The 512360-nt window shown below is 45.3% G+C and overlaps 1 protein-coding gene and 3 non-coding genes across 4 annotated transcripts; all 4 read right to left on the bottom strand.

The window, feature by feature from the left end:
• Nucleotides 1-7803: 7803 nt before the first annotated feature.
• LOC114815323 lies at nt 7804-7940 on the bottom strand. Its single transcript, XR_003763087.1, has one exon. It is a non-coding gene; the product is annotated as a small nucleolar RNA SNORA7 (small nucleolar RNA).
• A 36017-nt stretch (nt 7941-43957) lies between these two features.
• On the bottom strand, nt 43958-387261 carry OPCML (opioid binding protein/cell adhesion molecule like). Its single transcript, XM_029075283.1, has 10 exons — nt 387255-387261; nt 386267-386400; nt 385349-385410; nt 329882-330009; nt 329777-329846; nt 174618-174742; nt 61500-61634; nt 60660-60780; nt 58608-58759; nt 43958-49146 (listed from the first exon to the last, which is right to left on the bottom strand). The coding sequence occupies exons 1-10, from the start codon at nt 387259-387261 to the stop codon at nt 49046-49048; spliced, it is 1035 nt and encodes a 344-aa protein (XP_028931116.1). The 3' UTR covers nt 43958-49045.
• Nucleotides 297586-297722, bottom strand: LOC114815279. The gene has a single exon (XR_003763043.1). It is a non-coding gene; the product is annotated as a small nucleolar RNA SNORA7 (small nucleolar RNA).
• LOC114815404 lies at nt 352893-353030 on the bottom strand. The gene has a single exon (XR_003763166.1). It is a non-coding gene; the product is annotated as a small nucleolar RNA SNORA7 (small nucleolar RNA).
• Nucleotides 387262-512360: the final 125099 nt, after the last annotated feature.

Below are 512360 nucleotides of genomic sequence, written 5' to 3'. Positions count from 1 at the left end.
AGAGTGGGGAGAAAAAGCTTTGGGCAATGACCAAATTGAACTGGAAATTAAAATAAAGGGATGCCACATCAAACGTGGGATTCCACCTCAGGAATGCACCGGTTACAGATGCCTTTTGCTTCCTTGACTGAAACTTGCAAGAGAATCAAGTGAGACTTCTTTGGTTCTCTGGAACTCTGAAAGCCCTGTATTTGCTCTAACAGGCTGGAATGAAATGAGGACCAAAAGAAAGAAGAGAGGGAGATGGTGAGAGGACAGACAGACAGGCAGACAGATGTGCAAATGACTAATTACTCAATAGACTCACACTGATGGAGGCTGAGAGGAGGCAGAGAAGTTCAGATGTGGTGTCGATTCAGCCCCATTCTGGGGTTTGAAGCATCCTGGAGAAGAGGTCTGTGCCTCTGCTCTCCAAATGACAAAAATAATAATAATGATAATGACAGTATTGGTTAAGTGCTTACTATGTGCCAAGCACTGTTCTAAGCACTGGGGGAGATACAAGGTTATCAGGTTGTTCCAGGTGGGTCTCAGAGTCTTAATCCCCATTTTACAGATGATGAAACTGAGGCACAGAGAAGTTATGTGACTTGCCTAAAGTCACACAGCTGACAAGTGGCAGGACCAGAATTAGAGCCCACAACCTCTGACTACCAAGCCCGTGTTTTTTCCACTAAGCCATGATGCGTCTCATGAGACCTGATGAGATCTGTACCAGATCTCTTCTCAACTCCAACCAGTCCACTGTGTTTGATATCCTAGGTGTTTTTATCCCAAATCTCATCTATGCTGGCAGCCCCTGAAGCTCAACTCAGAAACTTCAGTGTGCAATGAACTCCAGGTCTGTTTTAATAGGTGGATCTCCTCCTCGCCCTCCCACTTGAGTCCTCCTGACTCTTCAGAGCCTGGTGTCAGAAACACTTCCCAGGCTTTTAGAAGGGAGGAGGTGGCATTTTCAAGTTCTCTGGTGGGAACGGTAAACCACAGAGGTTCAAGGAAACCCAGTGTCTTTTCTCACTCCCTGTCTTCCTCGTGGACTTTGCCTCTGCCCTGGCTGGAGAGATGGTTGAGCAGGCAGACTGGGGCTAGTTTAATCCACTCTGAGAGCTGGTGGCTATTTGTCATGCTGTTTTTGCTGGCAGAGCTGTCCAAGGTGCAGAGTAACTTCACAGGGGAGCACACACTGCCTTTGAAGTGCCCCCTCCTCCTTAGGCATGACTGTCAACTTTCTGTCAACTTTCCAACCAATCAGTCAATCAATAATATTTATTGAGCAGTTGCTGTGTGAAGAGAACTATATTAAGCACTTGGGAGAATATAGCACAACAATATAACAGGCAAAGTCCCCTCCCACAATGAGCTTAAGGTCTAGAGGGGGAGACAGACATCAGTATAAATAAATGAATTACAGATATGTAATAATTATTATTATGGTATTTGATAAGTTCTTACTATGTGACAGACACTGTACTAAGGGCTGGGGTAGATAGAAGCAAATCCGGTTAGACACAGTCCCTGTCCCACATAGGGATCACAGTCCCAATCCCCATTTTAAAGATGAGGTAACTAAGGTACAGAGATGTGAAGTGATTTGTCCAAGATCACATAGCAGACAAGTGGCAGATCAGGATTAGAACCCATGACCCTCTGACTCCTAGGTCCATGCTCTATCCACTCTGCCATGCTGTTTCTCATAAGTGCTGTGGGGCTGGTGGGTGGGGTGGGGGATGAATAAACAAAGCAAGCAGAAGGGAATCTAAAAGAGGAAATGAGGGTTTAGTCAGGGAGGGCCTCTTGGAGGAGATGTGCCTTCAATAAGCCTTTAAGGTGGGGAGAGTAATTATCTGCCAGATATGAAAAGGGAGGGCATTCCAGGCCAGAGGACAGAAGTGGATGAGAGGTGGGTGGTGAGACAGATGAGATCAAGGTACAGTGAGAATAGTTTGGTATTAAGAGGAGTAAAGTGTGTGGGCTGGGTTGTAGTTGGATAGTAATGAGGTGAGATAGGAGGGAGTGAGATCGAGGTACATTGAGAATAGGTTGGTATTAAGAGGAGTAAAGTGTGTGGGCTGGGTTGTAGTTGGATAGTAATGAGGTGAGATAGGAGGGAGTAAGGTGATTGAGTGCTTTAAAGCCGACAGTAAAGAGGTTTTTTTGGATGCAGAGGTGGAGGAGCAACCACTGGAGGTTCATAAGGCCTGGGGAACCATAGACTGGACCTTTTTTTAGAAAAATGATCCAGGCAGCAGAGTGAAGTATGGACTGGAATGGAGAGAGACAGGAGGCAGGGAGGTTAGCAAGGAGATTGATGTAGTAATCGAGGAGAGATAGGTTGTGTGCTTGGATTAATGTAATGTGGTAACAGTTTGGATGGAGAGGAAAGGGTGGATTTTAGCGATGTTGTGAAGGTTGAACGGACAAGATTTAGTGATAGATTGAATATGTGGGTTGAATGTGAGAGAAGGGTCAAGGATAACACCAAGGTTATGGGCTTGTGAGACAGGAAGGATGGTGGTGCTGTGCACAGTGATGGGAAAGTCAGTGGGAGGACAAGATTTGAGTGGGAAGATAAGGATTTCTGTTTTGTTCATGTTATGTTTGAGGTGACAAGAAGAGGGAAGGATCTGAGTTTCATTTGTAAACTGTGAAGGCTACCCAGGATGGTTAGCTTCACCCTTTCCCTGCAGCCTGCAGTCTCCCCGTCTCAGGGGTCTTCCCATCACAGCTTTGCCCATCCGCTGTAAGGGTGTATATGACCTTCCTTCTGATCCCTAGCTCTGCTCAACCACTGACTACTGGAAAACAGTCACCAAATAGTGCTACCCATCCCTTGCATCACTGTATCTTAGCCTGATTTAGTGTCCAGCCTCACCAAGAGCAGAGAGCCTGGATCTCGCCCCTCTCCCTGACCCTTTCTCCTCTCATGGACGAGGCAGCAAATGGAAGGGCTTGTTACTGCCTTGCACTTTGAGGGAGGGGAACCTGATCTTGGCCCCAGCCAATTGCAGAGATCTACCCTAGGCTTTCCCCAGTAGTAGTAGGAATAGTATTTATTTAGCACTTTGTGCAGAGCACTCAAGTAACTGCTGGGAAAAAGTACAGTGGTGGGAATTAGACATGGACCCCGTCCCTGAAAGGCTATCCTGGGGCAAGAGCACTGGAGAGAGGGAATTAATGGCTCTGAGGGCACCACAGAAACCTGTACCTTTCTGATGTTTGTGTCTGGTTGAGTTTCCAAGAGCCAGCATGAGTCCTGTTGCTAAACTAACTTCTTCAGGGGTATTTATTCTCTTCTCTCTCAGGTTAGTGGTTTCATTTGGATTGCCCAGACCTACCCTTCAGATTTTACTCCATCCTGCTGGACAGCTGTAAAAGGGAACCAGAAGCTGTGGCCCTCCCCAAAAGTGGCTGCATTTTCCCAGAGTCTGAGATGTCTGGTGGCTATAGACTGGGAATCATGGGAGTAGGTGAGGGTAGGGTTGCAGATTTCCATTCTCCAGGGAGAAGAGAAATCCACTATACCAGGACCCCAGCCAGCCATGGGTCCCCAGAAGAGCCACACCAAGAAGCAAAGGCAAAGCTGGCCATGACCCAGGGACTAGAGTTGCTCCCCATTATTGCATCTCACTTGTCTGTCACCAGATTCTGTTGTTCCCTTGGTTTTAAGTTAATCATATCAAAGATCATTGAGGTCAAATGTGTCTGTGTTTTCAGCTAAAGGGTTTTTTTGGTTTTTGTCACCATGGCCCTAGTATTTCTTGTTTTAAACCAAACACAACTCTCCTCCTGTTCAAATAATTACCCTAAACCTTCTCAGTTCCCTAAGAGGTTTCTTGTTCATGAATCAGGGACTTGCAATATCTACCGCCTTCTGAGTTCCTGGGGTGAAATCTTCCCTTTACCTCTGTTTCAAGGCAGAATAGCTTAGTTTCTTTAGCCTGTTGCATCACCTGGGATCTCAGATTCCCTATCCTCAAGGATCTTACACTCTCGAAGAGAGTGATGGATAACAGCCAAGAATGAGATTAGAAGTCCAACTGGATGGGCCATCCAGAGCTAACCCAGTTGATAATAATGTTGGTATTTGTTAAGCGCTTACTATGTGCAGAGCACTGTTCTAAGCGCTGGGGTAGACACAGGGGAATCAGGTTGTCCCACGTGGGGCTCACAGTCTTAATCCCCATTTTACAGATGAGGGAACTGAGGCACAGAGAAGTTAAGTGACTTGCCCACAGTCACACAGCTGACAAGTGGCAGAGCTGGGATTCGAACTCATGAGCCCTGACTCCAAAGCCCGTGCTCTTTCCACTGCGCCACGCTGAGTTGATGAAACTCATTGCCTGCAATTTCCTTCTGGGGCCTGAAGCTGTGGATTTGGTGTGCGTTGATTTCTCATTTCTCTGTTCTAAAACTGTGACTTTACTGCAGCTGTCCTTAGCTCTTGTTCTTTGAGAACTCTGAGGAGGGGGAGACTTTCATTACAACTTATGTATGTCAGACTCAGGCACTGTCCATCACATCAGGCCCTGTGGCTGCCCTAGCTTTCAGATGGCTTAAATTTTTTAAAATAAGAGAAATGGGTGTTGGTCTGTTTTTTTTTCAAAGAGCAGGTAATTAATTAATTCCTAATGGAATTTTTAAACACCTACTGTATGTAAAGCACTGTTCTAAGTGCTGGAGTAGATAAAAGTTAGTCGGGTTGGGCAGAGTCTCTGTTCCATGTGGGGTTCAAGTCTAAGAAGGAGAGAGAAGAGGTATTTAATCCCCATCTGCTGTAAGACCCTGGGTAAATCTTCTGCCTGCCTGAGTTACCTTATCTGGAAAATGGGAATTAAGACTGTGAGCCCCACGTGGGACAACCTGATTACCTGGTATCTACCCCAGTGCTTAGAACAGTGTTTGGCACATAGTAAGTGCTTAACAAATACCATTATTACTGTAATTATTTTACAGATGAGGAAACATCTCCTCATGAGCTCTGCAGAAGGGCAGCACACAGGAAAAGGGCAGTGAATGGGGAGGATCTGGGCAGGTTGTGGCTGTCTGTGGGACCTGTCTGAATTTCCTAACTGAGGTCTTAATCAGGAGGGCTCATGGGAAGAAAAGAACAATTTCTTGAGCTTCTCCTTAGGCTTACACTAGATGTGCAGCTTTCAAGAAACTCCTAAAAGTCTCCAAGGACAGATATCCCAACTCTTGAAAAACAGGTATGTTTGATTAGTGATAGCAGCTTCGCCTGGGAAAAACCTCTTTCACCTCCACTGACATTTAATAGCATCCACTGACAATAACCACAATAGTCCCATGCAGAGCAAAGATAAGTTCATCTCTTGCCCTCCAGCAGAGACCTGGCAGTCAGAATTTATCAGGGAAAGTTTCACAGGGGAAATAGGCATTGGATGATGAGGCAAGTTGGGTGAGGTTTAAGAACTACTTTAAGAGAAAGTTTGAGTGGGCAGTGGGAAAAATAGGTGAATGCAGAAACAGAGGAAATAACCCACCAATGTTTAGATTTCATCAGTGTCCAAACAGTCTTTACATTTCCTACTTTGACTGAGAAATCTGGGTTTCAGACATCGATACAGAGCCCAGAGTCTAAATATGAGACTCCAATAAATATGAAAATCCAAGCTGTGGGAAAGGGTTATTGACCTGACCAACTACAATTCTCAGCACCCTGCTTGGTCTCTTTGACCTCCTCTGGTGAAGTTAGATGGTCTTTTTTGAAGATTGAAGGTCTCTGTGGTCTCATGGCTCTATCTCTTACTACAGTGCTCTGTACACAGTAAGCACTCAATAAGTATGACTGACTGACTGATTGATCCCAGACAATGGGGATAGGAAAATATATTCCTCTGAATCTGTTCTGAGTAGAGACATTGGTTCTGGGACTATAAATCTCAGCAACCTTTGATTGGACTCAGAACATGTGCAGAGTAAAGCTTCAAGTCTGGGGTATTTCCAGGCTATGTCCTGGACATCTGAGAGCACAAGTCAGGAGGAAGGAAAGAAATCTAGCGGCAATAACTTACAGCATCAATAATGAAGGTTATTCATCATCTATCTCTACGATGGTGGAAGTATGGGAAGGGTTGGTGAATAGTTTGCAGGTCCAGAGAGCCAAAATCTAACAAGTCACATCCTGAGCTCTGTCTCTTCATTGCTCATCCCATGTTTCGCAGTGCTTCATTTGAAGAACTCTTCCAGTCCAACTCTCATGGAACAGATTGCCAAGATTTAGAGGTTGGTCGCCTCTCCTTATCTCAGAATTCCCCAAGAATGTCTTGGAGAACTCAAGGTGAGCATTAGAGGTTAACTCCAGTTTCACCTATTGATAGGCTGGTAGTGTTACAGAGTATGAGCATCAACCCCCCATCAGTCTGGAGTCAGACAATTGGATATTAAGGGATTGGTTTTGAGTGTCATATCTGCTTGAGCAGTGGTTCCAGTTGGGATAAAGTCCTGGGTTTTCAGGGGTGAGGGACAAGCTCGAAGTGAATGAGGGTGAACTGGGTAAATGCAGTAGTGATTGAGGACAAGGAAGATTTCAACAGGAAAAGAACTCACCCTTTGCTCTCCAGAAGGGAGATCTTTGGAAGCGAGGGCCCTGTCTGGACTGAACTTACTTATGATTCTACACAATTACTGATGTGTAGAATGGTGCTCTTTTGCAATGCAATGAGCAATTTCAATAATTGCAATAATAATTGCAATAATAATAATTGCAATAATTGTGTTGCAAAATAATTGCAATTGTGCTCTATCATCATCCTTCTGGGACCAATCCCAAACATTCCTAAATCTGCCAGGTTCTTCTGGATCTCCAGGTTGGTCACCAACCAGCCTCATCCTTACATTATTCTCATACTCTGTTCAGCCTCAAGATGAATGTTCAGGATGTGTGGCTTCGGGGCCAGGAAGGAGGGGAAGATGATCACTACCTTCCAGAAGCATGCCATCTTAGACTAACAAATGGACAGGAGTAAAAGGAATGGAAAAAATAGATCAGATTAATAAACAGAGGTGTTTAATACATAGTTCATCAACAAATAAACTGGTAAGTTCATAAGAGGGCAGAGGGAATGGAATGATTGAGAAGGTGGGAGATTGATCCAGGAAAAGCTCCCTGGAGGAAGTGGCTGTTTAACAAGACTTGGAAGGAGCAGAGGACTTGGTGAAGCTGAGAGGGGAGGTTTATCCAGGGATGGAGAAAAGTGGAGCAATAAATTGGAATAGATATAACCCAAAGTAGTTTGGGGTTTTGTGAATGGTGCCATCCAATTAGCAATTTGTGCTATGGCTTCTGGCAGTGGGGATGACATCAACTTTGCAGTAACCTAAGGAAGTGATGTCCCTGGCTGTTTCCTGGCTTGGCTGGAGCTTGATCTGGCAGGAGGCAGGAGAGCTGAAACTAAGGGGCAGTTAGGAGGTTGCTCTGTGGAAGCAGAGGGCAGAAGCCTGAGTGTATCAAGTGCAAAGAACAGAAAAGTAAGAGACAAAGGCAGAGGATAGCTGTAGAAGCATTCTAGGTTTGGTACTTTCCTAAGACATCTTTATGTTACACTGCATATTGTAATGGCCACCTTGTTTTGTTTTATGCTGTTGAGTTGTCTCCGACCCACAGCGACTCCATGAACACCTCTCCCAAAATGCCCCATCTCCATCTTCAATAGTTCTGGTAGTGTATCTGTAGAGTTTACTTGGTAAAAATATGGAAGTGGTTTCCCATCGCGGCGCAGTAAACTCGAGTTTCTGTCCTCGACTCTCTCCCGTGCCACTGCCCCCCAGCACAGGTGACTTTTGACTTGTAGCAGATTGCCTTCCACTTGCTAACCACTGCCCAGCTAGGAATGGAATGGGTAGGCCTCTGCTTGACATTCCTTCCCGTAGTCAAGACTGGTAGAATACTGGAAACTCTCCAGGAGCGATCCTGAGAGGGGAAGAATCAAGTAGGGAGCAGAAAATGTCTCCCCTCCTCAAGAAAGAGAAATATCTGAAGACAGTGCTGAAGGGAGAGCCTAGAAGCCAATGGTCAGCAGCTTTGTAGAAAGTGCTAGACTGCAAGCTCTTTGTGGATGAGGAATGTATCTACCAACTCTGTTATATTGCAATAATAATAACAATGATGGTATTTGTTATGTGTTTACTTTGTGCCAGGGACTGTAGTAATCTCTGGGGTGGGCATAAGCAAATCAGGTTGGATACAGTCCCTCTCCCATGAGAGGCTCACAGTCTTGATCCCCATTTTATAGATGAGGTAACTGAGGCCCAGATAAACAAAGTGATTTGCCCAAGGCCACACAGCCCACAAGTGGCGGGAGAGGGATTAGAACCCATGAACTTCTGACTCCCAGGCCTGTGCTCTATCCCATATTCCATGTTGTTTCTCCATATTGTACTCTCCCAAGCACTTAGTACTGTACTCTGCACAAAGTAATTGCTCAATAAATATAATGGATTGACAAACTCCCAGAAAACCTGGGAATTAAATCAAAGAGGATGAAACACCGACCACCAACAGGAGGTGAGAGTTCAGAAACTCCTTGAAGCCTCAAGGATGAAGGCTCTGTTAACATTCCTGTTAAAAATTTGAGAAGTTTTAGGGTAAGTCTTCGTAAGTAGTGTCTACAGAACATCCAGGCTTGGAGAGCTGGTGGTCTTCTCATCCCCTGGCTTCTCCCAGGTACTGTACTCTTAATCAGAGAAGCAGCATGGCTCAGTGGAAAGAGCACGGGCTTGGGAGTCAGAGGTCATGGGTTCGAATCCCAGCTCTGCCACTGGTCAGCTGTGTGACTGTGGGCAAGTCACTTAACTTCTCTGTGCCTCAGTTACCTCATCTGTAAAATGGGGATTAAGACTGTGAGCCTCATGTGGGACAACCTGATTAGCCTGAATCCACCCCAGCACTTAGAACAGTGCTTTGCACATAGTAAGCGCTTAACAAATACCAACTTTATTATTATTATTATCATTATCATTATTATTATTATTAATCAAAGGCATTAAATTCTGAGATTCAGGAGCTTTTCCCTCATGAGATTGAGATTGGCCCTTCTTAGTTGCATAACCTCCAACCAGAACTGAAATTGACTATCCTATATTCAGCACAATCTAATTTTTCAATTCACTCTGTGCAAAACCAAATTTTAAAAGAGATCTTAGGATCACACTGTAGATGTATGAAAGGAATCTGCTGGGTGTTGATTACAGTGACTGTTAATGTTGTTTGAGAATACCAGTCACTCTATTACCAACACAGAAATAATAAAAGTACATTGTGTTCATTCAATAGTATCTATTGAGCACTTACTATGTGCAGAGCACTGTACTAAGCTCTTGGAATGTATAATTCGGCAACAGATAGAAACAATACCTGCCCAGTGACGGGCTCACAGTCTAATTGTGTTGTATATGTAACATAATAATAATAATAATAATGTTGGTATTTGTTAAGCGCTTACTATGTGCCGAGCACTGTTCTAAGCGCTGGGGTAGACATAGGGGAATCAGGTCGTCCCACGTGGGGCTCACAGTCTTAATCCCCATTTTACAGATGAGGGAACTGAGGCACAGAGAAGTTAAGTGACTTGCCCACAGTCACACAGCCGACAAGTGGCAGAGCTGGCATTCGAACTCATGAGCCCTGACTCCAAAGCCCGTGCTCTTTCCACTGAGCCACGTAGGGGGAAGAGGGGAAAAGGGGTAGAGGAAAATAGAGGAAAGGGAGAGAGAAATTCCTTTGCACAGGAGCTCAGTCCTGGAGCCCTTGTTACCGGCCCAAAACACATCCCCCATTCACCAAAGGAGAGTCCATCATTAACAACATAATATGATACACAATGTGATGTTAATTATCAAGTGTTACTATGTGCCCAACTTTTTTTAATGGTATTTGTTAAGCATTTACTATGTGCCGGGCACTGTACTAATTGCTGGGTTAGATTGCTGCTAATCAGATTGGATGCAGTCTTTGACCCACATGGGGCTCACAGTCTTAATCCCCATTCCACAAATGAGGTAACTGAAGCACAGATAAATTAAGTGACTTACCCAAGATCAGCAGACAAGTGGTGAAGCCAGGATTAGAACCTAGGTCCTTCTGACTCCCAGGCCCTTGCTCTATCCACTAGGCAACACTGCTTTTCTGAGCATTGTGGTGGATACAGGACAATAAGACTGCACACAGTCCCTTTCCCTCATGGGGCTCACAGTCTGAAAAAGGAGAACAGGTATTATACTCCCATTTTGTTGATGAGGAAACTGAGGCCCAGAAAAGTTAAGTGACTTCCCCAAGGTCACACACCAGTCAAGTGGAGAAGGGACTAGTACCCAGGTCTTTCAACCCGTAGTCGAACATTCTCTCCATCTTACTGCTTCATAAGGACATACAAAAAGGTTCTTTACAAAAATACAAAAAACCTATAAACCATCACCCCGGTAGCTCTGACCCTCTCTCTTCCTCCAGAGCCATTATGTTCCCCTCCAAGTTTCCTGTGAAAACAGATGCCACTTTATGGCCCTGGTTCTCAGCGTCCAGAGCCAGGGAGGTGAGAAGCTGGATCATTAAAATAAAAACAATACAAGTAAAGGCACTTGGTATTGTATCTGAACTGGTCAGGCAACAAACCATGTGAAAAAAGGACTGTCACCCCTAGAGGCTATGGGAATGTGTTTAGGGAAGGGAATTAGATGCCTGTTTCCCCCTTTGCCTGCTGTAGTTATTTGCTCATTCCCCCCCCACCCACCGCCCCCAGAATGCTGAGCCCTAAGCCGGAGTCCCATCTCCAGGAAGATTCTCAGGGGATGTGGCTCATTCTTGAAGCTTACTGCACTTTTATCATCCCCACAATCACAGAATAAACAAAGGCTGTGGCTCTGTGATTGTTTTTACTTTGCCTTGCCCTTTCTAGGTGGGACAGTCCAGGAAAAAGCATAATTGAAGAAGTATGCTTCTGGTTTCAGGCTTGGCAAATGCCTGGAAATTGCATTATCATCACAAGCAGCCCTGATGGAGTCCCACTATGTACTAGGCACTCGGGGACATAATAGAAATAGTAATAATTGTGGTATTTGTTAAGCGCTTACTATATGTCAAGCACTGTTCTAAATACTGGGGTAGATACAGGGCAATCAGGTAGGAAACAGTCCATGCCCCTCATGGGACTTACAATCTTGATCCTCATTTTACAGATGAGATATCTGAGGAACAGAGAAGGTAAGTGACTTGCCCGAGATCACACAGCAGACATGTGGCAGAGCCAGGACACGTGGTACAAATAATTGGCAATTGTTCCTTCCATTGAGGAGCTGACAGTCGTATGTGCGGAAGAATGAGGATGCCAATGGTAAAATATCTGGTTAAAATATAAGAAGATAAAAGCAAAAAAAGGAATGCTATGAATGATTAATGGAATAAATGATCAATCACTCAATCAATAATATCTACTGAGTAGATGAAGACTGTGAGCCCCACGTGGGATAACCTGATTACCTTGTATCTACCCCAGTGCTTAGAACAGTGCTCAGCACATAATAAGCGCTTAATAAATACCAACATTATTATCACTTACCATGTGCAGAGCACTGTATAAAATGCTTAGAGGAATACAACACACCAGAATTGATAGACATATTCCCTTCCCACAGCAGGCTCTCACTGTAAGCTTAACTCTTTGTGTTTAGATGGCAGAGTAGCTGGAGTAACCCGGGGTATGGGGGAGAGACTTTAACTTGATAGCAGAGTTTTATGGCAAGTGATATAACTCTCTGACATTTTTCACTCTCTTGGGTCATGTTCCCACGGCCCTAGCTTACCTGGATAATTTAGGCCAAACCCCCTTCAGCCTGGATTGATTTGTCTACAGTACCTTCTCTGTTACCTTTCTCCCTCTTCTTCATTTTGTGTCATGTCCACTGAATCTAAACATCCTAGAGAGTCAAACAATCTCTCTAAGTGAGTGGCTAAATAAGAGACCACTAGGGTCCTATAAGAGGAGTAGAATTAATCTTCACACGATGATGAGAAAGACTCTCAGAATCAGATCTTGAATAACGTCAGTTCTGTGTTAGACCTATGGTCCATAATGATTAATAGCATTATTAGGCATATATAATATGTATCAAGCAATTTACTAACTGCTGGGATAGGTAGACATTAATCAGGTTGGACACAGTCCTTGTCCCACATGGGACTCACAGTCTAAGTAGGAGGGAGAACTGGTATTGGATTCCTGTATTGCAGATGAGAAAACTCAGGTATAGAGAAGTTATTTAACTTGTCCAAGGTCACACAGCAGGCAAGTGGCAGAGTCAGAATTAGAACCCTGATCTTCTGACCCCCAGGCCCATGCTCTCTCCATCAGGCCTCATTGCTACTCAGTGGTCTGTCTCAAACAGCAGCAGTAACAGGAGGCTTAGAGGGACCATGTGATAGTTGTCTCCTGACCTTCAGTTTCATGAATGAAGGGGAGCTCCTTCCAACACTCCAGTAAAACGGGTGCATAAGAGGTGGTTAGAACTGGGCTGGAAAATGGGAATGTTGCTCTGCATTTCGTCAAAGTCAGTGTCCCAGCATGGGCCTGGGCATCAGAGGACTAAGTTCTAATTCCAACTCTGCCATTTGCTTTCTGTGTGACCTTGGGCTAGTCACTTAGCTTCCCTGTCCCTCAGTTTCCTCAACTGTGGATTCAATACCCATTCTCTTTCTTACTTAGACTATGATCCTCATAGGGGACAGGGTCTGTGGCCAACCTGATTAAACATGAATCTATCCCAGCTTAAAACAGTAAGTGTTAACCTAGTAAACACTGAACAAATAACATTATTATGATTATCATTATTATTACTCAGGAGTTTGTCAATCATATTTATTGAGTCCTTACTGTGTACTTGGGAGAGTACAACAGTACACAGTAACAACATAACAGACACAGTCACTACTCACAATGAACATACAACCCAGAGGGGAAGACAGATATTAATACTAATAAATAAATTACAGGTACATACATAAGTGCTCTGGGGCTGGAAGGGGGATAAATAAAAGGAGCAAATAAGGGCAATACAGAAGGGATTTGGAGAAGAGGAAAGGAGGGCTTAGTTAGGGCAGGCCTATAGAAGAGATGTGCCTTCAAGAAGGCTTTGAAGGTGGAGAGAGTAACTGTCTGTCAGACATGAAGAGGGAAAGTGTTCCAAGCCAGAAACTGGATGTGGACAAAAGGGTGATGGTGAGATAGAGGAGATCGAGGTACAGAGAGTAGGCTAGCATTAGAGGAGTAAAGTGTGTGGGCTGGGTTGTAGTAGGAGAGTAGTGAAGTCAGGTAGGAAGGATCAATAATTAGAGTTATTTCTAGGGCATATCTGCCAAATCACACTGCTATGGGCTGAGACAGATGCAAAATAATCAGGTCAATCACAGTCTCGGATACAAATGGGCTTCCAGTATAAGAGGTAAGGAAAGAATTTATCTTATCCCCATTTGTACAGAAGGCCCAAAGAGGTTAAGTGACTGTCCAAGATCACAGAACAAAGATCACACTACTCCCCAGTGACTGAATGATTCTGACCATCAACAAAGCATAGCTTGTCTGCCTTTTAATAAACATTCTGAGCATTGGCACCACTGGACAGAAAATCATCTATATAACCTCCCAAAATGATCATCCCATTGAGTTCTGAAACCACTTGGCCAAGAAAGGGATACCCACCAGTTCTTTTGCCTAATTTCTTCCACTTTTTACCCCTGAGAGTCAGAATCTTACTCTGGTCTGTTATTTTAACTCTGAATCAAGTCAGATATTGGGTTGCAGAAAGCTCCTCGTTTGATTTTTTCACCAACCCTAAACCTACTTAACCCATATTGCATCCATAGCATTCTTAACTACTGGCCTGTGAGCTTCAGATACAGTGGGCTATCTGCAAGCCTCTTTCAGTGAAACCCAGCTCTCTGCTTAACTCAGTCAGATTCTTTCTTATTGGGGTTTGTGAGTAGTGCAGGATTCGGCATCCTTATCCAAATGTTTTTTCTCCTCTGTGCCCTGGGGATGGGTCGGGGATCAGGGTTGAGATGGGACTGAGATTGGGGTTGGGGATGCTCCCCATCAGAATTCAATTTAGCCTACTCCATTGAAGCAGTGGGCGAGAGGGTTAGGGCAGGAACTTAACCAGCCCTCGTGCTGAACACTGAAATCAATATTCCACAGCATAATTCACTAGTCGGGAGTAATCACTTCCATCACAGCAGCGCAGAAGGGCAGTAAATTCATTACAATGTGTTTGCTGCCACTTTCTCTCCACGCATTTGAACGCTGGTGTTTTACAAACACCACAGAAGCCCTGGCCTGCTGATCATTTTTGCATTAATCTGTGTCTTTTTGCCCAGTCACGTTCAGATATCAGCACATAACGGGCATCCAAATTAATGTCTTTGTTCCATTCTTTAAAATAGACATGAGGACAGTTTGCCTTGTAGGGGTGAGCTGGGCTTTAAAGCAGCATGGATTAAAACTCAATTTTAAAGCAGATATACATTTTTCATTAAACAAATGAAAATCCCCTTAATAGAACACCCTTCTAAACTTGTGGGGCTTGTTGTAGAGATGGCCAGCTGGCTAGAGGCTAGTTGGTGGAATTCCCAGCTCTACTAGGGCCCAGTATAGTGCCTGTCACAGAGTGAGTGCTTAACAAATACCGTTACTATTATTATTATTATTAACTCCTGAATCTCTTTGTAGGTGGCACTTCTCTCCACCCTTTAAATCAACAAATCAATCAGTTGCATTTATGTCAGGCCAACTGTGTGTAAAGCACTGCTTAGAACCTTGAAGAATGCATTTGGAAGTTGGAAGATCTGATACCTGCCACCAAAGAGCCCGAAATCTTACCCAACTCTCTTCTCTCCAATTTCTACTCCTCCTTTATTCCTTTCCAAGATCTCCTACCTTTTTACTCCCTATATATGGAGCAGGGAATCTCCAAAGAACCAGTAGAACCCTAGTAAATTAGGCCAAGAGAGTGGAAACCTTCATCCAATCTGTTGTGGTGATTGGGGTATTTTCTGCATTCAGCGTTCCTAAAATCCACAGCAGGAAGGAATGTGTTGGAATCTGAACCTCATGACCAAGAGATGGAAGATGCAGGCCTTCTGGTGCCCTTTTGGAGTACAGTATTGGACTTTAATCCACCTTTCTTCAGGAAGGCTGGGAGAAGCTGCCAGAAGTTGCCATGCTGGGATCTATGGTTGCACTAAGGTGGAGGTCCCTAGGATGTTATACTGTAGGGGACACCAGCTTACCAGCTCAGGAGAAAGAGAATGACTCTGGGAATCAGGACACCTGGGTTCTAGTCCCAGCCCTGCAAGTAGGGGAATGCCTATTGGGACTCTACCATCAACAGTGTAGTCTATTGGAAAAGATGTAGTCTATTGGAAACAATTTCTCTGTTTCTCAGTTTCCTCATCTGTAAAATGGGGATTAAGATGGTGAGCCCCATGTAGGACAGGGACTGTGTCTACCCCAGTGCTTAGTACAGTGCCTGGCAGATAGGAAGCATTTAACAAATACCACTGGAAAATTGAAGAAAAAACACACAAAAGCATTAAAAGTTTCCAACTGATAAAAATGTCTAGGAGGTTTTGTGAGATGGACAGAACCAGAAAGAGTCCTGAAAAATAGCTGGTTAATCTGGGCAGCAGTGATCACCATGGCTGCAAGGCAATTACCTGCTGCACTGTGGTGCTGTGGCACAGCATCAGCATTGTTCTGCACTTATGTTGGCTAAAAATGGGTCCTAAATGGGGCAGATGGGAGGAGAGAGAGCACCCAGACTGGCAGAGAGAGAAAACTGGCTGTGACGATGCTTATGAAAATGGGAGCTCTACCAGCTGCAGGCCAGGTCAAGCAAATTATTTCAGAACCCCATGATTCCAAATAGTCACTGGGCATTTTTGCACACATATACACAAATACATGCATGCATACACACACAGACACACACACTGTTGACCTATGGGCCAGACCTTTTGGGGTACAGCCTGGAGCCCTCAGGTGAGTGTGTGTGGTACAGGGGTGGGGGGAAGGGTTGGAAGAGGAGCTCCCACAGAGGACAGGGGAATGACTGGGTAGGGGCAGGATCTGAGTGAAGCTCAGGCGACATCTTCAGTAGCATTGTAAGTGTGATGTAATGATGTCACTCACAACAGAGGGTCCCCACAAAATCAGTTATGTCCCCCTCACCCCCATCCCCCTGGAATATTAATTCAGCCCTAAACTCAGATTCTCCATCCTGAACTTTCCAGACCAAAGTTCTTCCTTTATTCTTGGCAGGAGATGCACTACCACAATAGGAGATCACTGTCATCATCACCTTCCTCCTCATCACCCCAGTCACCACAAGAGAGAGGTTGAAAGGTGGCAGGGAGTGCTGGTGGGCAAACATAGGTTTTTCCCTTAATCAAGCTGCCTTAATCTCCAACTGAAATGATTTGCAAATGGACCTGCCATCACTGACTTACTGACATCAAGTCCAGGGTTGCCATTTTGTGTGTGTGTGTGTGTGTGTGTTTGTTAGCCACTTACTACGTGCCAGGCACTGTACTATGATAGCTAATCAGGTTGGACAGAGTAACTGTCCCACATGGGGCTCACAGTCTTAATCCCCATTTTACAAGTGAGGTAAATGAGATATGGAGATGTTAAGTGACTTTCCCAAGGTCACAGAACAGGCAAATGGGAAAGCCACTGGCTTTTGCCTTTGTTTTTTGCCAAGGAGCCCAGCATCACCAATCGTCTCTGAATGATCAAGTGAGTTAGGGTTCAGAACTGCCCTTTATGTTCAGAACAGGGATTGTGATTGCGCTCAGCATACAGTTCTCTCTGGTGGTGGCTTGATCTGTGTGGAACTCCCATGTCCACAGCATTCAATGAACCTGATCAGGACACAGAATTCCCAGTCTCCTAGAGTCCAAATCAGCAATGTCAGTTCTGGTTCATGCCTCAGGTAATGCCTACACATTATTTTAGTGATTAGTTTTGTTGTTTTTTTCTCTTACAGTATTAGTTAAGCACCTACTATGAGCCAGACATTATACTAGGCACTGGGGTAGATATAAGCTAATCGGGTTGAACGCAGTCCCTGTCTCACATTGGGCTCACATTCTCAATCCCCATTTAACTGATGAGGTAACTGAGGCATAGAGAAGCTAAGTGACTTGCCCAAGGTCATACAGAAGACAAGTGATAGAGCCAGGATTTGCACCCACATCCCTGACTCTCAAGCCCATGCTCTTGCCACTAGGCCATGCTGCTTCTCTAAGGGAAAACAATTAGGCCACTCACTTTCCCTTACCTTCTCACTACCATTTTTAAAGCAATGTCCTGTTGTTGATCTGATGGAAAGAGCCTGGCTCTGGGAATCAAGGGACCTAGTTTCTGACCCAGCCTCTGCAAGTAGGGGAACACCTGTTGGAGCTCATCCATTAGTTCAGAAGAGGTTTCTGACTGCAGGACCACCCAGGGTGTTTCGTGAGGTGGACAGGTCCAGCAGGAACCTGAAACAGCTGGTGAATGTTAGGAGGGAGAACAGGTATTTAATCCTCATTTAACAGATGAGGAAACTGAGGGACAGAGAAGCTAAGTGACCTGCCCAAGGTCACACAGAAGACAAGTGGTGGAGGCAGGATTAGAACCCAGATCTAAGTGGCTACAAAGATATGAGCCTTTGGGTTATGGCACTCCAGTGCAGCTTTAGAATAAAGCTGCAGTCACTTTGGTGCTAAATAGGTCCTGCTTGGGGAAAAAAAAAAAGACATGTTCAAGCACTTTGCAATTGTGCTGCACCCCTGTCTGTCTTCTTGCTTGTTGCACTGTTGTGCCCAGGCAGAAATACAACTGGCAAGGTTAATACAGTGTGAATAATGCTGCACAAACCACTTTCCCATCATACTGAATGGTATTTATCTAGCACTTACTGTATTTCAGACATTATGCTAAGTGTGGGAGTAGATACAGACTAATCAGGTTGGATCCAGTCCATGTCCCACATGGGCTCACAGTCTTAATCACCATTTTTATAGATGAGGTAACTGAGGCACAGAGAAGTTAAGCAACTTGCCCAAGGTCACATAGCTGGCCAGTAGTGAAGTTGGAATTAGAACCTTAGAACCTTTCTGACTCCCAGGGCTACACTCTTTCCATTTCCATGAGAAGCAGCATGGCTTAGTGGAAAGAGCACAGGCTTGGGAGTCAGAGGTCATGGGTACTAATCCCAGCTCTGCCACTTAGCTGTGTGAGTTGGAGCCAGTCACTTAACTTCTCTGTGCCTCAGTTACCTCAGTTACCTGTAAAATGAGAATTAAGACTGTGAGCCCCACGTGGGACAACCTGATTACCTTGTATCTACTCCAGTTCTTAGAATAGTGCTGGGCACATAAGTGCTTAACAAATATCATTATTATTATGATGATGATGATTAATAATCCATGCTGTTTCCCATCATTCTCAATGGGAGACTCTACGCACCAACATCAATTAATCAGTGGTATTTATTGAGCAGGTGCAGAACACTGTACTAAGCACTTGGGACAATGCAATATGACAGAGTTGGTAATGCGACCCAGCCCATCATCATCTTCACATGACCACAGGCTGCACCCATTATCTTGCCTCTTAAACCAGAAGGATTGGGCAAGTTAATTAACCCCCATCACAATTACTGTAAAAGCAACTCAAGAGGATGCCCCACTGCTGAAAAGAATTGCCTTTCCCCTCCTCTCCCACCAACCCAGACAGAAGTCTGAGGGAAAGTAGACGGCTTCAGTCGCTCCACTACTGAGTGAAAGCAGCGCCATTTGACTATTCCCACAGTGTCTGAACAATGCTTACTCCAAAGAGGTGGGGGGTGGTCAGTCAAGATTCCCTACTGCATTTCTAAGGCCTCAATATTCAAGTGCACCAGAGATCTGCTCTCGACAACCCTCACTTTTTGGGATACTCTTCTACCATCATCAGCCTTGTCTTGAGCAGGGCAGTTGGGTTAGACCGCTCCCTGGAAGGCTCCAGAGCTAAAGACAAACAACTTGATCCAGCAGCCAAGGAGAAACGACAGGCCTGGCCTGGATTCAGATTCAAGAGCAGCTCTGAGCTGCTGCTGCCCTTGTAAGGATCAGAGTGGAAAAATTATCTTTGGGAGTTTCTGCCCCAGAGTCTTCCATTGCTCTGGAAGGAGAAAGCAGCATTCCCAGATTTTACTCCTGCTGGAGCTGTTTGATACAATGCCTGCTGTGCTACCTTCAGCAACTCACTTCACATCTCTGTGTCTAAATTACCTCATCTGTAAAATGGGGATTAAGACTGTGAGCCCACATGTGGGACAGGGACTGCGTCCAACCTGATTAGTTTCTATCTACCCCAACACTTAGTACAATGCTTGGCACCTCGCAAGTGCTTAACAAATACCATAAAAAATAATAGTAAGAAAAAATGCCAGGAGTTGAAGCAGGACAGAAATTCTGGCTAGGTGTGGCTACAGTCGGTGGAATGAGGAGGCCTGTCTCAGCCACACCAAACAGCTCATGTCTTCGGGGATCACATGATTGTGGAATTTTACCTGTTGCAAGCCAGTCTTGGACTAATCCCACAATTTTATTTTGCAGAGAAAAACGGAAGGGTAGAAGAGGGTACCATTCGGTGGAATGCTGACCACGATGCTCCTTTCTGCCTCTAGAGGGCTCTGTGGTCACATCCTTTCTTCTAGGGGAGTTTTTTTTTTTTTTTTTTTGGTTCTGCCCCACTCTATTCAGATTCCCCCATCTTTCCCACCCTTTCTCTCCTCAAACCGAGCTGCTGCCTCCGAGAAGACTTTCCAGACAGAGGGCAGCAGGCAGCACTGCCCTCCTCAACTCCCTTTCAACCCCGTGACCCTATGTCAAAGATGCTCTCTAGAGGCCTATCGGGGAACCCGGCCTTGAGCGAGGGGCAACTCCATATCAGGGGGAGGTAGCCTTGGGGAACAGCTTTCCCACCCTTCCTCGTAGTTAGCCTCTGCCTCTGAGGATCATCAGAGTCACAGGTGACTTGCCCTGGGCTTCTTCCCTTGAACTCCCTCTGAGTGTAATGGCTGTCGATGCCCATAGATCGTGAGCCCAAAGGGAAAGGGACCATGACTAATTCCCACTCGTGCATTCTCTCCCAGTGCTTATTACAATGTTCTGCTCATAGTAAGCACTTAATAAATATTACTACTACTATTCCTAGTAACAGAGCAAAACCAAGACATTCTCTAAACAAAGGCACAGTGGAGTTTGTCCGCCAGCCAGTGGTGGGACATTATTCCACCCGATCACTCACACCTGTCAAGTCTAAACTCTTCTCTCATGCCACCTGTGGAGGGGGTGAGATGGGTGGCAGCTTCCGGCCACTAAACCAGGTGCCGACACCCTTCAGGGTCGGGTGGGCAGGAGGTCTGCTCAGTTTCTGCTCAGGCGACAAAAACAGGAAGCACAAGATAATGTCTAAAAAATCCTTTCCCTAGGACCTCCAACATCCAGGCAGGAAGAAATTGATTTGGGGTCTCTCAATCCCCAAAGATAATTATAGCAGTTTTAAGTGCTTATAGTGCCTAAATGCTAAGGTAGCTACGAGATTATCAGGTAAATTATTGGGGTTATCCTCAAATATCCCAGTGAGGTTAAACTAGGCAGGTCTTATTGGCTCTGTTTTGTAGGTGAGGAAAGGGAGGACCAATAAGGTTATTGACTTGGCCAAGGTCACAAAGTGAATCTGCGGCTAATCTGTAACTAGCACCTAGGGCTCCTAAATGCTGGACCCATGCTCTTTCCCTGATCACACTGATCACCTTGGCCATGAATACATACTTATTGAAATGCTTTCAGGGTGCTCAGCTCTGTGCTAGACATCAAACAAATCCTAAATGCATTTTCCTACAGGGAGGGGAGGTAAATACCCAGGATGTGTCTTCCACAGTGCACATTTTTTCTCTTGGCAGGAGTAGGTGAATACAGCATATCATTCTTCCATAGGGACTGCTTCTGTACATTCAACTGGATCAGCAGCCTCACTATCAAACAGATCAGCACTGAAGGCTTCAGTGACCTCTAGGAGGCTGGAACCTATAGGAGGGTTACCATCAGTTGAGTCTCAATCCAAGAGGCTTCTGTCCCATTGGTAGCCTCTGAGTTACTGCTGGGGCTTGGGGGAGAGCCATTTTTAGGAAAAGAGGAGGATGTTGCTAAGCAAAGGAAATCTCATGGAGATGATGAGAAGAGTCAAAACGACACCTGTTTAAACCAAAATTAATGTGACTTTACTTTTGGCTTTACTCTGCTTCGGTGGGGGCTTAAATGCCATTCATCTCAACAGATGAGGCAAATACATGGAAAGCATATTCTTCCAAACCCTCATGGCTGCAGCAGAGGGGAGACAAGTTGGAACCATCTGGCCCAGTGGTGGCTGTGTTAATTTTGTGATTGCTTCTGGGCTCAAGATACATAGCCAAACCCCAACCCCATTCTGGTCTGGCCTGAGCCACTTGGCCACCTGCATTTCAAGGTGGGAGTCATTCAGGGTGGGGGCATGGGGATGGGATTTCTGACTGCCCCTTCCAGGTGGCTAATTCTACACATACAGTCTGGGAAAAAGGGAGTATGCTCACTTCTCTTCTTAAATCAGTCAATCAATTTAATTGTATTTATTGAGAGCTTATTGCACCCTGCACTAACAGTACACTTTATTATTACTAGTAGTAAGAGCAGTTATTAAATGATTACTGTGTGCAGAAAACTATACTAAACTCTGGTAATACAGAAGTGGAAATTAGACTTTCTCCCAGTCCTTCAGGGGGCTCACAATCTAGAAATAAAAGGGGGAGAGGGGGTTGGGGACAGATACATATGGAGAGATGAAATGAAACACAGACAACAATTAGTAAACAAGACCCCTGCTCTTGAGGAGTTTACAGACTAGCAAGGGAGAAAGACAACCAAGCAACCAAGTTTAAAATAGGTATATAAGTGCCGTGGAGAGGTTGGGGGGTGAGCACTCAAAGTGCTTAGGGAGTGAAGACTCAGGTGCATGGGAGATGAGGGTGATGCAGTAGGTAGGTAAATAAGGTGGGAGGATGAGAGATGAAGCAGAGCAGCCTTCCTGGAAGAGATCTGATTTTAGTAGGACTTGAAAGATGGGGAGAGTAGTGGTCTGCCAAGTGTAATGTGGAAGGGATCCAACTTGAGAAGGAAATGGAGAGGGATTTGGGCTGGTGAACTTCTCTGGGCCTAGGGTCTGTCATACCAGATCCAAGCCTCCAAATCCCTTTACCAACTTGAACTACAAAGCCTCTGAGGAGTGAACACTGATCTGCTCTGGGTGGGAACAGGGGTAAATAACGCCCCCTTTGAATTTCTTTTACTTCTTTTTAAATTTATTTGTTAAGTGCTTACTCTGAGCCAGGCACTGTACTAAGCACAGGGGTATATACAAGCTAACCAGGTTGGACCTAGTCCAGTTCCTACATGGGGCTCACGGTATTAATTCCCATTTTGCAGATGAGATCACTGAGGCACAGAAACGTAAAGTGCCTTGCCCAAAGTTACACAGCAGACACATGGCAGAATCGGGATTAATACCCAGGTCCTTCTGACTCCCAGGCCCATATTCTGCCCATTATGCCACCCTGCTTCTCTGATTCTTATGCTTCCCACTTGGAAGAACTGCCCCTGCCCACTGGCTAGTAGGGAGACCGGGTGGTTGCCTGAGAAGAGCAGACCAGCAGAATCCTGAACCAAAGCCAAGCAAGAGGAGAAATCCAGATTTATTTTTCCATTCAGAGCAAATTCCTTTCTCTATATTTTGGCAGATCTAAAGAAGGAGGGTGTTCCAGGCAGGAAGAAGAACGGGAGCAAGAGTTTAGAGACAAGAGAGACAAAAACAAGGCACAGTGAAGGTTCCATGAAGCTAATCTGACTGTATGCATCTTCCTGTTTGACAAATTCCCCAACACTGATCATACTGGAGTCAGCTTTACAAAACAACTATTCCAGGTCTCAAAGTCTACTAAGGCTTGGTTTAGACATTGCTAGCAAAGTTGGTGTTAGGGAAAAGGGCAGGGTGGGACTCACGCCATGTGTGGCTGACACCCCAAAGACCACCTGTTTAACCCCCGTTTTATATGGGAACAGGGTCCACTCATTTACTCCTAATTTCCTGAAACTGGAAGTCTAGGAACTGACTGCTTACCTCCCTGTCCCCTTGGAATGCTTACCTCCCTGTCCCCTTGAATGCTCCTCCCAGAAATGAAAAAGGTCCATAGGAGAGAGCTGCCAACTCTTATCCTCAGGCAGGGGCTGGAGAATATTTTCTTCTTTCCCTTCCACTTGTTTACTGTTTATTATCAGACTTCAAAAGGTTTCAAAACTCCACCAAGCTCTCTCCCTTTGACCCCTAACTCTATTGATTGCATTCTGGCCGCTTCCCACAGCTTCTAGCCTTCTGAGGCTTCTGAATTTTTGCTTTTGCTACATAAACAGCCCAGGCCGGGTAGTCAGGAGACCTGGGAAACAGAGTTCTTGCTGCTCTGAGAAGCAATATACAATGGTTAACGAGTGAGCACCCTCCTGGTTCAAAACCAGAGAAGATTGCATTACTGGTGTTGAGGACCCAACAGGCAGATTTTCCCACCAATCAGACCGGGAGGCAGTATGGTGAGCCCTTAGCAGGCAGATGCCAATCAGATTCTGCCTGGGAGAACCAATTAGAAGAGATGGAGGGTAGGGTGGGCTATAAACAAATGTTTAAATTGGAAGAATCCAAAACAACAATAATTTTCTAGAAGTTTTTTTTTTATTTTTATGGAAGCCATCATAGCTACAAACCTATCATGTACCTACAGTGAGTAGGTTAGCTTGAGAAGAAGGGAGAGAGTGAGCTGGGGTGAAATGGGTCAAAAGTGGATAATTAGAATAAGAATAAGATAATTACAATGTCCTTCCTCTAAACCTTCATATTTTTATGCTCTGGACTACACTTTAGGGCAGGGTCAAGGGTTTAGGGTGTTCTGGAAGTTTTTGGGGTTTTTTTTTAAATGGTACCATCATTTCCATAGACATTGGACAGATTTGATGTTTAAAAGTGTACTCATCCCAAGGAATCAAATACTTCATTTTAGGGGATTCTCCTGTGTTAAGGATCTTTGCATGCTAACCCCATAAATCTCACAGTGGCATGTTCAGGAGAGCAGAAAACAAATTCCATCCATATGGACAGGAGTACCAACAGTGTTCCTACCTTTTACTGGTGATATTATCCTCCCTTACTGAATTCAGTCACTAAGCTCACTGGACAGAGATTGGATCTTAGCAGGGATCATATTTAAGTCTCTGTTCTGAGAACTGCCAGGCACATTATTGGTGTTCAACAATAATTATTAATAGTAACCTCTCTCTGGGGACCTCAGAGCTCCAGACGAGCACTGCTGTGCATACAGGCTTATAATGAAAGTTATGGCATTTTTCATTGTGATTGTGGAATCATCTGGCTGAAGGGGGCATTCAGAGTTCATGTAGTCCATTCCTTAGCCCCCAGGCATATGAGTTTTCCGGTTGAGACCCTGTAGTTTACTAGAGCCTCTGAAAGAGACTCTAAATCGTCACAGATGGAAAGTTCTTCATATCTAACTGAAATCACTTCTGCTGTAATCCATCCTGTTTCATTTAGCTAGCCTCAGGGAACATGGAGGAAGCTCCTTATGCTTTCATCCTTTGGAGATCTCTTCTCCAGGCTAAAGGATTGATGGTAGTTGCCAGGCACAACATGACATCCTCACTTAGCAATCACTGCCAAACTTTCCTCCATGTTCAGGTGCTAAGATGGGTCAGGCAGCCAGTATTGTGCATCTAGTTCTCCTATAACATGGGGGTTGCATTTTTGCACCATTCCACTCATCCAGGTTCAGGGCTAGATTGACACAGAAGCTCATGGGGCTAAAGTCCAGTAACCTGACACTGATTGGGTTCCCAAACATCCCACAGTGCCTCATCCAGCTGGTTCTGCAGCCCAACTCCTGCCAGCAGCCATTCTCCAGTGTGGGGGGCTGGAGCACAATTTCTCCCCACTCTCTCTCCAACCCTCCAACTCCTTACCTTGCCACTTCGACCTGTTGCCAGGGATAGAGTGCATGAGTTGCATGGGGGCCATGGCCCCCTACCATACAGGGAGTTGCAGCCCCAGACAATATGTCTTAGAAGACCCTGACTCATCTTTGGCAAGTCAAAAATGGAGAGAGTGCACAGACATCAGTGGAATTTGCTGTGTGGAGAGCACTATACTAAGCACTGAGGATAGTACAATACAATAGACGATGTCAATGCGATTCCTACCCAAACGACGCTTACAGTCAGTAAGTCAATTGTGTTTATTGAGCACTTACTGTGTACAGAGAATTCTACTAAGCACTTGAGAAAGTAAAATACAACAGTATAACAGATACATTCCCTGCCCACAATTAGCTTATAGTCTGGAGGGGGAGGCAGACATTATAAATAAATAAATTGCAGATATGAACATAAAGGCTGTGGAACTGGGAAGGGAGATGAATAAAGGGAGTAAATAAGGGCGACGTAGAAGGGAGTGGGAGAAGAGGACAGGAGGACTTAGTCAGGGAGGGCCTTTTGGAGGAGATGTCCCTTCAGTAAAGCTTTGAAGGGAGGGGGGAGAATAATAATCTGCCAAATATGAGGAGGGAGTTCATTCCAGACCAGAGACAGGACAAAAGTGAGAGGTTTTCGGTGAGAAAGATGAGATTGAGTTACAGTGAATAGGTTAGCATTAAAGGAGAGAAGTGTGCAGGCTGGGTTATAGTAGAGGACTAGTGACGTGGGCAAAAGCAAGGTGATTGAGTGATTTAAAGCCAGTGGTTAGGAGTGCAGGGGAGAAAATCTGGAGCAGAGGGTCACTCCCTTACCTGTCTGATCCCCTTCATTCATTCATTCATTCATTCAATCATATTTTTTGAGCGCTTACTGTATAAACACTGAACTAGGCACTTGAGAAAGTACAATACAACAACAAACAGACACATTCCCTGCCCCCAATGAGATTATAGTCTAGAAGGAGGGTGGGTGCTCAACAAGTGCTTGACAGATACCATAAAAAACATATATACCATATAAAAACCATAAATACTATGAAAAAACTCTTTGAGGCTGGAAAGAGGGATGAGGAGAGGCCCCTGGGAGGAGTGAGGGGTGGGCCTCCCCTCCCCTGCTCCAAACCTCCAGCTGTGAAGGCGCAGACTCAGGTGGAACTACACCTTCTATGGTCCAAAGAAGCCCTAGTGGCTAAACATAATATTAATGATAATAATTATGGTATTTTATTAAGTGCTTACTATGTGTGAAGTATTCTACTATGCACTGGACTGGATACAAGCAAATAGGTTTGGACCTTGTGAAGAAGAAGGAATTCCAGTCAGAAAGGAAGGTAAGAGGCTGCCAACAAGAAAGATGAGAAGATGGCATAGTGAGTAGGTTGGCTTAAGAGCAAAGTGTGCTAGATGGGGTGTAGTTAGGGAAAAATGTAACCAAGTACAAGGAATGTATGGAAAGATGGAAATAAAGGGCCAGAACCTGGCAATATTGTGGAAGAAAAACCAACAGGATTTGACAACAGATTAAACATCTGCTTAGTACAGTGCTCTGCACACAGCGAGCACTCAATAAATACCATTGATTGAATGGGCACAGCAGAAGCCATTTGTCCCCTCTGTGCTGGGAGAATTGTGCAAGGGAGCCATCCTGGAGACGAAGGAGGAACCTGGCTGGAAACCAATTAGTTAAGCAGGGGAGATGGCACCAGTGTCATTATTCCCAGATGATGTGATGACCTCACATATGTGGGGAGCCTCAAAATTCATTTTCCTCAGGCCCACAGGGTGGTTAAAACAGTCCTGCAGGGGTCCAATGCTGCATTTCTTCCTAAAGATTATTGTACTTCATCGAAACAGACTTGTGCTCTCAGAAAATTCCCTAATTTTTTAGATTGGGCGCCCCTTGAAGACCAGGGACAATGTCTAATTCCCATGTGTGTCTTCTTTCCCAGTGCTTAGTACAGTGTTCTGCCCATAATAAGTACCTAATAAATACTATTATTACTATCATAATTACTCTTAATTTCATAACTAAATGCCAGACAAAGCACATAACGATTACACGGAAGCCCTGAGTGTAAGGATCATGTCCAACTAGGGGAGGGTGAAGCTGAGCACCTCCAGAATCATTTAACAAGGAAGTTTGGTGGGGCAAATGAGCCAGGCACAAACTGAACCCCATGGAGAGATGAAACAAGGGCAGGTAGAGGGAGTGAGCTTGGAGCAGAAGGGGGGCACCAGCATAGCGTATCATAGCTGGGAATTTCTGGAGCCACAGCCACCTAAGAGAGACTCAAGAGATTGTTCTCCAATTGCCTGAACTGGATTTAGGGAGAAAAACAAAGTTCCCAAGAGAAGTTTCAGTCTCCAAAGAACTTGATCCCTCAGCATTCGCCACCTTCCCTGTTCTTTGGAGAGGTAGGAAGCAGAATAACTTAGTGGAGAGATTGCAGGCCTGTGAGTTAGAAGGACCTGGGTTCTAATTCCAGCCCCATCACTTGTCTGCTATGGGATCTTGGGCAAGTCACTTTACTTCTTAGGAACTCAGCTATCTCATAATAATAATAATAATGTTGGTATTTGTTAAGCGCTTACTATGTGCCGAGCACTGTTCTAAGGGCTGGGGTAGACAGGGGAATCAGGTTGTCCCATGTGGGGCTCACAGTCTTAATCCTCATTTTACAGAAGAGGTAACTGAGGCACCGAGAAGTGAAGTGACTTGCCCAAAGTCACACAGCTGACAAGTGGCCGAGCTGGGATTTGAACCCATGACCTCTGACTCCAAAGCCCATGCTCTTCTCTCTGTAATCTGTAATCTCATCTGTAAAATGGGTTTTAAAATTGTGAGTCCCACTTGGGACAGGAACTGTGTCCAACCTGATCAGCTTGTATCTACTTCAATGCTTAGAACAATGCTTGACACTTTACAAATACCATTATTATACAAAGTTACACTATTTCAGGACCATTGCTAGGATTCCACTCAGAGTACCTTGTTGGTCAATCAGTCATATTTATTGAGCACTTACTGTGTGCAGAGAACTGTATTAGGCTGTGAGCTCGTTGTAGACAGGGAATGTCAGTTTATTGTTGCATTATACTTTCCCAAGTGCTTAGTACAGAGCTCTGCACACAGGAAGCATTGAATATGAACGAATGAATGAATATTCAGAGCTTGGGAGAGTACAACAGAGTTGGTAGACACTATGCCTGTCCACAGGGAAAGTACAACCTAGAGGGGGAGATGGACTTTAATAGAAATAATTAAATTACAGCTATGTGCATAATGATAATTATGGACTATATGCCAGGCACTGTACATAATTTTTGTGGGCCTGAGGGAGGGGTGAATAAAGAAAGCAAATGCAAGTCCATCCGAAGAAGTCTTGCCAGACTGAAAAGAGGGGCAAGAAGAACCCAGGAGGGGCACCACCCCAGGAGTCAGAAGGACTTGAACACCGAGATTGGACCATGTCTGATCAGCCCCAGGTGAAACCAAGGCAACTTTCATGAGGGCACCCATCGGAAGATGGCAGAAGTGGGCTCTAACACGGAGCTCCTGACCCATCTCTAGGTGGACCAAGACTGGCTTCCATGGCAGAGGAAGTGGGATGGGAGATGGATGCTACTGTTATCAGAGAGTGGGAATCTAGCCCCCCCGTCCCCCCATCTGGTCTCCATGAGTGTTCCCTAACTTCCTGACTTGGGTATCTGGACTCATTCTGTCCCACTGCATTTGATATAATAATCATCATTTTCTCATCAGTAACTAGCACTTGGGAGAGGTAAGTGGTAATTTCATGCTTTTTAAACAAAGTGGTCACTGATTAAGGACAGAGAAAATAGATTTTCTTTATCCCTCCAATGACCATTTTGAGTTTCCCAGAAGCTTGACTTCTCCCCTACTGGTCCTGTTGTCAGTAGCTGCCTCTTAGGTCTCCGTGGTTGGCTTGGCTCAGGGATTGTCCCCGGGTTGGGGAGGGTCCCCTTTTTGGACTTGTTTTAGACCCTTACTGAGGTGATCAGTATGCCCTGTGCCAAGGTTCAGACTTGTAATGAAGCTAGCTGTGTTTTTCTTTAATTGTCAACCAACTAGCTGGAAGAGGCAATCACAGCTCTTGTAGTCCGGTCCCTCTGTCCCCAAGCATGACTTTTTAAGAAGTATGAGTAGTTCATTCTTGGGAATCCTTAAGTTGGGGGTCTCCAGGACGGCAGAGGCTAAAGGGCCACCTCTAACCATTGTGTGGGATATATGGCTCGGCTCTACCATGACCTTAGACATGCAGCGACTCTCTGTGTTCAATTAGTAACTCATCAGCATTTATTTAGTGCCTAGTGAATGCCAAACTATATATTACTTACTTGGAAGAGTATATCAGGCATACGATCACATTTCCTGCCCACGAGGAGGAATTTACTATTTAATTGGCGAGGGGAAAAAATGACAAATAGTGAAAACAAAGGGAAGGACAAGGACAAAATAGGTAGAAGTTTCAATGTGTCAGGATGAAATAATGTCATGTTAATTAAGCACTCATTTTGTTCCCATATATGCGTAATGTTGAGGTAAGATATGAGAGCATCAAATTAGGCACAGTCCCTGCCCCATAAAGGGCTCACAATCTAAAAGGCAGTTCAAGAAATCGTCCTGTCTCCAGTCTTAGAGGAGGAAGCTGAGACACAGAGACATTAAGTAACTTATCTGAGGTTACAGAGAAGGCCAGTAGTGCAGTGGGGATTAGAATTTAGGTCTTCTGGCTTCCAAAACTAAAGCTCATTCTTGTATATTTTTTATATTCTAATGAGAGGAAAGAATGTGGTTCTGGGTGTCAGAGGAACTGGGTTCTAATTCCTACTCCACCACTTGCCAGCTGTGTGCCTTCGATTGTTATTTATCTTCTCCATCTCAGTTTCCTCATCCATAAACTGGGGGTTAAATACCTGTGCTCTCTCCATGTTGAACTGTGAACCCCAAATAGGGCCGGGTCTGTGTCTGACCTGATTGTCTTGTCTCTACCCCAGTTCTTAGTATGGTGCTTTCCACATGTTCAGTGCTTAACAAACATCATTATAGTTTTTTTATTATTATCACTATTATAATTATTTTTGTTACTAAGTGATAATAGTAAATCAGAATTAGAATTCTATGTGAAGGGACTACTACTCTCTCTCTCCTGAGAGCTACCTAGATCCAGCCCTGCGAAGATCCTGAGAGGTGAACCCAGCCAAACCCCTTGGCTTGTTCTCTTCCCAATTTACCTCCTCTTTTCATCAACCTCCTAGACTCCCACTGTTAGACTTAGAGGGGAGGGAGGATAAATAAATAAATAAATCTGAACTGACATTCAGTGCCAAGCAAGGCACAATTTCTCTTAGAAATGAGAAATTTGGCCCCCCGCCTGAAATGGGAGCCATACTGTCAGCTGACTGGGTCAGGGCGATGGGGCCGGGGTCCCCTAAGATGGCTTATAGAAGGCTGCACCAGGGAGGAAGAGAGGCTTCCCGGCTGCCACTGCCTCCCCCTACTTTACCACTGTGGCGGTAGCAACACTCGTTGATTTTGAGGATATTTATTGAGCGCTTTCTGAATGCCAAGTACTGAAATAATTGCTAGAGAAGGATCTTATGAAAGATAAATAAAACATAGTCCTTGGCCCGCCGGGGACTGACACTAAAGGCAGACCAGTATAAGAAGAGACAAAAGATGGAGGCTTGAAAAAGAGTTTTACAGGCTTCTTCCCGCCAGGCTTCTCAGAGTTCAACGGCAGGGGCTGCAACCATGTGGAGCGGAACTAGTCTTTCTCTGGACTCTTAATGGAGATTTCTGGTGTGGCTAGAAGTGCGTAGGGAGAGGAACGCTCAGCCAGTTCTGAAGTAGGAGGGAGTTCTAGACAGAATGAAGGGCATGAATGAGGTTGGTGCTTGGAGAGATGAGAATGAGGCAAAGTGAGTAGGTTAGCTTGAGGTATTCAAGATATATCTTAGTACGCCTATGTCTCTCATTGGGAAAGTTGCCCATGTCTTTCTCTTCAGTCATTCACACAGCTACACAGACAGACACATAGAAATCCAAATGGTGATTAGTACCCATTGCATCACATTGCATCAACCCGCACGGCCAATCTGCTCTCAATCGGTGTATTATGATTCATTTGCTCTCCATCACCTTGCTCTTTCCTTCCTCACCTCCCTTCTCTCCTTCTACAGCCCACCCTATACACTCTGCTCCTCTGCCGCTAATCCTCCTCACTGTACCTCGTTCTCGTCTGTCCCGTCATCGACCCCTGGCCCACATCCTACCACTGACCTGGAATGCCCTCTCTCCTCACATCCGCCAAAGTGACTTTCTTCCCCTCTTCAAAACCCTACTGAGAGCTCACCTCCTCCAGGAGGCCTTCCAAGACTGAACCCTCCATTTCCTTCTGCCCCTCACCCCCCATCGCCCCTACTCCCATGCTCTGCTCTACCCTCTTCCCCTCCCCACAGCACTTGTGTATATTTGCATATATTATTCATTACTCTATTTTATTAATGATGTGTATCTATCTATGATTCTATTTATCTATTTTGATGGTTTTGATGCCTGTCTATTTGTTTTGCTTTGCTGTCTGTCTCCCCCGTTTAGACTGTGAGCCCATTGTTGGGCAGGGAATGTCTCTATCTGCTGCCCAATTGTACATTCCAAGCACTTAAACAGTGCTCCGCACACAGTAAGGGCTCAGTAGATATGATTGAATGAATTAATTAATTCATGCTTCAGCCAAAGATGGCAAACTCCTGGAGAGTGGACTCATGGCCTGAATTGCTCTTTAAAGGGGTAAGAATCGAGCACACTCAGGCCAAACTAATGCTTTAGCCAAATATGGAACAGTATACGAGGTTAGAGAAAGAGAACAGCTGAGTTGTGCTGCTCTGATCCTAGATGCCCTTAAGGGTTAAACTGCTTTCTCCTTTCTGACACTATCCTTTGGAGAGGAGAGAGCTGGTCAATAGGCAGATATATTGACTTGTTATTATTTAAAGTTGTTTAACCAGGTAGAGATAAACGAAAGCTTTCAGCAGCTGAACTATCACACAAATCACAATTAAGGTGGCATATGTGTTTGGAAGACGTAAAATCAATTCCCGTGCAGATAATGTTCTAGTCTCTATTTGAAGTTGAAAACAGAAGTAAATTTTCAGCAGCAACAGCTGGGTTGGCTCCATCCAGAGGTCTGTCTATTAACTGTACAAAAAGGGCCATGATTATCTGTTCTAATGGTTGTCCTCTATGGTTTTGCCTTCATCCTAAACAACTCAATTGATTGCCATGGAGCTGTTTACTGCTGCTTCATCTGGAGGGCTGGAACACTCTGGAAATCATCCATCATGGGGCTGACCCGCGGGTCCATCGGTAGGCGGAGCTAATTGGAGAGGGGTGGCAGGATTGTTGTGCAGGGGGAAGGCAGCATCAGATCCCACCTGCCTGAGTGGGAAGCATCATTTCCTCTGCACCCTCCGTCTCCCACCTTAGTGTGGTCCTCACCAGTTGACCCTGAAGGAACTCTTTTGGCTCCTTAGCCAGAGGACCGGGCAAGACCACAACTGGAGAGTGGAGATCAATGAAGGAGATGAGGAGATAGAGGGTAAAATTAATCAGCCAATAAGTAGCCTTGGCAGTTCTCTAGGTTGACATGACCAACCAGAACTATTCACGGCCATGGCAGTGGACGTCGAGCATGGTCTGTATTTGATTTTATCACTAGATGGTCCAGTTTTCAGCTAGTTGGTCTCTGGTGTGGTAAGGTTGTGGTACCAGACAACTTCTTGTTGTATGTTTTCATTTGTAAATGCCAATCAACAAGACAATCCCACTTTTACACAGCTACCCAAACACAACTTCCACAAAACAGTCAGGCAGCTACATCACTGGGTACAAGTGTACTGGAAGGGTAAAGGAAGGGTGCTTGGAAACTCATCTTCTGCCAGGAATACCTCAGATCCAGCCCCTCCATCACTGTCTCCTTCCCCTTTCCCAGCTGCCTCTGGAAATGGCACATCAGGGCTGAAGGGGAAAGGAAGCCAGGTGTGTCTAAACACAGACACAGGACTTTTCAACTCTTTCAGACAGCACCTAGGACAATGGGGGTAGAGCATCCTCTGAGGCACTAGCATGGGGACTTAGTGATCTTACTATAATAAATTGTCCTTTTATAACTTTGATGGCAATTAAGTGTTTACTATGTGCCAGACACTGTTCTAAGTGCTGGGGCCAGTCCATATCCTGCATGGAGCTCACAGTCTCAGTCCCCACTTTACAGATGAGGCACAGAGAAGTTAAGTGACTTGCCCAAGGTCACATAGCAGGCAATTGGTGGAGTCGGGATGAAATCTAGGTCTTTCTGACTCCCACATTCCATCCCTTAGGCAACGATGCTTCTCCCATTGGTTGTGTCCATTGAGGACTTCCAGCATCAATCTGGGCCCCAGATCTTAGACTGGGTCTCAGTCAATCAATCAATGGTATTTACTGAATGCCAAACATCTGTGTAGAGTACTTTAGAAGGAAGACATATGTTCCCTGCTCTCAAGGAACTTATAATCTGATTCGGGAGATAAAAATAAAAAAAGATTCACCAATAGTGGCAGCAGGAAGAAGAGACAGGTAACAACAAGGAGTTTGAGAATGTTAGGATGGAATAGTTGAATGAATCCCTGAATTAAGCCTCGAACTGAGTGTCAGGAGGGTCCTCTAAGGTCAGGAGGGCTGGACTTCGGTGTTACTGGCAAGTGCTTGGCCCAAAGGAATTTTCTGTACACACTCTGATTGCTAGCCTTCCTCATGGACACCCATCAGATTCTCAATGTTGGCTTCAAATCTGATGAACTGGTTTGGAAGGAAGCAAGACCTGACCACTTTTAAAAAAAATGTATATAGTGAACACATACTATGTGCTCACTGCTGATCTAGATATGAGAGATCAGCTACAGTGAATGGGGAGGGGGGCTTAGAATCTAAAGATTTGGCTGGAGCTGGTAGTAAAGATTCACTCAACCCAAGTCAGAGGGAGATGAGGACTGGGGCTGGGCATCCGCCTCTACTCCAGCCAGGACCCACTCTGCTATGGCTAGAGTTCCCCTCAAAAGGTTCCAATGCCCAGGCCTGCCTCTCTCCCTTCCCCAAGGGAAGGATTCTGGTCCAGGGTGACATATGAGTTCCTATGGCAAGATCCCAGCTTTTCTTCCTCAAGATCCCTGCCTGAGAAATGGACTTTATGCACCAACCCTGGGCTTGAGGTCGGAGGAAGGACTTAAGTCTGAGAGAAAAGGAATGAGCTTTGGTGCCAATTTGATTCATTTTTCAAACCATAGAACTACAATTCTTAGATGGAGAGCCTTCTTTGGGATTGGGACTGTGTCTGAGTGTAAATTCCTTAAGGGCAGGTAATGCATCACTTGCTTGTTTTGAACTTCCCAGGCAGTTAATACAGTGCATTGCAGCCAGTAAATGCTCAATAAATGCTATTGCAGCTGCTACAACACTATACTGGCATTTGTTAAATGCTTATGATGTGCCAAGCACTGTCTAAGCACTGGGGTAGATTCAAGGTAATCAGGTTGTCCCATGTGGGGCTCTCAGTCTTAATCCCCATTTTACAGATGAGGTAACTGAGACACAGAGAAGTTAAGTGACTTGCCCAAAGTCACAAGGCTGACTAGTCGTGGAGCCAGGATTAAAACCCATGACCCCTGATTCCCGAGCCCGTGCTCTTTTCACTATCATGTTGTTTTTCTACAGTAGTAGAGAGTAGAGCAGTAATATTACTACTACTAATGCAATATTTATCTACCCCAGCACTAAGCCCAGTCCTTGGTACTAAGTGCTTAATTAATACAAAAACACAACCATGGTAATTATGATACGAATGATTCTAAGCCAATACCTACTCCCTGATTGCTAATGCAGCCAGACTTAGTGGGCAAATCTCTTTCCAGTAGAGTGACTAATGAGTGGGTGGCAGGTTTTGGAGCTCCAGTGGGCACAGTGAGATATTTTTATCAAGAACATGAACTAGTCCCTGCCCCCCTGAGCTAAGGCTAGCATCATTTCACACCCATTTCTAGCAGAGAGCTCTGGCTGAGGTAGTAGCTGAAGTTACTTTCCAAGGGTCCTGGGAGTTTATGTGTCTGAAATGCTTTTCACACAACTATGGCACAGAAACCTCAAGGGGAGAGGTGGGCAAGAGGAAACTGTCTTTGCAAGACAGTGATTTCAGGGGGAAACCAGACAACCTCTTAGTCCAGCGCTTTCTCTGCTCCCTCAACCATTTCAATGTGACCCTTGCTGACCAGCTGGGGTTCAAGAGGAGTCATTGTGAGTGGACCAGAAAAGAGTCTAGGAATCTCTAAAGCCAGATAATGTAGCAGTCACACTCATGGATCGAAAATAATATTTGCTGGGAGCAAATCTAGTTTGGAGAGATGACCAACCTTTCATTGCCAAGGAAGTTCATTTATTAGAATCAATCATTCACTGCTTGTTGAATGCACAGAGCAGTTGAGGGTTCTCTTGAATGCCATCTCTCCTTTCCCTCCTCTTCTCGTCTGTCCGTGATCCTAGAAGGGGGAAGTAGCTGAATAATTGAGATGCATGGATGAGCCAAAAAAGCTGGATTCTTTGCAGTAGTTTTAACTTCCTTCCCCTGAGACTTCACTCTGTCTGTACTGCAGGAACACGTTACCCTTGAACAGTCTGGACTGCATTTCAAAACGGGACCCCTCTTCTATCACTTGGATGGGACTTATGGCCCAAAAAAACAAGTCTAGCCCTATCACACCCTGCTCCCTCTTTCCACAATTATTAATCATACAACCATTTTTCATGTTTCAAAGTTTCAGTATTCCAGGGGGGTTGTTGAGTTGATACTTGGAATCCTGCGTCAAGTTCAGGGTGCAAGGGTGAAGAGATGGTGAGACAGAAGGTTGACCTGGGATGGGGGTGGGATAATGAGGTACTTCCTGGTCCCTTTAAAGATTTTTATGGGAACACTTTTGTCAGTCAAGGATGTTCCCTTTAGTAACCTTTTTTCTCCCTTTGATACACTGGGCTTCTGATACCTATGACTCCTTTAAGGGAGAAGAAGCTAAGAAAATAATAATAGTAATAATAAAGGTATTTGTTAAGCGCTTACTATGTGCCAAGCACTGTTCTAAGCACTGGGGTGGATACAAGGTAATCAGATTGTCTCACTTGGGGCTCACAGTCTTAATCCCCATTTTACAGATGAGATAACCCCTGATTTGCATTTTCCCTTAATCTGAAAAGTCCAGGACAGTAGATGGTAATGACAGGTCACAGATTCAGAACACAAAGTCCCCTTACAAAGCCCAATATAGGAAAGGACCTTGAAAGGTCATTTAGGATCAACTCCCTGGATCCAGCCCTCTCCAAGAGCAATCAATAGATCCATCATATTTATTGAGTGCTTAGTATGTGCAGAGCACATAAACACTTGGTAGACTACAATGCAACAGAATTAGCAGACATGTCCCCTGCCCATAATGAGTTTACAGTCTAGAGGGAGAGACAGGCTTTAATATAAATATATAAGTAGCCCATAATAGCCACAAACCTTCCATAGTTATGCTTTCCAGCATCTTCCAAACTTCAGGAAATGCAGTCTTCTGCAATTTAAAGTTATCATCTGTAAGGAAATAGAACATTGGTTCACTAGAATTCATCCACTCTCATTCCTTCAGGCCACTGAATAAAGTGCTCTTCTCTGTGTTCTTTTTCTCCAGATTTTATGCATTTTATCCCTGAGTTTGAGATTCCTGGAAAGGATGTGAGATTTAGTTGAAGAGCATTTTCTGGAAAGAACATCAGACGCTCTAGATTTGGGACAGGAAGTGGTTAGATATAGGGTGACCAACTTTCCTATTTTATACCAGACCGTTCAGTTTTGGGCTCGTCCATTCCCAGTACAGAAGGGACATAGTAGTTGATGCCTTTATGCATGGAATTTTTGTTTTAGAAGCTCGGCCTCCATCTGCTTTGACTCCTTCACTGAGTCCCATGGCTCAGAAGTGATGTCTGAGTTCATGGGGACCTGAGACAGGAGCACAGAAATTAAGGGAGGAAAGGGTGGGGGTCCTAGTGGAGAACATCCTTCTATGTTCTGGTCTTCTCGAACTTCTTCCAAATAGCATGAATGACATCATTACATCAGGCTACATGAATAGTTTAATGTGTGACCTCGTGCGTGCCTCCTTGTGTAATTTATACGAGGGCCATCAGTGGTCAGCTGAATATTGGTTTGCTCCTTCTCTTCTTCTTTTGACTTGGGTTTTGGGAATACTCAGAAATGAAAGGGTTTGATGTACAGTAAAGATTCTGCTCCCCACGTTCTTCTCTTGCTCCAGCATGGGCTTCCTCTGTTCCACAGTAAAACCCTTTGCTCCTCTCTCTCCTGCCCTTTTCCCTGGGTGTTTACCAGTGGACTCCATCTCTTGAAAGGAGACCAGAGATAGTAAGAGTGGGAGCAGTATTTACCAGCCTCCCAACTTGGTTCTGAGCTTTGCTGCAGCCTGAGAAATGGGGAAACTCTGCAACAAAAAATCAGGGTGGGGTGGGGGGGAGGGGTGCATTCCAATTGGCACTGGACCAGAAATTCATATCAAGAGTGAGAAAGTCAAAAAAACAAGAGGATTCTCTGGGGCACAGGTGTACCACGTAGAAAACCTGCAACAGAAGAATGATGGATGGGATTGTCTGTGTTGCAGAAGCATCGATGCAAACAGACCCTGCCAAACAGAACTGGGTCCTTCATATCCAGGAACATCCCTGAAACCTGTTTCTCCCTCACTCTGACCATAAAATTGACTTTCCTGCTGGAGTAACTCTTTCTCTACGTATCAAATCCGGTGATCTTTCCTTTCTGCTGGAATAGGATCCCGGCTTCTCCACTTGTCTGCTGTGTGATCTAGGGCAAGTCACTTCACTTGTTTGTGCCTGAGTTAGCTCATCTGAAAATCGGGGATTAGGACTGTGAGCCCTATGTAGGACCCGATTAGTTTATTCTACCCCAGACTTAGTACAGTGCCTGCCACATAGGAAGTGCTTAACAGATGCCATTAAAAAAATAGAAAAAGCTGCAGAGGGGGCTTGGATGAGGGACAAGTGAAATAACCCTCAGGAACCTGAGAAATAGAGGAAAGAATGGATTCCTCAAAGCTCACCCGCTTGAGCAGAAATGTTTCCTATGCCACTTTGAAGAACCTATGTACCAGAGCTGTGAAATTCTTGGTCTCCCAGTAGATCCTCAGTGGTGAAGCTACTGCTGTTGTTTTAGTTGGTTATTATTATTGCTATTATTCTTATCATCATATTTACCAAGCACCCACTGGATGTCAAGCATTGTGCTCATTCTGGGATGAATGCAAGGCAATCAGATCAGAGTACCTATCCCTTTGGGGACTCACAGTCTAAGAGATGGAGAGATCAAGTATCTTGTCCCCATTTCATAGGCAAGGAAACCAAGGCTCAGAGGCATTACGTGACTTCCCCAGGGTCACATAGCAGGCCAGCAGCAGAGCCGGGATTAGAAGTCAGGAGTTAGGAGTGTTTGGAAACAGATCTCTGGGGAAATCCCACCGCTGGGAAGAATCATGGGAGGATCTGAGATCTGGGAGTAAGGACACTTGGGATCTAGTGTTGCCACTGCTGAGAGGCACTCAAACACAGGCAGCAGGGTGAGCCTGTAGCACATCTATAACCTCAGCCCTCTGGGTCTTACCATGTGGGAAAGCTTCCCACCTCTGTTCAAGGACCCACTGGCAGCATCATGAAAATTTCTCAACTTTTAGAATATCAAAAAAGCTGCTGGCAGAGTTCCAGTTGAACACTTGGTGACTCTTGGATTGAATCACAATAAGGCTGAAACTCTGCTATACTAGCCAGACTGCCCTGCTGTTATCACTGGGTTTATTATCAACTTATTCTCATGTTTGGTTTTCCTTTTTCCATGTCTGTCTCTAACTCCCTCCCCCTACTCCTTTTAGATTATGAGTCCCTTTGGGGTCGGGGAACATGTCTATAGCTCAGGCATGTACTTTTTTTTAAGTGCTTATTACAGTGCTTTTCACTCAGTAGGTATTTAATAAAAATACTTTGACTACTAGTCATCTGTCATTGCGACTTGCTGTGTGACCTCGTGTAGACCTCTTACCTTTTCTCTGTCTTAATTTCCTTAGCAGGAAAAGTGAAAGCAAGAGTATTCTGCCATTAGTAAAAGCAAGAGTATTCTGCCATTAGTAAAAGCACCTTTCTTAAGCCTTCATTTCCTTTTCTCCCACTCCCTTCTGTGTTGTCCTTACATTTGGATTTACACACTTTATTTACCCCTCCCTCAGCCCCACAAGATTTGTGTACATATCTGCAATTTATTTATATCAATATCTGCCTCCCCCTCTAGAATGTAAGATCACTGTGGTCATGGAGCACACCTACCAACTCTGATACATTGTGTTCTCTCAAGTTTTTACTACAGTGCTATGGACATAGTGAGCACTCAATAATTGATCAATTGCTATTCTCTCCCTCAATGTGAAAATGAACTAAAGAAGAAAAACACTCTAAAATCAGGATGACATTATTCTAATTAACAACCCCCTAGAATGCATGCTACTCCCTCCTTCCAAAAAACTCACAGCACCTTTTGTAGATATCTTTTTTTTCTGCCCCACCTTCATATAAGGTTGAGGTTAAGCCATGGTATGAAGTACAGAGGAGTTTGCCTGATTTATGGAGGAGCAAAATGAAGGTATAGATCTTGCCTACAGTTGATTGGAATTAAAACTCAGGGCCCTTATATTCCAAGTGAAGGGTACGGCCTTAGAGGGGCCAGAAAGAGCCCCATCCCAGTATTATTATTATTATTATACGATAATAATTACATCATTTATTAAGTATGTGACACTAAAGTAGATACAAGGTTATAAGAAGACACGGTTCCTGTCCTACACAGGGCTAACACTCTCTCTTAAGCCCATTTTACAGGTGAGAAAACAGGCCCACAGTGGTTAAGCAAAGTGTCCGTGGTCACACTGCCAGCCTAAGGCAGAGCTGAGCACCGAACCCATGTCCCCCAATCCCCAGACCTACATCTTTTCCAATAAGCCATGCTGCTTTCCATGCTGTTCCTATTACCAGAAAAGTCTAATCTGACCTCAGACCGTGGTGTTCGAGGAAACCAACCCTCTTCCTCTGGGTAGGACCATCCACAGTTCCTCTGTTGGAGAGCAGGGAGAGTCCGATGAAAGCACCCTGTCAGAGAGTGCCCTGGCAGTCCCTGACAGCCATATCAGGGGTTTGGGTCATCTTCCCAGCAACTCATTTCAGGGTGATGTGACTGGGGGGCCAGCTGCAGGGCAGTCTCATTTCTGGCTGCATGTGGGGGATGGGGGCAGGGATGACACTGCTTCCATGCTAACAGGTAAATTGTGATGCATAATGTTTGAGCCCACAGTTTCCTGCTATTCCCACCCCCATCATCTAGAGATGGTAGGGCTGACCCCTCATGGCAGACAGTAGAAATGTCAGCTTTCATCTTGTCCTGTACCACGGATGTGTAGATTTCTCCCTGCCATCATCATCTCTGGCTTTGTCCATCTCACCAAGTCTAGCTCTTGTCTTGCCCCACACCTCTTGAGCTTCCTAAGATCCTCAGAGCTTTTCTGGGACCCAAACCAAAACAGACTAAGCCTTATTCTCCACTCCCCCTCCTCTCCCCATCACCCGAACTTGCTCCCTTTGCTCTATGATACTTCCTCACCCCACAGTACTTGTGTATATATGTACATACCTATAATTCTATTCATTTATATTAATGCCTGTTTACTTGTTTTGAGGTGTATATATCTATTATTCTATTTATTTATATTGATGCTATTGATGCCTGTTTTCTTGTTTTGATGTCTGTCTCCCCCTTTCTAGACTCTAAGCCTGATGAAGCAGTGTGGCTCAGGGGAAAGATCCCGGGCTTGGGAGTCAGAGGTCATGGGTTCATATCCCAGCTCTGCCACTTGTCAGCTGTGTGACTGTGGGCAAGTCATTTAATAATGTTGGTATTTGTTAAGCCCTTACTATGTGCAGAGCACTGTTCTAAGCGCTGGGGTAAACACAGGGGAATCAGGTTGTCCCACGTGGGGCTCACAGTCTTAATCCCCATTTTACAGATGAGGGAACTGAGGCACAGAGAGTTTAAGTGACTTGCCCACTTTAACTTCTCTGTGCTTCAATGACCTCATCTGTAAAATGGGGATAAAGACTGTGAGCCTCATGTGGGACAACTTGATTACCTTGTATTTACCCCAGTACTTAGAACAGTGCTCTGCACATAGTAAGCGCTTAACAAATACCAACATCATTATTATTATTATTATGTGGGCAGAGATTGCCTCTCTCTATTGCTGAGTTGTACTTTCCAAGTGCTCAGTACAGTGTTCTGCACCAGTAAGTGCTCAATAAATACAATTGAATGAATGAATGAATGAATGGATATTCCATAAAGAAGGTTGATGGGTAGGGTGGGACCTGCAGGTGGATAACCCCAGCACTTAGAACAGTGCTCTGCACATAGTAAGCACTTAACAAATATCAACATTATTATTATTATTATAACCCATGGGTCTAGGGAAAACTTGGACGTGTTACTGGAAGGGGGGCTAAGAAGAAGCTACAAAAGGAAAAGTTAGGGATGGTGATTTGGGGGGGGGGGTTAGATGGTTTATCTCTGAACTTTGGAATGGGGGTCCAAAAGGGCATCCATCACAAACTCCCTCCAAGCATCCCTATGCCACCCTCGGAGACAGAATCCTGGGCTCAGTGGCAGTTAACCATTTCCCCCTCTTTGTGCTCTGGTTCTGTTTAATGTTTGCAGTGAGGCCCTGTTTGGAGTTCAACCTCATCATCTCTACCCTTGGGGCCCCCTACTTCTCCATTTTGACTGTTATACAAGTTGTATGCTAATATATCTTATTAGGGATGGATCCACCTCTCATACAATTCTACAGACATCTCTGTGTGTATATGGGGTGTGTATATGTGTGAGTGTTTGTGTGTGTGTGTCCGCGCTTGCACTTGTGTGTGGTGGACTTTTAATAGTATGTGTTTGCATTTTAGGGGTTGATAACAAAAACATATTGGATCGTTTAACCGCTGTGTTTAAGAAATAACTAGATAAAGCTTCCCTTGCTGAATGGAGAGATAACAGGAAAGATTTTCATTACACCGAAGTGGCTTGGTAAATAGTGATGCTTTCCAAAGGCTACTCTGATGAAGCTTGGGGGAAGGATTGACAGAGATGACGGGGGTAGAGGGAGAGATGGTTTAAATAAATAGATGGCAGGAGAGTCATATTAGGTAGGCAGAAAGATGGAATGAGGGTGAGCCAAATGGGGTAGTAATATGTGAATGGATAGGTGAGTGGTTAGCTGATGGAGGAATAAATTGATTCCCAGATGATAAATGGGAATTTGAGTGCCCAGACGAGGATGGGAAGGATAAATGCCCACAGCAGCGAGGAAGCTGGCAAATGGGGAAATGCTGAGTTCTTCTCAGGAGAAGTGAAGGCTGGATGTGGGAAGAAAGACTGAACATGGAAGTGTAAGAAATAACTGGCCATATGAAAGGGATCGTCAATCAACTCTGACACTTCCAGACACTTTTTCCAAATGAGACTAGATTTGTTGGGGGGGGTGGCTGCCTGGGGGGTGGCTGCCTGTTCCTTGAATGTATATGGTATTCTTGCCTCTACCTCATTCCTGAAAGGGGAAGAAGGATACAGAGTGGAGTCCCCTACTCTGCAGATGGAGAAACTGAGGCACAGCCCCACCAGGCCAAAAACTGCTATGAGACTGCCTCCCAGCTGCATTTTTAAAAAGGTCATTATGATTGCCTCATACCAATTGGCAGCAGCCACAGAAATTTCCCCCCGGCATTTCTTGACAAGTCTCCCCAAATTTGCCTCTTCCACTGCCTCCTTGACGGCCTCAGCCGGGAGGCCAAGGCTGAAGAAGTCACAAAGTTGAGAAGTCCTCAAGAGCAGGTAGAGACTGCCAAACTCGATCACTTCCATAAGTTCCTAATATTTTAGCCAGTTGGTTCCTTACCTAAGAAGGTCAGAATTTCCCCTGGAGGCCCTGGGCCTCAGAGTCTTAACTACCACCCCTGGGCATCTATCCCCTTTGGACTTGAGTTCTCCCTGACTAGGTGTAGAAGACAAGGAGTAGGGAACTGTGGATGTAGAGGAAGGGAGACATGAGAATGGGGCAACTTCTCTTGCTGACCGGGCCAGTGTGCTAGGCATTTGTGGTGGAGAGAAGGGGTCTAGTGGTCAAATCTTGGATAGAGATCCTCAGGAGAAGTGAAATTTGTTTCTGAATTGCTCCCAGGAAGAGGGTAGGGTCTTCTGGGTTGTTGCAGTAATTAAAACAGTGCACCGGGCTACCAAGGAAGATGTGGATTCTCCATCGTAGGAGATCTTGCTTTTAATTAACCAAAAAGGGAAAGGCTGTCACATGCATTGGTTGCTTTAAGCCTAGGGGTAGAGTGCTGGACCAATTGATCTCTCTGAGCTCCTTGCCAGCTCTTTCCAGACCAATGATTTAATTTGGTCAAAAATATCTGTTGTCCTTTTCAGACATTTTAGTCATTCTGCTTTACAACAGCATCTCTTCCAAGCTGGCCACACTCTCCTGTCTGGAGTGACCTACTCCTCTAAGACCACGATGTCACCCCTAGGGCCCAAGAAACAGCCCCCAAAGGTACAAATTTCTTTGAACTTTATTGATACACTGCACAATCACAACCATCTCTTATTCTTCCTGAATTAGAAAAGGTTACAACTACAATGTAACATGCACAAAATTCAGGTAGTATAGTCACCCTTAATACAACTGACGGAAATCAAGACTTCGTTGCTTTTGGAAAGAAGAAAAATAACAAAATTAAAATAACCCTAGAAGGCTGACAGTTTTCCTTTTTTTTCTTTTAATAATTCGTGTGATCATTTTTTTTCAAGCGTTTGAACATCGATTTTCTTTTTTTTAAGATAATTGTGAGACTGTGCATACCCATAGTCTTACAGCTAGAACTGAACCATTGATAAGTCATAGAGAACTTTGTTAAAACCTAGAGGACTCTGAACTTGACAGATAACATTTTCAGACACCCACACGTTCCTCACAACTGCACTTTACATGTCACAAGAAAGTTGAATGATTAAAAATGCTCCCGTTGCCTAACACACGGAGAGCAATTCTTCTGCTTTATTAGTATTTTCACTCTGCCAGATAATGTTAGGTGTAGCTGAGCAAGGCTTGTGAAGAACCCTCACCCTCAGCCATGATGGGAGCGGAACCATTCTGAGTCTTTGAGAAGGGGTTTAACAGCAGGAACCCGTTCCAGGTGGCCACCGCCAGCTCTATCACGATGAAGACAATCACATCTGATTATGCCCATTCAACATGGATTCGGACTCCCTTTTGAGCACCTGAACGACAATTCACACTGGTTTCTGCCATACTTTCCTGCCTCATCTTGTAATTGCCAATGTAATTCTCCCTCCTTTCACCTATTTCTCTTCCCCTCAGCAAAGAAAACAAGGGACAGCGGAACTGGCCTGGGTTTTCTCATCTCATTAGGACTCATCATCCTACAGGAACCGTTGGAAAACACTGCTTTTCTCGCCTCACACCTGCAAGGTTCCCCGATGAGGGCTCATGCTCTTCTGCTATTTCTGGAGCAGTTGGGAGTGAGTGACAAGTTGATGGAGACTGAGGCACCGCAAGACCTTGGGTTGGTCAGAAGCGAAGAATGAACCAGTTCCCATTGTTGGAGGACAATTCCCATTTGCCACCAGATGAAACTTTGGAGCTGCTTCCCCACAAATCTCCCTGTCAGTAAAGTCTTTTCTTCCATGGCCTGGGTTTGCATCTAGCCCCGGCAGTTTTCTCCTGGGGAGGGTTCGTTGCCAGAACTAAGGAAGGAAACCCCCATGCTCACCCCCTTCCAGCTGAGTGAGGTGGGCTAGAGGCCATTCACCACCTGGACTGGATGACAGGGGCAGAACCCCAAGTGGGAGAATTTGCCCTGACCAATGTGTAGTCACTTACAAATACTCTCCGATGCAGTGACAAGCTCTCAGCTGCCCTCTGCCAGCTTTCTTACAACTTGTCCAGCTTGGTGTCTCTTCTGACCTCAGGTCCTCGGTGTTGAGGGTAGGTTGACAGTGGTGGGTTCAGACCCGATGGTGCCAAGACCCTCTACCCTGACCTGAACCTGGTCCAGCCAAAGCCGTGGGGCACACTCTTACCGCTCCTTAGCAGGTTTCCAAAGGGCAGCCCAAGCTACAGAGGGAGGTGGGGCAAGGACCCTTGGGTACATCAAGGCCCCATATTTCCGTTGGTTCAACATCATGCCAAAATCTACCGAGCACCATGTTCCAACATTCTAAACCTTCAAACTCATGGATGATTCTCCGGCCCCCACAGCACCTCCGAAAGTCATGAAAAATAAAACCTACTTGGACTTGCAAGATGACAGTATCAGGCACTTGACATTAAACTACTGAGCAAGCTTGGCAATAGCCTTATGCTAGCACTTTCCTTGACTTTACTTTGGTGGAAGTATTCAGTATTTTTAGGGGGAAGGGAATGGGTCTTCAAAGTGACTCTGTTGCCTCTTAGTACTAGATTCTGCCTGAATGGATCTCTTGGTCAGTACCAGTGGGGGTCCCTTCCAGCCTGGCCTAATTGGGAAGAACAGTGGCTTATGAATAGCTGATGATGTGGAGGAAGACCCTGTGGGTCTCCCTACCCACATCTCAATGAGTGGCGACTGAGAGCAAATATCCTCAGCAGATTATTTCCAGAGTCAAAAAGCAAGTTGATGTGCAGCCATCCATCACCGTGGATCACCTACTCTGAGGAGGAAAACAATCTGCTATTCTTTGTCGGAAAAACTCAGCAGCTTGTCTATTCTGAGTTGGATTTTGTGATCTCAGTTAGCCCTGGAAGAGCAGAAGACCAAGGGCTTCTGTAATGTCATTCATCCTCCTCTTCCACATAGTTGTCAATACACAGCTCCTTCGTGAGCTTTCCCCTCGTGAGTTTTGCATAAAACTGTGTTCAACTTTCCTCACCCCCCTTCTGCCCCTACCCAACCCTGTTCTCCCCTCTTTGATTTCCACATCTGAACTCAGTCTTCCCCAGGGTGGAAGTGTGGGGGCTGACATGTAAAGGTCCTATAGTTCTGAGGAAGGGCAAGTCTGGAGGAGACCAGTTCCAATTTTGGTCTCATGTTTCTAGGGACCCATTTTGCGGCCTTCCTGGGTGGGAGGAGGAAGCCCTCTCCTTGAAAGAGAAAGTTACAACCTATTCTCATTGAGTGTAAAATGCATCCAACTTACACATTCAACCTGAGCTGTCAAGGTCTTTTTCCTCCCACATTCAGTTAGCAGCAAAGAAATGTATCTTGTTTATTAATAGAGCTCTCAGCATATTCCATTTAGTTCTACATGCAATGTGTCTGACTCTGACCCTAATTACTCAAGAGTTGCATGGACAGGGAGGTCTGAAATGGTTTATGCGCCCTTGAATCCAGACCTCATCACTTCTCTAGGGGAACCAGAAGAGGCAGGTTGTTTTGGTCAAATGTGTTGTATTGCCAGTAGCCCACGTCAGGGAATCTGTTAGGGAATGAAAATCACTCCTCTGAGTTAGGTGACTCAAAATTCATTCATCCCAACTGGGGAGCCCAGCATGGTGCAGGCTGAGGACACTTTGGAGACAGTGGTGCCTGGAGCTATTTTGCTGGGGGCTGGAAGGCCTGGGACCATCCTCTGCCAAAGAGGCATCTGGGAAAAGTTGGCCAGAGGACAAAAAAATTAAACCTTAAGAGAACTCTATGATAGGGGTGTTAAGGGCATCACCCAAATCCCCCGGGTAACGGGGAGGCAGAAGGAGCTTTGGGTTGGAGGAAGCTTGCCAGTCCTTCCTCGGTTGGGCCCCCAAAACATGGATTCCCCCAAGTCCCTCACTCTAGGCAGGGCTTCAATTATAGTCATTTAGGTTTGGCCATGGAAGTGCCCGGAAGAGGTTCAAGATGTGCGGCAACCCAAGCCCCACTATTGGTTCAAACCTGGGATTGGAGGGGAGGGATGGGAACATGCTTCCTGAAAAGAACTGGAGCAGAGCAGCCCAGCCAGAGGAAAGCTGAAGTAATTTGCTGTTCCCTTTCCTTCTCTCCCACCCCCTCGTTCTGTTTGCAGTGTTGTGTTAATCAAGTGCTTAGAAATTAAGTCAGTCGCTCAAGGGCCCTCGGCTCAGAAGTGCTTCTGAAACAAACACAAGCATCGTCAACACACCAGTCCCATCCCTGGCCTCCCCCGGCTTCTGAACAGATGGGTTTCAAGCAGACCAAACAGACGCTGGAGCAGAAATGGCCAACAGAGACAGAGCTGAGCCGACTGGCCGGTTGGTGTCCATTGGTTGCCGAAGTAATAGAAGACTACCTTCTGGAATTTCATTTTTTCTGCTCAGGAATGTGAGCTCTGGATTTAGTTGATTTGAGGCCTAACCTGCACTACCTCCAAAGGCAGAAATGAGGTTGTAGGATTCCGACCGGTGGAATTTTGAGGCTTCATGTCCAAAGGCAAGCCAAGTTTTTGCAGGAACTACTGTGTCTTGAGGAATGTTAGAGGTGCATAGGCCCCTGATGGGGAGTGAGAGCAATAGATCCCTGCTGTCATTGGTGCATTACCCAGCCCGCTTTGGTGTACGGGACCTCCGCCTCTCCACCCTACCCACGGGTTGGGGTATTGCTTAGGTTTGCGGTTTGCCTGGGAGTTAATTGGTTTGCCCATGTAGCACTGCTGGGGAGCCATGACGATGTTGGCGTTGGAAGGTTAGTTAAGGGAGGGGTGGAGAGGGAGAGGCAGTTGGTGATTAGAGATGATTATAGTGATGGAAGGAGGGAGAGTATAGAAGGGGAGAGACTTGCAAAGAAAAGTCTACCATTATGTTGCTTGATAAATAGAGTAATTGGATTGCTAGAAAGAAAGGCAGGTGGGTAGATAATTGCATGGATAAAGGGGGGAGTTGTGTGGATGGCTAGACATGTGATTTCCCTGATGGACAGCCAGAGAAGAGCCAGTGGACCAGCCATCTAATCATCATTTTTGATTGACTGGATGGCCATCTGCTTTTCTAACAGGGTGACTTGGCCCCATCTCTTGAGATCCCACCGGAAGAACTTTCCAACTCTTTAATCATCAGGCATGCTTCCAGTATGGATGAATTCCCCTCCTCCGTGACCCCTGACCAGCCACTGTGGGGTCTCCGGGTGTGAGGAAGGGTGGCAAGGGGCTAGGAGAATTAAATATCCACCCGAATGGAAGAGAGGTGAACCCAGAGTAATCAGACACTTTGAAACATGGAACGGGCGTGTTCACTGCAACAAGGAGAATGACCTGGTAGCTTAAGAGACTTAGATAAGAGGACACCTAGATGTAACTCTCGCCTCACACTGCGTCATATCCTGAGGTGTGTTTCCAGGGGTTGTGTGTTTCCGGGAGTTTCACCAGCTCAACTGAGACATACATAATCGCGGAAACTAGGGGGTCGAGGTGGGGCTGGGCAGAGGAGAGGGTGGGGCCGGGGTTGAAGAAACAGATTCTATTTTGAAAGATACCCATGATTGATTATTCTACACACTGTAGAGCCCTGCCCGCCCTCCCCTCCCCCACCCCCACTCATTCAAGCTGAAAAATATCTGGTTTGCCCTCCGCAGCGCAGAGTAAAGTCTGTGGTATGGAGAAGCCAGGCGTCGCTCTGAGAGCCCGAGGATTTCTTATCAAAACTTGATGAGAAAGTGAGCGAAGAGGGTCCCTGATAGCCAGAGACAGGCCAGTGCTCTTGAGGCTGAGCTTACCCCATCAATGACGGCTCCGGGGCCTGTGGGAAGGGAAGAGAGAGAAGAGTCATTTAGGAGGTAAGAGTTTCTCCCATCTTTGCCTTGAAGTCAAGCATATGGCTCCTTGGTTTGCCTCCCCATTCCCACCCTCTCCCGGCTCCTCCCTGTCCCTCAGGGGTCATGAGAAGCAGCACGGCGACATAGTGGATCGAGCACAGGCCTGGGAATCAGAAGATCATGGCTTCTAATCCCAGCTCCCCCACTTGTCTGCTATGTGATCTTGGGCGAGTAACTTCACTTTTCTGTGCCTCAGTTACCTCATCTATAGAATGGGGGTTGAGTCTGTGAGCCCCATGAGGGACAGGGACTGTGTCCAACCTAATTTGCTTGTATCCACCCACCATTTACATAGTACGCACTTAACACATGCCATCATTATTATTATGCTGGCCAGGGAAGGGATGATGTTGCAGACGATCCCTGGTTTTGATAATAATAATGTTAATGAATGTGGTATTTGTTAAGCGCTTACAATGTATCAAACATTATACTAAGTGCTGGGGTAGGTACAAAATAATCAGGTTGGGCACAGTCCCTGCCCCACCAAGGGGTCACAGTCTAAGTAGGAGGGAGGAGGATTGACTCTCCATTTTACAGATGAGAAAACTGAGGCATCGAGCACTTAAGTGTCTTGCCCATAGTTGCATAGCAGGCATGTGCCTGAGTCAGGGTTAGAATCCAGGTCCTCTGACTCCCAGTCAATCAATCTACCATATTTATTGAGTGCTTACTACTTGCAGAGCACTGTACGAAACAGTTGGGAGAGTCCAATACAACAGAATTAGCAGACACGTTTCCTGCCCATGTCGACCTGACAGGCCCATGCTCTTTTCACCAGGCCATACTGTCAGATGACTGGATTCCTTGAGGTGGGAAAAAATTGTCTGCCTCCTCCGTTGGGGGGCCGCCTGGACACGCTAAGACTGTGTGCGTCCCACAAGGCACGCAACAAAGCACATCATTCGGTACATTTTGTGGAAGCCCGCCAACTGCCCAAATATAGGACAACAATATCATGGAGGGAAAAGTGAATGATGACTGCAATCTGCTCCCGCTTCGAATCTTCCGATTAGCAGGTCTCAGAGAGCTCCAAATAGAAAATCCTGGGAGAGTCACCAGGCATCGGCTCCTAGGTGGCTGCCCCTCTCTGTGTCTCTCCAAGTTGGTACTTGCACCTCTGACTGCTGCTGTCTTCTATTTCTGCAACCACGCTATTACAACTCAACTACAACTGATGAAATCAAATTTCATGATGCTTGATCCTTTGGCTGAGTCTCAAGCAACAGTAACCTTTGTCTCCTTTGAAGACAGTGACTTTACCTATCAGACAGGGGTGCTGGACTAGGTGTGTCGGGAGAGGGAAGAGGGGACCACACACCTGCTCTTTAGAACATCAAGGGGACACTGATTTACTATTAGAAGTTTAAAAGGATAAGGTACTGTCATGAAATTTCGCTAGATCTGATGTTTGAACGTGGACTGTTTGATCCCTCTAATCAGAAACCGAGGTGATAAAGATGCTCTTAATGATTAAAAGAAAAGCAAAGAAATCTAATTAGCATGTCAGTGTGTGTGCGTGAGTGTTTTGGAGACTAGTTGGGAACACAAAGATATTTTCAGCAGAGCCTGTTGAGAACAGCAAATCCTGCCCCTTCAAATGGGATTTTTTTTCCTTTATTATCCTTAATTACAGCAGAAACACAGTTCTTTCTGACAAACAAAGCCAGGTGGTCTTTGTGGAGCAATTAAAGCTTCTTTCACACAAAAAGGCAGAAAATGGTACCATCTTTCCTTATGCTCCTAAATTTTCTCGGGGGGAGGGGCGGGAGGTGGTGTTTGTGCACACCAGGGTGGATATGTGTGTGACAAATGAAAGCTTAGGATGTTATCAAAAGTTAATTTAAATGTTTCTCCTCACAGCCAGGCTGTAAGAGAAGACTTGAGCCGTTGCCGAACCTGTGTAAGGGCTTCTTTCAGTGCTGACATGGGCAAACCTCTGATGTACAGTGACAGAACTCTAAACGTTTAGATTAATAACCAGATGTCAGCCATTCAGAAAGGGGAGAGTGGGGGATGGGAGAAGAGGAAAGGGTGACGTAGAAACCCATCAGGAGTGAAATGTGGACTGTCTGAATATTTTTTTTTCCTAATATGTTGACGTTTTACAGGTTGGGAAAACGATCAATGATTGCACTGCTGCCGTCAGCCAAAAGCAGTGGTGTTTCTGACTCACTGTCTCCCACCTGGATTGAAGTTATAGATTAAAAGAAGAAAATGTTTTTCAACTAGAAATAGACAACCACATGCAATGCTGGATGCCTTTGTGGTCTAAAATCTCTTGAGTAGCTTTTTCCTAAATAATACACTGGATTGCTGGATGGTTTTAAATGTTCAGAGGACCAGAAGTCTGAATTCTGGATCATCTTTTCCTAGTGACCCCAGATGTTGGAAGAAGGAGCCCAAGAATGTGCCCTCAGTTACAGGGGAGAAAATGTAATTTTCCATTTGCTGTGACAATTGGTATTTGAATGTAGGTCCCCGGTTTTCATACCAGACCCTAGTGCCCTCAGTTATTTACAACTGTGGTGCTCCAAATGAATGCACGCCATGATTCTCCCAGTCATTTGTCGCCACCATCCCCTGACTTTTGGATTTTGTACCCCCAGAAGGCATCAGCCATATTCAATATCCAGTTAAATTAATCCAATATTGGCACTCATTATCTGCTCTTCATGTGCCAAGCCCAGCACCAAATATTAGGGGAGGTAAGAGATAACCTGATCAAAAATATTCCACGACCTACCCAGTCCTCAAAGTCTAAGGGGAAAGGGGAACAAGTATCTTATCCCCATTTTACAAATGAGGAAACTGAGGCACAGAGAAATTATGTGCCTCACCCAAGGTCACAAAGGAGGCAAGTGGCAGAGCTGGGATTAGAAACCAGGTCTTCTGACTTCTAGGCCTGTGCTCTTTCCACTAGAATACCCTGCCTCGCTGAGTCAATACTTCATTTGCATGGTGATCCTGACCTTTTACACTTTATAAACAATGTCTTGACCAAAGCAAAATTCTTCCAAACCGAAAGTCCTGCCCAACCCCGTGGGTAGAATTTTGGCCAGTTGTTAGCTGAAGAGGCAACAGTGTTATTCACAAGACCAAAGACATCTATCTGGCTTCATGGTCTAATGGAGAGAGCTCTGAACTAGGGATCAAGGGACCTTAGGTCCCTCCAGCTCCATCCTTGGCTGACTGCATGACCTTGGTCAAGTTATTTAACTTCTCATTACCTCAGAATCCTCATCTATAGACTGGGACTAAGATAGATTGTGAGTCTTGTATAGGCTCACCTAACTTTGTATCTATCCCAGTGCTTAACAAAGAGTAAGTATTCATTAAATGCCACAATTAAATCTGAGCAGCAGTTTTTAGGAACAATTGATCATAACAAATGGGGAATGGGGAAAGATCTTCAGAAAAGTCCTTCAAACTCAGGTGCCTTATTCAGACCAGGCTTTTAATATATTATACAATAGAAAATTGTGCCATAAAGGAAAATCTCCATCACCTCATGAAACCTCAACTAAACAACAGATATTCAAAAGAAAGAGCGACAATTCCTTCAGACCAAACTGGACAGTTTCAGAACCAACATGATAAAATCAGCTGTCCTGATGCTCCCAGAGGTAGATGCTGGTCAGAGTGATTACTTTCAAGTGTTGGTTTTATAATTCACTGTACTGTTATGTCTCCCAGAGGCATGAAGCTAACTCTCTTTCAATATTTTAAAACAAAAATGTCTAGCCATAACCAGTAGATGTCCTAGTAAAACTGATAGAAGAAAAAAAATCCACAAAACAGTGCACTGAATTACTGCAGAAATAACCACATCTGACAGGCTGATGGTGATCAAGGATTTCAAGGTGTGTGTTGATAATGTGGACAAAACTCAGAAAAAAAAATAACTTGGCTTAAAATCTAAATAGCAGAGGTTGACTCTTTTCGGTGAGTGTCAAACACTATTGCATTCCTAACAATGCCACCCTCTACCCATCAAACAAGTGAAACTTCAGAGTTCCCCTGAGGTCTGAACAATAGAATCTCAATGATCCAAACATTACTTTGCAGCAAAATCCACATAACAATGCTGGTACCAAGGAATCACTAAATACACAGATAGAGTTAGTTGTCTACTTAGAGTAATAGTATTTATTCAGTGATAACTGTGTGCAGAACACTCTACTAGGCCCTGGAGTAGATACTAGATAATCACATCGGGCACAGGTCCATGTCCCACATGGGCGTCACTGTCCAAGTAGGAGGGACAACAGGTTTTGAATCCCTATTTCACAGATCAGAAAACTGAGGTACAGAAAATTTAAGTGACTTCATTCATTCATACAGTATTTAGTGTGTGCAGAGCACTGTAATAAGCACTTGGAAAGTACAATTCAGCAACAAATAGAGACAATCCCTGATCACAACAGGCTCACAGTCTGGAAGGGGGGAAATAGACATCAAAACAACTAAACAGGCAGCCTAAGGCCAATCTAGTCTATACAGCCAAGCTAGACAAAGAACTGGTGAATGGTGACACAAGAGTCTCCCAATTATCAATAATGAAATATTTGAGAAGCAATGTGGTCTCTTTGAGAAGCAGCATATCCTAGTAGATAGAATGCGAGTGTGGGAATCAGAAGAACCTGGTTTCTAATCCCAGCTCCATCATTTGTCTGCTTTGTGATCTTGGGCAAATCACTTCACTTTTATGTGCCTCAGTTACCTCATCTTTAAAATGGAGATAAAGATTGTGAGCCCCATGTGGGACAGAGACTGTGTCCAACCCGATTTGCTTATATCCACCCCAAAGCTTAGAAGAGTATCTGGCACCAAGTAAGTGTTTAACAAATACCACAATTATCATTATTATCATTATTATTATTACTATCATTACTGGAATACAGGTAACTCACCAGGATTGAAACAACCCCAGCTGTACTTCAGTCTCTTTGGGAAAAACATTTGAGAAGTGGTGATAACAGGATACCTTAAGTGGCTCTTTCAAAGGACATGAAATGGAAACCGCGTGGAGCTTCTGTTAGAGTGTAAGCTTCTTGTGGATGTAGAGCATGATTTGGGATTTTGTTGTACTTTTCAAGGGCTTAATATAGTGCATTGCATGACAGTAAAGTGTTCAATAAATACTACTAATGTTGCTGCTATTTCTCAGTGCACGCCACTGCTGAGGAGATGCATAAGGGCAAATTGTGAGCCAGATTTATGGAATGTTGGGAAACAATAGCAGTGGGAAATCAGGAGTGGAATGACTTTTCTCAGGTCAAGTAGTTGTGGAAAAACAAGGTGTAACCAAATCAGAGCTAACAAAGGAACATTCTTACATGTGTCCAATGTGGAGTGGGTGTCTTGTCCTAGATTTCGTCTGCCACGCTTTGGACTGTCAGCAGCATCCCCTCATACACACACAGTTCCACTTTGCCACCATCCCCCACCCTCTCCCTCAAATTCCTTTGGCCCTTAAGGAGTTGGGGGAAAAGAGAAACAGAGCCAGCAAGAAGCCTGTCCTCATTTCACAGATTAAGGGCCTCGCCATCTCAGGCATCTGGGGCTTTGGGGAAGTAAACACTGCTCCCCAAACATTTGAGGAAAATCCTTCTCCAAATGCAATTTGCAAACAAAAGAGCAAGGTTTTCAGCATCTCCATTTGCAATTTCAATATTCCCACTTGTAGCCTTTATTCTTGACACTTCTCAATGCAGCTAATTTGTGTTGCTTCAATTTCACAGATTAAATGGGAGAAAGCTGTTTTTCCCACTGCCGCATCTCCTCCCCCGTTTACTGCTTTGTTTGCTTTCCCTGTCCCTCTCCCCTGCTAGAGCTCAAGTAATCCCAGCATTTATATGCCTCATTAAGTCCATCGCGCGCTCTCCAGTGCCGGATGTAATATCAAGTCAAGACTTTTTTCTCCTTACAGCTCCACCTCACTTGAGAGGGAGGTCAGCAGGTCCTCTCCCCCCGAGCTAGGAGACAACAAACCAGCCAGTCAATCGGGTGGGAAGGGGGTGAGTTCACCAAGAGATTGAGCTGTGGTACCCACCCGTAGAGATGGGCAGAGCTGCCCCAGGCCAGCATTAATAGACTAGTAAGAGGCTGGACACCTTGAAATTGATTGACAGGCCCTGCTTTGAAATAATAGCTGCTTTGAATAAAGGAAGACTGTTTTCACTCTGTCCCTGGGCAGAGTATTCTGTCTGTGTGTGACTTTGCTTAATTCCCACCTGCCAATTCTCTTCCACTGTCAAGTACAGTAATCCTCACACAGACAGCGCTTAAGAAATACTATTATCTCTATTACTACTATACACCCAAGGCCCCATTTTGGCCTCTGACGTGGGCCATCTTCATTTTCCATATGCCTTGGTTGTATGTGGCATAGTCTCTCTGATTCTTTTATCCAATCAATTAATAGTATGTACCAAGTACTTACTCTGCACAGAACATGGGCAAAGTGTTTGGGGAATACAGTAGAGTTAGTAAACATGATCCCTTCCCTTAAGGAACTTTACATCTAGTCAGGAAGGCAGACACTAAAATAAATTACATGTAAGGGGATGCATATCACTTAAAAATACTTACTTAAGTGCTCTAGCCAGGGGCAGGGGGTGCGGGGTGGTGAGTGCACAAATACCTAGGTCATGTGGAAGCGCTGGAGTGGTACTGGAGGGGAAATAGTGTAAGGAAATGAGAGACTAATCAGGGACGACTTCATTAGGGCTTTTAGAAGGGCTTTGAAGATGAGGAGAGGGGTAGTCTGCTCATTAAGAGGGATGAGGAAGTTCTTAGAAGGAGGGCGGGAGCAAGAAGTGGACAGAGGGAGAGAGGAGAGTGAGGCACAGTGAGTAGGTTGGGGTTAGAACAACAAAGCGAGAGGAGTCAGGAGAAGTAGGAAGGAGAGAACCAATTGAGTATCTTAAAGCCTTGGTCAGGAGTTCATTGTTTGATGTGGAGGATGAACAACCATTGGAAGACTTTGAGGAGAAAGGAGACTGGCGTTAGCAGACCATGTTCAGTATAAATCATCCAGAACCCTGAAGGGCTGGGACCCTGCATTTCTCCATCTAATCAATCAATCATTGAGTGCTGCTCCTGGGCAGACACAGTATACTATTAAGCATGAGACATGCTTCCCAGCCTTGAAGGTGCTTACAATCTAACGGAAGAGGCTGGAAGACATACACTATTTACAAAGAGTGGAAACTGAAGGAAGAAGAGGGATATAACAGGGTGTAGCATAAATATTTTTGTGTGGAATAGCTGACTAAATAGCTGAATATCCCCATCTTTAGCATTTCTGCATATATGTTTATTCAATTATATATGCATATTATTTATTCTGATCATTTGAGCTATAAATATTCATTCATTCAATAGTATTTATTGAGTGCTTACTATGTGCAGAGCACTGTACTAAGTGCTTGGAGTACGCAATTCGACAACTGAAAGAGACCATCATTGCCCAATGACAGGATTACAGTCTAATCGGGGGAGACAGACGGACAAAAACAAGACAACATAATCAAGATACAAATGAGCACAGTGCTGAGGGGAGGGGAAGGGAGAGGGGGAGGAGCAGAGGGAAAGGGGGTTTAGCTGAGGGGAGGTGAAGGGGGGGAGGGGGAGGGAGCAGAGGGTAGAGGGGGAGCAGAGAAGGAGCAGAGGGAGCAGAGGGAAAAGGGGAAGCTCAATCTGGGAAGGCCTCTTGGAGGACGTGAGCTCTCAATATGTGTCTGTCTATGTTATTAGAAAGTCAGCTCCTTGTGGATAGGGAACATAAAACTATTTTGCCTTCCCAAGCACCCAGTACAGTTCACTCAATCGAGTATATGCTCAATGAATACTAATGGTATTGAAGATTGATTAAAAATATCCAAGTGATCTGATCAACTAATTAAGGCTATGTATTGAGCAATTAATATGTGCAGAGCCTCATAATAAGTTCTTAGGAAAGTACAATAGAATAAGTAGACATGATGGCTGTCCTTAAGGAGTTTGCAATCTAGTAGTAGAGAAAAATGCTAAAATAAATTCCTGCTTGGGAGAGTATGTATATGAATAAAGATATGTATGTAAGTGATGGGGGAGTCAGGGGTGGGTGTGTACCCAATTACATATGGCATATGTACCTCAAGTGTATGGATGATACTGAAGGGAGGGAAAGCAATCCTGAGGATAGGGGTTGAGTTGAGTTGATTTGACTTGGGTTTAGGGGAGTTCATCAGGGAAGGCTTCTTGGCGGAGATGGGATTTTGGGAGAGCCTTGAAGATGAACAGAGCTGTGACATGTCATATTTAAAGATGGAGGGAGGGAGCCGAATGTGGCATGAGTGAGTGATGGAGGTGGGAGAATAGAGAGAAGCACATTTAGAAAGAGAGGTTGTGGGGGAAAGTTTCCCCCAAATCTGACCATCACCAAAGGGGAAGGGAGTGGTGTAGAAACTTGGGATCACCAAAGGGGAAAGGAGTGGTGTAGAAACTTGGGATGCTGTCCACTCATGCCAGTTCTCATCAAAGTTCTCAGAGTAATAATAATAATAATAATGTTGGTATTTGTTAAGCGCTTACTATGTGCTGAGCACTGTTCTAAGCGCTGGGGTAGACATAGGGGAATCAGGTTGTCCCACATGGGGCTTAATCCCCATTTTATAGATGAGGTAACTGAGGCCCAGAGAAGTTAAGTGACTTGCCCACAGTCACACAGCTGACAAGTAGCCGAGCCGGGATTCAAACTCATGACCTCTGACTCCAAAGCCCGTGCTCTTTCCACTGAGCCACGCTGCTTCTCAGAGCTTAGTGCAGTGTCTCGGCACATGCTAAGTGCTTAACGAAATACCATCTTTTTTAAAAAATGGCATTATGGTCAGCTACTGGCTTACTATGGCCATTATCTGATTCCCTTGCATCTACCCCAGTGCTTAGTTCAATGCTTTGATACCTAGTAAGTACTTGATAAATTCCAGTATTATTATTACTGTAATTCAATTAATACTATGATTAATTAATTGCAATTAATTAACACAATTAAAATTGACTGAAAAATAAAACCTACTGGTAAGAGACTTGTGAAAGAAAGACATTATTATCATCTAGTCAGTCCCCCGGCTCCAAACGGGATCCTGTCCTGACCAGGATCCCAACCCAGCTGGGCACCAAGAGGAGGTGAAACCATGATGCCCCTCTTAGGGGGAATCTCTTTTGCTTTACCAACTTCACTGGGTAGGCAGGGAGGCGTAGGGAGGGGATCCAACCTTTCAGTTCAGAGTGTGGGCTGAAGGGGGTCAGGTTTTCCTGTAGGGAAGCCTCTGAACTCCCAAAATAGGGCAAAACAGTTCTGAGCCAACTAAGGTGAAACTCGGCCATCTGCACTCACCATACAGGGTGATGCTGGCGTTGGTGTTTCCCAGCTTGTTTGTTGCGACGCAGGTATAATTCCCATAATCCTTTTCTGAAACATTGAAGAACGTCAACGTGGACATACGGCCTTTGTTCTCAATCCTCACTCCATCCAGTCCAGTGGCTAGCCTACAATGAGAGAGAGAGAGAGAGAATGTCATCCCAGTCTCCGTAATCTGTCATGTCTTTCAGCCCTCGTCTTCTCTCTCAGCCCAGTAACTGTCCAGCCAGAAATTCTGCTGGAGGGACATAGCCAAGCAAATGGGAAATCAGTGTTGGGTAGTTCATGAACTTGGAAGTGGGAAGGGGATTATCTGGGACTCTTCCAGAAGCCTGCCAGTTACCTGGAAATTATCTGGAAACTCATGTACCTCTAAGAGATCCATCAGTATTTATTTCTGATCCAATCCAATCAGTCAGTTAATTGGATTTATTGAGTGTTAGCAGAAAGTGCAATTGTGAAGCAGCATGGCTTAATGGGAAGAGCACCACCCTGGGAATCAGAGGACCTACTTTCCAGTCCCAGCTTTGCCACTTGTCTGCTGTGTGACCTTGGGCAAGTCACTTAACCTCTCTGTTTCTCAGTTACCTCATCTTTAAAATGGGGATTATGACTGTGACCCCATGTGAGACATGGACCGTGTACAAACAGATTAGTTTATATCTACATTAGCACATAGTAAACACTTAACAAATTATCACCATCATTATTACTGTTACTAGCATTATTATTAGAGAAACAGAAGAGGAAGCACATTATGGCAATTCCTGTACAGTTGAATTTACAATGGTCAGGGCTTGGAGAAGAGGAAAGAAAGAACAAGGGAGAGAACTGCTAGATTCACTCACCTCAATCAGTCAATGAATCAGTGCTATTTACTGAGTGCTTACTCTATGCTGAGCACTGTAGTAAACCTTTCAGAGAGAACAACTCAGTAGAATTGGTAGATAGGTTCCCTGCCCACAAGGAGCTCACAGGCTTGAAGGGGAGACAGTCATCAAAGTGAATTACTGAAGGGAAACTAGGATTATTAAAAAAAAAAATTATGGTCTTTGTTAAGCTCTTACTATATGGCATTAGAGGAGCAGAGCATATGGGTTGGGTTGTAGTAGGAAATAGGCAAGGAGAAGTGGGATGGGAGAGAGCTGATGGAGGGTTTTAGAACCAAATGGAAAGGAGGTGCAGAGGTGGATGGGCATCTCCTTTCTACTACTGTTCATTCATTCACTCAATAGTATTCATTAAGCACCTCCTTTGTGCCAAGTACTTTTCCAACCTCTGTGGGGAAAATAATTAAATTACATGGGAAATTAGACTCAGTGCCTAATTTCCCAAAGGGAAATTCCCTAAGTTCCCAAAGGGCTTACACTCTATGTGAAAGGCAGCATGGCCTAGTGGATAGAGCATAGGCCTGGGAGTCAGAAGGACCTGGGTTCTAATCCAGCCTCTGACCCTCAACAATAATAATAATAATAATGATACTTATGGAATTAGCACTTACTATGCGCCGATCATTGTTCTAAGTATTGGGGTAGATACTAGGTAATCAGGTTGTCCCACGAGCAGCTCACAGTCTTAATCCCCATTTTACAGGTGGGGAAACTGAGGCACAGAGAAGTTAAGTGGCTTGCCCAAGGTCACACAGCGAACAGATTGCAGAGCTGGGATTAGAAACCACATCCTCTGACTCCCAAGCCCATGCTCTTTCCACTAAGCCATGCTGCTCTGTGATCTTGGACATGTCACTTCACTTCTCTGGACCTTAGTTGCCTCATCTATAAATGAGGATTAAGACTGTGAACCCCTGTGGGGGACATTTATTGGGTCTAACCTGATTAGCTTGTACCTACCCCAGAGCTTAGTACAGTGCTTGGCACATGTGTAGTAAGCGTTTAACAAATACCACAAATAAAGAATGTGACAGACCTCTTCTCTCCCTCTACTAAGGCCCTACTATGGTCTAACAGCAACACTTAGCTGCCCAGGACTGTTCCAGACACTGGATTCCAGCTTCCAGGTTCTGAATACCTTGTCTCCTCTTTGAACCACTGAAAATCAGCCAGTGGGACGGCGGAGGCTTCACAGCTTAGGATCCCCTTCTGGCCAAGTGAGACCCCGGTGTTCTTGGCATTAGAGATGTAAGGAGGGTCTGTAAAATCAACAGAGAATGATCACATATGCAGGTTGACTGTATGCTCCAGCTTAGCCAGGATCATCCTGGATAGTGGCGGACTCCCATTTAAATGTCAAAAAACAGATGGATATTTGGGAATTGTGAGCATTCCAGCTAGCCTTGTGGCCTTCTCTACCCCAACCTCTCTATATGCCATTGCTCCCACTGAATGTATGACCTTCCTTGGAGGGGCCGCAGCTGCTCAGTTTGGGACTTGCAGCATTCTGGGACTTGGACTGTGGTCATTCTAGAATGCTGGGGAACTCTAACATCAAACAAAGCCCTGTTCTTCTCCACCCTCTTTGTCCCCTACTCACTCCTGAACATCACTTTATGATTGTTCTACACTTAATCACCTATTAAGCAATGGATTTCTTGGAACTGCATCTGGATCCCAACATTCCCAGTGCATTCCTAAGAGCCTGCTTTCCTTGGGGGAGCAAAGGCAGGGGTGAGGCGGGGGCGATGACTCCAAGCTGAATCTTTTCTCGCAAAAGCCCTGGCATCCCACTCTCCAATCACATCTGTCTCAGTGCTTAGGTAGTTCATCCTGGAGGCTCAGTATAGGAACCCAACAGCTTAGATCCCAGGGGATTCCAAGGAACAACACAGTGGTCCTGGTCAGGACTCTCCTTCCCTTCCTCCCCTCCTCAGACCCCACCGGACCCCAGTGAGTCCCACCCCCACACACTCACAGTTCACTGTGATTTTGACTCGCCGCACATCCGGGGCTGCGACGTCGTTCAAGGCACTGCATTCATACTCCCCGGACTGCTCCCTGGTGATGCCGGAGATCTCCAGGTACTCATCCTCACTCACGAAGCCCCGGCCTTACAGAGAAACAGAGGACAGAGTTTCAGAGGGCCACTGGTGAGAAGGTGAGGGAAATGTACTGGCCTGGTAATGACTGGCTCAGGAGTTGGTCAATAGGAGATGAGTTTGATACCACTTCCTAAATACAGGAAAATGGTAGGACCTAATCCACACTGCAAATGTGTCTTCATGCCCAGTTTCTGCCCACCAAAGACAATGAGATGAGCCCTGGGTTGGGTAGATAATTATCTCGCATCTACTGCAGTGCTTTCCACAGTCCTTGGCACATAGTGAGCCCTTTGAAAATATGAAAATCATTACATGAAATTACCAGACTGCTCTAGGTAATTATGGTGGTCGCCCATTGGGAAAACAGCCACTGAACTTCTGTCCCAAGACTAGTGGATCCCCAGGAAGGAATTGATTAGAGTGGTAGTGGTTTGGGTATTGCCCTGCCATCCGGGGTCCCCCTGATGCACAGACCGCTCAAGCAAGTAGGTGGACATGAGTATGGCCCACTACAAATTGTACCCAAATATTGGTTATGTGCATGATCCATTTTGGGTCAAAATGACTGCATCTTAGTGCAGTTGCAGTGTACAACTTGACCCAGTGGTTGGTTGTCTTTGTAGCTGATGTGGTCTTCGTTGCCAACTGTTCATCAGATTTCCAACTTAGCCCATCCAGCTCACGGAAAATCTTGGGTTGACACCATCCCCACTGATGATGTTTCCCCAGCTCACAGAATAGACATTAAAATCAATTGTTTCCTGATGCCCAAAGCAGAGTTCTTGCCAATGGACTGACTTGAAGGCCTATAGAAAGCCATAGATTCACAGTGATGATCCACTTCACAACAAATCGGGTAAAATTCTGAAGTGGAGGGAAACCCCAGGGCTTTGGGTGGGTGAATATAAATGAACAAAAATGTAAATCATTCCATCCTCTTATCCGAGGTGGAAAAACACAAGATGGACTGATTCACCCTCTTACACTCACCTCACCACGGAAGGCTCAGCAATAATGACGATGAAGAGGCTAGGTTTTATTTGTTGAGTGCTTTCATTTTCCCAAAGCACTTTCACAATATCTGGATGACACACAGCAAACAATCATAAGAATCTAAATCTGGAAAGGCATCTTTCACAAAGTGGCAGAAAAAGCATGCTCTTGCCCTTGATCCACTCTCTCTCTTGTTTTCTTTTCCCTTCCCTTCCTCCAGCCTCTCCAGTCCCAAGCAAAAGAAAGTGGCCCCAACTGGGACCTCAACTTGGCTCTGGCCTGTCCAGTGAGCCGTGGAAGAACTACTGGCCTTGGACCATGATTTGTTTGCAGGAACTGGAGCAGTCCCTCAAAATTACATTGTTCCTGCTCACATTTACAAGGTCATTCTCTGCCTCTCTTCACCACTCCTCTTACTCAGAGGACACAAACGTCTGCCAGCAGCAAACCCATTCAGGATTCCCTGGCCTCATGAACGATAAAAAAAAGCAAAAAATCTGGAGAATAATTTGATTTCTATGAATGCAGCTGCCTGATTTTTTCAGGGTCTGGACCATAATAATAATGTGGTATTCATTATGGCCTTATACTCTGCCAAGCCCTGGGATAAATGCAAGATAATCAAATCCCTGTTCCACTTGGGGGTTGAGGGGGATGGAAAACAAATATTCAATCTCTATTTTACAGATAAGGCAACTGAGGCACAGTTAAGTGACTTGCCTCAGGTCATACAGCAGGCAAGTTGCAGAATTGGGCCCGTTGCTAGAACCAAGGTCCCATGATTCCAAGGCCCACGCTCTTCCCAGTTGGCCACACTGCTTCCCTGGTGCATTTACATGGTAATACCTGCCTTTTAAATGTTATCAGACGATGCCTTAATGATCTAGTATGTATAACCAGTTGTACTCAAAATGCCATCTTAAGATGTGAGTGCTTGAGGGTATGGTCATTTTAATTACTTTTATTATGGTATTCATTAAACCCTTACTATGCATCAAGTACGTTCTAAGTGCTGGGGTAGATGCAAGGTCGTCAAGTTGGAAAAAGTCCCTGTCCCACATAGGAAGGAGCAGCGAACAGAAAGAACACTGAGATTGAGGACCGGTTGAGCCAGTACAATCTGGCCAAAATCTCACCCCTCCCATCCCCAGTGGTAGAAGAAGCGGCATGTATCCTGGCTCTGCCACTTGTCCGTTTTATGACCTTGGACAAGTCACTTCACTTCTCTATGCCTCAGTTACCTCATCTGTAAAATAGGGATTGAAACTGTGAGCCTCACATGGGACAGGGACTGTGTCCAACCTGATTTTCTTGTATCCACCCCAGTGCTTAGTACAGTGCCTGGCACACAGTAAGTGCTTAACAAATACCGTAATTATTATTATTGGTGGATAAAGGCTAGGCTTGAGAGTCAGGAGGCTTTGGTTCTCATCCTGGCCCTGCCATTCACCAGCCTGAGTGACCTCGGGAAAGTCACGTCCCTTCTTTGTGCCTCGGTTTCCTCATCTCTGAAATTGGAATTAAATATCTGTTCTCCCTCCCCTAAGACTGTGATGGCCATGTGGGCTGGGACTGTGTCCAACCTAATTTGTATTTATCCCAGCTCTTACTACAACGTTGGGCATATAGTGAGTGTTTAACAAGCACCACTATTATTATCAATTGGAGAGAGAACATCCACCCTCACTAACTCTGCCAGGCCTGCCCCGTTACCAGCTCAGAGGTAGGGTGCAAGATCAGAGGATCTCTCAGGTCTCTTCAGCGCTGTAATTCTCATGGAACATTGCTAGTCTCTGACTGATCTACTCAAGGGAAGGACTAGAGGCTGGCTGGAGGGTATTAATTGAATGCTTACTGGGGAAGCAGCGTGGCTCAGTGGAAAGATTATGGGTTTGGGAGTCAGAGGACGTGGGTTCTAATACTGGCTCTGCCACTTGTCTGACTGAGGCAAGCCACTTAACTTCTCTATGCCGCAGTTACCTCATCTATAAAATGGGGATTAAGACTGTGAGCCCAACGTGGGACAACCTGATTACCTTGTATCCACTCCAGCACTTAGAACAGTGTTCAGCACATAGTAAGCGCTTAACAAATACCATCATCATCATCATTATTATTATTATTATTGTTACTGTGTGCAGAGAACTATACTAAGCGCTTGGGAAAGTATAATACAACAATATACAGACACATTCCCTGTCCACAACGAGCTTGCAGTCTACAGAAGACAGATGAATTGTACTTTCCAAGTGCTTAGTGCGGCACTCTGCACACAGTAAGCACTCAATAAATACGATTGAATGAATGAATGAATATTAATAAAAACAAATAAATTACAGATATGTACATATGTTCTGTGGGGTTGGGAAGAGGGGAAAAAAAGGAAGCAAGTCAGTGCAAGGCAGAAGGGAGTAGGAGAAGAGGAAATGGGGGCTTAGTCAGGGAAGGCCTTTTGAAGGAGATGTGCCTTCAGTAAGGCTTTGAAGAGGGGGAAAGTAATTGTCACGTCTGAGGAGGGAGAGTATTCCAGGCCAGAGGCAGTAGGTGGGCAAGGGGTCGGCGGTGAGACAGACGAGATCGAGGCCCAGTGAGGTTAGGATTAGAGGAGCGAAGTGTGCAGACTGGGTTGTAGTAGGAGAGTAGTGAGGTGAGGTAGGTGGGGCCAAGGTGACGGAGTGCTTTAAAGCCAATGGTGAGGAGGTTTTGTTTGATGTGGAGGTGGATGGGCAACCACTGGAGTTTCAGTGGCCCTGCCCTCCCTGGAGGCCTAAATTCCAGGACTAGGTCATCCTCTTGACCCCTGGAGAAAAGTACTCTACACCACTCCTTGTTTAGACCATTGGACCGCCCAGGTTAGTATTTTGAGGAAATGTGTGTTGGTTGCCCTCCTGCATATCCATCTTCATGGTAAAGGATGGAACACCAAACAAGCTCATCACAACCTCCATCTTTAACATTCCCTCTGACACCCCATTATGACCACTCAACCAGGGAGTCATCCACCCTCTCTGGATATTTTTGCCTGCACTCCTTCCAGTGAGAACAGATTCCCCGGCCTCACCAGAGCAGTTTAGGACCTTCCTGGGTCCCCCTTTCACCCCGTACCCAACATGGATGAAGATCCTCTGCTGCTTAACATTATAGTTCTCTAGACTGTAATTTCTCTGTAGGCAAGGATCTTGTCTATCAACTCTCTTGTACTGGACTTTCCCCGGTGTTTTTCACAGTGGTCGGCACACAGGAAGTGCTCAATAAATACTACTGATTGATTGATAATCTGTGCAAATCCCAAACCCAGGGGTCTACAGGGAAGGAAACACACACACACGATAAGCCACCAAACCCTTGACTGAGAATCTCATCCCACCTCCAGCAAAGTTTGAAATTCAGGACCAGAGCTTGGCCTCAATTACTCGATTTCACTCCTCTTATATAATACACGATGAAGCACTATCATAAGTAATAGAAAGCCAAACTCCACTTAACTAAAACAAATGAGTGAGCAGCCGAGGGTCTGTTGGACGTTCCAGGCTAGCAGTGCTCTTCCCAGCATCCTCGGGAAGAGAGAGAAGCTGCGATAGAACCGGTTGCTAAGTAAGCTGCTGGACTTTGGCTCCAGCCCTGGCCAGAATCCTTGAACAATTAAGAGGCAAGCCTCTTTGGGCAGGATGAAGTTTACTTCCCCCAAAGTGCCAGCCATTGAATTTATGCTCCAAACTGCCAAGTGCCTCCCCAAGAAAGATGAATGCCATTGTGCCCACGGCCTGAGTTATCTGCGGCGTTTATATCCGTCGACGAAGCCTGGGCACCTAGCGGTAAATTACAGGGCTGCGTGGCTTCCCACTGGAATGTGCAATTTTATCGCCATCGTCTGTAATGCCCTCTTACTGAAAGCTTTATGTGACAGAAAGAGGCAGGCAAAGGGGCTCTTGGGAAAGGGCTGGGATATGTGTCCAGGAGGTCTAGGGCCAGTTGATTCCCTGGGGCTAATGCCAAATGCAGTATCCCCATCCACTTCAAAGGACCATGGGATATCTTCCTGTTCAGTGGTCAAGCTTGCACTGAGGCAGAACCTCTAAATCCCGGGACCATTTGAAAGCCTCCGGGACCTTTGCAGTTGTTCAGATAAGGGTCACGGTGGTCCTAGGAGTTTGGCTGAGGAGCCACATGGCTCCAGAGGTATGGGTTGGGACAAAAGTTGGTGAGCTGGCCAATCCCTCATTTGTCAATTTGGTGGAGAGGAGAAGAGGAGGGCTTGAGGGGAATGGAAACAGGGAAATTCTAAGCTCTTTCCATGGAGTCCAGGGATCTAGTTGGCATCCCTGATTTTCCACAGGGCAATCTTGGACAAATCACAGGCATTCTCCATGCTTCAATTTCCCCATCTGTAAAATGAAGATAAGAATCCCAGACTCTTCCCTTTATCCTCGCTCCTCCTTCCCGGCTCACCTTCAAAATGTATTTTGCTCTTGGCTCCATTCCTTTGTCACCACTTCTCCCCCTACCTAGCACTTCCTTCTCTTCCAAATCTGCCCAATCACCTGACCAAATTCCCCCATCTTTAAAACTCTCCTAAAATCCCACCTTCCCTAATTAATTCTCAACACTCCAAGTAGCACAAACCAAATGGCAACTTGTTGCATTTACATATTCATGCCCATCCTTAGAAGATACATAATGTACTTTCATCCCTAATGAATAAAGCATGGGCTTGGGAGTCAGAAGGAACTGGGTTCTAATTCCATCTTCAACATTTGTCTGCTGTGTTACCTTTCATTCATTCAATAGTTTTTATTGAGCACTTACTATGTGCAGAGCACTGTACTAAGCGCTTGGAATGAACAAGTCGGCAACAGATCTTTGGCAAGTCACTTTACTTCTCTGTGTCATCATCTGTAAAATGGGAATTCCCGCTCACCTCATAAAAACCAATGCCCTGTCCCTCCTCCCCTCCTTAACTTATATCTTCAACCACTCACTCTCCAATGTCTTCTTCCCCTCTGCCTTCAAACATGCCCATGTCTCCCCCACCCTAAAAAAAACCCTCTCTTGACCCCACTTCCCCTTCCAGTTATCGCCCTATCTCCTTCCTACCCTTCCTTTTCTTGGTGAACTCATTCGCTACCACAGCTTCAACTATCACCTCTATGCCGATGACACCCAAATCTACATCTCCTCCCTTGTTCTCTCCCTCTCCCTTCAGGCTCATATATCCTCCTTCCTCCAGGACGTCTCCACCTGTATGTCTGCCTGCCACCTAAAACTCAACATGTCCAAAACTGAGCTCCTTATCTTCCCTCCCAAGCCCTGTCCTTTTCCTGACTTCCCTGTCACTGTGGACGGTACGACAATCCTTCCTGTCTCTCAAGCCCACAACCTTGGTGTCATCCTTGACTCCGCTCTCTCCTTCACCCCACACATCCAATCTGTCACCAATGCCTGCCGGTCTCACCTTTACAATATCGCTAAGATCCACCCTTTCCTCTGCATCCAAACGGCTATCATACTGGTACAAGCTCTCACAATATCCCAGCTGGATTATTGTGTCAGCCTTCTCTCTGACATCCCTTCCTCCTGTCTCTCCCCACTCCAGTCTATTCTTCCTTCCGCTGCCTGGATCATCTTCCTACAGAAATACTCTGGGCATGTCACTCCCCTCCTCAAAAACCTCCAGTGGATGCCCATCAACCTCCGCATGAAACAAAAACTTCTCATTCTGGGCTTCAAGGCTCTCCATCCCCTTGCCCCCTCCTACCTCAACTCCCTTCTCTCTCTCTACAGCACACTCCGCACACTCCACTCCTCTGCCGCTCACGTCCTTACTGACCCCGTTCACGCTTATCCTGCTGTCGACCCCTGGCCCATGTCCTCCCATTGTCCTGGAATGACCTCCCTCCTCACCTCCGCCAAACTAACTCTCTTCCCCACTTCAAAGCCCTACTGAGAGCTCACCTCCTCCAAGAGGCCTTCTCAGACTGAGCATCCCCTTTTCCCTCTGCTCCCTCTGCTCCTTCTCTGTTCCTCCTCCGCCCTCTGTCCCCTCCCCTTTCCCCCCTTCACCTCCCTTCAGTTAAGCCCCCTTTCCCTCTGCTCCTCCCTGTCTCCCTTCCCCTCCCCTCAACACTGTGCTCATTTGTATATATTTTTATTACCCTATTTATTTTGTTAATGGGGTGTACATCCCCTTGATTTTATTTATTGTATTTATGTTGTCTTGTTTTTATTCATCTGTCTCCCTCGATAAGACTGTAAGCCTGTCATTGAGCAGGGACTGTCCCTATCTGTTGATGAATTGTATATTCCAAGCACTTGGTACAGTGCTCTGCACATGGTAAGCGCTCAATAAATACTACTGAATGAATGATTAAGACTGTGAGCCCTATGTGGGACATGGACTGTGTCCACGTCAAACTAATTAGCGTGAATCTACCCCAGAGCTTAGCAAAATGTCTGCCACATAGCAGGCACTTAACAAATGCTGCAATTATTATTAATATTAACTTCATTTAATATAGAGAAGCAGCACAACCTAGTGGAAAGAGCACGAGCCCAGGAGTCATATGTGGGTTCTAGTCCAGATCCACCACTTGTCTACTTTGGGACCTTTAGAGAGTCACATAACTTCTCTATCCCTCAGTTCCCTCATTGGAAAAATGGGAATTACGACTGTGAGTCCCCCATGGGACATGGACTGTGTTCATCTTGATTATCTTATATCTATTCCAATGCTTAGTATAGTGTCTGGGACCTAGTAAGCACTTAACACATACCATTATAAAAAAAAGTATTGACCTGTTTTATCTTTGTTCATCTCTTATCCCCACTCCTATAACACAAGGGTTACGTTCCTGATAAACTCCTTGTACGAAGTACGAAGCAGCATGGCCTAGTGGAAAGAGCATGGGCCAGGGCTCTAATCCCGGCTGTGCCACTCGTCTGCTGTGCTACCTTAGCCAAATCACTTAACTTCTCTATGCCTCAATTTCCTCATCTTATAATGGGGTTTAGGACTGTAGGCCCCTTGTGGGATAGGGACTTCATCCAACTCAGCTATATTCTATGTCCCACCATTTTGAACAGTGCTTGGCACATAGTAAGTGCTTAACAAATACCACAATCATTATTATTATTATTACATGACTTGACCAGAAACATGGGCCCATGCAGAATTGTTTACCGCAGCATCGCAGTTGCATCTTCTCCAGATAACGGCCTATTGTTAATTCTTAATTCCCTAGAAGCCCAATCACCCAGATCATCCAAAATACATGGTGTAAACATTGATGATGGAAGAACCGGGTGTAGTTGCAAAAAATGTTCATTCGCCTGCCTTCCCCATTAAATCGGAAGCTCACTAAGGTCAGGTACCATGCCTTCGACTTTTGGTGTACAAGTCCAAACACTTAGCACTGTACTTTACAATCAGTAGGTGCTCTGGAACAGCCCATCGGTGGAAGGTGTTCCGTAACTACCATTTGTTGATTGATCCTTCATGGGAATGCTGAGAAAAGCAGTCCTTTGGTGTTGCATTGAGTTCCTTTACTCAGTGGCTTGGGTTGTCATAGGAGTATAGTACTTCGTACAGTCCTCTGCATGAAGTAAGTGCTCAATAAATATGATTTACAGAAGCATTTATTGAGTATCCACTTATTGATAATAATTTTGGTATTAATTGTGGTTTACTGTGGGCTAGGAGCTGCACTTGGCACTGGGTTGGATACAAGATAATCAGGTTAGGGCTCAAGGTCTTCATCTCCATTTTACAGATGAGGTAACTAAGGCAGGGAAAGTGAAGCAACGTGCTCAAGGTCACACAGCAGATAAATGGCAGATCCAGGATTAGAAACCAGGTCCTTCTGACTCCCAGAGCTTTATTCTTTCCACTGGGCCATGCTGTTTCTCTCTTAGTGGGGTGTACTGTACTAGGAGCTTGGGAAGTGCAGAATAAAGATTGGATACCCTCAGTTTAATGCTAAGGGAATTTCATGACTACTGAAACCTGCCCCCCGAGTTTGAGGAGCTTACAATTTAATAAGAGAGATGGGAAAAACCCAGGCCAAATATGAATCATCAGGAAAAGTTAGAGGTAAGATATCAAAGTCCACTCTGGAGAGCATATGGAAAGAGAAGCGTGACCCAGTGGAAAAGGCCCAGACTAGGAAATTCGAGCCTGGATTCTAATCCTAGCTCTATCACTTGTCTGCTGTGTGACCCTTGGCAAGTCGCTAAATTTCTCCGGGCCCCAGTTTCCTCATCTGAATAATAAGGATGCAGTCAATTCCTGTTCTTCTTCCTTCTTAGAATATGAACCCTGCTTGGGGCAGGGACTGTGTCTGACTTGAATACCTTGTATCTACCCTAGCTATTGGTATGGTGTTTGGAACAAAGGAAGCAAGTAACAAATACCACAGTTATTATTATTATTGTTATTATTGTTTGTTATTATTGTAGTCACAGGCTAAAGAGGCAAAAACCAGTGCTGGAGAAGTTGGTGCGATCAGAGTGACAACCCCCAGATGGCATCCATCTTGGAAGGCTTCATGGATGAGGTGCCCATGGGCCAGAAGAGCCAGAATCTGGCAAAAGAAACACATGAGAAGAGCAGTTGAAGAATGAGGCAAGTGATGGATTAAGGGTGTCGGTGGCTTGGAACATTGGAAGACCAGTGGGAAAGGGCCTAGAGAAGCATCGTAGCCTAGTAGAAAGAGCACAGGCCTAGAATTCAGAAGCCCTGGGTTCTAATTCCGACTCCACCCTGTATCTGCTCTACAACCTTGGGCACGACTACTCCAAGAGACCTTCCCTGACTAAGCCTCCTTTCCTCTTCTCCCAGTCCTTTTTGTGTCACCCTGACTTGCTCCCTTTGTTCTTCCCCTCTCCCAGCCCCCACAGCCCTTATTTACATATCTGCAATTTATTTATTTACATTAATATCTGTCTCCCCCCCCCCCATTTAAACTGTAAGCTCGTTAGGGCAGGGAATTTGGCTGTTTATTGTTGTACTGTACTCTCTGCAGTGCTTAGTGCAGGGCTCTTCACATAATAAGCGCTCAATAAATATGATTGAATGAATGAATTTAATGTCTCTGTGTCTCAGGTCTCTCATCTGTAAATTGGGGATTCAATACCTATTCTCCCTCCTACTTAGACTGTGAGCCTCATGTGGATCTCATTAACTTGTATCTACCCGAGCTCTTAGGCACATAGTAAGGACTTAGTTACTATTATTATTATTATTAGTTGAATTCCTTAACTTGCACCACAGCACTCTCCTCCCTGACTCTGGGTGCTGGAAAACAACTGGAACAGCACAGTAGAAGTCGAGAAAAGTATATGTGTCATTCGACCCAACTGGGCTGCATGTTTGCTAAGCCCCAAATTGGGGGACAGAAGCAATACTAAAGGGGAAGCACCTCAGTCCAATGCTCTGGATTATTCTGGAGAAGGGGAAGGAGGGAACAGAAGACAGGAGCAGGGGGTTGGCAGGAGATGAGGCTTCTCAGATGGGGAAAAGCCACTTAGAGGGAAGATGAATGAGAGGCCTCAGTTTGCATCAGTAACTGGAATCAGTCAATCATTCAGGCAGTCAATTGCATTTATTGAGTGCTTACTGTGTGCAGAGCACTGTAGTATGTGCTTGGGAAAATACAATATAACAATAAATAGACACATTCCCTGCCCACACTGAGCCTGTAGACTAGAAGGGGAGATAGACATTGAAATTAAAAAAAAATAATAAAATTATAAATTACAGATATATACAGAAGTGATGTGGGGCTGGAGGAGGGAGAAAGTCAAAGGAGATGCAAAAGGGAGTGGGAGAAGAGAAAAGGAAGGCTTAGTTAGGGAAGGCCACTTGGAGGAGATGTGCCTTCAGTAAGGCTTTGAAGTCAGGGAAAGTAATTGTCTGTTAGATATGAGGAGGGAGGGTGTTTCAGGCCAGAGGTCAGACATGGGCAAGAGGTCAGCAGCGAGAAAGATGAGATCGAGGTACGGTGAGAAGGTTAGCATTAGAGGAGCGATGTGCCAGCTAGGTTGTAGTAGGAGAGTAACAAGGGGAAGTAGGATAAGTCAAGGTGATTAAGTCCTTTAAAGTCAATGGTGAGGAGTTTCTGTTTGATGTGAAGATGGATGGGCAACCACTGGAGGTTCTTATTAAGAGAGGGGAAACATGGCCTGAATGTTTTTGTAGAAAAATGATCCAAGAATCGATTGAATACCTATGTGATCTGAGTTGCTGAGCACTGCAGGGAAGCCCCAGATACTGAATAAGCCCAGTCTCTCCCTCTTTCAGGTATTGGTGAAACTTACAATTATTTAATTCTCCTACCGGGGAAAAAGGAGATGGAGAAATCATTAATCATCATCATCATCAATGGTATTTAATTGAATGCATACCTTATGCAGAGCAATCAATCATTTGTATATATTGATTGCTTACTATGTGCAGAGCAGTCTACTAAGTGCTTGAGAGAGTACAATACAACAGAATTGGCAGACATGTTTCCTGCCCATAACAAGTTTACAGTCTAGAGATGAACTTAGAGTCTAGAATTTACAATCTAGTGCAGATTACTGTACTAAGTACTTAGGAGAGAACAGTACAACAGAGTTGGTAGACATTCCCTGCCCAAAATGAGCTTACAGTCTATAGGGGGAGAGAGATATTAATATAAACAAAAACTTTATAATATATAATTTCTAGTTATGTACGTAAGTGTTCTGGGGCTGAGGATGGCGGGGTGTGTTAAATATCTAATGCCCAAATGTCACAGATTCAAGTGCATAGAGAACACCAAAGGGAGAGGGATTGGGGAAGAGAGGGCTTAATCAGGCAAAGCTTCTTGGAGAAGTTGTGACCTTAATAAAGAATGAATGCTTTCAGGCAGAATTCTCCACTCTTCAATGTAAGGAAGGAGGCCTTTGGGGCCGAGGCAGGAGAAGGGAGAGTCGTCCAGAGTGGAGGCCAGTGTGAGGCTATCATGGATCCAGAAAATCCACCCACTGGAGGGAAAGAAGTCATTTTGCATGCTTGCACCCACAGGCTAGGCCACTGCTCCTCATCAGCTAATAATAGTAAACACTGTGGTATTTGTTAAATACTTACCCTGTGCCAAGCACTGTTATAAACTCTAAGGTAGATACAAGTTAATGAAGTCAGTCCCAGTCCCTGTTCAAGGTCGGGACTCCAGTCTAAGTAGGAGGGAGAATGGATATTATATAAACATTTTACAGATGAGGTAACTGAAGCACAGAGGAAGGGCAGTGACTTGCCCAAGATCACACAGCAGGCAAGAAGAGCTGGGATTAGATCACCAGGCAATTTCCACCAGGCAATGCTGGGAGCCTCATAATGAGCCAACAGTCCAGGGTTGTTCTGGACCTGCCCTATCTTGCTAGAGATCTCAATAAAAGATGATTGGAAGCCAAAGAAAATAGACATGACGAGGTAGTGACAGAAATACATAAATAACGGGGGTGATTTCTTCATGCAGAGGAGGCCTCGCAGAGAGATAAGCCCAACTTGCTACATTAACCAGATTGCGATCTACAAGGATACAAATGGGGACTTTTGGAGGGTGTCTGGGTGACGGACATGGGCTATCCATCATGAGATGCAGGGGTCGCAGCAGGCCCTAGCTCTGTCTGGGGCGCTGCAGATATGAGCTGTGTGCTCTGGCACTGGGCCGGTTGGGCTTTATTTCCTTCCCATCTGCCTCTCTCAACGTGGTAGAGACACAAGCAAAGCCATGAAAACTGGGTTCTTTCTTTCTCCCCTAATGTGTTAAGTCCCCGAAATTCGGCTGTGACTTTGAGACAAAAGGGAGGGGGAGGAGGAACTCTGGGGAGGGGTGGGTGGAAGAAATTAGAGGGAGGGTGAGGGGGAACTCTGGGGAGGGGTGGGTGGGAGGAATTAGAGGGAGGGTGAGGAGGAGGTGGGGGAAGGTATGGGATGAGTTCATTATGAGGGAAGGAATTGTTGAGAGTATGGGAGGAATTTGGGGAAAATGCGGAAGGAACTGGAAGGAAAGGGAGGAAGATTTGTTGGGTGAGGAGGGGGAATAGGAGAGAGGGGTGGGAGGAATTAGGGAAAGGATGGGAGGAATTATGGGGGAGGAGGGAGGAATTTGGTGGGAAGAGTTGTGGGAAGGAGGGGAGGAGTGGTGAAGGAAACTGTTTATGGGCGGAGTTGTGGGGAAGAGGGGGAGATGGGGGGAAATAGTGGAGGGGAGGAGTTGCAGAAAGGGGTGGGCTCCGCCAAGCAGGCAAGTTTTTAACTTAACACACTTTCAGTGATGACAAAGGCACTTTGAGAGTGACTAAAATGACAGCAAAAGACAGCAGGGATTGCATGACCAACTGAAACGATCCCAGGACTGGAAATCCCAGCTCTGACACTGAGCAATCTCTCAACCTCACTGGGCTCCTTTCTCCATCTATAAAATAGGGCTAAGATTCCTCTTCTCCCTCCCTCTTTGACTGTCCCGTTTGGTCTGATGATCTTGTTTCAATCCAGTGGTTGGCAAAGTGCCTTCAAAATCTTACTGAAGACACATCTCCTCATTCATTCATTCATTCATTCATTAGTATTTATTGAGCGCTTACTATGTGCACAGCACTGTACTAAGCGCTTGAAATGAACAAGTCGGCAACAGATAGAGACAGTCCCTGCCGTTTGACAGGCTTACAGTCTAATCAGGGGAGACAGGCAGACAAGAACAATGGCAACAAATAGAGTCAAGGGGAAGAACATCTCGTAAAAACAATGGCAACTAAATAGAATCAAGGCGATGTACATTTCATTAACAAAATAAATAGGGTAATGAAAATATATACAGTTGAGCAGATGAGAACAGTGCTGAAGGGATGGGAAGGGAGAGGGGGAGGAGCAGAGGGAAATGGGGGGAAAAGAGGGGTTAGCTGTGGAGAGGTGAAGGGGGGAGGTAGAGGGAGTAGAGGGAGAAGGGGAGCTCAGTCTGGGAAGGCCTCTTGGAGGAGGTGAGTTTTAAGTAGGGTTTTGAAGAGGGGAAGAGAATTAGTTTGGCGGAGGTGAGGAGGGAGGGCATTCCAGGACCGCGGGAGGACGTGACCCAGGGGTCGACGGCAGGATAGGAGAGACCGAGGGACGGTGAGGAGGTGGGTGGCAGAGGAGCGGAGCGTGCGGGGTGGGTGGTAGAAAGAGAGAAGGGAGGAGAGGTAGGAAGGGGCAAGGTGATGGAGAGCCTTGAAGCATAGAGTGAGGAGTTTTTGTTTGGAGCGAAGGTTGATAGGCAACCACTGGAGGTGTTTAAGAAGGGGAGTGGCATGCCCAGATCGTTTCTGCAGGAAGATGAGCCGGGCAGCAGAGTGAAGAATAGACTGGAGCGGGGCGAGAGAGGAGGAAGGGAGATCAGAGAGAAGGCTGACACAGTAGTCTAGCCGGAATATAACGAGAGCCTGTAGCAGTAAGGTAGCCGTTTGGGTGGAGAGGAAAGGGCGGATCTTGGCGATATTGTAAAGGTGAAACTGGCAGGTCTTGGTAACGGATAGGATGTGTGGGGTGAACGAGAGAGACGAGTCAAAGATGACACCGAGGTTGCGGGCCTGAGAGACGGGAAGAATGGTCGCGCCATCCACGGTGATAGAGAAGTCTGGGAGAGGACCGGGCTTGGGAGGGAAGATGAGGAGCTCAGTCTTGCTCATGTTGAGTTTTAGGTGGCGGGCCAACATCCAGGTGGAGATGTCCTGGAGGCAGGAGGAGATGCGAGCCTGAAGGGACGGGGAGTGGACGGGGCAGAGATTGCAGATCTGCTTGTCATCTGCGTAGAGATGGTAGTCAAAGCCATGAGAGCGAATGAGTTCACCAAGGGAGTGAGTGTAAATGGAGAACAGAAGAGGGCCAAGAACTGACCCTTGAGGAACTCCAACAGTTAAAGGATGGGAGGGGGAGGAGGCAGCTGCGAAGGAGACCGAGAATGACCGGCCAGAGAGATAAAAGGAGAACCAGGAGAGGACGGAGTTCGTGAAGCCAAGGTGAGATAAGGTGTGGAGGAGGAGGGGATGGTCGACAGTGTCAAAGGCAGCAGAGAGGTCTCCTCCAAGAGCCTTCCCAGACTAAGCCCCACTTTTCCTCATCTCCCACTCCCTTTCTGCATCACCCTGACTTGCTCTCTTTGCTCTTCACTCCTCGCCCCCTGCCCCACACTTACTTATAGATCTCTAATTTAATTTATTTGTATTGACATCTGTCTCTCCGCCCCTAGACTGTGAGCTTGCTGTGGGCAGGGAATGTCACTGTTTATTGTTGGACTGTACTTTCCAAATGCTTAGTACAGTGCTCTGCACACAGTAGTGCTTAATAAATACGATTGAATGAATGAATGAAATAAGTGCTTATTAAATCCCGTACTTACTATGCCCTGTTTCAGCTTTGAATCAATTTAGTTTCAGCTTCACCTCAGCAACCACTTTTGTAGCAATAGGTCCAGGGACCAGGGTGATGGGGCAGGGAGAAGTGGGCACATGGGAAATGCAGACAAATGGAAACAAATATTGAACTTGGTAGTGCATAAGGTAGTGCATAAGGAACCATCCCCTTCTCCTCAACACTTTCTCTAACCTTGGCTTCATGGACTCCGTCTTCTCTTGGTTCTCCTCTTATCTCTCTGGCCATTCATTCTCAGTCTCCTTGGTAGATGCCTCCTCCCCCTCCCATCTCCTAACTGTAGGGGTTCCTCAAGGGTCAGTTCTTGGCCCCCTTCTGTTCTCCATCTACACTCACTCCCCTGGTGAACTCATTCGCTCCCAACACTTCAACTATCATCTCTACGCAGATGACACCCAAATCTATGTCTCCCCTGTTCTCTCCCCTTCCTTCCAGGCTTGTATTAACTTCTGCCTTCAGGACATCTCCACCTTGATGTCTGCCCACCCCCTAAAACTCAACTTGTCCAAGACTGAGTTCCTCATCTTCCCTCCCAAACCCCGTCCTCTCCCTGACTTCCCTGTCACTGTGGACGGCACGACCATCCTTCCCATCTCACAGGCCCGTAAACTTGGTGTCATCCTTGACTCTGCTCTCTCGTTCACCCCACACATCCAATCCGTCACCAACACCTGCCGGTCTCATTCTCACAATATCACCAAGATCCACCCTTTCCTCTGCATCCAAACTGCTACCATGCTGGTACAATCTCTCATAATAACCCAACTGGATTATTGCGTCAGCCACCTCTCTGATATCCCATTCTCCTGTCTCTCCCCGCTCCTGTCTGTTCTTCATTCCACTGCCTGGATCATCTTTCTAGAGAAACACTCTGGGCATGTCACTCCCCTCCTCAAAAACCTCCAATGGTTGCCTATCAACCTTCGTACGAAACAAAAACTCCTCACTCTTGGCTTCAAAGCTCTCCATCCCCTTGCCCCCTCCTACCTCACCTCCCTTCTCTCTTTCTACTGCCTACCCCGCACACTCCATTCCTTTGCCACTCACCTCCTTACGGTCCCCTCTTCGTGCCTCTCCTGCCGTCAACCCCTGGCCCACATCCTCCTGCCGTCCTGGAATGCCCTCCCTCCTCATATCCACCAAACTAACTCTCTTCCCCTCTTCAAAGCCCTACTGAGAGCCCACCTCCTCCTGGAGGCCTTCCCAGACTGAGCCCCTCTTTCCCTCTGCTCCTCCTCCCCTCCCCATTCCCCTTCTCCCGCCCTCTGCTCTTCTCCCTTCTCCCCTCAGCACTATACATATTTGTACATATTATTTATTACTCTTTTTTGTTAATCGTGTGTATATATCTATGATTCTATTTTTCTTGATGATGTTTTGTTTTGTTCTGTTTTGCTTTGCTGTTTGTCTCACCCGTTCAGACTTTGAGCCCATTACTGGGCAGGAATTGTCTCTATCTGTTGCCGAATTGTACATTCCAAGCACTTAGTACAGTGCATTGCACATAGAAAGTGCTAAATAAATACTATTGAATGAATGAATGAATGTTAAAAAAGGGTCCGGGGGGGTGACACAGGCCAAGTCATCTCAAACAGTAGACACGCCCATTTTGTTTCTGTTGAAAATAGTCTGCTAACCCATCATGGAACCCCTGTACTAAGCAGTATTGCCTAGTGAAAAGAACCTGGCCCTGGGAGCCCAAGGGCTTGGGTTCTAATTCCAATTCCACCACTTTCCTTCAGAGTGACCTCAGGCAAGTCACTTAACTTCTCTGTGCCTCAGTTCCCTCATCTCTAAAATGATTAAGACTGGGAGCCCCATATGGAATAGGGACTGTGTCCAATCTGATTAGCTTGTATCTACCCCAGCACTTACTACAGTGCCTGGCACATAGTAAGCACTTAACAAATGCCACAGTTATTATTATTATTCCTCTGGATCTCGCCTAAATGGCACCCATTTTTAATCTCTTTAACCCTCTTTCCCTTCCCATCTCTGTGAATTTTCAGGCCACCCTGTGAATTTATAATACTAATGAGGATTTCATTAGAACCCAGTGAAATCATTGATCACCCTGTGAATTTATAATACTAATGAGGATTTCATTATCACCCAATGGAATAATTTCATTAGCCCCCTATATGAGCTAAGGATTGAAGAAGGCACAAGGTTTTAAGACGGGGCACAGTGCCTCTCAGATAATAGGCTCACATTATAGCTTTACAGTTTACAGATATGAAAACTGAGGGCCAGAGAGGTTAAGTGACTCAGCCAAGGTCACACAGAAGGCCAGCGGTGGAGCTGGAACTTGAAGCCAGCTCTTCTGACTCTCAGAAGTGTTCTTTCCACTAACCCAAACTGCCTCCCATTTCAATCACAACCAATCCAGAAATTGCTTTTAGACACTGACCTTCTCTCTCAGTTAATCAGTGGTATTCATTGAGCACTTAATGTGTGCAGAGCACTGGACTAACCACTTGGAAGAGTATACTCTATCACTCTCTTCTTGTAGAAAGCCTCCTAGAAGTGTGGTGGAGCTACTATGAAAGATCCAGAGTGTTTACTGAAGCTTCAATTGCCTCTGCCCTCATCCCCCAACTCTGATTTCTCCTTAGGGCCTTGAGGATGAGTTACACTGCAAGAGCACTGACAGGAGCGTAAATCTCACTATTTAGAACAGAAGCTTCCTGAGGTCAGTTCCCTGATCTGGACAGATTCCACTCAGTTGTAGAGGTTCAACCAGTGATTCTAGTGAGCACCATTCTGTGCCCTGAACCCGTGCCTGGCTCATGATTGATTGTCAATAGATATAAAATAAGCATTGTAAATTTCCCAGTCATGGGAAATTTCCCAGTCAAGATTCCCATTACGCAAGTGCTAAGACTTAATCGATAGGATTCCTCCCTCCTGGAAAGATAGGCACAAACTGACTCTCCCATGGTACCGTTTACTGCTCAATCAGCTCTGCTGTAATTTGGTTTTAATGACATATTTTGGATAGAATGCCAGAGACAAATTAGGAGATGTTCTTCTCACAATGCACACCTGTCTGAATATTAATTATTTTTATTTTTATGATATTTATTAAGCACTCATTATGTGTCAAGCACTGTTCTAAGCACTGGGATTGATAAAAGTTAATGAAGTCAGAATACAGTCCCTGTCCTACACAGGCTTACCATCTAAGTAGGAGGGAGAACAAGTATATTATCTCCTTTTTACAGGTGAGGAAACTGAGGCACAGAAAAATTAAGAGATGGGCCCAAGATCACACAGCAGGCAAGTGGCAGAGCAGGAATTAGAACCTAGGGGCTCTGACTGCCAGGCGTTTCCATTAGGCCACAGTGTTTACCACAGAATGTGATAGTGTCAGAAGAAGAGGTATATTGACATTCCTCTCTATTGGACACAAAATGAGTGCTAAAACTGAGATTTCCTTAGTGTGGGGTTCTTGAACAGTGCTCTCAGAAAACTCCCAGTTCTACCGTAGAATAGGGCTCAGGTAAGCAGTGATGCACAGAACCCTGCACTACTAGACTAACAGAGGGACATAGTTGTCCACATTTCACAGATGAGGAAATTGAGGCAAAGAAAAGTTAAGTCACTTGCCCTAGATCAGACTGCAGGTAGGTGGGGATGCCGGGAATAGAAACCAGGACCTCCAACTGCTGACAGTGGCAGCAGGTAGCCACCTCCACCAGCTGCAGCGGTCACTGTGGCTGTGATTTTCATGTATTTGTTTTGGTTTTTGTTCTTGTTGCTTAATGGTATTTGTTAAGTGCTTATTCTGTGCACTGTGCTAAGTACTGGGGCATTCTACAAGCTCATTGGATTGGACACAGGTCATCTCCCACATGGTGCTCAGAGTCTAAATCCCCCCTTTGCAGATGATGTAAACTGAGGCACAGAGAAACTTGGTGATTTGTCCAAGGTCACACAGTAAACAAGTGGTAGGGCCAGAATTAGAATACAAACCATTTGACTCCCTGGCCCATGCTATTTCCACAAGGCTATACTCCTCTTTCAGCTTTTTTTTTGTTTTATCGCTTCCTAAGTATCCATCGCCTGTCCCTTCTTCCCCTTTTTTCTTAGATTGGGAGCCCCTTGAGGGCTGGAACCATGTCTTCTTCCCACTCATGTATTTTTTCCCAGGGCTTCGTACAATGTTATACGTAGTGTAAAGGTTTAATAAATACTATTACTACTATTCTAAAGCTATTATTATCACTACACACACACACACACACACACACAAAAAAAAACACACAGACAATCCCATGAATCCATTCTTGTTTGGATTTTGGGAGGCCTGTTCTGTCTCAATGGGACTAAATCTAATCTCAACATTACTAGTAATAGTACTTTCTACTTCTGCTGTTACCACTATTCTTTCATTCATTCAATCGTATTCGTTGAGCGCTTACTGTATGTGAAGCACTGTACTAAGCGCTTGGAATGTACAATTCTGCAGCAGATAGAGACAATCCCTACCCAACAATAGGCTCACGGTCTAAAAGGGGGAGACAGACAACAAAACAGAACTAGTAGTCAGGTATCCATACCATCAAGATAAATAGAATCATAGATATCTACATATCACTAATAAAATTAATAGGGGAATAAATAAAATACAAATATGCACAAGTGCTGTGGGGAGGGGAAGGGGGTATAGCAGAGGGAGGGAGTAACTACTGTTACTGCTAAAACAATTACTACCTCATACTGTGACTACTATCACAGCTGGCCATCATCACTGCTAGTATCACTATTACTAAAGGTACCATTATTACTGCTACAGCTATTACTCCTCCTCCTACTGCTATTACTACTGTTACTATTAAAGCGGCTATTATTACTCCTGAAACAACTACTACTCCTACTACTCCAACTACTATTATTATTGCTACAACTATTATTACTCCTCCTACTGCTATTATTACTCTTACTATTAAAGCTATTATTACTCATAAAACAACTGCTACTATTACTACTCTAGCTACTATTATTACTGTTACCGCTATTATTACTCCTCCTACTGTTACTATTAAATCTGCTATCATTACTCCTAAAACAACTATTACTCTTACTACTCCAGCTATTATTATTACTCCTACAACTACTATTATTCCTCCTACTGCTATTATTACTGTTACTACTAAAGCTGTTATTATTACTTCTAAAACAACTATTACTCTTACTACTCCAGCTATTATTATTGCTACAACTATTATTATGCCTCCTACTGCTATTATTACTGTTACTACTAAAGCTATTATTACTCCTCCTACTGCTATTATTATTGTTACTACTAAAGCTGCTATCATTACTCCTAAAACAACTACTACTCTTACTACTCCAGCTACTATTATTATTGCTACAACTATTATTTCTCCTACTGCTATTATTACTGTTACTATTAAAGCTGCTATTGTTACTCCTAAAACAACTATTCTCTTACTACTCCAGCTATTACTACTCCTACAGCCATTAGTACTCCTCCTACTGCTATTATTACTGTTACTATTAAAGCTGCTATTATTACTGCTAAAACAACTAATACTATTAGTAGTCTAGCTACTATTATTATTGCTATAGCTACTACTGCGACCACTACCTCTATTATTACGGCTACAACTAATAATACTTTCCAGAACCTGAAGGCCAAGTATATTAAATTCTAAGCTCATCTTTAGACTGTAAGCTCTTTGAGGGCAGGTAAGGTGTCTACCAATTCTGTTATACTGCTATACTTTACTCTTTCAAGCGCTTAGTACAGGGTGCTGCACACAGTAGGGGCTCAATAAATACAATTGATCCAATGACTGAGGTGGAAATTGAAGCGCAACGAACTAAAGTCAACTGCAGAAGGAGGGAAGGAAGTCGTCACGTCCGGTCCAATGTCCCAAAGAGTTGAGGGGGTCAGTCTACACTGTCCTCGATTCAGGAGAATGGACTTCTCATTCTACACTGGCCTCCGTTCAGGATATTGGATTTCCTTTGCTGTCAGATAATTAGATTTTTTTTAATCTCTCTGATAGATGATTATAATGTACTTGCCTAATGTCCATGTCATTATACTGGATAAAGAGCAGTTAATCTGAGAAATTAAAATTGATGATAATAATATCACTGTTCTGCATTGTTATAATGTGTAAAAAAAAAAGGGGCCCCTCATCTAGAATAGTCCTGAATCTAGAGGGCTGGCCCAGCCTCTGGCTCAAAATAACAAATTATAATCCAAATTGTCACTAGCAGGTTTAACATTTCTGGAAATTGTAGTACCAAATCCAGAGTCACAGAGCTAAATTAAGAACCTGGAACTACAATTCCCAGAAGTACTTGAATTCTCCATACACATTTATTGGGGTCTTGGTATCAGCAGGATCCAATGGGTTGGTGTCCTGGTCCCTGCTTTTACTTGATGTTCAGTCTATATGAAATCATCCCCATTTTACGGAAAGGGAAAACTGAGATTTAAACCAGTTTGGGGATTGCCCTGAATTGCCCAGAGAGAAATTGACAGAGTCAGTTGTTTCAAAATCATTAGTCAATTAAGGATTTGTATTTATTGATCACTTACTGTGTGCAGAGCACTGGACTAAGCACTTGGGAGAGTGCAATACAACAGAGATGATCGATATCCTATATATCTGTTTATACTTCACTCTACTGCCCAGATTATCTTTCTACAGAAACGTTCTGGGCATGACACCGCCATCCTCAAAAATCTCCAGTGGTTGCCTATCAATCATCGCATGAAGCAAAAACTCCTCACTATTGGCTTCAAAACTCTCCATCACCTTGCCCTTTCCTACCACACCTCTCTTCTCTCCTTCTACAGCCCAATTCGCACACTCCACTTCTGTGCCACTGGTAACCTCCTCACTGTGCCTCGTTCTTGCCTGTCCTGCCATCGACCACTGGTTCACATCCTATCTCTGGCCTGGAATGCCCTTCTTCCTCGCATCTGCCAAACTAGCACACTTCCTTCCTCAAAGCCCTACTGAAAGTTCACCTCCTTCAGGAAGCCTTCCCAGACTGAGTCCCCCTTTTTCTCTGCTCATCCTCTCCTCCCCATTGTCCCAACTCCCTCCCTCTACTCTACCCCCCTCCCTGCCCCACAGCACTTGTGTACATATGCATATATTTATTGTTCAATCTATTTTATTAATGATGTGCATATATGTAGAATTCTATTTTTATTGATGCCTGTCTTCCTATTTTGTTTTGTTTTATTTTCTGTCTTCCCCCTTATAGATTGTGAGCTTGGTGTTGGGTAGGGATTGTCTCTATTTATAGTCGAATTGTACTTTCCAAGCACTTAGTAGAGTGCTCTGCACACAGTAAGCACTCAGTAAATACAATGGAATAAATGAATGAATGAAAGATATGTTACCTGCTCACAATGGCCTTACAGCTATGTCCACAAGTGCCGTGGGGCTGAGAGTGAGGGAATATCAAATGCCCAAAGGTCACAGGTGACGCAGAAGATTGTGAAGAAGGGTAGGACAGGAGAGACAGAACTCATCTCCTGCTACTGCTTTGTAGTCTCTTCCACTACCACTACCTCTGGCCACATCTGGCCCAGGGCCAACTAGCTGAGCCGGAATCACAGTGGTGGAGGTGGTATCAAAGAATGGTCACCCAAGAGTTGAGCAGTGGGTCCAAAGTCCAGCTCTGCAGAGCTTCCAGGGCTGCTCCAACTTTCTGGCTTTTGGAGTATTAAATACCCTATCTGACCTGCCCAGGGTGATTTGGATCCTTGGATCATCCTCAGTGGATTCCAGGGGAGAGAGGAGAAGAGCCTCCATCCAACAGAAGAGTCCAACTTAATCAAAGAAAACCCTGCTGGGGGCGAAAAACCAAAGGAGCCCCCATGCAGGAGATAAAATAGATTGAGAGCCCTGAGTGGAAGGAGGACCATGTCTCATCTCATGATCTTGTATCTACCTCAATGCTTAGTATATAATAATAATGTTGGTATTTGTTAAGCGCTTACTATGTGCCGAGCACTGTTCTAAGCGCTGGGGTAGACACGGGGCAATCAGGTTGTCCCACGTGGGGCTCACAGTCTTAATCCCCATTTTACAGATGAGGGAACTGAGGCACCGAGAAGTTGTGACTTGCCCAAAGTCACACAGCTGGCAAGTGGCAGAGCCGGGGTATAGTGCTTACTAAGTGGTAGAACTATCATGGGGCACCTGGGACCCATGGAATTTACACCCCCACTCCCTTCTTAATCCACCCTTGATTCTTAAGGTGAAGATCCACTGCCTTGTACTCACCCAGGGACAATTCTGAACCCTTAAAACCAAAGTCATACCTGGTGCAACCCCTTGGACCCCCAAAGGGGTTCTTGTGGGGCAGTGGGGGAAGAAGCCAAAAGTGGCCAAGGCTCCCCTCACTAGGGTTTGGGAAGGAGTGTCCTGGCTTTTCCCTCTGACTGACTGTTACTATAAATATACCCTACCCAGATATCTTCTGCTTGCAGAATCTGCTTGCTAAGGTGAAATGGCAGCACTTGTCATGGCTTCTGCTACCAGACCGGTCTGCTCTGACTCTCAACAGAACAGGCCTCAGGGGATGGAACCGAGCTGGCTTCCCAAGGAGGAGGCATAAGAAGAAGGAAGAGAGAAAAATAGTTGGGAGAGACAGTCCAAATCACAACTAAGTTACCTGTCAAAGGAGTGAATTTCACTCCTCGGGCGCCTTGGAAGTTATGTACAGTGGTACCAACCTACCAACCTGCGATCCATATGTAATATTTTCCTCAAAAATATGGGTGTGTGGTGAACCAAAGCACTGTGGGATACATTTGCTTGTAGACAAAAGCATCATTTATCCGTTTCTTTTTCCCAGCATAGTGATTGAACCCAGTAGCAATGAAAATATACTTGATTGATCTTTCCCCAGTCAAACAATACTTTTCATTGATCACTGACTGTGCTGAGCACTGAACTAAGTTTTTAGGAGAGTACGATGCAACAAAATTAGAGGACAAGTTCCCTGCCTGTAAGGAGCTTATAGACTAGCGGGGGAAAGAGACATTAACATATATAATTTATAATACATAATTCAAATATATGTACATAAGTGTTGTGGGGCTGGGGACAGCACTCCTACCTTAGTAAATTCCTCAGGGTCAGGAATTGTGTCTATATACTCTATGGTATTGTACTCTCCAAAGTACCTAGTCCAGTGCTATCACAGAGTAAGCACTAAATAAATACGACTGATGTATTGATTGATTGATTGATTAAGGACTTTGTTGATCACCTGGTACCCAAAACATGGTTCCACCATCTGTCTTCTGAGCACCTTTCTCCATCCTACCTGCTGACCAACTAGCAGTTTTTCCCAGTGGAAAGAGCACAGGTGGGAGTCAGAGGTCCTAGATTCTAATCTTGGCTCTGCCACCTACCTGCTGTGTGATCTTGGGAAAGTCACTTAACTTCTCTGTGCCTCACTTCCCTCATGCCAACTGGGGATTCAATACCTCTTCTCCCTCCTACTTGCTCTGTGAGTCTCATGTGGGACCTGATTATCTTATGTGTACCCCAGTGCTTAGTACAGTGCTTGGCACAGAGTAAGTGCTTAACAAATATGACAATCATTATTATATTTTTTCCCTAGGACTTGTATTGCTCCCACACTGAGAGAGGACAGGAAGATGATAGAAGGGAGGTCCCAGTCTGGACCCCCTTAGCCAGATGCTTGAAAACTGGTCCTGCTTCCTTGCCCAAATGATGGCAAACCTGTTCAGGATGAGTCAGTCAACTACATTCTCCTTCTTGTCACTCGGCTCCACATTCCTCCCTGTGGCATCTCTGTCATCACTGTTACCTACCTGACAGCTTTCATGGCTTCAACCAAGGGGACTTTGGAGCTGAGAACTAGTCTAAGAGGTGATAATTCTTCATCAGAAGCTGCTCTTTCCTTGCCACACCTTCAGGCTTTAATGCAGTAGGAAAGAAAGTGTCCCTTGGAAACTGTTAGAGAATGGGAACCAGAGGAGGCAGGAGAGATTCCACAGGCCTCTTTTTTTGGCCAAAGGAAGCACAGAGTTAGAACTGGGAAGAAGCTATGCTTTAAATTCCCGACTCACCTGTGCCACAATCTCTCCCAAGACCCACTGAGTTGGAGAGCACAGCCTACAGGTCCCCTCTTGGAAAGTGGCATGGTGGGAGCAGAGAATGGGGAAGGCACTGTTTCCCCTTCAGTGCTTGGATGTAATGGGTGGGGATTATAGAACCTAGTCTATGTCGGCAGTTACAACTTGATGTATCTCTGGATTTTATACATTGTTTTATTCTTCTGAACTGGAGGTCTGACTTTATTTCACTCCTTTCCTGTCAAACAATATAGACCCTCCCCACAAATTGTCTGTCCCACCTCTTGGCCAAAGGACAGAGAGGAGGCAGAGGGGTTCTGTGGGTGAAGAGGGATGTGCATACACAGTTTCCACAACTCGACAGAGAGATCACTTCTGCAGGGGTGGACTGAGGTCATCAGCCTGGGCTCTGGAGTGGCAACTGGAAGAGGGAAATACTTTTTTTTCCCACCCATTAAAGCAACAAATCTAGGCAAACCAAAGCAGTTCTGTTCTGGCTACTGGGGAGAGTTCACATCCTGGGTAGGGTAACACTGTGGCCATGGCCTGTCCCAGAACATGGATGTGGCTGCCCTGGGATGGGCCATGGCATCTTGCTGATGTCAGATTGAGTCATATGACTGGAAAGGGGATATGGAGCCATGATGTGTCGTGGTTGGGCCCCTTCTATTAAGGACTGGTAGATTTGATAGGATGGTGGTCTAGTGGATAGAGCACAGGCCTGAGAGTCAGAAGGAACTGGGCTCTAATCCCAGTTCTACCACTTGCCTGTTGTGTGACCTTGGGCAAGTCATTAACTTCTCTGGGCATCAGTTACCTCATCTGTAAAATGGGGATAAAGACTGTGAGCACCATGTGGGACAGGGACTCTGTCCAATCTGATTTGCTTGTATTTACCCCTGTGCTTAGCACAGCACCTGGCACATAGTAAGCACTTAAGAAATACCGCAATTATTTTTATTATTACCTTGCATCAATCCCAGCACTTAGCACGGTGCCTGGCACATAGTAAGCACTTAACATATACCATTAATATAAAACTTGTAAACCAACCAAAAGGTTCTTATGCAAATTGCATTCCCATGGATGCAGACCAAGTGGAAGCCATGGGCATGCATAGACTGGCTAAGAAGGAAAGAGGAATTCCACTCCACAGACTCCACCCTCACCCCCTACAAACTCCTGCTCCCAGCAGCTCTCTCCCTGAAGCAATGGAGATCTGCAAATATGAGAGTGAGGGAGGGAGGATGTCATTTTGTTAATAGTATTATTATTGCTAATGATAATACTGACTTCCTCAGCTTTTATGTCCTTCCTCACCTCTGTCCATCTTCCCTCTTCTTCCCAGTCTCTGGTTCTCCCATGTCTCCCTGCCATCTTCCCTTCCAGGCCCCGGCTCTCCTAGTTAATTAAATTTAGGGATATGGACTACATTCCTTTCCCTGACTGGAACCATCCTCTCCGGCATCTCCCCTCCACCGACTTGAGTTAATGATAAACAGTGATAAACCCACTGTTTTCATTTTCCCCTAATTAATACAAGCAATTGGATTGTGTCAAAGTCACTCTGGTTCAGGAAGACAGAGCCCCCAGGTGGATACCTCACTTTCTGATGGCTGGCCAGGTGGCTGGGTGGTGTTGGAAAGTTCAGCACGGCCAGGGCCGTCCCCTGGGATAGGCGGTGCAGCTTATCTTTGGCCAGGCTGCCTCTGGCTGCCTTCCCCGCACTGACAAGGGGTTGGCTAATGACAAGATCAATGCATTGCCGTTAAAGTTAACTGTGTTACACATCAGGGGAAAGATTCCATTAATAACCTTCTCAGTCACTGGGCTCAGCGTGATTACTGGTGGTCTCAGGGGAAGTACTGAGGCATCTGGGGTGGGCTTTTCCTCTGCCCTGTGCCCCCCACACACACACACCCACAGTACAGAAGAGCAAAATGGAGAAGGGTCAGAGGCCTGGGTGGAATGGGACCTGTTCCCAAGACCGCAGCACTCTGGGGCCTGAGCCAACTGCTCTGAGACTGTGGGGCTGCTCTCTGATGGGGCCAGAGTTCACTGAATCATGGAGGGCAGAGGGACAGCAGGTGGGGGATATGCTGGGGAAGTGGATCTTTGAGTCAGTTCCTTGGGCAGGATAAAAACAGAGGGGCTGGGGGAGTGAGGGGTGGCAAGGCGAAAGATGAGCAAAAATAAAGATGGGGGAAGAATGCCTCTCCATTCTGATTCTTTTACTCTCCCATGAGTGCAAGGAATAGACTTCTCTGTCATAACCCACCTGCAGGAGGTGCCCAACCAATGGTGTGGTGGCACTGGCAGAGGAGGGGAGGGTGAATCTGGAAGGGAATGACTGGAGTGGGAGCAGATCTGGCCATGCTCAACCCTCACCCCCAACCAGCATGGTCCCGAGGGGCCAAAAACCAAAGCGGTGGTCTGGATTCACTAGTCATCTCTCTCAAGCTGACTGCTCTTACCCTGCTTCTTCCCTGGGCTCCCCATATCACCTCCTGATTCCGTGGGATGGATTCGCCAGCACCCCAGCACCCAGACAGCTCTTCCAGACGATGGCCAATTTTAGCCCTGGGAAGTCTGGATTGGTTCCTGGAACCTGCCAGGCCAACTTTGGAGTTAGCTAAGGGGCAGAGCCGGTGGAACCTAACAAGGCCGTGCTGCTCTGCCATGTGGGGTTTGGGACGTGGTGGTCCCAGACGGGCCTGCCAGTCGGGCCTTGTCTCTGTGATGCCCTGGAGGACTGGCAGCTGGAAGCTTCTGGAACAGGGAGCCTGGGCTGGTTGGAGCCAGGGCCAGGCAGAAGGCCAAGGAATAAGAGTCTAGCATTTTAGTCCGGCCTCCTCCCTCTCCCCTGTGGGAAAACTGTGCCTGCCTCCCTAAGCCTGCTTTCACCTGCTTGCAAATGAGTCCAGATAAAGCCCCTGAAAGGTGCTTACAGACCCATCCACTGATGCTTCCCTCCAGATAGTGGGGTAGTGGGGTCTGGAGGAAAGATGTCCCCATGGGATGTGGAGTCCTGGGACAGGGACCTATCCTCATTTTCTCTCTCTTGTTTTCCTCCTCTCTTGCTTGCTTATTTCCCCTTCATTAACCCTCCCCCCTTTAGGCACAGCATACGATAATGATGCTGATTAACCATATTTCTAACATCTTTGAATTACCTGTATTATTTCCCTTGTAAAACAGCCACTACTATTGGACAGTGGCAAACCAGCAGCCTTGCTGATGTGCTCCTCACCTCGTGTTCTGCTGGACACTGAAGACTGCAGAGCTCAGCTCAATGCTCTAACATGGATATTACAGCTGTGCAGCCAGGAAACAACATGGCCCGGTGGATAAAACATAGGCCCAGAAGCCAGAGAACCCAGGGTTCTAATCCCAGCTCTGCCACTTGCCTGCTGGGTGACCTTGGGCAAGTCACTTAAATTCTCTCTACCTCAATTTCCTCAACTGAAAAATGGGGATTCAATACCTGTGCTCCTACCTACTTAGACTGTGAGCCCCAGGGACTGTTTCAGGCCTGATTAACTTGTATCTACCTCAGCACTTAGAACTGTTTTTGATACATAGTAAATGCTCCACAAATATCATTTTCTTAAAAAAACAAAAAACTGATGGGCCCTGTCTCAGTTCTAGGGGGCCATGAGTGGGTGGGTCAGCTGGGGGGCTTAATGGGGGAGGTAGAGGTGTTCTGAGTATGTCTGCAGTCCCAGGAGCAGATGTAATAAGGACAATAATAACAATAATAGCAATGACAATAATGATAATAACAATAACTGTGATATTTGTTAATGACTTACTATATGCCAGGCACTGTACTAGCAATAGGGTAGGTTCAAGATAATAGGTAGAACCCAGTCCCTGTCCCATACAGGGCTCACAGTCTACATAGGAGGGACAACAGGCATTTGATCCCCATTTTACAGATGAGAAAATTAAGGCACAAAGAAGTTAAATGACTTGTCCAAGGTAAAACAACAGACAAGAAGCAGAGTCAGGATTGAAACCCAGGCTCCCTGACTCACTTGGTAGAGAAGTCAGGAAAACTGGGTTCTAATTCCAGCTTTGCCACTGACCCCCTTTGTGGTCTTTGGGCAAAATATCTTAACCTTTCTGGGTCTTTGTCAAATGTTCCTGCTCTTCCCACCTCTTATATTGTGAGACCTGTATGGGACAGGGACAGTGTCTCTTTTGATCATATCTTACATTTATTCTACCGGCACACAAAAAGGGCCTGATAAATACCACTATCATTCATTATTAAGATCTCAGAGAAGGAGATTGGACTTTACTTCTAATATTTGAAATGCAAGCACACAATTTGAGGTACCTCAGCAACCACAAGAGAGTTATCATCTGTCACTGAGCTGTAACACATACCAATATGCTGTGACGGTAGGAGAGAGAGGTTTTGACAATTATGAAATACTCTGCGTCTGGGGGTAATGTCTTGTATTAATGGGGAAAATTAATTCTTTCCTTTTAAAAATTCAGTTTCACAAAGGATTTGACAACTCACTGTTCCTTATTTTCCCCTGATGGGAAGAGGGGGAATATTTCCTTTAAGTGATTATTCTTTGGGTTCTGAGTTTGGGAATCATTTTTTCCATGGGTGGGCCTGGAAAAATAAATTAGCTCCAATTCCTTAGATTGTGAGCTCCATGTGGGACAGGAACTGTGTCCAACCTGATTGACTCATATTTATCCCAGGGCTTAGAACATTGCTTTACACTGAGTATGGGGTTAACTAATACAATAATACTAATTAAGGTCCACCTCCTCCACAAAAACTTCTCAAATTAGCCCCTCCGGGCTCAGCCAGGCTCAGGTATTCTAGTCAAATTAGAATCTCTAGGCCTTATCTGGATATCTCCAATATACTTCTGTATTTGATGTCAGTAACTCCGAGAAGATCAGAGTCAAGATACCCCTTCTGATCCTTCCCCCAGTACCGTCAGAGCAAAGTAGGACTGTAAGCAGATCTGGTCTTGTTTAACTGATCCTGAACCTTTAGGCTTAGGAATACAAGGGAACAGTAATCTAGAATCAGAAAAAAAATCCTTAGCTTTTCTTTAAAAACTCATTCTGTTCCTATTATGGACTCATGAATTTGCCCAATTCCCTCTGGGAGCTTTGAATATCTTCAGAAGATTAACAGACTATGGCAAAAAAAAATCTGCACCTTTGACCCCCTGGAACTGGGGCAAACTAGCCCAACTGGATCAATCAATCAATTAATGGGATTCTATCTTGCCTCTGGCCTGGAACTCCCTCCTCTTCATATCCAACCATAAATACTTGATTGATTGATTGATTGATTGAGCACTTATGATGTGCAGAACACTATACTAAACTCCTGGGAAAGTACAATACAATAGAATTGGTAGACACAGTCCCTGTCCCTAAGGAGTTTGAAGATGGGTTTCCTAGTGGGTAGTCCATTCTCTGAAGAGCCGCAAAGTCCCATTGTAATAACAGAGCCCAAGGACATCAGATAACAGGTGACTCCTCAGGCAGCTGACCTTCCCCTCAGCTCTGCTCCTGCCTCCCCTCTGGGCCTCCTTTGTGGGTTGAAAATCTCGGAGTTGAAGCTCCACCAAGACCCTTGGATTGGTACAACCAGAAGAAGTCTCCTTGGGTTTCCCCAGGGAAGGAAATCAGAATTGGAAGCGGGGGAGTCAGGAGCTGAGGGGTGTTGGCCTGGGAGATGCATGCTTCCCCTCCACCTGAGAAGAAGACAGGAGAGAGCAGGGTGGTCACTGACAACACTCGAAAATTCCACATGCCCCTTTGCTGGTCCAGAAGCAATAGGTGTAAGCTGAGTTCCATGCATTAGGTAGATCTCATAATATAACATAATGGAGATATTAACACATGAAGAAGCCTATTATGGAAATCCACAGCACCCAAAGTGTATTACGGAGGCTGGGGCGAAGCTAGCCTCCAGAGCCCTCTGATTCCTATCCCAGGTCCTGGAAACACAGGTGCCACTTCTGAGCTGCAGAGTTTAGTGACCGAGGTGGAGAGAGGCTGGGTCCTTAAAATTCATTTAAGGGTCCAGTGCCAAATCCATTCTGGACAGAAAACAAAACAGTTAAAAATTGGAATGTCTGGTAAAAGGTTAGGTGAATGGGCACCCAGAGGAATGAAAAGGCAGAAGGATATCCTCTATGGACCATTGCCTTCATAAAGGCTCCTGAACCGAGGGGAAACCACTACTGGCTGTGAGCAGTGCCAAAGACTGTCAGGACTGGCAGTGTTGCCTAATGGAAAAAACACAGGCCTGGGAGTCAAATGTCCTGGGTTCTAACTCATGCTCTGCTACTTGCCTCCTGTCTGAACTGGGCCAGGTCACTTAACTTTCCTGTGTCTTAGTTTCTTCATCTGAAAATGGGGATTAAATGCCTATTCTCTCTTCTAGTTAGATTGTAAGCCCCATGTCCAGCCTGGTCATTCATTCATTCAATCATATTTATTGAGCACTTACTGTATGTAGAGCACTGTTTTAAGTGCTTGGAAAGTACAATATAGCAATAAAGAGAGACAATCCCTGCCCACAATGGACTCACAGTCTAGAGTGGGTGCTTGGCACAAACCAAATGCCTAAATACCATAACTATTACTAGGACCAAAGACATCCCAGAGGAAGCATAATTCACTAGGGTAGAGCCAGTGGAGGATGGTTTTTCCTTTGACCCTGAGTGTGTCTCTTCCTCTCTCTGAGTTTTTCTCTTTCGTACTCTTCCTCCCCTAAGAGTTTCCTTCTGTCAGTCTATTTCTGGCCTTCTCTGTCTCTCTTAGTATTTTTCTTTCTTTCTTTGCCTCACTTTCCTACTATCTCCTGCCTCCCGATACCTCTGTCTCTGTCTCTCAACATCCCTCACTGGGGTTTGTCTGTCTGTCCAGCTTTCTTTTCTTTCTACCTTTCTTTGTGAATTGACTGAAGTTTGTCTGTCTTTCTCTGCACTCTCTCCCTGACTCCTCCATAATTGAAAACCAAAACTGTTCTGATTCCATAAATCTAGTGGCAAGAGAGTGGCACTAATGCTCTCCCAGAGTCCAACGTGGTGGCCGAGAGTTCCCTCCCTGGGAAAGGAGAGCCCCAGAGCCATGTGCTAGCAAATCAGAAGGCAATTCATCTTGAGGAGAAAACAAGTGATATTTACATTATTAAATCACAATTACAAAGCAAATCAGCTGCAGAGAAGAAGCAACCGTTACCATCAATTATTACTGAACTGAACATAATTTTTCAATCACCGGCAGATTGTAAATGGGGGCTACAGCTCATCCAGAAACTCTTCTATCATCGGGTTTATTAATCAGGTATTAACTTTGCCGAATTAGCAAGGACACTCAGGAGGAGGGGGCTGGGGGGGGAGGGGAGGGGCACCTGAGTTGATGACAGATGCCAAGGGTCCAAGAACATAGCAAAGGGGTTTAGAGTCGCCCCCATCCCCACCCCAATCCAATGGAGAAAATGCACGTCATGTGGATTCTAAGCATATGGCCTTGTGCATTTTCCTCCTTTTTCATAAAAAATAAAGATAATTGCCTAACAGCTCTTCATCTCCAGGACAAAGATATAGACCAAGGGGCTTATAGAAATGGAGGCTAAGCAGCTCATGTCTGTGGATCAGGGAAGAGAAAATTTTGTGCTAGGAACAGCCCTTTTGGGTTGGATCCCATCTTTCCAGTTCTCTTCCTAGGTGTTCCACCAGAAATCGTCTGAGCCTCAGTCTACCTAGAAGGGAAGATAGGACAGTAATACGGATACTAATGCTGTTTGTTAAATGCTTACTATGTGCCAAGAACTGTACTAGGAACTGGGGTAGATATAATGCAATCAGGTCACACAGCAAACAAGTGTGAAGCTGAGGCTAGAAGCAAGGTCCCCTGATTCCCAAGCCCGTCCTCTTTCTAACAATCATATTGGTGCTTCTGCACCTCAAGGGGGAACTGTGAAAATGAAATATCATATTTTCTTACTCACATAATTACCTCCACCACATAATCCACCCCACTCCTGATTTCTGAGGAGGAAATAAAAGATTTTTTGTAAGCAGTGATCACGGCACGCCCAGATGTAGGAAAAAGCATAGAGTTAGAAAGGCCAGAATGCAGGCTCAAGCTTCATAAATTCCTTTCTTGAACTGGGTACTCATGCTGGGATAGAAAGAAGGGAAGAGAGGTAGGTTTACCTTAATTCAGTGAGTGCCCTGGTAATGCAGTACTTATGAAGCTGCAATAGAAGTATCTTTTTACCTTTCTCGTCCCTCTCTCTTCCTTTCCTCCTCCTTTCTTCTTCTCTTTTTTGTCCTGCTCATCTAATTGCAGAGTTAGTTCTCTGCACATTAGCCCTGGTTTGGGTTGCAAAAATTTCATCAAAAGGTTTGGCAATAATGAGAGTAAATGTAGTAATAAATAGCCGGGAAACATTTGAAGTTCCTTGGAAATGGATGCAGTGAAGTTATCACTTTTTCTTGGAATCAAAGAAGCAGGGATTTGAGGGGGCAGTGAGAGGTCATTTGATTTAACCTCCTGTTTCAAGACAGGTGACTAACTATGCAGTACAGGACCATGTAGTGAATCGTGGTCACTTATGGGTGCCAAACTCTAGGGGAGTTACAAGATCATCATATTGGATACAGTCTCTGACCTCCTCAAGGCTCACAGTCTAAGATATTTGAAGAGTACATAGCTTAATTTGATTTAACAGATTGAGGAAACTCAGGCCCTGAGAGTTTTTAAGTAATTTGCCCTGGGAGTTTTAAAGTAATTTGCCCAAGACCGCTCTCAGGGCCAGTGGCAGAGGTGGGATTAGAACTTGGGTGTTCTGATGGGGAACATGAATCCCATCCAAGTTTATGGACAGAGATCCTCCTATTTGGTGGATTCCTTAGAGGCTGGCTGTCTTTGAGCTGGTTTATCAAAGTGGTGATTCTCTTTCTCAAGTATGTTAACAGAGAGTTTCAGCCCTGCTAGTGAAGAGGGAGTGGAGCAGGGGGAGGAAGTAATGCGGTATTCTCACATCAGCTAGGTCAAGCATCAGCAGTCAGGGGTTCAGAGTTGTGCACTCCAAATTTCCTAGGAGATTTGCTTCTCCTCTCTTCCATAGTACTCCCCTCCCCCACATCATCCAGGACCCCAGACCTATTCCTCTCCCTGTCCCTTCCCCCACTGGGCTGGATCAACTCCATTCTAGGATAAGCAGTGGTGAATATGACTCTGCTAGGACACCCTTCTGGTCATTTCAAAAGTCCCATCCCCCGCCCCAGTACCTGAGAGTCAGGAGACCTGGGGAAACAAAGCACCTGCTGTCCCTTTTCCTTGAGTTTCTGCTTTGATTTGGGAAAGACATTGCTGGAAAGCTGTGTCCTGTCACTTCCAAGCTGCTTTCTCCTCTGTACTGGCATGGGGGACTCCTCAGGCAGGTTTGCCCACGAAACAGATCTTGCCTTGGGGTAACGAATAGGAAGAGGAGGAGCTCATAAACAACTTTTTTAGCTTCTTACTCCGAAAATCCAAGGTGTCCAGGAAGCTTACATTCGTTGTGAAGGATCATACCTTGGCAAGTTGCTCACTTTTCCTGTTACTCCCTGATGCTCACCGCCAGGCTCTTTCACTAGGCCTCTCTGTGACTCCTCCTTCACCTCTTCCCCTTGTGTTTCCAGAAGAGTAGGACATTTTTTAATCTTCACTTTACGGATGCCTAGTCCTCAATCCAGCACCGCATTACAAACAGCCAATCAATGAAGAAGATACTTCCAGGACATAAGTTGCTCCTCAGAGTGAGCTTTGATTTGATCTCCACCCACCTATTGGATCCCTGGATGGATCTGAGATCTGGAGCCATTCTTCATTTTCCTGAGGGTCAGCAAATTCCCACTGACCCAGAGCACAGAGGCTCTGCAGCCAGAAGAGACAGGATAACATCTAATCAGGAGCCCTCAAGCAAATCATTGCTGATTACCAGGAGGCTGACTCGCTCAGCAAGATGCACCAGTGGCCCCCGCCATGATCTGCTTCGTCAGAGAGAGCCCTAAAATTGGCGGAGTGGTCTCCAGTCAGCAGCCTCTGTCCTCATGCAAGTAGCTGGCTTGGTGGCTGACGAGAAGCAGAGTTTGGAGTTAGTTGCTATAGATGAGGAGGAACAGTTGTGAAAAGACCAGGCTAGATCAGCACAGCCAGAGCCACCCCAAGAGGAAGCTACCCCTTATGGAGTCAGATCCTGGAAGCTCCCTGGCTTTCCTCACTCCAGGGCTGAGAATGAAAAATCTGGAGGAAGAGAGTCACTCCACCAGATCAATCAGCCAAATAATCGATCGATCAAAGGTGTCTGTTGAGGGCTTATGGTCCCTGCCCTCAAGGAGCTGACAATCCAGTGTCATAATGGCACAGGATTCAGAGATAAAGCATTTCTGTACAGTGTCCTGGGCTTAGGCAGGAAGGTAAGATGGTTAGGAAGGATGCTTCCCAGGAAGATAGTCGCAGCTTGGGTGACCCCCTGCTCAATATTGAGGGTGGTCGGGGTCGTCCATCTGAGCTGAGCTGGTTGTGCCACGAGGTGGAGCCTGCGGTCCTGGGCGGGAACTTGCCACTGGTAGCCCAGACAGGGTTGTGCAGGAAGTTTTGGTTTTCTTGGGATGCAGGTGAGATGTGTCAGGAGAAGGTGGCACTGAGCCTGAGATGTTGATAGGAACATGAGGGGGCTCATGCAACCCACAGAGACCTCGGGCTGCTGCTGCAGGATGCTGGGAAACCCTGCCCCTTGTCCTCAGAGATCAGACTCCTGGCTCCAGTTGTCTTTCCTTCCAGCCTCCACCATGTTACATTTTCTGGAGTCGAGTGGCGCCAGGGGTCTGCTTCCCCTTCCAGTTCCCAGGACTCAGCCCCACGGCAGAGACCTGGACACCCCCCACTCCAGGCACTGAGGCATCCATTGAGGGTCCAGAACCCTCACAAGTCCTGGACCCCAGCCACAAGCTGGCAGTGAACCCTGGATAGCCGGTCCCAGAATGACCCACCGGGAAGAGTGCCTGCATGTTGAGGGCAGCAACCAATGACTTACTGCAGGAACAAATTGATAATCCAACTACCAATGAAAGGCATAGAAGCCTGGTGCAGGAGTGACAAGATTGGGGAGGGAATAAGTAAACTGAAAAAATAAGAAAAGCTCAGATCTGTAGGCAGCATGAGCTCAATGTCTCACTCTGTGGATATGTGTTATCAGCTATGAGAAGTAGCATGGCTTAGTGGAAAGAGCACGGGCTTGGGAGTCAGAGGTTGTGTGTTTTAATCCTGCCTCGGTCACTTGTCAGCTGTGTAACTTTGGGCAAATCACTTAATTTCTCTGTTACCTCATCTGTAAAATGGGGATTAAGACTGTGAATCCCACCTGGGGGAAACCTGATAATCTTGTATCTCCTCCAGCACTTAGAACAGTGCTTGGCACATAGTAAGCGCCTAACAATGCCATCCTTTATTTTACCTTTACAGCATCACCAAAATCCGCCCTTTCCTCTCCATCCAAACAGCTACTACATTAATACAAGCACTTACCTTATCCTTCCTTGACTACTGTGTCAGCCTCTTTGCTGACCTCCCTGCCTCCTGTCTCTTTGCACTCCAGTCCAAATGCCATTCTGCTGCCCAAATCATTTTCCTTCAAAAACGGACAGACCATGTTTCGCAATTCCTCAAGAAACTCCAGTGGTTGCTCATCCACCTCCACATCAAGCAAAAATTCCTCACCATTGGCTTTAAAGCACTTAACCACCTTGCCTCCTCCTACCTCTCCTTGCTACTCTCCTCCTACAACCTAGCCTGCACACTTCTTTCCTCTGGCACTAACCTTCTCACTGCACCTCGATCTTGTCTATTTCACCGAAAACCTCTCGCCCACATTCTACCTCTGACCTGGAACTCTCACCCTCCTCATATCAGATAGTTGCTCTCCCACACTTCAAAGCCTTGTTGAAGGTACATCTCCTCCAGGAAGCCTTCTCTGACTGAGCCCTCCTCTCCTCTTTTCCCACTCTCTTCTGTGCCACTTATACTCACTCCTTCATTCATCCTCTCTCCCTTCCCCACAGCACATAGGTATATAACTGTATATATCTGTAATTCATTTATTTATTTGTCTATTCATTTATATTAATGTCTGAGCCCCCTCTAGACTGTGAGTTTGTTGTGGGCAGGGAATTTGCTTGGTTATATTGTACTCTCCCAACTGCTTAGTACAGTGCTTTGCACACATTAAATGCTCAATAAATGCAATTAATAATAATAATAATTATTATAATGCGCTGGGAGTTTAGGCGTATGGACTCTACTGAGCTGTTGTTCAGGTGCTTCCTAAGTGCCACTCCCCTAAGGAGTGGGACCAGAAAAGGTCAATGATACACAATAATAATAATGTCGGTATTTGTTAAGCGCTTACTATGTGCAGAGCACTGTTCTAAGCACTGGGGTAGATACAGGGTAATCAGGTTGTCCCACGTGAGGCTCACAGTTAATCGCCATTTTCCAGATGAGCTAACTAAGGCACAGAGAAGTTAAGTTACTTGCCCATGGTCACACAGCTAAGTGGAAAATAAACTATGGATATGTATGAAGTAATGTGGAGCTGAGGAAGGTGAATAAAGGGAGAAAATCCAAGTGCAAGATGTAATGCAGAAGGGAGTGGGAGAAGAAGAAATGAGGGCTTAGTCAGGGAAGGCCTCTTGAAGGAGATGTGTCTTGCATAAAGCTTTGAAGGTGGAGGGAGTGTAATAGCGTGGCTCAGAGGAAAGAGCATAGGCTTGGGAGTTAGAGGTCATGGGTTCTAATCCTGGCTCCTCCACTTGTCAGCTGTGTGACTTTGGTCAGGTCACTTAACTTATCTGTGCCTGTTACCTCATCTGTAAGATGGAGATTAGGACTGTGAGCCCCACGTGGGACAACCTGATTACCTTGTATCCCCCCCAGTGCTTAGAACAGTGCTTCGCACATATCTCTTAACAAACACCATTTTTTTATTTTAAAAAGGGCAGGGCATTGAAGGCCAGAGGCAGGACTTGGGCGAGAGGTCAGGTTAGAGATGAGACTGAGGTACACTGAGTATGTTGGAAATAGAGGAGTGAAGTGTGTGGGAATAGGATGTAGTAGGAAAGTGGTGAGGTAAGGTAGGAGGGGGCAAGGTGATTGAGTGCTTTAAAGCCAATGGTGAAAGTGGATGGTCAACAATTGGAAGTTCTTGAAGAGTGAGGAAACTTGGACTAAACATTTTTGTTGAAAAATGATCTGGGCAGCAGAGTGAAGTATGGATTGGAGCTGGGAGAGACAAGAGGGAGGGAGGTCATGACTGATTCCAGCTGTCAAATTTACTGTTTTAACCAGAATATTCCCTTTTGGTTTCCACAGATGATAGCTACATCCCCAGTAACTTTTCCATTCTTGTTCTTTTTGACTTACTAACACCAAGACATAATTCAGTTACAAAGGGAACAGAAGCAGCAAGAGGGTTCTAAGCCTTTTTTCTTTTTAATGGTATTTATTAAGCACTTACTATGTGCCAGGCATTGTTCTAAGCACTAGGGTAGATATAAATAATCAGGCTAGATACAGTTCTTGTCCCATGTGGGGCTCACAGTCTTAACCCCCAATTTACAGATGAGGTAACTGAGGCACGGAGAAGTTAAGTGACTTGCCCAGGGTCACACAGCAGACAAGTGGAGGAGCCAGAATTAGAACTCAGTTCTTTCTGACTCCCAGGCCTAAGCTCTATCCACTAGGCCACATCCTCGTCAGGGAAGATGTTCTGAACAGGCAGTAAAGGTAAAACAAGATGGAAAACAGTCCCGCATCTATTTTCACACAGGGCAGGCAGGTGGGGGATGACCTTAGTGTATGCTTTGGAGATTCAAACCTAATTTTCCAGAGCCTCTTTCAAAATACTAGCTCATCAGGTAAGCTGAGGATCCAAAACAGGAGGGAATGGGAAACCCTGCCTGGTTCTGAACCCAAGGATGGTGGCCTTTGGAGAACATTAAACAATAATCTTGTGGCTGGTTTTTACAGTACACGTGGGTGGAATGTTAATTTTTCCAGTGAGCTGAATTATTAGTTATTAACAGACTTAGTAAACAGGGCTCTCACCCTGACACTCCACCAGGATGCAATTTCTTAACCAGATAACCTCATCAGGGGTTAGACAAGCAGCTATTAGAGTCCCCCTCCTTATGTTGGTAAGGTAGCAGCCCCTTCCAGTTAATTTTCCTAATCCTTGTCAGCTGAGGTTTCAAAAGAAAAATGCAGGAAGAATAGTTTTACCCCATAAACCCCAGTGCCTCCACCACTGAGCACAAAGTTATTCAGAGAAGAGGCTTCCCAGGTAAGCCGCAGCATTTCAGATGGCACTGCCTGACCAGAGCCGGCTGCCAGCAGCTTGCTCCTGTGCCAGCTTGTCTTGCCAGATTGCTTCCCTTGGTGCTATCTGGGGAGATCCTTCCTGCAGGGAACTCTGAAAAAGAGGTTTAGCATTGCCTGACCATGTGCTTCTTTGAAGCCAATTTACCTGGGAACACTAGTACCTGACTTTAAAGCTAGGCACTGGAATCGCATTGAGCACAGTGTGTGTACCTGAGTGTGAGTTTGTATATTGGAGGTGGGGAAGAAAGGAGGGAATGGCCAGGGGACACAGAACTGAGCTGTTCATTCATCTCTCTGTTGGGCAATAATCTGATTTAGGGAGGGAGGAGATGGGGGTAGGGGAAAGATCTTGCCAGTTTGGAGCCGGGTTCTGTTAGATAGGGAACGCTTAGTGTTGTTGTCTTCACTTATGGGACAGGAGTGGCAACATTTGCCACTCCATTCTGTGGCCGATTTGTACATTCCAAGCTCTTAGTACAGTGCTCTGCACATAGTAAGCTCTCAATAAATACTATTGAATGAAAAGTTGATGTGGAAACAAACTCGTTCTTCTGAGGGCTTCAACTCTTCTTGCTACCCAGCAGCAGAGGACCCTGAGGTCAGACCGGGAAGTCCAGGATAAAATGAGGAGAAGGAAGGGAGCTCCATTATTGGACAAAGAACTCAGTGTCCCATCCTACCCTACTTAAAACTCACCTCCTCCAAGAGGCCTTCCCAGACTGAGCTCCTCTTCTCCCTCTACTCCCTCTACCACCCCCCCTTCACCTCTCCACAGCTAAACCCTCTTTTCCCCCTTTCCCTCTGCTCCTCCCCCTCTCCCTTCCCATCCCCTCAGCACTGTACTCGTCCGCTCAACTGTATATATTTCCATTACCCTATTTATTTTGTTAATGAATTGTACATTGCCTTGATTCTATTTAGTTGCCATTGTTTTTAGGAGATGTTCTTCCCCTTGACTCTATTTATTGCCATTGTTCTTGTCTGTCCGTCTCCCCCGATTAGACTGTAAGCCCGTCAAACGGCAGGCTTGTCTCTATCTGTTGCCGACTTGTTCATTCCAAGTGCTTAGTACAGTGCTCTGCACATAGTAAGCGCTCAATAAATACTATTGAATAGAGCCAGGATTCGAACCCATAACCTCTGACCCCAAGCCTGGGCTCTTTCCACTGAGCCATGCTGCTTCTCATGCTGGAAGATAGCCCACTCTGCCAGGGGACAGAACTGGTGGATCTGATTCCTGGCTGTGGGGCAAATAGGGAAGAGGGATGTGTGCTGGACTTCACTTTCTCATCTGTGCAGCCAAAGACACCTCTCCTTGGGATCACCATCTCCCCCTCCACATTTCCCCACAGGGAAAACCAACCTGCTCCTCTGGGAGGTCACCCATGACCTCCTTCTTGCCAAATCCAATGGCTTCTACTCCATTCTAATCCTCCTTGACCTCTCTGCTGCCTTTGACACCGTCGACCATCCCCTCCTCCTCCATACCTTATCTCACCTTGGCTTCACGGACTCTGTCCTCTCCTGGTTCTCCTCTTACCTCTCTGGCCGGTCATTCTCAGTCTCCTTCGCTGGAGCCTCCTCCCTCTCCCATCCTTTAACTGTTGGAGTTCCTCAAGGGTCAGTTCTTGGCTCTCTTCTGTTCTCCATTTACACTCACTCCCTCGGTGAACTCATTCGCTCTCACGGCTTTGACTACCATCTCTACGCAGATGACACGCAGATCTACATCTCAGCCCCTGTCCTCTCCCCCTCCCTTCAGGCTCGCATCTCCTCCTGCCTCCAGGACGTCTCCACCTGGATGTTGGCCCGCCACCTAAAACTCAACATGAGCAAGACTGAGCTCCTCATCTTCCCTCCCAAACCCGGTACTCTCCCAGACTTCTCTATCACCGTGGATGGCACGACCATCCTTCCCGTCTCTCAGGCCCGCAATCTCGGTGTCATCCTTGACTCGTCTCTCTCGTTCACCCCACACATCCTATCCGTTACCAAGACCTGCCGGTTTCACCTCTACAATATCGCCAAGATCCGCCCTTTCTTCTCCACCCAAATGGCTACCTTACTGTTACGGGCTCTCGTTATATCCCGGCTAGACTACTGTGTCAGCCTTCTCTCTGACCTCCCTTCCTCCTCTCTCACCCCGCTCCAGTCTATTCCTCACTCCGCTGCCCGGCTCATCTTCCTGCAGAAATGATCTGGGCGTGTCACTCCCCTTCTTAAACAACTCCAGTGGTTGCCTATCAACCTCCGCTCCAAATAAAAACTCCTCACTCTAGGCTTCAAGGCTCTCCATCACCTTGCCCCTTCCTACCTCTCCTCTCTTCTCTCTTTCTACCACCCAACCCGCACGCTCCGCTCCTCTGCCGCCCACCTCCTCACCGTCCCTCGGTCTCGCCTATCCCGCCGTCAACCCCCGGGCCACGTCCTCCCGCGGTCCTGGAACACCCTCCCTCCTCACCTCTGCCAAACTGATTCTCTTTCCCTCTTCAAAACCCTACTTAAAACTCACCTCCTCCGAGAGGCCTTCCCAGACTGAGCTCCTCTTCTCCCTCTACTCCCTCTGCCACCCCCCCTTTACCTCTCCGCAGCTAAACCCTCTTTTTCCCCTTTTCCCTCTGCTCCTCCACCTCTCCCTTCCCATCCCCACAGCACTGTACTCGTCCGCTCAACTGTATATATTTTCATTACCCTATTTATTTTGTTAATGAATTGTACATCGCCTTGATTCTATTTAGTTGCCATTGTTTTTACGAGATGTTCTTCCCCTTGACTCTATTTATTGCCATTGTTCTTGTCTGTCCGTCTCCCCCGATTAGACTGCAAGCCCGTCAAACGGCAGGGACTGTCTCTATCTGTTGCCGACTTGTTCATCCCAAGCGCTTAGTACAGTGCTCTGCACATAGTAAGCACTCAATAAATACTATTGAATGAATGAATGAGTAAAAAGACCTTAGAGAAGCAGAAGTTGTCACCTACAGAACTCACCTCTCCAGCCCCACCGAGATCACGTCCTCCTCACTGATGCTTACCCATGGCCCTCCCCTCTCATTTCCAAGGGCCTCCTTGCCCCAGGTCTTGTTGTCCTTGGAAAGCCTCCTCAGGACAGTTGATGAGGAACATTCTCTTCCAAGGGGTAAAAACAGCTTCAGGAAGAGGTAAAAATGGGAGCATTCTCAACTTGTCCAGGACTGAGGCCGAAAGGGTCAGCATAAATTGGATTCTCTATGACAGTAGAATTCTCCCACTAAAACTCCCAATAGTTCTCCTAACTCCTCCTCCCATAAGTACGAGAATCAGTGTGGCCTAGTGGAAAAAGCACGGGTCTGGGCCTGGGAATCAGAGGATCTGGGTTTAATCTTGGCCCTGCCAATTTGCTGGGTGGTCTTGGGGAAGTCACTCTCTCTGCCTCAGTTTCCTCAAATCTAAAATAGGGATTAAATCTTACTCCCTCCTTATAGACTGTGAGCCCCATGTGGGAAAGGGACTGTCTTCAATCTGATAAATTTGCATCTACCTTAGCACCTAGAACAGTGCTTGACACTTAATAAGCGCTCAACAAATATAATAATAATTATTATAGCAAGGGAATATGTTCTTCTTGGCCAACAGGGCTACTTACTATTCAAAGTCCCACAGAACTGCTGCACAAAGCATCTATATACTAGCCTTTCATAGAAAGCATTTCACAACCAGCAAGAGACCTCCATGCTTTGGTCACCCTCGGTGTGGAAGTTCAGTGAGGTCAGGGAGATAGAACTGATTTTTGCAGATGAGCCAAACCAAATAGAACCTTTGAGCAGTTGGCATGTAAAAAGTCAGGCAGTCCATGCCTTACTCCGCTGCCCCTGCCCAGCTTCCAGCCTGGCTACAGGTGATGGGTAATGTCATTATATAATGCTGAACATGGCAGATGTGTTGATGTCATGGCACCATGCAGCCGCTTTGTAGTAACCGCTATAGGTGCCAATGGGGGTGGGAAGGTAAAAGGAAGGGAAGACAAAAGAAGAAGAAGCAGGGAATGGAAACAGAGAAGAGGAAGGAGGATAAGGGGACAGAGGAGGGTAGGGAGAATAGAGAAGAAGGATGGGGTCAAAGATAGACAGCTGGTGGAGTAAATAGGACCTGATACTCAGAAGTCCACAGACCCTGCCCCTTGCTTCAGCGGCCCCTGGGAGAGTGGAGAAGCCCCAGACATGGCTCATGCCACTTTTTCTGCCTTTGGCCTTTCCTGACAGCAGTTGGGAGGGGAATCCCTTCACATTCAGGAGGGACTTAGCAGCAGCTTTTCCTTGCTCTCCCTACCCTCTCCTCTCTCCTGGCTCCAAAAAGCTTCCATCTGGGAGCAAAGAAGGCAGGCTGAAGGCCATAATCCTGACTGCTGCTACTCCCACTCCTCCATCTGTTCCTGTCCAGCCCATGGAATCAGTGTGGGAGGAACCTCGTCTTACACTGTTGCCAACAGGAGACATTGGGTAATGAGGGCCCTGGAGGACTTCCTAAGACCAGTGTTTGTCAGAGAAACTATTTGCAGACATTTGTCAAGAAGAGAGAAGAAATTGGAGGTGGGGCGTGGAGGATGCCGCAGACAGAGGGAAGAGAGAGAGAAAGAGAACTGCATTTATATCTAGCTGTTTGCTTCTTCCCCCATGGCCATGGCCACCATCACAACTGCTTAATTCAACAGTTCAGGGATCCGGCGCCCTGAGGCCTCGTGATAAAGTATAGGGGCTGCACTTGCCCCTGTGCCCGGCCATCTCCTGCCTAAATCGGGCCCAACCATGACTGCAGTCAGAGTGCACGGTGTCAGCCTCCTGGTCCTGTTTGAGAGGACTACATACAGGACTTCTTCTCTGCCCAGAGGCTGAGCCCCTCAGTGCCCTCACTGCTGTTGTGAACAGGCAGATACGTCCATCTGAGGGTATATACGTGGTTATGGAGAGCTCGGCACAGCTAGAGCTCCTTCTGACACCCGGTGAGGCATGGAGCCTCCATCTCGGCTACCCATTTCTGGCTCAGCCAGAGGTGTGGGTACTTTCTGCCCAGCTGAAGTAAATGGCTTCACCCTCAAGGGGCCATGTCAGTGGGTGGGGAACCTATGCTGGAGAGCCACATTTGATTTGCGACTTGTGAGTCAGAGGTTTCCTCGGTCATCTAGGTCACCTCCTCTCATCCATTCAGGTGACTGTGCAGCCCCTCCTCCACCCATGGGGGAGTACTGAGGAAAAATGTGACATATGTATTGAGCTCTCTTGAAAAGAGAAGCCACATAATGCTCAGGTTGTAATGCTAATCCCTGTGAAATCCATCAGTGATATTTACTGAGCTCTTACTGCATGCTAAGTATTGTACTAAGCAATTGGGAAAGAACATTATAATAGAGTGTGTAGATGCAATCGCTTCCCACAAGGATGGCCTGAGGAGATGTTATAAACCCCACTTTGAGGCTGGAGGAGTTGAAGCCCAGAGAGGCTCTGACATCCCCAAAGTCACACAGAGAACCAGGGATGAAACGAGACTCTTGCTTTCTAATCCTCTGTGCATTCCATTGGGCGATTCTACTCTACCTCGAGGAAGTCAAGGCCAGGAGTCGAGGAATGCCCAGATAGCCAGAGACTCTGCGTCCCTGGGAATCTGGAGACTGGAAGTATCACTCCTGCTCATCTCAGGACACCCAAATGTACATCTCCTTCCTTGTTTTCTCTCCCTCCCTCCAGGCTCATATCTTCTCCTGCCTTCACAACATCTCCACCTGGATGTCGGGCTGCCACTTAAAACTCAACATGTCCAAGATTGAGCTCCTTATCTTCCCTCCCAAACCCTGTCCTCTCCTTGACTTTCCCATCATTGTGGACGGCACTACAATCCATCCCCCCCACAAGCCCGCAACCTTGGTTTCATCCTTGACTCTGCTCTCTTATTCACCCCACACATCCAATCCGTCACCAAAACCTGCCAGTCTCACCTTCACTACATTGCCAAGATCTGCCCTTTCCTCTCCATCCAAACCGCTACCTTGGTACAATCTCTCTTCATATCCCGACTGGATAACTGCATCAGCATCCTTTCTGATCTCCCATCCTCCTGTCTCTCCCCGCTTCAGTTTATACTTTGCTCTCCTGCCAGGATTATTTTTCTACAGAAACTCTCTGGGCATGTCACCCCCCTCCTCAAAAATCTCCACTGGTTGCCTATCAACCTTCGCCTGAAGCAAAAACTCCTCACTATTGGCTTCAAAGCTCTCCATCACCTTGCCCCCTCCTACCTCACCTCCCTTTTTTCCTTCTACAGCCCACCCCATATACTCCACTCCTCTGCCACTAACCTTCTCACTGGGCCTCATTTTCGCCTGTCCCGCCGTCGACCCTGTCCCATGTCCTACCTCTGGCCTGGAATGCCCTCCCTCCTCACACCCACCAAACTAGCTTTCTCTCCCCGTTCAAAGCCCTAATGAGAGCTCACCCTCTCCAGGAGGCCTTCCCAGACTGAGCCTCCCTCTTCCTCTGCTCCTCCCCTCCCCATCGCCTCTATTCCCTCCCTCTGCTCTACCCCTTTCCCTGCCCTACAGCACTTGTGTACTTTTGTACATATTTATTACTCTATTTTATTAATGATGTGCATATATCTATAATTCTATTTATTTATTTTGATGGTATTGATGCCTGTCTACTTGTTTTGTTTTGTTGTCTGTCTCCCCCTTCTAGACTGTGAGCCTGTTGTTGAGTAGGGATCATCTCTATCTGTTGCAAATTGTACTTTCCATGGGCTTAGTACAGTGCTCTGCACACAGTAAGCACTCTATAAATACGAATGAATGAATGAATGAATGAATGAATGAATGAATGAACCTCAAGGACCAAGGAAAGCATGAGGGTGCTTAGGGAGGCTGAACATGAGCCTCTGAGCTTTTAGAGATGGCTACATCAGTCATCCAGAACCAGGGGCTGCTAGCCAGGAGATGATGGTTGATAATGTCTAAATAATGCAGTTTGGTTCTCTCTCCAGCCAGACCCTTCTCATTAGGTGCAGGAGATGCATCAGGACGCAACTTCAATTACCTTGTATCATAACCTCTGGAGGAGAGAGGAACAACAAACACCCGGCAATCAAGACAATATATCTTAATTAGCTTGACCCATCTGCAGGCCTAATCTGTAGTCCCCGGCAACAGAGTCGCTCTGGCTAGGGGAGGGCTGCAGCTCAGGGATGCCTAGTTAATGAGGATTTCAGTGGACGCAGACATGGTTCACAGTCACCATTAACCTATAGAGGTCAGATGTGCATTTAGTGGTAGGGGTGGGGTGGGGGCGTTGGTTGGAGTGTCTTGAGATTCAGGGTATCTAACCAGGGCCACTCTCTGGGTCTTAAAGCAGGGGGGTAATGAGCTACTCACCTCTTCCTAGACGGGACAGGGTCCATGTGGATGCCTCTCCTTCCTAGCAGGGGAGGCATTTTTCCCCAAGCACTTAATGCAGTGGTTCTACACACAATAAGCACTCAATCAATGTGATCGATATTGACAGATTGATTCCAAAGCCTATTTACTGGCAAAAAGACCCCTTCCAGAGTCATGATTCCCCTGCCCAAATGTCACAGGGTTGGAATCCTAGGTGGCTGAGAGATTATCTAGTCCACACCCCTCCTTCTAGGCCACACTGTCCTGAAACCCATCTCTCCCCACTCTTTTTAGAAATCTCTGCCTCCCCCTAGTTCACGCATTTCCAGCAATCCAACCTGAGAGGAAGTAGTCCTTCACCCTAACGCCGAGGCTCAAGATACAAAGTAAATATCTCTCCAAGTGTCTTGTCTTCAGTGGAGTTGGGGGCAGAGAACAGCCACTCTCCCAAGAAGCATTCAGCAGAATGTTCCACTGCTCTGAGAAGCAGCACGGCTTCGGGAAAGAGCTCAGGCTTGGGAGTCAGAGGTAGTGGGTTCTAAACCATATCTGCCATGTGTCAGCTGTGTGATTTAGGGCAAGTCACTTCACTTCTCTGGCCCTCAGTTACCTCATCTGTAAAATGGGTATTTTAAGATTGTGAGCCCCACATTGGACAACCTGATGACCTTGTATCTCCCCCAGTGCTTAGAAAAGTGCTTGGCACATAGTAAGCGCTTAACAAATACCAACATTATTATTGTTATCACTAATTGTCCCATAGGTTTTCTTGTGTTGGGAACAATGGAGTGAAAGACCCAGGTGAACAGTGAGGAACCAACCAGCTTTGAGAAGTTGTTTTCTTTTCTTTTTTTGAAATGAAATTTATTAAACACTTACTCTATGCCAGGCATTGTACTAAGCACTGGGGTAGGCACTTGATAGTCAGACGACACAGACGCTGTCCCGCCTGGGGCTCAGAGTCTTAATCCCCATTTTACACTTGAGCTAACTGAGGCACATAGGAGTTAAGTGACTTGCCCAAGGTCACACAGCAGAGAAATGGTGGAGCTGGGATTGGAACCCAGGTTCTCTGACTCCCAGGCCCATGCTCTTTCCACAGGGCCATGCTCCAGAAGTTGCTGAAAGCTAAATGAAGCAGATCTGCAGGGGCCCAATCATCCCCTAGATTTACACCGCCTTCTCCTTCTGCCCCTAGAGAATCAGTAGTTTTAGAACAGCATTTCAAAAAGGTGACCCTGGTGCCCATTGGACAGAAAATCCCACCGGGGACAGAGCTGGGGTAGGAGGGAAAGCAGCCTACTTTATCTCCATAAATTGGCAGACCAGTCAGGACACCTGTGTTTGGGTGGAGGATGGTATCTGGATGAAGTGAGGAAGAAGGAAAAGTCATCTTGAGAAGGTCCACCACCATTAGGCTGTCATGAGGTACTGGGATGCAGTTCAGAGACTGAATCTTTGAGCTTAAGCCAAACAGTGGCCTCCCGAGATCCCCTTCCCAGGGACTAGGTGTTGGGAGAGTCAAGGGTCCCCAGTTGGCAGAACCCTGATTCCTCATGCCTTCATGGACAGTGGCCTCCATCCTCATGTGGCTGGGGTCAATCGTAGAAGCCCCCAAAGCAGGGTGTGTGGATTCAAGATGGTGATGAGGCAAAATTTGCACCACCCTTCAGAATGGAGTGGCTCTCACCTATCATTTTACAGCTGGGTGAAAACAGGATTGAATTTTCCTAAGAACCTTAATGGTAGAACATTATCCCCTGGTTCACTGTCCCAAGGACCAACACTTCCTTCCTTGTGATCCCCTAGAAATTCCCCAGCCCTTTCCCTGTTAGCAGTCTCCTCTTGTGTGTCCATGGGAAACTGGGTTCTTCTTTGGACCGAGTGGAGAAGGTGGTGACACCGTCAATTCCTGAACTTTCCCATCCAAAGAAGGTTGTTCTGTCCTCCAGGGGAAATGGGTTCTCACTCCATCAAGGTTTTCCTTCCACTCTGCTATCAGATGGGATGGAATGTTCTTGGCCACCTCTCACTTGCTGCCAGGGAAGACTTGGCTTTCAGAGCCAGGCCCTCCCAGATTCTAGACTTGTGCTTCACTCCTGCTCCTCTCAGGATGCATGACCTACCCACCCTGACTCCTTAGCACTTCCCCCATACCTTCCCCATCTAGACTGTAAGGTCTATGTGGGCAAGGAATGCATCTATCAACTCTGTTGTACTGTAGTCGCCTGAGCACTTAAAACAGTAAACACTCAGTAAGTATGAATGATTTATTAGTTGACTGAGGGGAGCTCTGTTGGAGGATGAGGGGGGAAGGGTGTCCTTGATAGGGGAGAGGAGGGGAGGGGGAAGGAAGGGCAACCTATACTGTCAGAGGAGAGGCAGCAGGATTAGAACTGGGGGAAGAAAAATCCACTCTGGAAAAAAATCCCAGACACACTAAAAACCAGAATAGAAGTTTGTCAAGTGTGGCCAATCCCTGATGGAAGAAGAAATGCCTTTTAAAAATGGATACATTGAAAGAACCCACTTAATGGCTTGGCCTGAAACAGCAGCAGAGAGCTGCTTGGCTTGGGAGGCTGAAAGCTTTTTTTTCTTACTTTTCTCTGTGTGTGTGTGTGCATGTGTGCACGCGTGTCCACATGGTCTTATAGGAAATTCCTCCAGCAGCAGTACAATTTGGGGGATTTACAGGGAAGTACATAAAATGTATATATCTCTGCAGTGTGTTTACTGGGTTTACACACAGCAATGTTGAGTCTCTAAATCTATAGGTGTGCTCTGTCAGTGAATCCTACACACACACGTATGAAGAGAGACATTTATTTACACATACACAGGTCCAACACTGGCCCAAATGATACAAAAATAAACTGAAGGGAGTCAGCTTCTCTTATTCTTACACATGTGTGTGTGAGTGTGAGTGTATGTACAACAAGACCAGATTAAAAAGAAAGAAAAGGTCAAGAAATATATTCCTCTTTTTGGACACCAAAGAAGAGTCCTCGTAACAAAAAAGAGGGGCAAAGATAAGACTATTTTGAGCTGGGAAATGTAAGACTAAAGGATAATAATATTGAGCTGATGCAGTTTAAAGACTCCTCATTACCTGGTCTGAGATACCACACCTATTGTTGCTACTAGTTGGAGATTATTTCTCAGCCTGCCGCAGGCTGATAACAGACTCTACCAGTGGTCTGAAGGCTTATTGTTTGGAACGCAGCATTTGCTCTGTGGACAGTGGAGGCCGAGATATCTGTCACTGTCTCCTCTGCCACTGGCCCTTCTCTCTCCTTCAGCCATGGGTTGGAAACTCAGGACAGACGGTGAGACTCGCCTTTTGTGAGGAGGGGTCAAGGAGTCCCACGGGACTCTCTGGCTTCCTACCTTGTCACCATCACCAGAGCTGGGCATCAGGTGAAACCCGTGCCCAGAGCAAACAAGAGAAATTTCTCTTCTCTGAGAACAGAGACCTCGTCTTGATGGGGTGAGCTGGGCTGATGGACCCTTTCCAGGTTCCAGGGAGTGATGGAAAACCCCTGAACGTGTCCTGGCTCCTGCTTCCTCCAAGCCAAGGACCTAATCAGGGAGTGAGGTGGGAAAGGAAGGGAGCATCCAGTGTGGTCTGGTGGATAGAGCACGGTTCTGGGAGTCAGAATCACTCAATCATTCGTATTTATTGAACCCTTATTGCATTCAGAGCACTGTACTAAGCGCTTGGGAGAGTACAATATAACAGTAGACAGATCCATTCCCTGACCACATCGAGCTTACAGTTCTGAAGAGATGGTGGAGGGCCTGGGTTCTAATCCCAGGTGTGCCACCTGTTCGCTGTGCGACCTCGGACAAGTCCCTTATCTTCTCTGTACCTCATTTCCTTCACCTGTACGATGGGGACTCAATATCTATCCTTCCTCCTACTTAGACTGTGAACTCCATTGGGGTCAGGGAATGAGTCCAACCTGAGTATCTGGAATCTACCCTAGTGCTGACCACAGGGCTTGGCATTTAGTAAAAGCTTTAACAAGTATTATCATTTATTACTCTTGTTGTTATTATTATTGTTATTGAAGCCCCTTCTCAAGACCCTTCAGCTTATTGTAGCTGTGGGTCTTTGTAGGAAGGATATATAGAGAAAGATGGCTAGGATCAGTAATTCACAATCCCACTCCTCTCCCCAGAGACAGCACTACCTACCAGTTTCCCAGTGCCAAGGCTACCAGGGAAAGCAGTGTGTAGTGGTTAGAGCACAGGCCTGTGAGTCTGAAGGTCAGGGGTTCTAATCCCGGCTCGCCACTTGTCTGCTGTGTGGCCTTGGGCAAGTCATTTTACTTCATTGTGCCTCAGTCCCCTCATCTGTAAAATGGGGATCAAGACAATGAGCACCATGTGGGACAGGGACTGTGTCCAACCCAATTTGCTTGTATCCTCCCCAGTGCATGGTAGAGTGTTTGGCCTATAGTAAGCCTTAACAAATACCACAATTATTATTATTACGAAGGATCCTACTTGGCAGGGAAAGTTGGGGAGGGACTTTTTGCCAAACTCCCATTCAGTAGCTATATCTGAAGCTGGCAGCTGAGGGGTTAAATGGAGTCCATTCCTTCAAAGCTGGGTCATGCGCTATGAAATCCTTCAGGGGGCCTTGTTAGGAAGGACAATGCACAGTAATGATGAACTCTTCTTCTGCATCTCTGGGAATAATCGACACACAGGGAGAAGTGAGCATCTCTCTGTAACGTTTCTATTTCCCGGCAGCAAAGACGTCCTGGTCTGTAATTCTACAGATCTTGTGGAAAGCAGCCAGGAAGACAAGAATTCACACTGCTCCCATGGTAACGAGGTCATCACGCTGCCGGGCCAGGGGCTTCGGGCCCAGATAAATGGATATGGCCAGCAGGGTTTGGCAGGTAGCTAGAACTGCCCCGTGTCTCAGCCCCATCGATAAGGATAAAGATAATGATAATGTCCCCTTGAGATGAGGGGAGCTGGTGATCCTGCGACATTTGTGCTGAAGGACCTACCCAGGTTCCACTATTCAAGAGAAATGTGCCGCACCCATCTATCCTGGTCTTGTAGAACCACAGAACTACAATGGGAATAAAGAGGTCATGGAGTCCAACTCCCTGCCTCTAAGCAGGACTACATATAAATTATCATCCTCAAATAGGTAATAAAGGGGGCATTTGTTAGCACTTACTATATGCCAAACACTAGACATTGGGGTAGATAAAGGATTTCTACCCTCAATCTTCACCCTTACCATCTCTGAAATCCCTCTCTTTGATCACAACCTCCTCCTTTGCCTCCTCTCCCACACACCTCCTGCCCGTAAATCTGTTCTATTCCCCCACAGAGACCTCCGATCTTTTGACCCCATCCAGTTTTCTCAATTCATCATGCCCCACCTAGCCTTCATACCCAAACAACCCTCCCTGGATGACCAAATAGACACTCTCAACAGCCCCCTCTCTACTGAACTCAACTCATTTGTTCCCCTATCCCTAAGGGGCATGTACTCCCTAAAATCACCGCTGCTCCTCCTTAAACTGTCCCCCCTCTGGGCTCCTCTTCAACTCTCCCATCTTTCCCATCAGTATCTCTAGAAGAGATCTCCTGCCACCTCTCAAATGCCACTCCCTCCACTTGCACATCAGACTCTATTCCTTCGCACCTTATAAAAATACTCATCCCCTCCCTTTATCCCTCCCTAACACTCCAGTGTTCACTCTCCAGTGGGTTCTTCCCCATTGCCTTCAAACATGCCCATGTCTTCCCCATCCTAAAAGAACCCTCCCTTGAATCCACGACTCCCTCCAGTTATCGCCCCATATCCCTCCTACCATTCCTCTCCAAACTCCTTAAGCAAGTTGTCTGCACCCGCTGCCTCAAATTCCTCTCCTCTAATTCTCTCCTGGAACCTCTCCAGTCTGGTTTCTGTCCCCTTCACTCCACAGAAACCACCCTCTCAAAGGTCACCAGTGATTGCCTTCTTGCCAAATCCAACGGTTCCTACTCCATCCTAATTCTCCTTGACACCTCACCTGCCTTTGACACTCTGGTCCATCCCCTTCTCCTGGAAATGTTATCCAACCTTGCCTTCACTGACTCTGTCCTCTCCTGGTTCTCCTCTTATCTCTTACCTCAGTCTCCTTCGTAGGCTTTTTCTGCCTCCCACCCCCTAACTGTGGAGGTCCCTCAAGTTTCAGTTCTCAGAACCCTTTTATTCTCCATCTACACTCATTCCCTTGGAGAACTCATTCACCCCCATGGCTTCAACTACCATCTTCACGCAGATGATACCCAAATCTACATCTCCTTCCCTGATCTCTCTCCCTCTCTCCAGGATCTCATCTCCTCCTGCCTTCAAGACATCTCTACTTGGATGTCCTCCCCTAACCCTAAGCTTAATATGTCCAAAATAGAACTCCATCTTCCCACCCAAACTCTGTCCTCCCTTGACTTTCCCATAACTGTAAACAGCACCACCATCCTTCCTGTCTCACAAGCCTGTAACCTTGGTGTTTTCCTCTCTCATTCAACCCACATATTCAATCCATCACTAAATCCTGCAGGTCCCATCGTCACAACATCGCTAAAATCCACCCTTTCCTCTCCATCCAAACTGCTACCACATTAATACAATGCGGGAGCAGAGTGGTCTAGTGGATACAGCATGTGCATGAGAGTCAGAAGGGCATGGTTCTAATCCCAGCTCCATCAATTGTCTGCTGTGTGATCTTGGGTAAGTCACTTAACTTCTCTGTGCCTCAGTTACCCCATCTGTAAAATGGGGATTAAGACTGTGAGCCCCATGTGGGACAACCTGATTCCCCCGTGTCTCCCCCAGCACTTAGAACAGTGCTCTGCACATAGTAAGCGCTTAACAAATACCAATATTATTATTATTATTATCTGACATTAAAAAAAATATATTAACATCTGTCTTCCCCCATCTAGACTGTAAGATTGCTGTGGGCAGGGAATGTGTCAATTTATTTTTTCATTGTATTTTCCCAAGTGCTTAGTACAGTGGTCTGCACCCAGTAAGTGCTCAATAAATACGTCTGAGTAAATGAAGGATAATCAGGCAAGATACAGTTCTTGTTCCTCATGGGGTCCACAGTCAAAGGAGGAGGGAGAGCAGATTTTACTACTACCTTAGGACACGACCAAAAATGCCAAGGGAGCAATACTCTTTAGTATTTGTAAAATGGGGATTAAAACTGTGATCTCTATGTAAGATAGGGACTGTGTCCAGTCCAATTATCTCATATCTACCCCAGCGCTTAGAACAGTGCCTGGCACATAGTAAGCCCTCAACAAATACTATAACAATTATTAATACAATCATTCATCCTATCCTGCTTGGATTACTGCATCAGCCTCTGGCCTCTACCCACTCCAGTCCATATTTCACTCTCTGCCTTCATTTTTCTACAAAACCATTTAAGATATGTCACCACCTTCCTCAAAAAACTCCAGTGGTTGGCCATCCACCTCCGCATCAAGCAAAACTTCTCACCATTGCCTTTAAAGCACTCCATCACCTTGCACCCTCCTACCTTAGCTCGCTACTCCCCTACTACAACTCAGCCCAGACACTTCACTCCTCTAATGCTAACCTTCTCAAGATGTGCCTCGATCTGATCCTATCTTGCAGCTGACCCACTCCTCACCTACAGCCTGCCTCTGGCCTGGAACACCCTTGCTCCTCAAATTCTGCAGACAATTACTTTCCCCACCTTCAAAGTCTTATTGAAGGCATATGTCCTCCAAGAGGCCTTTCCCGACAAAGCCCCACCCTCCTTTCCCCTTCTCCCACTCCCTTCTCTGTCTCCCTGACCCAGTCCCTCTCCTCTTCCCCCCCTCAGAGCCCCATGACATTTAGGTTCAGCAGCGTGGCTCAGTGGAAAGAGCATGGGCTTTGGAGTCAGAGGTCATGAGTTTGAATCCCAGCTCTGCCACTTGTCAGCTGTGTGACTGTGGGCAAGTCACTTAACTTCTCTGGGCCTCAGTTACCCCATCTGTAAAATGGGGATTAAGACTGTGAGCCCCATGTGGGACAACCTGATTCCCCCGTGTCTCCCCCAGCACTTAGAACAGTGCTCTGCACATAGTAAGCGCTTAATAAATACCAATATTATTATTATTATTATCTGACATTAAAAAAAAATATATTAACATCTGTCTTCCCCCATCTAGACTGTAAGATTGCTGTGGGCAGGGAATGTGTCAATTTATTTTTTCATTGTATTTTCCCAAGTGCTTAGTACAGTGGTCTGCACCCAGTAAGTGCTCAATAAATACGTCTGAGTAAATGAAGGATAATCAGGCAAGATACAGTTCTTGTTCCTCATGGGGTCCACAGTCAAAGGAGGAGGGAGAGCAGATTTTACTACTACCTTAGGACACGACCAAAAATGCCAAGGGAGCAATACTCTTTAGTGATGTCATCTACTCTTTAGTGATGTCATCCTTGTTGACTTCTACAGAGCCAAACTGGACCCACACCTTTGAGTGTCCTAATTGTGGGTGAAAGAATAAGGAGGGAAAGGAAGTGCTGTATCTAAAAGAAAACTGGTCTTTCAGATAAGGGAAGCCTAAGCTGGAGAGTAAACACTGGAAAGAAGCAAAAGAAAAGTGCACTGTTGCTAGAAAGAACTGTCATCACAGAAACTCAAAACTTCACATGATGCCACCCTTGACCAAATGAATGGTCCAGCCATTTCACTGTTCTGCTTCAACAGTGAACACAAGAGGCTTGTAGGAATGATGTGTGACATGTAGTTTCCTGGAATCCATCTTCAAGGTTCTGGATGGACCACTTAACACCCCTAACTTTTTCTTCTAATAATCCAATCAGATCTTCTCTCCCTCTAGACTGTCAACTCATTGTGGGCAGGGAATGTATATATTAACTCTCTTATATTCCACTCTCCCAAGGGCTTAGTACAGTAATCACTCAATAAATACGATTGATTAATCTCTGTGTACCCTTGATTCTGCTGGGCTTTTAGAGTCCAAAGCAGTGATTATGGATGAGTCTTTTATATCCCAAAAGAATGATCATGACAGAAGAGGGGAGGAGGGTGTTAGTTTGCATGGGGGGAGTAGATGGCTTCTGCCACCCTGCCCCTTAGCATTGTCAGAGTGTGGGAAGTCTCTGGGAAGAAAGAAATCTATCTTTGCCCAGTCTAGTTCAGCTGGACTCTAAGGCCGGTAAAGCCCAAGGGTGCTCATAGCCCTTACTTGCCTTTGATAGTCTCAAGATCTGGAACAGCCCCAAGAGTTTTGTGGATCTTCTGTTAAGATTTGGCCCAATGTGGGATGGCTTTCAGTAAGTAATGCTGCCTGGGAGGCTCAAGGTCTTGAACAATGAGAAGGAATGATGAATCACCAACCAGAGAAATCCCCTCCCATGTGCTTCAGCTCCAACGGGCCTCTAGATTAAGGATGAAGATGCAGGAACTGATCCCTGAACTCATTAGCGAGAAAATCTCCCACTCATTCTCAGCAGAAAGGACACCAACTGGAGCAGCACCATGGGCAGTCCATGCTGCCCTTGGTCCACCTCCTCTGCTCGGCCACCAGAGAAAGAGGAAGAGATTGTTGTTTGATGCCAATCAAAAGGGAGAAACAAGTACAGGCATGGGGTGCGAGGGACACCCCAGCTTCAGCTCTGCCAGAGAAGGGTCCAATACCAGGCTTAGAATCAGAATGAGGTAGATCTGCCCTCTGGGAAATTCAAGAGTTCTGGTTGTAGAGCAGATTTCCAGGGTCCTTCATGGGAATGGAAGGCCTGGGAGAAAAGTGTCTGTTCTGAGGAGGAATCAACAACACCTCTAATCTGTCACTAGGCTCTCTGGAAAGAGTCTGATGCCATCTTCAGGATCCCAAGATGCCATTGGCCCATCCTGAAAATCCCATGCCAGTTAATGAGCAGGCACCCTGACTGCATGCACCAAATGTCCGCAATTGCAACTCGTTCATGGTAGGATTGGAGTAGGGGTGAGGATTTTGGCATGGGGGTGAGGAGAGCAAACTGGGGTGAGGATAGCAGGGTAGGAGCAAAGAGATTGGAAATGGATTGAGAAGTTAGGGGTGGAGATGAAAAGATGGGGTGGAGATGTGGAGATAGGGTGAGGTAAGAAGAGCAGGGTGGGAATGAGGAGATTGGGTTGGGGGCAAGAAGATGAGCTGGGGATGAGGAGATAGGGATGGGGTGATGAAATTGAGGTGGGTGCGAGGAGCAGTAAATGGGACTACCTCCTGGACAGGGAGAGTTCTTGGATTGGGTCTTTAGAAGCCTCCTAGGGAGCTAAATCTTCCCAAAGACAGTCTCAACATACAGCAGCAACCATATGCACAAGTACTCTGCTCCAGAACCTGGGTCATTAGAATGGAAAACAGACCCGGGGGGGGGGGTCACATCACCTGTCTTCAGCCTAAGCCAACAGTCAGTTACCCCGTCCAGATGATATCATAGTTGGAATTTTCAGTGAGTCAAAATGGGGGCCAGACTTCCTTCTGGAACATGGAAACAAGGAAAGCGTGACCCAAGCCAAGCTGGGTCTCGTCAAAGGGCTGAAGTCTACAGAGGGGAAATGGGAAAAAACAGGCTGGGGATTGACAGATTCTTTCTCTTATAAATACTGTCACTTGGGGAGAAATCTTGATTGGTCCAGGGAAAAGAGGCAGCTGGAATCATTTTCACTGTTATGAAATTAAGAAACAGTTAAACATTACTGAGATCTCAGATCTTGGTGTCAGAGGGGAGGAGAAGCTCCAGATGCCGGGGAGACATATGGACCTAGGGATGCATGGGAGGGAGTGCTTTCTCCATGAGCTTACTGTAACCAGCCTCACGAGAAGGGTGGTAAGTTAGACCCTGATGATGCCTTCAAATCTGGGGAGACACTTAGGTTTCAGTTGAAGACTGGTGGTAGTACTAGGGGTTCAGGGACCTGGAGTGACCTGGATCAAAAGTTCCCAAACCTGTGCTTCAAGAAAGGAATTACAGGGCTTTAAAGCCCAAGGAAGGCTAACTGGGATCCAGGTGCTCCTAAAGTGACAATGAGTTATTATTAATAATAATAACGTCATTTGTTAAGCGCTTACTATGTGCAGAGCACTGTTCTAAGAGCTGGGGAGGATACAAGGTCATCAGGTTGTCCCACGTGGGGTTCACAGTTTTAATCCCCATTTTGCAGATGAGGTAACTGAGGCACAGAGAAGTGAAGTGACTTGCTCAAAGTCACACAGCTGACAAGCGGCAGAGCTGGGATTAGAACCCATGACCACTGACTCCCAAGCCTGGGTTCTTTCCACTGAGTCATGCTGGTATTTTGACTGGGATTTAGGGTTGAGAAACCCCAGGATTGTCATAGTGACCACCCTGTGTCCTTTTTAGAGGACAAATGGGAAACGGTAGTTCTCCATTTTAAACTCTGCCATTAGCCAAAACAATTGAGAATGAACCTCAGCTGGGCTTGCTCATCTCTTCCTTGATCATCCACCCTAAAAAGGATGCTAACAGATGGGAACTGTTTATAATTGTTATAAATTCCTGAGAGATGTTCTCTCCCCACATTTCTCCACTCATCCCAAGCCATTCTACCACACCTGGACTGCCTACTAACCTTCTACTCTCAGCGCACAATCCAAGTTCCCAACACAGTCCTAACCGCCAAACCACTCCACAAAATTCAACTCCTTTGCCCCCTTGTTCTTCTGTTGATGTCTTACCACCTATGTCCAGTCCTGGATCACCTCCACAGTGTCCTTCCTTGTCTTGTACTGCAAAGCTCTGATGACAGAAATACAGATAATAGACCTGTCACTTCAATCTCTTTCTCACTACATTTCTACCCTAACTTCCTCTCAGCAGAATAACTTCACTTCTCTTGTTGACTCCCATGCCCATTTTCTCCATTTGTTCCAGACTTTTAATTCCTTTTTGAAGCTTCTTCTCCCTATTCTCTTTCCCCAGTGACCTTTGTCCCTCTGATAAAACTAAACCCCAAATGTGGATGCTCCCAAAAGTTATCTCCTAACTCTCCAACTCCCATCAACTCCTACATCCAATTTCTCATTCCTCCCAACATCTCTAAGGAAGAATCTCTGAATCAGCTTTCAAAATCTAACCCCTCTACCTGCACCTCTGATCCCAACCCTCTCACCTTTTAAAAATTTGTGCTGTTACCCTTCTCTACTCCCTCATCTTCTGCTTCAACCATGCTCTTTCTGATGGCTCCTTCCCAGTGCCTTCAAACCCACTCATGCCTGCCCTATATTAAAAAGAAAAAAGGGTGTTTTTTAGTTCTCAATGCATCCTTCACGATTGTCCTATCTCCCTGCTTCCAATCCTGGCCAAATTTTTCAAACAAGTTGCTTAAACTGCTGTCTTCACCTCTTTTCCTTCCTTTTGTACCTAAAGCAATCTGGCTTTCGTCTCTTTGATAGGGTTTCCAGTGGCCTTTTGCTATTAGAGCTCTGTTCTATGCTAATACTTCCCAGCCTCTCAGAACCTCTTTGAATCTAGTGATCACTTATCTCCCTGGAGACACCATCCAACCTTGGTTCTATCAATATGATTCTCTTTGGGTTCTCCTTCTAGTCTTCCAGTCACTCCTTAGTTTCTTTCACTACTTCTTGGTTTACCCCTTAATCATAGGTGTCCTCCAAGTCTCTGTCTTGGGTCTTCTTTCTCATAACGATTTACACTCACTTGCTTGGAGAGCTCATCAGCTCCACTGGCTTCAGTTACCAGGTTTATGTGGATGACTGTCAAATCCCTCTTGCAAGCCCTCACCACCTCTGCAATTTTGCAATTCTTCATGTTTCCAGGATGCCCCAAACCTAAACCCATTACACCTAAACCTTACACCTAAACATTACACCTAGAGAAGCAGCGTGGCTCACTGGAAAGAGCACGGGCTTTGGAGTCAGAGGTCATGGGTTCGAAAGCTGGCTCTGCCACTTGTCAGCTGTGTGACTTTGGGCAAGTCACTTAACTTCTCGGTGCCTCAGTTACCTCATCTGTAAAATGGGGATTAAGACTGTGAGCCCCACGTGGGACAACCTGATTCCCCTGTGTCTACCCCAGCGCTTAGAACAGTGCTCGGCACATAGTAAGCGCTTAACAAATACCAACATTATTATTAAACCTCAACTCATCTGCCAAAAATCCATTCCTCCTCCTAACATCCCCACTGCCCCTGAAAACATAACCATTTGCCCCACCCCTTAAGCCTGAATACTTGGTGTTGTCCTGGACTTCTCATACGTTCCACTCCAGCATTCAATCTGTCTCTGAATCTAGCTAGTTCTTCCTCTGCATTTCTGAGGTTTGCTACTTCTCCATCTAAATGCTCCCTGCCCTGGTTCAAGTACTTATCCTATTCTGGCTAACTAGTGGCTAAGTCCTCTCAACTATCTTCTTGCCACTACTCTCTCTCTGCTCCAGTACAAATTTCATAATGGTGTTTGGACTGTTTTTCTAAAATATAATTCTGTACACATCTTTCCACTCTCAAAAACCTGTTATCCATTCCTCTTCCCATCAAGTAGTCACTGGTATTAAGATACTCCATCAGCTTTCACCCTCATCTATCCACTCCCTTCTGCTAACAGTCACCATTCCTCTCAAGCTAACCTTCTCACTATGCCCTGTTTGTGACATTTTTACTCCCAGTAATAACTTCCTCCTGCCTAGAACTCCTTCCTTTTTCAAATCTGCCAAGCCATTGCATTTTACATCTTTAAGACCTACTATAGGAGGACTTCTCTGATCTATTTTTGTTCTCCACAGATCATTTCCACTCAGCTATCACCACAGGATTACTTGCAATCACAGATGCCTTTGGCATTTCAGTGCATATCCATATAAGTATTTTACTACTTGAACACTTATGTATCTACCTATGTCCAACCTTTACATTCTCTTTTCCTCTCCCTTTAAATTGTTTTGTGTCTCTCCCTCATTAGAACACTGCTGAAGGAAATCCAGATATCAGCCCGACATGTCCATTTCAAGTTCTTCCTTGCCTGCTTTAACTCTGCTCTTTCTTCTGCCCAGTAACACTATTTCTCCATCCTTATTGATTTCCATTCCTATTGCCCTCTCCAGTTGTTTCCAGTGTTTATCTCCTCAAACTCCCTGTCTCCCCTGCCTCCCCCATCTCTTTCCCCTAATGACTAAGTCACACACTTTATTGAGAAAATTGAAACCATCAGGTGTGATCTCCCTAAAATCTTCCTGGCTCCTCTCCAGTTCCTCCTCTCTCCTGGCCCTCTTCAACTCTTTCTTCTTTCCTAGCAATATCTCAAGAGGAGATTGGCCTCCTTCTCTCAAAATCCACCCCCTCCACCTGCACTTCCTACCCCAGTCCTTCACACCTTACGAAAGCACTTCAACTGTTCACTCTCCAGTAGTTTTCCCCACTGCTTTCAAACAAGTGCATGTCTCCCCTGTCCTAGATAACCCTCCCTGGACCCCCCTACTCCCTCCAGTTATCACCCCCCCCCATCATTCCTCTCCAAACTCCTTAAGCGAGTTGTCAATACCCACTATCTCTACTTCCTCTCCTCCAAGTCTCTCCTTGACCCCCTCTATTCTGGCTTCTGCCTCTTCCACTCCACAGAAACTGCCCTTTTAAAGGTCACCACTGATCTCCTTCTTACCAAACACAATGGCCTCTACTCCATCCTAACCCTCCTCAATCTTTCAGCTGCTTAAGACACTGCCAGCACTCTCTTCTCCTGGAAACACTAACCTTGGCTTCATTGACACTGTCCTCTCCTGGTTCTCCTCCTATCTCTCTGCCCACTCATTCTCAATCTCTTTCATGGGCTCCTCCTCTGCTTCCCATCCCCTAATTGTAGGAATCCCTCAGGGTTCAGCTCTGGGTCCCCTTCGGTCCTCCATCTACACCCAATTCCTGGGAGAACTCACTCATTCCCATGGCTTCTACTACAATCACTATGCAGATGGTTCCCATAACCATATCTCTGGACCCAATCTCTCCGCTTGCCTACTTCAAGCCAGCCTGAACACTTTACTCCTCTAATGCTAATCTTGTAATTATACCTCGCTTTCATTTACCTTGCCAGTGACCTCTCATTCACATTCTGTCTCTGACCCAGACCACTCTCCCTCTTCTAATCTGACACACAGTCATTTTCCACACCTTCAAAACCTTATTAAAAGCACATCTCCAAGAGGCCTACCTGAACTAAGGCCTCATTTCCTCTTCTCCCACTCTTTTCTGCATCACCCTTGCACTTGGATTTGCACCTTTATTCACCCCTCATTTAGTCCCACAGCACCTATATACATATGCATAATTCATTTATTTGTATTAATGTCTGTCTCCCCCTCTAATCTATAAGCTTGTTGTGGACAGGGAAAGTATTTACCACTGTTGTTATACTGTACTCTCCCAAGCACTTAGCACGGTGCTCTGCACACAATAAGTGCTCAGTAAATGTGACTGATTGATCAAGTAATTAGAGTGTAAGTGAGCAGAAATCATGTCTTCTGCCTCTAATGAACTCTGGTAAATCGTTTGTGCTGTGCTCTGATCACTGTAAACTGATTGGTCCTGGACCTAAAATGAAGAAACTCCCACATTATCTGCAGGAAACCTACCAGCTGACCCCATTTACAGATTCAGTCACCTATCCTCTCTGCTCCCCAGTCTCTACTCATAATCCCAAATTTTTATGATTCTCTGCCAACAGAGGTTGAGGCCAAAAAGGAGAATCGACAGTGGCTGCCTATTTTGGAGCCTGCCACCTACTCCTCCTGAAATGGTGTTCCTCATTCTCTTCCTGCAGTGACAAGAGAGTGTTCGTGCCATTGGAGTTTGAGCTGGAAGCTCAGTAGGTGCCTGGAGAGCACTTTGGAAGTCAGAACCCATCAACAGTTATAGCCTGCCTTTTCAGTATGCCCAAGCCCATGGAGAAGCCAGCTCATCAGCAAAACCAGTCCTTTCAGATATTGACATCATGAGGGGCCAGGAGAACCACACGCTAAATTGCGGACGGTTCAAGTAAGTGGGAAGTGGTGAACCTCAAGGCTAAGTGGGTGATGGACCCAGACCAAAGTCCCAGGCAAAGTGGGACCTTGGACCCAGAAGAGAGGGGTAAAGGGCTGAGGTGCCAACCTCTCCTTCCCTCCCTATCCCCTACCCAAAGAAGGTGAAAAGCTACAGAGTTGGCTTTGCAGACTAAGGAGGTAGAGATGAAATTTCCTAAGGGGAAAAGATTGGTACTGCAGATTCCCCTGGGGTGCATGATGAATCTGCTAGTAACTTGCCTGTTACCTATCCAGTTCATAGGTCTCCTCCTCTCTGCTCCTCCTCTTTCACCCTGGCTCCTCCTCCCTCCCCCCCACAAACATTCCTATCCTATTCTTCTCTGCTTTCTCCTACTCACTCCCTTCTTTCCTATCACCTACTTGGATTACTTTTTTGTTGGTCAAAGAGTCCATTAAAAAAAAAAAACTGAAACAAAACAAAACCAAAACCAAAAACCAGGGATGAAAAGTGTGCATCACATCCCAAGGGGAGAAAACTAAAGAAAGAGAATTGCCAATCTCTAAGCTTCTTTCCCTTTTCATTGCGATGTTTTGTGCCTGCCGTATCAAATCTTTAAAAGAAATACTAACATTAATAATACATAGTTTGCTTTGTTCGCTTCAATTTTAGCCTGATCCAAGGGGCTTGGAATGCAAACCACGGTAGCTTGTTTCTCCCGGGCCCCACGAAGAACAGGATGATTGCCCCTGCTCTGCGCTCAGACGCCTTTCTCTCATCTGTTTTGTTTTCCAATGCAAAACAATTTCAACTGTTTACAAGTCCGCTGGCGAACAGAGTTGCAAACCTCCCCCTTAGCGGGCCCTGCCACCTCCCAGAGACGCCCCCTCTGAGTCACCATCTGAGACTCCACCCCTTCCTTGACCTCTATGACCTTTGACTCACCCGGGGCTGGGGCTTGACTACCTTCTATCTGTCCTCATTCAGAAAAATTGTACGCCTAATTTCCCAGAATAATTAGGAAAATGAGAGGAGAGTGTTCCTGGGTATTGTCTTCACCTACAGGCATTCATCCTGCAACACTCCCAAAGTGTTATTGCTGATAATAAGCCTGGGTAACAATTATATCTTTTAAAATAGATTCTTTTCTCCGATTTACAGAATTGGTGATGTTGGGTTTTGCAAAAGTAGGAAATGAAGTTTGTTTCTTTACGCACCATGAGTTCTCTCAAATCAAAAACTGATGCGGGCATTTTTTCCTTTGGACTTTTCCTCTTTTGACAGCAGAAGAAAAACACTCTTCCCCACTCTGCTCTGTGCTCTCCTTTCTGTCTCTTTCCTGGATTGATGTCAGCAAAACACTAATCATTCTCTGGGAAGCATATTCCACCTAGCAAAGGAGACAAAAAGCCCAGTAGCTCTAGTGTTCTTCAGTCACCAGATCGGCAGGAAAGCTGAAGGAATTCTGCCTCAGAAGATTTTCACTCTCCTATTTGCAAGTAATTTAAATGCACAATCCAGGCCTCTGCCTCCCCTTACCACTAAAGGATTCCCCCACCCCCTGAAAAAGAAAAAAAATCCAGAAGCCTTCCTTTCACTGAGATTTTGATCATTGGCTCCCTTCCTCCACCTCCAGGCAAACACTGGGTGAGGCATTGTCCTGTGGGGAACAGAGCATAATACTAGGAACTTTTAAAGAACCAAAGCTCCTCTTGGTGGGGAAGCAAGATAGAACTATTAATTGGCTTAAGAACAATCCTAGACGTGGATGGTTTGAGGATGAAATTGACACTGGCTCCATGGGGAGTAGATTCTCCTGAAGGAAAAAAAATTTTCTTCTTTTTCCCTGTTGGCTATAATGATGGCTGTTCTCTCATTATTCATTCATTCATTTATTCATTCATTCATTCATTCGTATTTGTTGAGTGCTTACTGTGTGAAGAGCATTGTTCCAAATGCTTGGAAAGAACAATTCGGCAACAGATAGAGAAAATCCCTACCCAACAACGGGCTCACAGTCTAGAAAGGGGAGACAGACAACAAAACGAAACAAGTAGACAAGCATCAATAGTATCAAAATAGATAAATAGAATTATAGATATATACACATCATTAATAAAATGGAGTTATAAATATATACAAATATACACAAGTGCTGTGGGGCAGGGAAGGGGGTAGAGCAGAGGGAGGGAATAGGGGCGATGGGGAGGGGAGGAGGAGCAGAGGAAAAAGGGGGCTCAGTCTGGGACGGCCTTCTGGAGGAGGTGAGCTCTCAGTAGAGCTTTGAAGAGGGGAAGAGAGCAAGTTTGGAGGATGTGAGGAAGGAGGGCATTCCAGGTCAGAGGTAGGACATGGACCAGGGGTCGACGGCAGGACAGGCGAGAATGAGGCCCAGTGAGGAGGTTAACGGCAGAGGAGTGAAGTGTGCAGGCTGGGCTGTAGAAGGAGAGAAGAGAGGTGAGGTAGGAGTGGGCAAGGTGATGGAGAGCTTTGAAGCCAATAGTGAGGAGTTTTTGCTTCGGGCGAAGGTTGACAGGCAACCACTGGAGATTTTTGAGGAGGGGAGTGATATGCCCAGAGCGTTTCTATAGAAAGAGAATCCGGGCAGCAGAGTGAAGTATAGACTGAAACGGAGAGAGACAGGAGGATGGGAGATCAGAAAGGATGCTGATACAGTAATCCAGTCAGGATATGATGAGAGACTGTACCAACAAGGTAGCGGTTTGGATGGAGAGGAAAGGGCAGATCTTGGCGATGCTGTGAAGGTGAGACTGGCAGGTTTTGGTGATGGATTGGATGTGTGGGATGAATGAGAGAGCGGAGTCAAGGATGACACTAAGGTTGTGGGCTTATGAGGTGGAAAGGATGGTAGTGCCATCCACAGTGTTGGGAAAGTCAGGGAGAAGACAGGGTTGGGAGGGAAGATAAGGAACTCAATCTCTGTCATGTTGAGTTTTAAGTGGCAGGTGGACATCCAGGTGGAGATGTCCTGAAGGCAGGAGAAGATATGAGCCTAGAGGGAGAGACAGAGAAGAGGGGAGGAGATGTAGATTTGGGCGTCATCTGCGTAGAGATGATAGTTGAAGTGTTGGGAACAAATGAGTTCACCAAGGGAGTGAGTATAGATGGGAACAGAAGGGGACCAAAAACTGACCCTTGATGAACTCCTACAGTTAGGGGATGGGACAGGGAGGAGGAGCCCGTGAAAGAGACTGAGATTGAACAGCCAGAGAGATAAGAGGAGAACCAGGAGAGGGCGGAGTCTGTGAAGCCAAGGTTGGATAACGTTTTGAGGAAACAGGGATGGTCGACAGTGTCAAAGGTAGCTGAGAGGTAAAGAAGGATTAAGATAGAGTATCTAGGGTACCAAATAGCTCTTGTCCTTATAGTTCCATGTCTCCACAGTCTTCATTGGCTAAAGGATGTAGGGCTTCTCAGTCTTCCTGGAGGTCACCTGGATGGCAATAATCAAGCCCCAGCAGCTCCTGAACTTTAGTGTACAAAGTACAAAATGTTTCTGAGCGTCTCCCCTGGGAGTGAACGCTCCTTGGGGTCAGGGACCATAGGCGAGGGGAAAAAAGGGGAGGGGAGTGTGTATGCATGTGTGTTTATTTCTGTCTTCTATTTTCTCAGATCCTAGTAATGTTTCTAAATATGGCCGAAAAGATTAAGGTCAGACCAACACACCTGTTGGGGTAACAGGTTTGTCCTCTGCAGGTCTCTCTCTATATTTGAGTCCACTTTTTGCTATCCCAGGCCTCAAATAATCTCTGTTTCAGGAGAGCAGCCCCTCACACCACTGGTCCCTGCCAGGCTGCTGGGTCTGCTGAAGTGGTTCCCAGCAGTCAACCACTGTATCACATTGTTTGAGAACATGCCTCCTTCAAGCTCCCCATTCAACAGCTGCTCCAATATCCTGCTGTCAAACATTCTTCTCTCATGTCCTGCCAAGTGGAACTGTGTTGCTGTTATCATTGCTCCAGTGCTGGTCAGGTGACTGATTTGCCCCCAGTAGACACTCAGTAAACACCCTCAAATGACTGAAAGTAATTTATTTTCCCTCCAGGGCCTCATTAACTCCCGCAGACTCTGTGAACGAGGGCCTCTGGATTTGAATCCTGTAGGCAGGGATTTGTAGAATTTGCCACCTCCACAAAATGAAAAGGCTGTGGTGGTGGTCACCAGGAGTGAGGTTGTGACTATTGGATTCTGAGCCAGGAGGAGCCTATTGAAACTCTGCTGTTCCAGGAACAGCACCCTATTGGTTTTATCTTTCATTATGCATTTGTTGCAAGTTCCCTTTACCCTTTTATAATTAGATTGTGAATCCACTGAGGGCCAGAACCAAGTCTATCTAATACTTAACCATGTATTCTTGCCAAATGCTTAGCATGATGTTTTACCCACAGTGAGTGTTTAATAAATAATAATAAGAATACTAATAATGCTGGTATTTGTTAAGCGCTTACTATGTGCCAAGCACTGTTCTAAGCACTGGGGTAGATACAGGGTAATCAGGTTCTCCCATGTGAGGCTCACAGTCTTAATCCCCATTTTACAGATGAGGGAACTGAGGCACCGAGAAGTTAAGTGACTTGCCCAAAGTCACACAGCTGACAGATGGCAGAGCTGGGATTAGAACCCATGACTTCTGATTCCTAAGCCTGTGCTCTTTCCACTGAGCCATGCTGCTTCTCTATAGATTATTGCTGCTGCTACAACTACTATGATGACAACTACCACTACTATTCATTCAATTATATTTATTGAGCACTTACTATGTGCAGAGCAATGTTCCAAGTGCTTGGAAAGAACAATTCGGCAACAGACAGAGACAATCCCTACCCAACAACAGGCTTACAGTCTAGAAAGAGGGAGACAGACTACAAAACAAAACAAGTAGACAGACATCAATAGCATCAAAATAAATAAATAAAATCATATATATATATATACATCATTAATAAAGTAATAGAATAATAAATAGGTATATATGTACACAAGTGCTGTGGGGCGGGGAGGGAGGTAGAGCAGAGGGAGGGAATAGGGGCGATGGGGAGGGGAGGAGGAGCAGAGGAAAAGGTTGGGCTCAGTCTGGGAAGGCCTCCTGGAGGAGGTGAACTTTCAGTAGGGCTTTGGAGGGGAGAAGTGAGCTAGTTTGGCAGATGTGAGGAGGGAGGGCATTCCAGGGGAAAGCAAGGCACAGTGAGGAGCTTAGCGTGGCTCAGTGGAAAGCATGGGCTTGGGAGTCAGAGGTTATGGGTTCAAATCCAAGCTCTGCCACTTGTCAGATGTGTGACTGTGGGCAAGTCACTTAATATCTCTGTGCCTCAGTGACCTCATCTGTAAAATGGGGATGAAGACTGTGAGCCTCACGTGGGACAATCTAATGACCCTGTATCTACCTCAGCGCTTAGAACAGTGCTCAGCACATAGTAAGCGCTTAACAAATACCAACATTATTATTAGTAGTAGTAGTAGTAGTAGCAGAGGACCGGAGTATGCGGGCTGAGTTGTAGAAGGAGAGAAGGGAGGTGAGGTAGGAGGCGGCAAGGTGATGATGACACTACTAATAGGTTTTATGTCCCGGGCCTAGAGCTCTCATGAATGAAGGTTTAATCTATGGAGGCGTCACCTAGGGGTGCCATGATTTTTTCCTGGTGGCAGCAAGGACTGAGATTTTCAGAATGAACCAACTGCTAAACTGTGGTAAATCCAGATGTATGGTTGCACAACCAAGGACAAATTGGTACTGTTTCTGTGATGCAGATTTGAGCATTGTTCAGACTTCAAGATTCTTACCCAAGGATGAAGTAAAGGTGAAATGGTTTAGAAATGATGGTGGGTGAATAATGCAAATGTTTTAGGAAACAATGGCAAAACTAATGGTGATTTATCCTATATCTAAGATGCAGAATAAAGGGGTCTCTTTTAGTCTGTGGGCCTAGAACCTTCCAGTCTTCTGTCTCTCTCCTCTCTAGTCTATACTTTACTCTGCTGTTCCGATCCCTTTTCTACAAAAACGTTTAGGCCATGTCACCCCATTCCTCAAAAAAATCTAGTGATTGCCCATCCATCTCTGCATCAAACAAAACTCCACCACTGGCTTTAAAGCACTCCATCACCTTGCCCCCTCCTACCTCACTTTGCTTCTCTCCTACAACCCAGCCCGCACGTTTTGTTCCACAAGTGCTAAACTTCTCACTGTGCCTCGATCTTGCCTATCTCTCCACCGACCCCCTCGCCCACATCCTGTCTCTGGTCTGGAATGCCCTCCCTCCTCAAATCCGACAATTACTCTCCCTGCCTTCAAAGCCTTACTAAAGGCGCATCTCCTCCAAGAGGCCTTCCAGACTAAGCCCCACTTTTCCTCATCTCCCACTCCCTTCTATGTCACCCTGACTTGCTCTGTTTGCTCTTCTCCCTTCACAGCCTCACAGCACTTATGTACATATCTGTAATTTTATTTATTTGTATTTGCATCTGTCTCCCCTCCACCCAACCCCCCTTTCCCAGGCCTAGACTGCAAGCTCATTTGTGGGCAGGGAATGGGTCTCTTTATTGTTGGATTGTACTCTTCCAAGCAATTAGTACAGTGCTCTCCACACAGTTAGTGCTCAATAAATACAATTGAATGAATTAATGAACATAATGCCCCTCCCCACCACCCTGCTCCCACTCCATTCCCTCCCAGATTTCACCCTGGAACTTTGTGCATGGGGCCAGAATAGAACAAATGCCCACTGCTGACAGCCTAATTAGTTGCAGTGAAACTCCCTCTGTCCTGGAACTCCCTCTCCCTTCAAATACAAGAGATTGCTGCTATCCTCACCTTCCAAACATTATTAAAATCAAATCTCCAAGAGTCCTTCCCTAAGGACTCATTTCCCCTATTCCCACTCCCTTCTATACACTATATGCACTTGGACCTGTACCCATTAAGCACTTGATATTCACCCCACCCTCAGCCCCATAGCAATTATGTGCAAATTTGTAGTTTATTTTAATGTCTTTCTCCTCCTCTAGAGTCTAGGCTGCTTGTGGTCAGGGAAAGAGTTCACCAACTCTGTTGATTTGTACTCTGACAAGCATGTGGTTCAGTGTCTGCACACAGTAAGCACTCACTAAACACCACTGATTGATTCTTGCCAAATCCAATGATTTGTACTCCATCCTACTGCGCCTTGACTGCTCAGTTGCCTTCAATATTGTGGACCACCCCCTTTTCTTGGGAATACTTTCTAACCTTGGCTTCAGTGAAAATGTCCCCTTCTGGTTCTCCTCCTATCTCTCTGATTGCTCCTTAGAACCTTTCACTGGTCCTCCTCTGCCTCCTATCCTCTAACTGTGTGAGTCCCTCCAAGCTCAGTTGTGTGACCCCTTCTGTTCTCCATCTACATGTAATTCTTTGGAGAGTTAATTTGCTCCCATGGCTTCAACTACCATCTCTACCTTGATGGTTCTGAAATCAACCTCTCCAGCATTTACTTCTCTCCTTTTCGGTAGTCTTGCATTTCATCTTGACTTCAGGACATCTCAACTTGGATGTCTCACTGATACCTCAAATGTAACATGTCCAAAACAGGACTCCTTATTTTCCCATCCAAACCCTGTCATCTCAATGACTTCCCCATTACTGTAAGAAAACACCATCGTCTTCTTTGTCTCAGAAGCCTATAACTTTAGCATTATCCTTGACTCAAGTCTCTCATTCAACCCACGTATTCAATACATCACCTGCTCCAGAAGCCACCCTTCCCCCTCCATCTAAACCGCTGCCATGCTGATTCAAGCATTTTTTTAGTAGTATTTGTTAAGCGCTTACTATGTGCCAGGCACTGTTCTAAATGCTGGGGTAGATACAAGGTAATTAGGTGGGGCACATGGGGCTCACAATCAACATTTTACAAATGAGATAACTGAGACCAAGAGAAATTAAGTGACTTGCCCAGGGTCACAGAGTAGTCAAGTGGCAGAGCTGAGATTAGAATCCAGGTCCACGTGACTTCCAGGCCTATAATAATAACAATAATGATAATAGTGATGGTATTTGTTAAGCACTTACTATGTGCCAAGCACTGTTCTAAGTGCTGGGGTAATTACAAGGTAATTAGGTTGTCCCACATGGGGCTCACATTCTTAATCCCTATTTTACAGATGAGGTAACTGAGGCACAGAGAAGTTTAGTGACTTGCCCAAAGTCACCCAGCTAACAAGTGGCAGAGCAAAGATTAGAACCCACAACCTCTGACTCCTAAACTCTTTCCACCGAGCCATGCTGTTTCTCTAGCACCATGCTCTATTCACTAGACCACACAGCTTCCCCTTATTTATCATAAGCATTTATCTTCTTCTACCTTGACTAGCCTTGATTACTGCTTCAATGTCCTCTCTTACTTCCCCACCTCTTGACACTACCTTCTGCAGTCGACATTTCACTCTTCTGCCTGGATCATTTTTCTAACAAAACCCTTCACCCCTGATTCATGCTATACAGACTCATAATCATATTACCGGTTCATTTATTTAACACTATAAAGTTGTACTTTGAATGGTTTAGTGATGTGTCTCAATTCTTTAGTAATTCTTCTCATCATAGTGTATAGCAAAGAAAATTTCATGGAACTCCTTGCAAGGTTTTAGAAAGGATCCTAATTTATATTTCACATCTATGGGAATATGCATCCCTCAATACATCCATTCTTGATTTAAAACATTTTCAAGGAACTTAATCCAGTTGTATCATGGGATGTCCCTGTGTATGTCTGTGCCTCATCTGGTTATCTTGGGTCCACCCCCGTGCTTAGTACAGTGCTAGCCACATAGCCTAATAAATACCACCATTATCAATAAAAGTAGAAAATATCATTATGATATTTGTTAAGAGCTTATGATGTGTTAAACGTTGCTCTAAAGGTAGATAGACATTAATCAGGTCAGGCAGAGTCCCTGTCCCATATGGGGCTCACAATCTAAGTAGGAAGAAAGAAGATAAGCAACGTGGCTCAGTGGAAAGAGACCAGGCTTGGGAGTCAGAGGTCATGGGTTCTAATCCTGGCTCCGCCGCTTGCCAGTTGTGTGACTTTGGGCAAGTAACTTAACTTTTCTGTGCTTCTGTTATCTCATCTGTAAAAGGGGGATTAAAACTGTGAGCCCCATGTGGGACAACTTGATTACCTTGTATCCCCCCAGCGCTTAGAACAGTGCTTTGCACATAGTAAGCACTTAACAAACACCACCATTATTATTATTATTATTATCAACAGGCACTGAATCCCCATTTTAGAGTTGAAGATACTGAGGCACAGAGAAGTTAAGTGACTTGCTCGAGGTCACACACATGGCAGAGCTGGGATTAAAACCCAGATCCTCTGACTCCTAGGTCCATGATCTTTCAACTAGGCCACGCTGCTTCCAGCCCAATTGAAGGATTTTGTTGGGAGATGGATGAAATTAGTTTGTGAAATTGGGGGTTTGTTCAAAGGTAAGAAAATCTGGGTAGCACAACTCCGGGTGTAACACAAGCCTGGGTCTTTGAGACCCAAGAAAAATGTTCCATTAACTCAGTTTTTAGCAAAAGTTGCCATCAAAGGAATTTAGGACACTAAACTTACCCACTAGATTCAGCTGAGAAGAGGGATGGGTTAAAGGCAGCGGGCTAGACTTAATAGTGATAATAATAATAATGATAATAATAATACTTTTATTGTATGCCAAGCAATATGCTTAATTCTGAGATAGAGTCAAGGTAATCACATTGGACACAGCCCCTGTCTCACAAGGGAGTCACAGTCTAAAGGGGAGGGAGTGCAGGTATTTTATGAGAAGCAGTGTGACTCCATGGAAAGAGGCCAGGCTTGGGAGACAGATATCATGGGTTCTAATCCCGGCTCTGCCACTTGTCACTTGTGTGACTTTGGGCAAATCACTTAACTTCTCTGTGCCTCAGTTATGTCATCCGTAAAATGGGGATTAAAACTATGAGCCCCATGAGGGGCAATCTGACTACCTTGTACCCTGCCCTTCAATGCTTAGAATAGTGCTTGGCACATAGTAAACACTTAACAAATGCCATCATCATTATTGTTATTATTTATCTCCATATTATAGATGATGAAGCCAAGTCTCAGAGAGGTTAAGTTCATTCATTCATTCATTCATTCATTCATTCATTCATTCATTCATTCAATAGCATTTATTGAGCAGTTACTGTGTGCAAAGCACTGCACTAAGCACTTGGGAGAGCATGGTATAACAACTAACAGGCACATTCCTGCTCACAAGAAGATCACAATCTAGAGGGGGAGACAGACATTAATATTAATACAAAACTAAATAGATAAATGAATAAATACATTACAGATCTATACAGATATACAGTGAAGCTGTATGGCTCAGTGGAAAGAGCCCGGGCTTGGGAGTCAGAGGTCATGGCTTCAAATCCCAGTTCAGCCACTTGTCAGCTGTGTGACTGTGGGCAAGTCATTTAAATTCTCTGTGCCTCAGTTACCCCATCTGTAAAATGGGGATTAAGACTGAGAGCCTCACGTGGGACAACCTGATTACCCTGTATCTACCCCAGCGCTTAGAACAGTGCTCAGCACATAGTAAGCACTTAAAAAATACCAACACTAGAGAAGCAGCATGGCTCAGTGGAAAGAGCACGGGCTTAGGAGTCAGAGGTCATGGGTTATAATTCTGGCTCTGCCACTTGTCAGCTGTGTGACTTTGGGCAAGTCACTTAACTTCTCTGTGCCTCAGTAACCTCATCTGTAAAATGGGGATTAAGACTGTGAGCCCCTTGTGGGACAACCTGATCACTTTATATCCTCTCTAGTGCTTAGAACAGTGCTTTGCACACAGTAAGCGCTTAACAAATGCCATCATTATTATTATTATATGTGCTGTGACGATGGGAGGGAGGATAAATGATGGAGCAAGTATGAGTGGTACAGCGGGAAGTAGGAGAAGAGGAGAGCAGGGCTTAGTCAGGGAAGACTTTTTGGAGGAGATGTGCCTTCAATAAGTCTTTGGGGGTAGCGGGGAGCAATTATCTGTCTGATATGAGGAGGGAGGGTGATATGAGGATAGGAAGTGGGCTAGATGTTGGTGGCAAGATAGGTGAGATCAGGGTACAGTGAAAAGGTCAGCACTGGAGGAGCAAAGTGTGCGGACTGGGCTGTAGTAGGAGAGTAGCAAGGAGAGGTATGAGGCGGCAAGGTGATGAACTTCTTTAAAGCCAATGGTGAGGAGTTTTTGTTTGTTGCTGAGGTGGATGGGCAACTGTAAATCTGTGCTATTCGCCCACAGAGACCTCCGATATCTGGATCCCATCCAACTTTCTCAACTCATCACTCCGCACTTCAGCTCCATAGCCAATCTACCCACTCTTTATGACGGTTTCAACACCATCGTCTTTACTGAACTCAACTCACTCATTCCCCTATGCCTTCATCACTCTAGTATCACTAAGCCACAGCTCTGGATCACCTGCACAGTCAGCCTCCTTCATTCTTGTGCTTGAGCCACAGAACTCTGCTGGTGGAAATCTAATATCAGGCTGACTTTGTCCACTTCAAGTTTATACTGCTTGCTTTAACTCTACCCTCTCCTCTGCCCAGCAAACAATTTCTCTTCCCTTATTGACACCCGTTCTCATTGCCCTTGCCAGTTGTTCCAGACATTTAACTCCCTCCTCAGGCACCCTGTCCCCCTAACTTCCCCATCCCTTGCCCCCAATAACCTGGCCATCTTCTTTATTAAGAAAATTAACACCAGGAGGTGTGAGCTCCCTAAAATCACCCTTGCCCCTCCTCAGTCCCTCCCCCTTCTGGCCCCGACTTCAACTCTCCCATCCTTCCCAGCAGTATCCAGAAGAGATCTCCTGCCTCCTCTCAAATGCCATCCCTCCTCATAAGCATGGTACTCCATTCCTTCGCATCTTATAAATACTCTCGCCCCCTCCCTTCTTTCCTCCCTATCAACCACCTTCAACTGTTCACTCTCCAATGGCTTCTTCTCTACTGCCTTCAAACATGCCCATGTCTTCCCCATTCTAAAAAGCCCTCCCATGATCCCAGGGCTCCCTCCAGTCCTACCTTTCATCTCCAAACCTCCTGAGCGAGTCATCGACACCCTCTGTCTCAAATTCCTCTCCTCTAATTCTCTCCTGGACCCTCTCCAATCTTTCATCCCCTTCACTCCACAGAAACCACCCTCTCAAAGGTCACCAATGATCTCCTTGCCAAATCCAACAGCTTCTACTCCATCCTAATCCTTCTACACCTCATCTGCCTTCGACACTCTGGACCATCCCTTTCTCCTGGAAACATTATCCAACTTTGGCTTCACTGACTCTGTCCTCTCCTGGTTCTCCTCTTATTACTCTGGCTGTTTATTCTCAGTCTCCTTCGTGGGCTCTTCTGCCTACCATCCCCTAATTGGGGGGTTCCCTCAAGGTTCAGTTCTCCGCCCTCTTCTATTCTCCATCTACACTCCTTGCCTTGGAGAACTCACTCACTCCCATGGCTTCAACTACCATCTTCATGCAGATGATACCCAAATCTAGATCTCCTCCCCTGATCTCTCTGCCTCTCTCCAAACTCATATCTCCTCCTGCCTTCAAGACATCTCTACTTGGATGACCTCCTGTCCCCTCAAACTTAAAATATCCAAAACAGAGCTCCTTATCTTCCCTCCCAAACCCTGTCCTCTCCCAGGCTTTCCCATCACTGTAGATTAAACCACCATCCTTCCTGTTTCACAAACCCATAACCATGGCATTATCCTTGACTCATCTCTCTCATTTAACCCACGTATTCAATCCATCACCAAATCCCATCACCAAATCCTGTCGGTCCCACCTTTACAACATCGCTAAAATCCACCTTTCCTCTCCATCCGAAGTGCTACCACATTAATACAATCACTTATCCTTTCTTGTCTTGATTACTGCATCAGCCTCCTTGCTGACTACCCAACCTCCTGCCTCTCCCCACTCCAGTCCATACTTCAGTCCACTGTTCGGATCATCTTTCTACAGAAATGTTCAGAACATGTCACCCCACTCCTCCAAAGTCTACAGTGGTTGCCTATCCACCTCTGTATCAAACAAAAACTCACCATTGTCTTTAAAGAACTCCATCATCTTACTCCCTCCTACCTCACCTCACATCTCTCCCTCTACAACTTTAGTTCTAACCTTCTCACTATCCCTCAATCTCACCTGACTCACCACCAAATCATGGCCCACATCCTGCCTCTGGCCTGGAATGCCCTCTCTCCTCAAATCCACCAATTACTCTCCCCTCCTACAAAACTTTAATGGAGGCACATCTCCTCCAAGAGGTCTTTCTAGACTAAGCCCCACTTTTCCTCATCTTCCACGCCCTTCTGCATCACCCTGACTTGCTCCCTTTGTTCTTCCCCGCCTCCCAGCCCCACAACACTTATGTATGCATCTGTAATTTTTTTTTTATTTCTACAAATGTCTATTTGTATCAATGTCTCTCTCTCCCCACTCTAGACTGTGAGCTCACTGTGGGAAGGGATTGTCACTGTTTATTATATTGTACTTTCCCAAGTGCTTAGTTCAGTGCTCTGCCTACAAGAAGTGCCTAATAAATATAATTGAATGAATGAACCACTGGAGTTTCTTGAGGAGCGGGGAAACATGGTCTCAAGGTTTTTGAAGGAAAATGATTCAGGAGTATGGACTGGAGTGGGGAGAGACAGGAGGCAGGGAGGTCAGCAAGGAGGCTGATACAATAATCAAGGTGGGATAGGATAAGTACTTGCATTAATGTGGTGACAGTTTGGATGGAGAGGAGTGGGATGATTTTGGTGATGTTGTGAAGGTAGCAGTGATTTGCTAACTGATTTGCCCAGGGTCACACAGCAGGATAGTGTTGGAGATCAGACAAGAACCCAGGGCTTCTGACCCTCAGTCCTGCTCTTTTTCTATTTGGTCATTTCCAGCTTTATAATTCTATGTACTTTATAATTCTATGTTCCAATTGCTGCTTCAGAAGGAACAAAGAACACTCTGGGTGAAGAGCTATAGGATACTAGCAAGTGGATCCCCAACAGGATTTCATTTCTGCACAAAAATAATGTTGATTAGGACAATGCAAACATTGTATAATTCTATAGCCGATGTATAGTCAATCATTACACTTGAAGATACTTGGGAAATTTATAAAAACGTATTGAATAAGAGTCATCCACAGTAATCTAATTGAAAAGGTAAAAGCTGTGAATGGGAAGTCAAGCACACAGAGCAATGTGCTTTTTCAAATTATTCTATCTGTTTATGTGACTTCATAAGCAATTTTCTCCACGCCCCCAAGTCCTCAAAAACAAAATTATAAAAGAGACAGGCAAGTGTAAGGAGTCTATTTCATAATCTAAACAACAATCTCTAAATGTGAAATTGCAGTGGTAAAAGCTAAGGGAGAAAATCATCAAATGATTCTCTTTTCACATGCAGTAGCTGGGGAGCTGTTATCCTCCAGAGAACAAAGCCAGCCAATCCGTCTGCATTCTTCGGTCTCCAAAAATCTCACCCTTTCTCTTTGAACTTATCTACAGGTGTCCGCATCTTTCATCCCCATTTTAATGGGCACTTCAATAGTGCATTAAGATCACATCTGAGCAGGGGCCAATCATTTCATTGGTTTTCCCAATGGAAACCCATGCTACCCACTAGCTTGGCAGGTCCATCTCCAAGGACATAATTAGTCAATTGGGCTCAGAGTTGTATATTAACTTGTAGCTTTTCTGGTACCTGCCTGGACTCCCCAAATGTATACGTTCCCTTTGCAGACTCCAACAGTACATGAGGCAATTCATGTCCCCAAAGGATTTTGGTTGCAAATGCTTTTGATTGACAAAATGCTACTGTGGTGTAGACAAACCACCCAAATGGATTAGAAACCACATTCTGAAACTTCACTTTCTGGTGTAGATGAGGCAGGAATCTCCTGGTTTAGCAGGACAAAGCAGCATAGCCTGGTGGAAAGACCAGGGACCAGGAAGCCAGAGGACCTGAGTTCTAATCCCAGCTCTGCCTCTTGTCTGCTGTATGAACTTGGGCAAATTACTTAACTTCTCTGTGCCTCAGTTTTATCACCTGTAAAATGGGGATTAAGACTGTTAGCCCCATGTGGGACAGGGACTGCCCAACTTGTTTATCTTGAATCTATCCTAGCACTTAGAATAGTGTCCAACACATAGTACATACTTAACAAATATCATTTAAAAAAAACCTTTCATCCCCCAAAACATAGACTGTTTTAGGCATTTGCTTTATTGTCAACCGATTGGCTGCAGAGGCTATTGTTATAAGATTTGACTGATCAGGGGTCTAGACAGCTCTATCTACTGTGGGCAGATGGGTTTTCAATACTCTGTCAGCTGAAGTGCATCATTTCACGGGAGTGGAGTAGCGTATCTGTCATGAAGCGCTGAAGCAGTCACAATGTTTCCTCCTGACTTCTCCGGTTAGCATAAGCGATAGACTGAACATGCATGATGACTTTAACTCTCCCCTCAGAGGCAGAGAAAACCCTGAGTAATGAAGCATTTTGTGGACTTGGCAGCACTGGAAGAAGACGAGGTCTTGGGTGGACCAGAGAGGGAACCTGCATACCAGGTCAATTGTGACCTGCTAACTCAGGGCCTCCTCCAGGTTCATCTTTCTCTGCATCCTGTCAGAAGTCAGGAGAGAGCAAGGGTTAGGAGAAGGGCCCAGACAATCACGATCATTCTGGGATTTACTAGACACTTACTTTGTGCCAAACACTAAAATAAGTACTTGGGGAGATATACACCTCTCTCATCGATCAATCAATCAATGAGTTGTATTTTTGGGGTATTTATTGAGAAGCAGCGTGGCTTAGTGGGAAGAACCTGGACTTGGGAGTCAAAGGTCGTGGGTATGAATCCCAGCTCCGCCACTTGTCAGCTGTGTGACTTTGGGCAAATCACTCCATTTCTCTGTGTCTCAGTTACCTCATCTGTAAAATGGGGATTACGACTGTGAGCCCCACGTGGGACAACCTAATCACCTTGTATCCCTCCTCAGCGCTTAGAACAGTGCTTTGCACATAGTAAGCGCTTAACAAATGCCATCATCATTATTATTGTTATTACTGGGTGTTTACTCTGTGTAAAGCACTGTCCTAAGCTCTTGGGGAGACAAAAGAAAATCCAGAGATACTTCTCTTTTCAATCAATCAATCAATCAGTAAATAAATAGTATTTATTGAGTACTGCCTTACACTGTCCTAAGTATTTGGGAGAGTAAAATAGAATAGAGTTGATAGATTCTAAATTGTTAATTTATTTTACTGTCTGTTTCCCATCTAGAATTCATTCATTCATTCAATAGTATTTATTGAGTGCTTACTATGTGCAGAGTACTGTACTAAGCACTTGGAATGTATAATTCGGCAACAGATAGAGACAATCCCTGCCCAATGATGGGATTACAGCCTAATGGGGGAAGACAGACAGATAAAAACAAGACAACATAATCCCGATAAATAGAATCAAGGGGATGTACACCTCATTAACAAAATAAATAGGGTAATAAAAATATATACAAATGAGCACAGTGCTGAGGGGAGGGGAAGGGGGGGAGGAGGAGAGGGAAAGGGGACTTAGCTGAGGGGAGGTGAAGGGGGAAGGAGGAGGGAGCAGAGGGAGGAGGGGGAGCAGAGAGGGAGCAGAGAGAGCAGAGGGAAAAGGGGAATCTCAGTCTGGGAAGGCCTCTTGGAGGAGGTGAGCTCTCAGTAGGGCTTTGAAGAGGGGAAGAGAGTTAGTTTGGCGGAGGTGAGGAGGGAGGGCATTCCAGAACAGCGGGAGGACGTGGGCCTGAGGTCGATGGCGGGATAGGTGTTAACGGGGGTTGGTGAGGAGGTGAGTGGCAGAGGAGCAGAGCGTGCGGGGTGGGCAGGAGAAAGAGAGAAGGGAGGAGACATAGGAGGGGGAAAGGTAATGGAGAGCCTTGAAGCCCAGAGTGAGAAGTTTTTGTTTCATGTGAAGGTTGATAGGCAACCACTGGAGGTTTTTAAGGAGGGGAGTGACATGCCTAGAGCATTTCTGCAGGAAGATGATCTGGGCAGCCGAATGAAGAATAGACTGGAGCGGAGAGAGACAGGAGGAAGGGAGATCAGAGACAAGGCTGGCACAGTAATCTAGCTGGGATATTAGGAGAGCTTGTACCAGAACGATAGCCGTTTGGATGGAGAAGAAAGGGTGGATCTTGGCAATATTGTAAAGGTGAGACTGGCAGGCATTGGTGACGAATTGGATGTGTGGGGTGAATGAGAGAGTTGAGTCAAGAATGACACCAAGGTTGTGGGCTTGAGAGATGGGAAGGATGGTCATACCATCCACAGTGACAGGGAAGTCAGGAAGAGGATAGGGTTTGGGAGGGAAGATAAGGAGCTCAGTTTTGGACATGTAAGCTTGTTGTGGGCAGAAAGTGTGTTTACCAAATCTTTTGTGCTGTACTCTCCCAAGCACTTAGTACAGTTCTCTTGCATGCAGTAAGACCATTAGTTTATAGTCTAGAAGGGAGTATGGCCTAGTGGGTAGGGCACAGGCCTGGGAGTCAAGAGGACCTGGGTTCCTATCTCAGATCCAATGCTTGTCTGCTCTGTGACTCTAGGCAAGTCACATCACTTCTCTGTGCCTCAGCTGCCTCATCTGTAAAATGGGGATTAAGACTATGAGCACCATGTAGGAGAGAAACTGGGTCCAACTTGATTAGCTTGTATCTATCCCATCACTATTAAAGTGCTTGGCACATAATAAGCGCTTAACAAATACAATTTTTTTTAAAAAAAGGGAACTTACACCAAAAAGAGGAGAGAAAGCAATCCAATTCCTTTTGGCCTGGAAGGGGAGAATTAAATTGGCTGAATAGTATAAGCACTTAAGGCATCCCAGACCTGGCTGCCTTTATGAATGCTATTTATATAGACTAGTCTAGCTCCTCGTTGTCATTTATTAAAGTGTCTGTCTCTTCCGCTAGGTGGTAAGATTCTGGAAGGCAGGGAACAGGTCTTCTCATGTTTTGTTTTCCTGTCTGTCTCCCCCTTTTAGACTATGAGCCCCTGGTTGGGCAGGGATTGTCTCTGTTGCTGAATTGTTCATTCTAAGCACTCAGTACAGTGTTCTGCACACAGTAAGCACTCAATAAATATGATTAAATGAATGTTGTCCTGGGCACATAGTATAGTGCTCTTTGCACAGTAGGTGTTTAATAAAGCTGATTGATTGGTTGCTCGATTGATGAAGGTGAAGAAGGAGAAAAGCAAAACCTGCAGCTAGGTTGGCCATCATAATACAAGACATCAGGACTTGTGTTGTGTCTCTTGCACTACCCTGATATGTAGTGTAACACGATGATGCTACATGAACTATTTTGCAGAAGTTCAGAGTTCCCCCAAAACTAACGCAGTTCAACAGGGGGAGTCTATGACCATCCACCCCCACTCCCCAAGCTGGGCTCCAGAATTGTTGCATTCTCTTCTCAGCCCAAGCATTTGGGCATTGCTTCCAGGCCATTGATCTCAGGGACTGGAGCCTTGGTTGAGGTAAACTTAGTATTAAAATACCAGACATTCAGGAGTTTGGTGCTAATAGACAGGGAAAAGACTGCCTAAAAAACTGGGCTATCCATTATAAAATTGGACACTTGGCCATAGAACTAAGAGTCACTACACTTCACATGCAACAGATCAGACCTTCCTCACCTTCAAACACTAATTAAAATCACACCTCTTCCAAGAGGCCGTCCCTGATTAAACCCTCTTTTCCCCGACTTCTTTCGGCTTTGCCCTTGAACTTGGATCTGTATCCCTTAAGCACTTGCTAGCTCCTCCACGTGGCTTAGTGGAAAAAGCACGGGCTTGGGAGTCAAAGGTCATGGGTTCTAATCAGCCACTAATCAGCTGTGTGACTTTGGGCAAATCACTTCACTTCTCTGTGCTTCAGTTACCTCATCTGTAAAATGGGGATTAAGATTGTGAGCCCCACGTGGGACAACCTGATTACCTTGTATCAACCCCAGTGCTTAGAACAGTGCTTTGCACATAGTAAGCACTTAACAAATACCATAATAATAAAATTCATAATTTATTTTAATGTGTTTCCACCTCTAGACTGTAGCTTACTGTAGTCTTCCAAGATCTTAGTACAAGTGTTCTGCATATAGTATGTACTCAATAAATGCTGTTGATCGATTAAATTATATGGAAATCAAGATTCAGGAGAGTGATAAAGTCAGCTCTCAGTTAGTCCTTCTTATGGAGAGGTGGTATGATCCAGATAATAAAAAACAGGGGTACCTGCCCCAGGTCTATTTGAGCAGTGGAGGAAAATCTACCAAATTAATCAGTGGTATGTATTGAGAGCTTCCTGTGGGCTAATTACTTTACTAACCATTTAGGAGAGAACAGGGCAACACCATTGGTAGATATGTTCCCTGCCCACAACAAGCTTACAGTCTAGAGGCATTCTAACCTAAGGAGATATAACCTGAAGAAAGCCATTGCAGAGGATTGACAGATGGGAGGAGTTCAGGAACAAGACAGCCTTGTGGATGGCAAGAATTTAAACATACCGTGATATTCCACTAGGTGGCTTATTCCCTTTAAATAAACAAATTTGACTGTGCCAAATTCATTATAAACATTAGTCTCCAAATATCTCAGGATATTTGGAAAAACCCACTTTGACTTTAGCTATCTGGATGTTTCAGGTGAAAAGATTTTGGCCTGAAATTTCTTGGAGACTGTAACGGCAAATGCTGTCGAGTTGCCCAGTCCCGCCATAATGGGACGATCTAGAGATTCCGGAAAAGGAAGCAGACCACGCCAGTCGGGCTTAGTTGGTTATATATAAGTGGTTTATTTGGGGAACTTACTTACGGAACAGTCCATGGAGGCTGGTGGACTAGGAGGGATCACAATGTGCCCCCTACTGGCTGGGGCTTTCCCTTTATAGGCCACGCGATGTCATGAGAACGGACCAACAACTTACATAAGGTGTTTACCATCCCTGTCTGAGCATGCCTAGGGTGCATACCATAGCAGCGAAGGTGCAGCAGAGCGCATAACTCGGCCTTCATACTATGGCGGGTCAGAGCCGGGGCATAACAACCCCTACAGAGACCAAAGTGGATTTTTTTTTCCCCAATCATATGATATATTCAATCAATCAGTCAATCAATTAATAGTATTTATTGAGTGCTTACTATATGCAGAGCACTGTACTAAGTACTTGGGAGCCACAACAAATGCCCTCTCTCTCCCATCCCTAAGTCTTTCCACCCCAGGAATTGGTGAGCTGCCCTCAACAAGGTAGTGGCAAACTCAGGGTTTGGGGGTTGCATTTTTCAGTGGGATTTTAAATGATCATTATTATGATTATTATTATAAATTACAGGTTTCTTCTTAAAAATTTATCCAGTAGAAGTTTGGGGCCTTTTAGAAAAAAATCTCAACTTCAAATTTAGAAAAAAACAAAAAAACAAAACGAAACATAGCATGCCTTTTTAAATTTAGAATAAGTTGTGCAACTCCTATTCATACCCCTCCCCTCAAAACAGTCACCATCTTCTGTCCTTCTCCCTCCCCCAAGTGAAAAACTGTAAGGAACCAGGACCTGGGTCTCAGTTAACCTTGGATGAGTCCACCTGCCCGAGCAGCTCTGTCTGGACCTCAGAGCTGGGCCAAACCCCCACAGCGGGCCAAGCCAAATCAGCCCTGGGATATCCTTGAACCTGAACCATGAAACCAAAGACCTGCACAAGTTTCTGTTTATTCACCTCAGCCTTAATCTTGTCACAAACAGCTGATTTCCTCCAGAAATCCAATCCAATCCAAGAGTAGCACATTAGAAGAGATATAGGGTGGACAATTTTTAATTAATTTCACAGGCAAGACTTGAATGAGGAGGAGACTCTCTCATCATTATCAGGGCTTGAAGTTAGCCAAACACTTGGAGAAGGATCTTTTTTCCAGCCAGGATACTGCATAATTACAGTAGGGAGAGAAATATAAATAACATAGAGAGAGGGCAAGGAGAGCAGGTATTCCTGCTCAACTCAGGAATGTCTAAAGCAACTAGCTGGGGAGAGATGCGTAGAGGAAGCAACAGAGCAGAGAAAAACCACAAGTAGCATCACAAGCTCCATCTGAAAACCCAATGGAAAGACTTCTCTCCCAGAGCCCAATCTTAGGTCTTTCAAGAACACACTGAGAATTTGCACTTACCTGAATCGCTTCTATATTCAACTGTAGTTTGTCTAACCCTTTATTTCCCCTGATTACCAACACCCACACCATACAGACACTTACATACATCCTCATTCATATTCATTCTTTCACTCCTTCCTGATTTCTGCCTCTCTCTCTTACATTTTTTCTGAATGAAATTTATTAAGCATTTTCTACATGTCAGGCACTATACTAAACTCCGGGATAGATATATTCAGGTTGGACACAGTCCATGTTCCACAAGGGGCTCACAGTTTTTATCCCCATTTTATGATGTAATTTAGGCACAGAGAGTGAAATGAAATGCCCAAGGTCATATAGCAGACAAGTGGCAGAGCTGGGATTAGAATCCAAGTCCTCTGATTCCCAGGCCCCTGCTCTTTCCACTAGCCACTCTGCTTCTCTCTCCCTTACCATTTCCCATTTTCTCCATATTTTCTTGCCCCCTCCTTCTTCTGCTTTAAATTGGCAGGGTCACCTTGGTTAAGCAATTGCCTCAGGAGGAGCACGGAAGGGCTGGGTGCAATGGTGGGGAAGGCTTCAGGTTACAATAGGGTCATTGAGGTTTAAAATCTAAATGGTCCATTCCAGGTCAAAAGAGTGCCTGTGGGAACAGGGACATCAGAAGGATAACCAGTGGCACTGAAGCAGTGACGTATTTGTCAGGGTCCCCCATAAGAAACAGTCTAGATTCTGGGGTTCAAACAGATTTCTGCAAGTCATCATCCCCCTACACTGCATCGCCTGCAGCCTAATAAGACAATTTGGGTGGAAAAGAAGAAGCTGGCCAAGTTTTTTCCCTGTCTTAGAGAAGCAAAACATCAGAATCCAACACTGCTCTCTGTCTACCCTTATTCTTCTCTTCATATCCTATTTTATTCTTTCTTCCATCTTTTACCCAACTCTTCCTGAATGAAGTCTCTCTCCAGCTGCCCTAGACAATCCTGTTTTCTTTTCTGCCGCCTACCTTCATTGCTTTCCCTTCCCCCTGGGGACTCCCACTCTCTTTCCCCTCTGCCCAGTCTCCTCCGCCCTTTTCGTCCCATACCCTCTCTCTCTTTCTCTCTGGCTCTTGCCCTCCTTTGCACCCTTCACTGCCACTTTCCTCAGTGTACGGGCACTGACAGAATGAGGACACAGAATACAGTTGCAATAATGTCAGCAGCTCAGGGGAGAAAAATGAAAATGGGAAAATAGAAAAATTTAGACGGTTTTAATTAGATATCCATGCCACTGACTCACACTTAATATGCAAATGTTTAAGCCTTTCTATTGTTAAGTGAAATGAGAGTTTTATTTAAATGTGAGGATGGCTGGGAGATGAAGCCGGGTAATTAAGTAGCACTGGAAACTAAGCTCACATTTCACAAAGCCAATAACAAGGGATGCAATGGGATTCAGGCTCCATGTGGAGGGAGGTTTGCTTAGCCAAGCCAGAGTGGGTTGGGAAGTGGGGAAGTTGGGGAAGAAACAAGGGAGAGGAGAACAGGAGATGGGTACTAACGGGTGTTATACCCCTTGAGATTCTCGGCCTTCTCCTCACAGTTTACAAGTACCCTAGACTGGCAGCTAGGGAGGGGCATTGGTGGCCCTCAAAAATCCTGGACACAGAGAGCCATATGATGTCACATACATTATCTGGGGTAAAGTAATGACATAATAATCATGGGATTTATTAAGTGCTTATTATGTGTCAGGCGCTGTATGAAGCGCTGGGGCACTGTACTGCAAGGCCTAGTGGATAGAGCACAGGACCAGGAGTCAGAGGACCTGGGTTCTAAATCTGACTCTGCCACTTCCCTGCTCTGTGACCTTGAGAAACAGCACAGTATAATGGATAGCGCACAGTCCTAAGAGTCAGAAGGACCTGGGTTCTAATCCCATCTCCCTCACTTGGCTGCTATGTGACCTTGGGCAAATCACTTCACTTTTCTGTGCCTCAGTTACCTCATCGGTAAAATGGAGATGAAATCCTACTTCCTCCAACTTACACTGTGAGCCCCACGTGGGACAGAGACTGTACCCAACATTATTAACCTTTATAATGATACTATTTGTTAAGCAGTTACTTATAATAATAATAATAATAATAATGTTGGTATTTGTTAAGCGCTTACTATGTGCAGAGCACTGTTCTAAGCACTGGGGTAGATACAAGGTAATCAGGTTGTCCCATGTGAGGCTCACAGTTAATCCCCATTTTACAGATGAGGTAACTGAGGCACAGAGAAGTTAAGTGACTTGCCCAAAGTCACCCAGCTGACAAGTGGCAGAGACGGGAGTCGAACTCATGACCTCTGACTCCGAAGCCCAGGCTCTTTCCACTGAGCCATGCTGCTTCCCCAATAATGTTGGTATTTGTTAAGCGATTACTATGTGCACAGCACTGTTCTAAGCGCCGGGGTAGACATAGGGGAATCAGGTTGTCCCACGTGAGGCTCACAGTCTTCATCCCCATTTTACAGATGAGGGAACTGAGGCCCAGAGAAGTTAAGTGACTTGCCCACAGTCACACAGCTGACAAGTGGCAGAGCCGGGATTCGAACCCCTGACCTCTGACTCCCAAGTCCGGGCTCTTTCTACTGAGCCACGCTGCTTCTGCTTATCTACCCCAATGCTTATAACAGTGCTTGTCACATAGTAAGCGCTCACCAAGTACCATAATTATTATTACAGCCACCCTAAAACTCTGCTTTCTGTCTGGCAATGGGGCTGCAAGGCCTTCTGCAATGGGTACCTCAAAGCATGGCTGCTAAAGAAACTTAGGGTAGAGAAGAATTCACAGCTGTTTCCAGTGGGCATGGCCAAGGTACCAGGTGGTCGTGGAAGGAACCGGGCTCTTGGTCTAGTCATCTGGAGGTAGAGGCCATGAACATGCCGCTGGGCCAGATGCTAACTCCATGATACATCCCTGGCCCCTGAGTCCAAGCCCTGGCTCTGGAGCAAGGATTCTCTGGAACTTAACTCCTCTGATTGCAGCCAAGCTGCTCCTAAAAGAGAAGAACCATCACAGTCCCCAGCCCCTGCAGATGAAATTGTGGCTTCCAACCCCTATTCAACAGAGACCAGTAAGCAGCAGCTCCGTGAGAAACTAAAGCAAATTGAGGGTGGCCTGCTGGAGGATCAAGAATACAATGGGGATGAACTTCAGTGATGGAGGAGAGAAGATGAAAGGAGAGGAAAGTAGGAAAGGGGGAGACAGTGAAGAGAGAAGAGAAGGAAGGGGCAGGTTAAGGCAACACCCCTGCCTCATTTTCCAAACATTTCACTTAAAAAGCAAAATAGCCCAGAGAGTCATTAATGCCTAATGCTGTGAACATTCCGGGGGGGCGAGGCTCACCAATAAGTCATCCCAGAGTGGGGTGAGCTGCTGGCAGGAGGGAGGAGAGCAGGAGAGCATGGAGAGATTTTAATGATCACCTTTCGTTTGACTAATGAGCACCCCCAAGGTCTGGGAAAGAAGGGGAGGGAGAGGCTTAGGGATTTGCTTTCAATGCAAGGGAAGATTTCATCTCCCTCTTTTCTGCCTCTGTGCTCGTCAAGAACCAGGTGCTTCCAGCTGTGAGACCCAGGCACAAAGCCACAACCAACGCTTCTGTTCATGAGACCAGTCTCCCCAGCACCTCGAGTCTGCCGAACCATCAGTGGATGGACTCCCTCTCTCATGACACAACATCCAGTGAGACTTGAGAGCACTACTCCAATTAAAATCCCCTCAGTGATGCCGTTCGCCTCTCCTCCCCCACCTGCCCTCAGCGCCCGGCATGGGTGGAAGCATCTAATTAAGCCAGGCGACTGTTCTGCCCGGGGAAAGGGAAAGTGTTTAACCTTCTCCTTGGATCCAGGTGACCGCTCCAGTCCTGACAGAAGCTGAGTCCTGGCCCTTTATCTGGCAGACTCTCGAAAATTCCATCCCTTCCCTGTCAATTACCGAGTCTCAGTTGGTGTTGAGCTGCGGGGACTGTGGCTCAGCCAGAGGAAGGGTGAAGGCAGGAGGGAGAGGCTTGTCTTTGAGTGAAGCAACGACTGAGGGAGGGCCAGGACAAGTGCACGGTGCCAGGAGAAAGGAGCCATGTGAACGGCAGTGGGGCTTGGGAGGTGGGGCTTGGGAGGTTGAGTGTCAGGAGCCTCCAGGCACTGTGCTTGTGCAGGGGAAGATTTGGGAACCACAACATCTCTCTGGATCTGCAACCTCCCTCATAGAGAGGAGAATACACTAGGCTAGGCTCACGGGGCTGACATCCAGGACTTCCAAGCCCAGACCGACTGATGGTGAAATCCCTGTACAAGATGTCCTCTTGTAGCATGGGGATTCTGTTCTTGAAGATTCAGTGGAGATTAATGGGTTAGATAGTGGGTGGTATGGAGATACCACTCTGATGCACATTTTTGGATATACATTCTACATCATCATTATGCCCACCTCTAGCAGAATGCCTCTCCCTTGCCACTCATCTTGTAAATCACCAGAACACAAGAAGACACCAAGTATAGTTTGATGCAATATAGTATGATTGAGGTAGAGGTCATGAAGCATAGCAGCATCCAGCCTTGACCAACACCATGAGCAAGTCCAAAATGGATTTTTCTTATATTGAATTTCTCTTCATCTGATGGCTGCTTGATTGCTCCCAGTACCTCTCACCCACAGTGTGGCCCCTTACTCCCAGCATGACCTTTGCAGTACTGGCTGGTGGCCTTATACTATATCTAGCCCTATGCCATACCTCTCTCCATCTGATGGCTGATGACTGCTCCTGGTGCCTCCCACCCCCATTGTGCTCCCAGTATTCCCTGCATGACTCCTCGCAGCATCTTCTCCCCAACCAAGCAGATGATGGCTCCCTGGGCCCTAAGAATCCTCCTCTGTAAGGTTGTCTCCCTGGCTTCCCCCACAGGCTTTCCTTTGCATCACTGAAGAGCTTCCATCATCCCTGCATTATCCCAGTGGGGCAGAGAAAACCCACAGCCTGGCATCACCTCCACAGAACCTCAGGAAAGCCGTGTGTTGGCTGTGATTATGACTGTGGACTCTGAGCAGCGAGGAGCCTGAAACTGTGCATCTCTTAGTCACAGTACCCTACTGATCTTTGCTTTTGCCTTTATAGTAATAATTAGGGAATTTGTTAAGTACTTACTATGTTCCATGACCAGTACTCAGCACTGTACTAGATACCACTTAATCAGTTTGGATGCAGGCCTTGTCCTACTTGGGCCCCACAGTCTAAGTGGAAGGAGAACAGGTAATTCATCCCCATTTTATGGATGAAGAAACCGAGACCCAGATAAGTTAAGTGATTTGCCCAAATTCATACAACAGGCAAGTGGTAGGACTGGAAATAGAACCCAGGCAGGTCCTCTAACTCTCAGGTCTATGTGCTTTCCACTAGACCATGCTGCTTCACAAAGCTTCACCTCAAACCGATTCACCCATCCCAGTGATGGTGGGACAGATTGTAAGAAGGTAAGCTTCATGTGGGCAAGAGATGGATGGCTTCTTTGTTTTTCATTTCCCAAGCATCAAGAACAGTGCATTGTACTAAATGCACCCTCAATAAATGCTACTACTACTACTCATTTGTTCTGTTTCTATCTTCAGCTCTTATGTTCAAACATACATGAATATATATATGTATATATATATACATACACACATATATGTGTATTTTAAATTTGTACAGTTAGTTATTTTTCCAATTATTTCATTTGGATATTTAATTTCTTTCTGTTGTATCCTCGAACTTTTGCCTCCTCCCATTGTATCAGAATTTTTTTTTTCTCCCAAACGAGAGTGTACACTCATGTTGGCTGTGGAAATGTGCCATGTCATGCTTCTGCTGTCTTCTCCTAAGAGATTAGTACAGCACTCCTTGTTCAAATAGGCACTCACTTTTTACCACTGCTTGATTCTGTTCAACTCAGGTCAATTTCCCTGTCACTAGGCAGTTGAAAGCCTCAGCTATACAGGATCAGTGGATGTCTATTCTTTTATTAAAAACTCTCTAGAAACTCCCAGTCTCCCTCAGTAGTCTGTTCTGAGGTTTCATTACAAAGACAATGATGATGATGATGATGATGATATTTGTTAAGCACTTACTGTGTGCCAAACATTTTGTTCTGGGGTAGATCCAATTCAGTGCCATGACAGCAAGATATTGTCATAATATCAGCTTTTGAATTGGCCCCAGTGTGTCTGATCCAAAGGTGTAAGGAAAATGCCCTCTGGCTGTGGAAATGGCAGTCCAAGAAACTACTGGCTGAAAGTCTGTGGGACCTCACCAATCTACAGTGACCCAGAGGTAGGGCTTTGATGACTCACTCCAAATTATATCATGAGTGACATGTCTGTCCGAGTTTGATTTCCATAGCAGACCAAGGAAAAAATGCCATTTACTGGTTCTGATCAATACTTCATACAGACCATGAATCTGTCTATAACAGAGTCTGTCTATAACAGAGACAAGAAAGCTTTGGAACAATTGATCTATTGATTGATTGAATGCTGTCCTCCTTATCATTGATTCTTATATTTAAGCAGGGACCATCTGACATCCCTAGTTTTCCCTCTGTCTCCCTCTAGTTACCCAGTATGGACCACTCATCTGTGTGTTTATTCAAATCCTCTTGAACCTGGCAATATTTTCTGTCTGCACCACTTCCTGTGGGCATGAATTCCATATGCTTACCACCCACGATGTGAAGAAGTGTTTCCTTTTGTTTGATTTGAACCTCTCTCCCTCCCTCATCCTGGTGATGAGGGATTCACTGAGCAGCAATTTCACGCTCATTCTCCTCACCAGCTTCAAGCTTTTCTAAACTCCAAGCATGTGCCCTGTTAGCCTGCATCTATGCCTGCTACTAGCTTATTATTATTATTGTTATATTATAATTATTATATATGATGAATGCTTACTATGTACAGGCACTGTTCTAAGTGCTGAGGGAGATACAAACTAATCAGGTTGACACAGTTCCTGTCCCAAATGGGGTTCACAGTTTTAATCCCTTTTTAACAAATAAAGTAATTTAGAGAATAAGTTACTTGCTACTTAACAGTGGACAAGTGGTGGAGCCAGGATTAGAACCCAGGTACATCTGACTCCCAGGACTCTGCTTACTATTGTGTTGATTAGTGTTTACTGTGTGTCAAGCACAGTTCTAAGTGGAAATATAGTTAAAGGGTAATCAGGTTGGACACAGTCCCTGCCTGACATGGTGCTCACAATCTTAATCCCTATTTTAGAGATGAGGGAATTTTGGCATTGAATTGTTAAATGATTTGCCCAAGGTCACACAGCAGACAAGCAGCAGGGCCAAATCCCCAGATTCCCAGGCCCATACTCTTTCTAGTAGACCATGCTGTTTTCCAGCACTGATCCAACCACTTATTTCCCCCTCTTTGTAACTGCATCAGACTCCTCACTGACCTCCCTGTTTCCAGTCTCTCCTCTCTCCAGCTCATACTTCATTCTGTTGCCACATGATTTTTCTGGAAATCTCTCGGTCCATATCACCCCACTCCTCAAAAATCTCTAGTGCTTTCCCATTTGCTTCCACATCAAACAGAAACTCCTTACAATCAGTTTTAAGGCACTCAATCAACTTTCTCCCTTACCTTACCTTTCTCATTACAAGGCAATTTGCACACTCCCCTTTCTTTATTTCATTCAGTCGCATTTATTGAGTGCTTACTGTGTGCAGAGAGAGTACAGTACAACAAGAAACTGACACATTCCCTGCCTATAACAAGCTTACGTCTAGAGAGGGGGAGACAGACATCAATAAAAATAAATAAAATTACAGATATGTACATAAGTGCTGTGGGGTTTGGAGGAGGGGAAGAGAAAAAGGAGGAAGTCAGGGTGACACAGAAGGGAGTGGGAGATGAGGAAAGGTGAGGCTTGTCTGGGGAGGCCTCTTGGAGGAGATGTGCCTTTGAAAGTCTTTGAAGGGGGGAGATGCTCTTCTAACATCTACCTATTGTCTGTATCTCAATCTCTTCTGCCTTGCCTCTGACCCTTGCCCAAATCCTCCCTCAGCTCTGTAACTCCCTCCAATTTCATATCGGACAATTCACCACTCTCTGCACCTACAAAACCCTCCTAAAATCACATTCTCCCATCTAGACTGTAAGCTCATTTTGGACAAGGAACATATCTGCTATCTCTGTTGTACTGTACGCTCCCAAATGCTTAGTGCAGAGTTCTGCACATAGAAAGTGCTCAGCTAATAACTGATTAACTGATTAATTGCCTCCCAGAGTCATTCCCTGACTAAACCCTCATTTCTCCTATCCAACCTCCCTCCTGCGTCAATTCCGTAATTGGATGTGAATCCCTTAAGCATTTTGATACTTACCCCAGCTCCACAGTACTTATGATGATGATGATGGTATTTAAGTGCTTACTATGTGCCAAGACTGTTCTAAGCACCGGGGTAGATAAAATAGATACAAGGAAATCAGATTGTCCCATGTGGGGCTCACACTCTTAATCCCCATTTTACAGATGAGGTAACTGAGGCACAGGGAAGTTAAGTGACTTGTCCAAAGTCACAGAGTTGACAAGTGGCAGAGCCTGGATTAGAACCCATGACCTCTGACTCCCAAGCCCATGCTCTTTCCACTAAGCCACGTTGTTTATGTGTATTTCTTTATACTTTACTACTCCCCCTATCTCTAATTCATGCTATTGTCTGTTTACCAACTCTAATATATTGTACTTTCCCAATATCTTTGTAGAATACTCTGCACATAGAAAGTATTCAATAAATCCACTTGTTTGATGGATTGATTAATTAATCCCATGCCCCAGAGATCTAACCTCCCCCAGCCACACCTCATAAGGAAGCTTCTCCATCCCCTTGGTCATCTCAGTTGCCTTTCCCTGTGCCTTCTCCAGCTATATGAACTTATGTATCAATCAATTAATCAATCAGTAATACTTACTGAGCATTTATTCTGTGCTGAACACTGTATAAAGGGCTTGGGAGAGTATAACAGACTTAGTAGACATGATCCCTTCCCGAGAAGAGCTAATACGCTTGTGTGGAAGACCGACCCTAAAAGAAATTACAAGTTGGAAAAAGCAACTGAGTTTAAAGATATGTACGAAAATGCCGAAGTCAAATAAGTGCTTTAGGAGTAAGGACTCAAGTGCATAGGTGCCTCAGTTTGGAAGGGAAAAAGTATAGAGAAAAGACAGCTTAGTTAGGGAAACCTTCGCAGAGGAGACATGATTTTAGTAAGACTTTGAAGGAGAGAGTAGTGGTCCACCAGATATGAAGAATGAGGGAGCTCCAGGCAGGAAGAAGGTCATGAGTAAGAGGTTAACATTGAGAGAACTGAGAAGGAGGGACAGTGAGTAACTTGGTTTTAGAGGAACAAAGTGCGCAACTTTCCTGAGAAATAGAGATCAGAATTCACAACCACATTCTCGGAATACCATGGCTTAATGTGGTGGCAAAATTCTGCTGCTGTTGGCTTCCTCTCTGCCCTGCTAGAATCTTCATCTTTGGGCGGTGACAGTTGCAGGTGGCAGGGAAGGCAATTCTGTACCCCCAAACTTTGCTAGTAAACCTGTGAGGTTGATTAAGCAGGCAGCCATAGAAACAAACTACCTACAGGCACCTTGTGGATTGAGCTGGCCAGGTTAGGGAGTTCATTATCTAAATTAGCTCATATTATCCCCAGACTCAGCTGCAGGATACTAGGGGCTTTGCTAGATTGCTTGTTATTTTTCTATTGAAAACCAAGAACTCCGGTGAGCAACAAGAGTCACTGCAGACCCACTGCTGGGGCCAATTAGATCTCCAGTACTTGTAAAGCCTGTCTCAATTTTATCGGGGTCCCAGCTGATTTCAATAGGATAAATTGGATCGAGGCAATTGCATCAAGAGGGTTTAAAGCAGCCTAGGAAGCCATCAACAGTTCGAGTTCCTCTTTTCATTTAGTTGGGTCCTTCACTTCTGATGAGGTGTGTTAACAACTGGACTTGTTTCTGAACTGCCAAGCTGTTGGCTCACATGTTATCAAGTGACTCCTTGCCTCCCTCTGGTGCTGCCATTCAATCAATCAGTGGTATTTATTGAGTACTTACTGTGGACAGGGCACTGTTCTAAGAAGAATACAACAGAATAGGTAGATATGCTTCCTGCCCACAACAAACTAACAGTCTAGAGGAGGAGACAGACTTCAAAAATAAATTGCAGATATGTGCATAATTGTTGTGGGGCTGAGAGGGGGGTGAATATTTAATGTTTCGGCATGGGCAAGGGGATGGCAGCAAGACATGAATTTGAAGTAGTGTGCAGGTTGATGTTAAAGGTGCAAAAGTAGAGGGTGAGGGATAATTATCCTTATTTTGCCATCAGCCCTATTAATTTAGTACTTACTGGTGTACTGTACTAAGCATTTGGGATTATAATATTGTAACAGACTTGGTAGACATGTTCCCTGCTGAGTTTGAGGGTGACTTGTGTGGCTTTCTGGATGTATCTCAGTGTGGCAACAACATGGTCAAGACCTGAAGCCAGAATTTTTATTTTTTAATGGAATTTGTTAAATGCTTATACTGTGCTGGGGTAATTACAAGCTAATCAGATTGGACCCAATCTTTGTCCCATATGGGGCTCATAGTATAAATCCCCATTTTATAGATGAGGTAATTGAGGCACATAGAAATTAAATGACTTGCCCAAGGTTACACAGCAGACAAGCGGTGAATCCCAGATTAGAACCCAGGTCCTCTGACTCATTCATTCATTCATTCATTCAATCATATTTATTGAGCACTTACTGTGTGCAGAGCACTGCAGATTTCCAGGCCTGTGTTCTATTTGCTAAATCACACTGCTTCTCCAAAAAGAACAGCATTGAGAATCTAGAGGGAAAGTGTTGGTTGTGGGGGAAAAAGAGACACTAAATGGCTTGAACCCTGATTATTCAGACCCCTGTCCAGAAGGGCAGCCATCTAATGGTTCCCCCAACACTTTGATGCCACAGTCGAGCAGAGCACTTGGTTTTATGGGCTATTAGTTTGCCTTCTTTCAAAATGGCCAATGTTCGTCTGTCTGGGCTCACCAGAGGCAAGACTATCTCTTTTGTTTATCCTGGGCTTCTGTAGTCCAGAGAAAACTTGGAACACGGCAGGCCCGTGTGAAGTTAATATGGATAGCAGTGGCTACTAAGGTAGCTACCTGACAACTGCCTGTTGGTCTACGGTGCTATGGCACACCACTTTGGCCAGAGATTACTTCTGTAGGGAAAATTCTTGCACAAATTCTTTGTGCTGCCTCTCTGCCCATTTACCTATTGCAACCATGGCCACCTGAGAAACTTGACTGGTAAGGTAGAGGAGAGTATGAGTGCACTGAGCAAGCCACTATCACTGTGATCCACTCCTTCATTCACAAGTTATCGGTCTTAAAGTCTTTGTGACCAGATGGAGGCTAATCCAGTGGTGATGACCATGAACTCCAATCAACCAATCATAAGTATTTAGGGAACACATATTGGACGTTGAGCACCGTACTAAGGTCTTGGGAATTAGAAAATTTGATCCCTACCCTCAAGGAGCTTAGACTCTCAAGGGAGAGAGACACAAAATAATTACACATAGGAGGGAAAAGAGGATGGAAAGCTGTATCAATAAATGCTTAAATAAATAGTACAGTATTTTATTGTCACAAAAGATCTAAACAAAGAAGAAAGTTTCAATACTAATTAGTCAGTGGGGCCAAAGCCAGAGTTTTGAGTAAACCTATTTTAATGGACCAACACTACTTTTAAGAATAATGTCATCCCAGGGTTTGGAAAGAAGTCCACTTGAGTCATAAAAGGAGAGATGCAGGGATGTTGATTCTCATCTCAACGCCAAGAAACATCATCCCCATTCAGTTCCGGAGGAAGATAGCCCTGAATGACATATACATAGACAATGACTACCTGTTCTTCTCTTTTCCCTGTAGCTAAAGGGATCACTCTCCCTGTGAAAGATGGAGGCCATGGAAAAATAAATGGGAGAAATTATGGAAATCAAACTTCCATCAACCTCTACTTCTCGGGCAACGGCTCTCGATTCTGGGCCAGGTTGATGAGTTGGGAAATGGAGGCAAACCCACCTTCACGCTGAATGGATCACTCTTTCCCCTCTGCCTGCTTACACAAAGGAAACTCGGCCTCCCAGGGAAAAGGTTCTCAGGAATTTATGACTCAAATCAACTCTCCCAAAGGAGCATAAATGGGATTAGTTTTAATATTGTTAAGTTGCAAAAATACAGGCATATGTGCCTGCCAAAGCGGAAAAATGTACGCAAGCAAGGGGAAAAGCATATGGTGCCCATATGGCAAAAAGCGCACTGCAAGACCTTCCTACACTTCTCATTTACAACAAGAACCAAAGTTAGTGAACATAAATTTGCTTTGCAAAAATGTGAGAGGAACAGCTTGGTTTGCTCATAACTGTTCTACCGAGCAAGATATGTATAACCTTGATTTCTCATCTCAGACACCTCTTCCTCTCACTCTGGGGATTAATTAGTCTCTAAACAGGGCTTCAGATCCTTCCAGCTGGGAGAGAGACCCAGAGGAGGAGGTAGGATGGGATGACGGCAGGTCAGCCTATCAATGAGTTCTATTAGTGGCTGGGAATAATAATAATGAAAATGATGGCATTTGTTAAACACTATGTGCCAAGCACTGGGGGGGATACAAGGTGATTAGGTTGTCCCATGTGGGGCCCACAGTCTTCATCCCCATTTTACAGATGAGGTAACTGAGAACAGAGAAGTGAAATGATTTGTCCCAAAGTCACACAGCTAACAAGCGGTCTCGACCGGAGATTAGAACCCACGACCTCTGACTCCCAAGCCCGGGCTCTGGAGCTTGGGTGGGTCGGGAGGAACATGATGTTGGAGGGTTCGCAGGGTTTTTTCTAACTGAAGCAGAAACACTACCCCTTGCATCATGGCGAATGGGACATGCAAGTTGCCTTCCTTTTGCAGCTGGTCCCAGCTCCTGGGAGTGCAAGGGAGTGTGGAGAAAAGGAGGAAGAGAGGAGAGGGATGGGAGCGAAACAAAGAGGGCAGCTGAGGCCATTTGGTCAAAGAGGGGTGGCCATTCATGAGGTGGACAGTGCCTGAGAGGCTCAGAGATTTAGCAGCCAGGCTTCCCATCTTGCCGGCCCCTTGCCCACGACCCTCCCTCTGGCCTGAAACTCCCTTCCTCACCCTATATGCCAAGACTACCACCCTCCCCACCTTCAAAGTCCTATTAAGGCCACATCTACTCCAAGAGGCTGGTCTCGTATTAAATCCTCTTTTCCCCAACTCTCTCTTCTTCTGCATTATGCACTTGCATCTGTACCCTCTAAAGACGTCCTGTAGACTCTAAAATCATCCTCTACCGTTGTCAGCTGTTTTTTTTAATGGTATCTGTTAAGTGCTACTATGTTCCAGACACTATTCTAAGTAACTGGGGTAGATACAAGATAATCAGAACGGACACAGTCCCATGTCCCTCAGGGGCTCACAGTCTTGATCCCATTTTACAGATGAGGTAACTGAGGCACACAAAGTTAAGTGACTTGCCCAAGTCAACAGCAGACAAGTGGCAGGAGCCAGTAACTATACTCAGGTCCTTCTGACTCCCAGGCCTGTGTTTATCCACTAGGTCATGCTGTGGGTGGGGAATGTGACTGTGGGTGGGGAATGTGAATACCAACTCTCTTAATACTGTACTTTCTCAAAAGCTTAATAGAGTACTGTCCACATGGTAAGCGCTCAATAAATATGATTGATGTTTACCCAACTTCAATCCCACAGCTCTTATGTACATAAATGTAATTTAATTTTATGTAAATGTTTGTCTCCCCATTAGACTATAATCTTACTGAGGGCAGGAAATGTGCCTACCAACTCTGTTTAATGTACTCTCCCAAGTGCTATACAGTGCTTTACACACAGTAAGTGCTCAATAAATGTTGGTTTGATTGGTTATTTAGCCCACTGACTTCAAATTAAGCTGTAGTACCTCTGGAGCAGTAGAAAAAGAAAGCCCAGTCATCAAACATCATGGAATAATAGTAATAATCATAATGATATAATGGCATTCGTTAGGTGCTTACTATGTACCAGGCATTGTACTAAGCTGGATACAAGTAAATAGGATTGGAACACAGTCTCTGTTCCACATGGGATTTCATCCTTTTAAATCCCCGTTTCACAGATGAGGGAATTTAGCACAGAGTAGTTGTGACTTGCCCCAAGGTCACACAGCAAACAGTGGTTTGAGTCAGAAATTAGTACCCAGATCTTCGCACTCCAGGCCTGTGCTCTAAACATTAGGCAAAGCTGCTTGTCTTTGATTTGATTTAATTGACAGGGCCAAGTGAGAGCATTCTGGGAACCCAGGCAAATAGTATATCTCAGAACAAGATTCAAGTCCCTTACAGTTGTTTTGGAAATAGACTGGAACTCTGCTTTGCAAGTGTGGCACCTGAAATCACATGCTAATTACTGTGATTTTCTTATGACAGAAACTGAAAAAAAAAGGAATTGTTGGTGCTTTCCCAAACATCTGGTCTTTCAATTGATGTTCCTGCAATAAGACCAGGTATGGGAGAATATCTGATGCACTGAAATGGTGGAGACACTTGGAAAGAGGATCACCCTTCATAGAGGATCAGTCAATCAACTGTATTGATTGAGTGCTTGCTATGTACCGAACACTTTACTAAATGCTTGGGAGAGTACAACAGAAGTAGCAGAAATATTCCCTGCTCGTAATGAGCTTATGGTTTAGAGGGTGAGAAAGGCATTAATATGAATAAATAATTTATAAGATATAATTTAAAGATATGTACATATGTGCTGTGGGTTTGGGGGTGGAGTGAATATCGAGTGCCCAAAGGTCACAGATTGAAGTGCATAGACAATGCAAAAGGGAGAATGAGCCAGGGAAAAGAGGGCTTAATCGAGGAAGGCCTCTTGGAGGAGTGTGACCTTAGTAATGCTTTAAAGGTGAAGAGAGTGTGGTGGTCTGCATATTAGAGGAACAAACTAGGCTCTCTCCATTCCCCCTCCCCCATGTTAACACCGTTTTTTCACACCACCCCATGGTTCCTGAAAACACTCTTCCACTTAATTCTGGTCAGATCTTCTCTCTTAACCTTAAAAAAAATCTAGAGGCCCACCTGTTCCCTGGTATGTTCAAAATTCAGTGGACAGGTGCCAATCTGCTTTGTATTATAAAGTTCAGGACCTACCTGTTCTCCTCAGAGGAAACCTTTGGGGGGCAAAAATATGTGATTTTGTGATTACATTCATCTAAAAGACACAGCACCTTAGTGATGCATTCTGAAGATGAAATGATGCTAAATCTGGTCCAGATTTTTGAGGGTTCATATGTGCCAAAATGCCTGATCGTGACTAAGAGACGCATAGGTTCTTGGTTACATGTAGAATGAAGTGTTCTATCCCTTTTCTTTTTTTTTAAGTGAATTTGTTAAGTTCTTGCTATGTGGCAGACATTGTACTAAGTACTGGGATCATTACAAGATGAACAAGTTGGACACCATTGATGTCCCACAGAGGGTTCACAGTCTAATCTCCATTTTACAGATGACTGTAACTGAGACCATAGGGAAATTAAGTGACTTGCCAAGGTCACACAGCAGACAATGGCAGAAGACTGGATTAAAACCTAGGCCTTCTGACTCCCAGACCCATGCTCCATCTACTAGACCCTGCTGCTTCCCTGGGTTCTATCTAGGTCTCCCTATCCCACAAATACTCCCAATGACTGTTCAAGCCTCTCTGCAACAAGCAGAACTCTTTATCATTGGCTTTAGTTTTCTTTATCAGCTTTCTCTCTTCTTCTCGCTTCTCGCCTTACTCCCAGTATATATTTCTTTGTTCTTTCAAGGTTAATCTATTCACTGGGTCTCCCTCTCCTCTCTCCCACCAATGGGCCTCTTCCTCAGGCTCTCCCCCTTACTGCCCAGAACTCCCTCCTTCTTCACGTCGAGGGACCACAAGCTGTATCCATCTTCAAAGCCCTTCTGAACATTACATCTCCTCCATGAAACTCTCTGGGATAAATCTTTAATCTCTCCACCTTATAATGTCCCAGCAGCCATGTTCAGCCCTTCTTCTTTACCTCAGCACACTACTACTCACAAAACCTGTAGCACATATGTGTACAGTAGGCACTCAATACATGCCATGATTGACTGGGAATGGCTTCTATAATATAATAATGTTGGGTATTTGTTAAGCGCTTACTATGTGGCCGAGCACTGTTCTAAGCGCTGGGAGTAGACACAGGGGGAATCAAGGTTGTCCCACTTGGGGCCACATCTTAAATCCCCCATTTTACAGATGAGGTAACTGAAGGCACAGAGAAGTTAAGTGACTTGCCCCAAAGTTTACACAGCAGACAAGTGCGAGCCAGGATTTGAACCCATGAACTCTGACTCCAAAAGCCCGTGCTCTTTCCACTGAGCCACGCTGCTTCTCTCGGCTTCTAAGGATTGGCTCCACACTATAGATTGGCAATATGGTCTGGGACAAAACTGAGTCACCAGCCTCCACGGTGGGTCTCATAGGCCTATAACTCTACAGTTTTATCTTAATCTTCTTGAAGCTTAATGTGGCTCTTGATCAGGGCCTGGGCTAAGATGGGGTATCTCTGTTGATACACCCAGCCATAGTGCAGCTCCTGCGTACTGGACCACAACCATAACCTGCATAAAAGCCACACAAGGTGGCTCAGTGCCACTGATCTCAAGGCCAGCCCATTGCTGAAGCGGGGGCAGGGGATGGAAGAAAGGTTGACATAGCAATAGGCAGCATCACCCAGAGGTTGTCCGACCACCAGAAGACCCAGAACCTGGAAGCTCGGGAGTTGGAGGGTAATTCCAGTGCTGATCCAGCCCCTCTCCTTCTCTACAGTACCAGCATTACACATAAATGGCATCCAATATCAAATGGAAGGGAAAGAATTCCCCTGAGATCCTGGTTAGGTCAGTTCACCAGCACTGAACCACCTTGATGGAACACACCTCCCCTGGGCAGGATACGTGAGGAGAATGGATGGCAACAGAATGCCCAAGTAGCTGCTGCAAAGTGAACTGAAAAGGGGAACTTGCGATGAGAGAGGGTGAAAGAATAATATGAAGACATAGCATAGCACAATCTCAAACAATGGAACAATGCAGTATAGTATTAGGAGATCACAGTAAAAGACCCAGCAGCATAGAAGCTAGCAGTAGTCATAGTAATAGCATTTACTGAATACCCACTGGGTGCAACGTACTGTACTAAACACAGGGAAAGTACAAAACCAAGAAGTGACACTTTTCCTGCCCACAAGGAGCTTACATCCTAATGTGGCAAATGGGAGAAAGTTTGCTTTCCTTGAGCAAAGTAGTGCGCTAATAAATGTAGCATCTATTGAGTGCCTTCTTGGAATGGTACACTCTGCAAGGCATGAGGAAAGTTCAGAAAGAAAGAAGTGGACCATCCTTCACTGACAACAAGAAGCTTACATTCTAATGGGGGAGAAAGAAAACACAAAAGGTCCTTAAATTAGAATCCAGACCAAGGACTCTAAGGAAGACAAGCACTTATTCTCTCACTCCACCAGCTATAGACTGTAAACTACTTGAGGGTAAGGAAACATTTCTACCAATTCTGTTGTGTTGTATTTTCTGAAGTACTAAGTATTGTTAGTCTGCCCAATTGGGTAAGTGTTCAATTAAACACACTGATTGAATGATGATTGCTGTTTCAGTTACCATTTGTCTCGCAAGACTAAGATCTCACCGACTTTTATTAGAAACACAAAGGGCCACTATGTTACATATACGGCAGGAAATAAGTTGAAAATGACTTCACATTTAAAATCAACTCTGTAACTGGGGAACAGAAGTAAGCTGCCAGAGTCTGAATGACTTGTCCAAACAAAAATGTCAGATAAGGACACCAAGCAAGGTTTCAGGTATCTACAAGCAAGCAACTAGAGAAGGAGAAGCCTTGTCAAAGACTTGGCTAAGCTCTGTCTTTGTCTGTTTTTATATTCGTTTTTCTACTCCTGCCCTTTCTCCTCTCCTCTCTTAGAGGAGTCAATTAGGAAAGTAAGCAAACTCATTTAAAGTAGGTCCTTCTAAAGGTATCAGGTGGTCACCTGATATTTCACCTTGAAAACTGGTAGATTGTAAGGCAGGAACTTGGAAATTCACCTGCACATATGGGGATGGTTTCCTAAGCCAGAACCTAAAGCCCTTGGAGGACATGGGACTGGCCTCTCCTTGTTTATAGAGAGGATCAGTTCTGCAGGATTATATGGAGCAGTATTGTTACCAATATCCATGAATAGCCGTTTTGTTCTAGAGAAATTCACCCAGGTCCCTTAATGTTCTGCTTAGTGAGCCAGCAGAAGACTGGACGGTTTTGCCTTTCTTCAGAACACCACAATCTTTAAGCATTGCTCACTGCCCCAAAGTGACTAGGCATTCTGGTTTTTGTTGTTGTTGTTTGGTATTTTTTTAATGGTATTTGTTAAGTGCTTCTATGTGCCAGATACTGTACTAAGAAACTGATGTAGATATGAGTTTATCAAGTTGGACACAGCCCACGTCCCATGTGGGAGGCTCACAGTCTTACCCCATTTACAGATGAACTGAGGTACAGAGAAGTTAAGTGAGTTCCACAAAGTCACACAGCAGACAAATGGCAGAACTGGAATTAGAACCAGGTCCTCTGACTTCCAGGCCTATTCTGGTTTTTTTGCCTCCTTGTGCTGATATCAGATTCCTGAATCCCTGTAGCTGAATTATAGTGGTAGTTATGAGTGCTTACTATATTAAGTACTGTACTAATCACTTGGGCAAGTAGAAGTAATCAGACATGACCCCTGCCTACTAGCAATTAGACTCTAATGGAGGAGACAGGCATAAAATGAAGAAATAAATTCCATGTTTAATGGAACATACATATATGCACAAGTGCAGAGGATGAGTATCTATGACTTCTAAAAGACTCTTGCATCTACCATTCAAAGAGAAGAATTTGCGTTTCTTTCCCAATCTAGCTATGAGAAGTTCATCAAATCTCCAACCGCCCCCTTCCCCTTGCAAATTAATGAGGATAATAGTTTAGGCCTCCATGTCTTGATGAAAGATTAGTCTGAGAAATAATGATGTTACTTTCAAAGAAGCTCCCAACCCTGAGAAGCATTTGTATTCCTACCAGGAAAGTGGCACTTGTTATGACAAGTGACTTAAACATCTCTGTTTATTGCTTCAGCTCCAGCATTTTAACACTCAGGACTATAAATGGATGAAATATAGTGAAAATACATCCCAAACAACTCAAAATCAGTGCTGAAAGGAGAATTTGGGTGTAGGTGAGTAGCTAGTCTTTTCAAGGAAAGGCAAACAATTAAAGGTAATTTTGGTTGCAGGGTGAGGGGGTGACAGAGACCCAATTGGGACACAGATGCTTGCAGAGTCTTGAGATTGATCTTGAATCAGGCATCTGGATTGGGTAAAACCTCCAATTAGGGGTTGAGTGTTCGGTCCCTCTTTGAAGATTCCAGTGTATGTGGAAGAAATGTCACCTGTTTCAAATGCCATTATGCTCCACTCATGGGAAGGGGTTTTCTTCAAGTTGTTTGATGTGGGGCAATTTCATTACTTTCCTTTTGTGAAGTTTTTCCATTCTTTCTCTTGCCTTCTCATTCTTGGCTTCCCCCAGACTATTACCAGCCACCCTTCATGTCCCAGACTGGAATTAAAATCCTTGACTTTCCAAGTGCTTTTCAAACCCAAGCAACATGTTCTAACTTTTGAGTTTTGATGTTTAAATGTCATTTATAAAAAAAGACAACGAGATGCAGGAAATAAAATTGAGTTAAGGCTGATTCTCCAGGTAAACAAAAGAGAGAGGCTAAAGGAGACAGCTTAACCTATGTGAATTTAGAGGGAAGGGGTCAGCATGAACAAGAGATTTTCCTGGATTTTCTTAGTCTGCATTGCAACTGCAGCATTATAGAAAAGCTTTTGTGTATGAAACTCCTTTATTGTACCAAAGAAAGTCTTACCATAGAAGCTTTATAAGAACTGCCTTAAAACACTTGCCAAACACCAAAATAAATGTCTTCAAAAAGACCTCCAGGTTTATAGAAATATATATTTAGGATCAGCAGAGCACATCCCAGAGATTTGAAGCATTTGTAAAGACATTTATCTTCAGTGGATCCATAGAAAATTGGGACATAGGTCATACGTATATCTGTATGTACTACAGGTCCAAAGCTTCAAGTTGTAGCAAATTCCCAATGAACGTTGGCTTGGTATATCCTGGTGTACCTGCTATTTATGGGCCTGTATAAGGGCTGAGCTTTGGAATGCTTTCTGTGTATATTTTAGTACACTTGTTAATCTCACTTTATAAAAATACTGCCAGGGCTATAAATACTCTAGCATCTGTCCCTAACTACTTTGCTGAGATTATCTCATACATCTTCACTATGAGGTCGGGAATCAGGTAGGCAAAAGGGAGGGGAGCTTAGCTCCAGGACACAAATTTGGGGCTGAAGTCAGGGAGAGACTGCAAGCCCTTGGCTCGCAGAGAACTCCTGCTGCTCGTGTGTAGGAAGATGCAGTGTGCAATGGATAGGTTGCCCGGTCAGATAGAGATTGACTCTCCATTTGTATAGATCAAAAGACAGAAAACATGATTGGGATCTTATCTGCCATCTTGGAACAGTAGAGTCGGACAGCAGGGGAGTGCAATTATCAAAAGAGGATGACAGAGGGGACAACTTTAATCCTTGAAAAAAGCACCATGCAGGGTAAAAGAACTAAGCAGAGGTCGAAGGATCACCTCCACCATCTTTGTTTTCCCACAGCTCCCTCAAGCACACAGATCCACTAAGCATGCATACATATTCCTGCATCAACCAAGAATACCCTGAAGTTGCTGTTTTTGGTGAATGACTGGGTCTGATGTTAACCCAGGGTCCGGCCCTATCTCCATGCAGATGAGGCTGTGTTTGGTTCTCCTGGGCACTGTTGCAAACCACAAGCCCACTGAGAAATGGTGAGGGAACCCTCCGGGAAAGGCAGGTATTGCTAGATGTAATAATAATGACAGAGGTGGTACTTATGTGCTCATTATATGTCAAGTACTCCTTGTATACGTGCTGGGGTAGATGGAAGAGAACCGGGTCAGACAGGGTCCCTTTCCCACATGGGGCTCACACTCTAAGTAGGAGAGAGAATAGATACCGAATCCTAGTTTTACAGATAAGAAAACAGAGGCTCAAGGTCACCTGGCAGGGAAGCGGCAGAGGCGTAATTAGAACCCAGATCCCTCGAACTCCAGGCCCATGCTCTTGCCACTAGGCCAAGGTGCTCACCAGTGGATTTGTGGTTTTCAACAGAGTCTGGGAAACAGAAGAGAGAACCATTTACATGTAGATAGATGGTGAGCAAGCAGTGGTTTGGGAGAAACTGGTTCCAATTTAGGAAAGCCAGTTACTAAGTACAGATGCCAAGTTGGTCTGAGGGACTGGCAGTGGTGAGGGCTCCAACTGGTGCTGGCTCCATTTGGGAAGTGAGATAAGGATGTCCCATGACCAACCATAGACTTGAATGAAGTGGATGGGCAGGCAGGGACTTGACTGAAAGGTTGGCCCTGGAGAAGCAAGCTAGACCCTCTGGACCTCTTGGGCCTGGAGCCACCATTCTGGACCTCTTGGGCCTGGAGCCACCATAATGGGGCCCTCTCCTGGCTAGACATGACCACTTCCACCAGGGAGGGAAGGCATTAATCCTTTCACGGACCATTATGCCCTCCCCGCTGCCTCTCGTGAACACCGGGGCGGGGTGTAATCAAGCAGCTTCAGTAGTCAGTGGGGATTCAAGAATTCCCTAGAACAAGAAGAATGAGCTAGGGTAGCTCAGAAAAGCACTAATTATAATAACGATGCTGATGAAGTTATCTATTAAACACTTAGAATGTGCCGAGCTGCTGGGGAGATAGAAAACAAATCGGTTAGGTCACAGTCCTTGCTGTACAAAGGATTCCCAGCTTATGAGGCAGGGAGAGCAGATATTTCATTCCCATTTTATAGGTGAGGAAACCAAGGAACAAAGTTAAGTGTCTTGCCCAAGATCACCGAGAAGCAAGTGCCTAAGCTGGGACTCTAACTCAGGTTTCGTGACTCAATTGACCCATGCTCTTTCCTTCAAGCCACGGTCCAATTTAGGTATATCTTGGCTGCTTCTATGCTGTTCCTGGCACTGTATCAAATAGTTTTGGGGCAGAGAGAGCACAGGTGGTTGCAAAGAAATATCCCAAATAATGAAAACAATGGGGGACAGAATCAATGAATCAATCAACGGTATTTATTGAGCGCTTAGAAGGTGTCTATTAATATTATAATGGTGGTATTTGTTAAACGCTTACTATGTGCCAAGCACTGTTCTAAGCACTGGTAGATATAAGGTAATCAGGTTGTCCCACATGGGGCTCACACTTTTAATCCCCATTTTACAGATGAGGTAACTAAGGCACACAGAAGTTAAGTGACTTGCCCAAGGTCACACAGCACACAAGTGGTGGAGCCAGGATTAGAACCCAAGACCTTCTGACTCCCAGCCTGGGCTATTTCCTCAAAGACACACTTCTATATTGTATTCTCCCAAATGCTTAGTACAGTGCTCTGCACACAGTAAGCACTGAATAAATACAATTAAATGAATGAATGCTGTACTAAGCCCTCGGGGGGAGTGCAATACAACAGAATTAGCGGACACGTTTCCTGCCCATACCCATAGATAGAAGTAAGTGGATAGATACTAAACTGAGCCATATACATGACACATATTTAAATCTAAATATATTTCTACTATGAGAACATTCTATTTATATAGTGCTTTTTTTAAAAGTTCACAATGCTATATTAAACTCTAATTAACATACAGTACATCTATATAGAGACAGAGAAAGAAGAAGAAGCGAGAAGAGAATTCTATATGTGGATATATAGCATTCCTTTGGGTTGGATAATGTCACTACTCATGATGAGAGATTTTACTGGGGTATGGGTGGGGCTGTTGTGACCGATATGTGATGAAAAATCCCTTTTACACTGTGGAGCTATAAAGTTTGCCCCTCATTCAGCTATGTCATCCACAGTGAAAGAAAATTTTCTTATCTTCTACTGGTGTGATGATCTGCTCAAATGCTCTGCTCTTATACCTACCTCAGTTTTGATTACTGCCTGCTAGTCTAACCTACCTCTGTTGCTGTTTCCCATTTACATTTGGTTCAAAATTTCACTTCCTTGTTTCTTTAAAGTGCTTCTTCTCTCCACCTTGTTTAGTGTTACCTCATTTTAAATGTCCATACAGCAGCAACTGTTTAGGAATTCCTGATGTTGTTCATTCTCTGTTGCTGAGGGCATTACATCAGTCTCACCACTTAAGGCACATAGAACTGTTCTAGAAAGTAAATTTGTTCATTCATTCAATCGTATTTATTGAGGGTTTACTCTGTGCAAAACCCTGTACTTGGGAAAGTACAAGACGGACCTCAATATAAATAAATAAAATTACAAATGAGGCATAGGTGGTAAATACAGATGGTACCTTGAAGCTAATTACACATCATGCACAGAGTCTTCCTATCTGGTGACTTAGATCATGGCATCTAATCATGGGCAGATTTGCCCATCAAATAGTTCCTCCTTGGGGGAACCAGTGAGAGCAGGGAAGAGGAGAAGTGGGACATAAAGCAATATTTTAGCTGGAGCACCGAAGCAGGAGGTGGAACAGATTTCTCCCAGCCCCCCAGATTCCTCTCCCCCAGCCCACACCTCTTGTCTTTACTGTTCAGGACCACAAGGGCAGAGGGCAGGGCTGAGCAATCCCTTTCCCAGACTCAGGGGCTGATAGAAGATTGGCCTGAGTGCTGACCTCTGACCCTTGACCTCTGACCTGAGCTCACCTGAGGCAGGATGATGGTCGTGGAACTGTCAGTCCACACCACCTCCACCTTACTGCTGACGTCCCGGAAGCCTTCCAGATGGATTGGGAGCCATAGATTAGCAAACAGTACCCAAACCATCCAGATCTCAGATCCATAAAAAAGGCTTCCCTAATAAAGTCCTTGCCCTCCAAATTGTATAAATCCACCACCCTTTTCTAAAACATAGATACTTATCACTACCTATTTTCAGCATTTATGTATATATGTTCATCCAATTGTAATTCACTTATTTTTTTGGACTGCTCTACTTGTAAATATGTTTATGTCTGTCTTCCTCCATGGCATTTCCTTTTCTTGTACTTCCAAAATGCTGAGTAGAATGCATGGCATCCAGTGGGAGCTCAATAAATGCTATCATGGGTCCATGGTTTTGACTGTCTTTTAATTGTGAGACTTATAAGAAGAAGCATAGCCATGAAGAAAGGCCAAAGGCCTGGGAGTCAGAGGACTGGGTTTCTAATCCCAGCTGTGCCAATTGCCTGCTATGTGATCCTCGGCAAATCACTTAACCTCTCTGTGTAAAATAAAGATGAAATACCTCTTCTCTCTTCTTCTTAGACCGAGAGCTCCATATGAGATGGGGACTGTATTTGACCTGATCAAGTGTGTTGGACCCAGTGCTTAGAACAGTGCTTGACACAGAGTAAGTGCTTAACAAATACTCTGATGTTGATGATGAAGATGATTATCATCATTATCTATCAATCCCTAGTAGAAGGGTTCTAATCCCAGCACGATCACCTGCCTGCTGTATGAATTTGGGAATGTCACCTAACTTCTCTGTGTCTCAGTTACCTCATCTGTAAAATGGGGATTAAAACTGTGAGCCCATATGGAACAGAGACTTTGTCCAACTTGATTATCTTCCAACCTGATTGTCTTGTACCTACCCCAAAGCTTAATACAGTGCCTGGCACATAACAAGAGAAACAGCATGGCTCAGTGGAAAGACCATGGGCTTAGGAGTCAGAGGTCATGGGTTCTAATCCCACCTCCACCACCTGTCAGCTGTGTGACTTTGGGCAAGTCACTTAACTTCTTGGTGCCTCAGTTACCTCATCTGAAAAATGGGGATTAAGACTGTGAGCCTCATGTGGGACATCCTGATTACCCTGTAATCTACCCCAGTGCTTAGAACAGTGATCGGCACCTAGTAAGAGCTTAACAAATACCAACATTGTTATTATTATTATTAATAACTGTTTAACAAATATCATAAACGTGCCATAGGGCAAAAGGTGCTAATTGGTAATGGAACTGCTGTCATGACTATTAGTTCATTTGAGAGATTCCATGTTTTTTCCTTTAGCTTGGTCTGAATATTAGTGCCACACCACATTTGATTCTTCAAGAACCTCCAGTGGTTGCCCACCCACTTCCACATCAAACAGAAACTCCTTACCACTGGCTTTAGCAATTAATAAACTCATCCCCTCCTAATAATAATAATGATAATGTTGGTACTTTTTAAGTATTATGTGCCTAGCACTGTTCTAAGCGCTGAGGTAGATACAAGATAATCAGGTTGTCCCACATAGGGCTCACAGTCTCCATCCCCATTTTACAGATGAAGTAACTGAGGCACAGAGAAGTTAAGTGACTTGCCCAAGGTCACACAGCTGACAAGCAACGGAGCTGGGATTAGAACCCATGACTTCTGACTCCCAAGCCCGGGCTCTTTCCACTAAGCCACGCTGCTTCTCTCCTCCTTCTGCTCCTACCTTATCTCCCTGATATCCTACTACAACCCAGCATGCATGCTTCACTCCTCTAGTTCCAGCTTGCTCAAGGTGCTTGGTATATATCGCTGTTCACGTCCTCCTTCTGACCTGGAGCTCCCTCCCCCTCCACGTATACCAGACCACCACTCTCCCCACCTTTAAAGCCTTATTAAATCACATCTCCTCCAAAAGTCCTTCTCTGAGTAAGCCCTCTCCTTCTCCCTTCTGAGTTATATGTGCATGTCCACCTGTTCCCTTTGAGCACTTGATATAGATGCCACTCTCAGTTCCACGGCACCTATGTACACATCTGTAATTTATTTATTTATATTGCTATCTGCATCCCTTTCTAGGCTGTAAGCTCTTTGTGGACTGAATATCAAGTCCATTATATTGTTCTCTACCAAGTGGTTAGTACAGTGCTCTGCCCACTGTAAGAGGTTAATAAATACCACTGAGTGACTGATTGATTCAACTCTCCCACAATCACTGGGAGCATCATTAAGATATCTTTGAATCATTCGGATGAAAATGTGTATATTCTGAAAACACCCAGGCGAAATAACAGGGAGGTTATAGGGAACCTGTTCTCTGTGTCAACAGTAGGTAATGGATTGACAATTATCCTTGCTAGCTGGCTGGGTGACTTTGGGTGAGTTACCTAACTACTCTGAGCCTCAGTTGCCTCATCATAGAATGGGAAAAAACACCTGCTTTTGCTCCTTGTTACCTGAGAGCCCTATATGGGACAGGGGCTTCATCTGATCTGATTATCCTGTACTTACTCCAGCACTTAGCACAGTGCTTGACACCTAATGTGTGAATAAATAAGGTTATTATCATTATGAATAGGATGATGAAAATCAGGTTTAGGTAGCAGCTTAAAGGCAAACTGCACCCAAAGAACTCTGAAAGTCATTGCTGAATTTGAATACTTGGGTTTTACACTGACCAGTAATGGAAGGGTAGACAAGGAAGAAAGCCAAATCAAGAAGGCATAAGGAAACTTCTCTGTGTATTAACATGGGCTCTAGGTTATCCCTCACCAAGGGGAGGGTGGTGTCTCCAACTTCTGCTGCAGATGGAGGGGAGAGAGTACTGCTTGTCGCTCCCCTTCCAGCTGGGCAGGAATTGACACCAGTATCTCTCCTTCCCTCTCTCCTTCTGTTCCAAGACTGGGAGCATCTTCCGCCAGGCTGGCTATGGAGAGGACAAAGGCTTGGATTCCTGGGAAGCAGAGGAGAATCCTCTTTTACCAGGATAGGAACTACCCTTAGGGCATTCTGTTCCCCAGAATGCTCAGTACCCTATGACTTCCAATGAACAGACACTGGAGCCGAAAGTGGGAGCAAAGAGATCCAGACAAAGGACTGGGTGACCACTGGGCAGCAGAGCAGAGGGATAGTGTGGGGTCCAGGGAAAGCCCCGACTGTCTTCTTGTATTTTGACAGCTCAAAGAATGATGATAAGAGACTAGCTTTGATATCCGACAACCCCATATGAGTGTAGGGGAACCAAATGGGTTTGAATGGCTTGGTAGATCCAGGTACTTCAGAGTATTCTAGGGGGCTGAGGCAGGGTACATTGATCTCCCAGCCTCTTCCTGAACTGAGCAATTCTCTGTGTAAGATCAACTCCTGCACTAACCCAAGCACATTCCTGGCTGGGAGGCATTATGAATGTCCTGAGGAAGCTTTCCCAGCCAGGGAATAATCTTTCCTTCCAAACTGCCTTACACAAACTCACACACAAACCCACGTTGGCTCTCTCTCTCACACACTCCTAGTATGGCCATCTGCCTCTTTCTCTAATACACACTCTTTCTCACAGAATGCCATTTTCTCGTACGCTCGCCCTCGCACTTATTCATTCTCATACACACAGACATGCACACGCACACGGTTGACTTCAGACAATTAGAGAAGAAAACAGGATGGCCACCCAGCTTCTCTCAAAGGTGGCTGCAGCACCACCCGCTCCAGCTGTCAGGCAAGGACAAACCCCGATACCATCATGTCACGCTGCAGACTCTTAAAAACTTGCATGGTGGCCAAGTTTCAGCTTCTCTCAAAGATGGCCACACCACTGACTCCCTCAAAGATGGTGGCTGAACAATTTCTCACAAAGATGTCAATCCCACTAACCTTCTCCAGAAGGCTTTATCCCTGCCTTTCCCAAAGTTGCTCAACGAAAAGCTTTTATAACACAAGGCAGTATTGCTGCACCCCCCCACTGTGGCAGTGGAATGAAAGTGACCCACTGTTCATGTGGTGTAAGTTGAGGTCTAGCTTTCTGACACCCCCACCCAAAACCTTAGTATTAAGACCCTTCCTGAATGCCTCCTTTCTCCAAGAAAAATTCTATGTGAAGTTTTTGGTTCAACACCCAAACAGCCAAATTCAGTTCAACAAAATGTTTGGTTCAGGCACACCAATAATTCTTTGAAAGTAAGCACACTTGCCCGTTTACTGATAATAGGCTGGTATGTTCAGATCACCCACATGATCTCAACACCCATCACAAGTCTTCCTTACCTTTGATGGACAGGTGTCTCCAGGTGACTGTTGGTTCTGGCCTACCAATGGCGAGACACAGCAGGGTCACGCTGCTCCCTTCGTTCACGGTGATGTCTGAGGAGATGTTCATAATCTGGGGGGAACTGCAAGGAGAAAGAAAGAGAAAAAGAGAAGGTGAGGGTGACTCCCAACAAACTCCAAAGTCTTAGCGGAGACAGATGCCCCAAGGAATTCCCTATAATTTTCTCTTTGACTTCATAAGTGTAAAGTGAAGCAAACTGCATCTCCTTAACAGCCAGCCTTCCCTGCAAATTGTCTCTTTGAGAAGTTGGAGAGACACCAATCTACCCTCTCCTTACTGAGGTGACAAAGAGATAATTATTGATCAGATCAAAATACCAGAAGTTCACACTCCTATTACATCCACTTTCAAAAACTTGGAGGCCTGCATCACCAATGCCTTCTATATAAATGGTGTCCTCAGGGAACCATCAGAATGCCAGTGAGTTGTAATGGGAGGTAGATCCTCTTCCCCGTCACAGTCACACAATCAACTCTTTTGCATTAATCAGAACTCTGAAATGTCAGGGGACAGAAGCCAGTAAGATAGAAATCAATCAATTAATCAATCATTAGGAGAAGCAGCATGGTCTAGTGGAAGGAGCATGGGCCTTGGAGTCAGAGGTCCTGGGTTCTAATCTTGGACTCTGCCAACTTCTTGCTGTTAGACCTTGGGCAGGTCACTTGACTTCTCTAAGGCTCCATTTCTTCAATTGTAAAATGGGAATTCAATATCTGTTCTCCTTCCTACTTAGACTGTGATCCCCTTTTCGTTACCCTATTTATTTTGTTAATGAATTGTACATCGCCTTGATTCTATTTAGTTGCCATTGTTTTTACGAGATGTTCTTCCCCTTGACGCTGTTTATTGCCATTGTTCTTGTCTGTCCGTCTCCCCCGATTAGACTGTAAGCCCGTCAAACGGCAGGGACTGTCTCTATCTGTTGCCGACTTGTTCATCCCAAGCGCTTAGTACAGTGCTCTGCACATAGTAAGCGCTCAATAAATACTATTGAATGAATGAATGAAATTACCAACCCCAGAACGTAGAACGGTCTTCGACCCGTAGTTAGCGCTTAACACCATAAAAAAATTTCTATCTATTGAGCACTCACTGCAGGCAGGGTGCTCTACTAAGCATTTGGAAGACAACCAAAATACAATAGAAGTGGTAGACACGATTTCCCTGCCCTCAAGGAGCATACAATTTAGTGGGACTGGACCAAGAAGCAGCAAGACGGAGCCTAAATGCTAGTGCACACCTCTCCCTCCATGTGGGCCCTCATGGTGTGGTTTTGTCTCTGTAACCTTTAGAAGAAGAGTTTAGAAACAAATAACATTGTTATCTCCCTGCTGCACCAGCCTCCTTTTTGATTATTACCTAAAAAGCAGCGTGCCCAGTGGAAAAGCTTGGGGCCTGGGAGGTCCTAATTCCAGACCGTCACTTACCTACTGGGAGACACTGGGCAATCATTTAACTTCTGTGTGCTTTAGTTTTCATTATCTGTAAAATGGGGATGAAATACCGGTTTTCCCTCCCCCGCTAGACTGTGAGGCCCCTGTGGGACACGCACTATGGCCAACTTGATTATTTTGTCCCTACCTTAGCACTTAATAGAGTGCTTGGCACACAGTGAGTGCTTAATAAATACCACATATATCCTTCCACCTGCAAGTCCATGCTGAAGAAATTTTAGAAACCTGGACCACATGCCCCCCTCCAGATCATTTCACTGTTTTTAACACTTTACAAGTGGCACTCAACAAACAGTGCACTAGCCAGGGGGAGCCATGGGGTTTTCATTCTCTTTGGCCACAAAGGACAGAGTCACTACCATAAGGGCGCTAGGAATACAAATCCCGGATCAAGCACTGGTTTCCCTCTAAGTGTCACCTGCCAAAAGTAATCCTTCACACTAGCCTGGCTTGTAATGTTAGATTCGGGAATAAAAAAGGAATTCCTCACGGATATCGATCTGTCCCTTCAAAATCTGGATTATTCCAATCAGGCACGAGTTGGAGGTTCTGCATTTCTAGGTTTAAGCTACAGAGCTGTTTCTGAGCCAAGTTTGGACAGAGCCTATTTTAGCAGGAGATCTGTGGTTCCCGCCCCTCCGGGGCGAAGTCCAACAAAATTCCCCCGACCCAAGACCTCAGCATAGAGCCCTTATGTGCCCCCCATGCTCTATGCTAGTATTGGAGGTTTTTGTGCATGCATGAATGAATCTCAGGGGCTTCTGGTTGAAACTTTAAAACAATGTCCCCAGGGCCACCGCTAAGGCTAAGCACCGACTGCAGTTTGGTCTGATGATATTTAAATCTATTCCTGAGAGAAATGTGTTGTCCCTTCTCCTGGAATATGAGGGTTCCAGTGTTAAGGAAATCTCACCAAGATCAATATCCTAATTCTGCAAACATATCTCCAACTATTTTTTTCCAGCATCACATCATGCTGTAATCAGATAGGTTCTCAGAAGAACATTCCCTAATTTCCAAATAGCATTCTAAATCCTTTCTGACTAATCTCTCATCCCTCCCACTCTATTCACTCTCCCTTCTTGGTCGCCTACCAACTTCGGGTAGACTGTACGCCCTGTGAGGAACAGGGATTGTAACCAATCTACTTATATCTGAACCAGAGCTTATTACAATTCTTATTACAGTGCATACTGAGTGCTGAAGAAATAGTATTATTATTATCATCATCACTTGGTTGCGCCACCCCCCTCAGTCCTTTTCTACATCTTCTTATACTCTGTTGCTTCCCCTCAGGTAATTTATTTTAATGTCTCTCCCCAAGCCAATGCTCCAAGAGGCAGAGCCATGGTCTACCAACTCTATCTTTATTGTTACCCTAAATGCTACCTCTAAATGCTAAGTACAGTGCTCTGTATACTAAAATAAATACCATTGATTGATCAATTGATTGCTCTATTGTATAGAGAACACACATGTTGTGGAAGAACCATGAGTTGTGGAGATGAGGACTCCTCAGTACAGGATCGAAGAATAGGCAGGCAACTGCTTCAGGTGGAAAGGGCCTGAAAACCTGACAGATTTCTTTGTGGTTGACAGAGGGGTACCACCATATCACCACACACATGCAAATTGCCAGACAGTTGGTTCCAGGGGGAAAAAATGGGGGCTCTGTTTTTCTGGATAAATGGGTGACATTATGTGAATTTGAATCATGGATCCCAAGTATATCTGCTCTGACCTCTCTCCCCAGTGACAATCCAGGATTTCCTCCTGTCAGCAAGATAGATAAAGGTGGATCCCCCACCAGTAACATAACCTCGATACGGCTAATACCAGTTTTGTCACCTTTGCTCCCCAAACCTAATCTTCACCTAACTTTCCCATCTCAGTTGACAGCACCACCTCCCTCCCTGTTTCCCAATCCTTGGCATTATCCTTGATTTTTCAATGTCTTCCACCCTCACTTTCCATTTGTTGCTAAAATCTTATACATTTTTCCTTTCCCAGTTCTGCTCCCTCCTTCCTCACCACACTGCTCTCCAAATGCAACACAGGTGCACACTTTGCTCCTCTGAAGCCCATCTACTCACTCTACCTCAGTCTAATCTATCTCATCACTGACCTCTCTCACTCATCCTGCTTCTGGCCTGGAACGTCCTCCCTCTTCACACCCAACAAACAATTACTCCCCGCCAATCCTTCAAACCTTAATGAAGCATAATCTCCAAGAGCCTGTCCCCTAAGTAACCCTTATTTCCTCTTTTCCCACTCCCTTCTGCATCACCCTGATTCGCTCCCTTTATTCACCCCTCCCTCAGCCCCACAGTACTTATGAACATATATGTAATTTATTTATTTATTTTAATGTCTGTCTCCTCCTCTAGACTGTGTTTGTTGTGAGAAGGGAATGCATCTACCAACTCTGTTGTATTGTCATATCGTACTCTCCTAAGTGCTCAGCACAGTGCTCCCACACAGTAAGTGCTCAATGAATATGTTTGATTGATCTTGTTTGCTGGGGAAGGAAATTGTTAATACTGAAATTCCACTGAGGTGGGGAGGTCCCCATTTCTAGGGGGGGTTGGCTCCCCAAGACAGCTGAGGGATTGTGTGTAAAATGATATGGAGACCTCAAAGTAATCCTGAGAGACCTCAAGGCAATGCTGAAAGATTTATTCTGGCCAAATGGAAATAGATTCAGGTATCCCACTGGGATGTAGCTGTGGTTGGGCCCCACTTAGTACGCTGACCTGTGCTCTCACCATAGTGACCCGATATTCATTCATTCTAATAGTATTTATTGAGCGCTTACTATGTGCAGAGCACTGTACTAAGCGGCTTTGGAATGTACAAATCCCTGGTAACAGATAGAGACAGACCCCGCCTTTGACGCGGCTTTACAGTCTAATCAGGGGAGACAGACAGACAAGAACAATAGCAATAAATAGAATGAAGGGGGATGAACATTCTCATTTAAACCATAGCAAATAAATACAATCAAGGGGATGTACATTTCATTAACAAAATAAATAGGGTAATGGAAAAATATACAGTTGAGCAGACGGGTACAGTGCTGAGGGAAGGGGAAGGAGAGGGGGAGGGAGAGGGGAAGGGAAGAGGGGGAGGAGCAGAGGGGAAAGGGGGGAAAAGAGGGCTTAGCTGAGGAGAGGTGAAGGGGGTAGAGGGGGAGCAGAGGGAGCAGAGGGAAAAGGGAAGCTCAGTCTGGGAAGGTCTCTTGGAGGAGGTGAGCTTTAAGTAGGGTTTTGAAGAGGGGAAGAGAATTAGTTTGGTGGAGGTTGAGGAGAGAGGGCATTCCAGGACCGGCGGGAGGATGTGGCCCAGGGGTCGAGGGCAGGATAGGCAAGAACGGGGGACGGCAGAGGAGGTGGGCGGCAGAGGAGCGGAGTGTGTGGGGGTGGGCAGTGGAAGGAGAGAAGGGAGGAGAGGTAGGAGGGGGCAAGGTGGATGGAGAGCCTTTAAGCCCTAGAGTGAGAAGTTTTTGTTTTGTGTGGAGGTTGATAGGCAACCACTGGAGGTTTTTAAGGAAGGGGAGTGACATGCCCAGAGCGTTTCTGCAGGAAGATTGAGCCGGGGCAGCGGAGTGAAGAATAAACTGGAGTGGGGAGAGAGAGGAGGAAGGGAGATCAGAGAGAAGGCTGACACAATAATCCAGCCGGGATTATTATGAGAGCCTGTAAACAGGTAAGATAGCCGTTTAGGTGGAGAGGAAAGGGCGGATCTTGGCGATAATATAAAGGTGAGACTGGCAGGTTTTGGTGACGGATTGGATGCTGTGGCGGGAATGAGAGAGCGAGTCAAAAGATGACACCGAGGTTGGCGGGCCTGAGAGATGGGAAGGATGGTTGTACCATCCACAGTGATAGAGAAGTCAGGAAGAGGACAGGCTTGGAGGGAAGATGAGGAGCTCAGTTTTTGGCCATGTTGAATTTTAGGTGGCGGGCAGACATCCAGGTAGAGGGCATCTTGGCCGGCAGGAGGAGATACGAGCCTGAAGGGAGGGGGTGAGAGGGATGGGGCAGAGATGTAGATCTGCTGTGTCATCTGCATAGGGATGATAATTAAGCTGTGAGAGCAAATGAGTTCACTGAGGGAGGAGTGTATATGAAGAACAGAAGAGGGCCAAGAACTGACCTTGAGGAACCCCAACAGTTAGAGGATGGGAGGGGGAGGAGAGAATATGTGATGGGGCAAAGACGAAGATTTATGCAGTGAGACACTCATTTAAATAGCCCTGCCAAGCATATTGTAAACACAAGTGCACCCTAACCCTAAGCAGTGATTGGTGTGGGTGGAAAAGGCAGTGATGGATATCATTCCACCTTCCAGAATCATGGGAGGATAAAACGTATAAGGACCTGGAGGAGCCTGGTGGCTGGAGTCTGGTTGTCAGTGTCTTGGGTCTTCTAGTCTTTTTGGTCATTCAATGGAGAGGGACACTCTGCTGGGAGAATAAGGGTTTGTGGGGGACAAGGCCAATAAACACAGCTATAATCACATAAAGGGTGTCCCTTGCTCCGGCATCTTTGAGGATGGAGAAGGGTCAGGAGTAATCAACCAACCAATTGTATTTATTGAAAGTCTATTATGTGCAGAGCACTGTAGTACGCACTTGGGAGAGCCCAATAAATGGAATTAGCAGACACATTCCCTGCCCACAGCATGCTTTACAGTCCAGAGGGGCATACAAACCGTTAATGTGAATAAATGAACAAATTTATTAATATTGAATAATATGAAGTAACTAGTAGTTCTAGCTAAACAACTTACCTTCCCAAATGGACACCACCCTGGTCCACACATTCATTCATATCCCAGCTAGACTACTGTATCAGCATTCTCACTGGTTTTCTTTCTTCTAGCTTCTCTCCCCTCCAGTCTCCCATTTCACTCAGCTGCTCAGACCATCTTCTAAAATATTAGTCTTACACATATCCTGCACACAGGAAGTGCTCAATGAATACGATTGAATGGATGAATAAACAAAGTATATGCTAGGCCGGCTCAGTTCTCTCATCTGTAAAATGTGGATGAAGAGTGTGAGCCTCATGAGGGATGGGGACTGTGTCCAACTTGAATTGATTACCTGTATCCTCCCCATGCTTAGAACAGTGCTTGGTACCTAATGAGCCTTGGAGAGAAGCAGCATGGCTTAGTTAGAAGGAGCACTTGGGAGTTAGAAGACATGGGTTCTAATCCTAGCTCCACCTCGTCTGCTGTGTGACCTTGAGCAAGCCACTTTACTTCTCTGGGCCTCAGTACCTGATCTGTTTAAATGGGAATTAAGACTGTGAGCCCCACGTGGACAATCTGATTACCTTGTATCTATCCCAGTGCTTAGAACTAGTTGCTTGGCATATAGTAAGCATTTAATAAATACCATTATTATTATTATTATATCCCTCTGCTCCTCAAAAGCTCCATTAATTATTCAATTCTTTCTGCATTAGACATAAACTCCTGACCACTGGCATAAAAGCACCCTCTCCTATTTACTCTCTTTTTCACTTCCTCCATGCCTTCCCAATCTCACTTCCTCACTGTGCCTTGTTCTAGATTTCTGACCCCTGGCTCTTGCTTTGCCTGGAGTTCCCTCCCACTTCAAATCCACTGACCACAGCTACTCCATCTCTGGAGCCCTTGTAAAATCCCAGTTTCTTTCAGGAGGGGACCACTGTAATTATATTTTCTTCTTCCCAGACATATTCTTCCAACTCAGCACTTTCAAAGTCACAACCTTCTGTTGCCACACACCCCTTTGTACACACCCTTTCACCTACCATACTATTTTGATACTTCTTCCCCCTATTGGTAAATTTATTTATTTATTTCTCCTCAGTTAGAGTGTCAACTCCTTTTTGGCTAGGGATCATGTCTTCCATCTCATGTGCTTTTGCAAATGCAGTGTTCAACACATAATACAGAAACTCTACACACAGTAGGTAAACTCAATAAATATCTATTGATGATTCTGATTGATTTGAATCTGTCTTTCTGGGCATTTCCCTACAAGTATGAAGCATCACACCAATCATGACCAGGAGGGAGGTGGCTCTAAAGGAGTTGACCTGAAGTCTGTGACTGGAGCTGTAGCAGACACCATGTCACAAAGGCATCATGAAGGCTGACTCGGGAGTGCTCAGTCTCTTTTGTGGGCTCTTCTTCTGCCTCCCATCCCCTAACTGCGGGTGTCCCTCAAGATTCAGTTCTGGGTCCCCTCCTAGTCTCCATCTACATCCATGTCTTTGGAGAACTCATTTGCTCAGATAGCTTCAATTGCCACCTCTTGGTGGATGATTCTCAAATCTAAATCTCCAGCCCTGATCTTTCTCCCGCTCTGCAGTCTCGCATTTCCTCCTGTCTTCAAGACATATCTATTGGATGTCCTCCCATCACCTCGAAGTTTAAAATATCCAACACAGAACACTTTATCTTCCCACCCAAGCCCTGTCCTCCTCCTGACTTTCGCATCACTGTAGATGGCACCGTCATCCTTCCTGCCATCCAAGCCCATAATGTTGGTGATATCTTGGACTCCTCTCTCTCATTCAACCCACATAGTCAATCCATGACTAAATCCTGTCAGTTTTCACATTCATAACATTGCCAAAATCTGCCCTTTCCTTTCCATCCAGACTGCTACCATGTTAATCCAATCATTTATCTTATTCTGCCTTGATTACTGTCTCAGCTCCCTCTTGTCCTCCCTTGCCCTTACTACTCTCCACACTCCAGTCGCCTGGATCATTTTTCTACAAAAATGTTCAGGACATATGTCATCCCACTCCTCAAGAACCTCCACTGGTTGCCCATCCACCTCCGTATGAAACAAAATTCACTGGACCATGGGCTTTAATAAGCACTCAATCACTTGACCACTCTACCCTCATCTTGCTACTCTCCTACAGTACATCCCAGGCCACACACTTCACATCCTCTAATGCTAATCGTTCTCACTGTACCTTGATCTCATCTATCTTGCCACCGACCTCTTGACCACGTCCGCCACTGGCCTGGGATGAACCTCCCTCCTCATATCCAACAGACAATTCACTCCCGTTCCTTCAAAGCAAGTCTCCTCCAAGAGGCCTTCTCTGACCTAAGCCCTCCTTTTCCTCTTCTCCCACTCCTTCTGCTAATCACCTGTCTTGCTCTCTTTTATTCATTCTCCCCTCCCCTGCCCCAGCAGCACTTATATACATATCTGTAATTTTATTTAATTAATGTCTATCTCTCCTCTAGACTGTAAGCTCATAGCTGGCAGGGAAGTGTTCACTGTTGTGTGTATTCTCCCAAGTGCTTAGAATGGTGCTCCACATACACTTAAGTGCTTAATAAATACAATTGAATGAATGAATGATGAATGATAACAATCTTCCAGTGCACTACATAAGCGGCCTCGCATCTTTATGATTCCCAGCTCGCCACTGGAGCTTCATTAGTATGACCATCGCAGACCTTGCGGTATCAGGTACTGAGACACCGAAAACCCTATAGTCATCATGCGGGGCACACAGTATCAAATAGTGACATCACATGCAATAGTTTGCAGATGTCAATCTGAATCTAGAGTTTTCCACTATGGAAACTCCTGACACACGGGCGAGATCTTTGATCCTTTTTTCCTTTTGCTCTGGAGGTTCTTTTTTCTCTTCTCAGGACCCCGATACCATGGTCACAACTTCTGAGACACAGAACTCAGCAACTGGAGGTGAGGTGGAATGAGGTTGGGTGCTTAAAATAAAAATAATGTACAAAAAGACTCTCAGTTCATGGTAATACTAATACCTTGATTTTACATCATGGTTTTATTCTCCAAACACTCCCACGGCTGGTTATCTCTTTGTTTCCCATAGTGTCCCGCTGAGGTAGGAAAGGCAGTTATTATTATCCCCATCTTGTAGATGGTGAAAGCTCCCAAAGAGTTTAAATGAGTTGGCCAAAGTCACACAGAAGGCAAATTGGCAGAGGTGATACTAGCCAGAATCTGGTCCTTCCTGTCTCCCATTCTCTAGCTCTTTCCATTACACTAAAATGACTCCCTATGAGTATCAACCAGGTAAAATATAAATATAAATATTCTGAATATAAAACCAGATGAATGAATTGTCACCCAAGTATCCAATGAACCATTCATTCAATAGTATTTATTCAGAGCTTACTATGTGCAGAGCACATTCAATCAAGCAATGGTATTTACTGAGCACTTACTGGGTGCAGAGAACTGTACTAAGTGCTTGAGTGAGTACAGGACAACATATTTTGGCAGATGTGATTCCTGCCCACAAAATGTTGATAGTCTTCAGGGGAGGTTTACAGTCCTACAGCATGAGATTATCTCAGATTGGCCAGGATCGATCAATCAATCCATCATCCTGATCAATGGTATTGAGCACTTGCTATGGGTAGAGCACTACAATAGAGTTGGTAGACAAGACCCTTGCTCACAAGGCGTTTACAGTATACAGAAGCAGTATGGTCTAATGTATAGAGCATGGGCCTGAGAGTCAGAAGGACCTGGATTGTAATCCCAGCTATGCCACTTGTCTGCTGTGTGGCCTTGGGCAAGTCACTTAACTTCTCTGTGCTTCAATTACATCATCTATAAAATGGGGGTTAAGACTGTGAGCCCCATGTGGGACAGGGCATGTGCCCAACCCCATTTGCTTGTATCTACCATAGAACTTAGTACAATGTCTGGCACATGGTAAGCACTTAACAAATACCACAATTTATTAATATTATTATTATTGAGAGAGGCCAACATCAAAGCAAATTAAGATAGGGGAAGCAGCAGAGTATGAGAATATATATGCACATAAGTGCTGTGGAGCTGGAGTATCAAAGTACGTAAGAGATACACAAACCAGTGCAGAGTCGGCACGGAGGAGAGGGAGGATAAGGGAAATGAGGGCTTGGTGAGGGAAATGAGAGCTTAGGGATGGAACAAGAAGATTTCCTAGAAAGCCCAATCTTTCCTGGCCCAGAGTAACAGTAAGAAGACTTGCACAGAAACTGATCCCAGCCCAAAACAACTTGACCCAAAGGTGTGGCTGAAGGACACAAGACACCCCCCAGTGTCACAGACTCAAACTTAGGCACCTAAACTCTAAAAGATGCAGAGTCTCAACAAGTCTAGGGAAGAGTGTGTATTATATTGCACTAGGGCAGATTATACTCCACTGTATTTATGAATTGCTTTTCTCTTCTGGTTGTATTTGATGATAGCAATGATAAGAAGCAAGGACAAATGATTATGAATTATGGGGCTATAAATACATCTCAGAGATCTGGTGACATCACAGATCACTCGAGTTCTGCTTGGGGAGTTCATGAATGATTGTCTCCAAAGGCTTTCTCACAGACTTAGTCAACACTTTTCCTATTTTAGCTGGAAAACACAAGCCACAATCCCAATCCGGAAAATCAACCTGTGAAATATTTTTTCTTTCTGCTTTTCCATCAACACACCAACGTCCCTTACCATGACCCTTCTCTTCCTGACCCTGAATCCACCTTCCTCTGCCTCACTCTTTATTCCTACTTCTCTCTCCTCTTGGCATAATTTCACCTGTTAGAGACTTGTTGGATTCCTCTACTAGTCTTTCAGCAACTATGCTCTCCTTTTCTCCTCATGCCCAGAGAGCACCTCTACCTGTGTTGGAGAAGAAGTTGGGTGCCCTCTCTGATAATTTCTGGGTGGCTTGGAAGGCACTATCTTAGTCAGAGGCTGAAATGTGGAGTCCACAGTGTAGCCGAAGATTTTCTCATCACATGGCTGAGGCTCAGCCTACTCCCCTCATTCATTTTGGCCTGAGAAATGAGCTTCCTTAAGTGATTCTGTTTCCCTGATCATACCTTCCCAACTTCCCAACTCTCATCTTGGCATTTATGGCACAGCATCTAAGAGAAGCAGCTGGCCTAGTCGAAAGAGCATGGGTCTCATTTCAGGAGACCTGAGTTTTAGTCCACATTCTCTACTTGCATACTTTTGGCTTTGGGGCAAGTCACTGACCTTCTCTATCAGACCTCTATCCCTCAGTTTCCTCATTTGTAAAATGGGGATTTGATGCCCCAAGCATTCATTCATTCATTCACTCATTTAATCATATTTACTTAGCGGCTTACTGTGTAAACACTCTACTAAGTGCTTGGAAAGTACGATACAACAACAAGCGGTGACATTCCCTGCCCACAGTGAGCTCACAGAGTAGAGTAGGGGAGACAGACATAAATACATAATACTGTGTGCCCCATGAGGGACAAGTACTGAGTCCAACATCATGCTTGGTGCCTGGAAAGTGCTTAACAAATATCACAGTTATATTGAACACTGACATCCTATCAGTTCATGCATTCCCTTATGGTAAGAACTTGTTGATTCACTCCCCATCCTTCCATTTCTTTTTCCTCGCTCTCTGCAGAGTATATTTTGTTTGTTCCTCTCATCAGCATCAGCTCCTTGAGGACCGGAGTTGTTTATCTGACCTCGACTGTGCTTTGCAAGTACTAAGTAGAGCACTTTGTCCCCAATATGTCCTCAATAGATACTAAAGACCAGCTGATTGATTGACCGATTGAAAGAACTGAGTTCCACTCTTCCCGTCTACAAACCTCAAAGGAAGCCCATGGCATCAGGCTAGGGACCAATTTTGTCTCCACTACAGAGTCCTGAGTTTCTTTCAGGGTCGTGTCTGACTGATCCTCAGGTAGAAGGAGTTTGTGTCCACTTTTCTTTACAGTGGGGACAGGGAGGAAAAAAAAAAACCCCGAGTCTGAAAATCGCTGATAAAAACATGATAACTGAGTCTCATTACAGCCAAAGACAAGTCTCATATTTTAGCATTTTTATTAAAGCTTTTTAAATTACTGAGTGTCTGGTATATTCAATACTGGCCTAAGTGATTTATATTAGTCTATCCCAGATACTCCATCTAATAAATAACTTGGCAATCTCCTAACCATAAATATCCTGGTCCCAGCAAAAAGCAATTAAAGCTTGTAAAAAAAAAATGCTTCCCAGCATTCCAGCCTGCAGTGTCATTGGATGCTTCCCCAGAATAATTCACACCACTTATTGGGGGAGGGGAAGGATCTCTAGCCTCCCCTCTGCCCTCCCACTGAGAATTTATGTTCTCGCTCCATTTAAAAACAAGCCACATACAAACCAATTTTTTAACGTTCAACATGTCACAATGATGCAGAGATTTTACCAAGGAAAACATTATTTCCAGCAACAAGTGTCCTTATCCACCCAAGACAGCTTAGGCAGCTAAAAATATTGTTCAAAATCTTCAGGAAGCAGCAGAGCTCAAAATGTTTAAAACGCATTAAACACCAAGGCAGTTGACTAAGAGGTTATTAAAGATTCCCGGGTCTCTAGCCTAGAAAATTATTTCAGGTTAATAAGGTTCAGCCCACATGCCAGGTAAAGAGGCACTGGTATTGAAGGGTGGCAATATGGCCTAATGGGAAGAACACATATGAAAGTCAAGGGACCTAGGTTCTAATTCCTGGTTTGCCACTTGCCTGCTGTGTCACCTGGGCCAAGTCATTTAACTTCCCTCTGCCTCAGTTTCCTTATCCATTAAATGAATATTCAATACCTGTTATCACTCCCCAACTTAGAGAGGAAGCCCCATGTTGCACAGGGACTGTATCTGACCTGATTGTATTGTACTTATAACAGGGCTCAGCGCTTTGCCTGGAATACAGTAAGCTCTTAACAAATGTCACTATTATTACAAGAAATACTTCAACCTGGGAGTTTTCAGCTTCAAAGGGAAAGCTCAAGCCATCTTATTCTCCACTTTCTGAGTTGGGATTGAATTACAGAATCCATGCCTTTCAAACAACTTTACCCTATAGCCAGAGATGTTACCTTATGACAGTTGGGGCAGGAAGGAGCAGGGGATTTCAGGGGCTGGAGGAGACAGTGTTCAGAAAGTATTATCATTTTGGGTCTCTTCAAGAAACTCTCAGGTGCAGTCAGAGAACTGGGCTGACCAGGGCAGGGAAGTCAAGGGCCATCATATCCACTGCCCTGGTGGAGAGGGCACCTCCACCAGCCCTGACCTCAACAATCTCTGGGGCCCAGGATTAATCCTCAACCCATGGGCTGCTCTACCGCCTTGCACTTCCTCCTTCCTTCGCTAGCTGACCAAAGGGATATCGGCTAAGTTGATTTTGTCCCAGTATTTCTGATCTTGGGGCAGTTTTGCACCCAGAGGGACTCTCAAACCCAAGCTTGTCTGGCTCCAGGAGAAGTCAGAGATGTGGCAGCAGTGTTATGGGGGCCGCAGGAGTCTGGAGGCTTCTGGGTCTCCAGCAGTTACCCCTCTCCACATCTCTTCATCCCTCCATCCCTACAGGCCTTCACTCTTGGTTTTCTCAAGTTGATTTCACACCAGACCCTGATTCTATTTCATGTCTCAGGCAATTGTCAAACACTGTGTGTTTTCTTTGGTGAAGCATTTGTCTGATTTAATTGCATGAAGCTTAATAACCAATTAACTCTAGGTATTTAAAAGTCTTCCTACCGTAGGGTCTATTACTAAGGAGAGCAGATTCCAGGGGGCATGTTTGGGTTTCCCAGGAGTCCCAACAGCTGTCAGCTCTGGTGGGGGTATCAGAAGTGGGCATGGATGTGACTTTGTGTTGGTCTGGCAGACCGGCCCCTCAATTGGAAAAGGGGAAAAAGACCCAGACATTTCTAGAACTGGAAACCAACTCACTCTCCAAGACCCGTCCTGAAGGGAAGGCTCTTCTATGATGGAATCTCCCATCAAGAACAATGGATGAAGCTGTCTGCTGAGGCTTCAGGACTGAAAGCCTATGCAGAAGAATGGATGAGAATTTTGAGGGAGGTTGGGGGGACTGGGGCGTGGGTTGTATAGTATGATTTGCACTCTTTCACTCTGCCAGTTGTGTTCCTGCTGGGGCAGTTCTAAGCAGGGAAAAGTCAGCACGCTGTGAGGCATGTGCAATAATTTTCCACACAAATGCCAGATAAGGCCCAAAGGACCACAGCTCTAAGCCAAAGCTGTGCTGAAGCTCTATAAGTGGGCAGGCAGTTGCCAGTGGCGGTTGCCAGTGGCCCACAATGGTCTTCACCACTCCTGTTAAGCAGCTATATTTTGGGATTCCTTCTCGGCCAGTCACCCTCATGGATGGGAAGCACATCAGCTAGAACAAAGTTGCTTAGAGAAGCAGCGTGGCTCAGTGGAAAGAGCACGGGCTTGGGAGTCAGAGGTCATGGGTTCTAATCCCCACTCCGTCACTTGTCAGCTGTGTGACCTTCAGCAAGTCACTTTACTTCTCTGGGCCTCAATTACCTGATCTGTAAAATGGGGATTAAGACTGTGAGCCCCACATGGGACAACCTGATTACCTTGTATCTACCCCAGGGCTTAGAACAGTGTTTGGTACATAGTAAGGACTTCACAAATGCCATCATCATTATTATATCATCATCATTATTATTATTATTAATAAAGGATTTGGATGCGGAGAAAGAGGCTAGGAAAGGGGGGAAGCAACAGAGCCCTAAGGAGAGGGAAGTTCATAGTTTGTGTCCAAAGGGAATGAATGTGAGAAACAAAGCTCCTAGCAGATGATTAAAGGGACTAAGCTTGGGAAGCTGGGAAGTGCTAATCAGATGATGACATTTATTGAGTGCTTGTTGCGTGAAGAGCACTGTACTAAGCGGTTTTTTTAAATGATACGTGATAAGCACTTACTACGTGTACAACATTGTATTAAGTGCTGAGGTAGTTACAAGACAATCAAATTGGATGCGGCTTGTGAGAGTAAAGTACAACAGAGTTGGTAGACATGTTCCTTGGCTTTCATTCATTCATCTTTTTTGAGAGTTTACTGTGTGCAGAGCACTGTACTAAGTGCTTCGGAGAGTACAATATAACAATAAACAGACACATCTCCTGCCCACAACAATCCTACAGTCTAGAAGGCAAGACAGGCATTAATATAAATAAATGAATTATGGATATGTACATAAATTCTGTGGGGCTAAGGGGTGGGGGGAAAAGACTGAAAATCAGGAAGGATCTGCTTAATACAGTGCTCTGCACAGAGTAAGCCCTTACTAACTATGATTAATTGACTGATGAAAAGCAATGGGTTCAGATAGGTTCAGATAGGCAGGAACCCCTGAATTTTAATGTCCTGAAGAGATTAAATTCTATAGTACAACCCCCGTTGTTCTTGAAATCCTGAACAAAATATCCAGGGGTGGTGTGTTTATAGCCAAAGAGTGTTCTGCAGTGATCTATATATGGGAAATCTATCAGTTTAGGGGCTTGTTCTCAGATAGATTGAGGTATTCCACATTCCTCTAATTCTCAGCCCCTGTTTGAGTTAACCCTGGCCCTGTCCCCTCTGCCCCCAAAGCAGGGTTAGCTGCTTCTGGGTGAGCAGGGTCCTGGAGGAGACTGTCCCTTCTAGGTTTGGGGTGAATGAGCAGGACTGTATGCTGGGACAGGGCGTTTTGGTATTTAAGGTGCTGCTTCCCACTTGACACCAAGATTTGCCCTCTGGGTATTTGTGCCAAAAGTAATTCCTGAGCCCACAGCGCAGGGAAGGGTGTGTGTTGGGGGATCTCCTAAAGCCTAAGGTTTAGAGCATTTGCTCTGAATCAGCCTATGTGGCTGACCCTGCTCCAACGCACAGCCGCCACCACTGCCCATCTGAGTAAAGGGCAAAATCTTTGATGTGGTGAAGCTAGGGCCTGGTTGCAAAGCTTCGGTCTTTTTCTGTTTGTTCTTCCAACCAATACAGTGCTCTGTACATAGTAAGCACTCAGTACAGTGCTCTGTACTCAATAAGAGTCAGTCAGCACTTGGAATTTGGACACTGTTTACATAGGAAGACAATGTCAACATGTGGTTGCTTTCCTCTTGGAGGAAGCTATCTCTCTCTTCCCTATTTAACCTCCTTCCTCCACTGCCTTCTACCCCATCACCCACTTCCAAATTTCACCAACGCCTTGTGACTTGCAGCAGCTCACAGTGCTTGGTCGCTGCCTTTTTGAAGAGGGAGAGCTACAAGACCTCCTAAAGAGAGTCAGCATCAGACCATCATTATTACTGATGGTGACACCACTTTCAGCCACTGGGAGTAATAATTGGAAGGCCTCCATTTACTGGGGCCAATTTTAAAATGATATTTTTGTTCAGGTCACTGGAGGCTCCGAGGCAGCCCAAAATAGCAGACAGGATTGTTTCGGGAGGATTTAATTTTCCAAGAGGTGAAAAATGAGATTCTAACCTAGTACCAGCAGTGGTCATGACATGTGATGACAAACATTCATTACTTTCCCACTACCTCCGAAGCCTTTGAGAGGTCTTTCTGAAGCATAAATTAAGATGACTTTGGTAGGGGAGAATATGGAGGAAGGAGGCAGGAAGGGATGTGAAACGGGGGCTTTCAGGGAGGAGGCGGGGGTGGAGCTGGGGCTGAGGCCAGCCATTCCCCACACTAATCACTTCAATTCAGCAATGCTCAAAGACAATGGAATTGAAAAGTGCTAAGTGCAATTAATAACATAAAAGATAATATTTATCCAGTGTTTACCCAGTGGAGTCAGAATGGGAAAGAACATACTTAATGTTGCAATTTCCTCAACATATTTACAAATCAAGAGGATTCAAGCTGTTAATTGCTGGGATCTCTACTCTGGGAGGGAGACCAAACTCCTGAAGTAAAACATCTTTCAGTTTAACCTTTGAAGGATGTTGAAATGAAAAAAAAAATAGCTAATTTAGATTAAGAAGAGTTTTTTTTCCTTTTTATTATCCCCAAAGTGATCTGCAAACCATTCCATTCACTTACAATAATAATAATAATAATAAGAGTATTTGTTAAGCTCTTATAATGTGCAAGGCACTGTACTAAGCACTGGGCTGGTCACAAGCAAATTGGGTTGGACATAGTCCCTGTCTCACATGGGCCTCACAGTTTCAATTTCCCTTTTATACATGAGGTAGTTGAGTTCTAGAGAAGTGAAGTGATTACCCCAAGGTGATGCAGCAGACAAGTAGTGGAGCCGGGATTAGAACCCATGACATTCTGACTCCCTGGCCCAAGCTGTAATCACTCGGCACCTATGCATACATTCACCCATCCATCCACCCATCCATCCTTCTATCCATCCACCATTTATATATCCAATGACTTGTGTACTTGTCTATGGTCATATATCATGGTAATGGGCATAATGATTAAGCACATTGACAAATGTTGTACACAATCCTAGACAAGATGGAAAAAGACAAGGAAGAATTTAAGATAAAATAAAGAAGGGAAGGAGGAGGGGAGGAGAAAGAGGGAGATGAGGAGGAGGAGGAAGAAGAGAAGGAGGAAGAAGCTAGGGAAAAGAGTAAAGAGGTGGAAGGGAAAGGGAAGGAAGGGAAAGGGGAGAAAGAGGAGGAAGAAGAAGTGTAGGAAGAAGAGGATGATGGAGGATGGAGGTACAAAGAAGGAGACAGGGGAGGAAAAGAAAGAAGACAAAGGAAGGGGACAGGGAGGAAGACTAACAATATCTTCCTGCTCTTTATTGAATTCATTCTTTTCTCTCCATTCAAAAAATTCACCTTTCTGGTCCAGCACTTGCTTGTTGCAGGCAGGGAATGTGATTACCAACTCTGTTGTCGTACTGTCCCATAGCACTTAGTACAGTTCTTGGAACACAGTAAGTACTCAGTAAATGATTGATTGATTACCATTACCTTGATTCAACTCCTGCAGTCTCCTCAGACCTTTCTGCCTACAGCTTCTCAAGGGTCCAGTCCATATCTCACTGAATTGTCCAACTGTTTTTTCTCTATTTTTGTTCTGTGCAAACTCTCCTCTCCTCAAAATCCTTTGGTGGTTAGCTCTTCCTCTCCACATCAACCAGACACTCTGACCAACTGTTCAAAGCACTCAATCAGTTCACTCCCCTCTACATATCTTCTTTTTCCCAGTACACACCAGTTCTCATGCTTTGTTCCTCTTAAGCTAACCAAATCACTGTGCCTCATTCTATTTCTCTCCCAGTCAATCTCTTGAGCTACATGATCCTTTCTATCTGCAATTCCTTCCCTATTCCCAGCTGGCCACTCTCCCTATCTCCAAGGTTCTGAAATCACATCTCCCCACATTTATGCATGGCTCAGTGGAAAGAGCACTGGCTTGAGAGTCAAAAGTCATGGGTTCTAATCCCAGCTCTGCCACTTGTCAGCTGTGTGACTTTAGGCAAGTCACTTAATTTCTCTGTGCCTCAGTTACCTCACCTGTAAAATGGGGATTAAGACTGTGAGCCACAAGTGGGACAACCTGATCACCTTGTGTCCCCCCAGCGCTTAGAACAGTGTTTTGCACATAGTAAGAACTCAACAAATGCTATTATTATTATCATTATTGTTATTTATGCAGGCACACATCTGTAATGTAGGTTATGGTCTGTCTGTCTCCCCTACTAGGTTGGAAGTTCCTGGAGGAAAGGGATCATATCGAGTAATTTTTTGTATCCTTCCAAGGGTTTACTGTGTTCTTCAGTCAGTAAATCAATCAACTGTATTTATTGAGTGCTTAATGTGTGCAGAGCACTGTACTAAGTGTTTGGAAGAGTACAATACAACATGCACGTTCCCTGCCCACAATGAGCATACAGTCTAGAGGGGGAGGCCAAAGTTAATGTAAATAAATAAAATTATGGATATGTACAGCAAATGCTGAGGTGTTAGGATGGGGTATGGCTAAAGGCAGCAAGTCAGGGCAGTGCAAAAGGAGTGGGAGAAGAGGAAAGGAGGGATTAGTCAGAAAAGGCCTCTTGAAGGAGATGTGCCTTCAGTAAGACTTTGAAGGTGGGGAGACTAATCATTTGTTGGAAATTAAGAGGAAGGGCGTTCCAGGCCAGAGGCAGGATATGGGCCAGAAGTCAGCCCTGAAATAGATAAGATCAAGGTACAGTAAAAAGGTTAGTATTAGAGAAGTGAGGTTTGAGGCCTGGGTTGTAGTAGGAGAGTGGTGAGGTGAGGTAGGAGGGGGACAAGGTGATTAGTCCTTTAGAACTGACGGTAAGGAGTTTCTGTTTATCGCCAAGATCCACCCTTTCCTCTCCACCCAAACGGCTACCTTACTGCTACAGGCTCTCGTAATATCCCGGCTAGACTACTGTGTCAGCCTTCTCTCTGATCTCCCTTCCTCCTCTCTTTCCCTGCTCCAGTCTATTCTTCACTCCGCTGCTCAGCTCATCTTCCTGCAGAAACGATCTGGGCATGTCATTCCCCTTCTTAAACACCTCCAGTGGTTGCCTATCGACCTCCGCTCCAAACAAAAACTCCTCACTCTAGGCTTCAAGGCTCTCCATCACACTGCCCCTTCCTACCTCTCCTCCCTTCTCTCTTTCTACTGCCCACCCTGCACGCTCCACTCCTCTGCCGCCTACCTCCTCACCGTCCCTCGGTCTCGCCTATCCCGCTGTCGACCCCTGGGCCATGTCCTCCCGTGGTTCTGGAACGCCCTCCCTCCTCACCTCCGCCAAACTAATTCTCTTCCCCTCTTCAAAACCCTACTTAAAACTCACCTCCTCCAAGAGGCCTTCCCAGACTGAGCTCCCCTTCTCCCTCTACTCCCTCTACCGCCCCCCCCCCTTCACCTCTCCGCAGATTAACCCTCCTTTCCCCCCGTTTCCCTCTGCTCCTCCCCCTCTCCTTTCCCATCCCCTCAGCACTGTACTCGTCTGCTCAACTGTATATATTTTCATTACCCTATTTATTTTGTTAATGAAATGTACATCGCCTTGATTCTATTTAGTTGCCATTGTTTTTACGAGATGTTCTTCCCCTTGACTCTATTTGTTGCCATTGTTCTTGTCTGTCTCCCCCAATTAGACTGTAAGCACGTCAAACGTCAGGGACTGTCTCTATCTGTTGCTGACTTGTTCATTCGAAGCGCTTAGTACAGTGCTCTGCACATAGTAAGCACTCAATAAATACTACTGAATGAATGAATGAGACAGGAAGGATGGTGGTGTTTGTCCATGGTAATGGGGAAAGTCAGGAGTAGGATGTGGTTTGCCGGGGGGAGGATGAGTTCTGGTTTAGACATGTTACGTATGAGGTATCGGTGGGGCACCTAAATAGAGATGCCCTGAAAGCAGGAGGAAATGCGAACTCCCATTCTCTCCTGGACCCCCTCCAATCTGGCTTCCGTCCCCTCCACTCTACCGAGACTGCTCTCTCTAAGGTCACCCATGACCTCCTTCTTGCCAAATCCAATGGCTCTTACTCCATTCTAATCCTCCTTGACCTCTCAGCTGCCTTTGACACTGTCGACCATCCCCTCCTCCTCCACACCTTATCTCACCTTGGCTTCACGGACTCCGTCCTCTCCTGGTTCTCCTCTTATCTCTCTGGCCGGTCATTCTCAGTCTCCTTCGCTGGCGCCTCCTCCCCCTCCCATCCTTTAACTGTTGGAGTTCCTCAAGGGTCAGTTCTTGGCCCTCTTCTGTTCTCCATTTACACTCACTCCCTTGGTGAACTCATTCGCTCTCACGGCTTTGACTACCATCTCTACGCAGATGACACGCAGATCTACATCTCCGCCCCTGCTCTCTCCCTCTCCCTTCAGGCTCGCATCTCCTCCTGCCTCCAGGCCGTCTCCACCTGGATGTCGGCCCGCCACCTAAAACTCAACATGAGCAAGACTGCGCTCCTCATCTTCCCTCCCAAACCCGGTCCTCTCCTAGACTTCCCTATCACCGTTGATGGCACGACCATCCTTCCCGTCTCTCAGGCCCGCAATCTCGGTGTCATCCTTGACTCGTCTCTCTTGTGCACCCCACACATCCTATCCGTTACCAAGACCTGCCAGTTTCACCTTTACAATATCGCCAAGATCCGCCCTTTCCTCTCCACCCAAACGGCTACCTTACTGCTACGGGCTCTCGTTATTTCCCGGCTAGACTACTGTGTCAACCTTCTCTCTGATCTCCCTTCCTCCTCTCTCGCCCCACTCCAGTCTATTCTTCACTCCACTGCCCGGCTCATCTTCCTGCAGAAACGATCTGGGCATGTCACTCCCCTTCTTAAACAACTCCAGTGGTTGCCTATCGACCTCCGCTCCAAACAAAAACTCCTCACTCTAGGCTTCAAGGCTCTACATCACCTGGACCCTTCCTACCTCTCCTCCCTTCTCTCTTTCTACCGCCCACCCCGCACGCTCCGCTCCTCTGCCGCCCACCTCCTCACCGTCCCTCGGTCTCGCCTATCCCGCCGTCGACCCCTGGGTCACGTCCTCCCGCAGTCCTGGAATGCCCTCCGTCCTCACCTCTGCCAAACTAATTCTCTTCCCCTCTTCAAAACCCTACTTAAAACTCACCTCCTCCAAGAGGCCTTCCCAGACTGAGCTCCCCTTCTCCCTCTACTCCCTCTATCACCCCCCCTTCACCTCTCTGCAGCTTAACCCTCTTTTCCCCCCATTTCCCTCTGCTCCTCCCCCTCTCCCTTCCCATCCCCTCAGCACTGTACTCATCTGCTCAACTGTATATATTTTCATTACCCTATCTATTTTGTTAATGAATTGTACATCACCTTGATTCTATTTAGTTGCCATTGTTTTTACGAGATGTTCTTCCCCTTGACTCTATTTATTGCCATTGTTCTCGTCTGTCTGTCTCCCCCGATTAGACTGTAAGCCCGTCAAACGTCAGGGACTGTCTCTATCTGTTGCCGACTTGTTCATTCCATGCGCTTAGTACAGTACTCTGCACATAGTAAGTGCTCAATAAATACAATTGAATAAATACTATTGAATGAACTACAAAGAGGGAAAGAGATCAGGGCTGGAGAAGTGGATTTGGGAACCAACCTCATAGAGGTGGTAGTTGAAGTGAGCCAATTAAGTGATTACCCAGTAAGTGAATAATCAACACTATTGATTAATTAATTGATAGATTCCTGAAAGAGGCCCCTTAATAAACCCAGCTGTTCCTGAACCCTCCGAGCCTAGCCTCCTCCTCCCAAATAAGATGCAAGCATATGCACTCAATAAATAGGATTGATTGAGGGATTGATTGATAAAGGCAGCTGTATTTTGACCTCTTGAAGCCCTGGGATATGGGAAACAGACTAATCCTCGTGCCTGGAGAGTCATGTTATCATCTTGGAATTAGTACTAGGAAACAGACCTCTTCTATCCCACTATGGAAACTCCTCCCTCTGCTCTGTCTTCCACTGAACAAGCAGGAAGTGGTGTCACCTAGTGGGAAGACCTCAGGACTAAGAGTCAGAGGACCTGGGTTCTAATCCCAACTCTGTCCAGTTGCCTGCTGGGTGATCTTGGGTAAGTCACTTAACTTCTCTGTGCCTCAATTTCCTCATCTTTAAAATGGAGTCTCAATACCCGTTCTCTCTCTTACTTAGATTGTAAGCCACATGTGGGATAGGGACTGTGTTTGACCTGACTAACCTATATCTACTCCAGCAGTTAGAATGATGCTTGGCACATAGTAAACAACTTACAGATATAATAATGATAATTACAATAGCAGCAGTAACAATAATAATAATAATAACAAGAAAATGCCTGAAGACATAGAGAATCCCTTTGCATTCAGACTGGAGAACCAGAGAAAAAATCTTGCTCCCTCTCCCAGCAGCTCCTGCTGGGTTTAGCTTGGCTCAGGGCAGAGTCAGTGGCCTCTTCTGTCCAGTCCTGACTCCCTGCAGTCTGAAGCTGTTTGAGCCAAAGGGATGTTGCCCCAAATGGTGATGAAAGTGTCAGGAAATCCCAGGGACAGGAACCCCCTCATATTCAGTCCATGCCATCACCAAGTATCACATCCCATCCCCACCCTTCCCAGTCAGACAGATGTTTCCCCCACTCCCCCACCCTGATCCAGCTCTGCTTATAAAGTTTATTTTACTCTTCCCAAATTATGCTGATTGCTCCCTGGATACAAACATACTCCAAGCCCAAGATCAAAACATCCTGTTGGCTCCGCCTTTCCCTTTGGCAGCCAACTCCAGCTTGTACGTGACATTTTGGCCTCTGGAACAAGGGATCATCAGTGTTTCTGAGGGATTCCACTTGTCCTGGGTGGGAGACTCTCAGCTTCATCTAGACTAGCCCCAGGGCCTTCCTGTTGGGACTCACTGAACCAGGTCTGGGCTGACCGGATGGTGCTGTGAGCAGGGAACAAACCTTGCCTCATGGAATGTTCTTGTTCCAGCCCCTGCCCTAGAGGAGATGGCTGACTATAGTGGCTGCTGAGGGGCCTCACAGATACTGGACTCCCAAGTTCAAAAGTGACATCTCATGAAGTGCATTGGGCACTCAGCATAACCAAATTACATCACACTTACCAAGCTGAGGCTGTCTGAAACCACCTATACCTGGAGCTTTTCCCTAGCAGGGCTCCAGAATACCTCTCTGCTTCCTACTTCTCACTAGTTCCATTTTGTTACCTGTCAAGGTCCCTGTGAACACAAGTGAACCCATGTAAACATGGATGTGATTTCCAAGCTATGGAAGTTGGTGGCCGGCACTGAAAGTGGAGGGTATTTGTCCACTTAAAGTAAAAATGTCAGCTAAAAGGCATCCAGTGCTGTATCCTTAAGGACAGGGGTCAGAGTAGGTGAAAACTGGACAATTGGGAATCCTACACCTGGGAATGGCCAGCCTGCACCTTACTGGTTTTGCTCAATCACCTTGCTCCCTCCTACTTCACCTCACTACTCTCCTACTACAACCCAGCCCACACTCTTTGCTCCTCTAATGTTAACCTTCTCACTGTCCCTCGACTTTGTTTACCTCACCTCTGACCTCTTGACCACATCCTTCCTCTGGCCTGGAATGCCCTCCTTCCTCATATCTAACAGACAAATACTCTCCCCACCTTCAAAACCTGATTGAAGGCACATCTCCTCCAGAAGCCCTTCCCTGACTAAGTCTTCCTTTTCTCTTCTCCCCCTCCCTCTGCATTGCCCTGACTGGCTCCCTTTAGTCATCTCCCACTCCCAGCCCCACAGCACTTATGTCCACAATTGTAATTTATTTATTCATATTAATGTCTGACTCCCCCTCTAGATTGTAAACTCGTGTGAGCAGGGAATGTGTCAGTTTATTGATAGATTGTACTTTCCCAAGCACTTAGTACAGTGCTCTGCATACAGTAGCTGCTCAATAAATGCAACTGACTGAGTGACTGATTGACTGGTAAGACAGGTAACTTGAGCTTCACAGCCTCAGGGGACAAGATAGTGGGCTGATGTCGTGGTCGAGGGTATTTTTCTAAAATAGACCTGTCTCAGGGAGGCTGTGGATCTCCAATCACTTCATTTGAAGAGTTTCTACTTTAAAATGGGGTAATACTGTCCCTATTACAAAGCCTCCCTGAAAGGTGGGGAAGTTACCACCTGGAAGGAGAAGATAATAATAATAATGTTGGTATTTGTTAAGCGCTTACTATGTGCCGAGCACTGTTCTAAGCGCTGGGGTAGACATAGGGGAATCAGGTTGTCCCACGTGGGGCTCACAGTCTTAATCCCCATTTTACAGATGAGGGAACTGAGGCACAGAGAAGTTAAGTGACTTGCCCACAGTCACACAGCCGACAAGTGGCAGAGCTGGGATTCGAACTCATGAGCCCTGACTCCAACATGGTCTTTCTACTGAGCCACGCTTGCCCAATGGAAAGTGGCACCAGCTTCCTCTTCCCAGGAAGAAGCTTACATCCTGGTGGTCTCTGTTCTTCTTTGGCAAAAATATTTTCCATCTACCTTACCTTTGCAGTTAGTCAATCATATTTTTTGAGCTCTTACTTGGTATAGAATGCTGAGAACAATATAAGAAAGTTGGCAGACATGTTTCCTGCCTACACGAGGTTACATTCTAGAGGAAAAACATATTGTTGCTAAACATAAGTTCCATCCTGCTGGATGGAGAGGAGCTTGAGCCAAATAACTCAATGGAGTAGGAGGAAAGGGAAAAGGGTATAAGGGGAGGGTGACAAAGAAAAGTGGTAGGTGAAGGAGGAGGAATAGGAAGAGAAGGAGGAGGAGAAGGAGGAGAAGAGAGGAAAAAAGAAATAGGAGGAACAAAAAAGGAGGAGAAGGAGAAAGAGGAAGAGGAGGAGGAGTGGAGGTCGGTGAATAGGAGGAGCAGGGAGGAGGAAGAGGAGGTGAAAAATGGAGAAGGAGGGGAATAGGAGGAGGAGAGGGAATAGGATGAAGGAGAGGTGGGAGATATAAGGTATTGCCTCCTGAGTTTGAGGAGGAAAGGAGGGATAAGAGGGAGCAGGGAAGGAAGAATAGGATGACAGTGAAGAGGATACGGAAAGAAGGATTAAGAGAAAGAGAAAAGGAGAAGGAAGAGGAGGAGCCAGAGGAGGGAAATGGCAAAATAGCTGGCAACAGAAGATAGATTTTGCATAATTTCTCCAAAGCCTTTGGTGGTTCATGGGATGCTCAGGGCTCCAACATCTCCTACTCCCGGCTGAACTCTATGACATTTTGGCCCAAAACTCATTGTCCAGGTCTTCTTCTGTGAGGGAAGTGAGGTGAAGATGAAGGAATTGCATCCTGGAGAAAAAGGGCTTCCTTAGATGGAACTGCCCAGTACCTGTATTTTAGGGGTGAGTCTATGAGAAACAATTTTTTTAAAAAAGAAAATTCTGTTCTCAACTCAACCTGCCTCTGTACCTGTGAGAAAACAAATGCTGAAGTGGGGCCTGGGAAATATTTGACACTTTCCATCTCTGTTTCTGTAAATGTTGTCAATAAATGTAATGCTCATAGAAGGTGTCAGATTGGAGGCTCCAGAGACGGAAACTAATTTAGCTACTGAACAGAGGCCAAAGTTTTGGCAGAGAATAGTGGAAATATATACTCCTTGTCAGGGTTATTAAACACTGGAGAAAGCACCTGCCGAGTAGGTTGCTAAGTACCCTTCCCCCCAAAACACATAGACTGGGCAAGACATCTGTGGGCTGGCAATAGATCTGCTTAGCCACAGCTAGTTGGTCTAAATAAACTTCTGAATGACTTCTTTCCCAACCCTATTCCTGGACATGTCCCTTCATCTCCTGAATAGGAGGGGCCTATCAGTCTTCCAAACCTTGGTGATGTTCTGCTCTCTTTCAAAGCCTGCTAAACCTAGGGCAACCATGTGTTCTTCTCCCATGAGTAGCTTCCCAGAATGTCTCTCCCTAGGGGTGGGAAGGGACCAGGAGGAGTGAGCCAGAAATAATATAGCCAGTTCTGCCAGAATGCATATTTCCTTTTAGGTTAGGACTCAACAGCAGAATTAAAGCAGGGTCTTCTGACAATGGTTAATACAGGATGACTTGGGATTGGAAGAAATGACTATGCTTGCATGCATGTGAGAATGGATCCGGAGCAATTCTATAACATGGGTTGAGTTCAAGAGGAGATCTCCCACCTCCTTTCCAAATCTAACCCCTGACCTATGCCTCTGAGTCCATCTCCTCTCATCTTCTAAAAACACTCACTCCCAACTCTCTCCCCTTCTTAAGCACCACCATTAACTTCTCACTCTCTTATGGCTCCTTCCTCTCTGCCTTCAAACATACTCAAGCCCCTCTTTCCACACCCTAAGAATAAGTCTCTGAATTCCTTTGCATCACCTATCTTTCAATCACATCCTTATTCTCATTCTTCCTTAAGCTCCTCAAATTAATTCTATAGAGTAGCTGCCTTCACTTCCTTTCCTTCAGTTCCCAACCTCCATTTTACCATTCTCTTTTTCCTCTTCTCTGCAAATTATTCTGTGACTGAAAGCTCCTTGAAGGGAGGGATTTTGTCTATTAACTCCACTCTACTTTCCTAAGAACTTAGAATAGTGTTCTGCGCATACTAAGCACCCAATCAACTATTGATTGACTTGTTCAACTGAGAAGCTCTCAGATAAATATAGATGGAAAAAGATTTGATCTCTTAAAATTTGGGAAGATGAACTTGGGTAAGAGAAGGGCATGATGAAATTTTATAAGATCATGAAGAGTGAAGGCGGGGCAAACTTGGAATCACTGTTCACCAGATCACCAAATCTCACAACTTCAGGGACACTGGAACTCTTTGGAGATTGAACATGGTAAGCATAAACAAATGAAAGTATTTTTCACCAACCGAGGGATAGGTTATTAAGAGGTAAGTATGAGATGAAAGAAAGATAGATATCAAAAAGGGCATTCAATTGCACTGTTTCTCTAAGGAGGCAGTTGCTATTATCAGTAACAGAATACTGGGCAGGACCGACCTTTGGTTAGACTTAGTAATGACTCTGTTAATGGGTCATGGACTTTTGACTGATTCACAAAGGATTTGGGGGAACAGAAGAATGTTAAGTCAATCCAGGGCTCAGAGGTGGGGGTAATTAAACTCCAAGTAACGACATAGGCTTGGGTCTCACAGGAAGTGGATTAGTTCATGTCCTCTGCTGGTCAAGGGAGACTCCCATAAGTGGTGCTAAACCAGAGCAGCAGCTCCTTTCCACATCCTGAGGAAGGTCTCTTCCTTCCCTTGGGAAGCCAGATTCACGCAGGAACCTACAAGATGGGACCCGCATGGTCGGGACTGATAACAGACATTTCGGAAGGGTCAAGGGAAGAGTAGGTAGGAGGGCAAGGTCAAGGGAGAGGTCGAGAATCCAAAAAGTCAGGGGAGAAATGGGAAAGTTTTCAGGGTCACAAAGCACATTTGTTGCAAGCTTTTAAAGAAGGGTTGAAGAGTAGCTGGGCCGTTGCTATGGAAATAGGTAAAAGCTAATCCATTATCTGCAACCTTTGGATGTCACAAGCTTCCCACTGGGGGACATTCTACTTTTTTATTATTTATCTCGCCCCCACCAAAAACATCACAGGAATTGTGAGAAACAAATTCAGAAAACAGAAGAAAAATAGAATCCAAACGCTTCACAGCTGCCAGCAGCCCAGGGCCGACAGGAACTCCGAGTGAAGCAGGGTTCTTAAAGAGGATAAGAGCGGTCCGTAGCCCAGAGTCAAGCTATAGGCTTGGTGGGAATGGCTGCTTCCATAGGCTAGATACCCAAGGAGAGGGAGCTTTTAGGGTCTATGAATGGATCTGAGTGAGCTCTGATGGAAAGGACTTGAAAAAAATGCTAGCTAAGAGGGTTCTAAGAGCTAAGTGCTGTGTAGGCAGGACGGGGAAGGGAGTTGATGGTAGTTCTCTCAACAGTAATATAGATGGTGGGAGGTCAGGGAGAGTGGGGAAAGGCTGCAGGGTCATGAAGCGGTAGTTAGGGTTGTGAGTGGCAATAGGACTGGCAGCCACGAGCCCCAGGCTTTTAGCTCAGCGATCCATAAGACCTGGACCTGCCTTCCTAGGGCACTCAAAGGTCTTGGGTTCTAATCCCAGCTCTGCCACGTATCAGCTGTGTGATCTTGGGCAAGTCACTTAACTTCTCTGTGCCTCACTTACCTCATCTGTAAAATGAGGGTGAAGACTGTAAGCGCTATGTGGGACAACTTGCTTAACTTGTATCTACCCTAGTGCTTAGAACAGTGCTTGGCACATAGTAAGCATTTAACAAATACCAACGTCATTATTATTATTAATAACAGTGACAGTGATAAAAATAGCAATAATATTTGTTGAGTGCTTAGTGTGTGCTAAGCATAATGCAGAGCACTTGGATAGAAGCATTGCAATCGTATAATAATAATAATAATAAAATTAATGTTTTTGTTATGTGCTTACTATGTCCAAGCACTGTATCAAGTACTGAGCAGTTAAGTACACTGATGATACATGATCATCAGGCCCCATTTGGGGCTTTCAGATTCAATAAGAGGAAGGACAGTTATTGAATCCCCATTTTGGAGATGAGGGAAGTGAGGCACAGAGAAGTTAAGTGACTTCCCCAAGGTCGCACAGCAGGCCAGTGGTGGAACCTGGATTAGAACCCAGGTCCTCTGACTCCCAGGCCTATGGTCTTGCCACTAGGCAACACTGCTTGTCATCAGACATGGCCCCTGTCACACATGAGGTTGACATGCTAAGGGGAAGGGAGAAGAGGTATTAAATCTCCATTTTACAAATGAGGAAACCGAGGCACAGAGGAGTTAAATGACTTGTCTGAGATCACATAGTCACATAGGAGAGGCAGCATGGCTCAATGTGGAAAGAGCACAGGCTTAGGAGTCAGAGGACATGGGTTCTAATCCCAGCTCTGCTGCTTGTCAGCTGTGTGACTTTGGGCAAGTCACACTTAACTTCTCTGTGCCTCAGTTACCTCATCTGCAAAATGGGGATTAATACTGTGGGACAACCTGATCACCTTGTATCCCCCCAGCGCTTAACAACAGTGCTTTGCACATAGTAAGCGATTAACAAATACCATCATTATTACATAGCCAGCTCACTCACTTCTGGAAATATAATCTAACCTAGGCTTCACTGACACTGTCTTCTGTTGCTTCTCCTCATATCTCTCTGGCCACTCATTCTCTTTCACAGGACCCTCCTCTACTTCCCACCCTCTAACTGTGGGGGTCTCTTAAAGCTCAATTCTAGGTCCCTTTCTATTCTCCATCTACACCTACTCCTTTGGAGAACTCATATCTCCCATGGCTTCAACTACCATTTCTAAATGTGTGACTCCCTTAAATTTCCCTTTTTCCTTTCCAGTCCCTCCCTCCTCCTGCCCCTTCCTTAATGCTCCTATATTTCCCAGCAGTATCTCAAGAAGAGATATCCTACCTTCTCTGAAAGTCCACCCCCTCCACCAGTACATCCAATCCCATTCCTTCGTACCTTATCAATACACTTCCCCCAAACCTTCTTCCCTCCCTGACTGTTATCTTCAACTGTTGACTCTCCAGTGGCTTTTTCCCCACTGCTTTCCAACATGCCCAAGTTTCCCCATCCTAAAAAAAACCCCTCTCTTGATCCCTTTGCTCCCTCCAGTTATGCCCCATCTCCCTTCTATCATTCCTCTCCAAACTGCTAGAGCAAGTTTTTTACACCCTCTGTCTTAGGTTCCTTTCCTTCAATTCTCTACTTTAGCCCCTCCAATCTGACTCTGTGTTCCCTTCCCTTCACAGAAACCGCCCTGTCAAAGGTCAAAAGTGATCTCCTTCTTCCAGATCCAACAGCCTCTACTGTATCCCAATCCTCCTTGAACTTTTAGCTGCCTTCAACACTGTCAACTACCCCCTTCTGCTGGAGATATCATCCAATCTTAGCTTCACTGACACTGTCCTCTCTTGACTCTCTTCCTATCTCTCTGGCCACTCATTCACAGTCCCTTTCATGGGCATCTCCTTTGCCTTCTACCTCCTAACTATGGGAGTACCTTAAGGCTCAGTTCTGGTTCCCCTTCTATACTCCATCTACACCCACTCCCTGGGGGAACTCATTAGCTCCCTTGGCTTCATTTACCTCCTTTTTGCAGATGATTGCTAAATCTACATCACCAGCCCTATCTACAATCTTGCATTTCCTTCTGCCTTTAAGACATCTCTTCTTGGATGTGCCACTGACACTTCCAACTTAACATGTCCAAAACAGAACTTCTTATCTTCCTGTCCAAGTCCTGTCCTCCCCATGATTTTTCTGTCATTGAAGACACCAGCACCCTTCCTGTCTCACGTGCCCATAAACTTGACATTATCCTTGACTCATCTCTTTCATGCAATCAATTGTTTTTATTGAGTGCCTACTATGTGCAGAGCACTGTCCTAAGAGCTTAGGAGAGCACAGTAAAAGAGAATTAGCAGACATTCCCTGCCCAAGTCAAGCTTAGAGTCTAGAGGCGGGGGACAGACATTAACATGAATAAATAAGTGCTTTATTATATATAATTTAAAGTGCACGTAAGTGCTGTGGGGATGGGGGTGGGATGAATATCAAATTTTCAAAAGTCACAGATCAAAGTACATAGATAAAGAAGGGAGAGTGAGCTGGGAAAAAGAGGGCATAATTGGGAAAAGCGTCCTGGAGGAGATGTGAATTTAATAATGCATTGAGTGTTGGGAGAGTGGTGGTCGGCATATATAATAGTGATAATAATAATTATGGTATGTGTTAAGAACTTACTATGTGCTAAGCACTGCATTAAGTGTTGAGGTGAATACAAGCAAATTAGTATAAACAGAGTCCCTGTCCCACATGGGGCTCACAGTCTCAATCCCCATTTGATAAATGAGGTAATTGAGTCCCAGAGAAGCAGGGAAGTGACTGAGGTGGCATTGGGAGGGAGTTCTGGGCTAAGGGGAGGATGTGGGAAAAGTGTCGGTGGTGAGATAGACAAGAACAAGGCACAGTAAGTAAACTGGCATTAGAGGAGCAGCATGTGCGGACTGGACTGTAGTAGGAGATTAGTGAGATGAGGTCAGATGGGGCAAGCTGATTAAGTGGTTTAAAGCCTCTGTTAAGGAGTGTGTCTTAGATGCGGAGGTGGATGGACAGTCACTGGAAGTTCCTGAGAATTGAGGACACATGAACTGAACATTGTTGTTGATAAATGATTCATGCAGCAGAGAGAAGTATGGATTGGATTAGGGAGAGACTGGAGGCTGGGAAATCAGTGGGAAGGCAGAAGCAGTCATCAAGGTTAGATAGAATAAGTGTTTGGATCAGCATGGTAGTAGTTTGGATGGAGAGGAAAGGGTGGATTTTAGCAGTATTGTGAAGGTAAAACCAATAAAATTTGGTGACTGATTGAATATGTGGGTGGAATGAGAGTGAGTTGAGGACAACACCAAGGTTATGGGCTTGTAAGATAGGGAGGATAATGGTGGCAAATGGTTTCTGTAGTGGTGGGAAAGACAACAATCCAGAGTTTTATATTTTTACATATCAACCGACCAACCCAGCCCCTTTTTTCTCCTCTTCACTCTCATGGTACACAAGGATACAGTTTAACAGTGTCCTTAGGGAATCACTGGATTAAGTAGTTATTGCTGTTGATTACCTCACCTACAATGCTTAAACTTCCCTGCATCCACCCTGTACCCTCAATTCCCCAACCCCCAGCCAGCCCATCCTGGTCCTCCCTTTCCACCATACCTCCTCTCTCTCCTCCACTCAACCCCTCCCACCCCTTGCACTGTTCCCATCCCTCTCCTCAGCCCCATCTCTGTTATCCTTTCCCAGCCCCTTCCCCTTTCCCACTCCCCCTGTGCTGGGCCCATCAACCCTACTCCCAACCAACCCCTCTCCACCTCTCACACTGTCCCCTCGCCTACACCCCCCCCTTACAGCCTCAGCCAAGTGCCACCTCGGGAATCCCTGCTCCAACATGGGGAAGCTTCCCTTCATCTTTAACCCGTTATTGACCTAGTCACTTCTCCTCCTCACCATCCCTGAAACCTGGCTCTCACCAGATGACACGGTCTCCCCAGCTGCTTTCTGTAGAGGGGCCTCATCTTCATCCACTTCCCCAGACTCACCAGGAAAGGGGCAGGCTTTGACTTCCTTCTCACACCCCAATACTGCTTTCTCACCATTCCACTTCCCCAATCCCTTTCTTTCCCCTCCTTCGAAGCTATCATCTGACTCTACTACCCACTCCAGATTCTAGTAACAGTCAACTACCACCCCCACCAAGACCTGCATCCAACTTTATGAACCATTTTAATTCCTTTCTTACATTCCTTCTTTATGTTGGAATTTGTTAAGCACTTACTATGTGCCGAGCACTGTTCTAAGCGCTGGGGTAGACATAGGGGAATCAGGTTGTCCCACATGGGGCTCACAGTCTTAATCCCCATTTTACAGATGAGGGAACTGAGGCACAGAGAAGTGAAGTGACTTGCCCAAAGTCACACAGCCGCCAAGTGGCAGAGCTGGGATTCGAACTCATGAGCCCTGACTCCAAAGCCCGTGCTCTTTCCACTGAGCCACGCTGCTCCTTCTCTCTTTCTTCATCCCCACATTGATCTTTGAGGACTTAAATATCCACATAGATGTTCCTGATGACCTTTTCACCGACCCCTTTCTATCACTCCTCAACTCCTCTGACCTCCTGCTCCACCCCAGCTCAACAACTCACCAACTTGGACACACACTCGATCTCATTATCTCTAACCACTGCACAATGTCTACCTTCAACAACTCTGAAATCCCTCTATCTGACCACAACCTCCTCATCTGCTTTCTCTCCTATACACCGTCTTCCCACAAATCTGTGCTATTTCCCTACAGGCCACTGATCTTTTGACCCCACCCAATTTTCTCAAATCATCATGTCACATTTAGCCTCCATACCCAAACTACTTTCCCTTGATGACCAAACTGACACTTTCAACACTACTCTCTCTACAGAACTCAACTCACTTGCTCCATTAACCCTTCATCAGTCTTGGTGAAGTTAGTTATCAGGCCAGTTTCGTCCACTTCAAGTTTATCTTTGTGTGTTCTAACTCTGCTCTCTCCTCTGCCCAGCAAAATTATTTCTCCCTCCTTACTGACACCCATGCCCATTGCCCTTCCAATCATCCAGACACTTAACTCACTCTTCAAACCCCTAGAGCCCCTGTCTCCTCTATCCCTTACCCCTAATGACCTGCCCACCTACTCTATGGAGAAAATTGAAACTATCAGGTGTGATCTCCCTAAAATCTCCCCTGCCTCTCCTCAATCTTTCCCCCCACCAACCCCTTCTTAAACTCTCCCAAATTTCTAAGCAGTTCCTCAAGAAGACATCTCCTGCCTTCTTTCAAAGTCCACCCCTCCAAATGCACATCCAATTCCATCCTTTCACACTTTATCTTCACCTGATTTACTGTATCAGCCTCCTTGTTGACTGCCCTACCTCCAGCCTCTCCCCACTCCAGTCCTTACTTCCCTCTTCTGCTCAGGTCATTTTTCTACACAAATGTTCAGTCCATTTTTTCCCACTCTTCAAGAACCTCCAGTTGTTGCCCATTCAACTCCACATCAGATAGAGACTCCTTACCATCAGCTTTAAAGCACTCAACCAACTTGCCCTTCTTACCTCACCTGGTTACTCTTCCACTACAATCCAGCTTGCACATCTGGCTCCTCTAATGCTAACCTTCTCATTGTACCTCAATCTCATCTTGCCTCTGACCCCTCACCCACATCCTTTCTCTGGCCTGGAACACTCTTCCTCCTTATATCCAACAATTACTCTCCCCCCTCCATCAAAGCCTAACTGAAGGCACATCTCCTCCAAGAGTCCCTCCCTGACTAAAACTTCCCTTCTTTTCTTCAACTCCCTTTCACATCACCCTGAATTCCTCCCTTAATTCATTGCCCCTCTCAGTCTGAAAGCACTTATGTACACGTTTGTCTTGTTGGCTTCATGGACTCCGTCCTCTCCTGCTCTTGGCTTCACGGACTCCGATCTCTCCTGGTTCTCCTCTTTTGTTTCTGGCCATTCATTCTTGGTCTCCTTCGCGGGCTCCTCCTTACCCTCCCATCCCTTAACTGTAGTGGTTCCTCAAGGGTCAGTTCTTGGCCCTCTGCTGTTTCTCCATCTGTACTCACTCCCTCGGTGGACTCATTTGCTCCCATGGCTTCAACTATCATCTCTACACAGATGACACCCAAATCTACATCTCCTTCCCTGTTCTCTCTTCCTCCCTCCAAGCTCGTATCTCCTCTTGCCTCCAGGACGTCTCCACCTTGATGTCTGCCCATCACCTAAAACTCAACATGTACAAAACTGAGCTCCTTATCTTCCCTCCCAAACCCTGTCCTCTTCCTGACTTCCCTGTCACTGCAGATGGCACGACCGTCCTTCCCATCTCTTCCCACAACCTTGGTGTCTTCCTTGACTCAGCTTTCTCATTCACCCCAAACATCCAATCCTTCACCAATACCTGCCAGTCTCACCTGCACAATATCACCAAGATCCGCCCTTTCCTCTCCATCCAAACTGATATCGTGCGGAAACAAGCTGTCATAATATCCTGACTGGATTATAGTGTTAGCCTCCTCTCAGATCTCCCTTCCTCCTGTGTCTCCCCACTCCAGTCTATTGTTGATTCTGCTGCCCGGATCATCTTCCTACAGAAACGCTCTGGGCATGTCACTCTGAATGAAACAAAAACTCACTCTTGGCTGCAAACCTCTCCATCACCTTACCCCTTCTGACCTCACCTCCCTTCTCTCTTTCTACTGCCCACCCCGCAAACTCTGCTCCTCTACCTCTCACCTCCTCATGGTCCCCGTTCAAGCCTATCTCATCATTGGCCCCCAGCCCATGTCCTACTGCTGTCCTGGAATGCCCTCCCTCCTCACATTCATCAAACTAACTCTTTTCCCCTCCTCAAAGGCCTACTGAAAGTTCACCTCCTCCAGGAGGCCTTCCCAGACTGAGCCTCCCTTTCCCTCTGCTCCCCCTTCCCTCCTCCCCACCTCTGCTCTTCCCCCTTCCCCTCCCCTCAGCACTCTGCTCATTTGTATGTATTATTTATTACCCTATTCATTTTGATAACATACATCCCCTTGATTCTATTTTTCTTGACGATGTTATCTTGTTTTGTTTTGTTCTATTTTGCTTTGCTGTCTGTCTCCCCCGTTTAGACTGTGAGCCTGTCATTGGGCAGGAATTGTCTCTATCTGTTGCTGAATTGTACATTCCAAGCGCTTAGTACAGTGCTCTGCACATAGTAGGTGCTCAATAAATACTATTGAATGTTTGTAATTTCATTTATTTATATTAATGTTTGCCTCCACCCCTAGACTGTAAGTTCATTGTGGGCAGGGACTATGTCTATTATATTCTGCCACAAAATACGTCTGTGGGTTGTATTGTAGTCTCCCAAGTGCTTGTACAGTGCTCTGCACCCTATAAAAGTTTAATAAATACAACTGAGTGATTTTATTCATCCCTCCCTCAGCCATACGGCACTTATATACATATTCATAATTTATTTTTATTCATATTAATGTTGTCTCCCACTGTAGACTGTAAGCTTGTTGTTGGCAAGGAGCAAATTTACCAGATCTGTTACATTATTATACTGTAATCTCTCAAGCACTTAGTATTCGTTCATTCAGTCATCACAGTAAGTGCTCAATAAATATGATTGCTATATTGGCCCAAATCTTCTCTGCAGTCTCAGACTTCCTCCTATCTTTAGGACATCTCTGCTCGGCTGTTGCAACTACAGCTCACAGTTTAATACTTTCCAAGCAGAACTCCTCATTTTCTCACCTAAATCCCTAGACTTTTCCAGGATTATATACAACATCACTAGCTTCCCTAGCTTACAACCCTGGAATTATCCATAACTCACCTCACTCATCCAGTCCACATGTTGAATCTGTCACCAAATCTGTGGGTTCTATCTTCACGACATTTTGAGAATCCACCCCTTCCTCATCTCCAAACTACTACCACACTATTGCAAGGATTTATCCTACCTTGCCTTGAGTCCTGCATCAGCCAACCTCTTGCCTCCATCCTCCCTATGACCTGGAACTTCCTCCTCCTTCATATCCAGGAAAGGATTAATCTCCTGCCTCAAAGCCCTACTAAAATTATGTCTCCTCCAAAAGGCCTTCTCTGACTAAACCCTTACTTCTCTGTCTAAGCCTTCCCTTCTGCATCATTTAAGCAATTAGGGTGTAACCCTTTAGCACTTTGATACTCACCCCTCCCTAAGCCCCACAAGCTCCTTATCTTCCCTCCCAAGCCCTGTCCTCTTCCTGACTTCCCTATCACTGTGGATGGTACGACCATCCTTGCCATCTTTCAAGCCCACAACCTTGGTGTCATCCTTGACTCGGCTCTCTCATTCATTCCATACATCCAATCGGTCACCAAGACCTGCCGGTCTCACCTTTATAATATTGCCAAGATTCGCCCTTTCCTCTCCACCCAAAGGCTATCTTACTGGTACAGGCTCTCATAATATCCCGGCTGGATTATTGTGTCAGCCTTCTCTCTGATCTCCCTTCCTCTTGTCTCTCCCCACTCCAGTCTATTCTTCATTCTGCTGTACAGCTCATCTTCCTGCAGAAACGCTCTGGTCATGTCACTCCCTTTCTTAAAAACCTCCAGTGGTTGCCTATCAACCTCCACACAAAACAAAAACTTCTAACTCTAGGCTCCAAGGTTCTCCACCTTGCCCCTTCCTACCTCTCCTCCCTTCTCTCTTTCTACTGCTCACCCTGCACACTCCGCTTCTCTGCCACCCACCTCCTCACTGTCCCCCGTTCTCGCCTATCCCACCGTCGACCTCTGGCCCACGTCCTCCTGCTGTCCTGGAATGCCCTCCCTCTTCACCTCCGCCAAACTAGCTCTCCTCCTCTCTTCAAAGGCCTATTGAGAGCTCACCTCCTCCAAGAGACCTTGCCAGACTGAGCTTCCCCTTTTCCCTCTGCCCCCCTCTTCACCTCCCCTCAGCTAAGCCCCCTTTTCCCCCCATTTCCCTCTGCTCCTCCCCCTCTCCCTTCCCCGCCCCTCAGCACTGTGTTCATCTGCTCATTTGTATATATTTTTATTACCCTATTTATTTTGTTAATGAGATGTACATCCCCTTGGTTCTATTTATTGCTGTTGCTTTTGTCTGTCTCCCCCGATTAGACTGTAAGCCCGTCAATGGGCAGGGATTGTCTCTATATGTTGCCAAATTGTACATTCCAAGTGCTTAGTACAGTACTCTGCACATAGTAAGCGCTCAATAAATACTATTGAATGAATGAATGAACATTAATGTACATCTTTATCTGTAATTTATTTTAATGCATGTCTGCATCTCTAATGTGTAAGCTGCTTATGAGCAGGGATCATGCCTTTTCTTTTCATTTTATATTCTCTCAAGCACTTAGCACATTGCTCTGCACACAGTAAGCACTGAACAAATGCCATTTATTGATTAATTTACCCCCACTTCCTGTCCCGGGGTCTTTCCACTCGGCCAAGCTGCTTCTCTCTGTGCCATTGCAGACCCCAAACTCAGAGCATTAGATAATAAAGTCATGTATTGTATAGTGATTTGATTTTTCCAAGACACTTCTACTTTAATCTCATGACTTCCTATGCGATAAACGTAGGTTAATATTACTCTCCCCATTTTATAGATGAAACACTGAGTTTCAGAAAAATTCACATCACCCACCAGGTGAGTGTCAGAGTGGGGACTAGAATGTGGGCCTCCTTACTGCCAGGCCAAAGCTTTTCCAAATCCTCCCTTTGTAAGTTGGCAGGGCCAGGGCAAGCAACTAATGATTCCCCAACTATGCACCCAGCCATCTTTCTGTTTCCCTGGGTAGTATTTATAACAATATCTGCTGCTCTGGAAGCTCAAGGAAGAATCCAGAGGGGGGCTTTTTGGTTTCTCTTTGTACTCCTGCACAGGAAGAGGAGAATATGTCAATACCTAGAAGACTGAAATTCCTCGTAAGCTCCAAATCTCCCCAAACCTTCAATGAGTTTGGCAGTTTGGGTTGAAGTACTGCCAGCCAAACCTCACCCTTGCCCCCATCCATACCCTCATTCTAATGCCATCCCTAGTCTTCCAGTTCAACACCAAGCAAAGACAATGACAGAGCCACTTAGGAAGCCGTGAGGCTTCAAGGGAAATCTCTAAAAAAACCTTATTGCTTAGCAACATGGCTTGTATCTGTGAGCCTTGTTTATTAGTACCCTTAACCATCTTCAAGAGATTGAATTCTCAGCCCTGCAAAGAGGCACTTACATACCTAACAATTAATGACTTACTTAAGAAATTTTTAAGCACTTACTATGTATGAAACTCTGGGCTAAGAAACCACTGGGGTAGACATAAAATAGTCAGATAAGACAAAGATACTAATTTCCCAAAGGATTCAAAATCTAATGGGTAGGAAAAGTAGACATATTTTCTCCCTTTTACAGATGAGTACACTGTCTCAGAGAGGTTGACTTGTACAAGTTCCTAGTTCCAGTAACCCAATTCCAAGCTATTTCCAAACTATCTTTCCACCTCCGAATCCATTCATTTTTGAAATGTCTTTGTCTTCTCCAATAGATTGTAAGCTCTGCTAGAGAAAGAACCTTGTCTTCTATTTTTCTTGTAATCCCCTTACAGCCCAATCCAGTAGTCAATAGTACATTTACATATTCTTTCAAAAAACAGCCCCAAGAGTGCCAATTTCAAACCCGAAAAATTTACGCTTTAACACTAGATACAAATTCTGATGAGGATATGCATATAAATCGTTTATAAAGAAAAACAAATAATGTTTGTTAATTGTAAACAATTGAGGTATTGTAGCCCCAATTGCCTTAGAGCAAAGAGGATTGTGGATGAAATCTGAACTCACGAGTAAACTTACAGTGCTTGAAATGCATGTGCATGCTTGTGTGTATGTGGTTGGATTGTGTGTGTGTGTGTGTGTGTGTGTATGTGTGCCCAGAGATTGCTTTTGTATTTTGGCATTCAGCACCCTTAAAATCACCACTAAGGTCTCTAAGAAGTGTGCATTAACAGATGGGATTTAATGGAGGGGTTGTTTCCCACTAAAACAATAGCTTGCAAATACCGATTTCTTTAATCGCAAGCTCTCTTAAGATTGCATCTGTCGACACTGGATAGTGCCATTACACTACTGCTGTCAGTGCTTTGACATTTAATGTCGAACTCGAAAGTCATCCTACGTCCCCGTTAAATGGGCTTCAGAGGACTATCCTAGGTTCTGTGGACTCTGCTAGAACCACAATGACTACTGGAGGTCCAGCAGGATCAATCTGGTTCTCTGAAAACAATTTCTGCTTTTAGCTGAGATATAGGTCTCTTCCAGTGCTCTCTCACACAGTAGAGACTCTAATTAGAATCAAACTCTCATACCCATTTCCAAAGTTGGATCAACTCTTAGTTTAGAGTTTTTTGTTTGTGTTTTTTTAATGGTATTTGTTAAGCACTGGATATGCACCAGGCACTGTATTAGGGACTGGGGTAGATACAAGATTATCTGGTTGGACACAGTCCATATCCCACTTGGGGCTCACAGCTTTAATCCCCATTTTACAGATGAGGTAACTGAGGAACAGAGAAGTGAAGTGACTTGTCGAGGTCACACACCAGACAATTGGTGGAGCCAAGATTAGAACTCAGATCTTCTGACTCCTGGGCTCATGCTGTATAGATTAGGCCACATTGCTTCTCAGTTTAAAGCAGGTGCTGCTGCGAGTGAGAGATTGGTAATTAGTGGCCTGTTTCAGTAGGAGGAAGAGAGCAGTTTACATTGATGGGTCTAATGCCTACCTAGGTTTTTGGGCCATCTGTGACCATAAAAGGAGGTGGACATTAGGTAAAATGGTCCCCATTGCTGCTTCCACAGCAAATCTTATGTTTCACATATTCTTAAATTTCACTCATGGCCATTTATTTATTCAATAGCATACTCAGTTGCTTCACTTCGAAACATCCATCACTTGTCTATTGTGTGACCTTGGGCAGTCACTTCAATTCTCTGGGACTCAGTTCCCTCATCTGTAAAATGGGGATTGAGACAGGGAGCCACAAGGGACAGGGACTGTGTCCAACCTGATCTACTTGTATCCATCCCAGAGTTTAGTACAGTGCCTGGCACATAGTAAGAGCTTAACAAATACCATAAGAATAATTTTGATGCATTTATACTCTTCCCTGTTCTTCCCTATTCTATCCCTCTCTACTGAACTCAACTCAGTCACTTCCTTAATCCTTCACTGATCTTGGACCACTAACCCTCAGCCCTGGATCACCTCCACAGTCTGCTTCCTACACTCCTGTGCACGAGCTGCAAAGCACTTCTGGAAGTAATCCAGACTAGGCCAAGCTTTTCCTCTTCAAGTTCATCCTTTCCTGCTTTAGCTCTGACCTTTCCTCTGCCTAGCAATATTATTTCTTCATCCTTAATAACTCCCAAGCCCATTGCCAACTCCAGTTGTTTCAGACATTTAATTCCCTGCTGAAATGCCCTGTCTGCACTGCCTTCCCCATCGCTTGCCCCTAGTGACCTGGCCACGTATTTTACTGAGAAAATTGAAATCATCAAGTATGATCTCCCCTGCTCCTCTTCAGCTCCTTTCTCAACCTGCCCCTTCCTCAACTCTCCCATCTTTCCCAGAAGCATCATAAGAGGAATTATTTCAAAGTCCAGCCCCTCTCCCTGCACTACTGACCCCATCTTCTCACACCTAACCAAACCACTTGCCCCCTTCCTCCTTTTCTCCCTGACTGCCTTCTTCAACTGTTCACTCTTCCCCTCTGCTTTCAAACATGCTTGTCTCCCCTATCCTAAAAAAGCCTCCCTTGACCTCATTCATTCATTCATTCAATAGTATTTATTGAGCGCTTACTATGTGCAGAGCACTGTACTAAGCACTTGGGATGAACAAGTCGGCAACAGATAGAGACAGTCCCTGCCGTTTGACGGGCTTACAGTCTAATCGGGGGAGACGGACAGACAAGAACAATGGCAATAAAAAGCGTCAAGGGGAAGAACATCTCGTAAAAACAATGGCAACTAAATAGAATCAAGGCGATGTACAATTCATTAACAAAATAAATAGGGTAACGAAAATATATAGAGTTGAGCGGATGAGTACAGTGCTGTGGGGATGGGAAGGGAGAGGTGGAGGAGCAGAGGGAAAAGGGGAAAAAGATGGTTAAGCTGCAGAGAGGTAAGGGGGGATGGCAGAGGGAGTAGAGGGGGAAGAGGAGCTCAGTCTGGGAACGCCTCTTGGAGGAGGTGATTTTTAAGTAGGGTTTTGAAGAGGGGAAGAGAATCAGTTTGGCGGAGGTGAGGAGGGAGGGCGTTCCAGGACTGCGGGAGGACGTGACCCAGGGGTCGACAGCGGGATAGGCGAGACCGAGGGACGGTGAGGAGGTGGGCGGCGGAGGAGCGGAGCGTGCGGGGTGGGCGGTAGAAAGAGAGAAGGGAGGAGAGGTAGGAAGGGGCAAGGTGATGGAGAGCCTCGAAGCCTAGAGTGAGGAGTTTTTGTTTGGAGCGGAGGTCGATAGGCAACCACTGGAGTTGTTTAAGAAGGGGAGTGACATGCCCAGATCGTTTCTGCAGGAAGATGAGCCGGGCAGCAGAGTGAAGAATAGACCGGAGCGGGGCGAGAGAGGAGGAAGGGAGGTCAGAGAGAAGGCTGACACAGTAGTCTAGCTGGGATATAACGAGAGCCTGTAGCAGTAAGGTAGCCGTTTGGGTGGAGAGGAAAGGGCGGATCTTGGCGATATTGTAGAGGTGAAACCGGCAGGTCTTGGTAACGGATAGGATGTGTGGGGTGAACGAGAGGGACGAGTCAAGGATGACACCGAGATTGCGGGCCTGAGAGACGGGAAGGATGGTCGTGCCATCCACGGTGATAGAGAAGTCTGGGAGAGGACCGGGTTTGGGAGGGAAGATGAGGAGCTCAGTCTTGCTCATGTTGAGTTTTAGGTGGCGGGCCGACATCCAGGTGGAGACGTCCCGGAGGCAGGAGGAGATGCGAGCCTGAAGGGAGGGGGAGAGGACAGGGGCGGAGATGTAGATCTGCGTGTCATCTGCGTAGAGATGGTAGTCAAAGACGTGAGAGCGAATGAGTTCACCGAGGGAGTGAGTGTAAATGGAGAACAGAAGAGGGCCAAGAACTGACCCTTGAGGAACTCCAACAGTTAAAGGATGGGAGGGGGAGGAGGCGCCAGCGAAGGAGACCGAGAATGACCGGCCAGAGAGGTAAGAGGAGAACCAGGAGAGGACAGAGTCCGTGAAGCCAAGGTGAGATAACGTATGGAGGAGGAGGGGATGGTCGACAGTGTCAAAGGCAGCAGAGAGGTCAAGGAGGATTAGAATGGAGTAAGAGCCATTGGATTTGGCAAGAAGGAGGTCACGGGTGACCTTAGAGAGAGCAGTCTCGGTAGAGTGGAGGGGACGGAAGCCAGATTGGAGGGGGTCTAGGAGAGAATGGGAGTTAAGGAATTCTAGGCATCGATTGTGGACGACTCGTTCTAGGATTTTGGAAAGGAAGGGTAGTAGGGAGATAGGACGATAACTGGAGGGGGAAGTGGAGTCAAGAGCGGGTTTTTTTAGGATGGGGGAGACGTGGGCATGTTTGAAGGCAGAGGGGAAGGAGCCCTTGGAGATTGAGTGGTTAAAAATCGAAGTTAAGGAAGGGAGGAGGGCAGGGGCGATGGTTTTAAGAAGGTGAGAGGGAATGGGGTCCGAGGCGCAGGTGGAGGGGGTGGCACTTGCGAGGAGGGAGGAGATCTCCTCTGAGGATACTGCAGGGAAGGATGGGAAAGTAGGGGAGGGGGTTGGTGGGGGGGAGGGGAGAGGCCGGAGGGGTTGACTTTGGGGAGCTCAGACCTGATCGTGTTGATTTTCGTGAGGAAATAGGTGGCCAGATCATTAGGGGTGAGAGATGGGGGAGGGGGAGGAACAGGGGGCCTAAGGAGAGAGTTAAAGGTCCGGAACAATCGGCGGGGGTGACGGGCATGGGTGTCGATGAGGGAGGAGAAGAAGCTTTGCCTGGTGGAGGAGAGGGCAGAGTTAAGGCAGGAAAGGATAAATTTGAAGTGTGTGAGGTCGGCTTGGTGCTTGGACTTTTGCCAGCAGCGCTCAGCAGCTCGAGCATAGGAGCGTAGGAGGCGGACGGAGGAGGTGATCCAGGGCTGTGGGTTAGTGGCGCGAGAGCGGCGGAGGGAAAGGGGGGCGAGAGAGTCGAGATGAGTAGAGAGGGTGGAGTTGAGAGCAGAGACCCGATCGTCGAGAGTGGGAAGAGAGGACAGGGCGGCAAGGTGAGGAGAGATGCTATTGGAAAGACGGATGGGATCGAGAGAGTGGAGGTCTCTGTGGGGCAGTAGCGAAGATTTGCAGGGGGAGGGAGTGTGAGAGATGAGGCAGGTGAGAAGGTTATGGTCAGAGAGAGGGATTTCAGAGTTGGTGAGGGAGGAGATAGTGCAGCGGTAGGAGATGACGAGATCGAGGGTGTGACCGAGTCGGTGAGTGGGCGCGGTATGGTAGAGGAGGAGGTCGGCAGAGTCGAGGAGGGATAGCAGGCGGGCGGCAGAGGAGTCGTCGGGTACATCCATATGGATGTTGAAGTCTCCAAGGATCAGAGTGGGCAGAGAGAAGGAGAGAAGGAAGGTGAGAAAGGGGTCAAGGTGGTTGAAGAAGTCGGAGGTGGGACCGGGAGGGCGGTAGATGACGGTGAAAAGTAACTGGAGTGGGTGGTAGAGGCGAATGATATGGGCTTCGAAGGAGGGGAAGGAGAGGGAGGGGGGAGGAGGGATAGTGCGGAAGCGGCATCGGGGCAAGAGGAGGAAGCCGACGCCTCCTCCCTTACCGGTGAGTCTGGGGGAGTGGGAGAAGGAGAGGCCTCCGCTGGAGAGAGCGGCGGCGGAGATCGTGTCTTCGGGAGAGAGCCACGTTTCCGAAAGGGCGCGGAGGAGGAAGAGAGCGGGAGAGGAAAAGGTCATGGATGAAAGGTAGCTTACCTGTAATAGAGCGGGGGTTCCAGAGGCCACACTTGAAAGTAGCTGTGGGTGCAAGGCGGGGAGGGGGGGAAGGGCGGGGGGAGGGGAGGGTTTGGATGGGAAGGAGGTGGCGGGGCCCTGGACGGGGAGAGGGGGATGAGGGGTGGCGGTGGGACAAGAGGACTGGGATGGGGCATGGGTGGGGAAGAGAGAAGTGGGGAGGGGTGAAGAGGGGGTTTGGTGGGGGGAAGAGTAGGGGGAGGGGGAAGAGGGGTAGCGCTGGTAAAGTGGGGTTCTAGGGCGGGGGAGGGGGGGGGGGAGGAGGCCGAGGAGAGAGCGGGAAAGAGCTGAGCGAGAGAGGGGAAGGGGAAGGGGAGGATAGGAAGGGGCGGGAGGAGGGAGGGGGGGAGGAGGGACATGGCGAGGCCAGAGAGGTGGGTGGCAGCACTGACAACAATAAACAGTAATAAACGAAATCGGTAATATAGCAACATGATACAGTATGACACAATACAGTAGTGCTAATATAGCAACATGATACAGTATGATACAATATAGTCGTGTTAATAAAAGGGGTGATGATCAGGGTCGGGGGTAGACTCGATTAAGGGGCGACCTGATCAAATTCAAAGTCTGACGACAATAAACAATGACAAGCGAGATCGCTAATATAGCAACATGCTACAGTAAGGCACACTACAATAGTGTTAATAAGCAGGCGATGACCAGGGTCGGGGGACGAGCCGACCCTACCCGATCAGACTCAAAGTCAAGCGGCCAGCGGCCGAGAGAGTCCCAGAGCTCATGACCAAATAACCCTGAGGCGGCGGGGGGGCCCTGAGGTTGTCCGGGGTGGGTGGCGGCCGTAGGCGGCGGCTAAGGTAAGGTAACATGGTGAGAACAAGGACGTCGTCGCCCGGGGCGGGGGCGGGGGCGGGAGAGATAAATCACCTCAAGAGGGAAGAGGGAGTGAGGCCTTCCCCAAATGGCCGCCTCAGGCAGAGTGGGGGCTTCCCAAAATGGCCGCCTCGGGCGGAGTGGGGGAGCGGTTGGGGAGCACAATGTCCCCGGGCCCGAGCAGGGGGACACAATGTCCCCCGAGGACACAATGTCCTTGGAGCCGAGAAGGGGAGCACAATGTCCCCAGGATCGAGAAGGGGAGCGCAATGTCCCCGGGCCCGAGCGGGGGGGGCGGGGTGGACTGGAAGCTGGTGGCTGGGGGTCTGTGGGGGCGAAGATCCGCAGTGTCGGAGTTCCCGAGCAGGGGTGCGGAGGTCCAGGTTGCGAAAGGCTGAGGCGGGCGCGGGTCCGGACGGTCCGAGGCTCAGCTCCACGGTGGAGGCGGAGGAAGTGCAGATGAGTCAGCGAGCGGTAGGCGAAGGGGTACCTCATGACTCCCTCCAGTTATCACCCCATCTCCTTTGTACATACCTCTCCACACTCCATGAGAGCACCTGCTGTCATCAGTTCACCTTCTCTAGGTCTCACCTTGATCCCTTCCAATCTGGCTTCTGCCCCCTTATTTCCACGGAAACCGCCATCTCAAAGGGCACCAATAATCTCTTTCTTGCTAATCAAATGGCCTTTATTCTATCCAATCCTCCTCCACTTCTCATTTATTAATATTAATTTCTGTATGCTCCTCTAGACTGTAAGCTTGTTGTGGGCAGGGAACATGTCTACCAACTCTGTTATAATGTACTCTCCCAAGTGCTTAGTAGAATGTTCTGCACATAATAAGCACTTCATAAATATGATTGATTCTTTCCCTGTTCTTCTTGCTTTCTCTGTCTTTAAATTATTTGTCTTTCTCTCCATTAAGATTGTCTTTAAGAATAGGGTAAGTTTGTCTTATTTCTGTTGAACCCTCCTAAACTCTTAGTACAGTCCTTGGGCTCTAGGAAGATGCTTAATAAATACCCTTCGTTGATTGAAGTAGCATGGGGTAGTGAAAAGAGCATGGGCCTGGGAGTCAGAAGATCATGGGTTTTAATCCCAGTCCCGCCACTTGTCGGCTCTGTGATCTTTGGCGAGTCTTATCACTTCTCTGGGCCTCAGTTACCTCATCTGTAAAATGGGATTGAAACTCTGAGCTTCATATGGGACAGGGACTGGGTCCAATCCAATTTGCTTGTATCCACTCCGGTGCTTATTACAGTGCCTGGCACATAGTAAGTGCTTAACAAATACCACAGTTATTATCATTATTATTATTATTGATGAGTATTCTAACCGCAACCAGAGAAATCCTGTAGAAAGTGAGGTTTTAAAGAAGCGGGTAGCGGTAGTCCCCTCACACTAAAGATTAGAACTCAGGCTCAGATTAGCTTTGATGTTACTTCATTTTATTTGCTTCTTCAGGGTTGGAAAAGACAAGTGCTTTCTCTTTGAGGTTAGGGAAGCAGCATATCCTAGTGAAAAGTGCTCAGATCTGGGAGTCCACTCTGGGCAGAGATTGTCTCTCTTCATTTACTGAATTGTACTTTCCCAGCATTTAGTACAGTGCTCTGCATACAGTAAGTGCTCAATAAATTCGATTGAATGAATGAGTCAGAGGTGTTGGGTTCTAATCCCAGCTCTGTCACTTTTCTGCTGTGTAACCTTGGGCAAGGCACTTAAATTCTCTGGGTTTCAGTTACCTCATATGTGGAATGGGGATTAAATCCTACTCCCTCCTACTAAGACTTTGAGCTCCATGTGGGGCAGGGCCTGTGACCAACATGATTATCTTGTCTCTACCCCAGTGCCTGACACAGAGTGCTTAACAGCAACCATTTAAAAAAATGGGCTCATGTCTACAACTCTACTGTACTACTATTAATAATGAACTTCCAGTGGTTATCCATTCAGTTCCACATCAAATAGAAACTCTTTATCATCAGCTTTAAAGTTCTCAAGCTCCCTTTCCTACCCTACCTTGTTAATTTCCTAGTACAATCCAGCCTGCCCACTTTGGTCTCCTAACACCAGCCTTACTCACTGACCTTGATCTTGTCTGTCTCTCTCCTACCCTTTGCTATCTTTATCCCTCTGGCCTGCAACTCCTCCCCGCCCCATATACAATTGACCACTTCTTTCCCCACCTTCAAAGTCTTACTAAATGCATGACTCCTCCAAGAAGCCTTTCCGAAGAAACCTCTCTTTTCATCACTCTTTTCTCTCTCACTTCTGCATTTTCTATGCACTTGGGCTTTTACTCCTTAAGCACTTTGATACTCACCCCAGTCCCACAACACTTATGTTCATATCCTTATACTCTGTTTCCCCATGTGTAGTTTATTTTATTGTTGGTCTCTCCCAGTAGGCTGTAAGCTCCTTGAGGGCAGGGATTTTGTCAACCAACTCTACTGTATTGTACTCTCCCAAGTCCTTAGTACAATGATCTGCACAGAGTAAGTGCTCAATTAATTGACCTATAGATACGTGTTAAGCACTTATTACATGCCAAGAACTGTATTAAATCCTGGGCTTGCCACAAGATAATAATAATAATAATAATAATGTTGGTATTTGTTAAGCGCTTACTATGTGCAGAGCACTGTTCTAAGCGCTGGGGTAAACACAGGGGAATCAGGTTGTCCCACGTGGGGCTCACAGTCTTAATCCCCATTTTACAGATGAGGGAACTGAGGCACAGAGAAGTGAAGTGACTTGCCCACAGTCACACAGCTGACAAGTGGCAGAGCTGGGATTCGAACTCATGAGCCCTGACTCCAAAGCCCGTGCTCTTTCCACTGCGCCACGCTGCTTCTCTAATCAGGTCAGACACAATCGCTGTCTCATATGGGGCTAATAGTCTAAGGGGGAGGGAGCACAGGTATCAAATCCCCATTTCAGAGATGTGGAAACTAAGGGTCAGAGAAATCAAGTAACTTGCCCAGAGAGAGGTTAAGTGACTCCTGACTCCCAGCTGCATTTTTTTTCCACTAGGCCACAATACTTCAATTGTACTCCCCGAAATACTAAGTGCTTTGGGCATACTGAGTGCACAAAAAATAGTATTGATGATGATGATGATGATGATGATGATTTCTTTCCTCTGATTTCTTCTGTTCTCCTCACCAGCTCCCTTCCCATATCAGCTTTCTCTGTATAAGAGTCTGGGATTGCTTTCCAGCAATTTACACTGTTCTTGGACTCTTTCAAGAGGACTTTCTCCATTTATGGCTAAGTGTTTGGTGAGTGTGGGTGGGTGAGTGTGTGTGTGTGTGTGTTTCTGAGGGTGCTGGGGAGTGATCCTCTGATTCTTTCACCCATTTAATATGAATCCAAACCTATTTTTCACTCTCCCTTCCCTTATGGAGGCAGCAGCCTCTCCAATCCTGCCACCTAAATTGATGACCTTGAATGAGTAAACCCTTCTGTACCCACCAAGGAAGCACTAATGAGCATGACAGACACTTGCAAAGCAGATTTCCCTAAGTGGTCCGATGTGAAAGAATTCATTTGCACTACTTCTCCTAAGGGAGATTTCTTCCACTTGCTAGGTTAGGGAAAGTTGAACCTGTTCTCTTTCCCATAAGGGTTCATCTCTGTGGCTCTGTTTAACAATCTGAAGATGCGGAGGCACTAAGAAAGGCTTCGGGGAAGTTTGGGCTCGCTTCTTCTTTGGATGATAGGGCCAGAGGTTTATGGGTATCAAGGTTCATGCCAAACTAAAAGATGATTAAACTGTAGTGAGTAGGTGATACCTTCTAGATCATTCAATCAATATCAGTCAATTAATCATTCACATTTATTGAGTGCTTACTATGTGCAGAGTACTGTTCTAGATGATCCTCTCCCCTCTCTATTTCCATCCTGGGTCTTTTATGCACTCAGGTTCTCACCTCCTAAGCACTTGGGTTCTCACTGCCATTCTCTCCTCCCAGCCTCCCAAACAACAGTGATGTACATTGCTTTAATGATGTATGTTTCCCCCTATAGACTGTAAGCTCCTTGTGGATAGGGAACATGTCTACCAACTCTGTTGAATTGTACTCTCCCGTATACTTAGTACACTGCTTAGTCTTCATTGTCTAAGCACTTGGATATTTTGTTATTCACCCTCCCCTCAGTCCTACAGCCCTTATAGACATATTTGTAAATTATTTATTTATATTATGTCTAGCTCCCCCTTTAGACTGTAAAATTGTTATGGGCGAGAATGTGTCTACCAACTTTGATGTGCTGTATACAATCCCAAGTGGCTAGTACAGTGTTGTACACAAAGTAAGCATTCACTGAATATCATTGATTGAACCTCTGCTCTGCACCCAGTAAGTGCACAAAAATTATCGCTGATAGATTGATTTAAACTGAGTTCCTTCCCCTACCTGCAGGATTCTTTAGTGTCCATCTCTCCTTCTAGACTGAAAACTCCTTTAGGACAGGGATCAAGTCTCCATCAGAGGCCATAATTGTGGTATTTGTTAAGCACGTGCTATGTGCTGAGGTAGATACAAGAAAATTGGGTTAAACACAGTCCGTGTTCCACACGAGGCTCACAGTCTTAATCCTCATTTTACAGATGAGGTAACTGTAACAGAGAGATGTTAAGTGACTTACCCAAGGTCACACAGCAGACAAGTGGCAGAGCTGGGATTAGAACCAGGTCCTTCTGACTCCAAGGCCCGTGTTCTATCCACTAGACCATGCTGCTTCATGCTGCTTCTCCAATCAATAATCATAATCAAGCAATGAGACCAGGAAACCTGGATTTTCTACCAGAGGCACATCAGCTTCTTGAGACATTTTAAGTAGCCGGTGAGTCCTATTCTGCAAGTTGTTCTCATCAACTGGCAGGGTCGGATCACCAACCTGGAATACTGAAATGCAGTTGACTGCTCAGCATTCAAGTAAAGCTCACAGCAGCAGAGTTTTGCTGGAGGGGATAAATGAAGGAAGCAGCATATCCCACTGCTGATAGGGAGTGGACAGAAATAGGATACATGCAAATGGGGAGGACAGAGCAAATATTGTAAGGTCACAGTGAATCCCAGTTAAGTCAATTTAGCAATGGACTGTAAAGAGGTATCTACTGTAGACAGACAAGAGGAAATCAGGTGAAATGCTGCACATCAGGGAGACGGTGTGTTGTAGAGAAAACACCCATCTGGGAACTAGTTCCCTCTGTTCTGGTCCTCACTCCATCCCTGCTGTCCTGGGTAACCTAGAACAAAACACTAGCCTCTGTGGGTGGACCCACAGTCTCCTCCTCTATAAAATGGGGATAACTATCTCCACAGCACTTATCTACATATCTGTAATTTGTATGTATTGATGTCTGTCTCTCTCCTTCTAGACTGTAAGCTCATTGTGGGCAGGGAATGTATCTGTTTATTGTTGCATTGTACTCTCCCAAGAAACTTAATACAGTGCTCTGCACATGGTAAATGCTCAATAAATACGATTGAATGAATGCATGAATGAATTGCTGTCCTCCCCACACCTCACATGTGAGGCTATGGTAATGGAAGAGAACTCTGGAGAATTAGAGGTGTTCTAGAAATTGAGGGAGTGTTTTTATTTTGAGCAGAAGACTTAGGAAGATGGGGGGAACAGGAGACACATTGGTATTCCCCAACAGGAATCCCCAGGGCAAAGAGCTCAAAGCAATAAAGGATGATGTTTTTTGCAGAATTGGTGTGGGGAAAGGTGTGCAGAGCTCTATTCTGCTAGACTTGCACTCAAGGAAAGGATCTCACCATTAGCAATGGTATCTGGGGTCACGGGGGATACACTCAGAGAAAAAGAGAGCACTTGCCAATGTGTCAGCTGAGAATTGTCCCCCATGTACAGGGGAGAGCTCTTTCCAATTACACTGCCTGCATTTGGAACCAGACTTAAGTGTGCACAGGATATCAGTGTGCTCCAAAGAGATTTGAAGTGTGAAGTCAAGAGCAGACCTCTGTTTTAAAGTGTGTGGAGATCGCTGATGCTGTCCCCGCTTTGGGTCCTCTACCCTCTTGGATTTCCTTCCCATTGAGCTGATTGCTTTCGCTGATTCTCCCCAGTAAGACTCAAGCGTCTCTCCACTTATGGTAAGAGTCTTGTTTTCTACTGCTGCATAGCCCAGGAAGAACTCAGGCTATTTGCCTATAATTAAGGCAAAAAACAACAACAAATAACAACCCTAAAACCCGGCAGTAGCAGCTTGCTTTGTGATAGGAGACTTTGGCTGAATTCTCTCTTAACTCAGTAGTGGCGGGAGGCTCTGACCATCAGGGGAATACTCTTGTTTCTGCCTCAGGACATCTCAACACAGCCCACTCTCCAGCAGCCATCCCTGCTATGCTTCTGACACCCTCAGCCCCATCCTTTTTTATTCCTTCCAATCACCCTCTGCTCCCCTCCCCCAACCCTTGCCTCCTCAGGTTGAGAGTGGGGTGACGGGCTAGGGGTGGCAGATTGCTGAGTGGTGCTCATCAGAGATATCTTCATCTTCCAAATGTTCAAACACAGGGTTCTATGTTCACAGCTAATCAAAACCAACCATAAAGGGGCATTTTAGTAATTACAACCTAATTTCTTGGGTGGTCTCTGGAAGAGCTGCTATTTGCATAAGAGGTGTTTGATGTGCATTACAGCCAGGTCTGGGTGTCCTAATGGATCATCCATTTCCTACTAGAAGTGGTTGAACTACGACCCGACATGACATCGCCTTCCTTGTGATTGACATCTGCCAGTCACTTGTCGAAATCTGAGGTCTACCCCTCACCCACGCCCGTGCAGCCGCGATGGAGGCACGGGCACAGTTCCAGTGTGGTTGACCTGGTGGGAGCCTGTGCTGCAGGGCCCTGAGGGGCAGGTCAGCCCTCTGGAGGCCAGTTCTGGCTGATCCCAGGCTGATGAGTGGGCGCCTCCCCCTCCCCCTGTTAGGGCCAGAGGAGGAAAATGCACGGGCACACATCCCTGTGGGCAGTCCGGGGGCCCCAAGCTATGTGTCCTTACCCTTCACAGAAAATCCCACCTCTTCCTTCTCCAATGCTGCCACCTGATCAGAAGATGAAGATACCTCTTATTCAAAACTATGAAGACAATCAATCATGAGTTCCTATAAAGCGCTCCTTTGTCAGATTGTGTGGAAGGATTTCTCCTGATTAACAGGTTGTAGAAAAAAATGTGCCAATCTGTTGCAGTAACCCTCCATGACTGTGGTTGCAGTTGTGATGGTGGGGATTGTGGAGTGAGCAGAAGAGAAGCAGCGAGGCCTAGTGGATAGAGCATGGGCCTCGGAGTCAGAAGGACATAGGTTCTAATTCCAGCTCTGCCACTTGTCACCACTTGTGTGATCTTTGACAAGATACTTAAGTTTATCTGTGCCTCAACTGTAAAATGGGGGTCAAGACTGTGAAGCCCATGTGGGACATTAACTGTGTCCAGCGTATTGATTTTATGTGACCATTCATTCTCAATCTCGTTCATGGGCTCCCACCCCCTAACTGTGGGGGTCCCTTAAGATTCAGTTCTGGGCCCCTACTATTCCCCATCTACACCCACTCCCTTGGAGAACTCATTCACTCCCATTGCTCCAACTACCACCTCTACACGGATGATACCCTAATCTACATCTCCATCCCTGATCTCTCTCATTCTCTGCAGTCTCGCATCTCCTCCTGCCTTCAAGACATCTCTACTTGGTTAGCCTCCCTTCATCTCAAACTTAACATGTCCAAAACAGAACTCCTTATCTTCCCACCCAAATCCTATCCGCCCCTTGACTTTCCTACCACTGTAGACAGCACCACCTTCCTTCCTGTCTCACGAGCCAGTAACCTTGGCGATATTCTTGACTCCTCTCTCTCATTCAACCCACATATTCAATCCATCACTAAATCCTGTAGGTCCCACCTTTCATTCATTCATTCATTCATTCATTCATTCATTCATTCATTCAATCATCTGTATTGAACACTTACTGTGTACAGAGCACTGGACTAAGCACCTGGAAAGTACAATTCGGCAACAGATAGAAACAATCCCTACCAAACTACAGGTTTACAGTCTAGAAGGAGAAGACAGATAACAAAACAAAACAAAACAAGTAGGCAGGTATCAATGCCATCAAAATAGATAAATAGAATCATAGATATATACACATTATTAATAAAATAGAGTAGTAAATATGAACAAATGTATACAAGTTCTGTGGGGAGTGGAAGGGAGTAGAGCAGAGGGAGGGAGTAGGGACAATGGGGAGGGGAGGAGAAGCAGAGGGAGAGGGAGGGCTCAATCTGGGAAGGCCTACTGGAGGAGGTGAGCTCTCAGTAGGGCTTTGAAGAGAGGAAGACAGTTTGGCAGATGTGAGGAGGGAGGACATTCCAGGTCAGAGGTAGGAGGTGGGCCAGGAGTCAATGGAGGGACAGGCGAGAGAACGAGGCCCAGTGAGGAGGTTAGCAGCACCAGAGGAGTGGAGTCTGCACTTGGATACTCATGATCCCTGGGGCGCATTTTTAAGGAAATGGGAACACAGTAGGCCCTCTGGTTAGCACAGAAGACATCCCAGACTGCCCGGTGGAAAGTGTAGTAGATCACGTCCAGGCCCGTGAGGGTGATGAAGTCATAATTCCACTGGGAAGTCCCACTGGTTGGGGCTCATGGTGGCTGCTTTTTGGACCTGCCAGTGCGTCCCAATGCCAGTGGGGAAGCCGATCTGCTCCTTCCCAGCCTTGCCACCGCCCTCCCCCCATGCCACCTGAACTGCCCCCTTCACAGCATAGCTATAATCAGCCCTTTCCTCTCCATCCAAACTGCTACGAGGTTCATACAATCACTCATCCTATTCTGCCTAGATTACTGCATCAGCTTCCTTGCTGTCCTTCCAACCTCCTGTCTCTCCCCACTCCAGTCATTCATTCATTCAATAGTATTTATTGAGCGCTTACTATGTGCAGAGCACTGTACTAAGCGCTTGGAATGAACAAGTCAGCAACAGATAGAGACAGTCCCTGCCGTTTGATGGGCTTACAGTCTAATCGGGGGAGACAGACAAGAACAATGGCAATAAACCATACTTCACTCTTCTGCCTGGATCACTTTTCTAAAGAAGCATTCAGGACATGTCACCCCACTCCTCAGGAAACTCCAGTGGTTGCCAATTCACCTCCACATCAAACAAAAACTCCTCAACATTGTCATTAAAGCATTCCACCACCTTGCCCCTTCATACCTCATCTCACTTCCCTCCTTCTACAACCCAGCCCACACACTTCATTCCTCTAGTGCTAACCTAGAAGCAGCACTGCTCAGTGGAAAGAGCACCGGCTTTGGAGTCAAAGGTCATGGGTTCGAATCCAGATCCCCCACTTGTCAGTTGTGTGACTGTGGGCAAGTCACTTAACTTCTCTGTGACTCAGTTACCTCATCTGTAAAATGAGGATTAAGACTGTGAGCCCCATGTGAGACAACCTGATTCCCTTGTGTCTACCCCAGCACTTAGAACAGTGCTCTGCACATAATAAGCGCTTAACAAATACCAACATTATTATTATTATTATTAACCTTCTCACTGTGCCTTGATCTCGCCTGTCTTGCCGATAACCCCAGCCTACTTTCTTCCTCTGGCCCTTAACGCCACTCCTCCTCTAATCCGACAGACAATTACTCCCCCGCCCTTTAAGGCCTTATTAAAGGCACATCTCCTTCAAGAGGCCTTTCCAGACTAGGCCCTACTTTTCCTCATCTCCCACTCCCTTCTGCATCACCCTGACTTGATCCCTTTACTCTTCCCCCATCCCAGCCCCACAGCACTTTTGTACATACCTGTAATTTTATTTATTTGTATCTATGTCTATCTCCCCTCTCTAGACTGTAAGTCCACTCTGGGCAGGGACTGTGATTGTTTACTGTTGTACTGTACTTTCCCAAGCACTTAGTACTGTGTTCTGCACACAGTAAGTACTCAATACAATTGAATGAATGATTGAACGAACAAATAGTAAATGCTTAACAAATACCATTTTTTTGGAAGAGGTGGAAACTCCACTCTTCTACCTATAGCTAAATTTCTATATTATAACCCTTGTCTTCTGGATTTTGTAGTTTTGTGTTTTCATCTATCCGTATGTGTCTACTGCCAATTACCCTTTCTCTTTTTCTTTTTACCATATTTGTTAAGGACTTACTATGTGCCAGGCACTACTGTAAGCCCTAGGGTGGACACAAGGTAATTGAGATGGACACAGTCCCGTCCCATAATAGAGCTCACAGTCTTATTCCCCATTTTACAGAAAAGGTTACTGAGGCAAAGAGAAATAAAGTCACTTGACCCAGGTCACACAGGAGATAAGAGACAGAGTTAGGATTAGAACATAGGTCCTTCTGACTCCCAGGCCCATGCTCTATCTACTAGGCCACGCTGTTTCTCTTCATTCTTTATTCTTTACTCTTTACCTTTAACTTGGTATGCTTTTGGGGTCAGGGACCATATATAATTTTCACCTGAGATTTTGTCCCCAGTGTGAAGTAGTAATAATAATTACAGTAACTGTGGCATTTGGTAACAGTATATAGTAGTAATAGCAGCAGCAGTAGTAATAGTAGTAGTAATTGTAATCTGCAGTCAACCTGGGTTCCTTCCTCCCGAGCTTCATGGAAAGCCTTGCCTCCTTCTCCCCCAGCTCTGTCCCCCGTCCACCAGATCCGTGACCCCTTAACTGTGCAGGGAGAAGCCCTGGAGGTTTTTATAAAGTGCTACTTTATGGGATCATCATGAAAGATTTCATCGGATTAGCATTTCGTCGAGCAAAATCCACCAAACCACCATGGAACCGATTTCACTTAGCACTGGGGATGTATTAACTCTGTGTGTATGTTTGGGTTTGTGAGAAGGGGCTTGTGTGGGTCTGATTTTCTTGTTCTCTCCATTCTCCGCTCCCCTCACTGACTTGCAATTAGTTTGGGCCGTCCTGGTGCTAACCGGGCCGTTTTAATAATAATAATGATGGCATTTATTAAACACTATGTGCAAAGCACTGTTCTAAGCTCTGGGGAGGATACAAGATCATCAGGTTGTCCCACGTGGGGCTCACAGTCTTCATCTCCATTTTACAGATGAGGTAATTGAGGCCCAGAAAAGTTAAGTGACTTGCCCAAAGTCACACAACTGACAAACATCTGAATCAGCACTTGAACCCACAACCTCTCACTCCCAAGCCCATGATCTTTCCACTGAGCCACGTTGCTTCTTCTTCTTTTGACTCTGGCCACTCACACAGGTGGTTTGCAAGTTCAGCGAGGGGAGCCTGGGTTGCAAATTTGGCCAGCTGAGTTAAAAGTTCAGTCTTCAACCACTACCAGCTGCAAATCACTGTACCGACAATAAACCCTACAAACCACGCAGTCTGCACTGAAAACAAAAGCGGCAATTTCTACCTCGGCAGAAAGCGTTGTTCTCGATCCATCTTCAAACAAGAAATAAAGCGTAGCTGGTTCATTCTCAAGTCTTAATGGTAACTGGTTCTGCATTTGTGGAGCCTTATAACAAAAAGCTTTTGTCCATAACTTGTATTCATTTTAAGGTATGACAGTTCCAGAGCCTCTGTAGTATATAAGCCATCCTTGCTGAATGGAACACATTAAACAGTTCACTAGGCTTACAGCAGTTCAGAATGTTAAAAATAAAACAGTACCAGTAGCTCTGCCTTCCCTGTGCCGGAACAACGCTGGTGATTTTTGAATAAAGAAAACAAGAGTGTTCATCTGAGCTTACTAACAACACAAAATGACATATCCTGCCGTATAATATACTAACGCTATCTGGAACACCCATTAGGGAGCATTATCATATGCGGTATTTCCATATTCAAGAACTGTCACCAGTTGATGCATGGCTGGGAGCAGCTGAGATTGCTAAATCGCATGGTGCCTTTTCCTCTGGAGAACACCCAAGTTTAACGTGCACCCTGTCATCGGCCCACTGAAAATCCCCAAGTGCAAATAGAGGCACAATTTTCCCTCTCTAAATTCACCCTGTCGATCCCAAGCTCAATCCGCTCCCAGTCTGGACCATTAATCTGATAATTTCACTGTTTAGCTTCCTGAAGCAAAGATGGTTGATGGAAGTTTGAATGAGGCAGCCTTTTGATCAAGTCGACCTTTGCAAGGTCGAGGGGATAGTGGGATTCTTGGCTCTTTTATGGCCTTGGAATCATCCAGGGACCTGACATTGACCTTAGCCAGCCTTAATGGCCAGGTGGCCATTCCATACCCAAGGCAAATGGACTATTCAGTCAGGATGGCACTGTGGGTGTGTTTGGTCCTGTTTGGGATGCTGATGAAGGAAGCAGCAGGGAAGAGGTTAAACTTTTAAAGGAGGAGTATGAAAATTCCCAGTCAAAATGTTGATAAATAGGTCCTGGGAAGAGACGATAAATCAGGCGGCTGTCTCTCTTCAGTGGCCTAGAAAAGCCAGAACAAACCCTTACCTAAGGGATCGCTCTTCAGGCCCGAGATACCTGAAGTTCCTGCCCAAGGTCTTGAGCAGGGACCATCCTCCATCATCGAGGTTTGGGGCCTGAAGAAGGCATTGGCACTCGTTCCATTAAGAGCCTTTCTGAGGTACGGCAGCACCGGGGGACGGCCTGTTCTGAGAAAGACGATCGAGTTCTGATAGACTGAGACGCGCAGAAGACGGAGTTGAATCTCAGCAGTCTAATGGGCCCAGTGAGGCAGTAAATTTCACAGCAACTTGACACATTAATATAGAAGTACAGTCTGTTATATCAAAGGAAGATTGTCTTAGTCCTTAAGGGGAAACCAGCAATCCAAAAAATGAAAAGTGGGCACCGGCGACTTGTGAAAAATGTAGTTAACACCGAGAGCTGAACTGAGCCAGGATCACTCCTCCCTTTACGCAGGCTCCATCAAAGAACGGCTCTGCCCCTCCCCCAGGCCGATCTCCCCATACTCTGCCCTGGGCCCCCAGAGGCAAATCTTGCCATCTCTGCCTTGGCTTGGAAGAGCAGCTGTCAAATAGAGAAGCAGCATGGCTCAGTGGAAAGAGCCTGGGCTTGGGAGTCAGAGGTCATGGGTTCGAATGCCGGCTCTGCCACTTGGCAGCTGTGTGACTGTGGGCAAGTCACTTAACTTCTCTGTGCCTCAGTTACCTCATCTGCAAAATGGGGTTGAAGATTGTGAGCCTCACGTGGGACAATCTGACTACCCTGTATCTACCCCAGTGCTTAGAACAGTGCTCTGCACATAGTAAGCGCTTAACAAATACCAACATTATTAACCACTTGTTTGGTCATGATGTTAAAACCCACGCTCTGCCCTGCTTCACCTCTCTACATCTTCCCTGAGCCCAGGAGGTGAGCACAAGACTGAAAACTCAGATGGGACTGAGCTGGAAGACAACACAGGGAGACGGGGGAGGGGATGCCCCCGGATTTGGGTCACCCAGCCTGGTTTCCAACTTGGATGCTTCCTGGTCCCACAGGGCTTGGCCCACTGGCCTTAAAATATTCTTCCAGGTCACATCAGGTCCACCATTGGCCCACCCTGAGGTGCCCAGAGCTGGGATGGGGTCTGTTTCTAAGAGTAACCATTTGAGGTGGTTCTCTATTGCCCCAGCCTGCTCCACAGTCCAGTCCTCAGAAATCCACCATTCTGGTCATGAGGAGAAGTAGATATAGTTCACTGTAGTGGAACGAGCAAGGGTCTAGGAGTCAGAGGCCCGGTTTCTAATTCCAGCTCCACCATTTGCCTGCTGTATGATTTTGATCAAGTCACTGAACTTCTCTATGCCTCCGTTTCCTCATCTGTTAAATGGGCATTAAATATCTGCTACCCCTTCCCCTTCGACTGTGAACTTCATGTGGGACAAGGGACGAAGTCTGACCTGACTAACAGTAGTGTAGTGGATAAAAGCACAGGCCTGGGAGTCAGGAGGTCATGGGTTCTATTTATTGCTACTGTTTTTGTCTGTCTGTCTCCCCCGATTAGACTGTAAGCCCGTCAGTGGGGAGGGATTGTCTCCATCTGTTACCCAATTGTACATTCCAAGTTCTAAGTACAGTGCTCTGCACATAGTAAGCGCTCAATAAATATGAATGAATGAATGAATGAATGAATACCGGTTCCACCACTTGTCTGCTGGGTGACTTTGAGCAAGTCATTGAACCTCTCTGTACCTCAGTTATCTCATCTCTAAAATGGGGATTAAGACTATGAGCACCATGTGGGACAGGGACTGTGTCCAACCTGATTGACTTGCATCCACCCCAGCGTTTAGGACAGTGGCTGGCCCATAGTAAGTGTTTAGCAAAATTCCATTATTACTATTATTATGTTTACTCCAGTCTTTAGAACAGTGCTTGCACATAGTAAGCCCTAAACTAATTACACAGATGACATTATTATTATCATTATCATTATTATTAAGCGGAGCATGACCAGATCATTACCTAAAGGCCTCCTGGATGTGGCTGCCACTCTGGGTCAGAGGAAACCTTGCAGGGGGACCCTCTGAATCACACTGGGTCACATTCCCTTCAAAATTTAGCACAAGGAGAAGGTGTTGAAAGTCTGGGGAGCTCAGAAGAGGCCCTGAAGTGCTTCTAAACTGGACCTGCCCACATCTTGAAAACTCATCTGGATTAGTATCCCTGTGGGGATAAAGGACCTTCATTCCGGGGATCGCAGAAGGAGAAAATCATGGTGAATGTGATGAGTCATTTTTTCCTGAGGAAGCCTTTACTTCAGTGCTGAGTGTGCAGGGTCCAGAAGAGGAAGGAAGAGCATCTCGATTGGACAGTTGTCACTGTGTCTCTGGGGATAGGTCTGTCCACAGCAATGTTGTGAGTTACACTATCCTAGGGTGCATCGATAAACAGTAGACAAAAGAAGTAGAAAATTGAAACCTGAAGACCAGACTGTTCTTTGTGAGATTGATGGAATAATAATAAGAATGGTATTTCTTAAGCAATTATTATGTACCATGTACTGGGGTGGTTATAGGATAATCAGATGAGACACAGATCCTGTTTCACCCAGGACTCACAGACTACGAGGGAGGGAGAAGAGATATTTTGTCCCTGTTTTACATATGAAGAAACTGAGGCAGAGGAAGTTAGGGAAACTGCCCAAGATCACTCAAAAGGCAAGGAGTGGTGCAGGGATTAGAACCTGTGTCTCCTGACTCCCAGACCCATGGCTCTTTCCAAAAGGTCATGCCGCTTCTTGATAGGGTGATGACAGTGATCCCACTTCCAATCTTCTCTATGTTGTTGAGACCTAGTTCTCTATCTCTGAAGGCACATTTGTCTGCTCAAGGAGCTTTGTTGAGCTGAGTCACTCTCATCCTCCAGAGACAGGACAGGATCACCAACTACAGTGTTTTTTTACTGGCAGCAGCTGAACTAATATGCACAACCACACAACTTGCTTCCTAGGATGGTGAGGAGAATGGATAATGTATAACTGCCCAAGCAGTTGCCAAGTGGCAAACTCAAATTTGTCATATACCCAGCAAGGAAGGCAAATAAACGGTTTAGAGAAACAGTCAAGCCCAGTCTTAATGCAAATGAATGGCCATGGATGTGTGGGAGACAACTGCTGCAGATAGAACAGCCTGAGGGGGAAGGGGCAACATTCTGGAGAGAGGTTACTTCTGTGAGCAGAAATTTAAGGAGGAATGGAATTGCAAAACATTCAAAAAAGCAATAGTTCCTGTCAGCATGATGAAAACCATCCACTCTTTGTGGTTGGAATCTTAGTCACATAGAGAGTCCCCTTCACCCTCACCAGGGCACGAGAGTAGGATCTCATCATTATTGATGATATTTCGTAATGTGAAAGGCTGCTATATATCACCACCATTAACCATGTTATCAAAGAGTATTCAACTATTTAAAGTAGGTACTTTACAAAGTGAATAAAACAGTCTATGCCCATTAGCATAGTTGTCAACTATATAAAGGACATACAGATAAATTCACAAACATTAGCCAGACACATAAATGAAGTAAACATTGGAATGTCACAATTGGGTGGTTGGAGATTCCTGTTGAGATAAATGTTGGAGCAAAAATAGTGAACTATGGTCCTGAAGAATCAGGAATATAAACTTCTTGAAGGCAGGGACTGCATTTACCAATCCTTTTGCACTCTCCCAAGAACTTAGTTCAGTATTCATTCATTCATTCATTTAATCCTATTTATTAAGCGCTTAGTGTGTAGGGCATTGTACTAAGTACAATAGTACTTATTATACTATTATCAAAGTATAAAATAGCAATAAAGAGTGAAAATCCCTGCCCACAACGAGCTCACAGTCTGAGGCCTGGGGTTGGGGGGAGACAGACATCAATACAAATAAACAGACATCAGTATAAATATATAAAATCACAGATATATACATAAGTGCTGCGGGGTGAGGAGGGAGAAGAGCAAAGAGAGCAAGTCAGGGCAACGCAGAAGGGAGATGAGGAAAAGTGGGGCTTAGTCTAGGGAAGGCCTCTTGGAGGAGATGTGCCTTCAGTAAAACTTTTAAGTGGGGGAGAGTTACTGTCTGGCAGATTTAAGGAGGGAGGGTGTTCCAGGCTAGACACGGGTCAGTGGTGAGACAGGCAAGATGGAGGGACAGTGAGAAGGTTAACACCAGAGGAGCAAAGTGTGCAAGCTGGGTTGTATAAGGAGAGAAGTGAGGTCAGGTAGTAGGCAGCGAGGTGATGAACTACTTTAAAGTCAATGGTGAAGAGTTTTTGTTTGATAAGGAGGTGGATAGGCAACCACTGGAGATTTTTGAGGAAGGCCGAGACACATCCTGAACGTTTCTGTAGAAAGATAATCCAGGCAGTGGAGTGAAGTATGGTCTGCAGTGGGGAAAGCCAGGAGGTTGGGAGGTCAGAAAGGAGGCTGATGCAGTAATCTAGGAGGGATAGGATGAGGGATTGTCTAAACGTGGTAGCAATTTGGATGGAGAGGAAAGGGAGGATTTTAGCAATGTTGTGAAGGTGAGACTGACAGGATTTGGTGATGGATTGAATAAGTGGGTTGAATGAGAGCACGGAATCAAAGATAATAATAATAATAATAATTGTGGTATTTGTTAAGCACTTACTATGTTCCAAGCACTGTCCTAAGCACTGGGGTAAATACAAGTTAATCAGATTGACCTACATGGGGCTCACAGTCTCAATTCCCATTTTACAGATGAGGTAACTGAGGCACAGAGAAGTGAAGTGACTTGCCCAAGGTCACACAGCAGACAAGTGGTGGGACCGGGATTAGAACTCACGACTACTGTCTCCCAAGCCCATGCTCTTTCCACTAAGCCACGCTGCTTCCCTAAGGATAATGCCAAGGTTATGGGCTTGTGAGATGGGAAGGATGATGGTGTTTTCTACAGTGGCAGGAAAGTTTGAGAGACGACAGGGTTTGGGTGGAAAGATAAGGAGCTTTGTTTTGGACATTTTAAGTTTGAGGGGATGGGAGGACATCCAAGTAGAGATGTCTTGAAGACAGACCACAGGTTCTAAACAAATGTCAGTAAATAAAATAAATACATATTATTATTTTATGATGATGATAATAAGAATTGTGGTATTTATTAAGTGCTTAATGAATGTCAAGCACTGAACTAACTGCTGGGGTAGATTGATAGATTGAGGTTGGGAAAATGAACCTCCCCTTTCCCTTCTGTTAGGCAGAATCGAGGACAAGCAGTGTAATCTTTTCTTAACAACCTATGGGCACAGATGCACCATTTTCTGGTAGTGCGGGACCTGCAGGAAGGAACTGACTATAATGCCGGTGGCTTGTGCAGTATCAGGCACACTATCTCTTTTTCCTAACAGTGTTGTTCTCCCAGGGGCCCCAGTTGCAACAAGCAAATAAGCAGGAAGGGGGTGAGCACAGTGGGAAATGCATGCAAAGGTGTTTTTTTATATGGAGGACCTATTTATGGCCCGAGTGACCTCAGCATGATGCAGATACCTGCCTTGGTGCTATAACTCGGCAGGCGGTTGCCTTGGAAGCTGTTGCAGTCTTTGTAGCTGCATTAGCTAGTTATTTTTTAGGATTCCTGCTGCGCCTGTCCAGCTCATAGAGCCCTTCTAGAAATGGAAGACTCAGGGCCGGGGGGGATGGTGGGGGTGTGGGGGGGGAGAGAGAGAGTGCTTGGAAAGGAGAGAAAACTTCAAGCTGCAGAGGGAGAAGAAAGGATAAGAGGGTGACAGCTATTTGAGAGCCTTGAAATGTGTCTCCTGCCGTTAGCCCACAGAGATTCAGAGGTCGGTCTCACGCTAGAGTGACCTTGTGTCACCAGTCACTAAAAACCATTCCCTATCTGTCCCACCAGCTGGCTGTCCTTCCCTTTCTGGCTTTTAGCAGGCTCCAACTTCCTGGTGAGTTGATAAAAGAGCTAGACTGAACATTAAATACACTGTGTGGGTGTTGAGGGTGGGGGAGAGGGTTCAAAGTTAACAAGGTAAAGGTAATTATCATCATGCTTTCCATAATTCTCAAGAAGATCCAATGATATCTTCCAGAAACCTTCGAAATATAAGCTATTAAAAACCAATTTCCTTTTCGATCAGAGATTGCCTCTATTTCTCCTTCTTTTGCTCGTTTTCTTCTATTCAGATTCGCACAAAGACAAGATTGTCAGGGCACTAGGACTGCATCTCCTCCAGCAAGTTATTCCCTGGCTGAGGTTATATAATCTTTCCATGACGCCGCAATCATTTCCCCAGCCTCCTAAAGGGATGCATTTGGGAAGCGGGGAGCAAGCAGCAAGAGGAGGTGAACTTGGGAGAAACCCAGATCCTGATACAAGCCAGATGCCTGTTAATCTCCCTAACAGGAGGACCAAAGTCCTAAAAAATAGAAAAAGGCATTTCATAGACCGAGTGGTTATTAAATCGAACACTGAAAAATCAGCCTCATTACTTGTAAAGTAAGATGCGAGTTCCCCTTTGTTCCTTTTATGTTTGACCTTTCTATCAATTTCCTTTAGCAATATTAAGTACCGTATTCTGCACGTACTAAAGGCAGTTTGATACATGGCGGCATGGTCTGATGGTCTAATCACACGGCAGGGAGCCGGTGAGTCTGAATTTAAATCTCCATCTCTTCTCCTGATTCTCCGAGTGGCCTTGGGCAAGACGGTTAACCTCCCTTTGTCTCAGTCTCCTCATCTTTAAAATGGGAATAATAATGGCCAGGTCTCTCACAAGGGGGTAGTGAGGGCTAATTAGTTTGATGCAATAAAGTGCGATATAAATGCTAAGTATCATACTTGGCATTGCAAGAACGAATCACAAAGAACATTGTTCAGACTTTTCCCGGAGACATTAGCTGCCTTTTAAGACATTACCACATATACATTTTCACTAGAGACATTTATGTGTTCATATGTGTGGGGATAAAGATAGGAAGGAAGATAGATGTGGAAACAGATTGATACTATAGAGCTCTGGATAAAGCTGTGCAGAGCTCTGTGCCGTGGCAATCAAACGTGATATATTCAGGTGGGGAATAGGCAGCGGGAGGAGATGAACACTTGAACAAACACCGGTCCTGTTCCTAGGCAAGGGTGCTTAATAGTAAAAAATGAGAAAGTAGAAATACTGAAAATGCGTGTTATATAAACAGAGTTGTTTCTAAATAGAAGGCTAGGCCAGGAGCAATATCAGCTCATCAAGGTAGAGTAAGAGAAAGGCTACATTCTATGCCTTGCCTAAGTAAGGCATATTTCTCCAGCATCTCAGGGACCCTGTGCTGCTTTTAATAGTGTGCGTTTTCCTTAGGCATATTAACATGCTTGTCTGGCGGCATAATGAGAGGAAGGAGATGGATGGGTGAACAGACTGTTTCCCGGCAGGAGCAGCGAGAAATGGGAGAGTTCCTAGTTCTGGAAAGGGCTAACAAAAGTCCCTGTAGAGGTGTAGCTCATGCAGATCCAGTCTGGAAAAGGTGGAGGGGAAGGAGCAGACCTCGGAGGAGTCAGCCGAGTGAACCTGCAGTGAACCAGGCAGTTTGAACTGGCCAGATCTACTTTGGGCACCCCAGGAGGTATGGGTCAGTTCATTCAATAGTATTTTTGAGCGCTTACTATGTGCAGAGCACTGTTTTTACGAGATGTTCTTCCCCTTGACGCTGTTTAGTGCCATTGTTCTTGTCTGTCCATCTCCCCCGATTAGACTGTAAGCCCGTCAAACGGCAGGGACTGTCTCTATCTGTTGCCGACTTGTTCATCCCAAGCGCTTAGTACAGTGCTCTGCACATAGTAAGCGCTCAATAAATACTATTGAATGAATGAATACTAAGTGCTTGGAATGTACAAATCAGTAACAGATAGAGACAGTCCCTGCCCTTTGATGGTTAGAACTTGGGAGATGGTGACTCTCGGCTTCAGCCACCGTGTGTCTGTGCCCTCAATCGTTTTTTTTCTTTTTTTAATGCCATTTCTATGCTTACTATGTGCCAGGTACTGTACTAAGCCCTGGGGTAGATACAAGCTAATGAGGTTGGACATGGTCCCTGTCACGTGGGGCTCACAGTCTTAATCCCCATTTTACAGATGAGATAACTGAGGCATAGATAATTAAGTGACTTGCCCAACGTCACACAGCAGACAAGTGGGGAGCTGGGATTAGGGCCTTCTGATCCCAGGCCCATACTCTATCCCCTAGCCCATGCTGCTTCTCTCTGACTCCTAGTTAAATCCAAATAAAACCTAATATCCCTGTCTTCACTATATGTCACTTAACAAAGCCTGAGGTCTTTGACAGCCATAGGATAGTATTCTAGGTTTTTAGACTATGAACACATTGAAGTTAGGGAAGGTGTCTATCAACTCTGCTCCACTGCACACTCTCAAACACTCAGTATAGAACCCTGCACACAGTAAGCGCTCACGGGGGCCTCAGTCTAAAGTGAAAAATTAGGAGGTTTTGACCAAGAATCTCACAATTGGTTCAGCACTAAATGCTGAGAAGAGATGCGATTGGTGCTCCCTAAATTCTGCAAGCCTGGGGAAGGGAGAGGGAGGGGAGGAAACTGCTTGAAGTCGGAGATTCTAGAACTGATTAAAGGGGACTTCAGCAGTAATCTCACTCATCCAAACCTGAGTTAGAACCTTAATCTGAGAAGACTACCTGGAGGAGGTGGATAATCAGTTTCTCTTAGATAAGAAGGAATTCACTGGAGAAAGGGAAGAGGAAAGAGAAAGGATGTCTGCATGCTTTATCACTGAGAAAAACCGAGAACAAAACATAAACAAACCTCAGCCCTGATTCATGATGAGACTATGGGAGAAAATCCAAGATGCTCTCTTTTGATTGAGAATTTGATCTCTTTGTATGGAGTCTCAGGGACGCTTCGGTCTTTGTGACCTGGGGGAATCAGTCAGAAGAGTGGACTGTGAGCAGAGCCTTACTCTATGGGCATAAGAAGCATAGAATAAAATGAGACACTCTTTCTTGTCTTGAAGGAATTTATGACCTAATGGAACAGATGGGCACACATAAATTAGCTAATTTACAATAGTTTAAAAATACACAAATTGACTTAAATAGTTCATTAATAAAAATATATAACAAGCAGCTAGATAGGTAAGAATATTGAGATGGCTGAGGGAATGAGATAACTGGGATTGACTGGGGAAGACCTCCTGGAGAAAGGGGTACTGTTTTCAGGGAGGGATGTTGCTTTTTGAAGCAGAGGAGGGAGGCTGATACAGAAATGGGAGGAAGCCATGAGCAATGGGTCCGAGATGGGAGAATCAAAAGAGGCAGCCATATGGGATGTTAGCTTTGGCGGGGTGTAGTGGGAGAAGAGAAAGAATAGGTAAGAAGGATCCAACTGGCCTTGAAGCCAGTGGCTAGAAGCTTTGGTTTACATAAATGGGATTGGGAAACCACTGGAGCTTCTTAAGGACAGAAATGGACTACTATGATTGGTATTGAGAGATAATCTGGAAGCAGGATGCTGATTGGAGGAGGGCTGGCGGAGGGGAGAGGTGTCAACAGGCAGGCTCAGAAGGTGGGGGAGAGAGACAATCATATTGAATACATGATCCATGAAGGGGAGGATTTAAAAAAGTAAATTGAAAAGAGAAGGGTGTGCAGGTAATAATAACTCTGCAAAAATTATAGGGGAATGAACCAGGAGAGACAACGAACTTAATAAATGAGTCCCTGTCCTGCTGCCTGGAAACCAGTGGACAGGTTATTAGCAAGCACAGGATTTTCTCTAGCACCTGATTGTGCCCCAACCTTTCTTCCTTTTTTTTTTTTTTTTGCTGAATTGCATGTTTTCATTAATGAAAAATCTGAACACTCTGAAACCCAATTCCACTTTGGGAGCTGCCTCCAGATTGACTGTTAGCAGAGAGAAGTGAAGTGAGATAGAGAGAGGCAAGAAGCTGGATGGGGAATGGAAGAAACTCAAGCTTCCTGCCCAAGCTGAATTTGCTCTGGGTTCTTCAGTCTAACACCTAGAAAAATGCTCGACAAATACCACAATCATTATTTTCTCCTGAGAATGGACTGGGGGACTCTGACATAAAATAAAAATCTTTTTTGGAGAAAAACACTCCCCTGGAAGAGGATAGCCGGGGAGCCTATAATGGCAGAGGTCAAACAGCCTTGCTTCACATGGGGATTTCAGTCATAGCATCTTAGAGCTCAGTGCAGTTTGGTCTGTACGTAGTTAGCCCATACTCAGAATTATGGTCTATTTTAAGAACTTACCTAGTGTCAAGCACTGTTCTAAGCTCTGGGGTAGATACAGGGCAATCGGGTTAGACACAGTCCCTTTCTCATGGGGACTCCCGGTCTGAGGGAGAGGCCAGTAGTGCAGAGGCTATCAACTCACCAAGTACAGTGTTGACCTTAAAATCCAGTTTGGTTATTTCCACTGACCAAAGGTCACTGAGGCAAGGCGAGGAGGAAACTGAAGGCAAGCTTTGGCAGTCATGACCCAAAGAAGTGACAGAGCACCTTGGGGACTGCAGAGCACTGAACTGATGGGCCCTTGGGAGACATACAGAGGAAGCATAAGAGGTGATCCCTGACATCAAGGAGCTTCGAATCAAATCCGATAAGCAGTTACAAAGTGGCAAGCGTAGATTTGCTAAAAGTGTGTGGAAATAGAAAAGACTCAATAGGTAGACTAGAGTAGATAGAATAGGATAAATGATCAATGATGGATTTTTATCCTTGGAGAGTGATAAACAAGAAAGTACATCAATCAATCATATTTATTGAACACTTTTGATATGCAGAGCACTGTACTGATTGCTTGGGAGAGTACAATATAACAGAGTTAGTAGACATGTTCCCTGCCCACAATGAGCTTACAGTCTAGAGGGATAGGTTTATGGGATGTCATGACTGAAGGTTATGAGAAAGTATCCCCCGGGTGCAAGAATGATAATCTTCCTGTATTATCTTCCAGGAGATGGCTTTCTGGAAGGGCTTTAAAGAAGTGAGAGAAGCAGCGTGGCTTAGTGGAAAGAGCACGGGTTGGGAGTCAGAGGTCATGGGTTCTAATCCCAGCCCCACCGCTTATCAGCTGTGTGATTTTGGGCAAGTCACTTAACTTCTTTGTGCCTCACTTACCTCATCTATAAAACGGAGATTCAAACTGTGGGCCCTGTGTGGAACAGGGACTGTGTCCAATCTGATTAACGTGCATCCACCCTAGTGCTTAGTACAGTGCCTGGCAGAAAGTAAATGCTGAACTAAATCCATAAAAAGAAGGAATGTTATATGGAGGGCTGAATTGGCAAAGTGGAAGCAAGGAGGGCTGAGCAGTGTTTTAAGGACAATAAAGCAAAGCATCAGATAATGCTGCATTCCAGCTGAAAACTGGAGGTCCATTGCTGAGGACAGACCCACTCGGTGCACCCTCATCCTGAAGGGAGTGAGAGTGGTTATTTTTGAGCAAAATCAGTCAATCAGTCAATCATATTTATTGCGTGCTTTCTCTGTGCAAAGCAGTGTACTAAAAGCTTGGGAGAGTACAATGTAAGAGAGTTGGTAGACACCTTCCCTGCCCATAGTGAGCGTGCAGTCTAGAGGGGGAGACAAACATCAATTTAAATAAATTAATTACAGATATGTACATAAGTGCTGTGGAGCTGAGGAAGTGGCAGGGGGAGGGGGGTGAATAAAAGGTGCAACTCCAAGTGCAAGGGTGAGGCAGAGGGAGTGAAGGAAGAGGAAAGGAGGACCTAATCGGGGAATAGAACTCTTGGAGATGTGCCTTCAATAATAATTTGAAGATTACCAGTTGTTGGCATTTATCAGGCCCTTATTATGTGCAGAACACTGTACTAAGCACTTGGGAGAGTATAATACAGAGTTAATACATGAATTCCCTGCCCATAGTGAACTTATAGTCTAGTATTGAAAGAGAGACAAGGAGACAAAAGACAAAATGGTGCCAGGCACTACAAACATTAAGTACAACACAAAGGGACAACTTTTGGGGATGATCCAACATGGCCAGCATTGTGGAACCCACTTTGGCCTTTTCAGGCACCCACACACTCAGTTAACTTCACCATCAGTGGTGCCTTCTTAAGATGTGGACAACTGCATATAAAGTGAGGGACAGTTAGGGGTGTATTACGTAGTGGATAGGAGAAAACAAGGGCAGATAGGTAAAAGGGAGCCAGGTGATGGGTGAAGCTGATGATCAGGACATTTGGTTTCATGGAAGAAGCAATGTGAGGCAACTGAGATTTCAGAGGTCCCATGTAATCCATCTTGTAATTCCCAGTTCCTGTAGACTACAAGCTTCTTGTGGGCAGGAATTGCATCTACCAACTCTGCTGTATTTTCCCAAGTGCTTAATATAGCACTCTGGGCACAGCGAGTGCTCAGTAAATACCATTTGTTGATCTATTGAATGCCCAGACCCACAACCTGCCCAATTTGAAGCCACTCTATCCATCCTCCGTTCACCTGGAACCGCTACTCAGCAATAATCATATTTACTGGCTAGCAATGAATGGTTTTGCTGCTGAACTTCAGTCTCAGCGTGATTCTTCCACTAAGCCATGCTGGAAAAGCAGCAGGGCTTAGTAGAAAGAGCACGGGCTTGAGAGTGAACCAAAAACTCCTCACTCTTGGCTTCAAAGTTCTCCATCACCTTGCCCCCTCCTACCTCACCTCCCTTCTCTCTTTCTACTGCCCACCCCATACACTCTGTTCCTCTGCCCCTCACGGTCCTTGGTTTGTGCCTGTCCTGCCGTTGACCCCTGGCTCACGTCCTACCGCTGTCCTGGAATGCCCTTCCTCCTCACATCTGCCAAACTCTCTTTCCCTCTTTAAAGCCCTACTGAGAACTCACCTCCTCCAGGAGGCCTTCCCAGACTGAGCCCCCCTTTCCCTCTGCTCCTCCTCCCCTCCCCATTCCCCTTTCTCCCACCCTCTGCTCTTCCCCCTTCCCCTCCCCACAGCACTGTGCACATTTGTGTATATTATTTATTACTCTATTTACTTTGTTAATGATGTGTATATAACTATGATTCTATTTGTCTTGGTGATATCTACACCAGACTTCTTGTTTTGCTTTGTTCTGTTTTGCTTTGCTGTCTGTCTACCCCTTTTAAACTGTGAGTCCATTATGGGGCAGGGATTGTCTCTATCTGTTGCCGAATTGTACATTCCAAGTGCTTAGTACAGTGCTCTGCACATAGTAAGCGCTCAATAAATACAATTGAATGAATGAATGGAGTCAGAGGACATGGGTTCTAATTGCAGCTCCGCTATATCTTCTGTGTGATCTTGGGCAAGCCGCTTAACTTCTCTGTGCCTCAGTTACCTCAACTGTAAAATGGGGATTCAGACTGTGAGCCTCACACGGGACAATCTGATTACTTTGTATTTACCCTGGAGCTTAGATCAGTGCTTGGCACACAGTAAGCACTTAACAAATACCATAATAATAATTATTATTATTTCCAATGCTGTTCTCTCCAAGCAGGACACATTCTAGTCTCTAGGCCCACAAGGCAGAGGCTTTAGCGTGTGGCAGCAGAACATGTCAGCTCTTCTTGAGTCAATCTCTCTCCTTTCAGACAGCATCATGGAAGAGGGCATCTTCCAGATTCTTTTAGGCAATCAGTCTATTTGCTGAAGGATGATATGATACAGGGGGCTTGTCATTCCTGCCCCTGGGGGATATTGCACAACAGCTATTTTCATTCTTCTGCTGAGCTTCTGGAATCTACCTTGGATCATCCTCAACTCCTTAAGCTTCCTCACTCTCAAAGCTCTCCCAGATCCCCTACCCCCCTGTAGTCCACATATATGGACACTTTAAAATACTTATAAGGCAATATCTTTTCAGTTAAAAATCAAACCAAAGATACAGCCACTCAAAAAGTCTGTTAACATACAAAAGCTTCCAGAATCTATCTTGGATCATCCTCAACTCTGTAAGCTCCCATATCCTCAAAACTCTCCCAGATCCCCTACCCCCTCAAAGTCCTTATATATGGGCGCTTTTTAATATTTATGAGACCACATCCTTTCAGTTAAATATCGACCCAAAGACATAGCCGCTCCAAGAGTCCCTTAACACATGAAAGCAAATGAGCAGTGGGAAGAGATATGCCACTTATGCTCCTAAGTTTGCCATGAGCCCCTGTTATTCCTTTCATTGTGCGAGCAACTTCTCCAAAGCACACCAGCTTTAAAACAGCTTGAGTTGGAGTGATTATTACTATTCCCTTTCATAACATGCCATAGACAAAGACGTTTAATAATGTGAAAATGCCCCGCTCATTGTTGCTTGTGAATAAAGCTGTTAGAAAAGGGATAACGGCAATGCACTTATAAGGTCCCAAATTTAACCTGTTTTGAAATCTCTTGAGTGATATAACTGTGTGAGCATTCACACACACAAACACACACCTCCACACATACAAGCTCTCAGACTCCTTGCTTCACGGGAAGGGATGCAGGGATTGTCTTTAATTATCACCTCTGTATTTTCTTCCAGTGCTTAGTATGGTGCTCAGAACACAGTAAACACTTAATAAATACTATTACTAATATCATTTCTAATACTACCACTAGACACACTCACACACAAAAATCCATACAAAAAGTGGAGTCTCCTGGTCTCCATGCACTACCTCCACTATACAAGTGGGATTTAGTTATCTAAGAGCTAAGCCAAAAGTCTAAGCATTGGTGAAAATTCAATAATTGGTCTCCCTTTGTTGGTAGAATGTCTATTTTGGTCCTTTGACCCTTCATTTCAAGCCTAGGACCTAGTTCTCCCTTCAGTCAATCAATCTATCAATGGCATTCATTAAGCACATAATATGCTCAGAGCACTGTGCTAAGCACTTGTGAGAGTACAATACAAGACTTGTGAGAGTACAATACAAGAGTGTTGGGAGTCACAATCCTTGCCCACAAGAAGTTAGAGTTCCCTGGCTCTCATCTCTCGAATGGTACAATCCAAGCGCTTAGTACAGTGTGCTGCACATAGTAAGTGCTCAATAAATATTATTGAATGAATGAATGAATCTCTCCTTTGTCTTCATGACTGCTCCTCTTTCCCCTCACTTGGATGGACCTACTCACTCAGTTTGATCAATTCACATCCGCTACCTCCCCAAAAGCTTTCCCCAAAGGCACCTCCCCCAGGAGGCATTCCCTGATTAATCAATCACTCAATAATAATAACAATATTAATAACAATATTTGTTAAGTGCTTACTATGAGCCAAGAACTGTACTAAGCGCTGGGTTGGATACAAGCAATCACAGACATTTATTGAGTGTTTACTGTGTACAGAATACTGTATTAAATGCTTGGGAGGGTACAGTACTACAGAGTTTGGCAGACACGTTCTCTGCCCACAGTAAGCTTAATGCTTACAAGCCTAGAGGGACTTTCCCAGACAAACCATCCCACCAGGCTCTGCAGTCTTTGTGTGCTTACCTTTTTGTTTTTGGTGAATTAATCCACCTGGATAAATCATTTCTGCATTTTCTTTCATTTTTGCTATACTATAGACATTGTTTTATATCAACTGCCACAGTCATTAGATGGTAAGCTCTTTGAAGACAAGGGAATGCAACTTTTCCTGTTTTGGGCAGCTCTTTAAGGACTTGGTGTGATGGTCTGTTTCCAATCTCTTTAATAAATAGTTCTGATCCTGAACTTATACTGATACGGTGTTCTGAAAAGTCCTCTGTGTAGGTGAGTCACCTTAGTCACCTAAACGGGGGACTTTTAAGAAGACAGTAAGTATCAATATAAATTCAGAATCAGAACTATTTATTAAAGTGATTGGATGTAGAACAATGTACTACTTACCAATTGCAGGGTTCAATCCTACTCTGTCTTTACCTTAAATCCCTTCAGCTGAATACTTTGGTTGGGATTGAGGGAGGAGCACACTGAAAAGGCCATTCTTAATGACCATCTTGCCTCCACCACTTAATCTTCATTCCTCTTAGCTGTTTCCTGGACTTTTCACTGACCAGTGTAGACCTCAGGTCCAACTGTCATCTCAGAGCAAGATGGTGGTCTGAAATTCCCTGAGCTTTCAGGCCCTTCCATCATGTTCCTCTCCACTCTCTCTCTCTGATGGTAGTGTTTGATCAGGCCTAGGAGTTGGAGGACCTGAGTTCTAATCCTGACTCCTCCACTTGCCTGCTGTATGGCAAGTCACTTAGCTTCCCAGTATCTCAGTTCTTCATCTGAAAAATGGGAATTCAATACCTAGTCTCCATCCTAGTTAGACTGCAAAACCTATGTTGAATGTCTAACCTGACTATCTTATATCTACCATAACACTTATACGTAGAGCACAGTAATTGCTAAAAAAAATATTATTATTGTCTAAGATGCTATTGGTACTAGGGCAGGTCTTGATGCTGCATCTGCATCCCACGTAATGCCTTCCTCCTAGAGGATTTTGGGCAATATCTCGCCTCTGCCACAAAACCATAATATGTGATCCAGATGGTCATTTTGTAGTTACTATAGGCATAAGAGAACTAGAATGGGCAATACTGAGGATAAGGGAGAAAAAGATTTGGATTTTCCCAATTTACTTAAAATAAATGCTTCTTGGTCTCATTGTCTCTTTTAAAATCTCTCACTATCTGATTATCTCATATCTATATCTTTGTCTGGCACATAGTAAGCCCTAAGTAAAAATACCATCAACATGGCCTAGTGGGAAGGGCACAGGTCAGAGGAACTGGGTTCTAATTCCAGCTCTGCCACATGTTTGCTGTGTGACCTTGGGCAAAGTCACTTAACTTCTCTATGCCTCAGTCCTACTGCTCTCCCTCCTACTTAAACTACAAGCCCCATGAGGTACAGAGACTGTGTCCAACCTAATTTACTTGTACCTACCCCAATGCTTAGAACAGCACCTGACAAATCGTAAGTTCTTAGCAAATACCATACAAGAAACCTTATTCATCATTATTGTTCCAGTGGCTCTTGTTCACCCAAGGATATGGCAGATATATGTGGAAAGAATAAACTGAGGCAGAAGCTTCAATCTTTTCCTGCCTAGAGAGGCAACCTGACACTATACCCACGGATAATGTGGGGGTACAGATTGCGTGGTCTCTGCCTTTTTGTTCCTTGCCTTTTAATTGTCACTACAACCTCCTAGTGCTGTGTTTCTATGAAAATGAAATTGAATATGCAGCCACCACTCATCAAACAAACAAGTATCAACACATTTTCTTTTTTTACAAAATGCTCTTATTTTAGCTCTAAAGCAGCACTTAGAAAATTTCATCAACACGTTGTAATATTAATCAAGAGTAAGTTGATACATAATATTTGGTGTGCCAAAAAAATACATTTCCTCTGTAATTTGTTTCTTAGAAAGGCTATGGGGAGGCGGGCAACATGAACAAGCTGCCATCGGCTTAATTCAAATAATTTCCTGACTGATTGTCCTTCGTCAGTTGAAGCGAGTCACCTGAAATCCTGTTTCCCGTAGTGTGGTCAATGCACTGGTACATTTATTAATAAGTGTTGGTGGCTGCTGAGCTTGTTGTGGTCTGGAAATGTGTCTGTTTAATGTTACATTGTAATCTCCCAAGCGCTTAGTATACACTAGGAGCTCTGCACACAGTAAGCACTCAATAAATGGACGTGGGCTCTCATCCTGACTCTGCCACCTGTTCTGCTGTTTGCCTTGGGCAAGTCACTTCACTTCTCTGTGTTTCAGTTACCTCATCTGTAAAATGTAGATTAAAAGTGTGAGCCCCACGTGGGACAACATAATTAGCCTATATCTACCCCCATGCTTAGAACAGAGCTTGCCACATAGTAAGTGCTTAACAATACCATAATAATTATAGTAGTATTATTATTATTAAAAACAATTGTCTGACTGACTGACTACTGAACACCCATACAAAAACTTAGAAGAGGCAGCTCTCAGTCGACCCTTGCTCCAGTTCTGGAGTTTGGTCTCATGTTATCCGGGGCCAGAGGTTGTGGCAGGGCAGTGGATGGTTAGGGAAAAGTTGCAGCAGGCAGAGCGGCCCAGTGGGATGCCCCTGGGGGAAGAGAGCTCTCCTCCAGCAGTGACTGCCTGGATAAGAATACCAAGAGTGGGGCTTGGAAAGAGAGACAGGTCCAGGATGGGGCAAGCCCATCAGAGCAGCAAGGTTCTGTGAGTACAGTGGAGGAGAGTGGAGGAGGGGGTGGGAGGCCAGGTGGCCTAGTGGATAGACCAATGGGACCAGAATCAGGAGAATCAAGAATATGTCCCAGCTCTGCCACCTGCTGGGATGAACTTGGGTAATCATTTAACTTCAATGTGACTCAGTTTCCTTATCCCTAAAATGGGGAGAAAATGCTCATTCTTCCTCTCCTTCTGAGCCCCATGTGGGATGGGGATTGTGTTAAATTTGATTATTTTGCATCTGCCCCAGGGCCTAACCCAACACTTTGTACACAGTAAGCGCTTAATAAATACCACCGGATTTACTATTATTATTGTGCTGGCCATACATTGATAATTTCAGCCACACACAGAAGCACGGTTAGGATCTTTCCATCCTTTTGTTTTATTATTATTATTTCATTTTTGGCATTTGTTAAATGCTTACTGTGTCCAGCACTCTACTAAGAACTGAGATAGATACAAGTCAATCAGGTTGGACACAGTCCCTACCCCACAAGGGGCTCACAGTCTAAGTAGGAGGAATAACAGATTTGGAATCCCCATTTTACAGTTGAGGAAACTGAGGCAGAGAGAAGTTAATTGACTTACCCAAGATGACATAGCAGCCAACAGGCATAGCTGGGGTTAAAACCCAGGTCCCCTGACTCCTAGGCCTGTGCTCTTTGCACTAACACATGCTTTTCCCTCTACTTTGTTCAGATTCAGTCATTTTGGGGTTGGCTACTCCTCCAAGTTTAGTTGAGGGCAGAAACCTTTACCTTACCCTGACTGTAAAAGTACCCTGACCTTGTCCCAGAAGAGATAATTTAATTATAATGTCAATATTTTGACTAGAGCCAGAATTTCTCCAGATCTCAAGTCCTCCCTGGGGGTAGGTCAGCTCCCCCACCCAAATTTTCTGCCACTTTTGGGATGCCCAAGGGCTATGCAGACCACTGAACTAAGTGCTTGAGATAGTACACTATAACATGGTTGGTAGACATATTTCCTGCCCACGATGAGTTTACAGTCTAGAGGCAGACTTCATAGTCTCAAAAGTCTATCCAACTTGAGGACTACAGTTTCCTTTTTTGTCAAACATTCAACATGTTTATTGAGCACTTTATATGTGCAGAGCACTATATTGTGTTTGGAGGTGCAAAAGAGAATCAGTGAACATGATTCCTGTCCTCCAGGAGCTTAGAGTTCAGAGGCAGACAGAAACACTAAATGAATTAGTGTTCCTTGGACTTTTTTTCCTAGAAAAGCAGCATGTAAACTTCACGAGGTAGAACTCAGTTTCTGTGGTCTAGTACAGAGAAAATACCCCAGCCACCTGGAGAGGAGAATAAACCAAATGATTTGGGGACAAAGCTGGAGACAGGAGAAGGTTAGATAGAGGTCTGAGATCTGAAGGGGTCTGAGCATCCAGTGTATAGAGAACGGCCCTCCGTGCTGTGTGGTTTCATAGGAGGTTTCATAGAGGGGAAAAACACAGGGGTTCCATGGGGACTCCCACAAGGGATCCCACAGGGTCACACAGGGGGTTCCACAGCTGGTTCCATGGAGGGTGTTTAGCAGGGAATTCCACAGACTCCCACAGGTTCCAGAAAACTAGCACACATCTAAATAGGCTTCTCTGGACTTTGGGACTGAACATGGCCTCTCACTAAGTTGTGGGGAAATCCAGGCTCTGGGCCAGAGCCCAGTGGAAACCTCCTTGATTCAGAAGTAGAAGGAACCCTGCTGGAGAGGGAGAAGTTGAGGAAGAGAGCTCAGGACCACTATCCCAAAACTTACCATCCTCACTACCATCCACATGGTTAACAGTATGGCCTACTGGATAGAGAACAGGCCTGGGAGACAGAAGGACCTGGGTTCTAATCTTGTTCTGTTCGGGGATCCTAGGCAAGTCCCTTAACTTCTCTGTGCCTCAGTCACCTCATCTGTAAAGTGGGTTTTAAGACTGTGAGCCCATGTACCTTGGGGACTGTGTCCAACCTGATTAATTTCTACCTACCCCAGTGCTTAGAAGAGTGTTTGATACCTAGTGAGTGCTTAACAAATACCATCATTAGTAGTAACAGTGCTAAAGTGAGTGGCCAGAAATTCAGGCCTGGCTCCCAAACTAAATCTCTCCCACTCTTGCCCTTCATATCCAAAGATAATACTTCAGATGGTAAGATCCTAGCCTTTGGAAAGGTTTAACCAAATGACTTCTGCATGGGTAAAACTCCACTGCACATTGTCTCTTCAAAATGAATAATCATGGCACTCATTAGGCACTTACTATGTGCTAAGCATTGAGGTGGATACAAAATTACCAGACTGGACAAAGTCCTTGCCTCACATAGGGCTCACAATCTAAGAGGTTTCATCATGATCAGTAGAATTTAGTGGGTACTTTCTGTGTACCAAGCACTGTACTAAGTACGTGGGAGAGTACAATACAATAGAGATGGTGTACTCATTCCCTCCCCACAACAAGCTTGCAGTCTAGTGATAGAGACACGGGGGAGCAGATACTTATGCCCATTTTAAAGAGGAAGAACAGGAGGCTCAGAGAAATTAAATGACTTGCTCAAGGTGACACATCAGGTCAATGGCGGAGCATGGGTGAGAACGCTGTTCCCCTGTCTCCCAGCTCCATTCTCTAGACAGTAGTGCTGTCTTTTGAACCACTATTCTTACTTCTGCTCAAGATAGGCAATTCCTCTCCTGATTATCACAGTCACACATCCATCCAGGCCCACCCCCCACATGCACATACACTCTCACAGATGCAGACTCATGCAGAAGGATTGTTAGGGAGTGTGGGAGTGGAGAAGGCAACAGAAAGAAAGAAACTTACATGAATGTTGGATGCAAACGTTAGCTACAATTCAATATTTGTTGAACCAATATTTCACCATTGTTACTAATGTGACGAATAATAAATAATTCCACATGATTTCCTTCCCCTCAAGGAATTGTGAATCATGTCTGCTCACAAAGACCCAGCACTTTCGGGCTGTCACTCAAGCCAGTATGAGAGATGCGGCATTCAGGAAATTATGAGGCGAGTGCTTACAGAATGCCAAAATTGAAAGACATTGTCACAGAAACCCAAGGATTGAATCATCCCCCATCCCACTTGGGGCTTTCTGCACAGATGCCAGACTTCTGCAGGAGACCCCCAGAAGCCCACAGATATTACAGCCCTATTTTTGTTTAAATAATAAGTACTGGAGCAAGGAGAGAACTTGCAATTCTAATACCAGCTAAATGCCTACTATGCCCATAGTTCTGCTGGAGAAAACACAACCCTGGGAATCAAGAACCTTGGGTTCTAATGCTGGCCCTGTTCACAGGGGAAAATTAGCGGAGGCCATTCCTCCTTTGGAAGAGATATTTTGGCAGAAGAAGCACCTAGGACATTCAGCAATATGAACAGGCTCAGAAGGAATTCTGAAAATTAACCTGGTAAAGTGGATGTGAAGGAGGCCAGGAGCGTCCAGGGCAACCGCTCTTTAGGCCAACCCTAAGCACTCTACTGGGGTCATTTTAGCCAATTATAATGATAATAATAATAGCATTTGTTAAGAGTTTATTCTTTGCCGAGGGCCGGGGTAGACACAGAATCATAAGGTCGGCACGGTTCCTTACCCCATATCCTCTCTCTGATCTCCCTTCCTCCTATCTCTCCCCGCTCCAGTCTATTCTTCATTCCACTGCCCGGCTCATCTTCCGGCAGAAATGCTCTGGGCATGTCACTCCCCTTCTTAAAAACCTCCAGTGGTTGCCTATCAACCTCCACACGAAACAAAAACTTCTCACTCTAGGCTTCAAGGCTCTCCATCACCTTGCCCCCTCCTACCTCTCCTCCCTTCTCTCTTTCTACTCCCCACCCCACATGCTCCACTCCTCTGCCACCCACCTCTTCACCATCCCCCATTCTCTCCTATCCCGCCATCAACCCCTGGGCCACTTCCTCCCACTGTCCTGGAATGCCCTCCCTCCTCACCTCTGACAAACTAATTCTCTTCCTTTCTTCAAAGCCCCACTGAGAGCTCACCTCCTCCAAGAGGCCTTCCCAGACTGAGCTTTCCCTTTTCGCTCTGCTCCTTCTGCTGCCCCTCTACCCCCTCTTCACCTCCCCTGAGCTAAGCCCCCTTTTCCCCCCCTTTCCCTCTGCTCCTCCTCCTCTCCCTTCCCCTCCCCTCAGCACTGTGCTCATCCACTCAATTGTATATGTTTTTTATTACCCTATTTATTTTGTTAATGAGATGTACATCCCCTTGATTCTATTTATTGCTATTGTTTTTGTCTGTCTCCCCTCATTAGACTGTAAGCCCGTCAATAGGCAGGGACTGTCTCTATCTGTTGCCAATTTGTACACTCCAATCACTTAGTGCAGTGCTCTGCACATAGTAAGCGCTCAATAAATACTACTGAATGAATGAATGAATGAATCTTCCTAGTCTAAGGGGGTGGAAGAAATGTCTCTGAATAATCTTTGCATGCACCCAGTGGGAACACTACTGGCAGGGATGGGAGAGTGCAAGTAATACTGGACAGCCATTACCACTAGGAACAACTCCTCTGGGAAAGTTCTCAGACCTGAAACTGGACTGAAATTTGCATATTGCTCTCTATGGGAGACTCTGTGAGCTATAGGTTATCTGGTGATCTCACTTCCTCTCCAACTGGTGCCCTGTTAGAGGCATTTGGAAAACATGCACTTTCTGGACACTACCCTGTCAAAGCGTCCATCCGATCCATGTGCTTTTAGTGACCAAAACCACCCTCCTCCCATCAGTGAGCAACCCCAGCAAGCTTCATGCAGAGTAGAGACACATGACTGCAAAAATCTCCTTATTTCTAGTCTTTTAATAGCAGGAATTTGATTTCCCTTGTGCTCAGATACAGAGCCATTTCCTCTCAGTCAATCTGTTCTGAGGAAGCTGTAACCAAAATGTTTATTCAAATTCCTTGAGGTTTTCCTTTCAGGACACGTTTCTCCTCTACTGTTCTCTGGCAGAACTGGACCTTGTCTGCTGGTGGCATTGAGCCGACAGCCCTCTGAGAAAGTTACATCATTGGAGTTAGAACTGAGCCTGTTTTCCCCTGAAATCTCGAAAGGTTCTTGGGATGTAGGGTACCATCAGGCAGGGCAGGGGAGGAGAAACATTGTCTCTCGCAACTAGAAAGGAATAGGCATTTCTTTACTTCTATGTGATTTCAAAACTCTTCCTTAGGTCCAGGCTGTAAGAAAGAGTCTGAGGAGTTTTGTGGCCCCTCTAGACTGTAAGCTGCTTGTGGGCTGGGAATATGTCTAATAATTATGGTGTTTGTTGGGTGCTTACTATGTGCCAGGCATCAACACTATTGTATTATACTCTCTTAAGTGCTCAGTACAGTGCTCTGCACACTGTAAGTGCTTGATAAATACCAGTGATTGATTAAAACCGTGGGGTCTCTTTCTCTTAGAAACTGCAGCTGCAGTTAAGATGGTCACTGTCAGCATGCAAATATAACAGGAACAGCAATGTACACACATCATGAATTTTATGTGCATCATATTGGAAACACAGCAGAATGTAATGTCATCATGTCTCCCATTCTGCCAAAGCATGCCAAGTCTGCCAGATTCTAGAGTGCTTCACGGGGGACATCAGACCACTGCGCCCCCGCCAAAGTTGCTCCTTTGGCATTCCCTCTCAGGTCCCTGTCAACAAGGGCATCATCTCCTAGTTGTGGATCCCAGTTCCAGGAGCCATGGTGGAGAGAGGCGGAGCACAGAAAATACAAAAAAAGGCAACTGGTGCCATATTCATAGGGCTCAGAGGACAGAGCAGCTGCAAACCCAACTGCTTCAAATAAAGCTGCAAAAGGCTATCCTAGCCGAGGTGGAGGCCTATCATCCCTGGCTTGACCCTCACTCATGGGCCTTAGCCAACCCCATGAGATGTTGCTAGCCATCCCAGAGTAGCCTGCATCCTCACCTCCTTTTTGGTCTAAGCCAGGAAAAGGAAGAGATTCAAGAGTCAAGGCCTTCTCTAAGCACAGTGGTTGCTGTCTTCGGATATAATAAGCTTCTTAAAGGCCAAACACTGTACTCGGTGCTGGGGTAGGAGCAAGATAATCAGGTTGCCATAACTCCCTGTTCCATATTCCTCTCACAATCTATCAGGGAGGGAGAACAGGTAATGAATCCCCATTTAAGAGATTGGGAAATTGAAGCACAGAGACACAGAGGGCAAGTGGCAGAACCAGGATTAAAACCCAGGTATTTTATAGCCCCTCAGACCAGTACTCTCCCAAGTGCTTAGTACAATGCTTTGACCACAGTAAGCACTCAAAAAATTTGAATGGATGAATAAATAAATACTGGGATAGATAGAAGCAAATTAGTCCCTGTCTCACATGGGGCTTAAAGTCTTAATCCCCATTTTGCACATGAGGAAACAGAGGCACAGAGAAGTTAAGCAACTACCAAGGTCACACAGCAGATAAGTAACAGAGCTGGGATTAGAATTTAGGTCTTTTTGACTCCCAGGCCCGTGCTCTATCTGCTAGGCCATGTTCTTCAGTGGTGCCAATTCCTGGAGAAGCAATGTAGCTGGCTGTCTGGAGTTGGGGGATCTCCAAGAGTGCCCAGCAGCAACTTTTATACCCAAGGCCCAGTGGACACAGAACAAGTCTGGAGGAGCGGCCCACAGAGGCAGGAGGGAAGGCAGTCAAGAGCATCCTGGGAGATGAGGAGGGGCATGTTCGGCTTCATACAGTAAGGAAGAAACTGGTGTATTGTACCCTCCCAAGAGGGTACCCTCTGGGTACAATGCTGTGCACAGAGTAAGTGCTCAGTGAACACCAATGAATGAGTGAATGAGATGATTATCTCAGAGTTCAACATCCGACGGGGTGGTTCACAGTGCAGCAGGGTCGGCGTGGCAGCAGATAGATATTTGAAAACATCCAGGTTGAGTCAAAAGTGGTGTCCGTGTGGACAGGGATTAGGGAGAATGTAAGAATTAGGGAAGAATGTAGAATGTAAGGTTCTGGAGGAAAGCGGATGATGGGTTAAAGCGTCTCCTGGAGGAACACTGAGAGTTAATAATAATAATAATAATAATGATGGTATTTGTTAAGTGCTTACTATGTTCCAAGCACTGTCCACTGTTCTAAGTGCTGGTGGAGATACAAGGTAATCAGGGTCTCCCTCATGGGGCTCACAGTCTTAATCCCCATGAGGTCACTGAGGCATAGAGAAGTTAAGTGACTTGCCCAAAGTCTCACAGCTGACAAGTGGCGGAGGCGGTGTTAGAACCTACAACCTCTGACTCCCAAGCCCATGCTCTTTCCACTCAGCCATGCTGCTTCTCAGTTGTGTGTTGGAGCACTCGCAGAGGAACATAATGGCATGTGAAACACTGATGCTTCCACAATACAACATAACGAGGCGGAGTGGACCAGGAGGCTAATTTTTCAGTGCTTCAGGAGGACTATTTGGCTGAAACCAGCCCACAACAGGAAATGGGACACCTGAGTTCAGAGGCCTGAATATCCACTATCCCAGGCACTGTTTCAATAACTGAGGTTGGCCCGTATATGGCTTTGTCCCTGTTGCCATTCCCAGGCTGCCTCTTCCAATTGCCACCTGCTCACCACACACCTGCTCCCACCAAGCAGGCTAATGGGGTGAGCAGATGTCCTGTTTTGTCAACTGTGCTCTCTGTCTCTTTCTCTTCTTGCAAACATCTTCCCATTCCCATTAGCAAGTGTCACCGTGCCACAGATGAGGGAATTTGTGATTTTCTAAACTGAGGGCTGAAGGCATGAGCTCAGGATTGAAGACTCCCGTTCATTGTAGCTACTCCTGGCTGTACTGCTTCTCCCCGAGATCCATGCCTCAATCCTTGGATCCAAAACACAACTCCTCCTCTTCACTGCCAAACATCACCCTCCTCCAGACTTCTGAGCACACCACCATCCTCCCTGCCTCACAAGCCCCCAACCTTGGCATTATCTCTGATTTACCTCTTTCATTCAACCTGCCTACTTACGATGTCACAAATTTTGTCAATTCTACTTTCACAGCAACTCCAGAATTCCCTGCTTCCTTTCCATCCAAACTGCTACCATACAGATCCAAACCATTTCTATCACATTAGCACTCTTGCTGACCTTGCTGATCTCTCTGCTTTCAGCTTTTCCTCTCTCTAGTTCATACTTCACTCTGCAGCCCAGATGATTTTCCTAAGAAAACATTCAGTCCACATTTATCCACATCTCAGAAACCTCCAAAAGCTGCTCATCCAATTATGTGTCAAACAGAGACTGCTTACCACCATCTTTAAGATAATCAATCAACTGCTTCTACCTTACCTAGCTGATACAACTCAACAATACTCTTCATCATTCATTATATCTAGATTTTGTCTGTATTGCCACCAACCCCTTTTCCACACCTTCCCTCTGATCTGGGACTCCCTCTCCCTTGTATTTGATAGATCACCTCTCTGGCCACTTTCAGATCCCTACTAAAAATCACATCTCAACTAAGAGACCTTCCCTCATTAGACCCTCATTTTCACTACCCCCTCCCCCATCCCTTCTGCACTGTCTAAGTACTTAGATCTTAACCCCTAAAACACTTGATATTTCACCTCACCCCCCAGCCCCACACCACTTATGTACATACCTTTAAAATCTATTGTAACGTTTGTCTTCCCCTGTAAACTCTTTGTGGGCAGAGAACATGCCTTCCAACTCTATCATTCTGTACTTTCCCAAATTCTTAGAGCAGTTATCTGCACAGAGTAAGGACTCAATAAACTCCATTGATTGATTGAGTGATTTGCCTCAGAGTTCCACCAAACTTCTCCCAGCTGGATGTCTTGCTTTATCATTAATTCATTGATTAGGACATTTATGAAGCACTCCCTATGTATTAAGCACTGGGGTAGATACAAGGTGAACAGATTGGTCAGAGTCCCTGTCCCACACAGGGTTCACATGCTATTTTGCCCCTCTTCTTCAGATGAGGAAACTGAGGCCCAGAAAGAGTAAGTAACTTGCTTAAAGGATCCCAGGAGAACAGTGGCAGAGCTGGTAATAAAATTCCAGTTTCCTGACTCCCATGCTCTTTCCTCTTGACCATGCTCCCTCCCCAAGAGATCTCTCCCAAGGAGATCTCTCCCCATTTTCTGCAGTCACCATCTAGCTCTGTATTTTCTCCAGGCATATGGCAAGATAATATTTGAAAATTACTGGGCAAGATCAAGTAATTTATCAGTGGCATTTATTGACTGCCTACTGAATGCTAGGCATTGTACTAAATACATGGGAGAGCAAACCAGTAGCAAGACATGCACACACTGATCAAGGAGTTGATAATCTAATTGGGGTGACAAAGATGATTTTTGGTGAAGCCAGAAAAAGAGCAAGTATAAAACTGGTTCCCACAAAAGCACATCAGTATGAAAGAGCCAAACTATTTAATGTACAGAAAAATAAATGATAAATTATGAATAAAATAGAATATGCATTTGTTGAGTGCTGATAATACAATGGCGTACTGCATAGGACACAGACCTAGGAATAGAAAGGTCATGGGTTCTAACCCCAGCCCCATCACTTGTCTGCTGTGTGACCTTGGGCAAGTCACTTAACTTCTCTGGGCTTCAGTTGCCTCATCTGCAAAATGGGGATTGAGATTGTGAGCCCCACACAGGACAGGGACTGTGTCCAACTGAATTTGCTTCTGTCTACCCCAGCACTTAGTACAGTGCTTAACAAATACCATCACTGTTATCATTATAGAATCTCAAAGGTCAGAATGGTCCAACATGATTGAGGGGGAGAGAATTGGTAGATGAGGGGTTACTAGATGAAGTGGGATTTCAGTAAGGCTGGATTTTGGCAATTTGGGGAGAGTGAATCAACAGGCTAAGGGACTAGCATAAGACAGGGCCGAGGAAGGAGAGTAGAGAGCAAAATACAGTAAGAAGTTTGAAATGAAAGAAGTAGCTTGGCCTAGTGGATAGACCATGGGCCTGGGAGTCAGAAGGACCTGGATTCTAATCCTGGCTCCACTACTTGTCTGCTGTATGACCTTGGACAGTCACTTAACTTCTCTGTGCTTCAGTTACCTCATCTGTAATATGGGAATTACAACTGTGAGCCTCATGTGGGACAGGGACTATGTCTAACCGAATTTTCTTGTATCCACCTAAGCACTCAGTACAGAGCCTGGCACATAGTAAGCGTTTAACAAATACCATTTAAAAAAAGAAACAAAAAGAGCGAACTAGAGAATAGTGGGTCAAGAGACCCAACGTATAAGATGAGGAAAAGTGGTGGAGAGCCTTAAAGCCAATAATAATAATAATATTTAAGTGCTTACTATGTGCCAAGCATTGAACTAACCTTTGGGCTGAAATAAGATTATCAAGTCAAGCACAGTCCCTGTCCCTGTCCCTGTCCCACGTGGGGCTCATAGTCTAAGTAAGATGGGTAACAGGTATTGAATCCTGGAAAGAAGTTAAATGGAAAGAAGTTTCTGCTTGAGGCTTTTGAGGAGTGGAGAGATGATACATGCAGCAGTATGGATAATGGCCAGAGGGAAAGGATTCCAGTGAGGAGGTTAATATGGGAGTCCTGACCATAATATATGATCTCAGCTTGGACCAGGTTGGAGGCAGTTAGAGTAGAGAGAAAGGAGAAGATCTGGAAGATGTTATGGAGGCAAAATCAGCAAGATTAAGCTGTTGACTAGATGTGAGGGCTGAATGACACCAGTGAGTAAAAGGTGACACAAAAGTCATAGATTCTTGGGACAAGGAGGTTCGTGGTGTAATAAGTAGTGATAGTACATTTTAGGAGGAGGGTTGTTTGGGGGAGAGAAGATGAGATTTTCAGTTTTGGACATGTTTAGTTTGTGTCAACAGGTTGCTGGAGGCTATACCCTGGAGGCAAGAGGTCATTCATTCAATCGTATTTATTCAATAATATTTATTAAACCCTTACTGTATGTATTAAGTGCTTGAGAAAGAACAATACAAAATAAAAAAGTGACAATCCCTGTCCCAAATGAGCTAGATGGGGGGAGACAAATATTATTACAGATAATATTACAGCTATAAACCTAAGTGCTATGGGAGGCAGAGAGGAAGAAGCCATTTGAGAATAAGAGACGTTGAAGATAGCAAGGAGGGGCAGAGAGGAGATTAGGTAAAAATGTATAAATGTAAGTGGGGATAAGATCAGAGGCACAGGTTAAATTTAGAGAGCAGATACGAGATTTCCTCTTGAGAGACAGCTGGGAATTAATCAATCAATAGTATTTATTGAACGCTTAGTCTGCACAGAACACAAAAGAGTTAGTAGCCACCATCCCTGCCCTAAAGGCCCTGAGGAAAGAGAGGAGGAAGGGTTTTTTAAAGGGAAGCTAAATGTGACATTTTCTGGGAGAGATATATCATTTAGCCTTTCATTTCCAGGGGACCTGAAAGTCAGTGTGTCTTTCTATCAGTTACTCAACCAATTAATGGTATTTATCGAGTGTTTACTATGTGCAGAGTACTGTACTAAGACTTAGAAAACCACCTCTCAGTCCAGGTTTTGGGGAGTGGGGAGGAGATTGGTTTACTTTCCATATTTTCAAGTGTCCTGTCGGCCTCCTTCCCAAGAACATATTATTCTGGCAATTAGCACAGCCCCTTCCATTGCTATGATTTTCTGATAAGTAGCTAAATGGGATGATAATAATAGTATTAAGTGTAAAGTGCTTGCTGTGTGCCAAGCCCTGTACTAAGCACTGGAGTAGATACAAAATAATCAGGTCTCATCATCTGAGTTAGGGGAGAGACAGGTATTGAATTCCCATTTTGCCGTTTAGGGAACTGAGGCCCAGAGAAGTTAAGTTAGTTGCCCAAGGTCACACACCAGGTAAGTGGAGGAGATGGAATTAGAACACAGGTCCTCTGACTCCCAAGCCAGTGCTCTGCCCCCCAGGCCTTGCTGTTTCTCTGACTGTATCTGACAATCAATTTAGAATAAATAAAGAGCACAGCAGGTGTTAGTGTCACATTCAAAACTGCCAAAAAAGCAGGTCAGGGCACAATACTCTCTGCTGCTGCTAAAACACTCAGAGAGGTATGTCCCACCACCCCTGCCCCTAATCAGTCATTTCAGAATGCCTGCAGCTGGTCATGGGGGACTAAGTAAATGAAAAACAAAACTCAAATGTATATTCTACTGACAATGGATTACCCCATCCTTTATCCTCCAACCAAGTCTTGGAGCCCTATGCTGGTAGGCGACTCAGGATATTGGCTGTTTGATCATTGATGAGAGAGAGCATCTGAGAGACTTCCCGAAAGAAGGAAGGGCTGAAAAAGGTATCTTGCCTGCTACACCATCCTGCTGAATTGTGACCCGTCTTTAGGCTTCTACTTTCTGCAATGTCCTCTTTAAAATGAAGGTGAGCTGTGCGCATTTGTGTGTGTGTGTGTGTGTGTGTGTGTGTGTGTGAATTGTGTAACATAAACTAGGTAATGTGAACTGCTGTCAGTGTCCTTCCCATTAACAGCCCAAGATTATTTCATTTGGCCTCCTGTCTCCATGGAGGACTGCTCCTAAACCATCCAAGACAGAAAGCTGCATACTTACTTTAAAAAGTCTCTAAAGATCAAAAACCCACACCCCCTAAGAGTACAGAGGGAGAGCAAGAGAAGGGCCAGATTTTCAGCACTAAGGCAAGGCACACGCCTTGTCCTTTTCCTTGCAGTTACTAACCAATCTCCAAATCCAAGCTGAGCAGCAAGAAAGCTCACTAACTGAGGATCTTCAACATGGTTTCCTCTACCTGATATGCTGAGGGAAACAAACAATATTAAGAAAGACTGGTCATAAACATCGATTTCTTTTCAAAAGGGTGATATCTAGGAAACGTCCCTTGATAACTCTGCAAAATGAGGAAAGGCAGAGGTTTGAAAAGGCACTACCAGAATTTGGAATGATTCTAGTTCATCAGGAAACACTTAGGGGTTTGAACACCTCTTCCTGGATGAGCCTACAGGTCCAAAAACAGTAGCATGCATCGGGGGGCTGCTCAGTCCAGAGTTGCTTGTCTATCTCAGAGGTATTTACTGAATGCCTACTGTGTGCAGAGCCCTAGCCTAAACAAACACTTGGGAGAGTACAATGCATACTGAATTGGTGAACATGTTCCCTGCCCACACAGAGCTTATAGTCTGGGGGTGTGGAGGGGCGGACATTATAATAGATTTTGAAAATGTATATAAATTCAATGGGGCTGAGGGTGGGGTGAATATCCAGTACTTGAAAGGATACAGATCCAAGTGTATAGGTAATGTGGAAGGGAGAGAGAATATACAAGGGCCTCAACCCTTGCATAGATCCCACTCCCTTCTGTGTTACCCTGACTTGCTCCCTTTATTCATCCCCCTTCCCAGTCCCACAGCATTTATGTCCATATCTGTCATTTACTTATTTATATTAATGTCTGCCTCCCCCTCTAGACTGTAAACTCGTTGTGGTCAGGGAATGCATCTGCTCATTGTTATATTGTACTGTCCCAATCACTTAGTATAGTGCTCTGCACGCAGTAAGCGCTAAATAAATACAATTAACTGATTGACTGTCCTCTCTTTGGGAGTGATGGAGGTAGTGGCCCCCACCATTTTTTGAGCTAGGTTCCCACACTTCTTTATGTCACACCTCCTGAAAAGACAACAGACCTGAACAAAAACAATAACATCAACAACAACAACAATAATAATACAAATTGTGGTATTTGTTGAGTACTTCCTATGTGCCAAGAAAGAAAAACCTCAAAATAGTGGCTGTTTATAAGCTCTCTGGCCCCTTTTGCCTCACCTTCTGAATCCCTACTCAAATTCCTGCCCACTTTTCATCCTTTCCCTCAGAATGAAAAGTTGGTCCCTCTGCACTCTTTCTCCTTTAAATTGGGAATTTGAGTGGGAGAAGAATTCTCCCGGCAAATGAACGCCCCTAGGTTACCTTGCCACTTGTAAACTGATTAGATGTCTTTTGCTGGCCCTGCCTCTTCCTGGCAAAGACCCTTGAGTGTACTTTCTAGCAGCTCAAATCGGAGGAAGGAAATTCCTTTTTGCCTTTGAGAATCAGGGCAATAAGAATGACCCCATCCTATTTGCATTAAAAGTTAATGCCTTTATTTATTCATATACCTTTATGGATCTTTTGTGCCTTCCTCTACCCACCCACAACTCTCTCTCCTTCTGGTCTATAAGCACAATGTTTCCCCCATCAAAGCCGGATATGTATAGAAATGGGCAATTAACTGGGCTTGTAAACGCTCTTCTAAATGGACAGTCTTCCTGCCTTGGTGATCATGGCAGCTGCCCAACTCTCATTTGGCCTTTTTCTGGCTCTTCTGACTTCACTCCATCCCTTTCAGACTCTCTCTGCCTTCTACAGCAGTTACCCTCAGGGTCTCATTTCTGGGTCACACACACTTGGTTCTGCTTAGCTATTTGGGGTAAAAGCCAGGGTGCCACACTCTTTTCCTGGAACAGCTTTTGCCATCAGGGACTCATCAGGCCTGCACCCTCCCCATCCTAGCCTCATCTGATTCTTCTCTCTTCCTCCCGTTTCTATAAAAAACACCCCATTTATACTGCTGCATCAATCTCAAATGCCTTCTGCTTTACCCATCTCTGGAAGGATGGGGCTGTCGGAGATGTCACCATCCAGGAACTAATTAGGCAATGTGCGTGGAGACAGAGGCGGGAGAGGAGGAATGAGAAATATATTAACAACTGAAGTTAAAAAAACTCTGAGCAAAAGAAAGGGGAAAAAAAATTTTCTATAAAAACCCTGGTCTGGGTCAGAGAGCTGATGGATGAGTAATCAGCCTTTATTTATTTAATGCCCTTCTAATTCCAAAAGCCAATTGGAAGTTTGTGGTGGGTACGGGGAGGAGGTTGGAAGAGTGGAGGGGGCATAAGGCAGCACTTTTGGAGTTTCCCTTTCTTCTTCATGAGGAAGTGAACTGGGTCTTGCTTGACACCACACCAAACAGAAGGCAGAACAAAAGTGTCACCTCTGAACTCAATTCTACTTCTACCTTCCCCTAGGATGAGAGGTGAAACAGGGCTCAACTATGTGTTCCAGAGACCCTCTTCTTTTTCTTCCACCTCTCCCTCCCAGCCACAATCTTCTGTTACCTTCAGGACTGGGCCCACAGGGCTTATTCAAAGGGGATGACAGTCTAATATTTTTATTTCTGTGACTGACAGTTTTGCTTTGGTTGGTGGTTGCCAATACACTCTAAATATGTGCTTTTATCTGTCTGCTAGATCAAACTCAACAAATATCTATGTGGTCTTACTGAGTGTTCTCATGTTAGTGGCTTGCTAATATCCAACTCCCACCACAGAAGGGAAATCACTTTTGTTCAGATTCTTCCAACTAAAATGTTGGTTTATGATCAGCCCAGCCCGCCCCCCTCTTCTGATCAGTTCCCCCACACAGGATCTGTTTGGAAGGAAAATTTACCTATTGGCTGTACACCACAACCTGTCTGGTGGGAAAATCCCCCATGCCAGTGTGGAAGCAACTGAAAGACTGCCTGAGCTGAGTCACACTCGCTGTCACTTGTCCTGACCTGAACCCCTGCTCTGTCCTCTGTCTGGCGGGTTGAGGGCAAGAAGTGAGTTTGGAGCTCTTGGAAGCCCTATGAAGATTCCTTCAGAGAGGAGAAGTAATTCTCTCTGGAGATATGGGGTACACCCCTAGGCACATCTGCCCACCTACCCTGCTTCTATTCATTCGTTCATTCAATTGTATTTATTTATCACTTACTGTGTACAGAGCACTGTGCTAAGTGCTTGGGAGAGTACGATACCACAATAACAGATTCCTGGGCCACAACAAGCTTACAGTCTAGAGGGTGGAGAGATAGACATTAATATAAATAAATACATTACAGTTATGTACATAAGCGCTGTGGGGATGAGAGTGGGGAAGAAGAAAGTCAGTCACAGCAGTGCAGAAGGGAGTGGGAAAAGAGGAAAGGAGGGCTTTGTCAGGGAAGATCTTTTGGATGAGAAGTACCTTTGATTTGCCTTTGAAGGTGAAGAAAGTAATTTCCTGTCTTATTTGAGGAGGAAGGACATTCTAGGGCAGAGGCAGGACTTGGGCTGGAGGTAGGCGGTGAGATAGAGGAGATCGAGGCACAGTGAGAAAGTTAGCATTTTGAGAAATGAAGTGTGCGGGCTGGGTTGTAGTAGGAGAGTAGTGAGGTGAGGTCGGAGGGGACAAGGTGAATGAGTGCTTTAAAGTCAATGGTGAAGAGGTTTTGATTGATGTGGAGATGGATGGGAAAGCACTGAAGTTTTTTGAGGAGTGGGGATACATGTGCTGAACGTTTTTGTATGATAATGATCTGGGCAGTGGAGTGAACTATCGACTGGAATGGGGAAAGACAGGAGGCTGGGAGATCAGTAAAGAGGCTGATGCAGTAATCCAAGCAGGATAGGATGACTGATTGCATTAACATGGTAGCAGTTTGGATGAAGAGGAAAGTGTTGCTTTTAGCGATGTTGTGAAGGTGGACCAACAGGACTTAGTGATGGATTGAATATGTGGATTGAAAGAGAAGAGTCAAGGATAATGCCAAGGTTAACAGCTAATGTGACAGGAAAGATGATGGTGCTGCTTACAGTGATGGAAAAGTCAGGAGGAGGACACCATGGTGGGGAGGGGAGGAGAGGGCAGAGTGCATAAGGAACATGGGGATTAGGTGGCTTTGGAGGACAGGAGATGTGGATTCACTGGAAAATTCAGCCATCCCACCCTCCTACCCCTGATCTGACTGTGGAGGGAGTCCTACCCTACCTCCTTCCCCCATTTTGCTCCTCTTCACTAGCAGAGGTGAAACCAAGCCTTAGAACATGTGAAGAAGGGAACAGTCACTGATAGACAACCTGAAAAAGGGTCTATCTTTGGAAAATTCTTGTCCAAAAAGGTGGGTGAATTGACCTAGTGGTGTACACACACACACACACACACTTATCCTTCATATTTGAAGAAGATCCCCCTGCAATTGAAATTCACCTATGAGAGGGCATGTGACTGGAAACTGTGTTCAGGCCAAATGATGATGATGGCATTTGTTAAGCTCTTACTGTATGCCAAGCACTGTTCTAAGTGCTGGGGATGATACAAGGTGATCAGGTTGTCCCACTGGGGCTCACAGTCTTAATCGCCATTTTACAGTTGAGGGAACTGAGGCACAGAGAAGTTAAGTGACTTGCCCAAAGTCACACAGCTGACAAGCGGCGGAGTCGGAATTAGAACCCATGACCTGTGACTCCCCAGCCTATGTTCTTTCCACTGAGCCACACTGCAGAACGTTCTGTATTCCAGGAATCTAAGAAGGATAAGACTTTTCAGTATGGAATGGCTAAAGAGGAGACTTGATTGAAATCTAAACAAATCATCAAGGAGGGGAAGAGGATGAACACAGACTTGTTCACCCAATCCCACACTACAAAGATGAGGGGGAAGCCCACTGAAGCTTGAAGGTGGCATTTTCCAAAATAGCAAAAGGAAGCACTTCTTCACACTTAAATGCATTGAATGTGTTTCCTTCAGAAGTTGTGCTGGCAGAAAATATCAGTAGGTTCAAGAAGGGCTGGAATACATTCATAAGTGTGAACTGCCTAAAATCTCCCCTACGCTTCTCTTGTCCTACCCTCTTCCTACTCCCCCTTGACTCTCTCATTCTTCCCAGAGGTATCTCAAGAGGTCCTGTTTCCTCATAAAACCATCCCTTCCATCTGATCCTCTTGTTTCGATGTCGGTATCCCCCTTCTGGACTGTGAGCCCATTGTGGGCAGGGATTGTCTCTGTTGCTGAATTGTACTTCCCAATAAATATGGTTGAATGAATGAATGAATGGACAACATCCCTTTTCATCTTAATAAAACACTTACTCTCTCCCTTCTTCCTTCCTTGACTGCCATCTTCAACTATTCTGTCAGTTGTACTACTACTTCTAAGGACTTGGGAGAGTACAATAAAATAGTATACCAGACCTGTGTCTGATTCAGATATTTTCTTCAACATCAGGTTGGATGTCCTGGAGATCAGTCATTACTCTGTTCCCCCAAGCATCCCGTTGTCACTTTCAGAGTTCTGGGCTGGGTGGACCACTGATCTGATCCAATGATAGTACTGCTTGTAGTCTTACATTCTTAGGTCATAGCCTGCATGCTCCGAGTAGAGGAAAACTAATTACTTTTATTGCCTGGACCTTCAGAAATTGCTCTAGAAATGTTAAATAACAGATCCCTGGGTCTTATCCTATGGTGAGTGAACTCCTTTGGGGGTAACTTTAGTAGATATTTTCCTCTTGAAGCTTGGGATAGTCCCTCTTTCAGGAAGTCATCCATCTTGCCTGGGTCAGTTACTTATTCCCAATGTGCTAGTATGCTCACTGTAGGATCAAGGCTGTAAAAAGAGATAACAGAATTCCCTTGGGAAGATCTGCTTGTTCTTTCTGTCCTGCCGCCCACCTCTTCCTGTAAAAAAAATCCTACTAATATCTCTGTCCATGAGCATGACTGGTTATAGAATATCTCAGTAATTTTCAAATAAAGCATTCTAAGAAAGACAAAATTAGATGCTTATTAATAAAGGAAAGATGTGGGTGCCAGAGAGTCAATCTTTGATTCAGATCTCTCTGTGCTTGTGTAAAATACTGTTGCTGCTGGCTCCCAGATTCTGGGTGAGCTCAGCTTCACTGTGAGAAATACCCCAGCCCACAGAATGTTTCCACCAGCTCACCCACCCAACAGCAGGTCCTGCGGCAGTCAGAGATGTGAAGTCAGCCACTGCTTCCCAACCACCTGACATTAAATGCTCTTTAGTCAGGGTGAATGGGCACAAAGCCACTTGGAAGATGAACCTGCCTCTACCCACAAGTAGATCCAGTGATCTCCAGAGATTGTTCCTTCATGATTGACAACAAAAAGCTTCAGGGTTCAGAGATGTAGTCAGGGTCTAAATTATCCTTAAGCAGCCCCCTCCAGGGAGAGGGAGTTCTCAGGGAAAAGGGACCTCTTACCCATAACTTAATCTGCCTGACACCCCATTGCCAGAGGGATTGGGGAGGTGGAAATTGAAGACTTTGGGGATTGTCATGGGGCCAACCTGACTGACTACAGAGTTGGGAATCAGAATAGAGGAAGAGCAAGAAGTCCCAGAATTTCTGTCACCTTGCCCAGCAACTTGGGCTCCAGCTAACATCTGTTGCATTTAGATGACCCACACACCATTAGTGCGTGTTTGGTCTTGAGCATCAGACCAGGCCTGGAGAAGTACTGAGATAAATCAGAGCTTTCAATCCTTGTTCTCCTTCACCCTTGTACTGTGAGTTCCACTTGAGACCTGGACTGTGTCCGATCTGATTATCCTGTATCTTTCTCAGAGCATAGAACAGTACTTGGCTGATAGTAAGAGTTTAACATATACCATTATTATTATTTCTAAGGAGGCAAACATGCCCATCTGGTGACCTGGCGGAAAGAACACAAGGCTGGTACTGAGGAGACCCAGGTTCAATTTCCACCCCCGCCAGTACTCTGTTGTGTGACCTGAAGCAATTGCTCTGAACCTCAGTTTTCTCATCTGTGAAGCAGGGATGAGAGAACGTATGATCCCCATGTGGAAGAGTAGGGACAGTGTATGATCTCATAACCTAGTGTCTGCCCTCTGCTTAGGTACAGACTAAGCCCTTAAAAAATTCATTCGATCGTTTTTATTTAGTGCTTACTGTTATGCTGGAAATCAGATAGCCAAAACAGGTTCCACCTCCTTCTGGCAACTGACATTCTATACCCTGCCAGGTTCAGACACACATCTGAGATGTATTCAGTACACAGTAAGTGCTCAATAAATACAACTGAATGAATGAATGTACTGTTCCCTTCGTCATGGTCGAGATCCAGGACTGGCTCCGTTTGGGCCACTTCCTCCTGCTTTCGTCTGGAGACAGTGCTGGCATGATGGAGAAGGGTGAGGGATGGAGGCAGGTTTGAGGTGAATGAGAGCCCTCACCCCAAACTTCTCTCTCATCTTTGGTGGTTTCCTTTATGAGGCAGAAGGGAAAGAGGACTTGGTATCTGGGAGGCAGGAGGCTTTCTAAGCCTGTGGCAGTGTCTACAATGGGAAAATGAGATCAAAGGAGCAGACAACTAGTTCACTCAATGAGCAAGAAGAGAGCAGAGATGGGGCAGATAAAACACCGATCTAAGTGGAGTATAAAATAATAAAAATTATCATTGGGAGATTTGTTAAATGCTTAATATGAGCCAAGCTCTGTATCTAGCACTGCAGTATACACAGATCAAATCAGACGCATTCCTTGTCCCTCATGGGCTCATAGTCTAAAGGGGAGAAAGAACAAGTATTTAATTCCCATTTCACATCTGAGAAAAATGAGACACAGAGAAGTTATTTGATTCACCCAAGGTCATAAGCAGGCAAGTGGTCACATACCCATTGCACCTGACCTACACAGAGAGATAGGCACATGTGGCCTTGTTTCCTTTTGGTCTTTCTGCGAGTAAAAGCAGGAGCTTAGCTGCTATGCATTGAATTCTGGGACAATCTCAGGAGCAAGTTTTTGGATTGCTGCTCTCACAAACGTCCCCCCGAGATTTCACTTGGGTCTCAGGAGAATTCAGACTCTTGGAAATACCGCAAGTGTGGTCTTTTCTATGAGTATTCCACTGTTCCCAAAATAATTCAAAATATCCAAACCAGAAATAATAGCAGCAAAAGCAACTACAGGAATGATGATAATATGAAAAGAAGTCATTTTTTTTAAGCCGGCTCAGAAGCAAGTTGGTCTGGAGGTCTGCGGTTGCGAGGCTTCCTCTGACCAGTTTGCTGTCCTGACCTTGAATTGCTGCTGGGATTCATAGGACCCCTGTGGAAAACATATCAAAGCCACTTGGGAGGGTGGTCCTGGGTGCTCCCCTGACAAGAAGTCCAAATGGCTAAAAACTCCTGCTTCATATATAGCCTTGTTCCAAATCCCATGGCCCCATAACTATGACCAGTCAACATGTATAATGCTGCACCAGGTGCAGCAAAACCTTATTATCCTTATTCTCACCCCCTAGGTGCCCAAATTGAGCATAGGAAGACCACAGAGATAATATTTATTGAACACCCAATGGGAGGAATGTACTATACCAAATGCTCGGGAAACTACAGAAGAGGGCAAGATTCACATTTCCAGCCCATGAGGAGTTTACACGCTAACAGACAGCCTAGTTTAGTTCCTGTCTCCCGATGGTCTCTGCCACGCAATTGCCCTGAGGCTGCACCCCAACGGTTGTGGAGGGGAGTCAGGATTCACCACTGACTCCAGAAACACCTCTAGGCTGAAGCCTTCCTTTTCCCAACAGAGGCAATTTCTTCCACTGCAAGGAGTCGAGAGGCATTTTTGGCCCAGGAGCAGCTGGAAACTGAGGCACCACCTGCAGCTATAGTTCAGATCTGCTGTATTGGGTGCATTCTTTGTCTTTGTCACCTTTGAATCATGGACCCAATTGCCACACTGTGGGTATCAGTTTGTCAGTGTGGAGCCTGTTTTTGCCCCTTATGTTTCCCCCACACAGACATTATGCACTAAGGACTCATTCTATTCTCACTCTCCATTAGCTTGTTGCTTCATGGCCAAATTCCTACCCCCATCTCCTTTCATGACAGCAGCAATAATGCCACTTCTTAAAACTACACTGCCAGAGTCCTAGTGAGAGAGAGGTTTGAGTGACTTCCATCCCTGCAGGATTTTCAAGTACACAAAATAAACCCAGCGATAGCAGCTGCTGGATTAATTGTCAGTGATCACTCACAAGCAACAAACAGGGAGGGGGTGATGGAGGGGGTGCACAAAAGGTGACTCTGAGTCTTTGTCTTTCACCACAGTTAAAAAAAAAATCACATCATTATTTCTGGAGGAGGTGACGGTCAGGAGTTGCTTTTGAGAACTGTCATTTTACAAATGTTTAATTACTGCTCAAATACAAAGGATGATGGTGAATTTGTGATCTGTCTTGTTAGGAACGATCAACCTCATCCTCCGTAAGTCACTGAGGAAAAAAAAAACATTTTTAAAGAGGAAAATTAAAGTGGTTTGATCATTCGGGATTTGCAAATTGTCTTTCTCTCTCCCCTTTCTCTCTCCATTTCCATTCATTTCCTTGATGTTGGTTTCATTATCCCCTGATACTGGTGATTACCCAGGGAGGGGGAAGAAGGGCATTCTCTAGTCCTCAGCCCTCCCGCCATTTTAGGAGCCCAAAGTAGCACCTGAGGCCTCAGTAGCAGATGAAGTAGTAACACTATTTATTCTCTGCCTACTGTGTGCAAAACCTGATAGTTGAGTTAGTTCTCTAGTAGTAGGAAAAATGTTTATGGTAGTGGTGGTGGAGAAAGTAATAATAGTAAATAATGGCAGTAGTAATATTAGTAACATTTGTTGAGCACACACAGGTAAGTGCACTATACAAGGCACTTGAAAAGTACAGAATAATGAATTGACACTGTGTCTACCCACAAGGAGCTGGACTGACAAGCATAAAAATATTGCAACTAGAGAGGTCAAACCTAAATGAAAAATGTCAGATTTACTTATTTATATTTTACTTATACATAGTTACACTCTCCTTAATATATAAAAATATCCTTTATATATACATATATAAGTATGCATAATCTCTATATTAATAACAGTAATAATGTTGGCATTTGTTAAGCATTTACTATGTGCAAAGCACTATTCTAAGCACTGGGGAGGATACAAGGTGATCTCACAGTCCTAATCCTCATTTTACAGAAGAGGTAACGGAGGCCCAGAGAAGTTAAGTGACTTGCCCAAAGTCACACAGCTGACAAGCAGTGGAGCTGGGATTTGAACCCATGATCTCTGACTCCCCAGCACATGCTCTTTCCACTGAGCCACGCTGCTCCTCATATATGTAGTTATCTCTAAATAAAGGAGAGTGTCAAGATGTCTATAAGTGCTAGCAGTGACATTGTTGAGAAAAAAAGATACCCATTTGAGAATTAGACCCAACTCTTGCTATTTGAGGATGGGTGAAGGAGAGAGGGATATTTGTAACAATTTGGAGAGATGCCCAGGCTCTCAGGTGCCATGGGTGATCCACTCTCAGCTAATGGCAAGTTTATGCCAATTGACCAACTGGGGTCTCTGACTCATCTCTACCCCGTCCCAAGATGATCACCTAGGCTTTGGTGAGGATCATTCCTTGAAGGTCAGGGCCACAACATTGTCAAGAAAATCTCATTTCCCTTATCCAGAGGTGACAGGCCTTAAGGGACATAGAGGAGCAGTGTGACCGAGTGGAAAGAGCATGGTTCTGGGAATCAGAGGACTTAGGTTTTAGTCCTCGTTCTGCCAATTCCTTACTGTGTGACCTTGGGAAACTCAATTCATTTCTCTGTGCCTCAGTTATGTCATCTGTAAAATGGGGATTAAATCCTCCTCCCTCTAAATTGGAGCCCCAGGTAGGACAGGGATTGTAACCAACCTGATTAATTTGTATCTACCTCAGCCGTAGAACAGTGCTTGACACATACTAAGTGTTTTACAAATACTATTTTTTTAAAAAGAATGAAAAGCCCACCAGGCAGGGTCAGGGCAAATTCAGGGATACTGCTGGATCCAGACAGGGAAAGCACTTTATAGATTTCTGGGCCCTTTGAAATTACTTTTATCTACTCCACCTGGGGGGTGGGGGTGGGGTTCTAATGGAAGATGGGGGGTGCTTGATATTACCCCACACCATGCTGAATCCTGCTCTGTAATGTCCCAGGAAAAGTTTGGGGAACAGGGGGAGCTGTTGAGATATCATGGGACAGTAGGGAAAGCATTCTTTTAGGTTTCAATTGACTCGGGTTTAAGAACCAGCTGAAATATCTTCCTTCCACTTGGGCTTTGCTACTGGACCTCAGTTTCCCCATCTACAAAATGGGGATTATCACCTTTGTCCTGCCTCACCTGGCAGAAATGCTGTTAGGAAAATTGAGAAAAATAGATGAAAGCAGTTTTTGGAAAAGAAGGATCAAAGTGGAGTAGAACCTTCAGTAATGGATGTTTGGCTAGCACCTTCTTCATATCACACAGTTGACATGAAAAACCCACATGCTTACTATGGATTCTTTTCTTACTATGGGTCATAGATATTTCTTCCTTCCTTCCCCCTCTCTTTTTTATGGTATTTGTGCATTTACTATGTGCCACCCTCTATTCTAAGTGCTGAGGTAGATAGAAGGTTATCAGGTTGCCTCACAGGAGGCTCACAGTTTTAATCCCTATTTTACAGATGAGGTAACTGAGGCACAGAGGAGTCAAGTGACTTTCCCAAAGTCACACAGCAGACAAGTGGTGGAGCCAGGATTAGTACTCAAGTCCTTTTGACTTTCAGGCCCATACTCTATCCATGAGGTCATGTTGCTTCTCCCTGCCAGAAGCTTAAATAAAGAGAAGGAAGGTTTTGTTTCAACTGTGCTCAACAAAGCCTCCGTTAATCCTGCAAAACCCTTGGACAGAGGAATACACAGGTCCTTACTGTTGCTGTGAAGGCTGGCAGTGGAAAACAGAAAGCAAAAGTGCAGAGATAATTCACCGACACCTATGCCTCTATGGACACAGAGACAGGAAGACAAGTTCCTTTCCCTGCCTATACCCACAAACAACATATAATAACAAAATTGGCATTAGTTAAGCATTTAGTTGGTTCCAACTGCTGTGCTCAACACTAAGGTAGATATAGAACAATCAAATCAGACACAGACCCAGTTTCACATGGGAATTGCAGTCTAAGGGGGCAAGAAGAACACACAGTACTATTTTACAGATGAGGAAACTGAGTTGCTAAGCAGTTAAGTGACTTGCCCCACTCCAGAGAGTTGCACACAGACAAAATAACACAAGTGATCAGAACCAAAAATACATACAATTCTAGATATGCACATTTTCAGATATTCATCTACAACTTTGTTAAAATATGAAACAAATGATAATATCTCTAACTCCCAGTTGCCTTACTTTTCTTGAAACCAAGGCTTTCATAATTTCTTTGAAACAACAGTTTACCAAGAAGACAACAACACCCAGGTTAAATCAAGTTCTCCAGTAGAGCCATGATTACCATCAGCATCTCGATTCTCCTGGTTAAGCTGGGTGCTGCCAGTTTCTGATCCCTCCCCTGAAGTTGGTAAGTAGAGCTCAGGATGTTGGTGGTGCTACCAAGAAGCATAACCTGTTTGACAATCTGCCTAAAGTGTTCTGGTCAGTCTTGGTTCTGCTAAGGAATAGAGAGCAGGTGATTTTCTTCCCTCCACTCTTCCTGCTCCCCAGTGGGTTAACTCTTAATATTGAATCACTTTTACACAGCTCTACTCTGCTCTCCTCAGGGAGAAGCAGGCTTGGCATCAATATCATGCTTGCCATTCAGACTGAGTCAGGGCAAAATCTCTGACAGTAAAATGAGGGAGCAAGCACACTAAGAATTAGATCATCTCCTTTCTCCGGAATACTGTTTGGCTTTCATCTGGAACACGTGGCTGACCTCCCAAGACCCATTTTATCCTCTCCAAGATCAACGTGAACCTCACAAGACCCAGTCAGACCTCCTTGTACTCAACTGAACGCTCTTCTAATACTAGTTCCCATTTTCATCCTGCTTTCCTCCCAGTCTGACGATTTGGTAAAAAGGTAATAAAGAGGAGTATTGCTTTGGACTATGTTCTTATAGCAAGTAGAACTAAATTAAGAGATTCCCCTGTCCTCATCCTCCCAGAAAAATTCAAAGTCACACCTTTACTTTCTGGATGCTGCTAGGAGCAACTTAACTTTTTAGCAATTAGCTAAGTGAGCCTCACACAGATGGAAATCTCCAGTCCGTTCACTGGGGAGGCCCTGGAGATTCTGTTAAAACTTCTTAAGTCAAAACTATTGTCAGCTGTTAAGAGAGTCAGATTGACAGACATATTAAAGACCCTGATGTTTTATCTAGATCTTTCTTGTAGTCAACAAACATGTTGGTTGCTGGGATCCAAGTCATCTTGGATGCTGAGAGTCTGAGGAGAACCTGTTTACTATATTACAGGAAAAAAATTAGTCATCACCAAAACCAGACTCAAGAAGTTGTGGATTGCTCCGTTCCATTGCATAAGTGGGATTGTTTTATGTGATTAATGCCTTGAAAGTCTTCTTACTATGCCAAACCTCATTTACTGAAGATTGAAATTGTATCCATGAGTATTACCATTAAGCCAAAATTCAGGACTACTCTTTGTCAGTATTCCCAAAAAACCCATCACTCTCTCTTACAATGGAAGCAAAGTTTAGTGGAAAGAGTTTTGGACTGAGAATCAAAAGGCTTCTGCTCTACTCTTGGCTCTCTTCCCTCACATTTGTCTCTGTAGCAGCAATGGTATTTGTGCAGGGCACTCTAATAAGCCAAGGGGTAAGTTTAAAAAGATGAACTCAGTTGAGGTTCCTGTCACATAAGGAGTTCACAGTCTCAGAGTGGACTTATAATTACACTGGAAAAATTTAGATAAGATATTATAGACAAGGCAAAGACAAGAAGACCTAGTGGGAAAAGCCCAGGACTGGGAGTCAAAAGACTCTGGCTCTAGTCCTGGCTCTGCCATTTACTCTCTGTGTGACTTCAGGAAAGACACAACTTCTCTCTGCCTCACTTTCATCATGTGTAAAATAGGGATTCAAAGCCCATTCTCCCTTCTACTTAGACTGTGAACCCCTTGTGGACAAGGACTGTGCCCAACTTGATTATCCTGTATCTGCCCCAGAACTTAATACAGGGCTTAAAATATAGTAAATGCTAAACAAATACAGTCTTTTTTTTTTTAGAAAACTCCCTTTTCCCCTACATCCAAAACCAGTAGAGCTCAGCACTCCTCACCTTCAGAGCCTTCCTAAAACCCTACCTCCTTCAACATGCTCTCCTCATATTCAAGGCCTTTCTGAAACCCATTTCCTCCGGATGGTCTTCCCTAACTAATTTACCAATGTGTCATGCTTTATCCACCCAATAGCCACTTGGTGGCTTTGTGTTTATTTATAACAATCCTCAGCAATTACGAATGTACATGTAGTCAGTTGAACATTCATTTTATTTATTCTCATTCCACTACTTGTAAGCATTTTTATGTGTGCTTCTTCTGTTAGAGTAGAAGTTCCTTGTGGGCAGGTGATGTGCCTTGTGCTTCACCAAGAATTTAGTACTGTACTTTGCTTTCATTCAGTAAATACTATCATTCATTCATTCATTAGTATTTATTGAGCGCTTACTATGTGCAGAGCACTGTACTAAGCACTTGGAATGTACAGTTCGGCAACAGAAAGAGACAATCCCTGCCCATTGATGGGCTTACAGTCTATGGCTACTACTATTTCTATTTTTACTACTACTACTGTAGTAAAAATGATACAGTGAAAGAATGGAAAAGTATACAATACCACCAAAAAAAGACCAGGGAGAGGATTTGTCTTGATAATTTTTCCTCCACTCCAGGCACAGTACTTAATCAACAGAGCTGGTTGATTGCTTGCTTTGTGCAGAACATCACATTAAACAATTGGGAGAGTCCATAGAGTTAGTTAGTAGTCCAAGTTAGTAGACATGATCCCTGCCCTCAAATATCTTACAATCTAGAAGGGGAGACAGATGCCAAAATAAATTACAATTGGTGGGAAACAACAAAGTTTAAAAATATGCATGAAAATGCTACTGGAGAGTAAAGGAGGGAATTAGTAACCAAGTGTTTAATCAATTAGAAGTGCTGACGTGGTAGTAGGTGGAGGAAAAGTGGGGAGAGATAGGGGATTAATCAGGAAAGGCCACTTGGAGGAAATGGGTTTCAGAAGGGTCTTTAAGATGAGGAGAACATCTGTTTGGGGGATGTGAAGAGGGACAGAGTTCCAGGGAGGGGGTAGGGCACGGGAGAGGTCAGCTGGGAGAGAGAAAAGGAGAAAGAGTGAGTAGTTTGCAATGTGCAATTCAGGAGCAGCAGGGATAAGTAGGAGGAAGACAGCAGATTGAGTCCCTTGAAGCCAACCATCAGGAATGGACAACGAGGAATGGACCACCATTGGAGGTTTTTGAGGAGTGGGGAGATGTGGGCAGAACAATGTTTTAGAAAGGTGATCCAGGCAGCAGAGTGAAGTACAAACTGGAGTGGGGAGAAAATGGAAGGAGGGAAGTCAGAAAAGAGACTGAATCATCAAGTCATGATATGACATGAGTTTGAATCTTTCATTCATTCATTCATTCAATAGTGTTTATTGAGCGCTTACTATGTGCAGAGCACTGTACTAAGCGCTTGGAATGAACAAGTCGGCAACAGATAGAGACAGTCCCTGCCGTTTGACGGGCTTACAGTCTAATCGGGGGAGACGGACAGACAAGAACAATGGCAATAAATAGAGTCGAGGGGAAGAACATCTCGTAAAAACAATGGCAACTAAATAGAATCGAGGCAATGTACAATTCATTAACAAAATAAATAGCGTAATGGAAATATATACAGTTGAGTGGACGAGTACAGTGCTGAGGGGATGGGAAGGGAGAGGGGGAGGAGCAGAGGGAAAGGGGGAAAAGAGGGTTTAGCTGCAGAGAGGTGAAGGGGGGGTGGTAGAGGGAGTAGAGGGAGAAGAGGAGCTCAGTCTGGGAAGGCCTCTTGGAGGAGGTGAGTTTTAAGTAGGGTTTTGAAGAGGGGAAGAGAATCAGATGGCGGAGGTGAGGAGAGACAGCGTTCCAGGACCGCGGGAGAACGTGGCCCAGGGGTCGACGGCAGGATAGGCGAGACCGAGGGACGGTGAGGAGGTGGGCGGCGGAGGAGCGGAGCGTGCGGGGTGGGCGGTAGAAAGAGAGAAGGGAGGAGAGGTTGTAAGGGGCCAGGTGATGGAGAGCCTTGAAGCCTAGAGTGAGGAGTTTTTGTTTGGAGCAAAGGTTGATAGGCAACCACTGGAGTTGTTTAAGAAGGGGAGTGACATGCCCAGATCGTTTCTGCAGGAAGATGAGCCGGGCAGCGGAGTGAAGAATAGACTGGAGCGGGGCGAGAGAGGAGGAAGGGAGGTCAGAGAGAAGGCTGACACAGTAGTCTCGCCGGGATATAACGAGAGCCCGTAACAGTAAGGTAGCCGTTTGGGTGGAGAGGAAAGGGCGGATCTTGGCGATATTGTAGAGGTGAAACCGGCAGGTCTTGGTAACGGATAGGATGTGTGGGGTGAACGAGAGAGACGAGTCAAGGATGACACCGAGATTGTGGGCCTGAGAGACAGGAAGGATGGTCGTGCCACCCACGGTGATAGAGAAGTCTGGGAGAGGACCGGGTTTGGGAGGGAAGATGAGGAGCTCAGTCTTGCTCATGTTGAGTTTTAGGTGGCGGGCCGACATCCAGGTGGAGACGTCCCGGAGGCAGGAGGAGATGCAAGCCTGAAGGGAGGGGGAGAGGACAGGGGCGGAGATGTAGATCTGCGTGTCATCTGCATAGAGATGGTAGTCAAAGCCGTGAGAGCGAATGAGTTCACCGAGGGAGTGAGTGTAAATGGAGAACAGAAGAGGGCCAAGAACTGACCCTTGAGGAACTCCAACAGTTAAAGATGGGAGGGGGAGGAGGCACCAGCGAAGGAGACTGAGAATGACCGGCCAGAGAGGTAAGAGGAGAACCAGGAGAACCAGCGCAGAATCTGCACTGCGGTGTTTTCAGTGGAGATGGAGGGGCAGATTCTGGAGATAATGTGAAGGAAAAACCAAAAAGGATTTGGTGACTGATTGAATATGGGGAGTGAAACAGCAAGAGAGGACCAAAGTTAGGAGTCTTTGATACGAAGAGGGAGGTGGGGCAGGAAGATGAGAGGATCTAGAAGGGATGTTGAGGAATTCAGTCTTGGACATGATGAGATTATAGAGCCATGGAGATATCCATGAAGAGATGTCCAGGAGGCAGGGGAGGCAGGGAAAGATGTAAGAATGCCAAGGAGAGAAGTGAGGCTAGTGAAGCAAGGTGGCCTAGTAGATAGAGCACAGGGCTGGGAGTCAGAAGGACCTGGGTTCTAATCCCAGTTCCCCCACTTGTCTGCAGTGTGACCTTGGGTAAGTCACTTCAGTTCTCTGTAACTCAGTTACCTCAACTGAAAAATGGGGGTTTAGATGGTGAGCCCTATGCGGGACAGGGTCTCTGTTCAACCTAATATGCTTGTATCTACTTCAGCACTTAGTACAGTGTCTGGAACATAGTAAGAGTTTAACAAATAATATAATTAATGGATTAGTGAGTGAGTGCTCTGTTTACGATTTCAGTCTATGCAGTGGAGATAACTCTTCAGTAGCATCTCCTTCAAACAGGAATAGTATGAGAATAAATGAGAGAATGTATGAAAAGTGTTAGGCATTTTAGGAATAAAGGTGAAGATGAATACAGTGGACTTGATTTCCCCCTTCACATTCAGTATGATGGATAGAATGAAGAAGAAACTCCCTCTGCCCACTCCTGAAAGTCTCAAGGAATAGCCCCTGGAATAAAATCTGGCACCGTCTGCCAAACAACAAGGGTAGGGCCTTCCTGTGCACAATTAAATTGAATGTTGTTACGTCTCATAATAAGCCTCATGACAGAGCCACATAATCATATGGAGAAGACTTGTGGTCTAATGGATAGAACACAGGACTGGAAGTCAGGAGACTTGAGTTCAAATCATGGCTCCACCACTTCCCTCCTGGTTCACTTCACTTCACTTAATTTGGCTGTACACCAGTTTCCTCATGTGAAATGGTGTTTAAATAACTCTCCTTTCCCCTTAGATTGTGATCCCCATGTGAAACAGGGTCAGTGTCTGATCTGATTTAACGCTAGTTAAGTATTAAGTTAAGTACTAGTTAAGCATTAAGTACATAGCAAGTACTTAACAAAGACCTCATTTATCATGAATAGTAGTAATAATAATCATTGGGAAAATCAATATTCAAACTAATGTGTTTTGGGGGGAGTTTATTTGTGGTATTTGTTAAACACTTACCCAGGATTAAGTGTTGAGATATATACATATAAATATAAGATAATCATGTTGGAAACAGTCCCTGTCCCACATAATAATAATAATAATGATATATGTGGTATTTGTTAAACACTTACCATTTTCCAGACACTGTCTAAGTGCTTTGGTGGATACAAGCAAATTGGGTTGGATACCATCCCTGCCCCACATGGGGCTCACAGTCTCAATCCCCATTTTACAGATGAGGTAACTGAGGCTGAGAAAAGTGAAGTGTCTTGCCCAAGGTAATAATGTTGGTATTTGTTAAGTACTTACTTTGTGCCGAGCACTGTTCTAAGCGCTGGGGTAGACACAGGGGAATCAGGTTGTCCCACTTGGGGCTCACAGTCTTAATCCCCATTTTACAGATGAGGTAACTGAGGCACCGAGAAGTGAAGTGACTTGCCCAAAGTCACACAGCTGCCAAGTGGCCGAGCCGGGATTTGAACCCATGACCTCTGACTCCAAAGCCCGTGCTCTTTCCACTGAGCCACGCAATGATCCCCAAGGTCACATAGTATACACATGGAGGAGCAGGAATTAGAACCCTAGACCTCTGATTCGTAGGCCTGTGCTTTATCCACTACACCATGCTGCTTCCCAGGTCGTCCTATGCTTCTTTCAAGTGACTTGCCCAAGATCATAAAACAGACAAGTGGCAGATCTGGGTTTAGAACCCAGGTCCTGTGGCAGAACCAGGATTAGAACCCAGGTCCTGTGTCAGAGCCGGGATTAGAACCCAGGTCCACTGACTCTCAGATCCATGCTCTTTCTACTAGGCCACTTAGCTTCTCTTTCATTGGTTCCTCCTGCCCTCTTCTGTTTCTCCTTCAGGTTTCACACGGCCACCATGGCCCTCAGCAGCTCAAGTTGGCACTGGGTTCCTACCCAACAGAGAGAATTCGTTTCTGTGATTATTCAATAGGCTTCCCTCAGTACCTAGAGCCAACGGGGCAAGTTCCCAAGTCATTCTGTGTGTCCTTTTTCCAACGTTTGCTAGTCCTGACACATCCTCCTAAGGCAGTAAATCTTGGAATATTTGGCTCGTGGAGTGTTTTGAAGATGGATATGAACAGCTCTTGTTATTGAACAGCAGGGCTTGGACGGCAAAAGAAAACCAGCCAGTCATTCTACAGTTGACTTCAGCTTGTTTTACACACATGTTGGCTAGAGTGCTGTAACAGTTGATAGGAAAATTCATAGCTTGTTCTCATGAAATACAGCTCTCCGATGACATTATGGCCATGGGATGTGACTTTCATCTGAGTTTGCTGGCAGTGGTGATCTTGGCTGCCCCATCAATTAAGTACAGGTTCCTTGCAGTATGGGGATTGCAAGCCTGACATTAATGGAAGAATAAGATCAGGTTGCTCTCTGTGTCTTCCTATGCTGAGGACACACTTGCCTGCTGAGTGACCTTGGGCAAGTCACTTAACTTCCCTGTGCCTCAATTTCCTCATCTGTAAAAAGGAGATTCCATGTCAGTTTTCCCACCTACTTAGACTATGAGCTACATGTGGGACAGGGATTGTGTCTGACCTGATTAAATTGTATCTACCTTAGTGCTTAGTAAAGTGTTTGACATTAAATAAGTACCTAACTAGTACATAATTATCATTATTATTATGAAGAGCAGACAGAGCTTCCTCATCCTCATTCTAATCAATCAATCTATTGTATTTATTGAGCATTTGCAGTGTGCAGAGCACTGTACTAATTGCTTGGGAGAGAGCAGCATAAAAGAATTGGTAATCTATATCCTATTAAAAATGGGGAGGGCATAGGCACTAAGGAGAGCAGAAGAGGAGTCAGTTCTTTTCATTCTGCATGTCTCATCTGAACTGTTGAAGTTTCTCATTTGCATAAAAGTTCCCTTGATTACGTTCCTTCATTCATTCATTCGATCCTATTTATTGAGCATGTATTGTGTGCAAAGCACTGGACTAAATGCTTTGGAGAGTAAAATAAAACAACAAGCAGATACATTTCTAAGCACTTGGGGCAGTACAATAAAAAAAAAGAAAAGACATTTCCTGCCCACGACGAGCTCCGGGCTCATTTAGACTGTCAACCCTATGTGGGACAGGGGCTGGGCCTGACCTAATGAAGATGTATCTATCCCAGCACTTACTGTAGGCCTAAGCACAAAGTAAGCACCACTTAAAAAAAAAAGGTCAATAAAACAGAGCTTTTAGAGGCTGGAGCTAGCAGCGTGGCGCAGTGGAAAGAGCACGGGCTTTGGAGTCAGGGCTCATGAGTTCGAATCCCAGCTCTGCCACTTGTCAGCTGTGTGACTGTGGGCAAGTCACTTAACTTCTCTGTGCCTCAGTTCCCTCAACTGTAAAATGGGGATTAAGACTGTGAGCCCCAGGTGGGACAACCTGATTCCCCTGTGTTTACCCCAGCGCTTAGAACAGTGCTCTGCACATAGTAAGCGCTTAACAAATACCAACATTATTATTATTATTAATCAATCAATGATATTTATTGAGCACTTACTGAGTACAGAGCATTCATTCATTTAATTGCATTTATTGAGCGCTTACTGTGTGCAGAGCACTGTACTAAGCACTTGGAAGGTACTACTGTACTAAGCACTTGGGAAAGTACAATATAGTAGAGTTAGTAGATGCAAACTCTTCCACCCACGCTCTCCCTTCCTGCTTGACATTGCCAAGGCCAAAGGAGGCTGGGGAGTCCTGGTTCGTGGAGAACTCTTAAGATTAGGTGCACATCCTTCCTGGATACCTTCACTTTTCAGGCCGGAGAAGTTCCCTGTCAGAGAAGTGAAATTCACTCTATTGGAGCCTTAGTGGTTAGGTATTCCACCCCTCTCCTGTGAGGAATGTAAAATCTAATCCTGTCCCAGACATACATATATCTCTTCCCTGACTTCCTCCAGCAACCTGTTCCTGGGAGCCTAGGGAGAGTTCTGGGGGAACAGAAAAGCAGGCTATGGCAAGAATGGGATGCAGGAGGAGGATTCCCCTGGCCCTGCCCAATTCTGTCAGTAGGGGGAGATGCATCTCCTTCTCCCCTCCTCCACTTCTACTCCCAGTAGCTCCCACCAGTCCACAGAAGTGGGGAGTAGGAAGACCAGAGTGGAACTATCTCTCTAGTGAAGTTACTAAAGGGGAGATCAGAACTTTGATCATTTCTAGAAGTGATTTCTGCCTGAGTGATGTGGAACAAGACCTCAAAGCTTCGGTTTCCCCTTCAGCGGTAGATATTTTTCTTTCCTGCTTTCAAGACAACCCATCTTTTTCTGAGAGTCTTCATGATCAAACTGGGGCAATCTCTTGAGTGACATTTTTAAATGATGGTGGTGTCTGGCCTCTCAGTTTAGAGCTGAAAAAATCCCCAGGCTTCTGATAATATTATTTGCATAAGCAAATGAATTTAGGGCCTCCTGCCAGACAAGACAGAGCTTTGCTCCTAAAATCACCTCAGACGAAAATCCTGTCAAAAAATCTGGACCTTGTCTTGTCTTTTTGAAATGTTGAGCCATGTATTGCTGAGCTATCTGCTATATCTGTTGAAAGTGGATGAAACTTGAAAGCATGAATCCTGAGCGGTGTCCAAAAACTTCACTACTTCTCGTATCTGAGAAGCCCTGTTACCAGTGGATGGAGCACTGGTCTGGGAGTCAGAGGAACTTGGGTTCTAATTCTGCCTCTGCCACTTAGCTGCTGGATGGCCACGGGTAAGTCCCAGTGCTTAGAACAGTGCCTGGCACATAGTAAGCGCCTAACAAAATACCATCATCATCATCATCATCATCATCATCATCACATATTTTCAGCTACCTCATCTGTAATATGGGATTAAGACTGAAAGTTCCATTTGGTATGTGGATTGTGTCCAACAGCTTACTGTGGGCAGGAATGTGTCTGTTATATTGTACTCTCCCAAGCATTTAATACAGTGCTGTGCACATAAGAAGCACTCAATAAATACAATTGAATGAACCTGATTAGCTTGCATCTATCCCAGTGTTTAGGACTCTACCTGACACATAGATGGTATTGCTTAACAAATACCATCAACAAAATAATATGATTTCTTTTTACACTAAGACAACAGACCTAAAAATAGTATCATCATTTTTTAGTTTGTGGCTAGAAATGGGAGGAATATTTAAGAACTTTAGAGATGAAAAGGCAGCACCTTTCCCTGATAAATATCAACAGTCCCTAAACCTCCTAAGCCATTTCCCCAAGGCACATAACAGGGTTTCACCACATTAAAATGAATCTTCGGTGCTTTATCACATGGGACCTGAAGGGGCAGAATAAAGTGTCAAGGAAATTATTCAGAGATTTTTTTCCTCACTCAGCTCTGTAACTTTAATTTAGTGTCGCTTCACATCCGCTGTTTCTTTTTCCCCAAAAGCCAGAGCAAATGCAAGTCAGAATGCATTATCCAGAAAACAAATTTACTTGGGTGAATAACCGTTTCTGAAGAAAGGATACTCAGTTTATGGGCCAAAATCGAGTCCAACAAGAAGCCGAAAATGCCTATCCATCCTTGGAGAGGCTTGGACTCCATCAGGTGAGTGTTAAACATCCAGGTCAAGAGTCAGTCTTCTGGATAGTATTGGGAAAAACAGGTAAAACCTCTGCTTGAACTGCCCAGAGAATAAAGACATTTTGGGCCAAGTTTCTGGGTGGTTTCCTCCCTCCATCAAGCCAGTTCATTTAGCTAAAGTAAATCCGATTTATCCATGCACTGAGTGGAGATTTGGGGAAGACCATTTCAGACTTGGTATTGAGGAAATGGCAAATTGCTAAAGCATCACTCACCCAAAAAGAGGCTAGGGCTGTTTGTAAAGAAAAGTGCTCCAGTTAAGGCTGGAAAATATGCACATAGCAAGCAGGTGACTGGGTGCACAAAATCACTGTTTGCATGAGTAATCAGTTCCTTATGCAAACCTATAACCAACTGTCTATGCAGAGTCAGATTTCATCTGCACAGTGATCAGTGTACCCCCTGGGCCATGGGTACCTGGACATGAAGGACATGTTTCGGGATCGTAACCTTTCAAATTTTCTTTTCTTGAAGGTGCAGGTCTGCAGACAGCTTGCCAGAGTTCAACCTTCCCCTCTTCTGTATTATTCCTCTCCCCCCGACCCACCCCCCAACCCACCCTCCTGCACACACTGCTTGTTTCTATTTGGAGGAACTAAGTGATGGTTTTTGATCATAATTGTCTTGCTAGCTTCTCTTCTGCTTCAGAGACCGGGTTGGGAAGGGTGGGAGGAGAAAATGGATGATGTTAAGAGTTTTTAAAAAGTGCTGCTTGTTGACAGCAAAGATTATCTTGTTTGATAAAATCAATTTTGATGACAGCACAATCTGAGATAGTCGTCGGAGTTGATTTTATCAAGATAATAGATTAAGTACATCTGACAGCTAGAGTTTGGTCAACAAAATGATTTTTGTCAAATTTCTCAGCCAGGCGAGGAGTGTATTTATGAAATCCTGCCTTCCTCTCTTAAATGAAACTCCATTTTCAGGAGTAAAAAAAACCTGACATAATATATTGGAAGAGAAAATAAATCTAAAGTTTTTTTTTTTAAAGCGTATGCTTGGCTTCAGAAAGGAGTTTTCATTTGACCCGTCAATCATTCCTCCGCTCTATCAGCCTGTGAGCAAGGTTCCTTCTTCCTTGGAGAACAAAGGATGCAGAAAAGAGATTGGAAATAAATTAAGAGTCCTTGGACAGCCTCAGATATTTCCCAGTTTCCAGGAGGAGCGCTTTTCCGGTGAGCTACAAAGGGTTGACTGGAGGTGATGTATTATTACCAGGGAATTTAAGAAAATATGAAGATGGGAATGCTTCTGTGACTCTAGTCTGGATGCCATGAATGTTGAGATTTATATGTCATTCTCTAACACCCACAGGGAACAAATATCATTTTTATAACTATGGAATTAGTTAAGTGCATACTATATGTCAAGCACTATTCTAAGAGCTGTGGGAAGCATATGATAATCAGGTTGGACACAGTCCCTGTTCCATATGGGGCTCACAGTTTAAGTCAGAGAGAGAACAGATAGTGAATCCCCATTAATTATTTTCTTAATGATCCTTAAGAAAATTTGCTGTTATTTCTTCCTCTTAATTTACCTCAAATTTCACCCAAGTCCTCCAAATGGGATTCTTTGGAGTCCTGGATAAATCCAGAGGTAGCTTCCAAGACACTAAGATCATTTTTCAATATGCTGTGCCCTTGGAAAATCTTAAGCAGTTATGTTTTAATAATAGGTTATATTTGTTGAGAACTCACCTCCAAGGAACACGACCTACTTAAGAATAGTATTATTGTTATCATTATTATTAATAATGACACTAATAATAATTTATAGGCACTTACAGTGTGAAAAACATTGGGCTAAACACTGGGTAAGATAGAATTATTCAGAACAGACATGCTCCCTGTCACAGGTGGAGCTGACTTCCTAAGAGGTAAGATGAGCAGTGACTCAATTTTATAGATGAGGAAACTGAGGAATGGAGGGGTGAAGTGCCTTGACCAACATCCCAACACCATCCAGTGATCAAGCTGGGATTTGCAATTAGATTTCCTAACACCCAGTCCAATGCTGTTTGGTTTTTTTTGCAATTCTATTTGTTAAGCACTCACTATTCTTTCATTCTGTCATATTTATTGAGTGCTTGCTGTGTTCAAAGCACTGTACTAAGAGCTTGGGAGAGTACAATACAACAGCAAATACACACATGTACCAAGCACTGTACTAAGCACTGGAGTAGATATGAGTCAAACATATTGGACTCAGTTCCTATCCCACATGGGGCTTACAGTCTAACTAGGAGGAAGAAAAGGTACTGCAGCTCCATTTTACAGATGAGGCTTAGCAAAGGTATGCTATTTTCCCAAGGTCACACAGCAAGCAGGTGATAGATCTGCATTTAGAATACAGGTCCTCTGATTCCTTTGCCTGTGATCTTTCCACCTAGGCAACACTGCCTTCCTTATGGGATACGTTAGGCAAATTTTACTGATGGTCTCATATACCTGGGGAAAGAATTTAGAGTTCCTAATTCCCCACTGAGGGATTTATTTTAACCAAGGTCTCAAAGGCTTCATGCTCATTTCCCCAGAAAATGAACTAACATGTGCCTTCCTGGAAGCCATCTAGTCATTCCTCCAGCTCTCTGCTTGGGGGTGGTCACAGAGGTCATTATAGCAGGAGTGGCCTGATGTTCTGTCAGTCAGCCTATACCTACTAGTGCCCCTTCTCTCATCCAGACAGCTAAGCAGAATCCCTGGGATCCCTGCCGCCTTCCTATTGCATTCATTCAATAGTCATTCATTCAATAGTATTTATTGAGCACTTACTATGTGCAGAGCACTGTACTAAGCGCTTGGAATGAACAAGTCGGCAACAGATGAGACAGTCCCTGCCGTTTGACGGGCTTACAGTTTAATCGGGGGAGACGGACAGACAAGAACAATGGCAATAAATAGAGTCAAGGGGAAGAACATCTCGTAAAAACAATATTTAGGATTGCAACATCCAGGGCCCCTGCTCCCTACATGCCCTGTGCACATCACACCACATATTACTTAAATTGTGACAGACATCTGGTTTCTGCAAATTTTAGACAGCCTCTACTGGCTCCATTTGCCACTGGGCTTGTGGGATTCAGTACTTGAACACTGTGTTGTTTATATACACTATATACACGGACACAGTAGGGAACATATGCTGTATTCCTTATTGTGTCCACCACCAATCCCTTCCCCACCCTACCTTTAAATTGGAAGCCCCAGTGGGTGAGGTGCCGAAGTAGGGGACATCAGGGACATCACTGCCTAACTCTACTCAGTGTGTTCTTTCCCAGCATTTAATTAAGGCTCTGCATACAACAAGCGCCTAATTGATTGACTCCTATTACTAATCCTGCCTGTGTTGAGTATGACCAAACCAAAATGGTTACAGTACCGGACTCAGGAACTGTGGGCTGAGAGGACACCTCAGAAGGTGACTTAGCTTTGCTAGAGCCGCTCTTGGGCCTTGTGATTTGCTGGGCAAAAATGGGCTATAATTCCCCAGAAGCCCAAGAAGGGTCTAGGGCAGAGGAAAAATTGTGGCACTGGGAGAACTGGGAGATGTCTCAGTTCCCATCTCAAATTGGCTATGGCTGCTCCCAGCTACCATCAGAGACTGGTGTTCCAGGCAGAATAACCGGGTATGCGTCCATGGACACCAGAGCTCCTAATCTTTCGCTTCGCTCATTGGCAGGGAGACAGGGGTGGTTCAAGTACCTAGAAGACTTGGCCTCATTGTTTACCTGGGCACCTCAGCAGAAAGATGCTCTTTAAATGCACTACTGTGTGATTTATTGCCCTAAATAGATTACATCTGTAATTTCTGTTCTTGAAACATGATTATAGGAAATGTCAGGAATATTAAGGACATGACAAACACATCTCTTTGAGCTCCTCGCACTGATAATTTCTTATGTCTTGTTTCATTCGGGGTCTTTGTGTCATTCAGACCAGTGTTGATTAGAGCAATACTGGTTGAGCTCTCGCCATGTACAGAGCTCTGCAATAGGTGACACTCTGCCCTTGCCTTCAAGGGGCTTACAATCTAACATTGGATGAATGGCAAATATAAAGATGTAAAAATCAATAGGAACTAGGAACGGTATTATAACATTTTTAAAACACTATGAAGAAAAGGAAAATCATGGAAATTCACACTTGGCATCTCCATGCATAATAATAATGATTATTACTGTGGTATTTTTAAGTGCCTGCTTTTTGCCAATCACTCTGCTAAGCACTGGGGTAGATACAAGATAGTCACATTGGACATCATTCCTGCCCCACCTGCAGCTCACAATCTAAGGGGGAGGGAGAAGAGGTATTTGATCTCCATTTTACAGATGAGGAAACTAAAGCACAGAGGAAGCAAGTGACTTGCCCAAGGTCACACAGCAGGCATGTAGTGGAGCTGAGATTAAAGCCCCGGTCTCCTACTCCCAGTTCTATGCTCTTTCTACTAGGCCATATTGCTTTTGCTGGAATTGAAGAGATGTTAACTCCCATAAATGAAATACCATAAATTAGGGTGGCACATGTCATTCTCTGGGGATCAGGGAACTTACCAGGTGATGGAAAGCACTGGGAAATGTGTTGGGAGGGTAAAGGGAAAATTATTCTGGGGGATTCATCCCAGGTATTGTCCCTGGAGTGGGTACTCTGCAGAAAATATCCCCAAGAAGCAAATTTAACTTAATGATGGCACATATTTATGCCCTCAGCACCACCCTCTCTACTGAACTCTACTCACTTTCATCCCTTTCCTTTCACTGATCTCATACTACTAACCCAGAGTGCTGGATCACTGAATACATTGCACTGAGTACATTTCTCTTTCTCCTGTGCATGAACTGTGAAGTTCTGCTGGAGGAAATCCAGATATTGGGCCATCTTTGTCCATCTAAATTTCACCCTCACTTGCTTTGCCTCTGCCCTCTCCTCTGCCCAGCAACATTATTTACCTATTCTTATTGACTTCCAAGGCCTATTGCCCTCTCCAGTTATTTCAGACATTTAACTCCCTCATCAAAACCCCTTTCTCCCTGCCATCTCTTTCCTCCAATGACCTGACCACATTCTTTATTGGTAAAAGTGAAATCTTCAGGTATTATTTCCCTAAAATTATCCCTGCTCCTCTCTAGTCCCTCCTTCTTCCTTCCCTTCTTTGACTCTCCCATCTTTTCCAGCAGTATCTCAAGAGATCTCCTGCCCCCTCTCAACATCTATCCCCTCCTTCTGTACCTCCAGCTGCATACTTTGCACCTTATCAAAGCACTTGCCCCTTCCCTTCTTTTCCCCCTGACCACCATCTTCAACCAATTTATTTTCCAATGGCTTCTTTCCCACTGCCTTCAAATATACTAATGTATCCCTTAACCTAACCCCCCACACTTCATCAGTAGGTTCCCTCCAGTTATTGCCCCATTTCCCTCCTACCATTCTACTCTATACTCCTTGAGAAAGTTATCTAATCTCACTATCTCCAATTCCTCTCCTTGACCCCCTCCAATCTGGCTTTCGTCCTCTTTACTCCTGGAAACTGTCCTCTTAAAGGTCACCAATAATCTCCTTCTTGCTAAGTACAATGGCTTACAGTCCCTCTTAACCCTTCTTGACCTCTCAGCTGCCTTTGTCTCTGTGAACCATTCCTTTCTCCTGGAAACATCCAACCTGGACTTCATTGAACTATCCTCTCCTAGTTTTCCTTGTATCTCTTTGACTGCCCATTCTCAGTCTTTTTCATGGGCTCCTCCTCTGTCTCCCACCCCTAACTCATGGTTCAGTTCTTGTTTCCTTTTTATTTTCTCATTTACACCCACTTCCTTAGAGAACGCATTCACTCACACAGCTTCATTTATTTTCTCTATGCAGATGATGCCCAAATCTACATCTCCAGACCTGATCTCTCTTCTTCTTTGCAGTCTTATATTTCCTCCTGCCTTTAGGAGATCTCTATTTGGATGTCCTGCTGACACCTCAAACATAACACATCTAAAACAGAGCTCCTTATCTTTTGACCCAAGCCCTGTCTCCCCACTCCTGACAAAAAAGCATCATCATGCCTCCTGTCTTTCCCTACTCCAGTCCACATTTCACTCTCTTGCAGGGTCATTTTTCTTATAAAAAAACTCAGCCCATATTTTCCCTCTTCTCAAGACTCTCCAGTGGTTGCACATCAATCTCCACATTAAAAAGAAACCCCTTGCCATTGGCTTTTAATCATTCAGTCAGCTTTATTATCATTATTACTATTAATTATTACTATTACTATTATTACTACTTAATATCAGTATTGTTTATTATCATTATTGATAATAATAGGCACTATACTAAGTACTTGGGAGAGTATAATACAATAGAGTTGGTAGACATCATTCCTGCCCATTAGGAGTTTGCAGTCAAGGCAAGACCAACAATAAAATAAATTATAGACATATATACTTTAGGGCTGAGGGTGGGGTGCATATCAAGTGCTAAAAGGATAAAATTTAAAGTGCCAGGGTGACACAGAAGGGAGAGGAAGTAGGGGAAATGAGGACTTAGTCTGGGAAGGACTTGTGATGGAATTTAATTCATTCAATAGTATTTATAGAGCACTTACTATGGGCAGAGCAGACTTTGAGAATTCTAGGTAGACAAAAGAAAAATGACCCTGCAGAGGAATGAAGTATGGACTGGAGTAGGGAACAACAGGAGGCATGGTGATTTTGTTTTGTCATGAGTGGGGAGATAGGGCTTGGGTCAAAAGATAGGAATAATAATAATAATAATAGTGGCATTTGTTAAGCACTTACAAGGTCCCAAGATCTGTTCTAAGTGCTGGGGTAGTTACAAGGTAATCGGGTCAGACATAGGGCTCACAGTAGGAGGACAAGCACATATTTAATCCTCATATTTACAGATGAGGCAACTGAGACATAGAGAAGTTAAGTTAAGTGCCTTGCCCAAGGTCACACAGCAGACACGTGGTGGAGCCAGGGTTAGAACTCAGGACCTTCTGACTCCCATGCCCAAGCTCTATCCACAAGGCATACTGCTTCCCTATGTGCTTCTTCCACACAGAGTAAGCACTTCTACAGAAACACTCTGGACATGTCACTCCACTCCTCAAAAACCTCCAGTGGTTGCCTATTAACCTTAGCATGAAGCAAAAACTCCTCAGTCTTGGCTTCAAAGCTCTCCATCACCTTGCCCCCTCCTACCTCTCCTCCCTTCTCTCCTTCTATAGCCCATCCCGTACACTCCTCTCTTCTACTGCTAACCTCCTCATGGTCCCTTGTTCGTGCCTGTCCTGCCATCGACCCCTGGCCCACATCCTACCGCTGACCTGGAATGTCCTCCCTCCTCACTTCCGTCAAGCTAACTCTCTTGCCCTCTTCAAAGCCCTACTGAGAGCTCACCTCCTCCAGGAGGCCTTCCCAGAATGAGCCCTCCCTTTCCCTCTGTCCTTCCTCCCCTTCCCATTCCTCCTACTCCCTCCTTCTGCTCTACCTCCTTCCCCTCCCCACAGCACTTGTGCATATTTGTATCTATTATTTATTACTCTATTTTAATAATGATGTGTATATATCTATAATTCTATTTAGACTGTGAGCCCGTTGTTGGGCAGGGATTGTCTCTATCTGAAGCCGAATTGTACATTCCAAGCACTTAGTACAGTGTTCTGCACATAGTAAGCACTCAATAAATACGACTGAATGAATGAATGAATGAATGAACCTAATAAATGCCATTTATTGACTGTTGGTTCAATTAGGTGATGCCGAGGCACTGATTTAGCATTAGAAGAGACATAAAATGGGAAGATGAGAGACTAATCAAGGGAGATTTGGAGGAGATGTGATTTCAGAAGGTATGGCAGAACAAAGATCAGGAGAAAATAGCAGGAGACACTCTACTTGTTGTCAAACAATTGCTACTCACAGCAAGGGACAACTTTAATATGCACATATCTGGAAATGACTCAGTCACATATGGTCTTCTTAGTAACATGAAAACAGAAACATTTCACTTTCAGTGAAATTCTGTTCCTTCTTTTCCAGAAAGATACATGCATGCACACATAAACACACACATATCTATGTAGAAATCAAACATTACATAATGAATATCATTCTACTACTCATGACTTATACTAGTGTCTCTGTGTGTGTGTGTTTGTGAGAGTGTGTGTGTATGTTTATGTGTATGCGGGGAGGAAGTTAGGAGAAAGCACGGGTTCTAAAGGGAAGAATTTGTATTCAATTTTCAACATCTGGAGTTTCAGGGAGTGGACAAGGGAGACAAAGTAAATGGCAAGACATCCCAGCTCGGCCACTTTATCAGCTGTGTGACTTTGGGCAAGTCACTTAACTTCTCGGTGCCTCAGTTACCTCATCTGTAAAATGGGGATTAAGACTGTGAGCCCCACGTGGGACAACCTGATTCCCTTGTGTCTACCCCAGCGCTTAGAACAGTGCTTGGCACATAGTAAGCGCTTAACAAATACCACCATTATATAAAAATACCACCATTATTATCACTTGGACCCAAAGAGGCAGTAAGAAAGATCAGAGCTGGAACTGTAGATCAATCTAGGAGTCAACAGCATTCGTTGGGTAATCGAAACCACTTCAGTGGTTGGTGTCCCTGAGGGAGGAGCAGAAACAGAGAAGCACGGAGGGCTCATTCATTCGGTTGTATTTACTGAGCATGTACTGTGCGCAGAGCCCTGTACTATGCACCTGGGAGAGTACAATAAAATAATAAATAGACACATTCCCTGCCCAAAACAACCTTATGGTCTAGGAGCTGAGTCTTCAGGGCAAGCCCAGTTACAGCTTTTGCAGAAGCAAAAGACAGCAAAAGTGATACGAGAACTAGTAAGATCCAGTTATCTTGAAGCTAGATACAGGCAGGCTAGATACAGGCAGGGTATCAAGGAGGAGAGGGGCCAAAGAAAGAAAGAGCTGACCTGAAAAATGAGACATCAAAATAGTAAAGCTTTCAAAGTTGGGGTTGAAGTGGTTAGAGGTGGAATCTGTAGCGTTGATAAACACTGCATATATCAAGAAGGGGGACTAATTATTTAGCAGGATACAAAGTTTCCAAACTGATCTGCACTGACAGAGTAATTCAATCAATTAATCATGCAGGCCACTACTCTCCCCATCTTCAAGGTCCTTTTGACATCACATCAATCAATCAATCATTGGCACTTACAGAGGGCTTAGTGTGTTCAGAGCACTAAGAAAGTACAATAGCATAATTAGAAATGATCAGTGCCCTCAAAGAGCTAACAATCTCATGGGGAGAGCTTCCATCTCCTCTAAGAAGCCTTCCCTGATTAATCGCTCATCTTCACAACCAATTTCCCCCTCAATTGCCACTTCAGAACTCTGTATCACTTGCCACTTAAGTACTCACATCCCTCACCCCATTTCACTTACAGATATATCTTTACACTCTATTGCTTCCTTATACTTGTAAATTATTTTAGTATAGCTCCCTCTAGACTGTAAACTCCTTATAGGGAGGGGAGATGATGTCTACCAACTCCGTTGTTTTGTACTCTCCCAAAGGCTTAATACGGTAGACTATACATTGAGGAAGCGCTCAGTAAATGCCATTAATTGATTGTCTGTGTCCTTTGATAGACTCTTAGGTCCTTGAGGGAAGGGATTACCTCTAGTAACTCTATGTACTCTCCCAAATGCTAAGTACAGTGTTCTTCATTAACCATTTATGACTGACCAACTGATTTTTGCCACAAATTATTTACAGATTGTGGGAGAGCAAAGATGTAACAAGTAAATGCAAAGATGGGAAGATTCCCTTCCTCCAGGAGGCCTTCCTTGACTAAGCCCCCTTTTTCTCAGCTCCCCTTCCCCCCCATCTGACCCCAACTTGCTCCCTTTGCTCCACACCCCTACCCAACAGCACTTTTGTACATATGAACATATCTATAATTCTATTTATTTATATTAATGCTTGTTTTACTTGTTCTTATGTGTATATATATCTCTACTTCTATTCATTCATATTGATGCTACTGATGCCTGCTTACTTGATTTGATGTCTGTCTCCCCCCTTTTAGACTGTGAGGCCATTGTGGGCAGAGATTGTCTCTGTTGCTGAATTGTACTTTCCAAGTGCTTAGTACAGTGCTCTGCTCACAGTAAGTGCTCAATAAATATGACTAATTGAATGAATGAATGAATGAGTGAATATACATCTCTACCTAGATGATGAGAATTGGGGTTGAGGGGCTTTTAGATTGAGGTAATTTGGGATAGTAAGAATTAATTAGGGAAGATTTAATGGAGGAGGTGGGGTTTAGGATGGGAAGTAAGCAAAGATGAACTGCAGAAGCAATGAAATGATTAAAATTCAACCCCCCTGCCCCAGATGCCACAGTTATCCAGATAGTACAGCTAATTTTGAAGTGAATTACCCAGTCCTCACTCCTCTTCTCTTTTCTAATGCTGGAATATCTTTTCTTATGCTGTCAAGTCAACTTCAAACCGAAGCAATGCCATGGACACATCTCTCCCAGAATGCCCCACCTCCATCTGCAATCATTCTGGTAGTGTATTCATAGAGTTTTCTTGGTAAAAATACGGAATTGGTTTACCATGGTTTATCATGGCCTCCTTCTGCTCAGTAAACTTGAGTCTCCTCCCTCGACTCTCGTCCATGCTGCTGCTGCCCAGGTGAGTTTTCACTTGTAGCAAATTGCCTTCCACTTGCTAGCCACTGGCCAAGCTAGCAATGGAATGGGCATGCATCTGCTTGACTCTCCCTCCCATAGTCGAGTCTGATAGAGTATTGGAAACTCTCAGGTGCGACCCTGAGAGGAGAATGTTGGCTAAGACTACAAAGATGGAAAGAAATTAAACTACTCTGGTTAGTGGGTAAAACTCCTGGACTTTGGGCGTGTCCCCCAAGAAAAATACAGAAAGTGAGTTTTCTCTACAATCTAAACCTAAATGAAAACTAGCATGAGACCTTCTTGGCCTGGCCTTCACGATGAATGATTTTTATCTCTTTCCTAGCAGCAATTGTGTGATTCTCAATGGGGTTATCCAGTGTTCTTATGAACAATGAATAGTTCTTTCCTGTAAATCTGGGTGTGACTGTCTGTTCTACATTAGTCAAGCCAAGATGCTTAAATCCTGGCACTATAAATAGGGGGATGACACTTTCTGGCTGTGTCTGCAGAGTGAAAGTGAGTTTGAGACAATTATCTGGATAACTCAGGCCTCAAGTCCTACCCCTAAGGAAGAAATAGAGGAGTTTTCTGTCTGAATACTCTTGATTGGCTGTCTATATTGATAAGATTCACCAGATAATCCATCAACCTACCATTTTCCTTCAGAGAAGCAATAATTACCAGCCACAGGCAATAATTATCAGCCACACAGGCAGTAATTACTAGGTTGAGGAAAGTAAATGTAGGTACTTTTGTGCATGTGTATTAAAAGAAGGGAGTTATATCTTTTTTTCAGGATTTAAAATCAGATTCATCTGGCCAAAAATAAGATTTGATAGCTCTATTATTGCATTATTGCCCTGGAACTACCTTTATGGGGGTGAGCATGTTTCAAAAAGTCAATAGAAGTTGGTTTCACAGTTCAGCCAATTAAGCAGACTAGCTGGATAGTTAATATCAGAAACTTTCCACCCTCTGGGGAATGTCTCCCCTCTGTCACGTACCATTAGAAAAATTAAAACCCTGCAGCTTTCTTTGTAGCAAAGGACACTCGTGATTTCTTAAGTGTACTAACTACCTCACATTCTACCAGCAAAATGGTCTCCTAATTGCAAGAGACTTAGAATATATCTACTTGTTTATCTCTATGGATTTATATTTCACTCTCTATTTATAGCATTCCAGTGTTGGCAGGTGTGATGTATCATCATTTGAATGTATCGTAAAAAATAGGAAAAAAATGGATATATATTTAGACTGTTCCTTTAAAAAAATGTTCCATGCATGATGGTTATTTTTAGCTAAAGAACAGATCTAAGCCAGCAAATAAACATTGAATTCAGATTGGGTGACTGTGGTGTGATTGCTTTCATAATAAGAGACAAGGTGATCTGAGCCTTAAGTCCAGGATCTGCATACTGGTTGCTTCATCTTAGATACGTAGAGCGGAGATGGGGTTTCAACAGTTGTGTCCACAAGGAATTCCTCATGGAAAGACTGTTTTCATAGTGGAGGATTGGGTCGGGGGGTGATCACTATGTTGGCCAACATGCTCGTCCCCCCTTAGCAACTCTGCCCTAGGTGCAGCAGTGTGGAGTGGGAGGAGAACTGTTTCAAAGAGTCAGACGGACATCTTCCTGACCTGCATTTGATGTGGGCAAAATCTCAAAAGATTTAGGGTCCAATCACCAAACAGTGGGAGAGTTGGCTGGGAGAGATGGGGAATTAACTACTTCATGAGAATAGCACTTTAATGGCCAGGGATAGAACTGATGAATATATCCACCAGTTGACTGGTTAGAAATGGTATTGTGGCTGATTCAACAATAGCCAGCTATCTCCAGACTGGAAGTTCAAATGAGCTGGATGTTTTGGGGATGTCTAAAGCCACAGCCTTTGAGATTACTTCCAGAAACCCACCTTCACTCTCCTCTTCCCAAGGGATTTGCAAGTCTACCCGAGATACCTTAGAACTTCACCAGCTCCAAGGAGCTTCTGCCTTACCACGCCTGCTCGAAGCAGGCAACCTTCCCAAGAAATCTCAGTGGAATAGCCAACAATCACAATGGGAAAAATTCATTCAATATTCAATAGTATTTATTGAGCGCTTACTATGTGCAGAGCACTGTACTAAGCGCTTGGGATGAACAAGTCGGCAACAGATAGAGACAGTCCCTGCCGTTTGACGGGCTTACAGTCTAATCGCTCCAATGGCTCCTACTCCATTCTGATCCTCCTTGACCTCTCTGCTGCCTTTGACACTGTCGACCATCCCCTCCTCCTCCATACCTTATCTCACCTTGGCTTCACGGACTCTGTCCTCTCCTGGTTCTCCTCTTACCTCTCTGGCCGATCATTCTCGGTCTCCTACGCTGGAGCCTCCTCCCCCTCCCATCCTTTAACTGTTGGAGTTCCTCAAGGGTCAGTTCTTGGCCCTCTTCTGTTCTCCATTTACACTCACTCCCTCGGTGAACTCATCCGCTCTCACGGCTTTGACTACCATCTCTACGCAGATGACACGCATATCTACATCTCCGCCCCTGTCCTCTCCCCCTCCCTTCGGGCTCGCATCTCCTCCTGCCTCCGGGACGTCTCCACCTGGATGTCGGCCCGCCACCTAAAACTCAACATGAGCAAGACTGAGCTCCTCATCTTCCCTCCCAAACCCGGTCCGCTCCCAGATTTCTCTATCACCGTGGATGGCACGACCATCCTTCCCGTCCCGCAGGCCCGCAATCTCGGTGTCATCCTTGACTCGTCCCTCTCGTTCACCCCACACATCCTATCCGTTACCAAGACCTGCCGGTTTCACCTCTACAATATCGCCAAGATCCGCCCTTTCCTCTCCACCCAAACGGCTACCTTACTATTACGGGCTCTCGTTATATCCCGGCTAGACTACTGTGTCAGCCTTCTCTCTGACCTCCCTTCCTCCTCTCTCGCCCCGCTCCGGTCTATTCTTCACTCCGCTGCCCGGCTCATCTTCCTGCAGAAACGATCTGGGCATGTCACTCCCCTTCTTAAACAACTCCAATGGTTGCCTATCGACCTCCGCTCCAAACAAAAACTCCTCACTCTAGGCTTCAAGGCTCTCCATCACCTTGCCCCTTCCTACCTCTCCTCCCTTCTCTCTTTCTACCGCCCACCCCGCACGCTCCGCTCCTCTGCCGCCCACCTCCTCACCGTCCCTCGGTCTCGCCTATCCCGCCGTCGACCCCTGGGTCACATCCTCCCGCGGTCCTGGAACGCCCTCCCTCCTCACCTCCGCCAAACTGATTCTCTTTCCCTCTTCAAAACCTTACTTAAAAATCACCTCCTCCAAGAGGCCTTCCCAGACTGAGCTCCTCTTCCCCCTCTACTCCCTCTGCCATCCCCCCTTTACCTCTCCGCAGCTAAAGCCTCATTTTCCCCTTTTCCCTCTGCTCCTCCACCTCTCCCTTCCCATCCCCACAGCACTGTACTCGTCCGCTCAACTGTATATATTTTCGTTACCCTATTTATTTTGTTAATGAATTGTACATCGCCTTGATTCTATTTAGTTGCCATTGTTTTCACGAGATGTTCTTCCCCTTGACGCTGTTTAGTGCCATTGTTCTTGTCTGTCCGCCTCCCCCGATTAGACTGTAAGCCCGTCAAACGGCAGGGACTGTCTCTATCTGTTGCCGACCTGTTCATCCCAAGCGCTTAGTACAGTGCTCTGCACATAGTAAGCGCTCAATAAATACTATTGAATGAATGAATGAATGAATGAATAATCGGGGGAGACGGACAGACAAGAACAATGGCACTAAACAGCGTCAAGGGGAAGAACATCTCGTAAAAACAATGGCAACTAAATAGAATCAAGGCGATGTACAATTCATTAACAAAATAAATAGGGTAACGAAAATATGTATGTTTAATGTATGCAGAGCAGTGGATTAAGTGCTAGACAGAGCACAACACAATTCATTCATTAAATCGTATTTATTGAGCACTTACTGTGTGCAAAGCACAGTTCTAAGCACTTGGGAGATATGCTCCCTGCCCACAACAATAATAAAAATTATGGTATTTGTTAAGCACTTACCACGTGCCAGGAACTGTACTTAGCACTGGGGTGGATACAGGAAAATCGCGTTGGACACAGTCCCTGCCCCACGTGGGGCTCACACTCTCAATCCCCATTTCACAGATGAGGTAACTGAGGCCCAGAGAAGTGAAGTGACTTGCCCAAGGTCACACGGCAGACAAGGGGCAGGAGCTGGGATTAGAACCCATGACCATCTGACTCCAAGGCCCGTGCTCTATCGACAATGCCATGCTGCTTCGCAAGGACAGTACAGTCTAGAGGGGGAGCCAGACAATATGATAAATTAAGCGTGGCCTAGTGGAAAGAGCAAGGATCTGGGAGTCAGAGGATCTGGGTTCTAATTCAGAAGTGTCACTTGCTTGTTGTATGATCTTGGGAAAGTCACTTAACTTCCCTAGGTCCCAGTTTCTTCAACCATAAAGTGGGGACTCAATATCTGTTCTCCCTCGTACAAACACTGTGAGCCCCATGTGGGACAGGGCCTATTTCCAACCTGATTAACTTGCCTGTACCGCAGAGCTTAGGACAGTGCTTGACCCTTGTATGCTCTTAATAAATACCACAATTATTATTATCAGATATGGCCAAATGAAGAATCTCCCATCGCATCTCATCAACGAACTTCATCCAGGCGCTGCTGGGTAGCGAGCCCTGAACTAGGAGTTTGGGGAACATACGATCCAAGTGAAAGCCATGGACTCTGCCTTCGAGGAGTTTAGAGTCTAACAATCCTAAGCAATAGGAGCTGACCCCTCTAATATTGGCCTTCCCCCATACCACTGTTTCAAGGACACCCGACCCCAAGTTTTCTCTTCATAATAATAATAATAATAATGGTATTTGTTAAGCGCTTACTATGTGCAGAGCACTGTTCTAAGCGCTGGGGGAGATACAGGGTAATCAGGTCGTCCCACATGAGGCTCACAGTTAATCCCCATTTTACAGATGAGGTGAGTGAGGCCCAGAGAAGGTAAGTGACTTGCCCACAATCACACAGCTGACAAGTGGCACAGCCGGGAGTCGAACCCATGACCTCTGACACCGAAGTCCAGGCTCTTTCCACTGAGCCACGCTGCTTTCCTCTTCAGTGACAGCTGGTTTACCTTAAGGGTCATAAGACTACCCAATTCACTTTCCGGGTTCTGTGCAGTACTACACAAGACCCAACGGCTCCAGATTTTCTCGTTAAGACAGTGTATGTAATAAAATGAAAATAACGATGCTACACCTACTGTGTAACCACCTGTCAGTAAATTTATGAACAATTAGAAAATGAAAGTACTTTCCAGGGAGCGATTTGAGTGAGCAATAAAATGCTCATTTTTTTTCAAAAATATAATGGGACAACAACTTTTCTCACTTCTCTCCCCACCCCCACCCTCGATAAACAGTTTTTGCGGTAATTAATCAGCTTTGTTTTGTTGTTGTTGTTGCTAATGTTACGATTCTTCAGTCAGCAATGGATAAGCTGGGCTGTGGGAAACTGAGGAGTCATTTCCAACATCCAGTGGGAATGAGATGGAGGGCTGAGTATATACTGCTAGATCTCCTGGCTACACATTCCCTGTCACTGGAGTTTTCTTTTTTTTTTCCACTGAGTGTAGATGCCAACTGAGAGAAGGTGTGGGTTTCTCTTTCCCCTCCTCGGATGAGGTCCCACAGGACCCCCTCCCCTCAAAGTATATGCATTCCCCTCATGTTCTCACTGTGGCATTGGCCTCCAACCCAAAGCAGCAGACAGGATCATTTAAATCAAGCTAATGAATTGGGCTGTGGGAGTAATTCACTCCAGGACAGTGGGACCAGGCTGGGTGAATACTAATAATTATAATAATAATAATCATGATATTTATTAAGCACTTATTATGTGCCAGACACTGTAATAATTGCTGGGATGGAGATGAGCAAATCCGGTTGGACACAGTCCCTGTCCCACATGGGGCTCACAGTCTCAGTCCCCATTTTACAAATAAGATAACTGACGTCCAGGGAAGTGAAGTGACTTGCTCAAAGTCACACAGCAAACAAGTGGAAGAGTCGAGATTAGAAGCCATGACCTCCTGACTCCCAAGCCCGTGTTCTAGCCACTACATCAAATACCCTAGAAGCAGAAAGCAGTGATGACAGGTGCTATGGGTTCATCCGGAAACTCCTTCCATCCCAATTTCTGGCACTTTTCCTCAATCAGGGCAATCGATATCAAATACACTTCCCTGTCCATAGGGTCAAACCTGGCAAAGGAGAGTGTTGGATTTTTGACTTCTCAAGGAAATGAAACTGGGCCCTTTGGAAGATCTTTAGAGGGGTATCCAGAGGATCTTCTGGATCTTTAGAGGGAGATAAGGCTCTAGCCCCATGTCCAAAGACTATCTCCATTGCTTACTTCAAAACCCACCCTAGATTCCATCCCATGATTAAAGCCTTCTAGTTTAGCGGAAACTGAGCTAGTTTCACACTCACTCTAAGGCAAAACCTATTCCCTTCACAGCTCTGATCACAGTCCAAGGTAATGGTATCCAAATAGTGGTGGTAGTAGTAATAATAATAATCATAGGAATGGTATTTGATCAGCTCCTACTGAAGACAGCACCTAATACTAATTGCTTAGAAGGGAGAGCAGAAGTAAAGTGCATATTCCCTGCCCACAAGGAGCTTGCCATCCCATGGGAAGATAGACATTGTAGTGTCTTATTTTAAATAGTAGGAACAATATGACAAAGATCAGATAGGAAGTAGATGAAACTTGTCAAGATAAAAAATCAGGATTAGAAATGAATACTCAAAGGAGTTCATGTAATTTATTGACCTTCAACTCTCAGGGTAAGAAGATTATCATTAAACTCTGCTTGATGTGTACCCTGTTGTGGAAACTCAACCCCAGATTTGATGTCCTCTCTTCCAGCCCACCAGTGAGCAATACAATCAGTCAATAGAACCAACTGTGTGCAGAACAGGGTACCAAGCACTGGGACAGTACCTTAGAGTTAGTAGGCATGATTCCTGACCTCAAGGAGTCTATAATCTAGTGGGGATGACTGACCCTAAAATAAATTACAGGTTGGAGGAAGCAATAGAGTATATAGAGACAAAAATAAGTGTTATGGGGGAGTATATATAGTTAGTTTTTAGGGATAGGAGTTGTGTGGTCTAATGGAAAGAGCCCAGGCCTGGGGTCAAAGGACATGAGTTCTAATCCCAGCTTCACCACTTGCCTGCTATGTGACCTTGGGCAAATCACATAATTTCTTAGGGCCACAGTTTTATCACCTACAAAATGTGGATACATAGAGTTAGTGCTTAATAAATATCATAATTAATTAATTAATTGGGTGGCGCAGAAGTGGCAGGTGGGAGAGAGAAGGTAGGGAGATGAGAAATTAATCAGGAAGGTCTCATGGACAAGGTGTGATTTCATAAAGGTTGGAGAGATATTGGCTATAAATTTGGGGGAGTGGGGGAAGTTCCAAGTCATAGGAGACTGTAAGGAAGAAATTGGCTAAAGGAGAAACAAGAATGAGGCAAACTGGAGGTTAACTTGAGTGGAATGAGGAATGCAAGGTAGAATATAGTGGGAAACGAGAGTAGATACATAGTGAGGAGAGAATGAATTGAATGCATTAAAGCCAAAGATTTGGAGTGTCAGCTTGTGGAGTGGAATGGGAAACCATTTAAGGCTTTTGAAGAGTTCAGAGGCATGTGCAGAACAACTTTTTAGCAAAGATCAGGAAAGCAGAGTGAAGTGCCAATTGAAAAGGGGAAAGACAAGAGACGGGGAGACTTTACTCCACAAAAAAAGCCCTCTCTATACTCACCAGTAACCTTCTGATTGACAAATCCAAAGTCCTCTTCTCCATCTTAATCTTCCTTGACCTCTCAGCTGTCTCTGAGGCTGTGGACCACTCCTTTTTCCTGGAAACATGATCTAACTTTGACTTCACTGACACTGTCCTCTCCTGATTCTTCTCCTATATCCCAGGCTGGTCATTCTCAGTCTCTTTTCCTGGCTCCTACACTGTCTCCCACTTTATAACTGTGGGGTCCCTCAAGGCTCAATTCTGGGTCCCTGTCTATTCATTCAATTGTATTTAATGCATGCAAAGCACTGTACTAAGCTCTTGGGAGAGTTAAATGTAACAATAAACTGACACATTTCTGCCCACAATGAGTTCACAGTCTACAACCACTCTCTCAGAGAACTCACTCTCTCCAACGGCTTCTTCTACCATTTCTACAAAGATGATTCCCAAATTTATCTCCCTAGCCTTGAACTCTCTCTGTCTGCAGTCTCACATTTCCACCAACCTTCAGTATATGCCTATTTGTATGTCCTGCTGACACCTCAAACTTAACGAGTCCAAAACACAACACATCACGTATCTTCCTACCAAAACCTTCTCCATAACTTTCTTATCAAAAGGTCTCATTGGCCCTATTCCTTCTCCCTTCTGTCACTTAAGTACTTGTATCTGTACCTCATAACCTTGGTCCTAGAGACTTGAGTACATATGCGTAGCTTATTCCAAGGTCTGTCAACTTCCAGAGTATAAGCTCCTTGTGGGCAATGATGGTGTCTACAAATTTTGATGTTTTGTATTTTCCCAAGCTCTTAATTCAGTGCTCTGCACACAGTAAGCACTCAATAAATACCACTGATTAATGGATTTTAGACAATACCATTACCCTCCCTGTCTCACAAGCCTGTAACCTTGGCATTAACCTTGATTCTTTTCTTTCATTCAACCCATATACTGAACCTGTCACCAAATTCTGTCTTTTCTACCTTCCCAACATGTATAGAATTGCCCTCTTCTCTCCTTCCAAACTGGTACTAAGTTGATTAAACCACTTATCGTATCCAAGGGAAGAAGCATGACTTAGTGGAAAGAGCAGGGGCTTGGGAGTCACAGGTTGTGGGTTCTAATCCCAGCTCCTCCACTTGCCAGCTGTGTGACTTTGGGCCAGTCACTTAACTTCTCTGGGCCTCTGTTACCTCATCTGTAAAATGGGGATTAAGACTGTGAATTAAGACTGTGAGCCCCACAGGGAAGGAACCTGATTACCTTTTATCTACTTAGAACAGTGCTTGGCATATAGTAAGTGCTTAACCAATACCATAATTATTATCCCCCCCTTTGATTACTGCATCTGCCTCCTCACTGACTTCTCTGCCTCCTGTTGCTCCTCTCTCCAGTCTATACTTGACACTGCTGCCTGGATCATTTTCACAAAAATCACTCAGTCCACTTGTCCCCTCTCTTCATAAAACTCCAGTGACTGCTCATCAACATCAGCATCAGTCAGTCAGTAAATCAGTCAACCATATTATTGAGCTTACTGTGTGCACAGCACTGTACTAAACCCTTGGGAGAGTATAGTATAATTATATCAGACACATTCCCTGACCACAATGAGCTTGCAGTCTAGAAGCTTCTAGTTCTACTCCTTACCACTGACATTAAGGCAATCAATCAGCTCTTCCCCTCCTACCTTAACTCCCTGATCTCACGCCCCAACCTTCACATTTCACTCCTCTAATACCTAACTATGCTCTGTCCCTCAATCTCAACTTTCCACTGACTCCTTGACTGCTTCCTAGAACTGCCTCCCACTTCATATCTGCAAGTCACCCCTCTCCCCACCTTAAAAGTCCTTCTAAAATTATATCTCTCCCAAGAATCCTTACCTGACTAAGCCCCATATCCCATATTCACCCTTCGCACTGAGTCACCTATACACTCGGATCTGTACCCCTTTAGCCCTCAATATTCACCCCACAGAACTTACATAAACACTCTTAGTACAATTTAATGTCTGTCTCCCCTTCTAGACTATAAGCTTCTTGGGGGCAGGGATCATATCTTCTAAGACTATTGTATTTTACTTTTCCAAGTGCTAACAGTACAATGCTCTGTACATAATGAGTGCTCAATAATCCCCACAGATTAATTGGTAGATTAATGATTAATGGTTCCCTTTGCTGGCTTTGGCAAGTCACCTGGGATATTCTGGGGGCAAGAGATTGTGTCAGACCAGAGGGAAACAGTCAGGGAGACTCATCAGTACCTGTTTTCCCTCCTTCTTAGACTTTGTCCAACTTATCTGATGTCTACTCAAGCATTTTGTATAGTGCTTGACACAAATGCCATAAGTATTATAATAATAATTTATTATAATAAAGGGATGGAGAGGGAGCAATGGCCAACTCCTATGTCTCTTTCCAAGTGAGGGTGTCTCCTCTGGGACGCTGAAAAAGCACATTTCCCACTGCAGCCCTGGCCCAGGTTCAGGTAGAGGGGGCAGATTCAGAAAGCAAGGAGGATATCTCCTTCTTAGACACAGCTGTGGAGGAGAAGAAAGATGGTGAGAAGGGGAGTAAAGCAGTGAGAAAGTGAGGCAGGTTCTTGGGGGGTGGGCTGTTGATTCATGAAAGTTTCGATTTTACTGTCAAAGCGGGTGGTAGGGGCTTCAGGAGAGGAAGGAGGTGGGGGAACTCAGGAGGGGTTAAAGAGACAACATAAAATGAAGGGACAAGCCAAGGCTCCCAGGTCCCTGGATGGTGTGCTCAGAATCCCCATTGAGCTTACAGTGGCACTTATGGCAGCTCCTTCCCGCTTTCTCTCAGGGCTGAGGCTAGATGAAGTTCAGTGAGCAGCAAAGCAGCATGACTTAGTGGAAAGAGCATGGACTTGGGAGTCTGAGGTTATGGGTTCAAATTCCAGATCCGCCACTTGTCAGCTGTGTGACTTGAGGCAAGTCACTTAACTTCTCTGTGCCTCAGTTAGGTCATCTATAAAATGGGTATTAAGACTGTGAACCCCACGTGGGACAATCTGATAATCTCATATCTACCCAGGGTTTAGAACAGTGCTGGGCACATAGTATGTGTTTCACAAATACCATCATTCCTATATAATGTTGGTTGAATGCCAGCCTGAGGAGGGTGTGGGAGGTAGGGATTCAATCAGGGTAAAAGTTTCAAGTGATCTCACGATTTTTCCTGAAGCAGCTGCTGGGTCTTCCCCCTCTGTTATTTCTCCTGTTTTTAATTTTTTTCTTTCCCCCTTTGAGTTCTTCTCTCCTTTGTGCTTTTCCGCTTCTTCAATGTTCTTTTTTATTTTCTGTTTCTGCTTCTCTCCACACTTTTGATATTCGACTCCTTTGTATGTGGCCTTCTTTCTTCTGTTGTCTTTGTTGTGTGACTGTTTTTTTGTGTGTGTGATACCTTTTCCTCCTTCATTGTTATCTTCCCTAGGATTTTTCTTGTCACTCCCTGGACCCGCATTTTGATCTTTTCTGTTGGCCTTCTCCTTTGTCATCTCCCTGGGTTTTATAGGTGACTTCTATTTTTTTTTTTATTAAAAAAATTTTTTTTGTCTTCTTTATTTCCCCTTTTTTTGTGTTTGTGGTTCAGTCCTGTCCTCCTTCCCTTTGATATATGATGGTGTGAATTCTAGAGGCTTTGGGGTTGAGAGGTGGAATGGGGACTCTTGACTTCTACTTTCCTTGCAGTTTCACATGAAACCCAATAGTTTTCCTGGAAAAAACTTCAAATTTCAACAAAGGACTTGGTTTGTTATTTCTCTGGGGACAAGGAGGTTTGGAGGGGGCAGAATTCTCAAGCTGAATTTGGTGGGAAATTGGTGTAGAAAATGTCTTTTCATGGTGAAATCACTAAACCAGGGGTCAGAGGAGAGGGAATAAGAAAGAGTCCAGCAGACAGAATGCTGTAGCCCCTCCCTGCTCTGGTTTTGAAGTCATGTTGGCACTGAAGCTGTGCTTTGTTAACACTAACCAATCTATTCAACTCCGGGTGGGATTAGATTGTCGCTGGCCCTACTGAAGGAAGGGAACACTATGAGACAGAAGATTGGATTATACTCCAGGTGTTGTGAGTTCCAGTCTTGTTCTGTTGCGAGACCTTGGAAAATTTACTTTATGTCTCTGACACTCAGGTTCCTTTGTTACCAAACCTCTCAGAGGAAACACTCTGCAAAGGGTTGCATCACCAATGAAAAGTCAAAAATGTGGCACAAAATACCCACCCTGCCTTGGCCATGCATAGATGGAGCGTTGTCAAGGGAAAGCTGAAGCTGGAGCTAACAATAAATTAAAGAAAGATGTCGATTGACCAATCAGTGTTATCTGTTGAGCATTTACTGTGGGGAGAATGCTGTTCTAAATGCTGTGTTTGAGAGAGCACCAAGTAGAGTTAGTAGACATGATTCTTGCCTTCTGAGCTTACAATCTAGAGGGTTGGGGGGAGAGATGGGAAGACCTACAGAGAGGGAGAAGCAGACCAAAGTGGGGGAACCCCTTTGAACATATCATAGTTATAGATGTACCAGCATCATGCCAAAAGGTGCTCTCTTGGAGCAATTCCCAGTGCAGTGTGGCTCAGTGGAAAGAGCCCAGGCTTGGGAGTCAGAGGTCATGGGTTCGTATTCCAGCTCTGCCACTTGTCAGCTGACTGTGGGCAAGTCACTTCAATTCTCTGTGACTCAGTTACCTCATCTGCAAAATGGGGATTCAGACTGTGAGCCTCACGTGGGACAACCTGATTACCCTCTATCTACCCCAGCACTTAGAACAGTGCCCTGCACATGGTAAGCACTTAACAAATACCAACATTATTATTATTAATAAGTTCAGCCTTTGTTATTACAGCTCTGTTTAGACAGCCCTGGACTCTACTAGAGAAGGGTGTTTCCAGATCAAAACTGGAGTACTCAAATACCATTTTCAGAGCCATACAAAATCCCAAAAATAAGCAAACCTTTGACACTGAAGAGCCAACAGTAAGCTCATCAATCAATCAAATTTAATTATAGAACATTCACTGATGCAGAGCATTGTACTAGATGCTTGAGAGAGTACAATATAACAGGGCTGGTAGTCGTGTCCCGTGCCTACAGAGAGTTAAAAAAGCCTAAAAACCCATAGATGACCCATTTACAACATGAAACAGAAGGAAAGAGAGGGAAGAGGAATGATAGGGAATGTATCTGTCTACTGTTATATTGTACTTTTCCAAGCACTTAATACAGCACTTTGCACACAGTAAGTTCTCAGTAAATATGATAGAATGAATAAACGAATCATTGCTGGGAACATTATGGAATGTCCACTCCCACAGAGAAGCAATTGACAGATCAGGGAACTGGCTCTGCCAGTCCTATACTTGGATGGGCTCTGGAATTCATTATTTCCCATTATTTCTGAACACTTCCCCCAGAAGGACACCCAGAAGAGAGGTAGGCATCCAGAGATGGGTTACGGGGGCTGGGGCAAAGCCATATTCCTATGGCTGTGTATCTTTCTGTGAGGTCACAAGTTAAAGTCACTTTGGGGTCATACAGTTGAAGAAGCTTTTCCACTCATGTGCAAAGCTTTTCCAAGTTGTTTTTTCACCAGTTACCCATACTCCAGCTGATTGGCCCCTGGTCTCTCTCCCAGCTAGCCGTGGACTTTTTCTTTTAACAGACCTGACCTTAATTGCTTTTCCCTGTATTTCCTGGGGCAGCCAGGGTGCAGTTTAATAAAACTTTCATCTGTTGACCCTTTCTTCCGCCTCCTGCGTATGTCTTATTCAGTGGAAGATTTTTAAGTCTTATTTTTAAGGTGATTGATTTGGTGTGTTTTCCACTTTATTTCCTGCTGTGGGGACATTTTGTCTCTCTATGTGATTATTTTTTTTTAAAGGTCTTTGATTTTCTAGTCCCCCCACTTTCCACCCTGCTGTTGTGAAGCCAAGAGTCAGGGAGAGCTTTATTCCTAAAGTAGCTACTTTGTCTCCTCCGATCCTGTTATTAGTTCCTCACACTTTATATTAGCCATGGCTGGGGCTAAGGACTGATCATTTTCTCTCTCAGCACCCACTCAGGTTCTTGGGGTTTCCAGGCTGGTGCAGAGAGATGTAGAGTGGGACCCCTGTTATTTCCAGAGGCTGCAGAATAGGCTCCCCTTTAGGCAGCAACAAAAGCAGACAAAGGAAGAAGATTGGAGTTAGAGAGCCTGTCTGCCACATTACCCTTACATAAGACCTTGAGCATCATCCGGTTGGTCCAAAAACTCCCTTCCACCCCAATGTCCGATCTGACACCAGGATGCTTGGAGGAAACGTGATGGGGAACGCTGGCCAACTGCTGTACTATACTCTTTCAATTGTACTATACTTTTTCAAGTGCTCAGTACAGTGCCCTCTCTGCACACAGAAAGTGCTCAATAAATACCATTTTTGATGGTTGCCATCTTTGTTGTTCTTAGTTTGGGAGACCCTCTGGGGCTACAGTCTGCATCTAATGCTCATTCTTGTGCTTTTTCTCAGCATTTAATAAAGTGCTTTTCCCAGATTAGACACTTAATACTTACTGAATGAATGATTGGCATGCCATCCTTCCTTGTGGTAAAGGGTGAGTAGTAATAATAATAATGATAATGACAACAATAACAATAATAATAATAATAAAGTGCTTGCCTTGTATCAAGCACTATTCTAAGCAATAAGGAAAATACAAAATAATCAGGTCAATCACTATTACTGACCCACACAGGGTTCACAGTCTAAGTAGGAACCACTTGTCTGCTGTGTGACCTTGAGCTTCACTTCTCTGGGCCTCAGTTACCTCACCAGTAAAATGGGATTAAAACTGTGAGCCCTATGTGGGACAGGAACTGTGTCCAACCAGAATAACTTGTATCTACCCCAGCACTAAATACAGAGCCCGGCACATAATATGCGCTTATTAACAAATACCATTCTAAAAAGAAAAAAAAGTAGAGGGAGAACAGGTACTAAATTCCCATTTTAGAGATGAGGCAACTGAGGCACAGAGAAATTACATGACTTGCCCAAAGTCACACAACAGGCAAGTGGCAGACCTGGGAGTCCTCTAACTCCCAGGCTCATTGTAGTTGTTGTCTTATGCTGTTGAGTCATGTACGACCCAAAACGACGCCATGGACACATCTCTCCCAGAATGCCCCACCTCCATCGGCAATCGTTCTGGTAGTGGATCCATAGAGTTTTTTTGATAAAAATATGGAAGTGGTTCACCATTGCCTCCTTCTGTGCTGCAAACTTAAGTCTCTGCCCTTGATTCTCTCCCATGCCGCTGCTGCCCAACACAGAGGAGTTTTGACTTGTAGCAGATTGCCTTCCACTCGCTAGCCATTGCTAGGAATGGAATGCATATAATAATAATAATAATGTTGGTATTTGTTAAGCGCTTACTATGTGCCTACCACTGTTCTAAGCGCTGGGGTAGACACAGGGGAATCAGGTTGTCCCACGTGGGCTCACAGTCTTAATCCCCATTTTACAGATGAGGGAACTGAGGCACCGAGAAGTTAAGTGACTTGCCCAAAGTCACACAGCTGGCAAGTGGCAGAGCCGGGGTTCGAACCCATGACCTCTGACTCCAAAGCCCGTGCTCTTTCCAGTGAGCCACGCTGCTTCTCATGCCTCTGCTTGACTCTCCCTTCCATAGTCAAGACTGGTAGAGTACTGGAAACTGTCCAGGTGTGATCCTGAGAGGTACTCAGGCTCATGCTTTTTCCTACAGGTCATGCTCCTTCTCAGAGAAGCAGTCTGGGTGTCATTATTATGCCTGCCAATCACACTGACAGGACAAAACTGCTGACAATGAAATGAGGGAACAAGCCCAACTGAGAATTAGATCAGCTGCTTCCTCAGGGATGCTGTTCAGCCACCATCAGGGACTCTTGACTGACCTCCCAAGACCTACTTGATCCTCCCAAGATCCACTCAAACCTCCCACAACCCACTTGGTCCTCCCAAGACTTCAGCATCCCTGTCGTGAGTGGGATATCTGGCCCTGATCCAGCCGTAGCAGCAGCTGCAGGAGACCCTTGGTTACAACTGACAAATAGCCTTGCCCAAGGAACTTTCTGCAAAGCAGCCACAGCGAGATCTTTGCTTAATAAGGATGTCTTTGCTTATTAAGTATGCCACCCAAGAAGGATATGTGAATTATTACAGGCAATGACCAAGGAATAGACTGGCCATTTGCCTGGCTTTCCAACTGAAGTTCTGTTTTCCAGATGACCTACCCACTGTCAATATGGATTCGGCATGGGAGTTTTTCTGCACAGGACTTGCATTTTCCCACCACTGAAGCTCCCGCACTGGAATTAGGGGTCTGAGGGCCCCCTCAGAGAAACAGTGTAAGTTGACTAAAACTCGAACTATTTCTGCAGGCATCCCATTATTTCATTTGTCTGGCCTACGTGAAGACACAGGCATCTCCATGTCTGGCACTGACCGTCAGTGATCACCCCAGAAAAGAGGAAGGAACAATCATTGAAAAATGAATGAGAGAGTTTTCTTCTCTCCCTTCTAGGTGAAACGGGGGTGGGAGTGGGGTTGTCCTAAATATCAGATCTGTTTTGCTCGTTTCTTTTTTCCCTTTCTGTTTACCTGTCTTCATGTTTTCCTGGTTCCTTCCCAGATCAGTCATATTTCTAGTCCAGTTCCCTCTCTCCTCCCATTCCCTTTCCCATTTTACTCCCTCATCCACTTCTTCCTCAATCACCATTCTTAAATTCCTTTCCTCCTTTTTGGGGAGGTGACAGTATGGCAAGTTTATTTTTATGTCAAGTTATTTGTCATGCTACCCAGTGCTGCTCTTCCCTGGTGGCAACAACTTTATTTGGTGTAAAGTTACTATAGAAGGAAGAGCACAGGTTTGGGAATCTGAGGGCCTGGGTTCCAATCCCAGCTCTACCATCTGCCTGCTGTGGAACCTTGGCCAAGTCACTTCACTTCTCTGTACCTCAATTTCTTTATCAGTAAAATGGGGATACGAAACCTGGTTCTCCCTCTTAGACTGTGAGCTGCATGTGGTACAGGGTCTCTGTCCGACCAGTTTATCTTGCCTCTAACCCAGTACTTAATACAGCACTTGGCATACAGGAAGTGCTTAACACATACGATTTGTGTAAAAGGACTGTTTGATTCCTCAGCCATGAAGTTCCTCCTCTTTCCCCTCTCTACTCTGAACGCTTTTGTGATCGATTCCTTTTTTTAGAAATAACCACCCCCATTCTCCAGCAGGGCAATTTTAGAGCCCCTAGTGGGCCTGGCCTAGGTAATGTTGCATTGCACATGTGGAAAGACTGATTCTAAGTCAGGAGAGTGAAAGGAAACCAGTCCATGTCTTTGAACGTTAAGTGACCAGCAAGTTGCTGTGAACACATCTTCACAAACAGAAATTCCTCACCACTGGTTTTAAAGCACTTAATCAATTTGCCCTTCCTACTTCACCTCCCTACTCTCCTGCTACAACCCAGTTTGCACATTTAACTGCTCTAATGCTAAACTTCTCACTGTACCTTGATTTCATCTTTCTCACCACTATCTTCTCGCACAGTCCTGTTTCTGGCATGGAACACCCTCCCTCTTCACATCCAATGGACAATTACTCTCCCCACTTTCAAAGCTTTGTTGATGGCACATCTCCTCTAAGACTCCTCTCCTCTTCCCCCATTCCCTTCTGCGTCACCCTGACTTGTTCGCTCTATTCATCCTCCCTCCAGGCCCACAACAACTTATGCATATACTTGTAATTTTATTTGTTTATATTAATGTCTGTCTCCCCCTCTAGACCCTAAGCTCACTGTGGGCAGGGAATGTGTATGTTGTATAATAATGTTGGTATTTGTTAAGCACTTACTATGTGCAGAGCATTGTTCTAAGCGCTGGGGGAGACACGGGGGAATCAGGTTGTCCCACATGGGGCTCACAATCTTAATCCCCATTTTACAGATGAGGTAACTGAGGCCCAGAGAAGTTAAGTGACTTGCCCACAGTCACACAGCTGACAAGTGGCAGAGCTGGGATTCGAACTCATGACCTCTGACTCCAAAGCCCATGCTCTTTCCATTGAGCCACGCTGCTTCTCTATATCATACTCTCCCAAGAGCTTAGTACAGTGCTCTACACACAGTATGCACTCAATAAATATTCATAGTTCTGTTCTGAATTCTCACCAGAGCCCACTTCTTGCCCTCTTTCTTTTTTTTTTTCTTAATGCCATTTGTTAAGTGTTTACTATTGGAGAAGCAGTGTGGCTTAGTGGAACAAGCCAGGGCTTGGGAGTGAGAGGTCATGGGTTCTAATTCCGCTTCTGTCACTTGTCAGCTGTGTAACTTTGGGCAAGACACTTAACTACTCTTGGCCTCAGTTCCCTCATCCGTAAAATGGGGATGAAACCTGTAAGCCCTACATGGGGCACCTTGATTACCTTGCATCTACCCCAGTGCTTAGAACCGTGCTTTGCACAAAATAAGCACTTAACAAATGTCAATATTATTATGTGCCAGGAACTGTACTAAGCACTGTAGTAGACACAAGACAGTCAGGTTGAACACAGTCTCTGTCCCACATGACACTCACACTCTTAGTCCCCATTTTACAGATGAGGTACCTGAGGCACAGAGAAGTAAATAACTTGCCCAAGATCACACGGAAGACAAGTGGTGGAGCCAGCACTAAAACCCACATCCTCTGGCTCCTAGGTCCATGTTCTTTCCACTGGGCCATGCTGCTTCATTTTGGGGGCAAAGATAATCTCCTCTGTCAGCCTGGAAAATATCCTTTTTAAATCCATATCTCCCCTTTGAAAAATGCTAAAAAAATCTATGGGAGGATTCCCATTACTGTAAAGCTCTGCTTCATTTTTTTCTTTTGAAATGAGCCTCATTATTGGCATGCTCTAGTAGTAATATTCTTTATTTAGAATCTGCAGGGTCTAGAACACTGTATTGGATGTTTGGGAAAAAAAAAGAACAGAGCTTGGCACATAGTAAGGGCTTAACCAATACTATAGTTGGTATCATAGTTATATTATTGTTATATTATTATTAGCATTATCATTTGTTATTATTAAGCACTGTACTAAGCTCTGGGGTAGAGACAAGATAATCAGGTTGGACAGAGTCTCTGTCCTGCTCAAGGCTCCCAGTCTAGGTAGGAGGGAGTAGGCTTTAATCTTCATTTTGCATATGAGGAAACTGAAGCACACAGAAGTTAAGGGATTTGACCAAGATTATGCAGTAGGCAAGTGGCAGAGATGAGCTGAGCTCTTTTCACCAGGCCACACTGCTTCCCTTGCTGCTACCTCAGAACGAACAAATATGTTCTCCGCCTGCAAGGAGTTTCCACTCTTAAAGCAGAGACAGACAGCTCTCCCCATCACTCATCCCTCACCTTCCCCAGTGCATAGCACATAGCACCGCTTAGATTGTAATCTTGAGGGCAGGGATTGTGTGCTGATTCTAATGTACTCTCCTGAGGGTTTAGTGCAGTGCTCTGCACACAATAGGTCCTCAATAACTACTAGTGATGTTTGATGGATTGATGAATAAATACCACAAATAAATGAAGAAAACTCATATTCAATCCATTGGGGGCCTTCTCCACTTTCAACCAGTTACTCCAAGTTGAATTGGGGATTCTTTCTGATCAGAGGGTCACTGATTTAATGCTCACCTTTACTGTCTGTGAAGACCAGCCACTGGCTAATCAGTTAATCAATCAATAATGTTTATTTAGTGTTTACTGTGTGCAAAGCACTGCGCTAATGACTTTGGTGATTATAGTAAAATAGAGTTGGCAGATGCTATCCCTGCTCTCAAGAAGTTTACAATCTAGTTGGGGAGACAGATATTAAAGCCCTCCCTTTCCCTCTGCTCCTCTTCCCCTCCCCATTGCCCCTACTCCCTCCCTCTGTTCTATCCCCTTCCCCTCCACACAGCACTTGTGTATATTTGTACATATTTATTACTCTATTTTATTAATGATGTATATATGTATATATATATATATATATGATTCTATTTATCTACTTTGATGGTATTGGTAATAATAATAATCGTATTTGTTAGGCGCTTACTATGTACCAAGCAGTGTTCTAAGTGCTGGGGTAGATACAAGGTAACCAGGTTGTCCCATGTAGGGCTCACATTCTTCATCCCCATTTTACAGATGCCTCTCTTCTTGTTTTGTTTTGTTGTCTGTCTCCCACTTCTAGATGGTGAGCCCATTGTTGGGTAGGGATTGTCTCTATCTGTTGCCGAATTGTACTTTCTGAGCGCTTAGTTCAGTCCTCTGCACACAGTAAGCTCTCAATAAATACGATCGAATGAATGAATGAAAGCAAATTATAGATAGGGGTAGTGGCAGAATATAAAGATGTAAACATAAGTGCTGAAGAATTTATGGGGGCTTAGAACTGGGGGCTGGTGAATATCAAAGTGCTTAAGGGGCAATCAGGGCGGTCTTGAAGAAAAAAAGAGAGACAGGAGAAGGAATGAAGGGAGAAAAAATCCCTTAAATCCAACAGCATTCTCTCCTAAAGCTGTTTATGATAAGAAGAGGATTATGTGGCTCATATTCCAGCTATATTAAATTAAAGCCAGCCCTCTTTACACACACACACACACACACACCCCTCTAAAATCATCAATCCTACCTCCGCCAAACAGCCTCTGGGAGGAAAGAACCCCCCCGGCTGCATGCCAACCCGGCTCCTCTAAACTGTTGTTAACTGTGGTAATGAACCAATCCAGGAAACGTATTAATAATGACATGAAGAGACACATTTATTGTCGATTGTTGAGATGGTGGCAGATTTATTGCCAGCTTGCCAGGAGGCAGGGCCCTGGCCTGCAATGGCACAATTAAAAACAAATTGAACACGGGGACAAAGAATCAATAATCTAACCGGGCAACTTTTAGTTTGCAAAATACAAATATAAATTAATTGACCTGAACACAGTTGCTAACTGGTCATTAATGGCTGCTTGCTAGCCAATCAGAGCGAGTAATCCAGCCCATCATGTTGATTGGAAGAGCTTGGGCCCTGGGGACATCTGCCAACATTTCTGCTGGGGAGCCTTGGTTTGGGGGTGATTTGTAACCCGCTCAGAGAAATTGGCCAGGATGCCACCATCCCCTGGAAGATGTAAACCTGGGACTGCTTCACATTTTGGCTTGATCCCTCTTCCCTGCTCTACTGCAGAATAATGTATTGTTTTGCATTTGGATTTGCTCCCTTTCTTCACCCCTCCTTCAGCTCCACAGTGCTTAGATTACATAGCTGTAATTTATTTAGACTATTGTAGACTCCAAACTGTATATTTGTGGGTAGGGAACATGTCTACCACCTCCGTTTTATTGTGCTCTCCCAAGGAGTTAGTACAGTGTCCTGAACACGATAAGCACTCAATAAAAGCAATTAAGTGATGAACTGATTGATTGATTCCACACTTGGAAGTGATGGGACCAGCCTGGCTGCAAAGCTGAACCAAGGGAGGGAGAAGCCTTGGTCAGGGGTGAGGGATCAAAGCTTAATTGTCCAGTGCTGACTCACCCTGGGATCAAGGGAGGTGCTTTCAGGAAGGAATGAGGGCCACTGCCCATGTTTAGACCGCACCCTAGAAGGTAATCCTGGCTCTGCTACTTGACTGCTCTGTGATCTTGGGCAAGTCACTTCACTTCTCTGAGCCTCAGTTACCTCAGCTGAAAAATGGGGATTGAGACTGGGAGCACCATGTGGAACAGTGACTGGGTCCAACCCGATTTTCTTGTAGCCACCTCAGTGCTTAACACAGTGCCTGGCATATAATAAGCACTTAACAAATACCATAATTAATATTATTATTATTATTAGCTTCTCCAGGCCTGTTATATGTTCTAGCAGCAGCCATAGAGGTTGTGTTAATGGGGTTGATTGAGAACCTATTGAATGAAATGTACGTTCTCAATACAACAGAAGCAAAGCTTGTGTTTGAGGCCAAGGAGCTTCCAATTTTATGGACAAACCCATCTCACCACTCGGGAAAGAGCAGGGGTCAGTAGAGAGCAGTACTAAGATTCTGAACAGCATCAGAGACTCTGGTCTCTCCCAACCCCACCGGAACCAGGAATGGGCATTCCCGTCTCTTCCCAGCCATGGTGCCATCCCAGAAAAGGCTGCCTGCCTGACCCAGTTGCTTTTCCTGGGTGTCCCTCTGTCCCATGTGCGTTCATGATCTTCCCCACCTCCCAGGTATCTGGACATTCACATGGCTTATTTTTCCTCATTCTGCCCCAGTAGTCCCACTGCAAATTTCACTCAAAATGAAAATATTGCACCTGTGATTTGAATTACTTGCTTCACCTCTTCAGTGCCTCAATAATCCCATCTGCAGCATGGGCAGAGTATGGACAAATCAATCAGGATGCTCCTATAAAAGCATTGTGGGTTTTAGTAGACCTGAAACTCCAGCAGGGACAGCACAAGCCCAAGCAGTGGTGAAATGAGCCAGTTCTCCTGAGAATTCAGGCAGAAACCAGTTTAGTCTGAAGGATTCAGGTCCCTAGATAAGAGGGGGATTTGGGTGTGACTTTTGCAGATAACTGCTTCATCCCTCTGCAAAGACACGCTGGTATCCAGCCAGGGCTTGGTCGTCAGCAGCCCAAGATTCCACATCAACCCACAGGGCCTATGCCTAGCCTTGCAATTCCTCATCATCCTTTTGGATGAAATGAACATAGCCCATGGATTGCTGATTTCTTCAGCAGTTGATGTGAGACCCACTCCCCACCATCTCTTAGGTTTGGAAATACTTGCCCACTGGACTCACTCAAAGGGGGACCCACATTTTCTGAACTGGACTCTCAGGTCTCCGATAAGACTTGAGAGTTTCCAGTCAGGCCTGAAAAGACCCCAAATGGGGGCTCTTTGGCCTGTGAGTTCTCTGAAGCCTGTTCTGTCCCAGTCTCCATCCACCCCCTTAAAATCCATGCCCCATTTCCTTCCCTGCACTCGCAGGGAAAAGTTGGCCCCTGTGACTTGGTCAAGCCCCTGGGAAGGAGAGGTCAGGGTTGAACTGCCTCTAAGGGAACAAGCTAATTCCCTTTCCCTTCAACCCCACGGGGTGCCAATCCACCCATGGACTGGACTCAGCATTGTAATCACCGAGCACAAAGAAATAGCAAGGAGAGAACCGCTGGTGTGTTTCTGCTGCAGTTACTCCGTAAATGGCTTTTCAGCACCGCGGGGAAACAGATACCAGATGATAGACCTAGGCAGGGCTGAAACGGGCAGCCTGTGCTTTCAGGCATCTCCTCGCTGAAAGCCAGTTCTGAGAACGGGTTGCATAACTGCTCCAATTGCTTTAATATCGAGGCAATCGAGTTGGAAGAGACCAGCCCCCAGCCTGGACATTGCTTACCTGGCTACTGTATTTATCCCATGGATTGATGCTAGCAGGTAATTCTCTACTGGCTGATGCCAAGAAGGAAGAATGGAGAATATCTGTATTTTCGCCTTGCTGCACTGAACCTTACCCTTCCTAGGCCAACTGGGAGAAACCCACAAGATCAAATGGGAAAAAGGGGTCAGAGAATTCATAGGAATACTAGTTACTGTGGTGCTTCTTAATCAATCAATCGTATTTATTGAGCACTTACTGGGTGCAGAGCACTGTATTACGTGCTTGGGAGAGTACAATATAGTAATATAACAGGTACATTGCACTCCCACAGTGAGTTTAACAGCTTAGAGGAGGAGAGTGACATTAATATAAATTAAAAAATGGATTTGTACCTAAGTTCTTAAGTTCCTGCTTATCAGTTGAGATAGTTATTAAGCACTTACTATGTGCCAAGCACTGTGCTATGTGCTGGGGTAGAGCGCCATATGAGGCTGTCAGTCTCAACACAGGGAAAGGAGGTATCTTGTCTTGATTTTACTGATGAGGAAATGGTGAGATAACCATTTGACCCTCCCACCCCTTCACATGGGTTCCAGGGTGGCTTCACTGCTTTAAATATATGAATCTTCAATTATGTATTTGAAGGGATGCATAAGAAGGGGCTCTTTTGGGCACAGAATGCAGCAGTGGGGGTGGGTGGGTTATGGTATCTGGCTGTCCTGTGCCCTTTTCTCAGATGCCACAAACCAGGAGCTGTGCTACCTCAACCACCCATACTTTCTGGCCATTTGGGGAATTCCTCTTGAATCTGTCCACCTCATGAAATGGCCCAGGTGTTTTTTTGGTCCAAAAGAACTACAGCTAGTCCAACTCCAAGGGACACTCACACCCCACTACAACTCCCAGAAACAATCCTTAAACTTTCACCCCTCTAGACTGTAAGCTCATTATGAGCAGGGAACCTGTCTACCAACTCTGTTATACTGTACTCTCCCAAGCACTTAATACAGTGCTCTGCACACAGTAAGTGCTTAGTAAATATAATTAATTGATGGATTGATTTCTCCTACATTCCTGTCTTCCCAGAGGCCCCTGTCAACTATAGAGCCCTCCCCCCAGGCCCAGTTACCCCTAAGTGGAAGCATGCACATGGAAGGGGACTCTGTGAGGTTGGGGTATCATGAAGCCCTGGTGACTTAAGGGAGAGGAGGAGGAGGAGGAGAAAGAGGAAAAGGAAGAGGAGGAGGAGGAAGAGGAGGAGGGAAGGAGGAGAAAGAGGAGAAGGAGAGAAAGAAGAAGTACCTCTCCACCTACCTCTCTCCCACGCCCTGCCTCTGGCCTGGAACACCACCCGCTCTTTACATCCAGCAGATGATTACTCTGGTTTATTGAAGGTACATCACCTCCAAGAGGTCTTCCCTGAGTTGGCTCTCATTTCCGCTTCTCCCAGTCCCTTCAAAGTTGCCCTTGCACTTTGATTTACAACCTTTTTTCACCCCTCACTCCACTCCTCACCCCACAGCACTTGAATACATAACCTTTTTTTTAAATGTATAATATTGTCTGTCTCCCCTTCTAGACTGTAAACTTATTGTGGACAGGGAACATGCCTACCAACTTTGTTACTTATTCATTCATTCACTCAATCATTTATTGAGCAGTTACTTTGTACAAAACACTGTACTAAGCACTTGGAAAGTACAATACTGCATTAAAGAGAGACAACCCCTGCTCACAATGGGCTTGTAGTCTAGAGGCAGCGGGGGAGGAAGAGTCTAGAGGACAGTGTTGTGCACACAGTAATCAGCATGGCTTAGCACAGGCCCGGGAATCAGAAGGAACTGGATTCTACTCCCGGCTCCACCACACATCTGCTGCATGACCTTGGGCAAGTCACTTACCTTCTCTGGGCCTCAATGACCTCATATGTAAAATGGGAATTGAGTGTGAGCCCCATGTGGGACAGGGACTGTGTCCAATCTGATGAATGTGTATCTACTCCAGTGCTTAGAACAATACCTAGCACATAAGCATCCAAAAAGTACCCTAATCATTATCAATAAATATTGATGGATTAATTGATTGTCTCCCTTGGCACACACATTTGAGACAAGCCTAACAGACAGGGAAGAGGAAGGAGAAGGGGGGATTTTCTTGCATGGACTAATTGACTTTTGAAGTCTCCAGGATTCTGTGGAGTGTGGATGGATGATCAACAACTCCTGCCTTGCCTGCCTCGATTGCAGTCAGAGTCTCTCCCAGGAGTTTAAGCCCTATTGGTGCAAGATGGGAACTGAAGAGAAAGGAACTAGAAATAATAATGTTGGTATTTGTTAAGTGCTTACTATATACAAGAGCACTGTTCTAAGCCCTGGGGTCGATACAGGGTAATCAGGTTGTCCCACGTGAGGCTCACAGTCTTAATCCCCATTTTACAGATGAGGTAACTGAGGCACAGAGAAGTTAAGTGACTTGCCCACAGTCACACAGCTGACAAGTAGAAATTGCTCCTTAAGGTTCTAACAGTGAGTGAAAAATTGTGTCATGTTAGTTTGTGTAACTGGGGTGTTGGATGGGGAGGGGGGAGAAAGGAGAGGCTCTTAATTCCATGACCTCTGCCCCAAAAGAAGCTGCACCTACAATTTGACTGGATGGGTAAAAGCGGAAGGGAATCTTCTTGTCAGCTCTCTGAGCACCTCAGTTTCTTGTATTTGCATTGGTACATTAACAGGATTCTCTCTGACCTTCCAGACTACACAATCAGTATGTAAATTCTCTTTTTTCATGTACCCGCCAAATCCACTTGCTTCCCTCCATCACCCACCAAAGTAGCGAACTCAGAATTTCAGGCTGGACTGTACACAGGGACTCTCTCTCTCTTCCTTTCCTGATGAGAGAGGCCACGGAGAGACCCTCATCTCACTCTACATGGGTTACTTAGCATAGCCTGGGGTTGCTAGATGCTATGTGGATTCCTGACTTTGGGATTGACTGAGTTATTCCCTCTGTTCTATTCCTTTCTTAATTTCCTCTCTGTCTCTGGTTATGCCTATCCCTCTGTCTCTCTCTCTTTCCCCGGCTTCCTCTCTCCTGATTTTGGCCTGTGCACGCTGTCTCTTGTGTGCATACTCAATCTCTCTGCCTCTATCCCTCTCTTCCTCCCTCTCAAATAGAACTATTTAGATTAGATAATTATCTACTTCTAAGCCCTTTGCCTCTGTAGACGGAGATGGGCCCAAGCTTCACCCGGGGGACTCATTAAGAGATAGAAAGCGAATGGTTGGTCTGAGACTCTTGAAGCACACAGTGAGGGCACAGCTGAGACTTTGGTCAAAGGAAAAGGTCAGCGGCTGGGCTGTTGGCTACTGCTAGCCATGATTTCCCCATTCCCCCACCCCTGCATGCCTCTCATGTTCTATCCAGGTCCTGATTCTGGGCTCAAAGATCTCAAACACCTCATGAGCCCATAGAAGCATTTTTAATGAACAGATTCAGTAATCCAGCCACTGAATAATACATTGTTTTGCACTGTTGACTGTAGTCTTGCCAGAATCCAGCAGTTGCCCAGACAACTCAGAGAGTCTTTCAATGGTGATGTTTGCCTCCAGGAGGAGGAGAGGGGAGAAGAGAAGGAGGAGAAGGAGGAGAAGGAGGAGAAGGAGGAGAAGGAGGAGAAGGAGAAGGAGGAGAGGGGAGAGGACTAGGAGGAGGAGAAAGATGAGGAAGAAGTGAGGAGAGGAGAGGAGGAAGAGGAAAAAGAGGAGGAAGAGGGGGAGAAAGATGAAGTGGAAGTGAGGAGGAGTAGAAAGAGGAGAGGAGCAAGCAGAAGAAGAGGAAGAAGTGAGGAGGAGGAGGGGAGGAAGAGGAGGAGAAAGATGAAGTGGAAGTGAGGAGGAGGAGAAAGAGGAGAATGAGGAGGAGGAAGAGGGTGTGGAGGAGGAGGAGGAGGAGGAGGAAGTGAAGATAAGGATCAAGTGAGAAGGAGGTGGAGGATAAAGAGGTGGAGGAAAAGAAGGAGGAAGAGGAGGTGCAATCTTTGTTCTTTGCCTTTCCTTCTCAACTTTTACATGTAATTTGCCTAGTGTTGGTGCCAGGCCTAGAAACCTTTGGAAAAATTTGAAATGTAATCCCAGCACGATTTTTAATTTCCTGTAGGAAATGCCCTGAAGCAGAGACAAGCAAATATATTCTTGCTGAGTCACTTGGAGGTAGGACAGACCACCTACTGCTTTGTGGCTGCAGCCACTTCCTCTCTCCCTCCCCTCAATGCCCCCCCCCCGAATAGTGTGGGTGATCACTCCAAGGACCCCCAACATATCAGGTGCTCCTGCTTCCAGGAGAAGGGAGGAGTGGCCTGAGGAGAAGGAGGAGGAGAGAAGTGACCTCAACATTTCAGTGGGAGTTGCAATATAAAATCTGGGACAAGTAACCTGGGATCAGAGAGGATGGTCTAGCCCACCAGCCACCCAGCACATGATCTGAAGAGATTTGAAGTGATCCGCCACACCAATTGAACCAAACATACTGGCTAAATTTAAATTCTTATCACATCTTGCCATTACAGGAAGATGGGGTCAGGAAGGAAAGCAGCATGGTCTAATGGTTAGAGCACAGTCCTGGGAGTTAGAATGACCTGGGTTCTCTGCTATTTGTTTGCTATGTGACCTTGGGAAAGTCACTTAACTTCTCTATGCCTCATTTACTTCACCTGTAAAATGGGGATTAAGATTATGAGCTTCATGTAGGACATAGCCTGTGCCCAACCTGATTAGCTCTATTCATTCAGTTGTATTTATTGAGCACTTATTGTGTGCAGAGCACTGTACTCTACCCCAGTGCTAAGTACAGTGTCTGGCACATAGTAAGCACCTTAACAGATACCATTTTAAAAAGAAGAAGAAGGGGTTTGTGCCATTGTAAGCAGATCCCAGATTGAGCCCCAAAATTCTTCTCCACTCTCCTCCCAAAGGCTGAGGGAATGAATTCCTTTCTTTATAGCAGTCAATCAATCCCCCATGCTCTTAAAAATGTCCTTGGATCTGTAGGATTCCTGGAGAGCAGAGGAAACAAGTGGTTTGTCAAAGTCTCTGCTGTCAGGATGCCCATAAAAGTTGTTAACACTTAGGGACTCACCCTTGTTCTGGTCAAGATGAGCCCAGGCACTGTGAATCCAAGACGTCTTGAGGCACAGTTAAGAAGCACCCCTTAATCAAACAGGAGAGAAGGAAGGAGGTGGGTGTGGGGGAAGCCAGGGGAGAGATGGGAAATTCAGAACAGAATGGGTGATGAAATCATCCAATCTCCCCCTCCAAGTTTGGCCCTTCTAAAAGAGTCATTCTTGCTGGATTTCACCACTCTCCAAAAAACCTCTCTTTCTGCAGCAGTTAAGAATTCAGAGTTGAAAATGGATTGAAAATAGCCAGCATCCACTCCACTGTCTACAGCTCCCAAATGAGATATAGCTGCTAGATCCCAACAACTGGACAATGCACCTGGAACAAGTGAGCAACTGGGATTTTCTCAGCTGAATAAATATTCACTCAAGGAGAAGCATCATGGCATAGTGGATAGAGCACGGGCCTGGGAGTCAGAGGTTATGGGTTCTAATCCCAGCTCTGTCACTTGTCTGGTAGGTGACCTTGGGCAAGTCACTTCACTTCTCTATGCCTCAGTTACCACATCTGTAAAATGGAGACTAAGACCGTGAGCCCCATGCGGGACAGGGGCTCCAATCCAATTTGCTTGTATTCACCCCAGTGCTTAGTACAGTGCCTGGCACAGAGTATGTTTAACAAATACCACAATTATCATTATTATTATTATTACCACTGACCTGACTTTTAGCAACCACTCCCTTCAGTGACAGAGCTATAACTCAGGGGATCTGCTTCAGAAAAGGATAGATTGAATTCTTGGTCTCAAAATGCCTGGGTGGTATGGATTCATTCATTCAATCATATTTAGTGAGTGCTTACTGTGTGCAGAGCACTGTCCTAAGTGCCTCAGAAAATACAACACAGGGAGTGACAGAGGGCAACAGCAGTTATATCCAGGAGGGGGAACTAAGCAGCACTTATAGGAATATGGAAAACTTGAATGATAAGCACCAACAGTCTTTGGCGGTAGTAGTGTTAGTCAGCTTGGATTAGTGGCAAGACCATGGGCTTGAGAGTCAGAGGATGTGGCTTCTACTCCCGGCTTCATCACCTGTCTGCTGTGTGACCTTGGGCAAGCCACTTAACTTCTCTGTGCCTCAATTAGCTCACCTGTAAAATGGGAATTAAGACTGTGAGCCCCAGATGAGACAACCTTGTATCTACCCCAGAGCTTGGAACAGTGGTAGACACAGAGTAAGTGTTTAACAAATATTATAATAATTATTATTATGTGTGGGAAAGTTCCTATGACTAAACCTATTAGGATAACAGCCTCTTTCGAATACACAGAGAACAAGAACCTAAACCAGAGCAAATACCCATCTGGAATATTCTTTTTTTTTCTCTTCTAAAGGCCAACGATTAGCAGCAGGTACCAGGCACTAAGATTCATAAATGGACAATGATAAACAAACAGCAGTGTTTTTTAAATGTACAAGTTGAAGCTCGGAAATTTTTCAGTTTTGCTCATTGCAAAATCAATACCCATCAGCAGTTAGAAATTAAAAGACCCAGTTTTCTACATGCCTTATTGTATTCCGAAAGCTTTCTACTCAGCCATATAAATCTTCTTTAAGAGGATTAGGAAACTTTCATTATCTTTATCTAACCTGAACTAACACCAACTCAGAAAAATTAATCTATAGACTGGACAAAAGCCGGTAGCTGATGCCGAGACACTGGGCTCGCAAGCTCTGTTCTAATTGAGTGGTGGGATCTCTGTGTCTGACCTCTGGAAATCCAGCCGATTTCCAGTAGAAGAATGATAATGAAAATGATGGCATTTATTCAGTCTGTTCTATGTGCCTGAGCAATTGGGGTAGATACAAGATAATCAGAACAGACACAGTGCCTACAGAATTTACAGCCTAAGAAGGCATGAGAGAAGGCATCCTATTTCCATTTTACAGAGGAGGAAAATGTGGCCCAGAGTGGGTGAGCTGTCCAAAATCAGACAGCTGGCCAAAAACAGAGCTAGGACAAGGAATGGGGCCTTCTGACTCCCAATTCTGTACTCTTTCCACTAAGGTCACTTGGTTTTCTTCTCAATGGCCACTCCCAGAGCTTCCAGACTGCCCTCCGGAGTCACTTGGGGCTATTTTGACCTCTTGGAGGGAGGTCCAGGAAGACAACATTTGATCCAGACCATCACAGCTGGGCCAGAGTCAGAAGGTCCCATGGTCTGAGAAGAGGCATTCTTATTTAGTGGTGCTCCAGAAGAGGAGACCCTTGGCCTCGACTCTCCCTATCAGGGTTGCTAGTTAGACCCTGGCCCAGACACTCCGAAGTCCCTCAGTAGACCCCAGGTTCCATTTTCAGGCAACACCCCCAACCAACATGCTGAGCTAAAAGCCCTCTGTGGCCCATATTGACTTTGACATGCTTACGAAACCTGTCTTATTTCCTGAAAAGTGATAGCCTTGTTCAGTTTGAACTTGTTCTTGAACAGGGGCTTCTGACAGTTCTTTTTATTTCAGCCCTGCAATTTCCCAAAAAAGATGTGCTGCTGTCAAGGCCACTGAGGTGGCATTGAGGTATCACTTCCAGTGTTGAGAACTTTCAGTTCTTCTAGAACAGCAACCAGGGGTTGGACTGGCTGGCCCGGGGTAGGAGAGAGTGAGAATTCATGCTATTTGGCTTTTTACACCTCTCAGAGACATTCTAAATACACTGTGGCTCACCTGAGACTGTGGTTCTCACCAGAGCCTTTAACCTTGTTGTTAGCAACCCTGGGGAGATGATATCACTATTTAACTGCCTGCTGGGAGAAGAAGGTCTGGCTTCAATAATTGTCAGCCTGTAAAATGGGTATCTGGGCAGTCTGTCCTGAAGAGGCCCTTCAAGCGGGAAGATGCTTTAAGAAGTCTCAAATGTGGATGCCGCAGATTAGACACGGGGGGCAAATTCCTCATACACGATCCCCTCTCCACACCAACTTCTTACCTACCTAACCAATGGCACATTTGTTTCTGCCTTTGTGGCCCACCCCAAGGCAATGACTCACATCAGACTCCATGAAACCATTTCCACTGGAGGCAGCAGAGCACATGAAGAGAGACTCAGATCCTTGACCTAGCTCTACCATTGGCCACTGGGCAAGATGGTAAATCCCTCTGGGCTCATTTTCCTCATCTGTTAAATAGGGATAAGATTCCCATTCACCCTACCTCTTAGATTGTATGCTTCGTGGGAGGCAGAAACTGTCTGGTCTGATGATCTCATCTCTATTTCAATGCTTAGCACATAGTAAGCCTGTACAAGGTGACTCTTCTTATTTAAAATTGGAAAAAAACGTCTGAATACTACTGGATTGAACTCATTCAGGGAGGCCAAAGGAGATGTAAGTGGAGGATGAGCAGTGGGGGGTTCTAAATCCTTTATTCTGAGCTGGTGGTTTGATCCCCATGGCAGCACCAAGAAGCGTTTTCAACCGTCACCCTCAATGCTGGGCTCACGTGATTGGGTAGGAGAAGAGAAAGCTGTATTTTGAGGAACAATCCCAGGAGGCTTGCTGCGTAGTCAATGTGATCAGCATTTGCTCAGCGGAGAACAGGCAGCCTGTGAAATTCATTCCCACATGGCTTAACCCTAGTATTACTGCTTCTTTCCTGGAGACAAGCTACTCAGGGCAGTGTTTGGTCATGGGGCATGACAGAAAAAGAACCCAGGAGAAGAATCAGGACACGATGTCTGACGCCACCAGCTCAGAGAAAGCTGGGGTCCCAGCTTTCCCCGGGGTGCCACGCTCAGCCTTACCTTGCACGATGAGGTGGACGCGCGAGGTTTTGGGGTGATTGTCTGTCTGCACAGAGCAGGTGTATGGCCCCTCATCATAGACGTCCACGTTGCGGATCAGGATGCTGTACTGGGTTTTGGTGTTGGAGAGGATGACCACGCGGGGGTCTATGGACCACTTGTCATTCCCGGCATACAGGATGGTGCTGCGGTTCAACCAGGCCACCCGTGTCACCCGGTCATCCACGGTGCACCTGCAGGGCAGGGACAGTGAGACACCCATCAGAAACAACACCAGGGGAGCTTGATGCTTCCCAGAGCCTGAGGGGGCCTAGCCTGACCTCGGCCAGGGCTGGGCCCTCAACCTCTGTATTTACCGAGTGGAAGGAACATTTCCTGCAGGCCTACCCACTCCTGCAAATCTCCTTTTCTTCTTCAGCAGCCCAATAACTGCCCAATAAATCCCAGAGATCACTGCCATTCCCACGGTTATCACTGCAAGAAGAGCGGCAGGTGTACCAGCCAACCTGCTGTCAGCCACACCTCACCTCTAGGTGGACCTGCACTACTCTTGGTTTGGAATGGGCTCATCTCCACTCATTCATTCACTCAGTCATTCAGTAATACTTATTGAGCATTTACTGTGTGCAAAACACTGTTCTAATTACTTGGGAGAGTATAATATAATAGTATACAAAATCCCTGCCCACAGTGACCTTTCAGTCTAGAAGGGGAGACAGAGGACAGACTAGTTGCAGACATGCCTTGTGGTTCTTTTCCAACAGAAGATGTCCTAATAATAATGTTAAGACTTGTTCAGTGCTTACTATGTGCCAAGCACTGTACTGAGCACTAGAGTAGGTGTGAAACAGGTCCACCCGATCAGGGAGGAGGAATGATCTTGAGAGGTAAAGGAAACAAGAGGGAAAGTTAGTTTAGTGGCCGGGTGAACACTGATCACGCCTATGGCAGCCTCTTGTGGACTGAAAACATAACTGGCGATATTGTGCTCTTAGGTAAGGCAATACTACCCAAGAGAGAGCGCATCAGTGGTCTAAATGTAAGGAGCAGGAGAAAAGATTTAGAAGACCTACAAAGTGAGTCATTCAGGGGAATTACAGTAACAATAATAATAATCAGAATTATAATAATAACCGCAACAGTAATAGGTATTAAGCACTTACTATTTTACAAGCATAGCACAGTGTCTGTTCCAAATGAGGCTCACAGCCTAAGTAAGAGGGACAAAGGTTTAATCTCCATTTTATAGATCAAGAAACTGAGGCATGAAGAAGTTAAGTGACTTGCCTAGGATTGTCCAGCTGGCAAGAGACAAAACTGGGTTTAGAACCCAGATCCTGAGATTCCCAGGCCTGGGCTCTTTCCATTAGGCCAGGTCGCTTCCCAAATGATGCTTCTTCTCTATAATTTACCACAAAGACTCGATCAATCTTTCTGATGCCAGTGAGATGGAACTTAACAGCAATTATTGTGATGATGGAAAATTGGTAGAATGAAAAAACCAACACATGAATTGAAAATTGTGACTTGAACCTGCTAAAGCAGGCTACTGATAGATAGTAGTCATAGTAATGGTATTTAAGTACCTACTGGGTAAACATCTGGACAAAGAATAGGAAAAAATAGACAACTGATAATTAAACACAATCCCTGTCATCTCTCCCACCCCCCTCCCACCAATGGGCTAACATAAAAATAACGGGATTAGAGGAGACAAGCATACAAGAAAAGAAGTGAGCCAGCATTATAAATTTTTACCCCAGACTCTAAGATTCTCTGAAATGCATACCGCTTACAATGTGCCAGGCACTATTCCAAGCCCTGGGGCAGATACAAGGTAATCAAGTAGGACACAGTCCCTCTCCCACACGAGGCTCACAGGTTTAATCTCCATTTTACTGATGAGGGAACTGAGGCCCAGAGAAGTGAAGTGATTTTCCCAAGGTCACACAGCAGACTATTGGCAGAGCCAAGACTAGAACCCAGGTCTTTCTGACTCAGGTCCATGCTCTATCCATTAAGCTACACTGCTTCCCAGATATTTCCTGAGTTACAAGCACAACCAAATGTACAGCACCTAAGAGGACCCTAATTTATTTAAGGAAACCTTTCTAATCCAGAAAGGAGCAAATTCAACTAGAGTAAAACACTGCCAGATTGAACAGTTACTGCTAAGGAGACACAGGTTGAGAAAGTGAGAATAATTGGCTCAGCACAGGAACTGTTCAAATCTAGCCCAGTAAGCATGGATTTCAGCAGTACAAGGTTATTTAGCATCAAGGAAATCGCATATTCATGAGATTGCATACGATACTAAATTGGGAGGCGTTGCTAGCACTGGTAGAGATGGGGAAATAATATAAATAGATGGAAAGACAGTGAGAAATAGAGGAGAAAAGAATGCGGTGAAATTCAACTGGGAAAAATGCAAATGGATGCAAATGTGTGGAGGAAAAAATTGAAAATCAGTGTCAGCATCAACAGTATTGATTGAGCTTCCAATGTGCTCTAAGTATTGTGTTAGGTACTTGAGGAGCATTTACAAGGAGTGTAGGATGCTGTTCCAGCCTCAGGGAGCTTACAGTCTAAACGGGTAGTAGAGTACACGTACAGATATCATTTGTATTCAGAGGAATCACCACTGATAATGAAGTTTACTTATGGGTGTGTATTTGTGGTTGCAAAGGCCAGTGGCTAACCAATATTCCCATCTGCATAGCACACAGACAAAGACCAATCTTTATGAGGCTAACCGACCTCTTTGAGGCTAACAATTATGGAATTTGTTAAATGCTTCCTGTATGCCAAGCACATGGGATTGAGACATGAAAATCATGTCAGACCCAGCCCTGTCCCACATGAGGTTCACAATCTAAGGAGAAAAGAAAGCGGCCATTAAATCGCCATTTTACAGATGAGGACACTGAGGCTCAGAGAAGTGAAGTGACTTGCCCAAGATGATACAGAAAGCAAGTAACAGAGATGGGATTAAAACTCAGGTCCTCTGAAGCTCAGGCCCATATTTTTTCCACCAATCCTTGCAGCTTTTCTGTGCTGTGTGTAATGGTTTAGGTGTGGGGAAGGTACTTAGGGTTGGAGCTTAGAAGTGGTTAAGGGAGGAAGAAATGGACTCTAAAGGAGGAGGAAGGGAACAAGAAAAGCTAGAAAAAGAAGAATGCCCCTTTCTTCTCCACTTCCTCCCCTCTGGTCCTCACTGATCACTAGGGCCAGACCAAGCAGCTGCTGTCGACCCTGCCCTGGAGCCACTCGCCCTCCTGCCTCACAGGTCCACACAAGTCCACACAAGTGCTGCCCCTACCCACAGCATCATCCGTGATTATGCAATGGGTCCAGGACCCTGACAGCTAGCATCCCCTGCTCTGGCCATGAAGACCCCAGATCCAATTTAAGCCCTGAAGTCTGCCCCCCATTCCTGTTGAACATCATCCTCATCATACATTCAGACCATAAAGTCCACAGCCAGCTCCCAGCCCCAGCACCAGGCTCCCAGCCCGGGCATCTGAAAGTCACCAACTCCAGCTGGCATGGAGCAAGAGAGAGAGACTCCATCTTGGTTCCTCCTGATCCTTTTCCAAACCCACAAGACAGGGAGTTCTATCTATGCTACCCTTCTGCTCGACTAACAGTGAAGGGAGTGTTAATCATTTTTCCCCAAGAGATGCACCAGAGGTCCCTGGGGGTCATGAGCTCCTTGGCCCCCGCAGAGTGGACTCCTATGTAAATAAATAGAAAAAAACAATAATAATTAAATAGCAGATCAATGCATGAATGGTGAGGTGGCTAAGGGAATGTAGAGGAATGTAGGGGAATGTAGAGCCATTTCTTTATGGAAATAGTTTTTTAGAAGGGACTTGGCTTGACAAAACTGAGGAGAAATAGTACTCCTGTTTGGGGAGTGATGGGCAAATGATTGGTGACAGGAGAATGGATAGCAAGGGACAGGAAGGAGATTTGCTTGGAAAGAGCAAAGAGCACGAGCTGGAGCCTAGTGAGGGAAGAGAGCAGAGAGGTAGAAGGGAGCCAGCTGGCAGAGAGCCATGGAGTTGATGAGCAGGAGCTTCTGAAGTTGTAAATCAAATGTGTGACAGAATGTCAGAAAAAGCACAATCATACCTGCAGCCACCTCTGGGACCAGGATGAGTAGACAATTAACTTAGATTTTCTAATTCTGAGAATTACAGAAAGATCTCATGACAAATGATGCCCCGGGCTTCGGCAATGCATCGGTGAAAGGAACGGTTACTTCTGCTCTTCCCAAGAGCAGCAAGAGAATGCTCCCGGATTTCATCAGAAACCTCAGCTCGAGGGAGGGGCAGCTGAATGATGGAGATCAGAGCCAAATGTGTGATAGTATTAAGAAAAAGCATGGGAAAGATTTATGAGGAAAGATGGGCAAGTGGAGATGGGGAAAGATGATGCAGGTCTAAATGTGGAAACAAGTCACTTGGGGAAATGCGGAAGAATTTGACATCTTGCTCCAGGAGGTGAGAAATGTAATTAAAGAAAGTAAGGCAGATAATCAGGAAAAACTTTCTGAGAGGAGTAATTATTAGGAGGTAAAATAACTCCCTACAGAAAGTACTAGCGACTCCATCTGCAGGCCCCTCATAAGCTGGAGAACTGGCAGAGCCTGTGACTGCAAACACAGCTCCGGCATGCAAAGAGATGGGCTATATAAAGCATAAGAGTCATTTCTGTCTCACAGCTTAGGATCATAGAGCCTCCATATCCTATCCCTCCCATCTCCAGGTTCTGTGGTTGAAGCTGCCACACCATAGAGTCATGCTGGGCTGCCGAATGGAGTCCCTGAAGGGCTCTAGCAAAATCCTGTGGGTTGCTCCTTACATTCTCCTGCTTTCTCCTTCCCTTTCTCTCCTCACACCTCCTTGTCCCTCACTGCTGTCCTTGCCAACAGGGCCGTGTCTGACATGGTGCAGTAAAACTCAATGACAGCTTTCCTTAAACATGTGGCCCTCACACCTCCCAACAGAATATACAGCTCTGACCCTCAGACGTCGAAAGAAGCTGTGCAGTGGCAGCGAGCGGGCAGGGGTGTCTTTCAGTACCACGTGGAGCAATTCAAATAATTTATCTGTGCCCAGCCCTCCGTTCTACCCTCTCCTGCCTCTCAATGCTGAGGAGCTTTAAAGCTCAGATCCCGGTGTGTTCATTACACTTGGCAAAGGCCCAAGCAGGAGAAAAAAAGGAAAAGAAATTAAAATGTTTCCCAAGCACACACTATTTTAATCCTATTCAATAGATTATCCTGACATATTTACTCATGGCCATGTCTGTCTCAGTATCACCCGTGGAAAAATATAAATTAAATTTTTAAATTAAAAGCCGAGGATCTAGGGAGCTCGATATCTTTTTGAAGAATGGAGGGAGTCAGCCAGTGGCGGAAGAAGCTGAGGAGGAAAGGGGCTCTGGTAAAATGCAAGTTTTGGCCCAGGGTTTGTTTTTTTTGCCAATTCATTACTAGCGCGCCCCAGGGGTCGAGGAATCCTGGGGCCTCAGAGTTCATCAAGTGTCTCCCCCACTTCCACGAATAACTGCATTATCTCAGAGGGGGCAATACTCATCCTGTTCTCACAGATTGCAAGGGAAAGACAGCTCATCCAATTCTTCCTTGTGGGCAAGGAGTTATATTGTACTTTCTCACACACTTAATTCAGTGCTCTGCATACACTAACTCCTCTATAAATACCACTGATCTATGTCTCTCAGTAATATTTTTTTCTTGTCATTATTATATTCATTTGATCATATTTACTGCATGCTTACTGTGTGCAGAGCACTGTACTAAGTGGTTGGAAATACAATTCGGCAAAAGATAGAGACAATCCGTACCCAAAATTGGGCTCTCAGTCTGCTAAATGCTGTGTGTCAAGCACTATTCATTCATTCATTCATTCATTCATTCATTCATTCGTATTTATTGAGCACTTACTATATGCAGAGAACTGTACTAAGTTCTTGGAATGCACAATTCAGCAACAGATAGAGACAATCCCTGCCCAATGACGGGCTCACAGTCTAAACGGGGGAGACAGACAGCAAAGCAAAACAGAACAAAACAAAAACAAGACATCAAGATAAATAGAATGGAGATATACAGCTCATTAAAAAAGTAAATAGGGCAATAAATATGAGCAAATGAGCACTGTGCTGAGGGGAGGGGAGGAGGGAAGAGCAGAGAGTGAGGGGGGAGGGCAAACAGAGGAAAAGAGGGGGCTCAATCTGGGAAGGCCTCCTGGAGGAGGTGAGCTCTCAGTAGGGCTTTGAAGAGGGGAAGAGACTTACTTTGGTGGGTGTGAGGAAGGAGGTCATTCAAGGACAGCGGTAGGAAATGAGCCAGGGGTTGATGGCGGGATAGGTGTGAACAGGGGACCCTAAGGAGTTAAGCGGCAATGGAGCAGAATGTACGTGGTGGGCAGTAAAAAGAGAGAAGGGAGGTAAGGTAGGAGGGGACAAGGTGATGGAGAGCTTTGAAGCCAAGAGTGAGGAGTTTTTGATTCATGCAAAGGTTGATAGGCAACCACTGGAGGTTTTTGAGGAGGGGAGTGACATGCCCAGAGCGTTTCTGTAGGAAGATGATCCAGGCAGTGGAATGAAGAATAGATTGGAGTGGGGAGAGATAGGAGGAAGGGAGATCAGAGAGGAGACTGACACAATAATCCAGTTCGGATATTATGAGAGTTTGTACTAGCATGATAGAGTTTGGATGGAGAGGAAAGGGTGGATCGTGGCGATATCATGAAGGTGAGACTGGCAGGTGTTGGTAATGGATTGTATGTGTGAGGTGAATGAGAGAGCTGAGTCAAGGATGACACCAAGGTTGTGGGCCTGTGAGACGGGAAAGATGGCCATGCCCTCCAGAGTGACAGGGAAGTCAGGGAGAGGTTAGGGCTTGGGAGGGAAGATAAAGAGCTCAATCTTGAACATGTTGAGTTTCAGGTGGTGGGAAGACATCCAGGTGGAGATGTCCTCGAGGCAGGAGGAGATACAAGCCTGGAGGGACGGGGAGAGAACAGGGGAAGAGATGTAGATTTGGGGGTCATCTGCATAGGGATGATAGTTGAAGCCGTGGGAGTGAATGAGTTCACCAAGGGAGTGATTATAGATGGAGAACAGAAGAGGGTCAAGAACTGACTCATTCAATAGTATTTATTGAGCGCTTACTATGTGCAGAGCCCTGTACTAAGCACTTGGAATGTACAAATCGGCAACAAATAGAGACAGTCCCTGCCCTTTGACGGGCTTACAGTCAGTTAGTGGATGGGAGGGGGAGGAGGAGCCCACAAAGGAGACCTAGAATGAACGGCCAGAAAGATACCCCAGTTCTAAGCACTGTGGTAGGTACAAATTAATCAGAATAGACATAGTCCCTGTCTCACATGGGGGTCATGGTTTCAGTGGGAGGGAGAACAAGTATGAATAGAGCACAGGCCTAGAAGTCAGAAGGACCTGGGTTCTAATACCAGCTCTGCGACTCATCTGATGTGTGACTTGGGGCAAATCACTTTACTAGGCCTTAGTTGCCTCATCCGTAAAATGAGGATTAAAGCTGTGAGCTCCTGGTGGGACAGGGAATGTGTCTACTCTGATTAATTTGTATCTACCTCAGTTCTTAGAACAGTGCTTGGCCCATAGTAAGCACACAAGTACCATAATTATAATTATTATTAGATATTGAACCCCCATTTTACAGATGAGAAAATTGGGGTGAAGTGACAGTCCTACAGTCACACTGCAGGCAACTGACAGTGCTGGAACTAGAACCCAGGTCTAATTTTGGCCTAGTGGAAAGAGCACCAGCCTAGTAGACAGCCGATCTGAGTCCTAATCCCAGCTCTGCCACTTGACTGCTGTGCGACCTTAGGTAAATCACTGAACTTCTCTGTGCCTCAGTTACCTCATCTGTAAAATGGGGAGTAAGACTGTGAGTCCCATGTGGGACATGGACTGTGTCCAATCTGATTATCTTGTATCTACACCAGTGCTTAGTAGAGTGTCTGGCACATTTATTATTCTATTTATTTTATTAATGACGTGCATATATCTATAATGGTATTGATCTATTTTGATGCTATTGATGCCCGTCTATTTGTTTTGTTGTCTGTCTCCCCCTTCTAGACTGTGAGCCCATAGTTGGGCAGAGATTGACTCTATCTGTTGCCCAATTTTACTTTCCACAAGCTTAGTACAGTGCTCTGCACACAGTAAGCACTCAATAAATACGAATGAATGAATGGACAAATACCAAACAAAAAAAAGCACATGCTCTTTCCACTAGGTCAAACCGCTCCTAGAAGCAGGAGTATCAATAGAACTGGAATTGGAGGTTGTAATACAAGTAGAAGTAGTTAATAGTCATAACAGCAGTAACGTTATTGAGCATCCACTGAGCACACTGTACTGTAGAACAGAAGTGTGAGACTTTTTTTTTACCCAGAAGGACCTTACATTGTAATGGGGAAGACAGACCAAAGAAGATTTTCATAAACTAACAGCTCTGTTTAGTCATGGGAGGCAACCTGGCCTAGAAGAAAGAGCTTCGAAGACCCAGAGTCTAGCTCTGGGTCAGTACCTGGTCTTCAGGGTGACCTTGGGAAAATCACTTATCCTCCCTGGGCTTCAGGGTCCTCATCTGTAAATTGAGGATAACTAATACCAGCTACTTCCCACTTAACAGAGATGTTGTGAGGATACCAGATAATCAGTGTGAAGGGGCTTTGGAAAAATAAAAAGGCAGTACAAAAAAAACAAGGGGCTATGATAATGAAGTTGTGGAACATGGCCTAGGGGAATGAAAATGGTTTTGGGAGTCAGAGATTCTGGATTCCAATCTCAACTCCACTACTTGCCTGCTCTGTGTGACCTTGGGCAAGATGCTTCATTTCTCTATGCCTCAATTTCCTCAATTGTAAAATGGGGATTCAATACCTGGTCTCCCTCTTATTTAGACTGTGAGCCTCATGTGGGACAGGAACTGTGTCCAACCCAATTAAGTTGCACTTCCCCAAGTGCTTAGAACAGTGCTTGACCCACAGTAAGTGTTTAATAAATATCATAATGATATCCTCTCCTCCTCTCCTACCAAAATCTGCAAGCTTTCATTATATGCCACATTTGAACTCAATTTCCTCCTTCCTCAAGGACCTATGAGGTCAGCTCTGTGGGGCTTCTAGGAGCAAGGCATTGCCAAACACCCACAGATCACCCTACTTAAGCATTTACCACACCTTTGATCCAGGTGAACCATGTACTCTTCCAAACAGGTGAGAATGAATAAATAAACACAGTGTTAATTGTTGACTCCCCTGACCTTTTAAGGGGTTGGGTTAAGTTCATCTCTACATGACTGTGCTGGGGCTGAGTTAGGGCCAACACACACAAATTACCACTCCGTTCTAATTGCCTGCCCCTCTACCTCACGCGATGTTATTTGCCTGAGTTTACATGCCCTTCAACTAGGGAAGGATTGAATGAAGCAGCAACCCAAATAATACATCCTGCCTTAGAGTATCTCACTCCTGGGAATTCAAGTACTTTTACAGGTATTTTCTATTTGTCTCCTTAAAATAAATGCCTCTCCAAGGTGGTTCAAGATCTATTAGTGCTTTATACTCAGTCCTAAGAGGCCAACCTTAAGCCTGAGCATACAGGAGACAGGGTTCGTGTGTGCATAGCTGCATTACACATCTGGGCCTTACTTTGGCTATTCAGTCACATCCATCTGAGAGCGGCATAATAATAATACTTACAGTATTTAAGTGCTTAGTATGTGCCAAGCACTGTTCTAAGCCCTGGGGTAGATACAAGGTAGTCTGGTTGTCCCATGTGGGGTTCACAGCCTTAAACCCCATTTTACAGATGAGGTAACTGAGGCCTAGAGAAGTGAAGTGAAGCAGTGTGGCTCAGTGGAAAGAGCACGAGCTTGGGAGTCAGAGGTCATGGGTTCGAATTCCAGCTCTGCCACTTGTCAGCTGTGTGACTGTGGGCAAGTCACTTAACTTCTCTGTGCCTCAGTATCCTCAATTGGAAAATAGGGATTAAGACTGTGAGCCTCACGTGGGACAACCTGATTACCCTGTATCTACCCCAGTGCTTAGAACAGTGCTCTGCAAATAGTAAGCGCTTAACAAATACCAACATTATTTTTATTATTACCTCAGCACTTAGAACAGTGCTCTGCACTATACTAAATGCTGGGAGACAATTCTCAGCTGGGAATTAGACATGGTCTCTGTTCCTCAGAAGACCTCCAGCCTCGCCTACAGAAGGGAGAATCAAGCAGCGGCCTCCCTATTCCATTCCTAGCTTGGGCAGTGGCTAGCGAGTGGAAGGCAATCTACTACAAGTCAAAACTCACCCATGCTGGGCAGCGGCAGCATGGGAGAGAGTCGAGGGTGGAGACTCAAGTTTACTGCGAGGAAGGAAGCAATATTTAACCACTTCTGTATATTTACCAAGAAAACTCCATGGATATACTACCAGAATGATTGTGGGTGGAGGTGGGGCGTTCTGGGAAAGATGTGTCCATGGAGTCACTGAGGGTTGAAAACAAGTCGACAGCATAAGACAAGACTGCTACTACTGCTGCTGGTTCTGTTACTCTTACTCCTACTACTACCAAACTAAATCTTTGGGGAATATGCCTCTTGCTCCCAATGAAAAACATGGAAAAGGTCAAATGTAGGCATGGGGGGTGGTTAACGATGCACACTATGATGGAGACTTAAGCTGTCTCAATCATGTGTGTGAAGAGTCTTTGCTTGACTTATTTAACAGATTTCAAACTGTTTCAGTAAACAGTGTGAACATTGAGAAGCAGCAAAGGTTAGTGGATAGAGCACGGGCCTGAGAGTCAGAAGGACATGGGTTCTAATTTCAGGCCCAGCAATTGTCTGCCGTGTGACCTCAGCTAAGGCACTTCACTTCTCTTTGCCTCAATTATCTCATCTGTAAATTGGAGGTTAAGACTATGAACCTCATGTGGGACAGAGATTGTGTCCAACCTGATTAGCTTGTATCTACCCCAGCAGCTAATATGGTGCCTGGCCCATAGTAAGAGCTTAACAAATATCATTAAAAAAGTCCCCCCCTTCTTCCCTCTCTGACCGTCATTTTCAACCATTCAATTTAAAGTGGCTTCTTCCCCACTGCTTTCCAACATGCCCATGTAACCCCTTTCCTATAAAAAAACAAACTCTCAACTCCACAGCATCTATAGTTACCACACTATCTACCTCCTACCATTTCTCGCCAAACTCCTTGAGCGAATTGTCTATATCTGCTGCTTCCACTGACTCTCCTCTAATTCTCTTCATGTCCCACTCAAATCTAGCTTCCACCTCTTTCACTCCATGGAAAGTGCCCTCTCCAAGGTCACTGATTACTTCCTTCTTGCCAAATCCAGTGGCGTCCATTCCATGTTAATCCCTCTTGAAATCACATCTCTCTTTGATACTGTGGATCATCCCTTTCTCCTGGGAACACTACCTGACCTTGGTCTCATTGACACTGTCCTCTCTTGATTCTTCTCCCATTTCTCTAGCCTCACCAGAGAAGTGGAGAGAAATGGCATAACTTAATGGATAGAGCATGGTTCTGGGAGTCAGAAGGACCTGAGTTCTAACCCCAGTTCCACCACTCATCTGCTGTGTGACCTCGGATAAGTTGGTTCACTGCTCCGTGCCTCAGTTCCCTCATCTGTAAAATGGAAATTAATACTGTGAGCCCTATGTGGGAGAGGGGCTGTGTGCAACCCAATTATCTCATATCTACCCCAGGGCTTAGAACCTTAGAACAGTGTCTGGCACATAGTAAGCACTTAACAAATACTATCATGATTATTATGATTATTATTATTTGGAGGCTGGGAGTTGGGGTAGAAGGGAAAAGAAGGGAGAGGTTTGGGGAAGAACCTGATCCATTCATACCTTAATACCCAGGTACATGCCTAATCCTAAAACAAACTCAAACTCTAACCATAACTCCAAACCTTTCCATGAACCTAACCCTAAGCCCAACCCTAATGCCATCCCTAACTCTAACCCTAATCTTACCTTCACCCCAACCCTAACCCAAACACAAAATCAAACACTCTATCTAACCACAACCTTTTACCTTTCCCAAATCCTAACCCCAAATCATTAATGCCATATGCACACCCTAACCCTAACCTTATCCTTAACTCTACTCCATCCTTATCCCTAACCCTAATTCTCACCCCAACCTATCACTAACTCTAATGCTATCTCTAACCCTAACACCAATCTTAATCTTAACCCTAACCTTAAACACAAAAGGTAACCCTATTATGCACACACTAGTATAACTGTAACAAATCAATCACTGATTGATTTGGCCAGGGCTGTAACTCATTATCTGGAAGGTATAAAAACATTTCCCTAAATAGAAAACATTTCCATCCTGTTGTCCTATAGAATGGGATTGCTTTCTTGCAAAACCTGCATTATTGTGGTATTCATGTTGTAGTATCTGCTGTCTGCCACTGCTGCTTAGTATATATGACAATGCTCACAATTATTTCCTCCAATAATACATTATACGGTAACGAAACAGGCTTTTATTGCCAGAGGATCATTCTCTAATTTCCTAAACAAAACTGAGGTGGTCTATCAGCCTGCACCAGGGAAGCCATGCACAAAACTAAGAATTTATACTGGAAATCCAGATCTGAAAGCTGTTACATAATTCTGTTACCTATGTAGCACAATGATTGATGTTATGTCACTAGGGCAGGAATAGAAAACAAAATCAAGTGGCCACCACATTCTTCGGAAGACTGTTAGACAGATTTGGTAATAATGATGCTATTTGTTAAGTGCTTACCATGTTCCAAACACTGTGCTAAGCACTAAGTATGGCATCAGGCTCCAGGGCAAACTCAAAATCTACAGAGCTATGTTGTTGTCCAACCTCCCCTACACCTGTGAGACCTTGCCCACAAGTAAATGCCAGACACTACTTTTCGAGCGGTCCCAACAAGGACATCTGTGGGCCATATTTGATAACAACCTCCCCTACACCTGTGAGACCTTGCCCACAGGTAAATGCCAGACACTACTTTTCGAGCGGTCCCAACAAGGACATCTGTGGGCCATATTTGATAACAAATGACAAGACAGGAACACAAACAATGAAATCGTGGAACAAAGTCTTCTAACATTGAAGCTATGCTCAGCTCAGCACAGCTGTGCTGGGTGGGAAATGTGAGGAGAATGAGTGACAGCAGGAGGCCCAAACAACTGATGTATGGAGAGATGAAATTGGGAAACCAAAAGCGAGAGGAGTAGAGGAAACATTTTAAGGACACAATTAAACAAGGCCTCAGACAATGGTCTTCCGAGGTGAGAACTGGGAGTCAATTGCTGAGGCTAGACCAGCATGGTACACTGTCATTAACTAAAGAGTGGATCTTTTTGAGCCTAAGCTTTGTAAGAAATAAGATGAGAAAGCAAAAAGAGAAAACATAGTCTGGCTCTGCAGACATCAAACAAGATCATACAAGGAAAAGCCTTTTTGTGCACACAATGTGGCCAGAACTATGAGGACCACATTTTCAGTTTCACTAACACACTCATAAATGAATTTCATCATCAGTGGAATCTTCTTTGATTAAGAAGGACACTCTAAATGGCCAGGGAGAGTATTGAAAGCACTCAGTATGACAGAACAGAGTGTTCTGTGGCCCTCACCAAGCTCAAAGAGAGATGTTCACTGTGGGCCATTTATGTGACAGAGTTCAGGATGGTAAACCGATTCAGCTGAACCCAGCGGGTGCTCACTTCCATTTGCATCACTTTGAGCTATTTTCAGCAATCCTGTTGTCCCTGCTCTGGAGTCCCATCAGAGAAAGCAGCCCAGGATTGGGCCATGACTCAAAAGAAATATCAGACCTGCAAGCCACCCTAACCCCATCAGTTGGGGGTCCCAGAGAAGGGGAACCAGAAGCCACGATTACATTCAGAACAAGGTTGCCATAAGATTGCATCCCCAGGCTGTTTTGCTAACTCAGCATTTATATAGGTTGTCACCCTTGACTTTGGCATGGAAAGACCAGAGTCCATTTGAGGGTGGGCCACCCTCACTGTGACAGGATGTCATTTCCCAGGCTCTGCCCATTGCAGCATGAGTGGTGTGTGTGGGGAAGGTTGGGGGGCAGGAGAGGAGGGCTATGTGGACAGAATAGAATTGTAGAACTATTGTCTAATTTGTGCCAGGGCTGGGCGGAGCTCAGACTTAGCACCACTGGAATTAGCAGTCCATTGTTCTGACTCCTTTGGCTTTGGTGGATCAGATCTCTGGGACCTCTCATAGAGCTGTCACATCTGGGTTTGGCATTTCAGAGCTGTGACACCTCTGGATTTTGTGGCTCTGAGCCTTGGCATAACCAGGCTTAGCAGTTCTTAGCTCTGGCTCCTCTGAATTTCTAAACAGTGCTAATTTAAAATGCTATCTTCTTTGAGTGTGAATATCTTTTTTCTTTCATTCAGACTGAGAATTAATACCCCCTTGCTTAATTTGATGCAAAGGTACTTCAAGGAGTGATCTGAACCCCACCCAACTACTCCACGTGGTCCTTGGTAGCCACACTGGCAGCAGCTCTTCAGAGTCCTTCTCTCCACCAGAGGCAATCCTGAAATACCTGGGGTACTGGATTATTATTAATCTTCTGCTCCCTGTCCCTGGGGCACTGGGTCTTCCCCAGGGACAGTTCTGTTTAAGGTTTTAACTTCTCGCCTCTTTCCTCCATGGTGACCATGCCTTGACACCATTTATGCCTCAGGCCCCCTTGGCTTAACCTCTGCTTCTCACCACTTGGACATTAGTGCTGGACCTTGACCCCCAGCTCCCTAAATTCTTCTAACCCCAGCAAACCCAGCCTAGACCCTCCCTCTATGCAAATTAACTGTGTGAAAGTAAAGTTGAGCCTGGTTAAGTTGAGCCCTGGGGGATTCCAGCAGAGTGGAGTATTACCCCTGTCTCAGTTCATTATAATGAATAATAAAGAGATACTTACATGCACTTTTTTGTAAATTATTCATCATGTGCACTGAAGAATCAGGGCAGTAATATGTAAAGGAGACAACTGGTGTGCCTGTGCTCCTATAAATACCCAGAGTAAAGTGCTTCCAAGGACCTATCTTCTCATTAAGGTTTGAAGTAGTGGGGGATGTTGGAAAGAAGGCTTAAGTCAGACACAGTCACCTCCATTCTGGCTTTGTGTGCACTGTGTTTCATCCTTAAAGCTGGGGTTGTTTATCTCTCATCTGTTACTTTATTGGTGTTCCAGAGACACTTGTAGCAAATCGGGGAACTCAGCAAGATGGCAGTTTCGTTCCACCATCAGCATTAATCAATTAGTATGGTGAGGACCGTGCCCAATCTAAGGGCAATCTTCGGGGTCCCCTAAGGCCCTGCCTTCCCCATCACTCACCACGTCTTCCACTAGGCCACTTCAGATTTCTGTCCACAATTCAGACCATTAAAGATCTTGCTCTCCTATGGACCAGCCCCACCCTCCCAGTTTACTGTCATCATCAAATGAAAGTCTACCTCAAAGGACCGAGGGAGGGGGGCACCTTTTTCACCAGTTGGAAGAATCCATTCATGGGGGGAGTGGAAGGCCCCAGGGGTCCCTGACAAATGTTCTCACTGCAATCTGCCCCTTTCAGTGGAACCTGATTCCTTTGGCCAAACCAAACGGATCCAGGCCTGCTATCTGGTATTTCCCCAATCTCAGAGATCATGGGCAAGGATTCAATTTTGCTTTGACTTTAAAGGGTTCCTGTCTCCCTCCTTCACACACAAAGCTGTTTCTGCTCCTAGCCATCAGGGAAAAATCGGAGCAGCAGGGGAAGACACTGAAAAGGCTCAAGCTTAGGAACCAGGTGAGACTAAATGGAAGGTAACTCCCCACGTCTCCCCCCCCCCCCGTCTTTTCTGGGAAAACCAGAGATTCATAAAACAGGAAGCAGGTGGAGAGGTTTTGCCCTAAAACAGCACGACATACAGCCAGGTAGTCAGCCCGCAAATCTGGTCAACTAACTCCCTATCTCAGCCCCAGGGCCTCAGTCCAGGAAGTGTACTAGGTTCACCACCATATACACTCTCATTCATGGCTCTTGCCTCAAACTCTTGGAAATTCTCAAGTGGAGAGAGTCAACCTAGGCTAATAGGAAGAGGTAGGGTCTGGGAGTCAGGAAACCTAAGTCCTCATCAAACATTCACCATTCGCCTGTGGTGTGACCTTGGGCACGTCACTTAAATGCTCTGTGTCTCAGTTTCTTCCACTGAACACCGAGGATAAAGTGTCTGTTCTCCCTCTCTTGAAACTGTGAGCTCCACCTGAGGTAGAGACCGTATCGTATCTATCCACAAGGTTAACACAGTGCTTGGTATATAACAAGTATTTAATTAATACAATCATTAATTACACCATCAGCAATGCCATTTCCAGTCAGATCTCTGTCTATTCAGCAGTCAGGGAATCATGGAGATGGTTGTGTTCCTTGATTGCTTGCTCCATCAAGATGCTGCCCTTCTGGTCCAATGTTGCCGTATTCATCCACTCAGCAACAGCAGTAGTAATAGTAATAATAATAATAATGTTGGCATTTGTTAAGCGCTTACTATGTGCCAAGCACTATTCTAAGCACTGTGGTAGAAACAGAGTAATCAGGTTGTCCCACGTGAGGCTCACAGTCTTAATCCCCATTTTCCAGATGAGGTAACTGAGGCACCAAGAAGTTAAGTGACTTGCCCAAAGTCACACAGCTGTAGTAGTTGTCATTCTGTAATTGCACACTTATTTTGTGAAAAGCACTGTACTAGGCTCTGGAAAAGAAGGCCCTTGTCCTTCATGGAGATCCCAAACTGAAATACTGAACAGTATTGATCGATGGAGGGACTGATATGTGCAGAGCACTATACAATTAAGCCTTTAGCATTCATGGCATTTTTTTTGCTTTGTTTTGTCTATTCAAATTTGGCTATAGCATACTAAAGGCCATGTGCCTGCCCCAAGCCCCCACTGCCTCTTTGGTAGACCAGAAACCACAGGCAGAGTTGCAGTACCTGACTGTTCACTTCCCTGTCCTAGAAAACCCAGGCAGCCCTGAGTTGTAAGATTAGCTTTCTAGCTGGGTACAGAGAATGCAGAGAACTGTACTAACTGCTTGGGAGATTACAATACGATATGGTTGCTAAACATGTTTCCTGCCTCCAAAGAGTTGACGATCTACTGGGGGATACAGTCGTTTAAATAAATTACAGGTAGGGGAATGAGCAGGTTATAGACCTATGTGCTTAAATGCTGTGGGGCTAGGGGTGGTAAGAATATCAAAGTGCTTCCTCTAAACTATTGCTGTGGTCAGGGAATGTGTCTACCAAATCTGTTGTATTGTACTCTCCCAAATGTTTAGTACAGTGTGCAGAACAGTACACAGTAAGTGCTCAGTAAATGTCATTGATTGAATGAATGACTGACTAAGGAGTTCAGAATTTAGTATATAGGCAAAGCAGAAAGGAGAGAGAGAAAGGTGATGAAAGGAGAGGTTAGTCAGAAATCTTCTTGAGGAAAAATTGTTTAAGTAAGTCTTTGAAGATGGGGACAGTGGTGGTCCCTGATAAAAAGAGGCATCCTACCTGCCTGCTTACTACAATTGACCAGGAATATGATAATGTCTCCAGCAAGCAAACAGGTACTGTGTAGGTAAGGAGACCTGTTCAAAGTGTTCAGATAAAACAGACAGGCTCTGACAAAGCTGGATAATAAACTAAGGTGGGAGGTATTCCATGGAAGGGACTTAATTAACAACAAAAGTAATCCCATATTAGCATTCTCCTGGAAGAATCTCAGCCCCTGCTGAAGAAATTGCACTGTGGCAAAACCTGAAGAAAAGCCAAGTGTCTCAAAAAAACACGAAGGAATAGTGGTTAGAGACTGGTCACTTGAGGTAATTCACCTTAGCCACAAAAGAGGGTAAATCATTTCAGTTGCTCCATTTTCTCTGGCCTAGGGTTGACAATCAGTGAATGGCATTTATCGAGCACTTACTATGTGCACAGCACTATACTAACTGCTTGGGAAAGTACAATATACAGAGCTGGTGGATGAAATCTCTGCCCACAGGGAGTTTACAATCTACAGGGGAGCTTCCAAATCTGCTGCTGTTTCTGGGATGGGAGGGTTGAGAATTTCTAAATGAGGAAGCACTGGAGCTTGCCCAGGACTCCTGAGCCTTGGCTGTATGTTAATGGACAACTAATGGCTAATTTCAGGGAGCAGTTGTCCCCTGCAGAGTTCACAGATTACTGTGATTCTTACAGAGTTAAGCTTTTAGCTTGTTTGCTTGTTTGTTTTTACTGATGAGGTTAATGAAGCACAGAGAAGTGAAGTGACTTACCTAAGGTCACCCAGCAGACAAGATACAGAGGCAAAATTAGAACTCAGGTCCTTCTTACTTCCAGGCCCAGGCTCTAACCATTAGGGATGTCTGCTTTTTAATGTGTTTAGTACAGTCCTGGTTTACTGGTTTGGTACCATTCCTGTGTTTTTGTGGTCTGCTTAGTGGAAAGAGCATAGGCTTGGGAGTCAGAGGACATGGGTTCTAATCCTAGCTCCACCATTTGTCTGCTGTGTGACCTTGGGCAAGCCACTTAACTTCTCTGTGCTTCAGTTACTTCATCTGTAAAATGGGGATTAGGACTGTGAGCCCCACGTGGGACAAACTGATTACCTTGTACCTACCCTAGCATTTAGAAAAGTGCTTGGCACATAGTAAACACTTAACAAATACCATTATTATTATTATTATTGTTATTACACAGCAAGAGCTCAAGAAATAATAAATGACATCAGTGCTGAGTTACAGTAGTTGATACAGTTGTGGGTTATTGTGGTTGGTACCAGCCCCAGGAATTCAGTGATTTGGAGATGATGGAGTCTCCGTCATTCATGGCCAAGCCTCAAATTTGATCTACATGAAGGAATGGACTATAGTGGAATCTCTTGCCCTTTCAGTCATGTTCCCCCAGGGGCCGGGAGTACAGTGGGGAAGTAGATGGACATGGGTGCCACCACTTTCAAAGTGCCCAAGGAGTTTTTTCTACATGTAGGCCTCAGCCAAAGTGAGCACAGCAAAGTCTTGGCACCATGATCCAAAAGGCAATCGTCCTGGTTGCAGCTGTTGTCTTTGCTGCTTACATGACTCAAGACTCCCCTTGGGCCTTTCTGCCTCACAAAATGCCCTCTGTTCTTCTCCATGGTTGCCATTCCCCTACTTGAAGAACTAAAACTAGAACAAAAGTCTCCTGATTCTCTGTGCCATGTTCTTTCCACTGGACCAAATGGCTGGATGACATACATAATTACACCATCCGTCTCTACATCCACAGTAAGTTCTGCTATTTGTCTGCTGTGTGACTTTGGGTGAGCCGCTTGACTTGTCTGTGCCTTAGTTACCTCATTTATAAAATGAGGATCAAGTTTGTGAGCCCCATGCAGGACAGGGATTGTGTCCAACCTGGTAAACTTGTATCTGTAGGAGTGGTTATGACGGGGCTTGGCACATAATAAATGTTTAACAAATATAATAGTAATAACTGCTTGTCTAGCTATAAATTGTGTACATAGCTATAAATTGTCCTTTGTTTATGCTGCCAAGTTGTTTCCCACCCATAGCGACTCCATGAACACAACTCAGAATACCCTACCTCCATCTGCAGTCATTCTGGTAGTGTAACCATAGAGTTTTCTTGGTAAAAATACAATTTGTAAATTATTTACTCGTATTTATATCTGTCTCTACCTGAGACTATTAGCTCACTGTGGGCAGAGAATGTCTCTACAAACTCTGTTATATTTTACTCTCCCAAGAACTTGGTACAGTGTTCTGCACACAGTAAGCACTCAAATACCATTTATTGATTGATGGTGACTAGGTCCTGCTCAGATAGATCCGCCCTTTCCTCTCCACCCAAACGGCTACCTTACTATTACGGGCTCTCGTTATATCCCGGCTAGACTACTATGTCAGCCTTCTCTCTGACCTCCCTTCCTCCTCTCTCGCCCCGCTCCGGTCCATTCTTCACTCCGCTGCCCGGCTCATCTTCCTGCAGAAACGATCTGGGCATGTCACTCCCCTTCTTAAACAACTCCAGTGGTTGCCTATCGACCTCCGCTCCAAACAAAAACTCCTCACTCTAGGCTTCAAGGCTCTCCATCACCTTGCCCCTTCCTACCTCTCCTCCCTTCTCTCTTTCTACTGCCCACCCCGCACGCTCCGCTCCTCTGACGCCCACCTCCTCACCGTCCCTCGGTCTCGCCTATCCCGCCGTCGACCCCTGGGTCACGTCCTCCCGCGGTCCTGGAACGCCCTCCCTCCTCACCTCCGCCAAACTGATTCTCTTTCCCTCTTCAAAACCCTACTTAAAAATCACCTTCTCCAAGAGGCCTTCCCAGACTGAGCTCCTCTTCCCCCTCTACTCCCTCTGCCATCCCCCCTTTACCTCTCCGCAGCTAAAGCCTCATTTTCTCCTTTTCCCTCTGCTCCTCCACCTCTCCCTTCCCATCCCCACAGCACTGTACTTGTCCGCTCAACTGTATATATTTTCGTTACCCTATTTATTTTGTTAATGAATTGTACATCGCCTTGATTCTATTTAGTTGCCATTGTTTTTACGAGATGTTCTTCCCCTTGACGCTGTTTAGTGCCATTGTTCTTGTCTGTCCGTCTCCCCCGATTAGACTGTAAGCCCGTCAAACGGCAGGGACTGTCTCTATCTGTTGCCGACTTGTTCATCCCAAGCGCTTAGTACAGTGCTCTGCACATAGTAAGCGCTCAATAAATACTATTGAATGAAAGATTTCAGTAGAAGACTGAAGAGGATATCCAATACCAGCAATCGTCCTCCAGGACTCACGAGGTTCCCAGCCAGTTCTCGGGCTCACTGGATATACAGCTGCTCAGGATTTCATTCACTTGGTGTTTGAAACAGCAAATTCCTACTCATTCCTCCTGTCCTAACTGACCAACCACAGAGGGTCACCTCCAGAAAGATTAGGCTTCTCTCTGTGGTCATGGCAACAGTGAGAATCAGATCCCTCTCTTCTTTCCCAAAGAGATCCAGGAGTATTAATTTTCCTCTCTCCTTCTTGGAGCTCTGAGTCAATATACTCCCTGGGGCTCTGGGGGCCGGCCTTGTTTCCTGAGGACCCTCAGAGTCTGCTCAGATGCCATTCCCCCTCCCCCCACCCCCTTTCCATCCACCATGGGAGGTATAAAATATGGGTTTCAGGTGAGAAAAGCCAGCGGACTCAAATGCAGTCAAGTGAGAAGATGTATGGGGAAGGGAGCTGGCAGTATAGGGACTCTCTGCCTCTGCTCTAATTGTACCTATTCTTCATCCTTAAATGCTAATTTTGAAGTTTTCCCAGGAATTATTTAACTTAGTGTCAACAATACAGATAACGGGGTTGATAAGCCCTTTATATTCTGATGGAGGAAGTGGTCAGTATCAGCTCTAGGGGACTATTAGCCAAGCTGGCTTTTGAATCACTCTGGCAGTTCCATGCTCGGCATCATTAATGATATTGGCATACTGTTCCTGTTCCTACAAGATTTAATGACCAAGGTGGCCCTATTTTCCTTCCATTCTCTTCCTCTCCCTGCCCTTTGGCTCTGGGTGGGTTCTGTTTTACATGAGAAGCCACTGAGAACTTGGACTGAAAGGCTGCCTGATCACTGCTCAATCAATCAATCATCATTCAAGTGTATTTATTGAGTGTTTACTGTGTGCAGAGCACTGGACTAAGCACTTTTGCACACACAATATAACAGAGTTGGTGGGCCCATTCCCTGCCCATAACAAGGTTGAGCAGCTTGTCTCTGAAATGGACATCTACTAAGGTGTCTCCATCACCCATGTAAAGGTGAGAAGGGGTGGTGCCTCCTTTTTTTTAAATAGAATTTGTTATGCATTTACTATGTTCCAGGCACTGTTCTAAGCGCTGGGGTAAATACAAGGTAATCAGGTTGGACACAGTCCATGTCCCACGGGGGTCTTCACAGTCATAATCCCCATTTTTCAGATGAGGTAACTGAGGTACAGAGAAGTTAAGTGATTTGTCCAAGGTCACACAGTCAACAAGCAGTGGAGTCGGGACTAGAACACAGGTCATTCTGACTTCTAGGCCCATGCTCTATCCAGTCGGTCATGCTATGACTTTTATGGAGACTGTTTCTAGATGCAGAGAAACCTTTATTTTCTTTTGTCAAGTGCTCTTGGGCCAATTTATCCTTGTGGGCACAGAATGTATCTACCAACTCGGTTATATTATACTCTCCCAAGTGCTTAGCATAGTGCTCTGAACACAATAAGTGCTCAATAAATTCCATTGAATGATTTATTGATTCAGAGTCTTAGAAAATTGGAATTGGAAAGCCATGAGCAAGCCTGTTCATGGTTTCTCTGTCCAGGCAAATTGGAATTCCCCTTTTCTCCCAGATCTATAGTGTTCCCTAATCTCAGCTCATTAATATCTTAAATAAATAAAATTGTCATATGTATTAAGCCCTTCCTGTATGTCAAAGAGCAGTGTTAACTGGTCACTGTCAATAGGGAAAGTGTTTACCAGCTTTGTTGTACTCTCCCAAGTGCTTAGTAGAGTGCTCTGCACACAGTCTTGTCTTATGCCGTCTAGCCATTTCCAACCCATAGCGACTCCTTGGACATACCTCTCCCAGACCGGCCCACCTCCATCTGCAATTGTTCTAATAATAATAATAATAATAATGGCATTTGTTGAGTGCTTATTATGTACAAAGCATTGTTTTAAGAGCTGGGGGGGTACCAGGTGATCAGGTTGTCCCACATGGGGCTCACAGTCTTAATCCCCATTTTCCAGATGAGGTAACTGAGGTAACTGGTAGTGTATCTACAAAGTTTTCTTGGTAAAAATACAGAAGTGGTTTACAACTGCCTCCTTCTGTGCAGTAAACTTGAGTCTCCACCCTCGACTTTCTCTCTCACTGCTGCTGCCCAGCACAGTTGAGTTTTGACTTGTAGCAGATTGCCTTCCATTCACTAACCACTGCCCAAGATAGGAATGGAATGGGTATGCCTCTGCTTGACTCTCCCTCCCATAGCCGAGACTAGTAGAGTACTGGAATATCTCCAGGTGCGATCCTGAGAGGATCCTGCAAGCAGTAAATACCACTAAAGTGTTCAGTAAATACCATTGATTGATAAAGCCTCCTTCTTTTCTGGGATCCTTAATATTTTAAGTGCTTTGCTCTCTCCCTGTCACCTCTGCATCTTCTCCTGCTAATGCTGGAGGTAGGGAGACCAGTGAGGAGGTCGATACGATTCTACAATGGCAAGTGATTGAACCGGAGAAGTGACTGTATGCTAAAAAGGAAGGGGAAGACCCATAAAATGTCTTTGACAAAAAAATCAGCAGCTTTGTGAGAGCAAAATGAGTGAGGGGTTGAGGATAAGATGAAAGTTGAAGACTTTGACCTTGGGTGGTGCTGTTAATGTAGGGGGAGGGAAGGTTACAAGTTCAGTTCTGCCATATTGGGTTTGATGTGTCAGGGGGCTATCCACGTGGACATGTCCTGGAAGCAAGAGGAATGCAGGATTGAATAGTGGAGGGGAGTCAGGACAAGAGAGAGAAAATTTAGGAGCCATTCTCTGGTAACTGTAGCAATGCGAGTGGATGAGATTTCCAAGATACTTGGTGTAGCGGGAGATGTGTGCAGGAGGAGGAGAGCAAGGGAGCCAGCACAGAGCTTTACAGAACACTGGTGTTATTTCATTTTGCATGGTTTTCCTTTGTTTTTAATGGTATATGTTAAGCAATTACTACATGCCAGGCACTGTACTAAGCACTGGGGTAGATAGAAGATAATCACATAGGACTCACAGTCTTAATCCCCACTTAACAGATGAGGTAACCGAGGCACAGAGAAGTTGAATTACTTGGCCAAAGTCACACAGCAGACAAGTGGAAGATCTGGGTTTAGAACCCAAGTTCTAAATCATATTTACTGAGTGTTTACTATTTGTAGAGCACTGTACTAGGTACTGGGTAGAATATAACAAAATTAGTAGACATGTTCTCTGCCCACAATAAGCTTGAAGTCTAGAGGGGGAGACAGAAATTAATGTAAATAAATTATGGATTTGTTCACTGGTGCTGTAGGGCTGAGGGAGGGGTGAAAGAGAGCCAATCCAAATGCAAGGGTGATGCAAAGGGAGTGAGAGAAGAGGAAAGGAGGGCTTAATCAGGGAAGGCCTCTTGGAGGAGACATGGCTTTGAAGGTGGGGAGAGTAATTCTCTGTCAGATATGAAGAGGGAAGGCATTCCAGGCCAGAGGCAGGATGTGGACAAGAAGCCAATGATGAGATAGGCAAGGTGGAGATAAAGTAAATAAGTTGGCATTAGAGGAGCAAAGTGCACAGGCTGGGTTGTAGTAGGAGAGCAGTGAGGTACAATAAGAGGGGACAAGGCAATTGAGTGCTTTAAAGCCAATGGAAAGGAGTTTCTGTTTGATACAGAGGTTGGAAATTCTTGAGGAATGAAGAAAGGTGGACTGATCGTTTTTGTAGAAAAATGATCTGGGCAGTAAAGTGAAGTATGGACTGGAGTAGTGAGAGACAGGAGGCAAGGAGGTCAGCAAGGAGGTTGATACAATAATCAGGGCAGTATACAATAAATGCTTGAATTAATATGGTAACAGTTTGGAGAATAAAGGGCAGATTTAATCAATCCATCATATTTACTGACCATTTACTATATGCGGAACACTGTACCTGGCACTTGGCAGGGCACAATACAACAGAATTAGCGGACATTTTCTCTGCCCATTCGAGTTTACATTCTAGAGGGTGAAACAGATATTAATATGAATAAATAAGTAATTTATAATATATAACTCAAAGAAACATATGTAAGTGCTTTGGGGTTGGGGCTGGAGAGAATATCAAGTGATCAAAGGTCACAGACTGAAGTGCATAGATGACACAGAAGGGAGAGTGAGCCAGGGAAAAGAGGGCTTAATCGGGGAAGGCCTCTTGGAGGAGATGTACCTTAGTAATGCTTTGAAGGTGAATAGAGTGGTGATTTGGCAAATTTGGTGCCGGAGGGAGTTCCTGGGTAGGGGGATGACATGGGAAAGGGGTTAGCAGTGTGATGGATGAGATCGGGGCCCAGAGAGTAAGCTGGCGCTAGAGAAGCCAAGTGTGCAGGATGGGTTGTAGGAGTTTAGTGAGGTGAAGTAGGGTGGGGCAACCTGATTGTTTTAAAGTCAATGGTAAGGAGTTTCTGTTTGAAATGGAGGTGGATGGGCAGCCATTGGAGATTCTTGAGGATTGGGGAGACATGAATTGAATGTTTTTGTTGATAAACAATTTGTGAAGCAGAATGAAGTGTAGATTGGGCTGGGAAAAGACAGGAGTATGGGAGGTCAGTGAGGAGGTAGAAGCAGTGGTCAAGGGAGGATTGGATACAAGCTTAGAGCAGCACGGTAATAATAATAATAATAATAATAATAATAATAATGATGGTATTTGTTAAGTGCTTACTATTTGCAAAGCACAGCTCTAAGCGCTGGGGGGATACAAGGTGATCAGGTTGTCCCACGTGGAGCTCACAGTCTTCATCCCCAATTTAGAGATGAGGTAACTGAGGCACAGAGAAGTTAAGGGACTTGCCCAACGTCACACAGCTGACAAGTGGCAGAGCTGGGATTAGAACCTATCACCTCTGACTCCCAAGGCCAGGCTCTTTCCACTGAGCCACGCTGTTTCAAGGAAAGAGCTGACTTTAATGATGTGAAGGTTGAACCAACAGGATATAGTGACAGATTGTATATATGGGTTGAATGAAAGAGATCAGTCAAGGAGAACAGCAAGATTATGGACTTGTGAGACAGGGAGGCTGGTGGTGCTGTTTACAGTGATGGGAAAATCAGGGGGAGGACAGGGCTTGGGCAAGAGGATAAAGAGCTCTGTTTTGGACATGGTACATTTAACGTGTCAGTGGGACATACAAATAGATGTCTTGAAGTCAAGAGGAAGTGTGAGATTGCAGAGAGGGAGAGTGAGCAGGGCTGGAGATGTAGATTTAGGAATCATCTGCATAGAGGTGGAAGCCATGTGAGCAAATGAATTCTCCAAGGGAATAAGTGTAAATGTAAAATCAAAGGGGACCAAACCTTAATCTTGAGGAACTCTCACCGTTAGGGGTTAGGAGGCAGAGTAGGAGCCCATGAAAGGGACTCAGAATAAGTGGTCAGAGTGATAGGAAGAGAACCAGAAAAGGACAGTGTCAGTGAAGCCAAGGTTGGATAATGTTTCCAGGAGAAGAGGGTGGTCAGCAGTGTCAAAGGCCAAGGTCAAGGAGGATTAGGATGGAGTAGAGGCAATTGGATTTGTCAAGAAGGAAATCATTTGTATTCTTTGAGAGGGTGGTTTTTGGGGATTGAAGGGGACAGAAGCCAGATTGTATGGTGTCAAGGAGAGGATTGGAGGTGAGGAACTTGGGACAGCAGGTGTAGACAACTTGCTCAAGGAGCGTGGAGAGGAATGGTAGGAGGGAGATGATATGATAACTGGAGGGAGCCACATGGTCTAGGGATGGTATTTTTTGGATAAGGGAGACATGAAGCATGTTTGAAAGCAATGGGGAAGAAGCCATTGGAAAGTCAACATTTGAAGATGGCAATCAGGGAGGGGAGAAAGGAGGAGGCAAGTGCTTTGATAATATGTGAAGGGTTGGGGTTGGATGCACAGGTGGAAGGGTTAGATGAGTCAGGAGATCTCGTGAGATACTACTGGTAAAGATGGGAGAGTTGAAAAAGTGTCAGGAAAGAAAGGGACTAGAGAGGAGCAGTGGTGATTTGGGGGAGATAATGTCTAATGGTTTCAATTTTCTCAATATAGTAGGTGGCCTGGTCATAGGAGCAAGAGATGGGGAAGGTGGGGGGATGGGGAGGGGAGGGCAGGGAATTTGATGAGGGAGTTAATAATAATAATAATAATAGTATTTGTTAGGTGCTTACTATTTGCCAGCTACTGTAATAAGCACTGGGGTGGATACAAGGAAATCGGGTTGGACAGAGTCCCTATTCCATGTGGGGCTCACAGTCTCAATCCCCATTTTACAAATGAGGTAACTGAAGCACAGAGAAGTTAAGTGACTTGCCCAAGGTCACACAGCAGACAAGTGGTGGAGCAGAATTAGAACCCATGACCTTCTGACTCCCATGCCCATGCTATATTCATTCATTCTTTCATATTTATTGAGCACTTACTTAACAAATACCATCATTATTATTCTCTGAAGAATAATTCAGCAACAAATAGAGACAATCCCGGCCCACAACAGGCTCACAGTCTAGAAGGGGGGAGACAGACATCAAAACAAGTAAACAAGCTTCAATCCACTACGCCATGCTGCTTCTCTTAAAATGGTGCCAGTGCTTAGAACAATACTTGGCACACAGTAAGCGCTTAACAAATACCCTCATTATTATTCTCTGAAGTTTAACTTCCAGAAGTTAAACTTCTGAAACAACTGGCAAGGGCAATGAGCACTGGTGTCAATAAGGGTGGAGAAATAATTTTGCCAGACAGAGGAAAGGGCAATGTTAAAGCATGCTGTGTTGAACTTGAGGTGGACGAGTTCGACCTGATATCTAGATTTCTGCCAGCAGCCCTCTGTGGCTCATGCACAGGAGTGAAGAGAGTGGACTGTGGGGATTATCCAGGACTGCGGGTTAGTGGCACTAGACTGACGAAGGGCTAGGGGAGCAAGTGAGTTGAGTTCAGTAGAGAGGGTGGGGTTGAGGGTATCAGTTTAGTTGTCAAGGGAAGGGAGTTTTAGTTTGGAGACTAAATGGGGCATGATGACTTAAGAAAATTTGATGGTGTCAAAAGATAGAAGGTCTCTTTTAGGGAACAGGACAGATTTGGAAGGAGACATGTGGGAGAGAAAGCAGGGAAGGAGGCTTTGGTCAGAGAGAGGGATTTCAGAGTTAGTGGGGTTAGAGATTGCACAGTGACGAGAGTTGATGAGATCAAGTTTGTGTCCAAATGATTGAGTGGGCGAGCTGGGGTGCAGCATAAAGTCAGTGGAGTTGAAGAGCAATAGAAAGTAGGCAGGGAAGGGTCATCAGGAAGCAGCATGGCTCAGGGGAAAGAGCCTGGGCCTGGGAGTCAGAGGTCATGGAGTCTATCCTGGCTCTGCCACTTGTCAGCAGTGTGACTTTGGGCAAGTCACTTCACTTCTCTGTGACTCAGTTACTCATCTGTAAAATGGGGATTGAGACTGTGAGCCCCACATGGGACAACCAGATTGCCTTGTATCTACCCTAGCGTTTAGAACAGTGCTTGGCACATAGTAAGCGCTTAACAAATGACAACATTCTTCTTCTTATTATTGTTGTATTGTACTCTCCCAAGCGCTTAGTACAGTGCTCTGCGCACAAAAAGTGCTCAATAAATTCGATTGACTGAATGAATGATTGAATATTAGGGTCTCCAAGGATCAATGTAGGGATGGACAAAGAGAAAAAGAATCTGAGAAAGTGAACAAAATGGTTCAAAAAAGGTGTGGGGCGGGGGGAGGGAGGACACCTGGGGGTTGTGGTAGATGACTTTGACTAGTATCTAGAGTGGGTGATAGAGTTAGATGCTATGGGCTTGAAAGGCCAAGAGAGGGATGATCTTCGCCCCCACAGACCCCCCCCCCCCGTTCGGGCCCGGGGACATTGCGCTCCCCTTCTCGATCCTGGGGACATTGTGCTCCCCTTCTCGGCCCCAAGGACATTGTGTCCTCGGGGGACATTGTGTCCCCCTGCTCGGGCCCGGGGACATTGTGCTCCCCAACCGCTCCCCCACTCCGCCCGAGGTGGCCATTTTAGGAAGCCCCCACTCTGCCTGAGGCGGCCATTTTGGGAAGGCCTCACTCCCTCTTCCCTCTTGAGGTGATTCATCCCTCCCGACCCCGCCCCGGGTGACGACGTCCTTGTTCTCACCATGTTACCTTACCTTAGCCGCCGCCTACGGCCGCCACCCACCCCGCACAACCTCAGGGCCCCCCCGCCGCCACAGGGTTATTTGGTCATGAGCTCTGGGACTCTCTCGGCCGCTGGCCGCTTGACTTTGAGTCTGATCGGGTAGGGTCGGCTCGTCCCCCGACCCTGGTCATCGCCTGCTTATTAACACTATTGTAGTGTGCCTTACTGTAGCATGTTGCTATATTTGCGATCTCGCTTTTTATTGTTTATTGTCGTCAGATTTTGAATTTGGTCAGGTCGCCCCTTGATCGAGTCTACCCCCGACCCTGGTCATCACCCCTTTTATTAACACGACTATATTGTATCATACTGTATCATGTTGCTATATTAGCACCACTGTATTGTATCATATTGTATCATGTTGCTATATTACCGATTTCGTTTATTACTGTTTATTGTTGTCAGTGCTGCCACCCACCTCTCTGGCCTCGCCATGTCCCTCCTCCCCCCCTCCCCCCTCCCGCCCCTTCCTATCCTCCCCTTCCCCTTCCCCTTCCCCTCTCTCGCTCAGCTCTTTCCCGCTCTCTCCTCTGTCTCCTCCCCACCTCCTCTCTCCCGCCCTAGAACCCCACTTTACCAGCGCTACCCCTCTTCCCCCTCCCCCTACTCTTCCCCCCACCAAACCCCCTCTTCACCCCCTCCCCCCTTCTCTCTTCCCCACCCATGCCCCATCCCAGTCCTCTTGTCCCACCGCCACCCCTCATCCCCCTCTCCTCGTCCAGGGCCCCGCCACCTCCTTCCCATCCAAACCCTCCCCTCCCCCCGCCCTTCCCCCCCTTCTCCCCTTGCACCCACAGCTACTTTCAAGTGTGGCCTCTGGAACCCCCGCTCTGTTACAGGCAAGCTACCTTTCATCCATGACCTTTTCCTCTCCCGCTCTCTCCTCCTCCTCGCCCTTTCGGAAACGTGGCTCTCTCCCGAAGACACGGTCTCCGCCGCCGCTCTCTCCAGCGGAGGCCTCTCCTTCTCCCACTCCCCCAGACTCACCGGTAAGGGAGGAGGCGTCGGCTTCCTCCTCTCGCCCCGATGCCGCTTCCGCACTATCCCTCCTCACTCCTCCCTCTCCTTCCCCTCCTTCGAAGCCCATATCATTCGCCTCTACCACCCACTCCAGTTACTTGTCGCCGTCATCTACCGCCCTCCCGGTCCCACCTCCGACTTCTTCAACCACCTTGACCCCTTTCTCACCTTCCTTCTCTCCTTCTCTCTGCCCACTCTGATCCTTGGAGACTTCAACATCCATATGGATGTACCCGATGACTCCTCTGCCGCCCGCCTGCTATCCCTCCTCGACTCTGCCGACCTCCTCCTCCACCATACCGCGCCCACTCACCGACTCGGTCACACCCTCGATCTTGTCATCTCCTACCGCTGCACTATCTCCTCACTCACCAACTCTGAAATCCCTCTCTCGGACCATAACCTTCTCACCTGCCTCATCTCTCACACTCCCTCCCCCTGCAAATCTTCGCTACTGCCCCACAGAGACCTCCGCTCTCTCGATCCCATCCGTCTTTCCAATAGCATCTCGCCTCACCTTGCCGCCCTGTCCTCTCTTCCTACTCTCGACGATCAGGTCTCCGCTCTCAACTCCACCCTCTCTACTCATCTCGACTCTCTCGCCCCCCTTTCCCTCCGCCGCTCTCGCTCCACTAACCCACAGCCCTGGATCACCTCCTCCGTCCGCCTCCTACGCTCCTATGCTCGAGCTGCTGAGCGCTGCTGGCGAAAGTCCAAGCACCGAGCCGACCTCACACACTTCAAATTTATCCTTTCCTGCCTTAACTCTGCCCTCTCCTCCGCCAGGCAAAGCTTCTTCTCCTCCCTCATCGACACCCATGCCCGTCACCCCCGCCGATTGTTCCGGACCTTTAACTCCCTCCTTAGGCCCCCTGTTCCTCCCCCTCCCCCATCTCTCACCCCTAATGATCTGGCCACCTATTTCCTCACGAAAATCAACACGATCAGGTCTGAGCTCCCCAAAGTCACCCCTCCGCCTCTCCCCTCCCCCCCAACAACCCCCTCCCCTACTTTCCCATCCTTCCCTGCAGTATCCTCAGAGGAGATCTCCTCCCTCCTCGCAAGTGCCACCCCCTCCACCTGCGCCTCGGACCCCATTCCCTCTCACCTTCTTAAAACCATCGCCCCTGCCCTCCTCCCTTCCTTAACTTCTATTTTTAACCACTCAATCTCCAAGGGCTCCTTCCCCTCTGCCTTCAAACACGCCCACGTCTCCCCCATCCTAAAAAAACCCGCTCTTGACCCCACTTCCCCCTCCAGTTATCATCCTATCTCCCTACTACCCTTCCTTTCCAAAATCTTAGAACGAGTCGTCTACAATCGATGCCTAGAATTCCTTAACTCCCATTCTCTCCTAGACCCCCTCCAATCTGGCTTCCGTCCCCTCCACTCTACCGAGACTGCTCTCTCTAAGGTCACCCATGACCTCCTTCTTGCCAAATCCAATGGCTCCTACTCCATTCTGATCCTCCTTGACCTCTCTGCTGCCTTTGACACTGTCGACCATCCCCTCCTCCTCCATACCTTATCTCACCTTGGCTTCACGGACTCTGTCCTCTCCTGGTTCTCCTCTTACCTCTCTGGCCGATCATTCTCGGTCTCCTACGCTGGAGCCTCCTCCCCCTCCCATCCTTTAACTGTTGGAGTTCCTCAAGGGTCAGTTCTTGGCCCTCTTCTGTTCTCCATTTACACTCACTCCCTCGGTGAACTCATCCGCTCTCACGGCTTTGACTACCATCTCTACGCAGATGACACGCAGATCTACATCTCCGCCCCTGTCCTCTCCCCCTCCCTTCAGGCTCGCATCTCCTCCTGCCTCCGGGACGTCTCCACCTGGATGTCGGCCCGCCACCTAAAACTCAACATGAGCAAGACTGAGCTCCTCATCTTCCCTCCCAAGCCCGGTCCGCTCCCAGACTTCTCCATCACCGTGGATGGCACGACCATCCTTCCCGTCCCGCAGGCCCGCAATCTCGGTGTCATCCTTGACTCGTCCCTCTCGTTCACCCCACACATCCTATCCGTTACCAAGACCTGCCGGTTTCACCTCTACAATATCGCCAAGATCCGCCCTTTCCTCTCCACCCAAACGGCTACCTCACTATTACGGGCTCTCGTTATATCCCGGCTAGACTACTGTGTCAGCCTTCTCTCTGACCTCCCTTCCTCCTCTCTCGCCCCACTCCGGTCTATTCTTCACTCCGCTGCCCGGCTCATCTTCCTGCAGAAACGATCTGGGCATGTCACTCCCCTTCTTAAACAACTCCAGTGGTTGCCTATCGACCTCCGCTCCAAACAAAAACTCCTCACTCTAGGCTTCAAGGCTCTCCATCACCTTGCCCCTTCCTACCTCTCCTCCCTTCTCTCTTTCTACCGCCCACCCCGTACGCTCCGCTCCTCTGCCGCCCACCTCCTCGCCGTCCCTCGGTCTCGCCTATCCCGCCGTCGACCCCTGGGTCACGTCCTCCCGCGGTCCTGGAACGCCCTCCCTCCTCACCTCCGCCAAACTGATTCTCTTTCCCTCTTCAAACCTTACTTAAAAATCACCTCCTCCAAGAGGCCTTCCCAGACTGAGCTCCTCTTCCCCTCTACTCCCTCTGCCATCCCCCTTTACCTCTCCGCAGCTAAAGCCTCATTTTCCCCTTTTCCCTCTGCTCCTCCACCTCTCCCTTCCCATCCCCACAGCACTGTACCCGTCCGCTCAACTGTATATATTTTCGTTACCCTATTTATTTTGTTAATGAATTGTACATCGCCTTGATTCTATTTAGTTGCCATTGTTTTTACGAGATGTTCTTCCCCTTGACGCTGTTTAGTGCCATTGTTCTTGTCTGTCCGTCTCCCCCAATTAGACTGTAAGCCCGTCAAACGGCAGGGACTGTCTCTATCTGTTGCCGACTTGTTCATCCCAAGCGCTTAGTACAGTGCTCTGCACATAGTAAGCGCTCAATAAATACTATTGAATGAATGAATGAATGAATATGGAATAGTGTGAAAGTGGCACTGGGGAGGAAGAAGGAAGCCAATTCCTCCTCCTTTCCCTGTGAATCTGGGGGAGTGGGTGAAAATGAAGCCCCCTCTAGAGAGGGCAGCAGGAAAAATGGTGTCATCTGGGGAGAGCCAGGTTTCAGTGATGATGAGGAGGAGCAGAGAATGGGTCAGGAACAGGTCAAGGATAAAGGAGAGCATACCAAGCAGGTGAACTAAGATCAGATAGTGCTCTCAAGAGAAGGGGATGGTCCATAGTATCAAAGGTGGACAACAGTCAAGAGAATGGGGCCTATTGGATTTAGCTGTGAGAAAGTCATTAGTGACTGATTGATTGACTTGGGACAATGCAAGCTTTCTGGAGTGAAGAGGTGAAAACCTTACACTAGTAGGTCAGGAGGAGAGTCATGGAGAGAGAGTGAAAGCAGAAAAGTATCCAACCTTTCCAAGGAATTTGGTCAGGAATGGGAAGAGGATGGTGGTGCAATAGCTGCCTCAGTGAAAACTCCAGATAACTTGCAAGCAACTTCACCTGGGTACAAGTCAGGATGTAACTTCATTTTCCAACAAGTAGCTGACTCTTCCATAGAATTTCAGGATCTTTGACTTCTCCACTGAGCCTACCTTTTCCAGACCTCCTCACAGGGCTTCCTCAGATGAGAACAAGACACAGTTTTAGTGCTTATTCATTGATGCTTGAGCTTTAAAAAAACCCTGGTTAGCTCAGTGCTGACCAGAGTAATCTAGACACTCATTTCCACCATTATTTTCTGAGCTATCATGTACCCTGAAGGCGTGCTGCTCAGGCAGATTCGGAGTTGATGATTGCAGGCATCTGATTGAGGGAAACTGGGGCTGACATCTGCTAGGGCAGGCCAGCGATCATCGACTGGAAACAGACCAGAAGATGCAAAGGGAAAACACTGACAGTTCAGGGGCCAAGAATGGACAGCTCAATAGGTTAGTCAGACGCTAAGAGGACCGCAGATGGCAATAGGCATGAAATCAACATGTCTTGAGGCCTACGGATCCAGAAGAAATACTGAGGATGACAAGGACGCCAGCCCAGGGGACAATGCTTGTTCTCTCGGGATCCATTGTACAAAACCTGACGTTTCGCACTGCAGACGCCACTGAACCGGGGGCTAATTCGGCGATTTACATTGTAGAGAAAGGATTAGCGAAACCTCCCGTTTTGATGGCCCGTTCCTAATTTGCATCTTTAACGAGGTGGGACTGAAGCCAGTTTCTGTTCCTTTGTGTTTACTTCTGAGGAACTGTGTTTATTTCCGATAATTACAAATAAATCTTTCTTCCTTTTCTCAAACCGCCTGAATAAAAGATGTTGCAAGTGTGTTAACTCCGTAGCCTGAATGACTACCAGAAAAGAAGGGGGGAGAAAATCCAATTATGACTCCTCGGAAAATGTAATTAATGTTTCCTTCTCAAAGAGGATGGTGGCTACATTTCTTTTTGAAGCATTTGTCTTCCTCTTTGTAGCCTGCTCGCAGCTTGTCTATGAGAAACTCTCACTGCAGGGAGTTGCGACTCTAAACAGGGTGTCATGACCGGGTGTGTCATGAAAAATGATAGAACCAGGAAAAAAGTAGGTTACAGGGAAATAAAATCTAAACTCCAAAATGTGACAAAAATAGGAGTTTATAGTTTCATCTTCAAAAGCACCGGAAAACCAAAGCCAAACTCTTTTGGAAGACTCATTTGAAAGCTCTGTCGAAAAAGAGAAGGGAAGAAAAGTGTCATATGCTTTTCTAAATTCATTTAATTTGAAAGATTGTTGGCTCTTTAAATCCTCTCTCCTTTTCAGTAGAATTAACCTAATCCTCTCTTTTCCATCCCACTATCCATCCTCTTCAATCCACCCTCTTTTTTTACCGAGTTTACTCTTCTCTCCTTTATACTGAGCCCTTCACATTAGATGAGTGGATACATAAATTTACCAGGGACAGGGGGATGCTGATGGAGGAGGAGTAGAACACACCTAGTCCACACTCTGCAGAAAAGTATCCACTATCTTCTCCCACTACATCCCTGCTCACGTTCTTTGTTCCTCTAAAGCTAACCCACTCACTGAATGTAGTTCACTTTTCTCCCACCTCAAACACCTTACATCTTTTTCCTGCCTGGAACTCACTCCCCTCAAATATTCCAGACAAGGAGTAGGGAAACATGGACTGAATGCTTTTTAGAAAACTGATCCAGGCAGCAGAATGAAGTATGGCCTGAAGTGGGAAGAGACAGGAGGCAGGGAAGTCAGCGAGGTGGCTAATGCAATAGTCAAGGTAATAATAATGACATTTGTTAATGCCTTTGTTAAGCACTTACTATATGCCAGGCACTGTGCTGAATTCTGGGTTGGATACAAGCAAATCAGGTTGGACACAATCTATGTCCCACATGGGGCTCACAGTCTCAATCCCCATTTTATAAATGAGATAATTGAGGCACAGAGAAGTGAAATGACTTGCCCAAGATCACTCAACAGACAAGTGGTGGAGCTGGGATTAGAACCCATGACCTGACTCCCAGGCCCGTACTCTACCCGCTATGCCATGTTGCTTCTGAAAAGTCTTTAGATCAGTGTTGCAGTGTAGCAGGGGTTTGGAAGGAGAGGAAAGGGCAAATCCTAGCAATATTGTAAAAGCAGAACTGACAGTATTTGGTGACAAACTGAATATGTAGGAAATCCCACAACCTCCAGGAAAACTTCCCTGATAAATGTTTCTTCTTCCCATGTCATAGTCTCCTAACTCTCATCTCACCTTTGCCCTCCTCACGTTTTTGTACTCTCAGCCACTCAAAGCACTTCTGTCCATGAGTACACCTATTTATGCTTATGTCTCTCTGTGCATTACCTTTTTCCTTCTATTTGTAACTTATGTCCAATTCCCCCAACGAGACTGTAAGCTTCTTGAGAGCAAGTACTGCCTTTCTAACTCTTTTGTCCTCTCCCAAATGTTGATATGGTGCTCTATGTAAGTAGGTAGTCAATAAATAAGATTGACTGATCAACGGCTTGGTATGGGAGGCTGAGGATCTTGAGTGGCTATTTGTCTCATTGCATTATTCAAATATGTTTCTCAGTTAGCCCATGAATATCTGGGTAGACAGCACTACCATTCCTTCTCATCTCCCAAGCCCGCAATCTTGGTGTCCTTGATTCCGCTCTCTCTATCTCCCCACATATCTAATCTATCACCATAAACTGCCAGTCTCACCTTCACAACATCGCTAAGATCCACCCTTTCCTCTCCATCCAAACTGCTACCTTGATGGCATAATCTCTCATAATATCCCGACTGGATTATTGCATCAGCCTCTTCTCTGATCTCCCATCCTCCTGTCTCTCCCCACTCCCGGTTATACTTCATTCCACTGCCCGTATTATCTTTCTACAGAAACGCTCTGGGCATGTCACTCCCCTGCTCAAAAACCTCCAGTGGTTGCCTATCAACCTTTGCATGAAGAAAAAACTCCTCACCCTTGGCTTCAAAGCTCTCCATCACCTTGCCCCTCCTACCTCACCTCCCTTTTCTCCTTCTACAGTCCACCCCATATACTCCACTCTTCTGCTGCTAACCTCCTCACTGTGCCTTGTTCTCACCTGTCCCGCTGTCGACCCCTGGCCCGTGTCCTACCACTAACCTGGAATGCCCTCCCTCCTCACATCTGCCAAACTAACTCTCTTCCCCTCTTCAAAGTCCTACTGAGAGCTCACCTCCTCCAGGAGGCCTTCCCAGACTTGAGCCCTGCCTTTCCCTCTATCCCTCTTCTCCTCCCCATTGCCCCTACACCCTCCCTCTGCTCTACCCTCTTCCCCTCCCCACAGCACTTGTGTATTTTTGTATATATTATTTACTATCTGTTTTATTAATGATGTGCATATATCTATGATTCGATTTACCTATTTTGATGGTATTGATGCATGACTACTTGTTTTGTTTTGCTGTCTGTCTCCCCCTTTTAGACTGTGAGCCCGTTGTTGGGCAGGGATTATCTCTATTGCTGAACTGTACAATCCAAGCACTTAGTACAGTGCTCTGCACACAGTAAGCACTCAATAAATATGACTGAATGAATAAATGAATGAATTTTCTCCTCTCTCACTTCCCTTTGGCTCTGCATCCTGAGGCATATCTGAATCCATTTGGGAGCACTGTCCCTCTTGGACCAACTATGTTCTCCATGACCAAAGCCAGAAACCTGGGGTTGGGAGGGTTGGTATCTGGAGTTCAACTTCCCCTCCAGGGCAGGAATGGAACTGAACTCAGAAGTCTGGTAGGATTAGCTGGGTGCCATCTTTCTCTGAAGACATTCCCAAACTCTATCCAGATCAGTTTTCTACTGGTTTGGCAAGGACAGCAGCCCTGCTGGGAAATGTCCAACTCTCCTTTGAATAGCAGATAACATAGCAACAGCATCCAGAAAATATTGAATAAAAAGAAGCAGCAGCATGGCCCAGTGGGTAGCACAGACCTGGGAGTCAGAAAGACCTGGATTCTAATTCCAGCTCTGTCACTTGTCTGCTGTGTGACCTTGGCCAAGTCACTTAACCTCTCTGTGCCTCAGTTACCTCATCTGTAAAATAGGGTTGAAGACTGTGAGCTCTATGTGGAACAGGGACTGTGTCCAACCCGATTACCTTGTATATATCCCAGTGCTTAGTTACAGTGCCAGGAACAGAGTAACTGCTTAACAAATAACACAATTATTATTATTATTATTATGAAGAAGAAAACATTTCCCTTGGAATTTTTTTTATTGTTGATTGAATGTTTGAAATTTTTTCTTGATAGCCTAAATTTCTTTGATTTGTTTTCAACCCATTAAACCCGGTTATGCCATACAAAATAGTATGGTTGACTTGAACGCCTCACTCAAGGCATGAACCTTTGTTTCTCAATCCGTGTAGCCTTAATAAATTTCTTTGCCTTGAGCAAGTTTATCGCTTGGCTACCAGGGAGAGCTGCTGCATTGCTTTGCTGTTTGAGATCTCTAACACAAATCCCTCTGTTCTTCTGGTACCTTTTAAATAAAGGGCCTGGCTATCCCTTGGTCCTCTCTCTGCTACTTTCTATCCTCGTCCCTTTTCATCCACTTCCCTTGAATTCATGCCAACTCCAAGAATGCCTGTGTTGATCGTTGATCTCTAAATCAACAACCAGTCTGAAGCACTAAGTATGCAGAATTTAGAGAGCGATTTTCTTCTTGTGATATTTCTAGGCTAATTTGCATCCTCCACTTTAAACTTTCTTTTCAGGCAACGGCTTCCAGTCCCTCTGTAGAGCATATGGTTGGTTTTCTAAAAGGGTTAGACCCAAAATTAGTTTGGTATTAATGTGCTTCTTCAGAGTGAGTGTTTGGGGTAGGACTCTCAAGTGGAAATCTGAAATCACAGATTCTAATCTGAGTCCCGTTAATGTGCAGCAGAAGTCAAAGGGGTCAACAAAGCACTGGGCATTCTTAGGAAGGTCGTTGAAAATAGGACCAAAAGTATTATCCTTGCACTCTATAAAATCACTGAATGTCACATAGCTCGATGATGATCGTCGCATCTTAGGAAGGAGATAGCAGAACTAGAAGAGGTACAGAGAAGGGCAAACAAAATGATCAGGGAGAGAGAGAGAATCGTCCATATAAAGGTAGATTAAAAACATTAGGATGCTTCAGCCTAGAAAGACGAAGATTGAGAGTGGATAAGATTGAACTTCACAAAATCATGCATTGTAGAAATAGGGCAAACACGGAATTGTTATTCACTAAACTCCATAATGGCAGAACCAGAAAGCAGTCACTGAATCTTGAAGGTGGAAAGTTCAGGAGAAATATAAGGAAACACTTCTTCGCATAGCTTCTGATAAGTAAATGGAATGTATTGCCCCAGGAGGCTGTACAAGCAGAAAATATCAGTAGATCCTAGAAGGATTTAGATAGATGCCTGAACAAAAATAGGTGAAGTGTTACAGGAGGTAAAGTTAGGGATCTTGAGAGAGGATGTGACAGTCTGTCTCCCCCATGCTAGGCCTGAAAGATACTTTCGAGCAGGGATCATGTAATAGTTCTATTGTACTCTCCACCTCACTTAATACATTGTGTTACACAGAATAGGTGCTCAATAAGTATTTTTGACTGATTGATGGACTCTAAACCTTAGGATGGAAGGAAGGGCACAATCACACACTTCCTTCAAAAACTGAGTTGTCCCTGTGGGAGGCAATTTTGGGGCTGGGTATCCAGTCCACTGATGAAATTTAGTAATCCATTTCTGAAGTTCTTAGTGTCTCCTAACTGTCCACCTCTATGCCACACCCTTTGAAGTTTGGCTTCATAATGCTTTTAAGCACTTTACCCATCCAATATGCCTAATCTTTTTCAGTTCCCCACATTGCCGCTGTCTGGGTTATCCTGCCACCATCCCATCTCCCTTCATGTCTTGCCCATCACCAATGTTATATAAGGAGTAACACTTTGAAGCTTATGGACTGATTGCATTCCAGGACCTGATTATTTGTGATCCTGCCTTGCAAACTGATACTATGTGGTGCATGTGCAACTGCTCTAGGATTTGGATATGGGCTCTCTGGTGCCCAGACCTCTCATGGCCATAAAGAAAATTTGGTTCTAAAATTGCTCTACAGACTTTGTTAGGCTTGAACTCTGATAATATATAGGCACTACAATCTGACTTTCTGCCAAAAGATACACCGGCCTTCTTGATTCAGTGGTCTGCCCTCGGGTGTTACACATACTCATTAAGTACTTGTTGCTTGGAAAAATTTCTGTATTCCATTTTCCCATTCTAGCACTGACCTATTTCACAAGGGTATGTAAAATAGCAGGAATCATGTCTGCAAAGGAACTGTATAATAAACACAAAGCATTAATTGTTGGGGGATTATATGAATTCAGCCCTTCTCCATAATTGCTTAAGGTTTGAAAAGTTTATATCAATACTGAACAGAGTCAACATTTCCTTTTTTGAACTGTCACTGATCGTGTCCCAAAGAATGGTTTGGGGACCAATCCTTTTATTTCTTCCTGGAATGTATTTTGCCTAGCACAGTCTGAAGAGAACATTGGGAAGACACTGAATCTGATGACATTAAATTTGGAAAATAGGGTCGTTCACACAGGACAACTGCATGGATATTGAATTTTCAGTAATTTAGAGATGGGGAGTTAGTTTTCTATAAAAGTCAGGAAAAGGAAAGAATGCTGGAAAAAACGAGGGAAGATGTTAAGAGGAGACAAAAGGGATGAAGATGGGATATAATTAAAGGGGTGAGATGGGAGACAGGGAGAGAACCATATAGTGGGCGGGGAGAAGGGGAGTCAGAAAGTCAAAATCGAATTGGTGTTTTTAAACTGGTGTCTTTATCCCTAAGCTTCTCTGCTGAATAGTGGATTGTGGTGGTGGGGAGAGGGGGTGGGAGAGAGAAAGAGAGAGAGAGATTGAGAGAGCGGATTTTAACAGATGATTCTGTCAGAATCCTTCCTTCCTGTGACATTACCGGGGGTTCTCAGCCTTAAATCCTGACCAAAATAGCCCCCAGAGTTAGGTTTGCCTCTGCTGGGTCCTAACACCGTTCATTCCTGCTGTTCCTTAAATGGAGGTAGGGGACTTTTTCTTCTCAGTGCACCCCAAATCCTTGCACTTCTATTGCTGCCACCAATTGAATGAAGCCCAGGTGTCTCCCTAAAGGTAAAGTGGCCATCCGGAACTCGCCTAACACTCCCCTACTGGGGTTGGCTACAAAAAGCTCATGGAGAAAGTGCTCCCTCCCCCTCTGGCTGCTCTCCAAGTCTGTGTGCCTCCCCAGCATACAGAATGTCTCCTTCAGCCTCTACCATGGACAGACACCAAGGTCAGAAATCTCAACAACGTTTAATGGTTTCTTAATTCATTAATAATGGAAATAATTTTCATTCAAAGTACCTTTCCCTAGAGCTAATATTCCTTCTCCCCAGTTGCCCCCAGAACCTTCTGCTCTTCCCTGTATTTGTCTGGGGGCTCACATTCCTCTGCTCCATCCCCCTCTCAGATTCCAGTCTCACCCTCTCCAAGTTGTCCAGAATCAGAATTGCTGTGTCCTTTCTCCTTCCACACCAGAGGCAGAAGCTTCCCTCCTCTGGACTCCTTACTCTGGATTCCAAATCTCCATGGTATCCTAACCCTTACCCAGGATCAGCTTCTTGTGCCCTGGGTCTGTTCAGGGTCACTGCACAAGCTTTCCTGGTGTCCTGCTCTCCCAGGCATACAGCTTGCAATTCCTCACTTCAGGTTGCTGAGGAACTTCAGGATGACTGAGAGTATTCATCTCCAAATGCCTGACCCCCTTACTTCCTCCAAAATCCTTCCCTCTCATTGGCTGGGCTAAGCATTTACACTTCCCTCAGAGTGGGGCACTACAGAGTGACTCTCCTGCCTTCCTCCATTTCCTCCTAAGTATAAGGGCAGTAGAACTGGCCATCACAACCCCATTACCCCAATTTCCTTCCTCCCTTCCACCATTGTCCTACAGTCTAACAGCTAAGGGGAAGAAGAGCTGCCCTCTCTTACCCATCCTCTGGTTTTCCCCAGCCACTTCATCTCCCCTGCCCTATTGCCCTTCATTTACTTCCAGAGGTTGAAGATGAATCTCAAACTATTAGACCACCTGAATGCCGCTTCAGTAATAATAGTGCCTTGATTTTTTTTTCCAAAGGACTTCCTAAATATAACCTTTGTCCCTATTTTACTGATCAAGTCCAGAGAGGTTAAGTACCTTGTCTAAGGTCACTGGACAGACCAGCAGCAGATCTGAGACTAGGGTCCAGATCCTTTCCCCCTCAGACCCATGTCCTTTCCCCTAGGACATGTATTTTACAGCTCTTACTTTCAGCCCATATAAAAAACAGGTACAGAGTAATAAACCTGTATTAAAAAACCCAACAAAAGCAAATCATCTACAGTTCAGATTTTACACTAATTCAGTCTGATCCCCATCTACCAGCCTCTGCTTTGGACAGAACTGGAAAGCCTTGCTGTAGTAAGACTCACTGGCATAAATGTCTTGAAACAGGTACTGTGTCAGGTAATCAGTAGAAAAAAATCAAAAGGAGCCCTATTTGAGCATACAAAGAGCACAGTCATAGTAAAATGTGTCAACTCTGTTCTCTGAGCCCCAAGATATCTCCTGGATTATGTTCAAAATATTCCAAATCCTACAACTGCAGCTTTAGCCTGTAAACCAAGTTTATCTTAATTTTTCTATAATACATCCTTTATTTTAAGCTTATTTTCCAGTACTCACAAAAGAGACCTCTTGATAGAGCCATTTAAATTGTGAAGGGTAATTTGACGGCTATGGTGGGATTTTCTCTGGATTACATGGTGAAGTTTCCTCACTCGGAATAAGCTCTCTCTTTGTTTTCTATTGATTTGGAACTCCTGGTTTATGAAGAGCTCGATTGTTTGGGTGACTGACAGAGTGAACGCAGCTGTTAGCGGCAGAGGTTTGTTCTGAAGAGCAGGTTAGTCCCACCAGGACACGAGGGGGGATTGGATAGCTGAGGTAAATCAGCTCCCAACCCCACTTATCAATGCTGGTGGCTAAAATCACTCTGTGGGCTTGCATTTATTAGGTCTGATGCTTGGGTTTGCGAATACACCCTGACTGGGTCTCACAAGCCTATGTGTTTGGTAGCTGGAACATATACATTTTCAAGAAAATTGAAGGAGAAGTTGCTGAGAGAACATCATGTAACTTTTTTATGGTATTTGTTAAGCATTTGGTATGTGTTGGTCACCATTCTAAATGCTGGGGTAGATAAAAGGTAATCAGTTTGGACACAGACCAGGTCCCCCATGGGTCTCACAGTCTAATTCTTCATTTTACAGATGAGGTAACTGATGCGCAGAGAAGTGAAATGACTTGCCCAAGATAAACTAGCAGACCGTGGCAGAGCCAAAATTAGAACCCAGAACCTTCTGATTCCCAAGTCTTTGCTCTATCCATTTGGCCATGCTGATTCAAAATGGTGTTCCTTGGATAATAATCAATTAATGTTTGTGTAGCATATCTCAATATGGATGAAAAAAATTCTCAGACGAACAAACATTGTGTCACTATCCAAGATGGCAGAGGGAATGCCCACAGCAGCTAAATTAGAATCAAGTTTCCTGCATCATGCACAGGACAGAAACATATAGGATGCAGTCAAACATAAAGTAACTACTGATGCCACTTATTTTTTTAACAGGGTGTATTAAGAGCATTCTATATGCCAAGCATGGGGGTAGTTGTAAGATAACTGGATCAGAAATAGACCCTGACCCACTGCACGCTCCTGATTTGAGAGGAAGAAAGAACAAGTTTTTTCACCTCATTGTTACACATGAGGAAATGGAGGCCCAGAGATGTAAAGTGACTTGCCCCAGGTCACATGACACATCAGTGGATGACCAGTGGATAATAGGGTAGTGTCATGTTTCTATGAGAAGCAGTATAGCCTATTGGAAAGAGTTTGGGCCTAGGAGTAAGAGGACCTGGGTTCTAATCCCTGGGTTTCTAACTCTATGGTTAGAAACTCCTAACCATTCATTTTAATGCACTCAATTAGCTCACCCCCTCCTACTTTACTGATCTCCTACTACAGCCCAGCTCACATACTTCAGTCCTCTAGTGCTATGGGAGGGAGACTCAAGAGAGGCCTACCCATTCTATTCCTAGCTTGGGAAGTGGCTAGCGAGTGGAAGGCAATCTGTTACAAGTCAAAACTCACCCATGCTGGGCAGCAGTGGCACGCGAGAGAGTCGAGGGCGGAGACTCAAGTTTACTGCGTCGATGGCAGCAGTGGGAAACCAATTCCCAATTTTTACCAAGAAAACACTATGGATACACTCCCAGAATGATTGTAGCTGGGGAATGGGGCATTCTGGGAGAGATGTGTCCATGGTGTGGCTATGGGGTGGAAAATGACTTGACGGCATAAGTCAAGATGAGATCAGTCATTTTCCTCAGGCAAATCAGAGGAGGGAAGGATTAAGTAGTCTATCAATCAACGGTATGGCAAATATGCTAGCCAGCTATTGAGAAAGGATGACTATTTTAGGTTAGTTGGGGTAGAGCAAATTGTGGGAGGATCATGCCTATTGGAGACACACTTATTGGCGACAATAAGTCAGAGCAGAGAGGGAAGGTGGGAGAAAACCTCTCTGAATTCCAGCAACCAGCCCTCTTGAAGCAGGGCTGGCTAGTTGGACATTGGATAATTCCTATACTACTCTTGAAAGTCAAGAGATGGAGGTAATGATTTGATGGGTGAATTTTGGGGGTTATGCTTTAATGAACCCTAAAAACTACCCCTATTCCTCTGAGCAAAAAGGGGACACCCCTGGGCATTCCACCTTTTGTTATAGGAGGCTTTGGAGATGATTTCAGCCAAACAACCAAAGAGTCCAGGCTTGTTTACCCAATGCCATAGCTCAATACAATTGTTGGAAAATTGAGTAGAAAGAAGGCATAGAGATTTCAAGTCTACTTCATGGTGAGACATGGAATAAGAGGAAGAAAACCCAAGACATGAGACTTTAGAAACTGCGCTCTCCTCTTTAGTTTCTTTCATTCTCCCATGGTGATAAATCTGCCAAGCTGATCCCGGCAATATGACTTGAAAGGTGTAGGGCTATTAAGTTAGAACACAATCTTGCAAGAATCTATAAGTCTGAAATAAAGAAGATAAAAAAAAAAAAAACATTTGTGTGAAAATAGCAGGGTAACTAGGCAATGAGGTTGCTTCTAGACTGAATCTCATATCATGTTGACAACAGACCTAAAAAAACACAGCAAGCCAAGAAAGAAAGAAAAGTTTCTATGCACAACTTGTTGCTACTTAATGGCTGTGACATAATATTCTATGAACTTTGACAGCCCCATTATTGGGTGAGACCAGCAGCCTATCATGTCCAGGATTTTGTCTCCAAAATCAACATCATCAATGGTATTTATTGAGAGTTTACTGTGTGCAGAGCACTGTATTAAGTGCTTGAGAGAGTACAATACAGTAGAGTTGGTAGACACATTCCTGGCCCACGATGAGCTTATAGTATAGAGGTGGGGACATATGCTAATATGAATAAATAATTTGTAATATATCATTTACAGATATGTACGTAAGTGCAGTGAGGTTGTTGAGGGTGGGGCAAATATCAGCTGTACAAAAGTCACAGATTTAAGTGGATAAAGAACACAGGAGGCAGAGAGAGCCTGGGAAAAGAGCTTAACTGGGGAAGGTTCCTGGAGGAGTTATGAGCTTATAAGGCTCTGAAGGTAGGGAGAGTGGTGTTGTGGTGTATATGGAGGGGTAGGGAGTTCTGTGTCAGAGGGAGGATGAGGCAAAAGAGTCGGGGTCAAGATAGGCAAGATCAGGACACAGTGAGAAAGCTGGCACTAGAGGACTGAAGTATGTGAGCTGGGCTGTAGTAGGAGATCAGTAAAGTAGGAGGGGGTGAGCTAATTGAGTGCATTAAAATGAATGGTTAGGAGTTTCTATGTGATATGGAAGTGAATGGGAAGTAGCTGGAAGTTAATAATAATAATGTTGGTATTTGTTAAGCGCTTACTACGTGCCGAGCACTGTTCTAAGCGCTGGGGTAGACATAGGGGAATCAGGTGGTCCCACGTGGGGCTCACAGTCTTAATCCCCATTTTACAGATGAGGGAACTGAGGCACAGAGAAGTGAAGTGACTTGCCCACAGTCACACAGCCGACAAGTGGCAGAGCTGGGATTCGAACTCATGAGCCCTGACTCCAAAGCCCTTGCTCTTTCCACTGAGCCACGCTGCTTCTCTAAGTTCTAAGTTCTCTAAGAGAGTTCTTAAGTTCTTAAGAGTTCTTAAGTTCTAAGTTCTTAAGTTCTCTAAGTTCTTAAGTTCTCTAAGTTCTTAAGGAGAGGGGAGATAGGACTGAAAGTTTTCTTAGAAAAATGATCTATGCAGCAGAATGGAGTATTGGCTGGAGTGCAGAAAAACCGAAGGCAGGGAGGTCAGCAAGGAGGCTGAAGAAGTAATAAAAGCAGAATAAGATAAGTGCATGGGTCAGCATAGTACAGTTTGGATGGAAAGGAAAGGGTGGATTTTAGCAATGTTGTGAAGGTATAGACGGGACAGGATTTGATGACAGATTGAATTTATGGGTTGAATGAGGGAGATGAGTCAAGGACAAAGCCAGGTTACGGGCCAGTAGTGACAATAGAATGCTTAGAGGAACTGGGTAGGGTTTGGACTTGTGAACAACCATCATCATGGTTAGGTGTAGACCATCTAAACACCTCTAAATTTCCCCTTTGCATTCGTAACTTTCCCTCTTGAACTACATGTACATTAATTGAGCTAAACCTGTCTTGAATCTACTGATACCAATTGCTAACTGGAGGAGTAGCCCCTTGGATGGAGAGGAAAGGGCAGTCCTAACACTTCCATTCTGACCCTCATGGAAACTTCTTTATTCCCCTGTTCATTTTCTCCAGTTCATTTTAGCTTCCCCTCCTCTGTCCTTTTTCCAATCTATTAAGTCTACTCTACATGTGGCAATCAGAACCGAACACATTATTCCAGTGTGGGTGAAACGTAGCTTTATATGTCATTGACTGTTCTCTCCTGGTTCTCCTCTTATCTCTATGACTGTTCATTTTCAGTCTCCTTCATGGGCTCCTCTTCTGCCTCCATACCCCTAACTGTGGGGGTCCCCCAAGGTTCATTTCTCAGTTTTCTTCTATTCTCCATCTACACTCATTCCCTTGGAGAACCCATTCACTCCCTTGGCTTCAAATACCGTCTCTATGCAGATGATACCCAAATCTACTTCTCCCCTGATCTCGCTCCCTCTCTCCAGGCTTGCATCTCCTCCTGCCTTCAAGACATCTCTACCTGGATGTCCTCCTGTCACCTCAAACTTAACACATCCAAAACAGAGCTCCTTATCTCCCCTCCCAAATCCTATCTTCCCCCGGAGTTTCCTGTCACTGTAGATGGCACCACAATCCTTCCTGTCTCACAAGCCCGTAACCTTGTCATTATACCTGACTCCTCTCTCTCACTGTGGCTCAGTGGAAAGAGCCTGGGCTTCGGAGTCAGAGGTCATGGGTTCGACTCCCAGTTCTGCCACTTGTCAGCTGTGTGACTGTGGGCAAGTCACTTAACTTCTCTGTGCCTCAGTTACCTCATCTGTAAAATGGGGATTAATTGTGAGCCTCACATGGGACAACCTGATTACCCTGTATCTCCCCCAGCACTTAGAACACTGCTCTGTACATAGTAAGCACTTAACAAATACCAACATTATTATTATTATTATTATTCAACCCACATATTCAATCCGTCATCAAATCCTTTCGATCCCACCTTTACAACATCACTAAAATCCGCCTTTTCCTCTCCATCCAAACTGCTACCATATTAATTCAATCACTCATCCTCTCCTGCCTAGATTAATGCATCAGCCTTCTTGCTGATCTCACAACCTCCTGCCTCTCCCCACTCCAGTCCATATTTCACTCTATTGCCCAGATCAACTTTCTAAAGAAATGTTCAGGACATGTCACCACCCTCCTCAAAAATCTCCAGTGGTTGTCTATCCACCTCCGTATCAAATGAAAATTCCTCACCATTAGCCTTAAAGCACTCCATCACCTTGCCCCCTCCTACCTCACCTCGCTTCTCTCTTTCTACAACCCTGCCCACACACTTTGCTCCTCTGGCGCTAACCTTCTCACTGTATCTCGATCTCACCTGTCTCGCCTCTGAGCCCTGGCCAATACCCTGCCTCTGGCCTGGAATGCCCTCATTCCTCAAATCAGCCACACATTTCCTGCATTTCAAAGCCTTACTCAAGGCACCGCTCCTCCGAGAGACCTTCCCAAACTAAGCCCCATTTCTCCTCATCTCCCACTCTCTTTTGTGATACCCTGACTTACTCCCTCTGCTCTTCCCCACTCTCCCAGCCCCACAGTCCTTATGCATATATCCATAATTATGTTTATTTGTATTGATATTTGTCTCCCCCCTCTGGACTGTGAACTCATTGTGGGCAGGGATTGTCACTCTTTATTATTATATTGTACTTTCCCAAGCTCTTAGTAGAGTGCTCTGCACCCAGTAAAAACTTAATAAATACAATTAAAATGAATGAATGTAATTAAATGAATATGTACCCTTGGTTGAGTTTTTGATCTCCTTCCCTTCATCTCTGACCTTGGCACTAATTGATCAGAACAGGTTTCAGTAGAATGATTTTCTTGGTTCTTTTTACTGATCCTGGATCATCTTGAGACTCATGCAGAGGGGACACTCAGTCCACTATGACAGTCATGATTGATACGTCATGCCTGAAGGTGGCAGAAACCCATTCTGCCCTCCCTCTCATCCCTTGCTGCTGGCTGGATTTTGGAGTCACCCGAGAGGCCCAACAGGCTGTCAGGGTAGCAGGGGTGGGGGCGGATGGACAAGCCCCCTTGGTCATTGTGCTGGCACCTGGGTTCCTGACGAAGGTTGGTAGAGGAAGCACAGTGCTTCCCATTTCATGCTGCCAACAAACCATGAGAGTGGATAAGGGTCAGCCTTGGCCCATGAGTCCCTGGGGAACAGTGGACATTTCAACTTAAAAATCCATTTAGGACAAATACTATTGAGCAATATTGAACTGATTCATAAATCCAGGGGATGACTAGCACTGACCAAATTTGAGTGAAAAACATTCGGAGGGTTTCTCTCCATCATCTCTGTTCTTAAAATTTTCAACAGAAGAGAAAAGGAGAGGGAATGAACTAAAGGTAGTTCATTTACACCATGATCAACTTTAGAAATAATAATGATGATGATGGTAGTAACACTGATAATTATGGTGTTCATTTAGTGCTTACTATGTGCTAAAGACTCTACTAAGCCCTGGGAAGATATAAAATAATCAGCTGAGGCACAGTGCCTGTCCCATATGGGACTCACCATCTAAAGGGGAGGGATAACAGGTATTGATTCCCCATTTTTCAGATGAGGAAACTGAAGCGCAGAGAAGTCATGTGACTTGCCCAAGGTCATACAGCAAGCTTATGTCAGTGTCACTGACTCCCAGCCTTGTGCCTTTTCTACTAGGTGAATTTTGCTGAAGAAGCCTCTTGTGGCTTCAGAGAAAGGAGAGCAGAGGACTAATGACTCAATGAAATTAGAAAAAGAGAGAAAAGGGAAAACCACTGCAGAGGAGCCTATCCATGAATATGCTACTGGCCCCAGCACTGAATACTTCACTGCAAGAAGCCTGATCAGTTGGGTTCTAATAGGGCAACTTCTCTGTCTGAACTGGGTCTTTCACCTCTACCTCACTTTCAGTCTGTTCTTGAAGACAGTGGGTGATTTCAAGGTCAGAGCAAGGGTCTGATGCCTGCCCTGGAGAACCATTAGGGTGGGAGTTCCTCAGGGGCAGGGAAAATGTTAAAACTCTTTCTGGAAGACAGCATTGCCTGCTGGGAAGAGGATGGGGCTGGAATTCAGGAGAATCATCTTCTAATCCTAGCTCTGCCTATGGCCACCAATGTGAGACTGGGCAAGTCATTTCACATCTCTCTTCCTCCATTTCCATGGCTGAAAAATGGGGATAAGAAAACTGCTCTCCTTGACTCTTAGATTGTGAATCCAGAGATTGTGTCCTATCTGACTATCTGGTGTCTATCTCAACATTTAACACAGTGCTTGGCATAGAATGAACAATCTGTAAATGTCATTGTTCTTAGAATTATTTTGTCGATATGGAGTTTTACAATCAAGACCACTGATATTACCACCGATTATATAGGGCATCTTCCGGAACCTGGGCCAGTAAACCAGGTATTGTTAAATGCAGACCAGGAAGAAAGGGAAGAGACCCAGGTCTATCAGAAGCCTTTCCCACCCCATACCATTACTCTAGGTAATGAAAAGGTGCAGCTCTTCCATGAGTTAAGATGAGCTCTCCTCAGCCTCTACATTCCCCATTCAGAGTTCCATCTTGGGGTGTGACCCAGGAGAGCAGGCAGAGGAAACTGCATTTCACTGGCAGTATTGACAGATTCAAGGAAGCTGATTAAGGAACGTGATATGGCAAAATACCCTCCTCGTTGCAACCTGGTGTTTGGAGAATCATATGCTTGCAGAACACGCACTTCAATCAGCTGGCTGTGTAAGAATTCAATCAGCGTTAATCTAACACAATACAGCACCTGCTTCCCGACTGATTTCTAGTGTTCTTCAATCAAAAGCAGAAGAAAAGCGGAGTTTATTGCAAGCAATGTTAGCAGACCTGAAAATTCAAGAACCTGGAGCTCAATGGGACATTTCCTCACTCCCCCACCACCACCACCCACCCTCTGCTCATTCCATCTTCCTCCTTGGAGGCATCAGAGAAGTGGGGGGTAGAATTGGAGATGAACAAGACCAGCACTTAATTTGCTGCAGATAAAATAAGTGCTGCAATTAGGTATCCACCATTAGCAGGTGTCTATGTTCCACTCCGACTTCTATATAATACTGATATCCGGGTGGGTTTGGCCCTAGAGCACAAATGGAGAAACTGGCAGCTTTCAGTGGGCCAGGCTATTCTGATGCCAGCTGGCTCATTCCAAGGACTGGGATCGCAAATCAGGGGGCCACAATTGTAGATGCCCCTGGCTAGATGGATGAGGCTTGTGTGTGTGTGTGTGCGTGTGTGTGTGTGTGTATGTGTCCTGGGGGTGTGTGTGTGGTTGAATGTGTTTAGAGGAAGCAGATGGCCCTATATGTAAAAAGAAGAGGGAAAAATGAACAATGATGAGTTTAACCATGGCCACCCAAGGCCCTAGCAACCCAGAAAAGCTTCTGTTAATGCCTGGGGAAAGGTCAGAGGAGGCCAGGCCAGAGTCTATGGGAGAGTCCACAGAGAGCTTTAGAAGGGTAAGCCAATAAACTGACTGCCCCTCCCATCAGGCTCCAGATCTCTGGAGAAGATTTGTCCCAGGTTTGCTGTGCTGCAGATATAAGGAATATGAAAGCTGGAGGGCTTCTGCTTCTGCTCATCAGGATTCATCCTTCAGGAAAGAGACCCTGGACCATCTACACTGGATAAAGATGCAGTGGAGAGGGAGCAAGAGAGACAAAGAGACACAAAGAGCCACAGAGAGAAATAGAGAGGATACAGCTACATCTTTCTACATCCCCCTTCTAGACTGCAAGCTCACTGTGAGCAAGGAACATGTCTACCAACCCTGTTATATTGCACTTTCTCAAGTAGTACAGTGCTCTGCACAGAGTAAGTGCTCAATAAATGCGATTAATCTATTTCCATATAAATTGACTGATATATGTACTCTGTTTTGAAAGCATTAATCAATCAACCACTCAATCAATGGTGTTTATTGAGTGCCTACTGTGTGTATCATGTGCACTGTACACTTGGGAGAGTACAATACAGTAGCTGGTAGATATGATCGCTTACATATCACTGATATGAAATTGAACTCCTGGATGTGTGTCTCTGTGTGTGTGTTTGTGACTGAAAAGACCAGTTTGGCCCCTACAGTCCCGCCCACTTTTAACACACACACACACACACACACACAAGCTGACACTTGCTATGTTGTCCTGTTTGTAACTTGCAATTCTTGACTCTGTTTTTGCCTTTGTGGGATTGTTTCAGGATTCTCCATAAGGGTACTGAACACAACCAGGGACAGGCTGAGTAAAAGGCTAAGGCATGTGACAGAGGAGGCTGGCTATCATATTAGCTGAGGTTGAAGTCATAGGGAAAGGGCTATTATTTAGGGGGCTTGCAGTTTGTGGGGAGGATCACTCTGTCTGTGGAGCCTGCAGTTTTCTAAACTATGGGTCCCTAGTAGGTGGGAATATCGAGCTCCACCTATGACAACTCTCTGCTGATTTCCATGGATTTGGAAATCAGTTTCTCAGTCTAGTGGCTCTGGGAGGTAGGAGACCTGGGATCTAGGTGTGTGACCTCAGGCAGATTACTTAAATTTTCTGCAGCTGTTTCCTCATCTTTAAAATGGGCATAGTCCTAACTGCCTTCTTTTTCTCAGAAGGTCACACTTGACTGCTGCATGACCCTGGGCAAGCCATTTAACTTCTCTGTCCCTCAGTTTCCTCATCTGTAAAATGGGGATGAAGACTGTGAGCGTCACATGGGAAAACCTGACTACCTTGTACCTACCCCACCACTTAAAACAGTGCTTGGCACATAGTAAGCACCTTAGAGCTACCATTATTATTATTATTGCTAAATAATAAATGAGATCATTGATGTCAAAACACTTTGAGAAATAAAACGCCCTCTACCAATCCAAAGTATCATTCTGATTAATATCATCAATAATTTTGAAAACAACAGTAATAATTTGAGTGGTATTTGTTGAGTGTTCACTATGTGCCAATCACTGTCCTAAGATCTGGGGTAGATAGAAGATAATCAGGTCAAATATAGTCCCTGTTGTACAGAGGGATCTCCGTCTAAGCAGGAGAGCAAACAGGTATTGAATCCCCACTTAATAGGTGAGGAAACCTAGGCACAGAAGAGTTAAAAGTGACTGCTCAAAGTTGAATAACAGACAAGTGCTGGAGTTAGGATTAGAACCCAGGTCTCCTAACTCCCAGGCCTGTGTTCATTTCACTGGGCCACACTAAGGGCCTGGAAGCCTTTTCCATCCTTTGTGACCTAGAAATCTACTGCCTCAAAACCTCAAAGAAATAAATTTCTGTGAGAATGAAATTTAGTCTGTAATTCCTTGTGTTGACAACTATTCATTGTGCCCATATGGGAATGAGCTCTGTCCTAGGGGGAGGAGGGGAGGGATTATATTAGTCAGTAGACACTGGCCCTTCCTCAATTTGCACTAGGACTCTGCCCAAGCTCTCTGTTGATCCCATATCAACGTTTCTCTCCAACACAGAGTTCCTAAACTCCCTGAAGCTCAAGTAAGTGCTCTTTAATAAATGATCTCTTGTTTTTTTTGCAAATCACACCCAGTTAGCCACAACTCCTCGCCTGTCTTGTAACCCTCAATACCAGGCTGGAGATGAGAAATCTGATGACTCTTACAAATAATGGAGAAGTTTCTATCATGGGAAGATAAGTCTTTGCTTTCTGGCTCTTTGCCCAGAAGCATTATTTTACATCAGGTTGAATTCTGTGCTAATTATCTTCAAAACAGCTGGACTGGTGGATAAACTCTATCTTAATACACAGTATAAGAGCAAATATGCATAATTAAACTCTGATTTCAGGCTAGAACGACAGGACAGGGGAACAAGCTATGAGCTAGCAGATAGGAGATTGTGTCACAAAGAGGAGGGTTAAGAGAGATTGTCTCAGAGCCTCAGCTAGAGAGAACAGAGGAAATTATTTCGATGAACTCTGGGTTAAAGGAGTATCCCACTTGAGCTTTGCTATTTTAGAAGGAGCACCCCTATCAGGTGTTCAAGCCCCCCATTTCTGGTTCAGGGCATCTAGAATCTCCCTTGAAGGTGAACACCTTTGCCTAGAACCTGGTAGGAGGATTGGTAGGGTAAAGAAGGTTTTGGGGTGAAAACCCCCTTCAATACCACAAGACAGAAGCAAAGAACCACAGAACATAAACAGAGATGCCACTCAGTCACCCAAAGCCAACAGATCAAAACAATTTGCAAAAGCTACCACTTGATTTCACTGGAAACATGCAGCTAACAGAATTAACATTTAAATATCCCACCAAGCAAAAATAGCGGGACTCTTCATCCAAGAGAGAAAAAACAAAAGAGAAACTCAGCTAAAAGATGATGAATCCATATTTCAAGGGAAGTGTTGTGTAACATTCTTGCCAAATGAGAAATCTGTAAATTACCTAGGTAAGCAATTGGTCCCCAATTATAATTGACAATTTGAGAAAGTTTCACCAACAATTAAGCAAAATCAAATAACTCGTCCCAGGCAATGGGACAGCAGACAGGTCACCATCTTGTGATTTTTTTTTCATGGTCTTTTATTTTCATTTCTCTTCTGGAAATTGAAGTTGAATTCTCCTTCAGTGGGCTGGAAGTAACCGAAGGCCATCACAGGGAGAATCAGGCCCATCTCCAGCCCTCTATTTTAATGGAAACTCCTGATGGAAGTTGATTTGTTTTTTTTTGCTGGTGCCCCCTGATGCATGATGATGGACATTGGGCATATTTTTTAAGGGAAGGGGATGACATTGGTCTAGTGATGGACCCTCAGAACCAAAGCCATGTTGTGGGCAGGAAATGTCAGTGTTTATTGTTGTATTGTACTTTACCAAGCAGTTAATACAGTGCTCCGTACACCGTAAGCACTCAGTAAATGCTTGAATGAATGAAATAGATGAAGTTATTAAATTCTTTGCTGTCCTGCTAGAGAGGCTTTATGTTCTGGGTATATATGGGAAAATTTACAACCTGTTTTGGGGAGGAATTGGGTTCCTGAAATAAATAGGCTTTGAAGCTGCATCTCATTTGGAGATAGATGCCTAGAGAAGAATCATTAATTGAGAGGCATATTTGGTGATGGTGCAGAGAGGAAGAGGAGGAGGGAAAGGTGTAAAAAGAGGTGGAGGAGGAAAAGAAAAGAAGGAAAAAGAAGAATTAAAGGAAGAGGAGATGGAAGAGGGGGAGGAAAAGGCTATGGAGGAAGAGAAAGAAGTGTAGAAAGATGAAGAGGAGAAAGAAGGACAGAAGAAGGGGGAGAGGGAGAAGCAAGGAGTGGGTCATGGAAAAGGAGAAAGAAGAGGAGAAAGAGGAGAATTAGGATGAGAGGAGGAAGAGGAAGAGAATGAGAAGACTAGGGAGAAGAAGGAAAAGGAGAAAGGTAAGAGGAGCAGGGAAGAGTCCAGTGACTGTAACGATCTGGAAACTCATGCTACAGTAAAGTGAAACAGTAGGAGAAAACCAATCTCCTGAGCTGTTTAGCCAGATTGACAGACTGACTGGAAGGTAAACTTAAGTCCCCAAGACAATCCACTTCAATCTTTACCTCCACTTTTTGTGTGAGTTTCCAATTGGGGGTTGTTTCCTTAACTTCCCTAATAGCATTGAATGTGATGGGTCCAAGGGGAAAGGAGAGAAGCTAGACCTTAGCAGAAAGGGAACATCCTAAATCCCTTAAAATGGGAAATTTATAAATTTGCAGCACATAAAGCAAAACCTGCTTCTCCCCCACAGCTCTCCATCCCCTCAGAACTTCCTGCAGGTAACCCCTAGGTTAAGGGCTTTATCAATAAGTGATTCATTTGGCTTCTGAATGAAGTGCCTGGATTTCGGGAGGCTGACACTGGCAAACTGACAATGTGTCCAGGCAACTGAATGAGTTCATCTAATTAGGGGTTTATTTGTTTGAGTTGAACATGAATATACCAAATTACATTATCAGATCATAGTCCTGCTTCTGATTTATTCCTTCTTTGTTCTTCAAGGCTTCGTACATCTAAGCAATTAACCTCTCAAAGAGCTGGAGAACACATAATTATCCTCATTTGTCTAAACGTCGCCAAGATGGCCGCCTTTCAATTAACCTTCTGGGAATGGAAGAAAGTTGGAATGATAGAGTGATCATTTTTAACCTTACTGTATGCTTTTTTAATGTAATTTAATTGAAATATCCAGATGATGAAATAGTAAGATACTGTTTCCACAGGTAAAAGGATCAAGGGGTTTCTGAGGGAGAGATGTCTGTGGAAAGTTGACAGAGCTAATGGAACGGGTGATGCATGGCGTGGGAGAGGGATCAGAAATAGTAATAAATAGGGTTGTCTCAATTAGTTGCCCTGCCAGTTTCCATCTGAGAGCCAGCACCATCCTGCACAGGGTTGCCCTATAAAGCATATGCTTAGACTGCCATCAAATCCAGCTGCCAATGGGAGAGCAGAGGATGAGTAGTTGGTTCAAGCCTGAAATAAGACCATTCTGAAAGGTTTGCTAAACCCCGGGCCTTCCGAGAAAAGCCCTTCAGCTTTGCTCCACACCTCTGCCTTCAAATTGTCTTGAGATTGGTATGGAGCGTGTTGGGGAGAAATCCATACTGGCCCCACAACTACACGTCTAGCTCGTTTCTGGTTAATTCTTGTTCTGGAACTCTGGCAACTATTAAGTGGTGGCCCTTGCTCCAGAGGGACAGGGACCCTGTCTAATTACCACCTGTGTATTCTCTCCCAGCCCGTAATACAGTGCTCTGCATTCAGTAAGCACTTAATTTTATTGCTACTACTATACAAAGCTGAGCACTGTGCAAGAATTAATTATGATGACAATGAGGTGATGGTGATAAGGCTGATAATTGTGACCGTAATGAGGTTGGTGATGACCATCATGGTGATGTTCATTTTTCTCTCCCCTCCAAAACAATCCTGTGCTTCCTGAATTGCACTGATGACCCCAAATGAAGGATGTTTCATAATATTTTTATCACAAGAATCTCCTGGTCATTAAGGAAAATTAAAAACATTAACATAATTAAGGTTTTGGAACCTTCAATTTGTCTAAATCCTGAGTATGTGCTCCAAGAAGGTAATTATGTAACAACTTGCTGGAAAGACACCAGGACCTCCAGTCTGGCTCAGACTTGATAAAAATGTGAACCAATAAATGACAATCTCATAAATGGTTTTGATGATGATGGTGAAAATGATGATGACAATAGCAATAACGATGATGGTGACAGAAACAAAAAATGGTGATAGACTACCACGATGAGGTGGATATGGTCTATCATTATCAACTGAGCTCCACGGTGTTGGCCGAACTGAAGATTTGGTGCTCATTTCATCACTCGTAACTCCTGTGAAGCATGATCATGTGGACAGATCTAGGTTTTCTCCCTTCATATCACTAAAACATTTACAACTGGATACAAAAAGAAGGCTAGGGAATTCTCCATGCTCAAGAGGCTGCGAGCATTGGTTAGATGTGAAAAACTCAATATGAAGAGTAAATTCCTAATTATAGGCCTCTGGTACACTGTTGCACCCAGTACACTGTTCTGGACACACCAGGTACCCAATACAGTCTCTGCACACAAGTACAAGTAGTCATTCAATACAAGGCTCTGTAGACAATAGGTGTTCAGTAGAGAGCTCTGCCCACAGTAGGTGCTTAGTAAATGCTGTGGAGGAAAATTAGGAGGCTAATGATGACACTGGTGACATATGGAAATTTCCTCCACCAGTCTGTGGGATAAGGTATACATTTTGCTGTTTTTTCAGGGAGTGGATGGAGAGTGGAAATCTCATGGCTGTCTTTAAATTGGCCTTGTGATGTCATGGAGAATATTACCAGACATGATAGCCTTGTGCCTAGATCCTTGTGCTTAGATACTCAGCCATTCACCTGATCTGCTGGGTGAAGACAGGCTGTTCGTGAATGCCACAGCACAGGGTCTCCTTGGGGTGGATGGAGAATTGAATTCAATATTGCTGAGTTCTCAGTTGATTTGTGAGCAGGCTGGAACAGAGTCCCTTGACTGCCTTTTTTGTGTTTGACTTCATGTATTACATGGTGCGTAACCTCCTGTGAAGTGTGAATGGCAGTCATTTCAACACGTATGAAATAGCTCTTCCTTGACCTTCTGTTTCAGGCTTTACTGACGGACTGTCCTATAACTTCCTGCAAGAATGACTGTAGGTAATTCACCATGGATAACCTTAGGCTCTCCTAGAGCTGGTCTTCATCCAGTGGATGCAAACTGAAATCCAGAAAATGGATTTTAATGGGGCCCTGATTTAAACAGGTCATTTAAAATTAAATATCAATAGTCCTTAAATTTGTAGTATACTCAATCAATGATAATGAGTAATTGTGGTATTTGTTAAGCACTTAGTAGGTGTCAAGCACTGTTCTAAGCACTGGGAGGGATACAAGTTTTTCAGATTGGACACAGTCCCTGTCCCACATAAGGTTCACAGTCTAAGTAAGAGGGAGAACAGGCATTAAATCCCCTTTTTACAGATGAGGAAACTGAGGTCCAGAGAAGTTAAGTGACTTGCCCAAAGTCACACAGCTGGGCTTAGAACCCAGGTCCTCTGACTCCCAGATCTGTACTCTTTCCATTAGGCCTTGCTTCTTCTCATTGATATTTACTGAGCAATTATTGGGTACAGAGCAGAACTACACTAAGTAGATATAATTTCTCTTCTCAAGGAGTTTTCACAATTAGGTGGGAGACATAGGCAGTGAAAAAATTACATTTAAGCAGCGCAAACAAGTACAAAGATCTATTCATAAGTACTATGGACACGAGGGAGGCCTAAGTTCCAAAGTGCTTAGAGTCTATGGACTCCAGTGCATAGGTGACACAGAAGGGAAGGAAAATAAAGTGGGGACATGAGAGATTAGTCAGGGAAGGCTTCCTAGAAGAGTACTTCTGATGATTGTAGTTTATTATTCAGGTCTGTATATTAGGTGGAATGTATATTGTATCTAGTACTCAGTCCTGCCCCTGCAGGATTTACAATTTCTGGATCCATAACAGGTAAATGAATGCTTCCTTCTCCCTTCAGTGCTGCTTTCTGGACAGAATTTGAATTGAAAATGACTTTGGGAACATAGGAAAATGAGCAAATTCCACTGGGGACCAGAGTATAATAAAGCCTTGGAGAGATAAGTCAGATGACCCAAGGCAAGATAGGGACTGCCTGACTGATTGTGACTAGGGCAGAAAATGATTAAGGGGTCTTAGTGGACCAGTGGCCAAATATGAGTTAACAATGTGCTAGATTGACTGAGCAGGGGTGAGACTGCAAGCCCTGTGTGGGACAGGGATTGTTAATGATCTGATCATCTATGATCTGATCATCTACCCCAGCACTGAATATGATGTTTAGCATATAGTAAATGTATAATAAATACCAAGATTAATCAATATAGTTATGTAGCAGGCAAGTGTTCATTCAGAGGTGCAACAGAATAATAATAATAACGATGATAATTGTAGTATTTGTTAAATGCTTGCTAAATCAAGCAATCATGTTTATTGAGTGCTTACTCTGTGCAGAGCACTGTACTAAACTCTTTGGGGAGTACAATATAGCAGAAACGTTCCCTGACCATAACAAGTCTACAGGACTCTCAAGGACTATACTAAGCGCCGGGGTGGCTACTAGACAATTGTGCTGGACAGAGTCCCTGGTCCATATGGGGCTCACACTCTTAATCCTCATTTTATATATTAGGCAACTGAGGCACATAGAAGTTAAGTGAGTTGTCCAAGGTCACACAGCAGACAAGTGGCAGAGCCACAATTAGAACCCAGGTCTTTCTGCCTTTCAGGTCCATGCTCTTTCCACTAGGCCATGCTGCTTCTACAAAGCCCCTTGTGGCAGGAGACAATTCCCTACAGCCTTCTGAGCATCGGACTGCCCACCGTCAACAGTAGTCAAGTGTAGATGACACCTAGACCAAAAGGGAACTGAAAAACTTCAATAGAAAGGATTTTGCACCTTAAATTAGTCTAAATACTGCCAACGTGTTATCAGTTGGCCATTTCTATTTCAACTCACAAAACAGCCTCCATTCTTGGTCCAGTTCTGGAGAACACATGACTAACAACACATGTTAGCAAGTAACCACCTAATAATCACTGTGGTATTTGTTAAGCAGTTACCTTGTGTTAAGCACTGTATTAAGCCCAAGATAGGTCTGACAGACTCTTTGTCCCCTATGGGGCTCATGGTTTAAGTAGGAGGGAGAATAGGTATTTTACTCTCCATTTTACAGACATTTTACAGACAAGCACCTTGCCCAAGGTCACTTAGCAGTGAAGTGGCAGAGTTGAGATTAGAATCAGTGCCTCCTGACTCCCAGGCCTGGGTTCCTAGTTGGTCACCCCATTTCTCATGAATGCTGTTGATGATAATGATGAGGATGATGGCGATAGCAGAGATAATGAATGTCAGAAGGCAATGAACAAGCAGACAACAGACTATGATGCAGGAAAGAATCTCCTGGGTTTCCTGCAGGCATCTCTATTCCTCTCACTTGGGTAGATGGCTCTTGGAAAGTGACAGTGAGAATACTGGCATTGCCAGCAATCTCACCTCCCTTGCCATTCCCCAAGACCTCAAAGCTTTGATGACTTCCATATCGCATATACCACTGGCATGTGGCCACCTCTGAGTTGGAAGAAGTGAGCTGCTTAACAGCCACTTGTAACAGAAATTTCAATCGAAAAATAAAGCAGAGCTCTCTTTTCCCACACAAATGGCCAACAGATCCAGCAGTCCAGCCACGCCCGGTTATCTGAGTCTGACTGCATAGTCATCGGTCTCGAAGCCAGCAGAATCTGTCACCAATTCTACAGCAACAAGTGTCTGGGCCATGGATTGTCCGACTCTCTGGAGGGAATGAAGGTCACCGCTTAATAAAGCTGCTCTCTGCAGACGAGTTTCTGTCACGGTGAAATTGTCTGTGTTTATTTTAATAAAAGAAAGGTTTTGTGGAGATAGCATCTGACACTGGTCTCACGATTCCTTTCTTTTTAAGCTCTGCAGGCTAATAAATATGTATCATTTCTAACAGAAAGTCCCAGGTCAAATGCCTGCCCCAAGAACATGGTATTAAGAAGACACCCCAGCCAATTTCTCCGGCTGCCCCAGCCGCCGCGTGTCAATAAAACCCTGAAGTTCATCACATTTCATTCTCTGACAAGCATGCCCTTCCAATTCATCTCTGAGCTGCCGCTTCCCACTCAGCGTGAAATCCGGCCCACCAAAAAGCAATTTCAGCTCGTCCTCCTCATCGGGTTTCCAGTTCTGATGCCCGTCCCCGTCGATGTGCCGCCCAACACCAGGGGAGGACTGGAGGAAATAACATTTCAGTTCACACACACCCGCTTGTTCAAATCAGCTGAAAGCACATCTCTCTCTCTCTCTCTCTTTCTCTCTCTCTCTCTCTCTCTCTCTTATCAGTGCATGAGATACACATCTCTCTCTGGCAGTGCCTAACATTTAAACAAAGTTCATCTTTGCTTTCCAGGGCTAGTGCTGGGGCTTGATTTTCTCAGTCTAATGTCTTCTGATTTAAAAGAAGAGAAACAAGCTCATTCTCACCTCATTTCTCCAACTCTTTATCCGTGGACATTTTTCCTTTCCTTTCCAACTTTAGTTTCAAACCTCCCTTCCTCTCCACTGCTGGTTTATTGTGCTGATAGGTTTTTGCTTTATTATGTATCCGACCTACGCCACAATTAGTGGCCATAACCTCTGCCAGCTACAGGGAGTTTCAGGAGGGTTACGGATTATGGCTGTGTTTTCAGGAGGGAGTAAATAAAGTTGTTATGGTATTTAATGAACCCATGATAAGTGATGAGCAATGTGTTAAGTGCTGGGGTGAGATAGAAGGTAATCAGATTGGGTCCACTTGACTCAAAATCGAACAAAAAGGGAAAGTGGTTATCTTATTCCCTTTACAGATGAGGAAACTGAGACCCACAGAGGTTGCTTGCCCAAGGGCACACAGTGGGCCAGTGGCAAAGTTGGAATTGGAACCTGGGCCTCCTGTTCCCCAGGGTCAGGTGAACTCAGAATCCAATGGGCCCCTTCATGGATATCTGAAATAGACACATCCCAAATCCTCAAAGATTCAGCAAAGTTTACAAATTGGAAGATGCTTCCAGGCCTGGAGTTGGTCTTAAGAAGGCCAATAAATTTGAAGCAAGGAAAGGCATTATCACTATTCCTTTGCCTCTAGTTTTAATAATAATAATAATAATGTTGGTATTTGTTAAGCGCTTACTATGTGCAGAGCACTGTTCTAAGCGCTGGGGGAGACACGGGGGAATCAGGTTGTCCCACATGGGGCTCACAGTCTTAATCCCCATTTTACAGATGAGGTAACTGAGGCCCAGAGAAGTTAAGTGACTTGCCCACAGCGTGGCTCAGTGGAAAGAGCATGGGCTTTGGAGTCAGAGGTCATGAGTTCAAATGCCGGCTCGGCCATTTGTCAGCTGTGTGACTTTGGGCAAGTCACTTAACTTCTCGGTGCCTCAGTTACCTCATCTGTAAAATGGGGATTAAGACTGTGAGCCCCACGTGGGACAACCTGATTCCCTTGTGTCCACCCCAGCGTTTAGAACAGTGCTCGGCACATAGTAAGCGCTTAACAAATACCAACATTATTATTATTATTACCCCAGGGGGAAGGAGTTTAGGCAAAATACCTGCTGTTGATTGGTGGTGGTGGTGCAGGGGGTGGTGGGGAGGAGAGTGTTCCAGGAGAAAGAGAAAGGGTTGGCTTAACCACATTTACAGAAAATTCACTTTACAGAACTAGCAAATACCACTTGGTTTTTGAGCAGCTCAGATTCTCTTGGTACATTTCCTCCCCTTTCTCTGCCCCCCTCCTTTCTGTCTGTCCTTTTCTCTCTGTCACCCTCCTACTCTCCCAAAAGTGCACTTTCTACCTCTTCCAGCATCTTTTGGCTCTCAGATTCCCTTTCATCTTGTTCCTTTTGGGTCACAAAGCCTCTTGCTCCCTGAATGCAGCTCTCTGCAGTCATTTAAGCCGTAAATGGGTCTTGCCCATCGAAAACCTTTGTGTGCATTTTGCAGTGAACTGCAGCTGTGTCTCCTCCCTACTATCCCACTGCATTCTTTGCCCAAGTGAGAGCCTGGCAGGAGAGAGAGAGGTGAGTGGCACTGTGCTAACCACAAGCACTTAGCCCTACGATCACTTCCTCTGTGCAGCTTCACAGTCTTTGTGGCGAGGCCAACCAGCAGATGAGGAAACTAAGGAACAGAGAGGCTAACTGATCTGCTCTAAGTCACACAGCAGACCAATGGCAGAGCAGGGACTGGAACCTGGATTTTCTATCAGACCTGTGCCCTTTCTGCTAGGCCCTGTTACTTCCCATGGCTTGCCCATCAGTCTCACCAGGAGACTCTCCCTCTTTTCAGCTGTTCTTCTTAGGTTGTCTGTCTCTCTCAGTTTCTCTCGGTGTCCTTTCCTCCTGTCTTTATCTTCTTCTTCTCTATTCTGAAGCACCCAGGCCACACTCTCTCGTTCACCCCACACATCCAATCTGTCACCAAAATCTGCCAGTCTCACCTTCACAATATTGCCAAGACCTGCCCTTTCCTCTCCATCCAAACTGCTACCTTGCTGGTGCAATCTCTCATAATATCTGTACTGGATTATTGCATCAGCCTTCTCTCTGATCTCCCATCCTCCTGCCTCTCCCTGCTTCAGACTATACTTCGCTCCGCTGACCGGATCATCTTTCTACAGAAATGCTCTGGGTATGTCACTCCCCTCCTCAAAAACCTCCAGTGGTTGCCTATCAACCTTTACATAAAACAAAAACTCCTCACTCTTGGCTTCAAAGCTCTCCATCACCTTGCTCCCTCCTACCTCACTTCCCTTCTCTCCCTTTATTGCCCACCCCGTACACTCCACTCCTCTGCCACTAACCTCCTCACAGTCCCTCGTTGGTGCCTGTACCGCTGTTAACCCTTGGCCCACGTCCTACCACTGACCTGCAATGCCCTTTCTCCTCACATCCGCCAAACTAACTCTCTTCCCCTCTTCAAAGCCCTACTGTGAGCTCACCTCCTCCAGGAGGCCTTCCCAGACTGAGCCCTCCGTTTCCCTCTGCTTCTCCTGCCCTCCTCATTTCCCCTACTCCCTCCCTCTGCTCTTCCTCCTTTCCCTCCCTACAGCACTTGTGCATATTTGTATGTATTATTTATTACTCTATTTTGTTAATGATGTGCATATATCTATGATTCTATGTATCTTGATGATATTGACACCAGGCTACTTGTTTTGTTTTGTTTTGTTTTGTTGTCTGTCTCCCCCTTTTAGACTGTGAGCCCCTTGTTGGGCAGGGATTGTCTCTATCTGTTCCCGAATTGGAATTGTACATTCCAAGCACTTAGTACAGTGCTCTACACATAGTAAACAGCTCAATATGATTGATTGAATGAATCTCCAACTAGCCCCCTCTGGCTATTTCTCCTTCCCTTACCTTGGGGTTCCCTAGATTCCTGGGCTGCTTCTTGTTCTTATGCTAATCCTAGCCTCTCCCTTCTCTTTCCTCTTCCTCAGCTGCTCTTCCCCCTTCTCCCACCCAAACCTCTCTTTCCCTTCCCCAACCGCCAGCCCCAAAGCAACTCTTTACTTCCAGTGAGGGTCTCCAGTCACCCATTTTTATAGCGGGCTGTCTGATTTTCAGCTGTCCAGTTCTCTTATTTGGATAAGGCTTAGGGTGCTTTTTGTCCAGAGCTTTGATTTTCAGAGCCCAACCTCAGAAGTGCTCACTGCTCAGAAGTGGCACCAGTGTTCAGAAGAGCTCGGGAAGGGATCACCAAGCTCTATACCTCAAGAGGAGGAGCCGGGGGTCTCCCCAGAGAACACTGTAGGTTCAGGAGGTCTTGGACTTACAGCACAGAGAAACAGTGTAGACTGTGAGCCCATTGCCGGTAGGGATTGTCTCTATTAGTTGCTGAATTGTACTTCCCAAGTACTTAGTACAGTGCTCTGCACACAGTAAGCGCTCAACAAATACGACTGAATCAGTGAATAAATAATGGGAAGATCACCAGACTGGGAGTCAGGAGGCTCTAATTCTGACTCTGCCACCTGTTACTGTGTGACTTCGGGCAAGTCATCTGACTTAGTACCTCAGTTTCCTAATCTTGTAAAATGGAGATTCAAAATCTGTTCTCTCTCTTCCTTACACTATGAGCCTCATGTAGGTCAGGGATTGTATCTGATCTGATTGTAGTGTATTTAGCACACTGCCTGCCACCTAGTAAGTGCTTAACAAATTCTACAATTACTATTGGTCTTCAACAAAATGGCATGAATGACATCATCAGGTTAACCTACATCCCTGGCCTAAAACATGTGACATCATGTATGTAATATTGTCCAGTATCTGCAAGGGCTCAGAATTCCAGCCTATCTCTAATTGCTCAGGAACAGTGAAGGAGGCAGGGAGAGTGAGACTGTTCTCGGGGCTGGGCCCCTTCAGAGACCTTTTCTCCACTGTTGTTGAGTTCAGCTGTCAGGTTTGGTCCAGAACCTTAGTAAGAAGGGGAGCCTAAGGTTGTTTTTGCAGGAATCTTCTCCTTAGCCAGCCAATCTCCTTGACAGCTCTCAATTTTATTTAGAAGGATCTGTCGTCCCCAGGATTGTGGTGAGATTTTCTCTTTGAATAATCAGGGTTTTACCAATTCAACATCCTGAAGTCCAACCCCTTTGGAGGTGGAGAAATAAAACTGTTTTATGGTTGCCCAGTAACCATGCCAGGAAGACACTGTCCCCATAGAAACCCAGGGACAATTTAATAAGCAGAACACCAATCCCCAAGAAAGGACTGGCTGCCATTCCATTCCAAAGCTCCCTCAAATATCACCTAGCCTAGCTACCCAGCAGCCCTGAGGAGCTAGAAATGGATTCACATCTTCTTGTCCCTCTCCTTTCTGCCCCCACATCATCAACTGATATTCTCTATTGTCTTCTGGGTCTAAGCACTAGGAGTCAGAGAAGCAGCATTGCCTAGTGGAAAGAGCACGAGTCTGAAAGTCAGAAGGTCCTGGATTCTACTCCCAGCTCTACCACTTGTCTGTTGAGTGATCTTGGGCAAGTCGTTTCACTTCTCTGTGCCTTAGTTACCTCATCTGTAAAATGGGGATTAAGACGGTGAGCTCACGTGGAACATGGACTGTGTCCAACCTCATTAACTCGTATCTGTGCCAGAGCTTAGAACAGTGCCTGGCACATAGTATGTGTTTAACAAATACCATTAAAAAAAAGAGCAGGACCCGGAAAAGACATGGTTTCTGCTCACACTCTGCCCACTCACCTGGCGCCGCCACCACTGAGGCCCTCCTAACACACAGGACTGGAGATCCTTGTGTGGCCAGGAGCCTAGCGGGTGAAGCCCACCCATGGTGATGATGAGAGGCACTGACAGCCTCCTTCTGAGGGAGGGGGAAACCTCAAGGAGTGAGAAAGCCAGTGGATCAGAGCTCAGCTGCTCTGACTGAGCTTCACATTCCAAACAGGAGAGATAGCCATGGAGACCATCCCCTCCCTAGGAAAGGGAGAAGCTTAATCTTGGTGTGCCCACCCCTAACAATAATAATAATGGTATTTATTAAACACTATGTGCCAAGCACTAGAGTAAGAGCCAGAGTAATAAGATAAACAGGTCAGATGCAGTCTTTGTTGCATTTGGGGCTCATAGTCTAAGTAGAAGGGAATAGGACTTAACCCCCTTTATACAAATGAGGAAACTGAGGCATAGAGAAGTTTTGCAGAATGAGTGGTGCAATCTCTGGGGTAGATGGAAACCCAAGGAGCCCGTTGTCCCCACTGGGAAGGAGAGGGAATTTCCTCCCGGGACCACCAATCTGACCTAGATGAAGGGTTTTGTGGGGTCGGGCTGGGATTGTAACAAATTTCCTTATGCCAGGCAGAATTTGCTCCCTGTTCCCCAGGGCTGGATTAACTCAGCCAGTCAATCAATCATATTTATTGAGTACTTACTGTGTACAGAGCACTGTACTAAGTGCTTGGGAAAGTACAATATAACAGATACATTCCCTGCCCACAATGAGTTTGCAGTCTAGATGGGGAGACAGACATTAATATAAATAAATTACAGATATGTATATAAGTGCTTTCAGGCTGGAAGGGCGGATGATTAAAGGGAGAAAGTCAGGGTGACGCAAAAAGACATTACAGCTCAAGGGGCTCAGAGTCAGACTGGACAATCTCAAAGAATTGAAAGTTCTTTTTCCTCCCCTGGGCTGTGGTCCCAACTGACTCCAAGAGACTTTTTGGCTTCCTGCCAGTCAGAGCAGACTGGAGGAAGCAAAGGAACATCCTTTCCTCAACTCTTCCTCCTTTACGCCACCCCCCAGACTGACTCCGAGGGGTCCCCAGTAGAGTTCCTCTTCAGTCCCAGCACCCTCAATTTCCAACCCAGAAAAGGGTTGAATGAAGAATTTGAAGAGGGGAAAGCTCCTCCCTCTCCACCTGTGATTTCCAGAGCAGGCATAAGCCTGCCCTGCCCCATCTCCTCAGGCTCCACTGAACGGAACTATCACTTTTCAAGTCCAACTGTGTCCTCTGACAAAGGGATTCAAGTGTGTGTGTATATGCGAGCCTGGTCCTCTATTGATGTATCAGATGTTCCTTGGCACTGTACTGGGCAGTTTGGGGATCATGGACTTTATATCAGGCTTTGTCCCCCTGCCCTCAAGGTGCTTACAATTCAGGGGAACATACAGTAAACATGAGCTCTACCAGCCTGTCTCTAGCTAAAATGCACCACCATGACACCTTCAATCTGAAATCAGCAAGGACCTTAAATTGTCTAGCTATAAACTAGCATATTGACAGGAGGAAGCTCTTCTCCAAGGACTTGGGTCTGCAGAAACCCCAGTCCCTAATAACCTGTCACCCACACACCATTCAGGAAGAGATTTAAACCTCTTTACATCTTCATCGCTACTGACAATGAGTATTTATGGAGAGTCCACAATGTGCTGTGCAAACTTGCTTGAATAGTAGAGGACTCTGCCTTGAAGGGGATTTGTGATGCAAATCTTCTTTCCAGCCCCTGACTGCCATCCAAGCTGCATGGCTTAGTGGAAAGAGCACTGGCTTCGAAGCCAGAGGATGTGGGTTCTAATCCTGAATGCACCACTTATCTGCTGTGTGACCGTGGGCAAGTCACCGCACTTCTTTGTGCTTCAGTTATCTCAGCAGTAAAATGGGGGTTAAAAGCAAGAGCCCCATGTGGGACAACCTGATTACCCTGTATCTACCCAGTGCTTAGAACAGTGCTTGGCACATAGTAAGTGCTTAACAGATCCCATAATTATTACTACTATTATCCAGTTTAAGGTATTCACTTCCTCATCACTTAGCATAACTGGTTCTCATTCAAGCAGGATCAAAGACATTACTGACCACCCAAGGAAATAGGATTCATAGGAATGCTGGGTCTGAGTCTTCCTGGAGACCAAGTGGGACACTGTACTAGCCACTAGGTAACATGCAGAAGAACTAAAAGATGTGATCCCTACCCTCAAGGTGTTTATGGTCTAATGGAGAGATGGGGGAGACAAATTGAAGTATATATAATACTTACAAGTGAGAGAATAAACACAGACAATAGTGACAAGTGAATAAATCAGTAATAAATAAGCCATTCAACGTAAGATGGCTGGTGTGGATTAGGTGTTTTTGGACCTGGAAGATTAAGGAGATTAGTTGGGGAACACCTCCTGAAGAAACTGGCTCCGAGTTTTAGAAAAAGGGTGGGGGAAGATTGAGGAGGGTAAAGCTGAAGATATGGATGAGGAGGTTTACTTGGGTGTTTGGTTGTTTTATGTACTTGTTGAGAGCTTACTATGTGTCAAACACTGTTCTAAATGCTGGAGTAGGTACAAGTTAATTAAGTCAGACACAGTCCCTGTCTCTCATGGAGGCTCACAGCATGGAGGGAGAACAGGTCTTGAATCACCATTTTACAGTTGAGGAAAGTGAGGCACAGAGAGGTTAAGTGACTTCTCCAAGGTCACACAGCAAGTAGAGGAATTGGCAGAGCCAGGATTTGAACTCAGAGACTCTGACTTCCAAGCCCATGCTCTTTCCACTAGGTCGTGCTGTGAGGATTGAAGAGGGGAAGACTGGGGAGACTGAGGAGAGGCAAGAGGGAGTCAGGTGGTTGAGCATGGACACTAAATCGCTCTGCCTGTCACCTAGGCTCTGGTGGGGCCAAGGACCAGTTTGGCAACCGTGGAGCCACTTCTGATTTGGAGCCACTGCTGCCGAAGACCACTCTCTTCCCTGGGCATCCCCTGCCATTCCTTGATGCCCACTCCCACCTCCAGAAAGCGGCCTGGAGCTCAAGGAAAGCCAGTTGCAACCATTTCGACTGCCCCCTGAAAATTGGATGCTAAATCGCTCCAGTTTTCCAGTTCCTGGCCCACTGTCAAACCCGCTGGCCTTTCACTGGTCCATTCAACCACTGCAGAGTGAGACTCAGCCCCCTAGTGGCTCTTCGGAATAGCTAAATCTCCTTAAGCACCTCTCTTACCACCCGACCTTGATTATACTGGAAAGGCTGACGTTTTAAAAGTATCTGGCACCAAGAAAATCAGCACAACTACAGGAACAATCATAATTCTCCTTGGTCCTAGATGGATTTAACGGCTAAAGCGGGCTGAACTTCAACACAAGGGGGCAAGGTCACCTGGTTCGCCTCCACTGGTCTCTTCCATTTAAATGTCTCTGCCAGGAAAGTCACATACATTTCCAGAAATCTTGCCCAGCGGTCAGCACCCCGTCCTGACTGCAACGCAGGGAACTGCGGAAATCACAACTCAGAGGGAGAAGCTGGAGCAACGAGGATAAGTCGTTTTCTCTTGGCAAAAGCCGCAAACTCAAGGAGAAACATAAAATTGCTGGTGAAGGGCTCATCTAGTTTATTGTAATATCAGCTTTAATTTATGCTCCTGCCTTTTATGATTGTTATCTATCACTGTTCCTGGGGCTTATTTATGGAAGGCCATTAGCAGAGAGAGTGAGACGAAGGAATGAATGAACATTGTCTGCTCGGAGACTCAGGATAAAAAACAAAAGGAGAACAAGAAGGAAGAGGAAGAGGAGGCGGAGATGGAGGAGAAGGAGGAGGAGGAAGAGGAAAGAGGGAAGAAGAAAAGGAGAATGAGGAGGAGTGCATCTTTCAGTTGGAGATAGGGAAGGATTCTCTGTAGCCCCTGGTGTGAGCAGTGTGCTCTTGAATTACTTCTCAAAGTAATTTTTAATTCCACTACTCACAATAATGGTACTTGCTAAGTGCTTACTGTATGCCAAGCACTGTTATAAGCGCTGGGGTAGATCCAAGGTAATCAGGTTGTCCCACATGGTACTCACAGTCATAATCCCAATTTTACATATGAGGTAACAGAGGCATGTGGCTTGCCCAAAGTCGCATAGCTGATAAGTGGCTCAGCTGGGTTTAGAACTCACGACCTCTGACTCCCAAGCCTGTGCTCTTTCCACTAAGCCACGCTGCTTCTTATGCCCAATGAACTCTGCTTGATAGCCTAGAGGGCAGTGTGGCCTAATGGAGAACACCTTGGTTCTGGGAATTAGGAGATTTGTTTCTAGTTCTGGCGGCTATTTATGTCCTTAGGCAAGTCATTTAACCTCTCTGATTCTCAGTTTCCACACAGTAAAATAGAGATAATACCATCTGCCTCTGCCCAGAGAAAAAACTGATAACTGATGGAAGCACTATACAAATTAAGAATTGGGTTTTTTTCTTGTTATTACTACTACTATTAACTATTATGCCCTTCTCAGGGTCGCACCTGCAAGTTTCCAATACTCTACCAAACTTGACTGTGGGAGGGAAGAGTCAAGCATAGGCATACTAACTCCATTCCTAGCTTGGGCAGTGGCTAACGAGTGGAAGGCAATCCACTACAAGTCAAAACTCAACTGTGCTGGGCAGAAGTGGCATGGGAGAAAGTAGAGGGTGGAGACTCAAGTTTACCATATGGAAGAAGGCACTGGTAAACCACTTCTGTATATTTATCAAGAAAACTCTATTGATACACTACCAGAATAACTGCAGATGGAGGTGGGGCATTCTGGGTGAGATGTGTCCATGGCATGTCCATGGAGTCTAAGAAACAGAGATTTTTGTGCTCTAACAGGGGGAACTTGGAAGAAGGTAGAGAGGGAGTCCTGCTTGGGACCAGGGAGTGAACAGAACAATTCAAAGGCCTGAAGGGGAATTTTTCACTAATTCTTGGGATAAATGGGGAAATGGATGAAGTGGTGCTGAGGTTTGAAAATGGAAGGTGTAAAGGGCCAGGAGTCGAATCAGAAGGTCCAACTAACGGAGGACTGTAATCAAGAAAAGAGAGACTCTTTTTGAGCAGGCCATGCTGTTTCTCAAGGAATATACAGTGGCAGGCCAGGGCAGGAAAATAACACAACTGAGAAGCAATGTGGCATTAGTGGATAAAGCACAGGTCTGGGAGTCAGAGGACCTGGGTTCTAATCCCAGCTCTGCCACTTGTCTGCTTTGTGACCTTGAGCAAGTCACTTAACTTCTCTCTACCTTAGTTCCCTCATCTGTAAAATGGGAATTATGACTGTGAGCCCCAAGTGAAACATGTACTGTGTCGAACCTGATGAGCCTGTATCTAACCAAGCACTTAATACAGTACCTGGCACATAGTACGTGTTTTACAAATACTTGAAGGATCTCCAAGATGTTGAAAATATTAGCAAAGCTGTTCCTTTCATGGGAGTGCAAAGGTGTTAAGCTGTAAGAGGGAAGGCAAGGAACTAACAGCTAGAGTGAGGCAGAGAGAAGACAGAGAGAGCTCCAGGGCCAGAAACAGAGGAGGTGTTTGAGCTAATGAAATCCACCACATCACCCCCACTGCACGATTACATCACCGCCCTGCAAGATAGTTTAATCCAGTTCACTGGGTGTTCCCCCAACTGCCCCAGTTAGAAAAATGTCCAAGTAGAAGGACAGATTGATTGAGCTCTTTGTGCTAGAAAATCTCAAGGAAATCTTTCTCCTCCCTACACTCCCTTTTCCGTTCAGGCAGAGAAGATGCAAGCTTAAAGCAAAGTCTGAGGGCTACTGACTGCGTGATCAGCTAGAAACAAACATTTTTTCCCACAATTCTAAGAATTTGATATTTTGGTACCAAAATACTGATATTTTGCCTCTGCTAGATATCTTCCATGACTAAGCCCTCATTTCCTCTTCTCCCACTCCCATCTGCGTCAACCTTGCACTTTGATTTGCACCCTTTATTCACCCTTCCTGCAGCCCTACAGCACTTACATGTAATTTATTTATTTATATTAATGTCTCTTTTCCCATTTAGCCTGTATGTTCATTGTGGGCAGGGAATGTGTCTATTATATTGGTATATTTTACTCTCGCAAATGCTCAGCATAATCTCCACACACAGTAAGTGCTCAATAAATACGACTGATTGATTAATTGCTTTCTGGTTGGCCTCTAAAAAGCACAAAATTGAGAACACTTCACAGTTTGCACAATCTTTCTTTGGGGGGTGAAATGGTTCCCTGAGCAGGGGGCACCTCCTTGAAGGGGATGGACATAGTCTCTAGAGAGGCAGAGGAAGGGGGCAGAAATAACTCTAAATTATGAGAGGGAAAAGAATAGCGGGCTGCAGATTGGTTTGATGACTCTAAACCCTGAACCACCTGCCCCATCTCCAACTCCTTCACGTGGATTGGGATTAAGGGACTGGTGGGGAGAGAACCCAGGAGTGCGAGAGCTGGGGCTGGGGAAGGGCTTGGAACAATTTTTCTCTTGACTGAGCACTTCCTATCCTCCTGCTTTTGCTGGAACAGAAGTAATTTTTGAATCTCTTTTCCAACCAGAATACTCTAACCCACGAATTCAACATGAAGGTTGATTTATTGACTGGCAAACACACAAACAGAAGAGACAATTCTCTTTCAGGAACTACTAAACTTCAGGCTGCCCGCCATTTCTGCTTTATGTCTGTCAGTCTGCCTGTCTTGTCTGATTCTATTGGTCTCTCTGCCATTCTGCATCTCTTTCTCTCTCTCAGCTGCAAGCAGAAGGTGCTGAATTGTTTTGAATACGCTGGGAGGGTCCTGACTGGGTGACAGAAGGCTCATAAATCATTTTTACCCTACACTTGAGCTCTCTCTGGAGCAGAATAATGTCAGCTCATTGGGGAATCTGATGCCTTGGCATCAGCAAGAAGTAAGGTTTAGGTTGGGCAGAGCGGAGACAAGGGAAACAGAATAGAAAGACTACTGGGAGCTGACAAAGAGGGAAGGGAGGAAGTGGGGAGGATTGGAGAAGAGGAAAAATAAGTCCAGGGGGAGGAGAAATTGGCCTTTAACTGCTTCCATGAAACTGGGAGCCTCTGTCCCCCTGCTGGGCTGTCTCTCCTCTCCCCACTTCTCCCCACCCCCACATCCTCCTCTATCCTTGCAAAAGAGCCATCCACCCTGGGTCTCTGATCTGGAAAAAGGGAGGAGGAGGAGGAGAAGAGGGTGCTGAGAGAGAAGATGGCATATTCATCTAGGGGGAAGGAGCTTGGGCCTGGGAGTTAGAGGACCTGGGTTCTAATTTCAGCTCTGCCACTTGCCTGCTGTGTGACCTTGGGCAAGTCACTTAACTTTTCTGTGCCTCAGATTCCTTATCTATAAAATGTGGATTAAATCCTCCTCTCTCAAATTTAGACTGTGAGCCATTTGTGGGACAGAAACTGTGTCCAACCTCATTATATTTTATCTACTCTGGCACTCAGAACAGTCTTTGACACATAGTATGCACTTAAATGCCATTTAAAAAAAAGACAAGTTCGGAGTCCTAGAGCCAAGGCCAGTGATTTGCTGGTTCCCTCTAGGATTGGGGGATTTAGTCTCATCTCCAAGTATCCACCACTTCTCTGTTATGTGATCTTGGGTAAGTCACTTCACTTCCCTGTGCCTCAGTTACCTCATCTGTAAAATGGGAATTGAGACGGTAGCCCCTCATGGGACAGGGACCGTGTCCAACCTGGTTTGTTTGTATCCACTCCAGTGCTTAATATAGTGTGTGACACATAGTAAGCACTTAACAAATACCGCAATTATCATTACTGCCAAAATGCTCATGAAGTTCGATGAGTGAAAAAACCCTCTTCCAAACTCCAGAATCAATGGTGCTTGCTCCATCCAAACTTGGGCAACCACAAAACAAACTCTTCCTATTCATCACCTTGTTCAGTCTCACTCCATCTATAAATCAATCAATCATATTTTCTGAGCACTTACTGTACAGAGCACAGTACTAAGCACTTGGGAGAGTACAATACAATAGAGTTGATAGACACGATCCCTCAATCTCTGTCCACAAGGAGCTTACAATGCAGAGGGAAAGCCTCTTTTCCTAAGAAATCAGGGAGCTGGGGAGAATCAAGACAATGGTCTTCCCTTTCCAGAATCCCCTTCTGGAGTTGTTTCCACTGGGCTCACTCTCACCAAGACACAGGTTCACACTCACTGCTGCCGACAAAGGGACTCACAATCCACTAGGCTGTCCCATTTTGGAAAGGGGGTGAGTTCATTTTTTGACATCAGGTGAGAGGACAGTGTTACTAGACTTTCCAGGGTCTCCCTTGAAATCCTGTAATCTTAAATCAGTTTTAGATGTATCCCCTATAAATTACCCTTTGGTCTCGGATCACCAAGTTACAGAAAGGTTTCCTTTGCTATTGGGAAAGGCCCTGATATCTACCTCTGTGCTTATGTATATATGTACTTGCTTATACTCATTCTCAGCCCTTATTTACATTTGCTTTGCATTGTAACATCCCAGATGCTTAGTACACTGATCTGCACACAGTAATTGCTCAGCAAATACCACTGATTAATATTAATGGAAGGTATTGATTCTACCTTCCATTACTGATTTTTATTACTCTCTTTGTAAATCATTTTTTGTCTGTCTCCACCAGTGGAGTGTAAGCTCCTCTGAGGGCAGAGAATGAATCACTTAGTGTTTATGTTTATTTCCTAAGGGCTTAGCACCGTGCAATGTACTCAGCAGCTGCACAGTAAGTCCAGCTATTCTATGGCAATGACTACTACTTCTGCTACTAGTATTTCCACTATTACTACTGTTACTACCACCATCGGTGTTCAATCCCTCTAGACTGTAAGCTTCTTATGGGTAGGGAATGTGTCTGCCAATTCTGTTGTATTGCACTGGACCAAATGCTTAATTCAGTGTTCTGCACACCAAGCTCAATAAATAAAATTGATGGATTGATTCAATAGATGCTTCTACTACTCTAGTAAATCCACTGGTAGGTCTACTATACTACTGCTGCTGCTCCTGCAGTCCTCAATACATGCTTTTACTAGCAATTTATCAATTAAAGGTATTTATTGAGCCCTTCCTATGTGTAGAGAATTGCATGGGATTTCAGTATGTACTATTACTATTACGACTACTAATTATACCAGTTCTGCTAGTAGTAGCACTATTATTACACCAGATTACTTGTTTTGTTTTGTTCTGCTTCGTTTCACTGTATGTCCCACCACCCCCCACACCCGTTTAGACTGTGAACCCATTGTTGGGCAGGGATTGTCTCTATCTGTTGCCGAATTGTACATTCCAAGCACTTTGTACAGTGCTCTGCACATAGTAAGCGCTCAATAAACACTACTGAATGAATGAATGCTTCTACCGCTGCTGCTGCTGGTTCTTGATGCACGTTATTACTAGGAATTGAACAATTAATGGTATTTATTGAGCATTTACTGTGTACAGAGCATTGTATGGGTATTCCTCCTCCTCCTACTGCTATTATTACAATTACTACCACTATCCCTTTCACTACTACTATGACTAGGGTGAAGAGCACGAATGACCCAGCACCATTTTTTATGGTGTTCAGGCTAGAACAATAAAGTCACCATCCCCTCTTCTAAGTCCCTAAAATTGCTAATGTCGAAAGTGGAGATCAGAAAACTTGCTCGGCAAAGGAGAATTCCTGGTCTAGAAGATTTGAAGAAATTAGTTCAGCCTACAATGGAGTAGAGAAAGAGAGACAAGTATGATCCTTAAGTCCCTTGACTTCCTTGATTCCTCCATTCATTAGTTATTGAGTTTCCTCCTTCCGCTGCGGTCTCCACTTCATGAAGCAGCTACCTATGTTGCTTATAGCTTAGTAGCTTGTTTTATTATACTGTAGTTATTTATTGCTTCCTATGTTTTGCAAACACCAGATGTGCTGCTCATTGAAAGTGATCTGGTGAAGCCCCTTGATTATTCTGCAGATGGATCAGCTATTTCAGACCAATCCCATCCCCTCTCCCAACCCCCCTAAGAAACCCTATAGAGGTGGGCACTCAAACTTATTTTTTAAATTCTCAGGAAGACAAAAATTCCAAGGAGGTTTATTAGCACCATAGGAGCACCTTCTCAAACAGCTGTGTCAATCTGCGATGACTGTTCACAAGCCACGATCCACAGGCCCCTGTCACCACAACTGCCTTGGAGGCCTCAAAAAATGCTGTGGGTGGGAACCGAGGACCCACCTGATAATAATCATCTGGAAAGCTCCTCTGACTAATGTCAGTGGAAGAAGAGAGTGTGAGTGAGAAGAAAAAAGATGGAGACACAGGGAGAGAGAGGGAGAGAGACAGAAACATTTGGTTGCAGAGAATTACGGTTTGTTCATCATCCTATATTACTGAAATTAAGCACCTCCTTAGGATAAGGGATGACTCTAGATTTAGAGGGGGCTTGTGGGTTCTGCTCTATGTTCCACTGTGCGTTGGCTGAATGAGCTGGGTCAGACGTTCCCGGGTGTTCTTGTGGTTTTTGAAAATGAGCGAATTTTCACCCTGATGCATTCATCACTGTTAATGAGAGTTAGTTTCTGTGGGGAGGTGGGGAGAAAAGGATGTGAAGAGGTGGAGAGGCAGAGAGAGAACGTCAGGAGGAAAGCAGAGAAAACAAAGAGCAGGAAAAGCTAACTTGCATTTTAGGGCAGAAAATCAAACTTATTTAAGCCAACTGGAAATCTGCCTGGGAGATTGTAGTGATTACAGCACTACAAGTTATCCTCTAAGCTCCCCTCTAGACTGTAACACCAACAGGTTGAAGTAGAGTCCTCCTGAGGGCTATGCCATTCAACTACCTCTGAATGATAAGTGGAAATCGTAACTCGTGCTTCTAGGTCTCCTGAGAAGGACACGTGGGCTCGGGATCTCTGCTCCCCTGGTGGTGAGTTTTAGACCACCGGTCCCCCTCTTCCCAACCGAATCGGCCACCACATGGACTCGGGAGCTCTCCTCCCAGGCAGCGGTTCCTTGGACTGCCTGCCCCCCGTTTCCAGGCTAGCTCTTCAGCAGCCTTTTTGGCCACCGATTGCTGACTTTAGCTGCTTTTTGGCGACCGACCACGGACTCATCCACGCCGGGACCGCCTCTCTCTCCCAGGAAGCTGAGCCTTGTCATCGCCCGGACCCATGGAGCCATTACCACGTGGGCTTGGGATCTCTGCTCCCCTGAGGCGCAGCCTTGGCCCGCCCGGCCCCGATTCCCGACAAGCACCCCCCTTCGCCTGCCGCTCGCTGACTCATCTGAGCCTCCACCACCTTCCCTGGGGAGCTGAGTCTTGGACCGCCTGGACCTCCGCACCCCTGCTCGGGAACTCCAACACTAAGGATCTTCGCCCCCACAGACCCCCAGCCACCAGTTCCCATTCTACCCCCCTCCTCGGACCCGGAGACATTGCGCTCCCCTTCTCGACCCTGGGAACATTGTGCCGCCCTACTCGGACCTGGGGACATTGTGCTCCCCTGCTCGGACCTAGGTACATTGTGTCCCCCTGATCGGGCCTGGGGACATTGTGCTCCCCAACCGCCCCCCCACTCCACCTGAAGCGGCCATTTTGGGAAGCCCTCACTCCCTCTTCCCCCTTGAGGTGATTCATCTCCCCCGCCCCGGGCGACGATGTCCTTGTTCTCACCGTGTTACCTTACTTTAGCTGCCACCTACGGCTGCAACCCACCCCGGACAACCTCAGGGCCCCCACCGCCGCCTCAGGGACACTTGGTCATGAGCTCCGGGACTCTTTCAGCCGCTAGTCGCTTGACTTTGACTCTGATCGGGTCGGGTTGGGTCGGGTCGACCCCCGACCCTGGTCATCACCTGCTTATTAACACTACTGTATTGTATCATACTGTACCATGTTGCTATACTACCGATTTTGTTTGTTATTGTTTATTGTTGTCAGTGCTGCCACCCACCTCTCTGGCCTCACCAACAGCCTGACTTTGAGTTTGATCAGGTCGGTCCTTAATCAAGCCTACCCCCGACCCTGGTCATCGCCCGCTTATTAACACTACTGTATTGTATCATACTGTATCATGTTGCTATATTACCGATTTCGTTTGTTACTGTTTACTGTTGTCAGTGCTGCCACCCACCTCTCTGGCCTCACCATGAACCTCCTCCCCCGCTCCTCCCTCCCACCCCTTCCTATCCTCCCCTTCCCCTCTCTCGCTCAGCTCTTTCCCGCTCTCTTCTCTGCCTCCTCCCCCACACCTCTTCCCCCGCCCTAGAACCCCACTTTACCAGTGCTACCCCTCTTCCCCCTCCCCCTTACTCTCCCCCCACCAAACCCCCTCCTCACCCCCTCCCCGCTTCTCTCTTCCCCACCCACGCCCCATCCCAGTCCTCCTGTCCCACCGCTACCCCTCATCCCCCTCTCCCCATCCAGAGCCCCGCCACCTCCTTCCCATCCAAACCCTCCCCTCCCCCCGCTCTCCCCCCCGCTTGCACCCACAGCTACTTTCAAGTGTGGCCTCTGGAACCCCCGCTCCATTACAGATAAAATACCTTTCGTCCATGACCTTCTCCTTTCCCACTCTCTCCTCCTCCTCGCCCTTTCAGAAACGTGGCTCACTCCTGAAGACACAGTCTCCACCGCTGCTCTCTCCAGCGGAGGCCTCTCCTTCTCCCACTCCCCCAGACTCACCAGTAAGGTAGGAGGCGTTGGCTTCCTCCTCTCACCCCGTTGCCGCTTCTGCACTATCCCTCCTCCGTCCCCACGTCCCCTCCTTCGAAGCCCATATCATTCGCCTCTACCACACCCTCAAGATACTTGTCGCTGTCATCTACCGCCCTCCTGGTCCCACCTCCAACTTCTTCAACCACCTAGACCCCTTCCTCACCTTCCTTCTCTCCTTCTCTCTGCCCACTCTGATCCTCAGAGACTTCAACATTGACATGGTTGTACCCGATGACTCCTCTGCCGCCCGCCTGCTATCCCTCCTCGACTCTGCCGACCTCCTGCTCCACCACACTGCGCCCACTCACTGACTCGGTCACACCCTCAATCTCGTCATCTCCTACCGCTGCACTATCTCCTCCCTCACCAACTCTGAAATCCCTCTTTCTGACCATAACCTTCTCACCTGCCTCATCTCTCACACTCCCTCCCCCTGCATATCTTTGCTACTGCCCCACAGGGACCTCCGCTCTCTTGATCCCATCCGTCTTTCCAAAAGCATCTCTCCTCACCTTGCTGCCCTGTCCTCACTTCCCACTCTCGATGATCAGGTCTCCACTTTCAACTCCACCCTCTCTACTCATCTCAACTCTCTCGTCCCCCTTTCCCTCCACTGCTCTCGCTCCACTAACCCACAGCCCTGGATCACCTCCTCTCTCTGCCTCCTACGCTCCTATGCTCGAGCTGCTGAGCGCTGCTGGTGAAAGTCCAAGCACCAAGCCGACCTCACACACTTCAAATCTACCCTTTCCTGCCTTAACTCTGCCCTCTCCTCTGCCAGGCAAAACTTCTTCTCCTCCCTCATCGACACCCATGCCCGTCACCCCCGCCAATTGTTCTGGACCTTTAACTCTCTCCTTAGGCCCCCTGTTCCCCTCCCTCCCCCATCTCTCACCCCCAATGATCTGGCCACCTATTTCATCACAAAAATTAACACAATCAGGTCTGAGCTCCCCAAAGTCACCCCTCCGCCTCTCCCCTTCCCCCCCCACCAACCCTCTCACCTACTTTTCCATCCTTCCCTGCAGTATCCTCAGAGATCTTCTCCCTCCTCGCAAGTGCCACCCCCGCCACCTGCGCCTCAGACCCCATTCCCTCTCACCTTATTAAAAACATGGCCCCTGCCCTCCTACCTTCCTTAACTTCTATTTTTAACCACTCAATCTCCAAGGGCTCCTTCCCCGCTGCCTTCAAACATGCCCACGTCTCCCCCATCCTAAAAAAACCCGCTCTTGACCCCACTTCCCCCTCCAGTTATCGCCCTATCTCCCTACTACCCTTCCTTTCCAAAATCCTAGAACGAGTGGTCTACAATCGATGCTTAGAATTCCTTAACTCCCATTCTCTCCTAGACCCCCTCCAATCTGGCTTCCGTCCCCTTCACTCTACCGAGACTGCTCTTTACTGCTCTTTCTAAGGTCACCCATGTCCTCCTTCTTGCCAAATCCAATGGCTCCTACTCCATTCTAATCCTCCTTGACCTCTCTGCTGCCTTTGACACTGTCGACCATCCCCTCCTCCTCCATACCTTATCTCACCTTGGCTTCATGGACTCTGTCCTCTCCTGGTTCTCCTCTTATCTCTCTGGCCGGTCATTCTCGGTCTCCTTCGCTGGAGCCTCCTCCCCCTCCCATCCTTTAACTGTTGGAGTTCCTCAAGGGTCAGTTCTTGGCCCTCTTCTGTTCTCCATTTACACTCACTCCCTTGGTGAACGCATTCGCTCTCACGGCTTTGATTACCATCTCTATGCAGATGACACGCAGATCTACATCTCTTCCCCTGTCCTCTCCCCCTCCCTTCAGGCTCACATCTCCTCCTTCCTCCAGAATGTCTCCACCTGGATGTTGGCCCGCCACCTAAAACTCAACATGAGCAAGACTGAGCTCCTCATCTTCCCTCCCAAGCCCGGTCCTCTCCCAGACTTCCCTATCACCGTGGATGGCACGACCATCCTTCTTGTCTCTCAGGCCCGCAATCTCGGCTGTCATCCTTGACTCATCTCTCTCGTTCACCCCACACATCCTATCCATTACCAAGACCTACTAGTTTCACCTTTACAATATCGCCAAGATCCGCCCTTTCCTCTCCACCCAAATGGCTACCTTACTGCTACAGGCTCTTTTTATATCCCGGCTAGACTACTGTGTCAGCCTTCTCTCTGATCTCCCTTCCTCCTCTCTTGCCCCGCTCCAGTCTATTCTTCACTCCGCTGCCCGGCTCATCTTCCTGCAGATACGATCTGGGCATGTCACTCCCCTTCTTAAACAACTCCAGTGGTTGCCTATCGACCTTCGCTCCAAACAAAAACTCCTCACTCTAGGCTTCAAGGCTCTACATCACCTTGCCCCTTCCTACCTCTCCTCCCTTCTCTCTTTCTACTGCCCACCCCGCACGCTCCGCTCCTCTGCCACCCACCTCCTCACCATCCCTCGGTCTCGCCTATCCCGCCGTCGACCCCTGGGCCATGTCCTCCCGTGGTCCTGGAATGCCCTCCCTCCTCACCTCCGCCAAACTAATTCTCTTCCCCTCTTCAAAACGCTACTTAAAACTCACCTCCTCCAAGAGGCCTTCCCAGACTGAGCTCCCCTTCTCCCTCTACTCCCTCTACCACCCCCCCTTACCTCTCTGCAGCTTAACCCTCTTTTCCCCCCATTTCCCTCTGCTCCTCCCCTCTCCCTTCCCATCCCCTCAGCACTGTACTTCTCTGCTCAACTGTATATATTTTCATTACCCTATTTATTTTGTTAATGAAATGTACATCACCTTGATTCTATTTAGTTGCCATTGTTTTTACGAGATGTTCTTCCCCTTGACGCTGTTTAGTGCCATTGTTCTTGTCTGTCTGTCTCCTCCGATTAGACTATAAGCCCATCAAACGGCAGGGACTGTCTCTATCTGTTGCCGACTTGTTCATTCCAAGAGCTTAGTACAGTGCTCTGCACATAGTAAGCGCTCAATAAATACTATTGAATGAATGAAGGACAGGGATCATCTTCATTTTATGCACGATCTATTCTTCATCTTAGCACCTTTCAAGCCCCGTTGGTCCTCTATCCTCCTTTCCTCTAATGTCTTGATGCTCTGGGTTCAAGTTAATGGGATCTCTGTCATTCATTTAAGGCTGGAGTTTTAACAGGCACAAGGGAAGCCGGGGTTTGGGAGTAGAGAATCAGAGTCCATGGCCAGGTAACTCTGTATCTCATAACTCATCGAAAGTATATTCTCTCACTCTTCAAAGCTGTTCTAGGAGCTAATGTTACTTGAGTTCACTTTCCTCAGCAGAGAGTTTGTCCTCAACTGAGGGCTGAGATTTAGAGTAGGGAGAAGTGCCATTTTTCTGATTACAGCACTACAAGTCGTCCTCTACGCTCCCCTCTAGACTGTAAGCTCATTATGGACAGGGAGCACATCTGCTAATTCTGTTGTATTGTACTCTTCCAAGCACTTAGAAAAGTGCTCTAAACATAGAAAGTGCTCAGTAAATACCACTGAGTGACTGATTGACTGTGGCAAAAGAGTAGTTTTGCTGTCCCCTACAGGTGAGTCAGTGGAGACATGCATACCTTTAGGCATCCATTCATCCATGTATGTAATCATTTACTCCTATTTATGGGTGAAGAGCACTCTACGAGGTGCTGGAGAGCTTACAATAAGAGGAAGTAACATCTAGATAAATTTGTTGTTTAATGGGGCCCCTATAACAGTGCTCTGCAACGTGGATAGAGCATAGACCTGGGAGTCAGAAGGCCCTGGATTCTAGTCCTGGCTCCACCACTTGTCTGCTGTGTGACCTTGGGCAAATCACTTCATTTCTCTGTACCTGTCATCTCATCTGTAAAATGAGGATTAAGACCATGAACCCAATGTGACACAGGGACTGTATCTAGCCTGATTATCTTGTATCTACTCCAGTGCCTAGATCAGTGCCTGGCACATAATAAGTGCTTAAGAAATACCATAAAAAAGTAAGTGCTAAAGAAATATGAATGAGTGAACTAGTGTCCTGACAGGAAATCAGCCACTGTTCTACTAAATAGGTAGAAATGGGAACAATCCTGTTTTTACCAGGCAAAGAGATCTTTCCCCAAAGGGACATTCACACCCTCTCTTTTGACGCTCAGGGCAGTTACCTTCACACTAAAGGAACTTTTCTGTGGTGAATGTGTAGTTTGGATCTTTGCCGCTAAGGGGAGGAAGCTGAATAGCACTACAGTAGCACTGTAGTGCAGTAATCAGAGAAGTTAAGTGATTTATCATGGTCACACAGAGGCAAGCAGCTGAGCTGGAATTAGAACCCAGGTTCTCTGATTCCAGAAGTATGCACATTAGAACATCTGCCCACATGAACCCATTGTACAGGACCTTCAACTGGGGGCATGGAGGCCAGGTTCCCCTGTAAACTCCAGAATGGCATTTTGTCGACCATGGACAAGCCCTATCCCTGTTTCTTGCCTCAGTTTCCTCATCTGCAAAATGGGTATAATAACCCTCAGCCCCCCAAACTCCTTAATCTACCTTAGGAGTTTGGGGCTCTCTGAGGGGAAGAGAGTAATATTTCAAGGTGGTAGAATTAGTATTTTTATAATAGGCTAGTGTTGCTGTTGTTACCACTTTGACAACTCACAGCGGAAAAGTCAGAACAGGGAAATGGCCAAGATTACAGAGGTAATCTTGTCCCTGTATCCTGTCCCTTTATCTCTCTCAGTAGCCACGACATCTCTAACCTGGTCAGCTTTCCCAAATCTCCCAAATTCTGGAGATTGTTTCAGATGTAGTAATAGTGTATTTTTAAGCACTTACTAAGTGCTAAGCGCTGTACTTAGCACCAGGGTAGATACCAGATAATCAGGTGCCACAGGGAGCTCACAACATAAGTAGAGGGAATAACAGGTATTGAATCCCCATTTTGCAGATGAGAGAAGTGAGGCATAGAGAGGTTAAGTGACTATCATGGTCACACAGAGGCAAGCAGCTGAGCTGGGATCAGAACCCAGGTTCTCTGATTCCAGAAGTATCCTGAACTTGGCTCCTGCTGGGGAAAAAACCTGAATGGGAAGTTTCGTACTCTTCGGTGTCTGACTTGCTGCCGGCCATTGGCCCACATTTGCCACTAGGACTATTGGGTCTTCTTCCTCAGAATCCACTTGCCTCTAGGATAGTTGGGGCAGAGGAAGGACAGAGGAGTGGGCGGCACTAACTGGAGGAGTGATGGAAGCGTTCCAGGTTCCGATTCATTTTTCTTTTCTTTTAGTCCTAGAACCGAACTCTTTTAAAGCCAGTGCTTCCCTGGCCGGGGATCACCACTCCAATATTTCATTCCTAGTGTCCCATAAGGGCTCGAACATAAGGCCATGCTCCATAAACCCAGTCGTGGAGGCCTCTCATGGAGATGAATTATAGTTTACAAATGATTAAAATTCAATTAATAGCGATGGGTAGGTACTTGAGGCTCTGAAAGGGAAACTACACAAATGAGAAGTTATCAGGACCTGCAGAGTCTTTAGCGCTTGTTAGATCTTGTTGGAAAAAAGTGCATTAGCTCCATCCAGTATCCATCTAACCTTTCTACTCTCTCTTGCTGTTTCCCTGGTAACCATTTAAAAGTGCTGGAAAAGGCACTGCTGTCTAATATAGAAGAAGCCATGTTCTTAAGAAGCTCTTTCTACAGGGTTTCTGCCCCCTCAAACTGCTTTGGCTCTCTCTCAGGCTTTTTTAGCCTCTAGAGCTCTCTCACCTTAAATGTGGGACTGTGAATTACGACGTAATTAGATGGGTGGAACATTCTGCCAGAGGCTGCCTCTTGGAGTCTGTGGTTAATTGTTCGGAAGCCGGGAGAACTATTCTCTGATGGTGGACAGGGCACTACTGGAAGCAGAACAACTGCAAGAAGAGCTTCCAGTCAGGATCCTGCCCTGGGATCAAACCTCTACTCTTCAGGAGAGCTGGGTGTAAAAGGAGGAGGGGGGGGGAAAATGTCACTGCCTGCGTGGTAGTCTCTATTGGAAGCATCTCTTGGGAGGTGGGTGAGGTGATGGGAAAGGGGACCAGTACAACTAAGCTGGGGCCAGGGGGACTGTGGGATAGCATGAGTCTCTTTCACTCTTGGTTCCCCATCCCTCGCCTCCACTGCATCAACCATTTGGGCCTGTCCAACTCCAGGAAACAGAAGGCTGAACTGTTCTGGACTTCCTTGTCTTTCTCAGAGCAAAATATCAGTGAACACAAGTCAGGACTGACCTCTGTCCTTAGAGCTTCAAATCACATGCAAAAGAGGGATTAGGGTTGTTCCCCCGCAGTCCATCTCCATTCTACCACTCTCCTCCCGGCTACCTTTGTCTTCTAATATCCAGCAAGCCTCTTTCTACTCTACGGGTAATTGGTGTTATTTTCCCAACCTGGCTTGGTTGGACTTTCTTTGGATCTCTGTTGCTAAGAAGGGAGTTGGAGAGGGGTTAGAAAAGTGAGGGTCAGCAATCTGAGGACAGTGACTGGGCTTCCTTGGGCCTGTCAATCCAACTGTCACAAAAGCTGCTCCAAAAAACAACTTTCAAGCTGCACTTCACTCCCACTTCTCCCTCCCCATTTCCTCAATAAATCAGTCAAACAAACGTATTTACTGAGCACATAATAATAATGATATTTGTAAAGTGCTTTATATGTGCTAAGCACTGTTCTAAGCCCTGGGGTAGATACAAGGAAATCAGGTTGGACACAGGCCCTGTCCCACATGGGGCTCATAGTATAAATCCACATGGGGCTCATAGTATAAATCCCCATTTTACAGATGAGGGAACTGAGGCAAAAAGAAGTGAAATGACTTGCCCAAGGTCACACAGAAAACAAGTGTCAGAGCCAAAATTAGAACCCAGGTCCTCCTGACTCCCAGGCCCATGCTCCATTAAGACATGCTGCTTCTAGCTTGGGAGAGTACAATTTAACAGTTAGTAGATTCATTCCCTGCCTACAAGGAGCTTACAGTCTACCAGTTGCACCAGCTGGAATTCCCTCCCCACTGCCCCGCACTACAATTTAACAGACCAAAGGTCTATCAGCCTTCAAAGTCTTCCTAAAAATTTCACTTCTACCAACAAACTTACCCTGATTAGCTGTCAAAGTCCAGTGATATCAAACCCTCTAGACTGTAATCTTCTTGTGGGGAGGGAATGTATTTGTCCCCTCTCTTGTACTGGGAGTCAGGACTTGGGTTCTAATCCTGATTCTGCCACTTGTCTGCTGGGTGACCTTGGGCAAGTCACTTAATTTCTCTGTGCCTGTTACCTCATCTGTAAAATGGGTTTTAAGACTTTGTGCCCCATGTGGGAAATAGACTGTCAAACTTGATTAACTTGTATCTACCCCAGTGTTTAGTACAGGCTCAGCACACAGTAAGCACTTAACGAATGCCAAAAACAAAACGACAAAACAATGATTTACCACAGTACTTTGAGCACAGTAATTACTCAACAAATACTGATTGATTGACCCCATCACCTGCCTCCAACACTTGCAGAGAGAGAGAAAAAGAGTGATAGTGAAGTCAGTTCATTCATTCATTGGTGTGATCCCAGTACCATTTGTAACTGCTCATGTCTCTGTCTCACCTGTTGGACTATCAGGTCCTTGAGGGCAGGGAACTCATCTCATTCTTCTGGTGTAGTTTCCCAAGTGCCTAGCATAATGCATTGTGCTCAGTGGCCACTCAACAAACATATTTATACTAATAACCACATAGGAGGAAATCTAACATCAGTGGTGGACACTTGCAGTGTGGCCTAGTGGAGAGAGCCCAGACCTGGGAGTCAGGAGACCTAATCCCATCTTTGCCACTTGCCTGCTGGGTGTCCTCGGGCAAGTCACTCAACTTCTCTGTGCCACAGGTCCCTAATTTGTAAAATGGGAATGAAATACCTGTTCTCCCTTCCCTGTGAGCTCTGTGTGGGAGAGGGACAGGGTATGACCTGAATATACTGTATCTACACTAGCTTTTAGCACAAAGGACACATTTCACAAGTACCACAACTATTATTTTTATTGCTATATGAGCAGCTTCATTTTGAAGCCTTGGGAGCCGAAGGAATAAAATTGGTTGAGAACAGAGAAGGAGGAGGAATGGAGATACTCTGAGCGAACTCTGGCCTGGGAGCCTGACTTGTGTTTGAGGGCCTCACCTCCCCAAATGAACTCAGTAGCCACTGCTAGAAGATGGTCCTAGGAGAGAGAGTGAGAGAGAGCAGGGCTGAGTTGGGATGATGAAGAGATAGTGTGATAACTAGATCACCCTGGACAATAAGAATGGGACATTAGCTCTGTCAAGAAGAATTCTTTCATTGAGGTGGAGTGCAGACAGCTTAATGGAGAAGGCACTATTCTGTCTTGGTGACTTAGGGATATTTTAATAGGCTTTGCAAGCCACCTGAGCAGATGGCTTCTTGGGAATAAAGAAAGGTGAGTTTTGTTCTCCCAACCTGACAAAGGCTCACAGACAGCCAACTTGATTAGCCAGCAGTCTATCAGTGAGCTGACCACATTATCTTGGATGCTTTGCCAAATTTGATACTGTCCCCTTTCCTCTCAGCACGCAGGGAAGAGATAGGTGTGGGAGGGAAGTGAAGGACTAAAATTACCCCTGACATTTTGGGACATCAGTGCTACAAATTCCTAAATGCTGTAGGAATCTAGCATTATTAATAACATGTATTAACCCTGGCACTCTGAATTGAGCAGGTATTGACTATGCTCTAGCCAGAAGTCGCAGCCTGAGCATTTAAAGAGAACAAGGATTGCTGAGAATTGGTGCAAGATAGTCTGGGTAGTTGAGATAATTCCAGGACATTAATAAATGTCAATTCTCCTATAACAGGGTGGGGGTGTTCTTGAAGACCTAGTGTTATGGAAAATCACATTAAAGATCTCTTGCTTTGGCTGATGCCATGAACACCAGATATATTTGAGCTAACTTGCAACTTTTGGTATATGCAGACAGATGTCCATTAGGGACATTATGCTCTTCAATACTTCACTAGTGCACTATCAAAATCACAGAATAAAATCATACATAGAAGGTAAACTGCTTTTATTTTTCTAAAATGGCTTAAAGCAGCTTTCAAAAATCCATGACTGTCCTGCCTAAGCCTAAACGTGTGGTCAGTCTAACTATTTATGACATTTACTTTCCCTCCTCTCTCCTGCTGCCTGCCTTTTATCCATTTAACTTCTTGTTAGCACTTCTGCTGGAAGAAAAGGAGTCATCTGGGAGGGTGAATCTCAACCTTTCTACATGCTAGAAGTCCTGGAGGAAGAGGAATTTGAAATTACTCTGGCAGTCACTACTCTCCCCAACCTCCTAAAATCACATCTCCTTCAAGAGGCTTTCCCTGATTAAACCCTTTTTTCCCCTATTCCCTCTCTCTTCTGTGTTGCCTCTGTACTAGGATCTCTACCTATGAAGCACTTGATATCCACCCTACCCTCAGCCCCACAGCAGTTTTGTACATACCTGTAATTTATTTTAATGTCTGTCTCCCCTTATAAACTGTAAACTCCTTGTGGTCAGAGAATTTGTCTGTCAACTCTGTTGTACTATACTCTTCCAAACGCTTAGTGTAGTGTTCTGCACACAGAAAGCATTCAATAAATACTGTCGATTGATTGATCTGTCCTCCCTCCTGTGTCAACTATGCACTTAGGCTGTGTACAATTGGATACCCCAGCTCCAAAGCACTTATGTAAATATTCTTTTAATTCTATTTTCCCTATTCATAATTCATTTTAATGTCTTCCTTCCCATACAGACTTTGAGCTCTATATGGGCATGATTGAGTCTACCAACTCTTTACTTCCTCAAGAGCTCAGTTCACAGTAAGTTCTCAATAGCGTTGATTGATAAAATAAAGATTTGTATTTTCTAAGTATTTCAATGAATTACTGACGCCCTGACCCTGTGGCTGTGGATATTTGAGAGTGGCCTGCATGCCACTCTGATTCCTCCTTGTGATGGGCCTACAGTCTTCCCTAGCTAGGGCTTGCTCCCGAATCTCAGTTGTACATCTAAGTAATTCTCTACTGACCTCCACTGATGTGTTGCTTACGAATGCAAATATGTTCGAGTAAACATATTGCTGCCCACCATCTTGTCCACATCAAGCACACACAACGATCCCCCTTTGTTGTGCTGCTGTGCTTTGGTTGGCAGCTTGTGGCTCTGTTTTCACTTTGAATAATGATGATTTCTAAGACGTCAAGCACAGTGATAAGTACTGGGATAAATAGAAAGTTGGTCTCACAACCTTCTGGAAGATTCCACTCAAAGAGAGTCAGTGTTCTGCACTAACGTGTCTGCCCCGATTGCCTCCTGCTTTCCACCACTACTGGGAAAAACTTTCTCAGGAAGTCTACCCAAGAGACCCTGGGGAAAGAGGATAAGAAAAGAGTCTTGGGAGGGAATTGCATCTCGGAAAGCTAGTAAGAACTACTTTCACCTGTTCTAAAAAGTCATTTCGGTCCAGCTCAGGGCAAAAAGAGTTATTTATCTGGATTCCAAGCCAAAGATTTGCATTCGCTGTGTAGAAAACAGGACCTAGCATGCAAGCTGGAACTCCAGAAGGTAATTTAGAAGGGTGGTACTCACATGCTGGATGCAGACCCTTCCTTCACTAGTTCAGAAGTAGCTGGAACGCTCCAGTCACAGTCGGAATGGGCAGAATTCAGTGTCTGCTTGATCTTTCCTCCACTGTCACAGTTCCTGCCTTTCTGTCTTCTCATTTTCTCTCTCCTTCTCTAGCTCTTTAACGGCCCCTGGCGCTTTAGCTCATAGCTCATTTTCTGAGACCTGGATATCCATTTCAGAGCGGCAACGGAAACTGTTGACTCCTGAAGTGCTCATTACACAAAGCTACAATTCCTCCAGTTGATGGGGTTATAAAAATACCCAAACCCACAATCTCCCTGCCCCTCAGCTGCCCCCTCTGAAGGGCCGGGGATAATAATTTTTGATTGTAAAGCTCTTTGATATTATTAGGTCTGGATGAAATTCAAAAATCTCATTCAGTTTCCTATAATAATAATAAAAATGATGGTATTGATTAAGCCCTCACTAGGTGCCAAGTACTGGATTAGATACAAGATGATCAGCTCGGACACAGTTCCTGTTCCATCCTAGGCACAAAGTCCAAGAGGAGGTACTTTATCCCCACTTGACAGATACAGAAACTGAGGCTGAGAGAAAGTCATCAAACTTTCCCAGAAGCAACCAGCCAGCAAATAGCAGAAAAAGGATTAGAACCGGGATGAACCAATATCTCATGGCTCTCAGACTCATGCTGTTTCCAACATGCCACACTGCCAAAGCCAAGTAACCCACTATTAAAAATAGGGAACTGAGACACCCTGGGAGGTTCTGGGTATGTGCCAAGATAATAGTATATCTCATTATTGGGATTTAGATAGTTTTTATTTCATTTCCTCTCCTCCCCCCAGTCTACTTAAAGGGTACAATAGAGAAGTTACTATTCTCAACCCCAGAGAGGGGTAGTCTCAAACATGTTATTCAACATGAAAGAAAAGGAAACTCTGGTTTCATCCCCATCCCTAGCATCCACACAGTTAACTGAATGTCTGTATCATTGTCCTAGCCCCTTGGAAGCATTTAAAAGTCCAAGATGTATTCCCTGCCCTAAATAGGTCTACCCTCTGAACCTGACGATGAGTGGAAACAAACTGCCAAACACTCCATGAAGAGTAAGAAGCATGAAAAGATGAAGTAAGGAAATACAGAAATTACTAAATAATATACAAATGTAAAGTAGCAGGTCTGATGACAGGTAGGGAGAGAGTGGGGCACCAATCAGGGCATGCACTTTGAAGGATGTGACTTTTTGGTAAAGTTTTTAAGGTAAGAAGAGATGTGTTAGGCAGATTTGAGTGGTATTTATTGAGTACTTACTATGTGCAGGGCACTATACTAATCAAGCACTTGGGAGAGTACAATACAATAGAGTTGGTAGTCTCAATCAATCAATCTCACTTTTGAAACACTTACTATGAGCAGAGTGCTGTACTAAATACTTGGGAGAGTACAGTACGACAGTGTTGGTAATCACATTCCTTGCCCACAAGGAACTTACAGTCTAGAGGGGGACACAGACAATACAATAACTATAGATATGTACTTAAATGCTGTGGAGCTTAGGGTGGGGTGAATATCAAATGGGCGCAGACCCAAGTGCTTTGGCAATGAAGAAGGGAAAGGGTGTAGGGATACCCAATCTACATCACCAGCCCCGATGTCTCTCCATCTCTGCAGTTTCTCATTTCCTCCTGCCTTCAAGACATCTCTATTTGGATGTCCTCCCCTCACCTCAAGCTTAACATGTCCAAAACTGAACTCCTTACCTTTCCACCCAAACCCTGACCTCCCCCTGACTTTCCCATCACTGTAGATGGCACCACCATCCCTCCTGTCTCACAAGCTCGTAATCTTGGCATTATCCTTATTCTTTTTCTCATTCAACCCACATATTCAATCCATCAGCTCTTAGAACAGTACTTGGCACATAGCAAGTGCTTAACAAATATCATAATTATTATTTAAGGCACTCTGTCACCTTGCCCCTTCGTGTCTCACCTCACTACTTTCCTACTACAACTCAGCCCACATTCTTCACTCCTCTGGGGTCAACCTTCTCTTTGTGCCTCGGTCTCGTCTGTCTCACCGCCGATCCCCGTGCCAACATCCTGCCTATGGCCTGGAACACCCTCCCTCTCCTCAAATCTGAGAGGCAATTACTCTCCCCCCTTTCAAAACCTTATTGAAGGTACATCTCCTCCAAGAAGTCTTCCCTGACAAAGCCCTCCTTTCCTCTTCTCCCCCACTCTTTGGTATAGCCCTGACTTGCTACCTTTATTCATCCCCCTCCCAACCCCATAGTGCTTAGGTACATATCATAATTGTTTTTATTTGTATTAATGTCTATCTCCCCCTCTAGTCTGTAAGCTTATGGTGGGCAGGGAATGTATCTGTTTATTGTTATATTGTGCTTTCCCAAGCACTTAGTACAGTAGTTTGCACACAGTAAGTGTTCAATAAATATGAATGACTGAATTGAATGAATGAATAAATGAATGAATGAATGGAAGGTGATTTTAGTAAGGCTTTGAAGATGGGGATAGGGATAGCCTGTCGCATATGAACAGGGAGGAAGTGGATAAGGGATTGGCAGTGAGATAGTCAAGATCAACATACATTACGTAGGTTGGCATTAGAGGATTGTAGTGTATGGAACTAGGTTGTAGCAGAAAATCAGCATGGTAAGGTAGGAGGGAAAGAGCCAATTGAGTGCCTTTAAGCCAAGGGTAAGGAGTTTCTGTTTGATGCAGAGGTGTATGGGAGTTCTTGAAGTGTGGGGAGACATGAACTGAGCTATTTTTTTAAGTAATCTTGGCAGCAGAGTGAAGTAAAAAACACAGTGGAGAGACACAAGAGACAAGGAAATCAGTGAGGATGCTGATGCAGATGTCAAGTTGGAAAATAAGTGCTTGGGTCAGCATGGTAGCAGACAGGATGGAGAGGAAAGGGTGGATTTTAGAGGTGTTGTGCAGATAGAAGTGACAGGATTTGGTGACAGATTGAATATGTGGTTTGAATAAGAGAGATGAGTGGAGGATAATACCCTGCTCTCAGAGAGCTTACAGTCTAGCAGGGGAGACAGACAGACATTAATGTAACTAAGAACACTAATAATAATAACCACTTATTCTGGGTCAGGTAGTGTGCTAAGTGCTGTGGTAGATATAAAATAATCAAATTGAACACAGCCTGAATCCTGTGTGGACTCTGTATTCCTTATGATCTAAATACAGTTACCCATTCAAAAATCAGCTCTCGCCAAGACACAGCCCAGTAATGCTACCTCTGCATTTCAGTGGACAGATTTAATATACCACATATCTCAAATCGCTCTCGCTCTCCCTCTCTCTCTCTCTCTCTCTCTCTCACACACACACACACACACACACACACACACACACACACCCAGTGTTTAAAAATGACATTCTTCTAAAGAATACACTCTCTCCAGAGAAAAGACGCTTATAAAAAGCAAGAAGGAAAAACAGCCATATCAAAGGATAAGGATACGAGTGCAATAGGGCATGCTGTGTTTTGGGGGTGGGGGAAGTGATTCAATGCAATAGATTAGTTGTGCTAATTAATTGTATATTTTGAAGGTTATTACCACTTCACAACAAGCGTCTCCTTAAAGTGAAAAGAGAAAAGCAAAAATAAAACAAAAAATAAGCCCTAATTTAATATTCAACAAACATTCTGCACCCAAACAGCAAATCTTTGTCTGAAACCTTAGCTCCAAGAACCACTTACAGGCTTTCATCAACACATTATAATATTAATCAAGACTCATAATGCAGAGTGATTTGCATGCCAACAAATATATTTACACTGTAAATTGTTGTTGAGGAGCCTTTGAGAGAAATGCAATTCGTTGCCATTGAACTGAATAGCAAGGAAAAAAAAAGAAAACGCCACCCAAATTCTGGGAAACAAAAAGAAATCTGTAGAATTTGATCTTCTGGAGCTTTGGGTAAGAAAATTTTCAGTATGCCATCTGATTTCTCACAAAAACTAAGTCCCAACTGCCACTATGTTCTAAGACCTATTGCGTAGGAGGCATTGGGGGTATTTTCTCACTCCCCACCACCTGTTCTGGAATCGGCTCACCCCTCTGGGGGTTCGCAAGAAGACTTCAGCCGTGGGGGAATCACTCTGGATTAAGTGATCCTGAGACCCTTGAATGGATGGAAGGAGTCGATGGGCCTATGAAGCTCCAGTGGGGTGAGAGATGTCATAGCAGTGAGTGCAGAGGGTAGGTGAATGGGGCAGGAGGGCCCACTCTGTTATGTTTTCTTGTGATAGTTGGCCACTGGTCCTAGGATAACAACACAGTGGGCTGACATACAGGCAATCAGGAAGCAGAGTGAATTGTGAAAGGGAAATAATGTTGGTATTTGTTAAGCGCTTACTATGTGCAGAGCACTGTTCTAAGCGCTGGGGTATACACAGGGGAATCAGGTTGTCCCACGTGGGGCTCACAGTCTTAATCCCATTTTACAGATGAGGTAACCGAGGCTCAGAGAAGTGAAGTGACCTGCCCACAGTCACACAGCTGACAAGTGGCCGAGCTGGGATTCGAACCCATGACCTCTGACTCCAAAGCCCGTGCTCTTTCCACTGAGCCACGCTGCTTCTCCGTGAAGCAAGGATCCCTCAGGCTAGTAGAGTTCAGGAGGTGTATAAGTCCGCTCACCAATACTGTACAATGGACTGAGGCATTTATGTACTGCATATCTGCTAAGAAGAGCTGGCTACTTTGCAGAAAATATTCCAATCATTTTCACAACATCTTGGATAGGAAGATTAAGCAGGCTTCATTAACCCCACCTTACTGATGTACAGAGAGGGCAAGGAACCTAATCATGTCACACAGTGAGTCTTCACCAGCCCAGTGGAAGAAAATGTTTTACTATTTATTTTTACTATTTATCCCTAGATTGACAGCACACAATGAATTCAATGAACATATTTTTCCATGTTTTTTAAATCTTAGGTCTCCTCTTCCATGCTTTACTGTGCCCATAGTGATGTAGTGATTTTATCTGTTTTCAATCATCAACTCTAAAAAGGCAGGGGGCCAAACCTGTTCATCTGATAAGCATACAGAAGGTATCCCCCATAAACCTAAGTGATGGTGCTTTGGTGACTATGATAACGGGTTTTCCAGGTGGGTCGAGACTGAGTTCTGCTGGCAGTAACTAATGACAGGCTTTATTAAAGACTCTTTCCAGTTGTCTCTCTCACCTCAGTGTGGGAGGAGGCAAGATAAAATTATTTGCAAATAGAGTAATCAACACACTGAATTAGGAAGTAACTCAGTATTAAGGGTGAGCGGGTGCTGGACTATGTGGAAGGATTCTGTGTGATTAGCTCTTTAATGATAGTAGAAGCATTTGAGTGGGGACATTAGATGTAATACACTGTGCTAAATGCTTGGGAAGTGCAAAACAAAAAAGTGATATATTCTCTGCTCACAAGGAGTTTACACGCTAATGGGCAGACAGACATAAAAAGATATAGAGAGTAATCCAAATAAATTATCGAATGCACAGTTGAATAAACTTATATACGAGAATGCTAAGGGCAGGTTTAAATCATGGGGTTCAGGGAATTAATCAGGGAAGGCATCCTGGAGGAGGTGGGCTTTCTGGAGGATTTTGAAAATGGAGAGAATTTTTTAATGATATTTATAAAGTGCTTAGTATGTGTTGTGGCCTGTCTTATGTGGGGAAGGGAGGGAGCTCCTATTTGGGGAAACAGGGTGAGCAAGGGGATGGAGGTGGGAGAATCACAAGTAAGATACAGATAAAAGGTTGGAAGAGATGAAGACAAGTCAGGTGTGGAGGAGCAGTGGAGGAGAGTAGAGAGGAAAGTGAATAGACATATTAGATGTGGTAAATTGGAGGAGAGCCTCGAAAACAATCATGAGGACTTTTTTGCCTGACTGCTGACACTCAGGTCTCACAGCTAAAAGACTCTCCATTCATCTCTTCCTTCCCATTGTACTTTCTCTGACTCCTTCTTTACTTTTCTGGGCTCTCCGTTGGGAGAAGTTTGGGCTTGCTAAAACTCCTACACCCAATCCTAAAGGGGCTTATTCTTCACTGAGGCTACCAGGGCTTTAGTTCTCAAAGGCATGGTGATAGGAGATCTTACAAAGAAACTGAAATGAGCATTTTGAGGTGTTCTCTAAGCTGCTGGGTAGCTGATCAGGAGGAGACAATGATCTCCCACCCAGATATCTTCTAAAGAGTAAAGTAGAGGGATAATAAGAAAGTGAAAAAATGCCTCATCAAATCTGCTTGGGTAATAAGCTCTGAATGAGGATCTGATGCTAATATACTTATGGAGATCTTCATTTTCCCAGATGTAGCACAAGGGGAATCTGAGTCAAATGGAACTAGCTCCCCACTGGGCTTTTGGAAGAAGCCAAATGAGGTTGTTGGGATCTTTCTTTCTCTCATTAGGGGAGAAGAGAGCAAGAATGGCTGAGGAGCTAAGTCAGGGATGGATAAAAGATGGTGGAGAGAAGACCAAGATGCCTGGAGCATGGGGAGTTGAGGATAAAAAGTGTGGGAGTTCATTCATTCATTCATTCAATTGTATGTATTGAGCTCTTATTGTGTATAGAACACTGTACTAAGCGCTTGGAAAGTACAATTCGGCAACAGAGATGATCCCTACCCAACAACGGGCTCACAGTCTAGAAGGGGGAGACAGACAATGAAACAAAACAAGTAGTCAGGCATCAATAGCATCAAAATAAATAAATAGAATTATAGATATATATGCACATCATTAATAAAATAAATAGAATAATAAATACGTGCAAATATACACGTGTTGTGGGGTGGGGAAGGGGGTAGAGCAGAGGGTGGGAGTAGGGGCGATGGGGAGGGGAGGAGGAGCAGAGGAAAAGTGGGCTCAGTCTGGAAAGGCCTTCTGGAGGAGGTGAGCTCTCAGGAGGGCTTTGAAGAGGGAAAGAGAGCAAGTTTGGTGGATGTGAGGAGGATGTGAGGAATGCCCTCGCATTCCAGACCAGAGGTAGGACATGGGGCAGGGGTCGACGGCGGGACACGTGAGAACGAGGCCCAGTGAGGAAGTTAGCGGCAGAGGAGCGGAGTGATGATAATGATGATGGCATTTGTTAAGTACTTTACTATTTGCGAAGCCCTGTTCTAAACGCTGGGGGGAGATACAAGGTGATCAGGTTGTCCCACGTGGGGCTTACTGCATTCCTCCCCATTTTACAGATGAGGTAACTGAGGCACAGAGAAATTAAGTGACTTGCCCAAAGTCACAGAGCTGACAAGTGGTGGAGCTGGGATTAGAACCCACGACCTCTGACTCCCAAGCCCAGGCTCTTTCCACTAAGCCACGCTGCTTCAGGCTGGGCTAAGAAAGAGACATGGGAGGTGAGGCAGGAGGGGGCAAGTGATGGAGAGCTTTGAAGCCAATAGTGAGGAGTTTTTGCTTCAAGCGAAGGTTGACAAGCAACCACTGGAGATTTTTGAGGCGGGGGTTGACATGCCCAGAGCATTTCTGTATAAAGATAATCTAAGCAGCAGAGTGAAGTATAGATTAAAGCAGGGAGAGACATGCCTGATGATGTCTCATGAGGATGCAGATGCAGTAATCCAGTCGGGATATGATGAGAGATTGTCCCAACAAGGTAGTGGTTTGGATGGAGAGGAAAGGGCGGATCTTGTGAGGGTGAGACCGGCAGGTTTTGGTGATGGATTGGATGTGTAGGGTGAATGAGACAGCGGGGTCAAGGATAACACCAAGGCTGTGGGCTTGTGAGACAGGAAGTGAGTCATTGAGGATGAATATCCAAACTCAAGGCTGGAAGACTGCAGAAGAGAGATGAAAAGAGAGGAAGAGAAACGAGAGATTTCTAAGGAAAGTTCGGTATTAAAGGGGAAAGAGAAAGGCAAAAAAATGACCAGATGCATTGGTACTTTTACAGCAGAGAAGGGTTCCAGAGTTACTGTTAGGGATAGGCAACTCCAGGCTTAATTGTGTGTGTGTGTGTGTGTGTGTGTGTGTGTGTGTGTGTGTGTTGTCAGTGCAGTGAGGCAAAAGATAGTCTCCAGTGGCCCTATGATTAGGAAGAAGCAGGTCACTCATCACTCAATAACTATGGCTCCTCTCACTGACTTCCAGATGTGGTCTTCAGGACCTTTGGACTCTGTCCAAGTGGAATGGAGGGGGGTTAGAGTGCATTAAAATGTATTTGGGGAGAGTTTAATCAGGTTGGAGCTCTGAAGGGGGTCATCTGCTCACACCTGGATGGAGTATCCCTGGAATGCCGCCGTTAAAACTTAATTTACTCACTGACAGCCAGCCAATTCCCCAAGACATGTGCAGACTACCAGGCCCACCTTTCTGCCTCTCAACTCTCTCTGGCCATCCCTGCATTCATCCCTCTTTCTCTCCCTTTGGGCTATAAACTCCCTGAGGAAAGAACCCATAAATATTTGTAAGCCTGTTTGCTAGAAACTGACTCATAATACAGGGTGGCTCAGTGGAAAGGGCCCGGGCTTGGGAGTCAGAGGTCATGGGTTATAACCCCAGCTCCACCACTTGTCTGCTGTGTGACTTTGGGTAAGTCATTTCACTTCCTCTGTGCCTCAGTTACCTCATCTGTAAAATGGGGACTAAGTCCGTGAGCCCCACTGGGACAACCTGATCACCTTGTATCCCTCCAGCGCTTAGAACAATGCTTTGCACATAATGAGCGCTTAACAAATACCACCATTATTATTATTACTATTTCAATTATTAATTGTGATGTTTATTAAGCTCTTTCTTGAGAAGCAGCATAAAATAGTGGAAAGACCACAGGCCTGGGAGTCAGAGGGCCTGGGTGATAATTCAAGCTCTGCCAATTGCTTGCTGTATGAGCTCGGGCAAGTCACTTCACTACTCTTCACTTTTAGAGAAGCAGCGTGGCTCAGTGGAAAGAACCTGGGCTTGGGAGTCAGAGGTCATGGGTTCAAATCCTGGCTCTGCTGCTTGCTAGCTGTGTGACTTTGGGCAAGTCACTTCACTTCTCTGGGCTTCAGATACCTCATCTTTAAAATGGGCATTAAAACTGTGAGCCCCACGTGGGACAATCTGATCACCCTGTATTCCCCCAGTGCTTAGAACAGTGCTTTGCACATAGTAAGCGCTTAACAAATACCACCATTATTATTATTATTACTCTTTGCCTCAATATCCTCAACTCTAAAATGGAGATTAAATATCTGTTTTTCCTCCTTCTTAGGTTGTGAGCCCCAAGGGGGACAGAGACTGTGCCCAACCTGATTAACTTCTATCTACCCCAGAGTTTAGAACAGTGCTTGACAATTAGTAAGGTTTTAACAAGCACCACAATAATAACCACATTAATTCATTAAATGCTAAGGACTGGGGTGAATGCAAGGTAATGGCAGCAAAAAGGGAGAGGTGAACTCTCTTTTCATTGGCTGTACCCTGCTGTACTGGCCAGCTCTGTCCTCTTTACCCTCAGGTCCAGGCCGTCTCAGCATCCGTGGCAGTCACAGGCCACTATTCATGGTGATGGAGACAGCCTGTTAGGAATGTTCCTCAGCCACAGATAACCCCATGGCCTCCTCTGCTTGAGAATTTTATTAATCACGGTTCAAGCAGACCAGATTGCTTCTTTCCTCACCTCCTCACTCAGAATGGCTGAGGGTCAATTCTATAGATCATTTGTGGTGAGGGCATAGGAAGGAAGATAAGCCTACAGTAGTTTCCCATTCTCAGGCTCCTCTCCTCCAAACTAGCTGTATTTTCAGGCCTTACAGACAGAATAGCAGTCATTATCACCAGCACCATCATCATCAACATTAACTCCTGTATTTGCACTCCTCAGCCAGGACCCTCATGCCCTAAGAAAGAAGCCAAGGGGCAACTAGGGAGAGCATATTCCCATCTTCACTCACAATACATGGGCATTCGGTGAAGGTATGAGCATCCCACCATTATGTGAATGGGAAGTTTTAAGTTTAGAGTGTAAGTTCCTGGATTAGATTGGAAGCATCTTGAGGACAGGAATGGTATATTTTTCTTTTGTTGAAGGTCCCACTGTAGGGTATATGCACACAGACATGGTAAGGATGATGGTGCTCATTAAATGTTTCCTATGTGCCATAAATAAGGAAATGGGACATAATGCCTGACCCACAAAAGGTGAGGACACAATCTAAGAGATGAAGAGGGGTGATGGATGTCTTTTCAGGTGAAAATGACTGCTGAGCCTCAGTGATGAACCAAAAGCTTCAGGACTAAAAATCCATGGAGAAGAATTGATCATAGCTCTGGTGGTTTGTGCTGTGCCATTTTCATTCTCTCATCCCCTTTAGCTGTGTCCTTGTTGGAGTCGAGAGTGCAAAAGGAGAGTAGGTGGGCAGGGATACAGCATTCTGTGAATTTTATGCACATTTTTTTAATGTGCAGGACCTATTTACAGCGCATGTGACCGCAGCATAATGCTGTTTCCATGCCATAATGCCATGGATTGGCAGCTGCTGGGGATACTGCCAGTCACATTTATCAGATATTTTTAGTCTTCCCGCTGAGGAGTTTGTTCTCCTTCCAAGATGCCTAAGTGGTTCTCTAGTCAAATACCTTCATCCCTGATAGAATAGTCTCAGGTGTTCAGTTCAGATGACAATGATAATCACAATGATGGTGGTGATGCTGACATCTAAGACAATGATGATAAGAAGTGGGTCCTGTCCCACTAATGAGCTTGGTGCACTTTGACGGCAGTGGGAATGAACACTGTACATAGTCTTTGGTACCTTATTTTTTTGCAGAGGCTGAGACCAGACCCCTCAGCTTGAAAATGCATAAGTGTAGAACTAGAAGCAGCGTGGCTCAGTGGAAAGAGCACGGGCTTTGAAGTCAGAGGTTATGGGTTCGAATCCCAGCTCGGCCACTTGTCAGCTGTGTGACTGTGGGCAAGTCACTTCACTTCTCTGTGCCTCAGTTACCTCATCTGTAAAATGGGATTAAGACTGTGAGCCCCACTTGGGACAACCTGATTCCCCTGTGTCTACCCCAGCGCTTAGAACAGTGCTCTGCACATAGTAAGCGCTTAACAAATACCAACATTATTAGATGGCCAAACCTTAGATGGCCAAACCTTAGGAGTCAAACTGCAACTCCCTGCTACGCTGCTTACCCAGAAGCACATGCCATCTTAGAGACTCCATCCTGACTCGCCCAAACAATCTCCACCAAATGTAGAATGCCGGGAAAGCTTTGCTGGCTGGTATAGTGGTCACTGTAGCTGCAGTGGTGACTGTTGGAATCTGAGCCAAGAGAAGACTGAAGTTCCGATCTGGACATGGATGATTAAGCCACTAAGGGGCCCTCAGACCAGGCCACCTGGAAAATTCCATGCTTAGGGCTTTTAAGTTTCAGGTAGAAGGAATATCTATCTTCCTTTTGCTTTCTTCTGAATTGCAACCTAAGCAGTTGGGGGCAGGAAAATCTCCCTCTTTTCCCGCCCCCTGCTAAGATAGACACCACCCCCTTCAGCAAGCTTTCCACAAGCCACACGCTGCCAGCTGGTGAGCTCAACAACTCGGCGTGCAGCCTGACAAGGGGATTGAGAAAGCAGGTGGGTAGGGGATGGGGGTGGAACTCAGAGGAGAAAGTGGGGCACTGATGAAAACAGCACTTTATTTGATAAAATTGTAAAGAGCAGTGTGTACTGTAGAGAAAGAATCTCCGAGTAATAAATGTCAGGTTTATGAACAATTGAGCCTCTATATTCCTGACTGAAATTGCTCTTTAAGGTCAGTCCTCTAAGTGCTCCCTTGGGTAACCGGACTATTTTGCTGAGTGTGTCTGCGGCTGCTGCTGAGCTGTTTGGAATGAAAAGTGAGGGGAGCATGTCTATTGGCTGGGCTATTGGGGTCTGGGATTGAAAAAGGTGATAAATATGCCGAGAGGTTTTAATAAAAAAAATAGATGCAGGCAGCCACACAAACAAGGTCCAGTGACTGGGGGCAGAGATAAAATGGATATTTAATGCTGCTGCCGCTTTCTTCTAGGGAAGGAAAATATCCGGCTGGCCGTTATAGGATCTCTCTCCCTATCTGAGCAGGAAACAAGCTACTAATGGTGAAACCCCTGGGCTAGAGGCAAGCTGGGAGCTTTATTTCATACTTCTTTTAGCACTGGGGTTTTCAGTTATATCACTTCATCTATTAACACACTCTGGCTAGTGGAATCTCTCCTTTCTCCTGATCCTCACCCTGGCCCTGAATCTGGCTAGCAACTCTCCTGCATGCTCTAAAGGAAGAATAGAAAAGAGCAGTATTGTCTAACATAGGCATTCCACCTACAGCAACCCCTGTGCCTCCATTCCTGGGCAGCTACTGTAAAGAGGGTGGCAGGAAAGGATTCGAGGGAAAAATCTAATCCAATCTCCTATGGTCTTTCACAGTCTACCTGTTTAGATTCTCCAGTCTAGAGAGACAAAGGAAAATGATTCCAGATCTAGGGTCCTCACATGCCACAAAAGATCTAAATTTGGTTTTCGTGGGGAATAGGAAGAGAGATGCAGTAAAGCAACATGTGCAATTAAGTGGCAAAGCCGGCTAGGCTTCCCTGATGCCTCCTCTAATAGCTCAGTTATTTGAATGTAAGGGCTTTGATGTCATAACCTAATTAGAATAAAAAATCCTAAATGAGAGTGGAATTCTTCCCAACTCCACTTGCTTGCATCAGATTTGCCTTACATTTGGACAAGCCAGAGATGGCACGGGCAGTTCACTGGACTTCTTAGCCCCACTCCCAGTTTTCCTCATAATTTAATTGGCTTAGTGAGATGGATACCACGCCCTACCACTCAGCTCCTCTAAGTGCACACCCTGTGCTTGAACAAGAGAGCCCAGTTGTCCCGTGCTCCACAACCTCCAATCTGGCAGTGTGGCCATCTTGAAACAGACCCCCCAGGAGCCCACTGCTATCTCTCTGGGGCAAACTGAGAAAAGTTCTGCAGTGAGGGGCCAGGGGCATAAATTAGCACAGGAGGGAACTGGAAAAGGTGGCCTTAGGCTATAGAGGGAGGGGGTACAGAGGCAGAAGCAATGGGAGGCAAGAATGATGAGCAGTTCTGCTGGCTGCTTTGTCTTTCCTAGGGTTATTACAGCAGGGCCATGCTAGAACATATGGTCAGGTCTTGACCCTTAAATCTTCCTGTGCCCTACGAGTCGCAGTCTTCTCAGTTGCTGGCTTCCGGTCCTTGTAATTTTTGGCACTCTGAGTCTCGGATCGCAGGACAGTTCGATATCATAATCAAAGGCATCAGATGGAGACCATCTGGAGGGAACATCCCACTTTAACCTTGAGGGCTAGTCGACAACGACCTTCAGCCAGCCTGCCCTATCTTCTCGTGGGGAAAGGGGTTATTGAGCTCCCAAGCTCCCAATGCACCAGTGTCCCGGGAGCTGTCAGCCTCAGAAGGTCTCAGTGCTTAAACACTGAGCCTTGACATCTCTAGAATGCTCATTTCCGTCTGCTTGGTGCCAAGCTACCAGTCACTTGCCCGGTGGGGGTGCCTTAAACAGGGCCAGGAAGTAAGAAAACTCACTGTGGGATGCTAGGGAACAAGTAGCAGAAAAGCCACGTCTGTAATAAATTAATTAGCAAATCATTTTAGCAGAGGAAGTGGAGGAGGTGAAATCTCAACAGCTCTTCAAATGGGCTATGAAGAGAGATATAAGACTAGACCAGGCTTAGAGCTAAACAATTAACCCCATTACTGCCTTTATGCCGGGATCTCCCCAGCTCTTCTGATGAAATCCCCCGTGAGCGGAATAATAATGGTGCTTTTTGTCCCGGGCTCTCCAAGCCCTCTGCAAATAGTATTTAACCAAGGTTCATTACGCTATTTCGTCGCACACAGAGGTTACAGTACGTGCCAGAAGTTGCAAAGCCAGTCAATGAAAAGATCCTTTAATAGAACCCGAGATTTACACTTCCCGGCTCCCAGCCCCAACTGCAAGGGAGCATTCTGCAGAAACCACGTGCATTTTGAGATGACCCCAGTAGGGGAGTTTGGAATCCTTAGTTGCAGAGAAAAGCCTTGTATCTTTTAAACTCCATTAATGATCAGAGCTAAAGCCCCTCTTTTCTCCTGTAAATGAAGCTTAACCAGGCCTGGACACTTTTAGGATTATGCAGTGATGCCCTCATATCTGGCAGGAATCTCTTTCCTGATCAGGGAATTAGAGCGATTCCTCCAAGAAGGGACAGGAGACTACCCAGATGGACAGTAGAGTAGCAGGAGAGCACAGTCTAAAAATGGGATTTCCAATCTTTTCCAGGAACCAAGCCCCTACTACTCTCTCAAGCTTCCCACCCACAAGACTTTTTCCCTCTTCCTCCCCAGCACCGAAGTGGAAAGAGAGCGAAACAACAGCAGCTGGAATGGGTAAGGAGAAAGTGTTCCCCACTGGATCTCTGGCTTCTGGACTTCTGGGGACATTTCCTGCTGGGATCCTAGCAGGTTGGTGAAGGCAGCAGCTGCTGCTGCTCAGATTCTTGCTGGGCTCACAAGTTCTCACTTCCTTAGGGAGCCCAAGGAAGAAGCAGTTTAAAGGAGACCCTAGCTCCTACTGTGCTACTTCTGCCATACCAGCCCGCACCCACTAGTGTTGATTTGTGGTACCTGATGAAAGTTTACAATACTGCAAGGCTGTATTGAGAGCTGGGGCAGAAAGACACCATCAGATCGAATACAATTCCTGTCCCCCATGGGGCTCACAGTCTAAAGGGGAGGGAGAATGGGAATTTAATTCCCCATTTTACAGATAAGGGAACTGAAGTCCAGAGAAGTCAAAGGACTTGCCCAAAGGCACCGAATAGGCAAATGGCAGAGTCAGGATTCAACTTCAGTTCTCCTGACTCCCAATCCTGTCTTTTCTCCAAAATGTCACGCCTCTTCTCTGTGGCTTTATTAGTCCTCCCTCGCCTACTACTCTGAATCAGAAGCATTAGTACAGTGCTTGGCAAATAGTAAGCACTTAACAAATACCATAAAAAAGCAGCATGGCCTATTCATTCATTCATTCATTCATTCATTCAATAGTATTTATTGAGCGCTTACTATGTGCAGAGCACTGTACTAAGCGCTTGGGATGAACAAGTCGGCAACAGATAGAGACAGTCCCTGCCGTTTGATGGGCTTACAGTCTAATCGGGGGAGACGGACAGACAAGAACAATGGCACTAAACAGCGTCAAGGGGAAGAACATCTCGTAAAAACAATGGCAACTAAATAGAATCAAGGCGATGTACAATTCATTAACAAAATAAATAGGGTAATAGAAATATATATAGTTGAGCGGACGAGTACAGTGCTGTGGGGATGGGAAGGGAGAGGTGGAGGAGCAGGGGGAAAAGGGGAAAAAGAGGGCTTAGCTGCGGAGAGGTAAAGGGGCTGGCAGAGGGAGTAGAGGGAGAAGAGGAGCTCAGTCTGGGAAGGCCTCTTGGAGGAGGTGAGTTTTAAGTAGGGTTTTGAAGAGGGGAAGAGAATCAGTTTGGCAGAGGTGAGGAGGGAGGGCGTTCCGGGACCGCGGGAGGACGTGGCCCAGGGGTCGACGGCGGGATAGGCGAGACCGAGGGACGGTGAGGAGGTGGGCGGCAGAGGAGTGGAGCGTGCGGGGTGGGTGGTAGAAAGAGAGAAGGGAGGAGAAGTAGGAAGGGGCAAGGTGATGTAGAGCCTTGAAGCCTAGAGTGAGGAGTTTTTGTTTGGAGCGGAGGTTGATAGGCAACCACTGGAGTTGTTTAAGAAGGGGAGTGACATGCCCAGATCATTTCTGCAGGAAGATGAGCCGGGCAGCGGAGTGAAGAATAGACTGGAGCGGGGCGAGAGAGAAGGAAGGGAGGTCAGAGAGAAGGCTGACACAGTAGTCTAGCCGGGATATAACAGAGCCTTTAGCAGTAAGGTAGCCGTTTGGGTGGAGAGGAAAGGGCGGATCTTGGCGATATTGTAGAGGCCTAGTGGATAGAGCATGGGCCTGGGGGTCAGAAAGACCTGAGTTCTAATCCTGGCTCTGCCACATGTCTGCTGTGTGACTTTGGGCAAGTTACTTTAATTCTCTGTGCTTCAGTTACCTCATCTGTAAAATGGGGATTAAGACTGTGAGCTCAGTGCAGGACAGGGACTGTCCAACCTGATTACCTTGTATCTGTGCTTAGATACAGTATCTAAAATGGGGCCAGATATCTGGGTTGCTACTGGCAGGGCTGGATGAATTTCTTCTACATCAGCTGTCACCTAGAGAGAGGACAATTCCTCTCAGAGAAGGGGAAAACCTCACTTGGGCCTTCATCTGTAGGGGCAAAGGGTGCAAATCTGCGATAAAAAATGGACACCAGCCCTGAGGACGAGCACAAAGAGTGGAGGATCTCAAGCGAACAAAGAGAAAGAGGGCGAGGGAGGGATTAAGAGGGTGACAGAGAATAGAACCAGGGAGGCAGACAGTGGCACAAAGAGAGACAGAGGCACAAAGGGGGCAGCGACATGTGATGACACACTCTTTTCACAGTCCACAGCTCCCTTCCAGGAAGGAGACAACACAAATTCTTCTACTCAGCAGTGCTCGGATAGACCCAAAAGAAAACAAAGAGGGGATTAATCTCAGCATTGCAGGCGCCCTCAGCTCCTTTTAGAATCTCAGCCTACCTCGAGTGTTTGATTTGCCGAGGGTTTTGCCCGTAGCTAAAATACCAACCACAGGATTTCTCTGCCGTCCCCAAACCCCCCCAGCCCATACCTACCGCATTTCCTTTGATTTCTATCAAGCCGTGAGGCTGATTGCCTCAAGTCTGTGGGGCTGGCAGTGGCACATTAACCTGCCCGATCACAGTGAGAATCGAGGACTGCCAATGTGCCTATCAAAGTACCTATTCTGTGTTCTCTTGTTCCTGCAGACTCAGACAAAAAGCCACGCTAGAAAAAGACTCAGCCTCGAGGTGGCATTGGGGCGATTCGCGATTCACCTTCACGTTGGTAAACAGGCAGTAAGCAGGGTGTGTGGATTGCATCCACACAATCAGGGCAAGAATTTTCTTTTCTAAGGCAGAAAAACTTTCCTGACACACTCCTCCCTCTTCCCTGGGGTCTCATCCACCTAAATTCTGGCCCTAATTGTCTTTCTTTTTTACCCTTTCCCTGGTGAGCTCCTCCTCTTTCCCCCTCCCTGTGCACAGAAATCCTGAGAAGGGTTAAATTGTTCTGTGAAGTCTAAACACTCTTGGAAATAACCTCATCAATCAGCACTGAGGCTCTGAGTATGGAGATTGTTGCTCATGCAAATTTTAATTGAGTTTTTAGGAAGAGAGGGAAATGGCCGTAATTAGCACCTACTTCTTTCTAGCCAGCATTCTTAGGCCTGCAAAGCAAGGGTTCTGCTCAGGCTGTAAAAGACTTTGAGGCTCAGGATGTGTCCGGCTGCCTGGAACTCTGCTTGGACTGCCCAGCCAAATGAATCTGTGGGATGGCTCATTTAAAATTGACTCCATTTAAACTTTTCCTGGGCCCAATTTCAATGGACTCTGGAGGGAATGTTCTGTCTAAAATAATTCTCTGGGAGGAAATATTTTACCCTGCTTGCTCATTTCAGAGCCTCAACACTCTCAGTGAACAAGTCATCCACACCCACCCAGGATTGGAAGCTGAGGTGTGTGGAGTCTGTGGCATTCAATGGCCTGGGCAAAGGGCAGGAGCAGCCAGGGCAGAGAAGACATGAATGAAAAGCAAACTGATGGGGACAACGGGGCAAGAGGAACTAGGGCAAAACTCAGGACCCGTTACTGGCAAGAGACAAATCCATCTGTGGATTTGTTCATCTGGTCCCCCTATCCACTCCATACCTCTCCCCTCTGTGCTCAACTATGTCTCTACCCAACCCACCCCATCCGTGCCTACCAGAATGGCAGTCTATAGAACAATCCAGCCATTTTTACAACTGTGGAGACTTGAACCCATGACAGATGCCCTATGGCATCTTAATACTGAGACAGTATGACTAATCCTGTTCTTAACATCAAAATGCAAGGCAGCATTCTAAACAAGTGTCCTGGAACCCTGTTAATCCACCAACACCCACAGCACATCTTCGCTGGGTGAGAGTGTGAGTAGGACACTGCTCTATGGAGGACTGAACTGGGGAAACAGTCAACAAGAAAGAGGGAACGACCATTTTAGAGCCTGAAGAGCTTGAAGAATCTCAAGCAGTGGAAGAGCCTTTGGCAGATGGGAAACAGGACCAGTAGGCAGACCTGACTGGCATGCAGCAGAGACACAGTCAGTGTTTTAGAATAGAGAAAATTATAACACAGAGAGATAAAACAACATAGCAGGGGATAACATGGCTAACAAAGCAATGTGTCTTAATGGATAGATCACAGGCCTGGAAGTCAGAAGGACCTGGGCTCCAATCCCAACTCTGTCACATTTCTGCTATGTGACCTTGGGCAAATCATTTAACTTTGCTGTGCCTCAGTTCCCTCATCTGCAAAATGGGGATTAAGAGTGTGAGCCCTATGTGAGACAGGGACTGTGTCCAACCCAATTAACTTGTATCTATTTCAGCATTTAGAACAGTGCTTGGCACTTAGTAAGCATTTAACAAGTACCATAATTAGTATTATTATTATTATTACTTTGCTGTAGGTCCCTTCTTTGGGAAGTTATTAATAATCACACATTGGTTCAAACCATGCCCACACAAACTGTTTGAAACCCTGGTGTAAGTCATGCCACCTTTCGCATGGCCTAGTGGCAAGAGCATGGGTTTGAAAGTCAGAGGACGTGGGTTCTAATCCCAGCTTTGCCACTTGTCTGCTGTGTGACGTCGAGCAAGTCACATAACTTCTCTGTGCCTCAGCTACCTCATCTGTAAAATGGGGATTAAGACCATGAGCCCCATGTGGGACAATCTCATTACTTTGTATCTATCCCAGCGCTTAGAACAGTACTTGGCACATAGTAAGCGCTTAATAAATGTCATCATCATTATTATTTGGATCACGGAAGGCAGACGCTATGATTGCTACCGCAGCTTGGGACTTCAGAACTACCTGGCATTTTTATAACCAGCAGGCATATCTTGTGGAGATGAGAAGTGAAAAAATGAGTGAAAACCCCTGCCCTCTAATGGAGACTTCCAATAATAATAATAATAATCATAATAACGTTATTTGTTAAGCGCTTACAGCGTGCAAAGACAGTACTGTTCTAAGCACTGGGGTAGATACAGGGGAGTGTGGTTGTCCCACGTGAGGCTCACAGTCTTCATCCCCATTTTACAGATGAGGGAACTGAGGCACAGAGAAGTGAAGTGACTTGCCCACAGTCACACAGCTGACAAGGGACAGAGTTGGAATTTGAACCCATGACCTCTGACTCCCAAGCCCAGGTTCTTTCCACTGAGCTACGCTGCTTCTCTATAGGGACCAGCAGTCAATGTGCTGGCCAGCGACCTCCTAGAGCTTGTTCCAGAAGCAACTCACCAACTTGCCTGGGTTACCAGGGCAGGAGCCGCCTGATCCAGTCATGGTGACTTTATCAGGGACCGGGATGTTGTTTTCAAAAGAATAATGAAGTGACTTAAATAGGCCCTTCAGAAGGGGTCATCATGCGGGTCACGAAAGAGCAGACAGCAGCCTATTCTGGGAAACACCGATGATAATGGATGAGAGCTGTGACCTACATTAAATAAATGAAATGATGAATGAATTAATGTCATGAGAGGGATGACACAGGGGAGAGGCGAATAGACGCTAAGGGTCTCAAAGGGTGGGGAAGAAGCAGTGGCAGCCAACAGCCAGGGTGGGCAGGAACCTGGCGAGGATCTGTGCCATAAAATTTGGGGGAGGAGGACAGGAGGCCTGGCAAGAGGCCTAAGAGCAGAGGTTCCCACTCTGCTGGCCTCCTTCCAGCTTATTCCCCACCCCATTGTTCCCCACTAAAGGTCCCTAGGGCCTGAGGCCAGGTCTCTTCCTAGTCTTAACTCCATTCCACAGGGAGAGAACAGTGGGATAGCTACAGCTTGGTCAAAATTCCTCACTCTTGAGTAGTTTGAGATTGTGATGTGCGGACCAGTGCCAAAAGTTAAAAAAAAAAAACAAAACTAGCCAGAGCACCAGTGGCCCCCACCACTCCAGTGGGGAGTGGTCTTCCTGAAGAGGGGAGTGAGGGCAGGGGGGGCGGGCATGGTGAGGGGGACGGGCGGAAGGCCTCTGGCAGGTAGATGAAGGACTCCTGACTGATTGCAATGGAAGAGCTGAGGGTGCAGATGCTGGTGATCAGAGAGACAATAGGATGCAGGGCCTGGGGGGCTGGGGCTAGGGGCTAGGGGCTCCGCCTTCTCCCTCCCTCCCCCCACCCCGAACGCTGCCAGTATTACCAATACCCCAGAACACCTGTTCTACTACTTTTTCGTATACTAGAGAGACATTCTGTCTGGTTCCATTTACTTCCATCAATAATGGCGACCAACACTGACCTGGCCTGACCCCACTAGCTGAAAGAATAGTCCCTGGCCCATAACTATCAATCAATCAATCAATCAATCAATCAATCATATTTATTGTGAGCTTACAGTGTGCAGAGCACTGTACTAAACTCTTGAGAGAGTACAATATAACAGAATTGGTAGAAATGTTCCCTACACATAATGAGCTTACAGTCTAGAGGGGGAGACAGACATAAATAAACTCTGGATATGTAAATAAGTGCTGTGTGACTGAGGGAGGGATGAATAAAGGATGCAAATCCAAATGCAAGGATGGTGCAGAAGGGAGGGAGAGAAGAGGGAATGAAAGCTTAATCAGGGAAGGCCTCCTGGAGGAGACGTGCCTTCAATAATGCTTTAGAAATGGGGAGAGTGATTGTCAGATATGAAGCAGGGCATTCTAGGCCAGAAGCAGGATCTGGGAGAGAGGTTGGCAGTGAGCTAGATGAGACTGAGATACAGTGAGTAGGTTGGCATTACAGGAATGAAGGGTGTGGGCTGGCTTGTAGTAGGAAAGCAGTGAGGTGAGGTGACCGAGTGCTTTAAAGATGACGGTAAGGAGTTTCTGTTTAATGCAGCGGTGAATGGACAACCACTAGAGTTTCTTGAAGAGTAGGGAAATATGGACAGAATGTATTTATAGAAAAATGATCTGGGCACCAGGGTGAAGTATGAACTGGAGGGAGGATACACAGGAGGCAGGGAGGTCAGCAAGGATGCTGATATAGTGATCGAGAAGCAGTGCGGCTAATGGATAGGGCACAGGCCTGGGAGACGGAAAGATCTGCATTCTAATTCCAGCCCCACCACTTGTCTGCTGTATGACCTTGGGCAAGTCAGCTCACTTTGGACAGGGAATGTGTCTTATGTTTATTGTTATTTTGTACGCTCCCAAATGCTTACTATAATGCTTTGCACACAGTAAGTGCTCAATAAATACAATTAAATGAATGAATGAATGAACTCAACTTCTTGGTGCTTCACTTAACTCATCTGTAAAATGAGGATTAAGATTGTGAGCACTATGTGAGACATACATTATATCCAACCTGATTAGCTTGTATCTACTTCAGCACTTAGTACAGTGACTGGCATATATTAAGTGTTTAACAAATATCACACACACACACAAAAGGTAGGATACTATACATACTTGGATTAACACATGGTAGAGATTTGGATGAAGAGGAAAGGGTAGATTTTAATGATGTGGAAAGTTGAACCAACAGGATTTAGTGACAGTGAATATGTGTGTTGAATGAGAGAGAAGTTGAGCATAAGGTCAAGGTTATGGGCTTGTGAGACAGGAAAGGATGGTGGTGCTGTCTACAGTGATGGGAAGTCACGGGGATAATAGAGTTTGGATGGAAAATAAGGAATCCTGTTTTGGCCATATAAATTGGATTCTTATGTACAGACTGCAACTTCCAATCATTCATTCAATCATATTCATTCAATCATATGTACTGAGCACTATCTGTTGGCAGAGCACTATATTAAACGCTTGCAAAGTGCAATTCAGCAACAGATAGAGACAATCGCTACCCAACAACGGGCTCACAGTCTAGAAGATGGGCTCACAGTCTATTTATTGAGTGCTTTACTGTGTGCAGAGCACTGTAGTAAGTACTTAGGAGAGTACAATGCAACAATAAACAGACACATTTCCTGCTCACAAGGAGCTTACAGTCCAGAGGGGGAGAACTGGCACCAGAGGGCCCAAGCAAATGTGGTGTGATCTTAGGTTGGATGGCAGTGCCCCTGACCTTCATTCAATTGTATTTATTGAGTGCTTACTGCGTGTAGAGCATTGTACTAAGTAATAATAATAATAATGTTGGTATTTGTTAAGCGCTTACTACGTGCCGAGCACTGTTCTAGGCGCTGGGGTAGATACAGGGTAATCAGGTTGTCCCACGTGAGGCTCACAGTTAATCCCCATTTTACAGATGAGGGAACTGAGGCACAGAGAAATTAAGTGACTTGCCCACAGTCACACAGCTGACAAGTGGCAGAGCCAGGAGTCGAACTCATGACCTCTGACTCTGAAGCCCAGGCTCTTTCCACTAAGCCACGCTGTGCTCAGGAGAGAACAACACAACATAAACAGACACAGTCCCTGCCCAGAACAAGCTTACAGTTTGGAGTAGAATCACTCCTCAAACCAGCAAACTCCTGGCTGGAATCCAGAAATCATTTCCCACCTCCAATGTGCAGCATTAGGAGAAGCGTATTACAAAGTTTGAAGGCAACCGACTGAGCTACTCTCATCACACCCAGAGCAATTCTTTCACCCTGCACACTTTGGCTGTAGACTTGAGAATGAAGGGATGGGGGGAGGGGGGTTGGCCCTGGAATCAGAAGGCCAGAATTCTTTCTCAGTTCCTGCACTGATTGCATGTGTACCCCTATTCCAGGCCACCTCTGACCTCTTCTTCCCTCCCTGCCATCTCTCTCCCTGCAGGCAAACATGAAGCTGGGCTATTAACACAATTGGCCTTTGATTCTCAATTTGTGCCCATAATCAAAAGGTTAACAAATGGTTAATTCAATCAGCTACTGCTGGACTGCTAAGTGAGACAAAATTATTACCGCCCAGCCCTGAATTCAATTGTCCATGTTGGGTTAGGAAGGTAGAAATGCGACTGGCCTGGGGGCTGATGATTTACCACTTGGAGAGCTGATTTGAGGTGATCAGAGCTACTTACACTCTGAGTTTGCTTTATGACATTTTATGTTTTGCTTGCCTATTGAGTTTGATTATTTGCATTGGATGATTATAAGGTATGGTGCTCACAGAATCAATTTGATGTGTTGGGATTTTAACGGATTTTTGTTATGTGATCTGATAGGTGATTGGTTCAACTGAATTTATTGATTTATCTTCCTCCAATAAACTGTAACTGTGCAGATGCGCGCATGCATACACACACAACAACCAGGACATTCCTGGACTCCCAAGGTTGCTGTGGAAAGTCTTTCATTTAGTTTCACCAACATGCAAAGAAGCGATACATACATGCTCTCACTCGCTCCACTCCCCCAAGGATCTAATACGAGTCTGCTGGTCAAGGGATCCCATTTTGCTAATGCTTCTTCTTTCTGCTGTGAAGTGCTGCTGCCTTCTGCTGTTTTCCAGTGCTGGTCTCCTGCTGCTCTGTTCCAGAACCTCCAGTGGCTACCCATACACCTCTGAATCAAATAAAAACTCTTTACCATTGACTTTAAAGTACAGATCAGCTTGCCCACCTCCTATCTTACCTTGCTGATTTCCTACTACAATCCAGCCCACACTCCTTGCTCTTCCAATACCAATTTTTTCACTGTATCCTTGACCTCTTGCCCATGCCCTGCCCCTGGCCTGGAACTCCCTCTTCCTTCATATCAGATGACCACTCTCCCTACCTTCAAAGTCTTGTTAAAATCACACCTCCTCCAAGAGTACTTCTCCAACTAAACCCTCATCTTCCTGATTCCCTCTCCCTTCTGTGTCATCTATGTACTTCAATCTCGAAGAGGCCCTCCCTGACTAAACTTTCCTCACTCCCTTCTGCATCCCCTTGACTTGCTCCCTTTATTCATACCCCCTCCCAGCCCCACAGCACTTATGTACATATCTGTAATCTATTTATATTAATGTCTGTCTCCCTGCTGGAGACTGTAAACTTATTGTGAGCAGGGGACGTGTCTGTTATATTGTTATATTGTACTCTCCCAAGCACCTACTACTGTGCTTTGCACACAGTAAGCGCTCAAAACAATTGAATGAATGAAGGACCCCCTTCATTCATTCATCAAATCATATTTATTGAGTGTTTACTGTGTGCAGAGCATTATATTAAGTGCCTGGAAAGTACAGTTCGGCAACTGATAGAGGCAATCCCTACCCAACAACAGGCTCACAATCTAAAAGCCACTTACAAACATTTTCATACTTGATTTTAATATCTGCTTCCCCCTCTAGAATGTAAGCTGCTTATAGGCAGGGAATGAGTCAAGTGACTCTGTTGAATTATACTCTCCCAAGTGCTTAGAACAGTGTTCTGTGAACAGTGAGCATTCAATACATATCACTGATTGATTACCTATAAAATGTCTTCCCCCAGGTCACCCAGCAGACAAGAGTCTCTAAGCCCCATGCTCTTTCCCCCAGGTCACACTGCATCCCTGACCCAGATTGTCACTTCAAATGTCTTGTGACCTGCTTAGGCCCTAGGTGGCGACTGACCATATATCCCAATGTAGGTGGGATAGTCCCATGTGTTCAGGAAAATTTTAGAAAGAAAATTAACAATATGTTAGAATTGGAAATGGGCCAATTAAACTGGTTCCACCAATCCCCAATGTCTCTTGCTCAACTTCATATTACTGGCCTTCCATTTCTGCCCTGGCGCACGCTCAGGACATGGTCATTTTAGGCTCCCTGTCATTCTGAGATTTGTAGAACAAATGTTGCGATGCTTTAACCCGATACTTCTTCTCATCTCATTCTCACAACCAGTGAGGAGGGAGGAGATGAAGCCCTCAAGCTCAGGCTGGAGTCTATGTCCCAGTTTTCAACTAAAAATAATATGGCCAGCTGACCCAGGGGGCTCTGCTTCCCTCTCCTCTTACCTTAGCCTTCAGTTTCCTTGAATGCCTAGGAAAGCAGCATTTCCATGTTCTGATGAGCAGGATGAAAATATCTACAAGGGTTTCAGCTTCCAGAAGGTGTCTCAGTAGTTTCAGAGGAGTCTGCCTGGCCCTAGCAGGTTCTGAACTCAATATAGTCTGTCTAAAATCTGCTATTCTCAAGGAGCTTTATAAATGTTTACTGAGGAACAGGGCCAGTGTCAGATGGGGACAAGGGAGAGAATGTAATAACTCTCTGGGTGGTGCGGAGGAGTTAGGAGAGGCGGGGGTGCTTTCCCCCTGCCCCCCTGGTTAAATGATCTAGGTACAGGAGTTAGAAAGGGCTTCTGTATGATGTCATTTGGAACTTTGCATGTGTGCTGCATAACACAGTGACATTGAACAGGATGAGAGGGACAGCCAATTTTTCCTTGCCAGGGTGGCTAAGCATTCAAAGCCAGCCCTGCTAAGATGAGAACCTTAATGGAAGCCTGTCCCATGGCTGTGGGTAAAATTGGGCTTCACATCCTGTCTGGGTTAGGGGTGCTGATGGCAGCAAAGTATTCCAGGCACCCCTTGCTGCCGCTTTATTCCAAGCTGAGAAGCAGCATGGCCTACTGGATGGACTATGAGAGCCTGAGAGTCAGAAGGATCTGGGTTCTAGTTCCAACTCCATCACTTGTCTGAGGTGTGACCTTGGGCAAGTCACTTCACTTCCCTATGCCTCAGTTACCTCATCTATAAAATGGGGATTAAGACTGTGACCCCATCTGGGACATGGACTTTGTCCAAGCTTATATCTACCCCAGTGTTTAGTACAGCACCTGGTACCCTGAAAGCGCTTAACAAGTACCATTAAAAATAGCAAAAGACTCCCATGAAGTATGTTATGGAATACATATGATATAACATGGGTGGGTCATATGGATATACCCTACCAAGTTCTTTGTGGAAGTCTCAGAACCCATATATTTTTCTGATCAGGTAACCAGCTGAATCCCCTGACCCCTTCCATTGATCCAGAGCCTTTGCTTTCCCTTCTCGGGTCTCTGAAACTACTCGTGCCATTTTGGAGCCAGAGGATCTAGAGGCAGGAGCTGAGATTGTGGATTGTGGAAGTCGGGGCATTTAAAAAAAGGAAAAATACCAAGCATTAAGGCACCCGGTACCTCCTCAGTACTGGACAGGAGGCAGGGCAGAAGAAACTGGATCGTCTTGTATAAGACTGAACGATTAGCCACCCAAGTTCTGGAAATGGTCAGTTTGAGTAGTGGATGGAGTACGGGCCTGGGGGGTCAGAAGGTCATGGGTTCTAATTCTGGCTCCATCAGTTTTCTGATGTATGGCCTTGGGCAAGTCACTTCACTTCTCTGTGCCTCAGTTACAACATTTACAACATGGGGATTAAGACTGTGAGCCCCCTTTGGGGCAGGGATTGTGTCTAATCTGATTATTTTAGAGACAGGTTGATTGCTAGCCCATGGGGGAGGAGCATGGAGCGATGCGTGGCCTTGTCTCCCTGTAGGAGTAAGGAAAAGTAGGCATCAGCATAATAGCAGTTTGGATAGAAGGGAAAGACTGGGTTCTCGGTCATCTTCTATTCTTCATCTACAGCCACTCCCTTGGCAAACTCATTTGCTCCCATGGATTCAACTACCATCTTTACAGGGATGATTCCCAAATTTAACCTCTCCAGCCAGACCTCTCTCCTTCTCTGCAGTCTTGCATTTATTTCCTCCTACCTTCAGTACATCTCTACCTGGATGACCTGCGAACACCTCAAACTAAATATTTTCAAAACAGAACTCCTTATCTTCCCACCTAAACCCTGTCCTCCCCCTTTCTCATCACTTTGGACAGTAACACCATCCTCTCTATCTCACAAGCCCTTAAATTCTGCATTATCCTCCACTCATCTCTCTCAGAAAGCCCCATAATAAGTCTCTCACCAAATCCTGTTTGCTCTACTTTCACCACATTGCTAAAAGCCACCTTTTGGTCTTCAGAGGGTCAAGAAGAGAATTTGGATAGGAATGGCAAGAAGATGGGGTGATAACTGAAGGGAGCAGTGGGGTCTTTTTAAGATAGGGAATACATGAGCATGTGTGAAAGCAGTGGGGTGAAAGCATCTGCATCTACCCCGACAATTTGTATGGTGCTTGGCATTATACCTTGTGGACAGGAAACGTGCCTACCACCTCTGTTGCAGTGTACTCTCCCAAGTGTTTAGTTCAGTGCTTTTCACACAGTAAGTGCTAAATTAATACCATTTATTCTTCTTCTTATTGTTATTGTTGTTATTGTTATTATTATTCCCTGGCCTAGCCCCACCCATGGACCTGTAAGGGGGTTGGGCCTGTGTTGAAGCCCAAACCCCAAAGCCCTTCATAGCAAAGCGAGTTAGGGGGCCTCTAGATGTGTTAACTGGCCAGATGCTTGGAGATGCAGTTCCTAAGTCCATCCAGGGGCAGGTTCAACTTCCCTGTGTGATATTAATGGATGAACTCTGCTGTCGCCCTCTTATGCTGTCTACTGATTTTTATACTACATTGCGTAAATTAATCTGTCAACATTCTATGGTAGGTATAAATATTAATAACATGATCACACAGTTGCCTATTCCCTTTAAAAATTCCGCTCCAAGGAGATAAATTGTCCACTTAATCTTCCTGGGCTTTGAAAAGCAAGAAAAGAAGAAGGTAGAGGAGACTGCACTTGATTTGGAACAGGATTTTCCTCACTTCTACCTGGATTTGCCCAGATCAGAAGGATGCTATGAGCCACTTCCTTTCCCTTGATTTAGGAATTATCAAGACATCTTCCTTCCAGTCCCCTGATCACCCCAGAGGCAGAATAGCCTGAGTGACTTAGCTAATGTTCCATCTCTGGGCTTGGGAGAGGGGAGCATTAAAGCAGCTCTCCTCCACAGTTCCTGAGTAATAATAATAATAGTAATAGTAGTAGTAATAATAATGTTATTTGTTAAGCAGTTACTATATACCAGTCACTGTACCAAGTACTGGGTTAGATACAAGGAATCAGGTTGGACTCAGTCCCTGTGCCACTTACAACTCACAGTCTTAATCCCCATTTGCCTGATGAGAGAACTGAGGCCCAGAGATTCTAAGTGACTTGCCCAGGTTCACACAACAGACAAGTAGCAGAGCCAACATAACAGAGAAAAGTAGATAGAATAAATTCTGTGATGGGGATGAATCATGGACCTGGGGGAATTGGAAAGGCCAGAGAGGAGACCCAAGCTGATGTGCTTCAGGTTTCATCTGAATCCCAACTTTCCAATCAGTGCAGGAACTTAACCTCCATGGCAGGTCATTTATAGAGTTCTATCTCATCCTGAAGAATCTGCTAGGTTCCAGGCCCAGCTCTGCCCCTGACTGCTCTGTGATCTTGGGTAAATGATCATCAATCAATCAGTGGTATTTATTGAGAATTTTCTATTTGGAAAGCACAGTACTAAGTGCTTGGGAGAGTACAAAATAATGGAGTTGATAAACTTGCTCTCTGTCCACAATGAGCCTTTCTGCGCCTCAGTTTCCTCATCTGTAAAATGGGGATGATAAAGTCTGTCTCTACCTCACAGAGTGGTTGGAGGAAACAATGATACAACTAGAATGAAAGCACATTAGAAAAGTAAAACTGCTATATATCATCATCACCATCATCATCATCACTATTTTCTTCATTGTCTATTTTCCATATGAACGGAAGTGACAAGATCCCAGTTTACCTATCCTCCTCTCTCTCAATCTGATCAACACAGGAACCAACCTTACATGGTCCTTGATTCTTCCAGAATGTTAACAGGGGAAATTCCAATCTTTATAATAGAAATGAGTAAAAAGGGATAACTCTTCCATCAGCTCTCCCATCACTTTGTTTTACAGAATACTGAAATGAAAGGGATACATTAGATTAAAAGATTTGCTTAATGGCCTGATTAATTCATTCCAAACAGAGAGAAACTGTTCTAAGGATTTCCTTTCACTCTTAACCTCTGTGGTGTGTTTTTATGCATGTTGATTTTCCTTTTTTTTTAGATTTAATATTCAGCAAGTGCTGGTTTGGGTTTTGGAGAGAGAGAGAAAGAGAGAGAGTGGGTGGGTGTGGCAGTTTAAATAATTCTAAAATAATGAGTAGAAGCCTGTAAATGCAGGAAAAACCAGCTTCCAGGTGCTCCCAGGTCCTGGACATTTGCAATTCAAAAAATTCATAATCAATCAATCAATCATATTTATTACCTACTATGTGCAAAATACGCTTGGAATAGAAATAGCAGACATGATCTCTATCCTCATAATCATCCCACCTTAGCCCCACAATACTGATGTACATATTTACAATTTATTTTATTAATAATAATAATAGTAATTATGGTGTTTGTTAAGAACTTACTATATACCAAGCACTGTTCTAAGTGCTGGGGTAGATACAAGGTAATCATGTTGTCCACGTGGGGATCACAGTCTTAATCCCCTTTTTACAGACGAGGTAACTGAGGCACAGGGAAGTTAAATGGCTTGGCCAAGGTCACACAGCGGACATGTGGCAGAGCCGGGATTAGAACCCACATCCTCTGACTCCCAAACCCATGCTCTTGACTCCCTCTCTAGACTGCAAGCTCCTAGTGGACAAGGAAACTGGCCTACCAGCTCTTTGGTACTGTATCTTCCCAAGCAGTTATTGCAGTGCTTTGCACACAGTAAGCCCTCAGTAAATACCACTGATTATTTGATCACAAGCCAGGGGGTTTAGTTAAAGGTAGGAGGAAGCAATAGAGTACAAAGATAAGTCTGTAAATGCTGGGGGAATTGTGAGTCCTTATGCACTAAGAACTGAAATGATCATTGGGGGAGATTAGACACCAATCTGGAAAGCCTTTTGTGGGAGATGTAATTTAAGGTGGGCTTTGGAGGTGGGGAGAGCAGAAATAGTAGTAATACTATTTATTGCATGCAAACTGTATGCAGAACACTGTACTAAACACTGGGACATAATGAACAGGAGGGAATTAGAAATGGTCCCTGTCTTTTGTGGGGCTCACCATCTAAGAATATAAATGGGCAGAAGAGACTGGCTACAGAGGATGAAACAGTAGTGACCGAGGTGAACAAACCGTTGGCAGAGGAAGAGACAAGAATGGGGCAGTGAGAGGGGAGATTCCTAAACCAGAGTAATAGTAATAATAATGATAATAAAAAGAATGTTTAGTACTTACCATATGTCAAGTATTCTTTTAAGCGCTGGGATAGATACAAGTTAATCAAGATGGACACAGTCCCTATTCCACACAAAGCTCTCAGTGTAAGAGGGAGAATGGGCATTTCATCTCCATTTTACAGTTGAGGAAACTGAGATATAGACAAGTTAAGTGACTTGCCCAAGGTCACACGGGAGGTAAGTGGCAGAGCCAGGATTATTGTTTGTTTTATGGTACTTGTTAAATGCTTATTATGTGTTTAACACTGCTCTAAGCACTGGGGTAGGTACAAGTTGATTAGGTTGGGGGCTTACAGCCTTAAGCAGGACAGGGAACACATATTGAATCCCCTTTTTGCAGTTGAGGAAACTGAGTCACAGAGAAGTGACTTGCCCAAGGTCACACAGAAAGCAACTGGTCACTCAATTGCTGAGCCAAGATTAGAACTCTGGTCCTTCGGGCCTCTGACTCCCTTAGGCCATGCTGCTTCCCTAACTTTGCTGATTACACAGCATTGCCAGGGAGAGGGAAAGGAACATCTCAGAGGTTTGAGAGAGAAATCCAGTGGGCACCTCTAGTAGAACCATTCTACTGACTAGATTCTGAACTGTGGGCCATGGTTTAAAGGAGCAGAGGCTGAGTCTATCTTTTCTAGGAAACAATAAAAGTGGGCTCAGTGGGAAACATTGGAATGGTCATCAATGGAATGGTCAATACAATTGTCAATACAATACAATAAATAATGGTGGTATTTATTAAGCGCTTACTATTCATCAAACAGTGTGCTAATAACTGGGGAAGATACAAAATAATCAGATTGGACCTAGTCCCTGTCCTACCAGGGGCTCAAAGGTTAAGAAGGATGGAGAGTGGATATTCTATACTCATTTTTCAGGAGACAAAAGTGAGGCACAGGGACATTAACTGAGTTGCTCAAGGTCACCTGGCAGGAAAGTTACAGAGCCGGGACAAAAATTCTGGTCTCCAGGCTTCCAAAACCATGCTTTTACCAGTCGGCTGCGCTGTCTACGCTCTTCTGCTTCAGTTTCTCCATATAGCTTTCCCAGAGACACCGGACAATACTTGCATTTCAAATGTCTTTCTCACAGGTCTCTTACAAAAGTCAACCCCGCTAATATCATGCTTCTTTTAGATGTTTATGTCTGGCCCCTTTTGCAGACTGCCTCTACTGGAAAGAGCATGTGCCTGGGAGTCAGAAGACTGGGGTTCTAGTCCTAGTTCTGCCACTTGCCTGCTCTGTGACCTTGAGCAAATCACATACCTTCTCTGTGCTCATCCAATTTCCTCATCTGCATACTCGGGATTTGAATTTTTTTTATGTTTTTTGTTAGGCACTTAATACATGCCAGGCACTATTTTGTTTTATTAAATGGTATTTAGGTGCTCACTATGTGCTAGGAACTGTAGTAAACACTGGGGTAGATACAAGCTAGAGAAGCAGCGTGGCTCAATGGAAAGAGCCCGGGCTTGGGAGTCAGAGGTCATGGGTTCGAATCCCCGCTCTGCCACTTGTCAGCTGTGTGACTGTGGGCAAGTCACTTAACTTCTCTGTGCCTCAGTGACCTCATCTGTAAAATGGGGATTAAGACTGTGAGCCTTACATGGGACAACCTGATTACCCTGTATCCACCCCAGTGCTTAGAACAGTGCTCTGCACATAGTAAGCACTTAACAAATACCAACATTATTAATCAAGTTGGACACAGTCGATGTCCCACATGGGGCTCACAGTCTTAACAGATGAGGTAACTGAGGCCCAGAAAAGTTAAGTGACTTTCCCAAAGTCACACAGCAGACAAGTGGGACTGGGATTAGACTCCAGGTCCTTCTGACTCCCTGGCCTGTGTTCTATTAATTAGACAATGCTGCTTCTGATTTCCCTCCTACTTAGACTGTGTGCCCAATATGGGGCAGGGACTGTGCCCAACCTAATTTTCCTCTATCTACTCCATCATGAAGTAAAGTGCTTGTCACATAGTAAGCACCATTATTATGACGTCTTCAAGCACAGATTGGGCCTAAACCAGAACAAGAAGGGCTCGGGGTCAGAACTCGAAGGCAAAGTCTGGGGGCCCTAAATTGCAATGATAAGGACTTAGGACCAGGCCAGGCAGGCCAAGGCTAGGTGGAAAAAACTGGAAGGGCAAAGGTTCTGGGCGAGGCATGGAAAGCAAAGGCCTGTTTTCTTGGCTCAATTTTTGGATGGCTCTAATGTCAAACTTTATCCCTCAAGCTGGCACCGTCAGGAATTGCCAATAAGAAACTCCTCTCTCTGTTTTATAATCCTTTTTTTCCCTGTTCCCAAAACATCACTTCTCATCACTGGTCCTGATAGCCCACCTCTCATTAGACCGATCCTTTTTTACACTGATTTTTACCTTATCTAAATGTCCGCACTAAATGTCCGCATGCAATTCTGTTCTGCATTTCTTTCTCCTCACTACTGTCCTGGTCTGGCACAGAGAGACTTAGCTATTCAACAGTCACCCAATCAATCAATAGTACTTCTTAAGACTTACTAAAGTCCTACTAAAATTGCAAGGCTCCTCACCCTACTTTCCCTCCCTAGTCTCTCACCTATGCATTTGAGCCCCTGTCAATTTATACTTTGGTATTCAGCTGTGTGACTGTGGGCAAGTCACTTAACTTCTCTGTGTCTCAGTTACCTCATCTGTAAAATGGGGATAAAGACTGTGAGCCTCATGAGGGACAGCCTGATTACCGTGTATCTACCCCAGCGCTTAGAACAGTGCTCTGCACATAGTAAGCGCTTAACAAATACCAACATAATTATTGTTATTATTATTCTCCCTCCCCAATTTACAGGGCATATATGCATCAATCCTCACTCAGCTTTTTATGCTGTTGATATTGTTGCTGTTTCTTTATGGTACTGGTCGAGCTGTTTCTTTATGGTATCCTTTCTAAACATTGAGCACTGTTCTAAGCACTGGGGTTAGATACAAGTTAATCAAGTTGAACCGAGACCCTGTCCTACATGGGACTCACGGTCTAAGTAGGAGGGAGAACATATATTTATTTTACATTTTACAATTGAAGAAACTGAGGCACAGGTAAGCTAAGTGATTTGCCCCAGGTCATACAGCAGACAAGTAGTGGAGCCGGTACTGGAACCCAGGTCCTCCAACTCCCAGGCCTGTGCTTTTTCCATGGGGACATGGTGCTTTCCCTAGCTGTAATTTATTTTAATGTCTCTCTTCTCCACTAAATTGTAAGCTTTTTGAGGATGGGGGTTGTGTCTACTTTATCTACTGTACTCTTCCAAATATTTAGTACAGTGGCTCAAACACAAGTAGGTGCTCAATAAATACCGCTGGTATTTGTTAAGCGCTTACTTTGTGCAAAGCACTGTTCTAAGCGCTGGGAGAAAAAAGGTGATCAGGTTGTCCCAGGTGGGGCGCATAATCAATCCCCATTTTACAGATGAGGTAACTGAGGCACAGAGAAGTTAAGTGACTTGCCCAAAGTCACACAACTGAGAAGCGGCGGAGCCGGGATTAGAACCCATGACCTCTGACTCCCCAGCCCGGGCTCTTGCCACTGAGCCATGCTGCTTACTTCACCTTGCAGCCCAGATCATTTTTCTAAAATGTTTAGTTCATGTTTCCCCACTCCTCAAAAACCTTCAGTGATTGCCCATTCACCTCGGCATCAAACAGAAACTCTTAATCATATGGTTTAAAACACTCAATCAGCTTACACCCTCCCATTTTACCTCGCTGATTTCCTACTACAGCCCAGCCCACACCCTTTGGTCCTCCAAAGGCAACCAATTCACAGTAACTTAATCCTATGTATCTCACTGCTGACCCCTTGTCTTTATCTTTCCACTGGCCTAGAGCTCCCTACCCCTTCATATAAAACACATCACCGCTCTCCCCACCTTCCAAGCCTTATGAAATCACATCTCCTCCAAGAGGGCTTCCTTGACCCATGCCATAATGTCCCCAGCTCCTGCTCCCTTCTGTATCACCTGTGCACTCAAAGCTGTACTCTTTAAGCACTTGACATCAATCCAAGCTCAGCCCTTTAGCACTTATGTACATACCCATAATTGACTTTGATTTCTGTCTCATCCTCTAGACTATAAATTCCTTGTGGGCAGAGAATGTGTCTACCAACTCTATGGTATTGTAATAATAATAACAATGTTGGTATTTGTTAAGCACTTACTGTGTGCAGAGAGCACTGTTCTAAGCGCTGGGGTAGATACACGGTAATCAGGTTGTCCCACATGAGGCTCACAGTTAACCCCCATTTTACAGATGAGGTAACTGAGGCACAGAGAAGTTAAATGACTTGCCCACAGTCACACAGCTGACAAGTGGCAGATCCGGGATTTGAACCTATGACCTCTGACTTCCAAGCCTGGGCTCTTTCCACTGAGCCATGCTGTTTCTCCAATTGTACTCTCCCATATGTTTAGTACAGTGCTCTGCACATAGTAAATGATCAATAAATATCCCTGATTGATGGGTTGTTTGAGCACCTACTGTGTGCAGAACCTGTCTGAACACTTGGAAAAGCACAATAGAATTAGACATAAGAAGACTGCACTCTAGTGAGGAGGGTAGATTCTAAAATAAATTGCAGATATGAGGAAGCAATAGAATATAAAGATATGCACATTAATGCTACTGGAGGAGGGGAGGGTGAGTAATCAAGTGTTGCGTGATGTGGGAGTGCTCAAGTGGCAGATGGGGTGATGAAGAGTTGGGAAATAAATTAGGAAAGCCCCCCTGGAAGAGATACAATTTCAAAGGGGTTTTGGAAATATGGAAATGTGAAGGGGATGGGAAGCTGGTAACCCTGTTCATCTATTAATTTATTCAATCATATTTGTTGAGTGTTTTTTGAGTGCAAAATGCTGTACTAAGGGCTTGGGAAAGTAAAATAGAAATATAAGACCAATTCTCTCCTTCCCAAATCCACTGAATTCTACTCTATCCTAATCCTTTTAGGCACTGATATTGTGGACTACCCCCTTCTCTTGGAAACACTACTTAACCTGGGTTTCTTGTACCCTGTCCTCTCTTGTTCTCCTCCTACCTCTCTGCATGTTCTTCTGCTGGTTTTTCCTCTGCCTCTCACCCCCTAACTGTGGGGCTCCCCTTCCATTTTCCATTCTTTCTTTTGTAGCATTTGTTAAACACGTACTATGTGCCCAACACCATACTACCTGTCCAACACCATACTAGATATGAGATAGTCAGGTAGGACACAGTTCTTGTCCCACCTGGGGCTCATAGTCTAATTAAAAGGGAGAGTAAGTATTGAACTCCAGTTTTACAGATGAGGAAGGTAAAGGACAAAGAAGTGAAGTGATTTGTCCTAGGTCATACAGCAGACAAGTGGCAGAGTCAGGATTGTAATTCAGGTCCTCTGACACCCCAAGTCTGTGCTCCTTCCACTAGGCAACACTCCTCTAGAGAGCCTATCTGCCCCCATGGCTTCAACTGCTATCTCCAGGAAGGTCACTCTCATGGTAATGGTGATGATGAAGATGGTGCTACCTACCTATTTCTAAAGGTTGGATGAAAATTATAGTCACAGATCAAATACCTTTTCTACCGAGTTGCCCCACAGAGATATTTTGGTGACCAAACAAAGGTAAACCTCTGAGATAACCAAATTTCATTATGAAAGAAGCTAGAGAAATCTGGGTGATGTGGAAGGTTTTTTATTGGGATGAGAGGACACTGATTTGTCGTGTGAAGAGAGGGAGAGAAGGTTGAAGTTTAGGTTTCAGGCAACCCTGGAACAGCCTTTCTGGAGCAAGAGTGCCTGTCTTCCTGTCTAGACTGTAAGCTCCTTGAGGGCAGGCATATCTACTGACTTTGTTGTATTGTATTCTCCCAAGAGCTTAATACAATGCTCTGCAAACAGTAAGCACTCAGTAAATACCACTGATTGATTGATTAGCCTAAGCCGAGAGAAATCAGGCTATGGGTAGTAAATGATTGTACACATCAATGGAAAAGGAGGTCCAAGGCATTCGATATAGCAGGGTGGTGGCTTTCCATTCATCCTCCACTGACCTGGGAGGGGAGAATTGGTGAGGTACTAGCAGGCAGGTGACAATTTCTGTGGGCTGATCTAGGCCCTCAAGTTTTCAGGTATAAATTCAGGATGACAACAGGGACACGATGCACAAAAATCAAAACATGCCTGAATTATTTCAGGAGGGTAAATGACTTGGGAAGAAAAGGGAGGATTCTGCCTCTCTTAGCCAACCTGACCAATATTCTGTTTTTCAGTGAAAGCCATAGCTGGAGTAATTAAGTCATTCAATTCTGAGGCTCCTGTTAGAAAGCTGGGCTCTTCCCTGCCATCGCTGGGCTGTACTGACTCTCTGAGATTTTTAAGAACCCAAACTAGCATTGCATAGAGCAAAGCCCTGGGATTGCTGTCTCAGGGAGATGGGGTGATAAATAGACTCCTTTCATAGAGAGACGTGAATGGAGTGAGGAGGGGGGAACGTATCCCCTGAGAAAAATGAGCTGCAGGGGGGGTCAGGTTGCCCTGCAGATCCTCACTGCTGCAAACTGTGTTTCTACGGAGACAGTCTGGAATGTCCACACCTACACTGGTCTATCATTTCCAACGATGTCACCTGCCTACTGGTAAATGGCAAGACATTGCCCTGACCAGGGGCCAACCTCTGCAGCTATTCTCTGATCCACTTTTCCTTGGTGTCAGCTTCATGCCACAGGCAACTCAACGAAATGACTATTGAGTTTTACACCTGGTCCTGGCCCTGATTCAGGCTGGGGGATGTGAATGCCTGAGAGACATTTAATCACCCTGGAACGTGATATCACTTGCACATGAGAGTGTAGTGCTGACTTCAGCTCTTTGTCTCTACCTTTTTCTTACTCTTTAATAATAATAAAAGTGATATCTGTTAATCACTTTGGGTGCCAAGCACTGTACTAAGTATCAGGAGAGACATAAAATGGCCAGGCAAGACAAAGTCCCTGTTCCTTAGGGGGTTCACAGTCTAAGGTGTGAAGCAGTGTGGCTCAGTGGAAAGAGCCACTTGGGAGTCAGAGGTTGTGGCTTGGGAGTCAGAGGTTGTGGGTTCTAATCCCATCTCTGCCACTTATCGGCAGTGTGACTTTGGGCAAGTCACTTAACTTCTCTGTGCCTCAGTTACCTCATCTGTAAAATGGGGACTAAGAATGTGAGCCCCACTGGTACAACTTGATCACCTTGTAACCACCCCCAGCACTTAGAACAGTGCTTTGCACACAGTAAATGCTTAACAAATACCATTATTATTATTATTATTATTATGGTGGAGGAAAACAGGTATTTAATTCACACTTTTACAGATGAGAAAGCCAAGGCAGAGACAACTTAAGTGCCTTGCCCAAGCTCAAACAGGAGGCAATAAGGCAAACCAGGGTTAGAACACCCACTGACTGACGCTCCGTCCCGTGCTCTTTCCACAGGAGTTTTTCTTCTATTGCTCTTCCTCTTTCCATCTCTTTCTCCTCCCCACCCGCTGCCCCCTCTACTTCTCTCTTTCCTCATCCTCTCTCTAGCTCCTCCTCTCTCTAGCTCCTTTTATCCCCCTGCCCCTTGGTTATGGGAGAGTAGGGAGATAGAAACTTCAAGCACCGGCACCTCCTATCAATCTTAATAGCTTTTCTATGTATCCCTGTTATTAGAGATGGGGAAAGTGTCTCATAATTTACATTTAGAGCAAGGGAATTGGTTGAGCGAGCCAAGTTAGTGAAATGCCACTAGATTGGGGGTTGCAAGCAAGATGACATCTTACTGTAGACATTATCCCCCTGCCCCTTTGTCTCCAAAGAGCCCAGCTGAATGTGCATTGCAGGGGCCCGTCCCAGATGTTTTCTCCATCTCTCTTCCAGCTCCATAATATTCCAAATGAACAAATGTTCTCCCTCCTTTCCACAGTGATTCGCCAACCCTTTGGGATTCAGACCATCCTAGCTCCATCTGGCCTTTGAGACTGACAGATCTCTTCCCTTTACAACTTTCCCCATTTTCCTCCTTTATTGGATTTTCCCTCCAATCTGAAAGCTTTCACTATATATGTGGTTATCATAGAATGGAATGGTAATGAAAATTGTCATTAATGAGAGTAAATACTGTTCATTAACTTCAGCTGTAACTCAACTAAAAGCTAGAACGATTTCATAATTAAAGTGCTAACCAAAATTAGACATAAGAGCACAATAATTAAATTTAAATTGCACACAATACTACAAATCTAAGGTAATAACCAGAATGAAAAGAAACTAGAGGTGATATGCAAACAGGAGTTGATATGCAATGAGATATCTACTGGATAAGCTAGAAGAGGCCAAGTGATTTGTCTTCTGTTCTCAGGAATAAAATGGCTTCTATTCTAACACCTCTAAGGAGTCACTTAGCAGTCACTTACATTCATTCAATAGTATTTATTGAGCGCTTACTATGTGCGGAGCACTGTACTAAGCGCTTGGAATGAACAAGTAGGCAACAGATAGAGACAGTCCCTGCCCTTTGACGAGCTTACAGTCTAATTGGGGGAGACAGACAGACAAGAACAATGGCAATAAATAGAGTCAAGGGGAAGAACATCTCGTAAAAACAATGGCAACTAAATAGAATCAAGGCGATGTACATTTCATTAACAAAATAAATAGGGTAATGAAAATATATACAGTTGAGCAGACGAGTACAGTGCTGAGGGGATGGGAAGGGATGGGGGAGGAGTAGAGGGAAATGGGGGGAAAAGAGGGTTAAGCTGCAGAGAGGTGAAGGGGGGCGGTAGAGGGAGTAGAGGGAGAAGGGGAGCTCAGTCTGGGAAGGCCTCTTGGAGGAGGTGAGTTTTAAGTAGGGTTTTGAAGAGGGGAAGAGAATCAGTTTGGCAGAGGTGAGGAGGGAGGGCGTTCCAGGACCTCGGGAGGAGTGGCCCAGGGGTCGACGGCGGGATAGGCGAGACTGAGGGACAGTGAGGAGGTGGGCGGATCATCACCATCATCAACATCATCAACAACAGTAGCATTTATTGGGTACCTTTAGTGTGCAGTGAACTGCACTAAGCTGTTGGATGAGTACAATACCAAATAGCTGGTAAATTTGGAAGGATAAAAACATAACACCATGTGCTTCACATATTGGCTTAAAGCAGACAAAAAATACCCATGAAGGACAAGTGATTCTTCCATAGAATTTCTAAGTTAGGGGCTACACTGGGTACTTACTATGTTGATGAAGAGACCAGTTCTGAAATGTATTTAAAACCTCCTGCAGTTATCCCTCTTTCTCCAGGATTCCTGCCCTCCATGTGATTGTCAGATTATGAGTTCTAGTCCTGTCTCTGTTCTTGGAGGCAGTAGCACCTGGAGTAATTTTCTCTCTGCCTCAGTTTATTCATCAGTGAATTAGGAATGCTAATACCATTGTGAAGAATAAAGAATAGAATGGTTGGAAGCTCTTTGCAAATAGAAACTGCCAGAGAATAGCAAAGCTAAACACTTACTTGCAACAGATTGCAGCTGGGTATATTTTTCTGACTGGTTGAAGAATTTTCTACCACTTCCACCCTTTCCGGATGGGAACACAAGTCCCTTCCAAAGCTCTGTGCTGCCATGTTTAGTGATCAACATGGCACCTGTCCTGTCCTCTGTGGCAGACCAAGATATTGTGCATCATTTGCTAAAATAAGTCTGAGTTAATTAGTAAAAAGATCACCTTGGAAAGACAGTTAAAGGAAACAGACAAATAATAATAATAATGGTATTTGTTAAGTGCTTACTATGTGCCAAGCACTGTTCTAAGCGCTGGGGTGATATAAGGTGATCAGGTTGTCCCACGTGGGGCTCACAGTCTTAATCCCCATTTTACAGATGAGGGAACTAAGGCACAGAGAAGTTAAGTGACTTAACCAAAGTCACACATCTGACAAGCGGCAGAGCCAGGATTAGAAAGCATGACCTTTCATTCATTCATTCAATAGTATTTATTGAGCGCTTACTATGTGCAGAGCACTGTACTAAGCGCTTGGAATGAACAAGTCAGCAACAGATAGAGACAGTCCCTGCCGTTTGACGGGCTTACGGTCTAATCGGGGGAGACGGACAGACAAGAACAATGGCAATAAATACAGTCAAGGGGAAGAACCTCTTGTAAAAACAATGGCAACTAAATAGAATCAAGGCAATGTACAATTCATTAACAAAATAAATAGGGTAATGGAAATATATACAGTTGAGCGGACGAGTACAGTGCTGTGGGGATGGGAAGGGAGAGGTGGAGGAGCAGAGGGAAAGGGGGAAAAGAGGGTTTAGCTGTGGAGAGGTAAAGGGGGGGTGGGAGAGGGAGTAGAGGGAGAAGAGGAGCTCAGTCTGGGAAGGCCTCTTGGAGGAGGTGAGTTTTAAGTAGGGTTTTGAAGAGGGGAAGAGAATCAGTTTGGCGGAGGTGAGGAGGGAGGGCGTTCCAGGACCGCGGGAGGACGTGGCCCAGGGGTTGACGGCGGGATAGGCGAGACCGAGGGACGGTGAGGAGGTGGGCGGCAGAGAAGCAGAGCGTGCGGGGTGGGTGGTAGAAAGAGAGAAGGGAGGAGAGGTAGGAAGGGGCCAGGTGATGGAGAGCCTTGAAGCCTAGAGTGAGGAGTTTTTGTTGGGAGCGGAGGTTGATAGGCAACCACTGGAGGTGTTTAAGAAAGGGAGTGACATGCCCAGATCGTATCTGCAGGAAGATGAGCCGGGCAACGGAGTGAAGAATAGACTGGAGCGGGGCGAGAGAGGAGGAAGGGAGGTCAGAGAGAAGGCTGACACAGTAGTCTAGCCGGGGTATAACGAGAACCTGTAGCAGTAAGGTAGCCGTTTGGGTGGAGAGGAAAGGGCGGATCTTGGAGATATTGTAGAGGTGAAACCGGCAGGTCTTGGTAACGGATAGGATGCGTGGGGTGAACGGGAGAGACGAGTCAAGGATGACACCGAGATTGCGGGCCTGAGAGACTGGAAGGATGGTCGTGCCATCCACGGTGATAGAGAAGTCTGGGAGAGGACCGGGCTTGGGAGGGAAGATGAGGAGCTCAGTCTTGCTCATGTTGAGTTTTTGGTGGTGGGCTGACATCCAGGTGGAGACGTCCTGGAGGCAGGAGGAGATGCAAGCCTGAAGGGAGGGGGAGAGGACAGGGGCTGAGATGTAGATCTGCGTGTCATCTGCGTAGAGATGGTAGTCAAAGCCGTGAGAGCGAATGAGTTCATCGAGGGAGTGAGTGTAAATGGAGAACAGAAGAGGGCCAAGAACTGACCCTTGAGGAACTCCAACAGTTAAAGGATGGGAGGGGGAGGAGGTGCCAGCGAAGGAGACCGAGAATGACTGTCCAGAGAGGAAAGAGGAGAACCAGGAGAGGACGGAGTCTGTGAAGCCAAGGTGAGATAAGGTATGGAGGAGGAGGAAATGGTCCACAGTGTCAAAGGCAGCAGAGAGGTCAAGGAGGATTAGAATGGAGTAGGAGCCATTGGATTTGGCAAGAAGAAGGACATGGGTGACCTTAGAAAGAGCAGTCTCGGTAGAGTGAAGGGGACGGAAGCCAGATTGGAGGGGGTCTAGGAGAGAATGGGAGTTAAGGAATTCTAAGCATCGATTGTAGACGACTCGTTCTAGGATTTTGGAAAGGAAGGGTAGTAGGGAGATAGGGAGATAACTGGAGGGGGAAGTGGGGTCAAGAGCGGGTTTTTTTAGGATGGGGGAGACATGGGCATGTTTGAAGGCAGTGGGGAAGGAGCCATCGGAGATTGAGTGATTAAAAATAGAAGTTAAGGAAGGGAGGAGGGCAGGGGCGATGGTTTTAATAAGGTGAGAGGGAATGGGGTCCGAGGTGCAGGTGGAGGGGGTGGCACTTGCGAGGAGGGAGGAAATCTCCTCTGAGGATACTGCAGGGAAGGATGGGAAAGTAGGGGGAGAGGGTTGGTGGGGGGGAGGGGAGAGGCGGAGGGGTGACTTTGGGGAGCTCAGACCTGATTGTGTTGATTTTTGTGATGAAATAGGTGGCCAGATCATTGGGGGTGAGAGATGGGGAAGGGGGAGGAACAGGGGGCCTAAGGAGAGACTTAAAGGTCCGGAAAAATCGGCGGGGGTGACGGGCATGGGTGTCGATGAGGGAGGAGAAGAAGTTTTGCCTGGCGGAGGAGAGGGCAGAGTTAAGGCAGGAAAGGATAAATTTGAAGTGTGTGAGGTCGGCTTGGTGCTTGGACTTTCGCCAGCAGCGCTCAGCAGCTCGAGCATAGGAGCGTAGGAGGCAGACAGAGGAGGTGATCCAGGGCTGTGGGTTAGTGGAGCGAGAGCGGCGGAGGGAAAGGGGGGCGAGAGAGTCGAGATGAGTAGAGAGGGTGAAGTTGAGAGCGGAGACCTGTTCATCGAGAGTGGGAAGTGAGGACAGGGCGGCAAGGTGAGGAGAGATGCTTTTGGAAAGACGGATGGGATCGAGAGAGCGGAGGTCTCTGTGGGGCAATAGCGAAGATTTGCAGGGGGAGGGAGTGTGAGAGATGAGGCAGGTGAGAAGGTTCTGGTCAGAGAGAGGGATTTCAGAGTTGGTGAGAGAGGAGATAGTTCAGCGGTAGGAGATGATGAGATCGAGGGTGTGACCGAGTCGGTGAGTGGGCACGGTATGGTAGAGGAGGAGGTCGGCAGAGTCGAGGAGGGATAGCAGGCAGGAGGCAGAGGAGTCGTTGGGTACATCCATATGGATGTTGAAGTCTCCAAGGATCAGAGTGGGCAAAGAGAAGGAGAGAAGGAAGGTGAGAAAGGGGTCAAGGTGGTTGAAGAAGTCGGAGGTGGGACCAGGAGGGCGGTAGATGACAGCGACAAGTATCTGGAGGGGGTGGTAGTGGCAAATGATATGGGCTTCCAAGGAGGGGAAGGAGAGGGAGGGGGGAGGAGGGATAGTGCGGAAGCGGCAACGGGGCGAGAGGAGGAAGCCGACGTCTCCTCCCTTACCGGTGAGTCTGGGGGAGTGGGAGAAGGAGAGGCCTCCGCCGGAGAGAGCGGCGGCGGAGACCGTGTCTTTGGGAGAGAGCCACGTTTCCGAAAGGGCGAGGAGGAGGAGAGACCTCTGACTCCCAAAGCCCGGGCTCTTTCTGTTTTCTATCCAGCCCTCATCTGTCTCTCTCTCTCTCTCTCTTTCCCCCTCCCACCCATCTCTCTCATACACTTTCATTCAACTGAGCCACATTTTCTGAAGGAGATTCCATTCTGCAATACCTCTTCCTTTCAAAACTGGGAATTTTTTTAGAAGGGAAAATAATGTGAAAAGCAATCCTTTCCTCCCAACATCTCAGGGCACAGGAGCAGGAGCAGGGCAAGATGGGAATTCTAGTGTCTGGCACCCATAGCAAAGGAGCCTAAAAGAAGGACACATGGGAGTCTTTTTGTCCCTCTAAAAGACATGCAAGATTTCATCCAAAGTCTGAAGAGCAATGGATGTGGGGGAGCAGCACGGTCTTCTGGAAAGATCATGGGTCTGGATGTCAAAAGACCTGGGTTCTAATTCCAGCTCCTCTACTTTCCTGATGTGTGACCTTGAGCAAGTCACTTAACTTCTCTGTGCCTCAGTTTCCTCTAAAAAGTGGAGATTAAATTTTACTATCTTCCACTTGGACGGTGAGCTCCAAGTGGGACTGGGACTGTGTCTGACCTGATTAGCTTGACTTTAATCTGGTTCTTGACACATAGAAAGCACTTAACGAATCCACATAATAATAATATCTATTATTATTATGTGGATTGAATCTGGCTTTCCACAAAGGACTTCTTTTCACTGCTCTACTGTTTCTGCTGGCAACAAAAGTCTTGAAGAGAGAGGAAACCAAGCCCCTGGATTTCTTCCCACAGGAAGGCATTTTCATCTTCTGCTGTACCTTTCCAAATGGACCATTTGGAGAATGGGAATGGGCAGATAAGAGAGGTCAGAAAAGTGGAATCAAGGACAGCTCAGGGAAGGGGGAAGAGGGGAGGGGATGTATCAGCAGCTGGTAATCTTTTACAGGTTTTTAGATGAAGCAGCTGGTAATCTTCTAAAGGATTTTGGATGAAAATCTTTAGTAATAAAATAAAAGGAGGTAAAACACCTCCTCCAGCAAATAGATACATTGTTATTCAAACAACTTTGAAGTTATGGCCCCTCTTGAAAATTCCTCTAGAGCAGGGATCAGGTGTCCAAATTCTTTTGTACTCTCCTGAGGGCTTCTCTGAGTGTTCCACACACTCTAGGTGTTCAATAAATACTATTGAGCAATTGAGGAACTCTTGGAAAAGGCAAGCAATTATCCAGTTGATACATTTTATAAATCTATCCAATAAATGAAAAAAAACAAGGAAACCTCTGCCTCAAATATTTGGGTATTTCAGATGAAAGCATTCTTTGACTGGAATGATTCAGGAAATTAATCATTTCATTTTGCCTGTGTAGACTTGTTCTAAATGAAAATGTTCTGGCAAATTTCTTCTATTGCATATCGATACTATTGATATGAAGGGGGGGGTGCATGTCTATGGGTAAAAATTGAGGATTTTGCAATCCTGAAAATACAATCTTGCATCCATTTCCTGGTCTATCTTTGACAAATACCCACAGTGGGTACAAACCTCTATTTGTCTCCATGCCTTAGGTTCTCCTATCTATAAAATGGGATTGGTTAAGTGTTTTTACAACATACTTTGGAATCTGAGGAAATAGGGCTTTGTATCATGACAAATGCTATTAATAGAATTCAGATGTGCGAAAAATCCCCCTGCCAACCCCTGCCTACACACGTGCTGAAAAGACAGACAAATAAAATAAAGTGAACTTTGTTCTATTTAACCCAAATGTCTCCCTGAGCTGTGAATTTCACCCATATCTTTCAAACCCAACTTAATTAAAAGAACAATTGATGGATTTTTAAGTTTGAAGTAATTACATCTGGCTGCAATCCCATGCCCGGCCTCAGGAAGCTGAGATCTGTAAAGCATCTTTTTTCATTGTGATGGGGCTGGTTCCGAGCTGAGTCCTAACCCCAAACCTTCCTTCTTCCCTCTTTCTATTGGTTTCTGCAAGGAGCTCCGCAGAAAGTTTGTGGGATGGGAGTTCAGGGGAGATGTGGTGGCATTAGGAGATGGGGGGAAGATATGAATTGGAGAAGGTAGATACAGAAAATCAGACAAATACATAAATGAATAAATAAAGAGAACGACTGTGTCTCTGCAAACCAAGTGGAAAAGCCTCCTGTGGAGTGGGGTTTGTCACGTTAAAGTGAGTGGGAGGCTAGCTCAAGCATTTTCTTGCCTGTCAGATGTGTTTGTCTCCAGTCCCTGGAATTTTCATTATTCATTATAGACTGGTGTGGACAGCGGTCCTAGCACAAGACTGCCTAATCCCCACCCGATAATGTATTTCTGATAAGCATGACGGGAGCCTGGAGCTGCTGACAGGAGTCACGTTTCCAGCGGATAAGGTGCTATTTACATGAGGCAGGCACTGTGAATTTAGATGTGGGTGATAAAAAAGGACGAGCTGCTCCATGGCGGAGAGACAAGGAGAGCTACTGATGGCATCCAGATACAGCTAGGCTTCACTGCGCTAATCCAGGTAGATGAAACCAGGCAGCCCCTTAAGAGTTCTCGGGCACATCCTTGTGGGCAGAGAACCTGTCTACCTACTTTGTTGTATTGTACTCTTCCAAGTGCTTAATACAGTGCTCCGCACACAGCAAATGCTCATTGGCTAAGATGGATTGATCGACTGATAGGTAGGGAGGGGGGTCTTAGAGAAGTTGGTTGTATCGGATCCCATTGTGAAAGTCATAAGAGCAAAGGTTACAGGATTGTAGCTTTGCACAGGACTGAGAGTTGAGTAAGAAAATGAATGCAAAGTAAAGAGTAAAGAGCCATGGAGTATCACCCATGTTTCAAAGCCTTACTGAAGGCACATCTCCTCCAAGAGGCATTCCTTGACTAAGCCCCCCTTTCCTCTTCTCCTGCTCCCTTCTGGATCGCCCTGTCTTGCTTCCTTTATTCATCCTCCCCCCAGTCCCATAGCACTGAGGTATATATCTGTAATTTAATAGTTTATATTAATGTCTGTCTCTCCCTCTAGACTGCAAGTTCCTTGTGGGCAGTGAGTGTATCTGTTTATTGTTATATTGTATTCTCCCAAGCATTAATACAGTGCTCTGAACACAGTAAGCTCTAAAAAATACAACTGACTGAATGAATGAATCATTATTCAGTTTGAGTTCTTGGCACCCTAACTGTGACCACCAGGACCCCATCAGATTTCTCTCATCAGTAGCAGGTATCAGAAGATAGTGTAGTATCAGGAATTAATTACTCATGGTCTTGCCCCTTTCCTCTTCCCTCCCTGATAGCCATCTTTAACTGTTCACTCTTCAGTGGATTTTTCCCCACTGTTTTCAAACATGTTCATGACTCCCCATCCTAAAAAACCCTCCTTGACTCCCAGGGTTCTCTCCACTTAATGCCCCATCTCCCTCCTACTATTAGTCTCCAAACTCCTTAAGTGAATTGTCTTCACCTGTTTCCACTGCCTCTCCTCAAATTTATGCACTGACCACCTCCAATTTAATAATAATAATAATAATGTTGGTATTTGTTAAGCCGCTTACTATGTGCCGAGCACTGTTCTAAGCGCTGGGGTAGACACAGGGGAATCAGGATGTCCCACGTGGGGCTCACAGTCTTCATCCCCATTTTACAGATGAGGGAACTGAGGCCCAGAGAAGTGAAGTGACTTGCCCACAGTCACACAGCTGACAAGTGGCAGAGCTGGGATTCGAACTCATGAGCCCTGACTCCAAAGCCCGTGCCCTTTCCACTGAGCCACGCTGCTTCTCGTCGCACCCCTTTCACTCCACAGAAACTACCAACTCAGAGGTCCCAATGACCTCCTTCTTGCCAAACCCACTGGCCTCTACTCCATCCTAATCCTCCTCCACCTCCCAACTGCTTGATGACGCTGCCCCCTCGCTCTGGGAAATAGTATCCAACCTTGCTTCACTGACACTATCCCCTCTTCGTTTCTCCTCTTCTCTCTCTGGCCACTCATTCTCAGTCTCTTCTGTGGGTTCTTCCTCTGCCTCCCCACCCCCTAACTGTGGGGGTCCCTCCAGATTCAGTCTGGGTCTCCGTCTATTCTCTAGCTATTTCCACACTCTTGGAGAACTCCCTCCTTCCCCAATGGCTTCAAACTACCAATCTCTATGCAGATGATTCCAAGTCTACATCTCCAGCCCTGATCTCTGTCCTTCTCAGCAGTCTCATATTTGCTTCTCCTTTCAGGACATCCCTACTTGGATGACCCACCCAACACCTCAAAAATTGTGTTCAAAACAAAACTTATCTTCCCACCCAAAAACTTGTCCCCCCTGTGCCTTTACCTTCCCTGTAGACAGCACCACTATCCTCCCGTTTCACAAAGCCCATTAGCATTGTCATTATCCTTGGCTCATCTCTCTCATTCAACCCAAACATTCAATGTCACAAATGTCAGTGTCTAGGAGGGACAAGTGTCACTGATTAATGCGATCACCCTCCTTGCTGACCTCCCTGCCCTCGTGTCTCTTCCACTCCAATCCATACTTCATTCTGCTGCCCAATCATTTTTCTCCAAAACCATTCAGTCCATGTTTCTGCCCTCCTCAAGAACTTCCAGTGGTTGTGTATCCATCTCTGCAATCAAACAGAAACTCCTTACCATAAAAGCATTTGATTACCTTGCACCTCCTACCTCACCTTGCTGCTCTCCTGCTACAACCCATCCTACACACGTCATTTCCTCTAAATGCCAACTAACTCCCTGTGCCTCAGTCTTTCTATCTCACTAACATCCTCTCTCCCACCTCCTGCCTCTAGCCTGGAATGCCTCCCTCTTCATATCCAACAGACGATCACTATCCCGACCTTCCAATGCCTTATTGAAAACAAATCTCCTCTGAGAGGCTTTCCCAGATTAATCCCTCATTTCTTCTTTTCCCACTCCCTCCCTTATGTGTCACCCTTGCACTTAGATTTACACCCTTAATTCACTCCTCCCTCAGCCCCACAGCACTTATGTACAGATCTGTAATTTATTTATTTATATTAATATCTGTCTTCCCCCTCTGGACTGCACACCAGTTGTAGGCAGGAAAGGTATCTACCAGCTCTGTTGTATTGTACTATCCCAAGTGCTTAGTACAGTTCAGTCCATACAATAAGTGTTCAGTAAATGCTATTGATTGATTGACAAATACTTAGTAAGTACCAGAACCACTTACACAGACAGGTGGGTAGCAACTGTAAAAGAGTTGACTGTAGCAGGAGGCTGGGTAGCCTTTACTGCTGTTATTCTTATCAGTCAATCATTTTTAAGGTATTTATTGGCTGCTTATTTTATTATTATTATTGTTATTATTGTTAATAATAATGATAATAACTAAGTACTTACTATGTGCCAAGCACTATATTAAGTTTTGGAGGATATACAAGATACAAGATAATCAGGTCCAAACAGTCCTCTCCAAATGGGACTCACAGCTAAGTGGGAGGGAGAACAGGGATGTAATCCCATTTTACAGATGCAGAAACTGAGGGTACTTGAGAAGTTAAATGACTTTCTCAGGGCCATACAGCAGCAAGGTGGCAGAACACGCATTAGAATCCAGGTCTCCTGCCTTCCAGGCCAGTGCTCTTTCCAACTAGGCCATGCTGCTTTCCATTTGTTTTGTTCAGAGCACTGTACCAGATTTTTGGAAGGGTTCAATACAGTTGGTAGACAGTGAAACCTTGTCCTCAAAGAGCTTACAGGTTGGCAGTCGAGTTTGCAGTCTAGAGCTTCATCCTTGCTTTCATCATGTTCCTTTCCTGCAGACCTTTGGCTTTCAGAATTCGTTTCTGCCATGATTCCCAGGGACCAACCTGCTAGGAATAATATGGTCCCCTCTTAGTTGCCAAATGGCCTGCTAGAGCAAGGGTGACAAATAGAAATGAATAGTCTGAATTCCCAGCCTGATACAGCATAGGCCAGTGGACAGAATCCAGGCCTGGGAGTCAGGGGACCAGGGTTCTCATCCTACTCCGCCTCTTGCCTGTAGTGTGAGTGTGAGTCACTTAAATGCTCTGTGCCCTCAGTTTCCTCATATGTAAAATGAGGATTCAATACCTATTCTCCCTCACTCTTATACTGTGAGCCTCATGTCAGAGAGGGACTGTATCCAATTTGATTACTCCCAACAAATACCATTTAATTACTATCATTGTTAATAATATTTTATCCAGTTCTCCAAGGCCTGGATTGGGTGCTTCCTGAGGCCCGGTTCTTTCCACCATCTAAGAGCCTTAAATTCAATTTGTATCAATACCAAGCCAGTCCTCCAAATGCTCCCCAATTCATCTTTTCCTATGTAACCTGGTGGAATTTGGTGCTTTTTGCGATAAGGTTCCCCCCAGGCATACTGGAAAGGCATTTCACCTTGGTGGTTTCCGGTTCTTTTGGGTAGGCTGGGAGAGGTGCGTTGCTCAGGAAGGCCAGTAGCATCATCCAGGCCAATGGGGCTGATTTCCCATCAGTTATCATTCCTAGAAAAGCATCTGGTCACCCCCGCTTCATTCATTTCCAGGCTCCAAAGGGGCTGGTTCAGCTCTATTCTTTGTGAGGGCACAAAGTGGAGTGGAGCAGAGTGGAAGGCTCAATTAGTCCTCTCAGCTCCATGTGCACCAAGAATAAAATCAACCACCTCTATGAGAACAACCCCAACAATCTATCTCCTAGCCCTGACCAATCATCATTCAACAATGGTATTTATTGAGTGCTTACCATGTATAGAGCACTTGTACTAAGTGCTTCAGAGAGTACAATACAACAGAGTTGGCTAGACATATTACCTTCCCACAACAAGCTTATAGTCTAGAGGTAAAATCAGCAATTGTGGTTCCACTGGAGCTTGAATCCAGGACCTTCTGCCAAGTAAGAGACTTGATATTCACTATGCTATGGAAACCCAAACTAATCTCTAACCTGCAATCCCACATTTCTTCTTGTCTCCAAGATATCCCACCGGAGCATGGATAACAGAATACAGAATACAGATACAGAAAACAGAATAATTCCTCTTTCCCTCTAACCCTTCTCCTCCTTCTCCTCCTAACTTTTTCCATCTCAGTAGATGGAAACAACACCATCCTCCCTGACCCTGATGCCCTGCAACCTCTGTTTTTCAACTCTAAAAATTCAGGTAGTTGTTCCTACAAGCATCTCCAGGTTCTTCCCTTTTCTCATCACTCAAACACCCCTAGTGCCAGCTCTGGTCATATCAGAGTTAGACTATTGCATCAGCCTCCTTGGTGGCTTCTCTACCACCAGCCTCTCCCCACTTCAATCCCTGTGACACACTGATACACAAGATTACCCCCTCAAAGCATTTCCCTGATACACATCTCTCCACACCTCAAAACCTCTAGACAGTAAGACCGTCTTCTAGACTGAAAGCCCATTGTGGGCAGGGATAGTCTCTCTTTATTGATATATTGTACTTTTCAAGTGCTTAGTAGAGTGCTCTGCACACAGTAAGTGCACAATAAATACAACTGAATGATGAATGAACCCTCAGATGGCTTCTCACGTCCCTTCATATCCCTGAAAAACCTCTTCACAATTGGTTCAAACCCATCCACCAACTCAACTCACCCTAGATATCTGCTCTTTTCATCTGCTATTTTCCAACTCACTCATTTTATTTCACCTAACTCCCCCTCTCAGGATTGCACCTGGAGAGTTTTCTGTATTCTATCAGTCTTGGCTATGGGAGAGTCAACCAGAGGTATACCATTCCATTCTAGCTTGGGCAGTGGCTAGAGAATGGAAGGCAATCTGCTTCAAGTCAAAACTCACCTGTGCTGGGGCAGCAGAGGCATGGGCAAGAGTCGAGGGTGGAGACTCAAGTTTACTATGTGGAAGAAGGCAATGGTAAACATTTCTGGTATTTTTACCAAGAAAACTATATGGATACCCTACCAGAACAATTGCAGACGGGAGGGAGAGTGGGGCATTCTGGAGAGTGTGTCCATGGAGTCTCTATGGGTCAGAGACAACTCAACAACATAAGCCCAAGACAATCCTGTAAATAGTCCTGCACTCTCCCACCTCTTCCCTCTCTTTCTCATCATTCCCCTCCCAAATATGACAGATCTACATTCCACTCCAAATTCAAAAGCCACAAGATAGCCACCTCCTCTAACAAGCCTTCTTTGGTTAGCTCTCAGTACTCCAAATTGCATAAATTCATCAGCCATTTTTAGCACTTAGGTACTTTTCAATATCCATCACCAGAATGTATGAATAAAGGATTATTCAATTTTACAGTTCATCATTTTGACAATTCTATTTGTAAATATTTTTACACATGTCTCCTACATTAAAGTTTAAACACCTTTTGTGCAGTTCTTTGTTTTGTACTTCCCAAATGCTTAGATGATACAGAAATGCTGAAGTGACAGTAGGGGAGTTGGGGAGGTGAGAGATTAATCAGGGAATGCTTCCTGGAGAAGATGTGATTTCAGAAGGGCTTTGAAAAGCAAGATGAAAAGAGGAAAAGAAGGCATAATGAGGAGGTTGGTGATAGAAGAGCAAAGTAAATGGGCTGGCTTGTAGTGGGAGAAGAGTGAAGAATCAATATCAGAGAGAGAGCTGATTGAATGTCTTAGAGCCGTTGACCAGGAGTTTCTGAATGATACAGAAAAACATAGATAACTATTGGAGGACTTTGAGGAGTGGGAGATGTGGGCAATACATTATTATAGAAAAATGAATCAGGCAACAGAATAAATCATGGAGGGGAGAGGCTAGACACAGGGAGGTCAGTGAGGAGGCTGATGTAATAGTAGAGTTGAATCCAGGCCAAGTATTTGGACCAGTGTGGTGGCATTATGGATGGAGTGAAGGGGTAGATTTTGTGATGGAAAAACAGACAGGATTGGCTGAATAAGGGAGGTGAAAGAGAGGAGTCAAAGGTGATTCTGAGGTTTTGGGCTTCAGGTGTTCTAAACACTGATGGGAAAATTAGGTGGAGGAGGGGATTTCAATTTTGGACATGTTGATGGCTCAGTGGAACAAGCACGGCTTGGGAGTCAGGGGTCATGGTTCAAATCCCGGCTCTGCAACTTGTCAGCTGTGTGACTGTGGACAAGTCACTTAACTTCTCTGTGCCTCAATTCCCTCATCTGTAAAATGGGGATTAAGACTGTGAGCCTCACGTGGAACAACCTGATTACCCAGCGCTTAGAACAGTGCTCTGCACATAGTAAGCGCTTAACAAATACCAACATGATGATGAAGTGCTGGCTGAACATCCATGTAGCAGTGTCCAGGAAGCAGGACAAGATGCCACATTTCAGAGGAGAGAGGTAGAAGCCCCTGAGGTAGATTTAGGAGTCATCCATGTAGAGGTGATATTTGAACCTGTGAAAGCAGATGAGCTCCCCAGTTGAGTGGATGTAGATTGAGAAGAGAAGAGGACACAGAATTGAGCCTTGAGGGACCCCCCATTTAGGGAGTTGGAAGCAGAGGAAGAGTCCGTAAAAGAAATCAAGAAGGAGCCATTAGAAAGGTAGAAAACCCACAGAGGACAGTGTCAGAGAAACCAAGGTTAGATAATGTTTCCAGAAGTGGGGTCAAGTCCACAGTATCAGAAGCAGCCAAGTGGTCATGGAAAATTAGAGAAGAGTAGAGTCTGTTTGGTGAGAAGGAGGGCATTTATGACCTTGATAATGCAGCTCCAGTGGAGTGAAGGGGGTAGAAGCCAGATTGTAGACAGTGTTAGCAGAGTGGAAGTGGAGGCAGTTACTGGAAGCAACCCTTTTTAGGAGTTTGGATGGGAATGGTAAGAGGGAGATGGGATGACGGCAGGATGGTGCTGTGGGACTGTGAGGTTTTTTTTATTATTTTTATTTTTTTTAAGATACAGGAATAAGTGAGAATGCATGAAAACAGAGGGGATGAAGCCATTAGAAAGTGGGTAGTTGAAGATGGTGGTCAGGAAGGGAATTCAAAAAGCAAGTGCAAATGATTTTAAAAGCTGTGATGGGTTGGAGCCATATGTGCAGATGGAGGAGGAATTTCAGAAAGCAAGAGGGAGCTCTCTTGAGAGGTGGTTGGGTGGAATGAGGGGATGAATAGGGGTGTAAAATTTGGAATAATGATGGAAAATTAACGTTCATCCTAGAAACTTTGACAATATTTTAAAAAGCCATTGTCATTCCATTTGATTGCAAATGCTTTGATGTCAAAGACTCTTATTTTGTGGAACACTCCCAAAAACTAGTATAGGATTCTGCAACTAAATAGGTGCTTATTAAATACTGATGTGAATGACAAAGAGAAGGGAGAGGTGAAGAAGAAGTAAGAGAAAAAGGAAGAGGAGGAGGAAGAGAAGAAGGACAAGGAGGAAGAGGAGGAAGAAAATGTCAGTGATGATTTATTTTATGGTTTATTTGTGTCTCCTTTCCGTCTCTGGTGTTTAGTCCCTCTCTTGACTTTTCTCTTCTCTGGATTTTTCTGCAGACACCCAGGATTCATTCAGTCCTCTCTTGTCCCATATAACAGTGATTCTCACTTTTGAGAAATTCTGGAGTAGCAGAAATCAGACAGTGCATAACCCAAGGCTTTCAGAACCCTAGGGCACAGGAAGCAGCATAACCTAATGGAAAGAACACAGGCCTTAGTGTCAGAGGGCCTAGGTTCTAATTCCGGCTCCACCACTTGTCTGCTGTGTGTCCCTGAGCAAGTCACAACTTCTCTGTGCCTCAGTTCCCTCATCTGCAAAAAGGGGATTCAATACCTGTACTCCTTCTTACTTAGTCTGTGAGACCTGATGTTCTTGTATCTTCCCCAGTGCTTAGTAAAGTGCTTGCAAGAACTTAACAAATACTACAATTATTAAGTATAATTATTATTCCTACTCCTGCCTAGTACCCCAGAAGCTAAACCTATACACCTTTGAACAACTGGGGAAGGATGCAACAGTTTGTTACCAGGACTGTTTGCCTTGGGAAGTGAAATCCACCTAAGGCTGCCTCCTCCAAATTCCCTTTAACTTGACCTGCAACTTAAGATCCGGGTTCTAATCCCAGCTCTGCCTCTTATGTGCTTTGTGACCTTGGGCAAATTACTTTACTTCTCTGTGCCTCGATTACCTCATCTGTAAAAGGGGGATTAAGATTGTGAGCCACATGTGGGACGTGAGCTGCGTCCAACCTCATTAGCTTGGATCTACCCTAGCACTTACCTCAGTGCTTGGCACATTGTAAGTGCTTAACAAATAACATAATTTAAAAAATTAGACATTTATGTTATTGCAATTGGACTTGCTTTCATTTAAATTGCACAATAATTTTGTGTTCCATGTGTCTGTCCACCCTCACTAAGATTGTGAGCCCTTAGTGGGCCTGCAACAAAGTTTGAATTGATGTTCTCATAATTACTCCAGGCCTTAGAGGGGTGTTTTGCACATTGGATGTGCTTAATAAATGTTAGTAATAAAGATAATAGTGACCTCAACATCCATATCTAAACCTATAGCTATATCATTAAAAGGAGTTACTTATTGGTATCTATGGAAAACACTCCAATGGTATGGAAAAAAAATAATTGAAATAATTTAGGTCAACTTTACTTGAGTAAATGCCTATATTATTTCCCTAGGTAATACCTGTTCTATGATGCTGCCAATTCTGGAGTGGAGAAAGGCAGTGTAGCAGGCAACTAGAATATTTCTCCAGCATGATCATCATCATAAGTGGCTGAGTATGCATAATGTTGGGCTGAGTGTTGCTAAAAAAGCAACTTTAATAGACTCGTCTCAGTCTCCTGGGAGTCGATACCTAATTTTATTAGGGTGGGGTAATTTTAATAGAGACTGAGATTTCCAGGTTTAAAGTAACAGTAAGTAACCTAATTCTCTTTCCAGCAAAGGAATCGGGCATCTTGAAAGATTCTGGAAAGGTAGGCTTCTCCAGCCTCCTGGTTCTGGCCAAGCCTGACTTTGCACCAAAGCCACTTCCCCATCTACTCCAGGGCTCCGATGAAATGCTACCTAACTTTGTCTCTGTCAGCCATTCTATCAGCAGTAGGTATTGAACACCCACTGGATGCAGAGCCCTGGAGTGGACATTTGGAAAAGCTACTGGGGAAGGGCAAAACAGAGGCTCTGCCCTCAGAGGGTTTCTAATCTGATCAACGGGCATACATATACAGGCAAATATCAGAAGCATAGCATCAACAGTAAAACCACACCGTCCTCCCCTGGTTCTCCTCATATATCTCTGGCCATTCATCCTCAGTCTCTTTCGTGGGCTCCTCCTCTGCCTCCCACCTCCTAACTGTGGAAGTTTCTTAAGGTTCAGTTCTGGGTCCCCCTCTAGTCTCCATTTCTACCCACTCCCTTGGAGAACTCATTCACTCCTATGGCTTCAACTACCACCTCTATGCAGATGATTCCCAAATCTAAACCTCCATCCCTGATATCTCTTCCTCTCTGCAGTTTTGCATTTCCTCCTGCCTTCAAGACAGCTCTACTTGGATGTTCTGCCATCTTGACACATCCAAAACAGAACTCTTTATCTTCCCACCCAAACCTTGTCTTCCCCTTGGCTTTCCCATCACTTTAGACAGCATGACTACCCTTCCTGTCTCACAAACCCTACCTTATCATTATCCTTAACTCTTTGTTCTCATTCAACCCACATATTCAATCTATCACTAAATCCTGTTGGTTCAACCTTCACAGGATCACTTAAATCCACCCTTTCTTCTTCATCCAAACTTCTACCATGTTACTCCAAGCACGTATCTTATCCTGCCTTGATTACAGTATCAGGGATCTCCTTGCCTTCTGTCTCTCCCTACTCCAGTCCATACTTCACTCTGCTGCCTGAATCATTTTTCTACAAAATTATTCAGTTCATGTTTCCCCATTCCTCAAGAGCCTCCAGTGGTTGCCCATCTTCCTCCAACCAAACAGAAAATCCCTGCCATAGGCTCTAAGGCACTCAATTACCTTGCCCCCTCCTACTTCATCTCGCTACTCTCCTACTACAACTCAGCCTGCACAGTTCACTCTTCTAATGCCAACCTACTCACTATACCACAATCTTGTCTATCTCACCACCAGTCTCTTGCCCATGCCCTGTTTCTGTCCTGGAGTGCCCTCCTTCTTCATATCCAACAGACTATTACTATTCCCACCTTCAAAGCCTTATTGAAGGAACATCTCCTCCAAGAGACCCTCCCTAAGCCCTCATTTCCTCTTCTCTGACTCCCTTCTGTGTGCCCTTGATTTGTTCCCCTTATTCACTCTCTCAGCCCCATAGCACCTATGTACATATCCAAAATTAATTTGTTTATATTAATGTCTGTCTCCCCCTCTAGTAAGCTCATTGTGAGCAGGGAGCATGTCTACCAATTCTGTTATGTTGTACTCTCCCAAGCACTTAGTACAATGCTCTCCACATAGTAAGCGCTTAATAAATGAGATTGATTAACAAGAGAACTTACAACATACACAAGAGGAAACATACAGATATGTTTTATATGGCATACAAAAGAGTAAAATAAGAACACATACAAAATCTGCAAATCTACAACGACTTAAAAAATGGATTGGCAGAGCTGGAATTTAATCTGAGATTTCCTAGAGGGTTTTTTTTTTAAAAAAAACAAACTGAGATATAATGGAACAAAGAAGGAAGGAAGAGTTGGCTCCAGATAGTGTGAATGGTATGATTGATGGCTCCAAGGTTGAGGCAAGGATGCTAATCAAATTAGCGCAGGAGGAGTCGGGACTGTGAGCTGAGTGAGCAGGAGGCAAGGTTGGTTAGGTAAGGGCCAACCCATTGGTGTAGGGTCTTAGAGCTCATGGAAGTGTTTTGATTTGATGGGGTGTTAATTATGAATCTCTGAGAGCTTCTGAGAAGTGCTATCTCCTCTGCCCCTTCCCTCCAATGCACCATGCCAACCACAGTACCAAGTTAAACTGACATGATTTTAATTTCTCGGCTGCCATACAAAAGGTTCATTTTAGGGAGGTGGTGTCCTGGTCCTCAGTTCCTCCCTGGATCTATGCTGTCCAAAACTAAACCTCTCTGGCATTTAAACTTTGGCTTCTAAGAGTGCAAGTGTCTGAAACCTGATCTTTGGATTAGTAAATTATCCTTTCTAGCACAGTAAGCCCACTTGTTTTTTATCTGAAGTTTATTCTCCTATTATTCGTAGCTGTATGGTTCCAGGGTCTGTGTGATGGAGCGGGATAAAACTGTTATGCTCGGGACCTGAAAACTGAGTGTGTGGCACCGTGAACTTTCTTGTCAGGGATAGATAGAGGGAGGGTAGATGGGAGTCTGGGAGGGAGGAAGGACTGGGCTATTATTATTAGAATTGAACCAACACCACTCACGTTTTCCTCTTGACTGAAAAATGGAGGCTGCCTGTTGGTGACTTGCAGGGCTCCAGTCAATCTGTAAACCACTCACATCAAAGAGCAGGGACCAAACCCCCACCCCCCCTTTCCTCAGGACTAAGAGATCAGGCCACTTGGGCAGATTGAATATGAGGTCTTGAGGGCAGCAAATAATAGTCATTTCAGCACTTCAGCAATCTTTATGAAGGAAGAAGAGAGCTACAAAGAGTAGACTGATCCCAATTCTCCTGGCTCCTAAAACCACTCCTCAGGAATAAATTGGGTGCTAAAAGAAAGGTTGTCAAGCTTTCTGACTTTTAGGGGGACTGATTTTTGTACCACTGATTCAGGATGTTAAATCGTCTTCTAGATAAACGTATTTCCAGGAAGCAACTTAGACCTAGAGAGAAAAGAACTCATGTCTAGAGAAGCAACATGGTCTAATGGAAAGAACATGGGCCAGGGAGTCAGAGGACCTGGGTTCTAATCCTGACTCCACTACTTGTCTGTTTTGTTACCTCAACACAAGTTACTTAAACTTCTCTGTCTCAGTTAAAAAAATTTTTAAAAATCTTTAAAAAAATGGGGATTAAGATTATGACCCCTAAAAACCTTCCTCCCTCTGATGTAGACAGTAAGCCCTATGTGGAACAGGGACTGTGTCAAACCCAGTTAACTTGTATCTACCCTGGTGCCTAGAACAGTGCTTGACACATAGTAAGCACTTAACAAATGCCTTAAAAAATGGGTAGTGCCACTCTAGGTCAAGCCGATGATCCAGTCAGCCCAGTGTCAGTGTCTGGTTTTTGACAGAGGCATCAATGGGCACTTAAATGTTCACTCTTCTTGACATCCATCCTCATTGTTAGGGGTGCCAACATCCATCATCCCTTCCTAATAAGTCTCCTTAGGCCTTGTTATTATTCATGATCCTCTTCTTTAGCGTGCTAATATTTTCTACCAGCACAATTTTCTAGGGTAATGAATGCCAAAAATATCCAATGTGAGATTCATTGTGTTTGTCTGGAAGCATTGAGAGGTATGAGTGCCCACCCTCCCCCTCTTGGGGCTGTGGAATGTGGTGAACCGCAATTGTGTGTTCTCCCTGTCCACTTCCTTAAGGAATTTATAAATAATAATAATGAGTGTGTTTATTAAACATTTACTCTATGCCAAGTGCTGGATTAGATATAAAATAATCAGGTCAGGCACAGCCTCTGTCCCATATGGGGCTTACAGTTTGAGGGAGAGAAAACAGTTATATTACCCTCATTTTACAAAAGAGAAAACTGAAGTACAGAGACATTAGGTCATTTGCCCAAAGTCACACAGCAGGCAAGTAACAGAGCCGGGACTAAAACCAGTCCCGTGATCTTTCCATTAAATCATGCTGCCTCCCTGTAGATTATGGATTTCAATTATGTCCCTCTCAGCCTGCATCTTTCCAGAGCGAAGAGTTCTGACCCTTTCACTTCATTTCCCAGTCCTGCTCCATTCCTCTGATCTATTTGGTTGTCCTTCCCTGTACCACCTCTAATTAGGACAACAGTCATGACTCGAAGGTTTGGGGAAATGACATGAGCTGCTGAGGAGGTTTTAAAGAGATTTGGGACATCCCCAAGGTGATTAGGGAAAGGCCAGCGGAGCGGACATAGGGGAATGAGTAACTATAGGAGGCAAGCCACAGAAACCCCCTAAGATGGCTTCGGACATGTTAGTTAGAAAGAGCTGCCGGAGGAGAAGGTAAGAGGCCAAGGGGAGTACTATGACCTCAGGAGATTGGCTTTCCATTCTGATTCTTGTATGCCAAAGAGGAGATACAGGCTTGGGGAGCAGTCATTCCCTGATTAATCCCTCATTGTCTCTTCTTCCACTCACTTCTCTGATACCCTGGCACTTAGGTTTGCATCCTTTATTCTTCCACCCTTAGCCAAACTTATGATTACATTCATATTTTATTTATATTAACGTCTGCTTCCCCCTGTGGACTGTAAGCTCCTTGTGGGGAGGGAATGTGTCTTCAAACTCTGTAATATGATATTCTCCCAAGTGCTTGATACATGATTTAGTACAGTACATGGTAAGCACTCAGTAAATATGATTTACTGATTGATTGAATGATTGACTGATCCTGATCTGAGCTTTCTGGGTGTCTGCTCTAGGTTCTACACAAATCTTATCATCCCCGATCTCTCTATTCCCTTCAACGTAGTTGACCACCCACTCTTTCTGAGCAAATCATCGAACCCTGTTTCAATCCTTCTCCAGCCACTCCTCTGTTTCTTTTGCTGCCAGTTCTTGCACCTCTAATCCCCTAATTATGGGCACCCCCCAAAACTGTGTTCAACCTAATTTGCTTGTATCCACTCCAGAGTTTCATACAATGCCTGGCACATAGTAATTGCTTAACAAATACCAAAATTATTATTATTATTATTATTATTGTTATTATTATTATCTCTGCTCTGGGTTTCTTATTCTTCTCACTCTACACTAGCACTCTGAGGGGGATTATCCGCTTTCCCAGCTTCAGTTATCACCTTTAAAAGATTGACCTTTCAAATCTATTTCTCTAGGCTTGTTCTCTCCTCCAGTCTTCAGTCTTGCACCTGTACTCCAGTACACCAAAACACAAACGGCCCACCAGCTCTTCATGCAGGACCAGTTTCAGAAAATAAAGGAATGATGTAATTGCCTGAGGGCACACCACTAGCGTGGCAGAGACGGGGCAGTAGCGGTTGGTTGAACATTTGACAGCTTCTGTTAGGGAAGCAGCATGGCCTAGTGGAAAGAACAAGGGCCTGAATGTCAGAGAACCTGGGTTCTAATCCCTGCTCTGCCACTTGTCTGCTGTGTGACCTTGGGCAAGTCATTTAACTTATCTGTGCCTTAGTTACCTCATCTGCAAAATGGGGATTCATTACCTGTTCTGCTTTCTACTTAGACAGTGAGCACCAAGTGGACCTGATTGCCTTGTATCTACTCCAGAGTTTGCTTGGTGCTTATCACATATCACAATTACTGTTATTATTATTCTGTCTGATAGAAGAGGCACCTATGTGGACAGTGACCTAGGAAGGGAATACAACTGACTCTGGAGTAAGAAGGAGTAGATTAGAGATCTACTTTGGCCTATTAAATGTTCTACTTTGGGGCAGATATCATGCCCACCAACTCTATAGTACTGTACTCTCCCAAGGTCTCAGTACAATGCTCTTCCCAGTGTAAGTGTTTAATAAGTACTGACTGATTGATTGGGTTTGCAAGGAGTTTTATATAACACCATCACTTTGCACTGTTTGCACACACAATGTAACTTACTGATGCTATATAGAAGGGGAAGGGGAGACCAAGACAGGACCAATTTTTCCTGTCTTGGGACGGTCAGAGTCTCTACTTTTCTGGCCTGCACACTTAGGGATCAGCTTGGAGACTTTTACTTCTATTTCTGCCAGAACCAGGCACACTGGGCAGGAAGCATTGGGAAGCAGCATGATCTAGTGATAGAGCACAGGCCTGGGAGTCAGAAGGGCCTGAGTTCTAATCCAGCTCTGCCACTTGTATGCTGTGTGACCTAGGGTAAGTCACTCAACTTCTCTGTACCTCAGTTCCCTCATCTGTAAAATGGGGATTAAGACTATGAGCCCCATGTGGTATATGGACTGTATCAAACCTGATTAGTTTGTACCTACCCCAGTGCTTAGTAGAGTGCCAGGCACATAATAAGTGCTTAACAAATGCCCTCGAGGTCATTTTGTCCATGCTTCTGCCACCACACAAGTCTGTCCCTCAAATTCTCCTAGACTGATGGCAGGATAGCTCTCGAATCCTTCAGGATTTCAAAGGAAGAATTGTCCAAATCATCCCTCAGTCAGCTGCTATGGAGTCTAAAACCTTGCCACCACAAAGTCTTTCTTTAAAAGCCAAAAGGAATTTATCCGAGATGTGGTAAACCTCAGAAAAAGACTGCATCCCTGTTTCGATTGAAAGTTGTTCGTGCGTTACTTGTCCAGAGGCAGTGGTGAAAAGCCACAAAATCCCTGTGGGATGATCTCAAGCTTCCTCTAGTTCCCTAAAACCCAGGGGCCTTCCCTGCACATCGGGTTCAAAGGCCCATGATGTGCATGGATAACAGAGGAAAGGGAGGCCAAGAGGCACCTTAGGGATTTGAAATGCTTTCTGCCTTAAGTCTTTAGGGTGGAATGAAAAAAAAGTGAAAAAAAACCCCAAACCCTGAAATTAAGTCCTAACTTCCTTCTTCAAATTATTGCAGCCTAACTGTTCCATAGAAGGTCTTTAACAAACTCCAACGCTAACAAGCTGTTGTTTTCATGTTTTGGAATGGCTTAATCCTGTATATGATAACGTCCTCGACAACCAAGTGCATTAAGCGGTGACAGCTTTCCACTGACCTAAGCAATTGCATTACAAAAACAGCATTTGCAGCTCTCATCTCTTCATCTCTCTGCCCCCTCCTCTCCCTGGACCAGTAAAAGCTATGCTCAATACTACTATTAAATTACTCTTAGAAATATGCTTCTCAAAGAAAATCGATGCACATGTGTTTTAAGACTTGTCACCGATAGATCAAATGGGCAATCTAACATGTATAATTCCTCCCAGAGGTTTAAATTTTCAAAGAGCTCCTCACTAGCTTTGTTGGACTAGCTAATCAGAGAAGACAAAAAGGAGCCAGAGAGAGTTGGACTGTGAGGAACAGAAAATAATTATGGTATTTGATAAGCATTTACTCATGCGCTGTTCTAAGCACTGGGAAAATACATGACAATCAGGTTGGACCGAGTCCCTGAGCCACATGAGGGTCACAATCTAAGTTGGAAGTAGGGGGATCTTACAGATGAGGTAAGTGAGGAACAGATAAATTAAGTGACTTGCCCAGCAAGCATGGCCTAGTGGAAAGAGCATGGGCCTGGGAGTCAGAGGACCTAGATTCTAATCCCAACTCTGCCTCATGTCTGCTGTATGACCTTGGGCAAGTCACTTTAGTTCTCGGTGCCTCAGTTACCTTACCTGTAAAATGAGGATTAGGACTGTGAGTCTCATGTGGGGCATGGAATGTGTCTAACTTGATTAGCTTGTATCTACCTTAGGGCTTAGAATAATGTCAGGTATATTAATAACCACTTAACAGATACCATTAAAAAAGTGACATAGCAGATAAATGGTGGAGGCAGGAGTCCTCTGACTCCCAACCCTGTACCCTATCCACTAGACTATATTGCTTCCCTAGCACTTTTTGCCCCATTAGCTCAGAGCTGTTTCTATAGAAACAGAAGCACGACTGAACCGTAAGCTCATTATGGGCAAGGAACATGTACCTGGATTCTGTAGAATTATACTCTCCCAAGCATTTAGTACAGTGCTCTGCACGTAGTGAAGAAGCTGCAGGAGAAGCAGCGTAGCACAGTGGGTAGAAAACGGGCCTGGGAGTCAGATGGTCATTGGTTCTAATCCCAGCTCTACCACTTGACTGCTGTGTGACCTTGGGCAAGTCACTTCACTTCTCTGTGTCTCAGTTACTTCATCTGTAAAATGGGGATTGAGACTTTGAGCCCTACAGGGGACAGGGACTGTGTCCATCCCGATTTGCCTGTATCCACCCCAGTACTTAGTACAGTGTCCGGCACATAGTAAGCGTTTAACAAATACGATTATTGTTGTGCTTATTATTATTATAGAAAGCACTCAATAAATACCACTGATCGATTGACTGATCAATTGAAAACCATCATTCAGATTTTAATGTTAATCAACTTGTTTCAGCTCTCTATTTCAATCACTTTTCTCTGAATTGGATCCTGTTTTCTAGCCTGTGGCAGACTCCTCTGAAGACAATGAATATTACAATAACTGTAGTAATTGTAAAGTGTTTGTCATGTGCTAAGCAATGTATAAAGCAATGAGGTAGACACAAGATAGGTCAGACACAATCCTCCTCCCACACTGGGCTCCCAATCTAATTTGGAGGGAGAACAGGTTTTTAATTCCCCTGTTAGAAATGAGGAAACTGAGGCCCAGAAAAGTTTAAGTGACTTTCCCAAGGTCAAATAGCAAGCAAGTGGCAGAGTCACGATTAGAACTCAGTGTTTCTGGTAGCCAGGACTTTGCTCTTTCCACTAGACCTTAAGGCTTCTTATGAGGACATATTCCAATACAGCAGGAGGGCATTCAGTAAAAACTACTTATTCCCATTGATCATGGTGGTGACAGAAGGGTTAAGCATTCCACAGCCCAGAGTATTCTGGGGAGCCAAAACAATGAATCTTTCAGTGGCACAGAGTAATAGTAATAACAATAATAATAACTGTGGCATTTGTTAAACACTTATTATGTGCTAGATACTGCACTAAGCGTTGGGGTGGACACAAATAAATTGGGTTGAGCACAGTCCCTGTCCAACATAAAAATAATAATTTTGGTATTTGTTAAGTGCTTACCATGTGTCAAGCACTGTTCTATGCGCTGGGTAGATACAAGGTAATCAGATTGTTCCACGTGGGGCTCACAACGTGGGGCTCACAACATGGGGCTCACAGTCTCAATCCCCATTTTACAGATGAGGTAACTGAGGCCTAAGGTCACACGGCAGACAAGTGACAGAGCCATGATTAGAAACCATGACTTTCTGACTCTCTGCTTGTGCTCTATCCACTATGCCAAGCTGCTCTATTTGAGCCCAGAAGATACGTGAAACTGCTCATTAAACTGATAGCTTTCTCTTAGCTACCTCAGGCTTTACAACACAGTTCTGATTATCCATGTTCAATATTCTGGACATCATTATGTCTACCAAGGCATTAATTTGAAAGGATCCACCATTTTCTATTACTGGGAAGCAGCCCATCTTCAGCCTGCCTGCATCTCCTCCAATTGCAAGGGCTTCAAGCTGTGTGACCCTGAGCAAGTCACTTAACTTCTTTGGGCTTCAGTTTCCTCATCTGTAAAATTAGGGTTAAATACCTGTTTTTTTCTCCCTCAGACTGCAAGCCCCATGAGGGACCAGGTCTGGGTCTCATCTCAATATCTTGTATCTACTCAAGGATTTAGCACAGTGCTTAGCGTGGAGTCATTGCTTAAAAATAGGATTACTGTTATTAGTAGTAGTATACCAGAATATTGTAATAATAATTATGATCCTTGTTAAGTGCTTATTATGCATCAAGCACTGTTCTAAGTGCTGGGTAAATACAAGTTAATCAGATCGGACACAGTCCCTGTACACATAGGGCTCACAGTTGAAATAGGAGCTCCTCAAAACCTCCAGTGGTTGCCCATCCACCTCAGCATCAAATTGAAACTACTTACCATCAACTCTAAAGCACTCAATCACCTTGCCCTCTCCAAACTTATCTTGCTCTCCTATTACAACCCAACCCACACGCTTCACTCCTCTAATGCCAACCTACTCACTGTCCCTCCATCTCATCTATCTCACTGCTGACATCTTGCCCACATCCTGTTTCTGGCCTGGAATGCACTCCCTCATCATATTCAAAGGCAATTACTCTCTCCACCTTTTAAGGCTTATTGAAGTCACTTCATCTCCAAGAGTCCTTCCCTGAGTAAGTTCTCATTTTCTCTTTTCCCACTCCTCTCTGCAGTGCCCTGATTTTCTCCTTTATTCATCCCTCCCTCAGCCCCACAGCACTTATGTATATATCCATAATTTATTTATTTATATTAATAATGTCTGTCTACCCTTCTAGACTGTGAAAGTTCACTGTGGGCAGGGAATGTGTCTACCAATCCTGTTATATTGTACTCTCCCAAGTGCTTAGTACAGTGTTCTGCACACAATAAGCACTCAATAAATATGATTGATTGATTCAATCTCACCTATTTAGCCATACTAAAATCTCATGTCCCACAAGAGGTCTTCCCTGATTTAGCCTTCTTTTCCCTTACTCATCTTCCCTTCTATATCATCTATAAACTTGGATCTGTATCTGTTAAGCGCTGGATAATACTCCACCCTCAGACCCATAGTACTTATGGATATACCTGTAATTCATTTTAATGCCTGTCTCCCCCATTAGACTGTAAGCAACTGGTGGGCAGAGAATGTATCTATCAACTCTCCCAAGGGCTTAGTACAGTGTCTGGCACATAATAAGTGCTCAATAAAAGCCACTGATTGATTGATAATGAACAATGGACTTGTATTATAGTCTAACTGCAATGAGAAAGGTAAGTAAAATTGATTTTTATCCACCTCTGTTCCTTTCTTATTTATATTTATTATGTTAGTAACAGGTTAGAATGCATATTTTTGACTACCATAAAACTCTTCAAACTCTACCCAGGTGTCTAAAGGCACAGAGTTCCGATCCTCATTTGTCCCATAATTCTTTGTCTGATCCACCATGGGGACTTTAAACAACCTAAATCCTATGGTCGATGAGGTAAATCTGAATTCTGGTTGAATTTGGGTCCAATTTATTGCCTTTGTTGTTGTGTTTCTAAATAAAATATATAGGTTGATTGATATTGGGAAAATCTGCATTTTTCCCTTTTAAAGGCCCTGAAACTATTTTTCAAGAATCTGAAGTGAGTGATTCTTGTTTTGCCCAAACATGGGCCTTTCTAATTAAACACCTACAATGAAAACAATTACAGAAAGTTAATTTAGGTAGTGTTACAGGAGAGTAATGATTGTCCTCCTACTGTTCATGAGCTTAACGATGACATATTTCTTAGATTTGAATACAGCTCTTAGTAATCAAATATCCTCATCCTCAACCTCATTATGTTCAACCACACAACACCAACCTCTTCACGGTATTTTTTTTAACTGCCTGTGACAAGTTGATGGCTTAGACAAGTCCCATCAAGGCCTAGAACAAACGAACTCCAAGAGCCTTTTCCAGGGCCTAAACCACTTGTTGAATGGCACTCTCCCAAACACTTAGTACAGTGCTCTGCACCCAGCAAGTGCTCAATTGATTGTCCAGCTAGTCACTCTCTTCCTCCCTGCTCCTCAGTACCATTACCCTCCTCCAAATTGGCTTTTCCTCAGTCACCCTGAATCTCTACAGAGTGAATCCTAGAGAGAATGGGGGATATTAAAGGTGGGATCCTTCTCAAAAACTCAAAGGCAAGAGAAGAGGGAATTTGGGTCTCATGATGATGATGAATCCTCCTGTTAAAGATGATGAATGAACCTCACTATTGATGCTTTGGGACTCAGAACCTGCATGAAAGAATTGATTATGGAGACAGTGATTTGCACACTCACACTCTGCCTCCCTGCTATTTGCATTTTAGCTGGGGAATGGAGTGCAGGTAGCATTACTTTCCCGAGGACAGCCTCTTCCTTCTCTCTTCACTTTCACCCTGAGCACCGAGTCCTGGGGGAACCCAGCCCTGGCTGGAACAGGAGAGCTAAGGGGTAAGGAGGAAAGGAGTGGATGGCCCTGTGGAGGCTGACCCACATGACCAGTAACCCTTGCTGACACGATAAGTGTGGCCAAATGGAGATTTTCTAGGAAGAGCAGCTCTGATTGATCTGTGATTTGACTGGATGGTTGAGGCTTTTATAATCAATCGAGTAGAAAATCATGTCATTAAACAAATGGAGTTTCAATGAACGGGGGAAGAAGGGATTTCTTCTTAACATTTAAAGGAGACAACGTAACAGGCCATGATTTTGAGAATGGATGTTAAATAGGGATAGGAGAGTCTGGTTAGAAGAAAATCAGTCCTGACCAGAAAGTTCAACCAAACTTCAAACAGGCCAAATTTTTTATTAGGAGTAGGGAGGAAGATTTTATTTTTAAATGTGCAGCTCTTGATCTCAGGCAGACATGGAAATAAAAAGGATAAGAGTCTGCAAAGCTGTTGTTCTTCTGGACTGATTTCCAGAACTAAGACAAGTGGAAGGGAGTGGAATGGGAGACAAGAACTAGTTCAATGTTACAGATCCCTGCCCACACTCACCCAGAGAATCAGAAACTATTCCACCCACCTTCTCCCTTTTCTCAACATACAACTAGATGATGGACAGAACTAATTTTGTGATAGAAATAGCCATTTTCATGTGTTTATCTAGTGCAGCTAAGATGCATTTTTTGTTTTTCCTTTTTTCTGTGTCACTGTAGTTTGCCTTAGATAGTCCTGCCCTAAAGTCTGGGACCTGGCTTGTTACATGTTCAGTATAGAGCCCTGCAGAGCATACAGATGAATGCTGTTTGGTGATGATGCTATTGACATTTGGGGCTTTTATCTCCCTTCTCCCTGAGACCAACTGTGCACTGTCTTCTTGGGAAAGAGAAGCAGCGTGGCTCAGTGAAAAGAGCACGGGCTTTGGAGTCAGAGGTCATGAGTTCGAATCCCAGCTCTGCCACTTGTCAGCTGTGTGACCGTGGGCAAGTCACTTAACTTCTCTGTGCCTCAGTTACCTCATTTGTGAAATGGGGATTAAGACTGTAAGCCCCACGTGGGACATCCTGATTCCCCTGTGTCTACCCCAGCGCTTAGAACAGTGCTCGGCACATAGTAAGCGCTTAACAAATACCAACATTATTATTTTTCTATCTGGAACCTGAAACCAAGAGCATTTTGATAACTTTTATATAGGAGCACTGGGGGAGACTCTATAGTTGGAGAACCATGAGTTAAACTTAATCCCCAAATGCCATGGTCTTCTCTCCCCAGGTTCTTATGGCTCTAGACATGTGAAGGAGATGGGGATTCCTACAGCTGTACTGAGGGCAGACTGGGCAGTCCACCTCCACCAAATGACCCCGACACAGGGGAGAAACCAAATGAGCAGTGGAAGTGGTCAAAGTCCAGGAGAACCAGGTGTGAGATCATTCAACTGGGGCTGTGTGACCCCTGAGCTGTTGAGCAACCTTATCACTTGATGGGAAACTGTCCCTCAAGTCAATCAACCATACATATCATTATTATCATTATATATGTTAAGTACTTACTATGTGCCAAGCACTGTTCTAAATACCGGAGTACATACAAGTTAATTGGGTTGGACAAAGTCCCTGTCCCACATGGGGCTCAGAATCTAATTAGGAGGGAGTGGGATTTAGTCCCCATTTTACAGGTGAGGAAACTGAGGCCCAGCAAAGTCTTGTCCAAGCTTACCCAGCAAGCAATTGGCAGAGCCAGGATTAGGACCCAGGTCCTCTGGCTCCCAGGTCAAGCTTTTCACTGTGTGCAGAGTCCTGTACAAAGCACTTGGTAGAGTAGAATACGGACGTGTTTGCAGCCAACAAGGAATTTACAATCTAGAGGGGGAGACATTATTACCTAGCTGCCAGTTTTTGAAAGGGAGCCTCTGGGTTGGCCTGCCCCTTTCTTCTCTGGAGACTCCATACCTGCCTACCCAACTGGTCCATAGTCACCTAGACCAACTTAGATTGCCCACGGTTGTTTTTATTTCCCTGGAAGCCTTGGTGGGCCAAACCTGTACAGAAGCAGGGGGAATGGACCAGATGAACTAGGGAGGTCCCTTCTTCCTCTGAGATTCTGGAAATTTGCAATTATAATAATAATAATAATCATGGTGGTATTTGTTAAGTACTTACTATGTGCAAAGCACTGTTCTAAGCACTGGGGGATACAATTATGTCACCTCCATCAAGAGCGCATATCTGAAGTGAGAAGCAACCAGGAAAGAGAGAAGAACATTCGTAGAAGAAGCGATCATAACCAACTAATTGTTTTGTGATTTTTTTTTCCCTTAGTCCTGTGACCGGACTTGATCTTTTAATTCATCGGTCTATTGATGGTGCATTACGTTCTGAAAGCCCAAGGCTTGTTGTTGTTGCTATGCTTTTAAAATAGAATATGATTCTACTCGCTTCTCTGCATTGAAAACCATAGCAGGCACTGACCTTTCCAGTCTCTGAGTGATTAAAGCTCTTATTAATTTCCTGTGGGGCCGCAGACACTCCAAAGCAGTAAAGTGCTGGGAGTTCATTAACATGCGGAGCTTTAATTAGCTAGCAAAGAATCTATCTCTGTCCTGATTCTGATATCTAGCAGAAGCTTAAACTGATTAAATGAACATAACAAAACAACAACAAAACAGTCTTAATGACCGAGTAACTCAAGTGACCAGGAGCTACCCAGGAAGGTATCAACCTTTCCTCCCGTTCAACTTAAATCCCTCCCCTGCTGCTCTCCTCATCCCACTCCTTCCCACTCCTCTCTGTATTCCTTAGATCCTTTCAGAGGACTGGATCCAGTTTAGGATGCCACAGCATGGAACCAAGGAGAAAAAAATCTTGAGGATGCAGTATAAAGATTTCAAATAGACCCTGGAAGGAGAGTGAGAGGAAGTAATGCAGAATGAGGAAAAGAAAGAATTGGAATTATGCAACCTCATGCAGCCAGAGTGACTAAGAAATAGGGTTTATATAAATTCAGAGTTATTTTAAGGGGGTGGCCTCCTTTCCTCCAGCTTCTGAAAATAGAAGGGGAGAAAGTGTAAAGGAGGGAGGGGATTTACTCACTGATGGGTCATTTTAAATGCACTGATTGTCTACGTGGACCTAGAAAAAGATCTTAGCCTATCCCGCCTTGATTATTTTACCAGTCTCCTGGCTGATCTCCCTGACTCCTGTCTCTCCCTATTTCAGTCCATACTCCATTCTGCTGCCAAAATCATTTTCCTTCAAAAATGTTTTCCTTCAAAATTGTTCTTGTCTGTCCGTCTCCCCCGATTAGACTGTAAGCCCGTCAAACGGCAGGGACTGTCTCTATCTGTTGCCGACTTGTTCATCCCAAGCGCTTAATACAGTGCTCTGCACATAGTAAGCGCTCAATAAATACTATTGAATGAATGAATGAATAATCGGGGGAGTCAGACAAGAACAATGGCAATAAATAGAGTCAAGGGGAAGAACATCTCGTAAAAACGATGGCAACTAAATAGAATCAAGGCGATGTACAATTCATTAACAAAATAAATAGGGTAATGGAAATATATACAGTTGAGCGGACAAGTACAGTGCTGTGGGGATGGGAAGGGAGAGGTGGAGGAGCAGAGGGAAAGGGGGAAAAGAGGGTTTAGCTGCGGAGAGGTAAAGGGGGGGTGGGAGAGGGAGTAGAGGGAGAAGAGGAGCTCAGTTTGGGAAGGCCTCTTGGAGGAGGTGAGTTTTAAGTAGGGTTTTGAAGAGGGGAAGAGAATCAGTTTGGTGGAGGTGAGGAGGGAGGGCGTTCCAGGACCGCGGGAGGACGTGGCCCAGGGGTCGACGGCGGGATAGGCGAGACCGAGAGACGGTGAGGAGGTGGGCGGCAGAGGAGCGGAGCGTGCGGGGTGGGTGGTAGAAAGAGAGAAGGGAGGAGAGGTAGGAAGGGGCAAGGTGATGGAGAGCCTTGAAGCCTAGAGTGAGGAGTTTTTGTTTGGAGCAGAGGTCGATAGGCAACCACTGGAGTTGTTTAAGAAGGGGAGTGACATGCCCAGATCGTTTCTGCAGGAAGATGAGCCCAGCAGCGGAGTGAAGAATAGACTGGAGCGGGGCGAGAGAGGAGGAAGGGAGGTCAGAGAGAAGGCTGACACAGTAGTCTAGCCGGGATATAACGGGATATTACTCTCCCCCACTTCAAAACCCCTTATCGAAGGTGCATTTCCTCCAAGAAGACTTCCCTGACTAAGTTATCCTCCTCTTCTCCCACTCCCTTCTGCACTGCTCTTACGCATTCCTTCCTCTCTCCCATCCCCACAGCACATATGAATATACCTGTATATATTTGTAATTTATTTATTTAATCTATTTATTTATGTTAATGTCAGTCTCCCCCACTAGACTGTGAGCTCGTTGTGGGCAAGAATCTGCCTGTTTGTTGTTATACTGTACTCTCCCAAGCACTTAGTTCAGTGCTTTGCACATAGTAAATGCTCAATCAATATGATTGATTGATTGATCTTGGATCCTTAGCACATTGAACACCTTTTGAGCCCTGATTCAAGACTCTAGAAATTTTAAAATGAAAAATTTTACACCTCTACAGGAACTGGTTGAAGTTAGATAACAGGAAGCTCTTTGTTTCAGGAGTGCTAAACTATCAGCAATATTTACTGAGCACCAATGGAGGGCAGAGCACTGTACTATGGGCTTGGGAGACTACACGTGAAGCAGAAGATAGGTTTCTGTCTGTAAAGGGCTTGGACAGGCAGAAATAAATGGGTGAGACTGGTAGAAATAAATTGTTTCTATTGAGGGAACAGAAGAATGATAAAATAGTCACCTCAATATGTTAGGATGAAGTGGCTTGAATAAGCATTGACTGTATAATGGTATAATCTCATAAACATAGGTACTGAGGATGAGTGCTAGGGACTTCCAGGAAGGGGGAAGAGTGTGAGCAAAGGGTCAGAGGTCAAAGATCCAAGAGCCAGGTACCATTAGAAGGTGAGATTGAGAGGAATGAAGCATGCAATATTTGGAGTTTGGGGTAAATACAGCTAATAATGTTGGTATTTGTTAAGCGCTTACTATGTGCCGAGCACTGTTCTAGGCGCTGGGGTAGACATAGGGGAATTAGGTTGTCCCACTTGGGGCTCACAGTCTTAATCCCCATTTTACAGATGAGGGAACTGAGGCACAGAGAAGTTAAGTGACTTGCCCACAGTCACACAGCCGACAAGTGGCAGAGCTGGGATTCGAACTCATGAGCCCTGACTCCAAAGCCCATGCTCTTTCCACTGAGCCACGCTGCTTCTCCAGCTGATACATAAGGTGGGGAAAAAAAAGCTGGTAGAGTCTTTTGAAACCAACAGGAAGGAGTTTCTGTTTGGTATGGAGAGAAGTGTTAGGTCCCAGGATGGTCATCAGAAAAGGCTGTGAAAATCTCCTCCCTGGAGAAAGCAAACATCTGTAAGCAGTACCGTTCCTGGATCAGCCCGGTGGTAATTACTGAGCACCTACTATGTGCAGACCACTGTCCTAAGAACAGGGAAGGATACAATGGAGGAATAGTTAGACATGTGCTCCCAATATGAAAGTAAAAGTGGGGTTAGGAAATGGGCCCACAGGGAAAGACTGAAACCGGGAAATTACAGAAGACAATGACAACAGTGAAAACAGTGAGAGCTGATATACATTCTTGCTAAGAGAGCTGTTTCTGGGATTCTGGTAGCCAGGAAGCCAGCCCAGATCCCAGCAGGTTCAACGGGCACAACCTTCTCAATGTTCCAGTGATGGGATCAGTTTCTCCCTTTCCCTCTGTGAACAGATAGGAGGGAGGCTGTGGAGAGCACATGACATACCACCAGAAAAGGGACATTCAAGTTCAGACTGCCCTATAGTCTCTCTACTTCTAGTAATGCAGTAGTCCTCTTCTTGAAGAATCTCAGGCTATGGTATTCTAGACTGTAAGCTCACTGTGGGCAGAGAAAGTGTCTACCAACCCTGTATGTTGGAAGCAGCATGGTGTAGTTGATAGAACACAGGCTTGGGAGTCAAAAGGTTCTAATGGGTTCTAATCCTGGTTCCACCACTTATCTGTGTGGCCTTGGGCAAGTCACTTCACATCTCTTTGCTTCAGTTCCCTCATCTGTAAAATGGGGCTTAAGACTGTGAGCCCCACGTGGGACAGGGACTGTGTCCAACCCGATTTGCTTGTATCCACCCCAGCACTTACAGTCCCTGGCACATAGTAAGCACTTAACAAATACCATCATCATCATCATTATTATTATTATTAATCAATCAATCATATCCATTGAGCCCTGTATTAAGCACTTGGAAGAGTACTATTTGACAATATAACAGTGTTGGAAGACAATCCCAGGCCACAGTGAGCTTAGAGAAGCAGCATGGCTCAGTGGAAAGAGCCCGGGCTTGGGAGTCAGCAGTCGTGGGTTCGAATCCCGACTCTGCCACTTGTCAGCTGTGTGACTGTGGGCAAGTCACTTCACTTCTCTGTGCCTCAGTTACCTCATCTGTAAAATGGGGAATAAGACTGTGAGCCTCACGTGGGACACTGATTACCCTGTATCTACTCCAGCGCTTAGAACAGTGCTCTGCACATAGTAAGTGTTTAAACAAATACCAACATTATTATTATAGTCTAGAAGGGGAGACAGACATTACTATAATATATAAATTAAAGATATGTACATAAGGACTTTGGAGCTGAGGGAAGGGAGAATAAAGGGAGCAAATCAGGGTGGCACAGAAAGGAATGGGAGAAGAGGAAATGAGGGTTTAGTCAGAAGAAAGCCTCTTGGAGGAGATGTACCTTCAATAAGTAAGGCCCAAGTAAATACAATTTATTGGTCAATTTCCAGGGTTTAAGCCAAGTTGGGGACCAAGTGAGATTTGCCTCCATTAAGATTTGTATCCAGTAGCCCTGAGGGGACTTTAGGGCATGGAAGGGAGAAAACAAGATGAAAAGGTCAGTTGAATCCTCCCCACACCTACCATTGGCTTAGCCAGGGACTGTGGGAGCCAGATGCTTTCCTCCTTTCCCTTCTCAGTGCTCCATACACAGTAAGTGCTCAGTAAATACCATGGGGAGTTATCAATCAATGGTATTTACTGAGCACTTACTAGGTATGGCACACTGAGAAGGGAAAGGGGACACTGCATCAAGAGATAGTATACCCAGCCAGTGGACCAGAGGTCACAAGGAGACCAAACAGGGTGTTCACACAGAGTTGGGAGTCAACTCTCCCAAGCAGTGCTCAGCACAGAGCAACCACTTAATAAATACTATCAGTGAAAATCATCTACATTCCACAGACTTTCAGTTCACCTCAGAGAGGATTTGGGTGAACCGGGGAGGGACCAGAACGGGTGGTCACAGAGTCAGTCTGGCTCTGACCCATTCAGTCATCCCCATCACGTGCAGGGCTCCCACTTTCCCAAGGAAAGGTTCTAGCAACAATCAGATTGGCCCATCTCACAGACCGAGCGAGGCAGAAGTTTCTGGTACCAATCAAGGAAGGAGATCATCCTGGGGCAATTTGACCCCCACCACTGGCTTGGAATACCTTGGAGACATTGAGCAGTGAGTAACGAAGCACTGAATCCTGAGCCTGAGACTCCAAAATAACTGTGGTTATTATCATTAAGAACTTACTATATGCCATGCACAATACTAAGTCTTGGGGTAGACACAAGATAATCAGATTGGACCCAGGCCCTGTCCATTCAGCGGTTCGTGGTCTAAGCCAGAGGAAAAGTAGGTATTTTTTTTACCTGTTTTACAGATAAGAATACTGAGGCCCAGGGAAGTTAAGTGACTTTTCTAGGTCACTCAGTAGGCAAGAGGCAATGTGGGATTAGAAGCCAGGTCTCCTGGTTTCCAGGCTGAGACTTCTTCCACTAGGCCTCACTGCTTCCTCAAAGTCCATTCCAGTCTGTACACCTTCCAGCTGCCTACTTTACCCAAAGCCTTCCCCCAGTAGGTCAGGCAGAGATAGAACTTTGGCCAGATAAAGAAAAGAGGAACGGCCTATTTAATGTGCTCTGATTCCCTCCTGTAAAGAGTGGGAAATTATCTGCTTCCTCAGAATATCTTCATTAAAAATACATTTAGCTGTGGAGCTTCTCGAAGGAGAGACCTGTAATACATGAAAGATTAGCCCCAGATTGCTGATTGGACTATTTTACATCATTATGGTAATTAAGCTAGCAAGGCTGTTGTGCTGACTCCGACACTTTCCTGCATTTGCCTTTGTCTACGATTCAAGGTATTTTTTTCCCTCTTTCCTTGGCTCAGCCTTTCCCCACTGTCCCTCCCCTCATCCCTCCCTGCACCGATCTCTCGGCTCCTCGGCTGGTTCAACTGTGCATTTCATTCCTGCCTGATTCACAGAGGCTCCCCTGCTGCCTCCACCAAGCTTTGTTCTGACTGTGCAGAGTACAGAGAAGAAATTAATGGTAATTACAAGGTGTGAGTGGATTGAGCCGCTCTCCATCTGATTGTCTGAGGAATCGAATAAAAATGGAACTTAATCAGCCAATTATTGAAATGAATAATAAACAAACTGAGACTTGCCTCTCTCCCACTCCCCATCTTTACTCTCAATCACCGTTCTGAGGGGATTGGCCCCAAGCCTGGATCAAGGGCCTCATGCTGTGCTTCCGAACATTTCTCTCCTGTATAATTAGAATGGACCTTTCCTGGGTGGGTTGGATGTGGAAACAACCAGGTTTGGCTCTCTCAGGTGGAGGGCAGAAGACACTTCAAAGCTACTCAGCAGTTTGGGCAGAAGGCAAAAGTATATAGGGAAATCAAATTGCTGGTGTTTTGAAAGGGAAAAGCAAGACAAATGAGGATTTGCTGTTTGTCAGATCCCCTACCAGTGGGACCCAGGGTGCCCTTAGTGAAACCTTGAAAATGATAGGTTCAAAACTGACAAAAGGAAAACACTTCCTCACCCCGTGCCTGGGATATGTATGGATTGAGTTACCATAGAGAGATGTGTAGGCTGAAAATGTCAACAGGCTTAAGAGTGGGCTTGGATACATTAATGACCAGAATAAATAATAGAGGATGTATAGAAGGTACTCCTGAGAAATCTAAAAGAGGAATATCTCCTTACAAGAACACAACAAGGGATAGCTTTTTTGTTTTTCAAATGTGACTGAGTTTGTGGATCTGCATTGGCCGTTTTTGGCCACACATGAACTTGTAAGTGAACTTCCACCATCACAATTTCTTCTTCGATGAGAAGGACAACTCTATTTATACCTCTAACCGGAGGAACGGATGTCCAGACGACGACCATCACAGAGCTCCTCCAAAATCCTCTCACCAGGGTCGGAGACAGGATCCTGGGCTGGACAGAACATAGTTGTGACCCAATATTTGGTATTGCTCAAGGTCTAGTGTTCTCTCAAGGATTCCTCCAGTGTTCATGCAGGAGGAAAGGTTTGGATCATTTGCAGCTTTTTCTCTTTCTCCCCCCTCAGGACATTTGGAAGTTAATTTGGTAGATGCCAATCCTGACCACTGCACTCAGGACATTGTGCGATGCTGATCTGGGACACTCCCCTTGGGAACCGAGTCTCGAGTCGGTGGATGGATTAGAAGGAAGGAAGGGGAAAGGGCATTTCCTCTCTAATAGGCAGTAATCTCACTCATATCACAGATACCCTTTTTTGAGTTAATATAAAAAGGAACCTGTACTTTTTGACTTAGACTAAGCAGTCCTGAAATTTCAAAAAGACAAGACGGACTCTTCTTGGTAGGTAAACTGTGAAATGCATTTGAAAGAGAAAGTTTTTGATTGGCAACTGTCATTAACAACTTTATTTTCAAACACATTTCACAGCTTATTTAATGCTGGGAAGTGCTTCTATTCTTCTGAACTTTCTGACTGCTGGGCCAGAGAAAATGGCTACAGTTCCTTTGGATACAGAGTGGAAAGGAAAGATCATAAGGCTGAAGGGAAGCAGCCCAGAGAAAATGAGGAGGGAGAGGGTGCTGTCAGGAGAAGAGGTGGGAGAGGATGAACACTCAACACTCAAATCATCCTATTACAAGATAGATAGTGGCTAGTCTGAGTCTCCTAATCAATCCATCAGTCTTTTTTACTGAACCTTAACTGTCCACAGAGCACTGTGTTAAGAACTTGTGAACCCCATGAGGGACAACCCGATTACCTGCTATTTACCTCATCGCTTAGAACAGTGCTTGGCACATAGTAAGTGCTTAACAAATACTATCATTATTATTACTATTATTAACTTGGGGAGAGTAGCGTGGCAGAGTGGGATAGAGCACAGGGCTGGGAGTCAGAAGGACCTGGGTTCTAATACTGGCTCCTCCCTTTTCTGCTGTATGGCCTTGGGCAGTCACTTCACTTCTCTGTGTCTCAGTTACCTAATTTGAAAAATGGGTATTAAAATGTGAGCCTAGTGTGGGATAGGGACTGTGTCCAACCCAATTACCTTGTACCCAGCATTTAGTAGAGTGCCTGGCACATAGTAAGCACTTAACATATATCACAATCATTATTATCTATTAATCTTGAAGTATAGGCCCAGCTGGCCTGGCAAGTCCCTCAGAAACCACATTTCAGATGAGAGAGTGCAGTTTTCTTTTTCATCTTTCCTTGATCCATGAGTACCTTCCTCAGTACCCAGATTCCCCCCTTCTAACATCAGGATCAGGACAGTGTAGCCTAGTTGAAAGAGAAGAGGGTTTGGGAGTCAGGAGACCTGGGTTCTTAAATCCCAGTTCTTCTACCTCCCTGCTGTGTGACAGTAAAAATAATAGTACTGAGATAATGATAATTTGTGGTACTTGTTTAAGTGCTTATTATGTACTAAGTGCTGAGGTAGATGCAGGTTATTCAGGTCAGATACAGATCCTGTTGCCTGTGGGGCTCATAGTGTAGAGGAGAGGGAAAGCAGGTGTTAAAATCTATAGCAACAGTAAAATGGGGGTTAAATATCTGTTCTCCCTCCTATTTAGACTGTGGGCACCATGTGGACAGGGACTTCGTACAACCAGATTAACTTGTATCTAACTAAGAGGTGAGGAGAGTACTTGACACATAATAGGACCCTTAACTAATACCATAAAAAACATAAGGATGAGGATGTTGGGGCACAGAGAAGGTAAGTGACTCACCCTAGGTCACAAAGCAGACAAGTTGCAAAGCAGGAATTAGGATCTTGAAGGCACTCAATAAATACCAATGACTGATTAATGGAGTCTGCCCTTCTGATTGCTCTGTGTAGACAGAACCAGCCCCATGAATGCCACCTACTAATATCTCAACCAGTACTGCTACTATTCCTTTTTATTTTCAAATATGCCTGTCTTAACAAATTCTAATAATAACATAAGATTAATCGAGAATGTAATAATTACCTATTGTTTAGAGATAAATATCCTGGTTATTATAATCATCATTATTATTTTCAATACTGATCTCTATCTCCTCATGCAGTGCTAAGGACCCCATGACCCTCCAGTAAAGTCTGGTTGAAGATGATAATGATGATGATGCTGTTATTATTTCATTAGAATTATTGTCATTTTGCAGAACTGCAACCATGATACTCCTTTTCTTTTCTTTTTTAATGGTATTTGTTATGCACTTACTATGTCCCAAGGACTGTACTAAGCACTGGAGTAGATTCAAACTAATCAGGTTGGGCACAGTCCACATCCCACGTAGGGTTTACAGTCTTAATCCACATTTTACAGATGAGGTAACTGAGGCACAGAGAAATTAAACGACTTTATCCAAGGGCACACCGCAGGCATGGCTCAGTGGAAAGAGCCCGGGCTTGGGAGTCAGAGGTCATGATTTCGAATCCCGGCTCTGCCACTTGTCAGCTTTGTGACTTTGGGCAAGTCACTTAACTTCTCTGTGCCTCAGTTACCTCATCTGTAAAATGGGGATTAACTGTGAGCTTCACGTGGGACAAACCGATTACCCTGTATCTACCCCAGCACTTAGAACAGTGCTCTGTACATAGTAAGCACTTAACAAATACCAACATTATTATTAAGTGGTGGAGCTGGGATTAGAACCCAGGTCCTTAGACTCCCAGGCCTGTGCTTTATCCAGGCCATGCTGCTGCTCTACTGCTGCCATCCTTAATGGATATGAAGCCAAACTTGAATCTCTTCTCTCCACCAGCAAAGCAGCATTGTACCAGAGCACAGGCCTAGGAGTCAGAAGGTCATGGGTTCTAATCCCAGGCCCACCATTTGTCTGCTGTGTGGCCTTAGGCAAGTCACTTCACTTCTCTGGGCCTTAGTAACCTCATCTGTAAAGTGGGGATTAAGACTGTTAGCTCCAAGTGGGAAAAGGACTATGTCCAACCTGATTTTTTTGTATCCGCCCCAGGGGTTAGTACAGTGCCTAGCACATAGTTATTATTATTATTATTACTAGCAAGATGAGAAGTTTCCCCTTCTGGGAGATCCATGTCACACCCACTCTATGAACTGTACTCCGACCCCCCAGGAGTGGTTAGGGACAAACCCTTCTTCCGGATGAAGACCCATGATGAGGAAGTCCCTAAAAGCCCACTTCATTTGACCCAGTCTCTGGGGCCCCTCCCTGTCATTGCGAAATGGGTCAGTGTGGGAAATGTTGGCCCTGGGTCATTTCTGCATTTGAAACTGAACTCCTGGGGAGCAGCAGTTGGAGCATACAGGGAGCTTGGAGGCAGGGGGCAGCATCGAGGACCTTTATGGTTGTTGTGCTAAATCTAGGCTTGTTGATTGGGCCTTTTCAGGGCCAAAGCCTTCATTCTATCCTTTCTTCTGGACAGTTGACCCCAGCCCAGACTTGTCATCTGGTGCCTAAGTACCCTAAGCAGTGGCTTGGCCTCTAAGAAGCCCGAGTGCAGAGAGGCCACAGAGAAATTTCCCTACTTCTTTACAAGACGGTATGGGTAGAAGAGTGGATGTGCATGAATAGGCAAGAAGGGACCTGAATGAAAGCATGGCAGTGTTTCTAAAAGTAGCCATTGGTCTCAGTCAGTGTTCCCAGGCCAGAATGTTCTAGTGAATCTAAGGAAAAGGAAAACCATTCCCACTGGTCAGGCATCTCCATCTTTTCCTTCCCTAAGCCTCTCCTCTCCCTCAACTTTGCCATCAGTGGCGACTACACCACCATACTCCCTGACTCACAACTCACTTCCTAGATATTGTACTTGAGTCTTCTCTCTCCTTCAGTCTGTCACCAAATTCTGCCAGTTCTACCATCATGACATCTCCAACATCTGCCCCTTCCTCTCCATCCAAACTGCTACAAAACTGGGCAACCCTTAATTACATCCCTCCTCACTGACCTCCTGCCTCCAGTCTTTCCTCTCTTTGGTGTTACACTTTTCTCTGATGCCTGGATCATTTTTCTAGAAAAGCATTCAGTCCATGTCTCCTCCCTTTTCAAAAAACCCTCCAGGGGCTGCCCATCTATTTTTGCCAACAAACAGAAACTCCTTACCCATCAGCTTTAAGGAATTTAGTTAGCGCATCTCCTTCCTACTTCTCCTTGTTCTTTTCCCCTTACAACCCAAACACACATTACACTCCTTAATACCAATCTATTCACTGTGCCCTCACTCTCATCTCTCTGGCCACGGACCCCTTGCTCAAGTGATAATAATAATAATTATGGTATTTGTTAAGCACTTACAATGTGCTGAGCACTGTTCTAAGCACTGGAGTAGATACAAGGTAATCAGGTTGTCCCACAGGGGGCTCACAGTTTTAATCCCATTTTACAGATGAAATAACTGAGGCACAGAGAAGGTAAGTGGCTTACCAAGGCCACACCACAGAGCAGTGGCAGAGCCGGGATTAGAACCCATGTATTCTGACTCCTTGAGCCCGTGCTCTCTCCACTAAGTCATACTGCTTCCCAAGTCTTCCATCTGGCCTGAAACTCCCCCTCCTTCAACAACCAACAGATTGATACACTGCCCATCTTCAAAGTTCTAATGAAATAACCTCTCCTCCAGGAAGTGTTCCCTTGCTAATATTTCATCTCCCCATCTCATTTTCCCTTCCTACTGCATCACCCATACCCTCTAGCCACGTAGGTCTTTACTCCACCCCCTAGTTTCACAGCATATTTGTACATATCTTTATTTCATCTGTGCTTTATTTTAGTATCTGTCTTACCTACTACATTATACGTTCCTTAAGGGGAGGAATATGTCTACTGTAGCTAACTCTCCAACCACTTACCCCAGTTGCTCAATAATATACCATCAATTTATTGATGATTGACTCCCCATAGTCACTGTTCAGAAACCTGCCACAATCTCTTTAGCCCTCTCTACTTTGCTCCTTAATGAAAGGTGAAGGTTTGGGGGGTGTTATTCAGTTGTTAGCACTATTATTTTGGGAGGGGCTGAGAAGTTGAGACAGAAGCAAAATGCCAAGCTGAGAAATTTGTTTTTCTTATTGTCGGTTCTATCTCTCTTCTTCTGGCCATATGTAAGCCCTGGGTTCCTGCTTAAAACCTAGGTGTTTCATCCAGACCACAGATGTCTCACCCAGAAGTAGCCTATGTTCTCAGCCACTACCCAGTATTTTCTGAAGGAGAAGAGTAGAATGAGGAAAAGAGCAGAGAGAGGGCCAGCTCCACTCCCCTTGATGGCCTGGCAGGCAAGCTTACCCCCTTCCTATATGGAAAGGAAAGAGGGGAACCGGTCCTCCTATCCAGGAGCCTAGGAAAATATCACCTGATGGCACAACCTGAAACCTAAGGCCTTGAAGGCAGCTTGGGAGAAGGGCCAAAGTGAGAAGTGGTGAGCTATAAGGGAAGGAGGAGGTTTGAAGGTAGAGAACCACTTGTAATTCTTTTGGTTCTTTTTCCCCCTCACTTTTTATGCGCTTAATATCTTTTATTCGTAGAGTTCTCTCCTCTCCTCCCTGCTTCAAAAAAATGCTTTCACCTTACTTATCTCAATTTTGTTCTCACTGCATCCCAGTGAGGTAGGGTCAATCTTATGGCAACTGCTCACCCATGCCTTCCTCTGGCCTGGAACTTCCTCCCCCTTCATATCCAATAAACCAACATTCTCCCCACCTTCAAAGCCTTATTAAAATCATATCTACCTCCAAGAGGTCTTCCCCGAGTAAGACCTCACTTCCTCTACTCCTTTTTTTCTGCCTCACACTGGCACTTGGATTTGTACCCTTTATTCACCCCAACCTCAGCCCCCATAACACAATATGTACTTTTGCATAATTTGTTAATGTCTGTCTTCCCTCCTAGAGTGTAAAACTTTCTGTGGACAGAGAACCTGCCTACCACTGTTGTATTTTACTCTCCCAAGTGCTTAGTAGAGTGCTATGCACACAGTAAGTGCTCAATAAATACTTACTGTATTTATTGATTGATTATTGATTGATGTATTTACTGATTGATTGACTGATTCCCCTTTAGTAGGTGAGGAACAGAAAATGCCTTATGAGGTCACTTTGCAGACCCAGTGAGCTTAGGATGAGAACCAGGTTCGCTAATGCTTACATACATGTTCTTTTCTCTAGACCATACTGCTGTAATTCTCGTGGATGCTTCTGGAGAAAAAATTGTTCTAATGGAAGTAAAATAAAGACCAGGGAAATGAGCACTAGACTGGGGAATCAGAGGGGTCTAATCCTGGTCTGCTTCTTGCTTCCTATGTGACCTTGAGCAAGTTGCTTAACTTTTCTTGCTTCGTATCCTCATCGTAAAATGAGATTTTCTCTGTTCTCCCTCCCCCTTAGTCTGTGAGCCCCAGGTGGACAGGAACTGTACCCCAACCTGATGGTCATTGCTTGGCACAGGGTAAAACGCTTAAAAATACCATCCTCATCTTCATCATCAATCACTAGAAAGTGCTAAAAAGTCACAATTATTTTTATCATTAGCAGTAGTAGTAATAGCATAGTCATAGTACTAATTCATTCTCAGTCTCCTTCGCGGGTTCCTCCTCTCCCTCCCATCTCCTAACTGATAAGGATTCCTCAAGGGTCAGTTCTTGGTCCCCCTTCTCTTGTCTATTCTGCACTCACTCCCTTGATGAACTCATTCGCTCCCACAGCTTCAACTATCATCTCTACATGGATGAGACCCAAATCTACATCTCCTTCCCTGTTCCCTCTCCCTCCCTTAGGCTCACATCTCCTCCTGCCGTCAGGACATTTCCACCTGGATGTCCTCCCCACTACCTAAAACTCAACATGTCCAAGACAGAGATCCTTATCTTCCCTCCCAAACCCTTTCTTCTCCCTGACTTTCCCACACGGAGGACGGCGCTACCATCCTTCCTGTCTCACAGGGCCACAACCTTGTGTCATCTTTGACTCCGCTATCTCATTCACCCCACATACCCAATCTGTCACCAAAACCTACCGGTCTCACCTTCACAACTTCGCTAAGATCTGCCCTTTCTTCTCCATCCAAACCACTACCTTTCAGTACAATCACTCATCATATCCCGACTGTATTACTGCATCAGCATCCTTTCTGATCTCCCCAAACCTCCTGTCTCTCCCCACTTCAGTCTATACTTCACTCTGCTGCCCTGGATTATCTTTCTACAGAAATGCTATGGGGCATGTCACCCCCACCCCGTCTCAAAAAATCTCCCAGTGGTTGCCTATCAAACTCTGTGTCAAGCAAAAAAACTCCTCACGATTGGCTTCAAAGCTCTCCATCACCTGTACTCCCTCCTACCTCACCTTCTTTTCTCTCCTTCTACAGCCCAGCCCACACACTCTGCGCCCCTGTGCTAATCTTCTCACTGTGCCTCATTCTCACCCATCCCGCTGTTCGACCCCTGGCCCATGTCCTACCTCTGGCCTGGAATGCCCTCCCTCCTCACATCCGCCAAAACTAAAACACTTTCTCCCTCAAAGCCCCTACTGAAAGCTCACCTCCTCCAGGAGGCCTTCCCAGACTAAGCCCCACTTTCCTCTGCTTTTCCTCCCTTCCCATCACCCAACTCCCTCCCTCTGCTCTACCCCCTCACCACCCCACAGCAGTTGTATATATATGTACATATTTATTATTTGATTTATTTTATTAATGATGTGTATATGAATAATTCTATTTATTTATTTTGATGCTATTGATGCTGTTTACTTGCTTTGTTTTGTTTGTTGTCTGAGTCCTCCCTTCTAGACTGTGAGCCCGTGTTGGGTAGGGATTGTCTCTATTTGTTGATGAATTGTACTTCCAAACACTTAATACAGTGCTCTGCACACAGTAAGCGCTCAATAAAATACGATTGAATGAATGCATGGTGGTGGGTAGTAGTTGTAGAAGGAATAGTTAATAATAGTATTATTTAGGCTTGAAAAAAGGAATTACCAGTGCCCTTTCCTCTCCCAAAGTGCTGTGAGGTGTGGCCAAGAAAGTAATGCTCTTCCCTGGCCTCATTGGCCTGCTTGAATATGTAGCTAGAGACGCCCAAGGGCAACCACCAACTGCTTCCATGTTGTGTGCAGAGCCAGACATGGGAGGCTGATGTGACTGCAGCTCTGTATCTTTTGCTACTTCCACCTCTGCCTCTTGCTTCTCTCACGTTTGCCCGCAGCCCCTGCTCAAGAAGAGTAGCCTGGCCCAGTCTGCCGGGAACATTGGTGTCCCCACTGCAGCTCCCCTGCACTGTTGTAGTCCAGGCTTCACTAGATCTTCCCATGTTCGTTCTGCCTCCTGGCTTGCATGGGCTCCATACCAGTTCAGTGAACACTGCTTGTTGGGAACTCAGATCTCATTCATTCCCTTCCAGCTTAATGCCGTTTTAATAAGTGAGGACCGACTGCCAAAGTTAAAACTGACTTTCAGCTTCTGCAGATTCCACCCACTCTGAACCCTGAAGCCTCCCACCCAATCGAATTTGCATCTATGGCCTGGATCTGGCCAGAGCTGCCTCCAAAAACAGTTTCCCAGCTCTGGCAAGATACCCCCAGATGACATGTCTCCCTGCCCCCTGTCTCTGTAAATCCTGCAAAATCACCTCCCTTAAACTTCAGATGTACATTCTAATCTGAACTCCAGCCTGGGGATCAGGGAAGAGAAAGTGACCCATATTAACCTTACAGCAGCCCTGAGAGTCAGAAGACTGCCTAGATGCCTGCCCTCCCTAGTTTGTCAGAGGAGAATGAGTCAGTATTAAAACTCTTTCCCTTCTCTCTCTCTGTCACGACTGATATTGATGTACTCATTTCCACAGCCCTTTCCCCTCTTCTCTAGTCATCAATCGACCCTGGCCTTGTTGTCTAATCACCTGCCTTTCAGGTGAGATGCACATCTGACACCCTCCCTACCATCCCTCCCTGACTATGCAGGAGAGGCACATTCAACATCCAAGAAAAAAGTAGGAGCCACAGGGATTCCCATGGGGACTGAAGAGGCACCCTCAAAATTAGTAACATCACTGCCTACCTTTCATGCTTATAGTTGCTCCCAGTTGCTGACTTGGATCAAATTGTAAATTCCAAACCACAGGCTTTCCCTCCAGCGACTGAGCGCCACCTTCTCTGACCTCCAACCCCATCTTGAGCTCTGGAGTTGTCTCCGGTGAACCCTCGCTCCAGCAAGCAGGAAGATTAGCTTCTATTTATTTGCTATTGTTCTTGTCTGTCCGTCTCCCCCGATTAGACTGTAAGCCCATCAAAGGGTAGGACTGTCTCTATCTGTTAACGATTTGTACATTCCAAGTGCTTAGTACAGTGCTCTGCACATAGTAAGCACTCAATAAATACTATTGAATGAAGAATGAATAGCTACCACTGAGAGAACTGTGGAAGAGCCAAAATCAGTTCTGGGTAGGATTAAACCACCACTCTATAAGGAAACTGCTGTCCTTTTCCCTGAAGAATCATCCTCTTCTCTAAGGCCGAATAGCCAGTGATACCATAAGGCATCATCCCCCTGCCCAAACAATCTTTCCAAGGAAATATCCCAAAAGAAGTACACTGGTTAGAACAAGGCCAATGAGACACCTACTGGAAGTGAATATCTCTCTCAACTTCCCCCACCAAAGGATCCTATTCCTTGCAGAAAAAACCCTAAACCCACTTCCTCTAACTCAGCCTCCTTTCTACTTGAAAGAAAGAGGAAATACACTTTAATTTACCTTCCAAGATAATATATCTTCTTATACTCATGTTTCTTGATATTCAGCAGTAACGGTAAAAGGAAATGCAGAGAAAGCATAACTAAATTGAATGGGAGTTTTGGTGCAACAGAGTATTTTTAGAATTTGCCTGTGTAGAGAAAGGGCTCTGTAGGTTCAGAATCACATCTCTCCCACCTGCAATTTTTTTTTCTCCATAACTAAGCTGCAGTTGGAACCTTGGATAATGAAGACTTAATTTTGCTCAGTGGACTCGTGCATCCCAGTATCACAAACCCGGCCTGACTACATGTACACGAGAGCAATTGGGCAAATCACTGCAATTACATTTAGCTTTTTTTTAAAAGGACCAACAAAATGCAAGTGGAAATTAAAAAAGCATAAGGTTAATGTGCACCAGGATCAACCAATGTATGGGGGACCTGCTCCAGAACAATAAAGGGGTCTTAAATGGCCAGTTAACAGACAATGGAACAGGGCTATTCTACAGGGGCGGAGGAAGCCAGGTAGCAGCGATTCTCTGTCTAAAGGGAATAATCTCCATTTATAAACCCACAGGTGAAGAAGCATCTCCCCCATCGCTCCATCATAGGCCAAGGAGAGATGCTATTTTCAGCCCCATTAACGCAGCTGTGTCAGTTTGTAGGTGAATCAGTCTTGCTTCATCACACACATCAACAGTCAGAATCGGCTGTGCCATCTTCACTCTCTACTTAGACATATTTTCTTAATTGCCAGCTTTAAATAGACTTCTCTCCCCCTTGCTTCCTTTCCACCATTCATCCATCATTTCAGATAATAGAACCAGAAATGACCACTTCAGTCATTTTAGGCTGACACCTCCTCACTCGTCCCCTCACACCTTTCACAGCAGCCTACAAAATTTCTCCCTCCACTGAGTCATGCTATTAAGGTGCTAAGTGCCCTGACACCAATCAATCAATCAATCCTATTTAATGAGTGCTTACTGTGGGAGCTTGGGAGAGTATACTGTAGAGTTAGTAAATATGATCCCTGCCCACAAAGAGTTTACAGTCTAAAGAGGGAGATAGACAAAAAATAAATACAGATAGGGGAAATGTCAGAGTATAAGGATGTGGACATAAGGCCGTGGGGCTGAGGGTGGAGTGAATTTCAAGTGCTTAAAGGGTACAGATCCATATGCATGGGTGACATGGAAGGGAGAGCGAATAGGGAAAATAAGTGTTAGTAAGGGAAGACCTCTTGGAGGAGCTACCATGATTGTAGATAGATTTTAAGGTAAGGAGAATGGTGGACTGTTAGTGTTGAAGAGGAAGGGAGTTTCAGGTCAGAGGGGGTGGTGGAGAGGAAGTTGGCAGGAAGAGAGACAAGATAGGGGTACATGAGTAGGTTGGGTATTAAAGGAGTAAAGTGTGCAGGTGGGGTTGTAGTAAGAGATTGGTGAGGTTAGGCAGACCAGAGAGAGCTGATTAAGTTACCTTATAGCGGATGTCAACAAGTTTCTGTTTGTTTTGGAAGTGGAATGGCAACGACTGAAGCTTTCTGAGAAGTGGAAAGATATGGGCTGAACATTTTTAGACAATGATCCAGGCAAAAGAATGAAGGTGGACTGGAGTCAGGGAAGCAGATAGGTCAGCTATGTTGATGCACTGTCAAGACTTAGATCAACATGGTAGCAGTTTGGATGGAGAGAAGATAGGTGGATTTAGAGAGTTTGTGAACATAGAATCTATAGGATTCATGACAGGTTGAATATACTAATTGATTGAGAGAGCTGAGTCAATGATAATGCCAAGGATACAAGCATGTGAGACAGGGGAAGATGATGGATTGTTCTACAGTGAGGGAATGTTATGGGGAGGACAGGATTTAAAGGACAGATGAGGAATCTGTTTTGGACATGTTATGTTTGAGGTGTCAGGGAGGTGTTCAATTAGAAGTGTCATGAAGGCAGGATGAAATGTGAGATTGAAATGAAGGAAAGAGAAGATTTGGGAATCATACTCACAGAGACTAGTTGAAGCCAAGGAAATCCCTTTGCCACTGTCCAATCATAATTGCCCCTAAAAAACACAGCTTTACTTGTCCACATCCACCTTTCTGCTTGCCTTCATCAGCTCTTTTCTTGTCCTTCCCTTGGACATTCTATAATCCCAGCTGGGGGGCCCTACAACCTTTTCCCTTCAACCAGGCAATGGGCTATGTGCAGCAATCACCTTCTCAGGATGCTGTCCACCAAGAGATCTGTCAGGGAGGACAGTGTTAATCCCAAATTTAGATTTGAAACTCTGATTAGTGGGTTTGTCAAGAAGAGAAAATTAGCCCCATCTGTAGCCTAGGGTTCTATTCCCTCCCACACATTCACCTCATAATAACCAGGAGAAAAAGTTGCTCTGAGGTCCTGGCACATTAAACCCTAGAGCAAACATCCCCTGAATGAGGAGCTAAAACTCCAACCTGCATTCGAGGTGTATATTTCTGAGAACAGTCATCTGTGAACTGCAAATGCAGAGCTGAGCCCTTAGCCATATCAGAAGTTATGCTGGGTCGAATGAAAAATAGGCAAAGGGACTCATTTCCAGTTGATATGACAGTGGACAAGTGTGGTTTCCCAATGGGCTTCTGGGACACATCTCTCTCATTCAACTCTTACATTGAATATGTCATAAAATCTTGTTGGTTCTCCCTTCACACACATCAGTGGAATATGCCCTTTTCCTTTCAATCCAAAGTGCTATCACGCTGATCCAAGACTTATCATACATCATCTAAAACTACTGCATCAGCCCCTTTGCTGACCTCCCTGCCTCCTGTCTCTTCCCTCTCCAGTCCAAACATTATTCTGCTGCCCAGATCATTTTTCTGAAAAAACATTCCACCCACATCTCCCAACTTCTTGAAACTCTCTTATGCTTGCCCATCCACCTCCACATCAAGCAGAAACTCCTTAGCATTGGCTTTAGGAAGTCAGTCAGCTTACCTTCTTATCTTACCTTGGAATCTCTTACTACAACCCCAGCCTGCACACTTGCTTCCCGAGCACCACACTAATCTCTGTAAACTCAATCTTGCCTATCCCACCAACGGCCCCTTGACCCATATCCTCTCTTAGGCTGAACTTCCCGCCCCTATCATATCCAGCAGGCAACACTCACCCCACATTCAAATCTATCTACAATTGTATCTCCTCCAAAAGCCTTCCTTGACTAAGCCCTCTTCTCACCAATTCACCTTCAACACTGCATCACCTATGCATTTGGGTGTGTAACACATATACATAGCCTTATACCCTACATTAGCCCTATCTGTAATTTATTTTAATGTCTGTGTCCCCTTGTCTGACTGTAAGTTCTCTGTGGGCAGGGATCACATCTACTAGCTCTATTGTATTACATTTTCCCAAGAGTTTAGTACAGTGCTCTATAAACAGTAAGCACTCAATAAATACTAATGATTGATTGATTGAATGAATGAATGAATGATTCTTGGACTTGTACTCCCAGGAATTCTGCAAAATCTGGGTGTTTGCAGCAGCACCCCTACAGAGTACTGAGCTCTCTCCCCTAGCCTGAAACTCTGAAATGAGCAGGGGCTGAGGGACCCAAGGCTGACTGTGCCCAGGTGGTCACAGGAGGGGAAGTAAGTACCTGTGGGACCACAGACTATATCCAAAGGTTAAAAAGTTGCTCCACTCAAACCGTAAGTGCTTTCCGAAGTTGATTTGGGGCATTTCTAACTCATTAATCCTCCTCTGGGATGGTTTTCAATGAGCTATCTGAAGATTTGAAATACTTGGGTTTAACAGGCATAGACAGTGTCAAAATGTGTTAAGGAAGAGAAAGTAAGGAGAGAAAGAGAATGTTTGCATGTTGGAGGTAGAAGGGGGAGAACTCTAAATTACCCCTTGAGAACTCTGTATGAGTGTCCAAATTATTTTTCTTAAACCAGGACATCATATGTGAATTCAAATTCCAAGAGGTTCAGGTACAACTTGAATCTCACCACAGTATCATTAGAGGTCTAAATTTCACCATGTCCCATGGCACACTGGGGCTCTGAACAAGGACAGTGGTGTAGAGGTTAAAGACAAGTTCAGCAGCAGTTCAAGAAATTACAGCAATTTATCCTTTGGCCCGTGACCCAAGGGACCTCCTTTCTCACCTTCTGTTAGGGATGGATCAACTCAGCTTCTTAGATTTATGCCCTTGATTTAGAATTATCTTGAAGGAGTCTGTGGAAGCAGCAGTTGACTTCACAATGCCAAATAACCATGAAAGAAATAGCTGTCTGGTTATTGACTCAGGAACTCAGGCTGATGTAAGGAATGGACTTAAAACTTGTATCCATGGTGGCTAATCCACAGATGAATATGGTAAAGCCCTTTCTCAAGCAAGTAACTAAAATGGCATTTAAACAGCCTTGTCAGTATAAAACGCAACTGAAACCAGGACTAGGCAGCTATGTCTATTACGTTAGAATGGGCATTCTACACTGTGTGGTTTGCTTCAAAGGAAGTCTGGTTAAGTTACACTGTGCAACTCCTGCCCCCTTAAGACTCACACGCTCTGTTTCAGGAGTGTGGCTTTTCAACCTCATCGAAAGTTTCAAGGAAGTGCATTTTTAAGACAGTTTAACTTCTTTATCAGATTCTTTAATTTGCCTGGGCTTTGGTGGAAGGGCTTAACCCTTTCAGCAGCACTGTCATTTTTCCACTTACTGTCCGCACTTTTTTTGACCATCCGCTTACCAGGCAGTCAGATCAAATGGAACTTTATTCATGTCTCACAGCCTCAATTTATCTTTTCCTCTATGGCCCATAGAATACATCATCTCCATATCCTCTGTTTATCATCCTACAGGCATGACAAGAACTGATGGATTCAAATTTTAACGGAAACTGGAGAAGGGGGAGGGAGAAGAGGGGGACATGGGAGGTTTATTGGACATGGAAATCTTGGGAGTCAGGACAACCCAGGAACAAAGAATCCCTGGTGGGGAGCCACTAGTCTTGGGGAAGAAAGGTGTTAGTGAATGATGAATTAGGATAAGAAATGGGGAGAGAACTTCCAGGAAAGGATGTCAATGATGCAGGGAGAGAGTGAGGATGTGTCAGGAGACAAGGCTAAAGGCAGAATAATTAAAGCAAGGGTGTGGGGAAGAGAAGGAGGTACATTAATAGGATTGCATTGCAGCTAGGCACTGGGACAAAAGAGAGTCTGCAACCATAGCTAAATTTTATAACTGCAGAATTTAGCACTGGGAGGAATCTAAAGTGGCAAATCATTCAGTCCAACTTCCTATTCTCTCTGTATAGAACTGATAATAATAATTGTTCCCCTTGCCCTCCTCAGGCTCTGGTTCCATGGCAGAGAGGTGAGTCCCGAGCTGGTTCTACTCTGGAGTCCCGGTCATGGAGCCACTGATGCCATAAGACACCTCCAACCCCTGCTCTATCACAGTTTGGGATTAAGCCTAGCACTCTAGAACCTGACTGACAGCCTGGGGACTGATGAAGTTTTGCTCCTGTGGGAGCATCTTTGGGAGAGTCAAGGGGAGCTGACTGTGTCAGCCTGGGGAGGGATTATGCAAACAGACAGATGTATTAAACCCCACCCATGTAACCATCCTACTCTTAGGCCATGTGCTGAGCTCTCCCAGGAAGGATTGGAATTAAAGGTGCCTGATTTGGAGAGAGCTGTTTTCCCCAGGTGATGCCCGAACCACGTCCCCTTTAGACATCACCAATATAGCCACTATTTGGGGTCATAAATGATTTCCTTATCCAAACAGCCTCCATAAGACAGTCTGGACCCGGGAGTCTGGCTCTTAAAGGGGGCATAACCCTTCAAATGGCAGAGACTCGGGTAGTACAGAGTAAGAGTTAATGTTGCAACATAAGCATTCAATAAATGCCATCGATTGATTGAAGCAAGGAGACTGAATATCCCAGGAGCTCTTTAAAATCTACCCCTCCTCAACAGCCTGTCTAGTATTCTAAATTAGCCAATTCAAACTTCACTTAGTCACCAGGGGCAGGGCCACCTGACTCCTTCCCTTCCATACCTTCCTCGTCTCTGAAACGAAAGGCTTCCAGTCTCCGACCACTGAGGCCACCTACATCTCCCCTACATTTCTGCTGCCGCTCTGGCTGGTGGTTCTGAAATGATGTCATCAAGGGTCATATGAGGGAAGCCCCCAACTTCTCAACGACTCAGCACAGGGCCCCAACTTCTGTTAATACTGCCCTCCCACAGGGGTGACTGGCAATCCTGAGAGCTGTCAGTGATATCCACTAGGAGGACTACAGTTCTACCTTAAGAGCAATCATGCATCCTAGAGAGGGCATCGGGAAGTTTGAAAGGGCTCAACAGAGTTGTGGCGGAAAGGGGAAGAATGAGCTGTTGCTTCCCAGCCTTAAGCCTCTCCCAAACCTGGATCATTTTCCCCCTACCTGTCTGTAGGCTTGAGGATCCATCTCTGGGTTAGGTAGAGTTTCAGGACGTCTCCCAACAATGCAGGTGGGTAATAATCTATTCTACTCTTAAAATCCACAGAGAAGGAGCAGCCTGTTAACGTTGTGTAAATGATAATAACGGTATTTATGAAGCCGAACACCATATTAAGTATTAAGTCCAAGATAGACAGACCTAATCCTTGTCCCACAGTCTAAGAAGTAGGATGAAGAGACATCTCCTTTTAATAGATGTGGAAACTGAGGATCAGTGCAATTATGTGATTTGCCCCAAATCACAATGGCAGGTCAGTGGCAGAATAGGGAATAGACCT

The sequence above is a fragment of the Ornithorhynchus anatinus genome, chromosome 11 (assembly GCF_004115215.2).
Source record: "Ornithorhynchus anatinus isolate Pmale09 chromosome 11, mOrnAna1.pri.v4, whole genome shotgun sequence".
Classification (NCBI taxonomy): Eukaryota; Metazoa; Chordata; class Mammalia; order Monotremata; family Ornithorhynchidae; genus Ornithorhynchus; species Ornithorhynchus anatinus.
Note: the sequence above shows the minus strand (reverse complement) of the source record. Positions and strands in the feature narration are given on the sequence as shown.

What these genes read in the sequence shown, in the direction of transcription:
- OPCML (XM_029075283.1), bottom strand. An exon ending in CAACACCAAAACCCAGTACA is followed by an intron (nt 329,847 to 329,881) that starts GCATCCTGATCC and finishes GTCTATGATGAG; the next exon opens with GGGCCATACACCTGCTCTGT. An exon ending in AGTCAAAATCACAGTGAACT is followed by an intron (nt 60,781 to 61,499) that starts GTGAGTGTGTGG and finishes TTGATTTTACAG; the next exon opens with ACCCTCCTTACATCTCTAAT.